The 576,716-nt window shown below is 33.7% G+C and overlaps 20 protein-coding genes and 2 long non-coding RNA genes across 31 annotated transcripts; 12 read left to right on the top strand and 10 right to left on the bottom strand.

Moving 5' to 3' along the window:
* The first annotated feature begins 39,375 nt into the window (after nt 1-39,375).
* On the top strand, nt 39,376-246,633 carry LOC123712491 (teneurin-m). Of its 6 annotated transcripts, none has more exons than XM_045665602.1 (19): nt 39,376-39,553; nt 83,252-83,296; nt 102,186-102,353; nt 185,210-185,248; nt 227,062-227,238; nt 227,495-227,791; nt 227,871-229,484; nt 229,731-230,008; nt 230,515-230,731; nt 230,880-231,284; nt 232,884-233,219; nt 233,905-234,112; nt 235,698-235,914; nt 237,417-237,593; nt 237,899-238,307; nt 239,132-239,384; nt 239,624-243,410; nt 243,769-244,140; nt 244,276-246,633. In XM_045665602.1, the coding sequence occupies exons 1-19, from the start codon at nt 39,520-39,522 to the stop codon at nt 244,630-244,632; spliced, it is 9,390 nt and encodes a 3,129-aa protein (XP_045521558.1). In that variant the 5' UTR covers nt 39,376-39,519; the 3' UTR covers nt 244,633-246,633. The 6 variants fall into 6 exon arrangements, with proteins under 6 accessions (XP_045521558.1, XP_045521564.1, XP_045521559.1 ...); XM_045665608.1 differs by having other exon boundaries at nt 227,871-228,029; XM_045665603.1 differs by lacking the exon at nt 185,210-185,248.
* Nucleotides 144,519-144,902, bottom strand: LOC123712493. The gene is made up of 2 exons (XR_006754102.1): nt 144,787-144,902; nt 144,519-144,718 (listed from the first exon to the last, which is right to left on the bottom strand). It is a non-coding gene; the product is annotated as an uncharacterized LOC123712493 (long non-coding RNA).
* A 1,220-nt stretch (nt 246,634-247,853) lies between the features above and the next one.
* On the bottom strand, nt 247,854-263,907 carry LOC123712350 (N-acetylgalactosaminyltransferase 6-like). The gene is made up of 13 exons (XM_045665379.1): nt 263,538-263,907; nt 263,036-263,225; nt 262,694-262,745; nt 262,315-262,626; nt 261,120-261,308; nt 260,118-260,295; nt 259,049-259,166; nt 258,848-258,958; nt 257,485-257,643; nt 252,346-252,408; nt 251,411-251,547; nt 250,759-250,870; nt 247,854-249,209 (listed from the first exon to the last, which is right to left on the bottom strand). Exons 2-13 carry the CDS (start codon nt 263,210-263,212, stop codon nt 249,018-249,020), a joined length of 1,800 nt encoding a protein of 599 aa, XP_045521335.1. The 5' UTR covers nt 263,213-263,225; nt 263,538-263,907; the 3' UTR covers nt 247,854-249,017.
* On the top strand, nt 252,688-261,181 carry LOC123712353. The gene is made up of 3 exons (XR_006754079.1): nt 252,688-252,717; nt 257,119-257,295; nt 261,066-261,181. It is a non-coding gene; the product is annotated as an uncharacterized LOC123712353 (long non-coding RNA).
* On the top strand, nt 261,206-281,053 carry LOC123712351 (calnexin). 3 transcript variants are annotated; one of them, XM_045665383.1, is made up of 13 exons: nt 261,206-261,263; nt 265,898-266,002; nt 266,369-266,533; nt 267,084-267,233; nt 269,748-269,956; nt 270,960-271,167; nt 271,383-271,503; nt 272,549-272,691; nt 273,392-273,508; nt 274,836-274,976; nt 275,083-275,208; nt 278,558-278,716; nt 279,760-281,053. In XM_045665383.1, the coding sequence occupies exons 2-13, from the start codon at nt 265,898-265,900 to the stop codon at nt 279,826-279,828; spliced, it is 1,713 nt and encodes a 570-aa protein (XP_045521339.1). In that variant the 5' UTR covers nt 261,206-261,263; the 3' UTR covers nt 279,829-281,053. The 3 variants fall into 3 exon arrangements, with proteins under 3 accessions (XP_045521339.1, XP_045521336.1, XP_045521337.1); XM_045665380.1 differs by lacking the exon at nt 261,206-261,263 and adding an exon at nt 265,444-265,661; XM_045665381.1 differs by lacking the exons at nt 261,206-261,263; nt 275,083-275,208 and adding exons at nt 265,447-265,661; nt 276,510-276,632.
* Nucleotides 281,054-284,910: 3,857 nt separating this feature from the next.
* LOC123712352 (arylsulfatase I) lies at nt 284,911-294,014 on the top strand. Its single transcript, XM_045665384.1, has 12 exons — nt 284,911-285,131; nt 286,617-286,776; nt 288,411-288,570; nt 288,938-289,032; nt 289,390-289,457; nt 289,737-289,890; nt 290,073-290,230; nt 290,394-290,542; nt 290,947-291,086; nt 292,632-292,782; nt 293,067-293,183; nt 293,326-294,014. Exons 1-12 carry the CDS (start codon nt 285,048-285,050, stop codon nt 293,486-293,488), a joined length of 1,599 nt encoding a protein of 532 aa, XP_045521340.1. The 5' UTR covers nt 284,911-285,047; the 3' UTR covers nt 293,489-294,014.
* Nucleotides 294,015-296,072: 2,058 nt separating this feature from the next.
* LOC123712192 lies at nt 296,073-301,290 on the bottom strand. The gene is made up of 8 exons (XM_045665183.1): nt 301,261-301,290; nt 300,924-301,184; nt 300,572-300,842; nt 299,604-299,776; nt 298,847-298,892; nt 298,107-298,182; nt 297,311-297,467; nt 296,073-296,234 (listed from the first exon to the last, which is right to left on the bottom strand). Exons 1-8 carry the CDS (start codon nt 301,288-301,290, stop codon nt 296,073-296,075), a joined length of 1,176 nt encoding a protein of 391 aa, XP_045521139.1.
* Nucleotides 301,291-302,796: 1,506 nt separating this feature from the next.
* LOC123711878 (tyrosine-protein phosphatase non-receptor type 11) lies at nt 302,797-307,216 on the top strand. The gene is made up of 2 exons (XM_045664725.1): nt 302,797-303,091; nt 303,820-307,216. Exon 2 carries the CDS (start codon nt 303,921-303,923, stop codon nt 305,790-305,792), a length of 1,872 nt encoding a protein of 623 aa, XP_045520681.1. The 5' UTR covers nt 302,797-303,091; nt 303,820-303,920; the 3' UTR covers nt 305,793-307,216.
* An 86-nt stretch (nt 307,217-307,302) lies between these two features.
* LOC123711908 (protein yippee-like 5) lies at nt 307,303-308,225 on the bottom strand. Its single transcript, XM_045664761.1, has 3 exons — nt 307,953-308,225; nt 307,695-307,854; nt 307,303-307,620 (listed from the first exon to the last, which is right to left on the bottom strand). The coding sequence occupies exons 1-3, from the start codon at nt 308,068-308,070 to the stop codon at nt 307,533-307,535; spliced, it is 366 nt and encodes a 121-aa protein (XP_045520717.1). The 5' UTR covers nt 308,071-308,225; the 3' UTR covers nt 307,303-307,532.
* Nucleotides 308,226-308,324: 99 nt separating this feature from the next.
* Nucleotides 308,325-314,560, top strand: LOC123712586 (TBC1 domain family member 19). Its single transcript, XM_045665767.1, has 11 exons — nt 308,325-308,710; nt 308,798-308,932; nt 309,791-309,965; nt 310,146-310,233; nt 310,333-310,393; nt 310,761-310,994; nt 311,483-311,620; nt 311,984-312,146; nt 312,995-313,104; nt 313,984-314,075; nt 314,284-314,560. The coding sequence occupies exons 1-11, from the start codon at nt 308,609-308,611 to the stop codon at nt 314,540-314,542; spliced, it is 1,557 nt and encodes a 518-aa protein (XP_045521723.1). The 5' UTR covers nt 308,325-308,608; the 3' UTR covers nt 314,543-314,560.
* Nucleotides 314,561-315,990: 1,430 nt separating this feature from the next.
* Nucleotides 315,991-322,366, bottom strand: LOC123712494 (alkylated DNA repair protein alkB homolog 8). The gene is made up of 8 exons (XM_045665609.1): nt 322,188-322,366; nt 321,864-322,098; nt 321,453-321,767; nt 321,140-321,299; nt 320,575-320,815; nt 319,748-319,903; nt 317,536-317,700; nt 315,991-317,180 (listed from the first exon to the last, which is right to left on the bottom strand). Exons 1-8 carry the CDS (start codon nt 322,281-322,283, stop codon nt 316,791-316,793), a joined length of 1,758 nt encoding a protein of 585 aa, XP_045521565.1. The 5' UTR covers nt 322,284-322,366; the 3' UTR covers nt 315,991-316,790.
* A 115-nt stretch (nt 322,367-322,481) lies between these two features.
* On the top strand, nt 322,482-324,298 carry LOC123711766 (phosphatidylinositol N-acetylglucosaminyltransferase subunit A). Its single transcript, XM_045664524.1, has 2 exons — nt 322,482-322,718; nt 322,805-324,298. The coding sequence occupies exons 1-2, from the start codon at nt 322,704-322,706 to the stop codon at nt 324,101-324,103; spliced, it is 1,314 nt and encodes a 437-aa protein (XP_045520480.1). The 5' UTR covers nt 322,482-322,703; the 3' UTR covers nt 324,104-324,298.
* Nucleotides 324,295-326,516, bottom strand: LOC123711768 (clathrin light chain). 2 transcript variants are annotated; one of them, XM_045664526.1, is made up of 6 exons: nt 326,227-326,516; nt 325,955-326,119; nt 325,732-325,843; nt 325,413-325,424; nt 324,783-324,968; nt 324,295-324,537 (listed from the first exon to the last, which is right to left on the bottom strand). In XM_045664526.1, exons 1-6 carry the CDS (start codon nt 326,390-326,392, stop codon nt 324,531-324,533), a joined length of 648 nt encoding a protein of 215 aa, XP_045520482.1. In that variant the 5' UTR covers nt 326,393-326,516; the 3' UTR covers nt 324,295-324,530. The 2 variants fall into 2 exon arrangements, with proteins under 2 accessions (XP_045520482.1, XP_045520483.1); XM_045664527.1 differs by lacking the exon at nt 325,413-325,424 and having other exon boundaries at nt 326,227-326,512.
* An 86-nt stretch (nt 326,517-326,602) lies between these two features.
* LOC123711767 (growth arrest and DNA damage-inducible proteins-interacting protein 1) lies at nt 326,603-329,418 on the top strand. The gene is made up of 3 exons (XM_045664525.1): nt 326,603-327,063; nt 328,194-328,429; nt 329,142-329,418. Exons 1-3 carry the CDS (start codon nt 326,763-326,765, stop codon nt 329,349-329,351), a joined length of 747 nt encoding a protein of 248 aa, XP_045520481.1. The 5' UTR covers nt 326,603-326,762; the 3' UTR covers nt 329,352-329,418.
* Nucleotides 329,419-332,406: 2,988 nt separating this feature from the next.
* LOC123711638 lies at nt 332,407-366,338 on the bottom strand. Its single transcript, XM_045664285.1, has 21 exons — nt 365,809-366,338; nt 364,111-364,343; nt 363,561-363,749; nt 362,750-362,913; nt 362,132-362,231; nt 361,657-361,832; nt 354,034-354,198; nt 348,976-349,111; nt 346,143-346,269; nt 345,219-345,341; nt 341,255-341,442; nt 340,511-340,687; nt 339,771-339,942; nt 338,999-339,174; nt 338,194-338,258; nt 337,641-337,730; nt 336,985-337,130; nt 335,760-335,916; nt 334,227-334,428; nt 333,083-333,190; nt 332,407-332,592 (listed from the first exon to the last, which is right to left on the bottom strand). The coding sequence occupies exons 1-21, from the start codon at nt 365,966-365,968 to the stop codon at nt 332,467-332,469; spliced, it is 3,180 nt and encodes a 1,059-aa protein (XP_045520241.1). The 5' UTR covers nt 365,969-366,338; the 3' UTR covers nt 332,407-332,466.
* Nucleotides 366,339-368,130: 1,792 nt separating this feature from the next.
* Nucleotides 368,131-381,895, bottom strand: LOC123711828 (transcription factor 25). Its single transcript, XM_045664654.1, has 13 exons — nt 381,756-381,895; nt 381,365-381,499; nt 381,000-381,137; nt 380,463-380,656; nt 380,208-380,281; nt 379,195-379,303; nt 378,291-378,363; nt 377,574-377,684; nt 375,273-375,594; nt 371,782-371,926; nt 369,744-369,885; nt 369,462-369,575; nt 368,131-369,172 (listed from the first exon to the last, which is right to left on the bottom strand). Exons 2-13 carry the CDS (start codon nt 381,482-381,484, stop codon nt 369,008-369,010), a joined length of 1,707 nt encoding a protein of 568 aa, XP_045520610.1. The 5' UTR covers nt 381,485-381,499; nt 381,756-381,895; the 3' UTR covers nt 368,131-369,007.
* A 3-nt stretch (nt 381,896-381,898) lies between these two features.
* LOC123711829 (nitric oxide synthase-interacting protein homolog) lies at nt 381,899-383,401 on the top strand. Its single transcript, XM_045664655.1, has 2 exons — nt 381,899-382,763; nt 382,848-383,401. Exons 1-2 carry the CDS (start codon nt 382,081-382,083, stop codon nt 383,032-383,034), a joined length of 870 nt encoding a protein of 289 aa, XP_045520611.1. The 5' UTR covers nt 381,899-382,080; the 3' UTR covers nt 383,035-383,401.
* A 468-nt stretch (nt 383,402-383,869) lies between these two features.
* Nucleotides 383,870-387,478, bottom strand: LOC123712468. Its single transcript, XM_045665567.1, has 8 exons — nt 387,298-387,478; nt 386,806-387,221; nt 386,659-386,724; nt 386,180-386,305; nt 385,857-386,001; nt 385,422-385,544; nt 385,039-385,289; nt 383,870-384,897 (listed from the first exon to the last, which is right to left on the bottom strand). The coding sequence occupies exons 1-8, from the start codon at nt 387,379-387,381 to the stop codon at nt 383,901-383,903; spliced, it is 2,208 nt and encodes a 735-aa protein (XP_045521523.1). The 5' UTR covers nt 387,382-387,478; the 3' UTR covers nt 383,870-383,900.
* Nucleotides 387,479-388,874: 1,396 nt separating this feature from the next.
* Nucleotides 388,875-389,881, top strand: LOC123711958 (60S ribosomal protein L21). The gene is made up of 3 exons (XM_045664835.1): nt 388,875-388,968; nt 389,164-389,300; nt 389,509-389,881. The coding sequence occupies exons 2-3, from the start codon at nt 389,172-389,174 to the stop codon at nt 389,857-389,859; spliced, it is 480 nt and encodes a 159-aa protein (XP_045520791.1). The 5' UTR covers nt 388,875-388,968; nt 389,164-389,171; the 3' UTR covers nt 389,860-389,881.
* Nucleotides 389,882-390,159: 278 nt separating this feature from the next.
* Nucleotides 390,160-397,036, bottom strand: LOC123711957 (ubiquitin carboxyl-terminal hydrolase 46). The gene is made up of 8 exons (XM_045664834.1): nt 396,790-397,036; nt 396,433-396,513; nt 395,811-396,027; nt 395,597-395,677; nt 393,462-393,658; nt 391,799-392,056; nt 390,702-390,845; nt 390,160-390,424 (listed from the first exon to the last, which is right to left on the bottom strand). The coding sequence occupies exons 1-8, from the start codon at nt 396,832-396,834 to the stop codon at nt 390,314-390,316; spliced, it is 1,134 nt and encodes a 377-aa protein (XP_045520790.1). The 5' UTR covers nt 396,835-397,036; the 3' UTR covers nt 390,160-390,313.
* A 300-nt stretch (nt 397,037-397,336) lies between these two features.
* Nucleotides 397,337-404,087, top strand: LOC123712329 (calumenin-B). Of its 2 annotated transcripts, none has more exons than XM_045665353.1 (7): nt 397,337-397,534; nt 397,867-398,088; nt 398,723-398,882; nt 399,557-399,680; nt 401,691-401,812; nt 402,801-402,919; nt 403,185-404,086. In XM_045665353.1, exons 2-7 carry the CDS (start codon nt 397,871-397,873, stop codon nt 403,408-403,410), a joined length of 969 nt encoding a protein of 322 aa, XP_045521309.1. In that variant the 5' UTR covers nt 397,337-397,534; nt 397,867-397,870; the 3' UTR covers nt 403,411-404,086. The 2 variants fall into 2 exon arrangements, with proteins under 2 accessions (XP_045521309.1, XP_045521310.1); XM_045665354.1 differs by lacking the exon at nt 397,337-397,534 and adding an exon at nt 397,541-397,639 and having other exon boundaries at nt 403,185-404,087.
* Nucleotides 404,088-509,988: 105,901 nt separating this feature from the next.
* LOC123712200 (U-scoloptoxin(01)-Cw1a-like) lies at nt 509,989-519,799 on the top strand. Its single transcript, XM_045665198.1, has 4 exons — nt 509,989-510,075; nt 516,549-516,749; nt 518,854-518,996; nt 519,388-519,799. Exons 1-4 carry the CDS (start codon nt 509,989-509,991, stop codon nt 519,488-519,490), a joined length of 534 nt encoding a protein of 177 aa, XP_045521154.1. The 3' UTR covers nt 519,491-519,799.
* The last annotated feature ends 56,917 nt before the right edge of the window (nt 519,800-576,716 follow it).

Genomic DNA, 576,716 nt, shown 5'->3' on the forward strand with positions numbered 1-576,716 from the left:
GTCAATCACATATTAGAAAATTGTAATTTTCATAATATTACCCTAGTTTTCAGGAAGCTGAAACCTTTTTTCAGTCGGTTTCAGAACATGTGTAGTCGAGTAGTGCAGTTTTCAGGAGACCCGTTTTCAGGCGTTTTCAGGCCTAGTTATACCCCTTTGGTGAAGGAATATTCTAGACCGAACTTTCTAGGTGTGAGACAAGGACGAAATGATACGAGAGAGAGAGAGAGAAGATCAGAACTTTCTCGAAACTAGACGAGCACTCTAGAACGCCGTACGACAAGGACGGAGCAACGTGCGAAAGAGACAAAGAGTGCGAACGTTCTAGAATTGTGCAATCGCTACTCAGTAGCAAGCCCGCCTAGAAAGTTCTCGAATATTGTTTAGAATTATTCCCAGGGATATATAAGCGAGCCGAAACGCGACTAGTCACTTAGTTTTGAATGTGATTACAAGAGCGAAACACCGAAGCGATAAAAGTGAATATAAGTGAATATAAGTGATAAAGTACTGTGTGAAGTGTGCATAAGTGAAGTAATAAGTGATTGTTTTTGTGTGCTATAAGTGCATTTCTGCTATTAATTTGTGCCCATAAATTCCTCATTTGATTTACCAATAAATAAACCCTTGAAGAAATCCACGGCATTTTCTATCCGATCCCCTAGCTCGTAACATTTTGGTGTCAGAAGTGGGATAGAAACATGCCAATTACTCCAAGGGAGAATCAAGAGGAGTCTGTGGCAGAGTCTTCAGCTGCGGAGGGAGTGCAGACAAGGGCGCAATCAGCACGCGACGCCGCCCGGCGACAAAGTTTCGATGCGAACCGCGGGATGGGTGAAAGTAACGATGGCAACATCCTCCTTGCTCTGCAGCAAATGATGGAAGCACAGGCACGCCGTCAAGAAGAACAGACACGACAAATGATGGAAGAACAGGCACGCCGTCAGGAAGAACAGGCACGCCGTCAGGAAGAACAGGCACGCCGTCAGGAAGAACAGACACGCCAAATGATTGAAGAACAGGCACGCCGTCAGGAAGAACAGACACGCCAAATGATTGAAGAACAGACACGCCGGCAAGAAGAACAGGCATGCCGACAGGAAGAACAGGCACGCCGTCAAGAAGAACAGGCACGCCGTCAAGAAGAACAGGCACGCCGTCAGGAAGAACAGACAAAACAAATGATGGAAGAACAGGCACGCCGTCAAGAAGAACAGGCACGCCGTCAAGACGAACATACACGCCAAATGATGGAAGAACAGGCTCAGACACGTCGCATGATAGAGGAGCAGGCTCGCCGAATAGGAGAAAAACTTTGTGACCTGAAAATACAGGTAGATGAAAAGATCGAGAATTTGGAATCTAATATGGATTGTAAGCTATCCAAGCAGGATAAACGTATCCTTGGATTAGAAAATGAAATCCAATGCCTGAAGACCTCTGGTGTTGTCACGACTGTAGCACCACCTGGAAATGTGAAAGTGCCTCCCTTTGATGGTACATCTTCTTGGGGCGCGTACAAGCTTCAATTTGAGACTGTAGCACAGTCAAACGGGTGGACTGACGATCAAGCAGTTACCGCCCTTATTCTGGGATTGCGAGACGAAGCCCTCTCCATATTAGATACCAAGAAAGGTAAGGTGACGTTGAAGCAACTGCTAGATGCCCTGGAATCACGGTATGGAGACGCACATTTAGAGCACGTTTACAGGGCTCAATTGAAGGATAGAATACAGCAGACAAATGAAAGTTTGCAAAAATGGGGACTAGAAATAGAGAAGCTGGTAAGGAAGGCCTACGCATCCTCACCAGATGTTGCAGATAAGATGTTGGTTCAAGCTTTTGTCGACGGTATTCGAGACCGTGAAATTCGAATAGCTGTGAACCTTGGTCACCATAAGGAACTTAAGGATGCTCTAGCCCATGCGTTGGAGGTGGAGGCAATTCGGAAAGACCCTCAACCTTACCGCATTAGGGCTATCACGGAAAAAGCTAATGGTCAACGAGGGCCAACCTGTTATATCTGTGGGGAAGTAGGGCACATGAGGTTTTCGTGCCCTAAGAAAGACTTCCGAGGTGATGTGAAGGTTAGACGTGGGAATACCTTAGTTATCGAAGGAGAAGTCAATGGCACTAAGTGTGATCTGACACTTGATACAGGAGCTTCACGAACAGTGATCAGATACCAGCTTTTGAAGACATTTTATAAAAGCCCTTCTAGAGGAATTGTACAGCTTGTTACGGCAACAGGTCAGCGCATAACCGACCGGGGAGAAGGTATCGCAACCTTCAAGATTGGTGGAAGTTTATACAGACACAAGGTTGTTCTTGCCGACATAGTAGATGACTGCATAATCGGATTAGACTTCATGAAGTATTATAAGTGTAAGATAGATCTGGAAAAGGGAATGTTCAAGTGTGGAGAGCAGGAAGTTTGTTTTAAAGGCAACTCTTCAAAAAGTAGTTATGACGCCTGTAGAGTAATCAATGTGGACGGACAGGCTAGTAATCAACAAGAGTGGAACGCAGTTCGAACAGTTCTGGATAACTATAAGGAAGCCCTGTCAATACTTCTATCAAACGCAGAGGGACAATTAAAGAAATTTTCTGACATGTTATCTATTCATGAAAGAGAGCTAAGGAGTTCAGATGATGTGTCTCAAGGACCGTGCGATAAAGTTAACGAAGAGGATGGAAGGGATAATGAACCAGTGAGGATACTAAGAACGGATACGATTAGTCCAGATTGGTGTGGTAAATTAATTCAGGAAGAGCAACAACAAGACTCTGACATTAAACCAATTCTGGACTGGATGAAATCTTCAGCTATAAAGCCGCGATGGAATGATGTTGCATCTACTAGCACCACGACCAAGAGTTACTGGGCTCAATGGGATAGCTTAATTCTCCATAATGGGGTGTTATGTCGTAAATGGGAAAACGCTCGTGGGGATGCATCTCATCTACAGTTAGTTGTGCCAAGAGCCAAGATTCGCAACATATTGGAAATGTTTCATGACGGCTCATCAGGCGGACACTTAGGTGTAAAAAGGACTCTTTTGAAAATTAAAGAGAGATTTTATTGGATACATTGCCGCGAAGATGTAGAAGACTGGATTCGGAAATGTAAAGCTTGTGCAGCTGTTAAAGGCCCACAGTCGAGAACTAGAGCGAGTATGAAGAAATACAATGTCGGAGCTCCATGGGAGAGGATAGCAGTTGACATAGCTGGACCATTTCCGTTAACAGAAAAAGGAAATAAGTACATCATGGTTGTTATGGATTATTTTACGAAGTGGCCCGAAGTATTCCCTATTCCCAATCAAGAGGCAGTTACAGTAGCTGAGATACTTGTAAATGACGTATTCTCTAGATTTGGAGTACCTTTGGAAATGCACAGTGATCAGGGAAGAAATTTTGAGTCTCTACTATTTCAAGAATTGTGCCGATTAATGGGAATTCATAAGACGCGGACTACTCCATATCACCCACAGTCAGATGGAATGGTGGAACGCTTCAATCAAACTTTGGAAAGGCACTTGGCAAAACTGGTGGACAACCATCAAAAAGACTGGGACAAGTATATTCCATTATTTCTAATGTCATACCGGTCTGCGGTTCATGAAACCACAAATGTTACTCCTGCTTTAGCCATGTTTGGGAGACAACTTAGATTACCAGCGGATATTGTAACTGGGCGACCACCTGACACACCGGAGAGTGTTACAGAATATGCTGCGGATCTGCGCAATAAACTGGACGAAATCCATGAACACGTACGAGCATCACAAAGTAAAATAAGTGAGACTACGAAGATTAGGTATGACAGAAAGACGAATCACATAGAATTTAAAGAAGGCTCGCAAGTATGGCTCCATAACCCAACAAAACGAAAAGGCAAATCACCAAAGCTTCAAGCTGACTGGGACGGTCCATACACGATAGTCACGAAGATAAATGACGTTACCTATCGCATAAAGAAAGTGGGTGGTTTAAGGAGCAAACCGAAAGTCGTTCACATAAATCGATTGGCTCCCTATAAAGGATGTAATGATGCTCGGGACGAGCATGTCTAAGGAAGGGGTAGTGTTACGAAGACGGGTCGACTGCAATGTTTCTAGATTTTTCCACTAGTTAGAGAACTTTTCAGCAAGCTGTAATATGATTTCTGACCGTTTCAGGAGAGGGTCAATCACATATTAGAAAATTGTAATTTTCATAATATTACCCTAGTTTTCAGGAAGCTGAAACCTTTTTTCAGTCGGTTTCAGAACATGTGTAGTCGAGTAGTGCAGTTTTCAGGAGACCCGTTTTCAGGCGTTTTCAGGCCTAGTTATACCCCTTTGGTGAAGGAATATTCTAGACCGAACTTTCTAGGTGTGAGACAAGGACGAAATGATACGAGAGAGAGAGAGAGAAGATCAGAACTTTCTCGAAACTAGACGAGCACTCTAGAACGCCGTACGACAAGGACGGAGCAACGTGCGAAAGAGACAAAGAGTGCGAACGTTCTAGAATTGTGCAATCGCTACTCAGTAGCAAGCCCGCCTAGAAAGTTCTCGAATATTGTTTAGAATTATTCCCAGGGATATATAAGCGAGCCGAAACGCGACTAGTCACTTAGTTTTGAATGTGATTACAAGAGCGAAACACCGAAGCGATAAAAGTGAATATAAGTGAATATAAGTGATAAAGTACTGTGTGAAGTGTGCATAAGTGAAGTAATAAGTGATTGTTTTTGTGTGCTATAAGTGCATTTCTGCTATTAATTTGTGCCCATAAATTCCTCATTTGATTTACCAATAAATAAACCCTTGAAGAAATCCACGGCATTTTCTATCCGATCCCCTAGCTCGTAACAGTATGTACCACCACACAAACAATAAACAAAATGAGTATAATCTGTAAAAAGTGAACAGCTTGAATTGTTGAACCGACCATGACGGTTTTAAATCGTGAGGTGTCGGTTTCCAGCAAGCACACAACAAAAGCACGTTGCCTCATATGAAGTTAAGTACAGTCTAATGTTAGAGCGAGTACAAAATAAACCCGATACCTCTACTACAGATATAGATAAAATAATCTTTTTGGAAATAAATAATTAAACAGAACTTCTAAGGTAAATTTAATGCAGAACCAAAGTTGGAACCACGTTCAAATACCGCTGTTATTCCTACGCCTGCCTCGACTCCTCCAGTCGTAACGGTCTTATCAGTACTATTGAGCAATAATAATAATAGTAATAAATCATTATTTGCAAGAAAATTGTACATTTAGATCGATCAATTATAATAGTCCGCACAATACATATAAATATATTCATGCAAATGTCATATTAATTTCATTAAGTCATATATATAAGTAATAAGAACATTAAGTGTTGTCAAACTTATGGTCCAAATAAACGCTAAGGGTATAAATCCACCTTGCCTTTAAGAATTTAATCACCTTAGTAAAGTTAAGTGTGTATGACTGCGACGCAAACGCATAGATTTGAGATAATAATGATCCGATGTAGCTAAATGACTGTAGTAATTATAACAAGTTAGAACGGAATGACGACAATTTAATATTTAATAAACCAACAGGCTTAATAATTTTGTATTAAAACGCAGAGAACTTGAAAAAAAGCGTCCCAATTCTGTTAAAGCCATTCGCGAGCCGTCTGATAATGGTCCATGGGTGGAACGACCATTTATTTTAAATTTGGCGATTACAGCATGGCATACAATAAATATATTTTTTTCATAGTGCTGTCATAATTGTGTAATTGAGCTGTGGCTTCAGTGTGCGACTCTCGTAACTGAGGTCGTAGATTCGATACCGGCTGTGCACTTCTATGAACGAATTTATTTATGTAATAACACTTCGTTACATTACAATATGAAAAAAATTGAACATATACATACAAAAGGAAAACTGACAGCCTTATCGGTTTCGAGCGATCTCATCCAGGCAATCACTATTAACATTCGCTCGAAAAGCGAAAGAAAACATCGTGAAGAAACCGTGTCAGGCACAGGAGGATTAACTACATGCCTTGACCAATGATCATAAAACAGATACAGAAATCTGAGGCCTAGACCTAAAAAGGTTATAGCGCCACTGATGTATTGATATAATTATCATTTCTCCTTTACACTTGTAAAGGTAATTTATGCATGAAATAATACGGTAATATCAAATGGTTACAATTGACGCCGATTAGATCAGATAACAATAATTAATATGGCTTTAGGGGCTTATTAATTTGTGTCAATTGTGATTTATCTTATATTACCCACGGGTTCCTTTCGTTGTGATGATTAATTTTATATTAGACAGTTTTCAAATGAAAGTACTTCACTTAGAACTTGACTGAATTCTGTCTTCATGGCGTAGTGTTTATCTGTGTATCTGGGTTCAATTTCCGGCTAAACAAATAAACGTATGGCTGTTATGATCGTAATTAAATAGGAAGTTGGAGAAATACAAAGGTGTTTTTAATTTCTATTGGAGATATTGTCGTCAACAAGAGACTGTCATATCAAGTTTACCCTCGGATGAGCACACAGCTGTCGGTCTTCCACCTACTCTCATGATACTCTAGTAGTGTCGTACACCTCACCATCCCACCGTATGAAGTAGTTGGCATAGTGAACTTATAGTGCACCTACGGATACACTCGTGCATACATGGCAAGTTTGAAAAGAGATCAGCCACCACGGCCGAGAACGTTTTAACTATTATTTAAGGCATCACTGCGAAAAACTGCCTTTTTTATAGACTCTCACTTCAATAGAATCATTGATTGTACCAAATCCCTTAATACTAAAGCTTTCTTTGAAAATCAATAAATGTTGAATAAGGTGAAAGTCTCTATTAGGGAGTGTGTCCTAAACCAACAACCTTTTACCACCTGCCAAAGGCTAAGTGTATTTACTCTATAGTTACAATGTTATAAATCAATTTAGCTTCCCACATGAGTGGACTGGCTTCACTAAATTACGTTCGGAAGTATTAAGAAACTTATATTATATTACAGACAATATATTTATATAATATTAGGGGATTAAAAAACCCACTTCTTTGTATTATTCTATATTGTCTTTTATTAACTCATTTGTGTAACATCACATTTAATTTTAAAATTATGTTATTATATAAAAAGTAAAAGTGTATCAAAAAATACTTTATCCATGATGTATTTAATTTAAAATATCAGCTCTTAATATGGTTATAGTTTATACAACAAAATCGATTGAGTTTTTGACATAGGCGGTCATTAGTATCGTTAAGCTCACTACCACATTTAATGTTGAAGCTTGTGAGACTTTCAAAACGTATAACGGTTTTATTAAAGAAAAATTGTTTATAATAACGTTCTGTAAGGAATACATAAAGGCATAGGTATGAGTGATCCCTGAACTGTAGGATGCACCGCATACTAATATCAATACACGATGAAATTAACATCTTTTATAGATAACTGGATGAGATGAAATAAAATACGATGTGTTATAAAAAATAATATTTTATCTATACTAATATTATAAAGCGAACAGTGTTGGTCTACTTTCTTTAGCATGCGACTCTCATCCCTAAGGTCGTAGGCTCGATCCCCAGCTATATACTTTGTCTTGGTACGCATTTAACATTCTCTCGAACGTTGAAGGAAAACATCGTGAGGAAACCGGCTTGCCTTAGACCTAGAAAATCGACGGCATATGTTGACAAATGATCATGAAACAGATACAGAAATCTGAGGCCCAGGCCTAAAAAAGTTGGCTCTTCTTATTTTTAGTTTATAAATAGGAAAGATTTGATTGTTGTAAACAACATAGAATATGCTCCAAAACATTGAAACCGATCTGAAAAATTATTTCACCATTAATACCCAACGTTATCTAACAGAAATTTCTGAATCGCATGCGCTACAGAAATTATTTACAAAAGAGCAAAGTGATTTACTACAGTTTTATAGAAGACATTATTATCTACAACATTTTAAAGTCCATTTATTTATAAAAAAACTCAATAACAAAAAAAAAATTAGAATTTCTATCGTAAGGTATTTTACTTGAAAATATATTAGTGTAAGCTTTAGGTGTAAGATGTATTTTTTTTACTCATTTTAGAGTAGGTCCATATACAATTGTATTACTATTAAGCTAACCTAGCTAACCCATTAATGACGTCAGTATATTTTGATAAAGATACCGGATATGTATCGCATCTAGAATCGATATATCGAAGAATCTCGATATCCGATGACTCGGTCATTGTTTTTGTAATCGGATAATCGATTTTATCCGAGTAATGTTATCTACATTGTGTCGGTTGTTTTGAAAGCTCTTTTATTTTGACCCGTGACGTGAATATTAATCGACTTTCTCGAAGCATCGGTTATGGATGGTTCGCTTTTAGTAACATTGTTTATCATAGATTTGCGTTTTGTAGTTACTATCTGAGCTAACGCTGTGGTGATGTTATAAATGGATTTTGTTATCGTTTGCTCTTGCATCAGCCGCGGATTTTTTCGATATGAGTATATTTCATATAATTTACATTTATAAAATGTTGTCTTTGAAGTCACGTTTAAGGCAAATAAGTAATGAGTTAATTACTAAACCCAGTTTGAGAACACTGGCAGCAGGGTGTATCGAGCACAAAACACAAACATCTGTAAAGAAGGAAAGGGGAATCAGCACATCACAGTACTAAATTCCCTAGAAATTAGTGAAGATGAGAGTGAAAGGACAGAAGATCGCAGAGATCTAAATAGAAGTTGTGCGGCGCCACTATCACGTCCTTCAGATATGAACAGCGCAACTGTAGAATGAGAAACATATGATAAGTTTACCAACTCGAAAAAATATTGTTTCGACTTCTCGACACCTACTACTTATTCTATATAATATTCGTTAAGCAGCGATAGTCGCACAATAATTTCCCTTAAATAATTATATAAAATTTTTAAGTTTGTTAAAACATATGTTTATTTTGTAATTTTCACTGTAATTCATTAATTATGTTACAGTTTAATGTACCTTTATGCTTTGCGTATGTTATTAGCTAAATAGCAAACACTATACCTAATTAATAAAGTGAAACTAAAAACACGTATGAAAAAGGTTTATAAGGGTAATACTCACGGGGCGTGGTCTTTGCTAGTAAGTAAATGATCTCCTGAAATATTCCAGCAACTCTCACTTATACCTATTTAGTTTATCTAAAAAACAATAAATTTTACTCTAACGACCCAATGTTCAACCCTCAAATACCGCACCTATTTCTCCGACAACAATCCCCTCATAGGTCTCACAGACCCGCCCACCGCAAGCCACGTTAAGATACAGAAAACAAAGAGAAACTTTACATCCAATCATTGTTTCAGTATTTTCGTAATTGTTTTTCCATGTACACTCGTTATCGGGGTTGACTAATCTGCGCAGGCTTAATCGAATCTTCATAAGGGGTACTTTTAGATAACGTAGTGGGGGTTGATAGTCTGTTGCTTGTCTGCGACGGAAAATATATAGACACAATTATAAGGTCGCCTTGGAAGTTTATCGTTAATTGGATACGACTTGAGTGAAATTAGTTTTAATTACTGTAACGCTCAAATTAAATTGGACATCTTAGATATTTATGTGACAGACTAATATATAATGATTTTCCTAATAAGGTCTATTTAACGTACAAAGCAAATTTATTATATAAGTTACAACCCAACGATTTAAGATATCTTTAATTGTATGATTGTTCTGAATGGAAGTGGGCATAAAATATAATGAATGGATATTGGAAAGTATCATATCGAAACATGACTTGTGACAATAATAGCCGTTCTTGTTATGATTCATAGTGAGAATCGGAGAGTAATGCACTCCGCGAACATGAAACGCATTGATAGAATCGCTATTATTTCCTTGCGACGACGTATTTTCAAGTTTACGACATCGGGGCAATGCACCAAAACAGAGCTACGATAGCCCGTCATTTTTACTGCTTGACAAGCGACCTCGTCGTATCGCGTGATTTATTTCCTAGCCAGCCCGACTAATGCAATTATTGCAATTTATTATGAAATTAAATAAGGTCGAAGCGACGCTCCCCAAGTCAGCTCGGGCGCGAAATTTATACTCCTTTGTAGGAACTATGCGGTAGTCTCAAAACGACCCGACGTCAGCGTTGAAACGGTTGACTTTTGAGTTTGGCGCGATGCAGGAAGGTTCGATTTCGCGTTGCACTGCCGTCTCGGGGCTCTGCGTCTTTTAAGTGGGTAGTTTGCTTATTTTTCTCGCGGCTTATGTTGTCTGTGTTTGTGGAAAGAAATAAATTATTTGTAGCCCCAACACCTTGTCGGGGATCGCTCGTAGATAGCGTCATTTTTATAAAAGTGTAATGCGGTTTCCTTGTTCGTGATTGCGTTTTGACTCCGGAGTCTTGATTCATTGAGGGGTTTTGTGTTGAGATTAAGAAAGGCTACAACAGTTTTAAGAATATAATTAGTTTTGACAACGAAAGATTTTGTTTTTATACCAATAAGAAGATTAATATCGTAGTGTAATATTAACTTAAGAGTTACACCCCTTCATTGTTGACATCTCCAAGTGCCGCACTGCCGGATTTGGTGCCGCGTTTCTTTAAAAAAAAGCAAAGGAGTGAAACTTCTTGAGCCGTTCCCTAGATAATACGGGTTTATTGAAGCGGCAGTTGCACAGACATGTGTGGACAGGTGTGCCCTCCTAGGCCACATCTCAGGTGAGAGTGTGGCTAACGTCAGTCCAGTTTTGTGCTAAAAAAATATGTAAATTTTGCTTAAAATATATGACATGACATCTGTTCACAAATGACAGATTCGAATCGTTGAAATAAACTAGAATATTTTTCAGTTCATTTGAAACAAAGCGAATATTTTCAAACAAACATCGGACACATCAAAAACTTCCTTCGCTGTAAAAATAGGACAGCACATACAAAAGGATAAAAGCTTCCATTCAGCTATTACTGAGTCAGTTACAAACGGAAGTTGCATACAATCGCATCTCATTATCACTCAAAACAGACAGTAAATATCAGTGAAAACATTCGCGCATAAATGACCAGTACTGGTCAATAAATAAGGTTTATATTTGATTGCGCAGCTCAAAGGCTGTATGCAGTGGTTGTAAAGTGCAATGTTTAAGCAATTCGGTTTGACACAAACACGTATGTTTGGTGATTAGAATTTATGTGTCGTTCTGTTTGGAAAATGTATATGTCCTAGTTTTTCGAGTGTATCCACTATACATGAACTTACTTACTGGCTCTACGACCCAAACAACGGAACGAGAAACAAACTAATTAAAAATTATATATCAAAATTCTTTGGGATGATTGGAAGGATTTGGCTTTTTTTTCTACCTGTTGATTTATTAGTTCATTTATTACAAAAAATTGTAAGTAGCACATAAGTAAACGAAAATCATTAAGAAACCTTCTACATTTGCAAACACAAAAATATTAGTTCACAAAATGTTATTTAATATCAATTCATTCCAATTGCATACGGATAAATTAAAATGACTCTCAACTTGATTTCGTCCATCAATGCCAAACAATTGATTCAAAAATGACTCTCATACAAGTTTGATTCATCCCAATCAATGAGTTCGGATTGATTTTGCACTTTATCGCGATAAATTAAAATGTAATTTCCCCTGGCCGGTGACTGACCACGCATTAAACATTCAGAAATAATTTGGTGGCGCTAATGCGGTCCAGTATTTACATGGCTTTATCAGGAATTCAGTAGTTTAAGGGAATTTAAAAGTTTCAATATCGAATCGGGTTTGTAGGTCATTGTTGTAATTCACCGAAGCATAGTTGATTTTAATATTTAATTTTTATTAATCAATCGTTTTTTTATGAATGTATTAAGTTTGAAGTTGTAGTTATCTTCTTACACCACAAAATATTATTTGATTAATAAGTCTTATCAGACATGACATGCATGCACAGGGAACAATCTCAGCTAAATAATTTATTTTTATTTAGGAGAAACAACTGAAGGCTGCCACGGAATTTCTAATAATGGGATTTAATGTAACAAGCACTTATAGACAAACATAACAAACACGAAGAGAAAAAAAAAAAATTTAATTTTCAAAGACAAAGGAACTGTATAAAAATACTTTTGTTAAAGTATAAAAATACTATTAGTGCTATGTCATTTATTTTATTAGAGCGGCAATACTACACATTATCATAGACATATTACAGATTGTAAATTGTCAAAGTCATTTTGGCGGCGCACAGGCGCCTTCGTCGGTCATGGGCACTGATAACTGTCATATCATCAACTATCTGGCTAAAACAACACATAACATACATTACATATGTAAATCGCTTCAAATCTGCGACTTACGACATACAGATAACGATTTTATATGGAACCTTTTATAATCACAATCATTAAAAGTTTTATTAATATGCATTCTGCTTGTAGCTTATTTAATTTTGTTGACAATGATAATTAACAAATGGAATGCGTAAAGCTATATAAGTACTGCTATCGATAAATAATTTATATGCTATTGGGTATTAACATAAATGAATTAAATTATTTATATATACATATATGAGAAGCGATAGGTATTTCATTAACGGTAGGTTATTTGAAGAGATATATACCTGGTATTTAAATAATATTTAAAATTAAATGATTTTTTCGTTATTTTCATTTCTTTCACACCTTTTAAGACGTCCCGTCCGTCGCCTAAAAAATTGTTCTGGCCATCTAGCCAAGCTGTAGACACAAAATACAAGCCTCGAATATGGGCTGACATTTTTACTCCTAATTGCCTTCTTTGATTTCCCACGTACATCTTTAATATAAGTGTCTTTTTTACGGAGGTATTATTGTCCCATCACCCTTTCTGCCACGCACATACACACATAAACACGTTGCAAATTTTGGACGACAACGTGGAATCGAATCTGATTTCCCAACCTTACAAGAACCGTTCAGAACTACTGGTTTTAAAGCCCAGCTGGAGGAGAAGCCTGAGCTATGTTATTAATCTAACCAAGCAGAAACATTGCATTCCACCGGTGAAATGAAAGAGAGAATTAAAAAAATGTCCTAATGGCACATATTTAGAATAGTACTCAAATTGACGTTTAGATAAAAACTAGCGGAATAAATTGTAACTAACTCCAAAATAGTATTTTGTATCAGATCTATAAATAAAACATATCAACGGTTGGCGATGAAATTGATTTCGGAATTGGGATTGACTAATAAATTTGGAAACGCGTATGCAAATTTTTATTTGCGAGCGTTTTTATGGTCACTGAAAATTTTGTTCTAGATTTATTGGGTGTAAATTGAGTTTTGGTTTTGTGATAATGTTTAAACATGCCTTTAACGAGGGTCTCTCTTTGTTTGTTCTCATAGTAAGAAATTTACCTATAAAACTGGAGAAAATGTTAAGATATTAAAAAAATTATTTGTTTTTATCTGCTTAACCAAATACTAGCATCAAATCTACAATTTTGCCGTTGGAAAATTTTGAAAAAAATTGAAATCTAATAAGAAATGATGGCGTTATCTACAGATGAGATTATCCCGATGCAGTTTTTTGATTCTCCACAGCGCTTTTGTCGCATTAGATTTACTTGGTAAGATGACTGCTTTTTTAATTCTAATAAAAAAACACTATATATAATATAACACTTAAAGATAAATTATAGAATCGAAAGTAAAAATTTCGATGGATTTATTCGGGATTCTCGATATGGTTTATAGATAATAAACAATTGATGGTTATAAATTACACTCTTAATTTACAAAATAATAATTATTATTATTAAAAATTGATAGTTTGGTCCCCGCAGTGTACCTTTATTTCTGTCAGTGGTTCCTCGATGTTTTGCGATACCAGATCACCAGCTCTGGGCTCCCGGATACCATCGCCAGGAGCTTTCCACAGAGACTAACTTATTTTTTTTATAGATTCATTTTCCTATTATTCTTGTATAAAAAGTTTAATACAAATAACCAATAAGAAAATTAGACAAAACAATTGAAATAATCTGACTATAGACCACGCTCTATGTCGCTTAACCGCATTGATCATTGAAGTACATTGAGCACTGCTCGAACGCCTCACGGTGTATCAAAAACGTTTGATATTATCTCTTGTGAACTATGTAACCTTACTGTACCGTTTCCAGAGTCCTTTTTTACACAAAACTGTAACAATTTTTATATTACTTTAATTGTAGTTTTAGTAGCTTTCATGTATGTAAATAACTGTTGTGGTAGCTTACTATATATTTATTTGATTCCTTTTAAATAAAGTTATGACGTTATTTAATTACTTTAATAGTGATTAGGTGGGCTGAAAAGTTCGTAGGCTGACATAGAAACAATCTTATTTTTATAGAAATTGAGTTGATTATTCTATATAGTTGTTCGGGAGCGATACAATGATTATAGTAGTCATACATTTTTTCCATACCATTTTTATAATACGATTTGTCAATTTCGGTGATAATCAGTCAGGTGATGGTCAGCGCAAACCCGCGGTGCATCACCGATGAAGACCTTTACTTTTTTAAAGTCTGTTAAATAACTTATATTATTCCCTTGTAACGCCTAATCGAACTGTTTCATTGCACGAACAATTGTAATATAATATAATCTGTTTTAAAATCTAAACAGTTTACAGAAAGTTTTAGCTATATTAGTGTAAAAACCAAAGACCAAAAGAACTAAATGCAGACAATAAGATGTAGAATGAACAAATTTTTAGAAGCACGCTTGAGTTTCACGCTTTCGTTGTCGACATACAAACTTTTATTATAAAAACAGCAAAGGGGTGAAACTCCTTGCCCTCTTCCATCATCTCTAGACACTATGATATGGGTTCATTTAAGAGGCGGTCAAACAGGCATCTGGAGAGGCATGCCCTCCAATTCATCCCACATATCACATCTACATCTCACTTAACATCAGGTGGGATTGTGGCCAAACGTCTGTCCAGTTATGTATTCAAACAAATAATGTTTCCTCCCTTTTTATAGTTAAAACGTAACAATTAAAAGTGTTATTTACCTAACGGTGTGATAGGAGGCATGTAATGAACGGTACGATAACGGATCGGTTCGTCTAATAGCGTCTAATTGTTTAGCTCCGGAATCGAATCCCGATCGAGATATCACAGATAACCTTCCACTGACAGGTGACGGGTTCAACTCTTTCGTGTATGAGAAACGGTTGTCTTTTAGCTAATTCCACTAATTTTCTAATAGTACTGAAGCCATTTCTTCGTGTATTTTTAATATGCAAGTAGGTGATCAGCCTTCTGTGCTGGACACAGGTCGTTAATTTTCGGATCTACATCCTCTTTATCTTAACCGTACAACCAATTTTTATTGAATAAAAATCTTTATTCACTGCCAAGTTTAGAACACATGACCTCAGGGTAAGCGTAAGTAGTTAAATTAAATTTTTATTATTGTTTAGAACAATGTTGGTCTACTGGTGTCAAATTGCACCTCTCAACCATGGGTTCGTTTTCGGATCTACATCCTCTTTATCTTAACCGTACAACCAATTTTTATTAAATAAAAATCTTTATTCACTGCCAAGTTTAGAACACATGACCTCAGGGTAAGCGTAAGTAGTTAAATTAAATTTTTATTATTGTTTAGAACAATGTTGGTCTACTGGTGTCAAATTGCACCTCTCAACCATGGGTTCGTTTTCGGATCTACATCCTCTTTATCTTAACCGTACAACCAATTTTTATTAAATAAAAATCTTTATTCACTGCCAAGTTTAGAACACATGACCTCAGGGTAAGCGTAAGTAGTTAAATTAAATTTTTATTATTGTTTAGAACAATGTTGGTCTACTGGTGTCAAATTGCACCTCTCAACCATGGGTTCGTTTTCGGATCTACATCCTCTTTATCTTAACCGTACAACCAATTTTTATTAAATAAAAATCTTTATTCACTGCCAAGTTTAGAACACATGACCTCAGGGTAAGCGTAAGTAGTTAAATTAAATTTTTGTTTAGGGCAGAACAACGTTGGTCTACTGGTGTCAAATTGCACCTCTCAACCATGGGTTCGACCTCTATGTACCAATTACCAATGTACTTTCTATGTATGTAAATAAAACCGCGCATACTATGACCTGCATCCATTTACCCCAAAGTTCAAACAGCGTATTAAGTAAATAATGATCATAAGATAAATAGAGAGAAACCTGGATACTGAAAAAAAATTAAAGTCCACAAGTTCAAATTTCCAGTAATTAATACCGAAAAGTCGCTGGAAAGAAAAAGGCAGACATGCTTTGCTTATTGTCCTCCTCGAACTTGCTTGAATATAATCCTAAAGGCCCTGGGTTCATATAATAACAGTTTTAAAACCCATTATTAAAGAACTTATTAATTAAAATTTAATAACTGTTTATAATTGGTAGTTAATACAAGATTGCGCTTTCATGGTTAACTCGTAAAGTAAACAAGTTACTTGTGCGTTCGTTTAAAATTAATATTGTACGTTGTGTTACTAGTAAAAATATTTCATATCGATTAAGGTGTTCAATTATCGTGGTAATATTTAAGATGTGTATTGTGTTTGATTATTTTATCTATATAGTTAAATACATAAAGGCTTTGAGCTACCTATTGGAAGTTAGCTGGTTAGTAGATAAACATTTATTTTGTTTTTTCTAAAAATAATAATAGTTTTCATATGCGGCTGTGAGGCATCCACTATTAAAGACACAAAAATACGCGTCCAGCTTTTGAAATATGGTGTAATATAGTGGTAAAAAGACTGACGAAAAACAGAGTACGTTAACGAATTGGAAAACACGACACTTTATACAGTAAAATATCGAAAGTCATCGGTACATGTTGCAGCTTATAATTATGGGCAAAATTCAAGGCAAGGGACGGTCTGGTAGAAGGAATAGCTCATGGTTGCGGAAAGTCCAAGCTTTTTAGACTAGCACAAGATACACGGAAATTCAAGTTCGTAATATGTAACCTTTAGTAATAAAGTGGCACCTGAAGAATACGTGACCAGCATTATATGCCTTAAAAACAGAAATCACAATATTACATCGATTGGAGTCAAACATCGACATCTATACGTAAAAGAACGGACAACCTTTTTTATCCATGGCTATGTCTTCTCTGTCTTTATAAAATTAATCAATAGTTTTAACAAAGTAAATTACACAAGTTAGACTTCAATCGTTAGATTAAGAGCGTCTCTATCAAATCTAGTTTTAGCCGTCAAACCAAATTCTAGGAATAAACTTCGTCTTAACAAGCATTGGGTCCCTGTGGGGTCTCGTACACCCACTCGTCTCTAAAACACGGGCTTAATTAACGTTCCTTCTACACTAACCGAGCTGATAATCAATTATTTGCAAGCAATTGTATGCCTAATTACGCGGAGATAAGGTACTTTAGGAGATTCCGAAGCTATTATGCTTCAAAACATTATAATTGAACTTCTATCTCAATTCATTATAACTTCGATTCTTATCTATGAAATATATAGCTCGCAGATACAGATTAATCCATAGTAGATATTTTTGCATTTATTTATATTAAAGAAATCCATTCAATAGGGTATTTTGCTGTTGTCCTTATCAATGAAACTTTCTTCGAATCTACTTCGTTGATAGGAAAGAAAATATGTAATAGATAAAATAAATAAAAACATCATTAAGAAGAAAAACTAAAATAACAAATGTTATGTTTGTGTTTGCTTGAGGAACAGAAAAGTGGGCCAATAAACTACCATTAAGGCAACAGCTAGTGGTACATGACAGAAAGTGGCACAGGTAGTACAGACAGGATTTGACGACCTTTGCCAAAAAAGGGCGATACTTAAAAAGAATGAGATGACGGAAAATAAATTGTTTTTAAATGTAAAATTATCTGAAATAAAAGGCTATTATTATTTATATACTTTCTCAATCAAAAAGATTACTATATATACATCTGCCTTTCTCATGTAGCTTCTGGGAAAACCAAAGAGATGAACAGTGATTGACCACACGCTATGTAACAAGAGTTACTTTCCACTTTAAAAATATTATATACGGTTGCTATATCTTATTACACACATACAATTTATTTGTATTATATATGCATTGTGTAATTTGTTTATTTTGATACAAAGACACAATTTTTTACTTATAGAATATTGGTTACGACTATTCAAGGCGACGAGGCAATGAAGTCATGTACCCAGACAGATTATACATTCTCTTCATAAGCGAGTAACGCCCAAAATTAATAATGTATCCTCAATCTAAGTCTAAATCTAATCTTGGATTAATTCATATCTAAAGATCGATCTCCAATCTGCATGCCAATATAACACATTTGCTACCCGATTGTTTATTCGACAATAGATTGCACGTCATCTTTTGCGTGATCCTTCCCTCTCGACCGCGTTTCGTTAAATGCAATATGTTTGTTCAAGCATACTAAAAGGTTGCTGTTTTTGGAATAAAATAAAAGAAGTAGGACTATGTATCTATAGTTACAAATATTTTTTGGTTATAGCTACTCATATAAACGTTTAAGGTCTCTATTTATATTATTAAATATGATAATTTATGTTTTTTGTGGTAATATGATTTTAGTAAGGAACGGAACGTTTAATTTTTGTGACAACTGACAAATGTCAACACATGGCTTCATGAATCTTTCTGCCCGCTATTTTCTAAAATCTAAATATAAGTGCGGTTTGCTTAAGTACAAATTAACATAATATTATAAATTATACAACTATAATCTCTGTCGTAATGGATGTTGAAACCATATTATTAGTATTTGGTTTATTTTATTTGCATGACGCTGATTTCCGGCCTTTGAGTGTTTTGTCATATTAATGTTATATAAATGTGTTTTATTAGGTAAAAGGTCGATCTCTGTCTAAGAAGCAATGCACGTTTTTACTTAACCTAATACAAGAAAGTAAGACAATTAATAAGAAAGCCACCAACGTCACTACAGCTACAAATGAAGAAACGATGAGTGGATTCGCTTGGCGCAGCGACTAAACTCCACCGCTACCACTTGTCCCAGGATATTGCCGCAGCAACTTCGTCTAAAATGAAAGAATTTAAAGAAGAATGCTCGTAAGAGAAGTAGCAAAGGAAAAAATAATGAAATATAGCAATAGCAGAATATTATATGCCTAAACAAAAATTATAGACTAATTTAATAAATGTAAATTTTAAAAACAAACATTTAATATTAAGAAATAAAGAACTTAGAACTAATGAAAAACTAGTCTTAGTTAGAAATGTTTTAATTAAAAATAGAAAAGTTAAGGAAGTAATTGGTTGTATAGAATATTATTAAATAGCATAGTATAGTTTACTATTTTATAGGGTTTGGTTTACATATTATAAGAATATAATGAAATAAAGTTTATATTATGTTATGTTTTTATTTCTTTTTCCTAATATTTCATTACATTACATGGTTATAATAAATAAAAATTTATTTTTATAGGTACATTAACTACATAACTTATTCAAATTTTAACTGAGTTTCTTCTAAGAAAAATAAGTACTAGTATTTTATATGTACAAAAGGACATTTAAATACAACATGTTTGTTTCTGCTAGAATTATATAAATTTTCCCAAAATAATAATGAATAAGGCTTGTTCTTTCAGTTATGTCTTGATTTCCTTCATTAACTTCTTGACTTGAAATTGTATCAAGTGTTGGAACTAAAACTTCTGCCGGTATATCTACAAATTATAATCCTTACAAATATTTTGCATAACAGCTGTGGCAATAATAATAGCTTGAACTTTAGCTAGTGATAAATACAATGTTAAAGCGACATTTCCATACTCCAAATGTTCTGAAAAAGACAAATATTTTAACCTTACATCATGTTTTGTTTGGGTCACATATCTTGCAACTTTTTGACATAGTATAATTATTAATACTCTAAATTATACTATATATTTACCTCTCTATAGTATTCCTATTCTTAATGTTTACTTCATCATATCTGGTCAGCCAGAAAAATGGTGTTAATAAATAAGGTATATTTGAGTAAGCACTATTAACAACCATCCAGTGATTTCTCAGTGGACCTGTATGATATTAAGCTATAAACAAATATACCTGTTAATTTAGTTGGCATCAAGTTCTACCTTCTTATCAATCAATTTGAATTAACTTGTAGAACTGAGTTTACAAAAGTTGTTGCATCATGAGCGGCACCAGGCCATTTGCATTAATAAATTTTATTTCTGCATAAAACACAGCCTGTACATTTAAAGAGAAATATCCTTTTCAATTACGATATTATTCACCAATTACGTGACCTAAAGAAAATAATGCTGCTTATTATTATTACAACTTCATACTATAATGTACAATGTTAAATAATATAAAAATTACTTACATGATGATTAAATTCGTAAATGAGTGCAATCAATGACAACAATTCTAAGAAATCCAGCAATTTCATGTAATTTTTCTGTACTCTGTTGGTGTATAAAAACATACTCGTAAGATAGCTTATCAATTGCAGATGATATATCACCAACAACTTCACTATCCCAATCGGGTAATTGCATTAAAACTTCCAAATCACTATCACGAGAACTGGAGGACGACGAAAATGAACACATTTTACTAATGAATATAAAGTTGGATGATCGTAATACCGATCCATAAGCCATAAACCTACAAATTTCTCCGATAGCTATCCGGAATTGATTTGGCCAATCTGAGCAACTGTCAAAATGGACATACAGGTTATTGGCATGTGTAAACACTAATTGTCATACAGAGGGCAATCTTCAATCTCTGATCGGTCCTCTGAAGGATTGGTTTGGAAAAATAGATTGGTAACTCAATCTATGATATGAATATTGGCATGCTTTTCTGTAGAAATGGATTGAATTGTCGATCTAAGTAGGCTAAAATTGGATTGAGATTGAATATTAGTTTTGGCCGTAAGTGAGCCGTTTGTGTCTTTCTTAAGGTATTTCTTTTACATTTATCATTTTTTATTATTGTCCCTTTCACTGATGACATATGTTTTAATTGGTTTACTTTGTTCGATTAATTTTGTCTAAGTAATTATGTCTTATGAAACGTATTGCGCTGACCTTTTTAATGTGAAAAAAACACTGTGCTTGCCTGGATATCGCTCGGATAAAGTTGTCCTCCTTATATTTAATTATTTTAATTCTATACTTACAATAAATAAAACAAATAAATACGGAATTGAACTATACAATACGTTGCCGACACAGTTTTATAAATTTTGCAGACAATGAAAAAGATTAAAAAATAAAAATTTGAAACAATCTTCCTTGTCTGCCTTATAAATTAGAAGAAATTAAAGCTACAATATTATATTGAAGCCCAATCTTAATACGACAACAATGGTCCATACGGCGCGAAAATCGCGCCAATAACCACTTTTCGTATTCAAATCCAGAACAATACCTTTTGTTTTAGTTGCGTTCACCAAAACGCTTTTAGAAGCATAATTAATCATACAACGGTAACTTCATATTTTCTTAACTATCTTGAATAAGGATTTTTCTCCCACTTAGCTGATGATTTTGTTCGAAACTACAAAGTTAAGGATCCAATCTCCGTAACTAGATATAAAGTAATGATAACAGAAGTGGGTCAAACTCACCGAGTAGTTTGAACAAGGGTTCTTTTAGCGGGTTCATAACAACCACTAGGGCTGCTAAACTTAATTTTTAATATTTGAATGCATTGTTCTAACGCTTGGTTTACCCATTATAATTAATTACGCAATTAAGAAGAAGAAAAAGGAGGTGGTAGCGGTGGCGTAACACGTGGCCCAGGTACGCAACGTTCCGTTTTTTAACGTACAGCCTAAGTTTTTTCGACATTCCCACTCATTTAAGAACCTCCTCCTCTGAAACCTTCAGGATCCAGCTTATACGAAGCATGGGACAATAGCATCTCATCTCAAAAGCTTGTAAGCTCCGGTGGGTATCTTCTTTAATTGTCCAAGCTTCACAATAACAATTTAATAATAATTTGACAACAAACAGAACATGTGGTGGGTTCATTCCCAGCGAAACAAAACAAAAGGCTAATCATTGATTGTGGTGAGCGAAAATTATGATTAATTATGAAGAACTTTGTGGGTTTACGCCGATCCCCTTTTGATGTGTGTACAAATAATATACTAATATGCTGATTTTCTTGAGAAAGTTGTTCAATTCGTATTTTCCTAAAAGAGACGACCCTACCGTTAATAGGTAAGGAAAGTTTGGCGATAATTTTAATGACTTTCAGTTCGCTTGCGCCACTCAGCATCCAACTTTGTTTCTTACACGTCTATATTAAAACTGATCATAATTGTAAAACCTTATTTAATAGTAACATCTACTAATATAACTAATTAATGTTGTTGATGTTTTATAGGTAATAAACTTTGTGTTAAGCCTTACAATAAAACTGTTATGAAAAATGACTCAGTGGAGATTTCAGCAACTCCACGGAAACCTTTCGCCAAGTCGTTTTACAAACCTTGTGTTATTATTATTTTTTTTCCTTTAACAATAATTATGTATTTACAGTGTATATTCGCGTATGCGTCGCATACCAATAATTCTAAGAGGCCCCTCGTGAGTTAGAGGCTACTCGATTGTGAGGGAGTTGCATGGATCTGGTTAGCGCTGCGCTTTCTTATCTCATCTTATTTTCACTCCATGTTAAATGTGTGATGTATGAGAGCAAAAAAAAGTAGATCGAATGTAATATGCACACTATGATTATTGTACCTTACTATGAATTTTGTCATAAATCTGTGTTTCGAGAAACTAACTCGGACACAACGTCAAGCTCAACTCTCTCAAATACTGAGTATGACACACACACCCATTACATACTACTTGTGTTTGATTATTGTAACACAAAGGCTACTTTTTTATGAAATAAATGTTTTAAACAAGCATCGTGCACCACGGAGTAATTGTAATCTAGTGAGTCTGGTGTTAGATCGATTTTATCACAACCATATTTCTGTTATAAATAATGTTTGTGTTTATTTAGTATAAAAAAGGCTCATTAGAAGATTTATTTGAGGGTAAGGTAATGACCTCGCATTTCTAATATAATGTTAAGATTTCTGAATCTGTCAAGCGCATGATGCCTGAAAATTATGAATTACAGCGAAGTTAAACGAACTTTCTAGGAAATTTAGTAAATATTAATTGACTTAGTTTTTAACTTTAAAAAGAGATTTTTAACCAAGTTTCTTGAACCTTGTGTTTGTAAACATTTTCGGACACTAAATAGAGAAGGACAAAACCATTTGAACTAGTGAATTAGTGTTAGTGAACGTTAGGCTTAACAATAACAGAGTGTCTTCCCTTTATAAGAGGCTGTAAGTAGCGCTATTGGACACTTTTTTATGTTAAATATTCTTATTAGTAAATTAGGCTTTATCGTAATTTCCCATGATGTCTTAGCAAAGACACGTGTATTAATAAAAAATGGAGAAGTTATTTTATTTAAATCACGTGTTATTTATTTATAAAAGCTTGGCAAGCTTCTCTCGGAACACTCGTATGAGAAAAACAAAATACAATATTTTATGTAACAACCACTTATAGACAAACAAAACACGAAATGTTAAAAAAATATGTAAAAAACTGTTCAATCAAAAGATTAGTATAATGTACTGGATTGGTTTGTGAACCTGAGCTCACAAGGTCATTAAATAATATCTCAAGCATTTTTTTTATTGGAATAAAACTTTTGAGTTTCTTAGATTTTAAAACAAAAGCTTTTACAACTTTGCCATCATTCAATCTATTTTTGTTAATGAATGCGAAATATCTTCTTTGGAGATATGAAATGCTTCAAAAAGTAGTTTTGTGTGAAACATCTTAAAAATGAATATACAGTTCACGTTCGTAGGTACAAATTTAAATAAAACTTACTTAAAAAAAAAATGTTTAGGTCTGGGCTTCAGATTCCTGTATCTGTTAATCTGATAGGCAAGTAGGTGATCAGCCTCCTGTGCCTGACACACGCCGTCGGTCTAAAGTAAGACGGCTTCCTCACGATGTTTCATATTATTTTAATACACATAACTAAAAACAAAGTCCATTGGCGCACGGCCTGAGACCCAATCTATGATTCTCAGGTTTGATAGTTACACGCTGAAGCCTCGAGGCCAACACTCGTCAACACCTGCATTATATACTATTATAGTACAAAAAGCTATATCTTACCAAGGATTAAACCCCCTTAAAGGCCTCTATCTCTCTTTTTATTAGTATTATTTATTTTTATTAACTTATTATTATTTTTATGTAACAAAATTACCAGATATCCCGCCAATACTGGACACATTGCCAGAAGGCTCGCATTTGCGTTTCGGGCTTTTTAAGCATTATTACGCTCTTTTCTTGAAGGACCCTAAATTGAATTGCTTGTGAAATACTTTAGTGAGCTGCTAGTTCCACATAGTGGTGATGCACGGGAACTCTGTCTCCATATTAAACCTTTTTTTGCATAAAAAACAATATTTTACTATTATAGTAAGATAATTTAAAGTTTACCCCCTTAAAAGCCGGCAACGCACCGACCAAAATGTGTTCATGGGTTACGATGACTGATCTTATAAAATTAGGCTAAGATAAAGATGTAACAGTTTTGGTGTAATGGTTTAGATTAAAAATAAAATATAACTGTCAGAAAACATTGACCTCTTACTAAACTTTTTATTTAGTTGTTTATTGTTCCAATTGAAAACAAGACCAACAAGGATTTAACACGATGTTAATAACTTACACGCTGTTTTGACAAAAGCTACAATAATTCGATTGTCAACTCTATTACTAAGCCATAAAAGTGATAATTTGGAATCAAATAAAAACAAATGCAGCTAATAGAGAAAAGAATGTAGCGACTATTACTTTTACTTAGATACATCCCACACGATTGAGAAGTCCTATGGAGCAAGTTTTCGAATAAAACACGTCGTTACAATTTTATTTTTATTTGTTAAAAAATAAGTAACATTACATTCACTGTACATTTTGACAGTCTTATTTACACCATTTATAATTAAGTTCAGCTACTACTTTCATATACAATTCTCTTCGCAACTCTTGCACAAAATGCATTCTTAGAGACTATTAGACATTTAATATCACTGAATCAAGTCCCTTTCAACACACACGATTCAGATACACACACAAAACACATCCTAAATGCATTATCTCCATAATATAATGGTTTTTAATTGGCTTTAGCCTTAAGCCTTAAGGTTTAAATAAATAAGCTAAACATAATTATTATATTTATATCAACAACCGCCAAACTTTGGTTCTGAATACTATTATTAGTGTGGGCCACACGCTTAAATAAAAGTTACCTTAATATAAATGAATATATATATTATATTATATTTTTTTGGTATTGGTATTTGGTATATTGGCTTAGTATGGATTATGTATGTAATAAAAATAAAATAATACTTATTTGTTGTGGCATGTCCGTATGATTGCCAATTAGGACCAGAGCCTAACCGATATAAAATAAATGGATGCACCGAAGTCCACTATCTTTCATTTTGATTAATAGCGGCCCTGTTCGAAGTATTGTTGCGTTTATCTAAAGATTTAGTTGTAATGTGTTTTAAAATGTCTCGCTGTTCGGACGGTTTTATCCGATTAGGGACAAAAGCAATGCGTAAGCGCAGTAACTAATGGTCGGAGGTTGTAATGGTGAGATTAAGGTTTTGGTTTTATACATGTTTTATCAGTCTTTTTATAGACAATTCTTTTGAATAATGCATGTCTGGAAGAACAGTAATAAAGTGCTCGATATTCATGACAAAATGGAAGGTAAACTTTAAGCAGCTTTAAGTTCAACGAAGAGTCACCTTCTGAGCGGCGTGATCCCTTGGTGGTGCGTAGCGATGTGGCATCTTCTACCGAATTTACCACGGAGAGAGTTCAGTTTTCCCACACACCACCACTATGTAAAGCCAGCTGCCCGCAGAAGAGGGTCAATGACCTTCGAATTGGTTATTAGTTTCCTAACCAATTCGAGGGTAGTTAAAGAAAAGAGCGTATCTATTATGTGAAGGCCGGCAAGCAATATTTTTAATATTACATTCTCTATTTCCTTGTATATATCAAAAAAATCACTACTATGATTCTACTAAATTACATCGAAATACAAAAGAACTTAATCAGTAATCTAGTTTTTTTGTATATAAGAATCATTTTGATTGAGATTTTAAAATAAAACATATTGTATATCAATTTTATTCCCGAGTAATGACCTGATTACGAAATATCCTTTCAATTCCATGAAGCTAATGTAATACAATAGTGAATTACAAATGCGATTGACCTGAAAGTATTACCATTGAATGGTCATTTTGCGTATTAGAAGTGTGTGCTATCGACGCGTGCGCAGCCTAATGATGCGTCTACATACCATCATGATGTTGTTTTTTCATTCGTCTAAAATATGTATTTACTTTTTATTTTGACCATGAAGCGTTTTATGTGTGAAATTTATATTGCACAAGTTTCCTTAGAAAGACGTGAAAAAAGGTTCGTCACGTTGTTGATGTGTTGACATTCGGCTCGAAGGATCAAAATCTACGAGGACTGGGTGTACGAGATTCTTTAAATAATAAGACAATTTTATTTTTTCTGTTTAAATATAATTGAATTAAAAAAATAAAATTGTTAAATGCTATGACATGAAATGCTATAACCTAAAATTACTATACGTATATAAATTACTGAAGATACTGCCTGCGTCTGGCCATACTCTCGGGGCATAACTACGGCGATTTAGGTAATCGACACGCTTATAATCTAAGAAAGCTTGAGTGAGGATATAGTACAGAAATAATTTCCTTTTTTGGAGAGCAATTAAAACGATTGCATAAATTTTGAATCTAGAAATAATTTTAAGAACTGTTCTACTTCTGTTGAGCTCTGATTTCAATCCCAAAACAAGTGGTAATACAGTAAGTGCAGCTGTTTCACAAATATAAATTCTTAATGTTATTTGCCTTCCAAAGTTGTTGGTTTGGGAATACTGACGAGAAGTGGATCCACACTGGATGAAAAGTATTGTTAACCTTTTTTCCATATCAAGTCACGAAAGCAATAACAGGATTTTTATTGGGTTTTATATTTATGCAGAGTGGTCAGCAAGGAAACATCTGGAGCAGACAAGTTTCCTCCAGTTTCTGTGCAGCGCCTCTCTTATAACAATGTAGCATATATTGAGGACGATGAATCTTTCACTCGATCGGTCCATCTGGTTGGTGAATGGCAAAGTGATATTTTGCCTTCTGTGTTCTAACCAAACCACGATCAGTTTCTCCAAGTTCTCTCTGCATTGTATGTCCGAAATATTATATAATTCGGTGTTGGCATACGGTATACAGGCGAGTCTGTATGCAAAGTTGGGTCAGGCTCGATGTATGATGATGTTCACGGTATTCTTAACATTCGCCTCCCGCACCACATCTAAAAAGCATCAATCCTTTGCCCTTCTCGAGCCAAGATTCTTTACGTTTCTACTTTACTGTATACAGTAAAATTAGAAATCACAATCTTTGTAACGGAGCTTTAATGCAATTTTGAATGAGATTCGATTCATCTAGACGTTAGAGGGAACGCTAACGCCATGAAATATGTTTTGATTTTTCTCATCATTAGTTTAGTCACAGTTAAAACCAGTAAAATAAGTTATTGGTATCGCGCGTGCTTGAACCCGATTTGTAGTCGATGGCTGCCCACTACGTGATAGCAACACTAATTCATAAGTCTTGCATAATATTTTTAACTGTTAAGCTGCGTTCACAAAACAGACCTCTTCAGTACAGACAGAGTTAGGCCTCTTCCTCCGTTTTTTTGAAGTTGGTGGAAAGAGTCCATTTAGTCCCGTTATTTAGTGCAGCATTATTTTGTATCTGTGCTTACGTAGTTCTTAGGTTCAATTCCCGGCAAAATATTAATTATTGGTGGATATGGAAGGTTGCTTCCAACAACACTACTGCTTCTATGGGAAGATATAGGATATTGCATGTGCTCCTTAACCCTGATAGTATGCTCGTGCCCCGACTTGTCGTTTAAAAATATAGTACGATTTTTTAAATTCATTTGAAGTATCTTGATTAGTTAATATTTTAAGAATTCTCTAATATTTGAAATTATGTCTTAAAGTTACTAAACTCGGCACCAATACGCGTTATGTACACGCCCTAATACCCAAATTTCGTCAGGTCAAACGTTGCATTATAAAATTGACACGTTCGATTACCTCTCAGAAGAACGAAATTGACCCGAAATATTGTCACGAACATTATTTGTTGTTTATTAAAACTTACTTAGGGCGTTCTGATAAGAAAATAATTGTTAGTATATATTATTAGCTTGAATTATTAATTTATTAGCGGATAAATAACCTCGTTAGTCAGGGATAATTTAGCATCATAACAGAAGTATTAGTACCAATAAGTGCCGCTGTCGATAACGCTGTTTTCCCAGTGTAAAACCAACCCTGTGGCAGTGCTTTAGAAACTCCGTTAAAAAGTACTGGATTATTTGTCTGTGGGCACACATGGTCACGTGGTAATCAACATGTAGTAAACAGAAACACATATAGCGTGCTTTTGGAATGTAAATCTTTGGAAAGGAAGTGGAAACACTCCTCTTTTTAAAAAATAAGTCAGTCTGGTGTAGGTTTTAGGAACAAGGAGGTAAGTTTTTAAAGCATAAATAAAAAAGAAAATATCCTTTATTATACATAATATTATTTCATTTTTATAATAGAAACTTAAAACAATTTTAAAAAGTTTGGTCTGGTGGTATTGCGATACTTATTGGTTCGAGGAAATCACCAGCTCTGGGGTCACCGTACTATCTACCAGGCGCCTGGTTGTCAGGCTATCTTTAATGGCGCTCCTGAACCCCACGGGCCAAGAGTCCACTCCAAAGGGAACAATATCCAAGTTTTTTTAATTAATAAAACAAAAATATATATGTCGGAGAAGGAATATTTTAAAATTCCCGCCACTATGAAGTTAGTCGTAGAATGCGGTGTGGTATGGTAAGGTAGATTGTCAACGTTGACAATTGACAATACCTAGTCTGTGTGATCTACCAAATGTCAGTGGCGCGACTGTTTCGGGGCAGTAAGTGAATTCTTTAGTCACTTGAGTTTCGAACGTCGCCTGCGCCGGACGTGCGCACTGACTGTGTTATAATGTCGGACGACGGTAGTAACACCAATTTTGCAATTATTAATCGCGTTGAATCTGCGACATATATATGACTTAGCAACATATCATTTTTAAACAATTTTAGTGTATGGGTACTTCAATGGGTATTAACGCACTGAAATTTAGACTGAAAATTAGTATTTGCAACAATTTCTTGCTACGTATACAATTCATGCTTCAAATGGTTTTTAATCTATTTTCATGGAAACACTTTACAAGTTTTTAGTTATATTCAAAGTCAGAAATTATGCTGATTTTCTGGTGAAATTCAATCCTAGTTTTATTTATTCAGGAACGTTAAAGTTTAGATTTGTATTACAGTAGTAAATTGTTCTGTTTCCGCCCGTTCCATGTGAAAAGTCCTCCAAGAAAAGAGAATATGCGGGCCTTAGGTCGCTCTCACTTAGCATAAGACAGCGACAATCTTGACAAATCTAGACATTGTTACCCCTTTATATAGAAATACTATAGAAACTATGATAACTACTAGTTATAGCTATAATAATTTTCTGCAGTATGTGTATATTGCTATAGATCCTAGGTTCAATTCTGCGCAATGAATGATTAAAATTTACGTTCAAAATGATAATCTAAACCTTATTTCCCTCTGTTTTCTTTCATACTATAGATAAGTTAAGGGGCCGGCAACACACTTGGTAATGTCAGTGTGTATGGCAGACGGTGTCACTCAAAATTCTGTTTGTTTGCATATTATATTTACATTAAAAAATGTTAAAGATGTTAGTACCTATAGAAGCGGCTAGTAGTACAGTAAAAATATCACTTGTTATCTAAATTAAACGCTTAGATACATACATAGACGATAGCTTCAGCTCAAGCGCCTCTCATCGCCATGACCTCACCTTTTCTTGCAACTAGCAACTTAGACAAACTTGGTCGCGTACAAGAAATATACATTTTCCTCCGTCGAATACAAGTTTGCGGGCCCGCGTTGATTTTGTTCCGCTTTGTAAATAGCGGACGCTTTTTATTTGTTTATTTTGTCTTAATACACTGCGACATTACGTTTTATTAACAAAATTAATGACAGCTTATGTGTAACACTGACAGAGGATTGCTGTTGAATCTGTTATTGATCTATTAGGTATCAGATTTAGTCTAAAAGGACTGGATACCAAATATAAAAAGTATGTTTTCTGTATTATGAATCTTTTTATTTATGTACATTTCTGGACGTAGGACTCCCCTGACTTATACGCCCTGCTAGCCTCTCTGCATCTACTGGGAGCCGATCCCCTTGGTCAGTCTACCTAGTCGGTTGGCGACGTTTCGTCTTCATTAAAGGGGCCTGCGGTTCCAGCGTTACTTATCCGCGCTGTGTGGACCTTCCACCGCCACAAGCTTAGATTTTGCGACAGCCGTTGCTCTAGTATTATGAATACGGGATAAAAGCGCGGTTTAGTTTTTTTAATATGTTTCATATCTGTGTCATGCATTATAGGTATTATACCATTGCAGCTCTTATGCCTGGAACTCCACGGGTTATACCTATTTAACTTTCCTTGTACAGATCCTAGCCTTGTCGTATTTTTTTAAAAGTCAAGTAGATCAGCCTTCTGTGCCTGCGAATTCAGTATTTTTTTGCACACAAGAAAATATTTAACACAAGGTTATAAATCTTAAGGCTGTGTACCAGGCGGTTATATTTATTTTGCGATATCTTTATGATGCGAGAGCTCATAATAATAATAATATATATACATAGCTAATGTCAGGAACTGCTGGAAATCTCTTATTACAATGGAATCGACTGGAACAGCTATATCTTTCATATGTCTATTTCTCAGATAATGAAACCGCTTTAATGTGCACTAAGTTTAATAACGAGTTTCAGTCGACGCTTTGAAAATATATTTTTTTATAAATAAAAATGATCGTAGTTAGATCAGTGAGTTCATAACGCACGGTTATTGCCAATATGTTGTTTTTACATTTACATCGTACGATATGTCTACAATTTATAACGTCATGTCATTTTTCATCGGGGATGGTCCTTTGAGCAATTGACCATCCCGAGGCGGCCCAAGCCAAGATCCGAGTTTCGCAGAAGACGCCCTTGCGCTAATCACGGTATAAGAACATTGCTTCCGAGCTACGCTAGTTAGTCAATAGTTGAGCTATCTAGTCACTAATAAGGAAGAGGAGGAAACGGTCTGGCCCCTGAATTTAAGTGGTAATAAGCCTAGACACACACACACTGCGGTAGCCGCAATCAATTGCTGGCCCTTTAAGTATTGGTACGATTCATTTTAAAGGACCTTAAGTTGAAGTCGTTCCTTCTACTAGAAGAAATAAAACCACCGGAACGTAAACGAAAATTTGCTTAGATGCGGTTGAATTCGTGTATAGCATTGTATCATAAGTTTTTGTTATATTTAAAACATTCTATTGGCAATTATTAATACCCAATTGTTATTATATTAAACGATAATTAATATTAATAATAGATGCCTATTGAAACATTGAATGCTGGAGCTCTGTTCTTGAGTATCTAATCCAATACTAAAGCTGAAAATTCATGTGATAAGACATTGATACTTTAATCGCGCGATATAAATAATGTAAAATCTAACTGGTTTTTTACAGCGCAATAAAGCAGTGGACTGGATGACTATTTTATAACGTAGTAACGACGTATAAAGTATGCAACAGCTCGTTTTAACTCTAATTGTTATCTCCATACTTGACAATGAGTACTTTGAAACTGATATTAATGCCGAGAAACCTTAATTAATTTTAAATAATAATAATAGCCTTTATTTCTGATGTTACACTTAAACACATTTATATTTCTATCTCATTCCACAAACACCAACACGTTGATGTTATGCTGATTAACAGGCAAATAGAAATCTTAAACGACAAATCACGTCTTAAAAAACGAATGTGAAAATAAATTTATATTTATCAAATTTTTATTATTACAATGTAGGTTAAGATTTTACGAAATTTTAAAGAAATACTTGAGTGTTGAAATTAAAATAAACACAGTAGTTTGGGTTATATTCTATTAACTATCGACTGATAAAAATTGAGAGGATTTTTTAAGCATTGATAAAACATACAGTAATGCTAAGGTTTCTTTGACAACACAGACTCATATGTGTTTAAATAACTTTTAGCTAATGCTTTATTGTATTGGACTCACGCCTGAGCGCACTGCTGGCTTAATAATAAAAGCAGTAGACTGCTGTCCGTCAATCTGATAAGCCCTGAGGTGAAGAGGTGAAGGGTTTTTCATAATAATCGAGTCGTGTTTGAGCTGTCTACTTCAAATCAAATCTACCACGCCCATATCGTCCACTTTTTAAACCTTGCGTGACTATTAAGACTTTTCGTTTTACGCTATTTTAATCAATTGTATTTAAATGAAAGATGTTATTATTGTAAATCAAGTGGTTAGAATAAAACTTTCAGAGCGGCTTCATCCCTTGGCGTTGCGCAGATATGTGGCGTCTCTCTGTATCTTCTACCGCATTTACCATGGAGAGTGTCCAGAGGAGTTGTTCGGATCAATATTAGTTAATATTCATCATCGAACATCGAGGCCAAGTACGAAATTCCATTCTTATCACCTCCACGTCCGTTGTTCCACAACTGAGCGTTTTTAAGAGTAGTTTCTGCCACGCACCACCATTACGTAGAACCAGCAACCCACTGAAGTATTTCAGAAATAATTCGACTTAGGGTCTTTCAAGAAAAAAGCATACAAATTCTTAATATGCTAGCAACCCAGATGCAAGCCCTCTGTCTATCAATTAACATAAGGTGAGCCTCCTGGCTGATTGCCCCCTGTTATATAAAAAATAGGTTTCTAATTAAATACAGTTTTTATATGAATGTAACGAAATTATCCCGATATTTCGCGTTATTTTGCAATTGTACAATCTTTTATGTTTTTATCATTTTATACACGTACAGGTTATATTTTAAATGATATCTGAAGAATCATCACGTCACGATTGATTCATTTGTCAATTGAAATTTTATAGAGATCACCGCATTGTTTTTATTTAGTCAATGTATGTTTTATGTATGTCTATATCTGAATCAAATCACATTTAATCATGTAAGTTTGTATATTAATGAACTTAATAAAATCTAAAAAAGTCTAAATTTACCTTTCCACTTTCCAAATTAAATAAGTAAGCGAGAAGAGCTGACAAAAACACTTTGCCACTCTTTTCATTAAGTTTTCTTTTGGAAATTGTAAGACTTGACATATAAAAAAATGGCATAATCATAAGAACATTTATTATGATGTTTTTTTAATACATTTGGTAACTATCTAATTATTTTTAGTGACTAAATACATGATTTTATTCCAGCATTAAATTACTATCATTATAATTTATAAATGAACGGTAACAATTTGGGTGCATCCACTAAACACATACATTAAGTCATTATAAGCATTAACCTATAAACATTCTGTTTTAGTAATAACCTGTCAGGCTAAGTGGAGTCACGCCCTTTTCTTTTTACTATTAACAATATACATATACGAGGTTCAATTATGATTCTTCTTGTTGTCTATACACTAACATAACTAACCCGTAGAGCTTAAAACATAAATTCATTATAAAATTTATCAATCCATAATAGATTTTATTTTTTAAATTGTTACCGTTTTCCTGTGGCTTGTGTATAGCTCATTACAAGAGACTCTGAGTGTTTGTAAGAGTAAGACGTTTTACTCTTATTCTTAATCTCAAAGACTTTTGTTTGTTGTTTGATATATTAAGGTGATTTTTAATTAATTATTAAAATTTTGTTACAGGTACCTTAAATAGTTTACAAAACCAACAGTAGGTATGTTTATTCATATACAACTATATGAAAAAGAATAAATCAGTCTATTAAGTATAGAAATAAATAAAATGTAGAAAACGAATATTTAATAAACGACAGCCTCATATTTTAAAGAAAATCTATATTGTTACTACTGCTAAATGATTATTTCCTCACATCCTCTTTGGTAAGGCGGAAGATCTTTATATCTTGTATTATAATTAACTAAAACCCCAAAAATTGAAAGCTTTTAACTTAGGATGATTATTAAATAAGCAGAATTACTGGTGCATATTGAGGTTCCTAACACACACAGATAGTGAAATGAGAGATGATAGTTAATACTTAGTAACTTTAAAAAAGTAGCGAAACAAATTTATATTTAAGTTATATTAAAGTTAAACTAAATTTAACACTTTGGAAAGTGAAGTAGCTTGCTTTCCGTGAGTCGACAAGACTCTTCACAACGTTGCAAGGTGTAAAGATAATATTAAACCTGTTTTTATTTAGAGGAAAAACTAAAACATTTTATCAAGACGGTTATAACATTTTTTAATTAACATATATAAAGATTTTTAACTTTAATATATAATTACATTATTTTTTAATGTTTTCATAGTATACAATTTGCCTGGAGAGATCGGTGATGTTGTCTTCCTAGAACGTTTAACTAAGGTTTTTAAGCAACGGTTGCGGTTTTTAGGGAATATTTTGCCGTTCAACACTCTGTGGAACCAGCTGTCCAATGAAGGATTTCCGAACCAATTTGACTTAGGGTCCTTCAAGAAAGAGCGTACCAATTCATAATAAATAGGCCGGCAAAGCACCCGCGAGCCCTTGGGCATTAAGAGTATCACTTAACATCAGATGAGCCTCATGTCTGTTTGCCCCCTATTCTATAAAAAAGGCGTTTAATAATTATAAAAATCGCTCAAACTAAGACCTTAGCAAATATGAAAAGTCCTATACAAGAAAATTGTGACATTTGACTTCCACGTCAGAACCATACCCCGTAAAAATGTATTTTATAAATTTCTCCGCGTTTTATTATTTTTACGCTGACGAGACACTTGCACATGACGTCCGTCACCGCCAAAGTTTCGCGAGCAAATCAGATAGTGTTGAGTTTTCTACTTGTAAAACTTTTATTTTAAACTTACCTTCGTAATTGACGGTAGTATGATTACTCCAGCGAGCGAATCTTATGTCAACTTGTGTACTTTAATTACAAAACAAACCAGTGGCGTTGAAATCGTATCTGTATCTTTTTCATGTCTATCTTATAGGCTAGTAGGTGATCAAACTTCTGTATCTGACACACGCCGACGACTTTTTGAGTCTAAGGCGAGCTGAGTTGGGAGCTGGGATATTAATCTACACCGTTCGAGCGAATGTTAGATGCGCATAAAAAGTGCACAAACTACGACCTCACGCACACCGAAACCACTAGACCGACACTTTTTTATGTTATTAATGTAAAACTGTTCCAAGGTTTAAATTGTCAAAGGCGATGTTTTTACGCTCTACGCGCCAGACTGTCTGTGGTTGTCGCGTGGATTAATTATCTATGTAATTTACTTTAGTTAGTGTCTCACTTCCTGTGCCCTATCGACTGCTCTAATGGTATTATAGTGAAGCGATTGTCAACCCTGACAGAGACGCTCGGGGGACGCCCTATGTAGACCAGAATTAAGTTATTGTCAAGTTTATTGCACTAATGCGTGGGGTTAAATTTGCTCATGTGTTACGTTCAATCGAATATTTGTCAAACGTTTGATGGAATGCTTCAGTAAATACAGTCGTGAAAGTAAAGCTTTTGGAAATGTTTAATATCTATGTAGCAACGGAAAAGGGCTACAGATTCACGTTTTAAAAGCACTATAAATAAAAATGAAAAATTTATTTGTGACAGAAATATGATTGTCACAAAAATAATAATGGTATAATAAACTGAAAAATAAATTACGTACTAGTACAAACGTATCCCAAAATTATAAATCTTATTTCTTGTTATCTAAAAAATATTAAAACTACCTTAAACATCCCGTTAACATTATTAAAAGTTCAATTATACGAAATTTCAATAGTAACTAGAGTAATTAAAAGTAAGTTGTTCGGTCCTGCAGCTGAGTTTGATCATCATGGCAGAATACAAAATTCCAGCCGTATCACCTCGACATCCGTAAGTTCTTGCCGCGCACCACTACTGTATGGAACCAGCTACCCACTCAAATATATCCGAACCAATTAGACTTAGGGTCCTATAACCCTTCCGAGCCTTCTGGCATGGTAAGTATCCATGGGCGGCGGCGGTATGACTTAACATCAGATGAGCCTCCTGCACGTTTGTCCCCCATTACATTCAAAAACTAGATTATGAATATTCAGATTTCATTTATATTTATTTATATAGTAAACTGAAACTAAATAAAAATAGCTAAAGTTATATCACTTAATATTATTAAATGTACTTAATATTGTTAATATTATTAGGTTAGTGAATAAAGGTATTTATTATTATTAATAAGCAGATATTTACTATGTATCAAATAACTCAGAGGTTATTATCAATATATAGTGATTAAAATCTAGTGTCGGTGTATTCTAGTTTCGGCTTCGGAGGACTCCGGGACCCTCTCTCGTCCCCTGTTTATTTATTAGATTACTGCCTTGTAATGTTCTTAACACTCGGCAAGGAATCCCTAATGACGCCATACATCGTGGGAGCTTTAATTGAGGACCGAGTCGTTATAACGTTTAATACACTGTACTTCGTTAAAGTTTGTTTATTGTTTTTTATTCAGATTGTAATTCATTAGTAACTCCTAAAACAACATGCATGCATAAAGTATACAAGAAAATATGACATCTCACACACATACACATCAATTATATTGGAATAGACTAATTTAAACCAAATAAGAAAATCAAAGCCGTTTATAAGTCGATAGAAAGTTGTGAAATATATAATATTATTTATAAATATAAGTACTTATTAATTTTACGATCGGCTAATGCGGACTTTTACAGACGAAGCGTATCGTTAAATTAAAGAAGGTGTCAGAGACCCTGAAAAGTTGGCAACACACCCGCTAGTCCCCGGTGTTACAGGTGTCGGTTATAGGCGGCGCTTATCACTTTATACAAAATTATTCGTTTGCCTCCTGTCCCATATTAAAATATATTTGGCAATTTAATTTCCATTGTGACTTATCAAAGAAATGTTAGCTACATTTTTAGTGATATTTATGATAATGTATTTCGTAATAATTAGAGCAGTGTTGGCCTAACGGCTTCAACGTGCGACTCTCATCCCTGAGGTCATAGGTTCGATCCCCGGCTGTGCAACATTGGACTTTCTGTCAAAGTGTCAGAAAATATATACGTAGTGAAGAAACCGGTCGTCAGGCACAAGAGACCTAACAAGGTTGTAGGGCCACTAATTTTTTATTTCTCCTTTTAATTAATTTACTCAACCAATTCATCATCAAATGACTCCAATTTTTATACAATATTCATGGATTTCCTAAAATATCGAACTAACAGTATAAAACTCTGTAATCTACTAAAGAATTTCTCAAAGCCCACGATAAGCTAAAACGAGAAACGTGTAAAAATTCAAAAATAATCTTTATAAGTCGTAAATCAATTTTTAAAGTATACCGATGAGACTTTTCAACAATGAGTTGACGGCCTATCTCTGGCATTGAGTTAAAATTGTTAAAATACTCTGTGGTGAGTGACAGATAGATAACCCATTAGGGTTGTCACATCTTAAGGTAGACAAACAAAAATGACACCACAATCTTATATGGACACCTTTTATTTCTTTTTTTTTTCTGTAATAGGACAGGATGCTCTTTAGATGTTAAGTGATACCATCGCCCATGGACACTCACATTACCATAAGGCTCGCAAGTGCGTTGTCGGCCTTTTGAGAATTGGTACGCTCTTCTTAACGACGTGGAACGACGGACGTCGAAGTGATAAAAATTTAACGCAAGGATTAACGCTATTACTAGTAAATTGTATTTTTTTATTTATATGTAATCTTACAACTACACATTTTATAAGAAAACACTTAGAAAATGCACAAAGCCAAAAAAGATTCTTAAAATATATATACGAAACAGAAAACATAAGATAATTAAGTACTTTAATACATAGAGAAAACTGAAATAAACATTAAACAAACTCCAACATACTTTAAAGAAAAACAAATGCTAAGTTAAAAGAAAAGAAAATAGTGTCTTAGTGCACTAAAGTAAATACCTATACAAATACTTGATTTAACTACAATAAGACTATTAAACAAAAGGCAAATATGACTTATTTGCAAGATAAAAACAGAAACATTTAGTCATACAAACCTTCACCTTCAAAATGACGTTTTCATCTTAGAATCGTACTTAAAATTATGGTTTGATGAAATTTGAAATGTTACAACCCTAATACTTTCACTCGACCACCGATATAGAATTTTGAGAAACACATTAAGTTTTTTGTGGGTTATCTCCAAAGTTGGAGTTACTCCCCTTTTGTCGCGGATGCACTTTGTCTTTCTAACTATGTGTGTTGTTAACGGTGTGATCATATCAATCATGTCATTTATTTTGGGAATCAAATTACAAAAAAAAACCCTGCGGCTTGCAAATATATGTAAAAAAACAGGGTAAGAACTTAATATAAAAATTGTATAGTTTCGTTGACATAGAAAACTAAGTTAGTTAGCCTAGATACAAATAAAATCACTAAACTAAATGTATTTTCATTATAACTTACACGTAACAGGAATTATTTTAAGTTACAAAACGTCAAAAGTTACGTAGTACGTAAACTTTTAAAAACATTAATATAATATAAAGATTACGTTATATTGCTCTTATAATAATTTGCCGCAAGCTAAAGGGTTAATACGACACTATTGAAACAGTAGCCATTATAAACAACAACAAACAAGTACGCACTCGAGCGGAAAGTAAACGCTAAACGCACAAGTGCAATAAAAAAAACAAAATGCGCTTCGAGTGTTATTCGCGCGTTATTATTAGCTGCAGTACGCATAAACAAGGTTACTGAGCATCGCCCGAGGCGTATCGATGCGTTGTCGACTTTTTAAAAGCTAACCCGTCCTGTAAGAAAGGGACGGCGCAAAGCACGTGGGAAGTTGAATTCCGAACGCACGCATCCCTCTCCCCGCAACCCTGTAGCGGCACGGGCGCCGCGCGCAATTTAGTCGCGCGCCGACCGTCGTAACGGTTATACTTCTGTGAAATCTGTGCCAGTATACGAAGCACCCGCCCTGACGTTGAGTCCGATTTGAGTGCACTGTGAATTTTTAAGTGTAACAGTTTGTGTGACAAATAAATTGTGTAGTGCACTATGTTGTTTTGTACGTTATGAATGGTTTGGATCGCTGCTTCTTCGATCAGCGTAAGTGAAAAATCTTGTGGTTTATCTATGATTTCATTTATTTATGTGGTCAGTGGTGTTCTAGGATTGATTTTCGTGGTATTTAGCTTGCGGTTTTGATTTAATGATTCCTATTGGGCGTTTAATATTAGATGTGTGTTTACATGATTATACATAACGTGCATTGTAATGCGGTTATTCGTACACAAGCAAACATTTATTTACAAAATCCCTATAAATAATTACCATTAAAATCTCTTAGTTATGAAAAAGATTTTAAATAGTGCGTAAAATTATGTCGCGAAAATTTGTATATAACGTCAAGCCGGGTTGAATTTCGAAATGTAAACATTAATTTTTTTTGCATATCCATTTGTTATTACAAGCGGTTTAATTTTCCTCATACCGACAACAAAAATCAGATTTATGTTTGTTCCAATTATTGACGTTACTAATCTAACGATAAACAAATGAACGTTTGTAAGGCAGCGAAACATTTCTGAGTTCAAGATAGCGCTAATGAGCAACAAGAACTCTTTATTTAAGCAAGATAAACATCGAGTTTGGTTAAATTGATGATTTAGTTCAATTATGCTTTCAAAGGGCGCATGATTGAAAGATGAAGCGATTTATTCACAGCAATGCTATTCGTAATCTCTAAGTTTAACCTCTAGTTAGTTTAACTAAGATTAATGAGAATGTTAATACAGTTTTTAATTAAACATACGTAGGTTAAATTATTAAAAATTGGTGTACATGCATTCGTCGCTATAAATAAACCACACGACTCATAAACATATTACTGCAATAGAGAATTAACAAAAAATATATTATCAAATGCCTATTTATAATATTTCGAAGAAAATTGAACTGTTATTGTCCTCCTAATTAATTGTCAGTTTATTATTTATTCTCTTGCAATTTGTTTTGTTTTTATTGTTATACATGTATAATGCGCTGCCATTTTGTGTAATTTTCGTGTGCGGCATTCTTTGATTTAACCAATAACGAACACGAATTGTGTACAAATATGCTACTAATTTAAAGCACACATGAATCATAATAAATATATAGGTTTTTTTCCTGGTTGACAAAGAATTGATTTATCAACCTTGTTTACGCTTATTTTTACATTTATAACATTGTTTAGCGGTATTGAATTAAGTTAAAAGCTATAATAACGTAACTACTACGAAAATCTAGTGAGTAGGAGTGTTTTCAAGTACCAAACTATTCCCAAATAAAAAAGTTTAAGACGAAATTGTCTAAATGTTATTTGAGGTTCAATATTTTATCAGCGTCGAGGGAAAAACAATATTTGACCATAGAGATCGATAGCCAATGTTGAGTCAACAAATAACTTCATATTTTGTCACCTTCGGTTTGTATTTGAGTATTCCAACTAAATGCGAAGAAAATAATAAACACGATTTCTTTCTTTTAAAATTATTATTATCAGTATTAATAAATAACCGATTTTAAGAATACCAATCGCATGCTTTATTCCTTAATAGTCATAGGCACGCACTGGCAACAAATACTTTAGATTACATTATATAGTATATCATATAAAATATACTTATATATTTATAACCACCTACTGAGATTGTTTTGTACATAGAATTTTAATGAATAAGTCTGGCATTCACTAAATTTGCATAAAAAATAGCGAACTAGTGTAAATCTTGTCGCGGTAGGAAATTGTTCATCTCCGTGAAACGTCTCCGATGTCTTAGTTTGGAGTAATAGTGAGACCACTATTATAAATAGTTCTTGAGCGGGTTTCCATTAATGTATTTCAACTTGAAATTGAAACTTCACATAAGATAGCTTCAAACTCCGCAAAGCTGTTATTCGAATTATATAATTAGATTTGATGAAAACTATTTAATACATTATGACAAAATCAGTTTGCATTTGCTATATCTAGATGAACCTGACTATTTTAAGAGTAGGTTTTAAAGGTAACGTAGGTACCTAATGTTGTCGTTAAGATATATTTATCATTATATACTTCTAGTTTAAACAAGAATAAATCAGTGAAATATCTGTTATAATATATATTAAGAAATCTGACGTTTGAGCATTTTCTGAGGGACTGTCAATTTATTAACCTATATAAAATCCAGCTACGAATTACAGGGTTACTTAGTTCTTTATAATACATATTGCGCTGTTCTTAGTTGTGAATGCCACTTGAGAACGGACCACCCGCGTTCCTTCTCTCGTATCACGTATTGTATCAAAAGACAGTTCCGCCCTTTATTCATTTCAGTTATTTATACTTCAGGGTTCTGTTGGGGTAATAAATATTTGGATTGGTCTAAATAGCTCGTGAGACTTATGTTATATCTGTAAATGTTATTTGTTTAATTGATTTATTGAATTGGTTAAATATTATATTTTAAAAATCCCCAAGTATATTATAAATCAGTCTTTCGTATTATAAATCAGTAAGTAAAATGCATATTATTTTATGGTCTTGTCCATCAAAAATGCCAAGAGAACTTGTAGGTTGTAGCGCTACTTATATTTTTAACTAAAATACTGTCATTAGACAGTCCGCATCTCCAAGCTTAATTCAGAAAAAAACATATTTTATTGTGTTAAGTGTTTATTATTATAATGCAATTTAAAATGTTCCAACTTATATACATTAGACAACTCAAACTCTTCCTCTTAAGCTAATTTATGCAGCAACAATATTACACAAACACAAATGTAAATATTTTCAATTCTCATCCGCCTGTCCGATTCTGTAACTTCGCGTCCAAAGTTTAACTGCAATTGTCTGGCGAAGTTGAACCGCCTCATGTCGGAGCCCACTGGAAGTCATCTGAAAATCAAATTGCACTGTCATTTCGTAACAATGGCGTATCGATTGTGGCTACCAGTAATGCTAATGGTGAACGAACAATGTCGTGTTTTTTAACGGCACGCCCATGGGCATTGAGAAAAAAGTTATAAAGGAAATGTCAAATTATAGATGTAAATATATTTACAAAATTTAGTGTCATGCAGCAAGTAAAAAGATCCTTGAAGGTGTGGTGTGTTAAATTCCATATGTACGAACTTCTTGCCTTTAAAAAGGTAAACAGATTGTTACAGAGTATTTTTTTAAAGTAGCGTAATTTTATTGTAATTGGTCATTTACAGAAAACAAATAACAAACTAATGACAAACGCCGGTTTGTGTTATCACAATTTATTTATATCATATACAATTATACATTTAAACGAAAACACTCAGACAATATAGTTATACAAAGCCAAAACAGATTGTTAAAGAAAATATACGAAAACGAAAACATAAGTCAATTTAGTACTTTCATAGATAGAGAAAACTCAAATTAAACTAAACAAAACTACAACTTTAAAAAAGTAATAGTTATTAGGTAAATGAAGATTTTCCGCTTCCTAAAATATTTTTTTAACACAAGTTAGTCGTTGGTTTTACACTCTTACCTTGCCCAGTTACATTAACTAAAATTCGAATTATATAGAATTTAAATTATTGTATATTTGTATTCGAAAATGTTTGTAATGCGATGGTTTCCCACGTTGCAGCGTTGGGGTGGCTTCGGGTTGTTTAAAATTTCACGCGACCGCGGCCGCCTTGAATAGAATCTTAACTATAGTATCCGGTTAATTTAACTCCGATTTTACTTAGAATACGAGTAAAATAAGCGTATAGTTAGTGTCCATATACTACCAAGCAGCTATTACAAAGTTATATTTTAGGTAGTAGTTCAATTCGTATGTCTTATTAAATATATAAATAGACTTATATTATGCCAACAAAACTGGAGTGTAAAAAATCGAGTCATAAAATAATTTTGTGTAAGATTTTTTGTTCTTAAAATTACACGGAACTTTAACAAATGATTATACTAGTAACGTTCGCCTTTAAAGCTTTGAGCTCATAAACTAAATAAATAAATCAGTGGCGCTACAACCTTTTTGGGTCTGGGCCTCATATTTATGTATTTGTTTCACGGTCATTCGTCAATCTAATAGGCAAGTGAGGGATCAGCCTCCTGTCACACACGCCGTCGGGTTTTTGGGTGTAAGGCAAGTCTCACGATGTTTCTCTTCACAGTTCAAGATAATGTTAACTGCGCACATAGAAACAAAGTCTTGGTGCACAGCCGGGGAAGGTAGGTCCGAAAATGCGAACTCATGCACGCATGCTAAAGCCAATACTTTAAAGGACATAAAAAATCTTGTAGGATAAAATAGTTTCATTTACATGTCAAAGACAATATCTCTATTGAAACTTAAAAGGCAGCCCACACCTATTGTAAAGCTCAGACGTTTGTGTCTTTTTTTTTTTTTTTTTGAAGAAGGAATCTCGCTGTTGGCCTTAAGGGCCTTTACAGCTCAGCTCGGGCTGTTTTGGCGAGCGTAGCTCGGCCAGAATGGCGTTTTATCCCGCGGCTAGCGCAAGGGCGTCTCCTGTGAGACTCGAACCTCGGCTTGGGCCGTCGCGGGGCGGTCAATCGCCTGAAGGGCAGGACGGAAGCTCACTGGAGTGAGCGAAGTGCGAAGTAAAGGTCCTTCCCCGGTGAAGGCGGTTTTTTACCCTAATCTGTGATTGGCTATTTTTATTATTTTTAGCCGCGCGGGCGGCTTTTAATTTATCGTTTGCTACGGTAATTGGATCATCCGGATCCGTTAGTATGTGTCGGGGCCTCCTACGAGCCTTTTTTGTCGGGAAGGGGTAATAGTTGATGCTATTACGCCCCAGCGGATTGGGATGGTGTTTAGCCTTGTCAAAGTGGCGTGTGGACGCCAACTTCATCCATTGGGCTATGGTAGGGAGCTCCAGGTCGTGGTGGAGATCGACGTTTCTCACATAGAAGGGCGCACCGGTCGTGATTCTCATGAATTGCGACTGAAGCACCTGTAGCCGGTGAACATGGGAGGGGGCACAATGCGCAAAGACTACGCTAGCGTATGTCATGCACGGTCGGATGCAGGTTTGTTTGTCGTATTCCTACTCCCATTATATGTTTTGTGACAGAACTCCCACGCACAAAAACAATGATCCCTAATTGTAGTCAATATTCTTATAATTGCTGGACGACTTTCTCAAACAATAGGAGCAATTGTAGCGATATCTTGGTATGGTTTTATTGTATTATTGTAAGACCCCGTACAAACGCGGTACGGGGAGTGAGCATAGTGTGTATAACGCGGAGGTGTCTCAAGTTATATTTATGTCGTGTGAAATTTATATTCGTCAAGTCCATAATTAGTTTTCGGTACCATTGCATCTGTTTCAATTGTGTTGTTAAAGAAATTAACTAAATAACTTTATTAAATCCGTGTGAGTTTTCCTATAACGCGGCCCAAGTCTACCGCGTTTTAGGGGGGATTACTGTAGATACTTATTAGAGCATTACTATACTTGCTGACGTTAGCATAAATATATAATAATTATAAAAGTAGTTTTAACTATTAAATGTGTCTCTTACGTAAAATATTATATTGTTGACTTTTTATTAACTTAAAACATATCTGTATAAGTAGTAGGTCCCATACAATATATATGTGTGCGTCGGATGCAATTTAAAACTCGGTCATCAATCAACCTTTCAGTATGATAATGAGTATGCCTATTGTTGTGGAAAATTGAAAAATAGTTGAGATACTATTCATATATTCATTCAGCCATATATTGAGGTGCAAATGGCCTGCTTATGCGAGGCGGGCTTATTCAATATGTATTGGAAAACATCTGGACTTCTGTTTTTGCTATTACCTTGGATTTCCTTATTGTAATTTTATAGCAATATGTGGAGCTTTATTAAAATCTAAATTTAAATTCGGAATGGTGCGAAAGCTTTACAAACATTTAACGCAAAATGCTTTTAAAAGTACAAATATTCTTTTTTAAACTCCGCAATGTCAGTGCATATTTCAAAGAATTTTCTAGATATTACTATATATTTCCAGCAACTATGCTCCGTATTTGATTTTGTCAAGTCACTGTTTCATCGTTCTTGACTTATATAGCGCAAACAGATGTACCAAGCCCGGTTATCAGTTTACCATAGAAATTCCTCATGAACCTCAAAGATACGGCAAAGACTTCTAATCAGGAACACCATAAACAAAGATCAAGTGGGCAGATATTCCCATAGTGAATGTTATGAATCGCTATCATTAGCAGTGTGATTAATGTCTAACCCAATTTCGTTGCCGACAGATGGTGGACACACGCTCTGCTATAATTATAACTATAATTAACGAATCGCGTATCGAATTAGTCCTTTAATCTGTTTGTTTATAAGCATAGTGGATTAACATCGCATTTAGAATACCACGTTTAAATTTGACTATTTACAGCCGAATTGCCTTGCAACAAAATGTATCAAGTTTAGATTCTCCTTAAATTGTTTTGTTACAGTCTGTATCAATGGGTATAAATGATATTTTAAAAATAAATAGGGCCAACCACACTCTCACGGATAATGTTTCTAATAAAAGAATTTCAGTTCATTATTGCAATAACAAATTAACAAAATCATTGCGAATATTTTGAACTTTAATACATTTATTGTTGTTGTTGAATAGAACAAGCTATGTCGTCACAGTTCATTCTCTACTCGAAGTGAACTTCTACCTCTTTAAAAAGCAATTTGTCTTTACGAGCGGACATCAAACAGGGAAGCATTGTATTTTTTATGTGGTATTCAGTTTAATCGTTTACTTCGCTATTACCCGGCTTTATGGCTAATCAAATTAGTGATTATTGTGACGTAATTTCCGGTCACTTTCATATCTTACACAACTTGGTGTGTGCGTTCGTAATTCAATAATTAAAATTTTTAATTACTTTATAGGGACTTGGACACTTGTATCGTACCTTCTCTCACATATGACTGCTAAACGTCGACATAAAAAATAAAAATATATATAAAACCTAAAAAACTAAAAAATAAGACGAAACACAAAAGTTATAGATGTCTTGTATTATGCTTAAAAGATAACTATATGGAAAGGACCAAGGGGAAGGTGAAGAGTTATATGTATATGTTGCCTTGAAAAGGGGCGAATAGAACATATAGGAACGTTAGCAAGAAGCGAATAGAAGCTACAGATAGAAGCATTTGTTAAAAGCTGGAAGGCCGTGATCCTCTTCTTCCGATGAATGGTACTAGAGGAATTTAACATATATAACAAATCTAAACCGTGTATACAACATTTGTAAATATTGAAAATAAACGGTCTTTATTATTATTATACATATAAGTCACACTTAAAGTTTATGTGTTTAAACATGAATGAAAAGTTACTTGAATAAATAAATAGCTTATCTTGAATCTAAGAGCCAACTTTTTTATCAACTTACATTAAGATCAAATATGTTTTATTCTCCTTTAACTAAAGTAGTCTCTTTCAAAGTGCTTTCTTTAATACATTACGTGTAAGTCTGGGTTTGACATAAACGAAGCTTTTACCTTAACTTCAAAGCTTGGACATACTTTGCTTTAAGAAGTTACGATGATATATTTCCTCGAATGGGATAAACCGACCCAATTAAAGCATTTCTTTATCATCCTGAAAGCCCTTTAAACACGTATTCAGTTGGAAACAGTCCTTTTAATGTGCAGACATAAGAAATGCATCCGAAGATGAAATGAGCTGCCCGCGATTAGGCACACCGGAATGTAGGACAGCATACAAGCGGCATCTATCGGAAGCTGGGGTGTAACTATTTAAAAGTTACTGTAACATTCGTATCTCAAGTCAAAAATTGCCTTGAAAATAAATGAACTAACGTTTGAAGTTGCATTGTACATCATACAATACTGGTTTACTGGTAAAGTGTTCATAAATAGGGAAAGTGTGTTATAATTTTGTTGGAAATAGGTTTCATTGACATGCCTTATTTTATTTATAGTTTCTTTAGGTAATTCTTCGACTATATGGTCGTCTGAGGCATTAAGTAGCTTATGTATATCTATAACTTAAGTAAATAGCTGGTAACTAGGAAGATGAAGCACTAATTATTTATTTTAACAACTTTTTGGATAATATTTACAGCAAATTAAAAAAAAAATGTTCAACCAAAGTCTCGGTTACGTTTATTCCCATAATTTGTTCTGTGTTGTATCGGTCGTGACCATATATTGGACATCTAACAACGTCTCTTCAGCTGTATTGCTATACGGACAGCACTTTGTCTAATTCAGAATCTGTCAAGATTCGATGAGTTACTAACATTACTAAACATAATAAGACAATTCAGTTGGTACATTACTTTCCTCCTAATAGTTAATCGTATACAATATTATCCATAATCTAAAAGAACACGCACTAGACTTAATCAAATTTTTGAAATAATAGCGATCTAAGACAACAATCAATACTTTTCCATTCTATATCTGAAACTGACAATGTTAATTTTCTACTATGTTTAAAACCTTTTTGATTTTATTGGATTCGATTGTCAGGTGAATAACGACCGAATACCTTTCGGTGAGGTTAGATTGAGTGATCAATGGTAAGGGCTAGTTTCAATTTACTCCTGATTGATGTCTCCTAACTATCTCTTGACGCACAATAACCTTTTTATCACTATAATCAGCTGCCTAGTGGCTTAGTCGTTGACGCGTTTGGAATAAGTTTTGGTTCGATTGCGGGTGAATACATTTATGTGAATAATTGTATTTAAACTACTGAAATGTAAGTTGAGTGTTGTTTTTGTAATATGCTCACGTTTTCCCTAGTAATATATGTTTATACATCTTTTAGCTTAATATATCTGTGAGGAAAATATATATTTTCCCTAATGGCCTAAGTGTTAACATACATCCTTTTATAGAATACTGTATTTAAACGGTTATTGACAAATTTTAAAATTGCACTAATATTTAAATTTCTAAGCTCGATATTTAAGATTTTTTTATTTGTTTAAACTAGGGGGGGAATAAGCCTACGGACCAAAAAGGGCAGCAATAGCACCCATTTTAGGGGGTAAGTTGCCGGTCTTTGAAAATGAAATATCCTATTTTTTAAACAGTTGAAGGGTTCTCCCAGGTAAGACCCCCACCGGGAGTCGATTCCACAGTTCGCTAGTGTCTCTTCTGAGCATTGATTAGACTTATTTAAAGTACCACTTTTTACCGGATTGAAGCTATGTAAACTTATAACTATTTCACATAATTATAAATTTTTCCGACATTTCGCCTGCTTTTCAGCGTGCGTGGTCACGGTGACTGAAGACAAAAGGTGTTGAATGTCAAAAAGTATCACAGCTGTAGAGAAAATTGTATTATCTGTATTAAAAAAAAATGTGTTTTCTTTAAATGTGTAAAATCTATGTTAACAAAAGACAATACTATCGACTTATTTACTTTGTATTTGATATTTTATTACTTTTAGGCCTCTATTGAAAAATTTGAAACTAGTAACACCGCTTCCCACGTCATGTTAAAGTCGATGTTATGTTCTCAAATCGAAAAGTATGAAAAATCTTTTGACATACTCCAACTTTTAATATCCGCAAGACTTGAAATTATTTACTGTACTCCCTCTGTTTACATCGAGTAATCAAAGACGAGCGCGGACTTGTTTAGACATGGTGTTTATATAAGCATATATGGCAATTTTATTTCGCGATTAATCTCCGTTGAGATTGACGGCGTAGAGTGTGTTTGAAATCTAGGGAAAATTCGTTTATGTTGAATTAATTAAAATTTTATTTTATTCGTATATCAGCGGTTGGGTCTCGGTGCGACTTTTGATTTTCGACGAATTTTAGATGCCTATCTACTAGATTTTCTGTTGTGAAAACACCAAAAATATATAATGAATAATTATTGTATTACATAACTTCCGTATGACGAGAAGGTATTGTATTTTGTACGTTTAAAAATTTGCTAAGTCTCGACTCTGAATCTTAATTTAGTGTTAGATTGACCTTTAATACTTTTTTGAAGTACGGGCGTCACACCTACCACTTTCCCGTTTCTGTCACTTAAAATAGGTCTCATATTAAACCCTGGGCAAACAAGCAAAGTCTTGTCAAAAAATTGTTACAAAGTAATATTTGTCTCTTATATTTATGAATTACTAGAATATATTAGTAATACAAAAATAACTAAATAAAAATGTTTTTAGTCCTAATTATTTTGTATCTATCAGCTTATCAGACCAATAAACCAAGCATTGTATAATAACTTCAAACCAGCTTCAACAGAAAATTTTAAAACCATAAGAATTCTGAGCTTGATGTAATTTTCGTTGGAAAATATTGATGAAACATTTCCATTTGTTTCGCTACATTTTGTAGAGCTTTTGCCGTTTAATAAATAACATGGAGCTGTGGCTTGTTGGTTTTGCTGAATTGAGTCCAACCAGAAAGTCTGAAAAGTCAATGTACATATTAGTTTATTTGTAACTATGTTTTATTAAACTATGTAAAACTTTCAAATTATTTAGAAGTATGTTTATTCTATCACTCTAAATTAACAAAATTAAAGATGTGTCACCAGATATCACCAGCTTTGGGGCGTTTCTGGGAAGTCAGAGGGCTCGCGAGTGTGTTCCCGGCCTTTTAAGAATTGTCACTCTCATTTCTTAAAGACCCTAAGTCGAATTGGTCGGAAATACTTCAGTGGGCAGACGGTCTACTTTACTGCTTTTTTGCTGGCTTTTATTTACTGACATGAGACCCTGTAATCCATATGGGTGCGTTGCCGGCCTTTAAATGGATTCCACCACTACTTTTGCCCATAATTCAGAAATATGTCACATTTATAAGAAATAAACGCTTTTATATACTTAAATGAGTTTTAGCCCTTATTTATTTTGAATGCAAATTGCGCATATAATAAAGACAAACATTCTAACTTCTTACTTACAGAATAATGTCTTGGTAATATTAAAAATGACTTTAAACCAAATTTATTTCAGTACATTGAAGACGTTTAAATGGCGCGTTACGGAGTACACGTTCAATATGATACATCTGTTTAGCGAGTGTCGTACAAGTTTCACCCCCGTCCAAATAACTTTGACCCCCAAAGACATAACGATACCATTCAAATACAAAGTCTAAGAGGTCAATATTCTCTGGTCGACGTTAGTTAGGATTAGTGATGCCCGATTAGTTCTGGATCTGTTGAAATTTGAATTTGGAACGTGAGTCAATTGTTAATTGTAAAAAAAGGTCTAGTTATCTATGGATAAAGAGTATATATAGTATGTTGTAAAAAGTTCTCAAATTGAGAGAAAACCCCAGTTCCATACACTTAATTCCTATCTATACCCGAAAGTAATATGTCTCTATATAAGTCAATATGACTCTATATTTCTTAAGATTGATTTGTGTTTGTTAAAATGACGATGACGTCATTAATTCACTTGCTATGTACAAATGGTACATGGCCAAAATAAAACCATACCCAAAGATTTGAAATGTATAACAATTAAAGACGTCATATAGAAAAATATCAAAGCTAATTACGATCATATTTACGTGTCCATAAGATAACTAGGGTAACACACCGCAATATCATTTAAGTTCGATATTTTAATAAATAAAAAATATATAATTGTAAATCTAAATCAAATCCATTTAAACCCTCAAAAAAGTTCATCTCGTATCATCAAAATCTTTCCAGCTTTTAAAAGTTTAATTATATATGATCAAACAATACAAAGAATGCCCAAATGATAAAGTTTACTTTAAAAGGAAATAACGGAAATCTTAATGGATTACTTCATTCTAAAAATGGCGCTGACAGTTACAAATAGTAAGCTTTACGCATTTACTGAGGAATACTGATTGTATTGATGTATCGGGGACTCGCTTAGTAAATTCGTACAAGGTCTTGTTCGTTGACGTATCAAGGAGAATTGCAATCGCCAAGGCTAAAACGTAGACAAAAGTTTAAAGAACTTTACTTCTCAGTAAAAAATATATTTTTTATATAATAAATATGAACGGGCTTCAACAGATCATTATAATTATAGGCTTCTGGGCTAATTATGATATGTAATGCCCTTTTAAATTGATTAAACACTCTAAAGCAGTATTGGCCTCTCATTCCTGAGGTCGTAGGTTCGACGCTGTGCACCAATTGTCTTTATTTCTATGGACGCATTTAACATTCAAACGGTGAAGGAAAACATTGTGAGGACCCCGGCATGCCTTTCTTGCCTGTGTGTCAGGCACAGGAGGTCTATTAGTTTGACAGATGATCATGCAACTGATACCCAAATCTAAAAACGAAGCGCTACGGATTTGTTTATATGTTTTTAAAGACGCTTTCATTTCATATTTTAGACGGTAATTTATTAAATTGCACACACTCATGCTTAATAGACCTCTTAAAATAATTTGTACGCGGATTTTTTCTTTAAAGTATTAGTTTTTCATGTCAAGCCAGATGATAAGAAATAGTAATTATAATTAAGCCTTTATTTGTGATTCACAGTAAAATATATATGAACTTTTTGTTTTAGTTACATAACCTAACATAATCTAATTATTCAGATGTGCCGGTTTTGGTAATCAGCGTGTCTGTGACACATTGACCTCTATCAGCCGCTTCCATTATTTTCTAATTTTAGCTCTTCTTGTCCAGGTTTTCCCTCTTATTCTCTTTATGACATCTACCCATCTTGCGCTGTATTCCTCTTTTCTGTTTTCCATCTCGCGGTTCCTATTCTGTAATAATGTTTATCCATTTCAACATGCTATCTTTCGTCATGTGCGCAATCCAGATTTGAGATTTCTCAGTGTTACACCCACCATGCTTCTAGCCATTCCTCTTGCGCTCTTTGGCATGTTCCCAACTTTAAGAGATGTTTGTGAGATAAGGCCCAAGTCTGGCAGCCGTATGTTAACATATGGTAAGATACATAAGTTGAAGACCTTTTTCTTAGCCACCTAGGTAGTCTTTACTTTTAAACCCTTGCTTAAGGGAGCAAAATTTCTTCGAGGCGTCTTTTTCTCTCAAGATGTGTTTGCTCTTTTAATTATATTATTTGCCCTAGATTTCCGTAGTGCTCTACAAATTCGATAGATCTCCACCTATTTCTATGGCAATAAAGTATATATAAATAACACATTAATACAAATCAAACCGACTCTATATTATTCAAAGGCCGACAGAATATTATATTTCACTACAATTACCAACTAATAATTGATTGGTCAATCATCAATAATTAAATACTCCACGAAATTGATACTGTATTGAACTGATAAAATGAGATAGTTTTACGTGAAAGTACAAAGGCTATACACATCTAACCTAATTGTTATGTAAATTTAAAATTGTTTTGTTTAAGCAATGTCTACTGCGAAAATCATAAATATGTTTAGGAATCCCTATTTAGGAAGATTATAATTTATATTATTCCCAGTCCAGTCCAGTCCAGTCCCAGATTAACTCAAAACTGTGCGGGTTTTGTACCGACTAATACATAAACGTGACACGCAGAGATCTAGAAAGTTTAGAAATATAAGAGAAAGTCATAAACTTTTTGAATATTGTTACGAAGACGGGTCGACTGCATGTTTCTAGATTTTTCCACTACTTAGAGAACTTTTCAGCAGGCTGTAATATGATTTCTGACCGTTTCAGGAGAGGGTCAATGACATATTAGAAAATTGTAATTTCCATAATGTTACCCTAGTTTTCAGGAAGCTGAATCCTTTTTTCAGTCGGTTTCAGAACATGTGTAGTAGAGTGGTGCAGTTTTCAGGAGACCCGTTTTCAGGCGTTTTCAGGCCTAGGTATACCCCTTTGATGAAGGAACATTCTAGACCGAACTTTCTAGGTGTGAGACAAGGACGAAATGATACGAGAGAGAGAGAGAGAAGATCAGAACTTTCTCGAAACTAGACTGAGCACTCTAGAACGCCGTACGACAAGGACGGAGCAACGTGCGAAAGAGACAAAGAGTGCGGACGTTCTAGAATTGTGCAATCGCTACTCAGTAGCAAGCCCGCCTAGAAAGTTCTCGAATATTGTTTAGAATTATTCCCAGGGATATATAAACGAGCCGAAACGCGACTAGTCGCCATTAGTTTTGAATGCGATAACACGAGAGAAACACCGAAGCGATAAAGTGCGAATAAAGTGAATACAAGTGATAAAGTACTGTGTGAAGTGTGCATAAGTGAAGTAATTAGTGACTGTTTTTGTGTGTGTTATAAGTGCATTTTTGCGTATATTTTGTGCCCATAAATTCCTCGTTGATTACCAAGAAATAAACCCTTGAATAAATCTACGGCATTTTCTATCCGATCCCCTAGCTCGTAACAATATGTATTTTTGCTGTTAAAATAGCATTTTAGAACTCAATTATAATAATATGCGTGTGCAAACTAGATTTCGTTAAAACCGTTAAAATGCGTTTTGTCCCTAACTGACCGTAAAGCTTTAAGAATACAAATTTATCCTATTGTAGTGGCGATAAAGAGTAATGACTCACTCAGTCACGACATTGCTTCGTGCCGATGTTTCGAACCATTTTTTGTCAACTACAACACGTGTCCAAACTCTTTGAACATGACATATGTCATTAATATTAATCAGAAAATATGTTACAGTATTTAACTGTTGCTTTCATGTGTCTAATGATTAGAGCTTAAAGCTCGAAAAATCATTCGAAGTTTTAATAGTGGTTTATTATTATTTTTAAAATTACTATTGCTCGATTAGATCTATTATTCCTTGAATATCATATTTATTATTCATTCATCCATCTTAACAAAAAATACACATTGCACATAATCCAAATTTTATTCAACAATATTTTTTTTCAAAGGACCCCTTATAGATCTCGCCTCCCCCAACTGGCTCCATCTCACTATTCTTGTACATCTTCCCCACCAACTTCTTTGTGATCAGAAGAGCTAGGCTGACGCCCACCGTGCCAGAGCGTGCCTACTCTTTTCCTTGATGACCCTTTTCACCTTGTTACCCTGTATGTCCATCAGCCGTTGTTCATGCGAGCGGTGTGGTCAAAAGTGAATATAAGAAACTAAATTAATGCATAGGCCATTTGCTTGCAAGCTCTAAAATTAAAATGTCATTGGGCTGGTCACGTTACACGATACCTAGATAACATATGGATATAAATGGAAAGAAGAGGAATGGGCAGGCCAAAATGAAGGCTGAGGCTTGATAAGGTTTAAAAAGTTATTTAAAGAACAAATACATTCAATTAAATATATTAGAAAAAATATAGTAGTCTTAATGATATTAATTTAAAAATATATGTATTCATTTCCAACACACACACATATATATTCTTAAGCTAATTTTTAATTATTATTTAAAAATTACGTAACCTAATTAGAAGTGTTAAATATATAGTGTATACAGAAATTTGCATGACAATGAGCAAGAAACTCTTTATTTATTTGCGAGAGTAATTTATCACAAAATAACACGTAACAAAGTTTCACGTTTTGAAAGATAACACTTAAGTCATTAGGGATGTGAATGTAATTTGTTTTCCCTAAATAATTACGTAAATGACAGTGCTCTGTGCTTAATTTTATATTGTTATTCGTATACGTTATAAACGAATGTACTGCTGTATCTACTGAGTACAAATCATCCTTTAACCTTGAATGTCAAATCGTGATTCAACATTACTTTTTTGCATTTGAATTGAAGTAACATCACAAAAAATATTTATTATGTACAATTAGGCAGTGAAAATCTATAATTTTTTGTGTTAGCGTACATAACGTAAATACTAAAATACGTGTCAAAGGCAAAAAATATTGCGAAATTTCTACTGTTGTGACAATTTCACAAAATTGGAAGTGAACGTAAAAAAAACAAAACATGTCCCACATTTGGGACACAATCCTTAACTAGTGGGATGATTGTCGTTTAGTCGGTTAAAATAATGTTTTTGCGCAGTAACAAGCACGCCAGCGGCACTTTGTCAAAATGCTTGACATATCGCCCGAATGTCCAACCTCTGAAACCAGTGTTCTAGTGATGCCTTTTTTTCATTTCTGTTTAAATTTACCACAGATAAAAAAGAGTGCCTTGAGCGGAAAAAGTTCCGTAATTTTGTTATTCGAATATGATTTTCCCATTTATTTTTTAAACGCAAAGTTGTTTGTTAAGTACTATTCAGGATAATTAATACTACAATACGGAAATAGGTCAAAAGCTTCCTTAGATATTACAAGAGATGGTTACGGTTGGAAGATCACGTGTTAATATTTCTAGAGCATTCTGCGCACTTAAAGCTCTAATGAAATTCTAACAAATCTTAATTAGTTATTGTGTGTCGTTTAAACAGTGCTGGTCTCGTGGCTTCAGCGTTCGACATTACTGTCGTAGGTTTGATCTCCGGCTGTCCGCCACTCGACTGTCTAGGTGCGCATTTAACACTTACTCGCACGGTATAGGAGAACATGCCTTAGACCTAAAAAGTCGACGATGTGTGTCTGGCACATAAGGTCGATCACCTATTAAAAATGGTATCTGTATCTGAACAGATCTCTGTTGATCTGAGGTCCAGACATAAAAAAGTTGTAGCGCAATCGATATGTATATATATAGTCTTTAAACCTAGTCTTGGTTTCGATTCGATTATCGCTAAAAATTGTTGTTTTTTATTTGTTATACAGACATTGTTTTTTTTTATATAAGACTCATTCAATAACGGGGCTTCAAGGAAAAGCGTATAACACCGAAACGCCTCAAAAGGGATACAAGGGATACAGGTTAAAATATATAACAGTAGCTGGAAATAGTAAAATAATCCATAAACACGTAGCGACAGATGCAAGTCGAGGAAACGCTAATCCTAGGGCTGTTGCTATTTTCAAATGACTTCAAACGCAGTTAGACCGGTTACAAGGTGCATTAGAAAAACTTTAGAATTTATGTTCGATTATTATTTTATTGCAATAAGACAATATTTTTCATAATAATAGGCAGTGAATGTTTGAGATGTGTGGATGGAAATAGAATAAAGGTTTCTGTGAAATATCCTATTCGTAGAGTGGCATCCGCATAAAAGGCCGGCAACACACTCGCGAGCCCTCTGGCATTGAGAGTGTCCATGGGCGGCGTAATCACTTAGGTGAGCCTCCTGCCCGGTTAGCCATTCTATAAAAAAAATCTTTGGCTATGATCATGGCTACTTAATTTTAGATACCGCCCTTCTGAACAATGACTTGGTGCTCTGGCCATACCATTGTCTAAGATTCTCCAAGACGTGCGTCTGCGACCAGGTCTCCTTCTATATGCCATTTTGCCTTGTATCACTAAAATCTTCCATACATGTAGAAATTGATCAAAGTGAGTATTTTATTTATTTAACACTATAATTTTGTATCTATTTAAGACATACAAATATGACATTATTTGTCGAAATTTGTTGCCTTTGCTGTCTTGGGTTGGTTACATTTGAAATAAATATTCTTACATGAGACTTATTAAATACATTTATTGTGTAATCCGTAATGGATAAACTTCGCCCAATGCCAACAAGAACTTTGTATATTTGCGTAACTTGCATGTCATATTTATATCTCTTGTGTATTTGTGTAGTGTATAGTATATTAAAAAAAAACATTATATCTAATTACAAGAAAAATATGAATTAACAATAATTTTTAATTTTATTGCTAAGCTTTTGTTGTCGATGTAACTCCTATTTGGAACCAGTTAAAACTGCGTGGATTGAGAATCTATCAATATAATATACAACTTTAGACATTGCGTGTCCAGTCCATTTACGTTTTAGTATTGATTACACGATGTAAAAGCCTTCTAGTATAATATGATAATGCGATACTATGATGAAGATAATGTAACCTTATAACCCAATGTAGTAAATAGCTGGGAGGTGAACTCACGGGCTTCCAGTTTCAACGACTACCAGCTTAACATAATAACTTATGTCTTGGAAGCACAAGCATTGTCTTATCTATAATTTTATTGTCTGGCGGATGTAACAACCATTATGACTTCCGGTCGACTTTCAATAAATTTTCTATATATAAACTAATAATAATTAAATTGTTTTAGTGATACAAGGTAAATTAAACCTAATGTAGTTTTAGAGCATTTATCAAACTTATATTTTTGGAATAATTTAGTAAACGTCACTAAAAACCCACTCTAGATGTTCATTTGGCATTCATTAAATAATCAGAACTGAAACTAAATAATAGCTAACATGATATTTGACTTGTCGTACAAATATGTGTATTGTTAGGATCATGAGCGTGGATGGAGCGGCCACTGTTTTGTTGCCCTCTAGTGTACATTAGACCTAGTGTTCGAAACCATACGAGGTAGCGTTTACACTCATAATTCACGTAACATCAAAGTCTCAGCCTAAAGTTTTAGATCATTAAAAATGCTCCTTTGCTAGGGGCCTCGTATCCCATTAACCGCCGCTCTCGGGCCCACGATTGGGCAAAGATGCGTAATCAATTTATCATATAAATAAGTACTTAACAAAACAAAAAAAAACGGCAAATAAAATAATGACGTTTAGAATATTATAATTAGTTATAACAAAGTACGAGGAAATTGAAGAAAAGAATAAGGTAGCACATGTCACATAGAGGAAGAAAAACGGAACAAGAAAGTATTAAACTAAGTGAAAACTTAGTTTACTATAAACCCAAAAGAGAAAAGAAAATTGCAGGAGCATAGACCAGACCAAGTCATAAGACAACCTGCAAGTATATAGCAGAGAGTGGGACAGAAATGGCGGGATTTGGAGCCCCTTGCCAAAAAAAGGACAGGTATCTACAAAGAGTGAGATGATAGAAATATAAATGTATGTAAATGTAGAGTATCTGAAATAAAATGCTATTATTATATATATAATCTAAAGTACAGTTTTAACCGTCTGCCGTACCAAAAGCTAGTCAAATCAAGCCTTGTACCATACGCTAAAAGCTTACCACACTAAAGTACACAACTTACCCCCGCGTGCGCTGTAAATTTACGATGCAACCGTCACGGGAATTTCGTTACGGAGACCGGATTTCGGGCAATTTTTCCTATCGAATTTGGGTTAATTGTCTTGTGCATATGGTAACATTTATCTTTTATTTAAAGGCTCGCTCGGTAAAATATAATATTTTGTTTTTTGACAAAGCACGTATGCCAAATTTTAAATTATGATTTGAAAGATTTCGCTGCACGATTTTTGTGTAATTTAGATGTAAGTTAAATTTGATTGGCTGCCTCTAACCTCTTTTAAAAGTCGTCTACATTAACAGCCCTTAACCATATCCGATCCTGCTCAATTGTGACTTTTTATTCATGTACTTTATTATTCTTTTGTATTGTATTTTGAATTGTGATTCATATACTTAAGATTACGTTTAGTTTGAAGTTTATTTTTTATGTTATATTAACTATGGTAATTGTATATTAGGTCAGTGTTGCTTTTAATTTTAATTTTCATAATTTGGTTATGGGCTTCTAAGGTTTTTCCTTAAGGTTTGCTTGAAAGAGATTGCTTGTTACCGATAAGGCGCCCGTTGTATCCCTTATAATTTATCTTACTTGTACTGTTAGTATTTGTAATCTTACGAAGTTTCATTAAAAAAATAACTATGTCTGAGTCAAAATTTGGTATTTCACATACGGGAATCATAATTCTCTTATAGACTTCGACTGAGAATCTTACCGACATGTTCTATTCTCATATCTCGATTAAAAGTTATACACTTAATTACAGTCTATAGACTCGTAATACGTTATAAGATTAACTTAAAATTCATATGTAATAAACTTAAATTACAGTGAATAAACGAAGTAACCACACGAGTTGATATGATTTAAGTTTAAGCCTACTTAAGATCTCTTAATCTAATGATACACCGGATTAAGTAATATTAACTTAAGTTTGTCTATTAAATTCCTAGTTTTGGGAATTTGTTGTCGGCTTATGTTATTATAACGTTAATTAAACTATAACTTGTTCCTGTATAATCCTTTAGAAAATCTGGTCTGTTATGTTGTTTTATATGCATGTTTGTCTTTACATTAAACCCAGTCAAATTCGAGGTTTTGATGGCAAATATTAGGTAATTGGAAATGACAACGCAGAACAAAAGTGTTGGCTCAGTGGCTTCAGCATGTGACTCTAAAGTGTGAGATCGCAAGTTTACTGTTAGATCGTGAACTCTCAGTCTGTAGTAATTACTAAACTACCTATTTGGTTTTTAATATTCGATTTTTAAATTAAGAATAAATGACACCAAAGTATCATATTTCAACAAATGAAAGCACAAAGAATTGAGAGGCCGAATTCTAACGACGTCGGCCATTCAAACAGAGCTTTTTTATACGGTGGCAGTTCGGATAATGATGTCCTTATTCTCTGAAAGGTCTAGTTTCTGGTGGATTTTAATTTCTACTCCCCACTGAAACTGTGACCCATTTTTCGGGGGCAACCATGCGCAATGGTTGTTTAATGAGGTCCCTATGACATGTTTTTTAAAGTTTGCAAAGTTATAATATTCTATTGCCATTTCTAATTCTTTGCACTTAACGTAGCCCTTTACTCTTTTCGAATAACGATATAAACAGCGATTCCGATTCAAATAATGAGTATTGTTCCACGCTATGGCAAGGTAATATATGTGGCTTCCACTTTTGATACGGGACACATATTGAAAATATAAAAAAAATAACACATCAGCGTCTTTATATATTACTTGTATATTATGTTACATTAAAAGCCGCGTATACCTGCGCGTTTCACTCACATAATTGAGAAGTCATACATAAAATAAGGTCGACATCCTTCCGTTACATCACTCGTTACTATATAGCGAGATTATAGAGCAAGATAAAATTGTCAGCATTCGTTAATTAGGTCACGGGGTAAAGAAAACCAAAGAGGCTGTGGATTTAAGATTTAGGCATCCCACGTGTATTTAACTGTAATTAGAAGAGTCTTATTGCGTTACAAACAATTCAAAATGTTTGTTCTAAATATAAATTCTCTACCCTAAGGTTATGTGTTTGAACCCCGGCTGTGTATCAATGGATTCTTTTATGACCGCAAATTTTGCCCGAATGGTAAAAAATCCTAAGACACGTTGATTGTATAAAACATATTCTTTTCATTTTTAAGTTTTGATATATGTAAACAAGGTAACTTTCTGTTAATGTAATGCTACATACTAAGACAAATGGTAATATTTTAAAACTTTATGTGTTAAATTATATATTTTAGTGTAATGCGGGTATATTACGCGTCCGAATCGGGAACTAAACCAGAAATCGTGTATCCCGGCGTGACTTTTACCCCGGAATTGACGGGTGGGTGTCAGGACGAGGTATTGATCGGGCCACTTCGTAACCACTCGGGTGAGCTCGGCGCACTTCGGGATTACTTGAGCCGGTCAGTTGGCGTGTCAACTTAACTTTGAGTTTAATTGGGACAAGGTTAGCTATGATTTGGAAGAAGTGTTTGGAAGTCACGCTTATTAGAGACCGAAAAAGTTTAATAAAGTCGATTTGGCTAACGTTGTAACTTAATCCTAAACATCAGGTCAAATATTTACATTTATCTCTTGTGAATCTGTTGTGTAGGTTTTGTATTTTTTTTTGTATTTAGAGAACTATTTAATATGAAAATAATCATTTGTGCGACCATATTTGGGGTTTTTAAACAAATATGACAAGTATTTTAAAACTTTAATAAAATTACTAGAACCAGTGTCATCTTAACCAAGTCTGATTGAAACATAACATAAGTTTCTATTTCGTTTTAGATTTTTTGCTGTTGGCTTGTGTTTAATATTTTCCTTGCTAGTTTGAAATTGTTTTGTTCTATTATAATCTATTTGTTTGTGTGTAAAATATGTGTAGTAATATTTTCTTGATACAAGACAAAAGTACTATATAAATATCTAATACAAGAATCAAGTAATGTAAATTTCAGTTCATACAACGTATTAGTTGAATATATAAAACGAAATGAAAACAAAAATTGGCGTCTATAGATTCTGTAATTTGCTTGGATATGCCATAACTCCCGAAGACAATTTGGTATTGATAAGAAAATATATTTTCATACATGGGGTGAGCATTTGCAAACAATTCCATCCGGTTCGATATTGGTCTATCTCAGTATTGAGAGACAGATGGAAAAAATACGTTGTTTTCGAGATGAAAGTATAAATAAGATTGATGCTGGAAAATGAAGTAGGCTCTATATACCCGCAAAGCTATACTTTAATATTTGCTTGAAATCATATGTATATGTATTTTATATTTAATTATTCATGGAATTTTGGTAATTCACATTACCTTCTAGTCTAACTTTACGCAGCTTTCGATTTGATGGTATATTATATGTGACATATTTTGTATGATGAGATCACTATATAAGTGTATGTATTTGTTAGCAGCCTAGTTGTTTAGTGATTGGTTCGTGACACCACAGAATACACCTACTTGCCTGTATGTGCGTAAAAGTGATCACAAAACAGGGTCGGAGATGTACTTTTATTAGTAGCTTCAAAATAGTGGGTACATTTTATTTCACAAAGCGCAATCTATCAACATTATAATCGAATTAAGTAGCTGTCAAACATTATTACTGCGAGGTTATTGTAATGTATTCACTAGTTAATTACGTTACCTGATACATTATTGTTACAGATATAACGCAACAAGATATCTATATTTTTTCATAAAAATAACAATTTGACAACAAATTTCATTCAATATTTGAAAATAAGAGATGAATTAAAAACAGCAGACAAGGAGTTTATTTTTGTGCAATTGTTATGCAATTTAAAATACTATTTCCGAATGAAATAAATAAATAAAAATAAATCTATATTATAAGTTATTTCTGGTTTTAAATGTCAGCAACGCCGCCCGTTCGTTTCTGCTCGATCTGCAAAAAAGTATTTACGAATGGATTCAATAATCCGTTGACAGCGAAACTTGACACGTGACAATTTCTAGTACCTGCTCAATATACTTATATATATTTGTGAAATTCATTACAGCAAATAACATACGAATTAGCCACGTCTGTAAATCTCTATATTGGATTTGGGTCAAACCCAAGTATTTAATTGAAAAAGTTAAATGTTTACGTTTTATTTCCAATCGTCTCGAATGGGGCAAATTTTTTATGGGGATTAGATTCAAATTACCCCAACTTTTATTGCGTAGGGTTCAAGGGCCCTTGTACCTGATGTTTGTTTTACCATTCACTTTCTTATATTTAATTAAATTTTAAAAGCTTTGTGATGTAAGTCCACTCAGACGATACTTGTCTTTATGAGGGTAGCCATCATGGTTACCATGGCAACGTTATCCTCAAAAATTTCCCTTTTTAATCCATTGAAATCCTACCGTTTAAATATATGTAGTTAAAATAATTATAATTTTCAATTATTGTGTTGTGTTGTGTTTTCGCAGTTTTTATTTATTTATTTTATTTTTAAGTCAGACTAACAATTTTTTACGTATATGTATTATGAAATAAAAATATATATATTATACATGTATATTATGTATGTATATATGAGCAGTGTCCGCCTAGTGGCTTCGGCGTACGACTCTCATCCCTGAGGTCGTAGGTTCGATCCTCAGCTGTGCACCAATGGAATATCTGTCTACCTCGAACGGTGAAGGAAAAAATCGTGAGGAAACCGGCTTGTTTAGACCCAAAAAGTCGACGGCGTGCCTCAGGCACAGAAGGCTGATCACCTACTTGCCTATTCGATTAACAAATGATCATGAAACAGATACAGAATCTGAGGCCCAGACCTAAAAAGGTTGTAGCGCCATTGAATTTTTCATATAGTCACAATATACAACTTTATTACCAACAACATCTTAAAGTTATAAAATATAAACAACTATGACTCATTCAAAAGATCACAAAATTACATTAAAAAATCCTTAAATAAAAAGACAACAGGGTGTAAAAAACGCGATAGACCAGTCATAAACTAAAGTGGAGCAATTCAGTTTTTATGTGTGTGTTTATTCGCGATCGGGCCATCCTGATTCCTGGATAATTTATCACTTGTTTACCCTGTTCGCTAATAACTTCCGCACATGAAAGTTTCTCATGGTTAGGTTAGTAGGGAGGTATTTTATTAAATGTATTCTGGTTAGTTAAGGCAGTAAGATCGGACAAATGTTATGCTCGAATAGTACTTAAGACAGTATTACTACCCTTGGGTCACAGTAATATTTATTTATTAACACTTCGTTACATTACCATATAAAAAATAACATAATTAAATCAAAAGGAGGGCAACTGGTGGCCTTATCCCTTTCGAGCGATCTCTTCCAGGCAACCACTGTGAGTAAAGGAAAAAAAAGTATTAATTTACATAAGATAGGCTGAGGTGTATGCAAGCGTTTAGAAAAACCAAAACATGTGTGTGCAACAACTTCTTTGGCGTAACAAGATAAAAATCTTTTTGAAAATTTAAATTTCACCTAAGCTACGTTTGTAGAAAAAAACGATACTAACAATAGTAAAACGTATTTAATAGATTGAAAGATTTATTAAAACGCATTATCTAGTTAAATAAAGTTGATTTAAATATCACAAAAATAATATTTCTATATAATTAAAGAAATGGACATTTTTTATTTTAAAATATTAACTATGCTAACTTCAGGATGTCAGTTTTTTTTGACGATGACGATGATGCCCGCGCATCGTAACAATTTACTCTCATAATATTATAACTAAGTATAACTTTAAAAATCTTTCATAGTGCCCAAAGTAAACTACTTCTTGTTAATCATCAGTAATAGCACCTAATGTAGTATTGTAATTGTTGTGCTGTTATTGTGATGTAATTTAGGTACACAATATTAGAGAAAATGATAATTAAGCAGTTTGATCTAGTAAAAACAAATTCTGTAAATTTGTATGACGAGTCCAAATACATTCAATGATTCGCGCACCAACAAACCTTGGTCTAAAGTTCGTCAGTCAGTTAAATAACTATATTAATTGTACATAAAAGCTCAATATACTCCAGTTTGTTAACTCAAAGATTACGAGAAGTTAGTCCACAATCAGCAGAGTATGAAACTGTAATAAAAACAGCCGTATAAGTTATCTTTATAGCGGAGATTAGAAGACCCTGGGCTAACGACTAAGTGATATGTTATGATTCTTTGATGGTATTGTAAAATGTTAAATTTTTATGTTATCATATCACAGAGTTTTGTTTTACGCCTGAGAACTTATTAAGTAAATTCGAAAACAATAAATGACGTAGATGTTAACACCCTTTTGAAATAGTATCGAAAATGTTTAAACACAAAACACTGATATTTGATTTAAATACATAAGTAGAGGACAAACTCAGCAAATATTAATCAATGAATTCTTTCATAAATCGCATTGCTTACCGAATAAAAGATCGATTATTGGAAAATTCTTTTAGCGAGGCCGTGGAGGCTTATGAAAGTAAATTTAAATATTAAGTAATGAACCGGAGCGAATTCTTTTCAACGGACCTTAAGAGTTTTAACGAGCCCCCATTCAGCTTTCCGAACTCTCATAAAAGATCATAATAGTATTGCCAACTTCGCTCTGGGCATTTTATTAGCATCATGCTGAAATGTATTCTTTGATCAATCATTTACTTTTACTCCGTTTAATTCTTGAGGGGATCCACATTGTTGCAAGATTTCTTTTGAGACAGAAATAGGTCAAATATATCTAGGTTTCAATTATTTATATATTCTTACTTACTTCGTTTGTGTGATTATTAATTTGTTTAAGATAAAATTATGTATTTATTTCTATTCAATTATTTCAATTATTAGACAGAAATAGAAAAATCCTTCCGTCCTCGTAATGTGTCCATTGCAGTTCATTTATAACAATCGAAACAGGGATTAAATACTTATAATTTGTATGGGTCTAATTGGAGAATTTTCCAGTAAGTACGCTCTAACGACGCTTTCTACAATTAACAACGATACTTTTTGTATTAATACCGTAGTTTCCCATTGAGAATAAAATATCAATTCTCGACTCGCCGCTACGTTCATTTATCAAGGCTAAATAAAACATCTGAAGCCACTGAATTTCTACTTGAATTGCAAGTTTGCTTTATTCTTAAATATGTTCCAGTTTGTTCTCTCAATCCGCTAAATGCATTGATTTATTTGTTAGTTGCCGTTTTCTTTTGGTTAAATTTTTATTTTTATTTTATGGAATTGTTGTCGTTTATACTATGATTCATTCCATGTCATTTGAGGCGAGGTGTAAAACAACTTGTATAATAAAATAAATAGCTACAAGACATTCTTGGTAGTTCATGGAGTGCAACTGAGTTTTATCATCAGTCGTCGAGGACGTATACGAAATTCCACTAGTATCACCTCAATATCCGTCGTTCCATAACTCGGCATTTTTTATGGCACTTTTTGCCGCGCACCTCCACTATGCGGAACCAGCGCCCATTCAAGTATAACTAAACTAACCGACTTGGGGGTCTTCACGAAATGGGCGTACCATCCTACAAAGCCGGCAACGCATTTGCGATACTTGTATGATAATTTAATTTAGACGTTCACGTTTCTATACTTAATGCAATAAGTTACCTAACATACTTTGACATGGAAATACTAATCGGGCTTTTAACAAGAAAAATAATGGTTAAATAAACTTACTCAAAACGTTTTACATTAATTATCTATTTCAATACATTATTAGAATAGTTTGATTAAAGGCTAACAAGCTAATAACGATAATATTGAATTCATTTGTAATAGATACTATAATCTAACGCTTATGAAAAGCTATAGGAGGAAATATTGGCCCAGGCAGTGTAAAAGCCATGTAAACATAAGATAGTGATGCTTTTAATGGTCTTGCAAAGCTATTCGTTATTGTACCCTCCTCTAGTTTTAATGGCAACCACTGCACCGTGTCGCCCTTAAGAATTGTTTATGGGATGGCCAAACGAAATTCAGGAAATTACCGAAAAAATCCACAGTTTTTACGTTCAGATGAAAACAATTCCAAACCTTTATATTATTAATAAAGTAAATTATTGTCCTTCTATATATCAAGCTGAATTTATTGATAGATAGGTTATTATGATAGTTAAACAATAGACAACAGAATAATATTAAGTTTTTATTAATAAGATTTTATAATTAAGATAAGTAATATGAATAAAACAATTTATTACTCTTAATAATAGCAAGAAAAGTACCATACATCCCACTCACAGATTTTTACTGTATCATAAGTTTTCATTACAAATTTCAAAGTTTACTCGTGAAGGTGAAATACTAAAAGTTACTACAAGCTCGCATCAAACCCAACTCGAGCTTAATAATTTTAGCTTAAAAGCTCGTCCCACTATCGCTTTCGCGTGAAAGGCTTAGGAAGTTCGCTTGACTTGCTTTTTAAGCTAATTTTTGGCAACAGCTGCGATTTTCGACAAAGTTTAAATTCATTTAGAGGTTCGCTGCTTGCTGCTTACAGTTGAATAAATCTTTGTTATTCTTAATTATTTATCCGTTATTGTAGATAAAGGATTCCATCCACTTATAAATTAGGATTAAATATTCATATATTTTTATATATTAATACTAACGTAAACGTATGAAGCTGCGTATTAACATATGCTGAAAAAAGTTTTGGTCCCTGATGAAACTTTTCGTTCACTTACCTCACATACGTCTCCCCAAAGTAGCAATACAATACAAAAATAAAAACTAAAGGTTTGGTTTCGCTGGGAACTACACTTAAAACCACCAGATAGCACATGGGCACCGTAACGGCCACTCAAAGTAAATAGTTGAGGAGCTTTTATGTATATATATATACATATATATAACAACATATACAGAAAGAAATAATTTAGCATAGAAACAATATTAATTAACTCCCGAGTAACATCACAATGTCGGAGTTAGTTGTCCTTTATCCGTGTGGGATAAAACAAAATACACTTGATATTTTTTTAGGAATTGAAGCAGGTAACTGATATGTTATGCTCAACTTTTTTTACGGAACTAATCAGAAAGCTCTCAAAGGGATCACGTAATATTGATAAATCTTGTCCCTTTTTTGCGTCCTATTTGTCCTCTTGCCTAATTCTATAATAGGGGAAGTTAAATTTTGTGTTTGCGTGCGCAATAGGGTATGGCCAATTCTTTAATTCCCATTTTTAAACAAGACGAAACGGTTTTATAAGAAATATAAAATAAGTATATGTTTCAGGTTTTTTGGACATCCGTTGTTTTATATAAAACAAATGCAATCAATAACAAACCCCTTATGAACATATCGATAACGCAAATTATTTTATTGTTCATTAAAATTCATAATAACATTCAAAGTATTATACTTTGAATGTTATTATTAAATGTAAAAAGAGATTAAATCACGTCATATTCAAACCATACATTCGTTATAAATCCAATGTAATCCTGATATGAAAATAAAAACGACATATTTACCAAAACATCAAATGTATTGCGATTATGGCTCCTATTATTGTCAAAGTAATTATAAAATATTAATTCATTTATTAACACTTTATAGCGAAGATTAATAGCGATCTTAGGTGATATATTTCAAGCAAACAGTAAAATTAAATACCTCTATGAAAACATAAATAATTGTTGTTAAATTGTAGTTTTGTGTATATAAAATAATAGTTCCCTACAGTATAGGAAACCTTTTTTTTCTAAGATCAGAAATGAGATAACTTGGCGACATCGGGAATGACGGATGTGATTGGGTGATAATAGTATGTATAATGCATTACGATAAGATTATTTGATGGCTTAACAGAGTACAACGAAGATTGATTTAGCTATCAATTACTTCGTCTAGATGCACTTCTATTAATTGTCTCTTTTATTACAAATACCTGCTGCTATTGGTAGATTTAAATACTCAGACCTGCCGCTTTCTCTCTGTTGACCTGCAGCGATATATGCGAATATCCCATAGTGCAACCAGGTACACAACCTCATAATAGAAGAACCAAAACTCAAGGCTCTGTAAATGACATATTTTAATATCAACCAGGAGGTTAATGATCCTTACAAATAAACCGCCCTACGTACACAATAGTTGCCCCTAGGTCTAAGAAATGCGTTCTTTATCGTCATTAAAAACCACTATTCCCATAAAACTCCCTCGGAGGGGATCCTCAATACACACAGTTCTGATTACTCATCAAGATTGCGAGATGTATAAATCGCCATTTCCTATGCCCAAGCATTTCGTGAATCACAAAGGTCTCGGTGAATTAGTGCCGGCCTTTGAAACTTTTGACGGTCAGTAGGAATGACTGGGGTGAAAGAAAAAGTAATGTTAGTACATTAGATGTTGGTATTTTTTGGCTTACAAGTAAATGTATTTATTTTCTTATATGCTTATGAATTCAGCCAGTGTACCTACAAATAAATATACGCGCGTACTTCCTTAAGTAAATATTTACTAGATTTGTAAACGAATAAATAACAGCCGTTATTACTTATGTTTGCAAAATTCTGCTCGATAGGTGTTGTGCAAGTGCAGGGATTTTTTTATTTAATTCAAAAGACCTCAGAGATAAGATCAAGTCCCGGGCGGAATGCTCATGTTAAAACGCGTATTATAAGCACCTAAAGTTGATTCTACGATTCGCGATATTCCAGACCAGAAGGTTGCAATTTTTTATATGTCTTAAGTGTATGGTCTTCGTGGCTTAGTGAAAAAGCTTACGGAGTATAACTTATAAAATTATGAAGCAAGTGTTTCAGGTTTGCAAGCTATTTAACCCGGATGACCAATAAGATTTTTTGAATGAAACCATCGCAGCAATTCCCTGAGTATTATAAGGCACTTTATTTTACGCATAATGGACTAAATGGGCGTCGTGGACATTGAGTCTACACTACATAAATGACATCACGCATACAACCAAGAGCTTTCTGTTTCAAATCCTTCAAAGACAATACCATAAATGGTAAAACTACCTTACATTTTCAGCCACGCTAAAACCTTAAAACAAAAAATTCCACGAAAACTGAATAAAAATTTTGTTTCCGCTTATTTACATCGGTCGATAAATATGTAAAAGGCTATACATCGATACAGCGGTAAATCTCGCTCCATGTTTAATTCAGGAGTTTGAAGCGACATCCGGCACATAATTCGACCAAACACCAAAGAAGATCGCTGACCGGCCCGACCAATTTTACGGTCTACTGACATGGACCGATTCAATTTTGCTAAAATTTTATCCGATCGATTTCGTTCTAGCGAATTGCTCGTTCCGAATTCCATCGCCGGTATTAAGAAACCACGTGGATTAATAGTATTGATATTGCGGTTTTTATATGGAATATGAGTAGTGTCTTTGCTGATACGGAAGAAGTTCTTTTGCTTATATAACAGAGGGCAAACGGGCATGAGGCTCATCTGATGGTATGTGATACCGCCGCCTATGGACAATCACATTGCCAGTAGGCTCGCAAGAATTGGTACGATCTATGAAGGACCCTTAGTTGAATTAGTTGGGAAATACTTCAGCAGGTTCCACATAGTAAAGCAAGATGCCTTAAAACGCTCAGGTGTGGAATGGCGAAGTGATATAGGTACAATATTCATTTTGGATCTATTGTTTTAATTCTACAATAGTTTTTAACTAACTATTCGGCGTTGACACAAGACGGCATTGTTGAAAACATGTGCACTTACCTCCCTCTGTATATTTCCGTTTTAGAACGTCTGGCTGACGCGTGGAAGACTTTGTTTTAGCCTTTGTGGAGGCAAAAAAAATAATCCTTATAAAACGAAATTTTGTCTCCATAAGACTGAATGGCATTGCTTCTATTTAGTATAATGTTTGAGGGCTACTTACTATTCTACCCTGCTTAAAAAACTTCATATTTATGTATTCAATCTAAATATTGCTGTGAACAAAAACGGTAATCTACCTTTTATATAACAACACAATAAGATACTTAAACATTCGCAAATGTATACCGTTCATTCTTCGTCCCTTCAAAATATTAAAATATGGTCCATCACCCATATTCTGACAGTCTTCACCCCCCGAAAACATTCTTCATTATGGCCCGGCAATAGTGCATAGACAACGTATTGGCTGTCATCATTCACCACCCCATTCTAATAGCTTATGACATTTGATTAATGACAAAATGGGGCCACAATTTCTCTGCATGTTTGAAAAGTAATTTAAATGAAGCGATATCACAATTCGCTCGAGTATTCTTAAACTAATGCGTCTGATTTTTATTAATGGTATAGAAAATGTCGTTATCCTATTTATAAGAATTGATGATATTTGTCGCGTAACAAAGTATCACAACTTACAGATTAATTCTGGCGTTCGTGCTATTACTGAGTATCTCAATAAGGATCGCTATTTTTCTATAGAACGAACGTTAATTTTAAATGTGAACAAGCGCCCTCTAACTAAATGAAATAATTTTCAAACAAACAAATTACAATCAACACCAAGGATTTTTTCGTTAGGAAATATTTTACTCTGTGTATATTTTTTTACAGTTAATCGTAATTTCTAGAAATCCTTAAAACTGCGGTTTCTGTATTCCAAATACGAATAATGATTGCTACGATATCGTAGATATAAAGAAGAAATATATTAATTACATATCAGGACTTCAATTAGTTTATATATATATTTTATTCATGCAAGGTGAAGTATACAAATCGCTTGAACCTCTCAAACACCTAGAACCACGTCAGCAAGTCAATTTGTGAGGCAAATTAAGCCGGTGCAACACGCAACGTACAATGGCGTAGCTGCAATCTTGTGAACTTAGCGTGACGTCGTAATTTGTACATTCTAACTTTTTTTAATGAGTATATGCTTTTTACATTAGAGCTAAAAATATTATTATACTAAAATAGCTATTGTCATTATCAATAACACTTCAAATAATATATACAAGAGCCTTGTAAACATATCTTTTATATCATAACATAAATGTGAAGATTTTTAAGACGTTTTTTTTTTATTTTTATGTAATAGAAGGCAAACGGACATGTGACTCATAATGTTAAGTGCTTGAGTGATACTCAAGTCCCTTGCCGGCCTTTTAAAAATTGTACGTTCTTTTATAGCAAGACAATGAGTCGCATTGATTTGTAAATACATACTTCAGTGGGCAGCTGGTTCTACATAGTGATGGTGCGCGGTATTACTAGACCTGTAGTGTTCTACAAAATCCTGACTCCGAACTGCTAATAATGCGAAACCATTGACAAGTACAGTTACTAAATACAACAGAAGGTTACATTATTACAAGTATTACGTTGTCTTACCGTTAGATTGGTGTATATTTATAATTAAGCTATTGTTACATTTCGAAGAAATTTTGACAACTGTAAAGGCATACCTAATACTAATTAAAATGGCTTTAAATACATTGACACAGTAAACATTTGCTTAATGTTTTAAACATTTTATAATGACAGAACTTAAAAGAGAACCACGTATGATTTATTTTCGTTTCTCTCTGTAAGTGTGAGCTATTTTAAGTGGCCCAGACCATTCATACTTTATTTTTAGACTAGCAGTTATTCAGCTTGCATAGGCAAACGAATGTTGGGGGTTTTTATAGATTAAGACGTCTAGTTTATACTTACATTAATTTAAATTTAATTTCTGTAAAATTAATCCTAACCCGTACTACCTTAGCCGAATTAAAAATTTAAACTCATTAATGAATTTTCCGGAACAAAAGTATGAAAATTTAATTATAAACGGACATCCATGACCGTTTTCAACTGAAATGGCGCATTGTTTTAAGATTTCCGAGTTTTAATACACTCGCCCTAAGGTCATAACTCGTGAGGCGAAGGGTGGAAGGGTCATTTATTTATAAACCAATTAAAACCTCTGTGAATGGTCGATTCTGGCCGATAACGCTCGCTTTTTGACATTTCTTGTTATTTGTTGTCTTATTGTTTGAAAACGTTTGAAGGGTGACAATTTACAACAATGACGTTGTTAGTAATCAAACCGATAAAATTGAGTGTCTGTGATTGGACTTAATTCAAACTTCAAACATTGCTTTTGCAATTGTGGTGTTTTCACAGTTTAACAAAAACAAATTCATTTATTCGATAAATACGTGTGTCAATTAAAAGTCTTAAATTATTAGTATAGTTTGATAATACTGACCTTGTATTTAAGTTGTATAGCGCAACTTTATTCATAATTAATTTTATTGATATCAGATTTCATTAATTATTTATATAGAAACAATCTACTGACCGGAAGATAAGAAGTAGGTCAATACCACTTCGCTAAAAATAAATCTATAAATTGAGAGCATCTGCTTTTATTTATTAAGGAGTTGCAAATGGAATTTAAAACTTTGACCCGATAGCCCACATTCTTAATACTTTATCGATCATTAATAAATATATATAAACTAGATATCCATTTCAACTGGTAGGGTTTGAACAAATGTTGATTAAATGACACCGACGGCTCACCTGTTTATATAAATGATTCTGTTTATACAAAGTTCGTCAGTTTCAAACGTGTACAGGTTGAAGAATATGCTGATCGCATTTAAACTATTGAAATAGACTACTTGAAATAGTTGAAATACGGTTGTACAACTTCTACGCATCTTTCTTTCCGCCACATTTACGCTGCTAGACGTGCCAAATGACACCCATTATGGGATTCTTATTAGCACATTTATACTGACATTTCCTTTTTGAGATGGCTCCTTTAAAAGGGACTTTTCTAGTTGAAATCTTAATTTACTTTCGGCAACATAGGTTAATATTGAAAATATATTTTTGTTAATATCTCTTTATCATTAATTATCTTTGTATGTATTTATGGTTTTGTTTTCCAAATGAATGTAGGTATTAAACAAATTATACATATAAACTAATTTTATACATTAAAAAATAAATAAATTAGGATATGTGATTTTCGACTATGTTTTTGTTTAATACTAGATAAACAATAACAATTTCAATTTACAATTTCCGACTTAGGTAGTTTTAGAAATTTATCAAAACTAATTTATTGACTTCGATGAAGTAAAAATATTATCACTTAATTATATATAACAATCTCACATATGTACTAAACAATAAAATGCACGGAAATCAAAATACCACATGCCTTAATAGCAACGATTAGCCTTAACAGTCGCAAAAAAGGTTGCTTTGTAATGACCACGATAGCTCAAAGTACATATGATTAAATGTATCGTTTATAAGGGTCAGGTTATCATAGAATATTATATCAAAATGTTTTGTTTTACTAAAACTGTGTCACTTTCTGTGTTATATTGAAGTGCTTAACTGAAGCGTAAAATTTGTCTTTATCTTTAAAAAGTAAATAGTACGTTACATCCAGTAATCGTTATTTAATATTATTTTTAAGTTCTGCGAAAACATACAGTATTTTTTTATGTACACGTAATGAATTGATAGTTTTGTGATGAAAGAAAGGAAGTTTGAACAAGAAAATAACAAGAGAACAGAAATGATATTTGATTTATACATTTTAATGTAGTATAAATAAATGTTTTGTTTAAAGTGTAGTTGTGTTTCTAACTTCTACCAATTTCAACAGCTGCTTAGTACGTAGCTCGCTTTGGATTTATGCTTCAAACTAAAACTATTTAGCTTAAATTTGTAATGTATACTTGCATGTTTCGTTTTAGTGCAATTAAAGTAATAATATTTATTATCAGGTTTAAATTTAAATACTTTGTTTATATTAAAAACAAATAATAAAAAATAACATTTTAAAATGTAAACTAGTGGTCTTGTTGCTTGGATCTGTATTTTTCAAAAAAGTTAGTTCATAGCGAAAAATCTAAAGATACTATAGGATAAGACATTACGCTAGACTTTTTGTTGACAAATATACAGTATTTTTTAGATACTAATTGTCTCTTAGTTAACCAGCTACTATGAAGAATAATAATATTATACATCCAATGTGTACTATGTTTAATGGATTGTTATTAATTCCTCTTAATCATGGTTATTCGCCCCTTTCCATGCCCTGTATTTATTATTATTTGCATTCAAAATGTTATTTTAAAGTTGTTATAACTGATAAGTTTAACCAACTTGGACCCTCTATATTATTTCGGAGCAATCGCCTACGGCGTAGTCTCGTAGCGGTGTCGTAGTATTCACGCACTAAATGCTACAACTTTGTCAACCCTGAAGCTATGGTGTAGGGTCGTTACAGTTATAGATAATATTGGATATTTTCCCCTTATTTTACCCCGATGAGGGTCTTTCAATACAGTATTCGAGGATACTAAATATAGGGAAAATTCAAAAGCTGTTTCATGTGTTTTTTTTAATACTTCATTCAATGAAAAAGCTTACCAGTTTTCTAATTCAATATAACTTCTAATTGTGTTCGTATCTTCAGCAAAGTTATATAAGTTACAGTAAGGCGAATATTTAACCCAGACACCTAAAAGCCTACAAGCCCTCATTTCCGCATCATCATAACAAATATAAGAGATTACAAAATGTTAACTGACGAAAAAGATTTCTTTAGTAGTACATTCAATAATTAAAAATTATTGTTATAACTACTTTTTATTTTTAAATATTGTCATTCAAACAAAAAAACCTTTATTCTGACTAAAATTATTTATCACATGCAAAGCTCTTCTAATCAGAAAATGTACTAACAAAATGATGACGAATCGTTTAAAACCGTTTGAATCAGCCGATAATAAGACAAATTAATTACGTAGTGACAAATTGGGGAATCGCTGAACAAATTGAACGCCCGTCATTAAGCGTTGAGCAAACAGACAACACAAACACACAGACATCGTAATCCGTCCGTACACGAAACTGGCATTACGGCTTTGCAAGAGCTTTCTTTAAGACTCGGCTAACAATTTGTTTCGATAGTCTAATACTTCAATGATTGCTTGGCTTATAATATAGATATTAAGGGTAAAATCTTTAACATACTAAGGCGACTTAGTACTTTACTGGGAACAGAGTACCAAGTTCCACCCATATTACCCGCCAGATCATCAAGATTTTGGCCCGCAGTACGACTATGTGAAACCAGCTGCCCTCTGAAGTATTTCCGAACCAATTCGACTTAGGGTCCGTCAAGAAAAGAGCGTCCCAATTCTCAAACAGCCGCCAATGAATTTGGCCTCTGGCAATGGCAGTGTCCATGGGCGGCCGCACCCTGTTAGAAGGATTTAATTTGGAACCGAGGGTGTGGCGACTGTAAAATATAAACTATTATTACAATTAATATCATCAAAACTTACAATAGTACCACATAGAACTGCATCAATAAAATTTTAAAATCGTATCACCATTGCATGCGCATCAAAGGACACTTGCCGTATAATTTTGCTATTACTACGTTATTTTATTTTTTGGAATCATAACAACTGATAACACTTAAATAATCATTATCAAGTTGGGACAATTATATTTTGCATACTTACATTGTCTTGCCTTGTCAAATCATCGTGTCATATAATGATAATATGTTGCGTTTAATTTAACATAATAATGTAAATAGCAAAGGTTTATCATATTACCTAAAGTAAATATCATTACACATTTCATTCCGCGAAGCGACATATAATTATATCCCATTCTATAAATATGTTTAAAATACTTTTTGTTTTGATATTCAGTGAGATTATATAAACAAGCCTTTGGCAGTACATTACAAACGGTTCCGCGTGGCACTTACAATGATATTCTTTGTGTAAATTGCACAGGCGCTACTAACACGGTTCCGTTCACAAAAATAACGACATGTGGGCCTATTCTGATATTCGTTTGATGACTATGTTGGTTTGGAAATATACAGTAGATTAAGTTTCAAATTTGTGAAAATTTGCTATCGACAACACGATTACGTTATTATATATATACCAATGGCGATATAGCCTTTTAGGTCTGGGCCTCAGCTTTCCGTATCGTACCGTAGGCATGCCGGTTACCTCATGACGTTTTCCTTCCCCGTACGAGCGTGTGTTAAATGGGCACATAGATAGAAAATCCATTGATGCTCAACCGGGCATCGAACCTACGACCCAATTATTTCCAATGTATTAAGAAGCCTACCCCAACACGGCTCCATATTTAATCTATAACAAACAAGCATGTGAACTTAATTCTACAATTAACTTGAAAATGGCATTAAGTTAAGAAGAGTGCAAAAGAGAAGTATAAAGCTCCGAGCACAATTTAAAATTAGAACCCTAGTAAACTACGCTTCATATTAATAAAAATAAGCTGCATAAAAGTGCAGCTGGAATTCCCAATAAGCTAATATTCGTAGCTCCTAAATCAATGTAATTCGAAAACTACAGAACCTGCACGTTACGGCCAACATAAACCGAGTACTGTAACTTTTATTCGGCTATAAATTTACTGCCATTCAGCCGGTTATTTCTGGATTTTTCTAGAAATTTCTCCCTTGATGCCTGAACTTTATTACGATCGCTATCGAAACTTAGTTAAAGGATTTTGATCAAATACATTTGTTTTTCAATTTAAATGTACCAATTCTATAACAAATATTCATGTTTATTTTATTCTAAGTTGCCATTACGGGTCACCTTATCGCTGTGAGTATATATACTTATATACATACATAATACACATACATAGAAAAAACAACTACAAGAAGCATGATATAACAGTATAAGATTTAAATACCTATGTTATTTAATTACAAATTTTCTCCTTCAGATAATATATAGAAACGAAAAGACGAGGTTTCGTTTGAATTAATCTCAAATTATATTTTAATACGTCTATCGGCAGAGGCTTTTAGAGAAAAATAATGTTTAATGATTTTGGTCTTTGAACCTTATTCTATTTCACCGTTTCTAAATCAACAGGCGTTTTGGTAGGTTGATACTTTAAGCGTTTCGTCTGGTATCACGAAAAATACAAAGCCATCGTGCATACAAATTGTATGGGTACACCGTGTACGTCGATCTTCAATTACCATGAGGCAATCACCCGGCGTTACGCACGGCTGCGCATCCATCTCACTTGTTTTTCTTTCGTATATATTTAGGTAACTTTCACATTGACTTTTATAAATTCTCAATTTATTTACCAAATTGGTTCATACAGACAACACCTAATAATGATTGATTCATTGCATAGAGTTATAATTTTTATTTATTAATCCAAATCTATTAGAAAAAATTAGGTTTAAACTCGGCTATTTTTTTTTAGACGTAATTTTTATAGGTACATATGATACATATTATAAAAGAAAACAGATTACATTATTCAACGAAATATACGAAACAAAAAACATAAGTCAAATAAGTACATGAATAGATTAAAAAAAACTGAAACTAAGCATTAACCACAACTTATTATTTTAAAGAAAAAAATAAATTACTTTTAAATAAAGTCAGTCCTCCCGCTTCCTAAAATATTCCCTCACACCCTCGTCGGTAAGGTGGAAAATGTCTACATCTTCATAAATTGTATTGTAGTTAGCTATAACCTAAGAAATTATGTATCTATACATAATATAAAAAAGAAGATTCCTATTTCCAAGCCAACTAAGTCACTAATATCTAATTTTAAATTAAACATGTATATGCTGCAAAACTGCTACCCATACTGCATCAGTATCTCTTAAAGCTTATAACCGTAGTAGAGAATTCTATGTCAACAATAACCTCTTTCGGTTAACGTTCAATACGGTTATTATGCACATGGCTCAATACGGCAATGCGTCAGAAAGTTTATAGTATTCAAGTATTTATACGAAATGAATTTTAGCTCTCGATGAATATAAAATAACAACTTGAAAGCTTTTATTAAGTTATTTAAAATATAGAGAAATGTGGTTGAAATTTGCGGTTTTTAAGTTCGCACGTCCGTTATTGATACGGCGAGCTGATGTATTGAAATTATCCATTTATTTTATTGTTTTTGTTTATCTTTTGTATGGAGTCCCAATAAACTCCAATAAGGACGCCGCCGACATATGTCTACGCCTGGTATCAATATATAGATATACTAAATATAAGTTACAAATAGAACGCATAGATAGAAGTTTACAATAATATCACTTTAGCAAGCCTTCTGTACGTGTGTTTGTAATGTATTATTTTGCATTATTCATGTAAGCCTCAAAGTAAACATTCTAACCATCATAAAATCGTACTTTAGCTAATTTTCATTATAAAATAGATCAGTGAAAGAAATTCACGACCTCGTTCCACGATTGGCAGCGCATTAGTAAAGGCTTTTCAGTCCCCCCGCCCCCTCGATAGTTAATTAAACGTCAGATGGGAAATATTCGCGTCATTAGGAAAACTAGCGCTGCAGCGGAAAGAAGGCTGTATGGGTTTTTATGAGAAATTGCCTGGGGCTGACGTTGTCGTGTTTGCTTAATACTTACGGCTTTTTTTCTTTTTTAGGTGAGCGATGTTTTTGCTTTTACATTGCTTTAAAGACAACTTCTCACCTCTTACAAATAAGATGACTTCAGGGCAGTTTACATGTCTTATTATTTATTTATATACACATCGTTGCATTTATAGAAAAACAAATAACATAAGAATTATAAGGGATGCAACGGGTGGCCTTATCGCTAACAAGCGATTTCTATCAAGCAGGCAGTCCTAGAAGGCAATGTTTGGGGTAACCCAATTCTTATAAAAAAATCATAGAATCAACAACCTTAATCTAAAATAATAAAATAAACTAAAAAACTTCACGGATTTTGAATTGCGATGCAGAACAAATTGCTCCACGCCACTGTATAGATTATTATTCATTATTCCCATTATTACAATTTTGATTATTTTAATAAATAAAATTACTTAGTACCTGAACACTTCAAATGACCTAAAATTATTCTAGATCGTTATAAGCCTTGGACGATCGTGACTTCAAGTTAAGACTTTGCTGTATTCAAGAACTAAGCGAATATAAACTATGCCTTCCAATGTTATGTTTCAATTTCTCAACGTTTCTAGTTTCACTAGTAACAATATCGTGCTAACTTCTAAGTTTTGCATACAAAAACAAAGCAGTTTATCATTCATTTTGATTCTGTCTTCGGTCAGTAGATCTAACTTTGTATAATTTAAGGAGATTTTCATCTATTAAGAGACTCGTGAAATTTACAAGACAAGCAATATGGCATGTTCACACAGATTTCTGTTTATAAGGTTTCTAATTAGGCTTTGAAAAAAAATTTATGTGTTATACCTTTAAAACAGAATTAAATTTTTAAGCATATGCAATATCAGAACAATTTCCAGAGAATTTAAGACTTTCTCTGGGCCGGTAACTGATGTATGAGTATCATGGTCAGCTACACAGTCTGTGGATCTGGTGCGAGTAATTTTTCTTCCACCAATTTCGGTTCTATGCTTCTTTTACAGAAGTGTATAATTTGGAGGACGAGTCTGAGTTGATCAGTCCACCTCGTTGGCGTACATCCATGCGATCTGCCGTGTTGCTAATCACGATGAGCTTCTCTGGGTTGGTTGGTTGTGTGACCAAAAATTGAAAAAAAAAATCGGATTTATGGCATACAAACAATACTTGTAAATGCAGGCAGTTGGTACGCTAAATTTCTTACATGTTCAAAGGACCGTGTGCAACCAGCCTTCTTACCTGTAATGCGGTCACGTTCATATACCTAGTGCCTCCTAAAAACTTGTAAGAGGACTTGACCTTTGTAATCTATCTTGGGACTTTTGAAGGCTCTCGTGAAATATGACAGCAACTTGGAAATTAGAGATGAAAAAAGACACTCCGTGATCGAAATATTTGATAAGGTCTACCAATCATTCGTAATACATTGCTTTTACTTGTAAATATAATAGCAGCAATTCAAAATTAATTTAGAGATTATTAAACATAGTAGAATAAAGCGTGTATTGAAAGGGGTTTAAGTATATATACAGAGATATATATGTACATAGTTTTCTTGCAAAACTTACATTTTATTTTCTTCATATAAACATGTTATTAAGTTGATTGGTGCGTGTATGCGTATGCTCGGTCGATCTTGCTACACATATGACCAACACGAGTACCCATCAAACCACAAATGAGATCCCAGGTACAAATACGTTGCGATATTACAAACGTTTCCACTTGACAAAAGGTTGATTGGCTCACTGCCCTCATAATCTTTTAAATTTTCTTTTTTTAAAAATTACACATCTGTTAAGGGATGTAGCAATTATGGGGGCGCATTGAAAAGGGCTCCCACGAGATAAAACACTTATTTGATGATCCTCTCCACAAAACCCTTTGTTTCGTCCAGACTGTTGCAAACCCTATATGTTTTGATAGAATCTAACACGTGCAAGTCTTTTATGTAATGGACAGACAGGAAGGATATAGCAGACGATATTGGTTGCTAACTAGAGATTGTATTTCTTCTGATTTTACTAATAAAGCTTGAAACCAAAAAGCCTTTTTTTTTAAAAAAAAAATTTTTTTTTTAGCTTATTGCTTCTAAATTAACCTCGAATTGTATTGTAACCGAAGTCTCGTATTGTAGCCCTAATAATTAAAGAAAACTGACCTTTGGAGCATATATATTTATAAATTTTAATTATGCCACGGTTACTATAATGGTGTATTATATAATGCGATTTCTTTAATAAAATTTAAATAATGAACGTAAAGCAATTTTTGGCGGTTTAACGTTTATTATTGGCGAAGGTTTTATTTTGGAAAATGTTTCAAGCACAGTCATTATTATAATTTGGATCGCAGCCAAAATGATACCCGAAACCTGAACGTTACATAAATTATATTATTTTCATAACTTCTTGATAATAATCATTAATATTCATCGATATTTTGTTATAACAATAAAGAATCTGAAATCGAAGGAGGTGTCATAGCAGCTGGTAGAATACCAAATGTAAATTTGTCAAATATATACTCGTAAAATATCCATTACATAATTATCGAAACAATACTTCGTTGCCTCTATGCCCCTTGTGTGTTTAAAATTAAACAAAATGTTTGTATGACATCAAGCATTAATTTTTTTATTAAAATTCTAATAGACAGTTAACAATGTCTTGAAAATTTGGTTTGACTTTTAGATCTTCTCAAAGATAAATTTAAAAACTATATACATAATCTTATATATATTTAAATGAATTTGTATTGCATTTCTGTATGTAACGAAGTTTACTCTGTAATAAATATTGTTTTATTTCATTTATTTATTAAAAACACAATCCTGTCCTGACTCGTCAAGAATGCATAACCAAAGAAAATAAAATAAAACAAATAAAATAAAATTACATAATAAATAAATAACTACTATATGCACTAACAAATAATAGAACTTTTGTGTCAGTTCACTAAATGGACAATCAAAAAGGTCCGCTAACCTTATAGGTTCATTAACTAAAGTAAGAAAATAATCAATGAAATAAATGCAAGCAATATTTTTTTAATCTTAAAATAACGGTTTCGAAAAGCCATAAACGTGCTATTATCGACAAATACACACAAATTCACTTTGGTATGGAAGTTGACCTTGAGCAGTGTTGGCCTAGTGGCTTCAGCATGCGACTCTCATCCCTGAGGTCGTAGGTTCGATCCCGGGCTGTGCAGCAATGGATTTTCTTTCTATGTGCGCATAACATTAGCTCGAACGATTAAGGAAACCGGCTTGTCTTAGACCAAAAAAGACAGCGTGCGTCAGGCACAAAAGGCTGATCACCTACTTGCCTATTCGATTAACAAATGATCATGAAACAGATACAGAATCTGAGGCCCAGGCCTAAAAAGGTTGTGCGCCATTGATTTATTTAATTTTTTTATGGTAGTTTACGGGAAAAAACAAGCCAATGTTTAACGGTAAAATTATAAAATCGACTTTTGGGTGCAAATTGACGACACTCTTAAATTAAAATAATTTATAAAAAATATTTATTAGCAGCGTAAATTGAAGGTCATATTTTTTATAAAATTTATCACCTTGGTGTATTTCAGACGCAATGTTGATTTAAAATAAATATTAGAAGACTATTTTCTTTGATATATTTTGTCAGACAGTGTTTCGAGATTCAAATGTAATGCGCCGTAACGATCGCGTATATCTTAAAATTAATATTTGAACTCTGTTATAAGCTAACAAGGTTCTCATTCGAATAACTCTGGTAACATATGGTATCACTCACATTTTAACAGATCCTCAAATCCACAAATAATGCAAAGAATATTAAGCTTTGTTTCTATGTGTTTAAAGTGGATTTGTGACTCTTAGAGTACAGACGAGATTGAGATAGATTAGTTTATTTAGTTATACAATAATAGACCTTATTGTGATAACTTAAGGCACTTTTTGCTGAGTGAGACATACTGTGCATGTGTCCTTTGTAATAGATGGTTAACAATATTGTATATTGAAAAGTCACGATTTCTCGTTATGAATGAAGAGTTTGTACGAAAATAAAATACAAGATATCTGAAAGTTTTTGGTAACTGCGTGTTTCTATAATCTACTTATTAGTTGTAACGGCAAGAAATAATGTTTTTTGTCAGCAAATAAATTTATTCTTAATGCAAAGATACATGTGACTCATTAATTAATTTATTTTAAAAGTTCAAATTATAATTAAACTAGAAAGATATATATATATATATATACACTTATAAGTCATATAGTTATAAGCTTACGTAATATCATACTAATATTACTTTTCTTTTACAGGTGAGTCGCAATTGAATGGAGATGATTGCGGTTATAGTTATATAAGTAAGTATTATTAGGTTATAGTTATATTAGTAACATAATAATATCTTTATATATATATATATATATAATTCTACTGTAAGTGTGTATGTTACTGAGCTCCTCTTAAACGGCTGGACCAATTTGAATGATTTTTTTTTGTATGCGTTTGGGTGGCGCCCTAGATTCAGGTTCAGATTCAGAAATTAGTCCGGCAGCTGGCGCTGCAGTCGGTAACTAGGTAACTTATCTATACAGCAAATAAACAGCTGGTATTTAGACGACTCTTCTGTGTATATGTTCGTAATTAAACCCCTAAACGGCTGGTAAGATTTTGATGAAATTTTTGTGTGTTTAATTGGAGTCGAGAATGATTTACATTATTCGATGTAAGACGTAAGTTTACAGAACAACGTATGCTATATCTGTAAAGGTTATTCTACCCTCTTTATAAATAAAAACATGTAGAAGTATGTATACTTTGCAGATTTGCATTCTATTAGTTTTGATAGCAAGCATTTGCTATATAACTTCTAGATGTATAAACATTGTTTTACTTGAGAATTTTTTAATCATATAATTCTATCTGTGAAGTTCGCGTTGAAAATATGCCAAGAAAGTAGCTTGATTATGTTGGAACAGAGTTAGTTAAGTCAATTAACTAAGTTCGGTTCCTTACCATTTGATAAACTATCGAGCGTAAAGCTGGATGAAAAATTCATTGAGCGCTTCGGACAACCGTTGAATATTCCGTGATTGATTTTGTAACTTAATTATTGTTTAATGAGTTTTCTTTTAATATTATCGTGTTACCGAGAAATTTTCTCTCTGGGTCATATTTTTCTGAATCTAATTATGATTAATACGACTGATAAAAAACCCAGTGGCGCTACACCTGTTTTTAGGTTTTCAGATTTTTCTTTAACTAGTGATTAAGCTTAAGAAGTTAAAAGTCGGGACTTTTTGTCTGATTCTCGTATTAGAAATATAAATTGTTTTTTTAAGTAGCGGGCATCATAGTTCTGGCTAAGTTTTGACTATGAATCTCATCCTTTAAAGGATCAATTTTACTGAGCAAGTGTTGATGTATAAAAACATGCGGATACAACTCAATATGTATGGTTAAGAATGGCGCCCTTAAATTAATAAAATCAATGACGCTACAGCCTTTTTAGGTCTGGGCCTCAGATTTCTGTATCTGTTTCATAATCATTTGTTAATTGAATAGGCAAGTAGGTGATCAGCCTTCTGTGCCTGACACACGCCATCGACTTGCTGGGTCTAAGGTAAGCTGGTTTCCTCACGATGTTTTCTCCTCCTCCTCCTCACGGTGCACATAGAAAGAAAGTCATTGGTGCACAGCCGCATATCGAGTCTAGGACCTCACAAATGAGAGTCGCTCGCTGAAGCCACTGTGCAAACACTGCAATCTTGCCCCTGTAATATCCCCCTTAATTACTAGGCATTACTACTTATCACAGACTACTTTTAGACCTAATGAATGCTGTTAATTTTGTCTATAACAACACAGACTGTTAGATGTTTGATCTGTAATAAGCAGAGTAACTTAGAATTAATCTTGAGGTTTTTATATTAAAAATCTCTTCAATATAAAAGTTCACGCTGCGTTAACACACACATTTGCAATTCAGCCCGCGTCTAGCTGTCCGCATTGATGCCATCTCCCTCACGCGTATTGGTAATGGTATCCCCGTCTCAGCATTGCATTCGATTGCAGCTGATTTCAACGAAATTCACATTTGTTTCCTCTCCAGAATAGAACAGTGCTGATTTCGTATTCGATGTATGAGGAAGGAACATTGACACTTTTTGTTTTTCGCCTCCTCAGTAAAATCGAACTTGTAAATCATCACTACGTCTGCAAAAATAATTCGTGTGAAAGGTGTTCAGGATCAGGTGTTTAGAATCTTATCGGGCTCGCTTTCCACATTATCACATACTAAGCCTACTTAACTATTAAGGTAATCACACACAATCATGGTGCTTTTGAAAAAAAAATTAAGTTAGTTTTAAAATTGGAATTGTACAGTCCGTTCGAAGTTTATAACACTTTGTAGGTCTAAACTTAATTGTAATTTATTGATTGTTTTATTTCAGTTAACCGACGTCAGGCGATGATCTGACTGGCAAAGGTATCAAACTTTACCAAAGCACTGCTTTTGTGATGTCTGCTTAACTCAATCTCACAAAAGCTCAATCGTTATTTGCAAATTCACCTCGAAAATATGTTCTTTCAAATTGGAAATTCGGAGCTTCTTATTATTAATATATTTCGCATGTTATGTAGAACTATTGCACGTTTTCCATTAAATAATATACTATCTATGAAAAATATCTATTCTAAAAGTATTATTACCATATGCTTGAACTTATAGGGACAGAATTTCACTAAAATTAAATTTGCAGCAACTCTCTGTTTTTGTAATAACACAAACATTGTTCTGTCAGTGCGGTAATAAGCCACAAATAATATTCATAACATACTATTATTGTATAAGACTAAATAAACGTAGGCAAGACATTATTGAATTCAAGATTTCTGTGCTATTAACTCGTGGTACTCCTGTTTTCATCTCTTATATTAAAACGAATATTGTACTATCTAAAACAGTGGTGATATATTGGACGTAATTACCTCCTATCTCTGGTAAAATTCGTTTTTCATAACCCACTTTTGAAAAATATGTTCTTCATAACGCGGGAATTCACGATAATTTAGCGTTAGGTATATGTAAAATACGCCCGGCCAGTGGGAGATTTCGGTCAATTTTGGCCATTAATGCGCCCATCTTTCGTACCCTTATCTGACCTTTGAATAAATCTATTTCTCTTTTATGAGAAGTTATAATTTTGTTGGTTTAAGTCTTAGCCAAAGAAATATACAGGAACTTAAAATAAACGTATAGTAAGCCAATTTTCTAAGTAAATAGTTTTGCAAATTTTAATACCGATTGTTAGGTATTACTTGATAATTTCTCTTTTTTTTTCATTTCAATATTAATAGGGATACTTTGGTTTGGTGAAGATTACTCTTTTTATATATTGAATAGGTACTGATGCGGTTGTAATACTTATTTTAGTTATCAAGTCTAGACATACAAAGAGTATCGAGATTCAAGATAACATTGCTAAAACCTTTTGAGGCAACTCCCGCAAGATTTTAATCAAGAAAATCTGTCGTTTAATGAGAGGGGACTCTTAAATAGTTCGCTGCGTCATCGGGCTTGCTGAATACTCGCCAATTTGATTATGCCGTCAAATTTCCTCGGAAGATATTTCTGTTTGTAAACTTTAATGCATTGCAATCGAAGTACTTTATAAGTTTCTCCACAATAAATACTAAATTAATACATTACATGGTTCCTACATGTAATGGTACAGAAATTAACATCAGTGGCGCTACCTTTTTAGGTCTTGGCCTCAGATTGTATCTTGTTTCATGATAATTTGTTCATCTAATAGGCAAGTAGGTGATCAGCCTTCTGTGCCTGACGCACCGGCAAGGTTTGCACAAGGCAAACCGGTTTCCTCACGATGTTCTCCTTCACCGTTGGAGCGAATGTTAAATGCGTTCATAGAAAAAAAAGTCCATTAGTGCACAGCCGGGGATCGAACCTACGACCTTAGGGACGAGAGTCGCACGCTGAAGACACTAGACTAACACTGCTCTAAAATAGAAAAGTAAAGAAATTAAAAAAAATAATTCATCTTCTATACATTCTTATTCGGACATCTCTCGCTTTAGATTTTTTGTAATCCTAGCCATACCGCTGCTGTTTTTGAGTTTTGGTCTAGGGTCTTCAGCGTGCGACTCTAATCTCCTAGCACTGGACTTTCTGTCTATGTGCGCATTTAGCATTCGTACGAACGGTGAAAGAAAACATCGCGAGGCTTAGAACTAAAATGTTGTTTCAGGCACAGAAGGGTGGTCACCTACATGTCATTTAGATTGACAAATTGTAATGAAACATACAGGAACCTAAGGCCTAACCTGAAAATATAGCGCCACTGATTTTTATTTTATATTTTAGCCATATATATATTATCTCCTAATAAAATTCTACGTACTAGATATATATCAATTTTAATTAATTATTTAGTCTATATTATAATAACTACAAGTGCAAATTTCTGAAAATGGAATTGTCTTTCCGTATTCCATATTAAATTTGAGTATCGATTCTCCAGTTGTTGGAAAATCGATTTATCGCGTTTCACAGAGCGGTTGGAGGCGTCTGCGGTTTCAGGCAAATTGCAACCTTATTTGGCGACCAAATTGCAGTCGCTTAATTATTAAAGTTGCCTGAAAGGGGCCACTGTTTATCCTTGTCATTAACTTGAGTATGGTGTATAAAAGTTACTCTTATAAGACGAGTAGATAAATTCACTGCACTGCTCGTGCTAATTTAGTTAAAGTTTGTTAGATACTGGATATACATATCGTATATATGTTTTTGTGCTCGTTTATGTCGTATTAGTTTTTATGTCATAAATTGTATATCATTTAATAAATTAGGGTAAAAATTTAAAGTGTAAATTTATGATAATTATTTTAATTTCAGACTTCTTTTAGTGTAACTATTTATCAGTACACGCCTATTACATTATAAAAATATTGAAGTCTAATGTTAGAATCTACTGTAAATTGTCAACAACAACCATTCATGATAGGACCCTCCCCAAACGATTTATAGTGCAAGTTTTAGATGGAAAAACTTTGTAATCTTGTCTTTGAGCTTACTGTCTCTCGAGAGAAATACTTCTAATGTCGAAAGCAGATTTTTGTGACCTTAATACCTTGCCCAAATATTAACTCATGATTACAATATTGATACCCGTGGCTAGGCAGACTGCAATAAAAAGTACAATATCAGACATCGTCGGTCATTAAGAGTAAAGTTTTACTATAGGTTTTGGTCAAAAGCTTATAAAGAAATTCTTTCATCAGTGATTGAAAATGGGCATAAAATTGTGTAGCTTAGCTTCCGTTCTTGAGACCCAAATTGTATTTTTTTAGTTGCAGTTGCTTATACTTAATATAGATCCATGTCTAGAAAAGTATTATAAAATTGTTCATATTAACGAGTTAGTCAGATCCTTTAAAATCGGTAACAAATGTTTGAATCCACAATGTTAAGTGATACCGCTGCCTATAGAAACAATGCCCGCTCTTTTCTTGACTATGTATAGTCGTATCTGTGATATTAACTACGCTTTTTTTGAACAAATGTGGGCCGGGCCACAGTATACGTATTATAAACTAAACTTTACTGTCTTTAAAACTCAAAAAAGTATTAAAACAAGACTTAAGAACGGACATCATTTTTTCTGAGCCATTACAACGTGATATATCAAGTCATTAATAGAACTCTTTGTTCATTTATTAATAGTTCTCTTTCTTTATGACCAAAATAGAGAAGGACATAAACGACGTAATCCTTTTGTCTTTTAAAAGTTTGTTTAGATTCTGAAAACCTTTTTAATCAATGATATCCTAGCTGCGTGTGTTTACTGGTTGTCGGACGGAGCAGGCTCCGATTTCCTACAAAACAATAACTGCTGCTGAATCGGCTCCGACAAATGCATGAATGGGTCTGCATGCCTCGGAGTAGGGGTCTTAGATACGATACTACTTATGCTAAACGTATTGTTAAAATCAAATGGTTGTCTGTTAGGTAACGTCATAACAAAATATTGATGAAATTTTTGAAAACTTATCAATGAAATAGAAACCGCTTTTATTGAATTATTATTATTTTATACTATTTTGTATGGATACAAAGAAAGAGTGAATCCCCGGACGCATAGGCCAATCGAGTGGAAGAGAGATAGATAGATAGATGGAGGGAGAGCGAGAGAAAGCAACGGGACAATGAGTCATGCATCTTCGTGTGTGCGTTCATCGATTTATTAGACGTTGTCACGTCAAAATAAAAATACTATTTGAATCCCAAAATACGTAATACATGTAAATGTGTTATTAAAATTTCCAATTAAAAATTTAATGTAACGTAAAACCACTAAATTAGCGACCCATAAGGCAATTTTAACGAAGACGCGAACTTTGAATAAATATTTAAAAAATGTCTATAAGCCGTTGTAATAAGGTCTCAATAAATAACGCTCCCAGACAAGAACAGGAGGAAGAAAATTAAAGATTTAAATACACGCAAGCAAACATCGACCGTACATCATACGGAATACGGTAGAGTTTCCTATGCACGTTACGGGCAGCAAAAGATAATCTTGTTCGAAGTCATTTTTGACCAATTTCCCTCGGTATTGAAAAATATTTTATGAAGGCTGACGTGATGTCAGTTTCTGTTCTATTTTCTAGTCTGCTATTTTGCCAATCGTGTATTGATGGGTTATCGTGAGTGGTGATTAAAATTTCATTCGTTATTCTTCGTACATGACGGAATCCTGCTTTTTGGGCAGAGATTTTTTTCAACTAATGACTGTAAAAAAGATATATAATTCCTGGTAGCACAGTTCGTTTACATTGCGCCTCTTAATCACCTGTGTTTCTGGCACGACATTGGATTTGGTGGGTAAAGAACTTGGATTTAACTAGTCACCTAAAGGACATAACACCATTGTAATGTGCCCTGATAGGCTTTTATATCCTATAATTACATTATTTATTAACAACTGTACCAAAAGTAAAGCGTACCAAGTCTTAAAAAGTCGGCAACGCACTCTGGCAGTGTCATTTAAAGTGGGGAAACATCAGGGGTTTCCGTATGACTATAAAAATAAATTAGTGACCATTTTAGGTCGGGACCTCAGATTTCTGAATCTGTTACATGATAATTTATCAATCTAATAGGCAGGTAGGTGATCAGCCTCTCGTGCCTGACACACACCGTCGACTTTTGTTTCTAAGGTTCACCGTTCGAGTGAATGTTAAATACGCACATAGAAAGTCCATTGGTGGAGCTGGAGATTGAACGCCTCGAGGATGAGAGTCGCACGCTGAAGCCACTAGGCCAACTATCCAGCACGTTTTCTCTCTATTATTTATAAATAAAATTGTATTTTGTTCTCTATTGATCTGACCAACTTGTATAAATAATAACTTGCTATGTTATTAATGGTTTTCTGGATATGGAATTGTATTAAATGTAGGTCGAGGGTACCTACTTCAATTTACGTCAAGTATTTAAGTAAAAAACAGAACCCTATTAGACAGTTATTAAAGAATGCTCACGGTACTTATTTGAAGTTTTCCGTTCTTCTGCGTCGCTTGGCTCGGTAAAGCGATTAAACAATTTCACTCCGCCGTACTGTTTTATTGTTATCTTATTAAAAGGAATTGTTCGAGAGCTTTGTTCCGATGCCGTTTTGAATTTAGAACTGTTATCAATAAGCTACGCTTTGACCAACCGAAAGTACTTGCGAAAGAAAAAAGATTCTTCCCAAGATTGGTACGCGCCAATTTCAATAGAAAAGACGGCCTAAAATTATTAAACACCTGGGATCCAATAATATCCAAATTAAAACCCCAAGACACACAATCCGCGAAAACAGAGGAGTCACCGTGAGTCATTTCTGCAAAAACCCATCAACTCCGGGAAAATAAATACAGATAACACAACTTTCTCTACAGCTGTGATACTTTTCAACACTTTTTGTCTTCAACGTGACCACGCACGCTGTAAAGCACGCGAAACGTCGGAAATAATTAAATTTAAAATTATGTAAATAATTATAAGTTTATAATAATAATACATAGCTTTAATCCGGTTAAAAAGTGTTTTCTTTTTATGTGTAAAAGCTATGTTAACAAAAGACAAAACTATATCAATAAGCTCTTTATCTACTATACTCCTAAGTATTTAAATTTTATTATTATTCATAATAATAATAAATAAAATCTTTATTTATTTAAATAAAGTTTTTATAATAATATTATTATTTTATTTATTAAATCTTTATCTATTATTATTATTCATAATAATAATAAATAAAATCTTTATTTATGACAAAAATAGAAACTGACAAAATTCATCTATCGCTGGTCCTGTCTCTGTGTTATGGGTAAGAACTAGTTGGTGGTACATATTAAAAATAGTTTTTTTATTGGAAAAAGTAGTTGTAACACTAAACAACTCATCAATCACAAATCGTATAAGACATTAAGTATGCGTGAGTGTGTGAATGTATGTGCGTATTTAAGAATGTAGGTTTAGTAACCTCAGAGTTATGCCAAGATGCGTAGTAAGGCTTTTTTTTAGTACCTGATTGTATTGACCTACAGTTAACTAAGATATTTTTGACAATTCTTATAAACTTCTTTCATGATCTTTTTCAGTTATACATTGCATTGTTGAAAAACACGTATATTGAAGTTATTTCTGATCACAACAAAGTTGTATTACCCATGTGTCGGCAATTACGCATTAGAGCGACATCAATCAAACCTTCTAAATCTGTCATCGGCACAATAAAAATGGTTGTATGAGTACTAATGTCTCCCTCGGCTGTTCGGGGCTGATGTCACCTGCCTTTTATGAGTGCCTTGGCTTTACTTTGATTGATTCAACGGGAAAAGTGGGATGTTAATATATACAGATTTTCATAATGACAGCACTTACATTGTGTGTTTCTGAGTTGTGTATATTTTTATTAGGAAGCTAAAAAAATCTTCAACGGATATAAATGTCAATATTCTATATTATTTAAATAACAAGACAAATTACGTAAACCAGAGACTATAGGTAGAAGCGTGGTTTAGTGGTTTATCGAATAAATTTCCATTTCCGTCGAAAGTCAACTGTCGATTATACGGTTTGCACAAAATTCCAATTGCACAAAAATCCTTGGATCAAAAATGCAATTGGGGGTTAAAATTCTTGAAACAAATAGGTACTTTGTACTTGTTCTGTTTCTCGGTTGTCTCCGCACCCATTCTCGTTGATATATTAATCTAGATACCTATTAAAAGTCTAATCATACGACATGTAATCGAATAGTTTTACGATTCAAATTTATCACATCAATTTTTCAGTCAGTTAACAAACTCGTAAATCGAACGAGCGCATCTAAAAGTGTTGTAAAAAACTTTTGTCGCTCAAAACAATAAAGTATACTTCGAGAGGAAAGTTGTAAAGTTATCTTTATGTCTCTATTTTAAAAATAGACGAGCACATGTTTACATCGAGTGAATAGCCAAGCATTGGGTGCATTATGTCTTACTATAATTTACATCTCCCTTTGTAGTACTCATTTTGTATATGTGTGTGCGGATATGAATCGTTTAGTGGTCTTTGTAGTTTAACGCCCACATTTGTAACTTGCACATAAATTTGATTCTTTGATATTTAAATTGAAAATTGTACTAAGTGGTATATTTATCCATGTATTTTGAAAGCACGCAATACCTCTTGGAAAAGTTACACAACCAAATCTAATAAATGTATCTGGATGCTTCATTATAGCATTTTATTTTGGTAATAATAAGCCTAGAAAATAATTTCTTTGTATTTTTGAGTAAGCTGTTAACGCGCAGTAGCGCTTGACCTGAATTATATCATTTGTTTTAACTTACCACATGCTTCAATAGACGACGGCATTGTTCTGAAAATGAGCAGACACTTTGTTCGTTGTCATAGAAACATTGTATCATTTTACTTGCTCTATTTCGTACATGAAATAAAATAGAAATATTCCTCTAAAACTGTGTCAATATAGTCCAAGAATATATTCCCGAAAGTAAAAATAAGAGATCGCTAAAGTGCCACTTTGCCGCCTACACGGCGCATCATCTATTTTATATAGATCCCATTTATTGGTTACATTTCCTCCACAGTCACAAGTCCTGACGGCTCACGTTAAAGTGGTTATGTAATTTTATTTTTCGTTAGCACTATCAGAGTTTTATCGTCACCAAAGCTGAGTTTACATGAATCCATGTTATAATATTAACACTTAAGAGCCTGTGGGATGAATCTATGATTTTATGGTGGTCCTGGTATCGTATTTTTATGAGTTTTGGATTCAATTCTTGGTTCGATTGAAAGATAAATTCTCGATTTATGTCTCGTCCTTTGTTTAAATTAGTCATGTCCTTGTCTTAATGACTTAAGTGCATTTGTTTATCATGTTTAACCTGAACAGTATTAAAGATAAGTGCTCTAGTTTCATTAGTTACAATGTTCTAGTTTTGATGTATTTTTGTTTCATGACTTACATTAAAAATTAATTAAAAAGTACCAACACAATAAAATCCGATAAATTTTATGGATGCAATTTCTCAATTAACATTGTTTACACGTTAACTGTTGTTGTATGACAAAACAAATGTCAATCCCACGTATTGACTCCTGCTGAGTGGAATGAAAGATTCAATGAAACGCACTAGGCCATGAATGCTTCGATAGAAGCGTCAATAATTCCGCTACGTGTCCAATACATAGAACAAAATCAGCATGGTACCGTATTTCGGGACATAAATTGGTAATGTGGCCGCATCCGATGATTAATTGACCCGATCTGACCCAAACAATTACTTCAATTATTTACCTCCGGTCCACTGTTATTGTGCAATTCGATAGTTCTCCTTTAATTTGAATTATGTACGCATTCGGCCGGTCCCGTTCAATTACGCCAATGTACTGATCGATTCTTCAAACGTCTCTGATGAATATTAATTATCAACAATTTGAACTCATTAACCGTATCAATATTCAGAGACCAAGAGTTTATTCATGTTCATTATGATGTTATTAATTATTTCTCCTATTTTTGCCGGCCGTCATAAAACGTTATTTATAACATTTACCCCAATTTTGAAATACATAATTATGTCAACACATTTCCGCTGCGAAGTATTTTAATTCAACGTGTCAGCTCAAAATAGCATTTCATATAACGAATGTCCGTACAGATGCAGATAACGTCGGAAGTTTTATCTTAACTGGAATCAAAGCGACTAAACTTCAAAAAGATCTTAAAATAAATTTGAATATAAACTATAGCGAAACAAAATTCCTGTTCGTGCTAGTGGCGTTTGAAAGAAATAACGATAAAATATCGCGGACTTAATTACAAGCCATCCATGTCTCATTAGACGACGTTAGATCAGATATTGGATGCAACGGTTTCGTAGGTGGGCTAGAAACTGATTAAAATCACTTAAGTGCAACCAGTTAGCCATAAATCCCATCTCATTTACGTTACCGTCGAGAATCAACGTGATTATGCGTTTATTTAAATTAGATAAGTAAACAGAGTAAATGAAGACACGATATAAACATTCCGTTAAACGCACTTAAAATCCATTAAAACTTCCGAAGATCCAAACAACTCTAAGTTCTGTGTTTTCAACAAGACGCTTATTTACGAAGCTAAACAAACAGATACATGACATAAACAGTTGACCCCGTTTCCTCGAGAAGTTCCACCAAATAAGAGCGTTATGCATGAATCAATACGGAGGATGTTAAATAAATCACCGACTTCAGTTCTTGTTTGATCTGCGATGTACAAAGGCAAATAATATCTAATTAACGGTACCTGATTGGATCAATCCAGCGTTCGGTAACGTAATCCGGCCCTTGATATTGTAAGCAGCGTATTATATAATAAGCGAGCCTTTTTACGTAAAAATTAAAATAAGGAAAAAGCGAAAGGTGCCCTTCAATTTCCCGTCCAAGTCAGAAGTCATAACAATTCAGGGTCATGAAAGCCACAGCAATATTTAGACGGGCAACTTTTAATGAGCTTCTCATTCGACTCATTAAAATTAGTCAACCGTCATCCAAAAACAATAAACCCTGACCCACGTTTGAAAACTTCAAAGTTCTTTTCCATTGTAATATACCGTCCCCTCTGGTAGGCCAATCGCCCTCGAGTGGCACCGTCGCTTGCCGTAGCCCGTTTGACGCCATATGTGACCATCCGAGTAACGGAATACTGTAAATCCTTAAGTACGTGGAGTGGATTTAGGTTTTATTTGATCGGCTGAAGGTTTAAAGTCCACTAAATCTCCACTGATGAGGGTGGCTGTGTCGGAATGGGGTGAAGTCCCAAAGGCGACGTACGGCGCGGCGCTCATCATTTCCCCATTGTCTCGTTAGACAAAAATCAAAAACAAACACTCGACGGATTTTTGGATCTAAGTCCGGATGATTCGCAATGATTTTGTTGATCGCTCTGTTTATTTGGCCTTGTGGCTGATTGCGCCTCTGGGACTGCGATGTCGCTGGAACCGATTATCTTGCCGAAATGATTTGTGTGCCTTTGTGAATTGCAAGTTATTGCACACAGCAAACACTTATGTATCTACATTGAAAGAATTTTTTACAATGTAAAAAAAATATTATCGCATTCAGTTGTAAAAATATTAATGACATCTGAATCAGGAAATCTTTCGATAAAGCCTCCAGAGTTAACTATGTTATTCTCGAATTTCAATTTGTAAGCCGACAATTATTCGAAACGTTATACTCTTTGATATTTAATCTATTCTACGGGCTTTAATAGATTTGTTTAGCAAAGGTTATTGAATAATTTATGTCGAAGTTGACGTTGTGGTAGTCTTTATTGAGATGAAGGCAACAATTTAATCTAGTCAATTAAAAAGCCCCGATAGTAATATTAGTTGTATGTTGTATATCATAAGGAATCATAAAGTTTTCTTTTAATTATGACAAAATTTACCAAATTATTCTCGTTACTTTCGCACATATATAATATTGACGTAGCGAAAAGTAAGGCATAAGTTCGCTACAAATTGTGAGGATTTCGCATAAACGACAGGTTTTTCCGCAACAACCAGAAAGGAGACTTATCAAATGTTTGCATGTGTCTCATCGCCCCATGCATTGAATTACCAGTGATTTCCCTGTTCTTGGATAAATGTAATTCTTTGCTCGAAGATTGCGTCTCCGCTCAGTCTTGCGTCTCTACGTGATCACAATACAGAGGCACACCGTTGTCTCTAGATCTTTTATGTCTATCATTTATTCCTTCGATACGCCGACGTTAGCATTTGACAACTACGGTTATGCCGAATAAATCGTCAGTGAAATTGTAGGACTACGATTGAATTACGACTGTGGACGGGACCTTTCGCCTGTTTCGCTGAGGCCTGACAGATTTATCTTTTGTTTTCTTATTCCAAGAGCTCGCTCTGACAAGTTTATACATCTTGAGCGTGATTTTCTTTTTTCTAAGCTCACCAAAGATTATTTGTCGTAAAAATGTTTTGCTTTTCCTCCATGTTCGCGCTGTAAATACTTGCGCGATGTTTACGGCCTTATATTTTATTAATTCAGTTATGTTAGCTAAAACTGTACTGCGTCACTCTGGGTGATTCTATTGATAAAAGTAATAGTTAATGTAACAATTGGTAGTTCAATACCTGTTACTTTGGATTTTTACAATTTGCTCAAATTGCATAATCTACGTTTAGCTTACTGGTACTAAAATTAGTCTATATGTTGTACTTACTAACTAAAATGTTCAGTGTTATATCGTTGTAAAAAAATATTATTATTAGCATAAAATCATTTTTCAAACCCCAGATCAAATTGCATTGTTATGTTATGCACTGTTACAGAGTAACGGCAGTTTTTCTAATCACTCGGCAAAAACAACAGAAAACTAAAAATCAAATTTAGTAAACATTCAAACTATACGTATGTATAGGTCTCTTATAAATTAAGCTACGTTTTCTCAAAAGGGGCTACAAAATGAATTCATTTATTTTTACTGTTTAATTTTAATAAAAAGTGAAAATGGCGCCGTCACACCTATTTGTCAACCTTCTTTACTGCATGAAATCATACAGCCCCATAATTTCAGCAATGTGACGATGGAAAATGATCTTTTTGAATACAATGATAAGACACAAAACGGACGGTAATTGTTGAGTAGCGGTGATAAATGTGAAATCCCCGAAGGCGACGCAGGATTTAAGCTATTCTCCTTAAAGCGATAAAGGTGTGTTTTATTCGTAGAGGAAGATTATATTTGGGATTTGGTCGGCGAAACACGTAGGTGAGCCATCGCTCATGTGACAAATTTCTGCGTTTGCTTTAACGTGGAGCCACGTGTTTAGAATATTGTATATGTTCTCCGGGCGTTCACATTGATTTACATACGAGGAAAGTGTGGTTATTGAACCGAAAGATCCTTTAGCAAATTTAATCTTTTAGCGGGCTGCATCGTTGGTTCTATAACTGCCAATCTCTTGACAGATAAGTAGTCTGTTTAATTGGCAAATAATCTAAAATAAAATGCTTCATAGAATTGTTTTAGGTAAGTAATAATATCCTGTATTCGTACATCATCAGGATTAAATTAAGGCGAGTTTAGTTCCACACATCTTGAATTCCTAAATCTTGCAACAGACTGTTGGCGCTAAGACCACCTAATCTTTTAATTTACTTTCTTAAGTAAAACGAATTGGGCGATTGATGATTGGTAAAGAGGATTTCAAGTCCAAAATGTATTAAGACCTCGCGCGCGTCATAATCCGTTTGTGTTAATGCAACAAGTGTTAATACATATATAAATAAAACAAAATCATATCGCAAAAGACACATATTTTACAGACTTACAAAGCTCTGTGCACTCTCATTGACGGCCTCCCCTGGGGTGTCAGCTTGGTTCGTTTGTACTTATATAAATTCAAATTGTAGTTTCTTTAGTAACGAAGGTAACAATACGTGCGCAAAGTATTTGTTGAATGTTTTCGACGGATTTTCGTCATGTAGACGTTATTTCTTTACTTTGTCAATTGTATATTTATAAGTCTGGATTTGGATGTAATCCTTATTTTGAACTTCAAAGCCTCTTACTGATTTTTATTTTATATTCCGTTTATAATTATAATATATAAATGTAATTGAATATTTAATAAAAAAAAGTCCTAGACATAAATTAATTTATATATATTATGTATTTATTTACTCTGATTTGCTTCAAAACTGTTGTTCTAATACAAGCATAGATAAGCAAGTTCTAATACAGAACTTGCTTTCTTAATGAAAATCTGGTTTGGAACACGTTCTCTATATAATACGCGATATGAAAAAACGTTCCTCATTATAAATAACAGTAAAAGGCTTGCAATGGGGAACTGAGATGAGGGAATTCACCCATAAACATTGGGTTCTGTTGTATATAGTATAGAGACAAATAGACATGGTAGGTGGTCTCAGTTTCCGCACTTAGACGCTCAATAGGTAAGTTGTACGTAAAGTCCTGACTATCTAAGCCAGCCTAGCTTCTTCTAGAAGCACAGAAGTGTCCTCATTGCACCGAGAATTTCTGTACGTTGGGAAACCACAGCCACTCATTCCAGGACTACGCGGGTGACTGATTCCTCTTCGCTGAAACAGCCTCTACACAAGGGACTGTCGCGACCTAGGACAAAAAGATGTTAATGAGACATTGACCCGTAATTGTCCCTTTCTAATCTCAAAAAAAAGTAATTATTAATATTTTAAATAATCTAGTGTGCGTATTTTTACGTACGTATTCAAGAACGCGTGTGATATTTGTAGGTACGACTGGTAAGCCCCGATTGGCAGTTAAAATAAAACTTGTTTTAACAAACACAATTAGTTCAACATATTAAATTTTATCACTGCGGACATCCTGCGGTATCACTCGCTATCGGCCCAACAGGAAACTGTGTTTTTATTTATACCCTCCTACGCACAATCCCTTCTAGAAACATTTTTAGTTCGCGATTTATTTGCAGCCAGATTAGTAGTATTAGCAAAACTATTTACATATATTCGTTTCTTTACGCGAGTACTAAACATTTACATAAAATTTAACGTTTAAATGCCATTTGTAAGGGAAACGTCAAACTATGTATAACAGTTTTGTAGTATAGTCTGTGGAAGTTGGAACAATTTGTGTTCCCTGTGTATTTAAAAATAATATATAGGTTCAATTATATTAGTTTTGAATAGTGTTATGTACTGAGTTTTAGTGAAAGCTTGTGGATTTTAAATAAAGTGAGTAAAAATTTAAATACGCTGGAAATTTTTAATTTTCAAAACATCTTAAACCACAAATTAGCATTCTTGTTTTGCGAAAGGGGAAAATTAACTTATAACAAGCCTATTGTTAGCTTTTTGTGGGCTTTTCTTAATTATGGCATTGAGTGTCTTTTGTTCCAATTATATGAAAAATTTGCTGCTTTGACAGTTGTGTTATTATACTATGTCATTTTACCCAAATACTACTGATCAGATGAATCTCATTATTTGAATTATGAAATCCAATTTCTTTACTATTAAATACATATCGGATTGCCTGGAAAAATCGCTTGTCATAGTCGTAACATAATTAAGTCAATCAAGATTTCAATTTAATTAAAACGGTATCAAAATATCGAATTTATAAATACCAGTTTAGAATATTATACACTTTTTTTTAAACACGTTTGTTGCCCACTCATATACTCACTACTAGACGGCTTCCAGGCTTTTTTATACAATGATTTACGTACTAAATATATTTTTATAAATAGGTCGTTAGAGTAATATCGTGAATGCAAGAATCCATAATGGCTTTAAAGAATTCGTACGTGCAACTCAAAGAATTCGAACGACTAGGTCACGGCGGGGTTATTAAATTGTTTTAGCTTTGTTATTATAATTTCGTATGAGGGCAAATGTCATGAATATGCAACTAATCTACTGAACTGTTTTTGAAAATGTTTCGCCATATCTCTGGGTATGCCAGCTTTATTTAATTCAAAAATATTTATATCAGACTTGCGAAGCCATAGTGATATGATAAAATACTTTTTACACGACCATTTAATTTTTTATTAAAGTTATGAGCGCACTTTTTATCATAAGTTATTAAAATTAAATAAGTGGTAGCTAAGCGTTTGTTATTTTATGATTGTAGCATTTTAATATTTTAAGTCAAGCATGATGTAATGCTTTGAAGTTCCTTACTTAACGTAAAAAAAAACATGGCGATCAAAAAGAGTGGCGGAGAGTTAAATGTAAAATTTGAAGCATTTAATGTATATTTCTTTTTTTGACGTTCAGGAGAGTACATTGTGTTAACGATATGAATAAATTATTTGTGACTTTGACTTTGACTTGGTCTTGGAATTGACAATTCTTATTGTCCGCTTTGCGCCATTGGTTTGAGAACTGGTACTAAATGCAATTTAATACCTCCCCTTTATTTTGATGTTCATGAGTGTATATACCATTACCAATGCTAATAAATTAATTTTGATTGAGTGTAATAAGCTGAGATAGTTAATATTGTAAAATCCGTATCACCTCGACGTCCGCATTCCGTTTGACGTTCCACAACTGAGCGTTTTCTAAGGCAGTTTTTGCCGCGCACCACCACTATGTGGAACCAGCTGCCCACTGAAGTATACCCGAAAAAAAACCCGAGCAATGTCTGTGTGTCTATGGGCGGCGGTATCATTTTACATCAGGTGAGCCTCCTGCCAAGCCTGCAAAAAAGGTGAAAACAAATGCAGTTTCCACTTTATGTTTGTTATATTTCCTATATGTGAAATATGTGCTGTTTCGTTACCTGAAGATGTTTCCTTCCAAATATTTCCTGTCTCTGTCTAGCTGTAGTTGATACAACATAGGGTTTATTATCTTTCAATAAAAAATGAGATATCTTAGCATAGTTTCTTCAGATGTAAATGGCTCTCCTACGGACTCCGCGACTACGTAGTTTTTATCAAACTTAAAAATATTTAAGCATGATCTACAAAATCACATAACGTTTATTGAATATTGGATTCCGTTGTGTAATTTCCTTTCTTCAAGCTTCATAAAAGTTACCTTTTGATAAAAAATTGTTTATATTAAATGAAGAGTTTATAAAAATCATATCTGCATGTGTTTAAAAACGAAACACATTATTTATCCACCTTAAAGATGTAACTGATTTATTTAAAATTATTTAGTGATTAAAAATGAATGATTAACAAATATGAATTTGAAAATAAATAGTTGTATCGATCCTTTACAATACTATATTATCAACATTATACACACATCGTTTCAATATTGTTGTGTTCTAACGCGATTTAAATCATACTAAAAAGTTATTTTGTCCCAAAATACCTATTTTACATTATTCTATTCTTTAAAAAAAATACAACAAAATAAAATAACAAATGCAATACTATCCGTGTATTATCGTGGAATTCTATGAATTCTTAATATATGTAAAATCCACTGGGGAATTCATTTTCTATTCAATAAAGGAGTTTCCACGTGACATTTTCATTTCCACGCAGGAAAATGGGTCAAAGTTAACTTGTGCAAATCGAAAAATCAATCTACACAATGCACTGAAAATATTGAAATCCAACATTTACATATAATCACGTCCGTGAATTAAATAAAACTTTATAAGTACAATCAAACAAGACACGCGAATGTTGCATCTGTTAGATCAAATCAAATCAAAATACATTTATTCAGCTCAGATGCGTCTTAGCGCATGCTTATGAATGTCAAAAACGTTTAAGAAATTTCGCGAAAGAGCAAGACTATGTCATCCGTTCGCAAAACTACTAGACCTTTCTTATAGCCTTGGAAAAATATATATTTCAATTTTACTGCGACTTCAACCGTAACGCCCTTATTTTAACCCCGTACCAAAAGTTTCTAGGTGTTTAATACCAGTAAATACGGTGGATGAACCCAAAAATTCATGATGTCTCAGGCTGATCACTTACTAGCCTATACGTTCAAGGAAACATACATAGAATCGCATACAGTGGACGGAGTTTCTAGCATACTTTTTTGAATTATTTGACACACTGTTTTCATGTTAAAAGTACTTGTATGTTGTTGTCACGTTTACTTATAAGACCTTTTCTTAAAATACATGTTTATGATGGATCTAATTTCGGCGTTGGTTGTTTCAGGCCTGGGCCGGCTGCACCCGTACGGCTCGGGCAGCGGTTCGAGCGCGGGTAGCCGCCGCCGCGTCCCCCCCCACTCCCCCACATCCGCCTCAGACAACGCATCCGACGCCACTTTAACCGACTCAGAGCTGCCTCTAGCGAGGGATTCCACTCTGCTTGTGCAAAACGGTATGCCGTAATCTATTAATAACATCTAATAATTATATTCGCAATTTCACTTTATTTATTTACGACATGTATACTTATCAATATATCACTTATTTGAAGAAATAAGTGCTCTTTTTGGCTGAATAGAAATAATTTTCAACCTAAAAATATATCTATGAATGTTTTCTCCCAAAATACGGAGAAAAAGCTCGTATAAGCTTTTGTTCAACTTGACCTTAGGTTCATATTAATAACTTTCATATCACATTCTCAATATAAGCAGAACATTAATAAAGCAAATATGTCTGTAATGAAAATAAAAGTATACGTTCAATTGAGATTGATTAAACAGAAACGATATGTACTTGGATTAAATTGAATTTCAGAATGAATTGACGAAGTGAATTCCTATTGGCATCTTAATATACTATGTTTTTTTTTTATTCAGTACTAAATGATATTAGATTAAACGCGAATTTATTATTACGCAAAATCTCAGGGCTGTCCTAGTATCTTCAGCATGCGACACCTATGGTCGTGAGTTACTGTGCTACATTGACATTCTGGTGAAGGATAACATCGTGCGAAAACCTACCTTCTTTAGAACCAAAACGTTGTCGGCGTGTGTCAGTCACAGAAAAATGATACCTACTAGTCCTATTATAAAAAAGATCCCGAAACATATAGAAATGTAAATATCAGTGTGTCGGAGTCAGCAAGAGCCTTTGTGGACAGACAATACTAACTAAAAGTTAAAGGGTATTAATTACACCCCTCGAAATCCTTCGTGGTTTTTAAGCTATGTAACTTCGATACTTTGTTTTGCACCTAAAAGATAACATCACTTAGCCAAATGACCAAAATTAAGTTCACCGTTGTTGGGGCGAGCCAAATTAAAGATTAAACACCACTTCCATTATACGGACAAATTATCCCTAAATTTTGGGAGAATCAAACATAGGCCGAATAAATTCTGCCCCAACAAGAGGTCGGACTAACCGCGCCACGACAAACGTTACACTAAACGACAAATAAAAGCTACGATAGTTTAAATTAGAAACCCAAAAACTAAAACAAACAGGGTCGGAAAAGTTTTGGGACCATTGAAAACATGTGGTGGGGTTGAAATTCTAATATTTGCTCGAATTCTTTGTTGTTTAGATAGCTAATTATAAATAGTTTACCTTTAACTACAACGTTTTGGTTAAGCTGTGTTGACCTAGTGGTTTCAGCCTGCGACTCTCATCCCTGAGGTCATCGATCCCCATCGAGACACACACAACAAAGATCACAATCTTTGTTGTGTGTGTCTTTAGGTCTGTGCGCATTCAGCATTCGCTCGTACGGTAAAGAAAAACATAATGAGGCAATCGTCATTCTTTACACCCAAAACGTCGAAGGCGTGTGTCTGGCACAGAAGCCTGATAGTGCTGAAACTTACTTAATAAGAAAAAAAAGTTATCACAGAAATCTAAAGCCCAGACCTATAGCGCCACTGTTCTTTTAACTTTTTAATCTTAGTCAATGAGGTTACGTATACTTATAGTAAATTTCAATACAACTTGCTTCAAATCAAGGTTGATAGAAAACTTTGTATTTAAGAAATTGCTTTCAAAAATAGTGTACTTCCTGTTTCCTGGTTTAACCGTTGAAATAGGAAATTCAACCAGCTATTATTCATGACAATTATGACCACACCAAGCAGTTAAAATCACTTAGGAGACAATTACAGCTGTTAGAATTAGAACGAGAATGGACTCAAAGGCATTCAATAATAGGTTTGAAACAAAACGGACAACTACAATGACCCACTAATTCTATCGAATCGTGGTCCATTCCGTAGTGCACAAGAATTCCAATTTAATTGCATTCAATGAAATCCCAGGCGATTATAGTCTACGGTAGGCAAATTAAAAGCGGGGCTCGGTTTTGCCATTCAATTTCCACAGAGGGCGCGAGCGACGCAATAAAAATCCATTACGAAGCGTTTCAAGAGGCCTGACGTTTTGTTTTCTAAATTTACACGTACTGGATGAGGCTTTACACCCATATTTATATTATTAGAACTGTATATTTCAGTTTTACTTCAGATATGAGTTTAAATAGAGAATGGTGACCTCAACCACGTTTTAGTGTCTCTATTATTAACATTTATTCACGTTTTATTTAGACTAATATCGTAATTTTAGCTCGTTATTTAAAGTATTTTACTAAATTATTATATCACAAATCTTGTCTATTTATTCATTTATTTAATTACTAGTGATCTTATAGCTAACATACACATTATAAAACAAAACACTTAGTCAATACAGAAAGCCAAAACAGATTACATATCTAGACGAAATATATAAAAAAATAATCTAAAGAAAACTGTAATTTATCCTTTGAAACAGCAAATAATAATTAATATTTTAAATTACTGCTTAAACAAAATCAGAGTCTTCACGCCTCTTCAAAAACTTCCTTCCTCCACATCTTCTATGGTGATGTGGAAAATATCAATATTCTCAAAGTTGGTCTCATAGTCTTATAAAATAATTATTTTTTTGTTGTACAATATACACGAAGAAACAGTTTCAATTCAATACTTTAAATTCAATATGAATAATTGTAAGATTTTGGAGCTAATTCTTATAACTGTATTTTGTCTATTAAATAACATAATTTTTATATGGATTTTTTGAATGCTTCAATAATGGTCCAGAGACTTTATTAAGGTAATTAACAGTAGTAGTCCTAGTCAGATTCAATAATCAACAACGCCAACCTCAACGAAAAACAGTGAATCAAAGTAAATTAGCGTTTATATCCACATAAAATGAGCTTGGCCTAGTGGCTTCAACGTGCGATTTTCGTCCCTGAGGTCACAGGTTGGATCCCCGGCTGAGCACCAATGAGCTTTCTTTCTACGCACCTTAAACATTCGCTCAAACGGTGAACGAAAACATCATGCAGAAACCTTAGACCCAAAAAGTTGACCTCGTGTTTTAGGCACAGGATGCTGATCACCTACTTCCCTATTACATAATGTGATCATTAAACACATCCAGAAATCTAAAAAGTTTGTTGCGCCACTAATTTAATTTTAACTTATCCACTGAAAAGTCAATGTAATATCTACATACGACGAAAATTACTTCACATCTAGCAGGGATTTATATCCCAAACGACATAATGCGATTCGCTAGCAATCACATGCTTCATTTCGTATTCCCACAAACACTTCCCCCCTCCCCCGCCACACCTGCAACGCAGCATTGCAAGATTACTTAATTTTATAATGTGTCGGAGCTGTTTAATGGCTACTTTAAATGCGCTATTTCCATTAGTAACATTTAAATTTCAATTCTTGAAAACTTCACTTTTATAGCGTAATGCTGGCTTAATTGTCTTTTGGTGAATTTAAATGAAATCGATTCTCCTGTACTTTGATTAACATTTATATTGAATCTTTAATGAGGTTACAATGAGCTACGAATAGTAGAAATGTTTAGAACCTTTACTGTTAAAATGACTCGAAATACAAACAGTGCTTCCAGGCCTCGTTTTATAATAGACATGTACATATCATTGTCATAAACGTTCCAGAACTGAGCGTTTTTTAAGGCAATTTATTCCGCGCATCACCGGTAAAGAAAAGAGCGCCCCAATTCTTAAAAGGCCGGCAACACACATGCGAGCCTTCAGGCAAGGAGTGCCCGTGGGTGGTGGTACCACTTAACATCAGGTGAGCCTCCTGCCCGTTTGACTCCTGTTACATAACAAATGGTTGTTTTCAGGTTTTTATTTTCTATTATTAATTTCATATTAGTTGACTCAAATTTCATAATCATTTGTCAATCTAGACAAGTAGGTGAACAGCCTCCAGTGCCTGACACGCCCTCAAACTTTTGGGGTCTAAAGCAAAACGGTTTCCTCATGATGTTTTCCTTTACCGTTGGAGCGAATGAATTAAATCATAAACTCTGTTTGCTATGAAAGACTTATTAAAAATCTATTTGATTGTTTTCCGTAACCCTTAACTCTTAATGAACAATTGTAAGAGCTAAACAGTTTTAAATAATATTTAACTTAAAATCTCTATATTCCAAAGTTGTTAAGGAATCAAAATAATAAACAATTGATACGTCAGTAAATCGGTGAAATAGAACAATATCGAGCAAATATCGTTTGACATGTGAAACTGAATGTTCTCTTTTGTTTCGATGTTTGCCGCTGACTTTAAAATCAATGATTAAGACACAAAAGGTTTTGTTAATGGAGTATTTCCGGAAACCAATTAGTGGTGTCGCTTTTTATAATATATTCTCTGATCTTGTCTTCCTGTTTCAGGATTTGATTGACAATGTTACACGGAATTTTATAATGACGTAATTTTTTCAGTTATTAATAAAATATATAATTGATTAAGCTTGTAATTTAATACTAAAAAACACTTTCAATTTGCCTGAATTGTGTAGATTTCATTCAAGAATTATTGACTAATAGGCTATGATATAGTAATAATGTTCAGAAGAGTTTTTCGGATTAATCCACCTCGTAGTCCGTGGTTCCACAGCATTTTTTGAGGCAGTTTTTGCCACGTACCACCAGTATGTGGAACTGCCCACTGAAGTATTTCCGAACGAGTTCAAGGGTAGGGTCCTTCAAGGAAAGAGCGTATCAATTCCTTAAAGGCTGGCCAGGCACTTGCGAGCCCTCTGGCATAGTGGGTGTCTTTGTGTATCACTTAAAATTAGGTTAGTTGAGCCTCCTGCCCGTTATACAAAAAAAAACTAAACACTTGTAAATTGTAGTATTTTTAAATCCATTACGGTAAAAATGTAGTATCAGCAATTCAATTGAATAACGCAAAAGGAACTTCCGATTTTACTGTCTATATGTCGTTTATATGACTTACGTTTTTGTCACTAAAACCTTTGAATTGAATAAAACAAATGTATGAACAGTATATAAAATTTTACCGGTAACATTCTACATTGACAACAATGTAATCCACACTGCAAGTTTCATATACCTCAATTAACACATAGGTCATACAATTCAAAGGCTTTGACCAAAATTTGACACTTAAACATGGATTGCCGCCATAAACCAGCGACAGATCGTAAACGTGAGGTGTAAAACAATTTGATACGCTGCTCCAATGACATTTTTATACGACGATATTTTGGTAGAACAAATGTCACTTTTAATTGGCCCCTATTAAACGCATGTTTGACGAAGGATAGATGATCAAAATAAATGTTATTTCATGTTTGTCCCTTTCTATCCCTGGAATTTAGCCGGAAATTAGTTTAAGGCGCGCTTCGTTTAATTTTTATGTGTGTTTAATGAATATCCTTTTTTCTATGGCCGTGGTGAAATGATAAAAAGACATTGCTAATGCGTCATTGGTATCAAAGGAAAAAACTTGCAAGCTGGGCAAATTCTCGCTTCCTCTCAAAGTAGCGAAGACTCCTTCAAGCTTCAAATATGGTGGTGAGCCTGATAGCTTTGAGATAACTGTAGGGCTTCGTCTGTTACCTAGGTCTCTTGATGTCTCATCCAGTGCTTATTTATATGTTATGGTACATCTGTAAGGCTTAGGGACCTGTGAGGTTGTAAGGTTTTTCATCTCACCCTCTCATATATTTAGTTATCTAGTGCAGCTTACTTACACTACATATATACATCTGAAATTTATTACATATAAATTTAAAATCACATTTCACAGTTCTAATAATTTTGCTTAATAGTTGTATTTTTTTAATGAAAAGAATTATCTAAATGTCAACATTCCCTCTATTTTCAAGACATATACGTGTACATCAATAAAATACAATTTTATTAATGTATTGTGTGCTAAGTTGGTAAAAATTGGCAATGCGATCGGCCTTCCTGAGCGCGCTTTTGGAAATACATAGTTTCCTTGCCCTTTATTTCACCTTTATACTGAACTTTAAATGCCATCGAACAAAAATTCTATTCTCTTTTCCTGAAATGGCTTTAATTTCGCAAAATATGTCTAATTATAAACTTTGTTAATTTAAAAATTATAAGGCATATTATTTTGTACATTTTCTTGAATAATACACGTGTTCATTACAAGAATCTTAACACGACATTTCATTTGAACAAACACATCTCGAAGAGAAATTCTCGCTGTATTTTTATATCAAGTTGTTCAGAGAATATGACGTCATTAATGTCACAGAGCAGTTTTTCATTTCCTTTACTATTTCGCGCCGGAATTACGGAATTAAGGCTTCCGTATTCATCCATCAAGGGAATTCCGTGAAATTTCGTTCACTCCAAGCGCCCCTTAAGCCTTAAGACGAATAACTCAAAGTTACGGGCGCATCGCGAGGCTGTGAAGAGTAAAAAATATAATTCGTCACTTAATCCAACTCTGCTGGGGCTTGTGTAACAAATATCCAGTCTTACCCATGACAAATTGTTACTGCAATCTTGTTCAATCTAAGATGTGGAAATAATTCATGCCGAAATACGAAACAATCCGTTCAGCAGGCATCTTCTCCCGTGTTTCATTATTTTAATATACATGTAATATTAAACATAAACTAAGCCCCGGTTCTGAGATGGTTTTCTTTAAGTCAAGTATATAAACAATCGTATATGTATGAAAAGAGGCCGTCAATACCCGGACTTGCTGAATTCATATGTCCTTCACATAAACAATTACTATTAACAGATAAATTGAAAAATGTGTTGCATATATTAGAAGGCATGCCGCTTTTCGCTTATCCCACAGCATATTATATGTTTCCACTCGTTATTTGTACCAATAGCTTTATACGACAAACGAAAAGCTGGGTGTGCTTAGTCTGCTTGAAAGCACAAAGGCTGTATCAGTCGTACTCGACGGACCCGAAAAACTCAACTCCTTTGAGATTCCAATCCTTTAATACTAATTGAATCATAATTTCGTAGACGAAGTTTCTTTTTATGAAAAATCTTTTGGTCCCGCAATACTCAAAGGCCTGAGAAATGGTATAATAATCGTGAAAGATGCCGAGTTTCGGAATTAAAATTTATTACTTTCTTTGTGACGATATTATAACAATTATTATTTACGGTTTGAATTAGGCCAGTTATGTTACTACGAATTATGTTATGTTCAAGTAAAATTAGTTCACGTGAACAGCTAAATAACTTTTTCAATATGCAATGGTATTAAGGAATCGTAAGAATTACTTTACTTGCAAAAAGTATTATGAATGATGTAGTCTACCCCACATATCACAGCTTTTTTTTTATAAAACTCGGTCACGGCAGTAGGCTCACCTGATGTTAAGTGATACCCACGGACACTTACAAGGCCAGAAGGCTTGTGAGTGTTCGTTGCCGGCCCTTTCAGTACGCTAAAATTAATTCAAGCGAAAAGCCACATCCCAAATAACATTTTTGTAAAATCAAAAAACAATTTCACGTTCACGGCACAGCGATAAATCTCGGAGACAATTTCCGAAAATTTTTCCATAGCAAAGATTTACACAGAAGCCCATCTCGGAAGAAAATCGCACCTAGAATCGGATTATCGATCCCTATTCGAGTACAATTTGCTCGGCGTTCGCAATTTTCAAACTTAAATGAAAATAACAGCCGATGCGGGCAGAGTTTTCGCTTTCGGTGGCGTCTTCGGCAACTTGTCGATAGTTTATACCCAGTTACCGGACGAGCCTTTGTCTTCCCGGTGAATTGATTTTCTTTATAGTTTGGACTGTGTACGCCTGATCGGCTTAATAAATTCTTAAATTGACAATAAACACTTACTTACTTATCGCTACTACGTCCTTCAATTAATTATAATTGGTAAAACGCATGGTAAATGGCGTGTTGGTAGAAGGAAAAAATCATGGGTTCACCACGTTCGGAGACGCGACTGCGGGAGAGTTACTGCATCTGACACAAAACACGCTTCACGAGAGGCCAACCTCCAGTAAAAGACAAAGCCAAAAAGGACTAATGAAAATTCCAAACCTAACCAATTACAATAATGTCTATATTTTAATATATAGACATTTGTAACATCTGTTTATTGAAATTGTCACAGATGGACTATTAATCACATAATAAATATTTGGTTGTTTACCGTAATATAAAAGTTCAATTGTATTTGGTTATTAAATGAGGTAATTAATTTAATGTATGATAAATAATTTAACTGAGCACTTGGGGCCGATTTTATTTCATAACAGAGTAATATTTTAATATCATTCAAATCGTCAAGAGGCCAAAATTCGTTGGATCAACACAAAACAATATGTTAATTTTACAAATCCGGCTGCTTTATGTTTATGAAAAACAATGTTTGATATTTGTCCAGAACCTAAATCTGTACTAACTCGTAAATATGGATGCTGCCTTTTCATTTCATTTTCATGACTAAATCATTTTCATTTTCGACTTTGTTTTTAATGGGGAATCATTTTTAGGTTGTTTTTGTTCGTTAATAATACAGCGCAGCGCTATTAGTTGTATTAGAAAAGGGTTTTTATCATCGTGTGCCCTAATTATATTTATTGAATTGAGTTTCATTCAGGACTGCTTTAAAACCTAAACTCAAACAGCAATATCTAGAACAACGCGATCCAACTTAAAATTCATCGTATACAGTTCTCAGCATTGTACGCCATTCGTACTTAAACAGTACATTATGTAGACGCAAAAGGGGCTATCAGCACACGAATAAATAGTATGTAACCTCATCTAAACCTCCATTTACATCGTTACCATCCATTTTACACCTTTAAGCGATAGAAAGCGTATTTCCATGACAAAGGCAGAATAACAAAATCTCGAGACATATAGTAAATAACATGATTAAAGCTGGCGTTAAAACAAATCCTTCGTATGTGTTATGGTGAGCTTACGGACGAAAAGCGAGTTACTGTTATTTTAAAATCGACGGCTACTAAATTTTAACTGACAACCTTAAGTAGATTTAAGATGTTTTGTAACGAGTAGAAAGAATTCTGCGATTGCAAATGGGTCGGACATAACACTGAAAAACAGTTCATATTAAAAATATATAAAATAATAACAATCTCATATCAACTATGCGATTATAATAATCTTGCTAAAAAATTATTCGCTAGCTTGACTTAGATGTATAGTTTCCATATACAAGAATTAGTTTATATCTTTCTAAATTAAGCACTAAACAATCCAACAATAGAATGATAAATCCTCGTTCCATTACCTTTAATTATATGATGCTATTGACACAGGCACAAGTTGATAAATAGTCGCAAAATAAAATACAGATTCGAGACGCGATGTCGTAACAAAGGGAAGGAGATATAAAGGAAAGAGGCAATTTTGCCTTAGTAAGAAGTTTCCTCGTCTCAGTATCGTATTTGCTGTAACGATGTCTTTATTGCCACGCCCTAAGGTTTTAAATATTTAGACAGAACGACAAGTTGGAATTTGCGAGGCTAACACAAATACTGTGTTCGCATTTTTTTCTTTGGTTTAAAAGTTTTTGAGGGTTACATTTTATCGTTTAGCAAGTTAAAAATTGCGGATTTATAAACAGGTTATTGAACCACTTTTAAATTGCTTTATATGTTAAACATGGCAACACTATAACTCATAAAGCCTTAGTTAACTAAAACCCAAAGGGAGTCCATACTGCACGACACGAAGTTATGGAAGTAACAAAAACTAAGTGTGAACCCATTCGATTTGTAATCTTTATAGTATGGAATTAAAGTAGCTTAATTATTATTATTTAGTGGATCAAATTACTCATCAAAGGAATAAAGACCTATTTTTGTAAAGATGTCTTAAAACATACATTTTTTTCCATTAAAAGTTTTCAGTTTCAATTTTAACTTTTCAAAGGTCCATAACTTTTTTAAGTTATCCATATAGAGCCCTTATTTGAAAAAGGTAAATTTGTCCCTCGTAAGGAACGTGCTCAGCTAAGCTGATAACGAGAAAATCAAACTCCACTCACACAATGTACCTCTAGAAATTCCTGAAAGAAGTTGTTAGCAAAAATACGTCGAGAGTCGCCTGCGGGCCCACGATAAGACTCCTGCCTCCAAATTGTAAGATTATAGCGATTTTTAAACGTAATTCAGTCAACTTCCTCATTTTCTTTGCTAGTTGATTAACAAGTCTTGTAAAGACTTGCACTTGCACTTGCAGCGTGAATTTTACAAAACAATGGAGTACTTGGGTGAAATATAAATGGAATCATTTGTTTGCCCTATTACATTTAAGATATAACTCTAATGTTTTAGCTATTTAATTTTTATGTACTACTCATATTTTTTTTATAAATTCTTTCTACACAGTGACGTAATTTAGCATTACGATCTAGCCTAACTTAAGACTAATAAGTAATATAAAACTAACCTAATTTACTAAAGGATTTTGTTACACAAGTGTCCGATAACATTACCTTTTTATACACGGCAAACGGGCAAGAAGCTTACCTGATGTTAAGTGACACAGCTGCCCATGGACTCTCTCAATGCCAATTAACGAATTTTTTTTATCCACTGTTTAGACTAGACTAGATTTTATATATTTGAGACATTATTGTTTATTATATGAACAAGATCCACGGCTAAATAAAATCTCTTCAAAAGTTTTTAATAACAAGTTTAAAACAATATTCATCAATTAAGATTTCAAGCATTCAAGTCTCTATTAAGTTGTCAAGATTAAGATAAAGACAAAAACTCCACTTAGGCGCTGAAGCTAGACGAGAATTTAAACCCTTAACTTAATTAATTTTAATTTAAGATCTTACATACATACATACATTTTACATAATATGTTAGTAGTACATTTACTTTCGACTTAACTTCTTGGGTCCAAGGCATGCATTTACATGTTTTCCTTCATCGTATAAGTGAGATTTAAATGCGCACATAGACCAAAAGTCCAAACCGAATCAAACCTACAACGCCACGGTTGAAGGTCACATGCATCTAGGTAAATTCTCGAGGATCTGTTTAATAAATATATTGTACTTACATCGCACTGAAAATAAGCGCAAACGTTCGATACACTCTCGAAATGTTTATAAAAACATGCCCCATTTTTCTTCTAAAAGCGCCTCCAAAAATAGTAGTTCAACACCTCTCAGCACAATAGAACCCCCTACCCTCCATTGGCATTGCAGTATAATGCATCATTACGAGTGATGTACAATACTAAACATAGTCGATAAAATATTTTCGCAGCTGTTTATACCGTAACCATTTTGTTGTGGCTGTGAAGCTGTTTTTTTTTTTCTTACGTCTTGATTTTTAATTCACTTCGTAAATTACTAGTGTAGTATTACAAATACCGTTTTACGGCCTTTGGATCTGTGGCTAAGAATTGTTTATCGAGGTAAAATTTAGTTAATTTATAATTTGAATATTTCCTTCGAATTCAAACAAAATTCTAACAATTTTTGGTGGCAATTTTGTTCTCTGATAATGGCCAAATTGATATCCAAAGACGGTTTAAATAAAATCGATGCCTAATTTAATCAGCTTAAGTGCTATTAAACCAATGTCACGGTCTGTTATTTAATTAGTTCAGATAGTAATAGAATTTGTAAGGCTTCATTGTAGAATCTGGAATCGTTAAGAGTAATCGAATCTTTGGTTTTGAATTCTCGCTGTATTCTTTAATCTTGCTGCTCTGTGACTTGTTCAAAGGATTTATGAGTTTAAACTTATAAAGCATTGAAAACGTATGCTAATCTGTTAATAAATAAGTTACTCTAGGTTATCTTTACACAAGTATGTTAAAATTTAAAAGGGTTTAAATATTTCGATACATTGCCCACAACCCTAGTAGTATACAATAGGCCCTCATGTCGCGAACATCCCGCGTGTTGCTGACAAAACACATCGGGTGTGGATTCAATTTAGCCATAAATATTGTAATGTTGTGGCTTCACGCATTTGGACCAGTTTATATCGCGTTTTTAATTAAATATATTTAAAAACAAGAATATGTTTATATTCATATTTTTTATTCGTTAAATTTACAAGTCGTTCGTTCTCTCCAAAGACAATAAATTCACAGGTTTAGTCTGACGTTTGATTGAGGTTTAAAATATAATGCATTTAAAGCTCAATCAGTGATATTTTTTACAACTACAACCCTTTTTGGTCTGGGCCTCACTAGGCCAACACTGAGATACTGTATACTGTACTGTTAATGTCATACAAAAGATGCCTTGTACAAAGATAAAGAGAAAATTATTATTTATTTAATATTTGTTTTCAATTTTACATTCCAAATGAAAGGAAAACCAAGGAACTAAATATTAATAGAGATCCAAAGCAGTCTTTTTGGGAATTTTTAAAAGGCACCCTTTTACCATTTCCCTTTGATATTCATAGCTTGTTGTTTTGTTTTAAAATAAGCTCAACTTTATTGGTGTATTAAAATAAATATTATAAATGCCAAAGATAATGTTTGTTTACATGGAATTATATTAAAATTTACGAGTAAAAGGAACAGTTTATACACAAAATTTTAATCATTTCAGATATATAGATTTCAATATTCCACACTTATTTGTGTATTTAATATATTTACATATTTTGTTAAATTTGTATACTTGTTTAACAAATTCAAAAGGGCATTGAAGATACATTTCAAAGTGAATCTAGTCGGTCTAGTCTAAAAAACATAATATTGTTTCTCATGTAAATAAAATACAATATTGTAATGAGAAAAAAATTTCTTTAAACATTACTTAAGGAAAGAAGATACATCCGACTATTGCTAATACTAAGTAAATAAAAATCTATTCGCCAAAAACATAGTCAAAGTATTCGTACACGAAACTCTATGCACGGTGGCATCTCCAACAGAGCATTAATCTTCATTGCATTCTAACTATGAGTGATGTCTAGATACCTGATATGGAGGTATATGAATAGAAGTAATATTTTTCTAAGTAAATTATTCGTGCTAATACCCACAGAGACACTTTAGTTTACAAGGTGTCTGGTTGTTATATAGTCAATTTAGACTGAGTAAATGTATTAAGACCTTTCTAAGTAATCCTACAGCTTTCATCTCAACAGCATCTAACTTTATTACTTTTTAGAACTGAATGTTTTTAGGCAGTATTTGCCGCACACCACCATTATGTGAAATGTCCTCTGAATTATTTCAAAACCAATTCGACTTATGGTCCTTCAAGACAAGCCGGCAACGCATTCGCGTGTCCATGGACGGCGGGGCGGTATCACTTAACATCAGGCCTCTTGCCCGTTTGCCCCCTGTTCTATAAAAAATCTTCTTTTACTTACCAACTCGGAGTCAAATATCCATTAAAAAATTTGCAACATTCAGCTTTTGCAATCTACAATGTAAATAGTGTAAACAATATTCAAATTCGTTGAGAATCGGTAATGACCGATAGTGTTTTTTTAGTTGTGTAAAGTAGGTCAGAAGTTCGTGAATAGAGGAGTGAAATCCTTTTATTTCCAGCAGAGAAAACTATAAGAAAGAAAACAGTATTCATATTTCCGCGGTATTTTCTGAAGGAAAAATGTTACGAAAGTCTTTGGTATATTGAAAAAATAGTAAAACAATTAAACAAAATGTAATGACCGTGATTGCTTTTGTTTTCTTGTTGAGTGCAGTGAAGTTAGTTTATTGTTAAAGCTTCTTAACAACGTATATCGGTATTATAATTTCCTGTAAGATCCTTTTTCTTTAAAAGTTGGGCTAGTGGCGAGCGAAGGCTGGTACAAATTTTTTGTGTTCATTGTATTCTCGCACGTATGATGAAGCCACAGCAGGTAGATCGGCTACTCGCCTATTACGAAAATAAATATCAAGAAATAAACACAAAAATCTGTGGCCAACAAGAGTAACGTCTACAAAATGTGTAGGTTGAATCTAAAGCCCTGTTTTAGTCCGCAGGCTGGATTTTGGTCCAGGCTTAACATTACCAATGTAATTTACTTAGTTTAATTATTAATAACAATATTTCTCTTCTTACAGGTATGTAACAAGTATACGTTAACAAGGATAAGTTGGTAAGCTTATAGTAGTTTCAAGAAATAAATCAAAATTATATTTAAAAAAGCTCAATAATCAACAAACTACAATTAGTTTTCATCGTTTAAGATTACTTAATTATTATAAAAAAATTGTTTTACTAATATGAGTACTTTAATAAGTATAGTTAACACTAAAAAAACATTATTTGTTTAGTAAATAAACAAGAATAAAAAAGGATATATCGAGATTTATTTGGCAAACTTCAAATCAAATAATTGTTTACTAAATTTTTCATCGCTTGTATATTTTCATTTATATATATTTGTGCATTTTCATAAATAATACTTATCACTATTATAATAAGTAATTGTCTTACGACTTTATTTTGTTTAAAGATGTAGTATTTAATATAATTTACAATTGAAATATACAAATAATATCAAACATGTATATTGATGTTGATAATTATATGTAATTTGTTTCCGTTTACCAATTCTCGTAATAATTTAAAAATAAAGCCAAATACCCAACAGTGCTCCACTCACCTAGTTTCACGTTTAAAAATATTTTCTCCGTAATATATTTACCTTCCTTTGAACTCGGAACTTCACAATCTCTTTGCTATATTTCCGCGGCACTTAATTGATAACTTGGTCAATAATTACTTGACTCTTTTAAATATTTTATTTATATATCATTTATTGATGAGGACACAATACACTTAATTAATATTATTTTAAAAAATACAGAATCTACTGAATTTGGACGCATTTTGATGTTATTAAACGGAATGATGTTTGGAAGATATTATCCATCTCATGGATGGATTTAATTTTAAAAGCAAATAGAGCACTCCCTAACGATCGTAGGCTGTAACTAAAAAGAAATAGGCGTGTTGTTGTCGGACAGACACTAAGGACTGATTCCGCTAGTCGCAATCTGCAAGTAGACTATATCTATAATACAATAAATAGGCTGCTTAATATGGACCTGCTCACCGTCCACAATCTAGAAAAACGGTTATGCTCTGGCTTATGAACACACTTTACGCAGAGTTGGAGATGCTCCTGAGACCTAACGTAATGTAATGTGTAACTACATAGTTACATATTACACTCCATCATTGACTCACATGTACCCACACACTCGCGCGTGTAGTAAACAGTAAAAAATTGAGAAATTGTAATTGAAAAAGATTTGTTATAGAAGAGCTGGGACCCCTGACACTGGTATTATTTTGCTAAAGACGATTTCCACATATTAAACGCATCATAATGCATTTTATATATATAAAAAAACATTTGTTTTATTAGTCATACTTGATACTACCACCTTTCCGATCACATTGATTTAGTACCACGGAACTTCTTATAGTTGCGTTAACTTTATTGTAATGATGATGACAATCGATGACCAATCCCTCTCCGAGCGGCTCGATCCTTTGGCGTTGCGTAGAGATGTGGGGTCACTCTGCATCTTCTACCGCATTTACCATGGAGAGTGTTCAGAGGAGTTGTTCGGATTAATACCTGCAGCTGAGTTTCAGCATCGGACGTCGAGGCAAAATACAAAATTCCACCCGTATCACCTCGACGTCCGACGTTCCACGACTGAGCGTTTCTCAAGGCAATTTTTGCCGCGCACCACCGCTATGTGGAACCAGCTGCCCACTGAAGTATTTCCGAACCAATTCGACTTAGGGTCCTTCAAGAAAAGAGCGTACAAATTCTTAAAAGGCCGGCAACGCACTCGCGAGCCCTCTGGCATTGAGAGTGTCCATGGGCGGCGGTATCACTTAACATCAGGTGAGCCTCCTGCCCGTTTGCCCCCTATTTTATAAAAAAAAAAAAAAAAAAACTAAACGATATTGCAAGAGAACCTTGTCCAACTCTTACATAATAAAAATTATGAATTCATTAAACGTAAGCAATAAAACGATCATATTAAGACGCACATTTTAATATTCCCCTTGAGTGCGACTTAAGTATTGAAAAACAAAACTGCTTAATTATACAGCTAATCTGTCTTTAGAATTGTGGACGGCAAAAGCTTTGAAATCATACAGAGAATTCGCTTTGATTGCCGAGTTTCAAGGAGAACTAATTAAACCGCAGTTCTTAAAACATTTAAGGGTTTTATTGCAAATGTATAGTTGGGGTATAATGCAATAATATGAGCGGTATTTTCCGCCAAAGGGCTTACAGTTATGCGACCCATTCTAGTGTATTGTAGAGAGCTGGGTATGCTACTTGGATACTTCCAAGATTAACGCATCAAAGACCCTCAACATCAAATTCCCACTCTGCCGAGGGTCATCATCTAATACCGATATTTGGGCAATATTGTAGCTTTAAACAGTAAAAAAATCGGTTATTATAAAAGATATAACTGTCTGAAATAAATAAAGAGCGTCCAATAAAACTGCTATTATGTTGAGGTTTACAACAATTCTTGCTGCGTCGAATGAAATTTGTAAACATTTGTATACATGATAATTCACATTAATTCTGCAGTTGTAGTACTGTGCTTTTTTCAACCGTTGAACAATTCAAGCTGAAAAATCCATTTCCATACTATTTCTCTAAAGGCTGCCAAAAGCCTCTAATAATGATCTCCGGCTAGAGTCGGCAAATGAGAGGGTTTTATGTGAATCCGTACATGTGCAATTACTGTGAATCAAACCCCAGACTATGTTTACTACTGATTCGTTCGGTCGTGTTTTAAGGGCAATGCTCTCGGATATTTGTCTACGGCCATTCTTTCTGGCCTTCTGATTATTACCGTCATAAAATACTATAAATAATCACCTTTGGACTTTGGACCCTTCGATCACCGTCTGACCGTTATGGCAATACAAACGTGACCTATGAAAGACGCTCCTTTAATTATAATAGACAATCTTAAAGATACCATTATGAACATTATCATGCAAGAAGTTGTCCAACAAAAACTAATTCACGTTAAACTTGTTAAGACAACGTCCCCGGGGCCCTTCAATATTAAGTGCCTCTACAACTCTGTCAAAGTAAGCGCAGTGATAATATTTATATCTATGCATATAATACCGCCTAATGTGATATAGTCCCAAGTGGATTAGTATAACATTCGGTAGTGCAATCAAAGTTGCAGTATGGCTTTGTTCAATTGGACTATGTTATTTCGGAACATACAGAAGTTTTTTGCCTTTTAAGAATTGTTGAAAAGAGTGTCCATGGAGTTTCTTGCCGGTTCTTCTCCATGAGACCCACTTTTTGGAACCGTGCAACTAGACGTTTCATAAGAGCCTGCAAAGGCCTATTTGAAATAAAAACTTTTGATTTTGAATTGGTACGCTCTTTTCTTGAAGGACCCTAATGCGAATTGGTTCGGATATACTTTAGTGGGCAGCTGGTTCGACATAGTGGTGGTGCGCGGCAAGAACTAACTTATTTGAGTTATGACGGACGTCGAGGTGACAAGGGTGGAATTTCGCATTCTGCCTTGACGTCCGTTGATGAACTTATCCAAACAACATGAATAAAGCGTGTAATAAAGATGAACAGTCAACGCTTATGTTTTAGGGTAAATTAAACAACTCATCGCCATAGTAAACCTCTATTCTACTTAAAGGAAATACAACTTATTTATGTTTACTCTGTTAGAAAAATCGATTTCTTTAAAAATATATACTCTATGGCTAAATGAATACGCCACTAGAATGACAAATAGCCTTCAAAGGCTTTCAACTCCATCAATATGATTGCATAATTCAAGAGGTATTCAAAAAAAAGCAAACAACTTCCCCCGCATATTAACAATAGTCGGCCCTATTCGATTAGCAAAAAAAGATTCCAGCGGGGAAGGGAATTTTTAAAAATATTCGTCTGATAAATTGGTATGAATAACGTGTAACTGTTTTAGTTTGGATTAGTCCATTAAAGTTCCGAATTGGTTTTAAAACAACGTAACTAATAAACGTCAAAATCCGAAGTGGGGTAGGGTTTACAAGGCGTTGTGTAATTTTTTTATTGATTAACTAGCGCGATTAACAAGGAATTATTTTAAATAAAGGTTCTTTGACTTGGATATTATTATATCAATATGATTTAGTTTAACGATTTGCATATCATCAGTTGCGATGATATGCAAATATTTCCTTTCCGAAAGTCACATTGAACTTAGAGCAATAAACATAATTTTCCCGAACTTCCTATTTCCCTCCCCATCTCTATTTCATAATTTGCATCGCGTAAATAAATTTAAAATATTGCGAAACCTTAATTCATCCCCTCGTCTTTGAGTTTTGCTGAAACGCAAATATTCCGGCCTAATGTACTGTGCATGATATGGTGCCGAATACTGTTCAAACTTTCGTTATTACTTATATCAAGTGCTTTTAATGTTAGACGAAATTATTATCTCCGTAATATTAATATTTGGGATGCAGAATTACGGATTATCGCGGTTCCAATGAAGTTTTTCAAACTAAATAGGAACTAAACAGATAAAAGGTGGACTTTAAAGACAACTGTAGAAACGACCGAGTGGAAGAAGGAGAAAAGGGCGCCCCACTAAACTGTGGATAGAAGAAATATAAGTGGTAACAGAAAGCGAATGGAGAAAGAGAGCCATGGACATCATCAGGTGGAAAAAGCTGAAGGAGGCCTTTACCAGCGAAAGGGTTCCGATCGACGGTACTGAATTTAGCTAAGATATAGGATATATAGGATGACAAGATAAATAAAATAATGTAAAGAATCTACTAAGCTGTATATCTTTTTTGTCACGGTTGGAAATTAAACTGGCTTTATTATTATTATCAAACTAAATAGTTATAACAATTTAACGCGAACGAAATGTATCTTTTACTCAGAAACTGTAATATTCATAACATTTGTTGACTTAGTCTTTATAAGCAAAGCTTTACAATTATATTTATTTTATAATATTATGATAGCTATCAAAGCTAGGAGTCGAGTAATGTATAGACTATGCCGCTGAGGCCTCTCATAGGAACTACTTGAGGTGATTGTAGTGGGTGTAGCTCACCCAGTCTCTGAATAGCAAAGATTCTGTTGAGTGTCGAGTTGCAGAGTGCTACTTTTGGGAGCATTGCGCAAATGCTTTTCCATCTCGGATACTAAAAAATCTATTAAAAAAACACTGACAAAATACGCTGTATACTTACCTAAACTAAGCTTAGAACTTTGTACTTAAAAAGTTTAACCAATTTGCTTAGATCGACATGTTACAATATTTTATAAAAAGAACAACTATAAATTACAAAAAATGTAAATCACAGCATTGCGTATTCACAGCGTCTGCCGGAAGCCGGGCGACTGATGTTGTCGTGAATCGTAAATAACCCTCAATGTCTTTATTACTCTTAAGGTACTAAAAAATATTGCGAACAGTTAACCTACTCATCGAGGAAAGACCTTGTACATTATATGTAAATGTTTCATATAACACGCCATATTTTAAGACCAGCAAGCGTTCTTTGAGTCAGTATTAATAAAATGCTAAACGATATAAGGTGTTCAATGTTTGGTCCACATGAGAAGGCTTATAGAGTATACTCCCTTTAACCAATCCCGATAATTCAGGATATATAGCTCGTTGTTTAAAAAATCAATCTCGTCTGAAGATCCCACAATTGAAAATCAAATTGTAAAAACATTTCTAGTTCAATTCAATCTTATCTAGCAGAGCCTCATCTAATCTGCAGCAGTACCAGGCGATCATAAGCCGATGGAAGGTCGACGGTTCGTTTACATTTTCAATTGCATCTCGCTGGCCGGCGGCGTTGCATTAACATAATTGCAGCCACTATATCGATTGGGCTGTACTGGACGCTAGAACAATGATTCTGTGGAGTATTGTTAACTGTTTAAGTCCATGAAATTTTCTTTCTGCTTTGCAAAATCCACCGTATTCTCTAGATTTGGCTCCAACTTACTTTTTTCTGTTCTCAGATCTCAATAGAATGCTCATGCAGATTTTGCTCTGAAGAGGTTATTGCCTAATCTAAAGCCGATTTTGAGGCTTAAGACAAATCGTACTATAAAAATGGTATCGAAAATTGTATGACCGCTATAATCGTTGCTATATTGAATTATAAAAACCAAATTCTATTAAAACAAAGATTTTTCAGCCCACCCAATCTTCAATAGTCTGTCAATCCATCTTTTGACAATATTGATGTACATTTCGATTATATTTAATTTTTGTGAAAAATCCCAGTTTAATCACTTTAAATCCCTAGTACATAAACATATAGATACAACTAATAATGTCATATTTTTATTGTACTTAAATAGATGCTGAGTTCCGAATTGCTGTTTGAGAAAATCGCAGTTTCATCGTTGTTAATAAGTTATTTATTTATTTCTTATGCAACTAACATACATTATATACAATCAAAACAATAATAAACACAGAGCCAATGGTGGAATACATAATATATACAAAAAATACGTTAAACCTAATTCGGCTGTGACTGTACTTTCACACCATCATACACGCGTGAAATTGAGGGTATGTACTTGAGGCATGTGAAATCATGATGCAGGTGATATTGTGCTATAGATATTCTTAGTACTCCTTTTTAAGCATATTCCGCGTTAGCTCAAACAAGTCAAGTATGTTAATAAAATTAACATACAACTCCATAGCCACGCTGTCCATTTCGCGAGTAGGCGTAGAATCAGTCGGTAGCCAACGGTGGCTACAAGATACGATCACGACTGCGGAGGCTTAACGTAATAGCCGCTGTCTATCGAAATTGAATAATACCAGTCATTACGCCCGCGTTGCGGCGAAAATTTGTACTCATTTTGCTATAATGCGACTCATTGTATTTTCTGTGCGGTGCCTTAGGGGTATCTATAGTTTTGTTATTTCTAAGTAAGGTAAAACATAACGAATACGCTGTAGTTCTTATCATAAACGGAATCTTGATCGACGACCAGTCACCTTCCGGCTTGATCCCTTGGCGTTGCGTTCATGTGGAGTCTCTCTGCATATTCTACCGGTAAGTTTCATTACCACGGAAAGCGTTCAGAGGAGTTGTTCGTATTTATACCTGCAGCTCAGTTTACGCAGAATAAAAAATACCATCCGTATAACCTCAACTTCCGTCGTTGCACATCTCAGCGTTAAAGGCAGTTTTTAGCCACTATGTGGAACCAGCTGCCCACTGAAATGTTTTCGAACCAATTCATAAAACGTCATCATCAAATGAGCCTCCTGCCCATTACAAAATCAACGCTAAATTTTTCGATTTGTAATAAAAATAAAGCGTTACATGTTTTAATTCTTATCATAAGAGAAAATGATAAAAAAAACTTCCTTTACAAAGCTTCTCCTTAAGATTTCTCGTGAAAAACATGTCTGAAACTGTATAAAAATGTATTCCATATAAATGCTGACTTGTAAAATTTAATTCAGCGTTTAAAGTGAACTGGTCAGTGTAATCTCGCCGAGTGGAGTTGAGTGCGGGTGTCCAATCTATTTTCTATTGAGCTCGCCTTGTCTGTCTGTTATTAGCTTTGAGAATTTACTTGAGAGGCTTCTTGGCGTTTTTGAAGATTTTCATTCCTCTATGGAATTCTTGTTTTTATATTCTAGTCTTTCCTTGGTTGCTATCCTAGAAGGAGACTTAAAATTTAGAGATAGGAACATGTAAAGGAACAATACAATCGGTACATAGTATTTGCCAGCTGCAAGGGATTAACGTTTAACTAATATTTTTAAAAGTTTTGCTTTGGATATTAACTTCGTCAAATGCTCTTAGAGAAGCAACTCGTAGGTATTGCTACAATTTAGTGTGTAATAGCAGGGCAAACGAGCTTATAAGACGCCTATAAATGGTAGTCATCGCAGCTCATGAACACACATATTCGTGTGTGTGTTGCCGTTCTTTGAGAGAGGAGTATTCTCTTTACCCTGGCAAGACCCCCACCAAGAGCCGATTCCACAGTTCGCTAGTTCACCAAAGAAAGTGGCAGCGGACCGTGGAACTTCCAGCCGTCAAGGTGCTGTTTCAGACAAAAAAAACTTGAACCAGACAGAAATCCTTGCATCGTTAAGTGGAAAAACATTTCCACTATCGGTTAAACGTTTAAAAAATCTAATTACTGAGTAAAAATTTAAGAGTCTACGAGCTGGCACTGACGGCCGGTAGTAATTAAACCTAGGACAATTTTTTTTCACTGCAGAATAGTTTTTTAAGTAATGACGCGCTCGGCTGTTAGTCTTGTAGACCTACTTCATTACTGCGCCTTTTTATGCTTCTGTTTCCGAATGGGACAAAATATAATTCTAAAGGTCCAATTAAAATAGGCTCGACAAACTTTTAGAAAGTCTTCCAGCTTCTTTATCCAATACAACACTCGCAAATTGGAGTCATAATATTATGAACAGCGCATTAAACGTTTCGTATTTGGATTGAAATATTGAAATTTATGAATTTATCCTAATGTGCAAATTCTTAAAAGCCTTATGGCAGTGTGAGTGTTCATGGGCGGTGGTATCACTTAACATCAGACGAGCCTTCTGCCCGTCTGCCTCCTATTACAAAATGTTAGCAGCTAGCTAGCAAAACCAGGACAAGTGTCTAGTTAAGAAATAAAACTAATATATATATATTAATAGCTGACCCGGCAAACGTCGTCTTGTCATGTATATTATTTTCAGGAAACATATTTTTTTAGTTTAATACAAATAATTTATCTACTATAATAAAAAATAGGGTTGTATGTATTTTTTATTCGAAAAATATAAAAACAAAAGTTTCTAAAAACTAAAATATTTTTTTAGAGTGGACTTCCCTTATCACTAAGGGGTTTGAAGGATAGATAGTAGCCGATTCTCAGACTTACTGAATATCCATAAAAAAAATCATAAGCATCGGTCGAGCCGTTTCGGAGGAGGATGGGAACAAACATTGTGACACGATAATTTTTTATATAAAAAGAAGATATATGTAATACGTCAACATCCAAAAACTACATTTTCTTACTCAATTACGGCAGATATAGTTATATGATCCACAATTACCTATGGGAAAGTTAGGTCGATGTTTAGATCACTTATAGTACCCACTTTAGTATATTCTTGAAGTAAGAAATCAGTAAAGGTAGATAATGATTGGGAATTGTGGTAATGATGAATGCCCTCGGGGCAATCTGCACATCTCAGGTTACACTGCTTGTGACCTTATGATTTAAGTTAGAGTTCTACTCACTCAAAATATTTAGTACTACTACTGTAAACCTGTAGTTGATGGTTGAGAAGTATCTTAATAGATATTAAATTGTAAGATAAATTAAAATTATTTAAATAACCACTATCTTTCTTATGTACATATGCACGAGTTTATTTCTTTAATAACAAATTAAAAAGCACGTTACAAAACTTTTGTCACAACATTACTTGAATGCGTTATTTGCCATCCTAATTCTCTCGCTAAAACTCGAGAATGGCTGGACCTAGTTGGCTAATTCTGATCTTCAAATATTTGTGGTTTAAAAGGGAAACAAAAATAATATGTGAAGGAAAATATTTCAAACAATTAAATACTCCAATAAAAACTGCTTCTATCTGGGAAATACATGGGACATCAAATGTATTTTGTCTTTTTAGAAATAAAATATTGTCACTTGGTTGTCATATATTTATTTGAAGCTGAAGTTTCATAGCTGTAGTTAGTATGAGGCCCAATCTCTTTGATTTGTTTTAAAAATTATATTATTACTTTAGACACAAATATATGTAGGTGATAAAGTTCACCGGGTTATCTACTTAATGTTATAAATTAGTTTATCTAAAGAAGTTGACTCATTGCATTAAAATTAAAATACTGTTTTAGAAGTAACATAATTGACTATAGCCTATCTCAATATCACAACGTATTGTTTCGTGCGAACAAATCCGGGGTCGTGACTAGTCGTCGTGATTACCCGTAATTTACCCCGGTCGAGCTGTGAAACCACTTTAAATTACTGCCATATCGCTCTCAGTGATATTCAAAAGGCTTACCATCTTTGGTCTATTGGTTCAACAAACTTACACGAAATGAGGAACAAGGAGAAATTGTACCAACGAAAACGAGCAATAACTCAAGATGGTTTGTGTTACTATCTAATTTATATTTTTCTTTGGCTAATTCCCCGTCTAGAGCAGTGTTGGTCTAGTGGCTTCAGGTTGCGACTCTCATCCCTGAGGTCGTAGGTTCGAACCCCGGCACTTTCTATGTGCGCATTTAACATTCGCTCAAAAGGTGAAGTTGAAGATCGTTTTTTTAAGTATTGGCTCTTGTTTTTGAATTTAGAATAAGAAAACAGGTTTTATATTTTAAATAACAGCCCGAACACATTTAAAACACTTAACGCATTTGCAGTGCGGCATTAAGTTACGAAAAATATAGGTAGATGTGAACCAAAGCGCAATGAGGCAAAGTGAACCAAGCTCGACCCCACGATTACACTAATACGATCTCTAAGCTCCTTCTATTTAACGCATAGTTGGAGATCCACTCTACGGGAAATGTTATATCTATGCTCAGATTGAAGCTCTATTAACAGCTTATTGTCTACAAGCTTACTCTAGCGTCTGCGTAAAATAAGAACTACCTGACAGATTTCTCTGCAACCGAAAGATATAATGTTGCGTATTAAAAACAACAGAATGCAGTTCACTAAAAGTTTAAAAATCTTTCATAAAACCTGAAACCGTATATAAAATAATGTGATAAATACACTTTATCATTCAATAGTTCTTTTTTTAATAAGCCACCCCATAATAAGCACACGCTAGAACATTCTTAACATTTTTGTCGTTGTGTGTGTGATATTTAAATAGTTAAGACTAGACCTTAAAGTCTGTTAATCCTTATCAATCTTTCAGTTCAGTCATCATTACCTCGACGTCCGTCGTTCCACAACTGAGTTGTTAACGCAGATTTTGTCGCGCCACTATGTGGAACCAGCTGTCCACTGAAGTATTTCCAAACCAATTCGACTTAGGGTCCTTCAATAAAGCGTACCAATGCTTAAAAGGCCAGTCGTTTGCCCCCAGTTCTATAAAAAAATCTGTAACACGTTAAACACAGATTAATTTTATTCTATGGATATATTTTTTCTAATATCAGCATATTTTTCACATCATACGTTGAACGCAAACATGACGAGCGTTTTATTATAATAACCCATTTATATTGTATGCTTTATTGTTAAGTTCTCTTTCATGATTAAATGGATATTATAGCGAAGAAAAGGAAATATCTTAAATATATGATCGGGGAAAATTCAACCCATTGATGAACATACACACTTTTAATTACATTAGAGTTAAAATATTTAACAAATAATATTACTAAAAAAACAATAATAGGTTTTTTGTAAAAATTATATCGACCAGATCGATATAGCTGTAGCGAGCAAGGAATACATGAAAGAAAATAGAACCTTTCTTTATCCAGGCGACAACACTTACATAAAGATCCAACCATAATTAACATATATATACTTTTATATGTTACATTCTAAAGTAGTTTTGTGAATATCTGTTTCTCTTATAAGATTGTAAATACTATAAAACCTTAATAAATTATAAATCTAACACGTTCTGTTCGCGTTCATAAGTGTACTTATTTTCCTATATGAAAGTAATTTTGAGTTTGAAAATCGTCAAAGCTGGCGTTCTCTTGGCTGGAAGCTAAGACCCACTTTGGGTCGTGACACCTGCCGAGTAAGTAAATAAACTAGCGGACCCGATAAGCGCACTGACATCGACTTAAGCAAACGCAAAAAGAAAATTAGTCAGCCGTTTTGAAGTTTAATTACAAACACGCATAGAAGATTTATATGTAAACTTAACATACATTGAAAGTAACTAGAAACGTTTCTTTACGAATATAAATGTTAATAATTAAAGCTTTTAATGATAATAAAGCCGTTGAGCCGTATTAGAATTCCAAGTAGCCAAGTCCTTTCAAAATATAACTTATTTCGAGTCGGAGCAGAAGTAATTCCGGAGCGAAATCTTAACAAAATAGAACTAGACAATTTCTATATAAATTCTTCATATTTCCGAGTTTTTTTCTTTATTGCCTTGTCATTTCAACAAATACAGATGTTCGCGTGATGTATTGTGACGGATTACGACTGAAGAAAATTGTTTTCAGTACTTATTAATGTTTTCTACGCGTTTTTACTTGTAACGTTTTGTTAGAGTTAAACATCGTGTTTTGGAGATATTGTATTAAATCCTGCAATACTATAAATTATAAGAACCATCTCGACATAAGCTTTTCAAGGTCTATTACAATGAAAGTTGCCAAAGTCATACTGACATATTTTACTTATTAAAATAAAAAAAATAATGAGTGACGCTACAATCTTTTTTATAAGTCTATCTGGTCTCAGATTTCTGTATATGTTTCATGGTATTTTGTCAATCTGATAGACAAGAACGTGATCAGCTTCCTATGCCTGACACACGCCCTTGACGTTTTTTGGGACAAAGGCACGCCGTTTTCCTCACGATGTTTTCCTTTACCGTTCGAACGAATGTTAAATGCTTACATAGAAAGAATTGGTCCATTGGTGAACAGCCGGCAGAATGGAACCTTCAACTTCAGGGATGAGAGTCGCATGCTGAAACCTAGGCCAACACTGTCCATTTTTAGAGACGTTTAACTTATGCTTCATGATTATTGTTATATTTGTAATATTAATCTTATTTATTTTAAAACAAGGTTGTATATAATAAATGTATTTTACTCTAGACAAAGTAGCATCTCTATTCGTCGATAATAAATGCCAAAACAAAACTTTACTTTAGATAAAGTCGCAGATGTACACGTCTTAAATTCCTTTAATAAACATAAACCAAACAAGCATTCAGTCTAAGACAATACAAGCGGTGATGTGTAAATACTAAATGGAGGATTGGCGCGTGTCAAAGTTACCCAAATCACGAGACATTGTTCTGGAATTTGCATCATAATTCTGTGTTACAATCTTCGGATTAACATAATAAACTATAACTATTTACTGTGAAATTGTGTGCAAACTGTGCATTCTTAGTACTTATGAAGTTCTATGCAAATCACTGATGTCGTGATCATCCAGGTGGAAGCTCTCGGTGTAAGACTTGGGACTACTAATTTACTTGTAGGACAGGAATTTATGTATTTGTTATTAATATAGTATATTGTCGCGTACGATGTAAATTATTGTTTATTCAAACAAGTGGACGATAAGCTATCTCTGTATTGCTCGTGCTAATATAATGCTTATCTTTCTTCTTTAGGTAGGAAATATATTAATTTAAAATAAAATATATTGTAACTATATAACAGTACGACAGTTATATGGTTAGGTATCATGTTAGGAAATAAACAATAGATGCTTATATTTAGAAAACTTAAAAATATAAATGTAGAAACATTTTCAACAAAGTCGTAGCCCGAATTTTGCACGGTCTACGACAATTCCGTAGAGGTACTACGATCTTAGCCGTAGCTGTCCAAATTTAGCAAACACGGTAATCCGTGTGACGTCATGTTTGCGTACGTTTTGCCGCCACGCTCGCGTTCGTAATTAGATAATTGCATGAGCTGGTACCGGCACCGTTTGCGCAGTTTGTTTGCGCTACCCGTAAGCTGCAGGGTTGCTAGACAAATTATTTTCAAACTTCATGCTTTCGTTTGTTTGGGTTTTATAGATATATTAAAGTGCTTGAAATTGATGATTCAAGCGTTGCAATTAGATTGACAATCCCGAAATTCGAACACGTGAAATCAATTCTCAGGCACGTTCATACAAATTTTACGATAATTGAGTCCGATCTGCTTTTAACAGACTATTGTTAGGACTCGAATGACAATTTAAATTTTGGGCACCACTTTAGTCAATACACAAAAATGGTGCTGTTAAAAATTACTAAACATAGAAACACGGTGCTTGCAGTCCACGTTTTATAATAAGCGTGATTCTGACTTGAAAATTTGTTATATCATTTTCGTCTTCTATGTTTTTTGTGTATGTATGTATGTGTTTTCTAAGGCAGTTTTTGCCGCGAAATTATGTACTAATTCTTAAAAAGCCGGTAATACACTTGCAAGCCTGCTGGAAATAGTGTGTCCGTGGGTTCACTTAACACAAGGTTACTGTTATATAAAAAAATACAGAACTAAACACAAAATTGTTGACTTTCCATAATATATATCGTATATTTCCTCCATCCTTTTAGTGCTTTCGTATAGTTCTTAATAGGAAGTTACAGCCAAGTTTTAATAAAAAAAAAAATCTATAACGTTAACCATCCATTTAAAGCCAGCCAGCACAATTTGCTTAAAACTTAAAATCTCTATTTATTTATATTGTAAAACTTGTACTATACAAATAAAATTATCCCAAATATAATATGCCAATGAGAGAAAAAAACTCGAGTTAGAAACATATTTGTTTGACTATGAACGTTGTTCATTTATATTGTAGAACTTGTACTATACAAATAAAATTATCCCAAATATAATATGCCAATGAGAGAAAAAAACTCGAGTTAGAAACATATTTGTTTGACTATGAACGTTGTTCATTTATATTGTAGAACTTGTACTATACAAATAAAATTATCCCAAATATAATATGCCAATGAGAGAAAAAAAAACTCGAGTTAGAAACATACTTGTTTGACTATGAACGTTGTTCATTTATATTGTAGAACTTGTACTATACAAATAAAATTATCCCAAATATAATATGCCAATGAGAGAAAAAAAAACTCGACTTAGAAACATACTTGTTTGACTATGAACGTTATTCATTTATATTGTAAAAATTGTACTATACAAATAAAATTATCCCAAATATAATATGCCAATGAGAGAAAAAAAACTCGAGTTAGAAACATATTTGTTTGACTATGAACGTTATTCATTTATATTGTAAAAATTGTACTATACAAATAAAATTATCCCAAATATAATATGTCAATAAGAAATAATAGTATATTTGTTTACTTATGAAATATATACGATAAAAAGTAAATGGCTTCTTCCAATGAAACAAGTCGCTATTTTTAGGATAGGCGTAACAACGGAAATGACTGAACTAAAAGGGTTTAATTAATTCAGAAATGTACGAACTATTAATCAACAGCTGAATTATTTGATAGTATCATATTGTAAATTAAAATCGCCATTAATCAGAATAAAAGCTAAAAGGTTTTTTTTTTCAGGTAAGCAACATTGACCTGCATCTTATGTCGGAGTGAATAACGTAAGTGAAACTTGGTTTAAATAACAAATTCAGTTAAAATGGAACGAAAAATAATTGCATTAATATATTTTACAAAAACAACTCGAATTTGTTCGATCAAAACATCTTTAAACAGATACAATTAAAATATCTTCACTCGTCTCAGAATCGTCGTTAATGATCTGTAAGGCGAGTTGCACCGGTCTTAATGGCCTTATTAGGCTTCTATTTAAGATAAATTAAAAAACCACACTCAGCTCTGCTACCCAAAAAGTGTCTTCTCCAATTACTGGCTTTCAGCTGCAGCAGATTCTCTTGCACTCTGTCGATTCCAACCACGATATATTATCAAAAATATATTGTTTAAACCGCTGAATTAAATGGAAACCGTTCAGTGATTCCATAGGCTTGACGCTAATGAAACATCTTAGAAGAATCACATTGCCTTAGATATACAGTTCAATTACCTCCATAAAAACGCGTTAATATTTCAACATCTCAATCCCTATCGCACATCGAGAATCCGAAACACCTTTCTTACGGTCAATTATATGTCGGCCATATTTTCCTTACCCTACTACATAAACCAATTGAAATAGGGTTCAATTTTGGTTGTTTTAACCCCCCTGGACGGTCCGGAAACAGCGGTTACGTGAAATTTATAACCGAGTTGAAATAGGGGTGTAAAATAGTTAATGCAAGGGTTGAATCGGGGTAGACTTCGCGTGATGCTAGTTTGATAGGGATTTTACTAAAATGCTCACTTTTTTAAATTATTTACGATTATTACGGTGGTTAGACCTGTTCAAATCCCGGATTTTCTTTCGTACGCTTTAACACTTGCTCGTACGTTGAAGTTGAACATTGGGAGTAGGTAAACCACCATCTTTTAGACCAAACGAGTTGTCTATAGAAGAAAATACAACTTGGCCGAATCCCAATTATATGTTAATATACCTTGAATAGTATTTGCAAGAGTTTTATGGAAGTTATACTTCATTTAGGGTGTTAGGGAAAAATTATGAGAGTAAATTTTTACGAGGCGCGCGCACAACGTCACAAAAAACCGACACCCTGATTATCATAATCAACATTTTAAAATAAAAATGTCCATTTCTTTAATGTAGAAATAATTCTTGTGTGATATTTAAATAAACTTTATTTAACTAGATAATGCGTTATAATAAAACTTTAAATGTATTAAATATTAAATATTTTTTTCTATTGTTAGTGTCTTTTTTCCTACAAACGTAGGATAAAATTTAAAACGATTGTTATCTTGTTACGCCAAAGTATAACTTCTAACACGTGTACATAAGTATACACACATGTCTTTTTTGTATATAATAAAACTGATTAATTTATTGTTGGACAAAATATCTCCTCCCTAGTGTTAAAAGCACGAAAAAATCTGGCCTTGATTGTTAGCGATAAATGTTTGTTTCTGAATTATATTATAATACATTTATGCGACAGTAGTTGTGTGTATAAAGTAATATGCGAAAACTTAAGTATTACTTTTCAAAAGTACACAAGTAGAACTGATATTACTCGTTACAGAATACCAATTCCTATCGTGCCATAGCGGTCGTTGCCAAGTAAAAATTTCAAAGTATCGTAGAATATAATGATTTTATTAAGTTTACAGTGTCTAGTCGCACCCCAGGGAGCTTAGTACCTGAGTTAGTATAACACCAAGCGCTGAATAAACTGGCGGTTAATTTAAACCGAGAAACGCTCACGTTAAAATTTTATTACGTTGAGTTTTGTTTGAACGGAAGTTAATAGTTCGGGAGCGAAAAGTAATCGCTGGATTGAAAATGTAATATGTAAATATATATTTACCTAATGCAACGAGGATACCTGCGTTAATTTCGTCCTGATCTTCGTCAATACGCGTTTCAACAATATCAATTCCAACCAGTAGTTATTACTGTACATTATTTTAATTGAATGGAAATAAAAATATATATTATAAAAATAAAAATATTCTAATAGATTTCTATTTATCTATCTGTGTATTAGATGTAAGTAGATATTCATTTTATGATATATTAGGTACGCTAAAATATGGAATCATAGGTTTGAGACACCTTTCTTAATACTCAAATCTCTTTGCTTTGTATATGAAGAAAATATATATTTTAGTATCTTGCTATATAGTAGGTACCGGTAGGCACACTACTGTTTCATTAATCATTTACTCAAGAATACTATTCACCTGCAAGTGTTTCGCTGGGAATCAAACCTCCGCTGCCACTTACGTTAATGGTGGTATTTTATATTTAGATGTAATTCATGAGCTAAGTATTAATCTCACGAACTTAAAGCGGACCCAGACCTAAAACAGTTTCCATATACTTATTAAAACAATACAAATTGATAGATCTGTATAGCCTTTTATTGTAAAATATATATTTAAGTTTATATATGTTTCCATTTTTCTTTTAGGGGATCTTGTTGCACTTTTTTCGCAAAAGCCTCTTCCATATCCATCCATTCCTGTCTGCACTGTGCTACTTTCTGCCATATATCTGCTGTTTCTTTAATTTGTTCTATCCACCATCTAAGTTGTCTTCCTCTTTTTCATTTGCTGTACCTTGGGTTTTGTTTGTCCTTTTTTGGGCATATTTTCTGTTCCCCTTGCCATGTGCCCCGCCCATTTCCACTTCAGTTTATTTATTTGTATTGTAACATCTGTTAGCTTAGTAGAATTTTTTAAAGCCGATGCTTTATTTTGTCTTTTATTTTTCATGACTTCTTTAGGCGCCCTAAAGCTCTTTCATGCTTAACAAACAAAGCACACATAACAAACAAACGCTTCGCTTTATTAGATTTTCATCACAAGCAAATTACAATGAACTTGCTCATACCTGTTTGAGAATCCTGCTTTCTCCTACTTTTTGCTCTCAGCTCGTTCTAATATCGTATTTGGTGTTAATTATGCGGTTTTAATTACCGGAGACATGTTTTATCGTATCTCGGAGTCAACATAATCATTTACTCTTTTTATTGCGTTTAAGATCCATTTATGTAACTTGTGCCTCATTGCGATTAATTACGTAATTGTTTTTGTCGATTGTTGACGTGAATTTTGTGGTTTGCAAGGGTTTTTTGCGACCTCTTCAACTATATATATTTCTGTCATTTAATGTAAAACTATACTAGTGTAACTATACTACGAAATTCTTGTATTTTTTTAGTTTATCGTGTTCAGGGCTTTGGGTCGCGCCTGTGTTTGAATAAAATGATGCAACGCATTGCAATATTTACACGAGCGTTATAAGTTCTTTATAGGTCAATTATTTATGTTAAAGAAAATGTATGTGTGTCACCTTGCTTTAACAAATTAAAATTATAATTAGTGTTAATATTACTCTCAGCTTCTCGTCAAGGCGGTTATTATTTAAAATAATATTACAAATAAAATACAATAACTTCGCATTCTTGTTTGTCTCGCAAAAATAAGTTTGCTTTTATAAATAAAGATATATATTTTACGCACTACACAATCATATCATACATTTATTAACATACGAAATTTACCAATTGCAGTAATGTAAATTGAGGCGCTGGTGATTGCAAAATTCCTTTGACGATAAGAATTTTGCTTATTATTTCTCATTTGAATCAAGAATCTAATTTTGCATGACGAGACATTGGAATGACTTGATGGATTTAATAACCGACTATCCAAGTAATGAGTCTTGAGTTCATACTGGGGACTGTATACAACGGAAGCTTACATATTTTATTTCGCAGGTATTTTATGTAGGTAAATGTGTCATGTTGTTCATTTAAAACGTAGAAAAAATAAGTCACAATTGTAACTTTTTTAATTGCACTTACGGTACCTAATTTAAATACTAGGAAAACATATCAATACTGCTTATAGCATAACCGCCTTACGAGCTTATGCAACGCCCAAAAAGGGCAGTCATCGCAACCCATGGGCACCCATTGTAGTGGCCTTTCAGGAATATGGCCCTTTTATAAACTACTACTATGTTTACACTTATATTATTTGTGTTTGTTGAATGTAAAATTTAAAAACATTTCTTGAAAAACCTTACTTTTCGTAAACAAATAAAAATAATTGTAAAAAAGTTTTTCGCTTTCATTAGTATAGAAAGTTAACATTAAGGAATTCTATACGCAATGTATGCAAAATCGTACGTGTTAATAAAATTACTTCCACTTATGACTAAGATCATTTATGCGTGTAATTGAGTCCCATGTCTAATATTTGCACAGTATTAGCAATGTCTCCGCCCGAAGTCACCCCAGACAAAGGACTTCCGTCCCCACTTCCTTTTCCTCCACGACAAAGGTCACACACCGTACGTGTAACATAGTTTTAGGGTAAGTTTTACGAAGCATGACTCATTTTAAAATCCAATACACAGGAGTCATAATTAGCGCTGTCTTGTCTCTTCACCTTCATAATCAAATTATCTATCAAAAGCCTTAATCTTTCTCTAACCTTATCCTCTTCCTTTAACATGAACGTGGGGTTTACAAAATTAGTGATATTTACCAGTTATAACCAGTTTAACTTAGTTCCATCATCGGACGTCGAGGCAGAATATGAAATTCCACCACAACACCACCAGCGACCCAATGAAGTATTTCCGATTCAATTTGACTTTGAACACATTCGGTCTCTGTGTTTTCTACAAAGTGTACTATGGTGAGCGTTCTGAAGAATTGTTTGAGTTGATCACTTTTGCCTCGTTTCGACACCATACGAGCCGTGTCAATGCAATATTTCATCAACATTTCCTTGATAGTTGGAAGTCTTCCACAGTTCGTTTCACAAGGCACTTTCTTTTGCGAACTAGCAAACTGTGAAATCGACTCCCAGTGGGAGATCTTCCCTGAGAGATACAACCTTCAACTATTCAATGTTAGAGTGTACTCCCTCAAAGGCCGGCCACGCACCCTCTAAAATTGGGTGTCCATGGGCTGCGATAACTGCCCTTTTTGAGCGTCCCGCAAGCTCGTTTGCTCCTTTATTATATTTTTAAAAAGTACTTAAAGAAACGAGCGTAACAATTCTTAAGAAGCTGCCAACGCGAGAACTCTGGCATTGAGAGTGTCCATGGGTCCATGGTATCACTTAACATCAGATGAGAATCCTGCCCGTTTTCCCCCAATTTTCTATAAAAAATTTAATTGGATCTGAAAAAAACCATCTACGTTGTGTTGAATAGATAAGTGGAAACAGTAATAGGCATTAGTTTTTGGTAAAGTGAAACATAATATCAGTTACATAATATACTATAAAAGCCCTGTCATAATTGTTACAATCCCATTTCTCATTCAACCCCAAATTGAATTACGAAACTATTCACATTCGGTAAAAGCGTATCGCGTTCGTAACCGCACGACAAATTTCATCAAGCCAAAAGCGAACCCATTAAATATATACACTTCTTCATCTTTGACATTTCATACCTGTTTGCCTGTCAATTGAATAGAAAATCCAATTTCTTCGACTCATTTTGTTTCCTCGAATGAATCGCGACTTATAGTGAGTGCCGATGACAGCACTTTATTCAGCATTGATTAGTGAGTATAGCTCCATTCAACGAGTGCTATAAGTAATGAAAAACCTATTTCCAAATGTATTTCTATACGGAAATATAAATACATGTTAGAAAACTTATACCATAATATTTCCAAGTAAATTGCGAACCTAGATTACGAATATTAAGAATATAAATGTATGTATTATTTTTAGTTACTCCACAAATTACCCGGGAGATTTTTCGTTAATTATTTTTTAGGCGAGTGAGTAATAAGATCTGTTTTTAAACCTGACATTTCACCGAACCGTATCTAGGACCTATGAACTATGCACAACCTGTGTTAAACACTTAATAACTGGTACTGGCTGGCTTAAATTACTTGTTCATTGAAGCTCTCTGTGATTTTAGCGTAGGAAATGCATAAAACTGTAAAGCTATATATAAATACACCATTAACTACGATACAACAAACACTTCAGCGTTTACAATAGGATTGTCATAAAGAAAAATACTACGCTAGCAACGTGGAACAATTCAATTAACCGACCAATAACGTAATGGAAGAGATAACAGGAGCAAACATCTATAGGAGAAATCCCTCCCAATCCGCGACTCGATATTATTAAAAGTCTTTACTGCTCGGAGACAAACACAATATCTGGGATTGGGGATCCCGGATAGCAAACATCGTGTTTTGTTCATAAATTGAATACGATGTAGGACAGGCGTAACAATGACGTAATACTAAACGAGTGAACCGCTCCGGCGGCCTAACGATATACTCTGGTCACTTGTTCTGTCTTTTCAACACTTTATTTGACGTTTAAAAATATATGTGAGAGATAACCTTAGTATAAAAATGTATTCAATATCAGAAAACACATTTCCGGAGCGAAAATCCCAAGTCGTAAAGATCGTACTGGATATAGAGCCATGCGCGATTTCTTATCGCAATTTTAACAAAGGCATCGGGTGCGTTCGACAGGCCTGAGGGAGCGTCCCCGGGGTGAAGGGGCGGTGTCCGACACACGGCCACATTCGTCTAACGAGACGTTCGTTTCCGGAAAAACTGGTTTAAACTTTTCATTGCCGTATTTTTTTAAACCGTACATTTAAAATGTTAAGCGTTAGCGAACTGCCACGGTTTTTGATCGCGTAAGGTTAACCAAAGAAACATAGAAACGTGGTTCTTTGCCGCGACTATACAATAAGCGATATTATTTAAGTCTTTAGAATTCTATATTCCGTAACGATTTTGTGACTCCTAAAACAATTTAGTAGAAAATCAATGGGGCCGCCTATATTCTCTTATTCGGATCGTTTTTGTTTCGAAGTCGAAAAGTTTTTAGTCAAAACAAGATCCATTTACGCCGAAAGAATCATCAAAGTATTCAAATGAATTAAAAAGATTTGAGTCACAGTCCGAGTATTATCTCTGCGAAAGTTTGAGTGGAAAAATGAAGAAACAATACGAAGTTTTGATGCTGAAAAATAAAGGAATGACTCTAATTCGAAATGAACGCTCTTGGGCAATAATTCTAACAAGTTCCGCTTTATACGCGATACTATATTTTTGTATCTTTAAAGTATTGTTAAAAGACACTACTTTAATATTATTTGAAGTCTCAAGTAGCTAAATACATAAAGAATTGGTTGACAAAAATTATAGTATAATATATATTGTTAATGTACGTATAATTCCAAGTCACACGATGTCTAATCATTTAGGTAACTTCTACACTTATGAACATTGAAAATATTTTATGAAATGATACTAAATTTACATCTACTGCCAGTTCTTAAATCAAGGCAGCGAGAAGAACTCGCAAGAACCGTCGTTATTGTTAAACTCCAGCTATTTTCTTTTCATTTGTAATGGGTAGAAGATTAAAAGGACTGAGTTTCTGCCATTAGACTCTCACTAGGTCGGTTGTGCTTAAAGCCCTGGGTAACTAAGCCAGTCTAGCTCCATCCAGTAGCACTGATGTCTCCTGCATACTTTGCATGCTTTCGGAGTGATAAGAAGGTTTGCTTTATACGAAAAGAAATGCAACATTTTAATAAAAATAATAATAATATCACTCACATAATAATGAAAGCAAAATAGGTTTAATATCAACATATTCATGAATTACAGTTCGCTTATACGTAGAACAGTAACAGTAGAAAACATATTTCAAAAAGCGATTATGTCCAAATGAAGTAAAAACGTAAATCCTATGAGTATGCTAAAGAGTTTTGAAATCCTCCGAGTCTAAGTAGTTTTATCTTCATTAGGCACATTAAAACTTAAACTGACTTATTACAAATCCAAGAAACTACTTCAAGAGTAATAAAGTGAAGATCGCATATAAAAGGCGAGATAATCCGGAGGCCGAAATAAAATTAAAGGAAAAAGTTGTATAAAAAGTTTCGTTACAATGGGAGTAGCGACAGGACACATCTACGGGATTAAAGGAGTTCCAAGTTTTCCTAAGAGATGAAGCCAGGAATTGCCACGAGACACGCGGATAAGACTGATTAAATACGTATTTGGTGTTTATAATTTATGTTTATTTTTTAATAATTAAACACTGTTATAACAGATGCATATTTTGATAATTTATATCACAATTGCAACAAGACATAAAAAAATTATAGCGTTATAGTTGCCGTGTTGAGGTGAGTCCGAGGGTCCAGGTAATAAAAGTTGGAGGGTCAGAGAAAGCTGTGGACAAATTAAACTATCATAAATATTGATTAGCATCTAATAGAATGAGAGATATCTGCGTGAAGATTTTGCTTTACTTATATATAAGATAAAAAATATGATAAAATTCCTTTGACATATACATTTGGATATTTTCAATTCCTCCCGTATCACCCTGACGTTCGTCGTTCCACAACTAAGCGGAGGCCTGTTTTTAGCGCACAACCACTATGTAGAACCAGCTGCCCACTGAAGGATTTCCGAACCGATTCGACTTAGGGTAGACTTAAAAAAAGAGCGTACCAATTCTCAATAGTCCGTCAACGCACTCGCAAGCCCTCTAACGATTGAGAGTCCATGGGTGGCGTTGTTACCTTACCACACAACTTATCAGGTGAGCTGCCTGACCGTTTGCCCATGTTATAAAAAAAAGTTGCCAATCGTTAAAACGTTATAATAATAAGAAATTAATCACGTCAAGAATTAATTGACCCAGAAAATGTCGGCATCTTTTGAATAAATGCTCCAGATAGATTAAAAATCCGATAACTCCTAACTTATGACCCTCAACAAATTAGACGATAATTTATGGTTATAACGAAAATGATTATGAATTAATTGTTATCTAACATGTATCAACGTTTCATTGTAATTTATGAGAGCGTTTTAATTATTATATTTAATAATAACTATTACAATCGATTATTACCTTTTTTAGTTTTACTATGAGTATAATAGTGTAGTTTTAAATTCTAAAAGTGATTAATTTATTGTAATACTCTTAACGTTTCATTATACATTGCCAAATTACGGCAAACTACATGCAATAATTGAGGGGCTAAATAAACTTATTTTGTAATAATATTTTCACTTTTATTTAATTCCATGTCATGTTGTGATTGTCATTAAATTATAAATAGTATCAATTTTTTTCTTAAACGTGTTTACGTGGTAAAAGCCCGTTTAGTTAAGTAACACTTTACAGCCACATCTGTATAGGCCTTTTGCTCATCAGCTGTTCTTTTGAAGTTGATCGAATACAATTTAACCCTAAATTTACTGTAAGTCACATTCGTTACTTTCTTTTGAAGTCCGCTGTTTACAGGTCTCGAAGGATTCCCGATTAAAAAGGGACATCGAATTGCGTTGTGTAAACAATTCCTGCAAGTTTGACTCGAGTTTGTTATTGGTTTTGTGAGTACGTGTGTCGCATTCTTTACTCTACTGTTTCATTACGGTGACAGCATTGTTTGACTCAAATACCTGTTTGATTTCAGGTTATTGGAATCCGTCTTGAGACAAATTAAAGAATAAAATTTGGTAGGTCTGAAGAGCAGCAGTATTATAAAACTTTTTTAATATAATTGGAACATTTTAGGGGTTTAAACGCTACTCAGTCACTCAGTTTTTAAAGTCACGATTTACATATTATTGTTTAGAATAGAGGACAACGGCTCACTAGATGTTAAGTGATACCACTGCCCAAGGAAACTCAATGCCAGAGGGATCACGAGTGCGTTGCCATTCATTTCTTGAAGCACCCTAAGCTGAAGAGGTTCAGAAATACTTTAGTAGGCAGCTGGTTCTATATAGTGGTGGTACGCGGCAAAAACTGCCTAGAAAACGTTCAGTTGTGATGCGAGTAGAGTTTCGTATTCTGATGATGAGACTCATCTCTTAACACATACTTTGCTCTTTAATATTTTGTCTAAACGTTTAGATTTATATTTCATACGTTAAACAACTCGCCCATCGCAGGCGCATAACACAAATATCTTAATCTAAATTACCAAATTACCTTCCCCCTCATAAGTCTCGTTATTTATCAGTTGGTAGCAAAACGGCGAACATTAAAATAACCGAATAAAGACTTAATTAAAGCGTGCGTGGGCGAATAAAAGTTATAATTAATGGCACATTCGACCCCGTGTAATTTAAGGCTTCGCGGCGTTTAGGAAACCGAAACACCCTTTGTCCGTCTAGCGAACGGGTTTCATACATACGTGTTATTATGATTTTCAAGTGGATTACACTGTATTTTTTAATAGAACTAGTACATATAACCAGGCAAATGTTTTATCTCTATCACTCTAATGGCATTTAGGGATATGTTGGTTTCGTTTGCTTTACACTTAATTTTAATTGTTTTAAAATCTTATAGCAAAAGTTAGTTGTTACCGTAATTTTTCCACGTTCTTAGACTTGTTTTAGCTTAAATTACGGTGTAACCTTTTTAATAAATACATTGCTTAGTATTTTTGTTACGTGTTTTTGTAATTAACAAAATATACTCATGTGAAGCTCGAGGCATTCCGGTTATTTCACTGTAGTAGATTTTATATGTAAGATTTATTTAATAAATAATATAGTTTGAATAAAATCAACCAAATTAACTAAGCTACCAAGTCAATAGAAATGACTTTTAAGGCAAGCTGAGGCTGAGTCACGTAAATAGATCAGTGGACCAAACCGAAGGGCAGTGGGCAGGCACAGTATATCAATGCCAGAACGCCATTCGGGGGCATGCAAATCGGACCATAACAATTCTTTCCGACACGGGTCGCCGATAAAACAGAAGGAATTAACGCCGCCTGAATAATCCAATACCTTTTTAGTTTAGGAGTTGCTGGTGATGTAATATGACTATGACTGCTTTAAAGGGTTTTAAGATTCCGAGACGTTTTTGAATTGATATGGGAATTTATTCAGTGTTCGGCTTCTAAAGGTTTCGCAGATATTTTAATGATAGAAACTTATTTGTATATTTATTGCCATATGTTTATTTATTTTAAACTTAAATTTGTTATTAACTTTTGACAATAAATTACAGGACTATTTCTAAAAAACATAACTTAAAACTTATCACGACGAATAATAGACAATGCAACTCTAGCGAGGTCGGTGAATGTCAAACTGGATATGTCAGTCTTACATCAACTTTATTAAGCGCACAATGGGTGGTGTAAGTGGTGTATCTCTGAGCATGTTAACGAGCACCCTCGGCACAGCCCGCAATAGTGCCTTTTCGCATTCCTATTTTTTACACTTCAGATATTTTTTAGACAAAACACTTATAATTTTAACCGCACCAAAAATCTTGATACCCCACATTTTTATTTACCTAGACAACATGCCTTTTCTAACTTCCCTATATAATCCTTCCCACTATTTGCTAACATATCAGTGCAGCAACTCCTAGACTACATGCTTACCACCCCAGGTGACTTCGGTATCGTAAAATGCAGCCCGGTATTACAATTGTTAATGAAGGCATTTCGGGAGGGCTCTAATTGCAATGGACTTCGTTAAGACTATTGTTGGGGTGTGATGGACTGTGGCATATAAATTACTTCAGTGTGGACAGAGCCTTTATTTTATAGGCGTTGACTGTATGGATGCAATTGTCGCTCAATTGGAATTGAGGCAGAGAGACTATTGCCTTTTTAGGGAACCAATCCAGGTAACTATTTCCTAGTACTGGTCTGGTTAAATCATTGTTTTACTCGTATATATCCCGGGGCTCTTCTTGGTATTATTTGCTATACAAATTATTGTTAATTCTTTCTGATATTATACAAAAGCTTTTCTTAATTGTCTATTAAGACAAATGCCTGAATTGAACGATTTGATCCGGCAAAACTGTCTCTTAAAGTGCGTCTTGTTATCGCGATGTACGTGTCAAAGTTGTTTAACATGTGGCGATATTCCCACAGTGCTTGTATAACTTACTAACTCTGTCTTGCCTTTGGGAGTTCATTTCACGGTATGGGTATGAAAAATCACACGTTCACAAACTTATAAAGTTCCAACCATACGTGCGAACGAGTCGTTAATCAATCAATGGTATGGCAATTAAATAAGCTTTATAGATTTTGAAATTTCTTTTTAACTGAGTATTGTAGTAGGTAGTCCTGACTTAGGCAATTTTAACTCTTTAATCAACGTTTTATTTTAATTATAAAGTAAAGTTTCGAGCCGCCTTTGGGCCCCTTTTACCCAGAAGGCATTGTATTCGGATTCATGTCTAGCACAGATAGTCTTTATCTACAAGAAAAAATATCAAATAAATGATATCTAAGGCCAAACTAAAACATCAAGTAGGGCGGTTATAGCGCTATTGGATTCTTATTATATATCGGAGTGTATTATATGATTGTTTAGCTAACAGAGACGTTTGAATTTATTATTAATACGCGGCTACTTACACTAAGTGTTGCAAAGCGTTGCACGGGACATCTTGCGGTCGGCCATCTTGATTTATCTCGCCACGCCGCAGACCGCCCACCTTCTATTTATTGCCACAATAACCCTATTAATTCTGGACGACTTAGGGTTTTGGCCCCCGGTCTCCGTACGTGATAGTTTATAGAAGCTGTAAACGCATTGGACGGTTGACGAATCTAAATGGCTAAATGGGAGCTCGTTAAACCTGATTGCTCGCGTATATTTGCAGTGATTTGTGTTCAAAGTTTAAAGCTTATTTTGATTCCGTAATGTATGTAGGTATGTGTCGTTTAATAGGCACCATTTGATAGTGTAACGTTTCTTTTTATACTGTACCTGCAAAATAGATGCCTTTTTTATAAAGCTATATAAAATATATTCCCCTTAACAATATTTTTACCAAACCCCAGAACTTCTACGCGCAATGTAATCATTTATTAAAAGGCATCTAGAATTTGTAATGATTTTCTGTGTGGAGTTGGAGTAACATACAATTAAAAAAAAGCAATGGATTAGGATATTTTATTAAGACAAGACGGCACTGAGTAGACTGAATACCGAGGGTCGAAGCACCTTAGTCCGCGGTACCATGGTAGAGTCGACCCGCTCATACTGCTTTAACAAATCTTCGTACAGCACGTGTATATAGTGATACACGGGCAGCAAGGGCCGCAGCATCCTCCACAGCAACCGCCGCAAGGTCCACACCTGAGAAAAGAGAAAGGTGAAGAAAACCCAGTAAAACAATTTGTTTAATAATATCTTGATATACGTACATTTCGACTGATTACGATTTATACCACTGATTTGATGTAAAAAAAAATATTTATATTTAATTATTGTGATTTTTATATCCTGTTTTTTTTTTGTTTATATGACTCCGGAGACTTTATTGAACTACTGATTTTACTTCTTTGGACGGCTATTTATATGTTAATATGTTTGAAAATGGAAGAAATTTTTAATATTTGAAAGGGGATTGTATATAGAGGTTTTATATGACGTATTAAAAGGGTAACAACACATATATCTCAACCCATCAATTTTTAATTATTTTTAATCAATATTTTCTATGCTTATTAACTTCATTAACTGTATAACACAATGTAACGCCATATTATTAATGATTATAGATAAACAGATTTTAATAAGAAAATATATAAATAAATATATTTATCTATTTAATACAACCTTATAGTGTATCTACTTTTAGCGTATATACTAATTCGTAATTGAATATTATAAATATAACTACTTAATTAAAGTATCAATCTTAGTTAGTTTTAATCTAAATGTCATTAGGTATTGACCTAATGACATGTTTTGATAACGTATTTAATTATTAATTATTCTAATTATAGTAAACAATAAACAAAAAAATCCTTTATGCGTCTATACTTCTGTGTCCCTCACATGTGCTGGAATTATTGGTCATGCCGGTTTTCTGACGATGTTTACCTTTACCGTACTAGCAAGTGGTTATTTGGTGCAGAAAAATGTACATCTGGGATTTGAATGTGCACCCTTCTTACTCCCAGACTTAGACCACCACTGCAATCATTAATTATTTCATTGAAAAACTGCCCATTTCAAAATGGTTTACAGTCTGTCGAAGAAGTGGACTAGCTAACACTGCTTGCGTCAAAAACAAATATACAACATTTGTAATATTCGGAAAAATAAGTATTAAAGTCTATCAGTATCGATCAACACCTTTATATATATATTAGGACTAGACTGGCATGTATTTTCAAATTAAGAAGAATAAAATGAAATTCAAATATTACAAAATACGAATGGCAGAAGATTATTGTCTTTCGACAAATGCACATGAATATTTTGTAAAAAATGTATTAGGTTGTAAATAATGTAACATTGAATCCAGTGGTCTATTTATAATAGATTAATAGATAGCTAGCATTTATTTATTAGTGAACCATTCCCTGCGGACTGAATTCGATCACATTTCTGTCCGAGTCACGCAACCAAGAACGTGAGGCACTTGGCACTTGGGTGAAGGTCACTGATATGTTTGAGTAAATTAAATAAGAGTTCAATAAATCTACTAAAATCTCAATCCGCTCACACGATAGTACCGATGATCCCAGAGCTTGTGTTTTCTTCGATCAACGAATAAGTATCGCAATACAGCGAGGATATGCTGCCAGCATCTTGCAGCAATTCGCAGCATTTGGCAGTACCTTTAACGCTGCCAGCGTTCACAGGGAGCAATCTTTTCAAATTTGTTATGATTTTTAATTATTTTTATTATTACTATGTAGGTTAACTAAAAAAATTGTAAATACCTAATATATATATATATATTATATTGTTACGATTCCTTATAAACCGTTAAATGATTATATGTTTAAATTGAAAAATTAATTGGCAAAAAATATAGATATGTTTTGGAAGGTTTAAGATCCGGAAAGGGGGTCTCAGGTCAAAATAAACTCATTAAAAATCACTAGAGGGCGTGCGTGGTACCGCATTAAATAAATATCCCTTTATCACCGGCACACATTCAGGTCATTAACCTAAGGCCTGAAACATAACATCGATTTTCTTATCTTAACTTTGCGTTTGATTAATTAGACAATGTAATTATAATTGTAAATATGTTATTTTTTTGTTTCTGTTGAATTTGAATAAAATGTATTAAAGTTAATGAAGTTTATATAAACCGTTCTTTAAATTTTGTATTAATTAACGCAAGTTTTAGTTACAATTTAAATGTCAGTGCGGTGTTTTAATTAATACTTGATTAATTCCATTAGTGTATGTAATGTATAAACAAAAATAAAAATCATATTGCATTTGAACTTAATATTAGTTTCAAAAACTTTTAAATTTATATAGAATCTGTTTATATATTTAAAATAAACTGTAATCCTTGTACAATTGGTTAGAGCATCTAAAAGCGCTAGAATTATTTGGAGCTTACAAAGCTTCGAGTGGGTAAAACAAACGAAAGTTTTCAGTAGTCCTTATTGTTATGTAATACAGTTTATTTTCACGTTTCAGCCAAGTTTAATTTGCTGTCGCAGTGTATGGAATGTATAGTGATACGTTTATATAGAGTACCGTGCCCTGCGGTTTCAAAATAACCAGTGGCGCTGTAACCCTTTGTCTTGGTCTCAGATTTCTGTATCAGTGTCCATTTATTTTTTCTTTATATGCATCGATGTAAGGCATACCGGTTTCCTCACGATGTTATCTTTCACTGTTAAATACGAACATAAAAATAAATAATATACACCTTAGGGTTGAGTGTCGCATGCCGAAGCCTCTAGGGCAAGAGTTCTCTCACGTGAATAATCTAATATTTATAAACTTCTGTATTCTAAAGATGGATGTATTCTATAGGCCTGTCACATGACCGTCAAAGATACTCTTACTTGGACTGTCCCATTGAAAAAAGAGAAGAAAACAGAGAGGACGCCCAACTGAAACCTGGGTCGTGTACTAATATTAAATATTAGTAAACATAAACTTAATAACTTCGTACTCAACGATAGGCTCTTTTTATTTATTATTCTAAAGGTTTCCGCTCTTTCACGACGTTTACAAAATCGTTTTTGACATTCATAAGCATACATCTAAGCTGAATAAACATCTCTGATTTGATTTAGATTTTAAGTTTTATACTTACCATCTGCTAAACGGAACGGCTTATCAATGTGAATTAAATTTAGTCACTGTAAATATAAAGACTGTGAGAGGCAGACACAGTTGTGTGTCTGTGTTTAGAGGTCAGCAGGATATTACAAAGCCACCCGTCAGATGCATCCGCGTTCAAATGAGAAACCGACTTTGCCTTTGTTCCGTTTGTAGTATTTTTAAACAACTCCAACAAGGAAGCTTTTAATTCGGCATTTTTTTATATGATAGAAGTAGTGTCCTACGGTCAAAAGCTGTGTTTTTTCTAATTAATTTCTTGTGTAAATTATTTTTATTAGTTATGTCTTTCAATCGAATTCGGGTCACCTGTTAGGACGCGATTATGTTGTTTTTTTATAAATACATAAAAAAATATATAATAATGATTGACACACAGATTAGAATCTTGACATCACATCAGAATAACAAAAGAAAATAATTTGACAATTACAAAATTACTTAATGCTGAAAAAATCATTCTTTGAAATTATTACTATTTGGAGCAAGGATGACCACACAATTATTGACCAAGTTTTCTTTGTATATATGTGTATGTTCGTAAATTAGACTAATCCATTCAAGCGGGGTCCCGATGAATTAATTGTCGCCGTCGCGCACCCTACGAGCTCTTGAAAAATCATTTCTTATTGTGCTCTTGAAGATTGATAGTCACACGCGATGCTCAGAGACCGTTAAATGAGATAATGGAAATATGGAATGTTCGTTCGGCTATTTGCATGAATATGACGGTCGGTAATACATGTTAAATTGTCTAAATAGAATCTCAATAATAAAAGCATAAGAAAGTAAAAAGTAATAACGATAAATGGATTTCATATAACACAGTGTCTTCACTAGATGGCGCTGCCAGCTATTTAAACGGCACTGTTAAGTTATTCCATTTTGTCTTAAGATAGTTTTAGCAAACAGTGTATACCACGCCGCGACGGCCCAAGCCGAGGTTCGAGTCTCACAGGAGACGCCCTTGCGCTAGCCGCGGGATAAAACGCCATTCTGGCCGAGCTACGCTCGCCAAAACAGCCCGATATGAGCTGTAAAGGCCCTTAAGGCCAACAGCGAGATTCCATTAAAAAAAAAATGTATACTTGTTTTCCCCGCGACGGCCCAAGCCGAGGTCAGAGACTCGCAGGAGACGCCCTTGTGCTAGCAGCAGGAAAAACGCCAATTCAGGCCGAGCTACGCTGTAAATGTACAGTGGTTACATGTGAGCTATAAAGTGTATACTTGAAAAATTATCTATGAAACAGACTTACAGGAAGAGTGTCGCAGTGATTACAGTTACTTGTTCCACCTTTTACATACATATATCATCACTTCGGACCTTGGTCACTCTTTTGAGTTCATGCAATTTTCATTTTTTAGTAGTAGTCTATTCTATCAAATAATATATTACTAATAAAATCATAATATTTAATGCAATATATTTGACTAATTTAACTATGATAAAAAATTGTACTAATAATAATAGTTACTAAATACAGTTTTTTGTTATATACACAATATAACCAATGAAAGATATTCCACGAAGCTCTTTTGTATTTTAGTAATAAAAAAGATAGACCTTTTTGATATTTAATATGACCCGTCTTCCATCGACACATCCAACAATTGATTTAGCAGATATTTCATTTATCATAAGGAGTTAACATAATACCTGACCCGAAAACTTCAAAAGGGTGGCCAATAAAGAAGATTAAAACTATAGAAAGGGGCTATTACGCCTCGCTCGAATTCCCAGTATATCAGTCCTAACTGCCTCCGACGGGGCAAGGGGCAAAGTCGGCATACACATGACCTGCAAGTTCAGTACTTCATTACGGGGTAATCGGCAAGCCAGTTTTAGGAGGCTCATAATTTTTGTTATTTAGGCTCTTTGAATTGTTATATAATATGATTCCTGAAATCCTTTATCATCTCGTCTGCATTTGTTTCATTTATTTTATAATATTTTTTAGTCTTAATTCATAATATTCTTATTCTACCGGACCCGACCCGTCTTAAATACAATAAAATCATCTAATTCTAATCTAAACCAGTCTCGAATGTACTTGAACACACCTGATGTTAAGTGATACCGCTGACATTGCTAGAAGAAATTTGGTACGCTCTTTTCTTAAAAGACGTTCCCAATTGTTTCGAAAATACTTTAGTAGACAGCTGGTAGTGGAATCCGAACATCTCTTTTGAACACTCTCCATGGTAAATACAAAACTAAACAACAAAAAACTAAACAAATATTTTAAGATCAAAATTAGCCAAATCGGACAGCCATTTTCTACTATTGACACACAGTCATTCATTGTTATATATTTTTCTATATTTCACTTACTTTATTGTACATACAGTATCGTTGTTTAAAGTGGTTATTCATACATCTAGACGTAGATAAACAAACAGATGCGACCGCGTCCTCAAACCCCATTGTGAATTCGGTTCCAGATTTATTTAAATAGCAAACCTTTGATTGCAAAAGCTCGTTATGAAACCACATAATTTGCGTACACGCTGCTCTAATCACAAGGGAATAAGGTTGGATATTGAATAATAAATCGATTTTAAACTGGTAGCTAACCCCTTTGGTAGTAAGAGGGTGAAAGGTTTTGTGTGATTGTTTCTTTTTAGCGTCAAATGCGTCGGTTACGTTTGATATGATAATTCAGTTAATAGGATGAGAGAGTGGTCGTGTATATGCATTTGCTGAATAATTTATTTGATACACCGATATAAAGGATTAGTACTACTTATGTTTTAGGTATATATGTGCTTCAGTAAATATATTATTAAAGCTATTCATATAAATAAATCAGTGGTGTTACAACTTTTTTAGGTCAAGTGTCTATCTAATAGATCTGCTGTGCCTGATACACGCCGAACGTACGCCCGAACTTTTTGGGTCTTAAGCAAGCCGATTTTCTTACTATGTTCTCTTTCAACGTTCTAGCGAATGTTAAAATGGGCACCATGGGTGCACATCCGGGAATCGAAACATCGATCTCAGTGATGAGAGGCCAACACTGCTTGTGTTATAGAACTAAATTTTCTTTTAATTGTTTTTTTTTTTTTAAATTATATATATTTTATAATGATTTTAAAATGTATCAAAAAGATTAATAATAAATGCAAATGGATCCTCATTGACATGTTACATTTCAGTGTGACTTTAAAATCTTTTTGGTACCCTCAGTAGAACCCGAAACCTATCATCATAATTAGAAACACAAAACTAAACCCAGGGAACGGTTTTAATTGTAAATTGAATTAGACGGAATCAACTTCCGCGGGTAGTCGAGCAAATTTTGGCCGTTAATGACGGGGAGGGTGGGCCAAAAAGAACTCTCTAAAACTCCGGCAGGTTTTTTGATTAACCGAAAAATTTTATACTTTATGGCCGTAATTAATGGAATGCTACATGACGTATCCCCAGTGATTAGGCGTTTTTTTGCACGCATTTGATTAAGATTTCTACTTAATGTAATTGGATATTTACATGGCGGTAGCTTACATAGAACTTTATGGAACAATAAATTCTGGTTCTTATCGTATTTTACATTAATAGGTAAGCCGCCGCCAAGATATTATAGCACGTAGTTCTAGGAAGAAGTTGCGATCGTTGAGTAAGACGGAAATCTAGGAAAAATAACTCGCGAATAAAGAACTAACGACTCAGACCGAAGTTCGCTATCGATATTGCGTAATTGCTCCTTAAAATGGAATAAATTGCATCGCTCAAGAGAACTTTGTATTTTACGGTATGTTTTAAAGTGCGGCAGTTATATGTCGTAAATTCAGTACTTTGTGACTTGTAACAATACTCTATTTTGATGTGTGATATTTTTTTATAGTACGGGAGCAAACTGGCGAGCTCGGGAGTGCGTAGGCTGCGTTAAGAATTGGCACGCTCTTTTCTTGAAGGACCCTAAGCTTAATTGGTTCAGAAATATTTCAGTGGACATCTTCCACAGAGTAGTTTAGTTGGGGAACGGCGCACGTCGAGGTGATACGAGATACGTATTCTGCCTCGGTGTCCAATGATGGAAGTCATCTGGAAAAATTAATCCGAACAAAATTACGATTGCCGTAAACAGCATTTTTAGACTTACGACTATTAAATATTGGTAACCGCCCGCTCGATTTTCTCGGCTCAACTGTTTCAACTATGAAATCAAAATCAGTTCAGGGACATTAATACCGAGATCAAACATAAAAAGAAATTGCATTGGAATTAATCGCTGACTAAAATGGAAATGTAGTCAAACGAACTTACTAATCAAGAAGTTCTATCGATTTCACATAATTGCACCTTAAAATGGGACTATATTAAAGTCGTCTAGTGGAACGGAAGAAATTTCGCTCCGCATCTTAATAAGAAGCCGAATATCCTAGATATCAGCGAACTGTTCGAATCGCCAGACTTCTTAATGAAATTTTCGGATTACGACTCGCCCCTGTTTCCCCTCCTCGTCTAACTACCGTCATTTCGTATATGGCTATCTCGAGCGACGCGTGAAGGTGCAGTTTCAAGTTTTATGCGAAATTTATTCATAACGTTGTAATTTATCCTGCTGAGTAAAATGCTTGGTAATGGGTAGCGAGATGTTTTCGTTATTAGCGGGTTCGGTTTTAATTCCATAATTCTAAGTTATCGCCTCTGTATATTGAGAAATTCTAAATTGCCTATTTCCAGCGAAATAAGGCGCATTAACATTAATATGTATTTACAACTATATACAATGTTATTCCAAAACCTTCAGTGTCGAACTAAAAATTCTAAATTGAATTGTTCACGTTTAATATTATCTGTTGATGCGGATGGGGGCTTAATTTATGCATATAAAGTTGAAGATTAAAACTTCATTATAACCAAAATGACCATAGAGCAAAGAAGTCCTAACACAAAGTGAGACGCAGTCATTATACATTCATAGACGAATGACTGCGAGAATCTCTACCAGTTATTTCTTCCTATTCTCTTCGCAGTAACCGCACCGTGATAATATAATGGTCTTCTAAAGAATCTCGATTCTGAGAAACCTCTATTTGCTACGATTTAAATGTTCGCGTGTGTAAGCCTTTGTAAATAAAAGTACGGTGTTTCTATAAAACGATTTCAGAAATTTTATGCGAAAATATATTTTTGCTTACAACTGGATTTACTTTTTTACTAACTGTATGTATATTATTTAGCTAATTCCCCGACGATATTGTCGTCATAGATATTAAGTACCTTATATATATGTATAGCATTTGTAACTAGGATGAGTAAGCACTTACAAGTTTTTTTTTTAAATTATTTACAGCGGATTTTAAAATCATCTCTTATGTTCGAGGTCATTTCTTTGAAGTTTGTCTCTGTTATGTTCATTCCCATAATTTGTTGAGTGTTGTACCTGTCGTAGCCATACATTGGATAGTATGTCAGGACATGTAATACGGCCTCTTCAACTGTATTTTTACAAGGAAACGCAGGACTGATTAACTCTGAATCTGTTAAGTACTGTGTTGATTAATAGAAATTAAGAAGCCCTTAATAAATAAGTAAGAAATCAGGAAATTGTACTTAAAAACTTGCGTGTTGAATGCTGATCAGTTTGCCTATATATTTTTTATAGAACAGTAATCGGGTCACCTGTTCCTAAGTGATGAACCCACAACACTCAATGCCAGAGAGCTCGCGAGAGCGTTGCTGACCTTTTAATAATTGGTACGGTAAACAGTTGGTGGTTCTTTTCTTGAAGGACCCTAAGACGAATTGTTTCGTCAATACTTCAGTGAGCACTTGGTTCCGCATAGTGGTGGCGTGGAAGAAATACTTGTAAGGCTCAGTTGTGCACCAACGGACGTTGTGGTGTTACAGGTGGAATTCGTATTATGCCTCGACATTCTATGATGAAACTCAGCAATAATAGTGATTTAGGATGAGTCAAAAACTTGTAGCGCCACCGGTATGCATTTAGAATTTCAGAAATACAAATGCAATTCTAACTAAGCTTAATATAGAACTCATAAATAAAAATATAAAAACTTCGTTTAAAGGTTTCGTGTCAAACAACAGTAACCCATTATTATTTTTAAATAGATGAAACGATAAATTTAATTTACACTATAATTTCTGTTTTGTTTACATAGAGTGAGCAAATTTAAAAAAATACTATGATTAGAATCACTGCTTAATTGCTTCGTTATTTATTGGTGTGCGATTAAATGTGACCTTAAATTTTACGACGAAATTGTTTGGCTGTATTAATAACATTTACATATACTGCCAAATAAGATCTTTCTGTAGGCTTATTCGATAATGTCGGAAAAAATATATACATACATAATATCGTTACTGTAAACTCACTCTGCGAACATTTAAAGATTTCCACAGTGTCGGATACAGCATTGAGTAGACGCAACGTCTCCGAGTTCTTGGAGTACACTTGGGTAGCTCACCAACCCCGCAAGACTTTAAGTTGTCTTACTTGCAGTATTTCGAGGATTTAATTAATTAAACTCTTAATTCCATATGATGTCGAGTGACTAAACCCCAATATAACTATCAATACCCTTAAAGCTGATGTTGCTTAACTTATCACTATGGACGGCGTTATCATTGAACATCAGATCAACCTCCTGCCCGTTTGTCCACTAATATATAAAAAAAAGCCTTCTTGGACAGCCGAGCAAGACCGCGACTTCATATGTAGTATAGTGCACAGCATACGAATTTTACTATTGATTTCCAGGATATATCTTCATTGTATCCCAATTGTCACGTGCAAACGAGGTTTTTTAATCTGTTTAATTTAAAAAGCTTTATATTTGTGAAATTACGATAAAGACTACTTTATTGAGTTGTTTACTTTGATTTATGAATGTTGAAATAAGCGGAAGTTAAATAATATTTGATTGTTTAGTTTGATTAGTTTTGTGTTTTATAGTAGGCATATATTTTTTTATTGTATTAGTAATAACGGTAGCGGCGTTGGCCTAGTGGCTTAAGCGTGCGACTCTCATCCCTGAGATGGTAGGTTCGAGGCCCGGCTGTGCACCAATTGACTTTCTTAGTATGTGCCATTGAACATTCTCTCAAACGGTAAAATAAATCATCGTGAGGAAACTTTTACCGTAGACCCAAAAAGTCGACAACGTGTGTCAGACACAGGAGGCTGTTCACCTACGTGCCTGTTAGATTTACAAATGATCATAAAACAGATAGAGCAATTTGAGGCCCAGACGTAAAAAGGTTGTAGCGCCACTGATTTTTTTATTATTAATAACAATTAATATATAATAATTATGTAGAAATACATAAATAAATTCAATTGTTTGCCTAGCGGTCTTATTAAGTGGCAGCTAGGTGAGGGATACTGGGTTCGATTACCGGTTCGAATGCAAGTTTTAATTGTAATTGCCTGTCAATAAATAAATCTCTCGAAAGGGGTTTTAAATATAAAGTGAATCCCATGTTATTTTCTTACACAGTTGACTATAAATTTGCGAATCTTCATTTTAGATCACATTTTCGCTTAAACGCCCAAAACACGTACAAAACATGCATTCGCGTAGCGTGGTGCTAACAAGCTTCAATTCTATTACAAAATTAGTGGATGTCTTCGAAAAGCTCCATTTTGCCAAATAACGCTCGGCTGACTCGTAGAAATCCAAGGAATTTTCAAAATATCGTCGCAAGCTAGTATTGAACTACTGCATATATGTATCATATTCATACTGTTAATATTATGGTGTAACAGCAGTTTTAGCGAAGTAGAACGAGATACAATTTTCAATGAAAAACTGGCAGGAAATGAAAATTTAGAAGCTTTTTTTAATAACTTGCATAATTGGTAATATTTTTTTGTTATTTTTTTTATGGACTTATATAACTTATAATACTAACAAATTATTTGACTACTTTAAAATTAAAAAGAAGGACTAGGGTCTGTCATCCATGAGGTCTTAGTTTCGAATTTGGGCTGTGCACCAATCTACTTTCTATGTACGCATACTCACTCGTACGGTGAAGGAAATCGTGAGGTTTCCTTCAGCCTTATACCCAAAAATTTGACGTTGGACAGGCACAGAAGGCTTGTCTCTAACTTGCCTATTGAGAGAAATGATCAAGATAGAGATTTCTCTATATTTGGCCCGAAAAGCTGTAGCGCCTCTTGTTTTCGATTTGAACATAAAAACATCTCCATTCAGTCCTCTGTCTTTCCAAACCCGTAACAAACATCCAAGGCTGGTGACTAACTAAGAAACCAGTTAAGCAGCGAAATCAGATATGGAATTGGTGACTGCTGGACTGACTTTTTGAAGCTTCAAAACACTCGTGTCATAGCTATCATATATCCATTTATTTTCGGATCGTACGCTCAAACCCCATCATTGTGGGTAAAGTTCGTTAACTTATCTTTAAAATTAGATAATATGAAAAAAATGACCTTTCTCTTTTTGACAGGATTGACTTAGCCTGCACGAAGATACATTCTACCTTTCACCAAGTAAGGAGCAGATAGTGTCATGTTATACAATAAAAAAGGAAAAAATATTTTCATACAATTATAATAAAATAGTTAGCCCTTGAATAAACTAGACAGAGAATAGAGAATATTTTAACCACCAAAACCACCGTGTCGTGGATATAAATGTTACAAAGCGTTTTATAAATATAAATAAATAATAATATAATTAAACTTAAAATACCAACGCATGAAAAACTTAGGTTTTTATAAAGAATAAAAAGTACAAGTGCTCATGGCTTCTTACGAACATCAGCTTAGTAAATATAAAATAATTTTAAGTAAATATTTCAAGTTATTTTTCCGAAAATGGTATAATCTTAACAAACTTTTACAGTAAAATGTTAAAATGGCAAATAGAAATCTAATTTATTTGTATGACGCGGGGAAAAATGAAATGTCATTATATTCAATTGTCCCATCTCAGCCCCTGTCAATAAAACAAAGCTGAAATAAAAAAATTAAGTCACAAAGTTTTATTAATGCTACAGCTATTGTTGGGATTTAGGCTTTTACTTGATAAAATAAATATTTCGAAACTCATATAAAACAGTGACCTTTATTATAAAAATGTAGTAATGTAATGCAGGCTAGTACCAATTACATAGAATAACATTTTTTTTTATTATTTAATTTTGAATATTTAGGGATTAATAATCATGAAATTAAGCTATATTTTTATCTTCTAGGTACTCATTAACGCTATAATAACATTTACGTATAAGAAGTTTTTTTTAGTTTGTTTGTAAATATGTGTATCTTTTTTTCATTTCTTAGTGTCTCAGGTAGTTTATTATAAATTTTGATTGACATGACTAGTGGGCTTGATGCATGTATTTGTAATCGTACTCGAACTAAACGTTTTTTTTTTACATAATAGTCAGCCTTTATGTACCATGGGTTGAGTGTGATTAATACATTTATGAAAATATAATTTTACTTTTAAAACTTGTAAAGTTGTCACTGACAATGTTTTTGCTTTACGCCATATATTTAATATAGCATAAATTCAGCATTCAAAACGTGAACAAAAATCTAATATTTTCTAGTTTATATCCTATAAAAAAATCAGTTTTATAATCAATAAATTCTTCACATGTTTCGGCGTAATTGCTAACTATACATTAGAAATAAATATTATAATTATATTCCCCATATTTGCAGTAACAAAAAGTACAAAAATGTCGATAGACCCCATTCTCATACTCACTCTCAAGTGTTTTCTTTACGGATATAGCACCCTTTCATCGTGTTTATCCTTTCTGGCTCTCCCCTTGTTGGTGTAATTTTGATGTTATTCCATTTTACTAACAAATGTTTGTCGTGATAATGTTCTGTACAAGTGTTTTTCTAGTAAAAACAGTTCTATATTCTCAATAAAGCTGTAAGTTGTGGTTGTAAAAGGCTTCCTTCATTTTAGGTTTACAAGGCAAAGTAATTATTCTCTGTCTAGTTTATTCAAGGGCTAACTATTTTATTATAATTGTAAGAAAATATTTTTTCCTTTTTTATTGTATAACATGACACTATCTGCTCCTTACTTGGTGAAAGGTAGAATGTATCTTCTTGAAGGCTAAGTCAATCCTGTCAAAAAGGGAAAGGTCATTTTTTTCATATTATCTAATTTTAAAGACAAGTTAACGAACTTTAAACAAATAAATTAACACAGTATTACTATAATTACTATAAAGACTGTGAGGGCAAAGCGCATTCATTATTTTGTCATTCGATTTGTGCGAATATTATATAATAAACATTATATTATATGTTAATATTATACATTCCGTCTCGTAGGACCAATAAAATCCATTAAAATTGTTCATACCTTCAATGTTGTAGTGATAAATACAGCAACCCTTGTAATAAATAAACACCTACAAACGGAAGTCCCATACATAACCTATTAAGTAATCCATTTACTTGTTTTATCGCACACAAATTCTGATATCGAATAATTACGTCATAAATTAAGACTCGTTACATACACTGCGATTACACGCCGCCGCTCCAAGCTTAATCTGAAATTTATAACAATGATAATGAATCTTTTGTATTTTTACTTATATTATGATGAAAGTATGTGATACATTTAGTCGGCTATCGCTTAGGAATACCATTATCAAACAACTGTCTTGATAAAGGTCGTACTAAATACTCCAACGAGTAGATCTTCGGGCTCCGTAAATTTAAAAATGGATTAAATTAATAAATTAAATGTATTTTTTTCTTTATTTACAGGTGAGCTATGCTTGTTTACTTGTGAAAAAGATGATTAATATGGTGAGTTAAAAATTTCAAAGAATCTTCTAGAAAGTTTTGTAGTATCGAGTCCCAAATCGCTTACTATCGACGACCATAACGTCTTCAAGTTGTCGAACATACTAACTTGTCCTACAGATTAAACAATTAACTAATCAACCGTCACCAGAATGCCGCGGCACTAATCAAAGAACATCCTCCCTCCCGCAGTCCCGTAGCTCAAGTTTTCAACTCAATCAGGGCTTTAATATTTGCACAAAACGAGGATAATTTTGTTAAACGGTTTTCGTTGGAGTTCTAAGTAACATAACGTTTGATATACGGGATTTTAATTGTAACGTGAACGCTTTGGCAATTTTGATTCAAGTGAAAAAAACGCATTTTTTTAATCGTAATATGTACGTTTATAAAGCAGATTTGCATTCCGCTAATTGATATATTTTTATATTACCCGTTTTTAAGGCACTTTTGCGGCGCACTACCATTATGTGGCACTTGCGAGCTCTCTGACATCAAGAGTGTCAATGGGCGGCGGTATCACTTAACATCAGATGAGCCTCCATTCCGTAAGCCCCTGTTTCTATAAAAAAAAACTTGTTTGCTTTAACGAAAAGTTTTTCAGCGTAATATCTATTTATAATATCAGATGTAAAAAAGCTGAAGTTCAATGTGGATAAAATATGCTCGGTTCGAATCGTCGATGACCAATCCCTCTCCGAGCGGCTCGATCCTTTGGCGTTGCGTAGAGATGTGGGGTCACTCTGCATCTTCTACCGCATTTACCATGGAGAGTGTTCAGAGGAGTTGTTCGGATTAATACCTGCAGCTGAGTTTCAGCATCGGACGTCGAGGCAAAACACAAAATTCCACCCGTATCACCTCGACGTCCGACGTTCCGAACGACTGAGCGTTTTTCAAGGCAATTTTTGCCGCGCACCACCGCTATGTGGACCCGGCTGCCCGCTGAGGTGTTTCCGAACCAATTCGACTTAGGGTCCTTCAAGAAAAGAGCGTACAAATTCTTAAAAGGCCGGCAGCGCACTCGCAAGCCCTCTGGCATTGAGAGTGTCCATGGGCGGCGGTATCACTTAACATCAGGTGAGCCTCCTGCCCGTTTGCCCCCTATTTTATAAAAAAAAAATGTAAAAAAGCTGAAGTTCAATGTGGATAAAATATTCGTGCGTTCTTAAACCAAATATTCCATCGTGTATTTTTCCAGTACGGTTATTAACGAGCTACGTATTAAACCACCAATTAAAACTTTGGTGGTACAAAACCGTATTGAAAACAACTTGTTAGGTATTTTGATGTTCGCCTAATTCTGGACTTTACCTTCGATTCGGGACAAAGTTTAAGTCTTTTGAGTTGGATTTTGGTAGTAACTTTCCTAAAATTACAACCGAGTCTTTTCAATATTTCATTCAGATAAATGTAATTTAATGTCGTGGAAATTGGTGTTTTTTTGACGCTAAGAGGTTAAGATGAATAAAAAATTGCGTAAAACTACAAAAATTTCCTCAAAATTGTGTACTGCTAATAATAATAACAATATTTTAAAATACAAATCTGCCTGTGTCCTATAATACAGATGTTTTTCAGAACACTTACAGTAATTAAATGCGTTACGCGGACCTTCGGTGGTTCGTACTTACTTTCAATTAAAATAATTCAGTTTGTAACGTTAAAAATAATATAAGCTCTTACAGTCTCATACAAAAATAGATTCAATTCCATTATCAGTCAAAAGGCTTTTTATAAAAGTGTTAAATATGTAAGAGGTATTGAGGAGGCGCCGAAAGTGTGAGTCAACAGTAAGTAATGTATGGAGGTTGAAAGTATTTTTTCAGCCGCGATTTGGCGTCTTTCATTTGCTAAAACATTCGCAATATCGGCCTAGTCAACAGACTTATATAGAACTAGACAGTTCAACTTTTGAACAATATTTTTTACTTTATTATATACAAAATTAATACTCAGCATGTGTAAGTTTTGAGCAAAAGTACACAATAGGAGATATATAAACATTTAATTTTATGTTTACGATACGATTTACGTTAAATGCACACATTTTTTATTCGTATTAAGAATCATGTAATATTGAAAATAAAATTCAATAACATTTACTATAAATTTTGAACATTCATCAAAAAAAATATAGGAAATATGTCGCATCTATAAGATAGCACGTCTTCACCAAGAAAGTGATGAATGCAGCGAGTTTGTTCACGTCAAGATGCGGAAATCTCAAAGAAACCCGTAGCGGAAACAAGTGAACCGCGCCCGCCCGCCCTGATTGGCAGCGAGGGCGGACGGGTCTCAAAATTAAGACCTTTTTTCATTTCTCACCCTACATTTTGTTGGAATTCGTAGCACTATTTTAATACTTCTATAATAAAACTATTATTATGGATCTTTGGAATACTTAGAAGTACATTTTTATATATATGCTAAATTTAATGTCGTAAGGATCAGCGATGTGTTACTCTTAAAGCACCACAAGAATTACTTTATTTTAAAGTTCTTAAACTTCTAAGTATCGATGTAACATCAATACATATCCGCAACGTGAGCGAATTGCAGATAACTCCAATATACAGTGGTAGCAAGGCTCCTCAAATCTAAAAGTAAATTGCATTTACAACTTTTAAATCTTCAGTTTTATGTCTGATCCTACATCCCGGTCATAAATAGCGGATCGACATAAAAACGGATCGGTAGGCTTTTCCAATCCGACATAATATTTACGAGAGGCCACTTTAACGCCTCTATTTACTGATGACGCTGTAAAGACATGACGATAAACGTTTGACGTGCTATTTTGCCCTCGTTACACTGAAATTATTTGGATGGAACTTTATTTATATTTTATTTTGGGAAACAAGCTTGTATGGTAATATGATGACTATCGCCTTGTTTGTCATATCTATGTCGTTATATTCCCCCACATTGTCTACTATTCGTTTGCAACATCGCGCTACCACAAGTTTCAAAACGTTTACATTACAGATTATTTCTATTTCCCTTAAAAATTATTTAAAACGTGGCTAATTTGGAGGCGAAACTTTGCCCGTTTACACAGCAAAGATAATTCAATTTACGTAACTCTAAAAAGCGGCGGCGCCGGCGACCGAAAAAGACGAAACCTGTGTATTTTTCAAACAAATCCGAGACAGCAAAAGTTGTAGCGCAACGGATCCCAGTCCGCCTTTTCCTACGATCTGAATTGCAAATGGCACCGCGATGACGGCTTTATATAAAACTAAAAGTGTCGCGCAAACTTCGGATTAAACTTCCCCCGCAGGTATAGAAACAAAAACCTCACTTACAATTATGATAATTTCCGTCGTATCTCACCGGATTGAATTTGCATGGCCGCTATCCATGGCTATGTCAACTAAGCTACCTTCCTTGATGAATAATGGAATCCCGCTACTTACCTGAGATATTAACATATTTATTAATAACATAAATATGAGACGTCCGCTTCGCTCGGCGCCTGAACGACGAATGGTCGCGCTGGCGTGACTGTTGACATTTCGGGAGATACCCGCAAACTTGGCAAGCGGTAAAGCTTATACTGAATTGTTCTGAAGCGAGCTAATGTATGGCATTCGTTAAATAAATTGAGTTAGTACGTTGCGACAGTATTCATTCAGTTAATGCGTACGGAATTCAACACAAATATAGCAGACACGGTACATGTTTAAGTTCAACGAGTTAAGTTACGTTGGAGCAATGTTGTACAAGTTTTGATCTGTCGTTCGTTATTGGTAAGATATCTTTAATATTTACGTATTATATTTTTAACAAAACTGTATAAGGGACAGACCAACGCTAAAAGCCACATAAAAAGTATCGAAATTAAGTCTCCAGGGTACCGTCGAAATCCTCGCAACTTTTTTATAACGGCATTAAATCATTAGATTTCCCTGTGGTCTACAGAAGAGGGGAGATGCAACTTCATAGCTAAATTAAATACGTGGATTGCAGGTGAATCGACCGTAAAAAACCGTGTGTCCGTCTGCCTGTTGACCTTAATTTATCGGACCCTGGAGGCGAGCGATCGAGCGTGCCGGAATTTCAAGAAATACTGGAAATTTCAAGTTGGACCGTTTATTTGTCTGTATCGGGAGTAATGCGGTGCTTTATTTAACAAAAGTTTCTTATTCAAGAGTGCATCTCTTCAATATATATTTCCACGCGCCCTGGACTATTTTTGCATAGAACAATACATTTTCATGTATCAAAATCTAGAACAGTTTTGTGGTTGAGCTCGTTGCGCTAACTATTAATTGATAATAACGATATCTAATTAGTCATAATCAAACATTTGACCTAATTTAATAACCAAAGCACACAGTACGAGCGTTGTGGTTGTTGATATTTTACATAAATGGCCACCGAATTTCGCTCACTTTGTATGTATCGATTGGGAAATATAGGTCAGTCATGAATTACATGGATTTTATAACAGTTTTTGCTTGGCCCAAGTCCCAGTCGTAACTATGGCTTTCTTGGTTTTATTTGAAATTGGCTAAACAAAGTTGACCCAATTAGCTTCACTGATTTGCTTATCCAATACATAGTTATAAGCGTGTAACCGCGACGCTAATTTCGTGAGTTTTAATGCAATTAATAATGATTTTAGTTTTAAAACAGATTGGGATAGCCATTTTCTTTCTGAACATTAACAAAAAAATGTTTACTTACTTAAAAAATTGCCTCGCCGTGATTTTGATAATATCCCATATTAGCTGTCAGTTGTCAATTTTTCCCGCGCAGCGCCGTCATGGCGGCAAGTCAGACGTCATTATGCGCAACGGAACACTGCGCCAAGTTTCTGCTGCGTTCTGAATAATGCATGTATTCCCGCACATTAAACCGATACAGCGCGGATTAAATATGGAGCCTGTTTAGTCATTCACTAACTACAAGGTGAGAATATACTGCTCTTGTCTCCAAGATTTAATTTCGCGTACCAACGAATTAATTGCGATGTCAACTGGCGGTTGTCTACGTGATAATTGAGTACATCGCGTAACGCTCGCTAATGTAATAAACCAATGTACTCTGAATGTTCACAATTGAAGTTGTTCTGTGAATATACAGAGAACAGAAAGACTTTTTAATCTTCAACAGATGAAATATGTAATACGTTTCTCGGGAAATGAAGGCCTTTTATTAGTTTTCGTTTATATAAGAAGGAGCAAATGGGCATGAGTTTCACCTGATGTTAAGTGATACAGCCCATGGAAACTCTCAATGCCCGAGGGCTCGCGACTACGTTGCTGGCCTTAAGAGAATTAGTACACTTTTCTCGAAGGAGCCTATTTATTTGTATTCTAGTAGTAGTTAGTATTTTGTATTCTGCCTTAACGTTAGAGGATGACTCAACTTCTACAAATAAATGCGGCAGAAGATGCAGAGAGACCCCACATCTCTACGCAACGCCAAAGGATCAAGCCGCTCGGAATATGACTGGTTATCTACGATTTGAAATGTTCTTAATACATACTAACGTAACGAATAATAAGGCAGTGCTGACCTAGTGGTTTCAGCGTTCGACTGTGATCCCTGGGGTCGTAGATTCGATTAAGACCAAACACTTTCTATGTGCACATTTAACAGTTGTTCATACCGTTAAGCATAACATCGTGAGGAAACCGGCATTAGAGGCAAATAGTCGACGAAGTGTGTGATTCAGAGTTGGCTGATCACCTGCTTGTTTATTAGAAAAGAGAAGATACAGATATCTGAGGCCCAGACGTATAAGGTTGTGCCAAATGTATATACACTAAACTTACATTTACGAACGAGGACTTCCTTAAAACTCCTCACCACTAGTTAATGGCTGACTATTATGATTAGAGATACTTGAAACTGGCATAAAACAATTGCCGTAATATTAAAAAAGTAAATATTGTAAGGAGGTTACAGTGAACATTCTTAAAGATCACATATCGTATGCGCTATCGCTCTCACAGACGAACAGTCGTGTTCCGTAATTGCGACCACTGCCCTACTTCCATAAATGCTTGTGAATTGTGATGCATGTACTAAAGATTCTAATGGTGGGATTCATTGGTATCGATGATTTGCATGGCGAATTTTATATCGTGGAATTTTGATCTAGTATGTTAATTATAATCTTTACACGGTGCTTAACCGTTTGAATACTTGGACCGCTTACTCAGAGCAAAAATCTTGACGGCTTATTTAAATTCTTTACTTAATTTACTGCAGAGATTAGAAATTTTTTTAGCTTTAAAAAAACAAATATACTCAAGATATAGCCAACGATGTAATATATAATATTAACATATTATCCTTGATAAATGTGAACACAATAATAATTATATTCTAAACATAAGCAAGACCAGTATATCAGATTAAAAATATTGATTAAGTTTATAAAAACTCTAAGTAACGTACTCTTTCGTCTCTGACAAATTGTATTTACTCTGTGATGAGAAGGGATAGATAAGTACTTTAATTAAAGCGGTGAAACTATACATTTAATGTCTTTAGTGATAATCTAATAAACAGTATTTACACTTTTCTTAACCTACATAGTAATAATTAAAATTTTAAAGATATTTAAAAAGTTGGTCCCAGTGGCAGTGTAGCTAGCAGCATTACCTCGCTGTGTCACAATTCTTATTCGAAGAAATCACCAGCTCTGCGTCCATTTATGTCTTTTAAATCATTAAGCGCAAAATTGCTTAAAATCTTACCTGAACCTTAAGCTGTATGCAGAATGCACCTGTAAATAGTTAACGAGGTATTGTGCAACGAGTTGCGGTGGACGTATTGGTAATGAATATTTAACAAGATATCATTTGTAGACACGGATATGTGGGACATATGGGCGGCAACTTTAGCTTATCAATAAATATAGCCTTATAACGTAGTATTTGTTAATTGAAACTTATTTTTGTATGTGATGGCATAAATACTACTTTTAAGAGACATGTGTAATAGCAATGGTTTGATGTATCTTTGTTTCAAAAAATAGAACAGTGTTGGCCTAGTGGCTTTAGCGTACGACTCTCATCCCCGAGGTCGTAGGTTCGATCTCCTGTGCAATGGACTTTCTGTCTATGTGCGCATTTAACATTCGTTTGAACGGTGAAGGAAAACATCGTGAGGAAACCAAGCCTTAAATCCAAAAAGGCGTGTCTCAAGCACAGAAAGCTGGTGATTAGCTTTACTTTTACATGCCTATAAGATTGACAAGTAATGATGAAACAGGTACAGAAATCTGAGGCTGATCTTAAAAGGCTGTAGCGGGCTCAAAAACTTTTGGAACGTTTTATAAAATTTTGACCCTTAGAATCCTTTCTTATTCATAGGATATAGAATATTTAAATATAACGAAAATTATACAAATAGAAATCCCTATATCACGTACACTGCGGAACTATTACGGACAATAGATCAAAGTGATACAGGCTTATAGAAGATATTAATATCTCCAAAACGAGTCTGCGATACTATGATCTATTGCATATTTAATAAAATAGGAGTACAGCAGTACACTACTTTAGTTGAACCTTATGTTATTTAAACACGGATGAGAAGCATGGCTAAATGTTCGGATCCAGTCTGCTCTTCAGGCTATTGACCACTGCGCGACGCCCAAGTCGAGTTCCGAGTCTCGCAGGAGACGCCCTTGCGATAGTCGCGGGAAAATGCCCATTACCGCCTAGCTAAGCTGTAAAGGCCAACCGCGAAATTCAATTTCTAAAAAAAAAGTCGCCCAGATTTTTGGAAGTGTAAATATTTTTGAATTTGGAACGGCTTTACAAAACCACATTCATATTATAATATCCGTTGACATATTCACAAAAAGCAATAAACGCGATATTAACTCCGCTAGGTCTTAGCCGTTGATTAAATTCGGTTCGCCACATTGTTCGCCATTATTCAAGAATGTAATAACTGTCTAGGACTGTATTGTTAGCGTCACTTTTGTTGCGCCTTTGTTAACATCGGCACAGAGATTGCTATCTCTATTTTATTTAATCGTATCAACTTACCAACTGACCTATATTTAATATACTATTAGGGCAGTAAGTCATGCGTTCAATCCACATTTTCACTCGTACATTTCTTAATGTGCATATAACTGACTCCGTACGATGACACTAAACGTTATAAGGACACCTGTATATCAAAGACACTCAAAATAATGTAACAACCGTCGAAACTAAAGCCTATTTTGAGGCTTACAAATCGTAACATAAAAATGGTTCCGAATTTTAAGACCGCTATAATCATTGTATCGCTCTCGAAGACAATACTGGATAATTAAATCAAATTCTATCAACAGAAAGAGTTTTTTTATGTATGAACATTCAGCCCACCTAACGTGTATATTACTAAAAAAATTGCTATAATATATTTGTAAATAAAACTTGTAGAAATTCCTCGTAGAAACAGGGCTATCGTTATAACTCACAACTATCAAACAAATTAAACGCTCGCTACAATTTCACAGATACAATTCATTTTGCGACGACAATAGTTTCACCGCGAAATGTCACTTGTTCGACTAACTGTATTAAGAATTCCATAAACAATGTTCCAGTTCAGAAATAGCTCGGCATAGAGTAAATAGACTTGTGTCCGCGTCGATATTTCTCAATAATGCATTTGATAGAGCAGTTCCAATTCATTACTATTTTATAAATGTGAATTATTAATATAGATAGACGACAGTTTGTGTTTTTAGTTGTTGTTTTTTATGAAAATCACGTAATTTTAAATCCAAAATTTAAACACTGTTTATAGAAAAAGTTAAAAAAAAATCAATGGCCCTACAACCTTTTTTAATCTAATAGGCAAGTAGGTAATCAGTCTTCTGTGCCTGACGCACACCGTAGACTGTTTTGGCCTAAGGCAAGCCGGGTTCCTCACGCTGTTTTTCTTCACAGTTCGAGGGAATGTGAAATGCGCACATAGTCATTGTCCATTGGTGCACAGCCGGGGACCGAACCTACGACCTGAGGGATAAAAGTCTCACGCTGAAGCCACTAGGCTAACATTGATCAATAGAAAAATTGTTATTTTTACATAATAAATTGTTTATTTGCAAAGAAAGATACATTCAGATTGATTTATTATTTAAAAGCCGCACAATCAGCCATATAAAAATAGTCATATAGATTTCAAAACTCATGGTTATCTCCTAAACTATAAATTAACTTTGTTTTAAAAAAATTATCACCTTTCCCTCGAAAACATTACACGGCACTAATAACTGGGAAGGTGTTTAAATAAAATTGGTGTAACAATGTTTTTAATACATCGAAGTGCAACATGGACAGTTTCTTATGTTAAATATCCTTTTAAGGAAATTAGGTTACTTTTAAATTACTTATAGGTCTTAAGTTAGACTAGACCATAATGTGTCATTGTACAGAGAGAACATTGATTTAAAAAAAATATTAAATAACCACAATGTATTCCTACGTAGCAGGTACTTTGGCCCAATTAATGGGAATTGGATCGCGCTAGTGACTCATTACAGCGAATGCTTGCATTGTAATTGGAATTATTGGTAAAGCCTGGCCTAGCCTTTAATCTTCCCGAGTATTAATGGGTCAAGATGCATGTAGGCCTTTGAGGCTACTGTGTTTATAAATGACCATATTAAAACGCTAACCTCAGAAGGGAAGTTCAATCAGTAACAGTTGTAATTATTTATGAGAAATTTTTCTTTATCAAGTTTTCGTCGGTTTCAATATGAAACAGAGGTGTTGGCCAAGTGGCTTCAGCGGGTGGCTTTAATTCCTGAGGTCGTAGGTACGATGCCCGGCTGTGTACCAAACAACTTTCTGTATATATGTATCTTTAATATTCGTTCGGCCGGTGAAGGAAAACATCGTTTGGCTGGTATGCCGATTATCATTAGACCCAAAAAGTTGAGACCGCGTGTCTGGCACAGATGGCTGTTCACCTTGCCTATAAGATTGACAACTGATCATGAAACAGTTACAGAAATCTGAGGCTAGGGATAACTAGAAAGGGTCGTAGTGGTTTATTTTAACAAGCATTTATTGATGGAATTAAGCAGTTCAGGTTCAACGACTACATTACTATCTATTATATATGTATATGAATAGAAATAAGTTAATAAATTTAGTAAACCTATTTGTTTAAACCTATGCGGACGAATAACTCGCATGGTTACGTGAAGTTATCTATAGTTTAAATGGTTTTACTAAGCAACCAATCATCAATTATTTATATTATATAAAAAATTGAAATGTCAGAATAAAAAATTTGCTACCCGTAAATAACTATCAACATTTTTAAATCGCCTAAATAACACCTTTTAATTGGAAAACTATCAAAATAAATTGGTGCTCTATATTTATTGCGGGACGCAACATATTTTGACAGGTTCTTTCGTCCAACAATTTGAAAATACTTATGATATAATAACACTTGCATTTGAACTATATAAATTACAATTTTTATTTTTAATTCAAATCGCATTTTACTTCTTCAACCAATGAATTTAAAACAAAAATTCAAAGCTATCACATCATTAATTTTGTAAAACGTTAAAGAAATCCTCATTACTTTATAAGTACAAAAATTTTAATATTGATGTGCAGATACACATAAAATTAATAAGCTTTCGTTTTTTAACAGCCAGCCGAGTAAATTAAATTCCTTTTACGTTTTTTAAGACTAGACTTTTTAAGATTTTTAATCAAAACCAACCAAGGATTTGCCCGCTTTTTTCTTCGGCCTACATCTTTACTAAAAGCACAAGTCGAATACATTGACTTACTAATCGCACAGTATTCATATGATATTATAATTTAATTTTTAATTCTCATTGTAAATTGAAAGCAAAAATCCTCTGTGAAATTTTCAGTTACTGGAGAGTTTTTCTAAGGCATAGTTTCTACTCCATAATTTATTTATTTATTCACAATATATGTGTAGTGTATTACATATATATATAACACTAGCCCTATTATATACGATAATGTTACATAACAAATAATATAAACATAATAATTCGTAATCTGTACAAAAAGTTCTATGTAGTACTTAAGTACCTAATACCTCTAGATAACAACATAATTCCTTGATATACCAACCATTTATTTTTGTTTTAAAATTTTATTATTGGCAAGTAGGTTCAAAATACTGGTATATTATTCTCCTTAGTTTTTAATCTAAAATATTTATTATAATAATAATTTATTTGCAAGCCTGCCAATCATAATGGCGTGCAAATTTATATATTTAAAAAGTAAAACAGAGGAAACAATTACGTTATGAGTATGATCATTATAGTCAATTATTATATTAATTTTAATGTTTCACGCAAATAATCATTACTAGAATGTTTTTTTCTAAAAATAAACCTTGATTACCATACAAAAGGTGTTTTATTTTTATTTTTTATAAATCGAGATTATTTTTGGCATAGTTTACCAAATTAGTTATTAATAGTACTTTAGACTAGAATTATTGCTAGACTATGTTAGCAACATTTCTCGACATAGTAGACATTAAGTAAAAGAGTACAAATCAATAAATGCGTAGTTGCTACTTAAATATTCAATGATCGGGAACGCTGAAAAAACACTACACAACAACGCTTCCCTGTACTCTAATAACGTGCTTTCGTGTGATTGGACAGCTGTTACCTGCTTGCTGAGTGTAATACATTAACGCCTGTAAAAATAGCTCAAACAGGTTTTGATACTATGATACAAATTCTTGTGTTTAATAAAAAATAAAATTAATAATTGATGCTATAACCCTTATGACTCAGATGTATGTTTCATTCGTTGATTTCTTAATACTGGTTTCCTCCTGATGAGCTCTTTTCAGAGTGTGCACAACTGGCACAAACACATAAATTAAGAACAAATATTATACAACCTTATGCAATTATGTTTATAGAGGCTAAAACATATTCTTCAAACTTCTATACGTTTGTTTTTACCATTGAAATTCATCATAAATATACTTAAACAATGTTAATGTTACGATTAAATTGGAGTATCAAAACTTTTATCATTTATTCAAAAGGAAAACGATGTTACCTACTTTATACCACTATTATGCAAATTGCTTGTGGATTCACAGGTGTAGGCTGTCCGCCTTGTCAGGGATTTACATAAAAATTCTGGCGTAATCCTTATAATTTCATAGAAAAAATACACCTAACTAATAATAACGTAAAATTAAGGTTTATATTTGTTTAAGGTGTGGCTGGGAAAATGATGATGTACTTTTTTGTCGCCAGCATATTAATTATTTATTGCAACGTGATTTTAGTTTATAATTTTATTGATACTAATAATTTTAAACCCCCCAAAAAGCTAATAGATAGACCACCACCCATGGTCACCTGGCCCGTAGTTAGACAAAATATTTTTAAAGAATGAACAATTCTTCGGTTCTCCGTTGGTTTAGACTAGTGATCCGGGACACGAGCTAAACAAACAAAACATATACTATGTATTTCAAGGAATTGCAAGGTATTTAAGTAAACGAAGTCTGTCAATCACGTAGCTTCCCCATTTCCGTGTTTCAACCTGAAATGAAATGATAGGAAAGCCCCAAAGATAAGCATTGGCTAGACGCGATAAAATTATGAAAAAGCAATCAAAAGTACAAGACAATGCTTCCCACAGCGTCGGGGGCTTGGGGCAGAGTTGGGGCACACAGCAAAGGTACACAAGAGGTGCCTGGCACGGGTAGCGCCGGCTAATAACCCCGTTTAAGTGCTATTGAAAAAATAGATAAAACCAATTCCGTTTATCGAGTTTTAATGGGTTTCGGTTTTAACTTTGTACTTCGTTCATGATATTGTATAATGGTTTAAAAATAAAAAAAAAACAACTCGTGTTCTGCTATAATATTATTACTATTATGAGTCTATCAAAGTTAAATAAGAATTATCATAAATCTTTTTATTGAACCGTCTCGCCTTTTTTATATCTGACGTGGAAATGCATTTGCGCATACCTGAAAGTTGCAGGTGATTCGGCCTGCACCAGAATCTCAGCTATTCAGAGACTGGCTGAGCAATACTCACTGTAGCTACCTCGACTAATTAAGTGTGAAGGTGATAAACTGAAAATAATCGGATGTTAGTACGATTTATAAAATGCCTAAACGCAGGCGAAACTTCGAGGGGAGTGGAAAATAGAAAAGACTTTAATGTGAGATGAGCAACTAACAAATGCAAACGGTCAGGCAGGTTATACATGGAGACATGGAGTTGCTTTGCGGTGTTGTATTATTATCACAAACACCTTACTGCTTCTATTTCGATCTTAGATAGGCTCTCTATGTCTGACCTTTCAGCGTTAAATTTACCTATAACCGCTGAAAATAAAATGGTATATACTTGAGAATTTCTTAGCAAATAAATATGTAAAATGTTCAGTATATAATTTTTTAAATTGAAAAGCTTCATAAATGGTATTTAATACAAAATGTAATAAAATTGTTCACTTAACAGAAGGCTAGTCGTCTTATCGTCTTTAATATATTTTTATCGCAAGTGTAACGTCGCTAAGTGCTTAAGTGGCCTGACAAGGTGAAAAGAGTCATTGCTTTTTCTAGCTCCAACCTTAATACCTCTAACGAATGTGACCTTTTTCGCTGTTTTACTCTTCAAGTTGTTTATTTTAATAATAAAGAGGCTTTTTCATATTTAGACGAACGATATAAGTGACTATCTTAATGTGATTCTCAGTTTATTACGAGAAATTTAATTTTTTGAATTAGTTATTTTGGTTTGATGACTAAATTATGATCGATCAAATTTAAATAAATAAACAAAGCCTTTGTTTTATAACATTTATGTACATATCGACATAACCAGTTTCTTCCTTGTGACTTGTTAATTGTTGCACAATAAGAATACTCTGTATCAGCATATGTATGTATATGAAAATATGTTGGTTAAGATTTTTAATTTTTATAAAATATGAGTTTTGTAACACCGGGTATATATATATGTATAAAAAGCCTTTAATAAACGCAAGAGTAACTTTAAATGGTATACGAATTAAGAATCCATTAAGTGTATTTTACCCATAAATATAAAATTATCGCGGATCCATTATACTCATCCCTCAAGAAAATTACATTTCAATCGCAAAACCAGGATTTGTATTAAGTGCGCGCTGACTCAGCGTAGTACACCCTCAACGCTTTTAAAATCATTAATGAAAGATATTGACAGATTCCATTTATCTCGCGTACAAGTTTATATCAAGTCAGTCTTGTGACAGCATAATGCGTAGGCTTTAAATTATCCAGAATATTTGCGAAATCAATACGGATTCCACGTCTATGGATATTAATTTTGATGGCTTAAGAGTGAGAAGCCGTGTGTTGGGCTAGTGACTTCAGCGTGATATTCACCCTGAGGTAGTAGGTTTGATTGGATTTGCACCAATGGACTTTCTTTCTATGTGCGCACTTACTGAGAAGGAAAACATCGTGAGGAAACCGGCTTGTCTTAGACCCAAAAAGTCGACGGCGTGTGCACCAGGCACAGGAGGCTGATCACCCACTTGCCTATTACATTAACAAATTATCATGAACCAGATATAGCAATCTGAGGTAAAAAGGTTGTAGCGCCACTGATTTATATTGATTTTTTAAGAATAATAATAATAAAGCCCATTTATATCCAACAGCCTTAAATACCTTTTTTTATCTTATAATTATTCAACTAAAACTATGTTATGTCTAAGGCCTCCTCTAGTAGAACTTCTATGTTTCTTTTTTTTTGGTTCATTTGTTAGAGTAAAATCCACCTCATTTTTTGTTATTCCATCTGGTGATTCAGCCAGGTACATTTACGGATATTTTTAAGTACTTTTATTATTTATAATGCTTTTTTAAGAATGAGAAAATCGTAAGAATAAGACAGTGGTGGTATTAGAAAATAAATTTCTACACATCCTCCATCATCTTTCTATATTTCAGATAATAATTGACACAACATATTGTTTATAGTTTAAACAATTAATTTAAATTTAAAATATAAATAAAAAAAATCTGACATCAAAGTTCCTAATGACACTCAGAGAAATGCGCAGAAAAAGCTTAAAACAATAGCTTATAAGTAGTAAGTAGGACGGTTAATTTTACCGGCGGCGGTAATTAGCAAATCTTAAGGTTAATATGAAAAGCGTTTCCGGCTAACGCTAAGCCAAAGTTTTGAGCTGTTTATTTTTTTCTATTAAAACAATTGTTGAAAGCGTTTATAACGGTTCATATAAAATACTTTTTTAAAAATAGTTAATCTTACAGTGCTTTTTATTCTTGTATTATTAGTTAATTTATTATTATTAAGTTCCGACGCCCCATATTGACCCGTTGCTATAACGAATACAATTTCCGGTAAAAAGAAAAGATTTTTTGAATCTATAATACGTACTAGAAGAGTGATTGTTGTTGTTTATACTATAGTATATTCTAGAATATCTAGTCTAATTTATCAAAGACCGAATTTCGATTTCATCGTAATCGGCTCCGTGTTCAGTAGAACAACACTTTTGCTGCTATTGGGCTTGCTGAGGTTTTGCAGTCCGTCAGATATATTTGGCGAGACCCAAACTGAGAGATTGGAAAAGAGAGAGATGCATGGGGCGAACAACGTAAAAAACATTGAAAAAAATAGTTTGATTCTTTTTTGTTTTGTTTACCAATCAATACTAACTTAGGAACGAGGACTGACTTGTTACTCTCTAACTAAAACTACATATGGATATAATTTAAAAGAAAATAATTTATAATTGGAATTTCCTGTGATTAAATCCTTAAAATGTACGTTAGGCATGAAGCCACAGCAATCTCCTACACGTTGAAGCATCACTCATTCTTCCGAAACCGAATTCCTCAATTCCGATTTAATCTAGCGAAACGCCCTTCACAATATTAAAATATGATTCCAAAGGGGCTCGGCACAATCAGCATCTGATCATACATACCAAAAATCCTCGTCATCCTGAACTCGTTTATATACCTCAACGAATATGGTTCATTATCGTACGCCTGAATTTGCCTTTGAACATGTAATTACGGTATTTCGACGGAATTAATACAAGGATAAGCTTCAAGACGATTGCGAGATTGATCAAAGAAGTTGACAACTTTGTTTATTAACGTCCATGAAGGTGATAAGAGGACGCACATTCCGGATACAGATAAAATATATATGGTAAAAAACAAACCAATAATAATAAATTATGTGTATATTCAGATTGAGTATTTATTGAAAAAAACGCACAAACACTCAGCCATATAAAAATAATCATGAAAAAACTTTATAATATTAAGAACAGTTGAGCTATTTATAATTGTTGTCAAAACTTACGGTAAATACTCTCACAATAAAACCTTGCCATGAAAAATCACCATACCCTTGAAAGCATTACATGACAGTGATCCATAACTTCTGGAAGTTGATTTGATAGTTTGATAGCCATGTCGTGACAATTTTTTAAATACATTGTGGTGTAATATGCAGGTGCCCACAGCCGTGTTAAATCCCTCGGTAGATACAGGCAAATTTGAAATTCGAATTTGTGTCATGTCAATACAACGAGCCTTGTTAAAAACGCACTACTTTTTCCACAATAGTTGAAAAAAGCATCGTAACCATGGTAACAAAAGTAGTTGAAAGTCTTATTGCCAGTCACTAGCATATAAAAATTCTACATGATTTAATATTTATAACCAATTACATCACTAAATCATACAAGTGTGAAACAATTACTGTTAATTCAATTCATATTTATTAAAAAGTGTCGTGATCATTATCGATAAAAAGTGCGATGTAATGACAGGGCGTTTACGATAAGATCTGTTGACTTTCACTTTTGCTTTGAGCAAAACTTTTGAAAGCCGTGTTTTAATATCGTTTGCGCGGAAATAATGAGGACGCGGTTGTATTTAGGCTTTGGATTAAACATTCAAGTTTAGCTCACGTTTGAGATGTTAATGCAGTTGTCAAATGTATTCCGATCGCACCTCAACATTGAGACGTTGCGTTATAACGTTTAGATATGTAGCCTAAAAGTTCTCTAATCTAAAAGTACAGTTTATTATACTTTCATTGAATTAGTTATTTAAAAAGCATATAAATAAGTTTATTTAATATATTTTCTACTGTATGAGTCTAGCGGAAGCTGGCTATATATAGAATATATAGGTCTGAATAATTAGTATGAGAGCTTTATGATTAAGAATTATTTTTACTTTAATAATTTATTACACATTTTATAATCACTATATTTAAAAAAATACATTGTGGACATAAGCACAATGTAGCCCAAACCAATACCGAGCCGAATAAATAAAGCTCTTTAACAAGCTTCAGAATTATTATGTTTCATTAGACACCTCTTAATAAACCGCAATCATATAACAACAGTACCGTGGCTGTACAGTAAAGTATACATTTATAGTACAGTACAGTTACAGTAAGTAACAGTACATGTATACTAAAGAAAAGCACAGATTACTCATCACTATATTGCGGTTGGAAAGTGAAATACACCAGGGAGCTGCGATATAAACGATAAGATGGGGAGGTATGCGAATCGTTTGATGATACTATTTTAAATCTGTAGAATTGTAATAAGAATATCTTGTATTTGACTAATCGTTATTTATTTCTTCTTACTGATCTGAAGTTATAAAGCGTTAACTGTAAGACATAGGAAACTAACACCCAAGTCAATCTGGTCACATCACTCTCCTAAATCTTGCTAATATTAATATTTAAACATACGTTTTAATTTACACCGACAAATGGTTTGTGTCATGTCAGAACCAATACAGTCATAACTAGTTAGTCTTTTTGTAAATATTTTAATCTATTGTTTAACGTTGTGTTGTTTTTATCTATCTACGTGTTGTATATGTAAGTAGTTACCGCAGTGGAGTTGTATATATTGGAAGCTATTTTTTTTTAATAAACATTAATTAAAGATTACACTTTTTAACGGATTGAAGCTATTTATATTATTATAAACTTATAATTATTTTACATAATTGTAAATTTTTCCCGACGTTTCGCGTGCTTCACAGCGTGCGTGGTCACAGCGACACATTAATTAATTTCGATCGTACATGGATCCTATGAGGTGATATTTCAATGTAAGCAGTTTTTTATTCGAATCTGTAATTAATGTTTCAACCATCGAGCTATTAATATGTTGCGTTCAGTTCGGTGATATATAACATATGATATAAATGAAACTACAACCGAAGTATACCATATTGCTGAAGTACGCGTAACTATAAAGTCCCTCCTGCTCTGTTTGTGATATCTCAATTAGTTCCATCATCGGATCTCAAGGTAGAATACGAAATTCGACCCGTATCACCTGGACCTCATCCTCATAAGGAATCAGCTGCCCGGAGTAGTATTTCCAAACCAATTTGACTTAGAGTCCAAAAAAGGGCGTACCAATTTTAAAACTAGCAATGCAGACTCTGTCACTGAGAATGTCTATGGTACCACTTAACATTTGGTGAGCCCGTTGGCTCCCTGTTCTTTAAAAAAACAGCCTTTTATCTTGACAACCAGTTGTCAGAAGATTGTCCAGTTTATCTAGTTAGCGATGCGATCAAAGTGAGCATGGATACTCCCTTGCTCTGTTTTGTTAGTTACTTCTTTTATAGACTTCTATACTATGGGCAGCCTCCTTCTTATTTTTCTTCTCCTTCAACAGCATCTTTTGAGGCACAGAAACTAGTAAAATTGTACGGTGATTGTTTTTAACGAACGTAATTATTCTTTTTGGAATCTCTAATGGCTTACAAAGTTAACTTACGCTAAATTAAAGCAAAGCCAAGTGGTAATTTATTACTTAACGTATTTTCGTTTCACTTAACTCTTATCGGGGCCTAATGCAAAGCTGGGCCACACTGGCTGACGTAGACAAATGACTTGTACGCGATGAGGTGCTGTGGAAAAAATCTTTGCGCTTGTCTGTGCCACACGTTATTCGTGCTAAATGTTTCGACGCGTTTCCCAAAAATATTATTTATTTTAGCGAGGAGACTTTAAGCAGTAGTAACAATTTCGTGTTCATTAAAATATTAAGTTTTAGTTAGTTTAATGTGTCTTTTTTATCTGTTCAAGTACTTAATTGACTTATCTTTTCTGTTTCGTATATTTTGTTTATTCATGTAATCTGTGTTGTCTTTTCCTTTTTATAATCTGTATGTAAGATAACTTATAAATAAGTATTTTAAAAGAATAGTGCTTCTAATTTGAACATCAAAATGATTTTTCTCTTTTAAGCAAGCGTCGAAATCAATAATGAAAGAAATGGACGGCGGTTGTCAGAAATAGAGGGAAGATTATCCCATCACAGAACAATGTCCATATTTCATTTCGGGAAATAAAATACACTTTTATATTGACATTCATTTGGCCATATCAAGCTACTGTTTTTCCCGATGAATAAATATGACTCCTGACACAAATTAGAGAGTAACCATGGTTCATTAAGTACCTTTCGAAACAAATGACAGTCACACCATTTACATATAACTTATTATTTATCTAAGCATAAAAATTATTTAACAATCTTCTAAAGCTATAAATCCCTTACCGAGCCTAGCCAGCTGACAGCACCATAAATAATATTACCATAAGTGTATTTTTACAATAAATACAAACAAAAACAGGCACTTTCGCATTTCGAAACTAACCCGTTCGCTACGGGCTGTCTCGAGATTACTTATTTGGTAGGTACAGCCATTCCGGCCACGTATGGAAGCAAGCCCTGCCTTATATGGAGCATGGACCACCATTTGCCTCTTAGTTCACTACAATTGTACTGTATATCTGTTCAATCAGTACCTATTTATAGTGTGAATTTAACATGGGCTTCGGTATGTTCAATTTTTGTTATACTTTTACCACGCTTTGTGTTTGCAAATCACAATGGCGGCATACGTTTCTTATTCTTTGATAAGGGATGCTAGAAAAGGGTTCAATGGGATCATAATCTCTAGGCAATCTCCTTTACGCAAGGCGTATTTGTAAAGTTGTTGCAAAAAATGTACGCGTCGTCACCCCAGCTCGTAAATCATTGGGAGTGACGGACTGTATCAGGTGGATCTAACTTTAACTAAACCGGTCGATAGTAAGGCTTGATGGCGTTTTAGGGTTTTAATTGGATATAAAAAAATCGATTAGAGATTTTATAGATTACACTATAGGGGTGCTAGAATATATTATAAATATATATATTATATTTCAGAAGTGATTTTTATATTATATATAACAGTATGACTAACTAGAAATAAGTAAAGTTACTAAGGTCATAAAAATCTGAAAAGCTTTTAATTACGATATCCAAATATGTTGCACAATAATTACGAGAGGCCAGCACCATGTACAGCTATCGGAAACCTTTCATTAAATTGTGAACTTAATTGCAAACAGAGTGAAGATAACTTTATTGCATATAAATTATACTTGAGAAATTGCGGACATCTGTTGACGATTTTCGACATATTGTTTCAAATCACAGGTGGTTATGGTGTGAGGAAAAGTAATAATAATAATGAAAATTTAATAAAGACAGTGGCATTATGATTCTGACATTACTCAGATGACTTTGACAGTGACAGTATAATAATAAATAAATCAATGCCGCTACAACCTTTTTAGGTCTGGGCCTCAGATTTCTGAATCTGTTTCATGATCATTTGTTAATGTAATAGGCAAGTAGGTGATCAACCTCTTGTGCCTAACACATGTCGACTTTTTGGGTCTAAGGCAAGCCGGTTTCCTCACGATGTTCTCCTTCACCGTTCGAGCGAATGTTAACTGGGCACATAGAAAGAAAGTCCATTGGTGTTCAGCATGGGATTGAACCTACGACCTCAGAGATGAGAGTCGCACGCTGAAGCCACTAGGCCAACTCTGCACTAGTGACATTAATTCCCTAAAGCCTACTACAAAATAGTAGTAATGTTGTATAATAGTACCTAATAGTCGTGATAACTGGTATTTTTTACAGTTATTCATAATACTATTTTTTAGAATTGTATTTGAATTTGTATTCATATAAATGGCTGGTAGATCAAATATAAATTATTTGAAATAATTATAAAACCTCTAGTTCTATTCAAATCCAATTAAACGTGAATTGCTATCAATATTAATGGCATTCATCGTTCAATAAAATTAATCACGCGTATCCATTACACTTTACAAATGACTCATGCGCCCACGCATCTTATGCAACGTTTTTTCGTTTAATTGGACAAGCGCCGGCCAAGTACTGGTACCCTTTTTTGGTTATAAGTGACTGATACGAATCTGTATGCAATCTGTGATTAATTTTCCAGTTTTGATCCGTGTTATGTGTCCTTTATATAGTTGTAGTTGATGATAAAAGCAAATTAAGAAATCGTGTGATTTTATGGATAAATAAAATATGAATATAATAAAGCTATCTTATCCCTAATAGTATTTAATACATAGTTTACTGGCCCAGATAAATATAATTTTAAAAACGATTTTTCAATTATAATTACCTCCATTCTTTGACTAAGGTAAATCGTTTATTTATTTATAAATAATCTTACAACCACACATATCCATATAATAAAAGAAAACATTTAGACAATATAAAAACCAAAACTTAAACATTAGTTATTACTTAAACAAAACATACACAACGGAAATCATAACTTATTCATAGTTATAAATATAAATAACCATGAAATTAAACACTACTTACAAGTTAATATTTTAAAGAAAAAAAAAGAACTAAGCAAAGTCAAAGTTTCCCGCTTCCTAAAATATTCCTTCATACCCTCGTCGGTAAGATGGAAAATGTCTACATCATTTCTTCATAAATTGTATTGTAGATAAATTCGAAACATTGGCAATTACGTTGTATCTTGTATATTGTTATACTTAAACTATGATTAAAATAAATTAAAGTATAAAAATACGATAATTTCTAACATAAAACCTACATACACATTTCTTTTTTCAATAAAAACTATGATATTATATAAATTTCAGAATAATGAGGGTTAGATTATAACGTTGAGTTACTCAGTAAAAAGATGACATAACCGTAAAATGGGTGGTCTGGGCCATGTATGGCAAGTGTGTTCAAGGATCGCGACCATATTTGGATTCACCGTTGCAGGGTTATATTTTATTATATAAGGCTTAAGAGTTCAGGTTTTTAGGGTTGAAATTATTTATTCAATGTATCCTATGGAAGACATATTTATATAATATACCTGCTCAGTTTAAGGTTATTACAAAACTATCAAGTTTTATAATTATTTATTAACACTTTGTAATACAATAGTACAATTAAAATAAATAATTAAAAACGAGGGCCACTGTCGACCTTATCGCTTTCGAGCGATCTCTTCCAAGCAACCACTATGAGAGAGAAAAAAACGTGTATGTACTTATGTATAGCGTTAGAACTTATACTTTTTTACTACAAAATTTATTGGACGTTAGTAGAAAAAAATACACTAACAAACGATACTTACTTAGACTATTGGAACAAAGCAAAGCAATTCTTTAATACTTATATACTACACATTAACTAAATAGTATATTAAATAATGAAAGGAATACGTAATCTTTAAGTTTCATAAGCTTCCAGCTTGAAATACTAGAAAATTGTGACAAACACTGTCTTGTGCTGATTATAGTTTGTCTATGTTCTTTATTCGACACGTTGAACGTAACTAAACATTAACACACACTATAACCCATTTAAGTAATAACATTGGGAGTGGAATAAATCCATTTTTTAGTCCATAATATGTCTTTGGCGGCGAATATCTATTCTATCGTTCGATATCGTGACAGGCAGCGTGTGCGCCCGTTCACGACTTGAGCGCACGACGCGTTTTGTCGTCACAATTGTAATTTATTGCCGGACGTTCGCCTCTGACGGTGTCGGTTATAATCGACGTTATTAAGGTACCATAGACACGGTAAAGTCTGCGTCTTATGGTATGAAGAAATGATGGACTCGCTACAAAGGAAAGATGAGAATTATTTTTATCCATGTAAGTAAAAAAAGCTTGCTAATTAGTAGCAATATTTGAACACAATGCCATTGCTTCTGTGTTAAAGCAACATAACAGTACAGTGTTACCAGAGTGTATGCCTACAGCTTATACTTCGGAAACATTATTACAATGCGTCCAATTTAAACGTTTAACGACCAAATATATTTGTTGGTTACATACTGCAACGCTCAACATATTGTATATTTAAAAAAAAATGCTTCTTCGCACGATATGTTGATTATACGTTGAGTGGTATGTTTTATAATTGTTTATTAATCGTCAGATTTTTTATTGGAGATAAAACAAATAGACAATTCTAATTTTAAATAGTTTTTCTAGGTACCATTAGCTAATATTACAAAAGAAGATATTTGTCAAATATATTGCCAAAGTCGATCATACCAAAGACCTCAACTGTGGTCTTTGATTGTCCGCGCCTGACCCATTTATTTGACCATTTGTCCCGCTTTGTATAAAACCTGACATGTCCCGGCCATTGAACACCGCCATTTGCATTCACTTACTTTAATGTTGTAATTAGTTATTTTCAAGTGCCCTGTGTTGACTAAGCTTTTATACGACCACATTTGAATATTTAAACTGTAACTGTATAATAATACATAGCTTCAATCCGGTTAAAAAGTGTTTTCTTTCAATGTGTAAAAGCTATGTTAACAAAAGACAACACTATGACTAATATTGATTGGCTTTCATTTAAACGATTACTATACAAAAAATAAAACTTCTTTATAGGACGTAGTAGTCCAGATCACGACTCCTCCTGCTTTTTGACACGAGTTTATCTCTAGAACTTCTTTAGGTTAGACATACGCTGTCACAGTTTTTGTTGGCATTATCGAGCTCTACAACTTTTCTCTGGAAATCAATAATATATATCCCATCATTAAGGCAGCGTTCGTAACAAACCTTTTCGTTCGATCGGTTTTTTTTCAACATACATTGCAAATCCAGCTAACACGAATTATTTTTTGAGTAAATATATAACTCACAACGTGAATTGGTACCATAATTTTCAAATCTGTTCATTAAATCCAGAGATTATCCCCTACAGAATTTTACGTCTTCCTAATTTTAGTATACATGTATGTTAGATTATGTTGTGTATATTTTTTTGTAGATTTCAGCGCTATCTGTAAATGGCATGACACAGACTCACAATTTTTTACTGATGCTTGTAAACAACTGGAAACATCGGATCAATAGTTGAAAAAGCAATTTTAAAAGTTTCTATCAAGCTTTCTTAAAGTTTGTAAGAAATGATTATTCATAACCTCAAAGAAAATCCTCTTATAATCGGTTAAGAAAATATATGTAGAAAAGAGGAGTATTTTTGTGATTATTTGCAAAGGAAACATTGTAAGGAAAGCTCGAGGCAACTTTAGGATTGTTAGTCTATATTTATTCTGATTCCAATAAAGTTCTAATAAAAACATCTCCGACCGCATTTCACGAATATTTTTATTATAAATCCATATTTCTTGCGGAAAATCCTGTTTCGGATTCGTAAAAACGATAAGGTTTTATCATTTTACAAATTAATTATCTATAAAGACAGCTGCGATGTTTAAAAATAGACCAGAATATTATTATTTGTTTGAAGTTGGATAATATGTTCCAAATCCTTCCTATTGATGTGAAAAAATATTTAAAAATACAGCCCAGTGCGCTTCAACTTTTTTTTTAGATCTGGGCGTTAGATTTATTTATCTGTTTCATTATCATTTCATCATCATGCTGGATTCCTCACGATGCTTTTCATCACCGTTCGAGCGAATGTTAAATGCGCACATAGTCCATTGGAGCATAACTGGGATCGGACCTACGACCTCTTAGGACTCTCATAGTCGCACGCTGGAGCCATTAGGCGACTGAATATAATGAGAAATAATATAATCTTTTGTTAATTATCATACTACAGATACGTCGATAAACGCATCCTAAATATTCTTCATCGCATTGCTTATAATTCTAAGAAAGTATCAAAAATACATTTTACGGTTATTTGATATATTTCTGTATAGAATATCATAAAAATCATTGTTTTTTTGGCGTGTTTAACCATGTACCACTAAGCCAATAAACATAAATATGTTAAGAAGTCATACTTTTAACGTAATTCAAAAGACAACTAACTAAGATATATAAAAACAACTAACTAACTTATAAAAATAACACCAATTTTTAAACGGCCGGCAACGTACTCGCAATTTGTGAGCATCGATGGGCAGTATCACTTATTATCGGGTGGACCTTCTGCCTAACTGAATATATAATCTACCTAATATTAAACATACAAAAGGAAATAACACTCCAAACTATTTTATTACATACTTGAAATAAAATTGTACTATCAACTATATTTTTAAATGTTCCAAGTCGGGATTTCGTTGATGGTTTGTCTGAAATATTACGACCAATTGGCCACACTGAGTAATGTGTACAATCGCGAATACACGCTTTTAAATATAAATATTTTATTGCTGTAGCGAAAACACTTTTTTAAGTTATATACATGAGAAAACTGTAGAAAAATTATATTTATTATATCAAAGTACTTCTAAAAATATTTCGTTCGGAGGTATCAGTTTTGAAGAGACTTCAAAAAGGACACACAAACAGTCAAATTCAAATTCAAAAATCAAAACAGGTTCAGTTACTTTGGAATATTCAAATTTCTTTCTTTACAGATATAATATATATTTAGTTAATGTTACTGATATTTGTTGATGGTTTGTTTTTATAAATAACTTTAGTTTAGTTATTTCGGAAGACACTTGATTTCGCAGAGCCAGCGAAGTGAGTGTGAGTAATAATATTTTCCAATCAAAACCACTATTGTGCCCGATATTACATTCGAAGGTGCTAAACGTTACAAAATGCGGGAGAAACAGAGCCCTAGGCCGACGTTTGGCAATTAGCACATACCGGTTTCCATGACAACGCAATATTTGATACACCCCGCTAAGCAAACTAATTGGCTTCCTGCAATGAGTACTGAGGTCATAAACGAAAAATACCTCGTTAATTAATCAGTTTTGTGTCAAACTATTCAATTTATTAAATCGAGTAAGTTACATTGGACATACGAATTCATTTCTTTGAAATATTTTTATTACAAAGCCTTGTTAATAGGAATAATTTATGTGTCAAAAAATTCCAACCAATTTAACTAACCTTTAGTACTTTCATACTATGTTAAATATGAGATGAAAAATCGTTGGTACAGTTATATCTGACGTATAAAATTTTTTTACGATTAAATATTTCTCAGTACAAAATACTTTTATAGAGAAACCTAATATTATTTGGGATTCATCAAACCTAATTTTAGTCCTTTTAAATGAATTAAAAACGCTAATATTTCGATTCAATTGAATAATTCCCTCACTTTTTAGACCTCTTCAAATTATTTGTAAGTTTAGTGGTGTGGTGAACAAATAATGTTATCATGAAGAGAAATTTAAACCCTTTTTAATTATATCTATTATTATCTTAAGTTAGACTAGATCGTAATGTTCCGTGATGTCTCAATAAAGACACATGTATAAAATGAGACCTCTAAAGGAGAAATTTAAGCGGTGCACATAGACTTTTATTGCGTTATTTGTAAGAAACTTGACATGAAGTGTATTCTCTCTTGTTACAGGCATGCTGAGATCCACCTACGACCGACCAGACCACGAACGTAAGTTAATTGCCTTTTGGTTAATAATTTATTGTAAATTGTACCGAGCTATATACGAAAACACAAAAATATTTACTATAAGTAACATTTTCACTCTGTATAAAGCGGGGTCAATAAGAGTGAAATATGCCCTAAACCCTATATCGAAAGTCAGGAAAGGAAAACGAAGAATATTTTGCTAAGGATTTTAACTTCTTATAAAAATGTTAAGAGATATTATGAAGCGATTAGCCTAGTGCTTTCAGCGTACAACTCACATCCATGAGGTCGTAGGTGCGATTCCCAACCAACTAATGGACTTTCTAAGTGCGCATATAACATTCGCTCGAACAGTGAAGGAATACATCGTGAGGATCAGGCACAGGAGGCTGATCACCTACTAACCTATTAGATTGACAAATGATCATGGAACATATTTATTTATTTTATTTTATTTATTTATTTATTGTTGTATAAGTGTTCTTAATATAAAGGAAGTTGATGTGGTGGAAACACAAACTGTGCACAGTTTTTCTATCCACCAGGACGTCGAACATAATTAAATCATTAACACACATATATATATACTAAGGCCAAGCAGTATAGAGCAGTTTAAGACCCAGACCTAAGAATGTTGAAGCGCCACTGATTTACATTATTTTATTTTTTTAAATGTCTACTTCCTCATCCGTTTATTAATCCATACGTTTCAATTTATCAAAAGAATAGTTTCGCTATGCACGGCTGCGTCTGACATATAACAATATATTGACAAGGTTGACGTGCAAATAAACTAACTGGCATGGAATGCTTCAGTAATGGTCATCATTTTTTTCCATTCGAACGGTATTGAGTAGATCTATCAATTCGGTCCTTTGTAAATTGTACTATTAACAAAATCGAGATTATTTTACAGACAAACGATTATGATAGCTGAGTTTACACGTTTTAGTTCGTAATTTTATTATTTTTCAGCTCAAAAACTACTGGATTATTTTTAAAAATGATTTCCCTATTATACAACAATGAGGACCCAATCGTAGACTTTTTTTTTTAAATAAACATCTAGTTGTGCAAAGAGGTACACATAATATAATATAAAAATATAATATTGAAACGTTATATACATGAATATACTAAACTAAACTTAGTTTCACCAAAAAACATAGATCTTTAGAGAACCCGCTGAAATGTTCTTACTTCATAAAATATAAAATACAGCTTCGCAAAATACATATACTTAGAAAATGTAGGATGTCCTCTTATCCGCATGGTAGGCGTCTCCGAAGTAGTGTCCAACTTATGTATTATGTATATGAAATGCATTTCAGCACAGAGTATAGGACTCGCTAAAACAGTCCTACTGTTTAGTTAGTCTCCCCCACCAATCACGTCACTATTGGTGTGACTTGCGGTCGCGTTAGAATTCTACCAACAGACCCTGTGACTGCTACAGCAAGCGTCTTCCATTACATTTACAAGTGTTTACAGAAGGGTTGTAATTTTTTGCACCCACCGCGTCATTCGCCGGTATGACTTTAACACATTTATAAGCTTCAATAATAATCAAAGAAATAAAGATTATTTCAAATACCAATTGAATTCCTATAATCAATTCGTCGTTCCTGTAAACTTGCACGTTTCAGTAAACTACTACCAACTACGGTTCCAAAACTAAACCTAACTGCTTTTAGTTATAAAACTTTGTTTTACTCGACTGGCTATCATATTATGAAGGAAACTTTAAGTATTCGCATTTGTTGTTTAACTTAACTAGAGAAATATCGCAAGAAATCTCTCGGTCTGTCTGGTTGACATTCTTTCAAATGGTCTCTTCTCTGATACCAGATGATACGTTACGTAAAGATTTCTTCTCTGCCATGTGTGTAATCAGCTGATGACGTTTAAAACAGAATGGTAATATAAGGGGCTTTCAAAACGACGACAACAGTGGTAACAGTACAAGATTCAAGCCCTATTCAACAGGCTTATTGACTATTATAACCCTTAGCAAGAACTGCGAGATTTTTTTCCTTATTTTAGAGCAGAAAATTCGTCGAAGAATGTTTGGTCCACCCAATAGGCCCACAAAGGGCTGTTTAGCTATTGATGATGATGATGATAACAACCATTACCAGGATTTAATTGAGCGCTAACAAGCTTTAACTGTCCATTTTATTTAAAACTGTCCCTGTGAACTTCGTTTAACCTGAATATGCCATGCCTTTGTGAAGTGCCCGGGAGACTTCTGTGCTTCTGGAAGGAGTTGGGCTTGCTGAATTAGCCAGGGCTTCTACGCACAACGGACCGACTACGCGTCTAAGTGCGGAAATTGAGTCTACCCTACCTTGCCTTTTTAGTAGCTACATACATACGTATGGAATACTTATGACTTTACTATGCCCCCCCCCCCCCTAAAGACCGTCGATGGCTTTTCCGGAATAAACCTGTTGTTTTTTTTTTCGTTTCCATGCAATTTTTCTCACCACAGACCACTTTCTCAGAATTCCACGACTAAATAAAAAAAAACTTAATAGATCCAGCATTTTTCGAGTTTTGCGCTTAGCAACATATTTTTTCTTTATATAGAATGTAATTAAACCAAAGCTGAATTAGATTTTGTAATTTCAAAGGCTCATTACCCGTTATCTCGGAACCTCATCTTGTCTTTCAATAGGCGCGTTTCTCAATCAACTTTACCAATTTCCTGTAATAATACCGTCTTTATTTTGCCAATGATTAATAGCTTTATATACAAGGAATAATATTTGACTTAAACCTTTAACAAGTGTTTTGAGAGAAGAGTTGATTGTGTTTGGCGTTGTTATCGAATTCATGTTATCAAAGGTAAAATAAATAGGAGTACAAATAATTTTGGCATTTTTCTTGGACTGTTTTTAGATGTAATAGATTTCCAATTATAATAATACGTTATGTACCAAGTAATTATGTACCTTAATATTGTAATCTCAAAGTAAATCGTGTTTGTACGTGAGGTAATTTATATGATGTTCGCCTATTAATTAAAAAGAATCTTTTGTTTAAATACAAGATGTCAATCAATGTATGTTTATTGTAGAATTGTTGTAATTCTATTTGATATATGAACCTCAACATTTTTTTCAAATGATTCATTAATTTACAAAATATATTGAAAGTTCCAAAAATAAATCAAACATCGTTAAAAATTTCGACGTCACCGTAATACTGAGACAAGTGTTGCCATTTAAACGGTCTACGTTAAATTGAAAAATAAAGCCGCGACGATAAAACACGACAACGTTATCAAACCACGACACTTTCACCGAAAAAAATTATAAAAATTCACTTAATTTCGCAAACATTAAACCGGCAATATCAATATAAATTCTCAGAATAATGTGTTCACGGTTAAAACGAGAAAAAAGAATTTAAACGAGGACCTGAATCGCTTTTCTAAGTAAGGGTAATGTCGTTTATAGATAAAGGCTGACTTTGTACCAGTCGTTTCATCGTACATAATAAATATTAGTTTATAGTTATTAAGAGAATGTCTCATTTTTAATATTTAATATTACACTTGACAAAATCCTCCTTCGATATTAATTGTAAAAAGTCTATGGATTCTGTGCATTCATCTATATACATATTCTGTGCTTTCCTGATGTTATATTTTTTTTAGAAATTTTAATATTTTTTATTACCACTAATGTAATCTATTTTTTTGTATTAATACAGGTAAATAGTATTCAACAGTGCCAAGACATATACATCTGTTTTAATCACAATAATAATTTTATTTTTGAATTAATAAAAATCCTTATTCAAAAGTAACGTGTATTTAAGGTGAAATGAAGTGCAGAACATTTAACAATATAATATGATGATAATCATTCTCCAGTTGTAACACAAAGGTTGCTCCGTTTTCTTAAATTGCAATCACTGAAGAACGACTTACAATCGCTGGTACATAAAAGGCCTAAGAAAGTCTCTTATCTATGAAACGATCGGACATTATTTCGGGATGGAGTGAATTTGCATTATTTTTTATCGTTCACTGACACTTGACTAAGGAATCTTTGAAGCGCTTCAAACATAATGGGGCTTTATGGCAGATTAAAATTACTCAAGTCATTATTGAGATTCATCATGTTTTTGTGTACTTTTCATGGTTTAAAATTACGTAAAAATGTAACATTAATATTCTAGATATTATTATATCTATGTTGATACCTTGCAGTCGTGTTGATGTATTTCAGTTATAGTTTAAAAAATAAAACGCTTTAATGTGACATTAACAAAGGCTTTTTAACAATTGAACGAAATTACTGTAACATACGAAATGACACACCACACACAAATTAAACTAATTTATTAGCTATTAAAGTGATAAGTGTCCTGACACTTATAATTCAGTGAACAATACTTAAAAAACTTCGACGAGTTAACTTTTACATAAATATTTTTCGTAATGAAATCTCGAAAGCTTTAAAAGCTCGGGCTGTGTTGGCGAGCTTTAATGGGCCTTATATACCAATACCTTAACCAATAATCAATATCTTAAACCCTATGACATCGTCTTGTTATCGCGTTATACACGCATCTGTCGATTAAAATAAATTAAATAATTAATTTACAACCATGCTAATACGTTTTTGAATACGCTTTTAATAAATAGTACGCTCAACTTTCCTGACATGTATCTACCAGATAATGTATGAAACGAAATATAATAAAGGGTTAATAAAATTACAAATAAAAATCATATTAAAACTAAACTTTAGACACAAATTCATCAGCCACTTTAATGGTCCGAAACAAAAATAAAACGAATCTACCAACTCATCGCTCGCTTCACTAATTGAAAAAAGTGATAAAAACACCGAACCGCGCGAAAATACGTTTTTAAAATATTCGAAAAAATAAAATAAAATTGTATTGGGATGAGTCCAGTTTAGTTTGTCTTGCGACTTCGTTTGCAACTTCGGGTGAAACTTCGTAATATTATTATCGTTTCCTCGTTTTCATCGTTTAGGTATTCAGAGTTTGGTAGCCGAGTTTCCGTACCTCGCTATTCATTGAATAATATTAAAATTCATGCAATAAATGCATTAACAACACAATTATGTATTTATGCCTGAAATATTGATAGATTATAATTAAAAAACCTTAAATTTTTTGGTATTTGTTAAGTTTAGTATTAATTACTTGAATTGTCCGATTAAACATTAACTTTTTCTGTATTTATTTCTTTGATAAGTAAGTAGTTAATTATGTATTTTATTGATTTAAACACAAGTTACGAATCATGGTAAAAATAAGACAGCTCCAGGCTGTCCTACATAACTTAAAAAATTATTCTGCCTCTGCCTATTCTGCCTGCCTTAGACTGCCTCTGCTCCCGCTTGGTATATTCATAAGCTTTCCCTTTGATTACGTAGCATATTACATAGACAAAGGTTAGAAATATAGTTAAATACTAAGGCTACAACAGAATGCATTACAACTGCTTAAGTTAGTATAAACGTATAAAGAAGTGTGGATGAGAGTCAAAAGACAAACAAAGCAAAACAAGCACAATCGAATAGTTACGCTAAGAGTTTTTAAACAATTATCATGGAAATTTAATTATGAAGTACTAAATAAAATTATACTTCAAATTGGTGTTCAATTAAAACAATCGACGACAACCAAGGGCACTCTAATTGGTTAACGAACGGTGCTACGCCGGCTCACTGTATTCGTTTTCATCATTATTTACTTCGGGTAACGTTTATATCGATTCAAAATGTTTTTATATAAAATAAATCAATGGCGCTACAACCTTTTTAGGTCTGGGCCTCAGATTACTGTATCTGTTTCATGATCATTCCCCGGCTGTGTACCAATTCGATGTAAATCGAACGAACCTACGACCGCATGCTGTAGCCACTAGGCCAACACTGCTCCCAAGTGCATCTAGTCTGACACAAGTAGTATAAGACAGATTTTCATGTGTTTTTTTAAGTTTATATTTGGATAGTTTGACTATCTCAGATATTTCTGATTGGGAGATTTTATTATAAATTATTTTGTATTTTAAGGAACTCGTATACTTAAGTTAGTCTAATCTAATCCTGAAGTGATCATATATATGAAAACAAATACTCAGTTAATTTTTTGTCGCAGCGACTTTCAAATTATACAGTATTGTTAATAGTGATTCCAGTTACCATTGTTTTAGTTTGGGGTTGCGAAGACCATATTTACTTTAAAATACAAAAATCAATATTACCTTTTGCTCTTCGATTTCTATATCATTAAATATCTAAAATGAACGGCTCGTGTCATACCACCCTCGCGTTATTTCTGTTAAAACCCAAGCGATTGTACCAATAATGCGAATGGGCTACAAAAAATGACTGCAATCCGAGAGAAAAAAGTATAAAATAATTCACAAAAATCACAGCTCACATACGACCGACTTTTTGTTTGAGCGGCAAATATATTTGTTGAAAACATTTGCTTGTGAAAAAATCAGCATTATTTTTTATTCTACTTTCAATTGTATCGTTTTTAGGTTTGACTCTTTACGGCCGCTTTTTACCATTGCTTACTGAATGAACATTAGTTAAAATCGTATTGACATCAATAGATTTTTCTCTCATTCTTTATATCAACGACTTATCAGTCTGAATGTTAATTTATCAGCTTATATGAAATATTTCCTAAACAGATTCTGAATTTGTAGTATGTCCCATGTCCCATAGAGGAGCTTACTTTAATGCTCAAATAAGGCACATACCCCGCTACAATTTGTATTTATACCGTTAAGATTGTACTCTACGCAGATGGAGCTGCTGCTAGAGTTTAAGATATATTTACCAAGGTAATAAATATATATTTTTTATATACCATTGTATCAAAAGTTAACTAGGTAGCACATTGTATATTGTTTAATATAGTGTAACTAGATATAGTGTTGCAAACTTAACGCTATACGCCAAGAATAATAAACTGAGTTCAAACTAACACAAAATACTTTGTACTAACAATAAGTGCGCTATTCCCAGTAATTTAAAGTCCTCTTTTATCTCTCTCTAACTCACGCTCGGGATAAGGACAACGATATTAGGTCCTTTCTAATGTTTTGCTTGTATTTTGAGTATTTACTTGAGCTGCTTTGTAAGTAATTGTTGCAGTTACTTTAATTAATTAAATTAATGTATCAATACGGTGCTTGAATCATGTACTTAGTGTCAGGACTTAATCCGTTGCAGTAAGACGATACCCGTCCTTGTACCTACTTTCAGTCAACCACTATTTCTGAGAATATTCTCTGAAAACTATTAGACTGTACCGAAGTAGTTTCACTTTTTTATTTTGATAGGTAAGATTGATAGAATTTTGCCTGTTATAGAATATTAACTCTTACCCAATGGTATCTTATACCTCTGTCCATAGACATAGGGGGCGCTTGGTGGCCTTTTCAGAATTAAGTCGTTCTTTGTCGAGTTCTATCGACCTAACCCATCGACCCAGGGAGTCATTTGAATGTATGAATGGGGGTTTTATCATTTATAAATTCAAATGATGATGAGATACAAATTAATAAGCAGCAGGTGACACTACCCATTTTAAACATAGGTCTAATACCAGAGTTAACTTGAACTTTATCAGTCCTGTGTTGTGTTCATAACAAATAATTTGAAATATCAGATTAATAAATTCAAAGCCCTTGCTAAAAGAAAATTAATTAATAAAGCCTTTTATAAATGTGACGAATACCTTAATGATCCTAGTCCTTGGGATTGATTTGCTCCAGTTCAAGCAATTTGTATTAAAAACTTGGCGATTGAAAAGAGTGGCGGAAAGTTTCTTGCCAGTTCTTCTTACCCGCTCTACGCCCTTGACTTGCGAACTGGTTGTAAATATAAATTTACAGTTAATTTAATTTGTTTTTCTTGACGTTCACAAGTGTACATGTTTACCTATATGAATAAAGATATTTTGATTGATTGATTTCGTATTTCGGTACGTCAGAAGCTTATCTAATGTCTGCTGAGTGAATTATCAAAAGTTCTCTCTTTGTACTATGTATCTATAATACTCGTCGTTAGATGAAATTTAGCTCTCTTCTCGAAATTAATTTATTTCTTAATAATAATTGATTGTATTTTCGTTGTAGCGTTACCTGTTAGGACAATAGTGTTTTATGTAAATATATAAATAACAACACTTAAACACGATCCTTAATAATTTTACCGCTATAATATCTGTTAAACAATAGCGGCTTAGTTTAGAGTTTCAATGGAAACTCAAATAATAATCAACGCCTCTCAATTTGTATTCAAGTACAAGGTGTCTCAGAATGAGTTGTGCGGGAAACCGAACCCGCACCTGCGCTTATTACACCGTTTGATCTATTATGTAATTTTATATTGCTTTAGACAGTGATTATATTAAAATCTACATATATTTGAAATAGGTATATTTGATTCAGATATATGAAAATAAAGCTGGAGAAGGCCTTTATCCGTGAAGGGATTCCGATCGGTACGGATGGAAGTTAGAATTCAAGTAACATAAAAAAAAACTGTATTATTATGATATTAAAATAAAATCGAAATCTGCTATACGTGGTACTCTAAAATCATCCGACTGGCATTCTTTTAACTAAAGTCTTCCTTCTCTTTCTGTCAAATTGCAATAGGGCCGTGATGAAAAGTGATAGATGATTTTTGTATCTGTTTTATGTTTTTTTTATAGACGATAATACGCCTTTGCAATTCTCTTGAGCTTTTTTTCCTAAAATTAAAAAATGCCAATCCTTTTGTCGTTTATAAAAGGATCGAATCTCTTTGACAACAAAGCTTTGCTAATTAATCGGGAATCCTGTCAATACTTTTGAGTAAAGACAGAAAAATTCACTATTTTGAAAGTCAAACCCATCCAACATCACCGTGTCTATTACTCGATACATTTTCGAAACGGTTTAATTTATCTTCTTTTCTACAGAGTCCTGATAAGCATTGCTACGCACGTTTCATTGAACTTGGTCACTGCCATGTCATCATCTTTCATTAAATCATTAAGTAATAATCAATATTCAAAGTCCAATACTTACCGACCTAAGGAAACTGTTAAGTTGTTACATCTGACTGGTATCACATTAGGACCTGTTTCACTTAGCGCAAGATATTAAAAGCGAGAGCTGAAATTTAGTAATACATTACTTCGGTCCTGAAGAGGCTAAGATTCCTCAGATTTGCAAAAGACGGAATGAAGGAAGATATGCAACACCAACACGACATTTAGAGATGATGACAAAACAATGTAGTAGCTATAAAACTGATATTAATAGTAAACCTTTTAATAACCAATCGTTATCAATAGTCAGTGTTACATGATAAAAACAGGCTATGAATTAATTATTGCGCAAACGACTCGTTCTAACAGCCTCTCAATCTAGTACCAAATAGATTAAATACAAAATTAATTTTCTCCGAACAATGGTTAATGAGATCAATTACAGTATCTTCATATAATTGGTTTGAATAAATGACACCGTAGGAATGTTCGCGATGGCCTATTAAAATGTTTTCGCGAAACGAATTCGCTATTTAAGCACCAATTAAGGGCCCTGGCGTCAGATAGCACTGAATTCGCAACTCAATCGCAATTATTTTCCACTCACAAGAAAACTTGAAACGAACGTTAATTGTGGGCCACGGGAGTCGGGCGGATTTCAGCAACGACACGACCTCGCTACGATATTTTTTACCTTATAATACATTTTGATGTGTTATACTCAAAAATCAAGTTATAGAACATTCTCTATAATAAGTACAAAGATTGATAATTTAATATTTATTGATGTTGAATTAGCACTTTGTAATAAATTCTATACATGAACTAGTTCAATATTTTAGTCTTTAATTAATTAATTTTCTATGAATGAACATTATTAAATTATGCATATTTCCTAAACTATCTGATCGTCGCGTTTTTCAATTATTAAAGCATTTAATTGTTTATCTATACGACAAAGAAGATCGTATTGTTTAATAATTGTGATTCAGCCAGCAAGAGGTGTGACGTCATTAGCAATCTTCTGAGCGGCTGTGCTACCTACAAATTGGAGCAATTACAATGTTCTGTTGTTTCTTCCCCAATAGCCGAATACCCCACCTTCAGCCCCTTTTCAACCAGCCGTTCCAATTTCGTTAATTTGACAATTTATTAAAAAGACACAGCTTTTGACAACTCTTCATGTCATGCTGTGTCGCCACGTGTTTTTTAAAGAGCAAGGTCAGTAAGTACAATAGTTAATTAAAAAATCATTAAAAAACAGCAATTTTCGTTTACAAATGCAAGATTTGTTTTATTAAAATTCTTAGTGAAATGAATTTTTAAGAAAAACTTAGCTGCAATTTGTCTCTGAACATTAATGAAACATACTAAAACTGAAATATTACACAAAGATGGTGCCACGAAATTATTTAGTAAATTAAAAATACATTTAGGCGCTTGAAATGGCCTGATTGGAATTTACTATCGTTGCTCGACTTACAACGATATCTACTTGTATTGCAGCTGAGTTCAACCATCGGACATCGAAGAATATGGGAGTATGACATCTAGTCGTTTTTTTCTCGGCTACATTTCACTTTGAATACTGTGGCCATAGGTGTGCCATGTATCCACTATTATACTATATTATACTATAATATATCCGAACCAATTCGACCTATGGTCCTTCAAGAAAAGAGTGTAGCAAATTTTAAATGGCTGGCAACGCACGAGCCTTTTCTCAATGTGAGTGTACATGGCAGCGGTATCAATTAATATAAGCCTCCTGCCAGTTTGCACCCTGTTATATATAAAAAAATTAAAACACAAGAGTTGAGTAAACCTTTTGACTTAACAGGCTTTCAGTAGGTACCAACGCCTGAAAGGCTTCTATGTTACCGTATATTATATGTAGAGTGTAGACACTATAATATAGTGAGGAACTGTATATGTATATTTCTCTCGTAGCGTTAAAAAGCGCGATGTCACTAAGCAGCACTTGTGTCACGTGACAGGGCAGTGACCTCGGTCAAGTCACAGCGGGCACATTCGTAATGACACTTACTAATTAAGTGGCTTGACCTAATTACAGCCACATTTGAGCTGCATCTCTACAGCTGACTCTCGATTAAATGTACAATTTGTAATTTTACAGTCGTATTTTCATTTAACTTACAATATATTAAAAGTCCTCATTAAATTTAAATAATATATATTGATGAATAATTCGAATTTTAACTTTTTATGGCTTAGTGGTTAGTGCACATATCCTGGACGTCGTCAAAACAAAATTCCGTTTCCGGCAAAACGATATTTCTTTTAGATTCGTAGGTATAGAAGTATGTTTAGGTGATACAAAAAATCAATGTTTCGTTTTTTCTTTCATTATTAACGTTTGTGCAAAATAATAAATGGTTCTGAAATAAAGAAGTTTTCGTAAAGTTCAAATATTTGAATACATACAGATCCTTTCTGATTAGGACTGCAAACAAACTCACATATGACAGAAGATAAAAATATATTAAGTAAGATGTAAGCTTGAAAATATTATATCATATTATAGTTTTGTGCTAAATAGGCGAATATGTGGACAATGATAAAATACATTACGCAACGCCACGTTGAAGTTATAAAAACACGGAGCATGTATTGTTCTATAAATAAATCTTTGTAACTAACAGAATTTATCTTTTCATGAGCAGTTGGGTAACACTCTGCAACTTTAGCTGTTACGTAAACTGCACTTGAATAGAAAAAGATATGCTACGAGGGAGCTACGCGACTACGCGATTCGTAGCTAAGTGCTACTGCGAAATGAATGTAGACGGAAAACTTCTGAGATTGAGAAATATTTCTCTTTTTTATTTAAATAAATTCATCGCGTTTGCTTTAATTTGTATATTTACTTTTTGATGCTTTCAACACTACAGTTCAAATGTCGAGAAAGGAGCGGTACGCGCTATCGCAATGTCTTCAATAAAAATACTGACATTGGAATTCCGATGGGGTCATAGCCCATAAAGCGTTCGTGAAATGTGAGAAAATTCTTGACACAATATTTTGGGCTTAGCGCTGACCCAAATTATATAAGCGAATAGATGTAGACCAAAAGAGGCGCTTAAGCTGTGAAATGAAATATTCAGCAAAAACATAAATGAATTTTCCATACCGGTGGTTCCTTAAAACTCTCATAATTGTCTTCATTACTCGTTGCCGGAATCTCGCTGTAATTAATAAAAAGCCGATCCTCAAAACAGGACGTATAAAACATTCAGAGCCCGTGTTCAAAATGCAAAGACGGAAAGTAGGTCTTGAATGAAGCCTCGGAAATAGTGCCTCAATATAAATATAAGGCTATAGGTTAAGCTCTCGGTTCTAGGATTTTGTTCGTCTATTTGCGAGGTTTTCTGAGACGGAATAAGGATTTATTATCGTATGCTTTATAAATGATGGTCTGCTAAACTCAGTAAGTTGGTGAAAGGTGTCATGAAGTGGTGGCTTGTTTTAGAAAATGTTTAGCAAGTTTTAGCTTGAATAATCTTTTACCATTTTGAGAGAAAATTTCTTAGCGTTGTTAGCGTCTTACTTTTACAAGTACTCCTTATTAAGATAGTGCCCTAGGGTTAAACAACAGCTGTGGGCTCTTGTGCGTAGGTTCACGTTTCAAGGTCACGTGGTATTAATATTATGAACTTTCTTTTGCCAAATAAAACCAGATGTTCTATTAGCGAACTTCTATTTTAAAGAAACCATACAAAGATTATCCTTAACAGACATGGAACAATTACGAGTATATATATATATATATATATATATATATATATTTAACAGATTTCATGACATTTCTTTTTTTTCAATCAAGAGTACATTAATGTAAACTCTGTTATGTTTTAATGTTGTTTGCATTTATATTTACTTTCACAATGTTTCCTTAAATATATAAGACAGCTCCGAAGTTCCTAATCATCTCGTCAGCAGGCGAGCCACGTCGCGCGGACAGTTTGCGAAAAACAATTGTGACGGAGCTACGTGAAGCCTACGATTTAAATCTTTTAGTGCCGTAAACAATGCTGTGAGAATACGTGAAGAGATATTGACACTGATTTTGACTGATTCTGGGCTTAAGAAGATTTGATAAAAATTTTAAAACTTAAACACTAACACAAACAACTTTTACAACTAATCTAAGAGATCGTAGACAAAAACGCTTTATGATTTAAGAATTTTGTCTTAAGGCTCTGCACCCCATATCAGTTATATTATATGACATTAAATCAGTAACTACTTTTACATGTCCTATATACCTTAAAACATGCAGTTAACATAGTTGTTATATTTTTACGATTCGCTTTTCTATATTGCCATATTACAATTAGGGAACTCAAGCAACTCCAGCTAAGTTGTTGCAATAAAACACAAACGGGTTAATACTGGCCTCGTTGGCAAGCTCCGGGTTAAACTAACCCAATATACTTCTTAAAATTACTGCAGCTAAGGGTTACGTAACACGTCGTTTTTGGCTCCTCGCCGAACGTTAGATTTTTAAACAACCGAATATCGAGGGCAAGCTATCGATCCACAACTCTCAATGCTAAAGGTCGGTTGATATGTTTTATTACTTGGAGAAAACTTACTATAGACTATGGTGTTAATAAAATAGCATTGAGAAAGTGTGCATTCATATAGCTGTAAAAGGTAACTAAATTGTGCTTATATTTTCAACATTTACCAAATAATTATCGTATATGGAATCGCATTACAGACAACTTTAATACATTGATAAAGACAGTAATATAGTTTTGATTCAGTGTTATTCTTTAAAAAAACACACACAACATATTGCGTTTATAATATTAGGATTTTTTGAATAAAACTCAGGAATTCAACATAGAAATATTATGAAAGCTTCTTACATTTTCCGCCATTTTTGCACTAAGTCTGAGAAATCTAGTTGAGATCTATCCTTTACAAATTTACCTACGATCTTGAAACAAAGCTCCTTGATTCGATTTAGCGCAGTCTTTGATGTGACGAATCAAAGGCACTGATCCATTCGTAATACACTTAGCCGGGCCATTTCTGTTCCTTAACCCGGCTGCAGTCCAATAAGATTTTCATTAAGCTTTCATAAGTTTTTAATGAATGTTTTACAACTTTAAGATTATTTTTGAATTCCATAATTCACGGAAACAATAGCTTTAGGTTTGTGTTTAAACATTTTTATTAGACGTCGTTACAATGTAACTATTGATTTTTTTTGCTGTTATCTTTCTTCGCAGTCCTCTTCCTACTCATTAAATTGTATTTTTAATAAAAATTGTTTCACATCCTAAACCATACAAGTATTAAGAAAGAAAAAAAGAACGAACTGTATTATACACAAAAAAGGACATTTAGATAAAAAAAAACATACATTAGCATTCTTTGTGTGCAGTTAGTCTTTTACTTTCGTATTATACTTTATAATTATTATATATTTTTTACAATAAAAATATTTCATTTTCCAGCATAGGACAGGATAAGATGTTGTTACTTTAAAATAAGAATTACCGAGTCACTAACTACTATATAATTTAAATTCAATATTCTGAAAGCTACTAAAACCTAGATCTCTTTTAAGAAATAAAGAGTATTCATTAAAAACAAAATCATTCAAAAGTTTATAAAGACCGTATTAACAGCGTTTCCAAGATTTCTCATACACTGAAATAGAAATAATTAAGTCTAATAGTTAGTACGTTGGAATTGAGTTTGCCTCAAGTTATTCGCTATTCCTCGACACGTTAGGTTTGCGTGTTTTCTTCACATAACACCGGGTTACGAATTAACCCCCAAACGATTTGCATATTAATTGAGATTTGCCGCTAATTACAAAATCATCGAGTTTAAATTGGTGTTAAGTTTTAGAGAAATGCGTGTTTATAAATAAAACGAAGTCTGAAAGTGGAAATAGAGCAGGCCAGTTTTATTTAGACGTCGACACGCGATTCTGAGTTCGTTATTATAGAACGATATGAGACATTCTATTCATTTATAGTATACGTAATAGTATATAATATAGTATAATACATCACTAAGACGTCTAAAGAGAACTATACCTTTTGAGTTAATAAACCTAGTGTAGTGTATATAAGTGGCAGTGCGTTATCTCGGACACATAAACATAGTGTCAAACCATTATAGAAGACTGTTAACATTACCTTTGTTCGAAATACATAATTTCAATTTAATATTTTTTGATGAGGGTGATCCCAAATATTTTTTCTCGGCCGACCGTCACATTTGTTAGTTGAGTCATTGTTGAGATTTACTCGGGCTACGTTAGACGCATTTTTATTTTGATATATACTTTTTGTTTATTTAGAATTTAGTAAGAGTTTAGTGCGTTTTTGAGAACTATTGTGAGGCAAGATATTAGCATCACTCTAACCTGTCTTTGTTCCCAAGTAATAGAATTTCTCCAAATCCTTACGGCTGATAATATTGTGTGCCTTTCTTCCTGGTAAGAAGATATTGTAACGAGGTATGTACTCAGGACTTATTATTCTAGTATAAGATTATGTATCAACGGCCACCGAACCGTTCTTTGTGGTACAAGCTTTGTGTAAGTTATTCACTAGTATTGTAGAAAATTAATTCAATATAATATTACTTATTAGCCATCATTATTGATTAGAATCGATTATAATTCAGTCTCATCTGTTAACTTTGTTATAGGAAAAAATAATCTTTTTAACTGACGAAACACATAAGTGATATGAATAAACGAATGTTATTTTAAATCGTCCAATAATGCGTCTTAATCGCCTCTGATTTTCTTGTATACTTAATTTGCACTTATAGTGCAAAAGCTTAAAAAGGATTTTTGTAAATTCACCCTCTAAGAAAGTTAAATTGGGGATGAAAGCTTTTACGGCGAAACAATAATTCTTAACTTTGCCATTTTACTAGTCTTTTGGCTATTACCAAAGCTAAAATAAAAGCAACTAGGCGAGCGCAGATTGTTATATTTCTTTGTTTTAAAAATCTAAACTATTTTTAGCTGTCTCCCTGTAATCCCCCGCACAGTAATTAATCTAATAATTTCCTCAAATCAGTACCAGCTCCTCGTGAATGCAAACGTTTGTTATTTTCAATAGTTTTAGTAGAGATTGAAACAGCTAACACCAGCCTGCCATATTAATTATCAGATATCCACTTATACAATATATTATAATAAAAAAGATTTCCTGTAAAACAATCGCACGTAGCTAGATTGTAAGGCTGAAAGCGACTTAATCCTTTTATAAATAGCGCATTATGTAATTTTATATTACATTAACATCGTCTATGCTTACGTATCAAATTTATAAATGAAGCGTATATTTTTTGCGATGCGAAAAGAGTTTTTAAAGTCGTCGGTCTATTATTCATTGAATAAGTCGCCAGGGTTGATTATGACTCGGATTTGAATATTTTTTTTGTTTATGGTTTACCCCTGCATTTCATAATCGGACTGCAGAATACGAAATTCCACCCGTATCACCTCACCGTCTGCCGGTCCACACCTAAACGTTTTAAGGCATTTTCTGCTGTACACCACCGCTATGTGGAACCAGCTGCCCATTGAAGTATTTCCGAACCAATTCGACTTAGGGTGCTTCAAGTAAAGAGCGTACAGGTTCTTAAAAGGCCGGCAACACACTTGCGATTCCTTTGGCATTAAGAGTGTCCATAGGTGGCGGCGTATCACTTAAATATCACGTGATTCGTAATTTTTTAAAGGAATTCTCTTTTTCATATTTATAACACAATTGCATCAATTGTTCATAAAAAATATGTTATTTTAGAATAAATTATAATACGTTCTATGTCCAATTAATATTGAATTTATCTGAAAGCTAATTCCATCTTGTTAATAACTATGAGTTGAACAAAGGGCTTATTTACAAAGTACTCGAGAATTTCAGTGTAAATCGCAAAGCGGTCACTTAATTGACTTAAGAGGTTTGACCTAATCATGAATGCGCTAGAATCTAGGAATCTAGGTCTCACAAGAGCTCGTTATTGTTTGATTTTATTGAATACAAATTTAATTAGGTGGTTGTGTGGCATATGCCTTGGATGCGTCAACGACGGGAATTTACCTTTTATATTTATTAGCTTATCTATAAATTCTGTCAATATTCTACTCAATTTTATAAATTTAAAAATATGACAACATTTTACACAGTAATATATACGGTTTTCGTATAACGCGATTTCCGGCCCCATATAACACGGAGATTTCTCAAGTTATAATTATGTATATAATTAGTTTTGCGTACCTATGCATCTGTTACAATATTACTATAAAATTAAACCAAATAACTTTATTAAATTCGAGTTCCTAGTTTTTGGATTGTTAAAAAAACGATTTTACTCATGTAAACGACTCTCAACCCTGAGGTCGTAGGTTCGATCCACGGCTGTGCACCAATGGATTTTCTTTTATCTGCGCATTTAACATTATCTCAAACGGTGAAGGAAAACATCGTGAGGAAACCGGCTTGTCTTAGACCCAAAAAGTCGACGGCGTGCGTCAGGCACAGAAGGCTAATCACCTACTTGCCTATTAGTTTCAAGAAATGATCATGAAACAGATACAGAAAATTGAGGCCAAGACCTAAAAATTTTGTAGTGCCATTGATTAATTAATTAATAGAGATATATAAGACCTAAATGCTACTCCCGTTTCTCAGTAAAGTAAATCACAAAAGCGTCTAAGCATAATCATTAATAAAAGTTTGCGAATTGTAGAATATAAATGATATAAAAAAGTCCGTGAACGGAACTATTGTTTTATTAAAATCAGCGTTTGAACAATGCATTTTTCCGCTGTTATATAATCTGACGTAGCTGGTGCGATCCTATATTATTTAGCATAATGCCGACCGACACGCCGGCTTACCGGCCGAGCGAATCTTCCTGCTTTAATAATATACACTTTCATTACGCTCGCACACTGCTCTATAATTGTCTATTTTATTTAGTTTACGAAGCTATTAGGTAAACTTTTTTAGGCTCTGAAATGTCTATGCAAGTGTCAGGTGTCAACTGTCAAAATCCAACGTTGTCCTTGGTTAACAAAACTACTATATTAAGTACTGCAAAGCTCATAAATCTGTGAATTTACAAAAATATTTAGAAAATTGTAATTTAAATTTATTTGTTCTGTGCTGCTTTCAACATTTATCTGTGGTATTTTTCTATCTGTATGTAAATTATGTTTGATTATAGAAATGTCGAAAAAGAAACATATATTTTAAAACCTTTTACGCACTATAGAACGTGAACACTTGTACGCGTCGTGTCTAGACTATTACTGTACCTTATACAATAAAATGCCTTTATTGTGAGGCAATTCAAATACAGGCTGTATGACTTTACGCCCGGAATAATTACGGAAAAATGCGGGGTTATTTTTTTTTTAAATTAATGGCTTTTGCCTGTAATTTTTTAAATTAATGGTAGTTAGGGGCCTTTAAAGACGTCGGATGCTGTTAAAACAAATTTCCGAAACACAATAACCTCTCGACGCGATTAGGTAACAATGGTAGAAAATGCTCAGTCATTTTGCGAAGGTTTTGTGTTTGATAGGTTTTTAAAAAGTATTTTCCTATAGAGGAATGTAATCTTTAGAGATGTATTGTCTGTAAAGTTATTTATTTCTCATTTTCACGAATTTGTATTTATGTATCCATAAGAAAATTGGTTAGTTAACATTTCTTAATATGAGTATTATTTGGGTTAGAATAAGTTGTATATAATTAAGTTACTATGTTTGTGGTATAGTAAGGTATGGCCCCCTTTAGAGTAAAAGCCTTCTCCATATCTTTCCATTCCTCTTTCTTTTCTCCGATTTTTCTCAATGCATTGTTCAGAACTAATTGTCTTACTGTTGTGACCTGGCGCGTCCTTTTTTATCATTCTCCTGTTTTTCATTTTTTCATGTGTAATGAAGGATTGTGGTCGTTTTCCCCTTGGGAACAGCCGGATTGAGTATTTTGTTAACGTGGTAATTGTTATTGTTGTATTTTATTTGTTTACTTATTATAACTATTATAACTCGACGCATTAACATTAGCCTAATCAGCCCTAAATCATATAAGGGAACTTCTGAGCAATATGTGTAGTATAAAAATCTATGATTTACATACATTATTATATTTTTTGTGTGTTGATTTTAAGTTTATTTATATATATTATATTCATATAGATTCTGATAGCTTAAGTGACCGTTTATCGGAATTCTAAATCAAATTATAATCCATTTTTACAAGATGCCACATAAAAACAGCAAATTTACAAGAGAAATGAAGGAGCGTGTTTAATTTGGCAACAACAGTTGTCCTTACCCGCCCTTTGTTATAAATTTAGATTTTAACATTATTATGAAACAGATAAGAAAACAATATAACTTTCACAATTCCGCCGATATTGACTCTGGAGTTTTGCTCATAATTACAGCTCCTAACGACTTATTTGCCCTTTGTTCAAATAATATTATTTTTACTGCAATTCGAAAACTTTGATAATAAAAATCCCTTTTATATAAGTTTGATTGATTATCATATACATGAAGTTGTATTCACTGTATTTATTTATAAAAGTTCACCACATTTTCTAAAGTATATGACAATTATAACAAACATAAATGTCTCAAAACATTAAAATATTATACTTCCAGTTGTGGATTTTTTAGTATTTTACTATGTAAATAACAATAAATTATCGAATCCTCACTCAAACCACTTACATTAGGCACTTATAAATAAAGCAGATATTTCATAAAACAGAACAAAGAGCCGCCTCGGTGCGGTATGGCGAAATTAGTAAAGTTCATGGCGGCATTTTCAAAGAGAGCTTTTGTCAGCTCATAATTAACGCTCTGTTCAACGTTACTATACATTATGATCTAGATTAGCTTGAAAGCCTTTTATTTGTCAATCGAACAGTCGATGTTTCCGCCATTTATTCGTCTGCTTGAAAGTTATAGTAAAATACTTCATATTATACTAGTCTGGTGTGTTTATAATCTGTCTCGATACTTTTAAATACACAAATAATTATTCATCTCGAACCATTTCATGTATATCGTATTAATATATAACATTTTATTTTACGTTTAAGTGATAAAAGAGGACGATGAATAACATATAACATTATATACTTGTGTTAGTTACATAAATTAGTTGCTATTTCCTGAGTTGACCGCCAAGCAAATTGCCCATCAAATTTGCAAGTCCACTCGGACAAGTCGGCAACTCGTCTGCAATTTCTACCACAAATTACATCTTCAAGCGGAAAGCGGAGCACTAGCGGGCTTCGTTAAGGCCCAGATTGGTGCCATTGTGTCGTAATCGTCACCGGACAATGGCCGATGACTCGTCGTAATTGTCGCTAAATAGCGCTTCAAGCACTGACATAGCTTGATTTTAATTGTATGATGCGTTTGCTTAATTACAATTTATTCTGATTGACCACTTCGAGCCTTTTTCGCGCAATTGACGAAGTTTGTATGTGTGAAAACATTCGTTATTTTTAATGAAATCTGTTCATTTATTGCTAGTCGATCCAATTAATTTAATTTTATATTTAGTAAAACGAGTCTTAATTCCATAATTAGAATACCCACAATGCCTAGAATTATTGTACATACAGTAAATAGGTGTATGTGTATGTGTGTGTTTGTATAAATAAATGTCTGTCGTAAACTTATTCACACGTTATACACTCGTTGTACTTAATATATGAGACAGTAAAAGCTAAGACCACCCACTTCATACTAAGTTAATTTTTACTGGCCATACAATTTTATACGACCGTTATTACGCGCAAATGTCTCGTTTACTTTCCAATAAATTAAATTTTCCGCTCAGAGACTTTTATGTGTTATAAATGTACTATGAATTTAAATTGTCTTTAATTTAACGCCTACAACGAAATCTAAAACCACGAAAATTGATACTTTTCAACACCTTTGACACTTAAGACAAATATATGTACATTCAAATGCACTAGTATTTTAAATATAAGAATTTGTATGGTATTATTTAAAAGCCGGTTTCTCTCACTACTCTACATTCTGCCCCCTTATTTAGCCCCCGATAACCATAAACAAACATCTTAAATAATTTATGTTTTTGCGAAGAAGGTTGCTAAGCGAAGAACTTCGATCCAATAAGGTTTTAATTGCCGCTGCGGCAGATTAAAAACACGAACCGTGCATAAATACTGCACAGACAAAAATTTGCTTACTTTAAAGCTGTTGCGAACAAAACTTCTAGCACAAAGCATTTATATACACCGTTAATAGTCCTGCTGCATTGTAAAAATTGTAGTTAACGCGACATTCATGTACAAAAATCGATATTATTTTATGTAGCTACTGATTTTTCCTTAAATATCCTTAATTTACAGACATCGACCTGTTACATTGTATTGTATATACCAGTTAGCGAGTTTAAGCCCGTCCGGCGAAGCGTGCAAAGTCCGTTAATTGAAACTATAAATATAAAGGCGCCATTTTCCTAGGGCACTATTTTCGCGCCTTTTTCGCCTACGACAAAATGGATGCCCGCCGCGTTGTTATTTTTAAACTTTTGCTTAGTATACAGCTTTTCTTTTAAGTTTTGTTGTTGAAACAAGTTTTTCACAGTTCTATTTCATACTTTAGAGTGCCTTTTTAATAACTTCATTATAAATGCTCTCGTGCACAAGTTGCTTTGAGCTAACGTCGGTTTTGTTTTATTATTTAAATCAAAAATCCTCGTCTGAAATTATTTTATATAAAAAACTAAAATAATCAAGTATTTTACACATGTATTTGTTAGCGAATTTTAAAGGTTGCCCGCGACTTCACTAGGAATTAATTAAACAGATTTTATGTTTTTTTATCAATACATTTTTGAACTGTTAATGGTAATAATACTGTAATTGGTGGGCTTCTATCCCAAATATGTAAACAAAACCTCTTGTATGATACAAACTGCGTTATAACTAAATCAGCGCAAGTTAACAGAAAAAATTAATGTAATATATTTTTATAACAAAATATAACCACCAACCAATTTATTTATCACTTTCAATTATAGTAAACAAAATCGCTTTAAATTTCACTCTTATACTTCAAAGAATGGGATTTAGAAATTGCGTTTTAACAGCTAGTTACACCGACATAAAAGTGAAAATTATTTTTTATGGCAACGGAAGCGTTTCCCCTCGCGATAACTTTATACACATAATACAGGGATAGACCGCTAAGCTGATAGAATTGTGAATCAGCAGCCCTTTTGAGGTTCTATTAAATTGTGCCTGGTTCGCGCCAACACGTCCGTAAAATTGGGGCTTTATCAAAATTGTTCGCGAGTCTAATGCAAAGCTATGATTGATCTGGCTAGATTCGTTTGTACACTAGGTTTTTTTACTAGCAGAGAGACCGTTATATGACAGTCTCCATATTACCCATTTGTGACTTAGTCAAGAAATAGATACTTTAGAATAATATACAGTAATCTAATTTCTATTATATGTAATGAAAAAATCATTTTTGTATACAAATCTTCGAAATCTTTGTTTTCATTTAATATTAATTATTTTACTCAGGTTACTCCATTTTCATTGAAACTCACTGTCGTATTGTCTAAACAACAAGGACGCACTAATCCCCATGCCCTGTGAGTTATGGAATTCGAAACACAATTTCAATAAACAGGATGAAAGTCTAAGCTTGCTTTTCGAAGGAGTACGACTCGCGACTCATAATCGATCAATATTTAAACGACGCCACCCGATACTGCAAACAGCCATGGATTGAGATGACATTTTTGTAATATTAGCGCTCACAGCGTTGGTTTACGGATTTTATATTCAAAAACACGTGGTGTTACTGATAAACGAATTTCATAAAAAAGTATTTGTAATGATTTCAGCTACATCTTTTTAATTTACAGTTTTTTTTAATGGAACTTTCTTATTTGTACATACTTAGAATGAATTAAATGAACAAAGTTGGCAGCTATGTGTAGCCGAGATACGTTGCGAGTCAAAAGCTTTCATGGTAGTTCATTAATTGACAACGACTTTATAACATTTGTAATTTGATAATTTTCTTGTTTGAAATATAGTGAATATTTAAAGAAAACACTTTTTTACCAGATTGAAGCTATGTATGATGATATTCATTTTAATTATATTATATTCATTATAAATTTAAAATTATGTAAAATAATTATAAGTTTATAATAATACATAGCTTCTATCCGGTAAAAAAGTGTTTTCTTTAAATGTGTAAAAGCTATGTTAACAAAAGACAATACTATTGTGAATATGTTCCGATCTTGTGAATATAGAACTGTTTACGATGACAATTATTATCAAAAAAAATCAATGATTCAATTCAAATCAATCAAAAATGTATATTTATTTGCTAAAATAAAAATATCTAAACTATTATATGCAAAATTTATAACCCTCGTACTTATAATGATGCAATATATAACGCATAAAATTTCTTTAACTATCCATTACATGACAAATGGAATGGTCTCTCGGCCCGTGTGTTATCCTCGTCCAATAATTTATTTGCCCCCACAAATAGGATTAGCCACGTGAAGCCCATTGCGAGCAATTTTTTGGACAATGTGAACTGTGGGCCGCCGCACCCCGCGGCGGTCACTTATGTATAGTTAAGGCAAATGTGTGTAGAAATTGATAAATTTCTTTCAAGAAAATTAATGGGTACAATTCGTGGGAAATTTGTATCCTTAGTTTTCTTGTCTATGGATATATTGTACGCTCGTAGTGGCCACAATTTTATCTTTGATGTGTTTCGTGAACAACAAATTATCACTGGTTTTTATATGTAACACGAGGCTCACCTGATGTTAAGTGATACCGCCATGGACTCTCACATTGCCAGAAGGCTCGCAAGTGCGTTGCCGGCCTGAAAGTTGGGTGAAATAGTTTGGTTTTCCACGATACTCCTATTTACGTTTTTTTATGTATATGTAAATCTTATAATAATAAATAATAGAACGTAATAAATTAGAACACCTATCACACACATATATTGTATATTGCTTTTAATTCTATGAGTCTCGTTTCACTTAATCTGCTTAAATAAAAGGCGTTAGCAACATTTAAAGTTAAAAAGATTTCAACATTAAGAGGTGCTCGAGGCCAGTAAAAACAGGCTGAAATGTAGGCCGGAGACGTGACAGGTGCGCCTGAAAGCCTCGCAGATAACGGCTAGGGTTACCAGTGGGAAAAAGGAAAAACTCGGATTTTATACGACGGAAATATAGCTGAATATTTTCACAAAATGTTTTAATATATTTAACTATGCATTATTGCTGTCGGTTTTATCTATGAATAATACAAATATTATTTATAGGATAAATATAAAATATTTAACAAATCTTTATAAAACAATTTACTATTTATTAAGTCTCTAATCACTCCTGACGACATCTGACACTATTATAGAAATAATAAAACTTTATCGACAAGAATAGACAATGACTCTTGGTAATACAATACCAATTAATATAAATAAGAAATGTTGTTATTGAATTATTTTTAGTACGGTTAGAGTAGAGTTTAATTTATTTATAAATATGGATATTTTTCACTATTAATTCCGTATCGCAATCTGTAAATTATATACGTTCACACGTATTTAAATAAGACGCGAAAGGAGTCTCAGTGGAGTGAAGGGTGTTTAAGACCCCGAATATAAAATATTGATCATTGTAAAAATGTGTGAAAACATAAAAACGAGGTGCAATCCCTCTTCAGTCCTGATGGAATAATCGTGTATTGTAAGGATCCGTACCGCAGTCTCTTCACAGTTTATGATACAGTGAGTTAATTTTGTGAGTTATTAAAGAAATGGTACATATAAAGATTGATAGCGTTGAAGAGCAGACTTATTTTACACTATACATGTATAACATAACATTCACTTATTGAGCTGTGAATAATATGAAAAAACCCGTTGTTAACAGCGCTATTCAAGTGGCGTTCGGTAAAACACATAGGCATTTTTAAGGACTTCATTATAATTGTTATTCAATTAGTAATTAAAAATGAACCACTGATATTAGTAAACTATCTTCGAACTAGGTACCGAGAAGTTTTATTACTTTGCAGAAATGCATACTGAAGTTTGAAAATAATAATTTGGCTCGCTGGTATATTTTGGGTTGAAACACAACTGAGCGTTTTTTAAGGCAGTTTTTGCACACACAACTATATAGAGGCAGACATCGATGTTTTTGCGAACCAATTCGATTTAGGGTCCTTCTAGATTGAGCCAATAGTTCTTAATAGGCCGACAACGCAGTCGCGGTTCTGGCATTTATAGTGACATGTCCAGAGCCTCATACACGTTTTATATAAATTAAATAAATTATAATATTTAAATTAACAAATATTGCCGCTTTAATATTTCAAAGTTGTATTATAGTGTATAAATAGTCTTAAGCAGAAATTATAAATTAAAAGCGAAATATCAATTTGGAAGCTCATTCCGGGGCTTGCAAATGAAATTCCGAACCGTCCCCTTGGGTACGCAGAGGTTGGCCATTTTTATATAAAAATCCATTTTAATCCACACTCCTGCCATAATTCAAACCTTTATTTCGCCACTAGATAACAAGAATCCGACTTTTATTTCCTTCAATGAAGGGTTTCATTATGTTAAATAATGAATGTTATCCTTTTTAATTAATGGACAAAAGTGAAACAAAATACTTTAAAAAATATATTTTTACGTATCACAATTTTACAATTATATCTTATAAACTTCTGATATAAGAATTAGTAACATTTAAATGCCAGCAACGCACTTGCGAGCCCTCTGGCAAGGTCTATAGGTGGTGGTATCACTGAACATCAAGCGAGCCCGGTTTCACCCAGTGACTTAAAAGACTTGGTAATAAAAATATGTGTATATATATAAAGATATATTATGTATTCTGTATGCCGATTAGAGGTAATTTGATGACGGATTATGAGTTAAATCTATCGAAAACAATAGTTTTCATCTCTAAAATTACGTATTTTTTATGTGGATATAAGAGGAGTGTAGGTTCAGCGTGCGACTCTCATCCCTGAGCTCGTAAGTTCGATCTCCGGCTGTGTGACCAATTTCTATGAGCATTTAACATTCGGTCGACGTGTCAAAGAAAACATCGTGAGGAAACCTGATTGCCTTAGACCGAAAACGTCGACTGCGTGTCAGGCACAGGAGGATGATCACCTATTTCCTTATTAGATTAACACATGACCATGCAGACAGAAGTCTTAGACCAAAGCAAAAAAGGTTGTAGCGCTACTGATTTTTTATTTTATTTTATAAGTTGAGTGCAAACTACAAATACATACCCAAAAAATACTTACTTTATCAAATATATATGCGGATTTATTTCAACTTGTGCCGTTGGTCTATAATCCCAAGGCTTATTCAGCAATAAAAATACATTATCAGGGCTATATGGAGTATAATAAAATACCTACAAACACATAAGCTTGAGAGATTATATTGTTCACCGTTATATGCAACAGTATACTTAATTATAAATATTAACATAAGTGAATAAAATTGGTAACTGATAAATGTGTAGTTAGTATATGATGATTTATCTCGGACACAGGAACATAGTGTCAAAACATGATTGAAGACTGTTAATGAAGATTATCTTAGTGTAAGTAATTCTCTAGTATTATAAAAAATTAATTCAAGATAATATCACTTTTTAGCTATCATTATTGCATAGCTCACATTGTAATTCACGTAAAGTCGTTTATTGTAGAAAAACAAAAGTATATGACGAATGAAACTCCAATGTGTTGCTGAAATAATTATAGATTTTAAAATCTAATAATTAAAACTAAATAAGTAAAGTAATTATCAATTAATCAATTATCTGAAATTAAAGTGACATTTAGAGTTTATTTCATAATAGTTTTTCAAAATAATTATTTTAATCAAATTCATTTGAAATCCAAAATATTCTAACCAACATTTTTCTCGTAAAAATTCTAATGTCAAGCCAAAACTCGCGCCTTTTTCCACAGACTAACAAACTCTCAATATTACAAATTAAATATAACGTCAGTTACCACAGAACACTAAAGAATATAATCTAATAAATATAACTATTTCTTTACAAGTATATAAAATACAATTGTGTACGATTAAAAGTAACATATCGTAAATACAAAAGAGTGCCAAAAAAGTCATAGAATGCTCTCTCTTTGCTAATATAGTTAGAAAAACATATGATTTGTATTTAAAAATTTCTAGCGTAAAGCTTTGCGACAGCTTGAAGCAAATGCCATTCGCATTTAGTCAGTTGTCTGAATGTATTACCTCTACAATAGGATTTAACACAAGTCTCGCTACATTCGCCATATAATTACTAAGCAGATTAGTGCCAGCATTCTCTGCCCTAAATATTCTGTGCTTTGCGCTTCGACGCACAAATGGGCTATCAACGATATCCACGCTGTTTCATAGCAGCTTAGCCTGTCATTTCAATGGCCTATAGTAATATTTTGCATACAGACTTTTATGCAAACAAAACATAAATGTCGTAATAGGCGTTATCAGTTAGCTAGGGCTTTGTGCATAAAGTGGGTGGTGGGTACATTTCCCAAAGATACACTACAGAAAATTAAAAAAAAATCTTTGTTTAAAAAGGTTTCTTCATAATTTATTAGTAGATTGTTTGACATACTATATGCCTTATGACTTTGGTTTTTGAAGTCAGTCAGTAAAAAAAAATTATCAGCTGCTTTGAATCCATCTAAAGGATATGGTCTTGAGTACTGGCCAATTACCATTTTTTTTTAGTTTAAAATACATTACGCACGTTTCTTTGAAACCTAAGCTTATAGTCCATTTAAATTTTGAAGGTATTTTCGCTTCATAATGTTAATACTTGATTAAACATATTCATAATAATTATTCTCATTATATCATGAATATGTAATTCAAATTATTTATCATTTCGTTTAATTCACTTGACGCCTATGATTTTACTTCGATTAAATTAATACATTATGAATGTTAATTTATTGAATTCTCTTGCAAATGTTTTTGTTAATTATAATAATCTGCTTAATATATTTATTCAAATTATTATATTAAATTTTTGAAACGATAGTTAATTAGTGACTTTTTAAGTGGTAAACTGCTTACGATGTGTAAACTTTGTTACAATCAAATACAACTAGTAAATAAATTGATTTATCTCTGTGATTGTGAATCTAAATAATCCAGCAAATACTGATTCTAAAAATTATGCTAATAATGATTAGTTTTACCTATTAAATTAAAAAAAAATCTTCCGCTATATAATATAAGTGTAGAATTACACTTATTTATTTATCAATAAGGAAGCATATCAGACACATTACAAATACAAGATATTAGATGGGCTAAAAAGTTCGTAGCATACACATAGATAGATACTATTATTAAATTAATTTTTAGTTAGCCCTAACCTTCATAAGACGCGTGTGTAAATTTTGTGCATAGCATTTTGACTACGGGAAACAAGCAGTTTAAAAAAAGTTGATGAAAAGGAGCTTCGTGTGCTAATAAAGCATTGCTTTTGCACGAAAAGCATTTCCTGTTTTTGTTATTGAAAAATATATATGTATATACAAGTTTTAAAAGTGTCCGAACAGATAAGATTACAAAAAAGTATGAGTAAAACCAAAACTAAATTAACACAATAATAGGCACTTAACATTATCATTCTATTTCCGAGAAATGTCTCCTCAAATCAATCGTTAAGAAAAAAATTGAATGTGAAGGATGCAGGGCATCGCATTGTGTCATCGGTGGTATTGAACCGTTAGTCACCGACGCTAGATGGATGATCCGGGGTAACCCAACCCGGGTCAACCGTTTCGTTTACATTTGTAAATGGATTTAAAATACGTACTTCGGCCGCTTTACTATTTTTCCAAATCTTCGAAATTTCAAATTTCTTTTAATATACCTGGAATTCAGTTCAAGATAAGATGGCCTTAAGTTAATTATTGAAGAAGCATAATCGGTTGTGGATGTAACATCCTTGTTGTACAAAAATCGTTAACTTATTCTTATCATCATGAAAGCTAACTATGTTGTATATAAATATTAAACATATAATGTGTACATGTTTATATAAACACTTTCAGATAACATAAATTATTAAGGAGGCAATAGGCGCCCTTATTGGTGACAAGCGATCTTTTCCAACTCTAGTAAGAAAAAAGGGTAAGTGTAAAGTGTATTACGTAATTTAAAAAAAATAACAGGTAACTATGTAGACTTGTACAATAACAAAACCAAAAAAATAAGTAAACGCTAATCTCAAGAAGATTTAAAGACGTTAGAGAGTCAGCTCAATCGTATGGGAACGGGAATCATAACTGTATGCCTCGCATCTATCAGTAGTATCTGACAATGAGTAAAGAAATATTAGTCTGTACAGTTTTTGATCTTAAATTAATAGTTATTATAACTAAAACATTAATATTTCTAAAGCTATAGGCCTGTTATGTATTAGTCCTCAAGTTACTGTGTAGTTTATACTATATTATTTTTACCAAAGTTCAGAAATTATTGTATTTTAGCCACGGATATCATATAAAACCAAAACAAAGTTCTTTATATGTTTAGTAAACAACGGTAAATATAAATACACATTAGGAATATAACATTGAAGCGTGTTTATGTAAACAAAAGTGAATCGATTAGTCCGCTATGTGTCAATAGTGTAAAACCACACTTCGTGTAAATACAGCACAATTTATTTACACTTTATGTAAATAATATTAATTTGTGCAATTTTCCTTTGTAATGAATTGTTGAATTAAACTGTTATATCTATATTAAACACTTAATATAAATACTTAATTTATGGGTTATATTTTATTCATAACACTGTTATCATTTGAACTAACAATTGTATTACAAATATATATTTTTTGTTAGTTTTGGTGCTTCTGCAAAGTCCTTTAAATTTACTTAGACCGTACGTTTTAAAATTAAGCTAAAATTCATATTAAGCAATCGCATAGCGTGAACAAATAGTCACCAGTGTTACACACCGCTTAAATTCGCTTATCTATATGAATATTCATATTATTAATCTATATTTTAATCATAATCATTTGTAGAGTGCGGAATTACATGTATAAATCAAAGTGACATTCGTTCATCGACCGGCGAACCCTCGGGAAACGCAAAGAAAGAAAACACCCTTGCTAATGCACAGCCTTATATCTATTTGGATACAAAGCGGCCGGAGTACACTTGACCCACGAATATTTCGGGTCACGGGTCTTCGAGACCCGGGCTCCTGAGGATGAACGTGCAAAATGGATAAATACGTGTTAAGATGTTTGGAAACATCGGAAAAGCGCTTTTATTATGTAAATCTCGATCTTTTTACGATTCAGTAATGAGAAATAGGAGTCTCTGATGTGTTGTGTTATGTAATTTTATTTTTAACATAGACAATGTTTTACTACGTTACTTTATTAAATGTTCGGAAAAAGCTTTAATAAATAAACGTTACAATAATTAAAAAGGAAACCTAGTAAACGAACGCTTAATCAATGTAAACTGACAGCTCGCACCTGTCAACGTCACGTCAAGTCCCAGGGCAGCGCCATTTTATTTTAAAATGCAGATAACGAATCGGGGTGTAACGTGAGCCGTTCCCGAGGCGAAACTTGCTGATTTATTTCATACCCGATATGATTTTACCGCAATTGAGCACTCCCCCACCGTTTACCTACATCTAACCTCAAACTTAACAGAGCCATGCGAAAATAAACCCTCCTTGCGTTGCATTATCGCTCATTTCACCGCAAACTATTTTAACTCGGGGTCGTCGCACGTTATCTGCAGAAGGGTTCACGGCCAATTACGCTAAGAAAATGCGTGTTTTATTCTAGTCTTGAGTTCCCGGCGTGAATAGGCCTCTCAGTCGGTGTTAAGACCTCTCCACTATCAAGTTGGCTGCATCGCTTGTTAGATGCACATCACTAAAGCGCGCCGAGTGTGTATAAATCCGCCATCTTTCACTTGACACTGACAGATTATGAAAATTCGTCCTATAGGCAATTTTCAGTTCACCACGCAATTTTACCTTAAGTGCCTGCCGCGAGCCGACATTAATCTAATCTTTATTAAATTATTATTCAAAGATATTGTTTTAGTTTTACATATACATTTATAAAAATGCCTTTATATTGTTAATTCATAGATAAAATGAAAAACCTTGAATATACATACTTTGAACAGAAACTGTGAACTAGATATTATAGATAGCACTTTAGCGATTATGCATTAAACGCTTAAGGTACGTCCATCATTCGTTAAATTTGGATGTATGCGAATCCCTTTTTCGGTTTAATCGTGTAAGCTGCCCCATTGCGTCCGGGGGCAAGGGGGTGGGGTGACCGATCATCAATCTCTATCAGCCGTCTCGGTCCGCCTGAAAAAAGTGAGAAAATATGACCAGATCCGTGGGAAATGTGACGTATGCTTTGAACAAATATGCATAGAACGCTTTAGATGCTTTCTTTCGAGCTTTTTTATTATCTGAAGGCTTCAACCCGTAATGCTTTAAAATGTGCTTCTACATATAAATCATCGTGGCTTCAGATGAACTGTTTTCATAGTAAATTTCGTAGTTTTGACAATGTAACAGAAACAAATTCATTAAGAAAAACACTTTTTTAACGAATTAAAGCTATATACTATTATTAAAAACTTATAATTATTTACATAATTCTACATTTTAAATATAAAACAACTTAATCTGCAGCTGTGATACTTTTGACATTTAACACCTTCTGTCTTCAGTCACCGTGGTCACGCACGCTGAAAAGCACGCGAAACGACGGAAAAAATTTAAAATGTAGTATTATGTAAATAATTATAAGTTTTTAATAATAATACATAGCTTTAATCCGTTAAAAAAGTGTTTTTTTTAATGTGTAAAAACTATTTTAATAAAAGACAATACTATGAACAAATTTATTGTAATGTTTTCTAGTTATATTTTGTGAAACACTTTTTTAATGCTTATGCGCATAGGTTATGCTCAAGTTAGACTATGTTTAATAAGTTATTTTAGCGTCGAATTAAAATATTAAAAACTAGACCTATAACATGGAAGAGTTTTTCTGTGTTTCAAAGCAACGAAAATATTACAAATTTTTGGAACAAATATTTCTTACTTCCAAAACATTGAAGTGCAATTTACGAACAATAAAATGGATCCAAATCCTTCGTATGATCCTTCGCTATATTTACAAATATTGGCGAAAGGTAATTTCTACATAATCTATCTGTTCCCTGGTCTTGTTATTCTTATAATATATTTGAAATTTATTTATGTTTGATCGCGTTAGTTGACAATGCACAAAATTTATCGACAATGTTCTTATTGTTGCCTATATTTACAAACTGAAGCTACTCGCCTAGCCTAAATGCCTAAGCATAAAATATACTAGTGACTTTAGCGTGCGACTCCCATCCCTAAGGTTGTAGGTTCGATCCCCGGCTGTGCAACAATTGACCTTTCTGTGTGCCTATTTAACATTCGCGAACAGTAAAACATCGGCTTGCCTTAAGCCCAAAAAGTCGACGGCCTGTCTCAGGCATAGGTGGCATATACTTGTCTATTATATAAATGACCAGAAATTTACTGAAATCTGAGGCCTGGACCTAAAAAGGTTGTAGCGGCACTAATATATTTTTATGTATTTAAGGGAAAAAAATACATCTTTATTTAATTACATCTATAACTAGTATAAAATCTTTAATTCTCTCTACTGAGTATTTTATCAGCGTACAAATTAAGAACGAATTTGCAAAATCAATTACATAAAATATCTTCTCGTCTATCACAATTGAATTTAACAAGTTCCACCTGGAAATGCTGGAAAATGAAGCGTTAAATGGTTTTCACGAAGCGATACGACTACGACGATAATAGCTTTTAAAATACAAATTAACAAGAATAAATGCTGGTCTCTTTAGAATGCAAAATATTTTTCAATGTGGCTTTAAACACTTGTTAGCTAAGATATATAAGTAAGTAAGTAAGTAATATAAGAGGTACCACCAGATATAAGTGAGTAGGCAGTTTAAATTTTTATGTTTTTTTACTTTATCTGCGACCCGGATAGTGTTATTAATCTCAGGAGCTTTCTTGGATCCATCCTATTATTTGAAATTGACCCAAGATCGTGAACAAAAATACTCCTGCATAATACCATTGTAATAGCTATCTTGATGAGGCCTCACAAATCGTGACGGCCACGACGTCCGCGTCTCTCTTTGTCCCTCACGAGATTCTGAAGACAATTAAATGCCCATCTTTATCCATGTATCTGTTTGTTTTATTTCTATTTAGGGTATTAATAGTAGTTGTAATAAAAATCCATCTCTTTCATTAAAAAAAATAAGGTTACATGTGGAAATATTTTCGAACCTGGAAGTCAAACAAAATACCAGAACCACACTTTCCATTTTCTTTTTCTCGTGGTGGAAAAGCTTTTTCAATTCACTGGCAACTGGCGAAGAGGGAAAGGTTTTTTCTATTCAAAAAGTGCTTCCCATGCTGTCGGATGCAGCATCTCTCTTTTACCGGGTCCTCAATGATAAACTTTTTGCAGCTGAGCTCGCCTACGTTGACCTCCTCCTCTGGTGTCGTACACTTGCAGATGAGCAAGTGATGATGGCCTTCCAGCCATCCGCTGGGGTCGCATTTGCGTTGTGAGAGGAGCTTTTTGGACCAACAACATTAAACATTTCAGTTAGATCATAAAGCTTTTATCTTCTTAGTTATCAAGGTGACCATTTAGAATAAATTCCATCGTTTTTGAAACTGATATCAAATTGCTCTTTTACCGGGTACTGAATGATAAACTTTTTGGAGCTGAGCTCGTCTACGTTGACCTCCTCTTCCTCCTCTGGTGTCGTACACTTGCAGATGAGCAAGTGATGATGGCCTTTCAGCCATCCGCTGGGGTCGCATTGGCGTTGTGAGAGGAGCTTTTTGGACCAACAACATCAAAAATTTCAGTTAGATCATAAAGCTTTTATCTTCTTAGTTATCAAGGTGACCATTTAGAATAAATTCCATCGTTTTTGAAACTGATATCAAATTGCTTAACGGCGTTAAAATTACTCCAGGGATATTAATAGTCGTTTAAATGTAAAATTAGATAAGCGTACGGTTTATCTCACGTTAATTTGTAGTTTTAGTTAAACGATATGTAATAATCCAACTATTTCGTGTTTATAGATAAGCATGTTTTATTGTTATTTAGGTAACTCTAAACATAGCCATTTTGGATTATTAGAACGAAAAGGAATCTTTCGACTATCTACATTTAAATAAATCCGTTTCTTATGAAACGATTGATTGATATGAAATGATTATTCATTTGTCAATCTAATTGGCAAGTAGATGATCAGACTCCTGTGCCTGACACGACATATATATCTCCATCTACATATGTTAATAACTATATCTCGCTGACCGCTTGATAAGCACTCGACATACGTGAATAATATAATATATACGTTAAAACTATATTAACTACCTCACTAGATCTTATATACAAGGTGTATATCTAATTTAAAGAATGTTATATAGGTCTGGTAACAGGAATTTTTCAATTTCAGCACCCCCATTGATCTAATGACAGTGATATGTCCTCAAAATCTGGGGAATCAGTCACGGACCACATGCATTCTTGTCGCACTGTGTTCCACACTCGATATAGAACTTTATGTCGTGTAGAACACGTCATTTGTATGAGCTCATTCATTGTGGTCATTAAACTTTTATAGGTTTTAATTTATATTAACATCGACTTGTAAGCACAGCAAAGTTTTTAGAAGCTGAAATTGCTTTACTAATCTACTAAAGTTTTACATTAATTATTTATCTATTTATACCACGTCATATATAATGCATTCTGTAAACTTACCATATATCTATTCTAAAATACATGACAATTACGGTGAACATAAGTCTTTCAAAAAATAGTTAAAATATTACAAATACAATGCGAATTACTTACCCGATATTTGCTTAACAACGGTTTTTTTTCTGTTGTATTCGCGAAGAATTATTTTAATTCATAAGTTTTAAATTAAATTTAATATAATTCAGAGTGATTCTGCCTTTCTAATTGTAAACATCAGTTTTATAGATAATTTGGCTCCAGGCCGTGTATAAAATTTAAAGTCTTTTGGAGAATGTCTAAAAGTTACTGGTCGGAGAATGTTATCGATCTCGTGTACACAGAGCATATATCACGGCACCTCGAATATCGGGAGATTCGATGAATGATAACAGTTTTATTAAGTGAGCCTCGCCCGAATTACAGCAATTAAATTAATGGACGTAAAGAATGTACAAGATAGTAGAATTAGAATTAATGTTAATAAATATACGTGAGGTGGACCTGTCTGTAACATGACCTTTAAATAATGGACTGATTGTGATGCAGTTTTTTTGTAAGAAAGCTGATGAGATGGTTCCTAGCTACTATGAAGGTTAGCTTTATTTATGAACTGTCACAAACGCTCTTACACGCTCTGAACATTTGGTACCGATATTTATGCTGGTTACACTGAGCAACTGATTGAACTAATTTTTACTCCTACCAGTTTGTGTGTTTAATGGTAATGAAATTGTAAAATTTAATGTCCAAAGAAAAGAGTTCACTGTTCACGTATTATCACAATCTAAAGTTAAAATTGAACGCCATGTTTAACTTACTTAATATACTTCCCTTAATAGAGTCAAGCACTGTTTTTGGACACTTTCTAATTTTAAATAGCCTTAATAGTTAATTAGGATATACTTAATTACTTATAAGTCTAGATCGTAATGTTAAATTATGTTTTCCGTAAAAGTACGAATTATTTTTTTTTAAATCTGAATATAAAATCAACATTTACGCTAACCCACCAGATCCTTTCAATAGATAAAAATATACGTTACATCATATGTTATATCGAGTCTGCGGACGTCCTAAGGGGCGTATTGTTTTAACCATTACCAGATGTATAGTGTTACGTAACCCAAGTCGCGGCGGAAGCTTTTTTCTTTGAACACTAATGAAGGAACGTTCTTATAACGAGCACTTGCCTATCAATTCTTAATAATCCCTTTAAAACTGTTTATTTTAAAAATAAATTGAGATTCTAGAGTAAATCGCGGTATTATCAGTTGCTCTGTTTTCATGACCATATATTAAGGGTTAAAGAACATCGTTATCACAATCTATTGACAGTGAGAATGACAAATGACAATGACAAATGACAACGATAGACAAAATCAAATAATCGAGTTAAAGACTATATCATAAAATAAAAAAATCACGTGTAAATAATGTATATATATCAACATGTTTTTTAAAAATTAAATTTTTGTAAATGAATGTATAAGTGTGTAGGTGCATGTGAGTGAGTGAGTGAATGAATGAAATGAGTAACTGTATTTGGTCTCATAACACTATCGTTGTTTTATTAGAAAACTTTATTCCTTGAGATGTTCCGCGAACTTTTAGTGTAACAAGATCTTTGGAGAATAAAGTATCCAATAACTAAAAGAAAATATCTTGAAATGGTAGAACTTGTTAATAATCAGTAACGAGCGTGCTTATAACTATATAAACTTTTAACTATATCGGATTATATATTCGTGAGATTTAAAATATTAATTTCAAACAAAGTTTAGTTAATTGAATACAATATTTACATTAAACACATACCATAATTTTCTTTATGGCGTCGGCTAGTATGCAAATTTGGGCTATCGCTGTTTACCTAGACAGTTTATTACCATAATAAACCATAAAAACCTAGGGTTCAGTGCAAGGTGCGTCCAGGGAATCTTAAATCACTATAAATTAATGCAACGTTGCCGTGACGTCTTGGAATCGTGTCCTTATCGTTAGCGGAAGTAACCCGGTAAAATAAACTCTAACAGCTTTATCAAAAAGACGAACCTACCTTACATTGCCCTAATACTTAATGCAGAGCACAAACGGAATTCAACTCTATATTTACATACATATAGTGCAAATTGATTTGTCAAGGCAAGTCTGCATACGAATTTCGCGTAGTATTTCACGCAATCTTGATGAGATTATGTGTGTTACTACGCGCTTCATCGATTTTTATTATGAAAATTCTACGGATTTGCGAACGGAAAACGCCGATATTTAAAACTACTCTAAGGCAACACTGTTACGTCGACATAAATAAAGCTGAACCTTCCTTTAACGAAGGAGACGTTGATGTTACTCCTAATAAAGAGCGTACAGAGGAAAATGGACTTTGGCACTCGGTGTTTGAATTGAGATTGTGGATTTCAGCGTTAAGGCTTGCGTTTAGCGGTTGTGGTAGTGATATGGGTGGACTTCCTTTGTCTGGTAATCTTATCAGCCGCCAAGCGGTTGTTACTTGACATGATACATCGCCTACAGTATAGATTTACATGCGTCTCTACAAAGTTTACTCACGAACTGTTTTACTACAAACATCGCTAAACGGCTAATGTTGAAGTTCAATATGTTGTGCATTTCAGTTAATTATTTATACAATATATTTCTTTATTTTAACTACATGCTTTAACACATAAAAAAGTCAATACCGTTGAGTTTGTTCGAATAAAACAATTTATAGTTTTTGGATAAAAAAATGTCTTGAAGGAAGTGTAGGTTGTGTGTTGTAAGTCGTAATAGCGTCCTATGCTGGGTCCAATTGAGTATTTAAATACAATTTGTATTAGAAGATAGGTATGAAAATAATTTTCAGGACGATATTTCCGTCAATTGTTACCGTAAATATTTAAAAGACCACCAGCCAAGAATCGATTACATTCGATATAAGCTGGGTTCAATGCCGTTTTTTTATGTTATTCTTTTCTCAGTTCTCTCCTGCCCTGTTTTGAGACAATGGGTTATATATATACTTGAAAATAATAGGAACCAGTGGTTACACAAATAACTCTTTTCCACTGAATAAAACAAAAGATAAACTTTTAGTGATTCGGTTCTTAACATTTTCTTTTACTTTTCGCTAAAATAACAAACAATGGGTTTGAAATAAATATTTTTAGAATAAACGTTGATCTTATATTGTCGGAATGCGTCATGGGATGTTTTAAGATTGCCAATTGTCAAATTTTAGGAAAATCTGCTCCGAAATTTTGTGAACAATTTTATAATACTTGCAGTGACATCCGGAGACGAACCTTAAGGAAATTATTTCCTGACTATCGTCTAGGTAAAAAATTGATTTCATACAACCTTCTTCTTAGCCGGTACACTCACAGGGCGGTTCGCATCGCTATGTAGTAGTGGTATTAAAAGGGGTAGATGTGATGCCCTTCATGACGTTTCGCCATCGTTGCCTATTAGTGGTCATCCTGCTTCAATCATTGAGTGAACCTCTTACGGTAGACTTGATCTGGTCAGTCCAACGCGTAGGTGACCTTCCGCGAGGTCTAGTACAACCATCGTTCGTACAACCATTAAGTTAAAAATATACCTATATAATATATATATTAGCAATATACATTATACATTTACAACATATACGTGAGATCAATCTGTTTAAAGATATGTTTCAATGAAACATTCAAGTATTCCAATGACCCTAAATTAAAAATGGCTTAACCCTTGTCCAACAAAATTATTAGGTCAAATGATGTCACAGAACTTTCAGATTGATAGCAGCCATCATTTACTTTCAACACCTCTGAAAAGTTCCCGATAATAATAGATTTGTTCCCGACTCGATTGTTTCACGATGAATGGGACCTAATTAAAACGAAGTCAAGGCAGAGCAACTTTCTGATTGTTCCCAACTAAATCGCATCGTCTCTCTCATATAAATATTGCACGCTCAGGCAAAGTTTGATGCTTAATTTAAAATAGAAATTGGGGAGCGCTCGTACACTGCGGCATCAGAGATGTTTCTATCGCGTTTAATTTACTGCCGATGTTTTAATCTATTATCATGTGTATTACACGAGTTTTACGTTCTTGAACCTTTTAGGTTTGGGCCTCAAATTTCTGTATCAGTTTATTTTTTTTTATATAATAGGCGATCAGCCTTCTTTGCATAATAGATGCCGTCGAATTTTTGGTTCTAAGGCAATCCGGTTTCCTCACGATGTTTTCTTTCACCGATCGAGCGAATGTTAAATGCGCCTATAGAATGAAAGTCCGTTGGTGCACAGCCGGGAGCCTACAACCTCAGAGATGGGAGTCGTACGCTGAAGCCACTAGGCCAACACACTAAATAAGTATATCAATAAATATAAAGTAAGACTTACTTAAGAGAGCATATGTTTTCATTTCTCTGGTTATAAAGCATATACTTCGACTAAAGAGTTCCTCTCAAACCCATGCGTTCCATGCGAATGAACTATATAATCGATTATCAAGTTACTAACAGGCGCCACAAAATGTGAAGTCAGATAGAACATACAGAAGCCACGGCATCGTATCGATTAAAGGGTTCAATTCCAAATTGCTGTTTCACAAACGAGCTTAAGATTGCCGGCACGTGTCGTGAGATTGCCTAAATGTATCCAGTTTCCATCGCTATGTCTCATACATCAACGTCCGCTGTTATGAAACAACTTGAAAGAGATATATGCTTGACAGGTTAACTGAGTCTGAATATATTTTACTGTTCGGCCTAACGACCTAAATATAGCTGAGACTCTAATGTGCAAGCGAGCACTTAACTTGATTGTGTTCTGCATCATATCGTACGGATTTCTCGCGGTAAATGAGCTGCCATTGTCTTCGCTTACGATTAATTACGCCACTAACATGAAATGTGTTTTCCTTGAAGAGTGTTTAAAATAAATACAAACATGCCTTTCACATACGTTTTTATATTCAATGTATATATAAATCACGTTTGATCTGAATGAGCGCCGCAAATGAGCCGAAACACACCCCCTTTATCTTCCAATAAGTAAGCAAGTTTAGCGCTTCCGTACAGGAAAAGGTTACGCGGGAACGTATAGCAGATGGCTCGAAAAATATAAAACCGAACGATCCGTAATACAGATAGTGTTCAGTGTTATGAATACCCCTTAGTAAATGAACGGTTGAATGGGAAGTCTGGCGAAGTGAACTATTTGAATGTAAACAATCGGAAAAAAATGTTGGTAGGCAATTCTAAAATCAAAGAAAGGCTCGCTCGACCGTCAATTCCCAATGCGACGTTCTAAATCGTGTTCTCTTTAAAGTTGAGGCGATTCGGTTAACGAGTGTCGAATTCCCCTGCTTCTGGGCCCTCTAAAGAAACGAAGTGTCCCCGGGAGCCGAGAGGTGGCTCGGTAATTACCCACCATTACAGACAAAAGACACGATTCGTCCGATTAGCATAATTCCCGTTCCCCAAGACGAGATATAAATGAGCGGCATTTTGTATTAGAACGTCGGCTGACATGTGTATTAATGGCTATACTTGTCCTCCTAAATTAGGTTAGGGAGGTGATTTAGTTTTTCATTGGCCACTGGGTGGGATGAATACTTAGTTACTATTACAGTTTGAACTCCAAAGGGCTTTAAGATAGATTGCCTCTTTCGATGTGGGCTTAGGATACTTATTGTATATTAACAAGATTGTACCGTCTATGAATCTTTGTTGAATAGAATGTTAATATAGAAGCCGTATATAGCTCGTGTAATAAAAGGAGAATATTTTCTTTGGGTTCTGAGTAAATTCATTACTCACTAATTACAACGTACCAAACGGCTCAAAAGGGTCGGGCTTCAAAGGACTGTCGCATTGTAGCTTTCTTTTCGCGTCGCGGGAAACGATCGCTGAAAAAAACACAAAAACCCTTTTAAAATTAATTGAGTTTTCTTACAGCTACATCGGCCGCTACAATCAATTAATTAAGGCTCGAAGGAATCTTTAAAATTTGTCGAGGATCAAAAGTTGTTCGGGGGTCGTGGGGAGGGGGAGATAATGCTTCGATTTTCCATTAACTTATATTAGCGATGGGAAGGCCGCGCCTTGCTCCAGATACCTCCCGATCTAATATATCTCCTTTATTAACTAACTGCCGAAACACGCGATCTTTGATCCATTTCGGGGACCTAAACGTTATTTGTTTGCGGCCGATCGCAAGAATTCGACCCTAATTGAATTACGACATGCTAATTTTGCGGTCAAAACCAATTTGGACCAGCCTTGTCCAATAATGTATAATTAATTAACAGGACATTGTCAATTATTGGCCTACTGTGCAACGGCATATAATTTAATCTTGTGTTATTACACAAACTTCTAGCTAAATCATAATATGAATCTTATTTCTACATTAATTGCTGTTGTTATAAAATTTATTTATTTCTTCAAAAAAATACATACTAAGCCAAAACTACGCTAAGAAAAGAACACAATAACATATATAATATTTAAAAAATAATATACAATATTGCTACTGTGAACTCACTCTGCGAACATATAAATATGTCGATAGTTTCGGAGACAGTATTGTGTAAGCGTATGTCTTTGTTAAAGAAGATCTATGCAACAGACTGATTCTGGATATGGTATCTACGACAACATGTTCAACATTGAGGCAAGCATGATTTGCTATTTTTAATTAAAAAGGATTACTTCAATGCAAGATCCCTAGTTTCTTGCTTTTATTTCACAGATTTTGCTATATATATTTACATCATCCTTTCATTGTCACCAGGTTGTCTTCTAGAAGGGTCTCGGCCCCCTCCCGATGTGCCGCCCCGCAATCCGACAATGTCCCGTCTGAACGGGAGGATTACCGGAAACCCCGCGGACCTTGGTGACTTCGAGCCATCGTGTCTCGTGCGAACTCCTTCTGGAAACTTTTACGTGCCTTCGGGTGAACTCAACACCTGTCCGTATCTCTTTCTATTAATATCTCTAAGATTTATAAACTGTTTAATTTTATGTCGTTTGTTGACTGTTGGCATTTAATATTAAAATGAATTAACCTTATTAAGTATTGTCCTCAAAATTATCTATAATACATTATTATCAGATTATATACATAATGATTGTGCAAAATAACGTTAAAAAACGGATTTTAAGTAAATTTTATTGTACTTTATGTGATGAGTGAGAGATAATAATGAAGATCCGTTTTTTTTCAGGGGACATTCAAAAGAATCCGTCTATGGACTACAAATCGAATTCATCGTGTAGTAGTCCAGGAAAACAAGAAAAAGGAACGTTAGAAAGAATGGACAGGAGCGACAGGCATCCAGCCTTTGGCGCACCTGTGCCTGTGCTTCCCGTCAGGAACAACTTGAGGGCCACCCACTTTCCCCCAGCTGCTTCGCGGTTTCATTTCAGAAAGGGCCTGTCCTCGAGATGTTCGTGGAAATGTACTGCAATAGTGTTTATAGTATTATTCGTTCTACTATTATCTATCGCTTCTTATATGTCAGGTCAGTAATCTTATACATTAATTTAAAATGTATTAAATTGTATTTTTTTATGTTCAATAATGAGAGGTATCTGTTACAGCCTCTTACTTTACGGACAATTGGTCATATGAAAATGCGAAGCCTTGTTCGGTTATAGTTGGAGATGTAGATAAATTTCAAGCGTCAAAAGCCACGACGCTCGAATCGAGTAATAAATCCTTGCCACGTCAGCATCAGAGTTCAACATCATCTACCTCAGGTAAAGAAGGCGACCATTCGCGCGCTCGTAGAAGTGTAGACGAGCATGCTTCTTTATCTTCTGTTTCTGCTACGGATTCTTCCACTGTAGATATGGTGCATGAACTAATCACTTCTTCCTCTATGACCACTGGTAGCTTAGTGCATGGTGTGTCATCAGAAGTAAGTACGGAATCTCAAGACGCCGCTTTTAATGCTTCTGTATTTAGTACTACGGGCGATCTGGGGATCAATGTTAATGTATCTAATACAACGACGCTTAATGTAATAAAACCTGAAATCACAAGCACAACTAAGAATATATACTCTAAAATTGTCACTAACAAGTCGGAGAAAATGGTAAAACCACGTCAAGCTAAAAAACTTGACAAAGAAGAAATAGCTTACTATCCAGAAGAGATGCAAAGTGATGCATACCCCTCAATTTACTCATACGGTGTTCAAAAGCTTCAATACTTAAAATTACTAACAAGATTGAATGAAGTCAACGAAGAATTGCACATTTTCTCAAATGATACTGAAGAAATAATTGAAAAACCTGAAAAGTATCACTACGACAATAATGCACCAAAAATGACGTCACTTTCACCAGAACTTACATATCAACCTACCGTAGCTAACTCCCATTTGTTGTTAACTAGCAAAAAAAGTTTGACGAACTCTAATGTTTTTACAACTCATAGTGATAGAATACCGCCTGATTCAGATGCGTTATTAACAGTTACTACCCAGAGCACATCTTCTACTAGTGTGAATAATACAAAAGCTTTCCCAACTACCTCCAGCACAGAAAATTCCACGGCAAGTGATGCGACTGAACCTAAAACTTCAGATACATCTGTAAATACAAAGCATGTTTTGATTAATTTAACCATATCCTCTGATGATGCAGACCATTCATACAAACCTCTCTATTCCTTAACGTTCACAGTCCCAACAGTTGGTGATACGAATGAAATTCCTACAGTCAAAATTACACCGATGGACTTAGAACCTACAGCACCAACTAATTTCAACAAGCCAGTGACAATTGAGAACCCGAAAACAGAAACTAAAGCTGAAGATTGGGGTGGAAGTTGCGAGTGTTCTTGTCCAATATGTGAGAGTAGTTTATCTGCAGAAGACTTTTATGATGAGGGAATGGACAAGACAACGCCCACTAACAGAGATCAAACAGATTTTTCTACAGATTCTACGGAAAGAGATTATGTCACTACAGAGACATCACATAAGCTAATAGAAATTCAATATACAACAGATATAGATTATTCAACTGAAAATGTAACTACTAACATAACGACCGAACCTACTACAGGTGAAGTGCTCACGACAGAAGATACAATAAATACAAATAGTGACGAAACTGTCACAGAATATGACACTATTTCAACCACTGAAGTGCCTCTTTCATGCATCTGTCCAAAGGTTAAGCCTCCACCAATCTTAGTATTGGAAGGTGAGGTATTTAAATTGCGTCCTTCTGATAACTAAACTAACATTCATAGAAACCATCTATGGGGTGACGATCTAATAAACTAAATCGCATGATAACGGCCGTAATAGCATAGGAATTAGATTAACTTTTTGCATGAATCTTTTTCTGTCAAAAGCATCGGGTATATTTCATTCAAATTCCATCGCATTGCATGGTTTTGTGTTCAAGCGCCCTCGAACCGACAATAAATTTATATTCACGTTATAGGTGCGCGAACGTTCCCAATGCAGACCTTCCCTCCTGATGGAACGACATTCAAACAAATTACTTTAGGTGAAAAATTATCAAAAGAAATCCCTCCATATAGCTACTGGAATATGCAGTTCTATCAGTCGGAAGCCTCTTATGTGAAATTCGACTACATGATACCGAGGGGAGCGTCGATAGGTGTGTACGCGAGGCGAAACGCTCTACCGACACATACACAGTATCACTTTTTGGAAGTTCTAAGCGGATTTAAGGCTAGAACTACGAGAGCATCACACGTAAGTACTATCTGTAATCTAACACTTCAACTTTGAATTGAAATTCAATTCGAACACAGCTCTGGCTTTAAACTCTTGTCTGGTATATTCACTCCGTTGTTTTTGTGCAAGCTAATTTGTTAATTTAGGTTAGATTTATCACCACGTAAGTTCATAAAAATAAATCAATTTCGGCTACAACATTTTTAGGTCTGGGCCTCAGATTTCTAAATCTGTTTCATGATCATTTGTCTATATACTAGCAAGGTGATCAGCATCTCCTGTGAAACGCCGTCAACTTTTTGGGTCTAAGGCAAGCCGGTTTCCTCACGATGTTTTTCTCCGCCGTTAAATCTGCACATAGAAAGTTCATTACAGCACAGCTGGGGGTCGAAGTTACGACCTCAGGGATGAGAGTGGCATGCTGAAGCCACTAGGCCAACACCACGTCAGTTTAAACAACTTGATTTCTTTCTAGGATGCTAAAATATTATTCCATAAAATGATGATTTGTCAATACTTTTCAGCCCTCGATAAGGAAAGAAGTCACACATTACATGGAACAAGGACATTGGTTTCTCTCTCTTTACAATGACGATGGAGATCCACAAGAGATTTCGTTTATAGCAGTGTTAGCTGACTATCTTACTCACAGCTGTCCAAATGGCTGCTCAGGAAAGGGTGAATGCCTGATGGGACATTGCCAATGTCAGCCTGGCTTTGGTGGGGATGATTGTAGCGAAAGTAAGTATTCCACAAACATGCAATACACTGTTATAAGTTAAAGATTAATCAAAAACGTAACATGACCTATAATCATTTACTATACGTTTACGTCAAACATTTATTTCGTTTTGATCGATTTTGAAGAACGTATAATATTATTTTCCAGGTGTATGTCCTGTTTTGTGTAGCCAACGAGGTGAATACATCAATGGGGAATGTCAATGCAACCCCGGCTGGAAAGGCAAGGAGTGTTCCCTACGACACGATGAGTGCGAGGTCCCTGACTGCAATGGTCATGGACATTGTGTCAATGGAAAATGCTCCTGTGTTAGAGGCTACAAGGGAAAATTCTGTGCGGAAGTGGACTGCCCACATCCGACATGCTCTAGCCACGGGTTCTGTATTGAAGGGTCTTGTGTCTGCAAAAAAGGATGGAAGGGTTTGGATTGCGCCACAATGGACAAGGATGCGCTGCAGTGCCTACCTGATTGTTCTGGACATGGGACGTTTGATGTGGACACACAAACTTGTTCCTGTCACGCTAGGTGGTCGGGAGACGACTGTTCCAAAGGTAATTTAACTTCATCACAAAAATTCTATCCCACAATTACAGTGTCGATAAATGTTTTGTTTAATGTAATCATGAAGTAATTTTCGTCATACGAAAACTATGTCCAAAACTTCACATTCTTGAAAGCAAACACAGCGACAAATATTGAAACTCAAACTAACTTTATTCATATAGGTAAATAATTACACAAATGAACATAAACAGAAAAGATGTTAAATTGTTTCTAAATTTACATTTACTCCCAGTTTGCAAGTCAAGGGCGTAAATCGAGTAAGAAGAACTGGCAAGAAACTCTCTGTCACTCTATTTAATCACTAAGTTTTGAATCATACAAATTGATTGAACTGGAGGAAATCAATGCCAAGGATCATTGAAATAATCGTCTCATTTATAAAAATCTTGATCTTAAAAAGATCGTTATTCGATCTTCAATCTTAACCGTTCAAATCTGCAAAATCCTCTATCAAACATTAGTAGCTGCTAATAATAATTTAATAACATACTAATAGTAACCTAAATCCTTCACGATCATAACTGCTAATCTAATGGCTGCAGCGATACGATTAATACGTAATACGGCAATTATGGCCGGTATTAGATGAATTGCTATTAGCAATATATCAACGATAACTTATACTATATTAATTTTCTTCAAAGTACGAGTCTTATAAAGTATTAGTCATACTATTGATTTAACATTGTTTTACTATGTCAAAATGCATCTTGATCTATTCGTAAAAAAACGTTTCACAAGGATTAGTTCTTCTGTCACAGTTTGTATAAAAAATATCTGCGTTTTACGGACTATAAAATCGCACTACAGACGTTTTTGTTCTAGCTGTGAATCTTATAATAAATCTCAGCGATATAAATTACGTATACATATCAAGTACTTGTCGCACCTATGATTTACATAAATTTGTGACTTTTGATTATAGTTTTTTCTCCTAACCGCTCTATATCGACCGTTGACCTTTTAATTGTTAAATATATGTCTATTAATTGAGGTGAGGCCTATTGCCATTACACACCTACGATTTTACGGAAACTATTGTACAGTGTATAAATATCACTTTCGACCACCACCACCCACAATTGGGATAACTCATTAGGATTTCTGAAAATACACCGAACTTTGTGTGTGATGATTTTTTGACTTGTGTGCCAGTTAACGTTTAATATATTTTTTATTTAATAGAAGTCAAGTTAATTCTTAGTATCATCACTGAAAGTGTAATTAGTTTTTATAGATATCTATATTATTTTTGACCACCATTTAATTCTAGTTACTTTCGGTGGCGGTTGTTGGATAGTTGTTTAAATAAACGAAACAATCTGTTCGAAGCTATTTGTCAACTGTCTGTAAGGGTGTTTAAAGTTATAACTTACATAAAATTAGGGTTAGTGGGGTATACTGTAACTTTTTTTGGGTTCTTAAGACTAAATGACACATTTGTTACCTATAACGAATATAAGTGATATCAACCTATTGGACATTCTCGGAAATGTTATATTATAATTTGTATAACTTACTAAATTAATATAAAATATAACTATGTAATTATAAAAAATTGTTACATTCAGTCTTTTCACTTTCAGAGGTGTGCGACCTGGATTGCGGTCCTCACGGGCGATGTGTCGGCGAGTCGTGCGTATGTGACCAAGGCTGGACAGGCGAATTCTGCACCTCCAAACTCTGTGACCCTCGCTGCAGTGACCATGGACAATGCAAAAATGGCACTTGTCTATGCGTTTCGGGTTGGAATGGAAGGCATTGCACGTTAGAAGGCTGCCCGAGAGGCTGTGCTGGTCATGGACAGTGCCGCGTAGCGAATGATGGCCATTGGGAGTGCAAATGTTTCGATGGATGGGATGGACCTGATTGTACGACGCTCAAGGAACAGATATGTGACGATTCTAAGGATAATGATAAAGGTACTAGAAATGATAATACCTTTTCAAACATTACATTATTTACCAAAACTTTTAAAAAAAGTTTTAAAAAAACCTATTATGAATTTCGCTCTACACACTTATGTTTTATATGATAATGGGTCAATTTCTATTAAGATATATCAAATTCTTAGTATTGGATATTTTACGTATTTTTAACCTTACCTAAATCTATTTAAAACTTAGCTCTTTATAGTTTATTTACTTTACAAGCGAAAGTTTAATAACAAAATTACAAACTGCCCGTCACTATTTATCAGCACCGCCTGAATCCAATAAAAGTTAGTACATTGACAAGTTCTGCTCAAGTCCGTCAACTTTGGATAACTTTCGTCTCATTAATAATAAAACACCAAAGCAATTGTTATTATAATTATGTTTATTGTATTTGTATAAATTATTTAGATTTTCTTTAAGCATTTTCAACAAATCTAGAGTTATGTTATAATTTCCAAAATATATTACTGAAATATCAGATTACAATATATGGTATATTGTAATTTTGTCCTCCTCAGTGGCTTAATAGACCAGAGAGTTCTTAGGTTCGATTCCCGTGAAACAGTCATTGTTTCAGGATCATTAAAGCACACACAGGAGCTCTTCATAAACAGTAAATACTTAAGTATAAATAACAATAATAAGCCACGAATAACGTTTGATTCCATAGACGGCCTTGTCGATTGCGAGGACCCAGAATGCTGTCAGAGCGCTGCCTGCAAGTCCAGCCAACTGTGCGTCTCTTCTCCTAAACCAACAGACATTCTTCTCCGGAAGCAGCCACCAGCCATCACGGCTTCATTCTTTGAACGAATGAAATTCCTTATTGACGAAGGAAGCCTCCAGAATTACGCGAAACAGGAGACCTTTAATGAGAGGTGGGATAAATGTTCGATGTTCTATGTCCTTCTTGACTAAATTGCGTCAAGAAGGAAGAAGGTCATTGGGTTTTACATACAGTAAATTGTTTCATCTGTTAAAACAGTTAAATCATAATGTGCCGCAGAATTATTTCGCTAAGTACGTAAAATCCAGTCCTTCAAAGAAAAATGTTTAAAGTCTGAATGTGTTCATGTGAACTATGAACCGTATGTGTCGTAGTCAATCACAATTGGATCGATTGATATTTGAATTGTTTAAGATATCAATCGAATCTACATAAATGAAAACAAAAATATCTGTTACGCAATGTTGTGCCCCAGTCATTCCTAATGTTTATTTCAAAACGTGTTTACATTTTAATTTCTATGGTTTTCACTAACAATTCTGATAAATATATTTTTTCTTGAATTGAGATTGACAAAGTATTCACCACATTTCTTGGAAGTTAGTTGACTATATATAGTAGACTATAACAGATTTCTGATACAAACTACCTCTTTGTCAAACTTAAACAAATTGTAGACGTACTATAAACGTCCACCTCACTAATTTTTTTTCTCTATTACGCAACGAAACATTTTTTACTATAGATTTAAAACATTAAAATATATTTATCAGTACGCACGTTAATCGGGAGTAATCTTAATAATTCTAACCGTATCAAATGATATTCACATTAATATTTCTTTTCGCTGCCCAGTATGTTTTGGAATCACTTCAACACGAGGTAAGAATTTAACTGTGTGTAGTTAATATTTATCGATAACAGGCATTATATTTTTGTGTGCATGATTACCTGTGTCCTGTGAATTTTGTGTTCGCTTATTATGTATATACATGTAGATATATACTGTAGTTTCTAGTATTGAGTCTAGCTAGAATAATAAATATTCCCTTTGTAAAACAAATTATAATCGAAAACGATTCTTAGTATGAAGATTTGAAATTCTATTGGTTTTTAGTCGTATTTGATTGTGATCGTCATTTATTAACATAATTAACACTGTTTCCATTCTCTATATGGATATATGTTTTTTAACTATTAAATTTTTTATCTTTTAAAATATATTTATATACACACAAAAAACTAATGTATCGTTTTGCCCTTACACTAATATAAATTGTACATGTTTTTTAGATACCCTATAATTCCCATAAGTATTTTGTTTGTCCGTATAAAGTATTTGAGACATTTTAAAATATAGGTTTAGCTGAGCTGTTTCTTCACTGAAGCATTTATTTGTCTCTTTCTGTCAAATTGTAATTACGTTTTGACAAAACGACAACAATGCTTTTCTTAACGAATGTCTGAGTAGGAATACCTACTAGAATAAAGTAAATAAAAAGTATAGAATACTATAAACAAGGGGTTTGTACATTTCTACTATACTTAATTTATTTATTCTTATTTGATTTAATGATCAGAAATTGTACAAGAACATAATTCCAACTTTATACCCACTCTACCACCTACCACCATATATGTACCCACATAATACCAAAGGAATAGGCTTTTTAACTCTCAAAACACACTAAATCTCCTTTTACGAACTATTTTAACATAAAATCTTAAAATTCCAGCCGGTCTGCTGTTATCCGAGGGCGTGTGGTAACATCCCTTGGGTCAGGATTGTTAGGAGTCCGAGTCTCAACTTCGACTCCACTTGAAGGCTTTACTTTAACTAGAGAGGATGGCTGGTTTGATCTGCTTGTGAATGGTGGAGGCGCGGTGACCTTACACTTTGGAAGAGCGCCCTTTAAGAGGTCCACACAAGTTGTCTTCGTGCCATGGAATGAGGTAAAATATTGAACAGAAATGCATAATACTGCGGTTGAGACATAATTTGTTTCTTTAACACAAATACTTTAAGACTTACACAGAAAATTAAATGTAAGTAACATTTAAAACATTTATGCATAATTAAATTATACTGTATCACACTAGATTCTCATGAATCTAGCAACTAAAAAAGATGACAAAACACAACAATAACAATTACCAGGTTAATAAAATACTCCCCAATACGGTTGATCCCCATGGGGAAAAAAACCACCATAGTTCATGAAAAACGAAGAACAGGAGAATCATAAAAATTAAAAATGGCGCTTCTAATCACATCTATGAAAATTATGCACTTTCAACGTAAGATCATAAAAACAAGACAATTAGATCTGAACAATGCATTGAAAAAAACAGAGAAAATAAAAAGAGAAATGGAAAAATATGGAGAAGACTTTTACCCTAAAATCAAAAGTTTTTATTTCAAACAGGCCTTTGCAGGCTCTTATGAAACGTCTAGTTGCACGGTTCCAAAAAGTGGGTCTCATGGAGAAGAACCGGCAAGAAACTCCATGGACACTCTTTTCAACAATGGTTTAGCTTACAAAAGCGTCTTGGCCCCTAAAAGGGGCCATAGAATACTAAAAAAAACAACAACAACTTTTACAACTTATACCTAATAACATAAAGTGTTAATATTATAGAAGTTTTATTCGTTTAAAATTGAAGAATAATTTCCAGAAGCCACATATGAAGCTGTCACACTTTTTCCACACAACTAACACGCAAAACAACAATCAAAGGAAAATTAAGTAATATTGCTCTTAATTCAAGACCGTAGTTTTACAATAATTGGTTTGTGGCTTGTACTACTTTAAAACTTAATGTTTCAAGTTAACTGTTAAACGCCACTTTTATTTATTAACACATCTTTGCATACAGAAATATAATACAATTGAAATAATTAAATTACACTTACATTGCGTATTAACTAATAAACAAACTACAGTCAAATTATTTTATAACAACATCGAAAGGACTGCTCCGTCATAAAAGCCGATAGTCGTAACAGCCGATGACGCTGTTATTAAATACCTAATACAATAGAATTCAGCCGAGACCTTTGATTTTAGTCAATATAACCGGTATGTTGTTCTAATCTATGTCGTCGTAAACGGTTTTGACTGTAATTGTGTTGATAAAATTTAAAAAGTTGCTGCCCTTCATGAGTGTAAGACTTCTGCTGCAGCAAAAAAAATACTGGCCACATCTGGACAGATCTTCATAAATCGTAAAACCATATCGATCACGTCAGCTTTCGAACGAACGTCACAAACACAGATACACAGCTATACTGCCCTCTATGTCGGGATAATTTTTATTACGTTTCTTAGTAAAAAGCCAAAAACTCATTGTTATGTTCTCTATATTACAATTTTCTCATCAACTATCGATCTTCAATTATTCAACATCAAAAGTGTCAATGTGTAGTTATTATATAGTCTCGATTATTATTACAGGTGGTAATAATCGACGAAGTAGTAATGACGACATCGGATGAAAAGGGAGGCATAGGACCTCCTCAAGCTTGTCTTGCTCACGATTATGACGCGATGAAGCCTGTGGTATTGGCCACGTGGAAGCATGGCTTCCAAGGTGCCTGCCCCGATAAAAGTGCCATTTTAGCTGAATCTCAGGTAAATTGCGAACATGTTTCTAAACACAATTATGTATGAAATTGAAAAAAGTTTTAATAAGGTACGTTAAATGGGGGTAGAATTACAATTTTTTTTTCAACCTCCGAGTCAATTTTATCAGCAATAACTAGGTATAACAATTGCAAATACATTTACTAATTTGCCTTACCTAAGAATAATTTTATTGATTTCACTAGAGCCATCTTAATTATTTTGTTGTTTTAGTCATTTCCAAAATTCACGATAAATAGTATATTTAATATTTATTTTATGTGCTAATAACAGACCTTTAACGACCCTTTCAGGTTGTGCAAGAAAGCCTCCAAATACCAGGCACAGGCCTCAACCTGGTCTATCACAGTTCCCGGGCAGCTGGATACCTCTCCACAATACAACTGCAATTGACCCCTGAGAAGGTGCCCCCAACCCTCGCCCTCATCCACCTGCGAATTACCATCGAAGGCATCCTCTTCGAGAAAACCTTTGAGGCGGATCCGGTGATCAAGTTCACGTATCCGTGGAACAGGTTGAACGTCTACAGGCAGAGGGTCTACGGAGTCACGACGGCTTTAGTGAAGGTTGGCTACCAATACACGGATTGCAAGGATATCATCTGGAATGTGCAAACGACTAAATTGAGCGGCCATGATATGAGTATATCTGATGTCGGTGGATGGAATCTGGATATACATCATCGATACAATTTCCATGAGGGTGAGAACTTTATTAAAAATATTTATTGTATCTTGTCAAAGGCAATACAGTCAACCCCCTTATAACACGGTACTCGTATAACGCATTTTTATATTACGCGATTTCAGTTATCGTATAAACGGATTTTTCGCCGAACGTATTTCACGCTTAGCTAGAACATAGCTTTTTCTTAATATGCTATTGAAATTCCCCTTGACGAGAAAAGTTAAACATTAATAATTTGTACATAACGCGAGAATACTCCTACAACGTGCATAACGCGGAACCAACGTAGTGAGGGAGGGATAACTGTTTAATTAAACAGCTTGAATATTTTTTGGTAATTTTCTTAATATATAAAATACTAGCTGAACTTCGTTTCTCCTTAATGTGGTTTTAGTTGGCCTTAATACCGTGACACGAAAGAATAATTTCACTTTGATATTATCGTCACTATGATTTGAATTTGATTTACAATTCGGTCTAAGTGACACGTGGTTGGCTAAGCTAACACCAAAAAATAAAAAAGTAAAAGTAATTGAACTTTAGCCTCAATAACACGTGGTAATCATGATATTGAATTGCAGCTTTTATGACACGTTTGTCGGTTTACCATAACAGTGCCATCTATTGATCACTTACTCAATTCAGTCGAAAAGTATCGACAAGATCTAAGCTTTCTTATCTCTTAAGTTGGACCAGACTGGTCACGGTGTGTCAATTTAATTTTAAAATCGGTTAAGTAGTTTAGGAGTCCATCGCGGACAAACATCGTGACAGGAGATTTATATATATTAAGATGTTCTTGGTTCAAAAGTGCCTGTAATAAATAATCTCATTTGCAGGTATCCTCCAAAAGGGTGATGGCACAAACATCTATCTAAAGCACAAGCCGCGTCTGATCATCACCACAATGGGCGACGGCAGACAACGGGCTTTGGAGTGCTCCACGGAGTGCAGTGGCTCAGCTACCAGGCAGCGTCTTTTAGCCCCCGTGGCCCTCACTGCGGCTCCAGATGGCAGCATCTTCGTGGGAGACTTTAATCTGGTCCGCAAGATTAACACAGATGGCTCCGTCAGGACCGTTGTGAAACTCAAGTGAGTTGAGAGTTCATTTGTTTGTTAATTCAATCACTGCAAGTTTTACTACATTTTTTTTACACAACTTTATGTAAAGATATTCAAAGTGCAGGAAATTAATTACAAAAAAATTGTGAATAAATGAAAAATATCTGACAAAATAACACACAAGAAAAATGGGTTACGTAATTCACGGATCTTTCGAATGTCTAATTATTATATTACCACATAATAATTGATGTTTACTATTTTTCCAGTGCCACTCGCGTCTCCTACCGTTACCACATAGCACTATCACCTCTCGATGGCACACTCTACATCTCCGACCCTGAGTCACACCAAATCATTAAAGTCCGCAACACAGATGACTTTAGCGACCCAGAGAGGAACTGGGAAACCATCGTCGGTTCTGGAGAAAGGTGTCTGCCCGGAGACGAAGCTCACTGTGGAGATGGAGCTTTAGCCCGCGATGCCAAGCTGGCCTATCCTAAGGGCGTGGCGGTGTCCACCGACAACGTTCTATACTTCGCCGACGGCACCAACATCAGAATGGTCGATAGGGACGGAATTATAACTACAGTGATCGGCAACCACATGCACAGGACTCACTGGAAACCCATCCCCTGCGAAGGCACCTTGAGTGTTGAGGAAGTTCACTTGCGATGGCCGACGGAGTTGGCTATCAATCCTTTGGATAACAGTCTGCACATCATCGACAACCACATGATCCTCCAAATGGCTCCCGACGGCCGGGTGAAAGTGATCGCCGGAAGGCCGTTGCATTGTCCATCGCCGCTCACCGGATACGACATGGAATTGGCCACTTATGCCACTCTAGTCATGCCACAGAGCATAACGTTCGGTGCGGCTGGAGATTTGTACGTGGCGGAGAGTGACTCGCAGAGGATCAACAGAGTCAGGTTGATCACGACCGATGGAAAGATTTCTCTTTACGCCGGAGCTGAATCCAAATGCAACTGCTTGGAGAGAGGATGCGATTGCTTCGAGGCCGATCATTTCCTAGCGTCCAACTCCAAATTTAATACGATTTCTGCGGTCACGGTCAGCCCCGACGGAATCGTCCACATTGCGGACCAGGCTAACTACAGAATTCGATCGGTCATGGCGAGCATTCCCGACGCAAGTGGAACGAGAGAGTATGAAATTTATTCACCAGATACGCAGGAGACTTACATATTCAACAGATTCGGTCAACACGTGATGACCAAAAATATATTGACCAGCGAAAACAACTACGTGTTCACGTACACCGTTAACACCAGCAACGGAAAACTCAGTACGGTCACAGACGCTGCCGGGAATAAAGTTTTCTTGCTACGCGACTATTCGAGTCTCGTCAATTCAATCGAAAACACCAAGGGACAAAAGTGTAGATTGAAAATGTCGCGAATGAAAATGCTACAAGAGTTGAGATCACCGGATAACTTCAATATGACCTTCGATTACCACGGAACAACGGGTCTACTGAAAGCCAAATACGACAGCACCGGCCGCAGCTACATCTACAAATATGACGAATTCGGTAGATTGACTTCTGCCGTCACTCCTACCGGCAGAATCATTACTCTAACATTCGATCTAAGCCTGAAGGGTGCAACTGTCCTCGTCAGCGAAAACAACAAAAAGCCCACATCAATTCTGATCAAAGGATCCTCTGTCATCACGAAAGTTGGCGAAGCGGAAAAGAAGACTATAATCTCTACTGACGGCAGTATTTCATCTAGTATGCCCTGGGGTCACGTCATTTCGACGGACACAGTCCCGTACACGATATTATCAGAAATCGACCCGATATTGGGAGAAAGTTACCCCGTCCCTGCAAAACAAAGGACGGAAGTCGGAGGTGATTTGGCGAACCGTTTCGAATGGAGATATTTCTTACGAAGACTTCAGTCTAATAAAGGGAAGAGCAGTAAAGCAGTGGCACAGATTGGGCGAAAATTGAGAGTGAACGGGGAAAATCTACTCACACTTGAATACGACCGAGATACCTCCACCGTAGCTATATTTATGGACGACAAAGTGGAACTGTTAAATGTTACCTATGACAGAATGGCCAGACCGGTACGCTGGGGACCGAGAAGCGGAATATTTGCTGATGTTGAGCTTGATTATGATAGGTTTAATAGATTGACAAGCTGGCGGTGGGGACAACTCAATGAAACCTATGGCTTTGATAGAGCGGGAAGACTGCACGAGATTCGCTACGGCGATGGTTCCTCCCTTGCCTACTCTTTCCGAGATATGTTCACGAGCCTACCGCTTAAGGTCACCACGCCAAGAGGTAGCGACTACTTACTGGACTACGACGACTCTGGTGCATTGCAGAATCTTACAACACCACGAGGTCATATTCACACTTTCGCATTAATGACTTCTCTAGGCTACTTCAAATACCAATACTTTTCACCGATGAACAGGCATCCATATGAGATTCTGTACAATGACGATGGATATATCTTAGCCAAGATATTCCCTCACCAATCAGGTAAAATATTATACGTCTACGACAACTCTGGCAAATTGGAAACAGTACTTGCCGGAGCCTCGGCTATTCGTTACGTTTACCACGAAAATACTCATCTCGTTAAAAATGTCGAGATAACAGACCCTGATTACGAATTGAGGCAAGATTATAAGTATCATGCTGGAATTCTCAAAGACGAAAAAATGAAATTCAGTTCCAAGAGTGGCATCAATAACGCTCATTTCAAATATCAATACGATGGCAATGCGCGACTTTCGACGATCGACATGAACATCAACAGTAAAGAAATGCCGCAACTCAGATTGAAGTATAACCAGAATCTGGGTATTCTAGAAGCCGTAAGCGATTTGAGGATCTACAGAAACACCTTTAACAGATCCGTAATGCAAGATACCAGCAAGCAATACTTCACGATAACGGACTACGACGACCACGGTAGAATTAAAACTATTCTCATGAATATCAAATCTTACGACGTCTTCCGTTTAGAATTGGAGTATGACGTACGGAATAGGATAAAATCAAAGAAAATGATGATCGGCGACACATCTTCGAACGAACGTATCAGTTACAACTATGACGGCCACCTTATGGAAGTGGTAGCATCCGAAGACGACTGGAAGTACGTGTACGACGAGAACGGTAACGTGATTGGAGTGATTGAACACGGAGAAAAACGATACCTCGGCTACGACATTGGAGACAGAGTCGTACAATACGGCGACATTGAATTCAGCAGCTACGACGGCAGAGGATTTGTCATTCGCCGTGCGGAACAAAAGTACAGATACAATTCCCGAGGGCAGTTCGTTCACGCATTCGAAAGAGACAAGTTCCAGGCGTGGTATTACTACGATGACAGAAATCGATTGGTTGCGTGGAAAGACGATAAAGACAATATAACGCAATTCTTCTACACAAATCCACAGTCGCCGAACTTAATCACGCACATGCACCATCCTAAGACGGAAAAAACAGTGCGATTCTTGTACGACCAGAGGGATTTCTTGGTGTGCATCGAGACTGAAGAGCAACGGTTTTACGTCGCGACGGATCACAATGGCTCACCTCTCGCCGTATTCGACGTGAACGGCGAAATCGTGAAGGAAATTAAACGTACACCATTCGGAAAGATAGTCAAAGACACCAATCCCGGATTCTATGTTCCCGTAGATTTCCAAGGAGGAATTTTGGATTACAACACAAATTTGATATATCTCGAGAACCGGTTATATGATTCGTTTGTTGGACAGTGGATGACGCCGAACTGGGAGCATCTCGCCACGAAACTCAGTCTGCCAACTGACATCTTCATCTATAGGTTCAGAAATAACGATCCTATAAACAAAAAACAGAATGTGCCGTACATGACCAGCTTGTCCAGTTGGTTGCAACTTTATGGTTATGACTTGACGAAGATGATGGGTGCGAAGTACATCACGGATATGATATTCACTCCAAAGACATCGGTCACTGCACCTCAACTCGCGCCTGATTTCGGGGTGATGTCCGGACTACAGTGCATTATTGAAAAGGTGAACATATTTTTTTATAACTTGTGTAATCGTTCTAAATACGTAAAACAAAAATATATCATAAATAAATCAATCTGTCTATTGGTGCACGACCGAGGATCGAACTTACGACCGACTAGGCAACACCTAGAACATTGTACTTTGTATTTGTGGCAGCCAAAACTATTGTTATGATATTTACTGACTGAAATTTACACTTAACATTCAGATTCAAATTAATTGTATTTTACGCAGGCACTCTTCAAAACTTCAGAGGTCGTCTAAAGATATATTTATCGATCATTAAATTAATTTATACTTTGTGTTGTATCTCTGTGAATTAATGATTTTTACAAATTAATATCTGCTGCTCTTTCAGGTCAACGACAAACTCTCGGATATAGAATTCGTACCGACACCGTTACTTAAGATGGAACCTATAACACGGAACTTACTCCCTCGTGTCTCGTACAAGCGTGGAGTATTCGGGGAAGGAGTCCTGATATCCCGCGTCGACGGCCGAGCCTTCATCAGTGTCGCTGACGGCGCGAACAGCGTGGTCGAAGACGTCATTACCACTGTCTTCAATAACTCATTCTTTTTGGACGTTCACTTTAGTATACACGACCAAGACGTCTTCTACTTTGTGAAGGATAACTCGCTTAAAGTGAGAGATGATATGGATGAGCTTCGACGCTTGTCTGGAAAGTTCAACGTCTCGCAAGACGAGACTAATGATCAGGGACTAGAGGTAAGTCGTTTTCTTCTTTTTATTTATTTATTATTTTTAATTTTGAAAAGTGCATTCACTTTGGTGACTGACATTTAAGTGTATTCCTGTAGTGGCGAAGCAAACACATTTCTAATTATTAAACAATTTTAACAGGTTCGAGTACACGCGGTGGGTAAGGGCTCAGCTCAAGCGGTCATAGTTCTACGTTACGGGGTCGATCCCGGACAGGAAAGGATAAAACTCTTGAAGCACGCGCACAAACGAGCCGCGGCCAGAGCCTGGGAGAGGGAAAAGGCTCTAGTGGCCGCCGGATGGGAAGGACGAGGATCGTGGACCGAAGAGGAGAAGGAGGAGCTGATCTCGCACGGCATCGTGGACGGATGGGCGGCCAGGGACGTCCACTCCGTGTCCAAATACCCGCAGCTGGCGGACGACCCCGCGAACATCGTGTTCGTGCGCGACGGAAGACGCAAGAGGAGAAAGAGTGGCCGCGCACGTCACCGCTCGTGACTTCCCTAAGGTGCCATTTTCGTTTGGGATTTTCACTTCGAGGACTGAAATGCGAAAGAGTAAAATGGGCCATAGGCGTCGTTCGCTTCAAGTACTTATCGAATCTCGATTTTTTTTCCGCCCCATCTCTGAATTTACAGAGCAATTCGACCGACGGGCATAATAACGATAATACTCATACGATCACAATTTTTTACCTTTTTACATTGTTTTACATCTATATACGATCGCTTAGATTATTTTATCGTGTATTCCTAACATATTTTAGCCAAATATTTCTTTGTATCGCGTTAAGTGATTGTAAATAATATTTTATTCTCGTAGTCTGTTCCTTTAACGGTAGACCTAAGGTCATTTTATTACTTGGCAATACTATTACTATCTAAGCAATAATTTTATCGTAAGTAGTGTTAGGTTTCCTATCTCGAACCTATCCGGGGCGTCCGTTGGAGACTGTCATATCAAAATTTGTTTTAATTTAATCGAGTCTGCAATATTTTTATATTTTACGCCAACGGTTTTCTTCGGATAGCCGTCTAGCTAAGTTCCGTACTCACGCTGTCTAGTATTAGAGTTTTACTGACCTGAGAAGCTTATAGTTACGACCTGGTAATACTTAGATTTACGTGTGCAGGCCTATTAAACGATTTAACTGTTTTATTATTGTTCCATAATAATAGATATGTGCACTCTGTGTATATTTTTTCTATATTTAATTTGAACAAGGCCTCGTAACAAATTATGGTAAGCGAAACGTGAATACGTACAATGTGTATGTGTTGTGCAATAATCAAGTCTAGAGTATATTCAACGTACGAGCGTAGAGCTTTCTCGCTGACTTATTCCACCATTTATAGACTTAACGCATTATGGTACGCTTACTCTATTGTCGATGAGTTTAATCATTGTTTAAAATGAATTTTATAATAATGTAATGCTAGTCGTTCTATCTCCTCCTACAATTGTGTTATTTACAACAATAATCGTCGCCTCCGAGTCAGCGAGGAGTATGTATATAGAATCGCGTAGTTCGATAGTGTTTGTCCATAAATGTCTCATTTAAATTGTGGTGTCTACTCTGTGTTAGATGTATCATTTAAATGCTAGTTGACTGAATGATAGGCATGGAATATTTTTTACGAAAAGTTTATAAAAATATAATAAAAAGTTAATGAAATAAATTTTAATCTACGTACGCCTGGGCACGTGGGGCTACAAGTGATATTTTTGCAAAATGTGACTAAACGAAGCAATACTTTGTAATGTAATACGTCTAAATCCTTTAGTTAGTGACCGTAAGGTGTAATTTTTTTATTTATAACGTATCGATATATATATAATGTCTATATCTATTGTGAATGTAGTTATTGATTTCGCGGTGATATATAGAGCGTATAGTTATCTTTTTATAATGTATAAAGAATTCTAATTTGTAAATAGGTACTTAACAATTGTAACGTGTAAAAAATAATTGTACATATCTTTACGCTTGGATTATTTATGTACCTTTAAGTGGTTAGGATGTAACTCTATACGAGGCTAGGTGCAGATTCGAGGCTTTAGACCTATTCGCTCTCTGATCGGTTTTCTAACCAAAATAAGCATTTATAATCCTTTCATTTTCCTGCATTTATACTCTGTTACGTGGATAACGAATCGATCAGGTATTAGTGTCATCAGATTTACCATAGACTAAGCTTCTAGGATGTTAGTGAGCTTACAGATGCGATCGCATTTAAAAGTACAATTATACACTAGCCTTGGTGCGAAAGAGACGAATCCTCTTCTAACTCCACGTCGTGTTCCATCTCTTTCGCACTTGGGTCAAGTTATAATTCCTATTGAGTAGATTCCTGCGCATTTAATTGAATCTGTTGTAGATATCGCGTAGTACCGGTATGTGTATAGTCCGCAGTCAGTAAGTCTAGTACGTGGGTGCGTGTAAGCGTGCATAATATAGTATTCTAATGGAATATGTAATAAAAGTAATAAACTGTCAAATTGTTTTTTTTTTTTTTATCCTCAACCACCTAAATCGGAATGATAACTAGAAATTTATTTCAATACCTTGTAAACTTTATTGAAATACTGAAAATAAAAACAAGGTGAACTTTTTATCCGCACTACGAAGCTCTCGATATTTATGTTAAAATAAATTAAAGTTTTAACAAAATAGCGAAATTAATATAATGCTGCCGTTGTAGCGCTCGTTCCACTACTCCTTCCAATTGCTATTCACTACCGTGGACTAGTTAACAGTAGTAAAGTAATTTAAAGTGAGATGTTTTTATTCAGCAGTTGTAGACAATTTTTTGTACATGAGATTTCTCAAGACTATAATAACCGTTACAATAGTCACACGAAAGAGGTTGTATTGTATTTTCACTTTAACATATTTCGTTGTAGACCTAGACCTATTATAAACATTATTCAAAAAATCTGTCAACTACATTTCACTCGATAAATTCATAATTTAAAGTTCTCCTGCACTCCTCCTGTATGAAGTAAACACAAAGAAATGCCGTTTATTATGCTTTTTGACTTTCTTTCTACGTTACTCGGGATTTTGAGAAAGTTTTAATGTATGCTTCCATTATCTATCTGTAAAATGGGCAAATCTCTAAGCTTCCGTAGTAAACCCAAACAATTGAAAACTTTGAACGCTTTACTGGTAAATCAAAGTCTTCAATTCAGGTATTAACAATTAGACGAACTATTTTGCCTATAACTTCTTCAAATTAAAACCACACCGTTATTCAATTTTTGACCCATATCTGTATGCAGGCAGACTGCATTGAGTAAAATTTTTGAAAAAAATATTCTTGATTTTTAATTATGTTTATTATATATACTGACTGTGACTGAATCTCTAGGCTGCAGTTCCAGACTCGGGGGCGATCGTCAACAATCACGACTGCTTTAATGTAAAGTGGGAACAAACCGTGACCTATGTGGTATCGAATTATTTCAATATAATTAGTATTGTTATCATTTTCTTATGTAGCCAAGTTCACATTTCAAGGATCTTCGCTAACATGTCATTTGGCGTCAGGTTGCTGCTAATATTTTATATAGATATACAAAAATAATGAAGTTAGAAAAAATTTCACAGTAAACGAACTATTTGGCATCGGGGCTCGTCAATCCAGCCATCTTTAGGTAGGTAAAATAAAACAAATTATCAAAAAAATACTTTCTCTATAAAGCTTAAGTGTGACATATCTTAAAATTACGTAGATATAAATAATTTAGTAACAAAAACACAATATACATAGTAAAAAATGCAAACGATTTCAAAAAACGTAATGTATAAAAATAATCTATATAATGGCAGTTTTAATAGACAACATTGACGAGACAATAATTTTGACATATTGATACGACGCTACATACAGTTTGTGTACAAACATGTATTGCGTGAATCCAGACTTAGTGTGGATATAAATCACTATGACATTGTTACAACTATGACTTCTATTCTATAAATAGAAGATCTCTTGGTGTTGCGAAGTTGCATCTTCTACCGCATTTACCACGAAGAGTTGATCAGTTGTTCGGATACCAATCACCTCGTATCACGAGGATCGAGGATTTTTAAAACTGCTGCCCACTAAAGTACTCCATTCCGACTTAAGGTCAGGAGAAGAGCGTATAAATTTATAAAAGGCCGGCAACGCACTCGCGATCCCTCTGACGTCGAGAATGTCCACTGGCGGCGGGATCACTCAACATCACGTGACCTGATCCTGCCCGTTTGTCCCATTTATTTTAATGAAAAAGTATTTTATATATATAGAGCAAATGTATATTATGCACTACAACAATATATGTAGAAGACAGGTCATAGTTGTAACAATATCGTGATAGGTTGTCCCTTTTTAACATAATGCTAGAAAGAGACAGCATGCTGATCGTCTATACGACTTTTTGGCTTAAAATAAATAAACAATTTAATCTCTAAAACATCGTTAAATATATTTTAAATACGGACGGAATGACCACCCGTCGTATTTAACAAACGTAAAACTATATATATTTTAAATAATCATATATAAAAAAATCATTACATAGCTACAGGTACTAATTTTATTAAAAAAAAAGGGAAAATTTTAATGATTTTTAAGTTATATAATGTTATTTCTATAATAAAAACATGCTACCTTTTTGTACAATTCCAACTATAGCAATTTACAAACATATATAATCCATACAATCCAATCCTTTGCCTATGTAATTAAAAATAAATTATATTTTTATGGACTATGTTCGACTAAAAACTTATAAAAATTGCATTATAATAGATATATAAAAAAAATAACATACAAGTTTCGAATTGATACGGGAATTCGTATATTATTGAACTCCACATCAAAAAATAATCAAGGCTAATTATCTTCGACGGGTCCGGTGACTGGGTTAGCCACGTTGTCCCATCTCCCCATCATATCGTAATCCACGTGGTCCACACTCCACTGCTGAGTGGTGGAGTCCCTACACGGCATTATATATAGGTCCCGTGAGTTCGGATCCCAGTCGAGACAATTGTCATTTGTGCCGTGCTTCAAGCGTTTCGTGTCCTAAAACAAATAATAGTTTATAGAGAGATGTTTGATTTTGTTTATATTGTTACGAAGACGGGTCGACTGCAATGTTTCTAGATTTTTCCACTACTTAGAGAACTTTTCAGCAGGCTGTAATATGATTTCAGACCGTTTCAGGAGATGGTCAATCACATATTAAAAAATTGTAATTTCCATAATGTTACCCTAGTTTTCAGGAAGCTGAAACCTTTTTTCAGTTGGTTTCAGAACATGTGTAGTAGAGTGGCGCAGTTTTCAGGAGACCCGTTTTCAGGCGTTTTCAGGCCTAGGTATACCCCTTTGATGAAGGAATATTCTAGACCGAACTTTCTAGGTGTGAGACAAGGACGAAATGATACGAGAGAGAGAGAGAGAGAAGATCAGAACTTTCTCGAAACTAGACTGAGCACTCTAGAACGCCGTACGACAAGGACGGAGCAACGTGCGAAAGAGACAAAGAGTGCGGACGTTCTAGAATTGTGCAATGGCTACTCAGTAGCAGCCGCCCGCAGAAGCCCGCCTAGAAAGTTCTCGAATATTGTTTGGAATTATTCCCAGGGATATATAAGCGAGCCGAAACGCGACTAAGTCGCCTTTAGTTTTGAATGCGATAACAAGAGTGAAACAGCGAAGCGATAAAGTGCGAATAAAGTGAATATAAGTGATAAAGTACTGTGTGAAGTGTGCATAAGTGAAGTAATTAGTGACTGTGTTTTTGTGTGTTATTAGTGCATATCTGCAATTAATTTGTGCCCATAAATTCCTCATTGATTACCAAGAAATGAACCCTTGAATAAATCTACGGCATTTTCTGTCCGATCCCCTAGCTCGTAACAATATTTAAAAATGTCCTACAAGTCATTTACGATGCGTATATAAAACAACACTACATAAAAGCCAAAATTAAAGTATACATATTATATTACACTTCCGGAAAACAATATTATTTTATTAATGAGTAGTTAAATGAAACATTATTATTAATATTAATTTGATAACGTCATAATATATTTTAAAAATGTGATGATATAGTGATCAAATAATATAACAATTGACTATTATGACTCATAATATAATTGTAGCTTTTTTTATAAAACAGGGGGCAAACGGGCAGGAGGCTCACCTGATGTTAAGTGATACCGCCGCCCATGGACACTCTTAATACAGAACGGCTCACGAGTGCGTTGCAGGCCTTTTAAGAATTGGTACGCTGTTTTCTTGAAGGACCCTAAGTCGAATTGGTTCGGAAATACTTCAGCTGCCCACTGAAGTAATTTCGAACCAATTGGATTTATGGTATTTCGATAAAATAGCGTAGCAACTTTTAAAAGCCCGCAACGCACTCGCGAGCCGTTCTGCATTGAGAGCGTCTATCGGCGCCGGTATCACTAATATAAGTTCTATAAAAAGACACAACGGTTTCCTCACAATAAGGAATAAAGAGAAATTGGTGTCCAGCTCTGTCCGAACGCCCGACCCTTCATCATGACTCGTTAATGCCTCATCATCGTAAAGTGTTAATAAATAGAAAAATATCGATACCGACCGGGAAATACCTCCAGAGCTGGTTGCCTCCTCCCAGGTGACAGGTGTACAGTAATATTGGGCTTTTGGGAGCCGACTCGGGAAGGTCCCAACACATATTTCTACTCTTCGATCTGGAAGTTGATTTATTTATTAATATTAAAAACACAAAAGATCATAAAAACATATAAAATACTAGCTTCCCCCGCGAACTTCGTTTCTCCTTAATGTGGTTTTAGTTGGCCTTAATACCGTGACACGAAAGAATAATTTCACTTTGATATTATCGTCACTATAATTTGAATTTCACGGTATTTAGTTTACTACAAAATAAATTTAATTTATACTTTAGCCTCAATAACAAGTGGTAATCATGATATTGAATCGTAGCTTATATGACACGTTTGTCGGTTTACCATAGCAGTGCCATCTATTGATTACTTACTCAATCCAGTCGAAAAGTATCGACAATTGTTAGAATCTTTTGGAGTTAACAGATAATTGTGACTGTCAATTAATTATAGACAAATAATTTGCAATAAAATAAAATTGCGACTATAATTAAAGATCTAAGCTATCCTATCTCTAAGTTGGCTTAAGATGGTTGGAGGTAGCGAATAAAAAACAATAAAAATATAAGTCTATAAAATAATGTTTTAATTATATTGCCTTACCTAATTTCCTTGTGCCAAGACAGCATGAACTTCTGTTCGCTAGCTGTACTGTCCGTACACCTCTTTAGAAGCAATTTGTCCATCTGTGCGCCACGATGTGCGTCTACGCATAGTTCCGGGTTCGACACCGGTTTTATCTATAGCCAATAAATATATTAATAATGAATCCATAAATGCCGTCTACACGCATGACAAAGCATGACTCATCTCTATCTCGCTCTCACTCCATCCATCTATCTATCTCTCTTCCACTCGACTGGCCTGAGTCCGAGCATTCACTCCTTTGTATCCATACAAAATAGTGATAATTCAATAAATATGATTCAATTTTAATAATAAAGGTTGTGTTATGACGTTGTCACGTTAAACTATCGTCCGTAAACCGATTTTACAGTCAGACATTTTTTTTAATTTAATAAAATTCATGAAAAAAAAATTTTTTTTTAATAAAGATAGAAAACAATTTCCATGCAACTTAAAACAGTATAACTTTTACTGTATCCTGTTATAAAAACAATGTTATCACAAAATTAAGATGTTTATCTAAATCACCTCATTAAAATTCGATTGATTGATACTTTGAGTTCATAGACTAAAACGGTACATTCGCTTGATTGGTCAAACTGAAAATATCGCTTATATGTGATCGGAATTGTCATTGATCACAAGTGAATTATTACAGTCACTTAAAAATCTGGCAACACACTCGCGAGCCCTCTAGCAGAGAGTGTTCATAGGCTCCATACCTCTTAACATCGTGTGTTCCTCAAGCTCGTTCTTAAAAAAATTTAAACGAATCGACCATATATTATATTTTAACTTAATTTTTGACTACAATTGGACCTTTTGAAAGCGATTAGTATATCTTTAAATGTTAAAAAAATATCAAAATCGATGTCAATTATTACCATAGATTAAAGATTAATAAAACTCACCGTTCCTTCAGCAAAAGGGCCTGGTTCCACCGGAGGGTATTTCACTGTCAAATCGAACGCCACCTAAAAATAATATTTACTTAATTACACAATTTTTGCAACATATTTTATTTTCACACTTTTCTTTTGCCACAGTTATAATACTTTACATTACATTATAAATAAAAGACATGTCTGTTCGCGCTAAATCGGTGACAATCAAAGAAGGATGACAATTGTCGATTTGACTTTGACACACGAACCGGAGGGAGTTAAATTTGAACCGCTGCCGCGTGCGCACTTAATATAAACCGCATACCGTGTCGCATTTACCTTTTTTTCGATCCATCATTGAAGGATCCAGTCCTTTGGAGTGAGATACGCCGATTGATGGTAAGTGCTAGTTTTAGTCTTATCGATTATTGGATTCCTTTTTTTATTATACTGACACGCGACAGCCGAACCAGCGCATATTATTTCACCGAGGAAAAGCAGCATCCTGGATTTAGCTTCCGGATATCCAGGCCCACACATCTTTTTTGGTCTTTTTCGAGCCGCATATGTATCTTTTAGTTAGGCATATTTATTTTTCGTATTTTCTTTAACGTATTTTGTGCGTTAGGTTAAATTGCCGGTGGGCATTTTCTTACCTGTTTAACGACAAATTTAACATAGATTTTTTTTAAATATTATATGTATTTATAAATCTATTATCCGTATTTCGTATTTACGTATTTAATAATATATTGTGCCTGATTTGGTGAGAATGATCATGCGTAATTAATATCTACCTACATCAATTTTTTTCTAAAAATTGTTTCACAGTTAACGTTAGTAATAAATTTAAAGTTTAAGGTTGTATTTAATTTTATAAAGTTAATTTTAGAATAATTAATAATTATTTGTAGATAACGTGGATAACGTGGATAAAAGAACAAAGGCCGGTGAATTCACCAAACGAATTTTACTTAAACCAACGGCAAATAATTACGATTTATTTTATTCTACCTTCATTGTCAAATATCAAGACAAACGGTCTCTTGGATTTTATTTGGATAATATTTTTAATTTTAAAACATTAACAACCTCGTCTACAGACGGTTTAAATATTTTTCATGACAATTTTGTTACATCAACCGCAGCGTTTAAAAAACTAAAAATACCTAATAAATTGCATCTTTTGTTTTTATTTTTAGCACTTAAAAAATTAGACAACGAAACAATTATTTCATTTGAGAATTCCTTTAGAAAAGAAAATATACCCTACGTTATACGCAATTAATTTTTTTTTTAAGAGAACTGTGTAAAGTTTTGGAACGAACAAATTCTACTTAAATCAAAGCGGCTAATAATAAATATTCCAAAATCGTAAAATCTTTTATAACTTCCAATTCTGATCAAACTAATTCAAAATATCCTTTATGTAATAGTAAAATTAATTAAATGCAAAAGTAAGATTCAATATCATTAAAAAACGGAATTATTGCGGAATAAGCGTACAAAATAAAATCACCAATTGTAATTCTGTTAAAAGTTGTAAAACGTGCAATTCCAATACGCACAATACATTGCTGCCTTTTTGTTCAAATCCCAGTTTATTTGAAAAACAGGCGAAACCTGTTATCAATGGACTGCGATCAAACGCTCGAGCCATTGAGTCGCAGCGTGTCATTGCTAGTCGATAGTTCCCCGCGTGTCGCATCTGGCTCCTTAGACGAACCGAATAACATTCACGCGCCGATTTCTCTATGTTCATTGCAGAACGAAGCAAATGGGATCTTAAATATGTAGAAATAAAATTACCAAAATACTGTTCCATTATAATTATCTTTCGCCTACCATATATATATATCGAGACACAAAATTAATGAATTTAAAACAACTTTATGTTTATAATACATGTATTCCTGTCAAAAAAAATTATAAAAAGTTCTCTTCATACTAAACTTTCGAACGAGTTATCTTGCATTACCTAAAATACGTGCGAACTACGGCAAAAAAATTTTTACCTACGAACGCGCGAATTGTATAATAAACTACCCACACATATAAAAAATATCACTTTTTTTCAATTAATTCAAATCGAAGCTAAGTGAATACGTTAGACAAAGGTAATTTCAAATTAATTTCTTATATTTAATTTTTATTGCATTTACTTTTACTTTTAAGTTTATTGTATGTACAGCTATCATTTTATTGTGATTATTTGAGGAACGACTACAATGTAATGTTAATCTAAAGTATTAGTCTCATGTAAGTGACATTTTTGAGAAATAAAGTCGTTAAACCTAAGCGAATACGGAATATAACAACCGTCAACGGTTTTATTTGGTACTACCCGCCTATTTACTTTTTGTCTTATAGACAACGGCTCTCAAATAATTTTATAACAACTGAGTGTTGTATAAAGTTGCTATTAAATTACAATACGTTTTCCGAACCTATGTTTGTGAACGGGTTTGGTGGCTGTTCGAAGGATATAATAGGGACACTTGCAAGGTTGATAGATCGAAGTTGGAATTTTTCTCTAACGTACCGCTCGCCGAGGATACATATCATGCACACGGTCAGGTTCAGGCATCGTCTACTTATCCCGAGGCATATTACAAAATAATAACATATCAATGAATTATACTTTACATGTCCGTCCCAATTGGCAGCCTGACTTATTTGCAGTTCTACTTCGGTTTAGAACGTTCCCTGACGCATTTGCCGCTGACGTTCAACATATAATTAAAAAACCCTTCCTGAATGTAATAAATATCAACGCGTTTATTATAGATTTGATCCATCCGTTACAATTATTTGAATTTAATCGCTTTTGTTTTGGATTTTCAAGCCCATATTTAGCTCTTCAGACTTTGAAACAACTAGCCGATGATGAAAGGTTCAAATATCCTTTGGCTGCGGACCTTATTGATCGCGGTAATTATTAAATGGACGATATTTGCTGTAGCTGTAATTCCCGAAGCAGTTGAAGTATCCTCTCAACCTATTAAAATGCTTTCAGCTGGTGGGTTTGATCTTTTTAAATGGTCAAGTAATTCTGATGAGTTACTGTCTTCTTTACCATCCCAATCATTTGCATCCGCAAGCAGTGCATTGTGATTCAAATGAGTGTCATAAAGTTTTAGGTGTGAAATGGAATTCAAAATCAGATAACTTCTCGTTCTAAATAAGCAACTTAACTGATGTTACAGCGTCTTAGCGTAATACTTTCTATCATTGCACGTTTATGGGACGTTCAAGGTTTAGCTAACATACATATTTAGGTTCATATTTAAAGTCTCGAGGTAAAATATCGCTTCAAGATTTGCAAGAAACTGAAATAAATATCCTGAGTGCATGATAACGTTAAAAAAAAGCGCTTTAATTTTTTAACTCAATCTCTAAAACTTAACAAATCGTACCCCGTAGGTTTGCGCAAACTTACACCTAACATTTGATCATAAAAACTATTCTAAATCATTGACTGGATGCATAGAAAGTCATGCCACGTTGGACCTCAGCATTTCATTATTACGACAAAGATTTTGTAAGGCCAAGAGGTAACTGTTTCAAACTGCGCCGAGGGCTGCAACAGCGTCAATAATGGCCGACCTACCAAGGTGTAGATTAAATATTCCTAAACCCTTTAATCAGGTCGGAGTGGATTTCGGTGGACCTTTATTATATACCTCTATTCGAAGACGGAGTGGTAGGAGTAAATAAAAGATTATATCTGCGCATTTATATGTCTAGTGACAAGAGTAATTCACAAACCGCAACTGATTGAAGCACTTAATCATTTCTGAACGTTTTTTGTCGCGTTTTATGTCTAATCCAAGCAATTTATTAATTTATTTATACTATTATATATATAATTATACAAACAAAGAGTAAGTAGGTTACATAAGTTATTAGGCAATAGGCGGCCTTATCGCTAACAAGCGATTTCTTCCAGGCAACCCTAATATGGGAGAATAAAAGGAAACACCTACAGAGGGTAAAAGAAGTGTATAATTAATTAACAAAAAAAAAACTAAAAATAACATGCAACTATAACTAAAATTATATTATAATACATACATATTTATTCCGGGTAAACAATTGTTATCTAAAGAAAACGTTTTTTTACCGGATTGAAGCTATTATTATAAACTTATAATTATTTTACATAATTTTAATTGTTACCGACGTTTCGCGGTGGTTTACAGCGTAGAAAATTGTATAATCTGTATTTATGTATTTATTTCTCTACAGCTGTGATACTTTTTGACATTCAACACCTTTATTATAAGTTTATACAAAGCTTCGATCCGGTAAAAAAGTGTTTTCTTTAAATGTGTAAAAGCTATGTTAACAAAAGACAATACAATTGTTATCTTGTGAGGAGTTCATGACGGTTTTAAGTCAAATTGAAGCAATTCTTTCCAACCGAATCCCTAAAATCCTCATTTTTTAAATTTAAAGCCATTAAATTACCTGCTTCATCTAACATTGAAGAGGAAATGATCGTTTATTGGACAAATTAGTTCAATCATACTGAAAAAGATGGAGTAATGGAACTCTGCAACTCATCCCATAAAAGAGGGTGTGGAACAAACCCACCATAACTTCGTTGGCCTTAAGGAATTGCAGAAAAAACCTATCCTGGTAGAGATGATCGTACTCGTGTCGCATTAATTCGTACCAAATCAGGAACATTTAACGTTTATGTCCTTTACTAACTAACTTTAGTTTATCATCGTAGTTTAGTTTTTATTGTATTTTTTTTTTAATTCTATTTTTTTCCATAATCCTCTCTTTTGAAAGATGATCTTTCAAGGCGGGGAGCGTAGGTGGTGTCACGGCGTAATGGCGCAAGGGAGTCAAATTTGAACCGCTGCCGCGTGCGCACTTAATATAAACCGCATACCGTATCGCATTTACCTTTTTTTCGATCCATCATTGAAGGATCCAGTCCTTTGGAGTGAGATACGCCGATTGATGGTAAGTGCTAGTTTTAGTCGATTATTGGATTCCTTTTTTTCATTACACTAACACGCGACAGCCGAACCGGCGCTTATTATTTCACCGAGGAAAAGCAGCATCCTGGATTTAGCTTCCGGATATCCAGACCAATCTCCAAAGAATTAAAAAATATCCAGATGTTTGATATTCTGTAAGATCAGTCCTCACCTGGGTGATGAACCACCTGAAGGACCTGCAGCGCAACCTCTCCCGCAGAGCCTTTTGTTCGGAAATGTCTCCCGTGTCGATGTTGCGATAGTTAGGTCGTCTCTTGTACAAGTACTGAGCGTATTCGTCCATCCAAACTTCGGCCACGCGACGGTAGTTCTAAAAGAGGTTTTTCAAAATTTAATTATATATTTTTTAACGAATATCTCGGGAGGAATATCTTTTTTTTTATAAAATAGGAGGCAAACGGGCAGGAGGCTCATCTGATGTTAACTTATACCGCCGCCCATGGACACTCAGTGCCAGAGGGCTCGCGAGTGCGTTGCCGGCCTTTTAAGAATTTGTACGCTCTTTTCTTGAAGGAATTGGAAATACTTCAGTGGGCAGCTGGTTCCACATAGCGGTGGTGCGCGGCAAAAATTGCCTTGAAAAACGCTCAGTCGTAGAACGGCGGAAGTCGACGCGATACGGGTGGAATTTCGTATTCTGCCTCCACGTCCGATGATGAAACTCATCTGCAGGTATTAAATAATATCGTCACCCCCTCGATATGGGCATCGTCATTTGCGGGTTTTGTAGGCGTCATGTGGGTAAAGCACAAAAGACACGAATCATTGTACGATATTTAATTTAAATTGGATCCTTCTAATACTACAAATGAAACATTATCTCAGGGCACCGATCTCACTTTAATCACAATAACTCTGAACACAATGCTCCACTCAATACTGAATCAGTACTATCCCTGAACGCACTGCCAAAAGTCAAGATGGCACCCAACTCGAGGCATTTGCTCGGCCCTGATTGGTCGTAACAATATTCGTACCTTTATTATAGGAGAACTATGAAACAATAAAATAATAACAAAACAAATTTAATAAGGAATCTCAATTTGTATTAATAAAAATCAACGGTCAATTGATTCGATCATAACGTTTCCCGATAATCCGAGCATTCCCGGATACATACATACAGATACAATTCAATGCGATTATTGTATACACGATCTTAAATAGAAAAGAAGTGGGTGTGGTGGAAACTGGACAAAGTTTCTCTGCTCACCAGGACGTCGAACATATTATAAATAATTATATATGTCACTAATGTTACATATAACATTATAACCATTAAAATTGCACAAAAACGTCAAGTATTTATTTTATTAAAGCCAACTATGTATATGTCGGTTACCTCACGGTTCATTTCGAAAGAAAAATCCCTTGTACACTGTCAGATTTACCAAGCCAACACTGCTACATGAAGATAATTACCAACCACATAAAAAGCAATTACACCAAACATTTCTATTAAACAGTAAAATTAAAATTCCGACACAATTACACACTAAACATTGGATACTCACGCGTCCCACAAAGTCTCCGTGACCCGGGTTGGGGAAAGGGGCAAACTTGCGATAGATATGCCCCACGCGGGAACACGGCGCGTCCACCATACGACCACCGCATTGCCAGATCTGAAAAACAACATCAATGAATCATTACGAAAATAATGTATCTATTTAAATGTTATAAATACTTGGTAGGTCCAATTCCCAATTTCTCACCTTAAAACTGAGTTCATACTGTTCCCCTCCCCATATGTCTAATCCGGGATCGTAGCCCCCCAGCTCCCAGAAGAACGATCGGGACATCGCGAATAAACCTCCCGCCATCACTGGACTCCTGGAATTGTGGAAAGTTTATACTCTGTATAATGCTTGCTATCTCATTCTCACCCACGTCAAATCATATTTATTCGTGTGTCTGTCTCTTTCGTTTCGTGAACTTTTGGCAAGAAAACTCTTAATTCCACGGAAATATAGTGGAAGAGAGTCTAATTTCTATGTTATTAATTTGAAAAAGTTTTAAATTCTTGATTTTAACTTAAAAACTGAATTTTTTGAATATGTCACCCCTACCAGGTGTGATTTACATACATTTTTTTTATGCCAAATATATTTGTTAGTGGGTGTGAGTTCCGAGGCTGTGGCTAAGGAACGTGAAGCCTGAGGAGTGCCCGAAGGCTTGTTTGCTTTTGGAATAAGTTAGGCTCGCTTAGTTAGCCAGGACTTTACGCACAACCTAAACATACACCTAGTGGGAGTCAGTCAGTGCGGAAACCGAGTCCACAAACCGTACGGATATCATATTTGTTTTTAATTACGTGTTAAAATTGAGGATTTTATAATTTAGTAGTGTATTGAGTTGTGTAAAGCGTTTTGTGACAAGGCAAGGTATCTGTAGGTCATCAGTCTCAGCTTATTGTTGCCAAACTAGTAAATTTTTCTAACCTAATCCTTACAATTACAATTGTGTGCCTATCTTGTAAACGATACATCGAGACTATTTTAATAAATTTAAGAAATATTTAAAAGAAAAGCTGTGTATAAAAGGGCCTGGGACTAGTTACATCTAATAAATTTGTGATATGTGTTTTTACGCTTTTTTTTTACGCTGGCTTTTCTCTCGGCCTACACCCTCTGTCTTCTTTGCCGATTCAAATTTAATGATGTGGTATCACACGTATTAGTTATACCTTATATATTTTTATTGAAACGGGGTTATTATAATGTCAGAGCTATTAAATGATTTGTCGTTTATATATCAAAATATACAAAGCTAATTGTTACTCACTCAAATGGCTCCGGCATGTTGCGGATGTCCTTTGGCAATAAGGGCAACCTCTTGTAGTACAACTCCCAGTCGAACGCTCCGCGCGCGCCTTCGTCTTGAGCCCGGTATTCGAATGTGTCGTAGGCGATCACGTCAATGTATGGACACACCACTGTGCGGTGATCCAGGGCTATTGGTTCTGTAATTGTAACATTTCATAACACGTCCAGATTGTGCACAAGTTTTATTTAAATGTTTCTGGATTTCTTTGTACCTATGGGATATGTGCTACGGCGATGGCCTGGGTTATATGCGATACCAAAGGCCAGAGCTGAGTGTATTCACAGTAGTGATGTTGTGTTTATTTAGTGTTTAATATTATATACTTTACTATATTTTATTTTTCTCGAAATTATCGTATTGGCATAGTCTGTAAGGATAATGTACGTATTTCTGTAATAAATATATAATAACATTTATAGTGTGTAACGTAATAAAATGTAATTAGTGCACTCTTTGAACTCTTTTAAAAGTAGGTTGGATTCTGGTTTCTCCAAATCTCTAAATACGCGGGCATCTGCTTATTAAGCTGCTAGTGTGTTTATATACATAATAATAATAATAACTGAGTAGATTTGACGCAACTTCAAATTTTATAAGACTAACCCAACCCATGCTATCAAAGTATTTGCAAACTTAATCAACCGACCGTAACGATTCGAAAAGGCCGGAAAGACTACTATCGAGCGTTCTGTGAGTGAATATAGGCAGTACCTTCAGATGAGCCTACCGATCTCTAAAAAAAATTTTAATAAATCGGGTAGGCTCATCATTAATTTTTCTTCTACCCGCAACATAAATGTAGTCAAAATCCTTCTAAAGCCTTCCAACGCTATACAATTGTGTTAATATTAAATTACATCGAACAAAGATTTGAAAAACAGTTCTAGAAATGATTTTTTTTTTCAGATTAAGAATAGAATATTCGAGAAAATTATAGCAAAAGCGAATACATACACAGACCTAACAGTGGAGGTAGCCAGTTGACATTTGCCTCTGTATGCGAGTCCAGGAATAACAAGACATCAGCCGAAGCCGCCTTGGCTCCCGCAAGCCGAGCTGTTATCAACCCGCTCCGAGTTGGCAGCCTTATCACTCGCACTTTCGGTAAGTTGGCTGATAAATAGTCGTCTAGCTTCTTTTTTAAGAAATCTGAAATTATTTGCATTTCATTGCAAGGCTGTTCTTCCGTGGTATATTATTGGGTCTAGTGGATTCTAATTGTGCCTGCGCATTATTGACTTGAATATAACGCTTTTGACACTCTCTTACGTTGAAGGAAAACATCGTACAACATTTACACCAATAAATATCTGACAGAGAAGACTTATCACCAACTTGCCAAAAAAAATTGACAAAACAGATATAGAAACCACAAACTAAAGGTTGTAGCGCCACTTTTATTTTAATTTATTTTTTCTTCTCTTTCTTTTTTCTCTATGTGTAAAACACACAGCAAGAGGAAACTGTCATATAGTATACAATTAGGAAGAACTACAATTAAATTGATATACAAAGTAGATGCAGAAACTCTTCTACAAACTAATGTTTTTTAGAGAGAAAGTTTCTGATTGCAGCACATAACTTTTTCTTTATATGGTATCTCAAGAGAGATACCATAACAATCTAAAAAGATTTTGTAATTTGGATGTGGATTTTGGCGTTTCTACCATATTTGAAATACTGGATTTCTGGATTTATGGACATAAAAATAATATTTAGCAAAATCAATTTTATAATAAAAAAATCATTGTGCATCCTTTAATCGAAATCAAACAATTTTATATATTATAAAATACTATGCAGTTTATGCTTGTAAATTTAAATGAAACGTGAAGATACAGCTGAAATTGTGCTGTTGATAAGATAGAAGACAGCCGGATATGCAATACATATTCATAAATAAATACAAAAACATTTATGGTATTTCCATACTGTAATCTTCTTTCTCATGAAGTCTTGAGGTTTAAGTTTTATTTGTATGTATTTTCAATTATTACACCATAATTGTAGCACCATGCATATACCCCTGCTTCAAATTAAGTAAAAAGACTAATAATTGCTAAAAAATTATTAATGTAAGACATCAAACAATGTTGCCGCAGGGGTAATGGTATACATTATAATATATATAGCCAGTAATATGATTTCAAATTACCTTTTGTACTAGCATCATCCACCAAAATTACTTCTTTTATTAAGAACTCGGGTGACCTATTAAGAACACTAACAGCTGTGCGAAGTAATGTACTCCAATGCTCATTATGAAACGGTACCACCACACTTACTGTAGGCAAAGATTCAGTATATAACCGTTTCTGACATTTAATATGCCGTATGTCAGGTAAAGATCGGTTAAGAGGTATTTTATCACTGAGTGCGCCATTAAATCCATTTACTGAGTATAACTCTTTTTCAAGAGCTTCCTCATTTTTCGATAAATATGCAGGAATTCCCTGCTCTCCAATCCCTATAAGAATTAAAACATAGTTATTCAAGATGTCGCATTTAACAATTCACATCAAATAAATACACACCCTTTTGTTTTCTCTCATATTTTATCTTCTTATAATCATGCCAGTCTATTTTCTGTAAGTAATTTAATTTGCAGTTTTTTAATTAAATCCATATCCAAACAGAAAATAAAGACAAAATATATTTGGAAAAAAAGCAATCCAGGAGGACAAGATTAATTCCTAAACATTTTCAAGTTAAATGTGTTTGATTGAACTGCCAAATCAAATATGGTATTGGGTCATATAAAAGTGATAGAGGATAATTGTTTATAAATCAGTAACTCGTGTTTAATTCCTTGCTTTAATATTTCAATCTTGTTTAAGTGAAAAAAAATCTGTATCAAATTACAAACTATAACTTACTCTCAAACTGGAAGGTATGAAATATTGCTTTACAACAGTACCAAGCAATGATTGTTTAAATGGTTCTAAAGATTTAACATCATTAAAGGATTTTACAAGGTATATGGTTCCAATTATTACAGTTATTATAATTAAGTTGCGGACTCGAAACAGCCTTAGAATGTGCCGTCTCATCATGGGAATGTGTTCTCTGTAATAAAAAACTTCAGTTTGTAATAAACAACGCCAGTCATTTGTTAGATAATAAAGTAATTATGAAGTACAAATTACAACAATTATCAGCAGAACTTTATCTCAGATATGCAGATAAGATATAATAAAATAGTTTTCTATAATGGAAATACTGACATTATTAAAGGAAATTAATTTGTTTTTATATGAATACTATAAAAACTTTATTTAAAACATAGTCTGAAAATAACCAGAAGATCTATGCCAAAAACAAGACTCAAGAATAACAAAAATTATTAATTACCCTTATACAATAAATAAAAACACTTACCTTTTGTTTGTCTTAAAATAAACCACAAATTTAACCACAAGTTTTAACGCAATTTCTTACGCCCATGGTATTGTTAAATAAAATTGAAACTAATATGATTTTAACGTTAAACGAAAACAGGGCCACTTATATGGGAACAATTTAAATATTACAGTCCAAAACCCGTTTACCGGCTTCGACACAAGCACTACAATATACAAAACTAGTTCAAAAAATGCAATTTATAAGCTTCATCAATAATGACAGGATTTTTTTTTTGATAGATAATGATTAAAAAATAAAATAGAAGTAGTAAAATGTACGAATTACTAGTTTGCAAATAACCCAAACAAACCCTATTATTTTTACAAGTGCCTCCGATCTGAGGCGGGAGACCGGGGAGCTTTGTGACCACAGACCACAGATTAAGTAGATGTCGCAACCAAGGGATCGTTCGTTGTGCGTTTCTCATTTTATCTCATTATCGGGTACTGAAAAAATCAAACAAAAACTAAAAAAATATTATCTACAGAAACCGTTTTAGTTACAATATAAATAAAAATGCCGTCACAAGCAAAAAAAAAAACAAGAATATAACTTGATTTCATATACTTGTACTATATGTAACAAGTAACAGTCTAATTATTACATTAATATATGTATATTAACATAAAGTAATAAATAGCTTACATTAATATCTATATACATACATATTAAAGTAATGTATTTTTGTATATGTTAATAATTCAATTAGTAAATTCTGCTGAACTTGAAATTAGTCCACATTATGCTCTTACATCTTAAAATTCTGTCGTATGCTCCGTTGCTGCACTTTTTGGAATCACCCAGATCTTTTGACACAAGTAGACGGCATAATCAAAATTAGCGTAGAATCGATGCTTAATATGCAGCTGAACGAGCAATCTTGGACTCAAGCATCCGTTATGATGTCTCTTTACCAGCCTTCTTTTCTTCTGTCCATAGTTCAGCAAAGGGCATCCCTTTCAGACTTTGAGATTGCTGGCTTGGAAGAAGGTAATGCTTTTTTAATTGCATGCCCAGGTAGTAGTACAGGTTCACCGAGTGCTTTTAGCCGTGGGTACCCGTGAGTCTGGCTATTGGCTTCACACGTACCCTTTGTCAAATACAGGAACATTTCTTGAACCTGACATGCTCCAAATCGCCTGTCTACGACTTAGGGTTCCACTGTGCGCTCCTCATAGATGGCACTGATGCCAAAAAATGCTGGCCGCTTTTCAAGACATGCCGCACTTAATGATATCATACGCCGGTTCCTTGCTACCGTCAACGTGCCAAGTCTACTTGAGTCGACTGTTATTGCAAAATACGATCGCAAGAGACTGGACGGTATGAGTTTAATTCCAAGGAAGATGGGCGAGGACCTGTTCAGACACTTTGGCCCCTTCCCTTCTACAGGAGGCCAAAGAGCTGGCAGCTGCCTCGGACAAAGAAGTAGCCTAGCTATTGAAAGGGGGAACGCTGCCACTATCTTCGGAACCTTGCCTAAAGGGACTCCTTTAATAATATATTTTAGTTATTATATTATATTTTTTGGGGTTTTTAGTTTTACATTCAAAGTTATTTTTACGTTGCTTAATTAGCATGTAGTATTTATTTCGTAATGGCATATCAATATATATTATACTGAACTATACATATTAATTTTTGCAATATATATTTCAAATTTCCAAAAAAGAGGTTTTTATATTTGACAGAAATGTTTTTTATATATCTATGGCAAACTGTAACGTGATCATCATTGGCACAAAGCATTATTTGACAAAAAGCTCGTGACAAATGTTTAGTTGTGATTGGTCAAAATCAAACAAACCAAGTGATAACTACCAATAGAAGTTCGCCAAGAATGAAGACTAACATTACTCAGCGAATAGTATAAAAATTAAATATATCAATGCATACTTCGAAAATAAATGCACATTTAAATTTTCAACATATTTTTGGTCTGCGACAGAAACTGAAAAAGACAGCAAATAGCGGTAGTTGTGGATTGCGGTGTTACAATATCAGCTTTCGCTTGTTTTATCGCAAATAATAAAAATATATATCCCATTGATTAAACCAGTAATTTATGTATAACCAGCATAGTTATTATTTATGAGCAAGGTTCGTATTTTAACCACTACTAAATTATATTTGTTCTAGTTTAAAATAATTTACTTAAATATTTAATTACAATTTGTAGACCACGTTCCTTATAAATTCAACAAAGAAATACCATCGTACAATTTCTGTTTCGAATAAACATTTGGGTTACGTTATTGGACTTTAGTCATCGGTACTTGTTTATTTAATTAAATTATGGGTTGTGACTAAAATATTTCATTTAAAACTCTGTACAGATGGCTCTACTTCGTTTTGTAATTGCAAGCGCGTTCATCGTGCTTGCGGCGACTTCATCTGTCCACGCTGAAGCCGAAAACCTAGATGATGGGGTCACGGTTGAGGTTAGTTTGACCCAGTTATACACATTACTTCTGTAAAAGATCAGTTGTTACATGTCTATTCTTGGATTTATTAGGAAATCATTCTATAAACTAAAGCAGTGCACTTAAAAATATATTTACCTGTATCAATATTATATTAAGCTTATTTGACTTAGGTGTTAACATCCTGATAAGAATTTTTATTGTAAGATATACTTTTATCTTCATATGACCTTAATCTTCCAATTTTAACTCACTAAAAACGTTTGTGTTGATTTGGTCGCAGTTATATTTGATAAACACATAAAATAAAAAGAGTGTCATCATCTCATATAATAAAGGTTAGAGGTCTACAAGTATTTTAATGATTTGGTGTTAATTATATAGACAGTAGAAGAAGATAGCTACCAGACACCTCAAATTGATTCTAAAAAAGCATACTTGGCGGAACATTTTGATGATGAAGAGGCTTTTAAAAAGAAATGGGTGAAATCGGAGACCAAAAAGCAAGGAGTTGATGATACCATTGCTAAATATGATGGAAAATGGGAGGTAAGAACTTCTATGTTTTTGCTACACTATCACTGCTATTTAGTTCCAATTTAATGTTTATTAATGTATAGTTTATATTAAAATAAGCAATAGGTTCTCTAGGACTAGTCACTAGTTTACTTCACTTTATTTTTTTAATGTCAACTTCTGTGTATATCACAATTCCATCAATGTAGCGTTCTAAATCTTAACACGGTGAGGATAGTTTTTACAGTTTGAATTTAATCTAAGCAGAGTAACCTAAAACAAAGATGACAACACAATAAAAACAACACACACAGCCATATAATAATATATACAAGAGGTTAACATATAAACTACAAGGTATAGACGGGAGAATGTTATTGATAACTTTAACTTATTAACAGAAATAAATTTCTGGGATGGGAGGAAAAGTAGGGAGTTAAGGTTACATGGACAAGGAAATAGTAACTACAGTATAGGAGACAATTTTGCTTGGTCTAAATATCTTTTTTATAAGTAGGCAGGTAAACATACCTGCCTACTTACTATAAAAAAGCAACTGCATACTTGATATACATTTTTTTAGTTACAAACACCAGCAAGACGTTTACTTAAAGATGACTTTGGACTGGTGCTTACGACAGAAGCCAAGCATGCAGCAATATCAGCTTTACTCAACAGGCCATTTGTCTTCAGTGATAAGCCATTAATTGTGCAGTATGAAGTCACTATGCAGGTATGTTTAAGTATTTACTAATAGATTAAATTTATTGGAAAGTTAATTAGTATTAATACAATATACTAAGGAGGTTTAAAGATTTTAGTTTAATAGTTTTTATGGGTAAATGTTGATATGTGTTTGTATTAAGCTACCCACTTTATATTTGTTTCAAAGACTTGCATATATAGAATTCATTCAAAAGTTTTGTTTTAGTTTTGTCTGGATATACACTGATATAGAAATTGCCTTTAAAACAGTTTTTTTGTTTTACTTAATCTAGTCTATTTATTTAAACACGCCAGACTAGTTTACAGCTTGCCTATCGATAAAGGACTTTTAGAGATGTTATCATTAGAATCTGTTCCTTTTTTGAAGTTATAATGTATCTGAGTATATTTTTTCTTTTTTAGTTATTTACATTAATCTTTAGTAAGATATTTCTTACAAATTAGAAATAGAATACAATTAATTATCTCTATAAATGCACAGCATATAAACTAACATTGGAGTATGTCCAAATGCAGTAAAATTTATTTTTAAATACAAAATGGATTTTAAAATATACAAGTCACAGTTATATTATAACATATAACATAAAAGAGTAGGGTTGCCAGCAATATTTGAAAAGTGTAAATTTTACTATAGTTATTGTTTACTTTACCATTTCGCCTATGGTAATATGTATTCAGACTACCCATTTGGCTAAAAGAAAGTAGGGAATATTTCCAACACACCTATAAATGTCCGACAAGACCGGAGCGTTGTAAATGGGTTAGCATCCCTACAATGCACTACTAATTGGCTTATCAGCTTACTGCGCAAGAACATGCAATAAGAGGCGAATGTTGGGTCTTTGCCTATGGAGAAATCAATAACTTTACCTCGCTTTTAAAGTAATGTTAGTTATTCATAGTATGAATGGGATTTAGGCACAAAAGATTGGTCAAAGTCGGACATCCAAATCTCCTGATAGAAGTTTTGAGCTTCTGGATTACTATTACTAGGCGAATAATTGCATCGGTTATTAAAACTATTTTATTGCTAGTACGTTTTACAAGTTGATAAGCAATTATTTGATTAGATTTTATCTTTATTGTTCAGAACACATACATAGATTGTTACAAGACATTTGATTAACATTTAAATGTGGTGTTTTATGTTTTAATTTTATGTTCTGTGTGGTAATAAACTTCTCACGCATTTTTAGTATCATAAACATGCCGAGAACATTGACGTTATCATGCTATTTACGTACACATACGATCCTAAAATTGAATATATGCCAATTACCTTTATATTGTTTAGCATATTTTTAAATACAACATTTTTCTTCTATTAAGCAGGATGAAATGTATTGCAATAATTGTCCTTAAAGAGAACAATCTCGGGTGTGTAACTACTCGCCGCTATGCGTTAGGCACTCAGACTCAAAATAACTTTATTTATGTAGGTAACCAAGTACAATTATGAACGTCAACAGAAACCATCTTAAATTGATTCTAAATATACTACCAGTTCCCAAATCAAGGGTGTAGAGCGGGCAAGAAGAACTGGCAAGAGAAAACTCTTCGCCACTCCTTTTAAGTCATACAAATTGTTTGTAGGCAGAGCAACCATAAATATTTGAACTGGGGCAACTCAGTCCCAAGGATTTCAGTGAGATTTCCGAAAGCAAATCTAAATGTTAGTCTATCATTACACATTGGTATTTTACGGGAATGTAACATTTTAACCGTTACCTAAATGCGTTTAACTGTGGAAGTTACGTACATACTACTATGGGACTTAACTATTGGTTGTTTAAAAGTATAGGGAGACTGAATTCCAAATGTTTCCGGCGGATACGATTCATTCAAATAGATTGGAGATTTTGTAACTTTGTCACGATATAGCGATGAAATCCAATTATTGTTATTAGTAGATAAGTTGGTAAGGAAAGTTCGTATGCTACAAGCATCTAGGTCAAAAAGCTTTAAAAGAAGTTATTTTCTTCTAAGCTCATTTGAGAACTAGGTGTAAATGTAAATGAGAAATGATTTAATGGCTTTTGACATTCATTAGTTTAATGAATGTCATGAATAAATTATTCTTAAACTAATATTACTTTTAAAAAAACCTGTATAATGTTGTTCCTGGGTCATCGAAGTGCTTTAAATAATATAATATCTTGGTTTTACTACCTACCTGCCTAAAATATTAGTGAAATAATGAAATGTTAATTGCTAAGTAACGAACGAATGTAAATTAACCGTTGTAGAGAGTGCCTACGTATACTCTATGACTTGGTTAATTGCTATGAAACTAAGTACTGCAATTTAAGTGTCTAGCTGGCGGGGCGTATCTCCAACGATTTAGGAAATCGCCACGCTTATAAAACTAAGGAAGCCTGAGTGAGCAAAATGCACAGCCTTGGCTCGTATAGTTCTTAATGTAAAAACTTATCATTACAAATATATATATATATAAGTGAAAGAAAAATAACATTTATGTATAAAACTATGTTTAATCTTTTTTTATACTATTTTACAGGAAGGCCAAAACTGTGGTGGCGCGTACTTAAAGCTCCTCTCCAAAGGCGTCAACACACGGAATGATCTTAAACAATTCCATGACCAAACTCCATACACAATAATGTTCGGACCAGACAAGTGCGGCAATGACAACAAACTGCACTTCATCTTCAAGCATCAGAATCCAAAGAATGGTACTATTGAGGAGAAACACGCCAAGAAGCCCACGTGAGTGCCCTACTGCCTATAGGTTTTAGGAAGACATTATTGACGAACAATAAGCAAATTGTTGATAACATAATGTAAAACGGAAATTGAAATTCCAAATAATTAAAAAAAATCAAATAGCTTAATAGTCAAATTGCGCCACTGTAGGCGTAGGCCCCACTTTGGAAAACACTGGTGATTGACTAATTTCGTACATTTTACTAGTGGACCCGACAGACGTTGTCCTGTCTTTATGAATATTAATTTCGAATTGATATAATAACTTAAAAAATATTTCAGAAAAAAAGTGTTTTTTATTCTAATGCTTTGTGTATATAAATAGTTTTGTTGGTATTCCGAGTTATATGTTTCACATGTGAAAAACATGAATTTTCAAGATTAATGCCACAAACAATTAGCTACTGTAATTATTTTATATGTAATATATCAATGTAATAACTCCGATTGAAGCGTAATGTTTTAAACAATATTCATTTTTCTTACATCCTCTTTAACGATATTTGCAGCTCGCATTCTGTCAATGTTATGTTTGACGACATAAGGTTACATGAAAAAAGTTTGCTATAGTAACAAAAGTCATGATAACTTAATGTGGTGGTTATGTATTCTTAAATTTTCTTAATTTTTTCTGTAAGAATCTTTTCCTGATAATAACAAACACAACAAAAAAAAAGCAAAATCGGTCCAGCCGTTCACGTGACCAAGGGGAATAGGGATTCAATTATATATATATATATATAGATTTCTTTGGGTTTGTCAAACCAGAACTAGGCTTTAATGCTTATAAGTTTAATTCCTATCACAAGTTTAAATGTTTAACTAGAGAGAAATAGTGATTGGGCTGTGGTTTTAATTAATATTCATGCAGATCATTAATGGCGGTATTATTTTACTTAGCGAAGAAAAGTGGAGTTTTCATGACTCTTGCGGACTCTCAAGAGAGCTTTGAAAGTAAATTTTCAATATGATACAACTTATTTGTTAACTTATTTGTTGTTTTCAGTCAGCGGCTAGACGATATATACAAAGACAAAGAGCCTCATCTCTATACATTAATTGTTCGTCCTGACAACACATTCACAATACTGGTGGACAATAAGGAGGTTAATTCCGGGTCTCTGTTAGAAGACTTCACCCCCGCAGTGAACCCACCAGAGGAGATTGATGACCCTAATGATAGGAAGCCCGAAGACTGGGATGAGAGGGAAAAGGTAACTGCGGCTAACTATCCAGCCTAATGTAGCATTCATTTGAACTTAGTCCCCGAGATCCATCTTAAAGGAGAGAAGGTTCCTCTTGAGGAATTAACTTTCCAGTTGTTTGCAGTTTTTTCAGTAATGATCCGTTCCTATAGAACATAAATTTACTTCCTGATAATGTCTATATTGGTGAAGAATTTTTTATCTCTAATTCTGTATATTTCTAGATTGTAGACCCCACAGCGACCAAACCAGAGGATTGGGACGAAGATGCGCCGGCGCAGATTGTTGATCCCAGCGCGGTTAAACCAACAGGCTGGCTTGATAATGAACCGGAGATGATACCTGGTGAGATTTATATTTACAAAAATTTTACAAATTATAATGCATACTGAGGTTTTTTTGAGTTAAACAAAGTAATAATGTTAAAATACTTAAGACAATCTAACTACTTAAAGTAATTACTTATTTCTTTAAATTTAAAAAAAAAGAAAATTTAACAAGTATTTGAGTATAATTTACCACAATATTGTATATTTGACGATTTGACAAGTTTGGTTTGTTAAATTATATTTGCGTTTGAATTTTTTACAATATTAGCATTGGGCCATGTAAATGACAAATAAACATGATGGCGTTTCCAATTTCCCTGGTCAACCACGCTTTATTATGGCGTAACTGTAAGTAACGCATGATTCTTGTATGAAGGATATCCATAGCGCTAAATCACCTGCATCATGAGCGCACCACACGTATATACCATCACGTACACGCCCTGTGTACGTGAACGTATGTACGTACGCACTTTCACACCATCACACAACACAGCCGAATTAGGTCTTAGGTAGCCGACTTAGTTAAATTTATTTAATATTTTTTATTTACTTTTGTCCTTTTGAATAATGTTTGAACTTTTTTCATTGTATCGCTTACCACGGGGATGACAGACTCGTGATATTTCTTGAATATTTTTATCTACAAAAATTCTAAGAAAGAAAATATAGTTATACCTAAGGAAGTAAAAAATGAGAAAACTATAATAATAATAATTTTTATTTATTCTGTCTTAAATACTTCATACATAAACAAGTAGCATTTATTATTTTTCTTCTATTTTCTTTGATTGAGGGAAATGCTTGTCTGTGTGTGAACGATGCCCGCTAAAGCTAAGACCACCTGTGTTACAGGTCATCAGGCCTCCACCGCTTCGGATCGACTTGACTTAAAAAAGTAGTGAAAATGTATGCTGGATAAACAATTATTATTATAATAGGTTGCAAAATTTACAATAATTATATATAAATGTGTGTGATTGTGTTTATGTGTATGTGTAAAATGTTAAAGCAATTACGACTAAAATATATAACAAATGGTGCATCTCCACTCTTTGCAGACCCCGATGCGGTGAAGCCGTCTGACTGGGAGGATGAGATGGACGGGGAGTGGGAAGCGCCTCTCGTGGACAACCCCTTGTGCAGCGCTGCCCCTGGCTGTGGCGAGTGGAAGGCGCCGCTCGTTGCCAACCCTAGCTATAAGGTACGGTAGGGTTGTCACTCCATACTCTAAACACTCGATACCGTAAAACGTGTCCTCGTGTTTGACTGATTAATTAGTCTAAATGTTACGAAAGGTGCGGTTAATATAGAAATAAAATACGTTTATTAGAATTAAATTTAAGGTCGGCAAGGCACTCGCGAGTCTTTGAAAGCGTCCATGGGCGGTATCACTATAAAAAACTGATTAAAATACACGCAGGAATGATGTACCGGCCGCGGTGGTATTCGTGCAGATTTTTTATAAATAAACTAGCTGCCCCCGCGAACTTCGTTTTTCCTGAATGTGGTTTTAGTTGGCCTTAATACCGTGACACGAAAGAATAATTTCACTTTGATATTATCGTCACTATGATTTGAATTTGATTTACACTTCGGTCTAAGTAACACGTGGTTGGCTAACACCAAAAATTAAAAAAGTTCATACTTTAGCCTCAATAACACGAGGTAATCATGATATTGAATTGTAGCTTATATGACACGTTTGTCGGTTTACCATAGCAGTGCCATCTATTGATCACTTACTCAATTCAGTCGAAAAGTATCGACAAGATCTAAGCTTTCTTATCTCTTAAGTTGGACCAGACTGGTCACGGTGTGGCAATTTAATTTAAAATCGGTTAAGTAGTTTCGGAGTCCACCGCGGACAGGAGATTTATATATTTTAAGATGAAATGTTGCAGGGTGTATGGCGGGCGCCATTGATCCCGAACCCCAACTACAAAGGCAAGTGGACCCCGCGACGCATCCCAAACCCACATTACTTCAACGACGAGCACCCATTCCGTATGACCACTATTGTGAGTACAGTTTTGTCGGCTTTTACTAATATTATATATACAAATATTGCATAATTTATTAGATATTTCTATAATTTTATTTTACTCCACATAAAAACCTTCATCAGAGTTGAAGAAAAAAGAAGCTATATTGTTTAGAGATTGATTTTTCGGTCGGTCGGTCAATTGCATATTGTACGGCCGATATCGTCTGTGCCCATCTGGATGATCAATCCCCATTTATAGTCTATGTATTGGGTGTATCTCTAAGCACTATTGGTTATGGTTCAGGTGTGTTTGGAGAACGGTGACGTCTATTTTAGTGAATGATATTTGCTAAGTTGTTCTATTTCGTAGGCTCCTACGTTGTAGACGGATGTCTATTGTGTCGATGGAACTAACATCTGGTCTATTGTGTGTGATAGTGACCGACGTCCCTATCCGCCGGTCACTATCACACACGATAGACCGGGTACGTATATCTACGCATGCGCAACTTCAAAATTGTTCATAGAAGCAAAACTTTTAACGTTGAGACAACTTTACTTAATAGGTATATGCAGAATGTTTTGGAAACAAACACCGACAACACCACGTCATACACAACGCAATACATATCAATTTTCTTTGCTCAAAGATTTTTCTCCTTCCGATCTGAAAGTCCTTTCATCTCGGGCACTTTCTTTTTGAAACTCCCATTACATACATTTACAAACTCCCATTGCACACATTTACAAACTCCCATTGCACACATTTACAAACTCCCATTGCACACATTTACAAACTCCCATTGCACACATTTACAAACTCCCATTGCACACATTTACAAACTCCCATTGCACACATTTACAAACTCCCATTGCACACATTTACAAACTCCCATTGCACACATTTACAAACTCCCATTGCACACATTTACAAACTCCCATTACATACATTTACAAACTCCCATTACACACATTTACAAACTCCCATTACATACATTTACAAACTCCCATTGCACACATTTACAAACTCCCATTACATACATTTACAAACTCCCATTGCACACATTTACAAACTCCCATTACATACATTTACAAACTCCCATTACACACATTTACAAACTCCCATTGCACACATTTACAAACTCCCATTGCACACATTTACAAAAATCTTAACATATTATCAACCTGTCTTATGCTGATACAGAAAATTTTTATTCAAGAGCAAGAATGAACGACGGAAGAGCAAGAAGAAGAAAGAAGCAGAACGACGAAATGAAATGTTTTACCAATAAAGTCTTGTGTAACTTTAAAACACATTGGCCGGGACCGCATATCCTAATATGTAAATTATACGATTTCAGACCGCCGTCGGCTTCGAACTGTGGTCGATGTCGCCTCAGCTGCTCTTCGACAACTTGATCATCACGGACGATGAAGAGGTGGCCGCGGAGTGGGCCAGACAGACGTACACACTCAAACGGGACAGGATCACTAGCCAGGCGGTGAGTATTTTAAGAGATATCAAACAATTTAACAAAAGACTTAATTTACAAATAATATTAGCTGTACTAAAGTGACTCCGAAACTAATGTCAAAGTATTCCGGTAGAAAACCATTTGGGGTAAAATTCTGACCGCCACTCAATACAAGCCGGGCTACTGGGCCATGTACGCCCTGTACAGTGCGGTGCCTGTCACCCTCTACATCGTTTACTTGCTGGGGAGGTCCAGAGAGGTTGTTTAGACCGGCTCGAGTCTTAGGCGTCTAGGCTCGCGATGTTTTGTAGTTTATTTGGCTTTGGCTCGGTGCTTTTAGTATAAATGTTTATAATGGATATTGAGCACGTACGTCAGGAAGTCTAATTATATCAATAATAATAGAATCTCGGTACTTTGTACGGAATCTCACCGCCCAAGTCTACTCCAAAGAGTAAAATAATAAATTAATTAGGTTATCAAGATATTTTTGATTGTGATATGACATTTACGTCAAATTGATGTTGAAAATAATATACAATTTCAGTTAAAATAATGTAAAATAGGGGTTAAATGGTTAACATTTAATAATTTGTCTTCTTAGTACAAAAATATATTCACAATAAAGTCAGTAGTAAAAAATAATTTCTATCCAGTTTCGATTTTTTTTTCTGTTTTTTTTTTTTATTTTTTTTTATGTCTTGAAGTAGAAATTATCAGCTAAACATTATGAATTATTTTCTTTTAATATTATGTAAAAACAGACTTGTGTAGCCAAATTTTATATATCATAAAATAAAGGATGATATTTGCACTGTACGTCAAAATTCACTATGTTTACGTACGACAAATACAATTCAACGTTTAATCCCATCAAAATCAAATATGAAGATGGACACTCGCCGGAACAATGCTAGTCCAGTCATTATAGCAAGTTCGCCTCGGAATTCGAGATAACCGGCTGTAAGTGTGTAAATACTTGTATATTAGCCTAAAAGTTAAAAAAAAAACCTACATATGGTATACGCAACTATCGAATTCCAAGGTCAAAGGTCACAAAAATTGTCTTTTTGCGCTGTTTTTTTTGTTGTAAATATCTCATTTCCTATGGGTTTTTGGCTCCTTGTGTTTATTATCAATATTGTAGTATACAACATTCTCTACAAATTTTCTTAAAAATTTTTTTTTATACGGTCAACCGTTTTCGCGATAGAGGCCTCCGGTCGAAAACGCGCCATACACATATAAATATGTTTCGATTTTTATTAACTATTATATTATATTTTATCATTTTGTCTACAAGTATTTACAGTCTTACAGCTGATTATCTCAAATTCCGAGATTCTTACCTAATTTAAGCTTAAATTACTGGACTGTGAAGGACGTAAAACGTTAGCAAACCGGCTTGAACCCAATAAGTCGGCGGCGTGTGTCAGGCACAAAAGATCAGATCCAGAAGTCGGAGGCCCAGGTCTAAGAGCGCGCAGAGCTGGTTCAGTATTTGGCTAGTGCCGGTTTGGTAGTTTGTTTGAGTAGATGCTAGTCTAGAGCTATCGACAGGAATCGTTGGTGGAGCGAGGTCTGAAGTTCGCGGGCGAGAATCCCTGGGTGTATGCCGTGGTCATCATCGGCTCGTTCATCATTGTGGGCTTTGTGGCCTACATGTGCTGTGGACCTAGAACTGTAAGTACAAAATATACAGGGTGTCCCAAAAGTCGACGTCAAGTCGAAATTTTCTCATAGGTAATGCCACACCAGTTATCAGAAACATTAAAAAAAAAATTAAGTCATGTATTTTTGAAGTTATGGATATTTTCCTTTTATTCCAGAAAATGTACACCATATGACAGTTTTTTCATTCCTGTTGTTACAAATATCTACTTTTTGCCAATTTTTCTTCTCTTACGTCATCCCGAATAGTGCTTTATGTAACCTGTGATCGTAAACCCTGTGCCGATGACTCCAACTTGTAGGAAAATGTCATTTTATACCGTACCAAGTTTTCAAAATTAATTTTTCGCACTAGTTCAAGTGATCGTCCTGAAAAAAAAAAGTACTACTCCAGTTTGGCAAGCAGCAGCAGCAAGCAGACTTTAAAAGTTAGCGCATTTAATAAGGATTCTAACGTGGTATAACACTTACTTCATTATTTCTTAGATCGGCCATTTTTTTTTGTTAAACAAAGTCTGTTTTTAACAATCTCTTTGAAATTACAACAAATGATTGTAGCGCACCCAAAACGTTCCTAATGACCACAGCGTGGTTTAAATAAGATGGCGTAAAGTGTGAGCGAGACAGATAGTGACGCTTATGACATACGGACGCAAATAAGTAAAATAGACATTTTCTTTTTTATGTTTAGATTTATTACTTTTTTTTATAAAAGATGCTCAAATTGCCGTCCTTCAGCTGCAATACAGGCTCGACATCTCCTTAAAAAAGATGAAGCGGGCAAATCGTCCATTATTCACAAATTCTACTGCTTCCGCTATTCTCTGTCTAAGCTCTTCTACATTTTGAATCGACTTGGAATAGACTTTTTCCTTTACTGCTCCCCAGTAAGAAAAATCAAGAGGTTTTAAATCGGGTGAGCGTACCACCCCGCCCTATCCATCTGTCTGGATACTCCTCGTTAAGGTGGTTTCGAACTAAGCGGCTGTAATGCGCTGGACAACCATCTTGCTGGAACCACATATCTCGTAAAATAGGAAGCGTCAAATGATTTTGTAAGAAATCTAAATAAATTTCAGCATTTAAAACTTCTGGTAACTCAAAAGGCCCTATGACTCTTCCGTTCAAAATTCCAGTCCACATTAGGAACGTTTTGGGTGCGCTACAATCGTTTGTTGTATTTTCAAAGAGCTTGTTAAAAACAGACTTTGTTTAACAAAAAAAAATGGCCGATCTAAGAAATAATGAAGTAAGTGTTATACCACGTTAGAATCCTTATTAAATGCGCTAACTTTTAAAGTCTGCTTGCTGCTGCTGCTTGCCAAACTGGAGTAGTACTTTTTTTTTTCAGGACGATCACTTGAACTAGTGCGAAAAATTAATTTTGAAAACTTGGTACGGTATAAAATGACATTTTCCTACAAGTTGGAGTCATCGGCACAGGGTTTAGGATCACAGGTTACATAAAACACTATTCGGGATGACGTAAGAGAAGAAAAATTGGCAAAAAGTAAATATTTGTAACAACAGGAATGAAAAAACTGTCACATGGTGTGCATTTTCTGGAATAAAAGGAAAATTTCCATAACATTAAAAATACATGACTTAATTTTTTTTTTATTTTTCTAATAACTGGCGTGGCATTACCTATGAGAAAATTTCGACTTGACGTCGACTTTTGGGACATCCTGTATTTAATTTAAAAAACTTTAATTACCAAATAAAATGCATGAATGACACGTGAATATTGTCATCTCGAAAATGACTAAACTGATTTTGATGAATTGGATCATTTGGGCTTATTTAAAATACGACATAAAGTATGTCGAATGCTTCTAATGGATTATTAATCAAAACGAAACAATTTAAAAAATCAACTAAACATGAAGTTTATAAAAAAATAACAGAAACTTAACAGTTTTTTTTATATAATACAGCAAGAACTAGAAGTGGAAGACGTTAAGAAAACTGATGCAGTGGTGGAGGACGACCCTCACCAATCCGACGAGGAGAGGGAGGAAGAGAAGACAGACGAGAGTGCGGAAAAAGAGAAACAGAGCAAGGCTGATTTAGAGGGACCGGATGATACTAAGGAGGTAATATTTATTTGTCTTTTTAAAATATTTGTTCTCTGATTTTTAGTCATAAAGATTGTTGCAACTGGAGCAAATCAATTTCAGGATTATGATCATTTAGATAATCGTTTGATTTTTTTCGTATTTGTTGTAAAAACGGTAATAATTTCCATATAAGGAGTGGATCTTCTAGAGTTGATCGTACGCTTGGATTTCTACTGTTTCGAGTATTGTACTGGTGAAACTCACCGTTTGTTTTAAACATATATAATGATTATTTGAAAAATTTAAACAGTAACTTTGAATAAGATTTAAGGTTTAGTTGTTGAAATTAAGAATTTTGTAAGTGTATTTTATTCAATTTGGTATCGAAAACTACGCGCGATAGCAGTTAGCGAAAGCCAACTGAAGGGTCCAGCGAAATGGAAGACGCTAGTGACAGAATCCGTGCCTCGTTTGCAACGCACTAGCTCAAACAAGATGCATTACATTAATTTTTTAAAGTGCGAAATTTGAAAATATTGCGGTATCCGATGCATTTCTAGTTTAAATTTAAAAATCAATCACTTACATGAAATAATTATATAAAAAAGATTTAAACTTAAATAAGAAAGTTCTTTAAACAATTATAACAACTGCTCGCCAAAACTTGCCTCGTTTTCCACAGACCAACAAACTCTCAATAGTTGTCTTTTGTTAAAATAGCTTTTACACATTAACAAAAACAGTTTTTGAACGGATTAAAGCTATGTATTATTTTTAAAACTTTTTTTTCCGACGTTTCGCGTACTTTTCAGTGTGCGTGGTCACGGTGTAAATAACTATAAGTTTAAAAAATAATACATAGCTTTAATCCGTTCGAAAAGTGTTTCTCTTAAGCTCTCAATAATCTATAATCTATGAGTGTCAGTTTTGACACATGACATTAACAATCTAAAGCAAATATTGTTTCTTAACATATAATCTATAGTTAAGTGTTTTAAGCTAGAATAATTGTTTTTTTTTCGTTCAGGAACTTGGGTAAATCCGTTTGAGCTATTGTTGTAAACAATTGTTTGTTTCAGAGCGCGCCCCTCATAGACACGGAGGGCGCTGGTGATGGACAGAGGAAACGAAAACCGCGTAAAGAATAATTTTGCAATTGTATTTTATAATCTACTGACTTACGATATTTAATTTAACCTTAAATTTCCTAAAATTATTTTGAATCAGTGGAATTTGAAATATTTTGCAGTTAGTGCGTCGTGTTATTCAGTTGTCCAACGCTTCTTAGAAAAGTGTTCTGCTTTTTAGTTGGACGCGGATTCAGTGTGGGTGTGGTCACTATAGCTAAATTTATAATCTTTCATTAGATCAAACTTTTTTTTTGCTACCCCTACATCTCACATTACCTACGCATTCAAGTATATATTTCTTATATCGTTGAGAAATTACATATCTACGTTGATAAAGGAATTTTTCATAAAAAATAGATCAAACTTTTTTTTGCTACCCCTACATCTATCATTACATACGTATTCAAGTATATATTTCTTATATCGTTGAGAAATTACATATCTACGTTTATAAAGGAATTTTTCATAAAAAATAGATCAAACTTTTTTTGCTACCCCTACATCTATCATTACATACGTATTCAAGTATATATTTCTTACATCGTTGAGAAATTACATATCTACGTTGATAAAGGAATTTTTCATAAAAAATAGATCAAACTTTTTTTTTTGCTACCCCTACATCTCACATTACCTACGTATTCAAGTATATATTTCTTACATCGTTGAGAAATTACATATCTACGTTGATAAAGGAATTTTTCATAAAAAAATATCTAATTGCACAGTTTTATCTTAATAGTTACATCTGTCTCTTTTCATCACAGTGTGACAGAAAGAGACGAAAAGTACTTTAGTATAGAACGCAATTACAATTTATTTATCATGAACTCATATTTATATACATTACATTATATGGTATATTAATTTTCACGCGTGACCACATTTAACTGTTTTTGGAATGTAGCGAGTAATTTAAGTTGTTTGGTAGACCGTATATTTAGTATATAATTAAGATATGTGTATCTCTATATGAAAATTATATTTACAATAGGAAATTTTGTCTACTAATTTTGATTCACTCTGTCTACCAAAGAATTTTGAAACCATAGAGCTCGAACAATCTAGAGGGGAACAAAAATAGCAGAGCTGCTCTTGTGTGAAAATTGTCTGTGATTTCACCTTGGAAATTTTAGTTTTGATTTTCAAAGCTAATAGTTCATTTGTCGCATTTATGTTATAAGTACATCGGGTATGTAATGTAAGGACTTGTGTTTAATGAATAAATTGCGTGTGAATTGTTTCTCACCTTATCACCACTAATAAATTATTAAGATTCAGTGTCTAATACTATAGAGCTTATAATAATTTTAAATTTATAGACTTAATAGAACTTTTTCGTTTATAGTCTGTGCGTATTGCATACAGATTAAGCGCATTGTAATCTGTGCCGTAAAAAAATGGAACGGATAAAACTTTTGAATCGCAAAACTAAAAGCGTGGGAAGTTAGTCCTTTATGTCATAGACAATGCGAACATAATAGTCGGGTTGCCAGTCATAAAGACTCCACAGATAAAAAAAATTTATCGTTTTGACTTCAAAATGTACTTTTTGAAGTAATCTACGCTACATAAGCACGAATTATATACAATTTCATTAATGTATTATATAAACTGGCAGCTTATGTGTGCGGCATGTAGATTTCAGTAATGTGTCTGGCAACTTAACTAAATAAGTCTGTTTTCTCTATAGATTAAAACCATTTTATGTCCGAATAAATAATTTAAATAAAGTATTATGTATCAACGAAAGGTTTAAAGTATTTTATATTGTATGTACGTGTGTGATCGGTTAATGGACTGTAATTTACATAAATAAATTATTTATAAAATATTGTCTTTTAATTTTCACCTGTTAATTGCACTGATTAACACATGGATAAAAAATCTTAATGAACATATTTTGCATATAGGCCCGCACCGCACTCGCGAGCCCTCTAGCATTGAGCTGTTTGTTCCCTTTTCTTTAAAAAAACTGTCACTACCATAATAAATGTAATCTTAGAGTAGTCGTAAATATGCATTTGCTAAATTATATTTGTATGTAAATAAAAAATCGTTTTAATTAACTTAAAAACAACATCAATTGAATTGTGATCTGATGTTCACTAAAAATCTAAACCTAAAATCAAATTTTCGTCGCAGTTACTCAACAAAATCCTACGAAATCTAGTTCTTAACTAAATAAATTTAAAAATATTGTTGACTTAACGCCTTCTCAAATATTAGGTCCTTACATATGAAATTGGCGTATTTCGTACTGGCCACTTTAATCACGATGTTCTCTTTGGTAAGGAATTCCAAATTCAAATTTGTACAGCTTTTTACTCATGTATTTGTGCTTCGATGACCGTCATTCATTTGTTTTTTTCTGTTTTTTTTTTGTTTGCGTCACTCATTTTACAAAATGGAAATTGGTATTGCATTATTTACGAGTACGAGTTCGGCCGTGGCACTAGTACTGCGGAAACGACTCGAAGGGTGAATGATGTGTATGGCGGTCATGTTGCAAAAGAAAACACAGTTCGTTTTTGGTTCCAACGTTTTCGTTCTGGCAATTTCGACCTACAGAACAAGCCCCGTGGACGGCCTGAGACCCAAGTTGATAATGAAGTATTGAAGGTTATTGTGAAAGCGGATCTATCGCAAACCACGTCACGTCGGAATTAGCTGCAGCCTGCGGTGTTAGTGATAAAACTGTTTTAATTCACTTGAAGCAAATTGGGATTAAAAGATTAAAAAGCTTGAAAGGTGGGTACCTCACGAATAGACTGAACAAAACCGGCAAACGCGCGTCGACTGCTGCGTTACATTACTGAACCGGCACAATAATGAAGGTATTTTAAACCGAATCATTACCTGTGATGAAAAATGGATTCTTTACGATAATCGGAAGCGCTCAGCGCAATGGTTGGATCCTGGTCAGCCAGCCAAATCCTGCCCCAAGTGAAAATTAACCCCAAAAAAGTTACTTGTAAGCGTTTGGTGGACTAGTGCCGGTATTGTTCATTGCAGTTTTCTCAAATCTGGCCAGACTATTACGGCTGAGGTCTATTGTCAGCAATTGCAAACCATGATGGAAAAGCTAGCGGCTAAACAACCTAGGCTGGTCAATCGCTCCACGCCACTGCTACTTCACGACAACGCTAGACCACACACTGCACGACAGACGGCTACCAAATTAGAAGAGCTTTAATTGGAATGTTGCGCCAACAGATTACCATTTTTTTCGAAATTTGGACAACTTCTTGCAAGGGAAAAAATTTAATTCTGATGGGGCAGTCCAAATCGCCTTCACAGATTTTATTGATTCCCGTCCGACTGGTTTTTTTAGTAAAGGGGTCAATGAACTACATATGAGATGGCAAAAGTGCATAGAAAACAATGGTTCATACTGTGATTAATTAAATATATTACATTTAAAAATATTCGACTTTTTGTTCCTCCCATACAAAACGCCAATTTCATATGTAAGGACCTAATATTACGGCAAAACACCATCGCGGGAACATTGCCGTCACCCGCATCGGGCGATTGAAGATTCTTCATACAAATCTGTCTACTATCATTGTAGAATTACCATCCTTTTTTGAATTATATTAATTTATTAAGTATCTGGGAATTTCATTTACACCATCTATCCGCTAAAGATACAACAATATTGTTATTTTTTTAATTTACAATATACATTTATACACAAATCTTTCAAACTTCTTTACATTGTTTTTTTGTTTAATTGTGGAACACGTCTGTTCAGCGTAATGCCGAGCCAGGCCCAATTACTACTACAGCACGCACACATTACACACTTAAAAAGTACCTTATTCCTTTTTTTTCTTTCCTATAATATATTTTTGTTATTTTTCTTTTTGATTAATATTATTTTGTGTTTCTTTAGTAATAAATGTTATGTTATGTGTTAGTTGATTTGTAAATGACAACATTTTGATTATCGACTATGAAAACTTTCAAATATACTGCAAAGAAGACAGACATATCATATATTATAATTATGACTATTTTTTTAGTTTACGCATCCAACATTTATGTTACGCTTTAAGCGGGAAGTTGAAGTTGATAAAACATCAGCCAAAAGTACCCGCAGTTACAGTTTATAAGAAGAATTAGTTGAACTCAAAAGAGAGCCATTCAAATCATTTTCGGAGACAATCTATTATGTAGTTTAAAACTATGACAATTCTGAGATATCGACGTCCGTCGTTCCACAACTGAGCGTTTTCTAAGGCAGTTTTTGCCGCGCACCACCACTATGTGGAACCAGCTGCCCACTGAAGTGTTTCCGAACCAATTCGACTTAGGGTCCTTCAACAAAAGAGCGTACCAATTTTTGAAAGGCCAATGGAATTGTTCATGGGCGGCGGTATCACTGAACTTCAGATGAGCCTCCTGCCCGATTGCCTCCTGGTAACTGGTAGAAATTAACCTAAAACACAATTTTATTATGTTGCGTATTTTTCGACTGTATACTTTAACACGAATGCAAACCTTTTAACCTTTTTTATTTTGGCATCATAGTTTTTTTTTATCAAAAGGAAAGCTTTATCGAGCCTGACCGCGTCGTGTTTCTGATAACTGAGGTCAATTATTTACTAACCATTGCTATCAAGCAGTTATTACCATAGGTATACTGTAATGAATAATACAAAAACACTAAATGTAACTATAAAACTAGAAAACAAATGCTTTCAAGGGTATTGTTTTGAAATGTAAAAACTAAAAAAATTAACCCAAAAACTGGTTTGCAGAACTGATAATTTTCACGGTTTTACAGATGCAAATTTTTAATCCTTTGTCAAAATTAATAACTTGAGCATACATCACGTACATACCCTCACTCTCACACCATCATATAATACAGCCCAACTAGGTATCACTCTTTACCGAAATTATTTAAACGTATTTAATATTTTTTTGGATTTTTAAATTCGTAAATGTTTGAACATTCATCAACATCAACAACAAAACAATTATACTTTAGTATAATAATATATACCTTTAATATAATTGTTTTTTTGTTATATATAATTTAAGTCAGCGGTAAGATTACGAAAGAAATAATAATATTTAGGTACCGCTTACGCGTAGAACTGTTGATCCCCAATCCAAAAACTAATATTAATAAAACACTGTTTCATTTTTGTTTTTTTACGTATTACTGGCTGCGTAATTTTTCGTGATCTCTCTTACCTCATAAACGTGTTGGACTTCGCGTCGGGATGTTGTATTTTTTGTGGTTCCTGCTGTGTTTTTGTGGATGCCGATGTGCTCCAAATATCGTCCTTATCATTGCTGATGACTTGGTAAGTAATTAAAAATTTAATTTATTTTATTATCAATTTCATTAACATACTTGTATATTATAATTAGTGTCTTTTTAACACAAAATAAATTAAAATTAAAACTTAGTTTTAATTTATGTATACCTATTTGTATTTTTTTTTAATTTTGATTCACTTAAATCTAATCGTTGATGGTTATTATGCGTAGGCGGATGGTACAGTTCAAATATTTAGGTCAACCTAACGGATTACTTTGTGCTAAACTTTAATATTCAAAAGAATGCAACTTTAAAAATGTCTAACACACATTGTCGAACATCATAGGACACGTAAAATTAGTCTTCGCTAACGTCTCGAGAGTGAAGTATTTCGTAGAATGACCAAAATTTTTAATATATAAAACATACATATACAAATATAAAGCGTTTTATGATTTGTTTGTGACGCTATGACGCTAAATCTAAAGAAAAATCCTATACATTTGTCACAGTTTCATTAAACTAAAATAAGGGAAATCAATCCACATTCATATATAATATTATTATGCCATCTGGACATTAATATTTTTAAAGTTTATCAGTGATCATAACGATAAAATATACAGTACATATTTACAATAATAAAAATAGTTAAACATTAATTAAAAAAAATTAAAACAAATTTAAAAGGTTCAGTCCCTGTGGCAGCGTATCTTTGACGTTGGCGGCATTTCCTCATATTACAATCATATTACAATACTTATTCGTTGAGCTAGGAAGCACCAGCTCTGACGTCACCGGTAATATATACCTGGCGCAAACGTAAATCTTTAATTAGCGCCTGTGCACTTGAGAGAGTGCCTGGTCCAAGAGTCTCGACTCCAAAAGGAACAAAATCAAAGTTGGTGGTAAGACTCTTATACGCAGCGGTGACTTCTTTTTTGGTTGTCCGAGGGAGGTGACACGGGGCAATCGTGTCCACACCAGTCGAATCCCACAGCAAAGCCCATTTATATTCTATAATATCTTGAAATTATGTATAGCTGTGTAGGTAGGTCGTTGTATTATAATATTGAAAGGAAAGAGCCTTCAAGAAAAGAGCGTACCAATACTTGAAAGGCCGGCAACGCACTCGCGAGCCCTCTGGAAGTGTCCATAGGCGGCGGTATCATTTAACATCAGCTGAGCCTCCTGCGCGTTCGCCCCCTGTACTGTAAAAAAAATCGGTTTAGTAATTGAGTTTATTCGTAATAAAAAGCAAACAGTAAATTTATAATATTTTACATTACCTATATTTTTCAGAATAGGTCACATTACACAAATATAAGTCTTCATCACAAAAGCATTGAAATAAGTAGCTAAAGGACTAACTTAAAAAAATGATAAACCTACAATTTATGTCTTATTTAGTTCCGTTTGTATATAATGTAGTTAAAATTTGAAATGTTTGTTGCATTATTAATATAAATAGCTAGCTTACATCTAATCGTAAAATTCTCTTATTAAATTGGCTATTTAAATATTACAGGGCTGGAACGATGTAGGCTTTCACGGATCAAATCAAATTCCGACTCCCAACATCGACGCATTATTTAGTTCCGGTCTGTCACTCCATAATTATTATGTTGCACCAATATGCACGCCATCCCGAGCGGCGCTTATGACTGGAAAATATCCTATTCATACCGGTATGTATACCTTAACAGTTGTTTTGGAACCACAGAATAAAAAGACAATAAATTAATTGTAGTTCCTAATGGTATAGATGTTGCAAATGTTACCATGCTTTTTATCTTAGCAGATTGTTAATGCCTACAGATTTGTAATGCATTAAGGCATAACGTATTTGAAAATAATATTATACTTAAAATAGTTTTTCCTCCTTCTTCTAAAATTTTATCTGTTTGTTTTAATTCAGTTCAATGTTTATATTAATTATTTTTTCTATAACTATTACAAATTTATCATTCAATTATTTAATTTGCAAATGTGTAGCCGAGATCTTTATTACAAGTTTGATTCCACTTCTTACATTCTGCCATCTCAAGAGCGAGTTTCCAAATGACCCAAACGAAATTTTCAAATCGGTCGATTTATCATATCAAAAATAAAGTTCATCTTTTGTAATAAACACAAATGATTCGTTTAAAAATGCTTTACATAAATGAATTGACCGCGCTCAAATACTTTTTGTCATTGCGTTAAGTGGGTAAAAACACTGTTTGTGACCTTTGTCGAGACCACAATCTTGACCCAAAATTGCTATTATTTTATCACAATATTGTTTATTTTATTTACTAACGTTAACAAATATTAAAAACATTATTTTACCTGCAATTTCAGAAGTAATTAACGATTATTATTAACACTACTTCAATCACGAATTGACATTTATTAAGCTCCGTCATATATTGAATTGATAAATACTGTTATTGAGACATTTAATGGGACAGCGGATAAATCATATTTATTAATTAAAGAACCACTAACGGTAAACCGAGTGGAAAATACAATAGCACAGTATGTGTGACATGTATGGCTTGTATTTTTGGGTACTTTTACTTATGAAAACCACAATAATGTGTAATTTAGAATACAACCTTACGCGGGACTTTAAGCTGAATCTTTGCCTAAAATTATGATCCGTGTAACACAGCAAAAACATAGACAGACAGAAAGAAACTTTAATAAATTTATGAATAAACCTATCATTTGTTTGAGAAATGATAATCGGTTATCTGTGTAAGAATTTAATAATACATGGTCATTAACCTTCGCTGTACTTTAACAGTTATTTTTAAACACATTATAGCAGTATTGTTTTGATACACGTAGCTTTGTGCATAACTTTTTATTTTACATATCCGTAAAATTGAGTGTAATTTATTCTATTGTTAATATGTGTTTTGTACGATATATTGATACAGTGAAGAGTATAATATTTTCGCTATTTACGCGGGAATAAAAGCAATATCAAAAGTATACTGAAAACCTCTATGTATCCTGGAATTGTTAACTTCGCTATAGAAAGGAAATGAATTTCCGATTTATGTTTGACCAAGGTTGAAATGCCTTTATTAATCTAAATCTAAAGGGCGAATGGGTAGTTTGTGTCTTGGGAATCTCTTGATCTGCGGGGTCGCTTGCATAGGCGACGCACTTGCGAGCTTTCTGGCAATGTAACTGTCTCACTTAAGATCAGATGAACCGTTACCTTCGTTATATAACAAAAAGCCAAGGACTGGTACGTAAATAGATTTCGCTATGTGTAAATTATACTCGCTAAAGGGTACCAGATTCTATATGAACTTTATGGTACCAGGTATGCAGCATGGAGTGTTGTATGGTATCGAACCTCGTGGTCTACCCCTCAATGAGAAGCTCTTGCCCCAATACTTGAAGGAATTGGGATACAGAAACCATTTGGTTGGCAAATGGCATCTCGGGAGTTACAAGAAGGCTTATTTACCGCTGAGTAGAGGGTAAGCTATCGTTTCTATGAGAGGAAATTCAGTAATCCTGGTTATAAGGCGGTTTCCTATAACGATTTTTCCGTCCCACGTATAACGCGGTATATCCCCTATATGACGCGGAGATTTATCAAGTTATAATTCTGTAGTGAGACATTTATAATAATTTAATTGTGTTGTTATAAACTTAAACTAACCTTTTTTCAGTTCTTAATGTCTTCTACAGAATTCTAGTATATCACTTTGCTCTGTAGTCTATGTTAATTAGGTATTAAGCAGAATTGTAATGGTGAAAGAACTTTTCAAATGAACAAAAGTAGTTTTGGACCCCGCACTCGACTCAGATACAAATAGGTTTCTTGTAAGGATATTATTTCAGATTCGATACACATTTAGGATTCTGGACAGGAAAGATAGATATGTATGACCATACGACTCAGGAAGCTGGCCAATGGGGCTTCGATTTCCGACGAGGTAATTTAAAATTTATTAGATCACGACTGTGCACAAATAGATTTTAACTCATGTAGTATAAAAAATCGGGGAATTACCAAGACCCAAAAAGTCGGTGCCTAAGCGCAGAAGGCCTAACGCCTATTATAAAAAACAAATGATCACGCAACAGATACAAAGATCTGAGGCCTTTCGTACGTCACGCACCTAGCGTGACGCTGCCGTTTAAGTATCCACGGTGTATCAATCAATTTTTTTTCTTGCATTTAACACTGGCACTATAAGTCTCTGGACCATAGTAATGAAGCAATAACAGGCGACAGGGCTTTATCTCAGTGACATTTATTTATCTTATTCTTCAATCTTTATTTTGCGCAGGTTACTCGGTGGCTCACGATTTGTTCGGTAAATATGTAACCGATGTGTATACAGACGAGGCTGTCAGGGTTAGTATATTGTTTTAGTGTGACCTTGTCTATAGACAAAAGAATAATTATAATGTACATGTATTTTAACATATTTTTATCAAATCATATCAAAGAGTCCTTTACAAGAATATATTATTTAAAGGAAGCGTTTTTATTGTACCTGTTAATAAAAATAATTAAATCAATATTTCATATTTCACTGCGTTTGACCTAATTCCATTGAAGAATGCTATCACACTACTTTTCAGTGAAACCGCACAAGCACAGATCAATAATTTTTTTTACATAAATATACAGATAATATCTGAGCACAACAAGAGTGAGCCTCTATTCCTTATGGTTGGTCATTCGGCAGTTCATACAGGCAACCCGTATGAACCTATCCGAGCACCTGAAGACCTGATCTCCAACTTTACATGGATAACTAATCCTCAGAGGAAAAAGTTTGCAGGTGAATAATATGTTTTGTCTTAGAACTAGCTTAACTAAGATATAGCTTACATAATATATATAGTTATAATATATAGCTTAATTCATCGTACGCTGTTGTGTACGCTAGTACGCTTATCGTTTCAGTTGAATTAATAATAAAAAAATGATCTTCCAATAATATTGTATTTACTTATTTTTAAGCGATGCTGACAAAAATGGACGAATCAGTTGGTAAAGTGGTCCAGTCCTTACACACTCACGGCCTGTTGCAGAACAGCATAATCCTATTCAGCACAGACAATGGGGGCGCCGCTGCTGGCTTCAACTTGAATGCTGCATCAAATTATCCTCTTAAGGGTGTTAGTATTTTCATTAAAAAAAATATCTATTTGAGTACTGAGCTGATCCAATACATCTACAACCTTTTAGGTCTCAGATTTCGGTATCTGTTCTGTGTTAAAGTTTTAATGATGTTACTATTTCCAAGCTGTTCTTCCTGCTTTATAATTTTAAATTTAACAGGTAAAAAACACTCTGTGGGAGGGCGGAGTCCGTGGGGCGGCGGCCCTCTGGAGCCCTTTGCTCGAGAAGGTACCCCGTGTCGCCTCACAGAAGATGTACATCGCAGACTGGATGCCCACACTGCTTAGTGCTGCGGGGGCCAATATGAGGTATACGATGCTTAATGAAAATTTACATTTCTTGCCAGTTCTCAAGTCAAGGGCTAAGAACAGACGAGGACAACTTACAACAGCAATAAACACTATATTCAGAAGTTACCTTAAACTAAAGTGTGTATTGTTTAAAAAATTAGCTAATAGTGGTAAGGAAAGTTATGTGATTCAAACACATTCAAAAAAAGCCAATCAAATTATTTACATAATGTTTTTATGTGAAACATGTCGACAATAACATTAATAGCTAGGAGAGGTTACCACATATTTCAGTGAAAACTATAAGATTCTTATAAATTGTCTTATATGAATCTAAAATCAAACACTATTAAAATATATGTGTATGTATACGCGATACTAGCCCAAGATGTTTTTTATATCATTTTGTTTTCCTCTTTCAGTTTATCTGGCATCGACGGTATAGACCAATGGAAGGCATTATCGTCCGATCTCAAATCCGAGCGAACCACAGTTCTACATAACATTGACGATGAATTTGGCAGCGCTTCTATCACAGTCGACCAGTGGAAATTACATAAAGGTACCTTTTTTAAATAATTACTTAGTAAACTAGCACAAAATATTAATTTACTTCAAAATTACTAACAGTGTGTTTTAATATAACATTTCTACAACTTCCAGGTGTTTGATGCTTCAAATGTTTCTTTAATCATTGCCGTCCATTTCTATGTTCTTTAGATTTAGAGTCGAGACTTCCGTATATGAATCTTATAAGTTAAGTTAGTCTCGACTTCTAACCTTTCGCTTTTCACAAGATTTTACCTACATCGTACGAGCAAGTGTTAATAACGTTTTTAAAAGCATAAATTATTTTTAAAAAAGTTCACACAAAATCACAAACAAATTGCTTAAAAATATACCTTACAGAACTGAACGTTTCTGTATTTATTAAAGACGATTTCAGATAATAGGAATTTATAAGTTTTATTTATGTAATAGGAGGCAAACGGGCAGGAGGCTAGCCTGATGTTAAGTGATACCGCTTCCCATGGACAGTCACAATTCCAGAAGGTTAGCCAGTGCGTTGCCAGCCTTTTAAGAATTGGTTCGGAAATACTTCAGTGGGCATCTGGTTCCACATAGTGGTGGTGCGCGGCAAAAACTGCCTTAGAAAACGCTCAGTTGTGGAACGACGGACGTCGAGTTGATGGTATTTTTATTCTGTCTTGACTTTCAATGATGAAACTCAGTGGCAAGTATAAGTCCAAACAAAGGCATCACGCCTCTGGGAAAATGACTGAATGAATGAATGATTCGAATCGTCTTCGTTGAACACGGTCAAGCAGAAGGAGCTGGTACTCCCGCCCAGAGGAGAAAACAGTATTCCATGTGGGGCCGAATTTATGCTTTATAGAGTTGCAAGCGATTGCAAGGAGTGAAGTACTATGACGCCTTGAGCACACTAAGGCTTCTTAAAGGCTAATTTAGCCTTCCCTTCCGAATGAAACGAAACTGAACGTCATTACATGTATCAACGCAGAGTGTTCCGATGCTAGCTAAGGCTTTAAGGAGAGTATCTTCAAAGGGAGAAGTAGCGATAAAGGGAGTCTTTTTAGCGGAAAATGTCCAAATACAATGAAATATATTTCTTATACTTAAAGGTTATACAATTGTACTCCTTCCTAGGTAGGTATTGTACTAAATTGATGTAACTGTAAAATGATGTTTGATTTGTCAATAAGTTCAATGCATTTATAATAGCCTATTGTATTATAATTATATTGTCACAAAGGCTCATGAGAATGCTTTTTACGAATTCGCATTCTGAATACAGACGTTTCTCACTTTCACTATTGTCGTTGTTTGTTTCTAGAAGACGTATTTTTTATTCTGGGTCCTTAAGAATCCTTATCGATCTTGTATGAATAGTAAAAAAACGTGAGATATTACATGTGGATTAACCTAATTTACATAAAAGATCTAAGTTTAAGAGTGCATCAAATCTCGGCTGTGGCTTTTCTTATTAGATCAGCGATTAACACTTGCTGGTAATGTAAAGTAAATAGCGGGAGGGACTCCGCACAGGATCGACTTGTGTCTGTCTTAAATGGATATATATCTTTAGGCACAAATTACAACGGTGCCTGGGACTACTGGTATGGGCCTACAGGCCGTGAAGGTGTCTACGATGTTAAGGAGGTATTAAACAGCCTCGCGGGGAAGGCTTTCACGCAATTAGGAATGATGCCAACCGAAAAAATTATTTTGGAACTAAGGTAATGTTGGCATTTACATATTTTTTGCTAAGTTAGCAACACTATTAACACTTTATTTAAGTGATTTTTTTTTAACTAAACAATATTCGTAATGATTTTTCTTTTGGTCGACTGTTATTCGGATAAATTATATTAAAACTAGTAATTTTCTACAACTTTTGTGGCTAAATTATTATTTATCTAGGACTCATATCTGTCTATCAATATTTATTTTTTAATTAAGTACGTAATCGGGAACAGAAGAACAATAGAGCAATCGTTTTTACTTTATTATATACTTCTAGAAATGCTTCAACGGTGACGTGTAAGAACCTAGATCCAATACTCTGTGATCCTTTGAAGGCGCCTTGTCTCTTCAATATAGAAGAAGATGCCTGTGAAGTGAGGAATCTTGCCAACGAGTAAGTTGCCACTGTCTACCCAGGTTTCGCATCAATCTTTCTTTTGCCAAAAAAATAGATTTTTTTCAGTAGTTCTTGAATTTAAATTACATTTTATTTATTTTTACCATATTTTTTTCTTATTTTTCACCATGAATTTCAGAGAACCGGAGATCTTGCAACAACTATTAGACGAGTTGGAAAAACTAAATCAAACCGCTGTCCCACCGAACAATCAACCATTGGACCAACGGGGCGATCCTAAGTACTGGGGTCGGACCTACACTCACTTCGGGGACTTTCAAAGTCCACATTTCGTTTGTTGATATTGTATAGGAATAACTTTTAAGAAATAGAATCCGATTTACATATGAATCCATTCCAATACAATTGAAAGATTTATTTGCTTTCAGTATTGTTATACTATATGTAATATGAACTTTGTAGTTTAATTTACTTTAACCCTTTTTTTGATATTTTCGTTTAGTATGTGGTGTCTATATACCTACATTTGTTCTGCCTTTTAATCATTTATAATGGAGTAGAGCATACGAAAAATATTGTCTTTCGAGCGAAACTGACTTTCAATATTTTTTGTTACAAATAGTCTTTAAGGAAACTTCTGTACCTAACCAAATACCAAATTCATTCGTTTCCGTTATTTTTGGCGTAAATAAAAACCGTTACTTCTAACTTGTTAATATAAAATATCAGTGGACAAGTACAATGTATTTTTAAATAGATTAATGTTGATCTAGTCTTAAAATAAGGTTAGTGATTATTTTTAACACTTAGAACCCCTTCTTAAGCCTTAAATAGCTCTTATCGCACTAGTGGTAACTTATTATTATTAGGAAGTTATATTTATACGCTAAGATTATTTAAGTGTTAATAGATTTAATATGTTTGATTTAATTTAAATAAAACAAATAAAAAGACAATGTTTTTATTATTACATCTAACCAATAGATCAATCAATAAACAATACATGAAATTATAACTTAAATTATGGAATATTATCTAAGAAATTAAATCCGTAAGCCATCTTAGAAAAGTTATAGTAGTGTTTTAAATGAATGATACAATGAAATGTATTCTATTCCTCTCAAGTCACACTATCGGCTTAGGGGCCTTCAAAAAACTAAACGTGTTGCGTTAAAATAAAATTGTATTCTAAAATAATGTAAAGCCTTTGCTTAAAAATCTTTTTTCTTAACCAAAAAGGCCAGTTCTTAGTTTTTTTTTAAATATAGAATCATGAGTCTATTAAAATTTTATGAATTACAAATACATTACTTCCGTCCTCTCTTTGCCTTCTCCTGGCTTGCTCGGGAAGGTATTTTCCGCTTAGCGACCTTTTTTATTGGCGGCATATGTATATCTGTATTAGAAATTGCGCCTTGATACTCTGCCATGGATTGATTCTGGTTATTTCCCGATGGCATTTCAACCAATTCGCAAATGTTAGAGGCGCTTTGTAAGTTAACTTGCTCTGACGGACTTAAAACTTGTGATAACGGGTCGTTCGGTACTGCCTTAGATTGTAAAATAATAGAATCGAATTTGCTTCTTTGAAAGTAATCGGAAATCACTCGATTTAAGTTATCCTTTATTATCTTGTGCCGGAGCCTAAAAACGTTATTTTTATATATTAGTCTTGACAATTAAGCTTTTATGGCCTAACATTAAATATAGATTTAAAATATGAAGTCTAGTTATTTTATACACACAATTGAATATATAGTATTTATAAATATTTTATTGATAGTGACTAGTAGACTAGAACTATTTATTTGCTCAATTAAATCGGATTCGAGTACAAATAAGCCAATATATATGCCGCAGCCAAACAAGCTTAATTAGCCGTTCAATCAACAGCCTAGTCTTTTTACCAAACAGCACTGTTTAACTAGCGTTTACTCAGCCGTTGCGGCATTTAATAAACTGGCAATGCTTAAGTCATTCGTATGACCATCTGACAGAAAAAATAAAGCTGAAATATCTGACATAAAAATTCTGACTGAATTATATTTTATATATATTACACAATAGTGTTCTTACACTTACTGGTGTCACTACAAAGTCAAAGTCAAAAATCATTTGTTCAATTAGGTAACACAATGTACACTTATGAACGCCAAAAAAAAAATGCATTAAATGCTTTTACATTTACTGCCAGTTCTCAAAACAAGGGCGTAGAACGGAAGAGAAGAACTGGCAATACACTCTCCGCCACTCTTATTAATCGCCAAGTATTTGTTTTGCGCAACGTTTGTAAGGAGCTGCAACCATTACACTATGTTCCACATGACATCTTAAGTAATAAATAATAATAAAATAAATTAAAAACAAAGATTTATCTGAGATTGTCAAAGATCCTCAATCAACAGGAGGCATGGTGAAATAGGAGCACGCACTTACATTCTCGTGGGAACAACACGCAAATACAAAGTCGAAGTACTATTTTATATAAAAATTTGGAAAGCTTTATCAAATTTGTTGTTTGCTGACGCTACATTGCCAGTTCGGAGTAGGTAGTAGAAAATGGAACTAAATATAAATGAACAGGATAGGCAAGTAATGTAACGACATCGAGCCCAGTCATTTGCCTAACTGTTTGATCAAATGGCTGAATATCATTTAGGTCGCTAAACGGCGCTGTTTAATAGATTCTAGGCTGTTGATTGAACGGCTATCTAAACTAGTTGGCTGCGACATATAGACGACGATCATAAATTGTATGTAAAACTATATCTTATTCTGACTACATCCCAAATTAATCTAAATCGGTATGGTGTATACATGAGAACGAGTCGAAAATAACTTATTTTGACAAGACACAATTATTTTTACCATAGAAATATTATCTATATCCCCGCAATAATTCAGAATAATAAATTAATAAATCACTCACATGGGTTGGGACTCCTTAATAATTCCGTATGAGAAAAATGTTTTCAGGAGATTAACAGCACTTTGCTCAGATAACTCGAGATTACGAACAAAGTCCTCTGAACCTACAGTTGCCATTTGCAGAGACACCGCGAGCGCACGTCGGAACAGGCAAACGGACTAAACAATAGAGGATATAAAAAGGCTGTGATCACCTTTGGGGCTTATGGCGTGACTAGAGATCCTGGGTTCGAACCTGGCCAAAACTGTTTTCTGTTGGTAGAGAACTACAGATGTCAATGATTGATGAGTCGCGTCTCCCATTGGGTAGGTGAATTTAAACCGAAAGACATCCGAAGAACATTTTCTATTTCAGTAATAATTTAATATTAAAATAAAGCAGGCAAAAAACAAACGTGTGAAATTCACACGTGGTAGAAGTGAAACCTTAAAAAAAATTGGTTTCAATATAATCAGACGAATGTAATTTTAATTTTTAAGTTTAATAATAATGTTTAATTTTGATAAAAACTAAAATAATTCAATTTGGAAAGTCGATGAAACGAAAAGGCGACAGTAAAAAGTGACACATAAATGCATAAAATAAAAAAAAATATGTTTATTATGGAACATAAGATACAAGTATCACTTATTCCACGTCAAAAGATTTAACGTGGGAGAAAATGAGATGGCAAGCATATAAACTGTAAGCACAGAATATAAACTGTAAGCACAACGATGCTAAAGACGTTTTCACTAAAAAAGGTTTTATAATTAGTTTTAGTTTTATATTATATATATAAATAAATTTGATATTATTTTCTAATCGAATTAAATTATTCTCTTATTTGATTGTTTTGCACATCTTTGTTAAAAATTCATATGTATAGTACTCTGTAAAATGCTTCCTATCTCATTTTCTCCCACATTAAATCTTATGAATTTATGTGTCTGTCTCTTTTTACTGTCGCTTTTTGGTTTCATGGACTTTCAAATCACAACGATGCTAAAGAAAGTACATTATTTAAAAATATTTTTATTACTATAGTAATGCATATGTCGCCCCACTAAAGATGAGACATGAAGCTTTAGACGATATTCATGTGTGATAACGAATGTAGGGGAGAAATGTGGATTTCTGTATTGGTCCGTGATCATATCAGGATTCGTCTAAATTTTCTTTAGACCATTCTAGAGTGAGATAGACTACGCCTACGTCATCACGTCTCATCTTCCTTGGTCCATATTATACGTACGGATCTTTTCTTAATGGCCATCGTGGTTAGGCTAAAGTCAGTAGGATTTCTTGTCTTATCATTATCATAGCACTGTATGCAACAGTGGCCTGTGACGTCCACGGCATTCTCGTCAGGAATACCATAACATACAGCGTGTTGAAGACACTTGCAGTATCTACAAAGTATAGTAAGTGACGGTTCAGTGTATGGGCTGTTTTGGTATATAGTTATGTGTTCTGTCCTATTATGTAAATTTGCCTTATCCCTTAATAATCTGTACTTGTATTTTGTATGCTTTTTTACCTACATTGAGACTGGACAGTTTTTTTTTTTAATAAAATGAGCAATGTTTTTATAATTAATTATAAACTAATATAATGTTGGAACTTTATTCACTATTTCCAGGTGATAAATTGTTATTACGAAAAATGCTAAGATCTCCAAATTAGCTTTTTACGCTTGATTCTAAGAGCTTAATAGAGCTGTAAAACACGTATTTAAAGTGTATCCTTCGAATCGCACATTCACAATTGCTTAAAAATATTTTAAGCACAAGTAGTATGTGTGCTGCAAATAGTTAAAGTTCCGTAAAACCTAGAGAGTCTCACATATGCATGTAAAAATCTATAAATTTCAAAAACGCGTGCGTCTAATAATCTAAACTAAAGTTTTAACCTCAAAACCATCTTGAAATTTTTGTCAGCAACATGATTTTAATGAATTTGTGTTTTTTCGTTTTCTCTGTCAACATATTAATGATTGTAGCACTTATAATTATTTGAATATAAGAAATTAAGTCACTAAACAAACTTACCGGCATGTAAGCAGTGCTGTATCGCAGTTATCGTTGTATTTATTGCATGGACAATTCCATTTTGATTCAATTGCATCTAATAAAAATAAATAGTTAAGGTCAAATGATGATCATCTTAATTAAATTTAATTAATTATATTATTGACGTGTCCCGTACGTCATCAGTCTCATTTCACAATTTTCCCCTTAAAGCTGACGTACATAACTCTGATTCCAGTATGTCAAAAAGGTATTGTATTAAAGGATTTTGACATAACGACTTAGAGTGAAACTGTTTGTCGAAATACCTATTAATCGTGTTTTTTTTCAATGCCAGAGGGTTCGTGAGTGCATTGCCGGCTCTTTTATTGAAGGACTCTGAGTCGAATTCGTTCGGAAATAGTTCAGTGGGTAACTGGCCCTACATTGGTGATGCGCAGTAAGAACTGTTTGTTTAAACCAAGGGGTTTTATTTAAAACACTTGCCACAGTATGCTTTTTCCCATGAGTTATAGCAGAAGTTGGTTGGATGCACCGTTCAATTGATTCTCCGAACCGCAAAGCAAAGCATTAATTAACAGAAATATTATTGCTATTTCTGTCAGTTTATTTAGTTAAATACAACAAAAATAAAAATCAGAAAGAAAGAATTTATCAAAGTGTATATTAAAACTTTACAAATTATTATCAACGTAGAATGAATATATCTACTTTTTTCAACATTTATATTTCATACGCAATATAGAATCAACTACACTTACCAGAAAAATCCGTGTCATTTGTGAGGACCGGCACATTTTGAGATGCCTAAAAAGGGTGTTTTGTGGTTTTTATTTGATTTCCACGGTTTTTATTTTATTATTACATCACACAGCTTAAAATAAACATGATTTAAACAAAAATCAAGGGTGTCTTAGTTTCGAACTGGTTCAACGCATCGATTTTCTCTCCATGTGCGCGTTTAACGATCGATCTTACGATGAAGGAAATCCTCGTATAGAACCAGCTATCCATAGATCCAATAATAGACGTCGTATGTATGTATGTTAGGCACAGAAGGCTGACCAATCTTCCTTTGGCCTATTAAAATTAATTATAACTATCTGAGGTTAAAGCGGCAACTAAGTAACTAAAGTATTTTATGGGCGATTTTCTTTAATAGGTCATAGGCCGGAGCAGAGCCTAGTGAGCGTTCAAGTATTATGTAACGATTATTGTTAATATTATTTTCCACTTGCCAGGACCTTATACCACATAATGCTAAGTTTTAGGTATAAAGAGTCACTGGGGGGTGGTCACGAAACGTTTTACTATTGGATACAGAAAATTCCATGGGGGTGGGGGAGCTTTGAATGTGCCGTAACAAGAATCTCCAAAAATTACGTGGCGTAATACTCAAACGCTCCCTAACTGGAGGAAAATGGAAGAGGCCTTTTTCTTAAAATGGACCAAATAAAGAGGCTGTTTACTATGATTTCTTAAATAAAAATGTATTAAACTTAATTGTATTAGACTTACATACGCCTCATTGCTGTCCTTGAATGTACAGCTTCTATAGCCGCGTGCTGTTAGCGAATGATATGGCGTCTCGACACAAGCCAATTTGATGGATTCGCTCATAGTTAGACTTAAAGGATCTATATCTTCGTCCACGAATGTGAAACCAGGCACTTGGTAGCCGTCGGGTGCGTCTTTATATCAAGTCGTTGAAAGTAGGATTAGGCTTACTAAAGGACACTGAGCTGTGTTGGCCTAGGGGCTACAGCGTACGACTTTCATACCTGAGGTCGTAAGTTCGATCCCTGACGAATGTGCACCAAGGAAGGTGAAGGAAAACATCGTGAGGAAACCGGCTTGCCTTAAGCCCCATAAAGTCGACGGCGTCTATCAGGCACAGGAGGCTGATCACCTACATGCTTATTAGATGACAAATGATCATGAAATAGATCAACAGAAATCTGAGGCCCACGCCTAAAAAAGTTGTAGCGCCAATAAATAGTGGTAGTCGAGTGGTTGGCCGAGAAGAGATACCTTAAGAGAGGTAAGGCCGTCTATTGCAGCTTATGTGTTATAATATCGGCACGAGATAGGGGGAAACAATCATTATCACAAAATTTATTGATGTAAAACGAAAACTACTAACACGGCTAGACCAATTTGAGTAATTTTTTATGGAGAGAAACGTCCGAAAATATAATAAGTGAAATAACCAAATTCAGGCTATAAATATTTAACAGCAGTATTATTATTTTATTTCCTATTATTCTTAATGAAATTAAATACAAGTTTTATTTAAGTATAATTTTTTTATACCTAATAAAGACATGCACGTAAGACTTTATTTGTGTTGCAAATACCGTGGAATACATGGACGCTTAAACAAATAGTAAAATAAGTTTCGATTATATTATATTCGAAATAAGATTCGATATTTGGAATAACTTCAATTTTACTGGTAAAAGTTGGTTCACACAGCTATAACATACCTGAAGTAAAATAAATTCGAATGCCGATGTTAGTATTTTCGGTAAATAAGTTTGAACAACTCATAAAAACCATACATGCCCGAATTAATTGTAAGGTTTTCTTCTTGACATCCTGTAATGTACAGGACGTGCGTCTCTCTGAATCTTTGCTTTTTGAACTGATAGTCATTGTCGCCTCGCCAGATTTATAGTAATATTTAAATATGTGATATTCTAATAAATTGTTCGCTGTATCTTCGCCCTCGTAAAAGCATAGAGCTATTGAGTCTAGCTATTAATAAAAAACAATTTTTAATGTCGCTTACATGTTTATGAATTCTAATTTTAGTTTTAGTTCAATTTATCGACTTACATATTTCTTTTCGACGGCACATAAAGCTGCAAGCAAAGACGAACTAACAAACTGTGCTGTTTCATCGCTGCAGGTTTTCTTTAATAGTCGCAACTTTATGTTTGCAAAAGTTTCTGTATGGTAGTTTTCTTCAGAGAAAGCATTCTTCATGTACAGTATCGTACTGACCGCGATGCACGTTAATTGCTTCATAAAAAGCATTGAATTTGTGTAGTTATCAGTAACATTGTCTGTAAATATCTTCGCCCATTCTGAAGTAACCTAAAAAGTTTGCATTTAAAAAGCAATAGAAAAATTGCTTACTTGGAATGTATGAGAAATATATGAAAATAAATACTTGGGTCATTCGCAAATCAGTTCCGGTCATTATTCGTAATTTTCTCGGACTTTTCACACGCCAATAATGAGCAATATGTAATAAAGTTAATATTTTAAAAGTAAAAAATAACCATCTACAGGATACAGACGGGTGTCACAGGTTGTAATTTCTAAGAATTTAATAAACCCCTTTACTACTTTAAACGTTAGTTTTCCCGCGCAATGGATTTAGACAGCCATAGACATTATTTCTTACGTTTAATATGGGTAGGCAGTAACCTTTCGACTATAGGTATCCTTTTATTTTTATAAATTATTACTTACTTGGTCTCACAGTTATAACTGGAATATCTTCATTTCGGTATTGTTAGAATTATGTATTCGCATATGTTACATGTTCATCTGATGTGTAATGAAGGCACTTTAATGATAAAATATAGTTACTGGTTAATTGTGATTGTGACACAATTATTAAGTACTATTGTAGTACAAAATATTTACAAATTAAAAAGTAAGTAGTTATCAGATCTGTAATAACAAACATATTTATAACAATGCAAAACTATTTTCGGACTAAAATTATTTTCTTATTTAAAATTGTCTTTGATCGTCAAAAATAGTAAATGACGCTCGATCATTTCTGTTGTTTTCAATATTTTGGGAAAGACATTTAAAAACCTCGTAAAAATGCTGTGTCCAGAAGGAAGTCAGTTACAAAATGAAATACATTCAAAGGAAGAAGAGAAGATATATAATAAAAACAACAATATACCCGGTGAAGGTACAAGTAGCATGGAATTGCGCTCGTATAAAAATCCCAAAACATGGAAGAAATCTATTACAAATTTTTTCAGAAATCAACTGCGGTCAACAAAATCCAATGATGTCAGTAATATTTTTTTTTTGCTAACATTTCAATATTTTATTTTGTACTGTTCAATGTATGTATATGTCTTACAAATTAATTCGCTTTTAAGGGTGACAGGCCTTCCGAAAGTCAGGAAAACTTTGAAGATAAGGACGTAGCTCCGGAGCAAAAATGGCAATCTCTAGGCAAAGTATTTAGGCGTCAGAGCTTTGCTGAACATTGGCCTAAATCTCCGTTACAACATGGAGAAGGCTCATCGCAAAACAAACGCCAAGCAGTCCGAAAAGTACTATCAAGTTATTTTGGAAAATCTCTAAAATCTGATTCTAAAGAAGATAAATAGTAATGATTTAGGAATATATTTTTGGAATTATTAATCACTGTTTACTTTAGATTTATCTTAATTTGAAAGAACATATGCACTTGTAATTTGTACTTGAAACTGAACACGTTGTTGTTTAGGAAAACATGAATAATGCTTTTGAAAGTATTTTTAAGCAGTTATTATAGCTTCTTTTGTGTGATTTACAGCTGTAGTTGATTTAAATTTCGACTTGATTATTAAGTATCCATATATGATTGCGTTTACCTATGGTACTCTGTGGTGACAGAAATCATTGACATAGACATGGCACAGACTTCTAAAGACAATTTGTTTAACAAGTCCATTGACTTTCCAGTCTGAAGTCACAGCTCAAACTGTCTTGGAAGCCCGAATTGAAAGAAAAAATATTTTTCATCTTTCAATGTTGAACTCTCTTAGTTTTTGTATCTTTATTTTCCTACCAAGATCGATTTTTTTTTATGTTAATTTTATTTAATATCTATAACTAATATTATTATGGGAGATCGCGTGCATACGCCCTTGAAAACAGTGATACAAAAAAGTCTAAAGTCAGCATAGCAACAACACTTCGAAACGTTTAACTACTATTTTTAAGGAATACGGTGTGTTGGTTGCTGCATGGGTGCCTTTCATGAGGTAAGATCTCAAGCTCTACATATTTGAAACATATATATAACAAGTGATATAGATATTTATTTTGCTGGCTGAATTACCTTTGTGTTCTTACTAACCGCGTATATACGTACATAATATAAATTCCACTTGTATCTTTTAATGTTAAGTGTGTATGGTATAAACAATTACAAATTTCCAAATCATATGATTGCTATTTTTTTATAGTATATTACTATCGGTAAAATGTGTTTATTATAATAATTTAGAACAAGGTATAATGATAGCTTTCATCCAAATCTTATACATGCATTTAGTTAAATAACTATTATATGTAGGACAACTTTAATTTAATTTTGTTATATATATTGGTTTATTATGTTGTTAGTATCCATGTTAAAACTAGTAAAGATCTAAACAATGTGTTATTAAATCAAATTTTGTTCTAATATGAATATTCAAATCACTTGAAACAGGGGGTGTGTCTGTGTAATGTGTAATCACTTTTGGTTCAAATGCCATTATTATGTAACATGTAATGGAAAAATACATTTTTAACTGACTTCAAAACAATTTCCTTATATAATTACTGTGTTAAAAACAGTATAATTGCATTGCATTTTTATTATTATTTACAGAAGAAATAACAGATTTCAGAGATTTGTTGTCTTAGGGTTTGGTAAACATAATAGAAATAAATAATCTTTTCATATACCAAAACACTATCTATTCATCCCTTTTTTTAATTTCAGATGGTTACTTTTGGTGCAAGGAGGTGCCAGAGTAAGGTAGTATATCTTTGATAACAAGCATTTATACAGAATTGATAAATTTTGGTTAATAACACTAAACAATGATAACTCGGAGATGGTTCCATCCATATCTAAATGGTGTGGATGCAGAAAAGTTACTTTTGGACCGTGGGCGAGATGGTTATTTTTTAGCTAGGCCAAGCATGAGCAACAAAGGTGATTTTACACTATCTGTAAGAAGAGGAAGTGAGGTAACACACATCAAAATTCAAAATAATGGAGAATTTCTTGATCTTTATGGAGGTGAAAAGTTTGCTACTCTCTCAGAACTAGTCCAATATTATATGGACAATCAAGGCCAGCTGCGTGAAATAAGTGGTAGTATAATTAGGTTAAAAACACCTTTAAATTGTGCTGATCCTACAACTGAAAGATGGTACCATGGACAGCTTACAGCGAAAGAAGCAGAAAGAATGATGCTAGAAAATGGTAGAAGTGGTTCATTTCTTGTAAGAGAATCACAAAGGCAACCTGGTGATTTTGTTTTATCAGTGCGCACAAGAGATCGTGTAACACATGTCATAATAAGACGTAAAGATAATAAGTATGATGTTGGTGGAGGTCAACAGTTTGATGATCTTGTTAGCCTAATAGAACACTATCGCAATTACCCCATGGTTGAAACAACAGGGGATGTCTTAAGACTAATACAACCCTTTAATGCTACTCGTATTCAGGTACAACACTTTCATACACGTGTCAAACAATTACAGAAAGAGAATGAGGGTCCAATAGAAAGCATGGCATATAAGCAAGGTTTTTGGGAAGAATTTGAGACATTACAGATGATGGAAAACTTGCAGTTATTTGATAGGATGGAGGGATCAAAACCTGAGAATATAAGAAAAAATAGATACAAAAATATTATACCCTTTGACCATACAAGAGTGATTTTAAATGATATTCCTCCAGATGCCCCACCTGGGTCTGACTATATTAATGCTAATTACATTCGGTCCGATTTTATTGACACACCAGAGCCTGATAGTAATGGAACATATGAAAATTCATCTCAACATGGCTTTTCTAAACGAGATCTAAAAGATAAGTCATCTCCTGTACACACCCCAGTTATCATAACAGAAGAAACTCCTTCGGAAACTGGAAAGACAAATGGAACTTACAAACCAAAAACTGAGCCTGCAATTCCTCAGCCTACAAATTATATTGATGCAGTTGGCCAAAAAAGAGTGCAGAAAAATGTAGTTAATGGGGACCCAGAAAATGTGTACAACAAACTATACATTGCTACACAAGGATGCCTTTCCACCACAATTTATCAATTCTGGTCAATGATTTGGCAGGAAGATGTGCGCATTATTATTATGACTACAAAAGAGATTGAGCGTGGCAAAGTTAAATGTGAACGTTACTGGCCTGAATTAAATAAAACAGAAGTTATAAAGAAATACACTATTTATAATGAATCCGAATCATCAACTCAAGATTATACACTAAGACGCTTTATTGTAACTAAAAAAGATGAGTCAGATGTAAAAAGGACTATATACCACTTTCACTTTACTGCATGGCCAGATCATGGTGTGCCGTCAGAGCCAGGCAGAGTACTAAATATTTTATTAGATGTGAATTTCAGGCTGCAGCAGATTATGACAGGCCCGGAGCCACCTGAGCAAGCTGTAGTGTGTGTTCACTGCTCAGCTGGTATAGGCCGCACTGGCACTTTTATTGTCATTGACATGATTTTAGATCAAATAAGGAAAGAAGGGTTTGACTGCGAAATCGACGTACATCGCACTGTACAAATGGTAAGAGACCAGCGCTCTGGTATGGTCCAGAATGAAGCTCAGTACAAATTTATTTACATGGCCTTGTTAGAATTTATTGAAACTGAAAAGCAACGAGTGGGTTTAATAGCAGCAGAACCTGCGCCTGATTCGCCCCGTGTATGATTTTGACCTGTACTAGAGGTAAGGATATGCTATAAAATGCTTTATAGATTAAAAAATATTAGATTATAGATTATTCAAGGCGCTAATCAATACACATATTTTGAATCTTTTCTATGTTGTAAGAATGCATTGTTTAGGTTTTCTTAATAAGATTATTATTATGCAGCAAGGTTGATATATCAGTTATTTATTGCTGTTGTATAAATACTTAAAGGTACTTTTATCGAGTATAATACAAACAATATTTATGCTTTGTTATATTAGAGAAAAGGTGTAAAAATCTTATCATGGTTAAAACAAAAGGAGCACTAAGTAGTCTGCTATAGCTTTGTTTAATTAAGTGAATATTTTATATTCCTTTAAAAATATATTATTAAGTTTTAAATGCAAATTCAAATATGGATTTTATCATACTTTATACAGTAGTTTAAGAAATATTTAGTAATGTACAGAAAAGTAAAATAATGTCTTGTTGGTGATTATATGCAAATGCAACAATAATATGTGGTAAAGGAGGCCTGACAATGTTTCAAATCATTGCTTTAAAGTACTACACGGAGTCTAGAAGATGGCTTCATAGTGATCTCGAATTGGTTCTGAAGTGAACATAAAATATATCCATTTGATTTGCTGTTCTAGTGGATAATGCCGTAATCCCTGATTCTTTCATTAGTTGAGTATGTTTGTAAAAGATTTTAAAAATTTGCCTCATTGAGTACAAGAGAATGTATTAGGTTTAAGATAGAGCTTTTTATAGGTGCAAAAATATTTTTTTAAACAACATAGTGTCTTGAGTACCTATAATATTGATGGGGCAATGATTGTGTGTCTGGTAATACTTCAAAATTAGACAAAATATATTTTTATTTATGATATAGACAGTACTAAATTTTCCTTTTATATTGTTTATATGAAATATGCAATGTTAAACTTCTTTTATATTGTCTGTATGTTATTATGAAATAACATAAGGTGCTTTTGAATGAAGTAACACCCTTAATCATGGGTGGCGGTGCGCAATTTTGTAAGGATTTTTATTATTTAAAAGTAGGATGTACTTTATTACATTTTGAATAATGAATGTTATTTAAGTAAGGTATCTTGTAGCAATCTTATAGGTATTTAGGTTTTTAAACACAGGCACTGTAAAAAATAGGTGGTGACATAAAACTATTAGTTTAATCCAGTTTAAATTGCTTCAAACAGCACTTTCAAAATATAGCTATTTGTTAATGAAACCTTATTTAACATTCAGTGTTCAAATATTATAGCTATTTTTGTTGTTGGCATTTTTATTTATATTCCATTATAAAAGCTGAGCTTAATAATTTTTTTCATAAACCTTCTTAGAAAACAAATTGTGTTATCTGCAAAAGATATATGTTGTGTTATGTAATATATTAATAAATAAAATGTGATATTGTATTAAGCCAAATTGTTTTATTTATATCTATTATGTAAATTATAGATAGTAAAATGAATGAAACTGGGTTTTAATATTTGTTTATTTTAGAGATCATACATAGAATTAAATTACTAAAATTTAATTTTATCAATTAAACAATTACAAATTAAATATTTTTACTACTGTTAGAGAATATAATACCTATGATTAGTTATCACAAAATTTTAAATTCTACCAATACATACTATAACATGTTCTTATGTTTTAAAAGTACAAAATATAAATTAAGCATCTCATATTTGAAAATGCAACAGAAAAGAATTTGTAAGTGCAATTTAATCATCATTATTTACAGGAATCTCCTCAAAACCTTCAGCTTCATTTACTAGGGCTCTTTCTAAAATAACTCGGCCCTCTTTGTAGCTGTAACAAATAAAGATGTTATAACTTATTTACATATCGTGTTCAATAAAATTTTAATGAGTAACAGTACAAACCGTTGATTCTCCTCAGTCGCAAACTCGTACACCCAGCCAAGTTTAGTGCAACAGTTTTTACAAGATACATCTCGCACCATATGCCTACCCGTTAACATAACACGGTCTTGCACCTCTGAATAAATTAGATTTACTACTTTGTGGAACAGAAATGCACGGCCTGAAAACAATAAATAAGTCTGTAATCTAGTTTAGGTGAGCCTCATTTACTAATAACTATATAGGAAAGAGTTGGGGTATTGCGGTATGGTATTATACCTGTAGCTCCAGTGAATCTTGTACTTATAAGCTCTGATCGATTTGTAAGGACAACATCACAAGCAGCACAAAGAAACAGTCGAGTTCCTCCAATGTGGTCAAGAAATATTTTTCCCATTATACTTTTACAACGTTACGCAGTATATTATACGACCAATGTATTGTGCTGTAATAATAATAATTAAAAATTAATAAGATAAAGATGACCTTCCTCTGTAACAAATGTTTACGATTGATTTAACATTATACTATGACTGATTAGTGAAGAACGCAAGTAAATTTTTATTTTTGTCTAACTTCATCGTGACATAAACAAAATATGTCGCTTTGACATTTAACATTTTTTATATGACTTTTGTTAACATTGTTGAATCTGAATGAACATTAGCTTGGCGCCGCTTTTTTAAATTAATTGTATACTCAGGACGTCATTCAATAAAAGTATAGTATTGTTTTATGTGATTTGTGCTAACTACAGCACCTTTGCGTATTGCAATACATCGTTTAATTATAGATTTTACGATAATATGAAACGTAATCTGATGTTACTATAGCAACCCGTGTTATAAAGGATAATCGTTGAAAGGAACAATGTGACGGATCTAATTTAACACCTGAATCATATACGATAAAAAAATCTAGGCTTTTAAAATATAATGGAAAGTTTAAAAGAAGATGCTATCCACCATACAGCTATGAAGTTGGCCGAGGAATTAAAAAATTTGTCTATTTACAAATCATTTTATAGCGATGTTCAAGTAAGTTGTGACTAGGTGTTTCATGTTGTGGGTATTTTATAGTTCTAATATGAGCTGCAATATAATCGTATAACTATGCATTTCTAGAAATTAGTTTCGTCACCAAACGTAAAGAAAGAGGATTTCAAACATACTCTTCAACAGGCAATGAAAGAAAAGGGCTTGGATACAAAATTACGAAATACAGTTTTCCATTGGGTACGATCACAGAATAAGCAAAATGTAAGTTCAAAGAAAAAATATATAAACACATATAGAGCTTTAATTAACGCTTTATGCGAGCTTAGTAAAGATGCCTTAACAGTCGTGTATGTAAAAAGTTATAAACTAAATTTGGATGATAATTTGTCGACACTAACTGTCATTTTCATACAAATTTAAGGTATCTTGACTAAGGCCCCTGTCATTTGGGCAAACGTTTACTCTTTCATGAGTTCCATTTCGAGGATATTCGATTCTAGCGAAACAGTTATTGTTTCTAGTTGAAGGACATGTTGAAATATAAGAAGCGAATCATACAGGAAGCTTTTATTAGTGAGACTTCACTAGAGTTAGGTAGCCTATCCCAATATAGTTTAATTCAACTCGGACAATGTTTTTGTACAACTTAAACCATAAGATACTCAGATAGTTGCTTATTTCCTCTACAAAATTTATTTTATAGTTTTAACTCTTGTTTTTTTTTCGATTTAATTGCAACCTTTTTAACAGCGAGGTTCTATTCTCTGCAAAATACTATGTTTTTCAGATTTGGGTATAGCCAAGTTGGCATGTTCTAAATTTGTAACATAACATAGTACATTCTAGGAATAATATTCGAAAACGGGACATCTCTAAGTGTGACTCCTGTATGGCAGAAACGAATGGGTTTTTTTACATATGGAAGTTATAGCTAGGTCTCGTTTTTGAATATTTATTACGTTAAGTGACACTTAACAGCCTTAAGGCAGATGTGGGGTGGACATATCCCATTTCTGGTTTCGGGAACTCCTAATAAAAACCTATTATAACTAAACAAGATAGCCATGCATTTGACATAGTGCATTGAATGTATCAAATCCAATGAATGAACAATTTCAGAAACTCGATCCCCTGACATCATTATCAAAGGCAAGTGCGCAATGGGAGAAAAGGATTCACAAATCACTAAATTCGATGTGTTCAGATTTAGAAACGTCTTTAGCGAAGGTGCGGTCACAGAGCGAGCAAGAAGACCTTTCGAATAAGTGGAACGAGCTTAGTACATACAATTTAGGTGAGATTACGTATACTAGTCAAAGCTCGTTAATACTAGGTTTGAATACTATAGTGTCGTTTTAATATCTTTTGATTAGCCAAATGTGTTAAAAATAAAAGGTTACAAACGTCTTCTGCATCGCAAGAATTTTGTAGTATTAAAATAATATTTCACATATATATTCTGGGAACTTTTCAGATTTAACAAAATACAGACCCGTGTATGCACCAAAGGATTTTTTAGAAGTTTTATTAACGCTATCAGGATATGTTCCTTTTACTAAAGAGTAAGTTAATCATTTACATAATAATGACCCTTAGCGGTTAGTTTTAACTAATTTTTAATTACTTAGAAAACGTATGTTTATCATAAATGATATTTCTAGAGGTGAACCTAAGTGGGAATTTGCTCATCTGCCTCTTCAAGTTAAGAATTTAGATCAATTGGTAAGTTGATTAAATAATTGCACACCATAATAATGTGATTGTAATTTTGAATTAGTCTACTTTAGTTTTATTTATTTAAGGTTTATTTTGTATAATTGATGTAAGTAATGTGAAATGAAACGTAAGTATTTGGCTGGCTCGCTCAGCATGCACTCGGAATTTTTTGGTCTATTAGGTTCAAGTATTACGTCACACAATTTTTGAAGATTCTTGACACCCTAATGACACCATGAAACGCGCCTTTATACCTACCATTATTATGGTGTAAAGTAGTTGAGCAAAAACTGTTTTAAATTTGACGTAAGCAAATCCGCGATAAAAGATGCGTTCTATAAAGAAACAAATTCAAATTGACAAAATCTTTTAGCGTAAAATTTACGTGGAATGGACGAACGGTGAACCCTTGTTAGGTGTCAATCCGAATATGCCCAGTGCAGTCTCTGGATTTTCAACTATAGAAGCGGAGAGAATAGGTTTAGGCGAAAGGGTCACGGCGTTGGGCTACGCGCCAGTTATTCAAGAGTACTTGAAGAAGGGAAGCCCTCAGTGTTTGAGGGCGAAGCTTTGGGCTCAAGTACTTGGTGCTGATGTTGGAGCACAGGTTAGTTCTCGTAGTTTTTCTGTTGTCAAATATAAATTACCCTAGTTTTACAGATAATAGAATAGACAATGTGCTTAATAAATTTGCGTCACATGGTGTTTGTTATTTATTATGTGTACACATATGTTACAGGGTGACGTTTGATCTATTTGGCAAGTTACTTAGGCGCACTTGTAGTTATTTCGGTATTTGCCAACTTGTAACCTTTTCTATTATTCCTGTATTAACACCCTTATACGACTGACAATTGTTTGCCTTTTATGTCTAATTGAGTCAAGGATCAGGAGCGTCATAGTTCGGACTGTCTCGTTTCTGAATCTAACCTTTCGACTGTGCTCGCAGAATTTTCCCATTAAATTACAGAGTAGCCCTGCTGGCATCACATTTCAATCATTAATATACATTTGACTCGACATTTCGTCACTTAACAAAAAAACATGAATTAGTTTTATTATAATTTCATAATTCATTTTTTTTTATTATTTAAGCAAACGGCGTACTTCAATAGACTAAAAAAGAGTGTGCTAGAAGTGGATCTGATGATCGACAAGTTAATATTTAAAGACGTCCAGCTTACTGCCTCCAACGATGACCAATATTTTGTTTTTGAAGATTTACTGTATCAGGTAAGTACTAATTAAAAAACTTGTTTTTTTTAATTTGTTTGTTATTTTGCCTAAAAAGGAAAATCAGAAAAAATATTATAGTAAATATAAGCTGTGCCATGTGTCAAGCTTTTTAAAGTTTTTTTTTAAATATTTCAATGCATATAAAATATTTAATGTGCGTCCTGCAGATTCGCCCGTGATTTTCGGTCGTAATTTGCTTATTGCATTCCTCATTAATTTAGAAAAAAACTCTTATTAAATAAATAAAATAATTTTCTGGTGGATTTTTAATCGTATGTTACTCGATGTTAAACATTTTAGTTCAGTACATAGTTGCAAACGAAAAATCGAATATTTCTGAGTATAATATGTTCCATTTAGGTAATGCTCTGTTTCTCGAGAGATAGTGATGTCCTACAGAACCTAAGAGGCTGTATCGGTAATCCTCTAAATGTTACGATCAAAGGTAAACAGACATCTGCTGACAGTATCACAGTTTTCCCGCCAAGTGGAATTATTCCTTTTCATGGCTTCACTATGTACGGTAAGTTTTAAGACGGTCTGAGACTTATGCAAATGAAGTCTAGCCTAATTTACTAATGATGATATTTGACATGAGAAACTAACTGTTCTTGTGGTCTGTTTGCTCCACTTATCACTAAGATTAGCTAAAAACAACGAAGAAGGTAGGTTTATAAAAAGGGTGAGATTAAGAGTCGATCGAGACTTAGCGTAAAACTTCCGTATGTCAATGAGTCGTGGTCTAAAGATAACATGCAGAGTCTATACTTAGCTTTAAGTATGACTCCTAAGGAAAATCTAAAACGTTTTTGACTAAAAGCAGTAAGATAGTTTCAGATTGTTGTATCTGTTTCGTGATTATTCGTTTTTTATAATAGGGAATGAACTTTCGGTCTACGGTTTGTTTCCGGTACGAGCCATTAGAGCACCTGGCGTTCGAACCTACGACCTTAGGAATGAGAGTCTCTGAACGCTGAACACCAGCACTGCTCTTTTTGAGGGAGTTAAGTTTAGACTCTACTTCGTACATTACGGCTTCTTTCTCTCTCAGCGTTCCTGACCACGATGCCGTAACCGTTTCGTCGCCACACAACGTCTGCGCGGTGACGGAATGGTGATGGCATCGTATGCGGGAACGCTCACTCTCTCTTCTCTAGTTAGAGGTAACACAATAGATCCCCGGTTATATTTGGTACAAAAAGCAAAAAGTCACAAAAATGTGTTATGACTGTTGGGAGGTCGTCGACAAAACATATTACCCAAGGTCAAGACTTTAATAGTTGACGAATATGTCAAATTTCTTTTTCAATCATATATCTAGGAAGGTTTAATGATATCTAAAGTGATCATAATTTACCAATTTATTTTCAGCGACGCCATTTTGTTATCTGTATGACGATCCTGTGCAATTGTATTTTATTTTTCGAGCGTTTTATATTCGCTATTGGCACAAATTGCATTATATTTCTACACATCCGCAGGTACATACAATATTTTGTTTATAAAAAACTTTGCTTCGCAGAAGAAAGCGTTTTTGTCAAAACTCACCGATATCCCGACTGAGCATTCTGATAAACTAGGTATCTGGATATCCATAGTGGCTATCCCCTCACACTTTAAAATCAATTTTCCTTTAGATTTTTATAATTCATGAATCGATGTTGTTTTTATTCTCTTTGTATTTGTTGTGTTTGCCTATAAGTGATTGACACATATAATCTTGTATTTTTGAAGTGAAACTTCTTTAGAATCGTTGTGATTTCAAACCGGATGCAACGAAAAAACGACAGGTAAGAGACACAAATACAAAAATGTGTAGGATGAAGCCAGGGGAAAGAATGAGACAGAAATATACATACAATTTGTATATTTACAGTTAGGCGCCATTTTTTTCTTACCCTTACCACGGTTGATTGGAAGAGATTCGAAGCCATTAATAACAAAAATATATAATAACGATAACAATGATATTAATAATTCTATTACAATCAATAAAATCCTGTAATAATCTTTGTAGTAATAAGGTAAAATGAAATAATTGCATTATTTGTATTCATGTCTATGATAATAAAAGCATTTTATAAACTTTATCTAATTTAATATTATTTAACCAATAATTTTTCGAAAATCAAGGTCATAAAGAAGTTTCACTTCTTACGTGTGTACACTAGTATACGCACACATTTGTTTTTTTTTGTACCAATACCTACCTATGAGTGTGTCGAGTGTTGGCAAGCTTTTGTAAATAAATAATAAAATAGTTCATCATAATTAGTTCAGTACTTTTTGATCCGTGTGTTCACGCAATTTTTTAAGTTGTTGCATATGTTATACGTTATAAATATTTTGTATATTTTAAGGGTATTGTGTCACTTTGCTTACTATACGAGAGGTTATTAGAAGCAAACGAACCGTTATTATGGATTCATTTTCGGAATATTAATATCAATCCGTAAGTTATCTTTTATTTATTTATGAGCCTTTGGAATGTATTATCCATAAAACACGTATGTATATACAAAATTGTTTTTTAGTTGCTAGGTTCTGGTTTTCCGATTACAGGAGATTTTTTTTTTGTATAATTATAATTAGTTTGGCTAATTAAAGACCTTAAATAATCTCTTTGGTCTGTTGGGATTTACAGTATTTTTGTTTTTCAGAATACGTGTAGTTTTCAAATGGATAATGCGGGCGTTCAGTGGTCACTTACCGCCTGACCAACTTTTGTTATTATGGGACACCATTTTGGGCTACGATTGTTTGGAAATTCTACCATTATTGGCGCTGGCAATACTGAGCTTTAGGAAGGAGAATATATTTCAAGTGAACAACATACAAAATGTCGACGCTGTTTTGGCAGACCTGTCTACCATTTCCGTCATTCCTCTATTGCAATTGACTTTGATGAAGCCTCAATAAAGTTTTCGTTTCCTAGTTTGAAGTGTTATTTAAATGCATTTTCTATGGGACAGGCGAAATGCCTTAGAACGAACAATACGTAAAATCGAGTAGATATCTAGAAGTAACAATGTATATTGATTTGGAAAAGTTAGTAGCACTGCGCGGGCGAATTTGGAACTAAATGTATTCTTTTGAGCTGTCAGGAATATGAACTAACGTATTGACATATACTAAGCGAGATTATTAATCTATGCGTGTCTAATGGTCAAGCTGGCAGTAGTAATAGATACTTAAGGGCTTATACGGTCGCCAACCTCCAAAAAACCACATTGTTTTTTTTTTCCATTTTTTGTCATCATTTCTTGGAGTATGCGAATGGAAAAATTATATGGTGGAGTTGAGGAGTCTATGTATCCATTTTCCATCCATTGGATACACGATTTAAATAACTTCGCTCGATAGAAAAAAATCCAAACATAGCCAATTTTTGACACTTTGATTTTATTTTATGACGAAAGTGTATATAGAACATGATTTTGAAATTTACACGATATATTGTATCGCAAGTCAAGTAGTCCATTCCAAGTAAAATTGTATTAATTTAATGAGATACATAACCAATTGTTATGACGGGCCTGAGCGCCTCAGTTCTTCAGCTCTCCATTGCGTACCGCAGTCCACCCCGAGACACTGACATAGAAATTCGTGCTGAGATAGGGTCTTAATAAAACTTGCAAAGTTTGAGTTATGGGTAACATTCAGAAACGGGGCCAAAAGCAGTCTCAGTTTTGACATGCAACATTAGCAACAATTGCTAAGGCCGAAGAGTTTTTGATTTATCCATTTTTATATAACATTTTTTTTTATATAACATGGTTTAAAGGCGCAGGAGGCTCACCTGATGTTAAGTGATACCGCCCATAAGCGCTCACATCACCAGCGAAGGTGCGTTGCCGGCCATTTAGAAGTATTCCATTGATTGATAGTATTTCACTTAGTTCCAAGTTTTAACGTATTGATAATTTATCCACTAGACGTAATTTTATGGAAACTATTTGTCCAAGTTTCATATCAAAAGTTTGTACTATTTTATTACTTGAGCTTTTAAATTTTACGTATTGTTTGTACAAATTGTCATGTGTATTTGTCATAATTGTGTTGTTATCAAATTATTAGTATATATTATAATACGATTGAGTATCGTCACTGTTAGAAATGTTGTGTACAATTGTTATTTTGTAGATATTTTTTTTTCCTAATAAAAGTTGAAATTTGTTGGAGTTTTTCCTTTTTAGCCTACATAGCCTGAATAAACCAGGGTTCAGGATGAAAAAAAACAATACATATTTTTTTTTATATTCAACAGAACAATATATATATAAGTATAATGTTTAAAGTACATTGCGTACAACTAAATTCCTACACATTTAAGTAATTCAAAATTATAAGATATATATTACAACAATTCCCTACGTTATTAAGCACCAAATCACCGTTTTCATTGATAGAAGCTAAAAAAATATTTTTTAAGTTTTAACAACCACAGAGTACATGTGGTTTTAACTGTCATGGCCGGTGACATTTTTCATTCGTTGTCTGTTCCTCTTTCAACCTTAATTTTCCGTGGTTATTTTACTGTTTTATTTTACCTATAATCACAACTTGGCTTGGATTTCTGAACTTTGGAGAATTTTGACTTTTTTAACCTTAGAGCACGATTTGACTTTGTTATAAATGTAGCAATTTTAGTTATATTCTATTTTGGGGTCAACAAAGCGATATTCATTTCATAATCAAAAAAATAGAAAAATCATTTCATGGTGTAGTTATTAGCAAATTTACACATTAATAGATTCCTTTTATGTTTTCAAGTAACGGAAAATTACTGTGCTCTAATTGTAAGATTTAACATGGAGAGCGATAATAAGTTCCACTGCTATACCGACATTGTTAATACCAGCCAAGACATGTCATGTGATAAAAGTAATCATAAGTTTTTCAAAATGGTCACTGGTAACTTGAAATTACGCATTCGCGCGTTTTAATAGTATATTTGTCAGTGTCGAGTGTTAATTTTTAATGTATGTATGTAAATCTATGATATTAGGAGAATTCAATGTCACTGGGAATCTATGTTTGACAGATGGCGCGAGCGATCACGTTAGACATCTGACATTTGACGTTTGAAGGGTTAATATAGACTTTAATATAAATAATCTATAATTTAATAAAAAAGACTATCCGATATACACAATACTATGACTTTTTACAATTTCTTACAAACAACACACCAATTTCCTTCCTCATAGAAACTGTTCTGAATCTCGAGTTCCGGTTTACACAAATCATCCAATTCGCCGTCTTCGAACACGTGGTAATACCTCAAAAACGTGTCAGACGTCTTCGTTAACTTTTTATCCCGGATTTGCCTCAATTTCCACGGAACTAGGAGATCTGAATGCTGAAATTGTGTTCTATTTTCGTGTATTGGAAGATTTACACCTCCAATCGTGGTCACTAGGTCTGTATCGCGGTTTTCCTTGTTTGTGTCCAAGTAGTTCGATTTGGTCTGGTCTTTGGCCCACACAGTGATGAGAGCGACGCCTCCGGGACGGAGAAGACGCGCGATCGTAAGGATCGATTGTTTTCTTCTTGCCTGAAATGTTACAAAAAATACTCTTACTTAATATTTCTTACTAAACACACTAAATATAAATAAAACATAAATTAGTTCTTCTACAACAAACAAATATCAACTTTCAACTGTAAAAATCAATAATACAAGGGAAAAATAAAATCTCATGTGTTTCTAGCGTAAACAAAATTTGTCAGAAAATTAAAAGTGCCAACCTTGCTTCAAAAAAGTAGAATAACTCTAATTTTTAAACACGTCTTGATTTAATTAGTTAGTACACATATTTTTGTAAAAATCCAAAATTGATATAAAATAAACTATAAATTTACGATAGTAATTATGCGTGTATTGGAATGCAAATGCGAATATCACCCACCTCGCTACAAAAGTGATGTATGACAGCGATACAAATAATGACGTCCGCACACGCGTCCCTTAACGGCGAGTGAAGTAAGTCGAGTCTGACACAATCCGAGCCGGATATAGCGCGTGTGTGCGCCGAACATTCTAATAACAACCCTGCACTACGTTCGCCTGCTATCTGGAATGTTTTATTTTAAACTTACATTTATTCGTTTTTTATTTTATTTTATTGTGTGTCCAAGCAAATTCATAGTGGTGAAAATAATAAAACTCAATACGTTCCAATGACTTGAGAATTTTATACCACAAACTCAACTTTCCACAACTGAGTCTTTCTATATGTGTCAATACTTCAATACTACCTAGAAATTTCTAGAACTGTAGAAGAAAATAAGACATTTCTTTCATCATCACAACTGGCAGATCATCATACCAAGTGCCTAATTAGTCTAGAGGTGCTTTGGTAAATCAACAAAACGCGCCATTTAGTGTTATATTGTCAACATGAAAATGATTTTTGTTCTGTATTATGATATATATATATGTATGTATATGATATCAATACGTTTTTATTAAACTCGTACTGTGCCGGTTCGCTTGACGTCGTGGAACGTAAAAAGAGGATCCCCGATCAGTCTACCATCAATCTAATCCAGGGCTAAGGTGTATATATCCGAACCTGGTTCCTTATGTCACAACTCTCATTGAGCATGTTGATAAGCGGATACAAGTAGATGCGATATATACTGATTTTAGTAGCGCCTTTGATAAAGTTTGTCACCATATATTATTAAAAAAATTAATTACATTTGGTGTTTGCGGATCCTTACATTCTTGGTTTGCATCGTACCTTAAATTCAGATCATCAACAGTGGTGACAAATGGTTATGCATCAAATCCGTATGTGGCAACTCCGGGCGTGCCTCAGGGCTCTCACCTCGGACCAATTTTATTTATTTTATTTATAAATGATATAGTAGATCATGTTCATTATAGTGAATGTTCATTGTTTGACGATGACATGAAATTGTTTAAGGCAATAACTTCAACGAATGATATTGCTCTATTGCAAAAGGATTTACTTGCCATACACACTTGGTGTAAAAATAACCTCATGATTTTAAATGCTGGTAAATGCTTTCATATAAAATTTACTAGGAATAAAAACTTATTCCAATCTTCTTACTCAATTAATGGAGTTGCTCTTGAGGAGGTTGATCGTATACGAGACCTTGGTGTGACGCTGGATAGTGCTCTCAGTTTTATTCCTCACCACGAAATAATTATAGCGAAATCATTTCAGATGCTCGGTTTCATTAGGCGTAATACCACTGATTTTAAGAATGTTAAAACTCTTATTGTTCTATACAATGCATTGGTCGCAGCCACCTTGAGTACGCTAGTGTTGTGTGGAATCCCACATACCAAACACAAGTATGCACTAGAACGTCCACAAAGAACATTCACACGGTTCCTGGCGTACAAAACCCCCAAATTTTGCTACAGAAGTGATTATGTTGATCGATTACAGAAGTTCAATTTGCAAACTCTCGAGGATCGTCGTATGATTGTGGACCTGGTGTTTTTGTACAAATTGATGAAAAAAATTCAGTCATCTCAGCCATAAGTCATGGAATATTTTCCACATTTCAATTTATTTATGTTTAAAGATACACATACTTAAGTATACTCTGTCCGCTATCATTTATTAGAGTCAATGTTGTGTACACCTATTATTAGATTGCATGCTAGAATAAAACCCAATATTGTTAATTAGAAAATGTATACATGTAATCTGTTGGTGTTCCTTAATAAATAAATAAATATATCCTTAGAGGCGAATAACTTCGTTTGCGCGTTTAAGGGGTTGCGAACAATAATTCTTCTCCTATTTTCCATCGCGTCGGTGATTTACCAGGTGTGACGAGACGGCCGCGTTGGGTGGAGCCCGCGCACAGCTTTCGCTTTTCATAGTTTATTTCGCACTGACCGATAGAACCGTCTAGAAACTTTTATTATAATGTGCTATTTTGGTAACTCCGACGTGATGACGTCAATAATACCATTCCTGGTGTTCGCCACAAAAGTATGACGTCATCGCATATAAGAAAACAAGCAAACAGGTTTGTTATCCTTTAAACACATTTTTTGCTGTCTAGAATTATATTGCAAAAGTCGAAACTTCAAGCAACAGTGTGAGTAAGACAAAACTATTTCTTCCATACCTGCAAAATATCATTCCTGTTCAATATATTCTTGCCATTTCCGGCCCCAAGGTCTAGTAACACCGCACCGGAGGGTACGCTCTGCAAAAATTCATCAACCCGAGGCCAGCGCTTGTGACGCGTCGTACTAAAATGACCCGCTATTTGTTCATACACCTGAAATACACTAATAAACTAAATATATATTATTAGTTCAAATTATTACATATATTTTCTTGCTAAAAGATTAACCTAATCTAAATCAGCTTTTTATTTATTTAATTCCACATAATTATTCTATCTTAACGGTTACTATTGTTAAAAAATCATTATAAAAGCTATAAAATAAAATATGTTTATTATGGAAAATAAGATAAGGTATAACTAATAAGTGGAATACCACATCATTAAATTTGAATCGGCAAAGAAGACAGAGGGTGTAGGCCGAGAGAAAAGCCAGCGTAAAATCTCTTGGTACTCTTTTAAAATAGAAAATCATCAAACAACACTTATTTTAAAACAAATATCGCAAATTAATTAGAAGTAGCCTGTCTAGCACTAGCCCCAGGCCCTTTTATCAACTAGATTTTTTCTTAAATTTATTAAAAGGCAGAGATAAAAGAGCCTCTGGAATTTTATATATATATATATAGGATCTAGATATATATATATATAGGTATATATATATATATATATATATAGGTATATATATATATATATATATATATATATATATCTAGATCCTATAACTAATTACATAACAAGCAGCCCTTGTCAAGTCAGGTTGACCTTATAATACTTTCTTGTTTTATGGTCTTTGTAGTGTTATAAGGTGCCAAATAATATACCTGGTGTACATGCAACTCCTCTAAATGCGATGCTAATACATTGTCTATCTCCCCATCATTTTTAAATCGGTCACACAAAATGTTATAACTACATTCACATGGTCCCTCTCTTGTCTTACGGAAAGTAAGAGATATTCTTGTGTCACGAGGTCTAGTATCACCAGTTATAACTCTCTCGTGTTTTCTAGTCTGTACTATGGGGTCCCTTGTACGAGGTTGAATAGCATGCTGCCAGTCATATCTATAAAATAGATTGAAGTAAAAATTTAAAAGAGAAAAGATTATGCTACATTTAAAAACGGCTGCAAAACTTGGTTGCTTTTTATATAATTTTAGGTAAGCAATATATAATAATGTTTAATAAAACACCAGTAGAACTGGTAATTTTTAGTCATAGGTGTCAACATCGTCAACCCCAAGAATAACTTATGATTTTTTTCTCCATAGTATAACAATACAGTTTACTATCAGTACCAAGTTTTTTGTAGGATGCACAGCACAAACTATATCCAATCCAGATCTGGGTGTAATATTACTTTTACAAATATTAATATAAATACAATACCTTGCCTCCTCCTGCATAACAAGCATAGACCGAGCAGGCACCACAATGGGTACATATTTATTACTATGATGCTTCCAGTCCATAACAACATCTGAGCCTAGTGAAAGAGATAATATTGTATCCCCAAAGGGGCTGTGTCTATCAACATGTGATGGAATTCCTGAAATTTTTTATTAAAACACATTATATGACAGACTTAAATCAAGTAATTTTTAAGCTGTACATAAATGTTCATAGAGATATTGCAGGTGTCCATTTCTATTTTTAACAAATTTTATATAAACTTTTTATTCTCTTCAGTAATAATTATTACCTTGTCCGGGCAAATATTTATTTACAGTAAGTTGATCTGGTACATTTATAGCAATGCCTTGAGCTCTCAATCTTTCCCATAAAATATCACACTGAGAAGGAATTTTTTCATCTAAGGGGGTGTTTAAATCCACATCATTGCTGCCATATCTAAATTCATACCCATAATGTTTTACTTGTCGATTCTTTAGGTTAGACTCATCCATCCAATCAAAGAGTGTTATAAATGCAATTTCTTCTTCAATTGTAATAAAATTAGGTATTATTTGAAGTCCTTTTGGTGGATCTGCTGTGCAAAGTATCTCATCACTTGGAACTAGAAATGTATTTAATGTAATGTTAAATCTTTTATTTACAATTTTTTAAGTGACTAGGTATGACAAGTAGGTAATAATAAATTTGGTTAACTCACCTTCTTCAACATAATTCATATAAATTAATGTTCCATTCATCGCCTTTGCTTTACCATTGTGAGCTTCATAAAACAGTTGAGAACTTTTAACATCAGTAAACACTAAAAAAGAGTGTGATTCGCCTTTTTCAGCAATGTATTTAAGTATGTTTACTGTGGGTAGCTCTTGTTGGAGATTGTTAGCATCTTCCTTGAGAAAGCCAGTAGCCTGGCCTACGTTACACAACACTATGTTCTAAAAAATTTAAATATTTATATAAATAAACTGAGTTAATTTAAAAAGGACGTGAATAATGTTATAATCTTAACACTGTGTTTACTTACAGTAGTTGGTTTTTCAACACATAAAACTCCCTTTGAAGTCTTTAAGCGTGCTGAAAATCGTTTACATTTACGATTTATTTGTTTTAATTTCTCCATTTCAATAAACAATTTGGTCTAACTTGGTTAGACTACAGAAAAATTTGTAAGTATTGGTAGTTAAATTTAATGTAAACATAACCTCGAAATGTTAACTAAAAGTACTAATACCACAGACTAGTAAGACTATGTAAGCAACTATGACAATATATATGAAGGATTCACTGTCAGACACAAAACATAAGTCCAATAACCAATTCGTTTTGAGTCTTGATACGATGGGTTCAAATAATAAAAAATATTAAGAGTAGCATCGACAGCCGACGCTGACTTTATTTATTTAATGTTTAAAACATCATCATCATCAAGTATTTTATATGAAAAAAGTTCACTTCTCATATTATGCATCATATAAGTTATTCAATTACTTTATTTACTAATTAAAAGTTACAAGTTAGATTAAAATAATAATAAAGTAAAATGAATTTACAAACGGTAAGTTTTAACTGTAATATTATTGTTTGGAATTTGTCTATTTTCATTTTATTCATAGAGATATACATTTTTCTTTTACATTCTAGGAAACGCTTTCAAGGAAAGGAAAGCATGTTGTATGTATGGCTTCGGATTTCTTTTATCCAAACACTGGTGGAGTTGAGGAACACATTTACAATCTATCTTTATGTTTGATAAAACGTGGTCATAAAGTTATTGTGATAACGCATTGTTATGGAGAACGTGTAGGAGTCCGGTATTTAACCAGAGGCTTAAAAGTATATTATTTGCCTATTAGAGTTTTTTATAGCCAATGTGCTCTCCCAACTATGATTTGTAATATAGCTATTGTCCGTTATATTTTGATACGAGAGAGTATCAGCATTGTTCATGGACATTCAGCTTTTAGTGTACTTGCTCATGAAGTCTCTATAATAGGAAAATTAATGGGACTCAAAACTGTTTTCACAGATCACAGCCTATTTGGTTTTGCTGATATGTCTGCAGTATTAACTAATAAATATTTACAAATGTGCTTGTGTGAGTGTGATCATTGCATATGTGTGTCACATACAGGAAAAGAGAATACAGTGCTTCGAGCAAAAGTTAAGGCCCATAAAGTATCTGTTATACCAAATGCTGTTGATGCATATTCTTTTACCCCAGATCCTAGTCAAAGAGATCCAAATTATGTTACAATTGTAATTGTTTCTAGACTAGTTTATAGAAAAGGTGTAGATTTAATAGCTGCTGTAATAGCAGATATGTGTCCCCGCTATCCTAATATTAGGTTTATTATTGGAGGAGATGGTCCTAAAATGTGGTTATTGCAAGAAGTAAGAGAGAGAAAGGGCTTTCAGCACTGTGTTACACTACTTGGTAGTCTTAAGCACTCGGAAGTGAGAGACGTGTTAGTTAAAGGTGACATATTCTTGAATACATCCTTAACAGAAGCATATTGTATGGCTATTGTTGAAGCTGCATCTTGTGGTCTAAAGGTTGTTTCAACCAAAGTTGGTGGTATACCTGAAGTACTGCCGGATGATATGATTTATTTAGCTGAACCAAATGTTTGTAGTATAATAAATAGCTTGGAAGTAGCCATAATGGATATAAAAGATGGACACTTTGTATGTCCATATCAGTGCAATACAAATGTTAGGACTATGTATAGTTGGATGGATGTTACAAGAAGAACAGAGATTGTATATGACAAAATCTTGCTCAATAAAAATAAACCTTTAGGTTTGCAGTTAAAAAGCTACCTATCCTGTGGGGTGTGGCCTTTTTTGTTAGTCATAAGTTTAATGTATTTATTGTTGCAATTAGTGGAAAGAGTATACAAAAGGAAACATATTGATATAGCTAGGGATTTGAAGTTATGATGTAAATATATATGTTAAGTATGATTTTGTAATTTAACAAGTGTGGCTTTTTTAGTTAGACAGACTTAGTACAAATATACCAAAAAATACTTCATAAGAAAAACACCAGGTCATACAAGTTTATTGTATACTAATAAAAACTAATTTATATACATAGTTTGTTAAATGGTTTTTTTTATATTAAAAGTCTATTAACTGTGGAATGATATTTATTTATAATACTATGACCAAATAATCATGCAATAACATTAGCCACATTATTGTACAATATGGAAAAAATAATAAATAACAGTCTGATACTCAATAGAATATAATTATTACTCTATTTGAAACCTCACTTTTTTATAGTATTTTATCAAATGTGACATTTTTCCAAGATGAATGACAAAAATTTAGGCTAATAACTGTTGTAGTCAATTTAATTTCCTCAAGCCCTGAAAAGAAATTTGGTATCATAGGTATTATTGGAATTCTGTTTTAAAATATTAGTTCTCATATGCCATCTACAGCTACTCAAATTAATAAATTTCCTATTCTCAAAATACACATACAACTCAGGTGAAATTTTTGCAATACAATTTGTAACCAATCAATCATTATGCTAACTAGTTCATTCTACTCATGACACACTTTTACAAATAAATAATACTATGTATTTTACAGGGTCTTAAGAACTTACACTTTAGCACGAGGGGGATATTTAGGACTAACTCCAGACTGCTTCAGCTGCAACACGATAGACCGCAGGCGGGCTACATCGCGACCCCTGCGTGGGCCAAAGTCACAGAGCTCTGAGACACGAGCCCACTCATTACCTTCCTCGACATTACTCTCTGAACCACGTGCTAAAGCTTTCTCTGCATTTCTAGGCGGTTTTAAAGGATATAATAAGTTAATAATAATAATTAATTGAAATTCAAAATTGTAGAATCATTACAATTAGGCACAATGTTACATTGTGATTTATAATATATTGCTTATTATGGTAAAATTATTATGTAAAATTTAAAGGTTACCTTCATAAACAAAAAAATGGTTACCTTCATAAACAAAAAAATATTTATGTATCATTTATGTTGCGCAAAATGAATTAAAGAACTAACACCTATGTATTTCGTTAGTAATTTAGCAAATCAGCAACATCATTATATCATTATGTGATGTTTTAACATAATTCAATATGGACAATACAAAAACCCTGTTAAAATTTTGCATACAAAGCTCCAGATTACCTATGACCCAAAAAATTATAAAAACACCACCACCAAGAACAAAAATTAGTATTGAGCCCCTATAATGCTGTACTCACTTTGCAGACTCCCTGCGTGCATAGAAAAAAAAATTATATAAGGCACAGTAAAGTAAATAGAATTAAATTATTATCTTTAATTTGTACCAAATCTACAAGCTCTCATAAATCTTAATAATTGAGTCATTGTTATTTTTAAGCTACTATATTTTAAGATCTATATATACATATATATATTATTTTCATGCAATGTATAACGAAAATAAGCTTTCTATTATTACATATAATACTAAAAAACCAATTGTAGTTATGGTTTTATAATATATATGTTATGTTGGCTTTACAGTCAAACTTTTATGGTACTGTTGGAAAATTTTACCTGTTAGCAGCTTTGGTTTTTGATATCTGTTCTTCATGTGTCTTGTACCAATCTTCTAGTTCCTTTTTCGCCACTTTTAGCATTTCTTGCTTCTTTGTCTCTTCTTCAGCATCTATAATTTGAGAGAAATCACTATACATATGTTGAAAGGACACAACATCTCAAAAGCTAAAGTAATTATGCAACTCACTCAAGTGAGGAAAAGTCATAAAATATTTTATACCTTTCTCCTCTAATCTCTTTTTTTGTTCTTCCCTCCAGAGCTTGATTTTTTCAGGCTCTTCTCTTTCTTGTTTGAATACCGAAACTACAGGTGTTGCTGCTGGAGCTCCAGTGGGTTCATCATCCATCAAACCATTAGCGTCAAAAGCTGCTGCACTTGGTACTTCTATGCAGACAATAAAAGATTTATAGCAATTAATAATATTAAAAATATTCCTTGCTTGGAAACTTATAACATCTATAGTGATGCAATAATAAACGTATAATAATTACCCACGAAGTCGTCAAGTCCATTTGAAGCTAAATTTGTCGCAACAGGGGGCGGTGCACTTGTTTCCAGGTCATCTTCTAGACCTGCTAGCTGATTCTGTTCACGAGCTAAGAATTCGGCTGCAGGGTCCACTTCGGGTTGAACGAAATTATCACCAAAATCATCCATTTTCAATAATAGAAATACAAAATGCAAGTAATTCAAAAAAATTAAGGAACTCTTCAGAACTGCTAATGATTCAATAAATTACAAGTTTTGTGTCTGACGTCAATCCTTAATACCGACAGGCGCTGACAGTGACAGCATAGAACATTCCTGATTGGAATATAAAATGCCAGTCAATGGATGTGACAGCGGCAGCAGCTTGCAAGCTGTAGTGACAATAATAACAACTTGAGTTTTTGAATTCAATCCGACTGACAATTTTTAACATACCTTTGAATTTTGATCTGTGTTAAAATTTAAATACACAATTTAACCTGACTTAAAAATTTAGTAATTAAAATATTTCTATCAAAATAATTTATTAACAAAAGACATGAATCGTTATATAAAACCAAAACTATTACGTTCTTATTTTATAAATACGACACGTTCATCGACAACAGCGCCTGAAATAGAACAGAATGAACAGGTTACCATCGATGATACTGAAGATGCACTTGCTAAAGAAGCAGAAATAGAAAAGAAAAGAAATATATCACGTTTATCAAAGGCTCATTACGATGTAATGAATGGAAGACGGCCTTATGAGGAGCCCAAGCACATAGCACATTTAACAGTAAAATTCAATAGGAAGATGTATGGAAAGTATGGTGCCGCCAGTGGTGTCAATCCAAGTAATGTATAAAACATACTATGTATAGTAACAATACAATAGATTTTCATGACACACAAGTAGAATATTCCAAACTTAAACAGTAATAAAAGGGATAAATTGAACACAGAAGAATTTAAAAAGTTTGGGTCCTGTGTAATTTAACGCTGCATTGAGCGCCCGCACCTGGGTAGAATAGAAATAGATTTTCTAAAAAATTATGTTTTCAGATGTTTTGAAATTAATTTACAACTATTGTTAAATTCTATCTGCATTAGTTTGGTTGCCAGCCAAACCCCTTTCAAAACCAAAGAAGCCTCCTGGGCACTTCGCAGCATTCACAGAGCGACCTCACTGGTCTGAGGATTTCTGCACAATATTTAGCCACAGCCTCACATTCCTAGACTGAGTGACTTATTCCTCTGCGCTGAAACAGTCTCTGCACTGAAACAGTTGTTTATTAAGGAGACAATGGCCCATAAGTGTCCCTATCATTGTTTTGTATAAGTTTAGTGAAGTGGCTTTGTCAATTGTGAGTTAACGGCAGAGCCATTTTGGACTGTCATACTGTAGTTTGGAGTTCTGTTCTCGGCCACCAAACCAGGGCTGCATAAGCTAGCATTGACTTGAATATGGCAGTTAAAAGCCTTAAAGTTATCTTAGGCCATAAACCCTGTTTAACACCTAGCATCTTTTTGCTATTAATAAAAGGTGTTCTAGGTGTTTGTTTCAAAGCAGTTTGCTGACACACCTTGGTGTGATAAAATCACACCTAAGTACTTGATTTCTTCCTTGTGTTTTAGTTCAATGTTGTAGAGTTCTAGCAGTCTGTATGGTTCAAGGACTCTTCCACTGGTAATTTAGACTAGTTCTGTTTTTAATGGGTTGACTAAAACCTGACGCTTATTGCACTATCTCTCATATCTCATGAGATCACATAATGTGCTTTCAAAGTACCCTGATACCAGGATAGCTATATCATCCGCATACGCTATTGTGTAGAGATTGCTAGAATTGAGTTCTGTAATGACCTTGTTAACTATTAGATTCCACAATAGCGGCTAAAAGACACCACCTTGTGGGCAACCTGTACTGACGATACCTTGTGTACTACATCTGCATATACATAGACTAAAACAGACTTATTTTTAGGCATATGCTGGCCCACACAAAAAGATATAGAAGAAAAGCGAGAATTTGAAGCTGTAGCATTTCCATTTACAATTCAAGAAATGATAGCCACAGCTGCTCAGAAAAGAAGAGAAGAACAGCTTAAGATCCAGCAACGGGATAATGAGATTGCTACAAAATTTGCAAAACTTGAACAATGGAAGAAAGAACTTCAAGAAAAAATGGCTAAAAAGACAGCTGAAGTTGAAGCAGCGAAGGTAATACTCAATTACTTCCACAACTGTCTTGTACTCTAAAGTAAAAATTTAATTTATTTTTATTAGTTTAAAAGAAATATTAGATACATAGATCTAATATTTAGTATGTGTTGAATAATGCTAACAATGTTATGCAGCACCTAAACTTGCTTACTTATGTTTTATATGGTACAAGCCATAGTTTGCCACTGTTTCAATCGTCATTATTTTAAGACCCACATATGCATATCTTGAATTCTCAAATTGTTCTAGGACCATTATAATCTTTTAGAGATATTTTAAAATTATGATAGCTCTATAGGTATTTATTAATTGAATTCATATTATGTCAATTACTATGTTAATTACTTGCAATAAATACATTATTTATAGTTTATTCATTGTTTTAAGAAAATAATTAATTACAAAACAAAAGGTTAAAGGTTGATAAAGGAGATTTAATCTGTTTCAAAGTTTAATAAGACAATTCTGGATTACATGATTTTTGCATAACATTGATCATGATAACAATTATTATAGCTTGCTCGCAATGAAAGCAAATACAATCTTTTCACTTTTATCATACTTGCTTTGCTAATAATGTTAGTATATCATGATTTATAGCCTATAGTCATTGTAAAGGATTGGACCATCTAATATGAATAATAACATATTATAGTCATGCTATCTTATCCAGAGATCAATTCTACCTTACCATCTTTGTATGCTTTAGATAAAGAAAGAGCGCCTTGTGGAAGAAGTGAGAAGACACTTTGGCTTCACTTTAGACCCACGAGATGAAAGGTTCCAACAAATGTTAGTAAAGAGGGAAAAAGAACAGAAGAAACGAGAAAAACAAGCAAGAGTAGAAGCTCGTGAAAAGTTGATGATTGCTAAGCTTCAGCAGAAAAAAGGAGAAGTTGCAGAAAAGAGTAGTGAATAGGTTAACTGGAATTGTATATATTATATATAGTGTAAAATTGTAGTAATAAATGGTTATATATAAGAAATTATTGTTTTTATAAACTACTGCCATATATGCATAGCCAATATAATATATAATAATGTAATATTATATTATGTATATAATAATATTATAGTCACCTTGATAGACATATATAGCTTCAATACCTTTGGGTCTCACTTTAATTAAAATTATTATAAAGATATTCAAAGAAATTGGCAATATTCTGGTTACATAAGAACCTTACTAAATAGCTTACTTAAAATACTAACATGAGTTAGCTAAATACTTTTCCTAGAATAATGACAACATACTTTATTTAAATACATACTTTAGCATAACTGTAGTTGGAGGTTGCATTATTTGATTACTCAAATATTTGCACCTGTAAAAAATTTAAAGCAAATCTAACGATGGCTTGTTCATAATAATGAAATATGTAGCAGTCAACTAATGACCAAAAGCTAAGAATATTTTCCTCGCTATGTCTGCCAGGAAGAAATGGCTTGTCAGTGATATTATAAAGATAATTGACTTAAGCAAGGCTTCAGTCCAGTGGCGTAACTATACCATCTGGGGCTCGTTGGGCAAATTCCTTTGATGGGACCCGATCAGTAAAAATCGCCACGTTGTACTCACTTCAATTTTAATAAACTTCGAGATTTTAGGCGTACTCAATTGCACATTGTATATGTCCCACTAATGGCCATAGGCCCCCTCTCTGGGGCGAGAGAAATGGTCTGTAGACCCCACGCTAGCCCAATGCGTATTGGAGACATTACATTCAGACATAGAACATCTCAATGCATTCGCTAGCTTTTCGGTGAAGGAACAACATCGTGAGGAAACTTGCATACATTTACAAAGATATAAAAATAAAAATTTAATTTTAATAAGATTTATAAAGAATTTTTTTTCGAGCTTTCTGTTCCGTAAAAGTGTCTATAACATCATCAAAGTTTAAAGATCGGGTCATAGAATATTCAATAGACAGAATAGTCAAGTTACATAACACTCCTATTTCAAGAGTTTCTTAAAAAGGTTTTTAATCAATTTTAGTTTTTAAAATGATCGTTCAGCACTAGCTGTAGTCACAGGAATTGTAATAAATAACATTAATGCAGTACATACTTCAAAAGCTGCAGGAAAAAAATGATTTCTTATTATTAATAAATCAGCAAGATCTAATACACGAAGATTTTCTATTTTGTCTTTGAAAGTGGATCGAAATCTGAAAATTTCTCTGGCAAATGATTCAGATATGTCTTTTTATATATCTCAATTAATGCTAGAGCTTTTTTAATAGATAAGTGTTATTTAAAACTTTTAAAGTGCCTTCCACGGCACTGAAATTTGAAACAATTTCATTAATTGGAAGGAAACGCTGTTTCAGTTGGTTTATAATGATGTCCAATACTCGATGAAATATGTTCACTTTCAACAAACTTTCCGGATCTTGGTGACGCTCATCTCATCGCAAAGCTCATAAAAATGGCGTTTGACCTTCCTCTGAAAATTCAGGGGTGGTGGATCATTTTTCAGCTACACTATATGCTTCCATTTTTAAATTTTCAAATTCATGTCGTTACCTTTCCAATAATTCTAGAAAAAACTAAGCAAATCAATCCCAAGGATTAGGATTATTTACATATTCGTCTATTTATAAAAAGCTTTATTGATTAATTTATGATTAACGAGGGCTTTGAATTTATTTAGTGATAATTCTCTAATGTCGATCGAGAGTTTGTTGTAAAAACGGATACAATTTCCATATAAGGAATGGTTTATCTTCTGGAGTTTCTTTGGTCGTACACTCAAATTGGTTCTGTTTCGAGTTTTATATTGGTAAAAGTTAGCATTTGTTTTAAAATCGATTATATTTTTTACAAGGCTTCAAGAATATATTGACCGGATAGTGTCATAATATTTAATTCCTTAAACTTATTCCGTACCGACTCTATTGGGGAAACACAAAAAATACACCGAACAGCCCGCTTCTGCAGCACAAGTATGGATTGAACCTCTGGAGCAGCACCCCACAGTAGAACGTAACCGTACGACATAACGCTGTGAAAGTAGCTAGGACACACAATTTTAGCCGTGTCGTTATCAATAAACTGTCGGATTTTCTTTACTGCATATGCTGCAAGGCTCAGCCTATTCGAAAGAGTCTCTATGTGTGGGCCCCACTGGAGTTTACTATCCATTGTTATGCCTAGAAAAACAGTTTTGTCAACAAAGTTTAGTTCACTGTCCTTAACTTTCAGGTTACCAATATCTCGTTTTACGCTAGTAGTTATAAATCTAATACAATACCACCTCATGAACTCCGTTGACAAATAATGGGAGGTCGTTTATGTAAATCAAAAATAAGAAAGGCCCAAGAATCGAGCCTTGAGGGACGCCGATTGACACCTGCGAACCCGGAGAGGTGACTTCAATGACATTCACTCTTTGGATCCTTCCCTTTAAATCAGAATTCATCAGGCTGGAAGCTTTGCTATCAACGCCGTCTTTAGTTGCCTCACTTTGGATTTTAAGCGAGACTTATGAAAATATACTTTTCAAATAAAATAAAATACTTAGGTACAATGTAAAAAATAAAATTTTGAACTTGCGGCCTCTTGGGTCAGGGCCCGTGGCATTTTGCCAGCCACTATTGTTACGCCACTTTTTTAGTCCTACATTGCGTGAAATAGGATATTATAATATTATAAGGATATTATTAAGCCATTTTATTGTGTAAATTCAGATTAAGAATTCACAAAATTATTTTAACCGGTGCAAAGGTTGCCTATGTTGATTGGACTAATCTTAAACGCAATCTTAACCTTAAACGCAGTTCACAATCACAAATGGGTTTCATTTGTTTCTGCCTACTTCCCTTGCGATGGCAGGTTTTATTTCCATATTGTACAAAGTATATCAGAATATTAAATATAGTATCTATGTTATCTTTCATAAATAAATGTAGAATGATAATAAACAATTCTTTATCTGTGTAATATGTTTATTGTTAAATAATAGAAAAAAGTACAAATAAACAAATTTAATCTTTACAAAATATTTAACAAACATATAAAAGTTCCCCGTTTTAATCTTCATCCGATGATGAGTAAAGTGCGTCTCGTGGGTTAAGTACTGTGGCGCGCGGAGAACATACAAGTGTATCGGACGAATCACTGACGCCGGAACTAGACGGGCTTGATTCATACTTTCCCTTTAATGAAAATCGTAAGGTCAATTCATCATAAATCAATATGGTTAGGGCATTCGGAGACGAGACTTAGCGCCAACTGTGACTCCAGTATGTCAAAATCAAATACATTTTTAACGTACGGAAGTTGGATTTAGCGCAAAGTCAAATCATATGGTTTTGACATATGAGAATAATGTCAATTTCTTCCCATAGACATGCCTGTCTGCATACGGTTATCATTTACCGTATGAGTATGAATTGCGCAAACAAATGAACATCCATCGTTATCGTCAATCATTAACAATCATACGCTTCATACTATTGTCGCTTACAAGCAGAATTATTGCAAACATATGAAAGTGTTTCTTTCATAAGAATTTATAGTCAGCGTGTAAATTTACAATCGGTCTTTGAATTTGTTAGAACAAATCTAACCTCAAATATAATTTAAATATGTATCACATTTTAAATAGTTAATATCCAATTTAAAAATATCTAAATTCAGTTATACCTTTTTCTTGTCTCTTTGGCCTGTAGGAATATCGTCAAGGACTTTCTTCTTGCACTCATAGTTTGAATTCATCGTGTCTCCCATTTGCCTTTCAAACATCTCCGGTTTCTAAAAAGAGAAAAAAAACCTAAATTACCGCTGAAAAATCTCTTATTAAACAGTATTAAAAAACTTTATATACATCAGTATGTCTATACATATACATTTACTATTTTAAATATTTTGTAAATAAATATAGCCTATGTCAAGGTTCAGAGATTTAGCATTTTTATGATAAAGGAATTTTTAACATCGATTATTAGTTATATACATACATTAAAAAATACAAAGCTTATATTAATATATATATATCTAATATAAGTTTTAAGTGTATAAGTTATACTATCCTAAGTGTTACTTTTTACTTAGTTTATTCCTTTCGTTGATATATACAGTTGATTAAAATCATTTTATCGTTACCAATCCAGTTAATTATTGGTACTTAACTATATTATATTAGTAAAGATTTCTTTAATGGCGTAAAAAGTCATTATAAAGTAAATTTATTATAAGCTGTAAATGTTGTTTAAAAATATATATATATTGATTTACAATTAAGAAGTACTAAAAAAATCTAAAAACGTGTTACAAGTTTTTAGGTCTGGGCCTCAGACTTTTGTATGTGTATGGTGATCACTTGTTTTCCTAATAGGCAAGTAGGTGATCAGCCGTCGACTATTTGATTGTAAGGCAGTGTTTCTCAACGCCCCAAGTCCCACAGGGGGGCAATTTGATTGATAAGCGGTGGCAATTCAAAAATGGATTTGACGTTTTTATTATTTGTTTTGGAAATTTACTTATTATGTTTCGATAATAATTTCTTAGCGTTTTATTTATATAATCATTTAAGTTTCGGAAGCGAAAAATTCAATTTTTAAGATTAAACATTATGTATGTCACATACGGGGCATAAAATTTTTAGAAAGGCTAAGATGAGACATGCACAAAAAAGGTTGGGAAACACTTGTCTAAGGCATATCGGTTTCCGCACGATGTTTTACTTCGCCGCACGGGCGAGTGTTAAAATGCTAACGTTGTTTCGAAAACTGATACACAATCAGATTATTATTATTAATTATGATTTGTCAAATAATTAATACTCTACCACTTCAGCAGAATCTCGGAATCCGTCGCCCAGTAAGTGCGCAGACTTCGTTGTTTTATTCCTGGTGTGATTTTCTAGAAGCTTTATATGTGTGCTCTGTGCTCGTTTGGGCGCGATGTTGATCCGCAACTCGGTCTCCCGATCGGACACGGGAGATTCTGACGGCGACGATTCTTCTTTCTTTAACTTTACTTCGCATTGACTGAAATTTTTTTTAAACAAAATACTTTATACGAATTTATTGAATTTAAAATAGAAATAAAACTTTTCTCATAGCTACGTATATTAAACCACAGAGTAGCTAAAACATGAGGTTACATAGCTAATAATATTTTTATAATTCAGAGAAATCTAAATAATTGGCATCTAAGTAATAAATAATTATTTTTTTTTATGTCCCGCGCGGTTTGTGCATTGTGGTCCAGGGTAAAAACAGGGAAACGGGTAAAAAAATATCAAATGGAAAGGAATTTAAGAACGGGAATTAAATCTAAAAAAACAAAAGATCAATTCTTATAGAGCTACATAAATTTACTTTCATATTGTCTAAATTTTTATATCATTATTTAAGATAAAAGCTGCTAAAAGTTTATATACATGTGGGTCCAATGTTGCAAGTAAACAGGATATGGATGAAGGGAAAAGAATTTATAAGGAAATGAGACCTTCGAGAAGAGCCGACCGGTCAATTGTCATTTTATTAGAAGTAGTGTAGTAGTTTTTATTTTTATTATAGGTTATACCTGGTCATTCTATTTATTATTATTTACGTTATGGATTTCAAAAGAATGATAAATATACTTTTTAAAGCTTATTGTTGGCCTTGACAACATGTTATCTAACTTAAATTACATATGGTCGTAAAGTATTATTCATTTAAAACGTATTTAAATTAGATATACTAAGAAACCAATACAGATGCAATATGTAAGAGTTCATTCACCAAATATTTATTAATGAGTCAGAGACATTACAGTTTATCCAAAGAGTGAGTAAAATATTTTAAAACAAATGAAGCGACCTCGTGTGTAAACCGGTGTTGTTTTGAAGCCGCAAAATCTGTTATTATTTGGCTCACACACATAAGGCGCAAGGTATTTATTTATTTAATATGTCGGACTTTGAATTCATTTTTACTTATAATAATTAATAAACGGGGCTCAAACTGCTCGCGATTATCGCGCGTTTGACTTGTGTCTTTAGTAAATTAAATAAGTGATAATTATTGAATAGTTATAGAACTATTTTTGTACGATAGGTGGTAAAACGAGCCGTGGGTTGCAGTGGGTCCGTTGCCGGCCTTTTAAGGAAGAAGTATACTCTTTCTTAAAACAATTGAAGGTCGTAAAACAATTGGCGGTCGAATCTCCCAGGGAAGACCCCCACCGGGAGGGAAGAAAATGTCTTGTGAAGCGGGCCGAGGAAGACCTCCAGCCGCATCTTGGTAATGCGAATGAAATAGCAATATTTATTAGTTCCTTCTCTCTCTAAAAAATAAATAAAAATATATATATATATTTTAAAATACCTTACCCATGACATTGATTATTCTTGATAAAGGCGTAAATATCCTTAAAGGCCTGCTGAATGTATGACAGCGTGTTCTGGTCTATTGGAACTGAACTTGACGACTCCGTGCTGCTGGAAAGGTCTCCGGAGTGCGAGCTTGCTTGGAATGATTGTTCCGAACCTAGAGAGGAATTGTGTTGACACAAAGTTTATTTATTAAAACTTCATTACATTACAAATAAACACAAGTAAGAAAATTGCTAACAAGCAATCTAGGCAAGTCTAGCAAGGAAGACACTAAAAAGAGAAATACTAACGGTAAAGTTCAAAAAGTTTTACGTTCAGCTCAAAAACTGAACAATTATATTTACCAAACTTTATTTAAAATAAATTTAACTAATCCTGCGGCTCATTAAACGGGAAAAGTCTTGAATTACAAAAATCACGATTGAGCGGGATAAATTTCTGTATGTATGTTATTATATGTAGGTATGTTATTATTTCTACACAATTTCTAAAAGCTTTTGTAGGCAATATAAATTGATAATCAGCAGGCCTAGTGAAGCTACTATGTGTGCGATTCTCATCTAAGGCGTAGGTTCGAATCTCGGCATTGCACCAATGTGTCTGTCTATCTATGAGTGCATTTAACACTCGCTGGAATGGTGAAAGATGTCATAGATGTAAAAGTCGACGACGTGTGTCAGACACAAAATAGTTATCACCTAATTGTCTTGTAGAAAAATACATCACGAATGAAGTACAGAAATCTGTGTCGTATAGCCAATTTCAGTTTACTTAATAACCGTTGTTCATATTGTAAACTCGTTGCGTAGTATAAACTCAACATTGGAAGTTACAGAGTAAGTACCAACACTTGTAGAAATTTTGTGTTTCATCTATGAAAGGTAAAAATGGTTGTCGGTAAAGTCGAATTACGGACGATACTTTAATGTGACAACGTCAATTAACAAAACATTGATGGAAACAATTGCATACTTTTATCAAGAAAATTGAATTATTTTTATTGTAATATCACTATTTTGTATAGATACAAAGGAGTGAGTCCTCGGACTCAAAGGTCAATCAAGTGTAAGAGAGATAGATACGGCACAAGCGTACAATGAGCGTAACGGGACAATGAGCGTATTGGAACTGTGACGACGTCGCTCATCGATTTATTAGACGCTGTCACGTCAAAAATAAAACAGTCTGAAAACCCAAGAAATATTCGCAATGTTTTACCGACCTGAGGACGTGTTATTGGCCCATAACTGCATCTGTTGTCGCTTCATCTGCTTCATCTGTTCTACCAGCTGCAAGTTTAGCTCCTCTAGCTGTTGTCGATGAGATATCTCCTCTTGGAGTTGTTCCTCCAGGACTTCCGAGTAATCCCTATATACGAAAAAAGTATGAAAGCAAGCCAGGGATACAGTATATAAGATATTGTAATTCATATCCCTAATAAGCAACACAATTCCCATAAGTTTATTAACGACATTTATTACCGATATAAATGTTATTTGTTAATAAAATTATATGTAATTATTTAACAAGATTATTATTATGGAATTTTAAAATTAAATAACTTTTATACACATCCGATCTTTTTTTAATTCACTAAAGCAAAAACAAAAGTACAAGAAAAATAAAATACAAGATTTGGTGTGACAACCACTTATAGGCAAACATACAACACTAGGAGAAAAAAAATATTCATATGGAAAATTGATTTCAAAGTATTATGGGAGCAACAATGATAGACCTAGATCGCTTATCAGAAAGCTCAATCTGGATCTCGGTGAGTTTTGGCTTTGTCTTTGAATGTCAAATATGTCATCATCAAATGTCATCATAAAATCTTAAAAAACAAAAAAGTTCTATCAATAAAAAGGTTTTACTTACTTCTCTTTCTTTACTGCACTAGTTTTGTTCGTATATTTGATTGGCGCATTTCTCACACTGGACGCGACTCGGTCTTTGATTATTCCATTTCTGAAATTAATATATAATCTTCATATTTATATAACAATAAATAATAAATACATAGCTTTTAACACAAGCAGTATTTAGTTAAGTAATAATTATAGAATCCAACACGTAATAAACAAATTTACTAATAAAAAATTTATTATACCGTTTGGTGTGAATATTTTTTTTGATAATATCGAAGGTAGTTATATTCTGCCCCTTTGCCCCCTGATATAAAAAAGAGCAAAACCAAAACCGAAATTTAATTAGCGGAAAGAATATTCTAACTTCCAAACCGATCTTTACGTTTTATAAACAGTTCCTGTAGTTCTCTCAATATGTAGCGCTGATCTCCCAACCTTGGGAACGCGCACAAAAACTCATTACTGGGATTGGGACCGCTGTCAGTAACGTTACTGGATATTATAGAGTAAGCCTTGCTCTATAGACAAATGTCTTTGTACTTTCTAGTAGACTAGGTACTCACTTGGTGACTACATTTTTCACCGATCTAGCGTCCGTTGAACTTCCACTTACACTGAGCCAGGAATACTAAAGAAAATATTATATAAGACTTAATTAGGCATAAAGGTAATCCATAGACACAAATAGTCAAAGTGAAATTTTTTTCTATAGTCTACGATATGAACGAAACATATTTTTCATTTATATTAGATACTATATTTCGACTCTAAATATTTATACGTAAGCATAAAAAGTCGTAGATAAAATGATGGTTATAATATTGTCAATTGAAACGGAACTTTGACGGAAATGTCAAGTGAAATAATGGAAGCTATTGATACCTCCGGCCTACACCGTGATAGTGCATTATATAAATAAGTTAAAAATAACGTTGGGATGGTTTACATTAACCAGTGAAACATATAAGTGGAATTACACACAATCAAATAAGTGAAAATGCGTGTCCGAAAATATGCCTTGGTTTAAAGGCCTCGTTACCAGGACATAAAATCTTTGAAAAAAAATTGTCGGATGTGACAGTTCTACGCGCCATTTTATCTGCTCGGTAAATTCAATTCTATGTGTAGTACTTAGGATATCGGTATCAGTGATTATTATTATTAACAGATTTCAACATTGCACTTTAAAAGACTAGTCTATGCCCGATCCAATCCTAAACCTAAACGTTGTTTTCGCTCTCAGTAAAAGAATTCGTGAAAACAATGTATCAAATTCAAAAATGGGCGCGTGTCATCACTCAAAGGTCGGAAAGAAGACTAGTTTTGTTTAAGAATAAACAGTATTTATGCAATAAAGGTTATATATACCACTCCTCCAGCGCCTCTTTCATTTTCTCTCAAAGCAGCTCGTATCTTTGAGAGGAACTCACTAGCGATAGCGTTATGCCTCATGTCCAATACGACAAGGGTTGTATTAGAACTCATAGTTTGTAACGCCATAGATGCACAATCGTCTGATAGACCACAGTTTTGGACATCAAATGCTGTAAATTGTTTCTTTTTAAGGAAAAAGCAGATGTAGAAGGTTTATGTAGTAGTAGGTATCTAGATTAGTCACTACCACATAGGGCTAAATTCTACTTATAATATTCATTACTTGTCATTTTCATATATTTCGTATTTATTCACACAAAAACATGTCGAAAAGTATGTGTCGATAAATTTATATCGTCATGTTATAATTAGCTACACGTTATAAGTGAAGAATGCGTAACATATAATGAATAAACACTTTTAAAAAAAATTGTATACAAGGACAGAGAATGCCTTCACCTTAATAGAGGAGACTGGTGTTATTGGATACTTTCTTATGTTTAGTAGTAAATCAGGTTTAGATTACATATTAGTCTTAAGTTAGGCTAGATCGTAGTGATAATGTCTTTGTGCAGAGAAATTAAAAAAAAAATGTCTCGCGTGTGCCTGAACGATTAGGTAATTTGTTTAAAATAAGTTAGAAGGGTAAGAAAACGAATAGTATATGCAGCCATAGACAAAATAGAAATGATTAAAACATGATAAAACAAGAAAGCATGCTTTAAACTACGTCAAATCTAATTATAGTTGATAACATATCTCTGACCTTTAATCCAAAGGTCATCAGCTAACACATCCAATAGTTTCCCTACACCCTGGTCTCCAAGAGGATTCCCATTTACCGTGATCCGTCGTAATCCAGCCATCGTGTCGAGTTCAGGTAAACGATACCGCAAAGTATGAACCCAATTCTCACTATAGCGGTGGATTTTTTGGTACTGGTATGAGAGATATAAGTAAAATTAAAAAAAAAAACAGCGTCATCTTAATCTCTTTAGGTTTGGGCCTCTATCTGTATCGAGATCGGCGAATGGTGCTCAACCTTCTGTGCGAAATTCGCGCCACTCTTTGTGTCTAAGGCTAGTCCTCACGATGTTTTCTCCTTACGATCGAGTGTTAAATTCGCACATAGAACGAAAAGTATATTGGTGTGGCTTAAGGCTACTACCACAGTCATAACCGTCACAACTAGTCACTGCTCATATCAAGTTACCACTAAATAAATGTATCACATTCTTGCAAATAAATTATTCATTATTATTGTCAAAACAGTCCTAATCTGTTGCATAAAATTCTCTTTCAAATTACCCTATAAGCACTTGTTGAAAGAAAACATTGCGAACATTTACCAGTTTATCCTATATCCAAAAATCTAGGACGGCTAATCATCTACTTGTATATTCAGAATAATTGGAATTTTAAAAGGTTTAATATGTCATACACATTTGCAGGACACACACGGTCCCATTTGGAATAAGCTTATTGCTTAATATTTCATAAAAATACCTTAACTAAATCAGCAATATATCCAGCAGCCAATGGTGTGAGGTCACAGCCGCTTAGGTCCAGTGTGAGAACATTTGGCAAACTTCGAATCGCCTTACATATAGCCAGGCAGCCTGCGTCTCCGACCAGACATCGAGGAAGATAAAGATGCTGGAGTGTATTGTTGGCTAGTAACGCCTATAATACGATGATAACTTTCTATCAAAATCGTTCAAAAATAATGTACAATGTAATAAGGACATTGTAAAGTTTGAAATGTTAGGATTCAAAGTGGTGACACTTTTAATCAATAACAAGTTGAACTTGAACGATAGCTGTTTCAATAAGACCAGAATCGAGGCTTAGTTATAATTTTATTTGTGATTTTCACGTACATTCATTTTAACACGTAGGTTCAATAACAACTATAGAAAAACTTACAAACAATGGAATACAATTTTGTTCTGCAAACACAATTTTCACTTAAAATAATAAGCTCTGAGTGCATACCTTTAAAATAGTAATTTAAAACACTCACTAAGAAATGATAATTTTGAGGGCGTAACTAAAAAAATTGGCAAAATATAATCAAATTCAAAATGTGTCTAGGATAACCCAAGCGAAATAAAAAAGTAAGAGATCAAGTATCACGATTGGCCGACTTAAATATGTATGAATAATTGGAATATCGTTGAGTCTACGGCATACCTCAACGGCGTAACAATTAAGGTTACAAATTATATACGTATATAAATTTATACATACCTCGCAAATAGGATTTAAATATGGTATTTTCAAAGGTAGACCTTCGAGTAGAAATGACGTCAGGAGCGTCGTGTTTGATAGAAGTTGTGACGTCGCCTCTACTAGATTGCTCAGCATGAAGTTAGTTAAGATCACTGCCCGCTTGTTCACCGTTTTAGCTAACCTTTCGCAATCTATCTGTTCCAGTACTGTAATGATGGATTTTTCAAGTATATTTGATTTAAAGAACTTGGAAAATCGTAGAAAATTAATTGATGTATCCATTTAAATTTCGTGTACCAAATTGATCCGTCCTTTCAAAGGCGTTTTGCTCAAAATTCACCGATATACAGATAGAGCATTCTGATAAACGCATTAAATGAATGTCCATAGTTGCTACCCTCACAATTTAATATTAATTTTCCTTCAGTTTTTTGTTTGCCTAAAGTACTTGTGCCATTAATATTGTATTTTAATTTTTGTGTACCAATGTATGAGGATGCTGAGCGTTGGCAAGCTTAGTGAATAGTCTGGAAAGTATCTTCTATAGTGCATAATGTGGATATGCACTTTATTAGATACTCGGGCGTTAAGTAAAATGGATGTACCGCGCGCGCTATCCCACATCGTTTACTTATGCAAGTAATACGTGTTCACAAGAGCTGTTCTTATTATAACTGCTAGTATATATATTTTTTAATGTAATTTTGAATAATCGATTTAGGTATTATTGTTATAGTTCGTAGATTGAGTAATTATATGTGAAACAAGATCACTATATAACCTTTAATTGTGAACGATTGGAAGAGGGAAATTTGGCCTATATAAAACCCAGTCAGACATTTTGTTAAAGACCTAAATAGTATACATATTTATATTTCATATATTATTTGCTATTTACAAACCAGTACTAGTGTTAGCGTAGTGGTTTTAACGTGCGACTCTCATACCTGAAAGTGCCGTGTATGAAAGTTATAGCCCCTGAAAGTGAAGTGTATGAAAGTGTTAGCCCCAGCTGCAGAGCTGGGTGCAGATCAATGGACTTTCTTTCTATGTGCGCATTTAGCATTCAAACGGCGAAGGAAAACATCATAAGTAGCCTCAAGAGGTTGATCACCCACTTGCCTATTTGATCGTGAAACTGTTACAGAAATCTGAGGCCTAGGCCTAAAAAGGTCTGCATTTTTTTTCCGAATCCACGCTCTTTAGTAATTTGCAATACATAAAATTACTTACCCGTTTTGACTTGTTGTCGACATTTTATAGCCACACTGTGTAGACTCAAATCGCAACTGAGCGCGTTTAATATCGGTGGCCAATCTGCATATTTTATCCTGTCCACACAAAAGTCTAGAACTTTTCCGTTACCCGTTGGTAAGACATTCGTGAGCGGGGTTAAATTTTGCAACTTGCAACACTTCAAATAACATTGGTGGAAAATGCGACTACTCTTCACCTCGCTCTTTCCGACCATTTTTATAAAAAAACATATAAAGTGCTTCACTTATGTGAGCAGAAATTGGTTATCAGAAATACGGCTAAAATACAGAAATGCCCAAAAACAACAATGACACAACGTTCGAAATCAGAAATTCTTTTTTCAAACCATAGAGTCGTTTATTCTAAAAAGTATTTACTATTTCAGAGGCAGAGGCATTTGTGTTTTACAATTCAGTATTAGATGCGGTTGCAAAATTCAATCTCTCGTAAGACACACCATAGTGACATTATTCGAGTATAAGCCTTCTGACAAGAATTTAAGAGCCATTTTATAGTATTTATTTGGGGTTATACAGATTTTAGAGTCTTCAAAAATCAAAATAAATTTTTATCAGTCCCCACTACTAAAGTTTAAAAAACGTAAATAACTTTAAAGTTTTCTCGTTACTTTTATACGTTTTTATAATCATTCTTAAATTTGAATATTACAAATGTAGAATTCGATTATTAGAATTAGACAGATAACATATATTTAGAAGCATACTACTATTTTACTAATCTGTAACCGTTTTAAGACATGACTGACGCATAAGAATCAATATTTCTAGGTAGGTAGGTTAGTAAAAAGTATTTAATTCCTAAAATATTTAAGACTAGCGGACCCGACAGACGTTGTCCTGTCTTAACTATGAATATTGATGTCGAATTGGTATGATTAACTAAATAAATATTCCAGAAACAAAGTGTCTATTATTCTAATGCTTTGTGATAAACAACATTATTTGTTTGTTTTAATGGCGCGTATATAAATAGTTTTGTTCGTATTCCGACATAAAGGTAACTGGCCATGTGAACAACATGGATTTTCAAGATTAATGCCACAAACAATTAGCGACTGCCCTTGAGATTTATTTATAGACATTGCAAATGCTAGCCGAACTGGAAATTGTAACCGTTTAAAGTCGAATGGCATATCGTTCTGAATCAAAGGAATCCGTGGAATCGAAACGTCTTCGCCTTTATACTTCCCTTCCAAAATTGTGGCTTCGATGACGTTCATTAATTTCTTCACCGCAAGGCATTACAAAGACGTGGCTGAGAGACTTCGATACACAGATAGAAATCGTAAAATAAAAAACAATTTTTCCCATATTAGTACTATATTTGTGACGTCAATTGTTAAGCAAATACCTGTTAGAAATACACAGATTATAAAAAAACTAAATAAATGGCAATTTTTAATAGGGAGGTCATTATTTTAATTCGTTTTGCAAATTACAAACTCGTCTTGAGCATAAAAACATCAAATATGTCAATCTTCGAACGGAAAAAATGATTACAGCTCTTGAAACTAAATAGATTTATGTTTCATTAATGTTCTAGTATACGGACGGCCCTTAGCTTAGATATTTTTTATAATACCTTTAACAATGTAAGGCTCGTAAAAAACGTCAAATCTTAGGATGTCAAGCATGGCATCCATCACATCTGTTTTGACAGATCTTTGAGATTGACGTTTCCGAATACGAGTCAAATTATTGGTCCCTTAAACTACACCAATTAATAATAATGGTATTGTTTCTAACAGTTGAATAATAAATTATAGCTTATAAGATTATTTGGCAGTTGTATTAAAATTGTATTAACATTAATATTTTTAAAATATGTGTATTGTATTTAGTTTTACGTTAAAAACATCAACAAAAACTATTAAGACATAAACAAATTATAAAAAAAATTCAAGATGTACTTTGAAGAGTCAACAAATTTACTTTCAACATTAGTAAATATTAAAATATAAAATCCCTATAATATTTTATCACATTACGCTTACTTAAATTGTTTTACAATATAAAAATATAACAATAAATACTTTTTCACATACCTAAGGCGACGCATTGTCACTTGTCAAAAATGTCATTGTCAAGTTGAACTCTGAAACTAGGTCTGGTAACATTTACAATTAAATTCAGGTACATAGTACAATGTCCAAATTACTTTGATTTTATTTGTTTTAGGTGTTTCTATAAATAATTTTAGGCAAATAAAGAAGAGCGAGAAGAAATATGTTAGATATCCTTTTTTAATTGAGAAGACACTTTTATCAGCTCCGTAAGCTATACCACTTTAGACACAACAGAATATACATGCAGTTAAATAACATACAGGACATCTACAGAGTATACACTCTTTACCTGAATTGTGTACCTTACGAAAGATAAAAACGCTTTGGGCAGACACCATCATACTTAGCAGATGTTCAGATTTTTTTATAGAACTCTAGTAGTCTAGTTAACTCCCGAGTGCTTTGCCTGGCTTTTAAGAATTGGTACGCTCTTTTTTTCGAAATATATTTTTTTGTTTATGCTTAAGATTCTTTTTGGAAACGTATTAGTAAAGTTTAAATATAAAAACAGATACAGAAGATAGAAGAAGGGGGTAGAAGGCGCCAATAATGATCTGCAAAGTCTCCTGCAGCCCGAGATGGCTCCAAGGGTCAAGTCTTATTACCAGAAATATTATGATGCATTCGCCACGAACGTAATTGGTCTATCGGATTCCGGTTGATCCGACTCGGGCTCGGATTCCTCCATATTAGATCGCCACTCACTTTCCGTTTCCGAGAAAATGCTTCTCTCTAATTCTTCTATTTCTATCTCTTCCACTTCTAGGAAAAGAAAAAAAACTCATTTATCAAATCACATTTACATGAGCAAAAAATAATGCTTCAAATACTACATTAACTAATGCCGTGTTGACCAAGTGGCTTCAGCATGCCTGACTGATGCCTGAAGCATGGCTCTCATACCTGAGGTCGTAGGTTCGGTCCGCGGCTGTGCACTAATGCTCTTTCTACGTGGGAATTTAATATTCACCTAAACGGTGAGGGAAAACATCGTGAAACACTTGCCTTGGACCCAAAAAGTCGAAGGCGTGTGTCAGGCACAGGAGGGTCACAAATGAGATTGACAACTGATTATGAAACAAATACGAAATCTGAGGCCCAGTTCCCTGATCTAAAAAGGTTGTAGCGCCACTGACTTATTTGTTATTTACCGTTATAAATGATAATTTTCTTTACATTAAAATATCAATAGTTACAATGGTCAAATAATACTTTTAATCAAAGTTAGTTAATTTTAAGTTACACCGTATTATGTTGACAGGATCACGAGTGAAAATTTTAAATTTAAATTAAGAAAAACACGGATTAAAGCTATGTATTATTATTAAAAACTTATAATTATTTACATAATTCCGACGTTTCGCACGCTGAAGTGCGTGGTCACGGTGACTGAAGACAAAAAATGTGTTAAATGTCAAAAGTATCACAGCTGCAGAGAAAGTTGTGTTATCTGTATTTATTTATAATACATAGCTTCAATCCGTTCAAAAAGTGTTTTTCTTAATGTGTAAAAGCTATGTTGACAAAAGACAATATTAAATTTAAATTCATTTTTGTAACTACCTTCAGCCATAAAGTCTCCAGACCAATCGTTGTCAAACTCGAGTTGTTTATTGAGATCGCGTTCATCCGGCGACTGCACGGCATCTGTGTCCGCGTCCGTAACGTCGTAGATCTCTGTCATTTTCATCTGAAAATACATATTCTTTTACATATACATATTATAAGATATACACTCTTTTCTTGAAGGACCTTAAGTCTAATTGATACCATAATATATTGGTGGGCAAATGGTTCCAGATAGTGGTAGTGCGCAGCAAAAAACTGAAATTTAGTCTAGTCGTCCAATGAAACTCAGCTGCAGGTATTAATCCAAACACACTCCATAGTAAATGCGGTAGAAGATGCAGAGAGTTCCCACGCCACGTTTCTACTTTTCTAAGGGATCAAGCCGGTCGGAAATGAATCGGTTATCGATGATTCGAGCCGCTCTTGGTCACGTGGGAGTTGGTACTGGGGAGCTCCCGCCTTCCCGCTTCCATGTCTTGTCGTGCTGAGCACACCGAGCTTCTTGGAGGCTAATTTTCCTCTTCCATCCAAGGGAACGCGAAACTTAAAGTTGTCCGATATTTGATCGCCAAGTATTCCGAAGCTGGCTTTAAGAAGAGTGTCTTCGAGAGGAGTAGCGATTAAGGGTGTTTTTTTTAGCGAAAAACGCGCAAACTTGTATCTTCTAGGACTCAATTTAGTCTACCCCAGTCCGAAACTCCATACAGTTTGGACTTCAGACACAAGTTTCGGTGCTGATCGAAAACTTCCCGAAATATACCTGCATGGCCAGTGCTGTCGTCACCATAGCAATGAATATTAGTTTCAACTTATATAGCCAATTGTTAATGAACAGTTTTAAAAGTCACTTAAGTCTGACATAACTTAACGTCACAGCGTCAGTTTTGTTCTTTCTTCTCTCCCAAGGTTAAGGTATATATTTGGAACTTTTCAGTGAGTTAAACGTTAAATTTTTAATCCACTATGTCTAGTGTCATTGTCTTTGATTCCATCATAGATAAGAAAAGTCAATGATATTTTAGTGCAAAGTACAAAGCATTAAAAATCTAAAGATAACGGTGTTACGTCATTTGATGTCTGGTTATCGTTCAATGCACAATGTTGTGAACTATGAACGGTAAACATTACCTTAGACATGTAAACACGAGATTTATTAATTGGATGTTGAGGTTATCGAAAATGATTTAAATAGTTTTTAATATATCAAAATTTAATCTCTTTTTATATATAGCCTTAGAAATTTTAAAGCCTACATCGTTGGTGCCGATGACGTAACAACCCGACCAACTCTGAACACTCTCCGTGGTAATTGCGGTAGAAGATGCAGAGTGACATGCACGCAATACCAAGGGTTCAAGCCACTCGTATAGGGATTAGTCATAGACAATTCGGACCGCTCTTTGTTGAATACGGTCAAGTGGAAGGAGCTGGTACTGGGGAGCTCCCGCCCAGAGATGAGAACAGTACTTCATGTGAAGCCAAATTTACGCTTTATGCAGTTGCATGCAGTGGTCTAGAGTGCTCTTTGGTAGGGGTAGTGTAAAAGATGAAACAATGGCGGAAATGGTGGCCATACAAGTGAATATTTGGTACGTCCCGGTATAATTTAATTAAACCCATTTATTTTTTATGAATAATATTATAATCGATAAATACTTCAGAGCTTTAGTGCGGGAGTTGAATTATCTTTTATCGAATATTTTAAGATTTTATCCATTTGCATCGAAAATACAAAACAAACAGATACGTGTGTCAGGGGTCAGGCGAGAGTGGCGCAACAACCCTCCAAACAACAACGCATCACGCGATGATAAACGGATGTTTATTTGCCAACATTTTCTCACATGAAATATTATTGAGTTAGCATTTATAAAAGCAGAATTTAAACTGTTAATAAACCAGCAAACTTTTAACATTTTCGACTATACGATCATAAAATGGATAAAATCTGTTACGATAGCATATTCAAATATAACAAAAGCAAAAACAAAGTACTGATTCATTTATTATTTATAATATAAAATCCAATTAACGATATAGTCATCTTTGTTTCTCTATGTTTAGGTTAAATGGTCTTTTAAATTTCGTATCAGCTTTAATTAACAACAATGTGTGGATCATACTGGGATTAATTTTCAACAAATTGTACCTATTTGTTTAATTGAATCACAAGAACTGATTCAAATGAGTGAGAATCCCGGAGCTCAGTTCAAACAGAGAAGGAGGAGTACCACACGTGGTACCCCTGGCTGTGGATCCCCTTCTGTGCGTCCATCATCGGAACAGTCAACACTCGTTGGTGGATGGCGCAAAACCGCTCTGAGAAACTAGAGGGAACAAGAATAAGGGCAATTCTCGAAGCTTCCAGGCCATGGGCTTCCCGAGAAATTATGCAGTTGGCTCACCAGCTTTTCCCTAATAGACGAGCATGTTCTGACCTAAATTCCGTGAACGCTGGAGTCCCACAAACTCCTATCACCGACTCGGTTTCTTCTGCATATCAATGACATGTTGCAACTTAGCAACAGCGACAGCACTGGGAAACTCTTTGCGCTGGCCGAGCAGGTATTTCTCGGGCAGTTGTCGAAGAGTACCGGAACAAACTTGTGTCTGAAGTCGAAACTCTTTTACGTGGAGTCTCGGACTGAGGTAGACTAAACCAATTTAACCCCAAGAAGACACAACTTTGCACGTTTTCCCCTATCACTTAAGATCAAGTGAGAGTCTTGCTCGTTTGCCCAATGTTCTATAAAAAAAAAGACCAAATAACGCTTATCGAAATAAAGCGAGTGAAGCCGCAGTGTGTCAGTTTAACAGAAAGTATTACCTTATTATCACTGTCAAGATAGTAATAGGCCAATAACGCATCGTTGTGGTTGGTTACGTTAAGAATGTGTTCAAATGTGTCTGCCTCGGGAAGTACATCTCGGTCCCCATATGTTATGCACACTTGGCTCGCACGTCTGAAAATACAAGCGTAAATGCATTAAGTCGAGGATATAGTAACATATAAATCTTACTGATAAGTTCAACTTCCAAATGTCAAATTGGTTCCAAATGTAATTACTGGTGTCCATTTTAAGGCATACATTACGTGTCTACTTCATTGATATTTTGTATAGTTTATCATTATTTTCTCCTTCGCCAATCTTTCTTATATTGTCCATTGAGAACTTAAGCCTAAACATTATATTATTTACTAACTAGTGAGAAAATATAAAATTAATCAATGACACTACAACCTTTTAGGTCTGGGCCTCAGATTTCTGTATCTGTTTCATGATCATTTGTTAATCGAATAGGCAAGTAGGTGATCAGCCTTCTGTGCCTGACACACACCGTTTTTGGGTCTAAGGCAAGCCGGTTTCCTCACGATGTTTTCCTTCACCGTTTGAGCTAATGTTAAATGCGCACATAGAAAGAAAATCCATTGGTGCACAGCCAAGGATCGAACCTACGACCTCAGGGATTGAGAGTCGCACGCTGAAGCCAGGCCAACACTGCTCTAGTGAAAAAAATACACACCTATAATAAAACATAAACAACGCGTTTAATTCATCCAGTATAATTAATAAACCGTCAGAAAAACATTTATGATGTACGAACCTAAAATTTAATTGTTCCGAGGGCAATAAATAGTATGCCAACTAAATGAAAATGAAATGAACACAGTCCACACGATTCCCAATACTTGAATTGAAACTAAATTTTCACTATATATTTCATAATTTCTCGACAATTCAGCCTTCAAAAGATATTTTAACCGCGGAAGTTTTTATTGTTTTTACAGCAAGTTTGGTGTCCAATGAAATCATACGGAAATTTATCCTAATCCCGTAATTATTTGATAAGCGTTAAATTAATTAAAATTGTTTATATGTTGTGCGCAATTAGATCAACTTTTGAGTCGAAAGTGATAATTGTTATCATTTGCGCACAATTATTATTGTTCTTGTAATTGTGTCAAGCTATCAGGAGTTAGAAACAGCTAACGGCTGGAGACGACGTATAATATAAAATCTTTTTCCAACTATTCTTAACAGTCTCATATCATTTAATTTGTACAAATTTTCTAAGTTGTCAAATACACCTAATAACTGGATTTTTTAAGAAGATCTACATCTATAATTATTAGTTAAACATATTTCTCTATACTATAATTAATAAGTCTCTTAAAATTCCTTCTCCTAATACGACAAGATTCACAAAATTGTTCTATGTGCCTCGTACGAAATCGAATTACCTGCAAAATTCGCCAATGTTTCGAGTTTTATCTAACTATGACACCATCTATGAGAAAATCGATATTTTCCACATCACCATAGATAATGTGAGGAAGTATTTGAAGAGGCGGGAAGACTCTGATTTTGTTTAGGCAGTAATTTGAAATATTGACTATTGTTTGTTTAAAAAAATATATATTATTGTCCGTTGACGTACTTACTTGTTTTCTGTTTCATATATATTATCTATGTTATCTGTTTTGGCTTTGTATATTGTCTAAGTGTTTTGTTTTATATGTATGTTAGCTGTAAGATTACTAATAAGTAAATAAATACAACTATTACTCAACAAGAATTCGTTGATATGGAATGTTCTACATAAATTTGTGCCAAACGAAGTTTCAGTTTCAGGTATAAAAAAATAATCAGTGGCGCTACAAACATGTTAGTTCTGGGCCTAAGATGTCTGTATCTATTACGTTACAATTTTTCAAAGAAATAAAAACAAGTATCAATCTCCTGTGCCTGATTCACACCGTCAACTTTTTGAGTATAAGGCACGGTTTTTTCACAACGGTTTACATCACCGTACGAGCTAGTAGTGGCACTACGTCCTAAGAGATGAGAGTTGCATGATGGTGCCACAATTTCCAGGTATAGATAAAAAAAAACTTCTCTAATATATATGTCGGAGAATGAATATTTTAAAATTTCCCGCCACCCTGAAGTTAGTCGTAGAATGCGGTGTGGTATGGTAAGGTAGACTGTCAACGTTGACAATTGACAATGCCTAGTCTGTGTGATCTACCAAATGTCAGTGGCGCGACTGCTTCGTGGCAGGAAGTGAATTCTTTAGTCACTTGAGTTACGAACGTCGCCTGCGCCGGACGTGCGCACTGACTGTGTGATAATGTCGGACGACGGTAGTAGCACAAATTTCGCAATTATTAATCGCGTTGAATATGCGATATATATTTAATTAGCGTTGGTTCTAAGTTTGTAAGGAACTGTACTCGATGTTAACATAAGGGAGTTTCAGAATCTCAATAAATGCACTGGTAACAAAGTTGTTTGACATTAGCAACAATAATATTTTCTATACAGTTCCGGGTGTATTGGAAACGAAAGGTCGTACGAGTTAACGACTACGGATTAGCTGATAAAGCATGTCAATAAACTTTGAATCTTATATCTATGCGATAAATGCCACATCTCAATGTCAGGGCGATACGACTTTAACTTTCCGGATATGATTGGCACGATAAGCTTTAGGAGAAAATACATTTCATTGTTCGAGTCATCTTTGTAATATAGTACTAGCACGCCGTTATGGAACGTAACGGCTGAATTGGACGGCGCTGTTTAGTAAAGAGGTCTAGACTGTTGATTTAACGGCTAATTATGCTAGTTGGCTGCGACTGGTGATGCATCCGATCCTTTGGTTTTGCCGACACAATGATACTATTAAAATTTATATTTTAAATATTTAAATAATTATCAAATGTTGATAGTTCCGAAGCAATATGTTTTGCAATCAATATTATATGGCTTTTAAATGAGATTATTTTCCACTGCAGGTCTTATACAGACAGACTTGCGTAATCGACTCTCTCCCCGAAACATCAGAATGCTCTGTTTTTTAAACAAAAATCTTATCAATGTATTTTAATTATTATTTATTTTAATTTGATTATTACTCATAATTCTTAAATTTAATTAACTAAACCTTTAATATTATTTAATGTTTGTGTATGTTCATATTTTTTAATCATAATTAAAAACCAAACTTAATATATTTATATTTTACTAAGCGTTGGTATCGGCAAAAAGGCGTATCGAGGCATCCCTAGTTGCGACATATAAATGATTAGAAACAAAATGCTAACAATAATATTATACTTGTAGCGAATTAATTTTAAAACGTGAGTTTTGTTACAAATAAATGATTTTTAGCCCTTTAGATTTCATACATTCATAAATTTTAATATAACACTGAACAATAGAACAGGGGCAAATGGGCAGGAGGCTCACCTGATGTTAAGTGATACCGCCGCCCATGGACACTCTCAATGCCAGAGTGCTCGCGAGTGAATTGCAGGCATTGTATAAATTGGTACGCTCTCTCCTTGAAGGGCCCTAAGTCGAAAACACTTTATCGTCGACATCAATTATTTCCTTTATATGTATATCTTAGTTTTAAGACCCCAATAAAGTTACAGTTTTTATAAGTCCAGCTTCGCTCCTCACTATCCCTAATTTTATTTTATGTATAAGCTCTTATTTTAAACGATTAAAGACAGTTGACCCTCAGCTTCAAACAAAAACTTTAATTTATTTGACCATCATTTGAGCTTAACTCACGTCATACTATTTGTGTGTTTAAATTATAATTATAATTATTTACATAAATTTGAATTTTTTCTGACGTTTCGCGTGCTTTTCAACGTGCGTGGTCACCGTGACCACCACGTGAATTATAAGTCTTTAATAATAATACATAGCTTCAATCCGTTCAAAAAGTGTTTTTCTTTTATTTTTCATTACAAATAATTTATTTTTATTCATATGAGAAACTTAATACATAAGAACGAGATACAAGACGCCGTCAACTTCAGTCTACTAGTCTCAATCTGATATGTATCTTTAATGTCCTTTTGAATCGGTTAAACGGCTTGAAACGCAAATAACTCTACAGCCTAGAACCCTTCACACAATGTTTTGTTGATATCTGTGCTTTCATACGCAATTAAAGTAAACAACTAATTATTTGTCCACTTAACAATTTATCTGACATATCAAAGCCAATGGATAACAACACGTCAGCATTTAGCACAATGCAATAATATTTGTGTTACAATTTAAAAAAAACAACACGTTTTTGAGCTTTATATTCGTTATCTTATTATGTACCTATTAATTAAATTTAGATTTGTAATAAGATATAATAGAAAAGATATCAATTTAGTGTGAAAATACAAATCCAAAAACCTCCAATAAGTTGTTTGAATAATTGTTTGGGTTTATCCCTCCTGCTTTATTAAACACCGTACAATCCGTATCAAATAAAAATTTCTACCTTACCTTAGTACCTTTGGAGGTACATAGCGTATGTTTTTTGGGGAAAAGTAGTTTTAGTGTTAAACAAAAGTCGTGTCTCAAGTACGCGTGAGTGTGTGAGTATTCGAATTGATATGTGTGCGTCTAATACACTCCGTATTTGAGTGTGTGTGCTTAGAGTTGTTAGAAAACGTGCGCTGTGTGTATTACTTTTTGGGACCTCAGAGTCATGGCCAATATGTAGTAATGAACTAACAATATTTGTTCTTGATACCAAGAATATTATATATACATATAATATGATAATTTATCAATGTAATTATTAGTCTGAGCACTCATGGCCTAGGGGCTTTAGCGTGTGACTCTCAAGAGGCCGAAGGTTCGATCCCCGGCTTAAATCACTGGAGTATCTTTCTGTGTGCGTACTTAACATTAGCTCGAACGATGAAGGAAAAGATCGTGAGGAAACCGTCTTGCATTAGACCCAACACAGTCGACGGCGTGTGTCAGGCACAGGGGGCTGATCTTGGCTGATGATGGGTCATCCAGATCGGACCACAGATGAGCTATTCACTAATAACACAAGTCGCTAATGAAGAAGATACCTCTTATCCAATCGGTGTTCATCTTTATCCATCGTCAACTTGTAATACACTCTGGCAGCTTCTGAACGATCATGGGCGGAATATAAAAACCCGTGCAATTGTCTGATGAGACGCCAACTCAGTTTCCATAGTGACTTGCTCATCTTCGGAGTGCATGCTACAAACCTGAAAAAATTATTATTTCATTAGCAAGATAGGCGTGACTATAATGGAACAGAATTCTGCAATTATGGCGATGTAGGTTTACACTATCATAAACAAAAGAATTGAATGGTAATGAACTAAATTCCAGAAATTCCCGAAATAAATAACATTAGATATATATTTCAATGAATAAATCATATCTATGAAAAACATCATCATGTTTCTTGTGAAGCCACTTAGAGTATCTCGTGTTAATTGATATGGACTTTCATCTATTAAAGAATGCATACACCAACCTTTAATGAAGCTTAATTTTTATAGATATGATAAAAGTGTTTGCTACAAAAACGATTTGCTACAACGATACGAACATTAGGTTTTAGACAAGCAAGAAAAGGCAAATGAATAGATGAAACGCAATCTTACACTGTAAACAAACACAAGGGTGTTAATACAGTATTTGTTCGACGCACGAAGCAAACATCTGCGTGATGACTAATTGTTTTGAATGCAACCTTTTGATTCATACTCAATAGCCAATTACATCATACATCCTTTGTTTCGAGGTACAAATAAATCGAAATCAATTTCCGACGTTAAATTTAACACGTTAAGGAACGCTAGGTTAGGTCATCTCCTTCGGATTAACAAAAATATGGAATTCAATAACAAACGGCTCAAATATAAGACTTTCGTCCAACTTTGATTTTATTCTCTTTGATGGGACTCTTGAGCCGTGGGGTTGAAGTGCATAGGCGTATTAAAGATTCGTTGAGCGAGGAAGCAACCAGCTAATATCATAAGTATAGCAATACAGCAAAGAAATGCTACCAGTAAAAATGTACAATGCCACAGGAGCCAAATGTTTAAAATGTGTTTCAATTTTTTGTTATTATTATTATGTAGGTTAATAATGTAGGAAATCCTGTATATTTGTGTGATAAAAAAGATATTAATACAAAATTTTACTATGTATACGAAATGTAAGTTGCATATAATAAGACAAAGAAGACAAAACTAAGAACATAGAGTAAATTTTATTATTATCTTTGATTTACAATCTATGAAACTTCTCTAACGGATATAAACGCGAATTTTCTGTTTTGCCTGTTAAAACGGTTGTTTTTTTATTAATTAGAACCGCTATTAAATGTACATTTAGACCATTTCTTTAAATGTCGACGTTCTTAAAATATATCCCCAGGCGAGGGCTTGAACCCGCAAGGATAGCGGAAGCATGGCCGTACCAAGCACACCTGACGTACAGTTGCAGATGAGGCAAAGAGAGCTGGAAAGTCTTGGAGTGAAGTGAAATACGAGGTACAATACCGAACGCGATAGAGACTCACTGTGGACGTCCTAGGGGTTATAGGACATTAACTCAAACTAATTCAAGCTTCAGCCAGCACTCCTCTTTTATAATCGGCGTCGTTTTAGAAAATGTGTTAATTTATTTGCTATTATTGTTATTTTCTTTATTCCTACATAATGTTGTATTTACAGTGTATATTCGCGGATGCTCGGTGGCCCCATGTGACTTTGAATACAAAGAGTCCTCTAGTAAGTTGTGTTCTGCGATATTGCGGGCTACACGATTGTGAGGAGCTTTCATGGATCTGGTTAGCGTTATGCCTTCTTAAGTTCTCGTGTTATTTTCACATATATTTAAAAGTATCTGATTATCCTTGATGTGTGATGTTTAAGAGCAAAAATAACATCTGAAAAATAACAAATACCTTCCTTTCATGTCCCCCATTACTACCTCGTCATTAACGGTGTACCGCAATTTCATATCATATTTATCAAATCGCTTGTACTGTGCTTCATGTATATTAGCCTAATTCACATTTGTAGTTAAATAAATTGCGTTATTGACATTGTTGTTGTAATATTTCAATATATCTGAAGGTGGATCTTTAAAAACCTTATCATTGATATATTCATAGATAACGTTTTATCATCAATCACAGAACTCATTATGATAAGAACACATTATTTTGATAAAGAAATTGAATTACATGGTACATATTATTATTTTGCATAATGATTTGCAACACCTCTATGACGTAGGTACTAGACGTTTCATCCAAGTTAAATCAGGGTATGCCGTGTTTATATAACCTGCCACGAAAATTGGGCCATAAAATCGAAAAGAAATTTTTAGTTTAACACTAAAAATCAACAAAAAGTAATTTTACTAATTTATAATGTGTTTGTTTGTCTAAACTTCAATAGCGGCTTAAGTGATTGACTATTCAAATGACTAAGATTGGAACTTATAAACACACATCAAACAAACTTTACTTAATTGAAGTGAAACTTTTCTATCTTCGCTTCGCAAAAAAATTACCGTCACAATTTTCGGTTACGCGTCAAAATTTTCCGTTACGCGCCATATTGTTCTTGTCCCTACCACGGTTGATTCGAAGAGATTCGAAGCAATTAATAACAAAAATATATAATAACGATAACAATGATAGTAACAATTCTATTACAATTAATAAAATTATGTAATAATCTTAATAGTAATAAGGTAAAATGAAATAATTGTTTTATTTGTATTCATGTCTATGATAATAAAAAGTTTTTGTTAAACTTTATCTAATTTAACTTTATTTAACAAATTTCTGTAACGTTGCATATAGTAGATCATTTTTCAAAAAATAAGGTCATAAAGAAGTTTTACTTATTACGTGTGTACACAAGTCACACACACGCACACATTTTTTTGTATACCTATTTCTAACAAGGAGCCAACAGGCAGGCTCACCTGATGTTAAATGATATGCCCATATACACTCACATTGCCAGAGGGCTCGCAATTACGTTGCCGGAAAATATCTAATCATATTATTATTTACAATCATCCATACTTGGAATTTCTTAAAACAATAACCGAATACAAATGTAGCTTTCGTATCATTCGTATCTGCAATTATAGACTAGGTTTATATAACACGATAAATGCCAAACAATATCAACTCAACTCTCTATTCCAAAACTCTTTTTCTCACACGACCTAGATAGAAGGAAACTAGGTGCTAGGTGAAACCGATACCACGACATCTGTTGTCAAAAACTAGGAGCAATACAGTGCAATGTACTTACATTATCTGTTATATTCGAGGTCGAACAAACTATGATAACTACGTTGAATATGTGATAGGATAATACCGCACTAACAGTTTAATTATGTGTAAATTATTAAATAGTGTAATTATACCGTTTACGACATCGTTTTGAACAACATACCGGTTATATTGACCAAAATCAAAGGTCTCGGCGGAATTCTATTGTATTAGGTATTTAATAACAGCGTCATCGGCTGTTACGACTATCGGCTTTTATGACGGAGCAGTCCTTTCGATGTTGTTATAGCAGATTTTGTCTGTAGTTATTTTTGATAATTCACGAAGAAACTAAGTTTTAGTATTCTGGTATCGTGGCTCTTATAGTATTTAATCTAATCATTTCTTCAATGTTATAAATAATCGCGAAAACCATATCGTTCAATACGCAATCGGAGACCTTGATTTGATAATTAACAAGTTCAGTTTTTACAAAACATTTGCGACCTTAAATTTGTTGATAAAATAGCTAAGCTAACGTCAATCTAGACATTACATCACAGTATTTGCGTAACATTTGAACTTGTACTAGAAACCGCAAAATTTGAAACTTGATACAAATGACAAAGAACACGTATTATCTGTGCTCACACACTGACCTATTTTAACATAGATAATAGACGATATATGCATGAATTGTGTTTGCCTAGTCGTTATTTGTCAAATACTTCGACTTGTGTCGATTGTGTGTGATTATTGCCGAAAATTCGAAATATTACTGCACTAAGGACACTCGAAAGGGCATTTAAGTTTGGTTAATAATGAAAAGTTATAAACATCTTTTAAAAAATATTAACGTCTTAAATTTAAAATATAAAAAAAAGAAAATGTATGATCAAAGGACCCATACCCTCTTGGAGGTTCAAATCGTCTACACACGGCCCTAAAATCCGAGGAAACATCTGGGAAGTGGTGGGGTGCACCCTAGATCGTACCCTACGTGGCCTCGTATGTAGGCAAATCGTACTGCCGATTCGAACTACGAACCGATTTCTTCCCCACCACCATTGTCTCGATTTCCCCACTGATTTGATGAATATTCCCATATTTATTAAGACATTATGTAAAAGCAAATACGTTTATCAACATCAAGTAAAGCATGGCGCCTGCTAATCTAAACAAAACCTAAATACTAATTTCCTAAGTAATAATGAACAGTCATCTCCAGGTTTAGGTGAACTAATTCACAGAAATCACCAACGTACCTATAACCTAATCACGAACTCCCGCCAAAGGAATTTAAAGAATGACATTAGCTCATGTTTTGTCACGTCACTACATAATTTCATAAAAATTTTTTGGCGTTAGTCGGTTACGTCTGTCGTAAAGTGATCTTAAGACCGTTTGAACAAAACACGCTTACTTAAAAATTGACAGCTGACAGTTGACACTTGTTTTAGTAAGTGTAGTGAATAAATGGCAATGTTATACACATATGAGGTTAGAAATCGAGACTTAAAGCTCTGACGCCCCTACGCCAAAAACGTATTGGATTTTGACATCCGATATCCATCACTCCAAAGAACACAAAGCAGCCGGCAATGTCAGTTCCCTCAATAAGACACTCCAATCAAAGCACATAAACCACCACCAAGCGATCACTAACCTAGTCATCGTATTGTTGTGTCGGATACACTTCTTCCTAATTACTCTCACATTTCCCACCACATCGTACTGTTCAGCGTGAGTCTCTACCTCATCACCAATATAGCTAGAAAGCGATAAGTGCAACTCATTATGCCATGCTAAAACTAAGAGAATCTAAATTGTGCGTAAATGATACATCCTAAACCGAATTTAACAGTCAGTTAACATTTCGGCTCCAGCGTCAACAAGCTCCCATTCCACGTTTTCTCAACTCGCCGGAGAGCGATCTATTTGTGAAGTGTATGGGGGGGGGGGTTTGTCAATGTACCATGATTTGAAAATGTACTAACAAAAGATCAATGGATAGCAAAGGGATTTCTGTTAATTTTATAAAAAAGATATGCTGTAAATAAATAAATTAAATGTCATAAACAGATCATTAATATGTCAAAATTAGCTCAGACCAATATTAATCAAATTCCGAGGGCTGCGATTGTAAAACAAAAGACGAAAGGGACTACTCCAATCACAGACAAGCAACACATTCCATCATTCCGTTTAAACAATGACAATCAAACGAATCGCGCCAATGTTTAGAACTCTGCATGACCTAGTTTTCTCAGAGAAACTAGCTTTCAATTAATTCCGATAAAAATCACATGGTAACATTAAATGGATTTAGGGTGTGTAATGAAAGCGGGAAATTAAGCACCTAGACCACAAACAAAACATAAAAGTATTTTAATTTAATTAAAAAAATCCCTCCAAACAAATTCTACAATAAAAAACTGTGTATGTTAGTTAGTTAGCAATAGGTTTATTTATCAATACCTATATTGATTCACTTGTCCATATATCACTAAGTAATTTTAGGTAACCTTATAAAGACTGATTTAAATGGAGATGTTTCTCAAGATAAGAGAGAAATTTTAAGAAATTTGTTTAAAAGTGTATTAAATAAAACTTGTAGAAACTTCTACTCCTATTATGCACTGGTTTGAATGAGTTAATTGGTAGTTTATATTCGTTAATATGTATAATTTATTTCAAGTATTGTAAGAAAAAGGAAGACGTTAGAAAAAGGAAGACGATATTAAAAAAAGAAGAGAAAGAGTACGTCAAAAGGGGAAATGTTTAGAGAAGGCCTTTGTCGAAGGACAGAATAACTATCGTAAGTTGTTGACCACAAATTGAAAATACTATATTATGTTAGAAAACTTTTCTTTTGATTCATTTAATATATAGAATTTGCATTTAAGCTATTTAACAATCAGGTTGATTGCCACAACCTTTTATCTAAAATTCTTGTACCCTCAACATACCCCAGGCATCACATGATACCATATGTGCCTCGTTTCCGAAGAACGCGTTTTGCCAAAGCTTACCGATGTTCAGATTAAGCATTCTGATAAACGAGGTAGATCTGGATATCCATAATCTCACACTTTAAAATCGACTTTCCTTTAGTTTTTTTTATAATTTATGAATCTATGTTGTTTTTCTTCTCTTTGTTTATGTATTGCCTATCTTTGTCACATTAAAAATTGTATATTGTGGTTCGTTGACAAATAGAAATGCAACGTCATATTTCCACTAATGAAATGACGTTGCGAGCAGTTTCTTAATAGAAAATATGTTAATACTAAATCCGATAAACGTTATGTGGAAACCGCTTACGCAACCCTTGCTAACACATACCGTCAAACGAAATAGAGCGTTAACATGCGAAGTCCGGATGTTTCTACGAAAGTTTAAAACATTCAGAAACAATTTTTTATAAATGTTAAAATTTTGTAGCATAAATATTATTATACCTCATTGCCAAAACGTTATCTCGTTCAGGCAAGCATTATGGCGTAATAACAACCAGGCAAATTGCAGGAAGTGCGCAACTTCAGGCAATATACGCAAGTAAAACATTTACCTCTAACTAAATGGGCCAATAAAGAAAATTGTATTGAATTTTCGTATTTCGGTAAATTCTTATTTAGTGACGTTTTGAAGCGTTGTATTCATTTTTCAAAACAAAACAAATTATTTCTGATAAGGATACGAATATCAACTGTGCTTGTTTTCAAAGTATTCAAATTTTGCGTCAATTCAGGTCAGACTGTTATCAGTTGCAATATGCGATATTAATTCGTTACGTCAACTTGATAAAAATAATTTCCGGCTCAAACGCATAGATTAATTAAAATCTTTGTAGAATATGAAATTTTGTTTATTTTGTAATTATAACGGTAGGTAATGGCTGGTCAAATAAAAAAGTCAAATTGAATTTTAACCAAATTATTTTCATAACAGCTTAAACATAGTTTGAGAGAAAGAGACGAAAGAGTACAGTGGAGGAAGGTAGTACGTCCTCCGACCTAAAGAGAGGATCTTCAAATCTGACCACGACCAGGCCCGAAGCTTTCAGTCAGATAAATTGCAGTAAATCTGCTTACTTGAAAGCAGCAAAACTTGATGACAAATCAAGTTTTGCTATGACAAAACTCAATTGTGACAGTTATCAACCTTAGCTCACAATGCACAATGATGCGATAGCAATGACAGTTATATCATGTTAGCGGTTACATTCTAGCAATAGCCTTTACACTATAATAATGGCGATTACATTAAAGTAATGGTCTTTGCGTTATAGTAATGGGGTTTACATTACAGTAATAGCGGTTACATTGTAATAATGGTAGTTACAGTATAGTGATTGAGAATATGTGATTATCGAATGGAACAGTGATATATGAAAAGAATAAAAACTCACTTGGTAAATGTAGCATACATGACGTCAACGGGCACTCGGTAAGGCAACGTTAGAAGTGAGACGGCGCGCATACCGCGTTGCTGCATCACCCAATTGACAAGGCCGTTGTTGGCAGAATCTATCGCGTTTTGGAATATCGTCATCACCGTATCTGGCAGGTCGTCAACTAGGGCGTCCTATTGTTAAAAATAGTAAAGATAAATTCAAAACAATAAATCAATGAGAATGCGTCATGGTCCAATCCAATTTCAGATTTACTTAGTTAATTTTAACCCATGTGCTGGATGTAACCTGTAACATGGGTTCAAACAATTTTTATTTTTTATTTTCTCGAGCAATATAGCAAAACACATCGATACAAAATTCAACAGAGAAGAACAATTAAAAAACATATGAAAACAATTATATGAAATATACGTTGGGGAAACTTTCTTAGCAGTAATCAGCTGGTTGAACAACTTTTACTTTTGCTCACCTCTCGATGTGTTTTGCATTCTTCGCAGTCGGGGTCGTATTCGAATGAAGTGTCGTCTAAGACATCTTGTAATTGATACGTTGACTGTACGGCTAGACATCTGTAAGGGAATAATCTATATATATAAAAGAAAGTCGTGCTTATTACACTATCTAACATTTAAGAATGGCTAAGCAGATTTGGCTGAAAGTTTGTGAGGACATAGCTTAGAAGCAGGTGACGGACATAGGATGGTACTTTTTGAAATGAGAATTAAATAAATGGCATTAATATGGAAACACTTATCTAATATCACTACAGTGTAAAGCACTTAAAACGTTGATTTTGTAAACTACGAAAGTTGGCACTTGTATCCGTTAAGGAAGTGTTATTTGAAACGAATTGCTATATTAGAAAATAATATCAGAATATCTTGTGGAGAATCTATGGAAAGATTTACAAATTGAAATATCTTTCAATGTTAACGATCAAATGATAATAGCAATATCTAAATTTAAATTTAAAAACAATGAATTATATAGTATTAATTCAATTCCTACATATTTAGCGTGCTTTCGACTGTCGATTAAACAAAAAATTAAATATATTTTATTCTAATTGCATAGCAAAATAACTTACCGAGTGCATGTAATCATATTATTCCTATGTAAGAATCGCAGTGCATCGTCGAATCCTTGTTTGCACATATTGCTCAGCACCTCTGGCTTAGGAGGAAACAGTATGCGGGCGAAACGGTTCATGTTTTGCTTAGATAGTTCTATACTTGTATTTGCTAAGTTTACCTACAACATACCACAATCTTATATATAATATAGATGCGTTTATAGTCGATTCTTAATATATGAAGTTTAATACACTAGCCTTTGCTTGAAAGCAAATAAAAAAATAATAGCCTTTACATTACAGTAATGGCGTTTACATTGTAGTAATAGCGCTTACATTGTAGAAATGACGTTTACATTGTAGAAACTGCGTTCACATTGTAGAAACGGCGTTTACATTGTAGAAACAGCGTTTACGTTGTAGTAATGGAGTTTACTTTATAGACGTAATGGATGGCATGGTCGAATCTTTGTTTGCGCATATTGCTCAGCACCTCTGCTTTAGAAGGAAACAGTATGCGGTTCATGTTCTCCTTAGATAGTTCTATACCTGTATATGTATCTAAGTTTACCTCCAAAATACCAAAAATTTATACATTATACAGATGCGTTATTAATATAGTTAATACACCGGCATTTACTTAAAAGAAAAATTGTAATGAAGGCCATAAATTACCATAATACAAAAAATTAATTGTATCTTTACACAATGCAGGTACATGTATTAAAATTGTGACAGGCCGGTGCCTAGGACTAGAGAAGCCCTGTGGTACCAGGTCACCAGCCTTCCATATCAGATTTTAATTTAGTTACCAAATAAAACTTACATGAAATAGTTGCGAACTCAAATCTCTCGGACAGATATCACTTTCACCGCAAAATGGGCTAACAGTAATAGTATTTTCGTCCAACACAGGCAAATTGTCACTAAAGCCTCCATCCATGTACCGGTTCCCATGGAACTTTGGCGGAAGCATCCCGGAGAATACTGGCACGAAACATGATGCTAGCAACGCCTACGATTTCAAGTACGTTTAGAACTTTTCATAAAACTGGTGTAAGTATGTTGTGTCGATCAAAAATAATTACTAAAATTCAAATACAACGTGTATGTAAGGCAACATACCCAAGAACTAATAAGAGAATTTAACTTTAGGTATTTGTGTATAACAAACAATTGATATTATATTAACAATGCTTGTCAAAGCAATCTTAAGATCAGTTAACTTTAAAAATAATACACTAACTTTTACTGTAAATACAATTTGGATTTGGTTTCGAAGGGACTGTCTTTATTAGCAGCAGTTGGTGGTAGTTCAGATGCATAAACTTATTGTTTACAATAACTTATAGTTTATTAATATAAGGAAAAATTACCTGCAGTAGGTCTTCCCGTGTCGCAAATTTCGATACTATAACATTCTTCCCATCATACACTCTCGTGAGTGAGATATGAAGTTTCCCACTGACGATTTTGTGAGCGTCAGTAGGTAAGTATCGCTCCATGCTCTCCAGGAGTACATTTTGTATATTAAATGATGGACTGAAAGGCCCGAGGGAGCCAGCCCTCGCTTCACCAACTATCCTTAAGACATCACTTGTAATTTCCCCTATAAAAAAATTATAAATGAAAGAATAATTCTGTCACCCTGTAAGTAAGCAGCATTTATTGGCCTTTCTAAAGTAAAAAACTATCTGTGTGTGTGTATCTTGGAATGGAAGCACATAGCACTTTAGTATATCTTTGGACATGAATTTTAACTATTCACCCTCTAGATATACTATGTACAGGTACGAAAATCAAATAATTATATTTCATAATTAACTGATTTCTACTTGCCACAATACAATGAACACTGATCCCATAGATTTTCAGAAGTGTGATATAGTAAGGGCATGTATATATTTTAATGTAATAATTGGATATTTATATTTATTTCTACTCAATTATAGCCTCTAACATAGTTGCACAAAGTACTTGTCTTTGTACTTCAATCTAAACATATTATTGGTAATCCATGCAAAATAAATTAAGCACAACATCATTTGCAATCAGAGAAATAATATGTTAAAAAAATATTATTACTATTAGTAGTATATTATTAAATAAATAATAATATAATTCAAAATAGGTATATGTAAAATGCTTTCCTCATTGTTAATAGACATAGAAAATAATTTTTTTAACCTAATTTATAAATAAAGGAGGTTTACAATTCTTATATTTTTTTAAATATATATGTTGTGAAACTATAATTTATCTAGTGAAGGTAGCACACACATTATCACCATGTTTAATTATTCTTGTTATCTATATATAATTGTGCAATATGAATATGCAATTGTTTGGAATTGCTATAACATGAATAGCAACTTCAAACATTTTAATAATGCATAAATAAATCTAGCCAATGGTGAAACAACTGTTTATTGGATTCTTATTTCAACTATGTAATTTATTTAAGATTATCATTTAGCAATGAATAGATTTTATATATAATCATTATGAGCAGAAAAAAAATATTTATCTACTTCAGCTTATCAATGATCAAAATTGTTATATTACTAATTAATAATCTAAGAATTAATCTTACCACCAAGGTTTACTTGTTTCTATGGAATGTTAATAAATTGAGGACAAATTTTTAAATTATATTACCTTATTCTTCAGGCTTATATTGTCTATGTTAATAGTTTAAAAATAGGTTCTATTATTTTATGGAGGTCTAATAAAACTAAATAATAGAAAAGTTTAGTTTATAAGAAAGTACAAATTAAGCAACTTATTAAAATAAAATAAATATCCAACTTATAATAACTTTGTACATACACATATTTTTACATTTACTGTTGTGAGTTACTTAAATTTTACCATTTTAGTTTTTATTTTTACAGTAAAAGCAGTATGGGCATCAACACAATGAATACAACTGTTCCAGACAATCTTCTTTTCTTCAAACTTAGTGCTTATTACTACATTTAAATTGATTAGATTATAGCTATAGTCATTCCAGAATATTATTAAGTTAGTATAAAATTATAGTGTACATTATTCAAAACGGTTTTTAATCTCACCTATTGGCAGATCACAGAGCAAACAGCAAGCAGACACTGCTCCAAAAGAAGCACCTGATATATTCCCTAACAGCAAATGCGGTGCATACTTTTTAAGACAAACTGATACTCCAACATGATATATGCCAAGAAAACCACAACCCGCAAACGATAAGTTCATTATTATTTACACATACAATGTTTTCTAACAGATATAACACACGTTATAACACAAAAGATCACTGTAACACTTTCAAGATTGCCAGAATTGTAAAAGCACCGAATAGAAAACACACCAGTGCACAAAACAATTTTGTTTTTTATTGCGCGATAAACACAACCGTCCCCTACAGAGCCGGTATGTAAATACTACTGATAAAAGAAAATATCTCTATAAGTATATGTCCATTAAATTAATCACTTGTTATGACGTATATATTTAAAATTATCCCTACAAATTAGTATGATGTGTTTTTCGCTATTTTAAATTTTGATCTTGCCTTTTTATTTTAGAAATTCTTATTTATTTTTATTTATATATTTACGTCAATCAAATCACAAGTGTCAACATCGATCTCATTTGACATATGAATTATGGATCACAGTTATGGCAATACAGTATCACGCGATAGCACATCCTCTTATATTCTGTCTATTTACGTATGTTTACACCTTGAAAACTATAACGAGTTGCCATTATATTTAAAAAAACTACAACGAGGACTTGACTTCTAGATTTAAAACGGAAAGTTCAGTATGAGTATGGTGCTACTTGTGTATTGGATGGTCAGCAGGTCATTCTTGATTGAGATTAGATGTCGATTAAGTTAAGTAAGTCTCGTAATAAAGCATGACCTAAGATATTCAGAACCTAATTGTTCTAGAGCCACATTCTAACTCCTTCCAGCTACTTTCTAGATAGCAATAAAATATTAATAATAAAGCCACTTTCATTACATACTGTTAAAACAGGCTACACACAATTGTGTTCCTTTTGTTATTATACTCTTAGTCTAAGTTAGTTATTGTTATTTCCTCATCTAAGGCCTCCTTTTGAACTTTCCATATGGATCTGTCTCTCGGCTGATTATTGTCTTCGTAGCGTTCATTTTTAAACCAATATTAGAAGTCGCCTTGTCTAGGGACGAAACCGTTGCTTCTACGTCTTAAAATAGAGATGTCATCCGCAAACCTAACATGACTAAGACGCCGATTATTAATTTTAATACCTTTTTGTGACCAATCTATATTCCTAAATATTATCTTTTCGAAGACGATCACGAAAAGTTTACTCAATAGTGTCGCTCTCTAGTACCCTTTTTATTCGATCACCCCTTTTTTCAAGAGCTATCTATCTATCAAAAGCTTCATTGTAAGCGGCTGATTGAAATGACGGTACTATTCTATGGTTTCTATTTAACCGACAGTACTGAAACTTGATCGAAAGCTCTAGCTTCTATTGGTTGTGAATTGTCAATGAGTTGTGTTATCAGTGTTAATATTATAGAATAAAACAGCATGTACATACTTGCTAAAATATTTTTTATCGAGAAATTATATAATTAAACATTAAAAGGGCAGGGCCTATAATATATATTTTTTTGTAGATTAGCACGATATTGCATATGTATTATGTACACTTCTGCCGTTAGTTAGATATTGAAGTCGAACCGGCGTACCTAATTTAATTATTTCTTAATTTTAGACTTAGGGCACGTTTCGTTCTTTAACTTTAACACACAAAATTGCGTAAGACATTCCGTCAATTTAGGTTGAAACACAGGCCGTTGCAAACGCTTGAGTTCAGCTGGCGTTCATCAGCGACGCCACAATACTATTACTGAATGAATTACCTGTACAGATTCTTCTTTGTATAACGTTACCAGGGTGACTAACTCGTCGCAAGTCACGTACACACTTCATACACCACACCGTAAATACAAAGTACAAAGTTTTTTTCAATGTCATCAACATAATTTGTCTTATCTTAGTTATAAGCCACTTGCACTAGGATTGTTCATGCACATTTAATTGTTATTGATTACAACAACGCAGTCACCGAAGAACAATAACACAAATGAAAATGTAGAATTTTTCGTTGTTGTAACTTCCAATGGGTAAGGCAGACATGTTTTCCTATGGTATATCTTCTCTCAGCGCAGCTCAAGATTAACTTTTTATTGTATTTTCCTTTATTTATTTTATGAGGATTCTATGTTTGAACAGTTTGAGAAATTAAATGTCTAAAAATATTTAACAATTTATTTATTATATAAAAATAACAAGTTTCTTAAGCTACTTGTTTATACAAGTTTACAACACATCATAAGTTTATTTTTCCCTTAGTTATTATTAAATATTAAACAAATTATTATGTCTTTATTATTAAATCAAAATTTGGAATTAATGTTTGTATTTGGCTTGGTATGAGTGAGTTTGGTTTTACAAAATAGCAAAATAATGTTAGTCGAATAAAAATGATTTTATATGTTTGTGAGCAAACTATGTGAGGCAACATGGCCCTCCGATTTTGTGAATTCTTGAAAATGATAATGCCATGAGAATGAAAGTAAAACATTTGGTGACAATCATTATTTTGTATGTATTGAAACTGAAGTTATTAGAATAAATCACCTTATATAATCTTCATGCTGTTGCATACCACAAAGCCCGTTGAATCACAATATATAACATAGCACTAAAGGCGCAAATTTAATTTACGAGAAATAAATAGTTATCGATCATTCAGCCATTATTTATGGTACAGGCAGGTACCTTAGAACAGATTGCTGATGAACTAATTCGTGCTTTTTACCTTAACCATAAATTATAGTACTATAGATAGTAAATACTTTAAGATTTTTATTGTAAAATAAATAAATATGAAAAGAAATACAGTAACTTTTAATTTATTTTATAAAACAATTTAAAATCACAAATTTGGATAGCATACCATAAGACTGGTTAATTGAAGCCATCAGCAAAATTATCCTGCTATTTCATACAATGAAGCAATATATTTAAAAAAATATAAATTATTATGACAGCGAGAATCACTTCATGGAAGAAAAATTCAAACATTACATATTTGGACATCATTCAATAACAAAATTCCCGCCAAAAACTGCATTGATTTTTTATAAATTTATTATGATGGATACAAGTCTTTCAGCCGGAGTACGATTCGTGTATTAATGTTGCCAGTAAAGTCCACAGATTATTAATTTTGCGCATCGTTATCGAAATTTGGACGTATAGTTCTCAGAAGACCCTGAAAAAACTCCATATTACCTTGTCTTTGCAGGGCATAATTATATCGATTGATTGTGTTACTGGGAGGACAGGGATTAGTCCTAAGCGCATATGTTGGTACTTCTGGAACCGCCTTAAATACAAAAATATAGATTAATAAATATATTTCGAGTATTGTTCAAGCTGTCATTGTCATTAATACATTGATGACATTGACATATACAAATATAATTTGATGGTATATCTTAAATACCGTGACATTCGTGAAGAGAACGATTTTTAATAGGAACATAACAATTGTTATTCTTAAAGCATTGTCTCATGTATAAATCGTTTTAAATAATTATGAATGATTTAAAAAATATATATGTACTATTTGTGTGTATGTGTTAATATATATTTTTAATTGATATAAAACTTACCCCTTCTACTATTAGATTAGACATAGGTTTGATAATACATAAGTGCCGTATTATCTCTTCAGGCCATTTTTGGAACAACCGAGATCGGTTTTGAACGTCTGCCATTGTCGATTTCTAAAAAAATATAACCTTATAAATATAATAAAATCATTTATAAATACTGTTTATCAAACTTAAAAATTATTTATTTTTCAGTGTTGCCCACAAAAATAAAAATTAATGCGGTATATTCCACAAATATTAAAATTCTAGACGACTAATAAAGATTAATAAATAAAATACCTCATCAATAATGTTTTTCTGTAATTTTTCTATAACTTCTATTGCGTTAGCGGTGAGCCATTCCAATACGGGCTGTTCTCTCCAGCGTGCCCAAGTGAATTTTATATATAAATTCATTAAATCCTTAAGTGCCTGGGGTGTACTGAAAACAGATTTTTAAACCTTTTAATAGTATGTACTGGCTCCGTACTGTACATTGTATCAGGCAACGCTAGCCGCGCTTAGGGACACAGTGATATATACGACCAAGGGGAGGCGGAATGCGGCTGTCATCAGCGACTCTCGCTCCTCAGTGAATTCGCGGATGGATCCCCTAGTTGCGGATGTTCACGAGAACCTGATCAGGTAATCAGCCTTTAACACTCCTCGCTCCTTAAAAACGTTGTGTAATACAAAACAAAAACTTGGCGATTAAAAAAAGAGTTGCGGAGAGTTAACGTCACCACTGGTAAATATCTAAGCGCAATTGAAACAAAACTAAAAAGAATTATAAAATTTGATTTGTTCTCAAATAATAAAAACAATATATTGTACATTAAGTTTCTCTGAGTACATACATATTGTTACGAGCTAGGGGATCGGATAGAAAATGCCGTAGATTTATTCAAGGGTTTATTTCTTGAAAACGCAATGAGGAATTTATGAGCACAAATTAATTGCAGAGATGCACTAATAACACACAAAAACACACTCACTAATTACTTCACTTATGCACACTTCACACTGTACTTTATCACTTGTATTCACTTTATTGCTTCGGTGTTCCTCTCGTGTTATCGCATTCCAAACTAAAGGCGACTAGTCGCGTTTCGGCTCGCTTATATATCCCTGGGAATAATTCTAAACAATATTCGAGATCTCTCTAGGCGGGCTTGCTACTGAGTAGCGATTGCACAATTCTAGAACGTCCGCACTCTTTATCTCTTTCGCACGTTGCTCCGTCCTTGTCGTACGGCGTTCTAGAGTGCTCAGTCTAGTTTCGAGAAAGTTCTGATCTTCTCTCTCTCTCGTATCATTTCGTCCTTGTCTCACACCTAGAAAGTTCGGTCTAGAATATTCCTTCATCAAAGGGGTATACCTAGGCCTGAAAACGCCTGAAAACGGGTCTCCTGAAAACTGCACCACTCTACTACACATGTTCTGAAACTGACTGAAAAAAGGTTTCAGCTTCCTGAAAACTAGGGTAACATTATGGAAATTACAATTTCCTAATATGTGATTGACCCTCTCCTGAAACGGTCAGAAATCATATTACAGCCTGCTGAAAAGTTCTCTAACTAGTGGAAAAATCTAGAAACATGGCAGTCGACCCGTCTTCGTAACAATATGTACGATACATACATCTAGCTTACGCATATAAACAAAAAACACGTCCAATTATTAACTTCTTTCTTTCATAGTCCTTTAAACATTTCTTAACATGTGTCGAATAAAGTATTGTCTTTAATTAACATAGCTTTTACACATTTAACAAAATAAAACCCCAAGACAAACAATCCGCGAAAATAGACACCGTTATTTTTGCAAAAACCCGTCATCTTTTAATCGATACCAACTTCGGGGTAATAAATACAGATAACACAACTTGCTCAACAGCTCTGATACTCTTTGACATTCAACACCTTTTGTCTTCAGTCACCGTGACCACGCACGCTGTAAAGCATGCGAAACGTCGGAAAAATTTAATATTATGTAAAATAATTATAAGTTTATAATAATACATAGCTTCATTCCGATAAAAAAGTGTTTTCTTTAAATGTGTAGAATAAATAAGAGTGTAACTGCGATGGTTTTAGCAACATATTTATGAAGGTTTCAATTACAGAAGCCCAATTTAATCGCTTAATTATTGTAAATCGCAAGTGAAAATTGAATTATGCAGGATTTTGCCAGTAAACGATTAATAACAGGCAGTTCTAACACTGTCTTTCAGGCAACCTAAAAATGGTACCAACGTGGAAACAAGAATATTACATAATTTAACTAAAGTATTAAATAATAATAACAAAAAAAAAACAACAAATACGACCAAAAATACCTGAGAGATGCGAATTCATTGAAGAATTTACATTTACGTATCTCCTCGGCCACGGCTTGGTTGCAGGCCTCAATCAGTTTTATAAGCACATATGGGAACCTTAACAGTGTCTTCTGTAATCTATTATTTGCTTCTTCAGGTGTTACTGAAAACAGTTACAACTAATTAAAGGTTCATCCTTAAACCTAATCTGGGGTCGTTAAATTAACCACCATTTTTAAGTGAATCAATTTTATTTTATTTTTTGTTACAATTCAATTAAATAAGTGAACATATATGCATCAAATTACAAGCTACCAAGCGCACTGACTACGACCACCCGGTTACCTGCGCGCACGCACACATACGCACGGAACAAGCAAAACCAGTTTTATTGTAAGTAACGATAAAAAGATGTCGATGTAAACTTTCGATAAAAAAACATAACATATACATGCTACATAATAATTAATTAATATGAATAATTCTTAGTCAAAATCGGAACTTCAATTAACATTTTATAATTTTAATAAGGCCAGTAGATAAAAAAAATACTTCAATTGTTGTTTATATATTTAAAGGATTTCTTCGGTATGTATGACCGCGTCTTTGCTTTTTACCTTAATATTGTTACGAGCTAGGGGATCGGATAGAAAATGCCGTAGATTTCTTCAAGGGTTTATTTCTTGAAAAATCAATCAGGAATTTATGAGCACAATTTAATTGCAGAAATGCACTTATAACACACAAAAACACAGTCACTAATTATTTCACTTATGCACACTTCACACTGTACTTTATCACTTGTATTCACTTTATTGCTTCGGTGTTCCTCTCGTGTTATCGCATTCCAAACTAAAGGCGACTAGTCGCGTTTCGGCTCGCTTTTATATCCCTGGTAATAATTCTAAACAATATTCGAGAACTTTCTAGGCGGGCTTGCTACTGAGTAGCGATTGAACAATTCTAGAACGTCCGCACTCTTTGTCTCTTTCGCACATTGCTCCGTCCTTGTCGTACGGCGTTCTAGAGTGCTCAGTCTAGTTTCGAGAAAGTTCTGATCTCCTCTCTCTCTCTCTCGTATCATTTCGTCCTTGTCTCACACCTAGAAAGTTTGGTCTAGAATATTCCTTCATCAAAGGGGTATACCTAGGCCTGAAAACGCCTGAAAACTGCACCAATCGACTACACATGTTCTGAAACTGACTGAAAAAAGGTTTCAGCTTCCTGAAAACTAGGGTAACATTATGGAAATTACAATTTTCTAATATGTGATTGACCCTCTCCTGAAACGGTCAGAAATCATATTACAGCCTGCTGAAAAGTTCTCTAACTAGTGGAAAAATCTAGAAACATTGAAGTCGACCCGTCTTCGTAACAATATAATACATCGAAATTATTTTGTAACATGCATAAAATAACAGATAACAACTAATATCAGATAATCAGAAATATTATATTCATAAATATATTTCAAATTGCAAACACTCAAAGTCAGGCCAACAACCAGTTTTACCCCAAGGCCTTAGAAGTTTTATATAAGTAACTATGTATAGCTTAGAGCGTCAATATAAAAAAAATTGAAGATTGAAATTTACTACCAGTTCCGAAATCCCCTCTTAACGATTAAATCCTCCTTTTAACTGTCAAGTTTTTGTAAACGCCACGCCCTACGTGAATTACATTGAAACAAAATTGCATATACAGTAAATACGCACTTAGAATCAGCGGGCAGAAGTTTACATTAAAGTGAGTACAAATTGACGTTACAAAACTTCTCATAATATCTTAATATGAGGGAGAGAGAGAAACCATGTACGAACCGTGCCTCGTACGAACGTATGTACGTTTCGGGTTTAACACAATACAATTTATGAAGACATTGTCCACCTTACCAAAGAGGGTAAGGTTTAAAATATTAAGTTGTTGTTTGTTTAATGTTTAATTTTGTCTTTCTATTAATGTACCTAATTGACTTATGTTTTCAGTTTGGTTCATTTTGTTTAACAGTGGAATCTGCTTCCTTTTATAATCTTAATATATATAAATTACGCGTCACGTTATAGAGCTACATATATATATATATATATAATTCTAATGTACGTGTGTATATCACTGAACTCTTCTTAAACGGCTAGACCGACTACAATTTTTTTTATGCGTTTGGGGTTTGCCCTGGATGATTTGAATTCACATCAGCCCGGCAAGTGAATATCGAATGAATATATAATCAATACATAGAATTGTACTCATAATAAGTATAAAAGTCAATATGTATATTGTAAGTTTAATATCCTAATCGTTTAATAGTATCATTCAGGGCAACGTATGTCGGGTCAGCTAGTATGTATATGACGGCGCCACTATCAGTGTTTTGTAAAACTGATGGCGCCACTACCAATGTTTTGTAAAACTGATGGCGCCACTATCAATGTTTTGTAAAACTGATGGCGCCACTATCAATGTTTTGTAAAACTGATGGCGCCACTATCAATGTTTTGTAAAACTGATGGCGCCACTATCAATGTTTTGTAAAACTGATGGCGCCACTACCAATGTTTTGTAAAACTGATGGCGCCACTATCAATGTTTTGTAAAACTGATGGCGCCACTATCAGTGTTTTGTAAAACTGATGGCGCCACTACCAATGTTTTGTAAAACTGATGGCGCCACTATCAGTGTTTTGTAAAACTGATGGCGCCACTACCAATGTTTTGTAAAACTGATGGCGCCACTATCAATGTTTTGTAAAACTGATGGCGCCACTATCAATGTTTTGTAAAACTGATGGCGCCACTATCAATGTTTTGTAAAACTGATGGCGCCACTATCAATGTTTTGTAAAACTGATGGCGCCACTATCAATGTTTTGTAAAACTGATGGCGCCACTATCAATGTTTTGTAAAACTGATGGCGCCACTATCAATGTTTTGTAAAACTGATGGCGCCACTATCAATGTTTTGTAAAACTGATGGCGCCACTATCAATGTTTTGTAAAACTGATGGCGCCACTACCAATGTTTTGTAAAACTGATGGCGCCACTATCAATGTTTTGTAAAACTGATGGCGCCACTATCAATGTTTTGTAAAACTGATGGCGCCACTACCAATGTTTTGTAAAACAACGTGCAACGGGCGATTAGTCGAACGATCGTACGATGTGTCACTCGATCCCCAATACAGAACCAATATAAAGCAGCGCGCGCGCACAACTCAGGCAGTCGTTCATCGTCCATTGCCCGGTGCACACGTTACGTAATTACCGAGTAGCCTTCGAAATATTTACCTATTGACTTTGTTTATTGAAATCGTATTGAATTAAGAGACTGAAATTGGAATAAATCAAGTTATTGGGAGAATTCTTTGTTTTTGTTATCTTAACAATGTCGGGGCCTGACGCTACATATATATAAGATGACTTATAAAAAATAAAACTCCCACACACTACCAATACACACAATTATTATCTTGTATCAGTAAAACAGAAAATGCTTAACTCAATATTTACCTTTCCTATTCTTCGCCTTCGAAAGATGATAACAACACATCGCCTGCGAATACTGAAGATTGAACATGAACTCTCCATCCCGATTCCGGTTCCAATAATCGACCGAGTCGTATAACCATTTATGCTCCCGTGATCTTAATGCAAACGTGTCGATAATGAAGATAACGGCTAACGGGTCGTTGGGGTCCAAATTTAGGAGGGCTTTAACGACCTCCAACGCCGTTCTGTGACAGGCGCGATTCGATAACAGGTGAGCGAATTTTAACAGGGCCACGTGGAAAGCCCGGTTTTCCAGGTACCTGTACTCTAGACGGCTCCTTCGCTGAAAGTATGAAAGTATGTTATAGAAACCTTTTAGCGTCGTTGTGATTTGAAGGTAAAACGTAAACGAACGAAAAAAGACAGACACATAAGTTCATAGGATTTAACGTGGGAGAAAATGAGATAGCAAGCATTATTACACTGTGTATATACACGGTGTATGTGATCATTTTCTGATCGGCAACATGATGAGTAAAAAAAATTACAGATTAATTTAATTCAATTGTAAATCTTCGACTTTCAAACTTTCTTTTAGTTTTCAACAAAATAATTAATAAACTTAAAAATTAAAATTACATTTGTCTATCTGTAGGTTAGGTATCATCTGTAGGTTTTCTACGACGTATAAAAGTGTTTTTATTTATTTAACTATATACAATGGCGACAGCTTTATCGCCTACTAATAGAAAAACAAATATATATATGTCGGAGAAACACCTTCCCCAGTGACGTCGTCAACAGTGGTTGCAGATTTGGTGGGCGTCATGAGGGTAAAGCGCGAGCACAGAACACGACGATTATAGTTTTCACAATATTTTATTTACACTGATGATACACTGATATTTTATGGTAGTTATTTAATAATAAATTATAAGTTTTAAGACCGAGCAGTGAGTTCAATGCACCAATCTAGCGACAAAAACTCAGGGATCCAACTCGATCCGTCTCCACTTCAAAAAGGCCCCGTAACAACCAACGGACTGGCCTATATATAGATGGCGCTTCGACCACACTCGAGCAAAATGCTCTGCTCTCATTGGTCGTTTGTTTAATAACGATTACAATCTTATAAATTAGAAAAACGTAACTAATTTTAACTAAAATCACTAATTTGTTAACAGAAATGTTTTAGGTTTTATAATATCGTAAAATCTCGTATTAAGTTAAATTAAGATTAATGCAACGTGTTTAAATGATAAAGAGAATTTAATGTGTTATTGTACAATCAACAAGCAACTCGTTGAATGGCTTCCTCCGACATATATATGTTGGAGCAATAGTTAAATTTAATTAGCGTTAATTTGTACTGACAAATATTTATATTAACAAAAAAAATAAACCACTAGTACTAAAAGTTTTGAACTAATTTGACTTTTATGTTATGAAGTTATAATGACAACATGACATTAACGCCTTTGCTCCGACATAAATAATAATGACTGAAGACTATGACTACAGACTATCGAATAGTCTGTTAGTTTGTAGATCTAGTAATATTGGCAAATCGAATGAGCCACAAGTATTAACAGTTATAAACTGACGACTGTTAATTTACGAGCTTTATGACATATATTATACATATATTTTCGAATATAAATAAATCCGTCGATGAGGTGAAATTATTGATATAGATACCGGCAAACATCTTGAACAAATGTCCTTGCCTACGCAGAAGCGACTTTTAGGTATCACTAGGGGGCGCTGGAGCGCGGCGGCACCCCCACTCCCTTGTTTAATGCTCAAGAAGTTTGTCGGTATCTGTAGCTGAAATAAAAGTTCTGCGGAAGATTCTGGCTCGACGAAGAGGGAAAATGGATTCTCCATTCTCCAGGAAAAGAGAAGATTGAGGGATTGGTAGGCTAACCCAACATTATTGGTAAAGCAAGGCATATTATTTTGAATGGGAGAAAATCGGAGTATTTATCTAAAATTAATGCTCCTTTCCAAGTCCTGAAGAAGGAATTCGAGCTCCAAGTGCTCAATTGGCAAATGGTAGCTCACGATCGGAAAAGGTTCTCGTTGGTCTTCGTTCACTTATTTCGGAGGCAAAAGCTGATGACATCAATATATAGAATTGTACTTATAATAAGTATAAAAGTCAATACGTATATTGTAAGTTTTGACTAGTCATAGTAACCGCTTTATAAATACCATTGCAATATAATAACTCTTTCTAAACGCTAAACTAAGTTTATATCTATATTACGAAATATTTTTGTAGAAATTAGTATATTTAAATAGAGCAAATAAACCACTCACCCCAGTAAGAGAAAAGCACGGATGTGCAACAAATTGCATATATGCTATGGTCTGCTCTATAATTTCATTCGCTCTTGTATTTTCCTCTACCATAAAATATCTGTCCGCTATCTATAATTAAACATACAAATTATCAAAACCTTGAATTTATCTGTATCGTATTTTTTTTTGTATAGCGAGCTTCTACAATGAATTCTATAATTAAAATTAAATTAAATGACGTATTGCCTACACAGACTATTAAAAAAAATGATCACAGAAATCAATGTTTAAATTAGGAGTCAAATGTCAAGTTTCCATCAGCAAATCTATAGTATCTATGGCATTTAAAATTGTATGTAATCTGTGGCCGCTTGCCGAGTTCGTATGAACCGTAAGAAAAAATCACTTTACATATTAATAATTGTGTACAAACACAATTTATAAGATAAAGTATATGAATCTTTATAATTGTTCCAACAATTATATGAACTGCTACAGTACAAAACTAGTTAATTAACATCGAATGGTCAAAAATATAAGTGGTATTTTGATAAGTTTTAGTATAGACACTTCAGACACCTTTTGGCAATATCAATTATACTTTCAAAAGACGATTTAATTAAAAATCTCCAAGTGTAATTTACATAATGTGATAAAAAATCTATGACACGAAAAAAATTTGTTTCGCCGTGAATCAAATCCCAATTCTAAGCCCCAATGTGTATATAAATTTACCTCCAACAATGCTTCCACGTGCATTTCATTAAACAAAAAATCTACTTGTGCCATTCCTCCGACCGTCTGTGCACTGCAAATTAAAATATGTCTGATAAATAGTGTGTTTAATATTTTTAATAATCACGCATTATACATGTCGCAGTAAAGTAGTTAAATGAGAGAGTTAATTGAATCTCTAGACAGTTGATAAAAGACGATATTCAATCAAGTCGCTAGCATTTTGATTTAAATAAAGCAGCGTCGAAAACGTTTAATTACAACGATTAACAATGTAAAACAAGACCCCGCCATGATTATATCATTTGTTATTGTTATTTTGGTGTGATGATGAAGAACTGAGTGCTTAGATATTCCGTGTTTTGCTTTATTGTAAATGGTAAAGTTAGGTTACGTTAGTCTTGTGGCCTAGGAACCTTTAGGAAACACGTTCAACGTTTCGATCACTGACGGAACTTTAGCGACTTGATTGAATATCGATTTAACATTTTACATATATTTAATATGATAATATATATATATATATATATGTAGCAATCGAATCCTGGATTAATCTGAACCGAAGAAAACAGATTTCTTGATCTTTGATTAAAATAATGTTATGATTTATATATTTTTTAATTACCACAAGCTGCCTTAATATTTTTAATTAGTCTACCTTTTTAGTAGCTACATACCAACGTATCGGATATTTTACTATGCAACCCCATTGAGACTGTTTGCTTTTCCGAAATAAACACCTAAGTTCTAAATAAACACATTTTTTCTCTCTCCATAAAAACCTTCAGAATTCAACGGATAGAAACAAATGCTCGAATTGGTCCAGCCGTCTTAGAGTTTTGCGCTTAGCAATATATTTTGCATTATTTATATATATATATATATATATATAAGTAGTACATACGCTTTAATTGTATCTAAGAACACTTGGTGTAAAGTTCTATATTCCTTATTGTGGTCAAACACAAAATATGTGACATCCTTATCAGAGTTATTTATTGACATCGATAAACCTGGAAGTAAATATTACATTACTTAAAGTACTGCAGTATTCAATTAAATTAATGAATTTTTCGGTTGTCGGTAACATTGGTATCCCCCTAACACAAGGCAGGTAAATCACTATATGTATATGGTATCGCATACACGATAATAAAAATAATAATGAAAAATTACAAACTGGAATAAGCTTTGTAATCATTATACATATTATTTATTAATTTAAAATATTGATTATTTAAAGATAAACAGTCTCATTACAAATTTCATTTCATTAAAACATTTTATCGACAGTTTACATCAACATCTTTTTATCGACACTCGCATAGAACAAAATCTGGACTCGTTCGTTCCGTGCGTATGTGTCCTTGCGCGCAGATATGTAGTAGTGCGTACACAAGTGTGACTTATTGTTAGATGCCCGTATCGTATCCGTATCCGTAATGGTCATTATTTCTTCTACAACATAGGCCAAACACCTAATAAATTTAGTAAGTTAATATAATAATATAAGAAATTTTACTACAGATACCCACAATAACCAAGCTGGAGCTAAGTCTGAAGAATCCTTAAATCATAATTTATTTTAAAAACCATCATGTGAGCAAAGATAAGTACCATTACTGACAATTGTTAAATAAAAAATTAAATTTTCACCTAATATAAGTAGTGTGTAAAGGACACGGAAATATCCTGAACAATTTAGTTTCTATTCTGTGCAAAAAACATTTAAAACAGTATATGTCAAATTGATAAAATCCTAATTTGGTTTTTTAAATTGTCTATGCTTTTTCTAGAATTTCTATACTCTGCCAATTGGCAGTATAATTGTACTGATTAATTAATTATAATGATTTGATAAATTTGGTTAGACCTATCTAAAATGATATTTGTGTTGGTTGTAAATATCAAACTCACCGTGTTTGGTAAAGGCATACATATTCTGGGTCACAATATTTTTCTGGTATTTCATTTTTCGTAGTCTTTGTCGTCTGAAATTTCATGCAACTATTAGACTTGCTAGACTCATAATATCAGCAATCGAGAGAGTATTTTGTTCAAAATAGAGCTGCAATAGCTTAGCTAATTTATTAATTTTAATTCTCGAATACTTATAGATCACTTGCATGACAAGTTTTAAGACAATAAACCACTATACCTGAAAAAAATTACCTAATTTCATCTTCATCATCTTCGGGCCCAAAAATCCGGACCATTTCATTGTTAGAATCTAAATTTTTTTGCTGCACAGAAAACAACATATTCTCTTCCTCCAATCTCTTGTCTTTTTTTTGTGATTCTTGTTGTGGTTTTGGTTCACCAAGTAGTGCATTTACTTCCCTAACTGACTTGTCTATTTCATCCAACTGAAAATTTTAAAAGGTTTGTAAGAAAAAGAGGTTTGTACAAGCTGTTTCAAATAAAAAAGATTGTTACTTCAAAAATCAGCAGAGATAAATGCAGAATACTATATTTTATCTTCCAGCTAAAAAGTCATATACATATAAAGTTATATACATAAACTAATCTTAGATAATCCAGCATTTAGTTAATATATTTATATACAGTGCAAATGTATGGAAAGTGTATGAGTCAACTTAATGGTTAACCAATGTTATAATTGTGTATAATGGGGCAGTGTATGCTATAAATACATTACTGAATAGTTAATATATGAGTGGTATAAAATATAAACAAATAATACTTTACATCAAATGTATTCGATTTTCCTTTTTTATTTTTTCTGTTGTTTCTTTTCTTCTTTTTATCTACACTAAGACATTCTGGTTCTTCAGTCTCAATCATTTTCTCTTCTACTTCAGGATCTGGTGCTGAATCTAACTCAAGCTAAAACAAAGGTAGTAATTATTCTAAAAAAAGCTAATATGTTAATAATTTTAGTTCAGCATTAGTTTTAAAGGATAACAATATTAAATTACCTACCAATATATATTATTTTTGAGAAAATAATCAGTTTGATAACAATGCAGTTATGTGATCCCAAGACCTGAATATGTTTGCTCATGGAAGATTATATCATTCTTTTAAAAAATAACACTGCCTTTCATACTTACAGCAGCATAAGTTCCACCTTGTTTTTTAGCATATAAAGGAACAAAGTCATCGTCATCACTTTCATCAGGAGGTGGAAGAGCTGTACTTCCTAAAAGTTTTCTCATATGGCGAGTAGACATTTTAAACAATTATTTCTGAAAAAAACAATATATTATTATCCTATTGATATATTTTACAGTTTTAAAAACCGATTTTATAAATATATCATAATGTTCAAATAATTACATTTATTCAATACTTAAATCTAATATAAATAAACTCTAAACCTTGAGTAGTACAATATTTTTTTGGCAGTTCAGTTTTAGAATTGCAGGAGATAGGTTAGATTACTTTCCTTTTACGTTACATTTGTTTATGTATCATAGTTTATTCTATTTAAAGGTTACTTACCATTAATAAATATTACCAGAATTATTTTTTATTAATATGCCAAAAATTGCTATTTTTGTTATAACTATCAACGCACGCAATGTTAAGATTTATAAAGATCTGTCGGTAGTCTGACTTCAGAGCAGCTGAAAGCAGTCAGTTTTCAGACGGCCTACACTGTCAGTCACAAATCATTAATCAGTTATAGTTACTGTCGTCTGTCACTGTTGGAGATGGACATGATGGTGTATAAAATTGAAAACATACAATTTTATTTTCTATCGTTTTGATAGATATTTGTTGAACTGTAGATAATTGTTGTGTTGTTTGATAATTAAAAAATAAAATGACGAGGCATGCTAGAAATTGCACAGCAGGTGCAGTGTATACATATCACGAAAAAAAGAAAGATGCTGCAGCTTCGGGATATGGTACGCAGAGTGAACGAGTTGGAAAGGATTCGGTAAAGAGCTTTGATTGCTGTAGTCTCACATTGCAGCCTTGTAGAAATCCAGTGGTTACAAAAGACGGATTTTTATTTGATAAAGAAGCCATCCTGGAATACATAATAACAAAGAAAACGGAATACACACGTAAGTTAAAAAACTATGAAAAGCAATTAAAAAAGGAAGATGAAGAAAAAAAGGAACTGGCAGAAGCTGAAAGAGAAGCAAATTTAATAAAATTCATGAATAGAGAAAAGAACATAACAAATGGAGCAAAATCAGAGGCATCACATCAATCAAGCTCTCTTTCAAACCTTGCTAATGGGAAACATAAACAGTTGCCTAGTTTTTGGATACCCTCACAATTACCAGATGCAAAAATTTCTAAATTACAAAAGCCAGATCCTACAGTGTATTGTCCTCTAAGTAGTAAACCTTTAAAAATGAAGGATCTTATTGAAGTTAAGTGGACCTTAGTAAAGGATCCAGATGACAAAAAATCTTTGATAGCAAAAGAGAACAGGTATATGTGTCCAATCACTCATGATATACTGAGTAATGCTGTGCCATGTGCTGTTATCAGGTGAAATCCTTTACTGTTTTATAATTATCTTTGGCTTTATCAGAAATTATTATTAGTATAACTTATTAATACCAACCATTTCAGAACTACAGGTCATGTTGTTACCATGGAGTGTGTTGAGAAAATTATAAAGAAGGATTGGCTTCACCCACTCACAGGTGATAAATTGAAAGAAAAAGATATTATTCTACTGCAAAGAGGAGGTACAGGCTATGCACTAACCAATGATAATCTTGAGGCAAAAAATGAAAGGCCTGTATTACAGGCTTAAAGATTTATGCTGCAAGTAAATTTTGTATTGTTTTCTGTCTTCATAATCTTAGATTCTATTTATCTAATAATAAAGATTTTTGATGTTAGTAAGAAAAATTGTTTGTTTTTATGAAGTTAATACTCTATTATACAGTCAAAATCTGTTATAACAACATCGAAGGGACTAACATTGTTATTAACTACCTTATACAATAGAATTCAGCCAGGACCTTTGATTTTGGTCAATATAACCAGTATGTTGTTCAAAACGATGTCATTGTAAAAGATTTTGACGGTATTATTAAATTGTTACAATTTAAGTAGCAAATTGCAACTATTATTGATTTACATAGAAAGTTAATATGTGGGTAATACTTCTAATATAAATCTGTTCTTGTCAATATAGTGTATTTCATTTATTACAACCTTGGTTGCAGCAACCACTTAGCTAGAGATGTTAAATCTAATTACTTTAAATTGAAAGCATATTTTAGTACAAATTTCATATTATTATTATAGCAACTGTGCTATGTTTGGTTATAGTGATTGAGTTTTCAATGACTCATTTGTAACAAATTCCTATAAGTGCAGATAATATGAAATGCAAGATGGTAGCAAAAGACATTCTTACCTTTTGTATAGATATTAGCTTAGTAAGTTGTAAGTGTAATGGGAGTATGCAGGAGTTAAATTTATTATTCAGTTACGAAGATAGAAGTTATAACTGGGTTTCTACTCATAATATATGTTGGTATCTCTCTTTATCGTCGTTATATTGGAAATCTAGTAATTTTTAAATAAGACAATTTATTCAAATTTGTATATTAATTTCTAAAAAAAAAATAAAAAAATTCATTTAAAAATTATTATCTAAGGTAATTTATACTATGAATTACTAAAACTAAATAAATCTAGACTAAAATCTACAGTACTATTTCGTATTGTTGCTTCTGGGTATGAGAGTAGGCTTAAAACTGAATCCTGATGAGATAGATTTTCATTTAGATTATTTTCATGAGCATTTCCATTTTCTAGTTTTGAGTCATCTTTTACATGTAATAAAGCTGGCTCTATTAATCCATTTGATTTTAAATAATCTGTACTATCATTTATTATACTATCAGCCTTCACATAATTCATATTACTTTCATTGTCCATGTATTTAAGAGACCAGTCTTTTGAGGAGTGCAGACTAATATCAGACATCTCCTTACATGGTAAAGAATTATTTTGAGTAAATAAATCAATTTCCAGACTTGGGACTATATTTGGCTGAGTATGAACCTGCTCAGTGTAACTTTCTTGATTTATTAAAGGTTGTATTTCTTGCATGTCAAATTTTGGTAATTTTTCTGGATTTATTTGAAATTTTGTGAACACTGTTGAGGTTGGTTTTATTGGAGATGATCGGATATCAAAATGTGTACTATGGAATTTTAAATGGTGTTTCTTAAGGTCCTGATTCAGATTTGTTTGCAGTTGATCACTTATGTCAATCTCTCGTGTTTCAGTTTTAATATCCATTGGACTTTCAGTCTTGTGGGTATTGCTAAAAAAGGCGTCGATATCTACATCATCAAGTTCACATTGCTCGAGAGGCACTTTTGCATCACTCAATTTAATTTTCTTAGCAGTGCCTTGTTCAGGGTTTTTACGGGATTCCAACCTTTTGCTGACAGTTGGCCATTTATCTGCAGAATTATTTCTAGCACAGTCATCTGTTTGAGGAATATCGACAGCCCCTTTATGGCTATCTAATGGGCTTGCTTCTGAAGTGACATGTGGTGGTGGTGGGTTATGTTGACAATGGCCATCTTTATCTTTGTTGCAGCTTAATGCACTTACATTTAAATTGTATTTTCCTGGGTCAATCCCAAATAAACTGAAAAGAAAATTGTATTGATTTTTGAATAAATTATCCCTATTATTATTATTATTGTGTGGGTTTGTATCCCTCTAATCTGTACACTAAGACTTTTACATAAGCTATAAAAGAAGTATTCAATGTCATAAGAACACTTACTTTGCCACATCTTCGCCTATTGTGTTTAACTTGCCTACTAAACTGTCACTTTTGATGAAGCAAGGGATCAAAGATCTTATCTTGGCTATAAATTGTTCTAATTGTTGTAGAAATATATTGGCTTGCTCATCTTCAGTTCCAGTTTTAATTATAGCCAAAAGGCAATGGAAAAGATTGGTATGGCCAGGTGCTGGCACATGGGTTGGATGGTGATCATAATGTCTTCTTAAACGATACAAACTGTTGAATTGCTGGAATATATACATATTTTATTAGACTTCTACAAAATTATATACATTTTCACTTCAGATAGAATATGTTTAATTACCTGAACCAGATTTCATTCAGTTATAATTAAGCATTAAAGTTATAAAAAAACTTACCAAAGAACACTGATTGCAAGTTACAATAGTGCCACTTTTTTTCTTAGGTTTTTGAAGTGTGGTTTCCTCTGGCAAAATATTTTTTGGCAACCTTACTTTTCTTCCACTCCTCGTGATTGTTGTCTAAAAACCAAACAGCTCATATAAGTAAAAAAGTGTTCCTATTGTATTGTATTAAAAATTCAGCTTGTTTAATTGTACTGTGTGATATTCCTTAATCCCTAAATGGGGCAATTACATTTCTTTATACCAATTTTTTAATCCATGGGCGATCAGCCTTCTGCCTTCTTCTAACCTGAAAGTAATATTAGTTCGCTGGAAATCAAAACCCAGGAGCTCTAGTTTAGATACATATTTTGGTTAATAGTAGTTAATTTTACTCAAATGATTTCTTAACACATCAATTACTTTTATCACTATGATTTACTACTCTACCTCAATGGGAATTACAGGTTCTTCTTCCTCAATTTCAGGTACAATTTTTTCTACTTTTTTTATTTCCTTTTTAATCTCTGGTTTCTTAGGCTTTAATACTTCTTTATCTTTATTATTTGGTACTATATCTTTTGGTGACAGAACTCTAAAAAAGATACAACATTTCTTTATAATTTAAGGTACAAAATAGAATACACTCTCTATAAACATAATACATATTTCACTTTATGATTTATTATACTACTCATAGTCTCGGCAAATCTAAGCAAACCGAAAAAAGTGCACAACTTATAAAAATTACTGCCCAATTTTTTTATTCTTACTTGTATATGTACTGGGTATTAGTGGCAGGATCGAAAGATAGTTCTTTTGGAGGGTTCTTTGGGCTGTTAAAAATCTTTAGAGCATGATTCACTTTTTTCATCTGTTCATCATTAAGATCATTGAGGCTGTAAATAAAAAATTGAGATTATTTCAAGAATAATATATATAATACATAGACAATAAAATTTACAGCCAGATTTTTTAAATATCAAGTAAGATTTATTTTTTAGAAGTGGATAATATCATAAAAATCCTTAGTCATTATATGTATATATGTTTTTAAGTAGTACCGTTAGTAAAACATTACATAAATTTCCTTAAAACTGTGAATAAGCTGTCAAGATATATTTATGATAAATAAATAATGTATTATTTTGAATTAATCTAACATTTTTGAAAAATTCTGACACATTATGTGATCTCACATACATGTGTTCATGAGTTCATCTTTACTCGATAATGGTGCAAAGAAACTTACCAATGATAGGTTTCGCCTAATTTAATTAATTGTACAGATGTAGTCTTTGATGGTTTTGCAATAGTTCTAAAAATATAAAATGGTTTAGTTAAATTCATATTTTGACAAAGTAGTCATACTCCTACTCTTTTACTAAAGTAAACATACTCCTCTTTTGGTGTCATCTTTGGCAATATTTTTCTGTTTTTTTGCTTTGCAATCGGGATGTCTTTAACTCGAACAATTTTACTCCGCACATCTAACTTGGGAAGTGTGGGCTGTATGTTAGTACTGCTAGGAGTATTTGTAACAAACAATGGTTTCAATACAATGTTATTGTAAGGAATGGATGGCTGTTCAGAAACAGTTTCAATTTTAAATTCATTCTTTGCCATAAGAAAATTTGCTAATTTCAAATTATTTCCAATCACATTATTATCAACTTTCTTGATTATTCGTGGAGTCTTTATATTCTCGTTGCGCTGCAGGAGGTTATTTTCCAGTTTACCGCTATTTTCATAAAACGCTTTTAAATTGCTATGTTGTGGTTTTTGGGCTGATGTAGTCACAACAATTGGTGTCGTCTGCAATAAATAGTTTCTTTAATTAAAGATTATCTGTTATAAGACATAAAAATACTATTGTGTACAAAAAATAAACCTGAGAAACAGTAGGATTTTCAATGATATAAACGGGTGTGTATTGACATGGATTTACGATAATATTATCAATCGGTGTATTCATTTTGATAGTATTAAGCTGTTATGCCATAAGTTCGTAATTTTTCATTATTATACATATAAGTAAATAATTTAAAATGTACACAAAATACAATCAAAATCTCAATGAAAAATCAAAATGAAAGACAAATCACAAACATGAAATATCCACAGATAAAGTTGCAAACATAGATCTCTCTCCAAAGCATCTATAACATTATATAGATATCGAGAGAGTCGAATATATGACATCTAAAATATTCACTTTGTTTCAATTTAGACTATTTGTGCTGCTGTAATTATTAGTTTATTGATTTTGAACGATTATGAAATTCTCTAAAACTAAATCATATATCTCTCTATGCTAAAGCAGCGGTCGTAAGAAACGGTTTTGTTTATCCGTTAACTCTTACGTACTTTTCAAATCCAACTATAACCAAAAAGTATATTCTTTTATTGTAGTTAGTTCCTATGATATTCACAAGGAAGATTCCCGGAGCCCATCCTCACCTCTACAAGAAATATGGCCACCGCTTGCTCTATAAAGCGCAAATTCGGCCTCACATTTCCGTGCGGCTTGATGCCTTGGCGTTGCGTAGAGATGTAGGGTCTCTCTGCATCTTCTACCGCATTTACCATGGGGTGTGTTCAGAAGAGTTTTTTGGTCTAATACCCGCAGCTGAGTTTCATTATCGGACGTCAAGGCAAAATACAAAATAGCATCGTTCCACAACTGAGCGTTTTCTAAGGCAGTTTTTGCCGCGCACCACCACTATGTGGAACCAGCTGCCCACTGAAGTATTTCCGAACCAATTCAACTTAGGGTCCTTCAAGAAAAGAGCGTACCAATTCTTGAAAGGCCGGCAACACACTTGCGAGACTTCTGGCAATGTGAGTGTCCATGGGCGGCGGTATCGCTTCTAATCAGGTGAGCCTTTTGCCCGTTTGCCTGCTATTACATTTAAAAAAAAGAGATTACTCCGTCCAACCTCGCCAACTTTATCTCTTTAGTAGTATAGATTGGTTATTATGGATAAAAATTATCGTATCCATCAGAATAATGACTATAAATGGAAAGAAATAATATGTTTTTTTAATCATGTATTTTATAAATTTTTAAATTATATTATGTTTGTCGAAATTATCCCACAAGTACAATAAATATAATACGGTTGCTGACCCTGATATAAAGTTCCTTTTTTTCACTTAATTACTTAATTTTATTTAACTTATATTTTGTTCTGTACAGTTTTTGTTGCCCAATCATTACTTATCATGTTTGATATGTACCGTGATTTCTCTGTATGTCGAAATCGTAAGGAAGAGTCATATTTTGAGCTAAGTCTCGACTCTGAATATCATCTTTAGTCCTGCTTCTGTATTTTACTCTTCAATCATCAATACCATTACGGATTAAGTTTACCATAAATATATAAAAATACATTCTTACTGTCCAAGAATTGAACGTTGACTAAACTTCTTATTCTGTTCATTATGGGTTACATACAATCTGTCGTCTGTTTTACTATCTACTTCATTTAAACTTCAAGGTAGCATAGACAATATAACCTAGCCTTTTTCTTTCTCAAAAGCCAAGCGCTGTCAAGCTAAGGTGAATTTCTATTAAAGTATATTAAAAATGGGATATTATTAAAATATAAGAATTTCAGTGTATTTTAGTTAAATGTTTGACAATAAAATTATATAAAGTGAAATCAAATATCTATCACTTTCCGTTAAATGCGTTGATGTAAATATTAAAGCCACGTGCGTACGTCCAATAACTAGGATTTGTTCTTTATTTCAGGCAACAAAATGACGAACTCCAAGGGTTATCGTCGTAGTACTAGGGATCTTTTTTCCCGCAAGTTCCGCACACATGGAGCTATCCCGCTTTCCACGTACATGAAAGTGTACAAAGTCGGCGACATCGTTGACGTTAGGGTTAGTAATCCCCCACCTCCTCATCAGCATCGTCATAAGCACATTTTTCTGTTTTCATTAATATGTGTTGTTCTAAATACTAAACTAGATATGATCATTCTTATTAAAAATGCTTCATTTGAATCTTTGCACTGTTATATTGCTGAAATTGTTTTGTGTTGGTTTTGCTAGTATAGTACAATTTAGTAAATCATTTTATAATTTTCAGGGAAATGGTGCAGTTCAGAAAGGTATGCCACACAAAGTTTACCATGGTAAAACTGGTAGAGTGTACAATGTTACAGCCCATGCGCTAGGTGTGATTGTAAACAAGAGGGTGCGTGGTAGAATCATCCCCAAGAGGATCAATATCAGAATTGAACATGTCAAGCACTCTAAGTGCCGTGAAGACTTCCTTAAACGTGTTAAGGAAAATGAGAGGCTGTTAATGGAAGCTAAAGCCGCTGGCAAGAAAGTCAACCTTAAGAGACAACCCAAGCAACCCAGGTCTTCACACATTGTTAATGGCAGTGAAAAACCAGTGTTACTTGCTCCTATTCCCTACGAGTTTGTAGCCTAAATACATATTTTTTTTAAGGAAATTAGTTTTTTATTGAAAAAATACTCTTCACTTCAGCAATCAACTTATCTTTTGTAACTGAGCTTATATGGGTGAGCTAGCAATAAGACTTATTGCAAAATAAAACACCTGAAATTCTTGTTTATTAATCTCAAAGATTCTTGCAACACTTGGTGTATTTAAGTTTAGTAAGCCTAGTTTTTGTCTTCCTGAACTAGTCTTGAGAATATTTCATAGAATTGCCCCTAGAAATGCCCTATTTAAAAATTGTGATTTGAGATTTAAAAATAAAACAGCAGAAAAATTAACTCACTTCTTTTTATTCATGAATTATATACAATTGGATGAATTCAAAAATAATAAACAAATATGCCATTTCCAACTTTAACAAAATGGGCATATCAACAGGAGTTGCCTAGATTAATTTTAATAATTTAAACTATAATAGGGAAACTTAACAGCTAGCATCTCTAGACTGATAAAATAATATATATCCTGTTTCGGATGATTTCTGTATATCTGAGGTTAGGCCATAAAAGTCTTCAATTGCAGATGCGTCGATTTTCTGAAAACGAAAATAGTAATATTATTATAACTAAAAAAAAACAATCCTCTTGGTTAGGTTTATAATTCAGATGCAGTAGTCATGTATGGAGCATTACTTTGTGGATCAAGTCACACCAGTCTTAAAATTTTGTTTAAAAAGGACAAGCAAAGTAATAACCAACTATATATTTTCTAGATAACCGAGCTATAATATTGAATTTAATAACTCTTACTGCATTCATACATTCAGTACATTTAACCAAGCCACAAAATAGCTTTTATTTGTCTGAACTTACATCAACCATATCGTCGTCGAAGAGCAGCCAGAAGCCGTGACTCTTGACAATGCTGATGTAATGTCCCCGGTTGGGGCCTGAACCGCAGTGTACCACCACCGCGACCAGGTCATACAGCCGGTCAGGATTCACTGCGTCGTCTGACTGCAAATGTCACATACTTCTAATATTTAACGAATTAATAATGGAGAGAAAACTGAGTACTGTTAATGGTACACATGTGATACGTATTTGAATTACGGGAGTTATATACAACTTTATTTACAAATTTCACAAGTTTCGTAAACATTAATACGTTTGCATAGTTAACGTAAAAAAATCAAAACAATAAGATTTTCTCGTCCATGGACGTATTGTAGGATTAATATCCTTCCTCCGCTGAAAAATATTTATTTATCTAAGTATTTTGTAAAAACGTATAAAGTAGTTTTAGTAACAATTATAGACATACTTTTTATTAACTATATACTTTTACACACAATTTTTTACTTTAATTATTCTTATAAGATTATTTTTCTTTTTTGGGTTTGAGGCGCAAATTAACTGTTGTGGTCATTCTGCCATAATGCTGAGCCAGTGCCAGATACAAACACAGCAAACACACATTACACACTTAAATTGTACTTCATTTATTCATTTTTTATTATTGTTTTGTGTGTTTTGTTAGTAATGAATCATAATGCTGAGCCAGTGCCAGATACAAACACAGCACACACACATTACACACTTAAATTGTACTTCATTTATTCATTTTTATTATTGTTTTGTGTGTTTTGTTAGTAATCAATCATAATGCTGAGCCAGTGCCAGATACAAACACAGCACACACACATTACACACTGAAATTGTACTTCATTTATTCATTTTTGATTATTGTTTAGTGTGTTTTGTTATTCAAATGAAACTGAAACTAGTTTGGTCACATAATTTCGAATTGTTGTAGTAAAAAATTTTTTATCGTATTCTACCTGTTAAACGCATGACATAGATAGTTTGCGATGAATATCAGGTTTAAAGGTCCGAATTTTCTGAGCATCGACAAAAAAATTTTTTTTTTACCAAATTTTATCCGAACAGCGTAACAAAAATGTATTTACCGTATTAAATAGCCTCAATTCCAAAGGAAAGACCACTCGATGGGAAACTTTTATATGCCTATTATACTGCTCCATATATTTGAATCTCTTTAAATGCAATGCCAAAATAAGGGGCAGTTTCTTCACACGCATGCGCTTCTGAGCCTCTTGATAGCTACTACAGTTGTCACATTTGAACTTATTATCATTACAAAGTGTCTCCGTGTCACTAAAACACTTTAGACAATGCGTAATACTCGTGTTTTGATCGACATCGACCTGAAATCAAAAATGTATAAGTACTGCTTATAGCAAAAACTGTTTACTGTATAATCCCCTTTTAAATGGAAAATTAATCCACAGGACGCTGTTTCAAATCCGGCTCGAAGAACCAAAACGCATCGTTCCAGGCTTAGTGGGAATGTTTTTTAAAATAATGTTACGATTTATAATCAAAGTATATCAAATAATTTTATACTAAATGAATGTAATGTAAATGCTGAAGAGAGTGCCTGTGTCTAGCTATACTCGCGCTTATTAATAACTAAGAAGGCCTGAGTGAGCAAAATGTACAGCTTTGGTGTGTACAGATACTTAACAATACAATTGTCGACAGACAAGTTGCTATAAAGGCCTATTTAGATTGAGAGAGTTTCTCGCACGTTTTGTTGCGAGAAATCGTACGCGATTGTCACCAGCAATTAACATACAGGCAAAAACCATATTCTCACCTACGATTATGTCATACGAATATCGCTAGGCGATAATTTCCTGCGACTGTTTACACATTGACAGTTTAGTAAGAAGATCCTTACTTACGAGAATCTCGACTAGTATAAACACGATTTCATATGACATTTTTTAATGTTCATACGAGTATCGTACAAATCGGTTAGAACCGTTTTGAGAGCGAGATATATCTTTCGAGATTAGTGATTACTATTTATCTTAAAAATGACAAAAAAAATCCTTTAAATTTGGCGCTGCCGATAATATTAAGTTCATTGAACTTGAGTGTTTGTGGAACACGGATAATAAAAATTATAAAAACCGTGATGCGGGAAATGCAGCTCTTAATGCAATTACGAGAGAATTTTGTGTTGAGGGATTTGGTCCCAAAGAAGTAAGTGCAATAATTGGAGAAAAGGAGAAGTCAGTATTTACAAGAAAGGAAGAAAAATCAACTTTGGGGACCGGAGCTGGGGCTAAAAGTAAAATTATTTGCATTAATTTTTAAGAAAATCCTCAGAAAATCGTACAACCAAATTTTTTTAACCCAACATCTTTTTGCCGTTTCGTTTAATTAATTCTTGTTAGAAGAGCAGATATAATTAAAACAACCTCACGTACTGATGGTGAGCACAGATGGTAGAAGGAGACAAAAGATTTTCCATTGCGAAGCAAATGTCAAACAAGAGAGAGAGAGAGAGGTGTGAAGGTGTATAGACGAAAAAACTTTTTTTATATTCTTTCGATAATCGTACCTTGGAGACGAGAAACTCTCTCAATCTAAATGGGCCTTAAATCTTTTAAACAACTTACGCATATTTTATAAATACACCAGAAAAGTTCTTAATAACCTAATACACCTTTTTTGAATTTGATTTAATTTGTTGTTGACTTGCTATTAATTTTATTTAATGAATTATAATAAATTTTGAATAATTTTGTATACATTACGAACCTGTAAATCAAAGAAATGCTCATCTTTACTACTAACGGTCTCACAGTTGAGGCAACGAGTTTCGCTAGTGAGGGTACCCTGAAAAATTTCGTGTACCCATGTTGGCTCGCTGTTCTGTGGAACAGTGCCATTACATGTAACACTCTCGCCCGAACCGGTCGTCTTTTGCAACTTCAGCGTGCTTTGATTGCGTTCAGCTGAAAGGCAAAGCTATATGTAATAATATGTTAAATTTAAAATTAATAAATCATTCTGATACCTAGGTAACACTTAAAATGTTTAGAAAATGATAAACGGCTTAATGTGGAAAGTTGCCAATACTTTTATTGTTTTTCGAAGTAATCTCCGTTCCTCTCTACACATCGTCGCATTCAGTGGAACGACTGAGAAAAAGCAATGGGCCCATTCTTCCTTAGGGGTTCCTTCTATGGTATATTGGTACGCTTTCACTGCATGTTTAGGGCTCGTAATGCGAATACCTCGCATTTTATCTTTAGTCTTGGGAATAAATGAAAGTCACAGGGCGCCAGGTCACGACTGTATGGCGGATGATTCATTATCTAGACACCCGCCATAGTCACAGATTCAACAGTCCTTTTTGCGGAGTACTTCGAGGGCGCTGCTTTTGAATTTTTTCCAAGACAACAGGCAAACAACGATTGACATACCAGTCTGCAGTAATTGTCCTTCCATCTTCTAGAACAATTGCCGCGAAATGACCTTTCCGATCAAAGAATGAGTCACCGCCCTTGAACTCATCTAACATTTGGCGACACCAGTCCATGCAAAGGTGTTTCGGGTGGTAGGTTAAAGTACGAGGAATCCATTTGGCACAAAGCTTCCTAAATTTTCATGTAATATTTTTTTAACTTGACTCATACTAATGCCTAGGCTTGCCCGTATCTGCTGATAGGTCACTCTCTTATCTTCCTCTATCACGCGTCGCACAGCACTGATGTTATCTTCAGTAGTCGATGTTAAAGTCACGCGGATCATTGAGATTGCTCGTTCACGCTTAAACTCGTTAAACCAATTGTAAATAGTGGCACGAGATGAGGCTTCATGAAGAAATGCTAATCGCAGCCTATCATAGCTTTGTTGTTGAGTAAACCCACAACGAATGTTTGACCGAAAATTTTCTCACGTTAGGTTCATTTTCACGTGTAACAAGAGTTTTAGATTTTCCGCCAATTCACAAAAACAAATGGCAAAGGAATTAAGTATTCTATTACCAGAGTACAAAAATTTAAATTTAAAAAAAGTTTTCATTAGCAATGTTTCTAACTGGTCAGTTCTAAACATTTTCAGTGTTACCCACATACACAAGCTAGGTCTGGATACACATTTTGAGATTGATTTACGTTTAGTTTTTGTAATTTTAATTGTTTGTTTAATATTTGTTTTTTTTATTATTGTTTTGATTAATATTTGTATTATCTCTTTGTGTATGTCATATTTGCCTAAGTGCTGGTCACCTTAAAAATGAATATTGTGTTACCAGTGTGCCAAGTGTTGGCAAGCTTCTATCAATAGAAAATAATGAAAAAAACATATATGAGAATATCTTTAGGCTTTAAGAGTTGTTACGCTGGTGGTGTGTTTATCCTAATTTACAAAGAAAAAAAGTAAATTTATATTAGTAAGAGGAACAATATTGTATATTAGTTTGTAATAAAGAAACTCTAGATCATCCCTAAAACAAATTATATACATATTTATTCCAAAAAATTCATTTTGTTTAGCTGCATATTCAACTTGCATAATTGTTTCCTATGTAATTCGTAAGTATTATTCATTTAATGCAAACAATATATGGCTTTATAATCCTACTTTTAACGGTAGGTATGTTAAATCCCATTTGATGTTTCAATAGAGGAAAAGGTTAATTTATATGATTGATAAATTGAATTGTTTGTTGAACTCAATCCAATTAGATTGGAGATTATATACATGTGGCATATCAGTAAAAAGATAGAGATAGGCAATAAAAATATGCATACAGGAAATTATTGACACAAAAATAAGTTCTGTGACATATACATGTAAGCTTTGAAATTTAGCCTGTATATTATCTTAGAAGGCATTCTGTTTGCTATAGATGTATAAGCATATGTAGATATAACAAACATGCTTACCAAGTATTATTTCATTAATGTGATTTATTAGAAAGTTCAGAAACTCATGAGCATCCTGTTGCATGTAGTTATCAAACTCCTCTGAAAAAATAGCAAGGTGTCATTTTCTTTTATCTCTCTTCACATCAGAAATAGACATTAATTAATTATATTCAGCTAATATTAGCAATTTTCCTTATAAATTTCATCAATAGGTTTGCAGATGTTAGCTCACCTTTTTCTTTCCTCAACCTAGCAATAAACTTTTTTGGTGCAATTGAACCAACTTTTTTCTTCTGTGTTGCTATACTATAAAACAAATCTGCCAAACATGTTAATAATGTTTCCTTAGTTCTTTTGTTTTTAGCCTTGTATTCTAGAACCTTATCCCTAAACGGACGACAAAAGTATAAAGCTTGAAGAACTGAGTTACTGTAGCATGTGTTGCCAAACTGTAATATAAAGTTTATATTATATTAGTTTATACATAATTTATTTAGAGATAAAAATTATGAATACTTAAAGTTTTCAATGCTACTTAATTAATGAATTTAACTGTTTACATTTAAAAGACTCCAATAGTTTAATTGCTTATTGAAATTGATAAAGGTTTCAGAGGATAGTTTATGGGATTTCATAAGTTATCTCTACTAAAGTTTAGTGTAATGTACTAAATTGCGCTAAGTGAAAAAAATAGAATAGAAGGACAGTGTACATTTGTAGAGAATGTTACTGTTACTGGACACATTTTTCCGTTTGGCATTATTTTTGGTAGCTTAAGGTTAAACTTAAATAAGCTACATTAATGATGACTTAGTAATTTCAAATAAAAATTAAACATGTTAAATTTTACTCACATTAACTAAACCAAAATAATGCTCATTTGGTGGAAACTGCTCTGATCCAATATCTTTCTCCAACTGTGAAGCGGTTGCGCCCTAAAATCATATTACACATTATTATTTCTTATCAGACTGTAAAACAATTAATTTTCAGTTGTATTGTATTACAAAGCTGTAATGTATACTTAGTACACAATTCTTAATTGTTATAATATTCAATATAAATATTGAAATTATTTATTAAGTTTTGCAGTTTAGCTTTGTGGTTATTTTCAGAGTGCATTGGTGTGATACCTTCAGTAAATTTAATTGTATTCCAGTAGACTTTATTAGAGATAAAGAAAATCTAAATAAAATTTCAAAACGACCTACCATTCTCTGTTGGAAATTAAGGCCGAGATCCTGACATATTGACATTTGCAATCCTGTTTTAGCGGCTAGTATGCGGAACACGTGGAACGCTCAATAAATGTAATTTAATTAATCTCTGTTCTTCTTTTGCAAACCATAATTATACACTACTTGTATTTTAATTCACGAATTACGCGTATGCAAAAATAATGCACACCAGAATAGCAGGCGCCAGCCACAAGATCACTATTCATGACAAACTACAAGTATCAACTATCAATGTCAATACTAGGCACTAGCTTAATGTTGTACTAATATGTCATTGTTCAATGACTATCCATAATCCGACGGACTTTCTGTGTCAAGCAAAGTGAAAATAAAAATGACTAGCTATGGATCATGTTTAATGGCAGGTGGCAATATTTAGGCTTTATGTTTATCAATTTTAACAGCCAATCTTTTTGAAATATGTAATTTATTTCTTATCTTGCGAGAAAATTGCATTTTTTATCTGTTAACTTGTCAATTCCAGAGCTTTTTATTCTATGGAACTAATAATTGAGAAATGACAAATCACGGCTGGCGGCCGGTTAAATATATACGCCTACTTTACTTTACTAGGATATAAATTAACTATCGGGATTCGGGAATAGACTAAGCAGGAAGATTGCGTGTTCTTTGTCGACGTGGCTGTTTCCAACTAGGCAACTTAATAAATCAGTTGATTCGTTTAAACTTTTAAAGCGGAGTAGGTCACCGCAAGAATGTAAGTTGTTTTATCGTGTTGCCTTTTAGTTGGAACTTGTGTTAGCTTAGTTTGATTATCTTTGGAGTAAAAAATAACTTCACTTCTTGCTTATCGTATATTAAGGTGAATAAAAATTACCTTTGTTTTTAGATAGTGTAATTTATATAATGGTACAGTTAAATTAATTGTCTAAACTATGATAAGTAAAGTTTAGCTAACAACAAATTTACCATTCCAAACAACTTAAAGGCAAACAGATTTTATTCATTTATTCAGATTTTTAATAAATACATATATATGTATATAGTTAATACAGTTGCATCTAATTCTTTTAAATCTTATTTTTTTAGAAAAATGTTGACTTTATTATACATAGCATTGGCTATTACGGCCGTGTTTGGAGGAGTTCCAAATCCTGAAGAAACTAAAAGGATGATGGATCATCTTTCCGATGCAGAGCACTATAGAAATGAACATCATAACAAACAGTTTGATCATGATGCATTCCTTGGAGAAGACCAAGCCAAAACCTTTGATCAGTTACCACCAGAGGAAAGTAAAAGGAGGCTTGGGTAAGTTTAAAGTTTTGTTTTTTTTGCTCACATATAATTTTTAAAATAAAATATGTATATGAATAAAGTATATAATTTTAGTAATATATTTAAAATAATTTGTTTGTTTGTAAAAATAAATCTGTATTTTTTAAAAATAATATTATTCTTTTTACTTTAACTTTTTGTTTTTACCGATTTCTAATTAAATCAAAATCCAAGTAGTACATCCATTACCTCCCATTGTGTCTATTTATTTTATAGCACAGAGAAAAAGGTAATCCATAGATAATAATTCCATCCTTAATTTGCTTATTTTATATCAAGATAAGCTGAAAATCTGTGTTTGCAGAGATGTGTTCATATCTATTAATAACTTGAACTATGTGTTTACTTTGCACATGTTTACTTTACAGTCTGTAATTAGGTGAAAATTGTGTGATAGCATATAATTTTTAACCAATCTATTATTTCTTAACCTTTTTAAATTATTTTGATTCTAGTCTCTAGACTAATTATACATATAAATGTTTAAAAAAATGTAGCAAGATAAATTTTATTATTTAACATTGTTATCTTTTAGATAATTAATTCTTTTTTTGTTAAATGTTATCATGGTGTATTGACCCTGTTATCAGAACACATATGTTTCCAGAATAATAGTTGATAAGATTGACTCCGACCATGATGGATTTGTGACTCTTGTTGAGTTAAAAGACTGGATTCGTTACACACAGAAACGTTACATTGACGAGGATGTCGATAGACATTGGAAGCAGCACAACCCAGAAAATACAGAAACTGTTAGCTGGGAGGTTAGTATTTTAGTTAGTAAAAGTAAGGCTAAGTGTTGGCTTCAGCATGCAATTCTGATCACTGAGGCCTTAGATTCGAGCCCCGGCTCTTGCCGGGACCATGGAAACCATGGACTTTCTTTCTATGTCCGCTTTTAACATTCGCGCGAATGTTAAAGGAAAACATTGTGAGGATACCGGTTTTCCTTAGACTCGAAAAGTCGACGGCGTAGGTAAGGTACAGGGGGCTAATGTTGTGTAATAAAAAAAAAACTTGGTGATTTAAAAGACTAGCGGAGAGTTTATTACAAGTTCTTCTCTTTCTTTCTACAGTAAATGTAAATTTTTTAGACATTCATAAGTGTACATTGTGTTACCTATTCTGTGCCAAGCCATATTCATCATATATTTAGTTATAAAATTATTTTACATATGAAATAAATACGCAAATAACAATTCTATGATAACATGATTTGGTTTGTGGACTCAGTGTCGTCACTTAGACTCTCAATAGGTCCGTTGTGCGTTACGATTACATGTTATTGTAGTTTTTAATATTCATAGGAGTAAAGGAAAATTTTTTTTTGCAGTATTTTGATTAAATCAAAGTAACTTTTCCGAGATTAATATTTAACATTGATCTTTTCTTCTCATACCCCATTGAGTATAAATTCAAACAGATATAATCATTACAGGCATACAGAAAGACTGTGTATGGCTTTATGGATGAGATGACCAGTAGTGAGCTCAGCTCAAATTCTGAAGGATTTGCCTACAGAAACCTCATGAAGAGAGACCGCAGGCGGTGGCACTATGCTGGTAAGTCAGTTCTTATAAGCTCGAATTCATGTCATGTAGTTTTTATTTTCTCCTTATAAAGAAAAATTATAACCTATTGAAGTTTGCCTACACTAAAGCACAGCTTCCACAAGCTTTTGTCACACCAGATTGGGAAAGTACATACTGTTTAAATATCCAAAATCTAGAGTATAAGCTCTTTATTTTAAGTGTAGTTGTAGTAACACACATTTGAGGGGCATTTGAGCACTCAACATAATACAAATTCCCTAAAGAACTTTCTCTCAAACCGAGTAGTGGATGTCTGTAATAGGCTTCCGGTAATTAGTGAAATTTAAAAACAGGTTGGATAATTTCTCCAAATCCGCAAATACGAGCTCATCAGCTTATTAAGCGACTAGTGTGGTTATCTACATAATAATAATAATTTTAAAACATTCAGTCAATATTTGGCTACTTTATTTATTAATTGGAGCAGTGTTGGCCTAGTGGCTTTAGTGGGCAATTCTCATCTCTGAGGTCGTAGGTTCGAGCCCCGGCTGTGCACCAATGGATTTTCTTTCTATGTGCGCATTTAACATTAGCTCACACTAGGAAAACATCGTGAGGACACCGGCTTGACTTAGACCCAAAAAAAAGTCGACGGCGTGTGTCAGACACAGGCGGCTGATCACCTACTTGCCTATTAGAATGACGAATGACCGTGAAACAGATATAGAAATCTGAGGCCCAGACCTAAAAGGTTCTAGCGCCATTGTTTTTTTATTTATAGTTCGTTACCTCAATATACAAAATCAGTGGTTGCCTGGAAGAGATCGCTCGTAAGCGATAAGGCCGCCAGTTGCCCTCCTTTTGATTTTATTATGTTATTTTTTTATATTGTAGTGTAACGAAGTGTAAATAAATAAATAAATAACATCATACATATAAAAAAGGAGGTTACACAAGTTATTAGGCAACAGGCGGCCTTATCGCTAACAATTGCTTCCAGGCAACCCTAATATGGAACAATAAAAAATAGAAACACTTAAAGGTAAAAAAAAACTCAAAATAACATGCAACTATAACTAAAATTAAATAGAATAAAATCAAAAAAAAAATATAAATAATAATATGTATAAATAGACATGTAAAAGCTCTGCCAAAGGTTAATTGACTCACAATTAATATATATAAGTAGTAGCTAATTATGAGGCAGAAGAAAATAGTTCAAAAAGATTTTTAATTAAATTTAAAGACTGGGCTCGTCTGATATGAATTGCTATGGTAGGATACAGTAAAGTAGGAGTGATAGAAAATACTTTATTCAATTGTACATTATTTTTTTTCATTTACTGCTAGGAGAAACTTTCATGTAATTCATCTTAACGATCAGATGATAATAAAAATGACGGATTATCTTTTAATAATTTTTTTTATGTAGTCATCTCTGATCCCTTAAATAATCATTTGCAGCGGTGACATCTTTAAATGTATGCCCTCTGAGATGTTCCTAGCACTAGGAGCTAGGTCCGGTGAATATCTCTAGACTCGCGTAACAAGTTTAGCGAGCACAACATATTGTTATTTTTCCTGCGTATTCCGTATTAATTAAGGTATTCGATCATAACCACCGCTTGGCTGTACAGTAGCCCATGAGACGCCTTAAATATTTTTCTTGGGACTTAGGTCATGGACTGTTTTTTTCGTTTCCGAGTCATAATAGTGACTCTATTTGGTCCAAAGTAATAAATCGATGCAAAGGACGGCAAGTTTATGAAATTTGTTTCTGCGCATCACGATAATATTATGGACACTTCCTATAAAGGTGTAAATATCGAGCAATGTTTTCATCACGTTCCGATTCGACGCAAACAAATGACTTCTAATTTCAAAATCTAAAGAGAATTAATTTTTTTTTCTTTATATTTAATGTCTCTTTCCAAGGAGAATGTATCGCAGTACTTATTGAACACCCTAGTAGTCTGTGTCGGTACAATAATAATATGGATTTTTATGAATTGTCTATGAAAAGTGATTTATTATTTTCAGATGGAAATCAAGACGATGCATTGAACAGGACTGAATTTGCATCATTCCTCCATCCTGAAGATCACTCCGGCATGAGGGATGTAGTTGTTCTTGAGACATTGGAAGATATTGATAAGGACAACGTAAGAATTTTTTTTTAACATTTAATGGTGTCGCTATTTTTTAATTATTGAGCAGTGTTGGCCTAGTGGCTTCAGCATGCGACTCTCATCCCTGAGGTCGTAGGTTCGATTCCCGGCTGTGCACTAATGGATTTTCTTTCTATGTGCGCATTTAACATCAGCTCGAACGGTGAAGGAAAACATCGTGAGTAAATCGGCTTGCCTTAGACCCAAAACGTCGACGTCTTGTGTCAGGCACAGGAGGCTGATCACCTACTTGCCTATTCGTTTAACAAATGATCATGAAACAGATACAAAATCTGAGGCCCAGACCTAAAAAGTTTGTAGCGCCATTGATTTATTTAATTTTTTAATTATAATTAATAATAATAGTAAACCTGTTAGTTACTCCAATATTTACACTGGATTATTTATGTTTCACTATTTATTAGTTAGTAGTATTAGAAACTGGCTTAAATCTGCTTTTTCCAAAATATCCATCGGTGGTTGGTCTGTGAGTCTGCCTAAGTTACCTACCATTTATAGTGTCGGATGCTTTTGTGAACTCAATAAATTCCATGTATTACCTATTAAACTCCACATATTTGGGAGTAACCAGTTCTATCTTGTGAGGATGATTAGTTGTGCTGAAATCGGAGCAAAGACCGGCTTGATTTGATGATTATATTTGTCATTCTTAGTAAAATGATTGTAGTCAAGAACTTATAGGCTGATAGGTCTGGTAAGAGAGATCTGTTAAAGGTGTCGAAATTATTGGTGCTCTAATCTTGAGAGTTGCATTTGTAATCTGGCCCTGCACGTTTTTCTAACTATATGTGAGAGATTTTTTATAGAGAAATTAAACTTTTCTGCTAAAACTGCCGCCATGATTAATACACTTATATTTTCTGGATCCTATCATTTGTTTTTGGCCACAGGCTAAAAAGGCACACATAAAAATAAGTCAATTTTATCTTGATTTCCTATATGCAATAAAATATGATTGTAGGATGGCAAGGTGTCCCTTGAAGAGTACATCGGAGACATGTACAAGCCTGAAGACGGAGAGAGTGTTGATGATGAACCTGATTGGGTGAAACAGGAGAGGGAACAGTTCACTGGTTACAGGTACATACTCTTAAGTTTATTTTGAAAAAATGTTAGAAAAAAATGTTATGTGGGGCATATGTCGTTGTGGGTATGGAACTGACTGATGTCTTTTTTTCTTACTTTGGTTTAAAGAAAATGTAGAGTCTTGTACCGTCACGAAACAATTGTTGTAACTCAACCCAGAACTTAAAAAAATAATTTAATTATTTAGTCAACATTTTTATATTTTATAGAATGATTAGCGTTAAATGTCACAGATTACTATCATAACAACATCTTTCAGAGACACAAACAAAGATGGCTACATGGATGAAACAGAAGTGAAGGACTGGATAGCTCCACCCGAATTTGACCACGCTGAGGCTGAGGCACGCCATCTCGTCTTCGAAGCTGACGGTGACGCCGATGAGAAACTGACGAAGGAGGAAGTCCTTGATAAATACGACCTTTTTGTTGGCTCACAGGCCACAGACTTCGGCGAGGCACTCGCCAGACATGACGAGTTTTAGTTAAGCGCCATCTGTTGATATAAATTGAAACATGTTGTCATAAATAGCTTTATTAATTTCACTTACCTAATATGAATGTTTTGCGGAGCGTTTCGAACTAATTATTAGTTATATATTGTACAACACGTAACATAGGCTTATTTTAGCGCCATCTGTGGCAAAACAGTGGCATCTTTAAACTTTATTAATTGCTGAGAATACTTTTGCAGCTTTTATACAGTGAAACCTTGCATTTAATAAAATGCTTTCAATGTGTAATGTCTTTCGTTAGACTTAAGTTTATGCGCGTTGAGAGTCTATTAAAATTTGAGTATTCCACGACATACATACTGCCATTCACTTCAAAAGTAAAAGTAACTTGTCTAAGTTATGGAACAAAGATAACGTAACAATTTTTTAAATATAGAATACAACTACAAATGGTAGCTTTTGGAACCTGATACAAAATGGCAACACCTTAAGTATATAATAGTATTCTACTTTTGAATTTTTATTTTTATTGTTGCCAGTAATGAACATAAGCAATAAATTTACTTAAATTAGTCTGTAAGTAGGTATAATAATAAGCCAAAGTTAATTCCTTGAATCTGTGAGAATCTTATTAAAATAATTTTCAATAATTTAGTTTGTATTTATGCATTTATGTATTATATTAATAGTAGTCTTAAGAGAGAATACTGATATTTTATATTGATGTTTAATAAATGTATTCAGAAAAAAGACTTTATTTACATGACATGGCGTTTTCATCTGAAAGACAGAAAATAAAGAAAAATCTTTATTATAATGAAAATTGCGCTAGTTCCGGGAAAACGTCCATTCCGGTCGAGCTACTCTGGCCAAAACATATAAAATTGCAATTAAAATAATAAGAAATTTTACTTAATTATTTATAACGGAGTTTAAATTGATACGGAGAAACTAGAAGACTCCAAAGCAATGGAGAAAGGGGTTTAATGTATGGTGTGGTGGAACGAAAGGAGCCGATAATACGGCTGAATAAAATAAATTAATACATGGCGCTACAACCTTTTTAGGTCTGGGCCTCAGATTCTGTATCTGTTCCATGATCATTTGTTAATTGAATAGGCAAGTAGATGATCAGCCTCCTGTGCCTGACACAAGATGTCGACTTTTTGGGTCTAAGGCAAGCCGATTTACTCACGATGTTTTCCTTCACCCTTCGAGCTGATGTTAAATGCGCACATAGAACGAAAATCGAAAATCGATGCACAGCCGGGGATCGAACCTATGACCTCAGGGATGAGAGTCGCACGCTGAAGCCACTAGGCCAACACTGCTCTAATACGGTTAAAATGTACTATAATAAGGCCGTACCATCCATAGACCGAATATAACAGTACGTTAAAAATCACATGCAAATATGTCGCCAAAACAACAAAACTCCGCATGAATCGCTTTATTTTGCAAAATATTTTCATATTTCTCTTTTCGACGGGCAGGAATAAAAATACAAAATTGCAACGTTAACCCCTTTGTTATTGACAGGTCACAGTGTGGCTATTCAGCATCATCGTTTTTGATTTTTGGAACAACAATTTATTCAAAACACATTCGACTATCATAATATTCGTTGTACAATAAATTGAATTCGAACTGTGGAAGTAAATTACGATTTTGAAATGTTTAATGCTCTGTACAGAAGCGATTGACACTTAAAATCATTCAATGCAGTTTTTTTTTGTTTAAAAACACAGTTTGCTTCGAATAATCTTATATCTATGTAAAGGAATAAAAAATCCTACATGTACATATTAGATAGGATTCTTTCTCGCTGCCCTGTGCCATAATAGGACTTAATTACAGATAAATATTGTCTATGGAAAAAGCATTGATCTTGGCCTCAGATCTTGTAATCTGTTTTGTGATTATTTTTATTTGTAATAGGCAAGTTGGCGATTAGCTTCTGTGCTTGACACACCCCGTCGACTTCTTGGGCTAAGCCAGTCACGATGTTTTCCTTCACTGTACGAGTGAGTTTCATCAATAGAAGCAGTCTATTGTGCATAGCCAGGGTCGTTACCTACAATCTCAGGGATAAGAGTTGCACACTCAACCCACTAGGCCAACTACTAACCATTTTTAAAGGGACAGGTTACTTGTGAAGATTTTGTTTGTCTTGTAAATTATTTGTTTATTAATAAAATTACTAAATTATACTTCACGTGCACCTCGAAAGTAATGAGCTATTGTGTAATGTAGATTCGCCATAAATACTTTACATATATATATATATATATATACACATATATATAGAGCTATACGGGTGCTATTTACTTTAATATAGCATGGCTCCATATTTTTGCATATTTCGCGACAGTAACAGCACCGTTCATATAAGAAAGGGAATTTGTATGATAATTTTCATTTTGCATTCACTTGGGTTATTCTTCTTCGTGGCTTGTTGTGTATAGCGCTCGGGGGAAATTCGGTGGCTGTGTCGCATATTATTGGTAACAACGATGTAGAGAATCTGAATTTGACGGTCTAAATTACTAATTCATCAAAGCTGGATTAGTCCCAAATATACTAAAAGAACACTATTGCTTTTCTTACTCAATAACATTTTTAAATTAACTATTAATAGTAACTCTGTCTAATATACGTTTTGTAAAATACATTAAATATACATATATATATGATAAATCTAAGTTTACAACTGTTCATACGAATATGTAGACATAGTAAGAGTAATAAGACTAAATAGCAAATCAAAGAGCACACCTTGACGACAAGAAGCGGTCAAGAAGTCTGGAAAGGCTAAAGAGGATTCCGAACTCGAAAAATAGTCTCTAGTATCTTGCGGGTTTTGACAAAGTATTGAATAAAACATTTCCATAAAAATAGTTTTGCACATAATCACTGGGTCGCTATAAAATTATTCATTCATGAGTTACAAAGCTGTCTACGGCAAAAAGTGCGTAATTTTTGTGCCAGAAAACTCGCGTTTTAGAGTCTTCTAGCCTCTTTATCTATGCGATCGAGTAATTGTCATCCTACGCTATATCAATATCAGTAAATACAGGGGCTTAGTAAGTGAAGTGTAACACAATATACACAAACTACTCGAACTGCGGATATGTCGCCGTCACAAAGTTTGATGAATACGATGTTGTTCTTGCAGTTCTGAATTAACAAATAAAGTTAGTTTCTATCTATAAATGTTAATTTATGAAGTTCCTACTACTTTATCCTACTGTATTTAAACGAGTTTAGGCATATTAAGCTGTTAAAAATAAACATACCAATTATTTTAGTGTAAAATATCTTTATGGGTAGACAATTTTTTTTAGATACTGTTCGCGCTAAATCGGTGTCAATCAAAGAAGGATGACAATTGTCGATTTGACTTTGACACACGAACCGGAGATGGTGTCCCGGTGTAATGGCGGACACGCGCACTGTAGCAAGATTCTTAACAATATGTTTCATAAAAATGTTTAGAATTTAATTAAATAAATATTAGAAGCTAACACTAGTAACTTATAGCAAAATTTTATGTTATTTTCTGGCGGTAGTTTTGATTTGCGTTCCCATGACAATTTAATTCATGAAACCCCTACTCAACAAACTGAATTCTATCACTCTTCCTTTACTTTGCAAAGAATCCTGCTTTGGAACTCCTTACCTTTTGATATCAGACGAGCTCAGTATTTAAATTTATTCAAAAATCTTCTTTTTGAGCATTTATCTTCTGTCGTGTAATAAGCTACATATATAAATATTAATTGTGACTAATTTATCTAAGGATTAGCCTTTACACTTTTGTTAATATTATTATTTTTTAGATTAGTGTTAGATGTTATTTTTTTTAAATTATTTATGCACTTCATACTTAACCCTTTATTTTATATTTTTCAATGCTAGGGTTGCCTGGAAGAAATCACTTATTAGCTATAAGGCCCGATGCCTAATAACTAAGGTAACCAGTGTAAATACATTAATAAATATTTCTCAGTAATTGTAGCGACTGTCTATTATAACGTTTAATAGCCGTTAGTAGAACTAGCATAAACCAAAGATAATATTATGAGGACAAGCAAACTTACCATAAAAAAAAATTAAACTTCAACTTTGAAACTGTCAAAATTTCATCTAATTCCCCGAACGATAAAAAATTTCATTAACCTATTTTTAATTCGACCTACTTTTTTACGTGATAAATTTTACGCGGAGTTTTCACAAGTAATAAAAGTCGAGAAAATAGCAGGTGGTAACTAGTTGCAAAGTATGAAGTTACGCCAAGTGGGTACTTCGCAAATGTATTATTTTTTAAAATTTATTAGACATTTTGAGAACGTTCCTACTACTACGAACTCATAGTCGCCCATTAAAAGTTAATAGCAAAAACTTCAATAAGTTTATCCTATATCAATATGATATTAAACTCCAAGTCCGAGTTCTCTTTTGTTACATATGGCTGAAAGAAGCTTGGACAATTAAAGCTCCGCCGGCGCTTAGAAGCATTTGAGATGACGTACTACTGTCGCATGTTCTTAAAAGAGTTGGAATGTCGAAAAAACTTATGGAGAACATTAAACAACGGAAAGTTGGTTAGCTGGGCCACGTATATACGCCATGACCGCCATCACCTCATTCACTTAATTATAATAGGTAAAATTCAGGGTAAACTGCGTGTTGGTAGAAGGAATAAATCCTGAAGATAAATGTTAGGGAGCGGAGTGTTGCGACTGCGGAGTTGCTGCATCTGGAACAGGACAGCATAATATTCAGAAGCCATATAATATTCCATATATTATTTAAGTCCATAGAATATATTATCACGATATCTATTAGCAAGATTTTTATTTTCGCCTAGTTACCCTCGAGAACATCGTTTCACCTTAGTACGATTAAAATTGACAATTTAGCTATGCTAGATAGATACTGTTCGCTTTTCGGGATTATTTTGAATTATGACTCCATAAAAACCTTCCTCAGAGTTCAAGGAATAAATAAAAAACATGTGTGTGTACGTATGTACACGCGTTAGATGTTATACTTCTATGGCGTAACAAAATAAAAATCTTTTTAATTTTTTTATCTTTCGCCTTATACTACGATTGTAGAAAAAACGACACTAGCAATAGAAAAAAGGTATTTATTACACTGAAAGTTGTATTATTGCGCATCATCTTGTTAAATAAAGTTTATTTAAATACCACAAAGAAAATGACAATTAAAGAAATGAATTTTTTTTTTGTATAAAATGTTTTACTTTAGCGTGTGGTTTTTTGTGTATTTTTATCGGTGTGCCTACGCATCGTTAAAAAATAGTCTCATAATTTTTCCCTAACGCGCCAAAATAAGTATAATTAAAAAAAAAAACTTATCTAAATGAACCAACCGCCTTCTTGTTTTGCGTTTTCATTTTTGTCTTTATGATTATCGTGAAAAATTCTTGTTTCCAGACATGCTTTCGCGATCATAATAAATTTTGACATATACAACGACACACAGTTTTTGATGTCAACCAAAACCACTGAATACTTTAAAATATAAATTTCGGATAATTATTTTGACCGGCTCGTATATTGCGTAAATTGTTAAAGCCACAATCGGCACAGTTGCCGTGAAATTTTGTTCACAATACTGCTCTTTAATTAGTACTAGCTTCATGAATAATGCCAATTTTAAATGCAATTAATGTTTTTTAATAAATATTTATTTGCATTTGTACATACGAATGTATATAGGTAAATGTACTATTTTAATAATAAACGGCTAATAAGAGTCTTACCTCCAACTTTGATTTTGTTCCCTTGGGAGTAGAGACTCTTGGACCGTGGGGTTCAAGTCCTGTGCAGTTTCGTTAATTAGAGAATTAAGTTGGAGACAGACAGATAGTACCGATGACGTCAGATCTGGTACCCTCCTAGCTCAACAAATAAGTATAGCAATACAGGGAGGAAATGCTGCCAACGTTAAAGTTAAACTGACACAGAGACTAAATTTTTTAAATTTCTTTTTATTAATAATAAAGTTTTAGCTTAAGGTAATATTACTGTATATTTGATAGTTAAGTTTAGTTTTTAAACACTAAAAACACTATTAATTCAGAACGAAAATAACGTAAATATGAAACATTTTGTAAGACTTTGAGCTAAGTCTGTAATCTCGTAAATGTATTGGATTTGACATACGGGAGTCATAGTTCACGCTAAGTCTGATATGAATCTTGCCCTGAGAGCGTGTTTAATGCCGTTAATCTAAGGCGAAGGGGTGTGTGGCAGGTAGGTCTCACGTTAATTCAACATACTAAATTATTACTAATATCAATCCATAATATAAAAGATTCGACAAGTATGAAAAGGGGCATGTAGATGCGTCATACATATCATAATATAATAAATTTGATATTTTTGTAATTGAGTAATTTAATTATGATTATCTATTTAGTTTTCCAAGCACGTGTTAAGGTATTTCTCGGAAACTAAAAGTCACGTTACGTCCGTCATCAAAGGATTCCTTATCATTAGAATCAGGTTTATTAGGAAACAGTTTAATTCATCAAAATCGGTTCAGTAGCCTTTTGCGATATGGTTATTGGTGTATTTCTGAAAAATGTGTTATAATATAATTATATTTGAATTCAATTTAATTTAAAATTACTTTTTGTAAACTATTAATATTTTTGTTGTATGTCTTAAAGATGCCCTAATAAAAAGCGCAACAATGCATATGAAGCACTCTTCGAATTCTAGTCTTTTAAAGCAATAAAACATTAAAATATTCCTTTACAAATCGGAAAAGAGAAAATCGCATTAAAAACTAAAATAAGCAGTCGTTTCACAAGTGGTATGTTATCCAAACTTTAATATACCAACCATTTCGAGTTAAGAAGGGAAATGTTTGCAATAAAAAAGAACTTAAGCCTAAGTTTTAATTCTCCGAAGTAAACAGATGGAAAAGTATGAACTTTGCGCGGGACACGCGTGACGGAAGTCGGTTATTATGACATAGATTATAAACGCGGCAGATTAAAAAATGTCTTGTTATCTGTCTGTTATGTCATACTAGATTATATCAGTCTGTGTATTTTTATTTGTTATAGGTTACTATCGATGTCGATTAACGTTGATTTATGCACTTTTATTACGCTATAGATATATTCTTTCTAAACCATTTAAATGGTGCCTAATGCCGATATATTTAAAAAAAAATCTGGCTAGGACTGTCCTATAGTCCTAAATATAAAAAAAAAATCATCCATAGAGCAGTAGAGTAGCAGGATAATAATTTATTTATATCATAGTACAAAATTATTGTAATACTTTTAACCTATATATGATGTTTTAGCTTTAACACCTCGATGTTCGTTCCACAACTGAGAGTTTCTTATGGCACTTTTTATATCTAATAAGCCCATCGAGTTATTTCCGATCCAATATAAGTTAGGATCCATCAATAAAATAGTGTAACAATTCTTAGAAGACCGGCAACGCACTTGTCAGTTTTCTCTCAGTGTAAGTGTCTGTGGGCGGTGTCACTTGACATCATGTGTCCTTTTGCTCCGGTATAAAGGAAAGCTTTGATTTGAAACACACATTGTACATAAAAGCAATTTTTATACATTATGTAATATATCGTCCTTGTTAATTGGTGACATCTCGTCCTAAGTAATCTATGTCCACGTCAAACAACGTTCACCGTGGGACCAAAGCAAAAGTTTTTCACAATTTTTGGCGTAATCTTACAAAGGAGCAAAGTTTGGAACTCATTAGAGTGAAAGCAAATGTTTACGAGACGCGCGGAGCGTGAAATTTAATTTGATTTGCTCGGACGCTCTCCCACAAGTTTTGTGTGTACGTAAATATCATTACTAAGCAAAGATTCTTTGTTAGACAATTGTAATTACTGGCAACAACTATTATGGCTTCAGATTTATGCATCTGTTTATCCTACTACTATTTTAATCTATTTAATAATAACACAACTGTTAATGGCATAGCTTTTACACATTAAGAAAACACATTTTACACGGATTGAAGCTATGTATTATTATTATAAACTTATAATTATTCATATCATTTTAAATGTAATGGGTCCAATCCAATAATATCCAAATTAAAACCAAAGACAAACAATCCGCGAAAATTGAGGACACCGTGTGTCATTTCTGCAAAAACCCGTCATCTTTTAATCGATATCAACTCCGGGGAAATAAATACAGATAACACAACTTTCTCTACAGCTGTGATACTTTTGACATTCAACACCTTTTGTCTTCAGTCACCGTGACCACGCACGCTGTAAAGCACGCAAAACTTCGGAAAAATTTAAATTTAAAATTATGTAAATAATTTTATAATAATAATACATAGCTTCATCAGCATCCGATTAAAAAGTGTTTTTTTCTATTTAATCTATCAAATAGTTCTATATTTAGTCTGTGCCTAAAACATGATCGCTGATGAACGAAATGTTATTGCGCGTATAGAAAGAACAATCCATTGGTGCACAGTCAGGTTTCGAATTCACGGCTTAAGGGTTGGGACTCGTATTCCCTAACACTGTTTGGTCATCTCACTTATCTTTAAACAATGATTTAAAGGCAAACATGCTTAAAAGCATTTAAGCGACTGCGGCCAAAGCCACCTTTGAAATTTTTTTTATTGCTTTGATTTAATTTACAATAATTATCTGGTTGATTGCAGGTTTAAAGACCCTTTTGGATGGTAATTGAGAAATACTTTTTTATCATTTCTAGTATATGTTAATAACAATTGATCGAAATTTCTATTTTAATTGGCGATGCCTGGGTTGTTTTTAAGTAAACACATATGGAATAAAAGGTTCTTGATTAACAAGAACTGCAAATGTTTTCATTGTCATTGTATAGTAAACAAAAGAAAAAGAACAATGTGAAATCACATCAATAAAAGTCATACGTAAATGTGTGACACATTGGAGAGAATTCTCGCTTCAGCTCATTCATCAAATTGAAAAAGTTGGATAATCTAGGGACATCGTTTCACCACTCAATATATTTTCAATTCTCTTAGCCCCCGAGATTTACCTTTATAAATTGTTTTATCGAGTTTCCGAGAATTCTTGGCATCCATCAAGATTATCATGTTATTTTGCCCAATTATACTAAGTGGACATTTTGAAAGGTGAAATTTTTAAGCGAGATTTTCGCGCGTCTCAGATGCTGTTTGTAATAATTATATCACCTGTGTAGCAGGGAAATTCAATTGACCTCGACAACGATTGAATCGACATTTTACCTGTATTTGAAATTGCACAGGAACGAAACGTGATTATAAATTATTAGACAAAATTATGACGTGTTTCTTTTGATTGGGATTGGGCAATATCTCTCGTCCAATCAGACAGATGCGACACGGTCTGTTTGACTAATCACATACAAACGGAACGCTACATCGTCCGTCCTGGATAACGATAAACGACAAACAAAAGACGAAACCGATAGTGGGACAAATGGTAATATCATGACGCATTTTAGATTAGATAAACCAAAACAATAATTTTGTCTTACATTTTATGTAAGTAGCAATGCAGATGTTGAACACAGTAGTTTTTATAATATATCCCAAGGTGTGTAATAATTTGTCGCGCCCCATAAATGAAGCAATTGCGCCAGCTACAACCGGAAATTTGTAGACGTGTCCCCATTCCTTACCCTTTTCATATAAAAATATGTGTGCAATTTCACAAACGTCCCTACCGATGTAGTGAGTTTTCACGTTGGGAAAGTTTTTTGTGTTGTTTAAATTTTTACAAATTTTTGCATAGTTTTCAAAAGTTGTTGCATGTTGGTTAACTAGAGCGTTTTGTTTTTGTTCAAATTGTCGTGTTTTTGTGCTATTGTTGTTTATTGAGTTGTGTAATCCTGTAAGTTTGATTTTATATTTTTCTAAATACAGTGCATTTCATTTATTACGACCTTGGTTGGTCCCTAGAATTTAAAGTATACTTTAGTACAAAATTCATGTAGCTATAGCGACTTTGGATGTAGCGACTGTTTAAAGAATCATTTGTAATAAATTCATAGAAATCCCATAAAGGTATTGCGACCGGCGTCACATTACACATATGGTCAGCAACTGTGGAGCAACTAGCTTTTGTTTATATATATCAGCGAAGTAGGTACGTTTCTGTGTTTTGAATTTATGGGTCAGTTACAAAGTGATATTCTAAATGATTTTTTAAATGTACCTGTGAATAATCTAGTGGGAGTGCCATGCTCTAGTGGGAGTGCCATGCTACTAGTGGGAGTGCCATGCTGTTGCTTTCGGGCTTCAGCCAATCGGGCAGGCACGACCGGGGCAGTACCACTGTCTCACAGAAAACCGGCGTGAAGTGATGCAATAGGTTCATCTTATTGTACTCGCGTTTCGTGCGGTGAGTGAGACTCCCGGAGCCCATCAATTCCCCCCTCCCCCAGAATATGAAGATGCAGTTTAAACAGAGATTACCCCAGGGGGGTACCACACGTTTCCGCTGTGGAGAATCCCCCTCTGAGCGTACATCATCGGAACAATCAGTATTCGGTGGTGGATGCACAGGCTGCCCTTCGTATTCTGGGGTGGGCAAAAACTGCTCAAAAAACTATAAGTTTCGATCTCGGGGCAAACGGAAGAATTTACCGAAGGCATCCCCTTCCACGCTCTCAGTGGACTTTACCAATGTTAGGGGGCTCAATTCTAATCTTAACGCGGTTCACTTTCACCTCGAAACTGCGAAGCCGGCCTTATTCTTCCTTACTGAGACTCAGATATCCTTCCCGGCTGATACTTCCTACCTCTCCTACCCGGGGTACAAATTGGAACATTCATTTGTGCCGCGGGCGGGAGTTTGCGTGTACGTCAGAGAGGATATCTGTTCTCGTCGCCTCGGGTCGCTTGAAGGAAGGGACCTATCTAGCCTCTGGCTGCGCGTAGACTGCGATGACCATCCGCGATTCTACGCATGCCTGTATAGGTCCCATAGCGGAAATACCGAAACTGAGCGACTCATTGAGCACATCCAATTGGCTACAGATTCCCTGCTCGAAGGGGTTCCTACCGCTGAAATCGTGATACTTGGCGATTTTAACGCTCACCATGCCGATTGGCTCGGTTCGGAAACCACCGATCACGCGGGAAGATCCTTTCACGACTTTGCTTTAGCTTACGACCTGTCACAAATGGTCCCTGCGATTACGCGAATACCAGATGTGGATGGTCATAAACCCTCTTTGTTGGACCTTCTGCTGACCTCACATCCGGAGACCTATCAAGTCTCTGTTGACCCGCCATTGGGTTCATCGGATCATTGTGTGGTCCGGAGTACTGTGCCTACTACGCGCCCTCCTCGGCCCCGTTTTTCGGGTTGTCGTCGTATTTGGCACTATCGCTCAGCAGATTGGGATGGGATGCGGTCTTTCTTTGCGTCCTACCCTTGGGGGCCTATGTGCTTTTCGTCGGAAGCTCCAGATTCCGTCGCTGCCTCTGTCGCCGAAGTGGTTCTGCAGGGCATGGAACTTTTTATTCCATTCTCTGCGGTGCCGATCGGTGGCAGGTCACAGCCCTGGTTTAAGCGTTCTTGCAAGGCGGCATCGCGTCGAAAGCGAGAATGCTTTAATGCATGGGCGGAGGCGGCGATATCTCGTGATGCCAATACCAGCGAACATAAAAAAGCATATAACTCAGCCTCCAGGTCCTTCAAACGGGAAATCGCTAAGGCAAAGTCAGAGCACATCGCCAGATTTGGCGAGAGATTGGCCCAACTCCCTTCTGGGACTCGAGCCTTCTGGTCTCTCGCCAAAGCTGTACAAGGGAATTTTTGTCAGCCATCGATACCACCGCTGCACAGAGAGGATGACTCGCTCGCCCACACTGCGAAGGAGAAGGCCGACCTCTTGGGCTGTCTCTTTGCGTCCAACTCGACTTTGGATGATCGGGGGAGATCACCACCGGCGATTTCGCGGTGTGATAACTCAATGCCGGAAATCACATTCCAGCAACGTGCTGTTCGCAGAGCACTATCTTCCTTGGACATTCATAAGTCGAGCGGGCCGGATGGTATCCCTCCAATTGTGCTGCGTACATGTGCTCCTGAGTTGGCTCCGGTCCTGACGCGCCTTTTCCGGTACCTGTACTCGCTCGGCACTGTCCCGAAGTGCTGGAAGACCGCTTCGATACATCCGATCCCTAAAAAAGGCGATCGCACTGATCCATCCAACTATCGCCCAATCGCAATAACCTCCTTGTTCTCCAAAATAATGGAATCCATTATTAATGGCCAGCTCTTGAGTTATCTAGAGGGCCACCAGCTGATTAGCGATTATCAGTACGGCTTTCGTCGTGGTCGTTCAGCTGGTGACCTTCTAGTATACCTTACTCATAGATGGGCAGAGGCAATTGAGTCCAAGGGGGAGGCACTAGCGGTTAGTTTGGACATAGCGAAAGCCTTCGATCGGGTGTGGCACAAAGCACTGCTCTCGAAGCTACCAGCCTACGGGCTTCCTGAGAAATTATGCGACTGGATCTCCAGCTTTCTAGCCGATCGGAGCATCAAGGTCGTCGTCGACGGAGCATGTTCCGACCTTAAACCCGTGAATGCTGGGGTCCCACAAGGCTGTGTTCTGTCCCCGACCCTGTTTCTTCTGCATATCAATGACATGTTGCAACTTAGCAACATTCATTGCTATGCGGACGACAGCACTGGGGATACTCTTTACACTGGCCGGGCAGGTATTTCTCGGGCAGTTGTCGATGAGTACCGGAACAAACTTGTGTCTGAAGTCGAAACTCTTTTACGTGGAGTCTCGGACTGGGGTAGACTAAACCTAGTCCAATTTAACCCCAAGAAGACACAAGTTTGCGCGTTTTCCGCGAAAAAAATACCCTTTGTCGCTACTCCTCTTTTCGAAAACACTCTTCTTGAAGCCACAGCCAGCATCGGAATACTTGGCGTTGACATATCGAACGACGTTCAGTTTCGCGGTCATTTGGAGGGAAAGGCTAAATTAGCCTCCAAAAAGCTTGGTGTGCTCAGCAAGGCGAGACGGTACTTCACTCCGGGCCACCGCTTGCAACTCTATAAAGCGCAAATACGGCCCCACATGGAATACTGTTCTCACCTCTGGGCGGGGGCTCCCCAGTACCAGCTCCTTCCACTTGACCGTATCCAACGAAGAGCGGTTCGAATCGTCGATGACCAATCCCTCTCCGAGCGGCTCGATCCTTTGGCGTTGCGTAGAGATGTGGGGTCACTCTGCATCTTCTACCGCATTTACCATGGAGAGTGTTCAGAGGAGTTGTTCGGATTAATACCTGCAGCTGAGTTTCAGCATCGGACGTCGAGGCAAAATACAAAATTCCACCCGTATCACCTCGACGTCCGACGTTCCACGACTGAGCGTTTCTCAAGGCAATTTTTGCCGCGCACCACCGCTATGTGGAACCAGCTGCCCACTGAAGTATTTCCGAACCAATTCGACTTAGGGTCCTTCAAGAAAAGAGCGTACAAATTCTTAAAAGGCCGGCAACGCACTCGCGAGCCCTCTGGCATTGAGAGTGTCCATGGGCGGCGGTATCACTTAACATCAGGTGAGCCTCCTGCCCGTTTGCCCCCTATTTTATTAAAAAAAATAAATAAATAAATATGTGTGCAAATGTTATCAATAATAAATTTAAATAAACTATGCATATCTATCATATATATGCATATATATATCAAACATTACCTGTAACGATTCCAGATATAAGGACGAAATTAGAGTGTTCCCGTCATCGTTGTTATAAGCGAAATCTACTGTACTAGGTCATAACATTTTGTAACAGCTAGTTAGTATCTCGAATAAACGTAAAAATGCGGGGCTATAACCAGGACGGTGTTCCACAATCTTTAATGACAAAGTGTTGTATATGATAATAACGTATGTAATTGTCCCAAAGTTTTGCTTTCATCGCAAACATATTGCGTAACGCTGAGAGGGAGATGCTCCTGGTATCTAATATGTTACACAATACACTCACACACTCACCTGCACCCCCACACCTCCTTTTTAACTTACATGGACCCACACACTCGCTCATGCACACACGCGTGTTGTAATAAGTTAAAAGTAAATATTATGGAATTTACTAATTAGCTTGGAAGAGCTGGGATCTTATTTACTTAAATACTGTGGCCAGTTTGAATTTCCACAACACCAACTTCTTATCTATTTAAGATTATGTACATAATAAATAAATAATAAACGTTTTATTTGTTAATATTTGAGTTATTTTCAAGTCAATACGATTTACACTTTTCAGACCAACGGCATTAAAGTGCTGATAATATTACATACATAAATATTTTTCTCAATTGTCAACTAATATAAGCTGGTATTTTCTATAATACTCAATCACTGTAGTAAATTAAGTGCAGCAAATAAGAGGGACTAGGGAGGATGCTCACTGGTCTGTGATGTAAATCGATCAACTGGTTGGTTAAACGACTTGTAGTGCACTGGCGCAATCGTGCTTGACGATTTCTGATGCGATTTATCGATTTGTTTACGAGATTTTGCACGCCCATCTAAGTGGGATTAATAATATAAGGCCTTACCTGTAGGAAAGGCTGAAGAGCTGTTCAGTTGTTTTGGTATGTTTTTAATATTATTAATTCCAAAGCCTTAATTAATATTAGAAGGAAGTTTTTGCACAGATAACACAATGAGTATCCCGGGAATTTTCTAGATTGTATAAGTGTACAAAGTCCTGCGTTACTCATAGCAGACATATTTCTATGTTTTTTCATTTATGAATTTTCTTGAGACGTAGAATATTTTGCACACGTCGCTAATTTTATCGTATATAGAAGATGTAATAACTTGATTTTGTGTTTTTTTTCATTCGTGCACAGCTAGAATTCGAACACACAACCATTTTGTTGATCACGACTTACTGGTTAACGCTTATCGCTATCAAAAGCAACATTATATTAAAAATAAATGGAAACATCAAAAATATGCATTATAATGTATTGTTGCAGAAAAGATTTTTCTATGCAAAGTGCGTTAACTAATTAGGTTTAAATTTCATTACGAAAATCGAGATATAAGGGAAAAATTCACGTATACGTGCGCTGATAATAATATAATAGGATGCTGTGCATAATGGGGTAATGGAATACCTCTGTATTGGCTATTCGGTCCTCCAGAGTGTTGTAAAATAGTACGCAGTAAGCTCGCTTCCGCCCCGAGGTATTGTGCGAGGTATGTTTAATTGATTATAAGTGATTTATAAGGGATAGTAACCAGTAGATTTCTTTGATTATAACGTCACCTATACTCTATACATAGACAGCAGATATCTGTCAAAATTAATAAAATAAATCAGTTAGCTATAACCTTTTTACGTCTGGGTCTCATATTTATGTATGTTTTATTATCGTTTGTATAATAGGTAAGTGATCAACCTCCTGTGCCTGAGGTACGCCGTAAACTTTTTTAATTTAAGGCGGTTTCCTCATGAAGTTCCTTTACCGTACAAATGAGTTTCAAACGCGCACATAGATAGTTCATTGGTGCTCAGGGGGGATTCCGGGGATCGAGCCTGAATCCACTTGGCCAACACTGCTCCGCCAGTATATGACATATTCCATTACCTCAGGGATCAGTCAGTCGTACACTGAATCCACTAGGCCAACACTGCTCCGTCAGTATCTGACATGTTCCATTACCTCAGGGATCAGTCAGTCGTACACTGAATCCACTAGGCCAACACTGCTCCGTCAGTATCTGACATGTTCCATTACCTCAGGGATCAGTCAGTCGTACACTGAATCCACTAGGCCAACACTGCTCCGTCAGTATATGACATATTCCATTACATCTGGACAAGAGTAAGTTAAGAAGAGGAACACTAAGGCTACCAAACATACAATTAAAAGAATATTTTTTATTGAACCTATGTTTTTTCTACGTAAAAAAATTATATAATAACTAAATTTTACCCCGTTAAGCATTTGAGATCTGCAATAAAACTGGCTAAACACGACACGGCTAGCATAAATCTATAATCATTCTATAAAATTAAACAAATAAATCAAATTCATCTTTACACGAGAGATAAACTAGATGTAGAAATTGCTATCCTCGACAGATTTCAATACAGTTATTTAACTTTGTTGAAATCCGGTTTTATTTATTACAATTCGACGCTGAATATCAATGTTCCCCATTTCATATGTTTGAGATAAATTACGTATGATAATTTGTTGGAAATTGAAGGGTATAATCGTAAAGAATAAATTCGTGGAATTTTTTGTTCAATGAAATCCTTTTGAAATCGGCATGAAATATTTTTAATTACATTAATGGAGTACTATAAATAAAATGGAAGAGAATGAAGTAGAAGCCACCTATCATCCCAATTATTCGTGCTTTCAATGTATAGCTCGACTTGAAACGAAGAAGACGTGTGTGAAACAATCTCCTACTGAAGACCTGGTATGTTGCAGCCTCTTCCATTTCGATAATTATATTATCTAACAAAAATACTGTTTAACCATACATCTCAATATAACACAAATTCTGACTGGAATGGGCTTTCGGAAGTGTAATTAGTGCACCCTCTTTGAACTCTTTTAAAAGTAGGTTGGATTCCGGTTTCTCCAAATCTCTAAATACGCGGGCATCTGCTTATTAAGCTGCTAGTGTGTTTATATACGTAATAATTACATTTAATACATTTTTTTTCTCTCTTTACTCTCAGTGGTTGCCGGAAGTCAGTAGAAAGCGATAAGGCCGCCAGTTGCCCTCCTTTTGATTTAATTATGTCACCGTGACCACGCACGCTGAAAAGCACGCGAAACGTCGGAAAAAAATTAAAATGTAGAATTATGTAAATAATTATAACTTTTTAATAATAATACATAGCTTTAATCCGTTCAAAAAGTGTTTTTCTTAATGTGTAAAAGCTATTTTAACAAAAGACAATACTTAATAATGGTATTTTTTTTATATTGTAATGGAACGAAGTGTTAATAAATAATAAAAAATAATAATATATTTACGTTCGTTGCGACGGTACCGCTTAAGACTAAATGAGCCACCGGCCTGCTTGCCTCCTGTTCCTTAAAAAATCTTTGGTATTGCTTATGGTAGACGCAAAATGATTTGTTCAGAAAATGTGGCATTGAACAGTATGTGCCTTAGTATTGTGAGCTGTGATTGTATGTGTTTTTTTAATTGTGTATCTATTGTTGTGTCATAGATCATTTGCGTATTAGTGTTTGTTATCGATGTCACATTTATAAACTGACAGATGTCATGACTGATATAATTCTAAATTTGAACCATGACATTTTTATAGTATTGTCCATTTGTAATATAGCGAGATAGCGTTTAAGAATTATATTTGAAAAGAGTAAACTGCAACTTTAAATGTCTCACGACGGCTCGCAATATTGCTTTAGAATCTGTTATAAGAATACTATAATGGAGTCGTTGTATCGGACCGGGGCCGATATTAATTTTCTTTCACGTGAATAGTGTAAGATTATCCGAACCGTGAACCAATAAAACCCAACGATGTACACATGAGTTCTAATAAAAATACTTGAACGAAACTTTCTATTGTTATAATACGGATCGAATAAATTAATATCGGGCAGAATTTCACGTTACGTTGCACTTCAGTAAGAATCATTTTTAATCTAAATTCCACCAGCCCCTTCCTTTGTGCTTCGAAATCTTTACGTATCTACGCTATTGATGGATATTCCTTCCAGACGGATAACCGTTTGGATATTTGGATGAGCCCCGAGTGTATTAGGTTTAGTGATTTAGCTTCTAATCTTTCTATTGTTCGAAGCTACACAATGTAATGTAAACATTAGATACTGTTCGAGGGGAAGCGAGCAGCCAAACTAAAACAAATGAAGTCAGACATGTCATTAGTCGAAATAGTAATTAAGTTTAATAATAATAATTTCTGATCTTAAATTATCGTGATTCATATGCACTTTTTATTTTTCATATAGGTATCCTTTTTTAGTTTAGTTTGTTTTTTCCTGCTTAGGATAATAGTAATGCAACGAAGTGTTAATAAATAAACAAAAAATATTTAAACAAACAAATATAGGTCCATGTCCATATTGTGTTATTTACAATATTGTCCTAAATATAATATTAGTATTTATGAACTGTAGTAGTAGTAGTGCTTATGGAAGGAGCGGACATTTTCTTAAAAAGAAACTTAAATTGGTTTATTCTCTGGTATTACCGATTTGCCTTTATAGTGCTGAATCCTGGATCATACGGACATCTGAAAGGAAAATAATCGATGCTCTGGAAATGTGGGGTTGGAGGCGGATGCTATGGATTCCCTGGACGGTGAAGGAAACAAACGTGTCCATACTAAGACGGTCACAAGTAAAAAAACGTCTTTCGACACTTTTTAAGTTTTTTTAACGTAAACATAAAGCCTAGAAAATCTCATTGTGACTGGTAGAGTGGAGCTGAACTCTTGCGGAACCGATCAAGTAAAGGCCATTACAGGTCAGATCAGATCAGCCAGGCGCAGAGGCTTGCCGAAGACAAGGGAGAGTGGAGGAAGTTTTGCGGCGCCACTAACACGACCTTCAGAATTGAAGAGTGCGACTGAAGCATTCTCATTTAGTACTTTTTATAGTTCTGTTACTGTTTATAGATTTATTCATTTACAGAAATACATAATCCATACAGATGACATGGTAATGATATTGAAATGACTAACAATTCGACGTGTAATTTTTTTAGCTCCGCCGTCGCTGGGCTTACTCTTATCAAGGTGTCAAATTATTTCTCGCGAATAGGTCCCATGGATAGAATTTTGTAATCAAAGTGATAGTTTTTAAGATATTAATATAATTATTGAAAAATCGCTACATAAAACCAAAAACAATGAATTATGTATAAAAATGAATTATAATAATCAATACATACAGACATCCTGTATTCGAAAGTTTCTTGCATCGGCTAGCACATCGGCACCTATTAACCGTCGGTGTTTGAATAGGTTTAGTAATAATGTGCAATTTTATACGCGCATTATAATAATTATAATTTAATGGTGTAAACGATCTCTAATATTGGAGTTGCTTTAATTCTTCTTCTTCGTCTTTTAGTGCCTCTCCATTACTGGAGGTTGGCCGTCAGTCTCTTGAAGTGTGTCTTGTCCTGTGTCCATCCACTCCCTCACGTTGCGAAGCCATGATTTCTTCCTTCTACCAACACGCCGTTTACCCTGGATTTTACCTATTGTAATGAATTGATGAGGTGGTAGCGGTCATGGCATAACAGGTGCCCTAGGTACACAACTCTCCGTTGTTTAATGTTCTGCATAATTTTTTTCGACATTCCAACTGGTTCTAGAACCTTCTCCTTAGAGACCTTCTGGATCCAGCTTATACGATGCATGCGACGATGGCACCACATCTCAAATGCTTCTAAGCGCCGGAGGGTATCTTCTTTAATTGTCCAAGCTTCACAGCCATACAGAACAATTGGCAATTCGAAATCGCAGTTCAATGGTCAAGTGACGATAGCACAAAACTTTCTTCATTTTGTTGAAAGATCCTGGGGCAATTTCAATTCGAGACCTTATTTCCTGATCAGGATTCCACTCGTTTGTAACCCGACATGGGTTGCCCGACATGGGTTGCCCGACATGGGTTGCCCGACATGGGTTGCCCGACATGGGTTGCCCGATATGGATGCCCCAATACAAATAGTATTGGCGCACCCAAAAGAACTGCTTTAATTAAAAACAATTAATATTAAAAATTCTCTCGTAAAACCACATGATAAAGAGGACATCATTGTATCTAAGCGATCTTCCGAGTAACTGATTTAAGAAATTATATTTTCGCATATTTTTATTAGCCTACAATACACACTAATAATACGCTTCCGAGATTGAATTCAATCGAAGTTTTATTCAACTCTGTGAAAATTTGTTACTCATGCAAGTCTCGCTCGCTTATGATGTATGCTTTGATGTTGCCTGATTGTAAATGTAATTATATAAAAGCTGGCGGATAATAATAAACTGATTTTATTCCCTTTGGAATAGACTCTTGGCTAATTAAACAATTAACTTGGTGCCTTGTAGATGGTACTGGTTATCCCAGAACTGGTGCTTTCCTCGCTCGACGAATCTGCCCGTATTTAAGGACTATTGCCACAGGGACCAAATTTTTTTGATTGATTTTAGTGTTATTTTTATTAATTATAATTTTATATTCATACATTAACTGTATACTAATGCAATAGGGAACATTATACCACAAAATAATATCCGTAAAAAATAGATCCTAAACCTGTTTGTATTTATTGCATTACAAATTATGAATAATAAGATTCAGATGGTGTGCGATGTCATGTATATAATCATTCATTCGCTATTATATCAAATCAAATTTATGCAAAAATATATTGCTACATTCGTCTAGTGAATATTTTTAGTTAAAGAAGATCTTGCTTGATTGCTTGTCACAAGCTTGTCTTGCATTGTAATGCTGAAAGTATCGCAACATTTAAAATCGTGATCACCACTAAGCCTCATTCAGTAGAATGATAAGTCTAACACGCGGTACACAGCTGTAACAACACTGCTCTTCTATTTAGGGCAGATATACTGTTATACCGTCTGCGTTTGGGTTAAGTAAATGTTGATAGTGTGTAATGCACTCGAATTACAAATGCACAAAGCTAAGGCTGTGTCCACACGGCTTGCTCGCTACAGACCCTTACATATTGATGCGTCGATCGATGTCTTTGACGTGGGAAATTGATTGTAAACACAGCTTTTTTAATGCGTGATCTTGAATAATTTAGGCTTCGACGCATTGACGAATACTATTAATAAACCGAGTCTTTGTTTGAAAACGGCATGGTTAAGTGTTGTATTTCGGGTTTGTGTTTTAAGTAAATCGCAGAAACCTATAAATTTATCAGACCATAGATTCAATAGGCAACTAATTAATAATGAAGACTTAGATGTTTTTGAAATTTGATAGTCTGTGGATAAGCTCTCGATTTAGGAGTTGTCAACATTAACACCTGAAAGGATTATAAGTCCTTGAGACGTTACGCGCCATTTACCAGGATTAATAACTAATTATTAGAACCTTGTGATATTTAAATAACATCTTATTGTAACTTATTAAAAACTTGAAAATATATATTTATTGCTTACAATAGAAGCTTTGTAAAATGCGATTAAGTTCTTTAAAAACATTATACCTGTACTGAGTACTAGTTTCACAAGTTATCTGCTCTTTCCTATAAATATAATAAAAGGTACACTCAGGTGAGTGAATTACGTAAGACTTATGAATCACAAGGATCTGCACAATTTGTATGTAATTGTCAAAATAAGTGCACCTTTAAAATACTAATCACCATACTTAGAAAGCGTCACCCATGTGGTCCTGGAACTGGGGGGGGGGGGGGGACTCGCTGGGGCTTCCTAACCAAGTTGCCTGGTAAGTGCCCCGGAAACTTCTGAGCTTCATCTTCTTCTTTTAGCGGCTCTACTACTTTACTGAAGGTTGACCCTGATGTGTCTTATCCTGTGCCAGATGCTGCAACTCTTCTGCATTTCTTTCTTCTACCAACACGCCACCACACGTGGCCCAGATACGTAACTTAACGTTCTTTAATGTTCTAGGAGTTACCTTCTCCTAGAAAATGAAAGAAGGTTCTGGAAGGAAGTCTAAGTTAGTCTAACGCTTATAGCAACTCTTAGCTACACACTCAAATACATGCGCACACACACACATTCATACATACTTAATGTCTTATAAGACTTGTGTTTGATTAGTTGTAGCACTACAGCATCTTTATTAAATATGTACAATACTGACTAATTGTTATCTAGTTACTCACAACACAGGGACTCCCTAGTGTCGACTTACTAGCGAGTGAATTTTGTAAAATCTATTTGTCATGAATATTTTTTAGTATTTATTATTAATATTACTATTACCCTTTATATACTTCTAGCTTTAGAAAATAAAATATGGTAGTATTTTTAAATATAAAACAGGAGGCAAACGGGCAGGAGGTCATTGAGTGATTGATTGGTTGCTATGTCACATTTATTCCAATTTATGACATAATAAACTGAAACTACCTTTAATCCCGTAATACCATTATCAGCTCAGATTGTTTGAATTTCTTAAAGAATACCTTATTAAAGAAAGCTTCAAAGCACGTCTACATTACTTGGCGAAGTTATGTAAGTCATATACTTACTTGAGGATTAAACTCCACATAAGTTGTACGTAAATATGTGCATCTTGATCAAAGTGCTGCCGCAGTATTATGCGTGTCCTAAGTCGTAGGATTTCGGTGTACTTTCCTAAATTCAACAAGTAGTTATTAAATTCCTCCTTTTAAATATAGTAGGCTATAAAAATATTAAGTAACCTTTTTTATTTATATGTAATACACAAATGATTAAATTTAAGTATGATTTAGTTTATTTATATACGTGTGTGACTATTTTTTAGCCTGTTTTTTCGAATCAACGAAACTTTTACTAGCAATCATTCTATATAAAGATAGCCCAGACATTAATATTAATAGCCCAATAATAATTTTAAAATTACAGATGCAATAACGATGTAAGTGTTTGAATCAATTTCTGACCCATCGTCACATATGTATTGAATTTTAATATTTATAATATTGTATTATTGCATATAATAATAATATTAAAAGTAAATTAAAAGATTACAAATACGACTGAAGGACTGATTATTGTATTTTGGAGGTACATATTCAACCTATTAAAATAGTATACAATCAATATAAGGATTTTTAAAATGCATAACAGCATTTAGTAAAATTACTTCGGAGGCTAAGAGAACGAGTTTCGAACCTATTATTGAGGATCAAACAATAGATATACTAGTACTTTGTTAATCCACCCCAACGTGCGGTTTCCCTTTCATTTCACGTGGATACTTTCGATAGGCTTTATTCCTAAACTTCTCCATTGAGTATTTCTTAAGCCTTTCGATTTTCAAAATGATTCCAATTTTATTAAGTTTGCCTATGTCATTCCAAGTTTCCGACAGGTATTAAAAGAACTTCATCAGATTGGATATTTAAATGATATCATAATTATGGAAGTTAATGTATTTTTTAAATAAAACAAGGAGAAAAAGGGGCAGTCACTGACTCACCTATGGTGGATGTAATGTGATACCGCCGCCCATAGACACTCACATTGCCAGGGGGCTAGCAAGTGCGTTGCGTTTTAAGTTTAGTTGCAATCGATACTTGAGTGCCTATTCCCAATAAAGATATCCCGCAGTGGTCGAGTCGGGCTAGAGAATATACTCCACTGAAATATTGTTTTTTTTAATAATGTAAGCATAAAAACCTTCATCTTTAAAAGGTGAAATTTATAAATCAGCTGAAAAAGATAACTTGCGAATAATTACAACATAGGACCTATGTAATGAAGTATTAAGCAAGAAAGTTGCTGGTAGTTAAGATGTTATAAATTATGGGAGCGAGTAGGGCTGAGCGTCGCGTTAATAGTGAATAGTTGGGGACTTTCCGGAAACTGAGGTTTCCCGCTACCAGGATAAGCTCATCTCATTTCGTGCTGGAGATTATTAAGAATTTCACGTATGCTGAGTATGTTTGCGAGATCGATTACGAAATAATCCGCTCTTTAATCCGCTTGAATATTGAGTTGAAGAAAGGTTGCTCGTAGCATCTGCATATAGCGAATGTTTCGCTTTAGGTCTTAGCCTCAGATTTAACGTATATTTAGGAAATCGGTAACGTCCTCGGCTTTTGAATTAAGTCGATTACATATAGTATAACTACTGATTTAGTCCTGATGTTTTCACCGTTGTAACAAGTGTAGTGGCAATTATTGCACATCCCTTGCGACTCAGGCGGATTTGAAGTCACAACCTCAGGCTTGAAAAGCATATTTAACAACTAGTATAATCTAGCATAGAAAAAATATTAGTTTTGATAGAACTTGATTTGAATATTCAGTACAGTATGCTGAAACGGTGTCAGTCAAAGAATGATGACAATTGTCGATTTTGACTTTGACACACGACCGGAGATGGGTCGCGTTCCGGCATAATGGCACAAGGATGATGTAGTTAAGTTTTAATCGCTGTCGCGTGCGCACAGAGTATAGACCGTACCGCATTTTATTTTCCATAAATATTTAAGGAGTGCTTGGGGTTCGACACAACACTATTGATGCTAAATGCTAGTCTCTAGGCTAGGCTAGGCTAATCCAATAATCGATTATTGGATTCGTTTTTTATCATACTGACACATGACATTTATCATACAGGCGCGTAGTATTTTACCGAGAAAAGGGAGGGAGGAGGGAGGGATATGGCTTCCGGATGTCCAGGCCCACACAGTTGCCTTCGAGAGAGATAGCGGTCATACAATTTTACGATACAATTTTTATAGTACGGTTTGTCTTTAGCCACAAAATATCCTTTAGTTGTGGCGAATACGTTTTCATCGCGAAATTAGATGCGCAGTTAGATGACTATTTTCTAGGAAAAGATCGCCTAAATTTATTAAATAACTTTATTCAATAGCCTTGACGCGTATTCTTTGTTGAGTTTTAACGAAACTTTGGCTAGTAGGATTAAATTTCGCTCTTTGTTTACCTTCTTCGGTAGGAAACTTTTTAATTTAATGAAAAATGTTACATGAAATTGTAATAAGCGAACCTTCCTTTAATTTGACCCTCTGTTTACATTTCAGACCTAAAGTTTACGACGTATTTGAGTTTGTTATTAAAGCTAAATAATTATTTTTTCTATAAGAATCAATAATTTTTGTACGACAATTTTGCTTATGTCAGTCATGTAAACCATTTATTCGAGGCCTTCGATACTGAACTGTACTTTCTATGTGAAATCTGTTTTTATTAAACTGAAATTAATTTTATTATACGCTTTATATACAAGTGCTACGACTGCAAGGTGTAGGCCTTAGATATTTGTAGGTATAAGTAATAGGTAGATATTGTACGAACGTGTACTAATTGCTGAAAAAAAAGTCTATTCGTATCTCGCCGTCCGTCAATCCATAACTCTGCATTTTTCTATGCAGTTTTTGCCGCGCACCACCACTATGTATGTATGTACTTAGGGTTAGGTTAACTTAATGTTACTGTACCAATTATTAATAGGCCGGCGACGCATTAACATCAGGTGAGCCCCTTAATTTTTTTTATATTAACTGTATAAAAAGGAGAACGTCATCAATTTGACGTGAATTTTGTGTATTTTCAAGTCTTATTCCCTCTGACCGATCCGACCGTGGTTGAGTTGCCTGTAAAATGTCAATTTCCAAAAAAAAAATTACAAATACATTTTAGTACATTTTGGAGTAAGTTTTTTCAAATAATGTGAAAAAAGGTGTGTTCAAGTCTTAAAGTTTCGTTGATAGCAACATTTTATTCAAACAGCAACGTTAAAGAAAGAGATTGAGATGCCCATTCTGATTTTATCGCTTCTACATTTCTAGGACAGTTGCAACTGATAATAAAACTTAAATTGAAAAGTTAAAAGAATCAATTTTTCAATTAATTATACTCCGACACTCTTGGGTCTTTGAACCAAAGTTTTAATCACATTATCGATAATGTCTACGATAGTGCGTTATTATCGGCCTTTTATACGATGGTTTTAAATGTACATGTGTCTAACTAAGGGTTCACATATTGTTATAGACATATTTATTCATAAGTTCGTATATATAACCACACCTTTTTCTATAGAACATATTAATTTAATAATTATATTATATAAGTAAAACAAAGTCGGGTTAGTTCGAACACAACTCGAACAAACTGGTTTTTAATTTGTTCTTCGTCCCGAATAACAGAACTAAAAACATTGAAGAATTGACTGATTGATTTCGTAATTATCAAAGCATTTAATGTTCATTCTGTCGATACTGTAAGCTCTCCAAATCAAATTAAAGAAGGTATTTAAATAATCCACACTATAGATCCACAATATTCAGATTTAGCCACATTTCAGATTATTTTTTTTAGATATATTTAGATTATTATCGAAGTAAAACTTCTTTATCGGCGTTGGGAAAAAAATTACCGTCACATTTTTTCCTTACCACGGTTGATTCGAAGAGATTCGAAGCTATTAATATCAAAATATAATAACGATAACAATGGTAGTAATAATTATATTACAATTAATGAAATTCTGTAATAATCTTATTAGTAATAAGGTAAAATGAAATAATTTTATGATTTCTATTCATTTCTATGATAATAAAAGCGTTTCAGCATTCTTGTGTAACTTACTGTAGCTATAGTAGTGGAATGAGTATAGTAGAAAATCATAAATTAACTTCATATAATCTGTTACACGACATTCAATGACTGTTATGAAGTTCGCCTCGGTTAATCAGTTATAAATAAAAATGTTGTGGAATACGCTTTTTCATATGCTAATAAATCATTTGATTATTACAATATTTTATTTAAAGCTTTTGAATAACTACAATAAAAAATTCGCAAATTTACTTCTTTCGTATATATCTATAGTCCAATAACATTCAATCTATTAACAATGTTAAGCTAACGAATGCTTTTGACTTTAAAAAATAAAATAAATTCCTTGAAAATAGAACCTGCCAGAAGCGAATTGGAAAAACGATTTGCCTTTCCGACCATTCCGTCAAGCTTCATTTTTCCAAATCGTGTTACAATTTTAGAGTTTTTCAACTTTACAACGTTCACTGGACACAGTAGTAAAATTTAGGTGTTCTATAGTTAAAGCGTAGCTAATCATAGTTTTAACCGTATCGCTACGGTATAAGGTTTGAAAAGGGGTGACTGTTAGCGGAGAACAAAGCCCTGTCACTATTGTTGCTCGATAAAGTTTAATCAGAATAAGTTAGTGTTGCGTGCGTTGTGCATTCATTAGCTGTGACTATGAGCCGAGTATTGATGTAAAGCTGGTTTGTTTCACAAGATAACAATGGAACAATGTAAGAAATTTAAAAGCCTTGTTAATGTTAATTAAAGCTATTTTTCGTGTATATACAATGTGTTGCACATGTTCTAAATTCTAGATAATACTTTTGACCTCTAATGTTTGTTCTTCATTGTTTGTGTTTAAAATGTGACTTAGAGTTGGGTTGGTGAAACGAATCAATTATTGTTTCAGGTCGGAAACAGAAGTATATATTTATCTGTATGGTCTGAAGAATTGAATAGAAATTTATAAACTATTATGAGGCATTGTAACCTATGACATGGGATAGTATCTATGATGACAGGGCAATAATTGATAATTGGCGTTATTTTATTTTACCTTAAAAACAAATAAATACGCATATTGAAATAAATATGTACATAATCTGGGCTAAACGCTTGACCGCAGGGTTAAGATTTGCACTATTGCCTATTAGGTAAGGTTCAGAGACGTTTTATATTTAAATATAATTTTCCATATTGGCAACGTACAATATAAAAATAAATCGCGACTTGACTGCCTCTTACAATAACACTGTTATTGATTGAATTTTGTTTTCGGTACTTGACGGTTTTTTGATAGCGTTATGTCAGCTTTAAGAATATATATTCTCTCCTATTCGAGTACATACAATTTTTTATGTTTTAGTTTGTGGAGCATTCAAGACGTTGACTTTTTTAAACAGATTATCTCGTTTCGTGTTCATACAGTACATACAATTATATTTCCTACAATTTCACTTAACCTGAGTTGGCAGCCGTCCGCGCCCTAAAAACTAACGGCTGAAGCAACTATTGTAAAACCGCGTAACTACTGCGGCTACTGCCATAATAAAATTAGCCATGAAATCTATTTGCGTTGGCAACATTTCAAATGCTTGCATAACATTTTTTCGCGGTCTTAAAATAGACCTAGTTTTTATTAATTATTTGGGAGCCTTTGGGACAAAAATATCGTATGTAAAGACTCAGTATAATATTATAAATACAATAATTATGAATACAAATTCCGATGTTGCGTTGTTGGACTAAATGGGGAAAAAATATTGATTAAAAAAAACCATTTGCTATATTGCTCCGTCGCTATTGCAGCTCGTCGGCAATGTTTTGTTGTGCAGGTGTCAACTGTTTTTCACGATTTTCGCGTTTTTTAGTATATAAATAATGTTTAAAGCTAACCTGCTGTTTTAATATTTAGGATAATATTGTAATTAAGCACATGGGCCCGATAATAGGTTCAGAACTCTATTTTTGGATGTTTTAAACGCATATAAACGAGATACATTTATAGAGTATCCATTATACTCAGTTATGTATCCAACTTTATTTGTCTTGGGTATGGTAGGGTACAACAAGTTAGAGGTAAGGCACCTTACTATTTATTACATTATATTTTTTAAGGTTCTTAGAGGTGGAATATATAATGCGGAAATGTTGGAGAAACTGGGGCTACGTGTGCCAAGTAATCACACTCGCAGGGGGTCGGTCGCAATTGCTTGCAGTGCCTCGAGCGTGTAAACTTGTAAAAGGGTGCGCAAGACACGCGTAAATTACGCGTAATATGAAAATTATTGCGTTTGATACGGATACGTTTAGTCGCACACCGGCTGAATTCACAAGAATTGAATTATTATAATTAGTTATAAAAAGATTTAGGTTTTTTGTTTTATTTAAATTATATTTATAGTTTAATTTTTTATTTCAATAAGTTTTCTATTGTATTAGTATTAAGTTACTGTCGCTCCCTGAAGCCACTAGACCAAGACTCGTCTACTAATAGATAATAATAAAATGCTCAACTAACATGAATGTTATGCGCAACTGTTAACGCCGGTTAAGTTTTTGATGGTTCCATTTAATATATTCTAAAGTATCCTATTCTTCTTATACAAATAAAGCATTAGTCAACTGAATCAACTCTTAACGAGGCAGTAGGAAGCAATTGCTTTGCAGGTCACAAATACTTGATTCGTATGCGAACGTCAATGTTTACACAAGAATCCTTTGTAGCAAACAGCTCCTGCACTTGTCTTTACAAAACACAACCTTTCTGCTGGCATTTAGGTACTGTGCGAACAAATACTTTGATCAGGAACTAGATTGAAAAAGGTATTTTTATAAAATAGGTTTACAGTCCAACGGTTCAGAATTTATGTTATGTTCACTTTTTCGTTACGTGATATCAATATATTTTTAGTTATTATAACTAGGAGACTGAATAATGCCTTGCGTGTGTTAAGGTTACGGTTTATTATTATTGTAATGAAATAAAAACAAACAAAACTCAGAGCGGTGCGGACGATTTAATATTAACACAATAGTTGTCAGCCTAGTTTGATGAGATTGTCAAATCAAAGTTGTGCGTTTGTACAGCCATTTGCGAACAATCACTCCTGTACTGTAATTTGTGATTCGTAATTAAAGTGAATTGAAAATGACTCTTTATGCTTGCTTTCAAACTCAGTGTAAATATCTATGTTAATTAGGTAATTCAAGATAGGGGCCGCGTCTTGTGTATACTTTATATGCCATAATAGGCGTAGTGTAAATTTAATGTTTTTTTAAACATTTATAGAAAAATTTAGTAATACGGATGTTGTCGATTTTTGTGTCTACATCATCCCAAGCAGTTGGTGCGTTTATAATTTATAATTGATTATAACCGCTTCCCGACAAAAAAACCTGTAGGAGGCAATGACATGACCTAAAAAATCCGGATGATCCAATCACCGTAGCTAACGATAAGAAAATAATAGTCAAAATCAGATTAAGGTAATAAAAGGCCTTTACCGGGGAAGGCGTACACCTATACTTCGTACTTCGCTCACTTCAGTGAGCTTCCGTCCTGCCATTCAGGCAATTGACTCCACGGACAAGTTTAGGTTCGTGTCTCGCAGGAGGTCCATGCCCGCCGAGCTCACCAACAGCAAAATATTATTAATCTATTTAAGAGTACAAACTTAAGATTCGTACGCGGTCTTGTATAGTCATTACACAAATAAAAACTTGACAAGTTTATCGTATTATTTCATTGTTGGCTTTCGCGATAAACACAATTGCACTCTTTAATAATGCCATTAACTAAGTGCCTGTGTCGCGTGCAACATTTACACGATATGCTAATACTGACGTTCGAATACTGGCAACTTTTATGGAAGCCATATTTTTTACTCTGAGATGTTTAATAATTTAGTTGGTCATATTTCTATCAAAATAAATGATACCTATATCTTTTGAGATGCGAGTGGCGACCCTGCAGGTTCGAAAACCCATATTTCATCATATTAAGAGAGCCATTTCTTTCTTGCCTCAGCCAACCGAAATTAACGTCTGACGAGAAAAGGGTCTGGCTTGCCTTAACTATATGTCCATTAAAGTTGCAAGAGTTATACCGCTGATTGTCTTAGCAAATTTAGCTGATATTGACTATGGTCGGCGTCTCTAACTATAACCAATTTGTACCACAGTGAAACGATAGACTAACCGGCTTGAAACACTGCCTTAAGCAAAATGAAGTTATAAATACCCATGTGTACTTCATTCATCGGTTGTATTTAAATAGTAAAGAACTTTTCTTATTTGCATATAAGCAAAGTTTCCTACGTATAGTTTAATTCTTCAGCCTGCGTACACGTTATAGCTATATCGGTTACAGTATACGCAACCAAACAAATAAAATATATTTAGTAAATAATATGCACCTATATGAAAATACCAAGAATAAAAGCTGAATATTAGTGTAAATAGTACAATCACAATACTAGAACATGTACTGACTAATTAAACAGTTCTAATTAGCCCTCATGTGAATTGTGAATGTTTTGTATAGATTACTACGAATGTAATAATATCCGTCAGAAAGCTTAATAAATTCAACAATCGGATTGCTGCATTGATTAAATGAAGATTTGTGTACTTAATATTTATTATAAATTTAAAGACCGGCAACGCACTTGCGAGCCCTCTGTCAAGCTCTGTGAGTGTCTATGGGCGGCGGCATCAATTAACAACAGATGAGATCTGTGTTCTGTGACTTTATTCTAATCTTAATGCCAAATCCAATTGTATGTAGCATTATTTCGTTTATTGATTAACAGAAAATATAATGTAATTTTCATAGTAACTTTAGCAATTCCGCTTAATAGCAAGCGAGGTATTATTGACAAGATTTAATTATTTTAATTGAATTTATTAAAGTGCCAGCTGTGGTACAGTGCGCGAAAAGTTTAACATAAAATGTATGCAACCGCTACTATCAATACTCGATTTCTAATAAATATCTTGTTCCAAATCGATAGCCAATCTTAATTATAATATTCAGTTTGGCGCATAGTCATACTAAAAATAACGTTATTCATATAGTCAGTAGACGTATGAACGTCAACAGAAAAGATGTTAAGTAGATTCTAAATTTCATATACTAGCAGTCCGCAAGTCAAGGGCGTAGAGGGGGCAAGAAAAACTGGCAAGAAACTCTCCACCACTCTTGTTAATCACCAAGTTTTGACTTAATGTCCTCTAACGCCTAGATGGGGTAGAGGGCGTGCACAGTGAGTCTGCATCGCGTTCGGTCTCGAGCCTCGTGTTTCACCTCGCTCTAAGTCTTTCCGGCTCTCTTTGCCTAGTCTGCAACCGTGTGCCAAGTTTTGAGTCATAGGAAATCAATCCCAAGGATTAAGATCATTTAAATATCCTATTAGGATTAGGATCATATAATATTTAATATAATTAGTATAAATTACAGCATTTTTAAGTTGAATAACTACATAACTGGGTCTTTATTATGTTTATAGGTACCTACTGCGGATGTTTTGTAAGTAATCGTCTCCGTGGCATATAATTCGTTGATGGTTGTGAAACAATACATGGTAGGAACAAGTTCACCATATCATAAAGAAATAGATTACACAGAAATCACGACAGTTCGCTCCAACCGATCGGTCAAAAAAAGGTTTTTAAAGTATTAAACTTCCTTTAATAAATAGAGAGTAAATTGCTATTGTAGCATATTAGATATTTTTGTGATAGAACTTGATTTGATTATTGAATATAGTTGCCATACGTTATCATGTTTATACTACGATTTTCCTTAGCTTCAAAATAGGCTTCACTTTCGGCGATTACCTTTCCATCAGCGCAAAATTTCTGTCCAACGAGCATTCTTGAGGTGTGAGAACAGGAAAGCCTCGCTCGAGGCCAAACCTGGAGAATACGGTGGGAACCGTATTAGTGGGAGCAATTCAAAGCTCCAATTTATGAAAATTTGTCATCATATTTATTTATTTGTGACGCGACATTGTCTTTATAAAACAGCACTTATGTAAATCGAAAAATAGAAACTTTTCTATTCTGAGCCAAATCTGAGTGACAAGAGTTCGATCTGTCCTTCGAATCGAGTTTTAGTGGTAAGGTTATTAGCAATCTGTAAATGAGGTTTGTTGAAACCTCCCCCCTCCCGTAACCGCCACCAATTACTGCGCACATGTACCGACAGAATTTATTGTAAATGCCTGCTTTTAATATCACCTTACTGGACTATACAAACAATGTGTGCAGTAGATTCTGAATTTTGTGTTTCAATACTTTGTTGTAAGTACTTATATGCAGATAGGATACTGTGTGTGTAATCCAGAATTTATTGTAAATGCTGGACTATACAGGAACAATGTGTGATGTGTTTTATATTTAGTTGCAGAAGCAGAACCTATGATATTGTTTGTAATCCAGAGGCCAGGCCGGTTGGACCATGGTGTGTAACATTTTTGAATCGCTTTATGTACGCAGGAGTCATTACTTTCTGGTGGGGACTAGTGTAGGATAAGACTACAATATTTTATCTCCGATAGCTTCAATAGTGGGGTTTCAGTATGTTTGGCTATATGAAGAGGTCTCGGGTTCAATCTGAGTGAAGCAAAAAAACCGCGTTAGCGAGTCTTTTAAGAATATGAATTGGTGGTTACTCATACTACTGGGTCGACCTAAGTATAGCAAGTGAATAAGAGACAATTATTAACATAATTTCACTTTAATACACTAAAATAACACAATACTGCTAATATAAATTAATATAACAAAAAACAATAACTAACATAAAAATATAATAACTAAAATATATCATTAAAATACAAAATACCCTTTAGGCAAGGTTCCAAAGACACTGGCAACGTTCCCCCTTTAAATAGTTAGACTAATTCTTTGTGCAACCATTTTGCTATTACCTTAAAAAACCTTATAGCGCTAGGACCCCCACTGTCCAAGGGTCTCGACAACGAATAGGACAAACTCATATCCGGAGCCTAGACCCCTTTATTAAATAACATAATTAACCCTTGAATACTTATAACAACAAAGGCGTCATAATCATTATTCATACATTTTCCATATGTTTTTAATGTGGTGGTATTCGACTCCGACTCAACCGTTACATATAATGATGTAAAAAAGGCGTTCTAAATAAATTATATTCCGTCGAAAATTCCATCAAACCGCGAAAAATAATTAAATTATGAAAACGTACAGTGCGAGATCTCATATTGAATAACACACTAATTATAAATATGTCGGAGGATTAACATGTAATTTATCATACGAAACGAAATGTCAGCGGTTTTAATTAAAATATCTCCGATCGCGTTCAGGCGGGTTTCTTAATTAAAATGAAATAAAACATAATTGAGTATAATTTTAATGACCTACTTTAGTCGAAGCAATTATATTTCTCATTACCGTACGCACTTATGTCGATCGCTCACTTAATTTTACGTATTGTGCGCGAATTATTTTGACGCTTGGTAGAAATAATACCAATAATAGGGAAAGTAATTTTTTGAGACAGTAAACGCGTGTTTGTTTGCCGTTTTGATGCGTCAGAACGATATAGGTATCATTTATACATATACATTTTTTCTGCCACAATGTCACCTGATGTTAAGCAAGTCCTATTGCTTGGCTGCCTGTTTTGGAGATGCGGGTTTAACCATCGTTTAAATTAAAGAAGAAATTGCCCTCTTTTCCTGCTTTTATAAGAAACAGCGAACAAAATCGTGAAGTGAGGCCCCTGGGGATGTCGACAACGAAGGGATGAAATTCCAGCCTGCTTCTAGATGAACGGTGTTTAAACGGCGGTGACAGTATCAGATTATGTAGTTCTTTGAAGCATTCTCCAGAATGCAATCTAATGAAAACTGAAAGGCAGGCAACTGAACTGCGATAGTCAAGACTTAAGAGACCTATAGTTTTGGGATGTGTGATGATGTTCGTTTCAGCCGGTTGAAGTCCACTGCTGGATATAGGCCGCTCCCAAAAATTTTGTGGGCAGTTAAACACTTCGTCGACTGGTCCTTGGCCTCCATTACAGGACTTCTCTGCCCCATAGGCCATCCGTTCTTCGGGCTATACGCTTATACGCCCTTTTTGCTATATCAGTGAATTCAGTTCTTCTTAGATATCTTGATGACTGTGCCATGATGGCTTCGGCTTAGAAACAGTTTTGGTTCACATCAGACTCGACACGACAGAGCAATGTGCATGCGGTAGTGCTCATAATTAAAATCTATTATCAGAATGAACAAGTGATGTCAGAAAACAGTAGTGGCAGTATGGGCAGGGCCAAGACAACGAAGGAGAAGAGGACGTACTAGATTAATGTGGATAGAAGATATAGAAGCGTTAGCAGGAAGTGAATGGAGAAAGAAATTCACGGCTAGAGAAATTTGGAAAAAAGCCTGAGGGGGCCTTTACCCGTGAAGGGGTTCTGATCAATTGTACTGAAGGAAATTAGGATAACGAGAAAATTATATATGATTATCTTTTTTATGCTATTAGCTATGATTGTCTTTTTGTAATTAAGTTTATAGTCCTGTATTTGATTCCCGGCAACACTATGTTGCTGTGGAGCCTTAACATGGATCATTGCAATGGATTGCATGTTCCTACATGATAAAAAAGCCGTTTTCGGTTTTGTTGCGGTAATTGATTTTATATTTTTTTTTAATTTTATATGGATATACCTAAAAGCTAACCTAATAATATAACAATAATTGTTCGTTATAAACTGTCTCATATTTCAATAGTTTCCTAGAGAATTTATCTTATATCAAGCCGGTTAACTAAACATTGAAACGGTAATTCGATTATCGGAATCGACACAGCCGAGTAGGACGTTTGTTAGTGGAATCGATTTAATTTTATGAACAATATCTACTCGATGCAAACATCACGCGACAATCAAAGTCCATCAATCGAATGTTCAGGTTATTATCCGAGATTGGATAATCGAATGAACTCGAATAGGTGAAATTGTTTTGTGGGATGTTGATCTTTTTGACTTGTGTGTTAAGGACGATTGTAGCCTAAAGGGTTTATTAGTACGCAGGTCATATTAATAAATGCTATGCTAATTCATTGTTTGAGCACAGGTCATAGTATGGAAACACACCGGAACAAATAGACATGTTTCCCCGCTCCTGTTTCATAAATTTTCATTAATATTTGATTTCAATTTATTGCAGCTGTATATTAAATGGTTATCAATAATAAATTCGAAAGTTATAGCAAACATTAGAGATGTGGAATGGCGTAACCTAGTTTATAAGAAATCGGAAATACCAACAAAAAAAAACAATAACGCTGCAACTTCTACGTTTTCCCGTATTTTTCTGCATTTGTTTTTTTTTGTTTCTCTTCGGCCTTAAATTTTTAGGCCTAAGGCCTACCAAAACTATTTCCTTCACATTACCAGTGAGTGCAATCAAGAAAGAAAACTCCATTTACAGTGTTATGAATGCATGAGTTCAAGATTAAGAGTTCCACGCTCACACCACTAGACCAACTTTCAGTGACACAAACCATGGTATCCAGTATGTCTCCTTATTTTTATGTTATGGTAAGGGATGGTGCTTATTATATTATTATGGTCTCTCTAAATGTAGGGGATGTCACCAGAATTTAAAAATAATCCTGAAACATAGGCTCCACCGTCACGTGAATGTCCAGATAATTCAAATCCTTGACACCATGGGCCTAGTAATAAGACTGAACAGGACAAAACCATATGAACTAGTGAGTTAGTGTGCACGTTAATTTTAAGCGCTAAACAGTGGTAAGTGAAAAATAGAACACAAGGACACATGATTCCCCTTAATAGAGACTGTAAATACTGTTATTGGACACATGTTTATGTTAAATATCCTTATGAGTAAATTAGGTTGGACTTAAATTGCTTATTAGTCTTAAGTTAGGCTAGATTATAATGTTCAATGATGTCTCAGTAAAGAAAAGTATTTAAAAAAATATTCTCAGGAAATGAATCTTCACCACAGAACTTCTTCTACTTTTCAGCAAATCAACAGTATGTAAAAAAATCTATGAAAGAGAATCAGAAATTTACCCCTTGTCTTATTGAACGTGCCTTCAAACAATAAAAATGTGTGTGTACACGTAAGAAGTGAAACTTCTTTATGACCTTATTTTTCAACAAATTATCTACTATATGCAACTTTACAGAAGTTGGTTAAATAAAGTTAAATAAGATAAAGTTTAATAAAAGGCTTTATTATCATAGACATGAATACAAATAATACAATTATTTCATTTTACCTTATTACTAATAAGATTATTACAGAATTTCATTAATTGTAATAGAATTATTAATATCATTGTTATCGTTATTATATATGTTTGTTATTAATGGCTTTGAATCTCTTCGAATCAACCGAAATAATTGGTAAGGACAAGAAAAAGATGTCCCGTAACGGAAAAAAGTGTCGGTAATTTTATTTCGAACGCCGATAAAGAAGTGTAATTTAATTTTAATTAATAAATAATTAATAAATAATTTTTAAATTTAAAGTAATTTACAAAAGGTATATTTTATTTTATCAAAGCAAAACTTCTGTAACGTATCGTAATCATAATTCATCATTTGGTCTCGCAGACCAATGAAAACCATCTAGTGTAATGTAAATATCTTTAATTCGTTTATATACTTGCGTAATCTATAGACAATATTAATAACCGGCCCATTAAAAAGAAACTAAAACTGATTGTATTGCCCGAATATAGATTATAATAAGTTTTCACTACCCCAAGTAACCACAGAATGGTTAAAAATATTCCAAGTAATTTCATATCAAATAATCTTTCATTTAGTATGTAAACAGCCACCATAACTTCATTTGGGGCTATGCGTTGATGAGAATTTATAGAGGCACCCCACTAGCCGACAAATTATACCTAATCCCCATACATGCTAGAAACACATAGGGTATGATACAGTATATAACATTGTGATATTCGAGTTAGGTCTGGTTGTCCATAGCACGTCTCTCACACTTTTAAATCGATTTTCGTACAGGTTTTGTGATTTTAATTGTTTTGTTTAATATTTATTTATTTATTTATTTACACTTCGTTACACTACAAAATAAAAATAAAAATTAACATAATTAAATAAAAAGGAGGGCAACTGGCGGCCTTATCGCTTACGAGCGATCTCTTCCAGGCAACCACTGTGAGTAAAGAAAAAAAAATAAATGTATTAAATAAGATAGGCAAGTAGTGCAAAATACATGTAATACACAGTTATTAAACAAAACTAAACAGGAATAAAATATTAAAGATACATTAAAGAGTAAAAAGACACATAAATCACGATAATTTAAGATAAGTCTCACGTCAGTTAGTAGTTAGTAAGAAAGTATTTTGTATTATCTCTTCGTGTATGTTATGTTTGCCTTGTGTTTGTCACATTAAAAATTGTATATTGTGACTCTTTTACCAATGTATCAGTGTGTTAGCAAGCTTTTTTTCCAATAAAAAAAAGATAAAGCTGTTCTCTTACTGTCCACGATTTGTGCTTACCGGACGCTGAGCATAATAAATATTTAATATTTATACGCATTATATGTCTATACAAACAAATCTCTCAAGCTAAACCTTCTAAATATTACTTTTTTAGAAAACATGGGGCAAACGGGCAGGTGACTCACCTGATATTAAGTAATTTGTCGCCCTTGGACACTCATATTGCCAGAAGGCTCGCACGTGCGTTGCCGGCCTTTTAATCATTAGTAGAATTGGTTCGGGAATACTTCAGTGGGCAGCAGGTTCCACATAGATGCGCGACAAAAAATAAATTAGGAAACGCTGAGTTGTGAAACGAACGAGTCTTGACGTTCTATGGTGAAATTTAAAATTCAGTTCTTATAAAAAGCAAAACCTGATAAAAAATTAGCATACTACCTCAACATCTATCCATAAACTACTAAAAGTGCAGTGTTACACCTAATGTATTTATAAATACAAAAAACTGATAATATAACATTTATGGAGCTGTATAGTTCGTTATATTATTCAAAATTCAATGCTGAAGTCACACAATAGTTCGGTCATCTGGTATGGACATACAGTCATATTTATAATAATTAAATGTAGCTGTTGTCTGCCCGGCTTCCTTTTCGTTTAAACGTTAAGTCACAAACATGACTACACAAAAATTATAAATCTTGTGAGTTGAAAAAACTGATTAGATAAAAAACCTCAAGGTAACCTATACTTCTAATGCCAGGATATTATAGAATACCTTATACAAACTATGCCATGTCAGGGTCCAAGTTTATTGAGTGGCTTATTAATAAACATTGCGAAATTTTACCCTTCACGTCGCAGGCCACTTTGATAAAACTACTTAAACGAGTTTTGATCGGAGTTGAGTTTTGAAGGGCAAAGGTTATATTTTGATAGCTTTTATTGTTTTGAGGTATTTTAAGCATAGTAGCTTATTTGTTTGTATGAATATATTTTAGTTATTGTAATAATTTTAGCTAGGAAAGTTTTTTCTATTACATATACTTTTTTAAATATATTAAATATAAAACTAATAATAATAATTTAACGGAGAATATTAGTACAATTTCACAAGAAATTGGAATTGTTAGGAAGTGTGATGTTCATCGTTAAAAATGTCTTGGACATATTAATTTCAGAAAACATTAATCATTGTATTTAATGTTTTTTTTTTCAAAATTTAATCCTTTATATCTCGATATAATATCGAATAGTAAATGCTTAAATGGAAATGGGCAGGTCATATTGCTAGCGCGAGATAAAAGATGGTCACTAGACATAACAAAATGGACTGGACCTACTGGAAAGAGATGTATGAAAAGATGACATTATAGAACTAGCGGGGAATAACTGGATCAATGTTGCTCAAGACAAAGAGAAATGGAAAAATATGGCTTCTCCATTTTTTCCATTTCTCTTTATCCTATTTTCTCCCCTTCTCCGGTTTTACCCTAAAAACCCATACAAAAACTAGACCACAAAAAAACTTATACTAAAACAACTAATACTAATATTAAGGAATGTACACTAACCACTTGTATGGATTAATTAATAAAACTTTAATAACAATAATAAACAATAACGGATAATTGATATGAGATTCTAGAATAAGAATAAAAGATTAATCCTTAAAACATTCTTGTTTTAATTAAAACAGGTAATGTTCGCTTGCCGTAAATAATATTTACACACATAAGAAATTACTTCTTTAACTAAATTGTCCAAGGTACAAATGTTGATAATTATTGTTTCGACAATATTTTTTATAGCAGGGGCAAACGGGCAGGAGGTTCACCTGATGTTAAGTAATACCGCCGCCCATGGACTATCAAAGCCAGAGGGCTCGCGAGTGCATTGCCGGCCTTTTAGGAATTGGTACGCTCTTTTCTTAAAGGTGTAGATGTATGTATGTGTATATAAATTAGGTAGGTACAGGTATAAAAGACAATTGACTCGTCAAAGTTACTATTGTTTATAAATAATTACAAGCACAAGACTATACGTATAAGATATTGCAATATCCGTTAACGCCACACAAAGTTACATCGCTATTAAGCCCACCTTACAATTTGACCGTGAATAACAAATTAACATACATATCTAGTTTGATCATCTGTCATGATGTAGGCAGTGCACCATCCATTACCGACGGGACGCTCAATAACACTATATCACGCTTCCTTGCGGTTCCTACACCGAAGCACAAAGGATTTAGATGAACCAACCACTACGCGCCATTATAACCCTTATTACAATACCACAGAAGCTAATTTAAAATGCAACGCTATGATATATGGTTAATATCTTAAGTGGTGGGTGTACTGCGTTGAATCATAGTTGATGACTATGATATTTATTATGACTGTACCATTTCAAGCCTTGTAAAGCAAAATATTTAATTCCTAAAATCTAAAACCGTAAAACTAATTAATCTCACGAAATAGTTGATTGATTTTACTTACATTTTGTAGCGCGTGTAGCAGTTTATAGAATGGCGTAGCGCGACGTAGCATTGTTGTAGCAATTGCTACGAATACGTATCTACGACTACATCAATAACACAAGATTTATACTGCTTGAATTCATATTATTCCTAACAAGGTATGTGAATATGAAATGACTAAATAATTGTTATTATATATGCATATATTAAATGAGATTAAAAAGCTTATTTCGTAAGTTTATTTTGACAACTTGTTGTCGTTTAGTTCAGTGCTTTTACAGAAACATTCATTTCATGAAAAAGGAATCTACAACTAGTAAATGTTGAGTGGATAAAAATGTCTGCGTGTACTACTGTACACAGGTAAGAAGTAAAACTTCTTTATTACCTTATTTTTTTAATAAATGATCTACTATATGAAACTTTACAGAAATTGGTTAGATAAAACAAAATTAAATAAAGTTTTTTATTATCATAGACATGAATACAAATAATACAATTATTTCATTTTACCTTATTACTACTAAGATTATTACAGAATTTCATGAATTGTTTATTACTATTATTGTTATAGTTATTATATATTTTTGTTATTAATGGCTCCGAATCTCTTCGAATCAACCGTGGTAGGGACAAGAAAAAGAGGGCACGTAACGGAAAAATGTGACGCGTAACACAAAAATGTGACGGTAATTTTGTTCCCACGCCGATAAAGAAGTTTTACGTCAACAAGCAGCATCTAACCATTCAAAAGTTTAGGTGTTTATTTCATATGTAAGTTAACATGTATGACATGATATAACACTATCATAACTATATAGTTATGATAGTGTTATATCATAGCTAGTTATATATAACTATTTTATGCATGGATATATATCCATGCATAAAATAAATATAATACAGTAATAGTACTACACTCTCTCCAATTTACAAAGTTTTGTTCAAAAATAAATAACAAAAACCCAAAAATACTATCAATGAAATTAGACTTGAAATGTTTATGGAAAAAGGTAATCCACTAAAATGGCGGCGTACATATACGATTTAATATTTTTATAACAGAAAAAGTGGGTTAAATTTTACGAGGCGAGTAATGAAGAGTACCGGATGGAAGTCGGGACACTTAACTATTTACCCGTTTCATTACGAAACAAAGTGCTATCGCTGACGATAAAGCGGGCTTATTCGCAATCAAATAGTAACAAAACGAAAGGAAGATTAAAACTTGTCGTTTAATTGTTCTTACTCCTTTGTTAGTTCAGCTAACTACAGTTTAACGGTCCAATTTAACTTCGCAATGTTGGTATTGACACTATTGTAACAATGCAATATGTAATATTTTATTCTGTAATTTGTTATGTTTAGATTTTTATTGTACAAAAAAATTAAGAAACACATCCCGAGTCGCTTTCTAAATTAACTAATAAATATTTCTAGAAATAAAAATAACTCTTTTATATTTATAAAAAAAGATGTTTGATATCAGCAGAATGTGCTTTACTTATATTTTCTTCTATTGTAAACTTTGGGTGCAATAGACATTTTTGCGGTTGTGGTGTTACATATAATGACTTACTTACCTTAATGTCCAATAACCCCTAGATGGGACAGAGGGCGTCCACAGTGAGTCTCCATCGCGTTCGATCTCGTGTGTCAACTCGATCTAAGTCTTTCCGGCTCTCTTTGTCTCGTCTGCAACTGTTCGGCGCCAGTTTTGCTTGGAACCACCACGCTTCCGCTTTCCATGCTGATTCCAATCAAGCGCCTGCTTGGAAATATGATTGAAATCCCTTCGGAGTGTATGGCCAATCTTATTCCATTTGCGTCGCTTGATCTGCTGGCTGATCGGGTTATCTCGGCAGAGCTCCCAAAGTTGCTCGTTAGAGATCTTTTCAGCACAGTAGATGCCTAGAATACGACGAAGCCAGCGGTTGACGAAGATTTGGAGGTACATACATGCATACTTAAATATCATACCCCTTTTAATAACAAACATTCCTACATATTCCCCGACTCGTGTTAACACCCACTTTTTTAACTTCACAGAAATGTCAGCAACAATTTTTTTAAATAATCCCTCAGCGGACAAGAAAAATACTTTTTCTCCGGCAATATATTCTTAGAATGCAAGCGTTATCGCATGGCAACACTAAAGCATTGTTATTTAACGTAACGAGGGCAATTTAAAATAATTTCCCGCGCTAATGTCTTCATAACTTCATTTATTTCACAACACGCCACCTTTTTTGAAAATTTATAACTGCATTAAATGCATTATTTGAATTGGACTTTAGTGTATAATATTACGACTCATTTTTATATGTGTTTAGAGCGGGTAATAAACAATGAGTGTATAGTGCGGTGATTATAAAACTAGCGAAACATCTGCACTAATAAATCAGTAATATTAACCCATGTTGCAAATCTTTATTAGTTGAAAGTTTCATTCATTGGTCCCATGGTTATCGTTTAGTGTATGAATTGTTTGAGCTTAATCTGCCGCTGCAGAGTAATGCAATTTAAAGGTATGTAATGAATTTCCGGATTGAAGAACACTATTGTGAGGCTGATAATACATTCACAGATTCCTCAGTCATACTGAGGAATTTAGTTGTTACTTTTATCGGAAACAGCTTATCGAAGTAACTTTTTTCAAAAATGTAAAATAATTGAGGTAAATAGAAGAAAAAGATACTGTTACGAGCTAGGGGATCGGATAGAAAATGCCGTAGATTTATTCAAGGGTTTATTTCTTGGTAATCAACGATGAATTTATGAACACAAATTAATCGCAGAGATGCACTAATTACACACCCAAAACAATCACTGATTACTTCACTTATGCACACTTTATCACTTTATTCGCACTTTATCGCTTCGGTGTTCCTCTCTTGTTATCGCATTCAAAACTAAAGGTGACTAGTCGCGTTTCGGCTCGCTTATACATCCCTGGGAATAATTCTAAACAATATTCGAGAACTCTCTAGGCGGGCTTGCTACTGAGTAGCGATTGCACAATCCTAGAACGTCCGCACTCTTTGTCTCTTTCGCACGTTGCTCCGTCCATGTCGTACGGCGTTCTAGAGTGCTCAGTCTAGTTTCGAGAAAGATCTGATCTTCTCTCTCTCTCTCGTATCATTCCTTCCTTGTCTCACACCTAGAAAGTTTGGTCTAGAATATTCCTTCATCAAAGGGTTATACCTAGGCCTGAAAACGCCTGAAAACTGCACCACTCGACTACACATGTTCTGAAACCGACTGAAAAAAGGTTTCAGCTTCCTGAAAAATAGGGTAACATTATGGAAATTACAATTTTCTAATATGTGATTGACCCTCTCCTGAAACGGTCAGAAATCATATTACAGCCTGCTGAAAAGTTCTCTAAGTAGTGGAAAAATCTAGAAACATTGCAGTCGACCCGTCTTCGTAACAATACATTAAAAAACTTCTTCATGGAAGCATTAAGAATTTATATGATGTGTATAATCTCTATGACAACATCAATATAGTAACAGAAATAATACTAACTAATAATGGATAAAATAAAGTTAAAACAAATTTAAAAGTTTGGTCCCAGTAACAGTGTTTTTTAATGCATTTTCTAGCTGAATTGGGATTTTTGTTGAGGCTTTACCGGTACAATTAACTTAAACTTATATTTTATTAGCGCCTGGCACCTGAACACCACGGCCCAAGATTCTGTACTCTAAAAGGAAAAAAATTTAAGTTGGAGGAAAAACAAAATAATATAAATATGTATACATTAGATATACTAAATATGAGCCATACACAACTTTTCATTATCATAGTAACCTCTATCCATATACTGTCTATGTGGAACATAAGTTAGTGTACAAATTAATGAATGGTACTCCAGTTTGCAATTATAAACCAATGCCCATAGTTAATTTTAATTAGACGATTAAATTGCAGTTTAAACCTCAAGCTTATTATCATATTGAGCTTTTATCCTTAATATATTGACCCATTTTTAAATTGATCAATGGGAGGATTACTAATAACAATTAACTAATGTTGTCTTCTCTGTTAAGAGTATAAAATCAACACGATACGTGAGATAATTAATTCATCTTGTGTTTGCGTGTTGTTCCCACAGTAATATAAGTACATGTTCCTATTTCACTATAGCTTGCTGATACAGGTGAAATGTTTTCTTTATTTAGTTAGTTAGTTAGTAGTAATATGTTAGGCGCCTGTGGATATGGTCCCCTGTTGGGTGAAGCCCTACATCAATAATTACCAGATATCTATTTGTAAATAGTCTGCCCGTCTGCCATGTCCATCCAGTCATCAACCAAATAGAAAAGAGAAAAGCCGGCCAAAATAAGGTATTTTGGCCGGCCGGCTTTTCTCTTTTGTTTGTATTGTCTTTAATGTATCTCCATCTATATTATTTTTATTTAATTACAATAATTCACTTTACGAGGCTAGAGTTATTTAACCTAACGTTACTGAAGTTATATATATATTAGTTAATAATAAAATATGCTAACGAAATGTTAACAATCATCTTACAATTATAGCCAATAAATTGTCAAACGTCAGTTGATAGTGATAAATGAACCCTTTAGTTTTTCATACATTTATAAAATGTTATATACCATTCTTGCTTCCGAGAGTTACTTATATTCTTTATAGGTAACAGATGTGTCACTTAGTTTAAGCCATAAATAAGTCAAGCCACAGTTTTTTGTTAGTCCAGCGTCGCATCCTTACTATGTTAATTAATGTTAGTTAATTTTATGTTATAAGCCCTTGTTTTAAACGATTAAAGACAGTTGACACTTAGCTTCGACCTTGGCGTTTAATTTATTTGAACATCCCTCCAACAACCGCCACCGAACTTAATTCGAGTGATGGAGGCTTTTACTGTCAGTTATTCTCGTCCGTTCTACGCCCTTGATTTGAGAACTGGCAGTAAATGTTAATTTAGTACCATTAATTTACTGTTCCCTTACCACAGAATAATTGATAATTTTAATAATGGCATTGTTTTTTGCACACCACCACTATGTGGAACTAGCTGCGAACTGAAGTATTTCCTAACCAATTCAACTTAGGGTCCTTTAAGACAAGAGCGTTTTAATTCTCAAAAGGTCGGCAGCGCGCTTGTGACCTATCTAGCAGCATAGCTTCAATTCGGTTAAAAAGTGTTTTTCTTTCAATGTGTAAAAGCTATGTTAACAAAAGACAGTATATGGCAGTGTCCATGGGCGGCGATATCTCTTAACATCAGGTGAGCCTGTTTGCCTCCGGTATAAAAAAAAGCTTTATTAACTATAAGAAGCTAACTATCAGTCTCTAAGATTTATCGATGTATCAGAACAATAAATATCGTATAGAATATGTTAAGACTACAAAACTCCGCTCTGCTATCGATTTTGAGTTAGTTTCGCTTGTAGAATTCACTTCATCGAGTAATTTAGTTTTATTTTCTCATCGATATTTCTCTCAGCTGTTAGATTTATGTCAAATGTTCACTCGTAAGGGGATTAAGTTTGCAATAGGAATTAATAGTTAATTACATAGTTCAGTGACGTCGTTAACCGGAAAACCACAGCCAAATCCTATCAAATGTATCTGTATTTAGTAGCTAGAGTAATCCAATCGTTTTCTTATCTCGCTTACCCTAATCTGTGGGATTTCGGAGGTTAATACGATAGAAGTCAAGTTGTTTGGGATTTTTCATTTAAGCTTACTTCTTCAGGGATTTTTTGACAATTATATCAAATTATATTTGAAGTGTTAACTGTATACGAAAATGGCCGCGCCTTGGATATTCGGAACAAGTATATTTTTAATTAAACATTACTTAATTATCATAATGTCTGGATTAGGACTGAAGTTTTTATCAATTTAGAAATAAAAAAAGCGCTTCTTCTTCGTTCTGATCATGGTCTAGGATTTCTGTTTAAATTTCCTTCTTAATTCTCGTCATCAGACCACTGCGTTTGTACAACATATAATTGGGTTAGCCTTGCTGGTTTCCTCGCAACATTTATTACACCGTATGAGTATCAACTGTCTTTTTTACTGACTCGTCCGAACTCAAACATATCGATTCGCTAATCAGATTAATTGTTTAATTATTCACAAAAATATTTACACAATCCTTACAGTACTAAGCCAATACGATAATATTAACTCGCTCTGCGAAGGAGTCGATAGTGTCAGAAACAGCATTGAGTAAGCAACGTTTACGTCAACGTTAACGGGGATCTGTGAAACAGACTGGATCTGGTTATTGGTATCCCAAACAAACTTCGCATTCGTCGTCGTACAATCCCGTTGGTATAAAGTTACGAGTTCTTGGATATATAGATCATCTATAAGGTTTGAGGAAGCATAAATAATGAATAAAAAAAGAGATTAAAACTGCATTAAATATCGCTTGGATATTACAATCGTGATCACAGGCAATACATAGCAGGCTATAATACTAAGTATGTAGAGGGTTGCCATTATAGTGGTCGTAAAACGCAAGCCCGGAACTTGCCTTACGGATTGCTGAAGAAATAAAATGCTAAAACTTAAGCAAATAAGCTTAAATGTTAGGAGAAATTGTTTTTTGGAATCGCTTTGTTTTGCGATCGTTAAGACTGACTTTTTTGGTAAACTTTTAGTTTAGACTGAATAGCAGACAATTAGGGTATAATATATGGTATAGTTAAACTAATATAATATGTTGTTTGACTCATTTAGTACAAGAAGTCGGAAATAAACAGAAAGCAGAAATTAACTACAAAAAGCTATCATCATTATTGTAGACACTCGTGCGATAGTTTTTAAATCAGTAAGCGTACGTTCCCTACTGAAGTACAAAATTACTAAGTAATGCTAGGAAAAGCACAGTCAACATAAAACTTTACCATCGCATGTATATAGTATATATACTTTATGTACTGATACAGGACCTGGGTAAGGCGGCTCCTAAATCAGGGCGTTAACATTTTACGAGGTATGCAAAGGAAACATTTCAAGAGGGATCTTTCACCGGCAGTATAATAATAAAAGCAAAGGGACATTTTTGTGTAAGCTGTGTCTCATAAAATATGTAAAAATTAAAGATTTCTCGCATTTGTATGGCTCGACTTTGTATCATGCTTGCACAGTTTTTTTTTTAATTTGAGGTTTTTACCACCATGGAAAAAGTAACGTTAGGCATTTGCAATATTAAATATTTATATCACAATTGTTATTTTAATTTTATAATTAGTTGCATTAGTTACAAATGATACATTTATTACGTTATTGTGCTTCAAACTAATGAAATTCATAAATATTAAATTATAAATACGTTTCTATTCGTAATGTAGATATTTTATTTTAATACTTATGTATTCTTTCAGACAATATATATATACTAGGTATATCAAAATTACCTTTAAATGGCACTATTATATCAGGACATATACGATACAGCAAGTAGTGTCGGAATTCCTTCAAGACTATTTTTTGAAAGTGTTTTTAAATTTGTATTAAGCCTGTAAAAACTTAGTTAATCATAATTACCCATTGAACTATATAAATAGTCTCAAAAATAAAAAAAAAATATTATTAACATAACATCTCGAATAATTAAGACTTTTCTTGGTAAAGTCGCCAATATTTTGGTTACACACTCTTACACAAATATTTAAGATAATCAAAAAAAAAACTCACATATATTATGATTGAGTTATCAACGGTGCAAAGACTTTTTAAAGCTCGTCTAATATAATAGTATATAAGCTTTCGTCCCTGGCAACCTTAAACAATGATAATTTTACGGGAAATTGCACCCACGACTTCCGACTACTCGCCATCTCACAGACGCTAGCCGTTTAATTACACTATTAAAATGGTTTCATAAGTTGCTGGTATAAGATTTAGGATATAATAGAATTAGAATAAATTGTAAAAATTGCTTCTTTAGTGTATTGAATTTTTGCAAAACAAAAGGAAAGATGCAAATTACGGATTAAAGCTATGTATTATGATTAAAAACTTATAGTTATTTACATTAGAATTATGTTTTTAATAATTTAGTCGATACCAACTTCGAGGCAATAAATACAGATAAAACAACTTTCTTTGCAGCTGCGATACTTTTGACATTTAACACCTTTTGTCTTCAGTCACCGTGACCACGCACGCTGAAAAGCACGCAAAACGTCGGAAAAAAAAATAGAATTATGTGATAACTAAATTTATTAATAACTTTAAGTTTTTAATAATAATACATAGCTTTAATCCGTTCAAAAAGTGTTTTTCTTAATGTGTAAAAGCTATTTTAACAAAAGACAATACTACATTATAAGCTTTGGCCACAGATATATAACTCGTTTGTACGTATTATATCAAAAGTACCACAGAACACGTCATTAAAAAAATTAAATATGATAAAATGTAAATTGTTCATAGAAAAAATTGGAACTACGACATTTTCATAAAGAATACCAGAGACATATAAAAAGATTTTATCCCCAGCTTCTGTAGGCCTATAAATTCGCATCTTTAAGAATATTCTAGAGTTGGAAATTCGTTCTTATCCCTCCGTTATAGAGGTCAAAATGAATGCTTACATTTCGTAGTTTTGTGAGTAAACATTTTAGCTTCTGCCCAAATTGTTGTGGCCGGCGCGGTGGTCTGTGTGTTTGTTAGTTTAGTAAACAGAACACTGTCTCTGATTTGTATGTATTTCTATAGTAATTGTTTCTATACTGAATTTGTGCCTACAAATATTTGTTTGGAAATTTCTGTTTGCTCGAGTTGCGCGTTTCTGGTTAAAGGTCGGCATTAATTTACAAAGTTAATAAGTTTATTCTAGGGAGAGTTAAGAATGGTTTTTATCGCTTAAATAGATTTTGGTTTAAATTACAGACTAATTAATTAATAATGACTGATATTTTGAGTGTTGTAACGCAAAACAAAAATGAAATTTAACTGATTTCAATAGATTTTGATTTGTTGTATATGAATCCGTCCCAAATAGCAAAATAACTGTAATAAATATTACAAATGGAAAATCTACGAAAACAATAAAATATGATACAAAATTTCATGGAGAACTGTGAAACAGTTAATCTTCATACCGTAGGTAAACAGTCAATAAAGATCCATGATATTCGGATGATGGTGAATTTTAGAATTTAAAAGCATAGAAAGTGATGAAAAAGGATTGACAAATTAATTGTCAAATACTTTTGCGTGCGTTCAGGAGTTAAGTTAATACGTAACACGACATTTAAAGATTGTTAGACGAAGTTTGCCGGGTCAGCTAGTATTTAGATAAACAAGTCGTATAAACTATAATTAGAAGAGTGTTCAGAGGAGTTGTTCGGACTTATACCTGCAGCTAAGTTTTATCTTCGGATGTAAAGGCAGAATACAAAATAACATTCGTATCACTTCGACGTTCGTCGTTTCACAACTGAGGGCTAAGGCAGTTTTTGCCGGGCACCACCACTATGTGGAACCAAATGCCTACTGAAGTATTCGAAGACCGCCACTGAAGACCGGCAACGCACTTTCGGGGCTTCTGGCAATGAGTGTTAATTGGCGGCGGCACTTAAGATTAGATGAGCCTCCAGCCCGATTTCCTCCTGTTACACACAAAAACATTAATAATAATACAAATGTGAACATTTTGCTATAAATAACATTATTTTTTATTATAATATAATATATTGAACTTTAGACGGTCGAAATTCGATAACACTGGTTGTAGCTGAATGTAGGCTACGAAAAATATATCTACACGTCTTCCAAATATATGAAACAAATAAACTAGAGGAAATTCTTATTGATCCCCTACAGGTGTCTCCCATTAATTCTATCAGAGACAATATAATTTGTTCGACCATCGCTTCCAGAAGAGTTACCTCCTAAACAATATTACCTACGTGACGCGAATAATGTCTCGCCAGTGAATTGTGCTCCATGTAAAATAGAGGCTTCGAATGTGATGTAAAAGAATAATATGCGGGAATTCGTGTAGTACTGTGGCATCGCATTTATTGGTTTAAGAAACATTTGTTCTGCACACAGCCACGACATAAAAATTTAATGTAAGTAGAATTACATATGTCATTAAATGTTATATTATGTATGTGGTGCTTGCTGAGCGAAAACAAACAGGTTTAAAACACTACAAATTTACAGTTAATACTGAAAATGACTGAATTTATAGAATAAGTTAATAAATCTCTTTTATTGTATAGTGCCTCATACTTTTCTGTCACGGATATTAGTATTGCCAGTAAACAAAAAATTAACCATTATAAGGAGAATAATTTGAAGTTATGCAGGCTAACTTAATCATGGAATAAAAATGAATACATTTTAGTTTTAGTTAGATTTTTATTAGAGCTAACTGACAATGTCAGTCTGACATTTCAAAATGGCGACGGTAGTATCAATTTCAGCTGTATTTCTTTAGCTTCTCCAACCTGAAGAGAAGATCCATGATCAATTTAACCACTTATGGCCACAATCACTAAGGACGAGAATATATCCTTAACTTACTAAAAAAGTTATGCCGACTTTCTTACCAAGACTCAGGGTATGATTTTATCGCAGTGATTGTAGCCGTATAATGTGGGCATTTTACGGCTACAATTAAGTTTTAGTTTACAATACAAGCGAAGTAGGTGTCGCTATAAACATAAAACTTGATTGTACTCCTGCAATGAACGCAGTTTTAAACCATGTAACTATCTTTGTGACGCTTTAATAAAAGGTGTAAGGGTAATCTAAACTAAAAAATCTGGTAACAGGCGCTTTACCAAGTTTTGTGACCTTAATGAAGAAAATTCTATTGTAGCATTGATTATAGCATCAAGCTAAACATTTTTCACGTTATAAGATAATTTTATGAACATAAAAGTAAAATTGTTTTTCATTGCAGTTTTCTGATGCCCGACTATTGATTTATCGCGAGCATTCATCTATAGATACCTATATATATATAGTCCTCCTCCTCCTCACAGTAATATAATAATATATATATATATATATATATATTACTGTGAGGAGCTTCCCATAGAGATTGGCTTAACTAAGTTAAATACTCTCAAAGTTCTAAAGTAAATTTTTACTAACCCGTTCAATTTTGCATTCAAAATATTTCTATAATTAATTAAAACTATAATATTACTATAATAGTCATATTATACTACTATGTAGTAGTATGTAAAATTGTGTTATATTATACTTAGTATTGTCTTTTGTTAAAATAGCTTCTACACATTAAGAAAAACACTTTTTTAACGGTTAATCCGTAATATAATTATATAATAATATAATTATTGACATAATTCTAAATTTTAATTTTTTACGACGTTTCGCGTGCTTTTCAGCGTCCGTGGATGAACAAAAACATCGGAAAAATTTAAAATTATGTAAATAATTATAAGTTTTTTAATAATAATACATAGCTCTAATCCGTTCAAAAAGTTTTTCTTAGTATATTATACCTATTTATAACAAGTATAATGAATACTAATTATATGAGAGCGTAATGATCAAATTATCATTATGTCTTATTAAGAGAAAGCGAGGCAAGAAATTGATGACTTATTAGATAGAAACGCAAGTTAAAAATTAAAAAAAATAAGGAATACACAATCAGAGATGTGACGGTCTTTAAAATATTATGATTATGAGCCAAATACTTAAGTTTTCTATTTTATCACAGTAAAATACAAAACTTAAAAAATCTTCAAATGAATTCTAGAACCGGCTGAGAGATATGCTAAAAATACATTGTATATTTAGTTCCCAGACGGTTTGCAGGGGCAAAAAGCCATTTGTCGGTAGCCTCGGGGCGCGGAAGAGCAGTTAATTGCTATCGAGTAGGTATCACAGTTCCGGCCAATGGGACAGCCTTCTGATATTGGATCCTATATAAAATTGTCACCCCTGATGGGGTAATATCATACTTAGTATTTGTGTCTGGTTCTAATAGCTATAGTTTAATATACACGTGCATTTTACATTCGTCTAGGTATTGAAGATTTTTTGACGTTTAAATGAAGATGGTATTGATAATAAGATGATTTTTGTAACATTTATGTTGGCCTAGTTTCTTCAGCGTGCGATTCTCATCCCTGAGATCGTAGGTTCGATCCCCAGCTGTGCACCAATGGACTTTCTTTCTGTGTGCGCATTTAACGTTCGCTTGAACGGTGAAGGAAAACATCGTGAGGAAACCGGCTTACCTTAGACCCAAAAAATGGATTGCATACGTGCACAGAAGGCTAATCACCAACTTGCCTATTAGATTAACAAATGATCACGAAACAGATACAGAAATCTGAGGCCCAGACCTAAAAGGTTGTTGCGCCATTGATAATTATTATAAAAATATTGAAGCATTATGACTAGTGTGCCTGATATTTGGATTCGAGCATGTGTTAATTGTGTACACAGAACGACATAGACGGTGTTCTGAAACTTTAATAAAATATATTACTAATTAAGATATTATATACAGAAATTTATTTATGTATTAACACTTTGTTGCACATACTATAAAAAATAAGTTGTATATAATTAAAGTAAAAGGAGGGCAACTGGCGGCCTTATCGCTTTCGAGCGATCTCTTCAACCACTGTGAGAAGAGAAAAATAATGTATTAAATTATATAAGGTAGGCAAGAAGTGCAAAAATACATATTACCCATACTTGTTGACAAAACTACACAGGAAAGTAATAAGAGCACATTATATATATATATATATATATATATATATATATATGTTTAAATATCACACATTTGTCGCAAATACTTATTCGCAGCGGCTAACCGTAACGAATTTACAGCCTTACATTAAACACCGTTATAGTTTCCGTTTAAAAGGCTACCTTCGTAAATCGCGGCCGAAAAGCTCATTACGGAGAACTTTTGTTTCGGTATTTCACTTTATTTTATTCACTAGCTTTTCGTAACCACTTCCGTGTTTTCGAGGAAATTTGTTTTGGTTCTGGTCATAATCAATTTATGAAATATTTATTTTTCACAACTCAGATTAAATACTATTTAATTATATTATTGTATTATTTAAAACTATAATCGACTTTGAAACTATTGATTGGCTTAGTTTTACTAAGAAAATTAAATATTTTAAGTGTTCATTATTAGATCTATTAAGTCTTAAGATTATAGGCATTTGGAAATAATTGGTTATGAAGCATTTATGTATTTATTTAATTTATTTAGGAAATAAAACATAACATTAATACATTGGAAATACCAAAAAGTTTCACTGATAAAAATAAGGTACAAAGGAAAACATGACAACAGAACGTTAGCTAATTAGACAATACAACACAGGTTATATAAATCAGGCCAACGACAAACATACTTGTAAGTATAATAAAGAGAAAGATACAAGGCTTGGGATGATAATAGTTGTTTTAACTTATTCATAAATAAAGCAGTAGAGGAGTGCTAAATAAGGTCGATATTAGTGGCAGAAACGTAGAATACATTCTGTGTAGAGGCTCGCGAAACCCTACTAGAGATTCTGTGCGAGTGTAGAGATCTGGCAGGAACATTGAATGGTAAGAGTTCAAGAAGGTCTAAACAAGTTAGTTCTTGTATACATATTTTGTAAAGAGATTATGGATATTACAAATCTGGGGTTCATATTACGAATAGCTTGTGGCTTCACGAATATCAGTCCAATTAAAGATTATACTTATTTAAGATAATTACGGGTCCGGGGTTATTATGGAGAAACTGGGTCTACGGGTACCAAGAAGAAACCTGAGGCTTTCGCCAAAACTTTTGGATGTACCGCGAGCACATTCCAACTTGTTTAGCAAAGCGCCACTCACGCGAGCAATACGTGTAATTAACAAAATTTCTATGGAGGTAGACCTATTTGTTTGTACACTGGCTGAGTTCACAAGAGTTGCTTGTTATATTGTTAGTTATAAGATTTAGGCATATGAATATAATTTTTTTAATGTTTTTTTTTTAGGATAATCGGTGTAGTTATTATTTTGACGTTCTATCGAATTAGTTGTAACTATGGTAGAATAAAGATGTGGAAATAAAAAAAAATATACATTGCGTTATATTTATACACTGAGTTTTGGCGCAGGAACTACTAACATACTAGTGCCGTTTTAACTTCAATGAGACGAATAAACTTGCAATTAGATTTATTTCAAATGTAAAGGTGGTGAATATCCGATAAATAAAGACATTAATCAATAGTGCTAGAGCAGTCTTAGGTTGCTGTATCCGTTCCATGATCATTTGTCAATGTAATAGGCAAGTAGGTGATCAGCCTTCTGTGCCTGACATACGCCGTCGACTTTTGGGTTTGTTGCACACGATGTTTTCCTTCACCGTTCCAGCGAATGTTAAATGCACACATAGAATGAAACTCTATTGGTGCACAGCCAGGGATTGAACCTACAACCACGAGGATGAGAGTCGATAACTGCTCGAATATATCTTAAAATAAAAAAAAACACTAGCGCTCTTAATTCTGGGCCTCAGATTTTTGTATCTGTTTAGTGATTTCGTAATTTTTTTTTATGTAATAGCAGGCAAACGGGCAAGAGGCTCACCTGATGTGAAGCGATACCACCGCCCATGGACACTTACATTGCGAGAAGGCTCGCAAGTGCGTTGCCGGCCTTTCAATAATTGGTACGCTCTTTTCTTGAAGGAACATAAGTCGAATTGGTTCGGAAATACTTCAGTGGGCAGCTGGTTCCACATAGTGGTGGTGCGCGGCAAAAACTGCCTTAGAAAACGCTCAGTTGTGGAACGACGGACGTCGAGGTGATACGGATGGTATTTTGTATTTTGCCTTGACGTCCGATAATGAAACTCAGCTGCGGGTAATAGACCGAACAACTCTTCTGAACACTCCCCATGGTAAATGCGGTAGAAGATGCAGAGAGACCCATCATCTCTACGCTACGCCAAGGGATCAAGCCGCACGGAAAGTGATTGGTCGTCGATGATTCGAATCGCTCTTCGTTGAATACGGTCAAGTGGAAGGAGCTGGTACTGGGGAGCTCCCGTCCAGAGGTGAGAACAGTATTCCATGTGGGGCCAAATTTGCGCTTTATAGAGTTGCAAGCGGTGGCCCGGAGTGAAGTACCGTCTCGCCTTGCTGAGCACACCAAGCTTTTTGGAGGCTAATTTAGCCTTCCCTTCCACCACATGTTTTCTTTCACCGTACGAGCCAGTATTAAACTCGCCGAAAGTTAGACAGCGAAGGTTCAAACCCACAAACTCAGGGATGAGGCTGCTCATCCATAATCAAACACATTTATTTCTCCAACGTAGAAAGTCAATAAAATCGAAGTGCGACTGAATATAGCAGAGTTCATCGTCTTCAAAGATCAGCGTCCTTTTGCATTCTATATCTGAAACGTAATTAGAATTCTGAACGTGTCGCTGCGAATGGAACAATATGGCTACCTGATACACGTCGCGGTCTAATGCTCGCCATTTTACTTGTGATTGCATTACTATTTCACTGTTAGCTCTATGAAATTGTATATACTTTAACAAGTTATTCTCATATATATTTAAGGGATCAAAAACATACAGTCCCTGCCTTTGTAGTTATTGCACGTATAGCGGGAATATTTAAAACCCGGTGAGACGATTGGTTTGAGTTTATAACTATGGAAGGATCTTTTTCCCATATAAAAGAACATAACAAATACATAAATGTGTGTCTGAAAGTTGTACGTATATTATTTATTTAATGTAGGATTCTTAGAATTGTAATATTGTATTTCACGTCACGGCATGCGTCAGGCACCTACTTGCCTATTCGATTAATAAATGATCATGAAACAGATACAGAATCTGAGGCCCAGACCTAAAAAGGTTGTCGTGTCGTTGATTTTTAATATTTTTGATAACAAGAAAGCGCTTGAACGAGATCATATTACGGAAATTGACTTCACTACAACAGCCAGTGAATTAAAATCCTTTAGAAGCATGTCATGGTACTAATTTGAATCCTCAAATAGTTCGGTTCATAGAAGGAGGCTTGAACTAAATAAAACACATCAATTGTTTTACAACTAAGCCAATTCGTAAGAATAAAATCAGTCTTATTACTTATTACTAATAGAAAAGAAAATTCTATTTGTCTTGTGTCAAATTGTACTTCTGCTGTAATAATGCCTTTACTGGACTACGCCGATTCCTGCTCCTCCGATCTTAACGAGGAATTGCTAAATAGACTGGATCGTCTCCAAAATTTCTGTATCAGATTTATATTCGGTCTAAGAAAGTACGATCATATCTCTGCGTTCCGTAAGCGGCTAGGCTGGTTGCCAATTCGTCAGCGACGCGATGCTCATGTTCTTCATCTCCTATATTCCATCCTGTTCAACCCTAAAACTCCTTCCTATCTCAAAAATGATTTCAATTTTTTGGGAGCCCATAACTATAGCTTACGCTCTTCCGAAAATTATACCCTTGAAATCCCATCTCATAACTCCTCCTTTCTTGGCGATTCCTTTAAGGTCTCCGCAGTTAGGCTATGGAATTCACTTCCCGTCCCTATTCGCTTAGCTCCTTCTTTATCTTCCTTTAAATTTCTTCTGTACAAACATTACCTGTCCACATCGTATCCCGAACTTTCTTACTAACTACTAACTGACGTGAGACTTATCTTAAATTATCGTGATTTATGTGTCTTTTTACTCTTTAATGTATCTTTAATATTTTATTCCTGTTTAGTTTTGTTTAATAACTGTGTATTACATGTATTTTGCACTACTTGCCTATCTTATTTAATACATTTTTTTTTCTTTACTCACAGTGGTTGCCTGGAAGAGATCGCTCGTAAGCGATAAGGCCGCCAGTTGCCCTCCTTTTGATTTAATTATGTTAATTTTTATTTTTATTTTGTAGTGTAACGAAGTGTAAATAAATAAATAAATAAAATAAAATAAATCACATCATTATCTCAGTACTAAGTTTATGAAAATATTAATATTAAGTTATTGTTTTAATAAACAAATAAGTTTGTAAGCGTTAAACATAAGAGTCGTCTACATAATAAAAACAGTTCTCGATTAAAATTGTTCTAAATTTGTTATAAAGACACACTTGGTATGGGTGCAAAAACGGGTTCCTAGGGTCTGACTTTGAACCCAACTCGTTACGTAAACCAATCAACATGTCTTGTTTGAATTTTCTATTTTTATTTAAATTAAGGAAACTAATAATTAATTGAAATAGTTCGCTTGTTTTTTATGTATATATTAGTATTGTAATGAATATCAACGCATACATATATGTATTATTTTTTTAATGTATAAAAATTTGAAATAGATTTTATCAATTACTCTTTGGACTTGTAGGAATAATTTCTATCTTATTCTCATTAAACATTGTCCATAATTATTTTAAACCAAGTTTTATAATTTTGAATAAAACCTGCTTTCATGTAATACAACTAGCATCTCATGAAAAGTATTAATATTGAGTGAGCGGGCAAGTTGAAATTGAAAACGTGCCTCGCCGCGGCTTGTTTGTTAGACTCGTAAACACTCAAGTCCATTTGATTGGTTTCTACTTCATAACTATTGCAATAAATCAAAACAATATCATAAATCATGTTATTTAAATAAGTGGTTTTTTTTATCAAGTAGTGAATTATGTTCGGTGGTGGGTTTTGTACTGCGATGTTTTATATAAAACTCTTTGTTTGATGCTAGGTAACCACTGACTTAATTGGTTTAAAACATGAGCTTATAACTAACACAAAATTAGGGTTGCGACGCTAACAAAAAACACATTTGACTTATCTAAGGGTTCATGATAAAATGTATAAGTGTGGTTAAAACTAAAGGGCTCAATACTGGCTTCAAGTGTAGGATTGTTTACATTTGGTTTACGCTTCTTATTATTAAATACAATATTTATATGTAACTTAATTAAAGTTTACATAAGTAGCGTTATAATTATTTACCAATTAGAGGATTATAAAAGATAAAAAAGCTTGGAAACATGCTGGTCCTGCTTCATAGGACAATCTAACTAGACAAAAACTGTTTGCTTTATAAGTTCATACTAAGGTAACACTGAAAATGTTTAGAAAATGAAAAACGGCTTAATGTAGAAAGTTGCCAATACTTTTATTGTTTTTCGAAGTAATCTCCGTTCTTCTATACACATCGTGGCATTTGATGGAACCACACACAAAAGCAAATGACAAATGAATGCAATATACTAACATTAGGTTACCAAAGAGTTCTAAAATTGAAATTCAAAAAAAGTTTTCATCAGCAATGTTTGACTGGCCAGTTCTAAACATTTTCAGTGTTACCAACGTATTTTCTTTTTTTAAGAAATCAATTTTGACGTAGCTCACACAGTGTTTTGACTGTATTGTCATTGAAATAAATAACATATTTTTACTTTTTCTAAATGTAAAATCTACAGTTGCAATATTTGCATCTACATAATAATATAGTTATCTGCTGCTTTGTATTTTATTACACCATGCGCCTATTTTAATTTAGTATAGTAGGTATTTTTATTATAGGTGCTTTACATATAACTATGGAATCAATGTATACAGAATATTGTAAAAACTATTTTAAACGAGTAAGTATGGAGTTTCTGGTCCTTTCTTCTCCATTTGAAACTACCTTTTGGTAGGGGCAACTATTTTAGTGTTTTTTAAATATTTTAACTTGTTATTTTGACTTTCAGTGCCTTTTTAATAGGCCCAATTGAAATAAATGTTTTAACTTTGACTTTATAAATTACATACAAACAGTCTATAGGCTTCTAGGGCTGTGGAGATGGAAGTCTCCCAGTTATCTTAAAAGGCCGCTACAATTATGGTTATCCAAGCGGTGACTGTCCCATAGTTATAAAAATATTTTTATTTCTTAATATGTACGGCTTAAGATTGCTTATATGTAATATTATGATTTTTTTTAAACTTGCGGGTAAAAATAATAAATAGTATTTATATATAATAGGTAACGAATTGAAGTTAAGTTTGCGAGTTCTCAAAAACAATGCATTGGTCACAGTAGACGATATAGGGACAGATTAGAACGGTTATAAATATAAACCTAGCGGCCATATAAATAGTTCCATGGTCCATTTCGAAATATATGCAACATTAAAATTCATAGAGCCAAGCAAATTCGCAAACGTCTACAATATTCGCTACTGTGAGGTATTACGTTCACGTTTTCAATATTAGCTTGAACGTATGAAGGATCAAAGGGCAGTGCTACGTGCCCAATATGTCGGGTTATCATTTTCGATTCTTACGACCTCCCTTTGAATACGAACTCGATATTGAGATGTACAGATTGTCTTGCAAAAATGTAATTCACGTTAAATCAACATGAATTTATTGCTTTCGAATATTATTTTAGTAATGTACTGTAATGTGTGTTGGAATTAACGAATCATTCCTATACAAAATATATATAGCTATATTTTGATACTAAATTGTTCTTAGTACTAACTTTAATACACATACTAAACTTCTTACGAAATTTTCCTTTCTTTGTTATCCAAGAGTTAGAGATCTAAAAGCTTTTATACGTACCTACGGCTCTCTTATCTGCTACTTTTAATGGTCCAGTGAATAGGCTATCTCGCTCTTACAACTTGATTACTAGCATTGATGAAAATATGGATATTTTTTAACGCAGCCTTCCAACTTACCGTAACTTTATCATGCTCTTAATGAGGTTTAAGTTTACATTAGTTTAGTTATTATTACTTTTTAGTTTTTGAAGTTATTCTTCTTTTGGCGCTTTAGGGAAAAATGATGAGAGTAAATTATTACGATGCGCACACATAAAATCGACACCCGCACACCGTCACAAAAAACCGACACTCAAAAGTTAGCATAGTCAACATTTTAAAAGAAGAAAATCCATTTCGTTAATAGAAATAATTGTAGAAATATTTTTTTGTGATATTTACAAACTTTATTTAACTAGATAATGCGTTATAATAAAACTGTATTAAATACCTTTTTTTCTGTTGTTATTGTCGGTTTTTCTACAAACGTAGAATAAAATTTATGAAAAGATGTTATCACATGTAGCCCTATACCACGGAATCTGCATTTCGCAATGTATCAAGAATAACACGTCCCTAATGTTACATGGTGTCAGCGGAATTCCTATGTCGCAACTTACACGAGTTACACGAGCCTCACGTTGCATAGTGTCAGCATTTGGTGCCTCTTCGAGCCTTATTATTTCCATATATTATGCGCATTCAATTTCCTCACTTCGGGTTGTTTAGCCGTATGTTAATTATAGTTTAAATTGTAATTTTATTTTTAAAATAAATTAGTTTAAAACATTTGGTTTTTTTTGAAACCTTCGGCTGTGGCCTTCGTAATTACGCTTTTTATATTTTTGTTTATTTTGTGGTTGCTTGTTTATTTTTTTCCCTTGGTAGCTTGCTTGCTTGGGTGATTATGATGTGTACATTATTCCTGTCAAATTTTATGCATACACGTTGTCTTAGAACTTATACATAAATAAATAACTGAATTATTATTTTAGTATAAAAAAATAATTTGTTATATAAACCTGCCATATCAAAGATTAAACAGCCATGGCGTATTTATTAATTTAGTTTTGTTAAAGCTGATAAGAAAAATTGTACATACCTTTTTGTAAGATGTTGTAAGATAACATTATTATAAACGAAACCTATTATTTTTTTAAGAAAATATTTCAAAGCCTACATTTAAAAAATCAAGTTGAATGGGTATGTATATGACAAATATTTTTCTCATGTGATTTACATTATTTTATATTTATTTATATTGTATTCCACAGGGATCAAGCTGAAATTAAATATGATTAAATTAGAAATAATTATATATTTTGATTATTATTATATGGGTTAAAAATATTGTAAATATTTAGTTATATTAATTGTTCATTATGATAATATTAAATTTAATCATTTATAGATAGACGTAGTTCCATAAACTAAAGTTTCAATATAATTGTACATGAATCAATAGCGCGTGTTGTAATTTAATTATAAAACCGCGCTTACATGCAAGATGGCCAAAAACACCACATCGTTATGATGAAAGATTAATGAATTGTCACGAATTGGTTCGACGGCGGTTTCCTTGTCATAAAAGCCGTCATATACGAGTCCAATTGTCATTATCCGCTTAATAAGTATTGGAATCATTTAAACCGATTTTAATTACGTGATTTCATTGCAGTGCATTTATGCTATCTTCATTGCAGATATTGCGGTCACATTTCGCGCGATCGTTAATTAATTGATTGTATATCGTTTTTAATACACGTTTAGTTTTATTACTTACGAGATGCCACAGAGTTTTGCAAATACCTATTTTGTCGTGTTATATATAGTTGGTCAAGACTTATTGCACCGTGATGTCCCTTAAAAATAGTGGAGTTTTGTAATGTTTTAAAAAAACGTGTGTATACTTATAATGTTTGTACGCGCGTTATTTGGCGTATAATGATTGTAGAAAAAACTACACTAACAATAGAAAAATGTATTTAATACATTGAAAGTTTTATTATAACGCATTATCTAGTTAATAAGGTTTTTTTTATATCCCAAAAAAAATATTTCTACATAATTCATGAAATGGACATTTTTTATTTTCGGGTGTCGGTTTCTTGTGATGGTGTGCGGTCGTCGGTTTTTTTGTGACGGTGTAGGCGCGCGTTGTAAAAACTTTAGTCTCATCATTTTTCTCTAGCGCGCCAAAAGACCAACTACAAAAACCATAAACTAGAGCAGTGGCTACAGCATGTGACTCACGTCTTTGAGGTCGAACTTCGCCTGTCTATGTCCTCATTTATTTTATTTAACAGGGTGGGGACATGCCTTTGACCTAAAAGTCGACGTCAGGTACAGGCTGATCACCTATAAGAAAATTACATTCATAATCAGGATATTATGGAGAAACTGGGTCTACGGGTACCAAGTTAAAACCTGAGGCTTTCGCCAAAACTTTTGGATGAACCGCGAGCACATTCCAACTAGGTTAGCAAAGCGCCACTCACGCGAGCAATACGAGTCATTAACAAAATTTCTATGGAGGTAGACCTATTTGTTTGTACACTGGCTGAGTTCACAAGAGTTGCTTGCTATATTCTTAGTTATAAGATTTAGGCATATAAATATAATTTTTTTTAATGTTTTTTTTGTAGGATAATCGGTGTAGGTATTAATTTGACGTTCTATCGAATTACTTGTAACTGTTAAGGTAGAATAATTATGAGGAAATAAATAAATAAATAACGAGTAAAACTACATTTATTTTGTGTTTGCGGTGTGATACTCTAGGGATTCCTTGCTATCAGTATTGTATTTAAAACCAAACACTGAGACTGTAACAGAGAAAATGATTGATGACGCATTTTTGATTGCTGTGTTTTGCATTCCTAAACGCGTACGTATATTCTTAAAATATAAATCTGTTAGGTTTCTATAAATATTTGATGAGACGATGCAAATTTTTCGCAAACTCTCTTTAGGAACTGTCATGCACTAATATAACGTTTGAAATACACTCCGCAAGGGAAATATACTTGTTCTGATATACGACTTGAGGAAGTGAATATTGAGGCTTAGTTACAATTTGACGTAACGATATTTTAACTAAGAAGTTGTTACTTTTGGATGAAGCAATGTGTTATTAAGATGTGTTTCAATTTTAAAAAGAGCATTGTTAAGTACCTGTCTGATAACTAATTCGCTATTTTAAAATTGGATGAGTTATAATTTTTGATTTAGATTTTTTGTAACATTTCTGTTTTAGTTAGATTATAGCATTATATGAAGTGAAGTTGAATAATAAATAAAACTGAAAAATTGTTTTAATAAATGCTTTTATTGTCATTGAGTTATTTCACTTCAAATTGATGGTGTTCAAATATTGTGATACGTAACGTACGTACGTAATACGTGTATTTTGATTTACACCCAAAATCTTAATTCAAAAAAATTCTTTATTTGTTCAAATATATGTACAATACAATTCAGATAGAGGCCTCCCTAGTAAGTCAGAGACCTGTGACACGGAAGCTTCGCTCTTCTTTAAATCAACCAACACAATTGGTTTAAAAAAAAAAAAAAAAAAAAGAAATATATGAATATATTATGATGACTATGTAATGTGTTTGTGAAAGACGAAACAAATGTGTGCGCGTGTTGCATGAAAAGATGGATTAAGGAAAAAATTATATTAGATGATTTAACAATGCTTCTGTTTTGTTGTAGTTAAGTGTACCGAGCCAATGGTTTAAAGTTGTTTTACAACGTACTTAATAACGTACATATGACGATTTAAATTAAGCAATATAAAACTGAATTACCACGTTTAATCATAACCATTTATCGAAGGGTGGGAGGGGCTTTTGACTTTTTCGTATGGATACTTCAAAATTCAGTAGTGGAGAATAAATCTGGCAAGTCCAGGGTCTGAAGATCCAAAAAAACATACACAGCCTTACGCATGTAAGCCAGCCACGAACTAGTGTCAGTATATATGTTTAATAAGTTAAGTTTAAGTGAAAGAATACAATAATCTATAATTGGTATATTCTTGAAATAAACACTACTGATATGGGACGACATTAAAGGAAATATTGTATGATCTTATACTATATTACACCTTTGTGAAAAATTGGGGTTCCAGCCAGTTTTAATTTACACACTCTCCCAATAAAAAAACACATATACTTATTTGTGGTCGTTAAAAATATTATTTATCGAAATCCTACCACATAGTCTTCGAAATGTAATTGTTGTGCTTTTGTCATGGTAATGCTAATATTAATTTCTTTATTAAAAGTTGTTTGTGTATTCCACAGATGGTCTATTTCGATGGTACCTGTTTAATTTAAGTCCAATATTACAGTAACGCAGGTACATACCATTCCTATACTATTACACGAATTCAAGTTCACTTAGCGCATCTTAATTTCAGTTATATAAAAAATAAGGGATTTTTAAAGTTTATTTTACTAAGAATATCCTATTTCTTTTATTTGCAACTGACAAGTGTACAGTATTTACAAAATTCTTAACCTACATGGTAATAATAATAATATCGTATAGTAATCGTATGAACGTGTCATGCATCGAATGAGTGTTGAATTTTTTATAGCGATGATTTCCTAAAACGTTCTATTTCGATTTTTTTGGCAATGAATATTAAGTCGGTTTAAACTTTGATTGATATATTAAGATTGAAATACAAATAATATATATTTACAATACATTTAAGGTATCATAACCCTTTTTGGATCTAGGCCTGAAAGTTAAGAATTCTATGAGCTAATGAGCTATTTTTCTATATAGCCTTTGTAACTAATTAGCTGTTCACTCTGTGACTTTCTTAGGTTTTTGCTTTCAAGACAAGCCTAGACTATACTACCATATAATGTAAGCCATATTTTTATTGATATATTGATAATAACGTGATGAAAATGTCATAATGAAAAATCTAATAGTGCCCCATATCAGCCTCATAGCGCACTGGAGCCCCATTGGTTTACATTCATTTTCAAATCAGCTAGTAAAAAATACATTTGAACTTTCAACAACGATTTAATTCCGCCCAAAAATTTCTCCGCAGAGTACAATAACGATTGTAAGTACTGCAGTTAAGTTTAACTAAGACTGGTTGCCTTTTCCTTTATATTATTTCGGACAATTTAAAAGTTCCTCACCTTTATTTTTGGAACTAAGGCTCATCAAGAGTTTTTGTATTCAACTATCACGTTTCCTAGGTTATTTACGACACGTTTTGAATTTGATAGAACATATTTTGTACGACCTTTCGCTATTTATAGATTTCCTAAGTGCATGTAGTTGTATATAATACGGCTTTTCGTATACTGTGTTTGTTTAAATCGCGTTGTCAGATGTACACGACTATAAATACTTATCGTTTAAAAAGGAACTGTTAAAGTTTAAAAAAAAAATCAATGGAGCTACCTACCTACAACCTGTTTAGGTCTGGGCCTCAGATTTCTGTATGAGTGTTATGATCATTTGTTAATCTAATAGGCAAATAGGCGATCAGGCTTCTGTGCCTGACACACATCGACATTATGAGTCTAAGGCAAGCCGGTTTCCTAACGATGTTTTACTTCACCGTTCGAGCGAATGTTACATGCGCACATAGAAAGAAAATCCATTGGTGCACAGCAGGGGATTAAACTTACGACCCCAGAGATGAGAGTCGCACGCTAAAGCCACTAGACCAACACTGCTCTATTAAAGTTTAACACTATGTATAAAACACTTTAGTAAATTAAAAAATATAAAAGAAACCTTTTTACATCCATAATAATTTCCGTATGCATAAATGTAACTCATTTTCTCTCACAGACTGTAAAGGCGCTTTCGCATTATTCAGGATTTCGTTTGATATTTCCGCACTTTGAAATGAATTGTAATTTAATAACCTAATTAATCATAAAAAAAGCAGTGATAACAAAGCTATATTACTATAACTATACATTCTTTTCAATCAGTTAAGTCTATAAAATCATAAAATGATTTAGATAACACTTAAGGCTGGCAACGTACTTGTAAGCCTTTTGGCAGTGTGAGTGTTTATGGGTGGAGTCACTTAACATCAGATAAGTCTTAAAAAAACGTTTCGAGAAAGACGTGCTTTTCAGTATTTTGTATAACAAAGGTCTGCAACATCAAGTTAATAGATAATTACTAGATGGCATGATAAGTCACGCTCGTTGCTTTCTGGGTAGTACTGTCATATTTGCATACTGTCATATTTATATACCAAGTAATGAACCTCTTACTTCCTTACTGGTATATATCTATATCGCAGCACTTAAGAATTGACTTAAACGATGTTTTCCTTTATCGTTCTATCGACCTAAAAAGTCAATGGCGGCGTATCACCTACTTGCTAATGAGAATGATGACGAAATAGATACAGAAACGTGAGGCCCAGACCTAAAAATGTTCTAGCACCACTGATTTATTTATATTATTTTTATTAAAACATGCACATAACAGTATACTTTTTCAATATATCAAAGAAACAATGTAGCATCACCATTAAACTTCATTTTTCCGTGTCCCTCGGTTTTCCCATGCAAAGTTGGATTTACCCTGGGAAAACCGTTTGAACCAAAGTTGTACAAACATTCAATTGACTTCGAAATTATTCCATTCGTCTTTTATTGATCATGTCTACTAGAAGATTTCTGCCATGTTTCATATTCTTGCGATCGAAAAGCAGATGGAAAATAATAAACGGCTCAAATATAAGAGTCTTTCCTACAACTTTGACTTCTTTAGAGTAGAACCTCTTGGGCCATGGGGTTCAAGAGCACAGGCGCTAATTAAAGATTTAAGTTAAGCACCAGCGTCATGCCGGCGTTAAAGGTACACTGCCACAGGGACCAAACTTTTAAAATATGTCTTAATTTTATTTTTATTAACATTAAATTATTACTAGGTTAATAAAATTGTAAAAAAAACATTCAGAATCGAGACTTAGCAATAAGACAAATTCCTATGTTTGTACGTGCCATGGATGTACATATCGATCACTTATAAGCGTGACGATTTCCCAAATTGTCGGAGTTACGTCCCGAGAGTATAGCCCGACGCAGGCACTCTCTTCTACATTCGTTCATAGCGATTAACTAAATCATGGGAGTTACGCCCCGAGAGCATAGCCAGACGTAGGCACTCTCTTTGACTGTTAAATTGTATTCATTCGGTACATAGCAATTAGCACGTCATTATTTCGCACATATTCAATTGTAACAAGCGAGTGCTTAATATAGAGTAAATCAATAAATCTCTATTATTTAAAGCATCCCGTTGACCCAGGAACCGTACATTTTGGTCCTTCCAGCCATCCAGAATCGTACATTTTATCCTGAGTGAGCAAAATGTACAGCTTTGGCTCGTACAATCTGTAATATTCTATGGATAGCACAAATCGATAGGAGCATACAAAAGCAAGACATAAATCGAAAAATAAATTCCAATAACTGCAATAAGATATTTAGAGTAAAACAGTTTAAGCGTTGTATCGGTGTGCTCACTGAATAACACATAGCAGGAAGGACAAAGCTTTAGGAAATTAGATTGGACTCGCAGTCTCCGCACGTGGCCGTCTTCACTGGCTTGTTATATGCTCTACGTATAGTGTGAACATCCTTTTAGAAAAAAACTACATATTTATTTTGATTGCCTTATAAATACTACATTTAATCTCCGCACTAGTTACAAAAAGGTGGAGGTTTATATGTAAATAGATTAAGTGGAACTATTTCACTGCAGTCCAAATGTATAATTTTATTTATTTTCAGTTTCATTTTGCTTTATATTTGTAAACGGATTAGATATTAGTTTTTTTTATTGTCCGTTGCGCCGTATATACGCACGGAAGTATTGCGGTGCGGATACACAAATGCCTCGGATATAAAAAAAAGTCTCCATGTTTTTTTTAGTTTATATTATTAAGTAATATTATTTTTTAAATATTATTTTAAAGGTGTAATATGGATAACGACAACATTATTTACACATTTTTTTTATCTTTAAAAAATATTTAATACTAAGTCCTAACAATACATGGTCCCACCCGTTACAAGTTGGCTATTTGCGCGGCGCGAGGCGACTGACAAACTTAAACAAGCTCTCTGTTGTCCACCTGTCCTACCCTGTGTTCGGCTGTCATTACCTAACACGAGTTCCATTCACGGATCGCAATTGAACTAGCTGACAGTCATTTCCAGCAGTAAAATTGTTAGGATAAATTTAACATGCGAATCTCCGATATTCGCCTTTGCAAAGGCGTTTGTTTTGTGTTTTGCCCTGCTCGCTTATGAATGCAATGATGTTGGTTATGCTAATCAATGAAGCTTAAAAAACAACTTAACATTGTCAATATTAACCAAATATTAAAAATAAAATTATTGATACAAATTCCATAGAGGTTTTAAAACTATTAAACTAAGTAGGAAATCGATAAAACGTATCAGGTAAAAGTTGAATGGAGCGGTTTACGTATTCATAGTCCGTAACAAGTTCTTTTATGATATAACTTTAAAAATCTCGCAAGTTTCAAGCACAGCTTAACGTTCACACAATGGGACTGTTTATCAGTCTACTTATGTGTTCTTACGAATATATTTTCTTACGTAAATGTTGGAATACTCTGGTGACCTAGCTTCGCCATCAAAGTCTACATAGATGCATGATGATTCTACGTCAATACTGCATTAGATTTTATTATTGACGTTTTCTGAATGATTCTTTCTTTTTATTTTTTTGTTCTAATACGTGGGTGACACTGAAAATGTTTTGAACTGGCCAGTTAGAAACATTGCTAATGAAAACTTTAAAAAAAAAACCTAATTCATTTGTCATTTGTTTTTGTGAATTGGCGGCAAATCTAAAACTCTTGTTACACCTGAAAATGAACCTAACACGAGAAATGTTTCTACTAAAGATAACATCAGTGCTGTGCGACGCATGATAGAGGAAGATAAGGCAGTGACCTAACAGCAGATACGGAAGCGGAAAGCGGAAGCGGAAGCGTTAGGAAGCGTTGTACCAGATGGATTCCCCGTACTTTAACCAACGACTAGAAACACCTTCAGCTGGACTGGTGAATATTTGACTATGGTAAGTGTCGAGATAGTGAGTCATCCGCCCTACAGTCCTGACCTGGCGCCATGCGACTTTCATTTATACCCAAGAACTAAAGATAAAATGCGAGGTATGCGGTGAAAGCGTACGAAAATGCCATAGAAGAGGAATAAGGAAGAATGAGCCCACTGCTTTTCTCAGTCGTTCCACTGAATGCGACGATGTGTAGAGAGGAACGGAGATTACTTCGAAAAACAATAAAAGTATTGGCAACTTTCTACATTAAGCCATTTTTCATTGTCTAAACATTTTCAGTGTTCCAAGTGTGGATTTATATTAAATTAATTGTGTGTAATTTTGAATTTTATTTGAAAACTGATAGACTCTTGAATTCTACCCGATAGGACTGAGGGAGTAGTATATCTGGAATGCATAATTAATACATTACATTTAATCTGTGATCATAAATTATACTCAATTTAAAGCATTGTATTTTTAGTATATTGAACATTTGTTGTTCCCCAAGATAATTCAAAAACATCATTATATTTTTCGACGGTAATGAGCGCTTTAATCCCTAGCCAATTAACACACAAAATACAACACCACAGTGGTAGTTAATTTAAAAGTTAAAATCGCTAACTGCTCGAAATAAATCACTTTGCTATCTCAATGATTGATTATCGACTATCAGTCTGACTGCATTTTGCATTTATGTAGTAAATATATTTATAAATCTATATTCTCTTCTATAAACCCAACCACGAAATTATAGAGACCACTGAATTTAGAACTTCTCCTTGACATTGACGTAACATACACAAAATATTATACAAAAGACTAGAAAGTACCAACGCATTTGCAAAGCTGTTTGAGCGGTTACATGGACGTCAGTTACCTTAACACGAGACTCACTCTGTTTTATTAAAAAAACGCTTTTTGAGCTTGGTCTTATACCAAAGTTTTAGTTATATATATATTTTGTAAACAGTGGCGGAGTGGAGCAAAGCTTAGTAGGTTCTTCTCGTGCTTAAGCCGTTGATTGGAGAACTTGATATAATTTATATATAGTGAATTAAATGCATTGCTTATTATAAGATAATGTGTATTTTAAAATAAAGTTTAATACAAAATTATGCAGTACGTTAGGCGTTGTTTCATCGAGGTACGCTGAATAACAAAATGAATTCCGCGGGTGTCACCTGCACCTATAACTGCGTTCCATGTGCTGGGATCTGATCGCATTGCACTGCTATATTAAATAATATAATATTTTATAGTACAACGATAGAATAGTACGTCATACGTCGTACGTACGTCACGTATAAAATCTTATATAATATAATTTGATTAAAGTGCCTACAGAGACAAGTCTACACAACAGATACGTAATGTCTTGCTTTAAATATACAATTATGAATATGAAATATTTATTATAATTATAATGTTAGGGTTGTACTTAAGTACAAATAATTCTTATTATATAACTAGTCTGGCCATAAATATAACATAAAAACTTTTTTTTTCAACTTTTTAATTATGTTTAATTTGGAACACGTTTATTATTTTAAAAACTTCTTTCAATTTTGCGCCATTTTCACATATTTTGTCGTGTTCGTTATCAAATTACAATATAGAATGGGGTGTTAAAGAAATTAGGATGGCAGTGATCGTCTTGCACAATGTAGGTATGGGATCGTCGGTCATATTCCAGGCACAGCAAAAGCTTGGTATCAGCCGTATGTTCGTTTATTGTACTATCAACAGATACGACACTTCGCTTGTTGAAGACCAAAAAAGATGGGGACCGCTATTAAAACTACAAAAGCTGTTTCCAAGCCATTTCAAATTCGACGAAAAAGTAAAAATCTTATCGCGAGAAATGAATATTCCCGCTAGGACTCTGTCGCGAATTATAAAACAAGACCTGAAGCTCGGTGCAGGACATGCCTCAAAATCAATCTTTACAATTAAGGAGAGTGGATCGATCAAAACGGCTTCTGTCACGATACGCAGGTGAAAAGCACAGAAATGGCCATTTCGAATAGGATTTTCTTATTGCTCACACGTAAATAAATATGTGTAATATTAAGTACTTCATTAAAAAAAATGCATGGCTATGCTAACCTATGGCTGTCCTAGGTATAGTTTTAATACAACATTGTGCAACTAAAGTGAAGTTAACTAGTGAGCTAACTCGAAGTCTGTAACCACTTGAATTTCAATTTATTTAAAAAAACGTCTAAAACGCTGTTTTAAATCAGGCAAATAGATCGAACTGCAACCTGTACCTACTGCGCCAGAATGATATTACACCCTCGCTCGTTAGTGGTGATAGTCACGACGAGGGTGAGGACGAAGCATATGTCGGAAGGCATATGCAATAAGCCTCGTAATTTAGCTATCTAAATAGGTAGGTCGTTAAAAATTAACTTAAATAGGGTAAATATTTACATAGATATAGTTGTATTGTTCTACGGTTTAGTATGTTTTTATTTCTCATTAAGAACATTACAACATTCACTTACATGAGAAAATATACTTAGTAATACAAAAATACAGTAAAAGCAATGTACAGCAGCAGGCTAGAAATAGAAGCCTTATTACATATATACAGAAATTACCAATTTTTTCACCGATAAACAAAAAAGAAAATAAGATAAAATAATGAAACAAAAGCAATGTATATTAAAAAAAATTATGCCCACTATTAAGAAACTCCATAAAAGTCGCATGATATAAAAAACTATACAGCAGATATCTAAATTATTATGTTGATAAGTGGTGCTCTAATAGTGAAAATACAGATTTTATATTTTTCTTTATAAAATAAATAATGCATAAACTAACTTCAAATCAAATGAATATTAGTTCCACATCGCAGTGCGCGTAGAACTCGCAATGCAACAGATTTCATGAAAGGAGATTGCCAAAGCAACTGTAAGGCAGTCGTTTGTATAAAACTTTGCTCCTATTATTTCCTCTTTTACTTCCTCCGGCGAGTTCCAATTCCGGCTGCAGCTGACAGCTTATCTACCATTACTTATTTACTTTATAAAACAACATATAAACTTTATGCAATACAACTTGTTACAATTCATAGACAAAAATAAATTATTCCGAACCGTAGACTACGTTTTTATTTTGTCTTTCACATTTATTATTCATTTTGTTGGGGCTTTAAAATTTAATATAATGTAATTTTATGTTCTAATAGAACGGATGACACATTTGTTTTTACGTTAGAGTACTTTTTAGAAAGAAGGTTTCAATCAGACTTCTGTTATCACACGTAATGAATTTTTAAGAAATTGCGTTTTTTTAATGTTTTCATTCATTGTACAAAAGTAATAAATGCGTGCAAAGGAAACTCGAATTATTTAACAGTTAACTAGATTTTCGTAAAATATTTAACTTGAATTTATTCTGCGAAAAGTTATTAGTAGTATGAACAATTTTTGTCTCTTCTAAGATTGCACAGCTATCTTTCCCACGAGAACATTTTTTGCTATGATTTAAAAATTATCCTGGTAACCTATATCCGATGTTCACGCAAGTCAAATATCCAGATGTCATTTGTTAATATATTTTAATATCAAGCGACAACGGATAAATTTCAATTTTTATTATCAAAAATGTTGTAAACCAGGAATATTGTTCTGCCATCCAAACAACTTGTCAACACTTAACCTGTAACCTACAATCGTACATAACTCTTTGATTTATTAGGCTTGGTAATCCTTTTGCATTTTACTGGGAATTGAACCCCGAAGCGGGTTATACGTGTCTACTAAGTCACGGAGCGAGTGATATCAGGTGTAATTAGAGTTTATTAAAATTTACGGAACAGTCCGAAACAGAATGAAACATGATTACCTGCGCTACTGGCGCGAGATAATCGTGATTTATTGATAACGCGCCTAATGGCCTCTAATCGAAATGACGACGCCCGCTGGAAAATTCCTATAAGAATTTATTCAAAATTTTTACGTTTGGTGTGTCATGAACGAACAATATCTTTAGCATAGCAAAAGAATTATTGACCTATTTAACTTACATGCTATTCTTATAAGTATAGTAAGTAGTCGTTCTTAAATCTAATACACTTAGCAAAATAATAAATTTATTAGGAACCACTTTGGTCCAGTTGTCTGTCGACATAGTCCCCAATTGTTTCCACATGCCTTGGCAAGGCTGTGGAAACAATATGATGAAAAATATAACACCTCCGGCAGTGCCTTAATAGACTTTTGTAGACACATATATTATGCGCATTTAATACTCTCAATAAGTAGTCGCGGCGTGTATGAAGAAGGCTGATCACCTACTTGCCTTATTGTTTCTATTGAAACAACAAATGATTACGCCAGATACCATCAAGATCAAGACTTGCAAGATGATTTATATTGTATGTTTCAAGTTTCCTTATAATGAGACAGACATAAAGAGTTTTTTTTAAAAGGGTGTCAATCAACTCTCAATGATTGTGTGTAGGTTATGTGTGTGTGTGTGTCAACAATTCAAGTCACTACTTGATATATTATATATTGTCTTGTTGATATTAGGCTATATCTCATTTGCTTAGTAAGGATAACTTGTATGTATTTTTGTAAATAAAATGCGAATTCAGCTAAAGATTGGTACTGAAAAATTATAGGCCAAGGTATATTGGGACTGTATATCGTAATGTCTAATGATAAATTATTGTTATTAAAAAAATATTTAAATTATTCTGGTACCATGAGAACTACTTAAAAAAAAACAAATCATGCATACAATATTTTAAACCACGAAATGAAAATTTCAAGACCCGTTGTCATCAGTAAAATTTAAGCCATAGATAGTAATCAAGTGCGAAAAGAAAAACTAAAAAAAAATATTATCTGCTATTTCATTGTGTCTAGAAAAAAGTATTTTCATTGTGTTATAAAACCTAATTACACATGACAAAGGGGTTGTTGAACAATAAATTATGAACCTTTTAACTCTTTGTTTTAAATTAATTTTGTATTCCCGCCGTCTTCGTCTCAACCCGTTTCACACATCGCTGTCAAATATTAGCACGGTATAGTTTGAATAAGAAAGCTATTACTACACAATAAGGCGGAGTAAACGTGCGAACACGCCAACCGATAGAGTTTCAATTGTATCGAGAACAAAACGCCGCGTAACCAGCATTTAATGACCCCGAAGCATTCACCTGTCACCCTTTTCTCGCCCGCATTCTTCATAGTCAAGGGGGGCCGGGGGAGCTCAAATAAGCGTGGGGAAAACGCAAGGCGTGGAATTCGAAAAATTCAATTTCCTAACTGTGAATTTAGTAGAGAATGTAAGAACGGGTTTTCAGAACACTCCCGGGAAACAGGAAGAATGTAAAGAGAATGGAGTAAAATTACACGTAGTTTCGTATGTGACTGGTGTTGATTTAGAATATGCGATCATGTATGTTCTATCAGTGCAGCTAAACCGAAGCTGGATAGGAATATATCGTGAGTTTTACTAGTCTAGAAGTGTTTAATCTTAACATGAATATAATGCTATTTTTTGTATATTTTTAAATACGAAATGTGACTATTATTTTAATACTATAATTAAAGCGTAAGGATATATTTCTGAAAGGTATATTGTTAAGTAATTTAATGTCAAAGGCTCCAGTGTGTTTCCTGAGAATTAAAAAAACACGTTGTCGCCATTTACATATTATAATTTAGAAGAATTCCAAGTCGTGATACATAAGTGAGCTTTCAACTTGACACAATGTTATGTTGTGTGACAGTTTGTTAGGAATGTAGAGGAATTACACGCATAATAAACACTTAGTAGGTACACGTTAAGCGTAATATTTAGTAGTATAACTCCTTAATATATATAGGCCTCGCTTAAATATCTATACAAATTTAAAAAATTTAAAAATGTGCTAGAATATTATTAATAATAATAATCTTCACTACAATATTATAAAGGTCTTAGCAACAAATTGCATGCCTTTTTTATCATTTTCATAGTCTAGCTGTCTGAAATATGCAATCGATTGGATTTGAGACATTCTTTACGTTGTTTGCCTTCACTGTAGTGACCAACTGTTAATAACAAATAGAAACTAAATTCACAGATCCATCCGCGACCTCAGGCTTGACTGGTAAGCTTAAACCATTAGACCAATAGTGCTCCTTACAAATTCTGGTAACATTTCTTCATTTAGATAAATAAATCTTTTAGTGTCGTACGTATCAAATCGTAGAGTGTTAAGAATCACGTAAAAACAGAAGGGTGTCGATAAAGGGTAACCGATCGGGAACTAGAGACAAAGGGGAGACAACCAGCCGTGAAAGAGACCGGAATGTATTATAATTGAATTTTCCTACGTTTAATACAATTTCCACTCATATTACATTGAGCATTTTTCTATAAGGCTGTCCGAATTGTGACTTTAACGGATATTAACGTGAATTTATTAAAATATTTACATCGATGTTTCGTGTGCCTGACATCAATCAAAAGAGTAATTTAAATCTGTAGTACAATAAAATTCCTGTGTTTTATGATTATTAACTTTCCAATAGACAAATTAGTGATCAGCCCTATACACACGACGTCGACTTTTGGGTCTAAAGCATGCCATCTTTATTACGATGTATTTTTTTCACCGTACGAGCGAGATTTTTGTGCTCACAGGTTGATTGTATGTACGACACTAGTGCTGTGCTGTGAAATTAAATCCTAAACTTTAAACTATAGAGTGTTATATATTTACGAGATTTCATTCGCAGAGGCTTGCCGAAGACAAGGGAGAGTGGAGGAAGTATTGGGCGCCACTAATACGACCTTCAGAATTGAAGAGTGCGACTGAAGCAAGGAGAAGATATAACATTACCCTTTATTTAATTAACTAGATTTTATCAATTCTTGCCACACTTACACATTGCTAGATTCATAAAGAAGAAAAATACGGTATGTAAATACGAACCAATACGACTAAAGAGAAAACGAGAAAAGAGCCAATACTTAAAAGGCCGGGAATACACTCTCCCATTGCGAGTGTCTAAGGCGACAGTATCACTTTAAAAAATGAGCGATCGGTCCGATTGCCTCCAGGTCTATAAGAAAATCATGCAGAGTGAGGAGAGAAAATGTGGATATTGTGACCCAACTCTAATCAGAAATCTTGAAGGTTTTTATCAAAACGCGTTTTTCTGAACGGAGTATGAAGAAATATAAAGAAAAAATATGGAGAGGATCTCTATATTGTATGTATTTTTTATTCCCTATTAATGAAACTAATTTAATATTCTTCAATATTAACAGAGTCGAACGAATTAACAGCCATTTCTCTTAACATCTATGACGTTTAAGTAATAACATTAGCTATAAATGCGAATATATATATGCGATACGATAGACGCCAGAAAGACATTATATATTTTACAAAATTTAAAATAACTAGTTAGATTTACCAAATGTTTTATGTCAAGAGAATTTCCTCTTAAAGAGAAACATAAGAAACACGAAGTCGGTTACGTTCAGGCAGTGAAGACCAACGTCGGTTGTAATGCTCCTCTAAACAGATCTCTATCTGTAGTAAACGACGCTTTGAGTACATCCAAGCAAAGCAGGTCCATTTAATGTCAGGCGTAAGATGCTGCAGTCACTGTTGATCGTTAACCAATAATAACAATTGCAAAGTACAAACCTATTAAATTTTTAAAATTGTATATCTTAATCTAGTCTAGTTTTTGTAATGTATTTTATCTTTAATTATTATTTAAGTGATGTGTGTTATCTGTAAGTGTTTGTATGTGTGCCTTGTTAAAATAATTAAATAATTATTCAGCCATGTTACTACAGAGTTGATAACACTACTAATTGAAACTAGTAAACTAGTATAGTACTAGTAGTAGTAGTCTTGGAGAATCGAGACCTCGACAACCCAATAATTAATTTACACATTGTCGTGGAGTTTTACACTTTTTTTCTCATCTATAGAAAGAGCAGCACATAAACTTCCGAAGAAGCTTACATATAAAGTGAAGTTTACATATGTTTAGGAAATTTTAAAGTTTTTAAGCGCATTGTTGGCTTCAGCATTTGACTCTCATTCCTGAGGTCGTAGGTTGTTGCTAGGGCTGTGCACCATTGGACTTTTATGTGCGCATTTAACATCCGCTGACGGTGAAGGAAAATTTCGAGGGAAAAATGGGTTCTATTAGACCCAAAATGTCGATGGCTTGCATAGGAGGCTGATCACCTACTTGCCTATAAGAATGGCAAACGATCGTGGAACAGATACAGAAGTCCTGAGGCCCAGTTCTAAAAAGAGTTTAGCGCCACTAATTTATTTAATTTTATTAACATTGAAATCGAATCGTTACTTTTTAATATACTCTGTTCAATTTCCTAATTATTTAGATTTATTCTAGCTAAAACGGTATATGCTTAAAAGGATTATCACATAACACGGCCAAATTAGGTATACTTATAGTTAAATATATTAAATATTTTTTTAGGTAAATTTTTTGTGTAATGTTTTTCTATATATTTAGTATTTTTGTTATTTATAATCTAATGATGAGTACAAAATAAATAAATAAGATGTTGCCATATACTACGGTCATGTGTAATTTATATTAGTTACCTAACTAAAACATAACATACCTTAATATCGCTAATTGACATCTTGTGGTTTGGTTAACGTGGACGAGTAATCGCACCAAATGTCCGCCCAAAAACTAAGGATTATTATTAACTAATAATAATAATTAGACCAATAAAATTATAATTTTAACCGAGTTCCTATTCAAAATCACATCTAAGTTTCACGGTTTTATCTTCTACGATGTCCTTAACACTGTATTTCCGAATTTGCACGTCTTTTCAAGTCTTCTTCCACACAAATAAGAGTTTAGGGCAGCTCCACCATTTATAAAACTATATTTTTCTTCCGTAAAATCGTTTTTTGTATGCCCAATAACAATGGCGCCACAGTCTCAATACAGTGTAAAAAATACTTATAAAATAATTTATAGAATTTTGGAAAGAACAATTATATACAAAAGGTATCTTTTGGAACACAGCATCAGTGTTAGTGTTGGCCTAATGTGATTATATTTTTAAGAGTAAGAGTATATTCCTAAGAGTGTCCATGGAGTTTCTTGCCGGTTCTTCTCCATGAGACCCACTTTTTGGAACCGTGCAACTAGACGTTTCATAAGAGCCTGCAAAGGCCTATTTGAAATAAAAACTTTTGATTTTATTTTGAATGTTTTCAGCGTGTGACTCTTATCCCTGAGATCGTACAGCTGGGGATCGTAGGTTCGATCCGAATGAACTTTCCTTCTATGTGCGCTAACATTCGCTCGAACGATGAAAAACATCGTGAGGAAACCGGCTTGCATTAAACCCAAAAAGTCGACGGCATCTGGCCTGATACTTGCTTATTAGATTGACAAATGATCATAAAAGAGATACAGAAAGGCTGAGGACCAGACCTTAAATGGTTGTAGCGTGGAATTGTTTTTATCTCAGTCGGCTGAAATGTTTTAAGGTACCTAAGTAGTATATAAAGTTGTAAAATAGTACTCCACCACTTACACCGACCTCATAATCTCACTAAGTAACTAGGCTTTCCTCTTTAGACTAATCGCTAGACGCAGTTATAAAGTTAACCTAATTCTCTTTCATAGTTCATACGTGGGGCGTAGTGATAACAGTTGACATATAAGCTTTGGAATCCCTCACGATAAATCTAATCGACTTAATTAACAGTATTTATTAAGTGTTCTGTGTTGTTTATATTAAAATAACTCGCGAGTGGCGACAATTTTTTTTCTTAGTTTTACATTTTACTCCGGTTTTCCCAACTTAATATCTATTTTGAATGAAAATATATAAATACCTAAAAATATAGTGCAATTTAACTGCAAGTTTATATCAATTTGCGCGTTTTCCGTCGCTACTCCTCTTTTTTAAGACAGTTCTTAAAGCCACAGCCCGTATCGGAATACTCCACGTTGACATATCGATGGAAGTTCAGTTTTGCGGTTATTTGAAAGGGAAGGCTTCAAAAACACCATAACATCAGGTAAGCCTCCGACCCGTTTGCCCAATGTTGGATACAAAAACTTCAAAGTAAGTATTTATAGTAAAGAGTTATTTTCAAACCGTTTCAATATAACAGCTATGTCTCAAATACCAGCGGGAAGAAGTTCGTATAAATTCGTTTATTTATATTATTTGTAATACCAACTGTTTGTATAATACTGTGACCTACACTGTAGTGATAAGATGGCTCATAATAACGGGCGTTACATACCTCTGCACTTAACCTAATGCGAAGTTACGTGTCACAAAGTGTGACATGTCCAAGGCATGATGAAAACAGCCTAAGCTGAAAATCTTAAGTCAAATCTTATGGCTTACCTTATTGAGCGATAGCAACTGTAATAATGATTTAATTAATCATTTAATTTAATCTAATAATTAAGAGCAGAGTTGGCCTAGTGGCTTCAGTGTGCGACTCTCATGAGGTTGTAGGTTTGTTTTGGCTGTGCACCAATGGACTTTCTTTCTATGTGCGCATTTAACATTCGCTCGAACGGTGGAGGAAACCGGCTTGACGAGTATCACCTACTTGCCTATTAGACTGACAGATACAGAAAGCTGATGCTTAGACCTAAAAAGGTTGAAGCGCCACTGATTTATTTATTTATTTTTATTTATAATTATAATCGTTTAACATATTAATTGAACAGACCTTAAAGTTTACCACCTCTATAGAAAGGAAGATTTGTTAATAGTGCTATATAAGGAGCAATTCTGGCCAGACTTTAGCTTGTCACTCTCATGCCTGAGGTCGTAGGTTCGATCCCCTGCTGTGCACCAATGGAATTTCTGTCTAAGTTAATGTTGCCTTTAACAATCGCTCGAGCGATGAAGGAAAACATCGTGAGGATACCGACTTGACTTAGAACCAAAAAGTCGATGGCGTGTTTCAAGCTGATCACATGACAATTAGATTGACAGATCATCATGAAACAATTTCAGAAATCTGAAGCCCAGGTCTAAGAAAGTTGTAGCCCTACTGGTTTGTTTTAATATTCGTTAATAATCGTTTATATATGCTTAACATATGTTATTACAGTCCGTATAGGTTCAAAAGTTGGGTCATACCTGCTGTCTGAATAGTCCTTATCAATCCTTTTAAAGTTTCTCGCATTTGTTCATTGATACAGAAATATAGTACAATTATATAATAATAATTTAAGGAGGGCAGCTCGCGTTATCGCATTCAAGCGACGCGATTCTTTGAAGAAACCATTGGGTGATTTAAAAAAAAATAAGATAACGCTCACCTTATTTTATATACCTAGTATTACCAATAAGTGCAAAACTACATACGATTATTTAGACAAAACCAATGGAACAAAGCAAAGCAATAAAAACATATGTAAACTGTGAAAGGGACAATAATAAACAAAAGAACATCGTGAAAGGAAAAAGTGTAGATGAATCACGATTCTTTCAGATTAGTTAGGGTTATACGATGAGGACAGAAAATGTTTGTATAGTAGAGATTTAAAGGATTTAATGATTGTATGTGTTATGTATTTTAACATATAGTAAAATGTCATAGTTCCGTACTAATATTAACAAAACTTCTGTCTCCAAACAAATTGTTGTGCACTCAACCGACCAATGCGATCTTAATATTATCTTTTGACCCAACTCTGCCAGATAGTTTAAATGCTTGCAAGTATTGCAACCCTAGCAGTTCTTCGTCGAAGAAACTAATTCACGACAGCCCTAATCAAAAAGGGATTTTACAAATTCAATTTAATTGGGGTTCGAAACGTTTCGAAGCTTACAAAGTCCGTAAGACCGAATCCATAGGCAATGCACACACTGGGGTTTTATTAATTGATTAATTAAGATATCGATAAATATTTTAATTGAAAATGTATTTTTATGCTAACCTAAAATGCTTCAGCTATTAACAATAAAGTATAAAATCATATCTTACTTGTGTATAAATAACATGACGAAATCATTACTGTTTTTAACGTAAATTTATGTATATGATTTGTTTTGCTAAAACTTATCTTTGCCTTTGTTCCCAATCATACAGGAAAGAAAGTAAAATATTCATCCACAATACTCGGAAATACTATAAAAAAGAGTTTAAGAAAGAGTAATACATACATATAACTGTTAGAGATTATGTAAGAAGAGAATACTGTCATTTCTTTTTTTAGAATGGCAACACCACGCAATAACATAGACATCAGGATATCTTACAGATTGTAAATTGTCAATAAGTCAAAGTCGATTTGTCATGTATCAAATAGATCGTCGTGTTTAATTTCTCTCTGATCGGCGGACGGCACCTATACTGACCATAGTGATTTCCATCTGCCTAATTTTAACCGCTACAATTATAAAGGAATTTAAAGTGGCCTGTGCAAGTTGACGAATGCGTGATGGCAAGTTATAACAAACATTGACGGTTTTCAAATTATACGCTCGACACAATCTGGACATGTACATCGCTTTTTTTTAATTCTCTTAATGCGCTTAGACAATGAAATATAATATTATCAATTAATTCAGATTCATCTGGTGTTTCATTATTTTATAAAGAAATATGAGACCTGTATTTTAAATATTAAGACCATTGAAGTCACAACTAGTTTATAAAAATATCGTTTATCCCAAAACCTAATCCAGCTTAATTAGTTAATACAATGTTTTCTCTAAGAAACAATCCTAAAACGACGAGACCCAAGCTCGAAGTAGATCTGTCAAAATCCGTAGCGCCATAATTGTTTTGTGTTATTTTACTTTTATTACTCATCTAAGATCAGAAATTTATATGTATTAAAAAAATATATATGTAATTTTCTTTCTAATAAAGCTCAAAGTAAAAGTTGACGCGTATTAATTGCGCGTTTCATTTACGATAAGCATAATGAAAGCCATTTTAACATTTAACAATTGAATAATATGACAGCCATTGAAGTGATTTCAACTCTGCCTCCAGCGATTGAATTTCATGAACGGTATTGCTTGAAATTACGATATGTTTTTTAATTAATTTGGTTATCTAAACGTAAAAATAAATTGTGCTACCAGCGTACTACAGCGATGTACTCATTCTTGGTCTTATAATATGGATATATAATATGACTTTGGATCGATGCAAAATCTCAATATTGTAGTCTCATTTGCCTGAACACTTATTTTCCACAGAATTGATAACACGTGGTATCATATGATATCGGAACGTTTTATCTTAGAACTCGTGATTGTTATAAATGTAAATATAATTCTCAGATTGGGTGATCTTTGTCCTATCCCCTGAATTCGTATCTAAGTAATTTTAAAGATTCTTTTTCATATTGAAACTAAGTTTTATCATGCCAAAAGCCGCTTAAATTTTTGTTAAATCTAGACCATAAATTTGTGTAAATAAAACTGGTTTCTGAGAGCTTATAGAAGGATTATCTTAGAAAAATACCAGTGCAAAAAGACCCCAATGTCTTCCAAGTCCGTGCAAGCCAGATGTTTTCAAATCGTCGGAGATTTAATTAAACAAACTTGGGGCCTACACCGAGTTACGCTTAAAATATTTTGTTTGTTCCAAACCGCGTTACTATGTGACATTTCAATTTGAAGCGCCGAAACCTGAAGTAATTTAGCGCTGACTTCGCTGTAACCACAATTATATCGTACTGTTTAATAAAGATTCCTGAGAATAGAAAATACTTGAGTAATTTACAATTAAAGTTAAAATATTTCTTAATGTAGCAGTGTAATTAATAGTACAGTTTTTTTTAATCGAAAGCTAATTATATTTAAAACCAGTCATTATTAAAAAAAAATATATTTATTAGTATAGCGATCTGTAAAACTTGTTTAGTTGTATTTGCGTTTGTTAATAAGGAAAAAAAACATAAAAACGTAAAAAATTTTTTTTTGTTGAAACTACACTTTGTAAACAAGCATATTACAAATTGGAGTTGGTTGCTGATCTAATTTTAAATATTTTTGTTATTTGTTATTTTATTATACAACAAACTGTAAGTTTATTTTATCTCACACACTGTTTTATTTTTTTTATTACTCTTAAATGTATAATATTCTACGGTTTCAATATTTGTAAATATGCTAGGAACATGTATACCAACACTTCAATAATTGACCTGTATAGTATTTTTATTCCAGGAGTATATTGTCTTCACATATAATTATTGAACTAATGCTTACAGATATTGTTAATCCTATTTCAAAGAGTAAGTGTGGTGTTCCTTTCCCATTTTTCTCCATACTAAACTACTTTTTTGAAGGGGCAATTGGCAATTAGGCAATTCATTATCTTTTAATTAACGTTCAAAAGTGCCATTTTAGGTGGTCTAATTGGAATAAATGATTTGATTATACTTGACTACATAAGTTTGTACAACATTTTATTAAAGATACTGTTTAATAAAATTTAATATCTGGAATGGAAGCATGATGCTTAGCTGAATTAGCGGTATTATAATAGCATAATGAAAAGTGTGAAAAGTAGTGGTTTTGCGATGTAATATACACTGAACAAAGAAAGCATCAGGTCTAGGGAGGCTGGCTGTACTATCTAACATAGGCCAAAGTAAATAAGTATATAAACTTATAATGATCACACAGTTGTTGATAAGCTGAGTTTCGGTTTTTCTGCTTTAGTTTTTTTATTATTTTTTAGCCATGTGTGCCTGTTAACGTCTTTTTGGAATTAACACATGTCTGTTCGCTGGAACAACATTGTGTGCTGGAACCATTGTGGTTTAAATTCACATTTTACCTGAAGTTTCTTAAAACAAACAGTGTTAGACCGTATCCTATAATAATAAAAACAAATATTTAATTCAATACACAAAATAAAGAAGCAAAATGAAGGCTTTAAAAATATATTTTATTACCAAGGACTTTTGCAACATCATTACAAAAATATGACATTTCTCATCAAGTAGCTTTGTGCTCGAATAAAAAAGATTTTTATGTAATTTCCGCACGCGCGCACAGTAAAGCAACATGATCGTGGTCACCTGCAATCAAAGTGGGCTCATCGTGTCCCATAATTAGTTCCACAAGTACTCTTCAACTTATCGTTTGGCCCAAGGAAAATGTTGTAAGTATGTATGTTGTATGAATATGTTAATATATACACAATGACAACAATATATTGATCTAAATTAGAAAAATACTCTGCGATTTTTTAGTAGTGTTGAAAGTAGATTAAACATAGCTGTATTGTCTTTTGTTAACATAGCTTTTACACATTGAAAACACATTTTAACAGGATTGAAGCTATGTATTATTATAAACTTTAATTATTTTAAATTTAAATTTCTTTAAACATAGTTTGGGACTAGACTTAATGTCCACTATACTACATTACTTTGATACTATACACTTATATTAAGAATAGTCTTAATTTATAGCTAACTAGCGGATTTAGACGGCTGCACTAAAATACTTTGGTAATAAATATATGTTTTATTTCTCAAATATACTATAGCAATGGTGATAGAATTTCCATAATCGATCCTGTAGGTTTTGACTTCCTTCGTTAAAAACAAGATAATATTTTTTTTTAATTTATAATTTTTTACATTTATTATTATTCAGCCGCTATTGCTGACACCCATATATAATATATTAACTCTTATTTAAGTTACATAATAAAACTTAATCTAATAGATCATATGATCCGACACGTAGGCCTCTTCCAGCTGCTTCCATTATTTTCTGATGTTAGCTCTTCTTGTCCAAGTTGTGCCACCTATTCGTTTTATATCATCATCTCTTGCTTTGTCTTCCTCTTTTCCTTTTTCCATCGCATAGATGCCACTCTGTAATTCTTTTTATCCATTTCAACCTGCTATCTCACGTCATGTACTTTTAAAGAAAATTAATTCGTCAAAATTGTAAAGTATGCAACGAGCGGCCTTATTACCTGCCTTCTCTTATAGGGAACCCTAGTACGAAAAAAAACAAAAATAATAATAAGGGTAAAGTCCAAATCGACAAAAACAAAATTACAAGTACACTGAAAAATTATCACCAAACTTAATCTAAAATAATACATAATAAAACTTTATTATAATATTAAAATAAATTAGAATGGCTTATTTGAAAACAGTAGTACTTACTGTTTTTTTAAATGGTGATCGACCTCTATATCCAAGGTTCACTTTGGGTCGCTGCGCCAGTGCTGTAAGTAAGCTCTCACCTAGATTCAATAAAATAATGTACACAAATTAAAAAAAAAACATATCAGTCTTTCGCTGTCTCTTGTAACATAAACTACTGGTCATCGTTCGTAATACAGTGACAAAGAAGCCTGAGGACACGGATCGACCCTTCATTAAGGGACAAAGGTCAATGCGAGGGTGATGTGTTGGCGTAGTCTCGACGGCCCTTTGATTTCTTGTTTACATCCTGTTCGGTAATGGCAGTTATTAAACGGTTAAGTTGCTAACGATTCGCCCATTGTGTGCTGATCCAAAATTGTTATATAATAAAATAACTCTCTCATTTTCATCAATTGTCTATCTTTAGGCCAACCTACCGTTTAGAGTTTGTTTTTCCGCATTAATGCGTCGAAGAAAAATTGAATTTAGCCTAGCTTACAGTTCTTGTAAATCCAAAATGTATCTAAATACGTATCTCTGTTAAACGCGACTAAACTCACGTCGTGTTAACAACTTAATTAATAGTTCTTGTAGGAAAAACATTTTTTAAGCTTTGTACTATGCCGTAATAAAGTGGATTTGATCGCGGAAGTTCTTAAAGTTAAGTGCTTAATTAAGTTAATTATTTGCGTAGCATTAACTTTAAGACGATGCGTAGAACGTCCAAGATAACACGCATTCTCCATGAAATGCAACTAGACTAAGGGTTGAACGTCCAATATAAATTTTCTTTAATTCTGTTGATTTTTACTAAGAGATACTACCACAACTTTGACTAAATATGAAATGTTATAGCTAAATCAGGCTAGCTTTTTAGGTTTACGCGAAATGAAAAACCTCTTAAACGACTACAAATAAATAAATCAGTGGCGCATTTTAGCCTTATTTCTGCATATATTTCATGATAAGTTGTCAATCTAATAGGCAAGTAGATGATCAACCTTCTGGACCTGACACACGCTTTCGACTTTTTGGGTCTAAGGCAAGCTATTTTCCTCACGATGTCTTCCTTCACCGTTCGAGCGAATGTTAAATGCACATAGAAGTGGTGCACAGCCGGGGATACTACAACCTCATAGATGAGAGACCCACTTTTCTAGGCCAACACTTCTGCTCTGCTCGTATCATAACATTATTAGGATTAAAACTAGCCCAACATTTAACAGTATCTCTTTTAATGCAAGCGCGAGGATTTGTGGCATGCCCTCTTGATAGCATGTTTCAGAATTATTATACTGTCGTGTGGCGAGAATATTAATCCCCGATTCCGCGATCTCGCAAAGGCAAGCGGGTCGAGAATCCCGCCTTAATCTGTATAGCGAAAGAGTGGTTGAGTCTGTTCATTGAGTATTTTTGTATTTTGTTGGGTTTAATCACGGCTGGGGACGAATAAAATTAAAACGGTAATACGAATATAGAAGTTTCCAAAGTTTGGACGTAGTAGGTACTCAGCGTTTAGGATTCACAAGACAGACTTAGTATAAGATTTGACAACGTATGTTATGCCAAGATGTTGGATGACTCCAGTACGTCAAAAAGTATTCGATTTTAGCCTACAGGAGTAGGTTAGTCCTAGACTTAGCACTAGTCTAGACTTTTTAAGGTGACGGTGCTGAGTTGTGCCCTTATCCTCAATGGTTGATCGTGCTACTAGCCCATGTTTATCTTAGATGTAATAAAAAAATATGCTAAGAATTTTTAGCATTACTTAAATTTAAATAACTAATATTGTATTATATAGACGCCCAACTTGGACAAGAAGAGCTAACATCAGAAAATAATGGAAGCAGCTGGAAGAGGCCTATGTGTCACAGGACATGCTGATTATTAAAAACGGGTCATATGATCTATTAGATTAAGATTTATTATGTAACTTAAATAAGTGTAAATATATTATACTGAGAGTCAATAAAGGTTAAATAAAATACAATTAAAATAACACGCGGTTCAGTTGAATATTTATGAAATTGTCTTAAACATTGTTTGCATCACATCAATGGTTAATGAATTATCCGATTTGTGAAAATATAAATAAACAAAGGCAACTAATGCAATATCCGCTAAAAGAACTCGCCGCTGTGATTTGAGTACGTGAGCTTGTCGGAATTTATTTTTCTCTCATAAACTGCGCTATTAAATTGGAACGGGAAGTGGAATATTTGGCCGATTTTAATTGACGCCCAATTATTGTGGGTGTTTTTTTAGAAACAGATTGGTTGGATAAGCTATTTATTTTTAGCGTTTTCAATAATTTTTCGGTATTTTCAATTGGTATATTAATAGGTGAGATTTTTTCGTAATTAGGCAAGTTCCATTCCACGTAGAACATGTCTTGTTTCAGCTCAACACATGGGCGGTCGCAGTCATGAACGTCGGTTAGGTGCTTCATCTTAATACATATTATGCACTGTATGCATTGTTTAATTAATTTAAATTAGAACCTATAGTACCTTATTTATGAGACCACTTTCTATAATGGTCGTGATAATTAAAGTTTTAACAATGTTTTCTAAAGAATTACATACATTTGTCATCAACCTTTTGAGCTACGAATGCGCCAACAGTCTTATTTATCATACAATGGTTAATAAATAACGTTATTTAACATGCAAAAATGACCACAAACGTTCAGGTGTATTTTAAATAAACATTCTGTTCACTTACACGCGATTAATCTGTATTCATATATTCATTTCCCGCCAGTGCACTCATAGTTAATAATGCAAAATCAATATGCCTGATTTTCAACACGATTGTAGTGTTGTTCCCTACGCATCATTGCCCCGGATTTAATTATAATCCCATCACTAGCAAAGTCAACTCCCGTTGATTAATTATCGACTTTGGATCGGATAAATTAGCTGCAGTCTCGGATTGCGTCCATTTCATTTAGTTTTTCTAATATCAGGATGCTTTGTCTAAATGTGAGCTATTTTTAAGCTTACAAACTCTATATTCAAACCTCCGGTCAAATAATAATAATATAGAAACGATTCTAGAAAGTCATAGTCATAACTTTTATTTTCATATATTTATTTATTAACATTTCGTTACACTACAATAAAAAAAATTGAACATAATTAAATCAAAAGGAGGGCAACTGGCGGCCATATCGCTTTCGAGCAATCTCTTCCAGGCAACCACTGTGAGTAAAGAAAAAAAATGTATTAACTTACATAAGATAGGCAAGTAGTGCAAAATACATGTTATACACTTTACTATTATATTATATTATTTATACTTATATTACCAGACAATACAATACACTATTATAATAGACCAGACAAAACACTTACAGATAAAGTTAATAAAACAGCAAATTTCCATACCCAACTTACAAGAAACAATAGCTCATACCTTAACAAAATATCAAAATGTCTATCATTTTGTCCATCACCGGAATAATCCCAAAATAGTCAGGAATCGGCGATCAATCACAGGAATCTATCAAATTGTTAGACCTCCCGAAATCTACAAAGCGATTATGTTATACGCCAAGAATAACCCGCAAATACAAAATAGTTTAAAAAAAAAACTGTGTTCACTTGGCTTACGCCCGAGTGCAACAGTGCACCAGAATCATGAATCGATCCTCATCTATAGTTACTAAACATAACGAAGAGTAACCAGTTACCAAACATAACAAAGGTCGTTTACAAATGATACAGTATATTCAATACTGATAAGATTTGTTATATAGTTTTTTTCTTGTTACTCGATATCCTGATTTCCTTCAGTACCATTGATGGTTGAGGAACCCCGTCACGGGTAAAAGCCTTTTCTAGAATTCTCCATATATCTCTATGCCTTTCATTCTCCTTTTGCTTCCTGCTAAGGCTTTAATATCTTCTATCCACCTGTTTTAGGGCGCCATCTTCTTCTTCTTCACCTTGGTCCTCTCCATATAGTTTTCAAATACCATTTTTTATCTGTGCATTACACGGAATATAGCATATTGTCCATTGCCACATCCGTTTTCTTTATTATTTTATAATTACACCGTGCTACTAATCTTTATAGGTTAAAAACAATTGTTTCGCTACATGTGGCTTTCTTATTATGCAAGAGCAATACAAACTTTTTTTCTAAAAATATTCTGTATAATTAAGATTCTTCTTAGTTACTTTATTTTTAATGTTACGACTGCATCAGTGAGCAGTATCTATAAGTCCCTGATTTTCGAATGTATTGACGAAGAATTTATTTATAATTTGCCTTAATTTTATCCCAAAGCACGGAATAATGAAACAAGGCAGCTTCATTTGTATCTCATGTGTCCGCCACATCCAATAGTGAAGCCTATAAATTGAATTACCCAAAATAATATAAATGACAGTCGATATCCCAAAATCGAAATTGTTCAGTAATGGTTTCGGGTATTTGTAATTAATTTCAAGCCTACATACCAGAAATGGACCCAAGGTGAACCCAAGTTTAGTTATCTTATCCAATAGCTTTGATGTTGAGTATATTACCGCGGTTTGGAATAATCTATAAGCGTGTGACCTCTGATGAGATGTATGAATCATATTTATGTTAATTATTTTTATTACGTATTATGAAAATAGTTCTTCAATAATTGCTGAGAAAGATCTAATATAATTTAAATTAAAAACAAAAGCCGCCCCAGCTTTTTTGCTTGACCGATGGAGTTGAGACGGATCTAACGTGTCCACGCAATTAGCATCACATACGCCCGTCTCACCTCCAAAAAATAAAATAAATTAATTATAAAATGAGCTAAATATATTATGATATTATGAGACTGAAAAAACCCTTGATAGATTAGACTTTCATAGATTAAAAAACAGGGTGACCAAAAAGTCGTGGATTAAACTCAACTAGGGGGTTTGTACCACAGCATTATAGAGTTGACTTCATAGAAAATTACGCGAAATTTGCGGTTCAAATTTATAATATGTGGTTCCGGTTATCTCTGCTATCTCTGGTTATGCCTTACTCTGCAACGTCAAACACAAATCTAGTGATTTTTTGACAAGTTTGCAATATTGGCCAGTTGCGAAAACAACATTGTAACTTTTGGAATACAATTTTTTAAATTAAAAGCTTTTAAATACATTTATAGTAAATTAAAATATATATTTGAAAAAGTTTATGTACAAATTTCGTATTTTGATTTCGATAAAATGAAAATGTATTTTATGAAAACGTAATATATTTTGCTTTTTATTTCTCGCAGGCGTTTATATTTTGCACTACACAACTAAAGTATTTGATGAGCAGCTGGGATCCAATAATTAATTTATTTAATATCCAACAGTGGTATGTTACAATCGAATATAATTGTCCTTGTTTATTGTCATGTTATCATTAAAGGAACGATTAATAACCTCCTTTGAGAACATGTGCTGGTAATATGCATATGGTTTGTCTTCTATGCGGGATACAATAGGCTAATTTGACTGAATTATGAATTTGATATCGACATAATAAATGTATAATTTATTAAAACTTGCTATTAAAGCTCCACCACGATGTATGCAAAAAATTGTTATGCCCTGGCTATACAACTATTTAATCACCTTCCTAGAAGTTATAGATCACTGCCGTGTAAGCTTTCAAGGGAAAGTTGAATTAATTTTTAAAGGCAAAGTGCCTTTACAGCTTAGGCGAGTATTTGTCCACATAATTGTCACCGATTGTAAAAAGCTTAACTTTGACATTATTTTATGTTCTTATTATAAGACATTGTAAAAATTTATATGACATTCGCATGCCTATTTATGTATGGATGACTGTGCGGATATTTGTAGTTGATCGATCTAGCCACTGTACCACTATCTTGGAAAATAAATGATCTATAATTATTATTTATTGCTATGTACGAGGCAGGAGAACGAAAACTTAAAAAAAAAACTTTAAAATATTATATATAAACTATAAGCAGTTTTTTTTTATATACGTGAGTCAATAATGCTTTAGATAGTAATTTCTCTGTCATTGAATGCAGTGTTGGCCTAGTGCCGTCAGCGGCCGACTCTCATCCCTGAGGTCGTAGGTTCCTTCCCCGGCGGTGCACCAATGGACTTTCTGTCTTAGTGCACATTTAACATTCACTCAAGCGATCAAGGAAAACATCGTGAGGAAACCGGCTTAGACCCAAGAAGTGTGTCAGATACAGGAGGATGATCCTACCACGTTACCTAGTCGCCTATTAGATTGACAAATGATAGAAATTCATTATGTCTTTGATTAATAAATTGATTGATAACTTAAGACATGCTCATAAGGCTAATCTTCTACTTGCATATGCAGAAAAACCATCAATGGAAAATCAGTAGAATTGGTTAATTATAATTTTTTACTCGCTATTTGCAACGGTTAAACGGTACTTCATCTTCTAAATAATTTTGATTTAGTAAGGGGTTTTGTGGGCTCTTTCCAAAATGACGCATCGTTAAAAATTTCCAGCATTTAATACAAACGAAATTACATGAAAACAATGTCGCATTTAAACGAATTATCAAAATTTAAACATTGAAAATTATGCTATTGCAATTTTAGCTTGAATTGTGAAATTACAAACGATCGGTTCGTTTTAATTTCAATCTAAAAACAATGGGGGTAGAGTTTAATTTTGTCAAAAAATAATTTTAATAGTTAACAGGCAAGCTCATTATGTTAGCTGCAAATAGTACCGATGATGACAGTCTCTATTAAAATTGAAACGAAATTGTCCATTACCGGCGACGTTGAAAGCTCTTTAGAGATTGAATATTCAATGCATGTTATTATGAAATCAAGTAATAAAGTATTTTACCCACGAGAAACAAACAAATGACAAACCCATTAAATATTTTTTTACAAGTGAGAATTTAAAATGTTTGTCGTTGTAAAATAGGTGAGCGATGAGCTTTGCTAATTGATTGATGACTCTGTAAATTCGTATAATTCAGGACATGACTTCGTTTATACAGTAGTTTTATTTAAGTCTGTAGTGTGGTACTAGTGTGGTTAAAAACCATGCATTCAATTCTAATTGTACTCTTTTAACGAAAGTCTCTTTTTATCTAATTGTGTATAAGATGTGATGAAATGAGACAGACTAGTTAAAATGTATTTTTTAAACACAATTATCCTATATATATACCTACTCCACCATCACACTTAAGATATATAACTGCATAGTGTTAACTACATAATATTTGTACTTTAATTTAAAGAAGGTTCATTAACGTCAATGTAAGAGTAATATTGGGTTTTGGAACGCATGAAATGACAAAGACGAAAATTTATAATGAAAGAGACACATAAGTTTGTTTGATATATAGTTGAAATAATTTTACTCGTCAAAAATCCAGTATCGCTACAAGCGTTTAGATTTGGGTTTCAGATTTTCTTTCTTTCGTATATTTCGTGATCATTTTTTTTCTAATAGTCTTTTTTCGACTTTTTCAGTCTAAGTCATCAGTTTCCTCACGATGTTTTCCTTTAACATACGAGCGAGTCTTAACTGATAGCTAGGGATCAAAATTTACGACCTCTGGGATGAGAGTCGCGCGCTAAAGCCGCTAGGCCAACACTGCCCCTGTACTCGTTAAAGTTTGAACATATTCTAGACGTACATTACATAGACATATTACATAGAATATTTTAGGATGATATTTTATGCGCCAATTCCTCGCATCAAGTCTTTAGTTGTCCCTTGCTGTCGAGGAGTCGAGGAGTCAAGAGCACCCTCATACGAGTGTAAGAATGTAATGACAGACGATGAGGCGAAAAGAGTATGCACGACGTAAAATTATTTAATATTTTCAGAAAGGTGAATTTAGTACAAATTTTTCAAGAGTCAAATTTAATAAAAGCGGATTGTTAGCAATTTCTAATTAATTATACTTAAAAATTGTATCGATTGTGCTCGATTTAGGTGTGTAATTTAGTCTAGACTTATTGCCAAGATTCACATGGTTTTTACCTTCATTAGTTTGAGTTTCAGATATTATTCATAAACATTTTTGTTTGCTAAACAAAATTCCTCGACTAAGTATTGATTTTTGTTAAAATAGCTTTTACACATTACGAAAAACACTTTTTGAACGGATTAATGCTATGTATTATTATTAAAAATGTATACCACGCACGCTCAAAAGCAAACGTTGGAAAAAATTTAATATTTAGAATTATGTAAATAATTATAAGTTTTTAATAATAATACGTACTCGACTTGATTATTATCTCTAACTGCACCTTTATACGGTAAATTAAACCTGACATGTCTTATAAAACAAAAGCCGTTGGGTGCTAGTCACTGAAAGTTAGCTACTTAACTTTATAAAAATAATCAAAGAATCAATCCATTAATATAGACTATTAATTTACGTTTTCATTGTCATCATCAATCGTTATACAGCCCCTTGTGAGCCTTAGCCTCTTTAAGTACACTACGCCTTCGCAATCGATACAGTACTTCCCGCTTCCAATTGCGAACGCATCCCACCAATGCAGCCTCGGTCTACCAGGTTTTCCCTTGCCATCCGGTTGTGAGTTCAGTAAGGACCTTAAGGGTCGTTTGCCATTCGGTGCACATGTCCCAGCCACTTGAGCCTGTTGCAATTTATGCATTGGACGATGTTGGCGTCGTGGTCGTAGAATTTACGTTATATAGAGACATAAACATTTCTAGAAAAGGCTAATACAAGACTGAAACACGATATAACATTTTAAAACACGCAGAACTACATTATCTGTTCGCTGATGTCAAAGAACTTTCCGAATGTTTTGTTGTAGCATATTCCTGTAAGCCATAATGTTCCTTAAGTAATGGGAATAAAGATTAAGTTGAATACACTTGGGAGCGGCTGAAGTTTGAGAAGCAATATCATGGAGCGTCACGGTTACCGAGTCATGTAATACTAACATGGCAAAGATAATGATTTTGAAGATGTGTCATAGTTCTTAAGCGGAATAAAATTTAGTTGAAATTATCATGTACTTGTATTTCTTTTGTTTTTAGTAAAATCGGGAGCTGCGTCGAATAGTGTCTTTCTCTTTTCTCGAAACGATATTTTGTTTTCAATAATTATCATTAAAATTATTACTTTAAAGTGATAGTCGAGATCTAGACCGAGGTCACGTCGTGCCGGAATTAAAATAGAGGATGCGGACCGGAAGAATATGTATTCGAGATGTGGTTGGCGGAGAATAACTTCAATATTAATATCTGCATTAGATTCCATAAGTCCATATCAAATAATATCACCACAAAACTCACTATCTCTTAAGCGTGATAAGCTTTGGATTGCCAATAATCAGGAAAAGTTAAGATTTTATGAGCAATTGACCGTTAATTTTTATTGTTGCTTTGGCTTTGATCAATGAGATTTCTTTTAAAAATCATAATTTAATTTGTGTTCGGATCTAGGCTCCGAATATGATTTTGACCCATTTGGTGTCGAGACCCTTGGTCCGTGGCGTCCTAGCGCTGTAAGGCTTTTTAACGAAATAGCAAAATGATTAGTCGACATAACAGGAGACCGAAGAGCTGGCAGCTACCATGGACAAATAATTAGTCTAGGGGGAACGCTGCCAGTGTCTTCGGAACATAAAGGGACTAAAAAATTGTTTTAACGAATAAAAGTACGAATATTGTTACGACTAATCAGAGCAGAGCAAATGCCTCGAGTGGGGTCGACGCGCCATCTTGACTTTTGACAGTGCGTACAAGGAACGTGGGATAGTACTGATCGAGTATTGAGTGGAGCATTGTGTTTTTGTGACGTTGGAGCGAGTTGGGTCTTGTATATTGTGATAAAAAATGGGATCGCTGCCTTGCACCTGCTTATGTATATTGTTTGTTTGCTATAAATTAAGCTAAAGTGTTATTTATAGTGTACTAACTACCCCGCGAACTTCGTTTCTCTTTAATGTGGTTTTAGTTAGCCTTAATACTGTGACACGAAAGAATAATTTCACCGTATTATCGTCACTATAATTTGAATTTGATTTACACTTCGGTCTAAGTAACACGTGGTTGGCTATGCTAACAGCACAAATTAAAAAAGTAGAAATAATTGAATTTTGCGGTATTTCGTTTACTACAAAATAAATTTAATTTATACTTTAGCCTCAATAACACGTGGTAATTATGACATTGAATTGTAGCTTATATGACACGTTTGTCGGTTTACCATAGCAGTGCCATCTATTGATTACTTACTCAATCCAGTCGAAAAGTATCGACAATTGTTAGAATCTTTTGGAGTTAACAGATAATTGTGACTGTCAATTAATTATAGACAAATAATTTGCAATTAAATGAAATTGCGACTATAATTAAAGATCTAAGCTATCCTATCTCTTAAGTTGGACCAGACTGCTCACGGTATGCCAATTTAATTTAAAATCGGTTAAGTAGTTTAGGAGTCCATTGCGGACAAACATCGTGACAGGAGATTTATATATATTAAGAAGATAAACAGATCAATATAAATATGACCCATGTCTTTACCTTTATCTTGGCCACTAAAACTGCTAATGACGATATCGATATCAATGGAGGGACAATATTTCTCCGAAATATATATTCAAATTGGGGTCGATGTCCTACTCCTGACTAAATGTTGTCTAAAATGAGAAATACATTCTGACAATATATGAGATATTGAAACCATATCTGTGTCAAAATAATCTTTGTAAATAGAGTCAAAAGAGTGCATCGCCTGGAAATGCACGCTCGCTGAACACTGCACAGTGCATTTGGGCACTGTGTAATTTAGCAACGTCACCGCAACTATGTGCTATGTTCAACGTAATGGGATGTTTTTATTATTGAGCTCTTTGTCTGTATCTACTTTTCTTTGTAACGTACTTCTAAATACATGCAAAATTAAATTATAATAAAATCTTTGTCATTATAAAAAACTAGGTCATGATTATCATATAATTGTTTATCAGTAATTTTTATGTATATTAATGTTAATATACAATCTTAGTATCATCGAAATCAGTCTGTAGATTTGAAACTGTATAATAATGTATTGTAACTGTAACTGTATATATGTATTGGATATATGTTAGTAATTATACAAGAAATCAGAAACACGAGGATCGTGGTCTATTCCTAAAAAGCGATCTAAGTCTTATCTTTCTAATGTTAGACATACACATTATACAGCGCGTATAATAACAAAAGTAAAAAATAAGTTCATCAATCAATATTTAACAATTTATCTAAGTTTCTATTGTATGAAGAACAAATATTAATAGAACAGTCGCTCGCAAGAGATATCGCTCTAGGGATTAGGTTATATTATGTCCATATATATATCCTTAAATCAATTAGGTAATCGTTCTACGTTAAAGTGTGACGTACCAAAGTATAGGTATTTAAGAATATAGTATTGGAACGAGGACAATAAAATGCTCAGTATAATTATATGATTAGAATAGTCCACGAACTAAACTGTTATAATTTTCTTACAAACGATATACCTACACTTCTCTCATTGCCCTTTGTACACTTAAATATTTGGGGTTTTTGTCACTAGAGAGACCAGAAGTAGGTTATGCGTATCGCTAAAGTATAAAACAAAATTCCTTTGCTCTATATGTATATTAAAAAATGGATACTTGAAACATCAAAATAGACTGGACCTACAAAATAGATGTATAGGACGACAAAAGAAAAGATGGACAGGTAATGTTATAGAACTAGCGGGGATAAACTGGATGAATGTTGCTCAAGATAAAGAGAAATGGAAAAATATGGAAGAGGCATTTACCCTAAAATGGACCATACAAATACAAATAGTAGAACACTAACTAAACTAACCTTATTTTTTAGTTTTCATATTAACGTAACTAATACTTTATTTATTTTTTAACACTTCGTTACACTACAATATAAAAAATGAACATAATTAAATCAAAAGGAGGGCAACTGGCGGCCTTATCGCTTTCGAGCGATCTCTTCCAGGCAACTACTGTGAGTAAAAAAAATGTATTGAATTAGGCAAGTGTTGCAAAAATACATGTTATACACAGTTATTAAGACAAAACTAAACTAAAAAGATGATACATTAAAAATAGGAAGTAAAAAATAAAAAGACACATAAAATACGATAATTTAAGATAAGTCTCACGTCAGTTAATAGTTAGTAAGAAAGTTAGGGATACGATGTGGACAGGTAATGTTTGTACAGAAGAGATTTAAAGAAAGATAGAGAAGGAGCTAAGCGAATAGGGACGGGAAGTGAATTCCATAGCCTAACTGCGGAGACCTTAAAGGAATCGCCAAGAAAGGAGGAGTTATGAGATGGGATTTCAAGGGTAAAGTTTTCGAAAGAGCGTAAGCTATAGTTATGGGCTCCCAAAAAATTGAAATCATTTTTGAGATAGGAAGGAGTTTTAGGGTTGAACAGGGTGGAATATGGAGAACATGAGCATCACGTCGCTGACGAATGGGTAACCAGCCTAGCCGCTTACGGAACGCAGAGATATGGACGTACTTTCTTAGACCGAATATAAATCTGATACAGAAATTTTAGAGACGATTTAGTCTATTTAGCAATTCCTTGTTTAGATCGGAGGAGCAAGAATCGGCGTAGTCCAGTAAAGGCAGGAGGAGAGATTGTGCCAGTGAGGTTTTATTACTAAAGGGAAGAAAATTACTAAGACGTCGAAGGATACTGGAGGCACCGTACAATTTGCGGCTAACTTCTGTAACATGCTGCTCCCAGGATACATTTTGATTAAATAAAACCCCTAATTTTTTACTTAGTAATGTAAAATATAATTATTGTAGATTCATTAATAAATTAAATTGAATTTGTATTATACAAAAACTCACATAACATAATAATTAAAATTGTTATTTTCATGCAATTGACCACATAATAGATGCATAATTGTTATTAATTGAAGCAATGATTACATCGCTTTCGCTCATTACAGAATTTCCTATTGCGTTATAAGAATTATGTTCCTTATTGTATTAAATAATTGTTAAAGTTGAAGGTTAAGTTTCACTTTTGAAACGATGCGTTTCAGTATTTGGTGCCTGTTTTCCTAATTATTATATAAACGTATTTTTAATAGAATCTTACAACAAAAAGGAATGTATCGTAGGATTGATAATCTCTTGCGAACCATGGCTACAGCTAATTGATGATTGTTTTTTATTTATTAATATTAACTGCTTCAAGATGAGGACCCTGGTGTAATAGTTGCAGCTAACAAACATTTTGTAAATCAAAAACTTTGCGATTTAGAAGAGACATTTACAAGAGGCAATGATTTATTATTAACAATTGGCAACTCTGGCAGAGTTGGCATTTATGTGCATGAAAGTGGTCTATTTAGATCGATCAATTGTAAAACTCAGCACAATCAGCCATATAGAAATAAGCATGCAAACGTCATACTAATTTCAGAAAGTCATATAATAGGAACATTAACATAATATCATAATAATAAGTTAAATTATTTATAATTAATTGTTGTCAAACTTATGGTCCTCGCCCACGCTATAAAGGCACCTTGCCTTTAACAATGTAATCATCTTTCCTTTGAAAGCATTACACGGCAGAGATCTATAATTTCTAGGATGATAGTAACGGTTTTTCTTCTCGTCTGTTATACACCCATGATTTGAGAATACCATGTATTGTGTTACCTATTTGAATAAATTATATTTTGATTTGATTCTAACAGCCTTAAGAAATAGCTGACTCGTATTCCAGACTTCTGTTTCTGAAATAAGGATAAATTAACTGACTTAAAAGCTATGTTTTTATTTATTGAATGTATTTTAATCTACACTTTTGACTCTATTTCATTTATTATCTATTATGATCAGTAAATTATAGTTAAGTAAAAATATTATCTAAATATAAAGACCTAATTTATATTTATAATATTATGTATTCTTTATAGTATAGTGTTAAACGTTAGAATTTAGTGGTTGATGTCTCAAAAATATAACTTAACAAAGTACCATACAACGAAGAGGATAGTTCAAAGCAACACGTAGACGAGTTTCTAAAATGAGTTACAGCTTGTAACGAGTTATTGGCTTACTCTCCAACTGTTTTCTATCCTTTGTACATATATCTTAACCGTATATTTTTCGTTAAATGTTAAAAGGTTAAAAACAAAATATAAACTATAAACCAGTGACGCTGCAAGTTTTGTAGATTTGGGATTTAGATTGCTGTATCTGTGTGATCATTTGTTCTTTTCTAATACCAAGTAGGGGTCAGCCTTCTGTGCCTGACCCACACCGTCAACCTTGTGTATCTAAGGCATGCCGGTTACCTTACGATGTTCTTTCACAGTACAAGCGGATTTCAAAATGCGCACATGGAAACTTCATTGGTGCCGGAGATCGATCCTACGACCATAGACTAAGAGTCGCACGCTGAAGTCACTAGGCTTAAACTGCTCTTCTTATGTGTGTTCCATTGCATATTACAATCTACTATCTATTAATATATTAATTAAATATATATTTTTTTCTGTGAGTCATTGTTTTGCCTAGGATTGCAGTTAACCCAATATAGGAATGCCTTACTTAATTTAGTAATAATATGTTTTTATTTATAAATAATTGAAAAACAAAATACATGAAGATGTTGGATATTCATTTTTCCTACCGATGCAATATCTTTTTCAGACTCTAGTGTGACTATATATGTAATTAATTCATGTGTATGATGTTGCCTGACCGGACCAATAATACCAATAAGCTACGTGAATGGGCTGGATTCTTCTTTGTTGTATAATGTAAGTTTATCAACTGTTCCATACAGCATTTAGGATACATGAAATGAATAGTGCACTCGGTTAATTAATTAATTAACGTCTAATTAATTAGCCTAACCAATATCGATTGAATAGTAAACAATGGAGGGTTTAAATTAGGCGCTGTCGTGTCGTTCGATATCGTTAGCAACTATTAGACGGACGGAATTAGCCGTTCGCAAACTTCCTCCAGCCCTTCTGCTCCATTATACAGTATAGCTGGAGCTAAAGTACTAGAACGAGTAATCAATTTTGAAAATAATACGATCAAGCACAGCGGCTTATCTCCATAGAGATTAGTCATGGAAAGAGAAATTATAGTGCAGAACTGTTTGTGTGTTCGAGGGTCACAGAATCGTTACGTAATCGCCTCGCCTCGAAACAGGCTTCGACTCGCGATGCGGTGAGTGGTCAACTTACAGTTCCCCGCTTATGGCTCGTCATCCCCGCGCTTACTTCTCTCCGTACCCGAACTCACGTCTCTTCGTCAACTTTTGCCCCTGTCCCCTTCCTCCTCATCAAATTCTATGGCTATGATACAAAGTGTTGTAAACCGGGACGTAACCGTGCGCTACAGCCTGCCTAGCCTAGGTGTTGCCTAGCCGTAGCCGAGTTGACGTACAGGAGCTGTTGGTACGCTTTGGTTACGTGCATACTTTAGCTTGACGCCTGGTTGATGGCAAGGCGATATGGTGACGATCCCTTTCCGAGTTGATATAACTGCTGTGACCTTAAAGATGCAGTCCCTATAGTCCTGACTCTGATACTGAAACTCAACGTTCAACATGACTGTAATATCATCAGAGCAATACTCTTTTACATAATTGTGATCAAAACCAATGACTTATGGCAGATTATTATGTTTAATGTTTTTATATAATGCTTTAATATTTTTGAAATCTTTCATCATTACGATTACGGCTTCAGATTAAATAATCGAACCATCTAGCATTCGTAATTCCGTAAGCACAATACACTTGGTCAGTGTTCAGTTGCCAAGTTAGCGGAGTGTCCGCGCTCGTTACGCTATCTCACACATATACATACATTACGTACACATACATTACTTTGACGATGAGTTTTACTGTTAAAGGAAATTGAAAGGATCAGTGTTCCCCGAGTTCTACTAATAGACTTGGGTTTATTTTTAGATGTTTATTATACTTTTTTTACCCTGATATTTTAGACGATAAAGGTATTTTCGAATACGTCTTCAATATTGCTTGTGATCGTTTATAAATAACTCTGATTTATGATTGCTAGAGTCTGAGACCAGACTAAGGGTTCTTTTTTTACCATGACTCAAATACTTATAATAAATTGCTGCTTTTTTTTATACCACCACCTCACTCACGTGATGTTTAGGGATACCGCCGCCCGTGGACAATCTCAATGCCAGGAGGCTCGCGAGTGCGATGCCGGCCCTTAAACCTTAACTTCTATTCACTCCTTTTTATTTTAGATTATATAAGTAATGTTTCTGGGTCTTCTTAGGTAAGGCAGTTTTAATTTATACGGACAAAGGCCACATACAGCATTATATTACGGCAAAAGTTTTACGATTAAGAGTTATTGCAGCATTAATCGTGCGACTCTAATCCCCGGGGCTCGTAGGTTCGATCCCCGGCTGTGCACCGATAGACTTTCTGCCTATATGAGCATGTAGCACTTGCTCTTACGGTGAAGGAAACATTGTGAGAAAACCGGCCTTAGACCAAAAACTCGACGGTGAGTTGAATCAATGTTTGTTTGTATGCATGTTAAAAGTTATTATCGTATATAGGTTAACTAGTGTATACTTCCTTCCGCTTGTATTGTCCCTAGTTTCCGAGCGTGTCACATGTATGGTTATATACATTTTGAGAGTTTCTTACTCTGTCACAAAAAACGAAAAACCGATTTCCCTAAGTTGAAAATTAGGCATACCAAAGAACAGATAGATAGTATTACGTATTAGTAAATGCAATTGTTTATAACCAGTATTGATTTCAAAGTGTGCCAATGTAAGTGGAGTTGTATGCGCTGTTCGCCGCCGAAAGAGAAATTACGCAATTTACTCTAGATAGAGAGACACTCCTAGACACAAAGTCATAAACCAGAATTTATAATTACATTAAACATTTTTGAATGCAACTCTACTATAGATAATATACATACTCAATATGGCTCGGGACCTTTTAATAGGCATGGAATGACTCTGCTCTTTTATTGTTTAATAGATGGTTAGCCGACCGAAAGCAATTATTGTTTCGCGAATAATCTATCTCCGGTTTATTCCCCATTTCCATTATTCAGTAAGCCACTGATACAATATTCAATTCTTACAGTAAATGTATTTTTTTTAAATAAAATAAATGTAATCCACCAGGGGTACCATACGCGCTCGCGCAGGAGACTCTCTCTAGGCCTCTTCCACTGAAACGGTCTGCACTCGGTGGTGGACAGTCTGCCTTTCGTATTCACAGGATAACCCTACGTTCTATAACTACTTAGGATCCTTCACGACAAGAGTACCAATGATACCGAGGGCCCACAGCCTCGGTATCATACAACATCAGATGAGCCTCCTGCCCGTGTTATATATATATTCAAATAGTTTTCTTCTACCGAATCAAAATGGGGCATTATAAGTTTGACGTGTCCGTCCGTCCGAAACCGTCTATGATATAAATGAATTGGCTGATTATGATGCGTTTTGTTTTTTGGTGACGTGATTAGAGATAAGAACCATCTCTAATCAAGTTTTAGTTATAATGAAGAACTGGTTATAATACTTATCAGTTCTTTTATACGTCAGAAACTATACACGTTTGACGGGTTTATTTTTGGACCTACCATTATATACATATCATAACATTAGTAACACCGCTGTATGCTGGTGCCTCTGAATAACTTTGATGGAGAAGTTTAAAGGTTGCTGAACTTTAAACCGTAATTATATAGTATCTCAAATGTTTAGATTTATTTACCAGTTAGTGTACGTAGGGAGCGAAGGTCTGCCGTATAGGTATTGCTCAATAACTGGTATCTCTAGTTCTACGGTCTTTGACACAGGTCCAACTGATTTTTAATTAACATTAAAGATAAAACCTAATTTTACCTATTGCATGCGTAACTTTTTGGTGCGTGGGAATTTTCAAAAACATTATTTGTTTCTATTTGAATTTAAACCAGGATTATTTGCGTCACAGTACATGAGACTACAGTATATTTTTTATTTACTTTTAAAGTGTCAACATAGTGTTTGACCATGGAACTGTTATTGAGGATATTAAAAAAAAAACTTACTAGATCGTACATAAATAGTCAATGCAATGTACTGCGAGTTATTATAAAGAGATTTCGGGCTGGATAATTGATATTAAATTATATTGTCGCCTATTGACACTCTCTGTATGGTTTATTTCTTTAAGGACGCTACAACGTGTTAGGTTGGAGATACCTCGAGCTGGTCGTGGAATATTCTAAGCAGTTTCTACGCCCAAAACAATTTAGATTTGGGGTTTTTAAAAGATCACATATAATACTAAATGCATATTAAATCCGTCCTTTAAAATAATAAGAAATAACTTATATCGTATATAAAAACCCTCTGTCAATAAATTAAGCTGAACAGTACACAAGAACGAATAATAAAAAATATAAAAAAATGTTTATTTTATACCATATAGAAAATAAAATATGTGTGCCTAGGGACCCAATTCTTCCGTAACTTATATGGTTATAAATACATATGTGAATGGAAGATGTGAGCGTTCGTGTGTGTGTTAGATCCTCCACTTTTATATAACTTAAGTTTTACAACTAGCCAAGTTGGGTTGATGCAGAATGATTCTGCTTACTTCATTATACAATATATATTGCGTTTCAAACTGTCTTAAAGATCTGCTCTCTGATACATATATTTTATAAAGAATAATGTAAAATCTGCAATATTGTGAATCTGTGAACACCATATTTCTACATAATAATTTAGTTGTCTGCTGTATTTTAGTATAGTAGTTTTTTTATTCTAGGTACATGGTCTTCAGATATAATTTACAAAGCGTTAGCTACACTGCCACAGGGACCAAACTTTTTAAATTTGTTTTAATTATTTTTATTATTACTTTGTAGGTTAAGAAAATTGTAAATACTGTATACTTGACTGTAATCCATATAATTAAGAAAATTATTAATATATACAAAATATTGTAAAAATATATTATATACAATATTGAATTGTAGCTTATATGACACGTTTGTCGGTTTACCATAGCAGTGCCATCTATTGATTACTTACTCAATCCAGTCGAAAAGTATCGACATATGTTAGAATCTTTTGTAGTTAACAGATAATTGTGACTGTCAATTAATTATAGACAAATAATTTGCAATAAAATAAAATTGCGACTATAATTAAAGATTAGCTATCCTATCTTTTAAGTTGGACCAGACTGCTCACGGTTAAGTAGTTTAGGAGTCCATCGCGGACAAACATCGTGACAGGAGCCTTTACTGGAGGTTGGCCGTCACTCTCATGTCTTGTCCTGTGCCAGATGCAGCAAAAGTCGCAAAACGTCAACGTTACGAAGACAATTCCTTCTGCCAACCCACTGTTTACCGTGGATTTACATTTCACATCATAATAAACATTATTTTTGAAGGATATCGTTCCCTAAGAAATTGCCAAGATTTGCCAGTTCGAGGCAATACAATTTGTGTTCATGTACGTAATTTCACTTTCTGTGAAGTCAGCGTGAATGTCGTTCCACGCTGTTGAATGTTAGAGGAAATACAAACGTTTGTTTTTCTCTATAAACAATGCCTCACTGTGCGCATTCGTATCTTATTTGGTACTTCAACATAAACGCACAAACACACAAAATCAACACACACGCAAAATTTAATTAATATTTATATTTGTTATCGGGTTATCCCATAATTGTGAAGATTATATGCATAAAGTTTCAATCACCACACACATTTTAAAACAATAAATAAATATATATAATAATAATATTAACTTACTTAACAATTACAACTTACAATTACTTACAATTAAACGCTTTCAGATCTTAACATCTGGAATTAAAAATTATATAAACAAGGGCCAAAACATTAGGTGTATTTCGCCAATGGACAACAATTACTACTTCTACCTCCTTGCGCAAGCGCAGGCCACTCGGACAGGTACATTTAGAAATAGTCTAGTGTCCTTAATATTTGCTTATCTAAGTACACAACTTGAAATCGGTATATTGATAAATTTTAATAGGTTCTCTGATTCTATATGCTCAAATATTAAGATAATTTGATGTAATTTTGCAATCTAATTTAATTAATAGACCGATTAACTGCATACTTTAAAAGGAATTGCGATTATTGGTATTTAAAAATATATATATTTATTATCAATTACTTACATATTAATTAATACTTTTATATTTGGAGAAATAAAATTCAATTGGAAATAGAAATAGATTTTTTGTAAACATATAATTTACGTAACTTTAATCCACTTTATGTAAGTTATTTCGACCATGTATTTGCGTGTTGTTCCCATGAGAATGTGCTCCTATTTCACAATGTCTCCTGTTGATTGAGGATCTTTGACAATCTCAGACAAATCTTTGTTTTTAATTTATTTTATTATTATTTATTACTTAAGATGTCACGTGGAACATAGTTTAATGGTTGCAGCTCCTTACAAACGTTGTGTAATACAAAAAAATGTTGGCGATTAAAAAGAGTGGGGGAGAGTTTATTGTTCTTCTCTTCCGTTCTACGCCCTTGATTTGAGAACTGGCAGTAAATGTAAAATTGGAAGCATTTAATAAATATTTCTTTTTTTGACGTCCATAAGTGAATGTATATGAATAAATGATTTTTGACTTTGACTTTTAAATACTGTTCATTTACTTTCTTGGCGAATCCTTTAAGGTCTGCACTTGGGCTATGGAATTCACTTCCCGTCCCTATTTGCTTCGCTCCTTCTCTATCTTCCTTTCAATTTCTTTTGTACAAACATTACCTGTCCACATCGTATCCCTAACTTTCTTACTAACTACTAACTGACGTGAGACTTATCAGTCTCATGTTGAAGACATTTATACTTTTTATTTTTCATGTATTCTTTTGTAGTTTAGTTTGTTTTTTATTGTTCCTGTTTAGTAACAACTATATGTAATATGTATTTTTGCACTCTTGCAAGGTAGGCAACCTTATCTAATTTAATAATTTTTTTCACTGTGGTTGCCTGAAAGAGATCGCTCGAAAGCGATAAGGCCGCCAGTTGCCCTCCTTTTAGTTTAATTATGTTTAATTTTTATATTGTAATGCAACGAAGTGTAATGAATAAATAAATTCGATTGTTATGGTAACTAAAAAATGATTTTTTCTATTTTTATACAAACTCCTTAATTTTTTATATACCATGAAAATATTAAAGACATACGTTGCAGATATGTTCTCTAATGTCTTCGACTAAACAGGAATACTTAAAAATTTATATTTTCGAAAGACTAGCATAGCCCCACGAAAACTTGGTATTACGAAAATTAATTTGCCTTTCACCCTTCCATCGCTGCTTTAACAACTGCGTTCTACCAGTTGGCTTTAACCTATTGAGCAGTTAAGTAGTATCGGTGTAAAGCAATTACAATGTGTGGGGATATGGGAAAAGCTGTGTTGCGGGCCCTGACGGGTGCTCTGCTCTGTGGCCTCGTGTCTGATGCGGCGTATTTACAAGTAAGTTGTTAAAAACAGAGCAAGTTAGGCATACAGCTGTAATTAAATTATTATTTATGTGCTGGAGAAACGTGAGAAAACTGACCGAAAATTTGCGTCTTGTGTCTGGCACAGAAGGTGATAACACTGGAACTTAAGGAAGTAATCAATATGAATATGACTTCCTCCCATTATTTTTTAATAGTACCGGGGGCTAATTGTCAGGAGGTTCATCTAATTTGTTTTATTTCCTATTTTACAGTAACTTAATACTAATACCATAGAAAACTTATTAAAATAAAAATTTAACTAAAAACATAATATAAACAAAACAAGAAAACATAATACCTAAATTAATTATAAATAATTCATGTGAGTTCAGCCAGCTTCTGTGATAGCTCATGGACACTCACACTACCAGAAAGCTCGCAAGTACGTTAACAGTTTTTTAGGAATTGATACGCTCGTACCTTGACGGACCCTAAATCGAATTGGTTCGGAAGAACTTCAGTGGGCAGCTGGTTGCTGGCTGTTGTCAGTTGTGAAAATGTTTATAAATAAAAATAGTTTTATATTTTTCAATTATTAATAAATACATTAAAAATCTCCATCGGATAATCTCGGGTAATGCCACCAAATGCACCTTATACAAACCATTTACTCTGGGGTTACCGTGAAAATTCTGAGCTCCTTTTATAAGCCATTAACTCGATATGACGCAGAATGTGGCCATTTTTCACTTAAATATGGGTGAATTTGTGTGGTATTATATGCTTCTGCCATGAGACATTTGGTTCAAGGATGATGGTGGTCTTTAATTCGATTTCTTTGGGAATGTTTTAAAAATATTAAAAAAATTGTGCCTGTTAGTGCTGATATTTGTATACTGTTATAAATATGTATTTAATGTTGTTAATACCGTTTTTATCTACGACTCCTATACTTTAGTATTTTATCTACGCAAGTATCTGTTGACGAAAATTATTTACAACGAATTAAAATGTTAAAATGCCTTTTGGATAACTAAATAGTACTAAAAAACAGGTTAATGGTTGGTAGACTCTGTTTCACTTAGACTCTCACTAGGCCTGTTGTGCTTAAAAGTCCTGGCTAACTAAGCCAGCCTAGCTGTTCCAGAAGCACCGAAGACTCTTGAACATTTCACAGGCTTCTCACGGCTCCGAGGATTTCTATATGTTGGTTAACCTCAGCCTCGCATTCCAGAACTACGTGGATGACTGATTCCTTTTCGCTGAAACGGCCTCAACTAAATAGTAATATTATATTATATGAACTAGTTTTACGTTATATTATTATGCCCGGTTGAGTCATCTTTAATTTTGTAAACTCCTAACTCTAATTAAAATTTCAATTCAGTTTGACAGAAACAAACCGACTCCATAAGAAAAAAGCCAGAAAGGTGAGAATCTGTGAGATTGCCCCTGAATACCAATTTGGCGCGCCGACTTTCAAACAATTTACACTTTGAAGAGCTTGATCAAAGAAATAAAACTAAAAAGCAGACGCAAACGAAAATGAGAGTAAATTTAACCAACGGTAATTCGCTTTTGAAGGAGTGAGGGCCGTAGGGAAAGAAAATTGCAAAAGTTACTGCTCCCTTATGATCGCGGCTTAGATGCGCGGGTCAGTTTGCGGCTGGCTTTGGGATATCTTTATTGGTTACTGTACATTGCGTTTTTTGACTGTCTACTAAAATAGGCAAGGATGGGCATTAGGTAACAAAAAACGCGAGATAAGGTAAAATTTATTCGTTTAAAATACGTAATATTTCTAGTTATCTTTTGGTATAAAAATTAAATGGTAGAATTTATACATTTAAATCTTATTTTTCGTTATGTACACTGACATAATTTCGTACATTGAAGAGAGATTAGTCCTAAGCAAACGCAGTTACATAAAGTTGTATTTGTGTAGTCACGTATGAGAAGAAACACACAGACTTTTACACACAGTGCAAATGTAAAAGTCTCTGGTTAAGTCCAATATTTATTTAACAAAAAATTCATAGTAAGCAAGTAATGCATATCAAACAAATGTGAAAGGTCGTAGTTTAGAGCGTGTGACGTAGCGAGTATGGTTATTGCAATAATTTTGTTCCTAACACCGATTACATCGAAACTTCGCGAATTGAACTTCCGAACTTGAAAAATTAAGAGATCTTTATCGTTTCCTAATTTATTGCACAGTTAATTTCCGGTTTATCGCCAATTTCCGGCTAGTTTTGAAGTTAAGATAGGCTCATTCAAATATTTTGATGATTAAATTTCAAAAGAATTAACTTTAAATAGTATATATATATATTCATGTCATGTTATACCTAAATGAGAGTAGTGCTGGGCTATTAGTTTCAGCGTGCGATTGTCATTGATGAGGTCTTAGATTCGATCCCCGGCTGTGCACCAATAAACTTTGTAGCATCAATGATTTATTTATTTTTATTTGTTATTCAATTATTAATGTTTTGCTAAAGTAAAAGTCGGAGCCCGATTACTCATAACATAAAGCAATAACTTGTGGCTGGTCCTTGATGTCATGCTGTTGAATCCTTGGCATGAATGGGGTTTTTATATTCGCACTTAATGTTTCATTCTTAAAAGGTCGGCAACGCTCTCGCGAGACTTCCGACAATGTCCCTGCAAAAAAAAGTTTGAAGAAAAATTTATATATATAGTATACTTTCTAAGGTTTGGCTTAGATCCATAATAGCGACATGTATCCACCTTAAATAGTGGCCTGACCCACTTCTTTAAAAGGCTAACCCGTGGAAAAAAGTCAGAAATGCGACTAACGCATTTGAGGTTGCGATTCACCATTATTAATTAAATTGAAAAACAAACTAAAACGAGGCATCAATATGCAAATTAATCCTGCGAGATAGTTGCTACAATAATACTCATAGTACATTTTCTAATTGAAAAATTGAATTATACATACATACAACATTTCTATGAAATGTTAATTTTCCTTACATCGTCGAAAAACATGTTGATATTTACATAATTTACTTTATATTTAGAGAGCCTTTTTGGCAGATAAAAGGCTTTTATCACAAAAGGGTTGTCGTTTAGCTAACGTCAACAAATTTTATTTTTCACGAATATACTGAAAAATTTATTGGAAATCTGTGATGAGATTAACTGTAAGGCTGAACTTACAAATTATTTGCTTGTGTGTTAACGGCTTTTGTTTCTCCATTCCTCAAAATGTAGTTCATTCGCAATTAACACTTACAATGCGATTATCCTAGTGAATGTTTAATGTCGACTTATTTTTTAATAAAAGTTAAGTTATATATTAGTTATGTTAGCTATTGTCCAATGGAGAAATTACTTATCCATGTCCAAAGTAAAGCTAGAGCAAACTATGCAGACTTCCGTAACAAACCCCACTCATTGCCAAAAGTATAAAGTTTCAGAAAACGAAACAATATTTTTAAGAAATAACATATTTGCTCAAAACAAAAGGAGGTGGCTGAGAAAGTAATAAAATTCTTAAGTTAAAACTTGGTGTTTGCTCTTTGTATGAGTCTGCACTAAGTTTATGAGTCGGTTTTGTAACATAATTTGTTGCAATTGTCTAGATAACACCGCTTTGTAATGTGGTATTTTTGGTCTTTAAGAGTTTTTATTATAAGGGTTCTAAAGAGTTATCTATTGGTAGATACTACTATAATACATTCGTTGTTTTTCAACGATTAATACAGACAAAAAGATACGAAAATAAATTGAGACCAGACTTTTGCAGGGATCAAAGTCATTGATACCTCTTGTTTCTGCGCAACTTAACAGGTTGAATACAACCACTTACTATTGCATTTACCCAAAGAATAATCTTAATTGTAATGTTATAAATTTAGTCCACCTTTTACAAGCTGGTCGAATTTTCGCAAGTCAAAGCCAGTACTTATTCCAAGAAGTTCCTCAGGTTATTCGCAATTTGAGTTATTATTTCACAAACAAATTAATCTAATAACAGTAACTAAGTATAATTTTCTTAGGTGAAGAAATTACGCTTGGCCAAACTGCGCAAGCGCTCGTCGTCCCTGACTGCCTCTCACTTGAATGGTCCTTTTTTGTAATGTAGGACTAAAGGGACATGTTTACAAAGAATTTCAAAGCAATTATTACAATTATAGTTTGTATGTATTAAGTGAACATGATTTAGACAAAATAAAGAACAACTATACAGTAAAAGTCATTTGAGATGAGAATTTCCAAGATTTAGAGCTACAGTGCCACATACTTTGGTAGTTTGGTACTACCGTCGCCATTTTGAAATATCAGACTGACATTGTGTATTTTCTGTAATTTCTTGGTGCGAACAATAAATAATAAAATTATACATCTAATAAAAATACAACCAAAATATATTTTCTTTTATACTTTGTATAATTAATTACAACGATTATCGAACGGTCCTGATTGCTAGGTATCTTAAAAGATAGTATTGTCTTTTGTTAACATAGCTTTTATTACATATTTTTAAACGGATTAAAGCTATAGCTTTTATCTTAGCTAATTATTTACATAATTTTAAATTTTTCCGACGTTTCGCGTACACAGCGTGCGTGGTCACGGCGACTAATAAATAATAATTATAAGTTTATAATAATAATGCATAGTATTAATCCGTTTAAAAAGTGTTTTCTTAATCTTAAAACATATTATATTAATCGTACAGGTAATAAAACTTATCTTACTATACTAACTTATCACGTCAGTTTTTCCTAAGTTTATGTCACATTTATTTAACCCTAGAACTGTATTTTGTATATATACATTGTTTTATTAAGACAGTTCAATGAATTATAAATGCAGGACTTCAAATTATTCCCCTTATAATGGTTATGGTATGTGAAACTGTAGTATAGTTATAGACCAATCTTTTCAAGAGAGAACCTTGATAACGATAACTTAATAAATATTTTCGATAAAGTGTGGTTTTCCATTAAGTTCTCATATTATTTAACTGCGTATGAGAATTTTACTTTGGGAAGATAAGCTTCCTTTTACACCCTGTGGTAATTAAAAAATTGTATTTTCAATTGGATCGACTTCGACTTTATTTGAGTCTAACTAAATACGATGAATAATATCATCAAACAATACCCAAAATGCCCAAGTTCTTTGAAAAAATTTTGTATGTTGCATAAATAATTCCGATAGAACGACTAAATTCTTCATTACGTAATTGATACCAATAATTATAAAATTTTGCCATTCGGTAATAAACAGGTGGTTAATTGGGTTACACGAACATGTGGTTGCGGTTATTATAAATAATATTAAAGTTAACCTTTATCCAATTTGGATTAGTTAAATCATTGTATATTTTTGAGGAAAGTTAAAATTGTTATTGACAAAGTCAAATAAAAGTTGTATATTTAAAATAATATAATTTTGAATTTTCATTTAATGGGTTCAACTAAAACCATTTCAATGGGTATGACGTTCAATCTAATGGCGGGATTCTTATATACGTATCGGTGGGCTGAAAAGTTCTTCAAAAAATCTTTTTTCTGATTTCATTATTCAATGTTTCCTTCGAGAAATTTCCAACAATAGCGGTGATACAATTTTTCGATACCATTTTTGTAGTAAGATTTGTCTTAAGTCTCAGAATAGGCTTCATTTTCGATTATTAACTCTTCATCAGCGCAAGAGCGAGCTTTCTTTTGCGGTCTGAGAACAGAAAAGTGGGTGGGGGCCAAATGTGGAAAATTGTTGGATGCTATTAGTTCTCCAAACTTTTTTGAAGAAATCACACTTAGCGTTAAGTATCGACTCTGAATATTATCCTAATTCACTCAATAAATATCTCAGTCAAGGCCGCTTATATGATTTAACTTTTTAACAAACCTTTCACTTGAGTTGGGTCAATGCGCTGACGTAATCGTGACATTTCACTACACGTAACACAATGGATTATGTGATTTATTGCGTTGAAATTGGGTCGAATTTACTATACAGTGGTGGTAGATTGTTACGGACACACCAATTATAATTGGTTCATAGTATTTTTTCTATTAAAATTATCAGTAGTGTATATCTCATGTTAACATACTATTTTAAACTTGATGAATTCCGGGAGCTTTCGGCACAATTAAAAGAAATATAATTATTTATTTTGCGTAATATAATATTTGCTCATACGAATAAGAAAAACGTGTATGTGTAATCGACCATCTATCAGGCGACAATTTTAACTGCCTACTTGTCTATAGAAAGAACGATAAATAATCCGAAGTGTATGTCTCATGTCCCATTATGGAGTTATGGGTCTTCATGCAAATTCTAGATTAAAAGCTGGCTTAGGTCCATCTTATAAGCTACTTAGGGTGGCATATAATGCTTTGAATTATGCTTCTGTAAACGACATTACTTACGAGTACTGGTCAATAATATTTAATATAGAAACATTCGAATGTTTCTGATTTTCTCTGTTTAAATTTATAATATTCTTCTTTTCTATAGCAATACGAAGATTACCCAGTGTACCAACAGGTGTACAAGAAACCTCTCAGGGAGCACGAGAAGCCTCAAGACCTCCGGAATGTACCAGGCGTTCCTGGCGTGGACTATCCAATTTACCACCAGGTCCCTGAGACGAGCTTCTCCTGCGCCCATGTACCCGTTCACCCTGGAATGTACGCTAATGTGGAGACTGGATGTCAGGTGAGGATTTTAAATGAATGTTTGATGGATATTGCGATAAGTGTCTGGATACACCAAGCTTTTCAAGTGGAGCACAGCTTTTCTCAACCTTAAGGTAGTATTTCGAGCTTTAACAATGAAATAGAATTACTTGAATTATAATTACTATACTGACATTATACCGGACCAAATCAACGGGCTTCTCTCTGGAACAGAGGTTTAGTTTAGGGTAGTTTCAATATTTTTTATGCACGAAAGGATTTTCGACGTACGCAATTAAAACGTTTCGACCCCATAGGACTGATACATTGCCTGTAAATGATTAGTAAAAGTCAAAAATCTGAGACAAATGGAGAGTGTTTAGAGGAGTTGTTCGGATTCATACTTGCAGCTGAGTTTCATCATGGCACGTTCTGAATTCCACCCGTATCACCTCGAAGTCTGTCGTTTCACAACTCAGCGTTTTTAAAGGCAGTTTTTGCCGCGCACCACCACTATGTGGAACCAGCTGTCCAGTGAAGTATTTCCGAATCAATTCGACTTAGGGTCCTTCGAGAAAAAAAATACTTATTCTTAAAAGTGAGTGGTGTGGTATCACTTAACATCAGGTGAGCCTGAGAAACAAGCAGTTGTTTTATAAAAGAAAGCCCCACTATACTATTGTAAGAATGTAGTATAGTACTAGATAATTCTGTTCCAAAATTGTGTCAATTTTAGACCGTAAATGAAGCAAAAGATACGACCACAGTTGTAATTATAGAGCCTTGCCTTTGTACAATTACGACTGAATTATATATAAAAAATCACAAACGAATCTGAAGGGGTTGTCCAATTTGTGAAAAGCTTCGTAATTAGAGAGAATTTGGAAACAACGGCCTTTGATGTAGAGAGCTATACTAAAATGCTTAAGGCACACATAAATGTCTGTAATTAAATTATACACAACTAATTTAATATAAAACGCAACTGTGCAGTTCTTAAATCTTCGTTTGACCAACTGCTGTGCAATAGTGGATTTTCTATAAGCCGAATGACTGTTATATTACTACTCCTACATGCCACTTTAAAATTTTCAACGAATCTTAAAAAATTTTTTTTTTGTTTATGCTATATATTTGCGAAATCTATTCTTTAATAGTCGGAGGAACTTCTCTGACTGAGTATTGAAAAGCACTAAAAAAGTCGTGTTATTGAAGCAATGTAAGTACAATTGCTATTGCATATAGTCCTGAACGTTTTTTTTGTCAATAAGAGAATAATTATACACTAATACACAACATTTACTTTTGAATTTTTGCCGTTGTATATTATTACATACATAAAACCAACAATTTCCGTCAAATAAACCTAAGCATTTGATTGGCGAGGTTATTGAAATTTTAATTATAAATTTCAAATCGAATTGTTGCGTACTTGAATTTAAGTTTTCTTTTGAAGTCCAGTCAATAAAATTCTATTAAGCTGAAAAATACATGAATTTTATTTAAATGGAAAATTTATGATTGCAATATCGAAATACTGAGTTACTGTTTGATTACGAGAGCTCGAAGTGGAAAAGTTCAATTTTCTCATGATATTTGCTTGTCGACTCAATCTCTTCGTTATCAATTATCCTAACATCAATTGGTGATCGGCCTTCTTGATTAAGGAAACATATTCAATACAATATGTATGTATAATTTATGTTAATTTTCTACAGCAAAAATCTTCAAATGTTTAACTGTCATTCGTCACGTGAACATACGTACTTCTTTATTGACGTTCATAAGTGTAAATTGTGTTACCAAAATTAATAAATGATTTTGAATTTGATACAGTTTAATTCTAATCATAACCATACTGTACCTTTAACTGTATACATTTTTATTGTTTAGGAATTTAGATTATGCAAAAATATATAATCTTATATATTTGTTTTATCTTTAAGTCTAAGTCTATTATTTATAGTCTTAAACTTGCACTCGACATTTTTTATTTTGACTCTCAAGGCTTGGAAGTCGCGTTGGAAGTTGCCTTTCAAATTATTTAAGTATTTTTGTAATTGAACAAATACGTAAAAATAGATTTATGTATAAATATCTTGAGCTATTAATAAAGGTTTATTAATAAACTATGTTTATTTCAGGCGTACCACGTTTGCCATGATGGTAGGGAGGGTCACCAGGGAGCCTCCTTCCTGTGCACTAATGGGACTCTCTTTGACCAAGCTAAGTTCGCTTGTGACTGGTGGTATAACGTTGATTGCTCGCAGGCGATTGACCACTATAGGTATAAATTCTTTCTAGATCAACTGTATAAAATTGGATACATAGATTGGATTTTTTTTTATAATTAGTATTGAATCTATTATGTTGTCTTAATATTCTATAATACAAAGTGTATAAAAAAATATTGTAAATACAAATTGTATAAAAGTAGAATTAGTGTTTATAAGCTACTTGTAATTAAAATAAATTATTTAATAAGTGGTGTGTTAAATCACTTGTGAATATAGCGTCAAGTATTAAGAATTCAATTTATGACATATGGGTATTATATACTTTAATTTATTACATTCATTTCTGTGTCATCCTGAAGTTCTGATTCGCAGGATGCATAGCCGGCACCAGTGTTAAAACCTAGCGCTTGCCAGCATTTTTAAAACCTATTTGTTTTTCAGATTGAATGCTGATCCGCTGAAGAACCCCTATGTGCCGAAACCAAAACCGGAAGAGGTTCACAAGGAGGCTCCTTACGGCATTTATTACAGAAAATTAGATTAGGTATTTTACAAAGTCGTCACCTGCTATCACAAGTAGCGCGTATACATAAAAGTTCAAATTAGTAAGAGAAAAGTATACCTTGAAATTATTAATGAAAACACTGCTTTTGGTTTATTCTGAATGGTTCTTTTATCGATTTAGCAAGCTATTTTGTCATATTTGTTATTTTACAGATCAATTTATTGGTACGTAAAACCCACTTGTTTTTTAAATGTATAAATTTCTTTATAAGATATATCGAGGTGGCGACTGTTCTGCCGATTTTTAATCATTCATTTCATTTAAAGAAAAATAATTTATTATCATTTCACACTTGAACAATACTCACAGATTATATTGTAATGGGTAGTTAAGTAAAAATTAATTAGTGATTGAATTAAAGTTTAAACATGTAAAGTATTTTTTTTCACCAGATGTTAAATGATACCGCCGCTAATAGACACTCAAATTGCCAGAGGGCTTGCAGGCCCTTTAAGAATTAATACGCTTTTTTTTAAATAATCTAAGTGGAATTGGTTCGTATAAATCGAATCCATCTTTGTGGTGGTGGTGCACGGGAAAAACTGATTTAAAAATCAGTTGCGGACTGACGTGTAGGTGATACCGCTGATGAAACTCAGATTTAGGTAATCCGAACAACTCCATTAACCAGTCTCTTAGTAAACCTAATATTTCATTATTCGTATTAAATCTATACAATAAGTTTTAACCTCAAAACTATTATTTATTTTAATTAAAACATTGTTAATGAAAATGTAATGAAGGAAGTATAAATAAATTACTAGCACATAGCTTTTGTCATAAAGTATTACGGTTTACCATTTTATATCATTTAACTCTTTTATGAGGCTTTAGAAGCCGATCAGCTTTTAAAATCGACTTCACGCTCGTGATTCCTGAACATCGTGTTTTTATCACCACACACTTTAATGTTTAAAGAACTTTAGATCTCATTACAAAAAATGTATTGTATTTACATGAGAAACATAATATGTATATACGAACGAGATACAATTCACCAGCAGCCTTCCCAACTTCAGTCTACTAATATATTTTGCCTCTTGTATCTTTAATGCCCTTTTGAACTAGTTAAATCTGGCGCTAATATTACGAATATTAGACGTTAATTGATGAAATGACCTCATACTTAATCGACCTCTTCAAATAATGTGTGCGCGGCTTCGGCAAGATAAGCAAACTCGCTCGACGAGTGGTGCGTGTAGTGGTGTGTTTGATTTTTTTATATCATTTAAAAGAGTGCTACTATATAGGTAAAAAAAAATAAAATTAAGATACAGCTATAAACACCTATGTGCTTAATCATCATAATTTTGTTTTTTTCCCTGTACTTATCGCTGCTAAGTTATTAAGATCTGTAAGCGCCTTAACTGGCCCGATCCGAGTAGGGCATCAGCCTCGATGTCTAGTGTCCTCACACTGGCCGTTAAATCTACATATGAAATCTCAAAAAAAACTCCGGCCTAGCAATTGTTTCAGTTGTTTTCTTATCTTTTCATATCCAAGTCTCACATATTACATTTCTGCTATAGAAAACTTAGTTCGACTCGTAATTAAGTCCCCGAGAGCCAAGACCTGTGTAGATCATTCGAAATTGAACAAAAACACTGCCAAAACTTAACAGCTACGTATAAATTCGGACAGTTTCAATTGCCAACAAACGGCGTTGCAAATTGTTTCATTTATTTTTACGCGCGCCTGTGTCAATTATTGCAGCGCGCTCATAGACAATGCTCCTGTGAATTTTGCACTTCGTAAACAAACAAGTGATTGAATGCTTATTGTACGATATTGTACTAGGTGTTCAATTGAAATGACGGCTGTGTATTGAGTAAATACAGTAATTATTTCTATAAGGACGGTGAAAAATAAGAATTTAATACAAAAGTAATCAAACTAAATAATTTAAAATTGTATTAGACTGAAGGTTGAGATTCACCTATGTTGATTTAAAAATGAATTTATTTTTATTATAACGACCTGCCTCCGCGTACTTTATTTCGCCTTGATATGATTATTTTCCTCAGGCCATATTTTAGCAACATATAGAATGTTTTATTATGCTAACGCATATGGACTTTAATATTGCAGAATAAAAACCTAAGTACTAAAAAAAACAATCTTATTTTTCTCTTCATTAAAATTTTTTTTTTTTTTTATTTTTTATGAAGGAGGTAAAAATGCACAGCTGCAGGCCCGCGAGCGCATGCAGTCGCTATCGCGGGGACTGTGGGGATGGTTAACTCTTATCCCTCTGCTAATCAGAGGGGAGAAACCCGACCCACTAAAATTTCCTCCTGAGCCCTCCATATCGCCTGCTATGCCGGACACATTCATTCTGAATGAATGACGTCTGGCACCGCATTGAGTCCCCCGGGGGTCGCACTAGGCATTCAACCCAGGTTTTTAAAGGAATGTTGAATTACTGACCACTTGTAATTTCCATTCTCGGCCTAGAACGTATTTGCTACATTCTAAACCTACACAGTCTCCTTTCTATAGTTCGATGCCCACTGCATACTATAGAAATTCGACCGTGCCCTCCATGTACGGTTTAAGCACTCGCCCGGTACCGTACAACCCTACCAAAGGCCGAGAACAAATTTAAAACTTGCACTCGAACCGGGAATCGAACCCAGTACCCCTCACCACAGCAGTCACATACAAAGACCGCTAGGCTATGAGGCCCTCATTAAAAAATTACTCAAATTGGTCCAACCGTGTTCAAGTTAGCGCAACATATTGTGCGGCCCATTTCTCTTTCTATATTAAGTAATTAAACAATTTAGAGTCAAGAATACAATGAGTCTAAGTTGCTCTATGTGAACTTACCTCCACATACTAATAACAATGTAATTGTCTTGTTATTTTGATCGGAGTAGTTATTAACAAAAGAAATAATATAAGGTCAAACCCCCGTTCAATTCCCGCCGAAATTACCACGAAAAAGTCGCCTAAACTGCGGGCTATGAAAACTGTTCAGTGTTCCATGACGGTCGTATGCGGTCCCACTGTTTTAGTTCATTTTTACGAAAAGTAAAGAACCTTTTATACTTTCTATCTACATTTTCCTTAAAAACAATTATCCAAGAACATCTCAGGCCATTTATTAGTAGGTCCCATAAAAATAACACGAGACCAATGGTCTTAAGAGGGCTGTAAATAAGCAGACTCGGGCGGGATAACTGCGGATATATGAAGCTTATAAAGTGCCTCTATACTTGTTCTTCGATTTATGCTCCACCTGTGAGTACTTGATAGTTTAATATCGTAGGCTTTTGCTATTATGTACTTTATTTTGAGAGAAAATACTCAATTTTTTCTTTCTTTCATTTTTATATAACGGGGCAAATCGGCAGAGTGTTAAGCGATACCGCTGCCCATGGACACTCTACAACGCTCTTTTCTTGAATGACACTTAGGCAAATTGATTTGGAAATACGTCAGTAAAAAAATGCTCAGTTGTGGAACGACGGACATCGAGGGAGAATTCCGCATTCTGCCTTGACGTCCGATGATGAAAGTTGTAAAACGAAAGATGCATTGATTGGTAGTTGTCTAGAGGTTCTGTTTACACATCAAAATCAAACACGCTATCGTTTCGTTTTAGTGATTCAGATTCAAGTTCTTGATTTTGAACGCGTAACACACATACTGCTAATAAATATCCTATGAAATTATTCTATGATCAATCTTCTAAAAATATAACGTTTAAGATTTAATATTGTTGCATGTTTTATATCACCTGATAGCTATGTTAAAAGTTATTTCGTCGGAAAAAGTGTATTAATTTTTCACGCGAGTGCTTCCATCAAAGTATCGCAAAATATTAATTCCATTAATTGAAACGCCGCGTCGTTGAAGTGCACTCGACTTATATGCCATTTCCCCTTTTAATTTTGGACGAATTTATTTACTTTGATTTTATAGTACTCGGGTCCATGAAAATATCACCTATTCTGTACTGCATATTCGTATCTTTGCCAGCCTTTGATTGAAACTTTTGTGTACTTATAATAAACAATGGGCTATTTGAAAAGATTTTAAAAACTATTTCAGATGCAGTAACAACATTACCTATACAATTTTTATTCTTTTGTGCTTTGTCAAATGTCATTGTCATTGTCAAATAATGTTGATCATTTGAAGTTGCCGCCAAAACGCATCTCTAGGCAAGATGGCGTTGCACCAGTCCTTTACCAAAATTCACGTAAACAAATTCCAAGTTTTTTACGTTTAAATTATATTTTTAGATCAAAGAAATTAAACTCCATGATAAAAACTAATTAAACAACCGAAGACTCTACTTATCACTGGCCATTTTGTTTCATGTGACTGACGTATACGATAATATTCTTAATTGTGATATAAATTTTTGATAAATGAATGATTATTTACAAGTATTTTTACACAATAATGCTTATTTAATAAATTATAATAATATATACTAATTGATAAATTTGTGTACGTGGTCTGTGGTGACTAATCCCTAGCCATCCTCCATGCTAGTTTGCCCCTTAACCCATAAAAAAAATATAGAATATAATTACGGTTTCAGGAAGTACTAAATATAGATTCAAAGTGGAAACTTTAGACTTTAGTACAACAGACTAAAAACTTACATCTCTGATACGTGCCTGCCTGCAGTTGAAGATTTGATTGATTAAGGTCAGGAAGGGGAAATGAAAGGTTAATAATTAATAATAATTATTATTACAATCCTTTATCTTGTCTTCGCGTCAGATTTTAGCATAATACGAGGTATTTGACGATGATTTGATTATTTCAATCAATACTTATTACTCAAAGAAACGCCCTACTCACTGTAAAATTTTCGAACTATTATTTTTGCTTTTATAACTCACACGCATATTTGATACAAAATTTATGCTCGTATAATTTTAACCTGTTTTGCATACAAAAAACACGAGTATATTACCTTAACAGCATACTAATTTGGGGTTCATATTTAATTTACTAGGTTTTGGGAGTTGTCAGAATTGAGCTCATAACAAATGTTTTATGGGGCCCTGGCGTGTCGTATGAACCTGGTTGGATTTACTAATCTGGGACTAATAATGATTTCATACGTTGTTTTTAAGAGATACACGTCTAAACAATGTAAACATTTATTGCGTGTATATTTTTATCAGGCGTTATTTTTGTCGTAATTGTGTTTTAATTATGTAACAGTGTTGGCTTTGCGCGTGAGTGAACACAGGTGCGCACTAATGAATACTGTACTAGATGTTTGCATTTAATACTGGCTTATAAAATAAAGAGTAACATAACGAAGAAAAGTTTAAAGAGGACGCAGAGAGGGTTTAGGAGTGTAAACCCTCCTTTTTATATATAATTCTACTGGAGCTACTCGTGTATGTCACTGAACTCATCGTAAAAAATCGGCTGGACCGATTTGAATGATTTTTTTTGTATGCGTTTGGGTGGTGTCCTTCATGTTTAAGATTCACAAATCAGCCCGGTGGCGCTGCCGGTCGGTATCTAGGTTTTTTATATATACAGCTGGTATATATATATATATATATCTTCTGTGCATGTGTTCGTAATTAAACCTAAACGGCAGGTCAGATTTTGATGAAATTTTTTGTGTGGTCAAGAGTTGTCGAGAATGTAAATACATTATTAGGTATATTGTTTGTATGTAATACATGTGTACAGGACAACGGATCCGCTTGTTCGTTATAAATTCATAGTATAAATAATTCATATTCGTAAGCCACTTGTCAGTCAAAGATTGTCAGGTTATCCAGGTCTTCCAACACAAATTTACCACTTTTCTATAATATTGCGGATTAAGAGGTAATTTATTTAAAAAAATATATATTTGATGATAGTAGACATTATGTTATGCCCGTAACTAAAATTCTTAGAAATTTCCAAAGCAATATTACATTCTCTTAGCGATTGTCTGAGTAAAGTTTATGTCTCTCCTAACATTGTGAGGGGACTATTAGTGGTAGTTAGTAGCGACTGTAGCTGTGATTTAGTGGCGTTAGGATAACTTCATCAGAATTCACTTTGTCTCTGAATATTTACGAGGCCATTGGGAGAAAACTTGCACTTTGTATATAAATAGCAATGCAATTTGACTGCAACTGTGACTAATACTATCTATTTAGAATAATAGTACCATTTTATATTCACATTCCCTGTTTGAGTTGTTGATTATTTAACTACACTTTAAGTCATACATGGTACAGCCATGTTTTGATTATAGGGCCATAGGTGTAGGTTTTAGATACTGGCCTGTGGTCTATATCTGTTTCACTATCATTTTTCAATCTAATAGAGCAAATAGGCGATCAGCCTCTTGCACCTGACGAACGCCGCCATTTTTTTGGGTCTACGGCAAGATTTTTTCCTTTACTGTCAGTGCGATTGGTGTTTCTGTACGCTATATTAACAATTTTCCATAAATATAAACAATGTATGTATGTCTATTGTCAAGTCAGTAAGGTCTGGTTGGTTAACCGCACGTCTCTCACGGTTCACTGTGACGTCACTGTTTATTTATCCGGCTGTGCTAATTAACCACAAGTGTCGGGCTGTTATATACTGAAAATAGGTTAATTAGAATTGGAGTTTGTAGGACTGAGAAGATATTTTCCTGAAGGTAAAAGAGGATACGAGAAAAAGTGATACTTACTTACTTACTTACTTACTTACTTACTTACTTACTTGATTTCACGTATCAAGAGCGCAATCTTTCTCTTTATAAATATGTGTTTTTAATACAACAACTGCAATTGTTTTTAATTATTCATATATTACAAAGGAATATTTCACGCAATGTGTTTACTTAATTTAGTTTGTTTATGTATTAATTTAAATTGAGCAATGTGGCCTAGTGGTTTCAGCGTGCGAATCTCATCACCCCCCCCCAAGTCTGAACCCCGGCTGTGCACCAATGGACTATCTTTCATTTAACATTCTTAAACGGTGAAGGAAAACATCGCGAGCAAGCCGGCTTGCCTTAGACCCAAAAAGTCGACGGCGTGTGTCACAGAAGGCTGATCACCTACTTAACTATTAGATTGATAAATGATCTTGAGACAGATACAGAAATATCAGGCCCAGACCTAAAAAGGTTATTGCGCCACTGATTGTTTTAAAAAAATTAAAGTTTTGCTTAACTATGATGTCTCCTAGCAGACTGTTTTTAATAAATCCATTAAATGACGCACCAATCAAGTTGCATCGGTGGCGTGGAGATTGAGTTGCCGGTTGTTGAAATTCTCGAAGGGTAAGCTCGTTAAGACAGCGCTCAATATGTCAAAAACGTATTGGATTTAAGATTAGCTTACGAAAGTGCTAAAGTTGTACGAAGTTGCGCACGTGATTTAAAGAGAGTCCAAAATCTGGCATTCTAATATTGCGACTAGCTTTACACTGTTTCCCTGATCGTTACTTGATTGTAATGTATCTTTATCTTAGTAAAATTGTTATATAGGGCTCTTCAGCTTCAGCTGTGCTTGATGGAAACATCACATGGCGACATCGTCACCGTTACTTCATGGGCCTACAGCTAGGTACTAACCGTTTTAAAAGGTGATGATTGGCTGTACTTTAGTCAACCAATTACATAGGTACTGACTTTTATGGTTCGTTAATTGAACTGACAAAAGTTATATTATTTGTTAGTGCCTGTAGTAGTTGGTTAATTTTTTATTTCGTCTGTGATTTTTTTTCATTGGTTATGCTTTTTTGATGATTTTGAGGCACCTGTTAAGACAACATAGTGTTTTTGTAATAATTCTAATTGATTTTTTATTAGATTTCCGCTATCCGATTCGCTGGAAGATGGGGCAAAAAAGTACTGGAATAGAGACCAAAGACCAGTCGGCCAGCGTTGAACGGCCTCCCGCAATATGGGTGAGGGTGGAGTGAAGGTGCAGAGCCTCGGGAACCGGTTGTGCTGAACATTTAGAGGAAAGGATGACCAGCGGTGGACGTCAACAGGCTGAAACGTTCTATTAACACTGCTTGACACATTATATTGATATTTTGTTTCGTCTATTCTTGCAGGCAATAACTCCTTTTTAAAAAAAATACCAAATTGTGATATTTGCCACCAGTTTGGTCTGGGTATTCTTCTGCTTGCTTGGTGCAAAAACGAAACATTGATGTTCAATTTTATTCAAAGAATTGTTAATTTTAATAGCATCGTAGCAAGTAAAATTTACTTCGCTTGTTGACTATAAAAATATAAAACGAAGCTTCTTTCTTTTTGTTTGCGAACTTTTTAGGTTTCCTTCCACGACTTCTTAATGCTTCTAAAATAGACCAGACAGTCCAACTTAGTTCTTAGTTGTAACAAGCTAATTAATACTTAATTCAGAGCTCGACTCGAAGTCTCGTCTAGCGAGTTTGCAAACAAGAAAACTATTACCAATTATCAGACGAAGCCATCAATTTTAAAGTTTAGTATTAGCTTATATAGTAATACGTATTTTTAGTTATTAAAAATAAAATAAGTCAATGGCGCTACAACCTTTTTAGGTCTGGGCCTCAGATTTGCGTATATTTTCCATGATTATTTGATAATCGAATAGGCAAGTAGGTGATCAGCCTGACACACGCCGTCGACTTTTTGGGTCTACGGCAAACCGGTTTCCTCGCGATGTTTTCCTTCACCGTTCGAGCTTATGTTAAATGCGCACAAAGAAAGTCCATTGGTGCCCAGCCAGGGATCGACCCTACGACCTCGGGGGTGTGAGTCGCACGCTGAAGCCAGCACTCCTCCTCATTTTTAGTTATTACAGTTATATTGAATAAAAAACCAGCTTAAAACGCACTCGCGTGCCCTCTGAAAGAACTGTTTCATAATCCCGTACAGTTAATAATTATGTCGCAAGAATATACAGCACTATAGTATGATGTTACCATCGGTTTTGATTTTTGCTTTAATTATATTCTGAGGAGTTTTTTCAATACTTTCTTTTAAACGTATATAATATAATACGTAATTTCCACGAGATTAAATGAACGGAAATTTAAAGAAAACACTTTTTCTTTGGATTAAAGTTATGTATTATTATAAACTTATAATTATTTTACATAATTTTTCCACGTTTCGCGTGCTTAACAGCGTGGTCACGGTGACTTGACACGGTGCTGACGGTCCTTAAACTTACTAAATGAAAATGTCTCCTTGGGATGGAATCACCAATAGATTTCCTTGAGCACTTGCTACTACGCTGAAGGCAAACATCGTAACATCGAGGAAACGACACGTCCGAACCAAAAAGTCTACTATAGATGACAGGCACATAACCACTAACTGAAAAGCTTAAAGAAATTACGAAAATTGAAGAGACGATTATTATTAATACGTCACAAAGTTTCATATTTTATGTATATGTGAATAGTATATACAGTGGGACTCGTGTGTTTGGCAATTTGTGAATTTCCATTGTGCCTTTTCTGCTGTTGAGTGACACGGTTTTTTACTAACAATAACGCTGGTCACTTGGCCCATTTTTTTCAATTTATTTCAATTTCTAGTGATTTTTGACTGGCTATTGTTATTTTTCGATAAAAATTATATTGTAGCAAATAAATTTTTGAGGTGCTATTTTGTAATACTGTTGACGTTTTCATAGATACGTCAATATAGTAGTACTCTGTCACTTTCCGAATCAGCTTAAACACAATTTGACAATCAGAGATAAAGTTAGAAGGCAATTAAAGAAATATTCTTCGCGCTAAATCGGTGTCAATCAAAGAATGATGACAATTGTCGATTCGACTTTGACACACGAACCTGAGATGGTAGGTGGTATCCCGGCCTAATGGCGCTAGGGAGGGGATTAGGTTTTTCACTAGGGATTTCACCGAGGGAAGGGAGCATTCTGGATATAGCTTCCGGATACCCAGGCCCACACAGCTTTTTTGGTCCCTCGAGCCGAATATGTATAATTTCTCTTAGTTAGGCATATTTATTTTTTGTATCTTCTTTGACGTATCTTAGGTTCGTTAAGTTAAATTGCCGGTGGGTATTTTCTTATATGTATAACGACACATTTAATATAGATTTGTTTTAATATTATATGTATCTATAAATCTATTATCCGTATTTCGTACACACACTACATCACTTTTTTCTAAAAATTGATTCACAGTTAACGTTAGTAATAAATCTGTTTATGGTTGAATTTAATCGTATTGTTGATATTTCATTCTATTTTAGTATTTTTATAAAGTTAATTTTCAACATGTTCCAAGTTCCATATTATTATTGCAAGCACGAAAAAAATCGTATTTTTCTAAGAATCAATCAAAATATATGATTTGACGTTAAACCTTAAAAGTAAGCAAGACGAAAATTTTTTCCAAATCAAAACGTCTAATATTCATGCACTTCGTACTGAATTTAATGACTTAGTATCTCAATTAAATATTGAGCATATGAAGCGTAATCCTCAATTCACTCCTTCTTTTCACACATGGAAGTCCTTTGAGGACCTGTACGCAACCATACAGCGTTAGCTACAGGAAATATATTTAAATTTACATCCATGCCTCCTGCCCGTTTGCCCCCTATTTTATAAAAAAAAAAAATTAAAAGTACTACAGTTGAGGAGAAATTAGATCATCCAAAGTTAAAATTAATAAAGCCTCCAATTAAATTACCACAATTTAAAGATGACCCAAATAATTGGACTTCATTCTACAACCATTTAATGAAGACACTTTCCTAAAATATATAAACAACTGATAATGTAAATTAATTGAACGTAGAATTATTAAGTTATATTAAAATAATAACTATAACAATCTTTATGAAAGCTCTTTTGAAAAACAAAAACATTGGTCGACACAGCAAGAAGCTTTTAAACCGTCAGTTATTGCAGCCCATTAGTGTTATGTTACTTCTTTTTGTAAAATTTATAGGAATTAAAGGAGGTAAAAGCATTTCTTTCTATTTGTGGATACTAAAAAGCGAAGTAATTTGCGATTAAAAAGTAAATTTTCAAAATCGTTACAGCAGTTGTTATAGATTGATTTACAAACATATTTTTATAATATTGATGTGTTTACAAAACAGTTTATATTCTACTTTTTGTATATAAATAGAGTTTTCAGAATTTTCTCCTAAATAGTTTTGTTGGAGGAACCGATATTAATTTCAAGCTGGCGTGAGCTAGCGTGAGCACATACAAAAAACAGAAACTTACCCATAAAAAAATAATTTAAAAAACAGTCAAAAATACTTGCCTTAAAATACTAAAAAATATAAGTGCCTAAGAACAAAATTACATTGATCGTAAAAAAAACATAAAACTGTTCTAACTTGTAATATCTGTGAAATTGTTTGAACTGTAGCAACTGTTGCCAAATTAAAATGGCGACAACTCCAGAACTCCATAAATATAACCTTCCCTTAATTAAAACCGTCGGCCTCGCGTTTCTATTGTTATGTCTGCTATTAACATGCTATTTCGTATTAAATATTCGCTAAAAAAAGTCCTCTTGTTATTGAGTTAATTACTTTCCGTTGATTGCAAAGAGTAAATATTATTGAATTACACAAATCAGTTTATATTTTAGGAAGGTGGCCTTATATATAGTATTGGGTTCACAGAAAAAGGTTTTTTTTTAATGGCAATACGTTTAAATCGTATGTGTAAATCTTATATTAAAGTGAGCTAAGTACCAAACCTTGCGGAAAGCCTTTAAAAACTCTACGCTTTAACTTAGTATTATTACAATCTTTCTAAACGATAATATTATGTATCTGCAGGATAGTAAATTGATGATAAAATGTATTAATAACGTAGGGACCTGTAGCTCTAATCAATGACTAGCATACTAGGGTACTCAGATATACATTGCCTCTTATTTATTAAGTATCACTACAACGACACTTAGGATTTTTAGCCATGTTATTTTTTGTATGCTGTTCGTAAAATAACATGCACTTTTTGGACATACATTTTTCCCTACTAAGCAGCAATGAGAACTCGTCATATTCTCGCGGCTTCTTATACATTTTCCGACATCTGTGGGTTTTTGTTTATCTTTCATAACGTGTTTGAGAGACTTGGAGTACCACACGGGGTACATAATATTCCAATTATTACGACTTATTATATTATTATAATTCTATTCAGAGTATTGTAAAATTTTGCTGTTACTTCATCTGTAGTATCTCCATTTAGATGCTGCGTCAAGTTGACCTCGCTTACTTTCTGATTTATATCATCATAATTAGCGCGATAGAAATTATTCTTTAGATGAACTTTTGGAAGCATTTTGCCCAGAAGCAAGTTAGTTGCACCTATACATAAACAGGAATGATGCAAATCGAGCAGTTGCATCTATACTTAAACAGGGATGTAGCATTTTGGGCTTAACCAATGCTATGTCAGCTCTGGTATTATCAAGTCAACGCATTGTTACAAATATTGGGAATAAAATTATATCGTGTTAGGCTAGAAGAATTTAACTTTTTTATAAAATCAGAAAGGTCGCTATTTCGAAAAGGGTAAATTGTTAATCTCATTTTGAGAACGAGCCTAGTTGACAGTAGACGTCCCAGTTGACACGATGTCGTTATTAAGACTTTAGCACTCAGCAATTTTCGTATTATTTTGTTTTTATTACTATACTATTTGTTACTATACTGTCTGTCTTGGAGATGAAGTTTGGTCATCCCCACCAAAGGACGCTGGATGTAATCAGATTTTCATAGGCATTGCTTTGCTTAATACTGTTCGCGAAAGCAAACTACCGACAAAAAATTATATTGAGGGATCGAGGATAGAGCTTCCCAAAACCAATAACAGGGTGTTTATGCTTACCTCCCTAAATAATTAAACAACTATAAAATAGATTTTTGTCTCTTTATTTAAGTATGAAGAAAGATTATTCCAGTCATGTTTAAACCAGTATGATTATCGAATGTAGCAGGCGTTTTAAAACATATTACAGATAAAATTAAGATAATATATGATATAATATGGTATACGTGGGTAACACCGAAAATGGTTAAAACTGGCGAGTGGCACTTTCTTAATGAAACCCCATCTCGTGCCACTTTTTACAATTGGTTTAACTAGTTTAAGCGTGGACGTAGCAATCTCAATGATGATCCGCGTGAGGGATGTCCTTTAACAGAGACTACTGAAGATAACATCAGTGTTGTCCAACGCATGATAGAGGAAGATAAGAGAGTAACCTATCAGCAGATACGTGCAAGCCTAGGCATTGGTATGAGTCAAGTTCAAAAATGTTTCACGAACATTTAAGCGCTAGGAAGCTTTGTACCAGATGGATTCCCCATGCATTAACCGACGACCGGAAACACCTTCGCATGGTCTGGTATCGCCAAATGTTAGATAAGTTCAACGGCGGTGACTCAAATGGTGTATTTGACATCACGTCACAGGTGATGAAAGCTGGATATATCGGCTACGAACCCGAAACCAAAAGACAATCAGCTCAGTGGGTGTTTACTTTCGAGGATCGGTCATCTAAGATAAAGAAAGGAAAAAATCAAGGAAAAAAAAATCATTGTCTCATTCTTTGGTCGGAAAGGTGCTAGAAGATGGAAGGATAATTACTGCAGACTGGTATGTTAATCGCTGTTTGCCTGGTGTCTTGGAAAAAATTCGACAGCAACGCCATCAAAGCAGAATCCTCCTTCAACACGACAATGCTTCAGCGCACTCCGTAAAACGGACTGTTTGACGAAATATTTGACTATGGCAGGTGTCGAGATAATGAGTCATCCACCATATAGTTCTGACCTAGCACCACTTTCATTTATTCCCTAAAACTAAAGATAAAATTAGAGATATTCGAGCCCTGAAAATGCCATAGAAGAGACCCCGAAGGAAGAATGGGCCCACTGCTTTTTTTCAGTGGTTCCATTGACGATGATGTGTAGAGAGGATCGAAGATTACTTTGAAATACAATAACAGTATTGGAAACTTTCACCATAAAGACGTTTTTCATTTTCTAATAATTTTCAGTGTTACCTAGTATTTTTTTTCTTCTTGTTTATGGCTTTTATTTATGCCAACTGAGTACAAGGTACTTCGCCAGTGTCGTGTAGATGGAGAAGACACGAAGGAGATTGATCGGTTAAAAATTATAATTAAGTTAATTTTGAATATGCACAAAAAAAATAGTTGAAATTCGATTGTTAGTTTTGAGACAGCACAGACAACACAAATATGAGTAAAAGCATTATTAAATACTGTTTACTATTTATGAATAATTTATATATCTTAACTCTTAACTCTATTGCTTTCTATATATTTACATAAAAATCTACAATATGGACTAAACACAATCATTTAACACTTAAAGGACGGGGGACTTTAGGGGGAAGAATGTCATAAAGAGGATAAGTTAGTTTGGGACAATTAAATAGTATGTGAGATACAGTGCCTTCATCCAAGCCACACTCACAGATAGAGTGATCCCTAATCCGGAGCTTGGCTAGATGAACAGGGGGCAAGCATGTCCAAGACGCAGACGCGAGATTGTGGATGTAGGGTTGCCAAGGAGGAAGGAAGGAGGATGGAAACCAGGGTTGTCTTGGTATGTTTGGTTGGATGGAAGCATAAAACTTACCCTTAACCGATTTGGAGTCATTCCAAAATATCTTCCAGGTTCTGTCCAGATATGGCTTTGCAAGAGAACAAAGATCCTGAGCTGAATTTTTAAAATGATCTAGAGAACCTGACTCAACAGCTGCTTTGGCACATGAATCAGCAGTCTCGTTTCCTGGAACACCTGAGTGGCTAGGAATCCAGACTAGTATGATACACCTAGTATAAGATGAATATCAAATCACATAATCACACATGTCAAATCAGTATGCATACCTCAAAATATAATTGAGAACAGTTTAATTATTTATATACTAACAGTAAAGTTTTGTCGCAAATAATCTTAGTCATAACTTATAATTTAAAAACATGCCCTTGCAATCGTTACACGACATTATTGTAATTTCGAAAAAACACACAGTAAACAAAACGATGTGTTAGCGCTTATTAAAAGTCTACACTGATGCCCCCTCAATTTTCGGCCAATTTGCTGGTGTAGGGTAATTTTGGGGTAATTTCGTAGCCAGGGGAGTGGCGATTAGATTCATAGACGGAAATAAAGGCGGGACTGTGTTGTGGAGCGGTGGAAATCGTGTACGTAGGTTAACAGTTATCGATAAAACTGATTTTCGATTTAACAGGGAAATTGATTTCGCGATGTAATGTTGGATATTTTCTTTGAAATTGTCTAGAAATAAACCAAGTAGCTTGTTTATTATAGATAACATTAATGTTGCCTTTAATTTTTATAACAGAATTTATTATGTATTAAAATGTATACTCTCGGTAGAATGTGTCAAATAGGAATTACTAGTGAGTCCAAAACTATTCTTTTAAGGAAAACATAGACGTTCAGCTTGTATTAACACAACATATATAATTGTATGTTTCATATTGTTAAGTTCACTTTAAATTCTATCAAAATGCGATTAGCCTGTATTCCTTACTTGTAAAACATAGTAAATTATCATGCTTGGTATACGTATAAAAGCCTTTTGATGAATAAATTGAATTCTATCAATATTTATTCGATCATAACACACAGAAATCTAAACGAAATTTCGCCGAGCGTAAAATAAATTGAGGAACCCAATCACTAGCTAATCTAGTAAGTACCGCAATTCCATGTCCTAACAGATTCTAACCCTTCCCCTGCCATTCCATCACTCATCCGTCAATACCTGCCATAATCGATTCTGTGTCGGAATCGAGCGCGATTTTCTTCATGACAACCCAATCACAGATCATCTGACAGGGGAGGGACGGATGACGCAAACCTTTGGTTGGATTTTATATTACCATGAATAAACTTTTTATACGAAAAATTAGTCTTTGGCCTTTTTTAATGGTCTTTTCTATAACTAATTTAATTTTATAATATGTATAATATAATATACATATACAGTGGTTTATACTTAGTACTTAAGAATGTAAATATTTGAGATGATATGATATGATTGAATATTTTGACTTTGCTGTCAATAATTTATTTATTTACCAAAATAAGCTTACATTACAGATTACTACAATGCGGCAACTATTTCCATTTATATCACATACAATACATACATTAAACACTAAAAGATTTAAATATTTACTAAAATACTATTTTTTACGGTATAGGACCTTTGCAAATAAACATATGGTACGATTATAAGAGTTATCTGATGAGAATACCTTAAAAACCACCAAGGCCACTACTATTGACATAAGTCTAATGAAACAAATGAAGTGCTATAATTAGAATTTCCGTATTCGTCAATAATTTCTTTAAGTTTTCTGTGCCTGGCCAGTAATATTTCGCTTTTGCCAGCCAGATTTCAAACACACATCAAGGCGAGTCGCTAAGCTATCGTTGCTTCGAGTCTATTGCATAAGCTTTAAATATCCTTCATATATTTAAGCGATAATAATTACAGTTAAGTTGAAACTACTTCAGAATAAAAACCTTTCTCCTTCAGATAAAAAATACAATTAATTAAAATTGAAACCGCAACGCTTTGTTGAATAGTGGTACAAATATTTGTTAATGAAGGCTTGTTAAAGTTTAGGCCCCCTGCAAGGCGATGGCGTGTCTCAACGTCTGCGTGAGTGATATCTATTTTTGGAAGGTAATTGCTTAGTTGAAATTCTTAGGCGTTTCAAGGGTGAAAAGGCAGGTTGTACCCACGATATACCTATTAAGCTGGCAATCTCGTAACCCTAACTGCCGTCGCTTTGACTATATAACTAGAATAAAATGCATTTTGGATTCTTTAATTAAATGTGCTATGTTTTAATGAAATTTAACGTTAATAAATAATAAATGAAGTAATTGTATACTCTCCCAGTGTGACCGTCTATACCATACAGAGACTTAGTATTGTCTTTTGTTAACATAGACACATTTAAAGAAAACACTTTTTTAACGGATTGAAGCTATGTATTATTATAAACTTATAATTATTTTACATAATTTAAAATTTTCCGACGTTTCGCGTGCTTTACAGCGTACGTAGTCACGGTGGCTGAAGACAAAAGGTGTTGAATGTCAAAAAGTATCACAGCTGTAGAGAAAGTTATATTATCTGTATTTATTTATTGTTAAGTTGATATCGATTATAAGATGACGGGTTTTTGCAGAAATTTCTCACGATGTCCTCTATTTTTGCGGATTGTTTGTCTTGGGGTTTTAGTTTGGAGTATAATTATAAGTTTATAATAATACATAGCTTCAATCCGGTAAAAAAGTGTTTTTTTGAAATAAAGAGACCTACCTGCGAAATTGCACTGGCTTCTCATAGACGTCTGTCGTTCCACAACTGAGCGTTTTTACCTCCATTATGTGGAACCTGTTGCCCTCTGAATTATTTGCGAACCAATTCGACTTAGGGTCCTTCAAGAAAAGAGCGTGCCTATTCTTAAAAGGCCGGCAACGCAACGAGCCCTCTGACCTCCTGCCCGATTGGGCGCTCTTCCATTAAAAAAATAGGTTAATTTTAGACTATAGTTTTTAGTACAGAAACATGGAAATTGGTTAGCATAGAAACATTATTACCGTAGATTATGAGGGCAAACTTGAACTTGTAAAACTTTAATTTTTTATTAATGTAGGATAATGTTTACAAACATTATACCCAGAGTATGTTGATTAATAACGCCTTTAGAAATTTATAATGTTGCCTCTATAGGCTCTTAACATAAATATGCTATAAAAAATGCTTTTCATACTCATCATGCGCATACTGCACATACTGCGCTTTCCATACTCAATCCCAATAATTTGCAATTTAATATTCTGTTCTATAAAAAATATTACCATTTTACTATAAATATATATATATATATATAATCACGTCGTCAAGTAGTTATATAGTTCTTCACAAATAAGGGCAACGCGTGAAACAAAAGCCACGTGTGGAACAACCAATCCTTTTTTACAAGGATTTCAAAGCAGGGATTGTCCTATTGATATACAGATATAAATATTTTTAGATTATAGATCGTATATAGAAAACGGCCGTAAGTCCAATACTAAGCAAAAGTTATAATTAATAAACAAAACATCCAAAATATATTAAACGATACGGAGTTCAAATAATTAATTGTGAAAGGTAAACATTCAACAATACGTTATTTAACTTTAGCAAGTAACAATGCCAGAGTTTGCCGCGACACGAGTACGCGCAAACTAAAATTTATCACGAAATTCATGCATAAAATTATATTGGAGGTGACTGTATGAGACACGCGGCCACCTGAAACATTTTAAGTTATAGGAAACTGATAATTACTAAAGTTTTCCTTCATTTTCATAGTTTGAATAATCTAGGATTTTACTACTATAGTTAATAAAACTTATTCTATTGTAAGTTTCTCATTATGAGGTGAAACTTCTTTAGGCGCATGAGGATCGCCAAACGCCACGAAGATGTACAGCGTTTTTTGTCAAACACAGGGGTGAGAGCGATTGAGACCGATTGAGAGAGAGAGTTAGGAGGGGGAATCGAGAAAAAATACACGCTAAAAAATATAGGTACGTTGATGTATTCGTTTAGTAGTTACATATTAGTACTTTAGATGGCAATTCTGTCGCATAACGTCTTGTGCAGTAAACGCAGATTTATTATTTATTTATCATTAGCACGTATACAGTATGTGAACAGTGTGAATATAGATATACAAATACATGGAGTGATTATATACTGGTACATGATCATCTGTTGGGGATTTTACCTTAGTAATAATTAATTTACAAACAAGTTTCACTACTGACATGTGTACTTTGTACGCACGCACTTTTTTTTATATAACAGGGGGCAAACGGCTCAACTAACATTAAGTGCTACCGCCACCCATGGATATAAATTGCAAGAAGGCTCGCAAGTGAGATGCCGGCCTTGTAAGAATTGCTACGCTCATTTCGTGTAGCACCCTAAGTCGAATTGGTTCGGAAATATCGCAGTGGGCTGCTGGTTCCACATAGTGGTGGTGAGCGGAAAATTCCTTAAGAAACGCTCAGTTGTAGAACGACCGTGATACCGGACAAGAATGATAGGGTTTATGATTTGCATTTGCATATAGGTTGCATTTATCTTGTCTCTTGCATGTCGTACATCGCTTCTGTTTTCCTTTATAATGTTTAGGTGTAAAAGCAAGCATGCAATTGTTGGTATGTATACAAAGGATCAAGTATTTGTTTCTGGTGATAATTGAAGAGACTACGGAACGATTACGGTATTGTAATACTTTACAATCCAAACCAGTTCTTGTAATACAAACTTAAGGATATGTTGGTTTTGTAAATGACGTCATCTATATTATATTATGCTTAAATCAACGAATTTCGCTGTTTATATATTTTGTAATGTATTTCAATGTTAAATTAAGCAATAGAATACTCAGCAATAATTATAATTAACTACGATGATCTTTACATTAATACTTGTGTTTACTCTAATTAGTTTCGCTAATGTTATAAGTGTTTGACGATATAAGATATTGATTTTATTATTGTTTATATAGATGATGTCATTCCACGTTTATTTAAATACATATTAATTTTGTTATATATTTTAAAACTACCTAAATTGTGTAGTGGTAAGATAGTCTCAGGTTCAAACGTGGGTAATGCAAGAATCGCTAACATTTTGCCAATTCCATGAATGAGAATACGGGTTTTTGTCGTACACTTGCATATTCCAGTAGAATATCCATGTCTCTGCGAATACAATTGTTCAATATATAAATCTAATATCAATATCTAACATTGTGCAACATTATTACTGGGTAGCGTTTCGGTGAGCTCCCATAACTTGTACAGAATCCAAAACGCTCGCTACCGCCCTACGAACCCGTTCAGCTGTTCGTCTCAGCTTGTTGATATTGAAATGAAGCTGAAATTAATATGTATGTCGTGACGCGTACAATCGGTGTCGGAGTTTCGATCGCGAACTTAGTTATTAAATTCAATTTAAGGGCGACTGAATTGTGAGACAAGCAAACAGTTCGTGTTTCTAATTAACGTTTGTTATTTTTGGATGACAATCTGAAATGTCAGAACACGACAATGGAGTTTGTAGTTCAAGTTTCCAATTAGATTTTGAAGATTTCAGTTATTGATCAAGTATTATACAGTCAATACGCATAATAATATATAATGTTACAAAAGACGAATGACTTTTGTAACATTATATAAGATAGGTGTTATTCTAATTGAATAATATAACAAAGGTGTGATTTTAATTAATAATTCGAGGCAGGATACGAAATTCCACCTCAACGTCCGTCGTTTTTGTCACGCACCAATACCACATGGAACCAGCTGCCCACTGAAGTATTACCGAACTAATTAGACTTCAAGAAAAGAGCGTGTTATTAAAAGGCAAAGGGCAGGAGTCCTTTTGCCCCCTGATCTTTAAAAAAACCCAGTACGTAATTTATTTTAATGTAACATAGGTTCCATTTTATGAAAATATTACCTGAAATGGTCTGAAAGAAAATCTTTGTGATACAGACTTCATGTTATCCTTTGTCCTGTAACATAGGGTCTTTTATAATTCATTGATTAAGTATAGAATCTTTAGGACGTTCGTAATTGGAATAATACGATACGAGACTTATGGATACTTTTAGATTATTTTTAGACGTGTCTGTGTATTTTGTGATAAAGTTTAACTTTTACCCAGTTAGTGAAGCTATTTCTATATTTGATTTTAATGATCTACACACGTGCACACGTTTATATACTATTTTAAGTAAGTCCCAATTCCAAAAAATCTACCTTAAACAAATTTACGTACATAATTTGGATATTCAAATTACCTGATCTCTTGGCAGCGATCCGACTGGAGCCACTACATGCAAATCCGTTGCCCGCATATTTGCATCTCGGCTAACTAATGGTCCTAGGAGTTAAGCCGGGCTCGCTGTCTTATTCTGTCCTTATAAACTTGATTGTCCCAATTGATTTTCAAATACTGCAAAGTATAGTCAGTCTCATTGTTCCTTTATTGGGTTTTGGTGACATATTTAATCGGATCCTTTACCAGCCTTTTGTTCCTTTTAAATCATAGATTTTTGTATCTAAACCATGCCGGTTTTCTCGCGGTAACTTTCGCCGTACCTACTAGTGGTAGATAAACAAATATCCATTGGTATATATATATAAATTTGAAAGCAAGGCTTCAGGGCATGGAGTCACTACGCAATTAGTTCTACACTGCTTTTAACAATAAATTGATATGTTACAATGTAATTGATCCGAATTTGCGATAAAGGTTTTGAGTTTCTCGAAAAGGGAAATTATCCAGGCCTATGCATACTGCCATATAAATAGTAGGTAAGTGAAATAAAATAACTGGATTCGTGACTAATAACTAATTTATTCACGATGAAATTTCAACTACGACACAATGGCGGTAACAATACCTTTTTTATACAAAGACCAGTAACGACTTTATAAAAGTAAATGCTGTTTCAATCCCATCAAGATTGCTTTGAAAAGGTACGGGTCTCGAAATGCTCGTAAATAAGCTGAACAAAATGCACTGAGGAAGCACCCAATTGATATTTAGGTATAAGAAAGTAAGCAAGGGATTCCGAGATGTTTTTATTAATAGTATGAAAAATAAATAATATAAATCCAAACACATCCGTTGCACCCTTTTGCCCCTCATAAGCAGTACCTCTGACGCCACACCATTATAAAAGGAAGTGGACAGCAGCGTCTTTACATCGTAGCACCTTTACATCGTACTTCGCTCACTCCAGTGAGCTTCCGTCCTGCCTTTCAGGCGATTGAACTCACCGCGACAGACAACGAAGCTGAGGTACGAGTCTCACAGGAGACACCCTTGCGGGGAAAACGCCCATTCCAGCTGAGCTACGCTCGCCAAAACAGCCTAAGCTTAGCTGTAAAGGCCCTTAAGGGCAACAGCGAGATACCGTTACAAAAAAATCAATACACACATCAATAGCTTTATCGGATACCTCATATCGGACCGATCAAATCCTCAAATTATTAAAAGTCTAAAATATAGCTTCTTGATGAGGCACCATATACTGAGCCGATTAAATTGTTATAATTAATTAAATTCAATAATTGTAATAGTTTGTTTAAAGTAATTTAAATATATTTAGCTTTTTTTTTTGGGTTCACCGCTGGCCCTCACTTAATAACTATGTTAACAACAACATATAAAACAAATGAAGAACGTACAAAATTGATATAAGGATACTAAGTTATTATTAAAGTTGATTACAAAGTGCATTAAATGTAATTTAATTAAGAAGTTACGAAATATAATTCGATTAGCGTCCGTATGTAATTACTTGTAAGTGTATTCTGTAGCGAGACAAGCCTCAAGTTTGTAGCCGATGAATACTAATACCTTACTTCGGTGTTGCACGTGTTCACTATTAGATATTGTATTGGTTCAGTTTATCAGCTTACGCGGTTGTTTAGGCCTCTTTATTTTATTTACTTAATAGAGATTTATTAATGAATCCATACAAAAACTGGTTAGTTAATTTGAGAACCTATTAGTGTGTTAGTATGAGTATTAGTTGTGTTAGTATATGTAAAAATGTAAGTTAGTTTTTTTATGTCATTGCTTGTGGCGGCGTCCATGCATCGGGTTGTTTCTCTCCTGAAAATATGGCGAGGGGGCCGATGTGGCCATGCGTCATACTCGGGAATGGGTGCTACTTGTGGTGAGTGGGCGGACTTGAATTCGTGTATGCGGTGATGTTAGTTATTTTGACTATATTTTTGCGTGTTGTTCTCATGAGAATGTAAGTGTGTAATATTTCACCATGCCTCCTACTAGAGGATAAATCTTTATTTTTAATTAATATTTTATTATTATTAATTAACTATTAATTACTTAAGGAGTCATTTGGAATACAGAGTAATGGTTGCAGCTAGTGGCGGAGATTTTATTGCCAGTTCTTCTCTACCATTTTACGACTTTGTTTAGAAAACCGGCAGTAAATGCAAAATAAAAAGCATTTAATATGTATTTCTTTATTGACATTCACAAGCGTATATTGTGTTACCTATATGAATAAAAGATTTTCTCTTTGACTTTCATAGTACATAATTTCAATTACTGTGCCTTTTTTATATTTATTATTATCGTGATCATCGTTTTTCTTATGTAATAGAGGGTGGTGGTCGCTTTACGGGGCCCAGCCGCATTGAATTTATTTATATAGTATATATTATATATATAATAGTATATATTCTGTACAAATCAGGAGTGTATGTGATAATTGGCGATATAGTTTTTGACATTTCATGGGTGTTGCTTAATTTTAACCATAGTACTTTTTTTTTCTAAAACATTTTTATTTTTGGTGTTTAATTTTCCTTGTTTGTCATAATTGATTTTTTTTCTTTATTTACCAAGTGTGCCGAGCGTTGAGAATCTTCTATGAATAAAATAAAACATGTGTTTAATCTATAACATGTTTTGATTCTATAACTTGTACCATATCGCAATAGACATATTGTATTAGCATGATTGCGTAGGTTATTAGCATTTATTTGGGAAGGCCTCGTTAAGCCAGATACAACGAACAGGAATATTTTAATAACATTACCTGCTAATTTACATGGATATTCTTGGTAATTCTCACTATGGAAGTTATAATAAAAGGTGATAATTAATACGTGTAAAGAGATATTCATTAAATATGGTACAAATTGGCACCACTTTTTATATAATATGTATTCGATAAAAGAAATAAGCACATAGTCAGAACGAGGCTTGTTAATAATTTAATTAAAATAGTGTGTTTGAGTACAAATGATATGCCTGCTGTTATAAAATAAAAACTTTACGTTGCCATAATCATAGTTACTGAAATATTAGGTGTCTTGATTATTATATATTATCTTAATGGTTGATTGTCTTGCCAAATACTTCATAATTTATGTCTGTTTATTTATTATTTTAATAATAATGTATTATATAAATAACATACTCATATAACAGTGAAAGCGACTATGAAATGTTAACAAATTCAGTCTATTTAATTTTTAATACATACAAACGTAAAATGACAACGTTTTTGTAGCAGTATAACTATTGCACCATGCATGTTTAATAATTATATTTATGAATATAATTCAGGAGTAATGGAGGTTCCGAAAAACAATTTTAATTACATACCGTATTATGTGATTTTTTCAATGTTGATATTGGTAGGAAATTTATATAGCGTTAAGTCTTAAATCTGTTTTTTTATGAAAATAATACAATACTGTCATGCATTTTCTAGATCTGAATTAATATTTTTTACTGTTCTAGAAATACCTTATATTTTTACGTAAAAACATTTCGCGGTAGATAATGGAAGTTTCATGTCGGTGCAAAGGCGTTTCATATGCTGATATTTCCGGGTATATAAAATAAGATCGTTGCTTTAAATCACCACGTATTTATTCTTTATAATAAATTGATAAACGGAAACCTAGTGGTTGAGCGATCGTTAACCTTTGTTGTATCATGAGTTCGAATCACAACTGCACTGAAAGTCATAATACTTGCTATACCAATACGGTGAAAGAAACCCTCTGACCTCGTATCTAAATTAAAAAGATTACAGACACAGACTGATATATACGTGTTTCCTATCAAAGTGCCGGGAGGAATCAAAGGTTGGCAACACTGGGTGTGTTGCCTCAAAGAGGTGAGTGTGGGAAATAATCAATGACCATAGAAGCGGAAATCCGCGGCCAAAACCCATTTTAGCAGACTTTTTGCAGCTGCCATGGACTTGACTGCTTGCTGCAATTGACATTAATGAGTCTTTGATAGGTCACTCTCACGTACGATAAAATTCTAACTAAATATTATAAGTTCCCTTGCAAGTTGTATGTAGATTAACTTTTTTTTTTACTTTTTGTAGCTGGTCTGGGTAGTGTATATATTTATTACATTTATACAAATAACAGAATACATAAAAAATATAGGGGATGCAACGGGCGGCCTTATCGCTTTAACAAGCGATCGCCTCCAGACAACCCTTGTAAGGGAAAAAAACAAAATATAATGGGTATACGGCCAAATGACCAAATCTTATAAAAAATTGAATCACGAAGCTTAATCTAAAATAATGCAATTTTTTTAATGTGTGTGTGTGTCACACGTAAGAAGTGAAACTTCTTTATGACTTTATATTTCGAAAAATGTATCTACTATATCCAACTTTACAGAAATTGGTTAACTAAAGTTAAATTAGATAAAGTTTAACAGACGTCTTTTATTATAATAGACATGAATATAAATAATACAATTATCTCATTTTACCTTATTACTACTAAGACTTTTACAGAATTTTAATTTTAATAGAATTATTACTACAATTGTTGTCGTTATTATATATTTTTATATTAATGGCTTCGAATCTCTTCGAACCAACCGTGGTAGAACAAGTAAAAGATGGCTCGTATCGGTAAAATATGATGCGTAACCGAAAACTGTGACGGTACATTTTTTTCCAACGCCGATAAGTAGCTAATCTCACGGATTCATAAATTGTGATGCAATACAAAGGAATAAGAATTACATGAGTCACGATTAAGCGGGATATGATATGGCTAAGATATGTTTATGCAGAAGATTTTTAAAGGGTTAGGTAGCCAATCGTATGGAGTCGGACACCCACCACGAATTGCCTAAGAAGGATGAGATGTGAGATAGAATTTCCAATAAATATTTATTGGGTGAGAACAACGTATTAGGAGAATTTAATTCATTTTTAAGATGAGAGGGAGTTTTGGCATTGAAAAAATTGAGTAGAGAAGTAGAAGGAGATGAATAAGACGATAGATATTAACAATTTTTAGAGAAGAGAGATATTTACATTTGTTGAACGAAAACAAGCCGTCGATGAAGTAAGCCATATAGATGAGAACTAATTAAGTGTTATTAATGTATACTTATAAGCTGAGCGAAGTTTCAGAAGTTTTCTCAACGGGTGTTGTAAATGTTTACCTACATATTTGTTTACACATGTTGAAGAAGATTTACTGTTACAACGGTCACAAATAGGTGTGACAATTAATTAAAAATTGTTTTGTCTTCGTGCGTATTAAAATAATTATTACAAGGGTTGCGTCACCACTGGTTTTTTTTGTTTGGTTTTTTAATGTAATTGCATATTGATTTGAGTTATAATGTACTTACTGAGCGAATGCTATAAAGACGGCCTACGTCGAAAGACGAACTCAAGCGAAAGTAATGTTTGTCTTAAAATTTACTTTAATATTATAATTGTTTATTAACGAATTAATTGTTTGGTTGAAATTGATTGAAATTTTAAGTTAAATAAACGTCAATCAAAATGTATATAATTCGGTTGTCAATTGTTTTATAAGTTAAATTTATATAGCTTGTTATAGAATTAAGTTTATGAAAAGAGTTAACGCCTGAATAATGACTTATTTCATTAATGGGCCGCCTCTAAGTGTTTGGAAATAACAGTAACTCACAATTTGTTATAGATTTTTGTTTCCGCTCAAAAGCTTGAGTTATGTTTAAGTATCTGGATCTAGTCATCCAGTAGACCGTCCAGGAGATCTTGGCCTCAGATTGCATCCGTTTATTTAATAATTTGTATGTCATAGACTAGAAGCTGCTTTCGTCGATTTTTGGATTTGACACATGCCAATTTCCTTTCATAGCTTTCTGTACAAGTGAGTGTTAAATCTACACATAGATAGAAACGCCATTGCAAGGCCATCAAAGGCCAGGGATTGAACCTATTACCTCAGAAATGAGAGTCGCACACTAAAGTTATTAGACTTACACGATGTCAAAAGCTCAGAGAAAGAAAGAGAGAAGTTTATTTTTGTATACTCAAGTATACAAGAATTCATTATATGCTCAAAACTAATTATTTTTCCAGAGCGATTTTTACATGTATTTTAATGCATCATATAATATACAATATTCAGAAGTTTACTTCTATAATAAACCAAAAACTATCAGTGTGTAAGTATACTCTTTAAAAATGTACACTTTCAAAGTCTTGATAATCATATTTATTTATAATAATTGAATACAAGTCTTAATAATGCTTAAAATACTTTTTTGTACCACTGGATGGTCTGTATACTGTGGTGATAATTTGGTTGCGGCTTCGTTTAAAATTGAAAAGTTTTCAAATTGAATTTTCGTATCATCATCTTAATGTAATTTAAATTATTTACTCCCAAAAGTCAAACGATTTTATCGTAAATATTTACTTTACGCTTTATTGGATATATATTTACAGTAACAGTATTCCTAAGATAACAATAAGAAAAACTTATTTATAGAAACAAATTATAACACATTTGGGTATTATAGACACAAAATGAAAAATGTATACTATCACATTTATTCATAGATGTTGTATAAAACTATAATAATAATAACTTTATTCATGACAAATAGGTTCCGAGAAAATTCATATATTTATATAACAGTGGTACATATTTAAAACAGTTTTTTGAGAAAAATAGGATTCGTGTTTCAACTAATCAAGCGCTATGTTATAATTTTAGTGTTACTGAATTGATGTGCGTGCGCATGTATTTGAGAGTGTGGCTCAGAATTGTGCGCGCGCTGTGTTTGTGATAATGGAACCTCAGAGTAATGCCAAGATACGTATCAGCCTCTGCAGATTGAAATCAAATTCAGCTTTCGTATTTTTTATGTGATTTGTGAGTAAATGTGGAAAAAAACAAGTATATGACGGTAACCCAAGTAGCAGCACGAAACCCCTTTGTCGTGGAAAACGTGGTTAGTGATTATAATCACAAAAACCAGTTAGCAGCATATGTTAAAAACCTCCGAAAAGCAGTTGAATGTGTCAGTAAATGTGGAAAAAAACAAGTATATGACGGTAACCCAAGTAGCAGCACGAAACCCCTTTGTCGTGGAAAACGTGGTTAGTGATTATAATCACAAAAACCAGTTAGCAGCATATGTTAAAAACCTCCGAAAAGCAGTTGAATGTGTCAGTAAATGTGGAAAAAAACAAGTATATGACGGTAACCCAAGTAGCAGCAAGAAACCCCTTTGTCGTGGAAGACGTGGTTAGAGATTATAATCCCAGTAGACGAATAGTAGACGCATCACGATAGCAAATCGTACTACTACTTGCAGCCTTTGTAAAAATTTATAGAATTCTCAGAAAGAATTTCAGGCTTGTTCTGTGTCTCTGTTGCGACCAGTGCCTATGATTCTGACACCTGGACCTAAGCAAGAAGGACGAGCTTGCTTTCCCTTATTTACCTTGAGGTTTTTAAACTCGGATGACAACAGTCATAAATAATGTATAAAGATTTTTATACATTATTTAATTTTATTAAAACTAATCTTTATTTAAATCATAAATTTTTAATTTAGTTTTAGTTATTTTTAATTTTTTTGTTACTTTTTTATTTTATGTTTGCTTGTTTATTTTCCCTAGCTAGCTTGCTTATGTTCTAATATAATTGATGTACTGTACGTAAAATTGTAAAATTTGTGACGTCATATTTTCATGTATAATTTTATGTATACACATTGTTTTAGAACTAATAAATAAATAAATAATCAGCTTCAAAAAAGGCCTCCTCGAATGATTTTGCTATTCTGTTTTGGTAGAATGTAATATTCTGCACATAATCTAACAATTGATAAGAAAAATTAAGATCTGCCGGGAACTACAACAGTGTTTAGTATATTTAATTAATTACACAGAAGCCACTTTATATTTCAAAATCCTCTTAACACAATATCTACATGTATACTTATGTTAAATACATTAGTAGTATGTATGTATCACGAGAAATTTTGCGACAGTTGTCATTAACGTTCCACTAAGACTGTGGTTAACACCGAAGGTGCTGACCTGGCTAATCTCTAAGTGGTTTCTACTGTGCTTTCAATTAAACGCTTATCGTGTTTAATGTGCCATTTTAAGTATTGATTAAAGACTTTACTAGTATTCAAGAAATGGTTATAATAATACAATTACAAGCTTCGATTTTGTTAATTTAACACATGTTTTAGATCACCAATGCAATTAAGAAAATCATCGTGAGGTAATTAGCGCGTTTTAAACTCAAAAGCTGATGGCGGGACTGTCACTGAAAATGCCTTGGATTTGCATGTAAAATTAATTATTAATGATAGAAATCTGTGAGTAGTGCCAAGGTATTTTATAACTTACATATACTAAAAACTAAATACAAAAGGTTTGTTAATCTGTTCTAATATAAACGTATTCGTTTCGCATTGGCAATGTATCAGGGATGCTTGCGTAGGCGAGTGTAGGTACACCAAGCCTTAATTAGAAATTAGCTCACTGCTGAATGGATTACATAGAGACAATATCATCCTAAATTACTTGCAGATATGATGGATAGGTTCTGCTGTCGATACACGGGAATATAATACATTAATAATTAATTTAATACGACAATTTGATTTGGTAATTTTGTGTAATCTAAAATCTATGTAATTTTGTTGGCCACAATATTAAAATGGCGAAATAATTTGTTGGGGGCTAATCGTTAAAAATCTGTATTTATGTCTTTTTACCAGATGTGACGGGCCGAGTTCAGTGTGTTGTTAAAGAATTCTGAGCTTATTTGGACATATATGAATGGTGCTGATAACTTGGAGAAGCTTGTGGTGGCCTGTAAAGTGAAAGGCACAAGACTACGAGGCCGATCCTGTACTCTCTTTAACTACGCTTTAAGTTAAGGTCCTTATAGGCCTTACTACACCGGCGCTACGGCTTGTCGAAGACGGGGAAATGGAGGAAGATATGCAACACCAACATAAAGTAATAAAGAATGCTACTGAAGAAGAATAATGACTTTGTGGTTGGAGTAAATTTGAATAAGTATTTTAAGTGTCTGTCAGCAGTCATGGTGAAAGAGACTGCTGTAAATAACTCTAAACATCGAGTTAATAGTGTAATAAATTCGTAGGGACCTATATTCAATTAAGCTTACATTATATACAATGGTAAATGAGTACCGAGATTTAGCATATACAGCGCAAATCAAGGTCCATTTTCAATATTGAACATTGAGAAGTAAAGTGAGCCTTATGATATAAAGATATTGGCGGATTGTTAAAAGGTCAGTGGGTTAATAGTAAACCCTAGGCGCGACCCTGAAACGAAATTTTCTCGAGATTAGGCCTAAATCGGCCCGATCCTATCCGATTGCGTCGTATCGATTGTTTCAAAATTGAATACCTCGTATACGATTCAAAGGACTATCTGTAAATTGTCCAAAGGGATTTTGGGTCCTTTCTATATACTTTTATATCAGTGTATATAAGGATAAGGCTAAAGTACCTTAGCGGTTCACTGTATGTGTTCAACCCGGAATTTATAATGCAAATACTTTAACTGCTTCTATGTATGTTCGACGACGAGCGTCGGCCACAAATGTTAATAAGATAGTATTGTCTTTTGTTAAAATAGCTTTTACACATTAAGAAAAACACTTTTTGAACATATTAAAGCTATGTATGAAAAACTTATAAGTTGTGTTATCTACAGTGTTGTGTTATCCGCAATAAATACAGATAACACAACTTTCTCTGCAGCTGTGATACTTTTGACATTTAACACCTTTTGTCTTCACTCACCGGGACCACGAACGCTGAAAAGTACGTGAAACGTCGGAAAAAAATTAAAATCTAGAATTATGTAAATAATTATAAGTTTTTAAAATAATACATAGCTTTAATCTGTTCAAAAAGTGTTTTTGTTAATAAGATGCCTAATATAGTGTTATGAAATGTGATGTTTTATAAAAACAGGAAAAATTTGTCAACATTTTAGAAATTGAATTCGAAAAGCGCAATAACATTACGCTCGTTAATCATAAAACTTTGTGAGACGTTATTGCTTAATTTCAGTTTATTAAAGTGATACATCAATTTGGACCGGACTAAGTTCTAATTGTGATTACAAAGCTGTGTTTTTAAAACTAAACGAAAAAGGGATTGTTTATGTATAAATAGAGCGCACAGAGCAAAAGCAGATTGACAATTTTTTACTGTTATTGTTTCTAACTTATTTTTGCAATACAATCTGTTGAAATATTCGAGATGGGACACGAGATTTAAACGACGCACATATCATCAATCTGTCGCCAGGTGATCACTTGCCATTATATGATGGATGAGTCAATTATCTGATCACACCCGCAAATATCAATACTCGCCAATAATGTTCTTATTCCCTACAAAATATGAACCATAATCCTATAAACTGAAAGCAATATCGTAAGCAATTGAATAGGTTTCCATGCAGATTGAAGGTTTGAATATAAATATTATATGGAGTTATGAATACGGTTGTTTTATTTTTATGTTACAGGAGGCAAACGGGCAGGACTTTAACCTAATGTTAGGTGATACCGCCGCCCATGGACACTAACATTGCCATAATTGGTTCGGAAACTTCAATGGGCACCAAAAACGTACGCAGCACGTTGGTTGTGCGCTGCAAAAACTGGCTTAAAAACGTTAAGTTGTGGAACAGCGGCGACAATCTTGTGATTGTATTGTTTTGATATTTAATGGATACCACTACAATGATATATAAAACACAGGTATAAGACATGCGTATCATACCTTAAGAAAACTCACCAATTCGGTAAGTGAAAAAAAGATATTGTGCTAAATGGACACGTTGTACTTTGTATACAATATATTGGCCATTGCTTTTGCATTTAAGTGTTAAAGAAGCTTTATAGAATCTTGTATTTCGTCAATAAACAGTAGAATTGTGATTTTTTATAGTCAATCTAACGCAATTTTGCAAAAAAACGTGACCGTACATTACCAAACTGAGATAGGTTAACTTTATGGAGATCCGCAAATTTACTGCCTAGGTCACCCTATAAAATGTTTAGGCCTCTCTATATCTGGATAGCTATAAGAACATAGGCTTGCTACCCTATCCTAGACCAGGGAATAGGCCAGTAACGTCATTTAACTGCGACTTACGAAATATCCTATGAAATTTTACTGTGTGAGGGAATAGACCTTTAGTTAAATTACCAATAGTAATATTATAAAATAGTTTTTCATAATTAACAATGTTTGTTTTTTTATGTTTCAGGGGCTCATCTGATGTTAAGTGATACCGCTGCCCTTGGATACTCACACTGCCCGAAGGCTCGCAAGCGCGCCGCCAGCCTTTTAAGAATTGGTAGAGGTGTACAAACTTTTCTTGAATGACCCTCGAATTGGTTCGAAAATACTTCAGTGGGCAGCTAATTCCTCATAGCGGTGGTGTGCGCCAAAAACAGCCTTAAAAAAACGCTCGGTTGTGGAACGATTGACGTCGAGGTGATACGGATGGCATTTCGTATTCTGCCTTGACGTCCAATGATGAGACTCAGCTGCAGGAATAAAAATATTCTAAATTTGAAATTTTCCCAAAACTAGTCTCGCTTATAAATAATACGATAATTCAAATGTTATCAGATCAAGTAACCGTGTAAACAGGCAGTTACTCAGACATGATTCAAGATAAAGCAGATCTTAATGTTTTCATAAACGTATAAAAAGTTTTCTCATTTCAACTTATACTTTTTATCGCACCCGGACTGGATTTACTGTTGATCATTCGTCGTTTAAATGCTTAAATTCTTTATGATGGAATTGTTCTTGTGATAAAAATATCAGTTCTAGTTTATGGTATTGTTCGTATAGGTTTTTGTAGCGAAAGTGTGTCAATGCCAATCAAATTGTCATATTATTTACAACGCCTCATTATACAGCAGTATATATTCGTCAATATCTAAATCTTAATGCTTACTTTATTTCAAAGGTTCAATATTAAAAATGGAACATTATTTGCGCTGTGTATAATCGGCACTTAAATTATATTGTATATATTATAAATTTACCCTTATTTGAATAAAGCCCCTCCAAAGATATTAGACTCTTAATTCTATATTTTTAATGCTTGACAGCAGTCTCCTTGACCATGACTTGCCATGATTAAAGAGATATTCTTTTGTTTTAGTCACGTTCTTCATTTTTAAGGTTATTTTTATTCATTAACTTATACGTCCAGGTCTTCTAAACCTTGTATGCATGTAGATAGCCGTGCGTCGCTCAACGTATGACGCGTTCATTTGTGCGTAAATTCAATAGTATTATTCACCTTGTATTCAAAACGTACACGTACGAATTAGGTAATTGTAAAGAAATCGACATGATCTACATTAAAAAATTATCAATGGAACAGACAAAGAACTTTTTCTGTTCCCATCAATGGGTTATTGAGTTAGAATTAATACTAAACTGCAGCTGTAATAAACATTTCGTTTTCTGTTATAATTAAATGTTAACATAACGTTACATTTAAATGATTTCTTTGCTTAAAAGCCTTCGCTTTGAAGGAAACGTTACTTGATTCATGCGATCTGCAAAGCTTTACTTAAATAAATTAAATGGCTCGCTATTGAATGAGTAATAAAAAAGGAAAGGAACTGCGTAAAATGCACATTAGATGGAGTATGTGATAATTTAATCAAATATATTTTTATGTATTGAGAGCAGTGTTGGCCTAGTGGCTTGTGACTCTCATCCCTGAGGTCGTAGGTTCGATCCCCGGCTGTGCACCAATGGATTTTCTTTCTATGTGCGCATTTAACATTAGCTCGAACGCTGAAGGTAAACATAGTGAGGAAACCGGCTTGCCTCAGACCCAAAAAGTTGACGGCGTGCGTCAGACACAGAAGGCTGATCACCTACTTGCCTATTCGAATAACTGACATAAATCTGAGGCCCAGACCTATAAAGGTTGTGGCGCCATTGATTTATTTTATTTTTATGTATAGGGGAAAAAATCTAAGCCTAATTTAATCATTTAAACAACACAATGGCTGCAGCATCTTACGCCTGAAGACATGAAGACTGTAATATATAAAAATGTCCTATAAAAATGGAACAGCCTCGCATGTCCTCAAAGCATCGTTTACTTCAGGTAAAGATCTATTTAGAGGAGCATTACAACCGACATCCTCACTGCCCGAACATAAAAATATATTGTTTGTTTATTGTTTAAAGAGAGATACGAGATACACGACGCCCTCAAAGGGCTGTCCTAATATAAGTCTACTAGGCTCATTCTGATATGTATGTTATGATGATTAAACAAGTTAATAGTTAAAATTTTGGACGAAAAATCCAAAGATATACATAGATACATAACATTTATTTAATGGAGATATTTGGATTGTGTAATTAATATTTATTTTGTCGTATATTAAATAAAAATGAAAATTTGTTTATTAAAACCTAAACATAACAATCAATACATAGTAATAATAATAATTAAAATTACTAAGTAGAATCATAACGAATTTAAAAAGTTTGTACCCTGTAGCAGTGTTACCTTTAAAGCTGGCAGCATTTCCTCGCTGTATATATACTTATTCGTTGAGCGAGGAAAGCTGACTTCAGCTCTGGGGTACCTATCTTTCAGGTGCCAACTTAAATCTTTAATTAGCGCCTGTACACTTGAACCCCATAGCCCAAGTGTCTCTACTCCAAAGGGAACAAAATCGGAGTTCTGAGAGACCCTTATATTTGAGTTGAGCCGTTTATAATATCCGCTCCGCTGTTTGCTCTGCACCCAGCTGTCCCAGCTGTATCGTTTTGTATTGTCTTTAAAAAATATTAACAGAATCAAATCTAAATAAATACATAAATACGTATTCTCTTTTCATGAAAATAATATATTGTACAAAATTACAATGCGACCACAATTAACTATCTTAAATTAAAATTATAAAACCGTAACGTTTTGTGAGGCCATGATACTTCTAATATTTGTTATAATCATGGACCTTTAGACCTTCGTCTGGCCAAGACCTCCAATCACTCATAGTTTTAGTCTTTAGGTTCCAGTTTATAGTTCCTGAGGCTGTGACGTCCTGCACAATATGGATAATCTATAAAAGTTTAGATTATGTTAGGTTAACATTAGCATGGTTTAGTTATGTAATCACTTAAATTTTAAATATATCTTTTAAAAGCTTTTTGTTTTCACCAAACACATTCATCTATTCTTTAATAAATACATTTTGACAAGAGACAAATCAGCAATTTATTTGTAGATAGTTTTATGACTAGGTGATTACTCTAGTTCAAGAGTAGAGAAGAAATCGCCATTGTGAAGCGGATTTAAAAGTAAACTAGCAGAGCAGTAACGTTAATTTAAAATCCGTATTTAAATTACCCCTGCAATAGAAACTTAAGTGCAAAAAGGACTAGACAAAACCTTAGCCGGCTATAAAAAAATACTTAGCGGTAATTAAATCAACGTTCACAGACGTCTCAAGGAAATATAATTAAGCAAAGGATTTCAGAGTTCGCAAATTGCTGGAGATCTCTTATTTATTAGACCGGGTCTTTCCGCTCAGCGTATTTTAATTTAGTAATGCTAAGGTAACGAATTTGAGCTGATCGTTTGGTCGGCAGTTATAATTTTTAGCTAAATAAACGCCTCGCCGAGTTGATGATTTAATTAGCAGGACTTGATTACAACCATTGCCTTTTGTGTTTCACTCTATATATTCAGTATTAATGTCACAGATGAAATCGTTCATAATAAATTTATATTGGTATACTGCTGGTTTCAAAACAGTAATTACAATTGATAATCGCTCGTCGTTGGTTTTTTCTCTTCTACCTTTGTTAATGCATGGGATCTTGGTCATTGCTTTCTATGCAAATAATACTCTTTATAACTTTTTTTTTATTAACTTTGCCCTTACTTAGTAGTAGTATCCAGTCCGCTGGCTCTGAGACCCGAAACGAGTCCTCTGAAACTAGAAACTTTTACCGTTCCGTTTAGAGTTTCCTCCCAGTTTCAAGAGCCCTACTGGCCTTCTACCGCTTTGCCAGCTTAAGTGCGCTTATTTATTATTAGGCTAAAGGAAAGTCTTGTGAGGAAAGAGAGAGAGTGAGTCCTCCCTTGGTTTCCAGAAGGCATCCTGAAACTGGCGGAACGTGCTACAGGATCGAAAAACATATGTTTTGCAAATGTATCGGTGTATATAATACTTGTGAATGAAGATGGTATCATATGAGAATTGAGTCATATGTAGATATTATTATTTTACCTTAGAACTCAGAATAAGAACGGAAAGAAATAAATTGCGAAAAGTAAGTAAATATATTGTTATGCAATTGGGTTCGTACATAGAAATATGAACAATGAACAAACTTCGGTAGTTTTGTTTAAAATTCGATGCAGTTACATACAGAACAATTGCACATGTGACTCGTAACATGTGCGGAAACTCGTAACACAGCGGATAAAAAATTTAAATCAAACTAAACCAGTATACAGATTTTAATAATGAAAGAAAAATAAATGATCATAATGAAAATAAATACCATGAAAATAAGGACCATAAATTAATTATAAGAAGAAATCGGCAAACGCGTGTTACAAGGAAACTGGGCTACAGAAGTAGCCTAGAGTAGGCAATAATAGAAGGTAGAGAATCCCTTTGAAATAAAATGTAACTAGAACGGAATAATTTTAGAAGAAATTTGATTGTTTTTAATATGTTGACGCCTCGACGCGTATTGCTATTTATAGTTATTGAAAGAAAAATATGTTAGCACACAACCTTAGGGTTTGCGATTCCACCCTCAACTACGCTAGTACTTTTTTTATGATTCAAATCTCGCTGTTGGCCTGAGTGTCAAGGCCCAGTCCGGGTTGTTTTGTCGAGCGTAGCTCGGCTGGAATAGGCTTTTCCTTCGACTAGCGCAAGCTCACCTGCGAGACTCGGTCTTCAGCTTGGGCCGCCGCGAGGAGATCTGACGATTAGGATAGAAGCGCTCTGTAAAGCGAATAAGTACAAAGTAAATATCCACAGCTTTCTCGGTGAAGGCAGAAGGCAGGATTTGCCGCGAGTTTAGTTCAGTGGCGGATGCTGAAGGGATGTTCCAATATATGTTAAATAAAACACTGTATTTGAATCTGGGTTTCAACTGGCTTTAATTGTTTAAATCTATAACTAGCATATAATTAGGATTAGTAGGGATGCGACGCTAACAAAAACGTAACTTGACTTCATAAAGGTTCTTAAATCTATGTTACACTTCAATGAAGTAAACCTTATAGACAATATCGAAAACAGGAATGTTAATATAAAAATAAGGGCTTATTTGTGATTAAGGGGAATTATGCGATAATTGCTAACATTTGGTTGCGCTTCTAATTATTACCTTAACTAATGTTAAGTTAACATGTTACTTGTTAGTTTTATAACTCTCACCAGCAGGGTTTAATCTGTCATTGGCTACGGTGATTGGATCATCCGGATCCGTTAGGACGTGACGGAGCCTTTTACGGTCCTTTTTTGTCGTACTAGTACTGTTCACGCATTTTAATATATATGTTGAAATTATTCAAATTTATTTTGATTAATATTCTAACAGTTAAACATTTTGGTTAATAAAACTTTACTGTTTCTGGTTAAAATGACAACTTGATAAATTAGACGTTAAAATTTTATTTAATTTTGCCTTTTGTTTAATTTTATGAAGTCATATTGTAAACTTCAAGAGTAGTCAACAATATCTTTTTACTTTTGTAGGCGTCTAAAATTTTATATATATCAATAAGATTGATGAAAATCCTATAATGGTACACACAAGTTTATATGATGTAATAAAGAAACTGAATTATTTATTATTAAATTGTACCGTTTTGTAATAACAAAATAATACACAACATCGAATTTAAAAGTCGATTCTCTAGAGCCTAGGCCTAATTTTAGTTTTAACATTCAACGCTGCGTCACCATTACCTTGAATCGCCGCCCCGGGGGACATTGAGCAATTTTCTTCAATCCTCACGTCTCTCGTTGCACACGCCCTGTTACGACTTACACGACGTCTTTTTAGATTAATTTTATATTTTCGTAAAAGTTACTGAGATTTTCATTCATTTTTCATTTTCAGTGTTTCTGTCACTGGTGTAGTGTAGTAGTCATGTCATATTAAATTAAAAAGCCGCCAATTGTATCAAGTTATAAAAGGTTCATTCTTGGTTCGGGTATTGTTTCTAAATTATTCGAATAATCTGTAATGTAATCTGTCTTCTTTGCCATTATGTTGGGATATTCTCGATGCAAATTTAAGGATATGGAATAAGTGATACCTGTATCTTACATTCCATACTAAACATATTTTTTTAAAATTTTAACAGAGTTTTATATAAATAGAGAAACATATGATGTATACATTACTTGTATATCTTTTCGATAAAGTTTTCAAAGTCACCTTTAATTTTATATAAATGTATATTTCTAATAAAATATTGCCTCACTAACACTAATATCTAGCTATATTTACAAGGAAAAGGATGTATAAAATCAGTTTGTTGGTTTTCTTGTAAATATATATTTTTTTTAAATAATTTAATCATTCATATAATTTGTATTTACAATATAATAACTAACCTACATATATAATAATAATCAAAAAATAATTAATAAAAATTAAAAAGATCGGTCCCTGTGGCAGTGTACCTTTCACGCTAGCAGTACCAGGATCAGCTCTGGGGTCACCTTTGTCTATATTTTTCTACTTTAATATTTGTAAGTATAAATTATACTTAATTTACATATTATTTACTAAAACCTAATGAAACTGAATTATTAATTACTAAAAAAACACAACATTATGTATAGTCTCCGAAGTATAGCTTAGAAGGAAAATGACTTATAGAAGATCTTTAAGAAACCCAAAACTAAGCTCGGAACCTTCAACCGTCCTCATATTACAAATCCGAATCTTTTGAAAGCTGACCCTCATTAGGAAAGAGTAAACCCTTTTTTTCTTCAAAAGACTAATTTTCGGAAGTCTTTGTGTCCGTGATTATTTCAAAATGGCGCTCGCTCATATCATCTGACAGTGAAAAATTGTTCCGTCCCGGGAAATATTAACGATCGTGATCCTGTATTGACTTTCGGTACGTAAGGAATTATAAATGCGATTTTTATTTCCGTTCAAACATTCAATATACGTACTTGTTTATTCCTAAGAATAAAAAAGATGATAGAATGAAATTATTAGGAGTTTTGTGATTGGTTAACTGTTGATAAGTTAAAGCTACAAGACCGGAACTACTTTTCGGTACGACCTTGCATTTATAATGAAGAGAGAAAGAAACCAATATGCACGTACATATAAACAATGCAACATACATAAATATATAAAAAGAAAATTATGTTGTGCCCAGTATTTATTTGGCCTAACTTAGTACAATAGGGTATCCTGTGACCACAATTACGAATAGCTTTTGTATTTTCCACACTAACAATCTATGAACAGAGAGAGAAAATATACACTAAAAACACAAACATAAAAAATCAGAACTTTATTAATGTAATCTGATAACAAAAAGCTTGTTACTGGATTACGAATGACAAAAAAGCGGCGATGTCACCACGCTACGACCTTAGAATTGTTCCGTGACTCAATATGTATACTAACAATTCAATAATTGAGTTGATAATTGATAGTTATTTTCTAACAGATAATTAGGTAATCAGCCTTCTGCGTTTCATACACGCCGTCAACCTTCTGGGTGCATATCGTTCGTATCACGACATCGGTGCACAGCTGGGGTTCAAAAACAAAGGTCACACGCTTAAGCCACTGGTCTAGTGGATGAAAAACTTGGATTACGAATGAAGGCATTCGCATCTAAGTTCATTGCGGATTAAGATCACATCCATTCGACTAGTATGTACTAAAATACTTATGACCCTTCCTAGTAACATACATAATTATAATATAAACAACTGAATTGCTTACGAAACACATTAAATAAATTTTCAAAATATAATTTTAAAAAATGTCGAGTCTATTTACGTGTTGCCCCCCTGTGTCGGAACCATTGGAAAATATTGCATTAGACTATAACAAAAATAAGTCTTAATACTTTTCTGTAGTGCATTAAATATTTGATAAAATATAGAGTGAAGTAGCGGCAAGGGCGATGGAGTCACGTCCTCTCCCTGGCCTTAAAATATTTCTCGAAGCCACGTTGCATTTTGATGTTAAAATTTAATGTCTTACGTCAACTCGACAGTATGTTAGAGACGTTTGATGCTTATTGATATAGGTTATATGTGTTTGAAATACATTTTCTATCTCCAAGAGACAAAGCAACATTTATTCAAACTTTTTACAAGAAACTGGGTTCAATTGAGATGGTATTGTCTTTGTGTCTTTCAATTGAGATGTTTAATACTTGTAAAGTTTTTATTTGCTATTTTTATGTTCTAATAGATATGATATGTATGTGTGTAAAATTTAGGACTTTTAGGTTAAATTTAATAACTATTAAAACAGACATATACAAACTATTTTGACATTAGGTAAATATTTTTTAAATTCAAAGTCCAGCTACATATATTTTCCTACGTAATGGTGCTCTGGTATCTACGGTTATTAGGAGAAATTCAATAATTATTAGGAGCCTATCAATCTGAATTGATTCGTTTTACCAGAGATACGCACCAAAGGCTTCCAGATCACATGCGGTTCAACGTTCAAACGTAAACTTTAATATAATTTAGACAATGTATGTTTGCAATTGATTCGTTGTTTTTTATTTAACAAATTATATATTCTTTATATTAAGATCACCAAGATTCTTTGTATAAAACTGACTCCAACATAATCGTATACGTAGTATTTGCTCGAACAATCAAGGACTATTCACCAGTTTGAGGTGACGAATGGATTTGTATGAAAATTTCCCAGCATTCGGAACCGCGCCCGAATCACCACGTCTTGTTTGTGCACGGGATGTTGGTTGATTGCACAGTATTTGGCATGGCATACCAATATACAGTATGTCAATTTTAACTCTTCATACACGTAGATAATTCTTCCTTGAAAAATGTTAGTGTACACTTTACATCGCCAAAATGTGATAGAATTTTACGAGGAATCAATGTAGTTATAATGGTAGCTAAGAAATTTTTTATGACAATTCGTAACCAAAACTTGGTCCATCTCGTTTTATTATTCTTATATCTCGGTTAGGCATACTATGCACGATTTAAGATAGTTTATATTGCATTATACAAATGTCTTTATTGCATCCGTGATGAACGAATATCATACAGATACACACAGATTATTTTCTATTCTTACAGTAACTTTATACTAAACAATATACATATAACTAGGAACATAATATTACATATAAACAAAACGAGAAAACATACAATCTAAACCATTTTATAACAAATTATAAATTATTTCATTTAATGCAATGCATGCATGCAAATTCACAAGAATTCAGCCAGCATGCAACTTACTATATAAGTCTCATATGCAATAGTATTCAGAGCGCGAAAGACGCGTATATATGGTGCTTCCCCAGGTCAACTAGTCACATGTATAAAATATGGTTAAAACATTGCATAGTCGATATATTGAAACGTCGATCTCCACCACGACCTGGAGCTCCCTGCCATAGCCCAATGGATGAAGTTGGCGTCCACATGCCACTTCGACAAGGCTAAACACCATCCCAATCAAAGCATCAATTACTACTCCTTCCCGACAAAAAAGGCTCGTAGGAGGCCTTGCTATACACTAACGGATCCGGACGATCCAATTACCGTAGCTAACAATAGATTAAAAGCCGCCCGCGCGGCCAATAATAATAAAAATAGCCAAACATAGCTTAAAGTAAAAAACCGTCTTTACCGGGGAAGGCGAGGACTTTTACTTCCCACTTCGCTGACTCCAGTGAGCTTCCGTCCTGCCCTTCAGGCAATCCGGCGACCACCCCGCGACGGCCCAAGCCGAGGTTCGAGTCTCACAGGAGACGCCCTAGCTAGCTAGCCTAGCTAGCCGCGGGATAAAACGCCATTCTGGCTGAGCTACGCTCGCCAAAACAGCCCGGGCTGAGCTGTAAAGGCCCTTAAGGCCAACAGAGAGATTAAAAAAAAAATTACCTCCTTCGAGTTTTGATACCAAAACCAGCTAGAGGCTATTGAAAAATGTTAATTATGTGTTATTAGTAAGCTAACTTGTTAGTTTCTTGTATGGACAAATGTTTCTTGTGTAACTAAGTTTATACAAGAAACATTTGCACATACAAGTGATTCATTGCTTCATGACACATTCGTACCGTGATAAATAGGACATAGATTTGTGGCCAGGTTATTGGCCTATCTATTGTGCTGAGCTTTGTTAAACCAGAAATACTAGATATGTTCCGTCAGAAGACTAAAATATGTTTAAACGTACATACTCACTATTCAGTTATATCTAGACAATCCTGCTGAATTTTTCGTATAGTGTTGATAAAGTCTTTCTTTTATTTATCTAATATTAAAAGATAATTTAAAGTATGTTAATGGCATCTCTGAGTCAGATTGGTATTTTACAAAATATCGGAAATTGAATCCTTTGATAACGGCAGTGGTGGATTGGTTTAGAGGAAATTGTTAAAAGTAACAAAATTAGATCGGTTTATAGACCAAGTATTTGCGGCTTAGTGATGTTTAAAAGACACAAAATACAACAGCCATGGTTGTTTAACCTGATCAATGGTTGAGGAGACAAACTAATTACGTCGTACATAATATATATATATTATTTTATGTAATAGGAGGCAAACGGACAGGAGGCTTGCCTGATGTTAAGCGATATCGCCGCCCATGGACTCTCTCATTGCCAGAAGGCTCGCAAGTGCGTTGCCGGCCTTTCAAGCATTGGTACGCTTTTTTCTTGAAGTACTCTAAGTCGAATTGGTTCGGAAATACTCCAGTGGTCAGCTGGTTTCCGCGTACTAGACTATCTAAAGTTAGTAAACCTTGTTATGCATTTTAATAAATTTAAGAAATGTATTAAAGAAAAGCTGTGTAAAGCTTACTATAACGTTAGCGATTATCTAGTTGATAAAAGGGCCTGGGGCTAGTGCTAGACAGGCTACTTCTAATTAATTTGCGATATTTGTTTTAAAATAAGTGTTGTTTGATGATTTGCTATTTTAAAAGAGTACCGAGAGTTTTTTACGCTGGCTTTTCTTTCGGCCTACACCCTCTGTCTTCTTCTCTGATGAGTATGGATGCCTGCGATATAAATTTAGTGACGTGGAAAAAGTGATACCCATATTCCATAATAAACATATTTTATTTATTTTTTAGATTATCTAATAAAAGAACATGATGTCTTTTGTTTTTTGGAATGGCTATACCACGTAGACTATAGCATAGACATCTTGTAGGTTGTAAATTGTATATGTGTCAAAGTCAATTTGTAGAATCGATCGTTTAGTATAGTTGCTATCTGATCGGCGCCTGCGTTGGACGTTTGCATTGACCTTGTTTTTAATAATAAATAAAAATGTCGGACGTCTATAGTGACAATAACTTGGCAAATAATAATCGCTTCGTTATCGTTTTATACTATATAATTAAATCTATTAATTGCTTATTAAAGAAATATATATTACTATAATTTAATTATTATTTAAAGTTTCAGTTTTTGTGAATTTTTGAATCTGGTCGACAATTATTATTTTTATATACATTTAAAACATCCGTATATTCTTGAAGTCTATTCAATGTTTTTGTTTTTTGTCAACTACAAAACAATACTAAATCACGGTTCAAAAATTGTGTATAGTAAGCCTTAGTTATAGCAAAAAGCTGTTGTTTTAAACACGAATATCAGACTGTAGACTTCGAAAAAGATTATAAATTTACGAGCAAAGTACTCGGTTCAGAATGCGGCTATTTGTTGAGGAGGGTTTGGATGCTATAAAATTTTAATACACTGTAATAAAGAATATATTTTTAATTGTATACTTCGATTTAATATTTTTTTAGTTAGTCATAAATATTTCTGAAGGAAAAATAAGTATTTATTATTTATCTGTTGTTAATGTGCAATATAATGTGGATTGTAATACTATTGATACTTTTATTGAATACAATAATTCTTATCCTTATAAGCTTTTCAAGTCCAATAAAGTATGTCCCAACTTCGGCTTAGTCTTAATCATTCACGTTGCTATATTACTAACATATTAACTATATAGTAAAGGATATCCATACCTTAGCCTTTACCTGCAATAGAGGCTGTACTCTATTCAAGTGGTTGTTATGTACTCTGTTGTAATAGCACTCCTGTTACCGTAGCAATATGATATGATAGCATGATACACTGTACACACTCGCTCTCGATCAAGTTTCGTGATCTCTATCAGTACAGTCGCCATTACGACGTATTAGGATGTCAACATTTAAAATGTATTACAAATTAACTAATATATAAAATGGAGTCTGTCTAAATAAAATAAAAAATATTCGTATAAACTTTTAGTGCAAATAAATAGCACACTTATAAAGTAAATGTGAAAAAACGTGAATAAGAACTAACAAAGGCAAACAAGAGCTAAATCCTTATAACGCGGCTTAAAAATCTCATTTTCAAGGAGTAATGGTTATTGTGTTTTCCTTTCTGAATGTTATAATAGTCCGTGGAAATATCCCGGATTAATCAAGCCTCCATCTCTGAGATCCTTACATCAAAACAAATACAAAAAATTAATTGAGAATTTTCCATTCTATTTTGGTAGAGAATTGAAAAATGAACGTGTAAGCGTTATTAGTGAACATTTAGTTTTTCAAAATAACTTTAATAATTTATATTCTGTTGCGTAATCATTTATTCACTTTGTTTAATACATTCATATACAACTTTATGTTATATATTAGAATGAAACATAATATGTATTTTTAAATATTTATAATATATTATCAATTAGGAGAAGTGTGTTTATTACTTCTTAACAAATCAAATATACAGTATTTACATTTTCTTAACCTTATGTAGGTAGGTAGGGCAGGTAATAATACAAATAATTAAAAATTAATAAAAAAAAATTTAAGAAAATTTAAAAAGTTTAGTCCCTGTGGCAGTGTATTTATTCTCAATTGAAAATTAAAGCACCGTATTGCGATATTCTTAAGACTTCCTTGTCTCGTATGATCATGTTGATAGCAGATCTTGCGCTTGACATTCTGGTCGTGTCTATGATGTATGGCGTTTTGGATATGAATAAACGCTATTAGTTAGATTTGAAGTACAATAGTATAAGAAGGAAATATAAATACCTTATGCTTGTAATAAACATATACAAAAGATCGATTTCAAACATTCTTTCACCGTTATGATTATACATTATTCTCGTGTTACATAGATATGTCATAAAATTATCATCAATAAATATTGACTTATTAGTAGGTTTAGTGGGCGTCATGTAGGTAAAGTGAAAAAACAAACACGAATTATTATCATACCATACAGTATTCAATTTAGATTGATTCCTTCTAACACTACAAATAACACTTTTGAGCGTGCAGCGGGTTCACGGCACAGATCTCACTTTTAAATACAATCTACTCAACCACAAGTCACACCCAACTCGGTCCAACGTTCCATCCTCACAATGTTTCACTGAATACTCAATCGGTACCGGCTTGCATTCCCTGTGCGCACTGTCAAAAGTCACTATGGAGGCTCCACCGGCAAGGCATTTTCTCAGCTCTGATTGGACGTTATAATGTCCGTACTTTTATTCGTTAAGTAATAATTCCAAACTATGAAACAATTAAATAACATTAAAACAAATCAAATGAAATTATTATTCTAAAAAATAAAAATCTCAATAATTAACAAAAGTCACAATAAAAATTAACGGTCAAATATTTCTTTATATTACATTCATTTATTTATTTTCAAAACATTTAAACAAATGCATTTAACTGTTCAAACACATAACTGTTCAGACATAAAACACTTTAATTATCACAGTAAATCAACTTTCTCTCTAGACACAAAACGAATGAATAGCTGTCAAAACTAACCTTTTCTTAGTACAGTAAACTACAAAAAAGTACTCGTCGTATAAACAGTTACATGCTGTGTAGTATGTCTACATTAAAGTGTTACATATCCAGTTACTGAAGAACTGCTTTGAATTACCGTATAAAATGTACTAATTAGTTGCAGACTAGGACATCAAGTGTTTCAAAGTGATAACAGTAAACATAAAACTTGGCGATGGAATGGTTATGTGCTGAGGTTAGACGAAAATTTACGATCGTACAATGGTTTTATAAAGAATTTACTTAAAAAGAAAATTTTGTAGGATAATAGTGCTTACGCTCAAGCAGTTTAAATAGGCACGAAAGTTTAATAACTTGTTAATCTAGAAAAAAAATGACCGCCACTTTTGTGGAACCAGCTGCTCCCTGAAGTATTTCTGAACCAATTCGTCTTAGGGTCCTTCAAGATAAGAGCGTATCAATTCGTAAACGGCTGGCAACGCACCTGCGAGTCCTGTGACATTAAGAGTGTTTATGGGCGGTACCACTTAACAACAGTTCAGCTTTCGGCCCATTAAAATAAAATAACAGCTTTTTAAAAACAAAATGACCTATTTATAAATTAATATCTTGTGATAACTGTAGGATAAACTAAATTTAAAGTAAACACATTAGAATTTTAAAACCGGCTAGTGCACACCACCGTGCAAATAAACTACATTCATCTAAATAACATTGTGAAATACATATTAATTCACATACACTTACGAAAACAGGTTTTCTGTGAGTTTCTGTAATCAAACTCCTAACATAAAGTCATCAGAGGGAAAAATGCGCGGACGTGTTCAGAAAGAATAATTTTTTCGTTTAATGCTTTTGTTTTTTGGGAGAATGATTTGGGGAAACGAAACGAATTCATTGTAACTCTGTAGGAACTACTTTTTTTTGGGTAACAGGGTTTTGAAGTTGATTTTATTTCGTTTAACAAAATCAATTTAGGCAAACAAGGTTTATCTGACTTATGATATAAGCTGAACCTATCTTCACTGACAATAAAGTTTTTTTTTAAGTTCTGTTATGGTGAGTGATTTCTCCAACTGAATACCATTATATAATTAATTTTTTGTCGTTACAGACAAGCACACACACACGTGATTTGTGGTCTTTGTCGGATGCGCCATTTACAAAAAATATCGAGCTAAAGCTTACGTATTGGAAGTCGTAGATGTCAAAATATTATATTTTTACTTTATAATCAGTATAATACCTTAAATAAAATAAAACCCGTGGCTCATAGCGGTGAAGGTGTGCGCACACCACAGCCGAAGTGTAACCGCGAGGCTCGCCACCTGCTCTCCGTATAACCTGATATTTAATTAACGACCACATATATTTTACTAGAACGGATTTTTGCATATAGTAATCCCAAAACATATCAGTTTCATCAGTTGCATCGAAAAATAAATGAAACTTGGCTAAATTTACGATTATATTATTATAAATTATTTAAATAAAATATATAATATTTAATTACACTCGATACTTTTAAGTTCGCCTGAAATTACTTCACGCAAAAACAAATGCCGTAATCTTATATGCTTTGTCCGTCTATGAAAAATAAAATTGTATTGAGTTTTTCGTGCTTTACTGATACAAAGAGCTTGAAAAAGATAAAAATCTTCTAGTACATACATTCAGTAATGTAAACCACAAACAATAAACAAAAATACTACATAACAATATATTTCCCACACCAGTAATTAAGAACAACAACCATCAACAAATTTTTATCCTTCTTACATTCTTAAAGGACTATCTTGTTTTATATTAGAAATTACTGTGTATATCTCGTTTCACTATGTCCGTGGTCTCTCACGGTATGCCCGTGCAATCTTAGCTCGTACCCTTAATTGTATTTAGTCAATTAGCATACGAAATTTCATTTAGCAGTCTCGGTAATTACTCCAGTTATGTACTACATTTATTAGCACTTATCTTTTACATGTACTGGCATTAATTTTGCACTGCTTTGAGAAATTGTTTGCTTTATTTTAAACAATTTGAATAGTTACTTGTTCATGAGATCAAATGATGTCATTTACGCGAGTGCCATAAATATAAAGGATATTCCAAAAAACTTGAATTAATCAATAATTTAAATCTTTAAAATTATGTTTTTTAAACATTTTTATAGATTAAAAAGATTTTATGCATGTTATTTGTAATAATGGTGGAAAAAGTAAATAGTGTAAGATAATGAACGAACGTAATAATATTGTTGCATAAAGCGAAAAATATCGATCTAAGCTACGATGACGTAAAACAAAAACCAAATTCAGTTTACATCCTACATACAAAGTAAAGCTTAAAGAACTTTATTTTCTCATTACAAAATTGTATTTTATTTACATAAGAAACTTAACATTATGTATATATTTATAATTTTGGTCTTGTAGATTCACTTTGACACGTATCTTTTGAATTTGTTAAACACACTAATATTGCGAATTTAGATGGTAATTGATCAAATAATTCACCCTCCCACACCCACACCCTCATACCTAATTGACCTCTTCAAATAATTTGTCCGCAGCTTCAAGTACAAAGTAGCACATACTTATAATTGTTATTTATTTTATACTTATTTTCTAGCACAACAGAAAATTCATATTTTTTCGAAAGAAAAGAAAAACATAACCTTCACCTTTCCATAACAAAATATGGACAATGTAACTCTTGTGAATGAAGATGTCGGACATTACAACATTAAGTTTGAGTAATACATGGGTAAGTATTATATGGACACAAAACTTCGATATCAAAGCGTATTTAAAAGGTTCCTAAAAGTATTAAGATGCAAAGATACGACGTCAAAAGCACAATATACACAAAGCATTCGCTATCAGATTTGTATTGGGCGAGGGATAAACCATGTCGTGATGTACGACTCACCTATTAAATCCTTTGAAATTTCTTCAAAGACTTCAAACGATACCTTAAGCTGTCATCTTCTTTAAATATCCAAGTATGTTTATATTAAAGAATATTGTGATTGAACAAACAATATTCTTCTTAAGAATAAACGTATTCTTCGTTTTTTATTAACATTCATAAAGGACGTATTTATACATCAACTCAAAATAATATCAGGCTTTTATTTCAAACAATTATTTAAGTTGTATAGTTATATGTGATAAACGTTAGTATATATTTCATAACGAGGTGTAACTCAATAGAGACGAAGAAAGAAAACAGCAGTAAAATGTAATTGAAATACACACAACGATTAAATCCTCTTAATGAAATCCTCCTCTTGACACAATATAAATATTTTTTATTTCCTAGAAAGCCTTAATCGAAGAATTGACAATATTTTTGTGTTAAATGTCCATTTATCTAGAAAGGAAAAATACATAGTAATATGATAAGACATTGGTGAATTCGTAGGGCGCCACTTGTAATAATCTTCACCAATGTTTTCCAGCATTAGTAGAGAATTTCTATTAGTGACTCGACATGTACATTCCGTAGCAGTGCTACGTCACGTAGCTGGGTTATTAGGCCTCGTAGCAGCTCTACACGCATTCAATTACGACGAAGTATGTGCATAGCTCATTTCATTAAATTTTTATTGAAAGTAGAACACTTGTGATATTATTCAACCTATAACATTTTCATAAACCTCACATTTTAAGTCTTGAATACTTCAATGCATTAGTTTTATGAATTCTTTTAGCATATTTTTTTTTAAGTTCTGGAAATTACGTATAGATATAATATTGTATGATTTCTATCCTTAAAAATGTAAAAATCTAATGTAATCACTTCTTAGTATGACATAAATTAACTAAAATAGGACCAGTTTGAGAATATTGTAAACATAATAAGTGAGCCAATAGAAATCGTAATACTTTTTAATTTGATCACTTAACAAACAAGTCAGTATTATGAAGATTTCCCTTCCATGTTCCTGCTCCTACAAGACTCGCATTCATGCTTTTTTTTCATGTTCCTCACATCAACACTAACTATGGAAAAAACTCAGTTTTGTATCGCGCAGCCCGGACAAACAACGACCAATATTTAAACCTTTACTTGTTCAAGCTATTGCGGAATTTGGTTATGATGGTTATTGATACTCCTTGTATTAAGAATATCCATAGCGCAAAATCTATTTAATTAGCACACTCCACATGCACACCGTCTCGTATATACCCTCACTTTTACACCAGCACACAACAACCAAATTAGGTATTGCTAAATTAATTTTTAATTACGATTGATTAATTTTTATTGTTTTTTCCCTCTTGTAAATGTCTAAATATGTATGTATTCCATCTTTGGCTATATTTTTAGTGTAATTGTTTGTTTATATATATTTGTTTTGTTACCTATAGTATTATGAAATAAGTAATAAATAAATAAAGCTTTATGTTTTATGATAATCATGTTTCAAATTGTGGCAGATATAACTTTCGTAAATAAATTTAAAACAAAATTATTCGCCAGTTATGAACTGTTTTATTTTTTTAGAAGTTTCTTTTAAATAGCGTAAGTAATACTTAGAAAAGTTTTATGACAATAATTAGGAAGCTATGTCACACAGCTCGGTTTTGACGCTATATAATAGTATTACCGATTTTCAAATTGTTCATAGTGTACTTTAGGTAATATCATAGTATCCCTTATTAAGTGGTTCTAATAATTTAATGAAAATTGCGTAATTCATTTTTAAGTTAGCAGATACATAAATAAATCCATTCCTTTTTTTAATAGATGTATTATACTATTAATAAATTACTTTCTAGAAAGTAACCAAATATAAATTAATAACACAAAATTAATTTTGGACTATAAATGAAATGGTAGGAATCAAACTGGTAACACCAGTTGTAGCGCAATGGTTAACCTAAAATTATTATTACTAAAAATCTGTTTTCTATTTGTATGTAGTATAAATATTGACATTAATAAATTAAATAAAAAAATAAAAAAAGCCTTTTAATTCTTACTTATAAAACAAGAATCTTCTAAGATTAAGTTAGTTTACTTACATACAATTATTTGTTATGTTAGTAATTAAGTTTGTATCCTAAATTTACTAGTGTTAGTTTTTCCTTAACCTTACTATTAAACTATAATTCGTCATTCTGTACGAACTCCTCTGTAGGTGAAGGCCTCCTCCAAAGATAGTCCTCTCTAGATTGGGCTACTTGAATCCAGTTATTCAATTAAGCGATCGTATGTTGAGAGTGTTTTAACATTGTATGTTAAAATTTGGAGTTTTCTTGATTCTTAGTGGTACTATTAGTCGGGGTAGGTATTTTTGTTGCAAATTTTAGTTTTGTTTTTAGTTTGGTTTTTGTTTGAACCATTGGAGGGTTTTAGTCATAATCTTCCTCGGTGACCAGCCGGCTTGGAAGATGTGAATTACTTTTTGATATTGTTTCCTTTATATTATCTGTGTGAGAGGGCCTGTTCCATAGTTGCTAATACTTTTCTTTGTTATTGTCCCTTTTTCCGGATGCGCTATTTGAGGTTTTGATTGTCAGGAAGTACAGAATCCCAGGTTTTACGATTTTTTCTGACAGATTAGACGATCGATCTTTGTTTTTTTTTTGCCTATGTATCCATATTTTAAATCTTGTTTTTTTGCTGGTCCGCATTCTAATTTCGTCATGATTGATTTCGGGAGACGTTGAAAGGATGCTTTTATTTTTGGCTTCTGTGTTCTTTTTGTCGCATATTGTTAGATTATCATATTTTATTATTACCACATTTACTTTCTCTTTCTCAGTTCGTGCCTGTTCTTGTAACTTTTTTCTTATTTTAAGTTTGTGGATAATCTTCCTTTATATAGAACTCTGTATTTTTCAATAAGCTACTGACTTTGAGTATGGTGATTTTTATACCGAGTGTGTGACTAGTGAAAAGTGACTACTATCGGTCTAGGTCTATCCCTTTTTTCCTATTCTACTTATTTCTTGTATATCCCTATGATCCAGGTCTAGAGGAAGGCGTTCTTTTATAAAGTTAATCATTATTTTTTCTAGATTTGCATATGATGTTTCTGTTTCTTGTAACCCAAAAAAGACGACATTTTTCTTCATTTGTTTTTCAATTAAATATAGTCTTTTTTCTTGTCTTATCATCTAATATTTTAAACTTTTCCTCTAAAATGATGTTTATATTTTGGGTTACATGTTCGGTAACTCTTTCTCTGTTTTTTAGGATCGTAACTTTTTGTTCGTCGAGTTCCTTTCCCTATTCTTTAGTGCATTTATAACTTCTTCCATATTTGTAAATAGTAGATTCGACTGGAAGTATAATTTTATGGTAAATTGACGCCCTCTCTTGTCAGACCTCTGTAGTACTTACAAAGATAACCGTCGATCGATCGATACGATCGAAGTGTTACTTGTTGTTATGGTACAGCTTCTTTATACTAGATGGCGCTTTTGTGTATACACTATCGGTATCATTTTATAATATTGTTACGAGCTAGGGGATCGGATAGAAAATGCCGTAGATTTCTTCAAGGGTTTATTTCTTGGTAATCAACGAGGAATTTATGAACACAAATTAATCGCAGAGATGCACTTATAGCACACAAAAACAATCACTTATTACTTCACTTAAGCACACTTCACACAGTACTTCACTGTAATCACTTGTAATCACTTTATCGCTTCGGTGTTTCTCTCTTGTCATCGCATTCAAAACCAAAGGTGACTAGTCGCGTTTCGGCTCGCTTATATATCCCTGGGAATAATTCTAAACAATATTCGAGAACTATCTAGGCGAAGATTCTAGAACGTCCGCACTCTTTGTCTCTTTCGCACGTTGCTCCGTCCTTGTCGTACGGCGTTCTAGAGTGCTCAGTCTAGTTTCGAGAAAGTTCTGATCTTCTCTCTCTCTCTCTCGTATCGTTTCGTCCTTGTCTCACACCTAGAAATTTTGGTCTAGAATATTCCTTCATCAAAGGGGTATACCTAGGCCTGAAAACGGGTCTCCTGAAAACAGCATCACTCGACTACACATGTTCTGAAACTGACTGAAAAAAAATGTTTCAGCTTCCTGAAAACTACTGTAACATTATGGAAATTACAATTTTTTAATATGTGATTGACCCTCTCCTGAAACGGTCAGAAATCATATTACAGCCTGCTTAAAAGTTCTCTAAGTAGCGGAAAAATCTAGAAACATTGCAGTCGACCCGTATTCGTAACAATATCATTTAGCAAAATAGGTTATATTTTTATAAATGACTGTTATGATATTACAATTTTTCACAATTTAGCACTGAGTCACTTTATTGCTTGCCCACACTGTATTCTAATAGATTACTGCTTATTTTCCACTTTTTGTTCATTTTACTGGGTTGGAGTACACAATTATTTTTTAATTTTACGATAAATACGGAGCTGATTTTAACGGCGGCACAGCAGCCCCTACCCTCATCCTCAATTGATAACATTATTACAATAAAATAGTAACCTCGTCTAAAATCTTATAAATTTCGTCGTAAAATAAATAATTATAATGACACTCATTGTCATTATTTTATTTAACCACATCTTATTGACATGCATTTAACAAAATTACATATAAATAATTTTTTATACTAAGATGCCGCCTCTGTTCGAGAGAAGGCCTCCTCCAACTTTTTCCATCCTATTTTATTTTGTACCGCAAAATACAAATATTATACTTAACAAAGAAAAAACACACTCAACACAGATTTAATGAAATTGACGTAACAAACATATAATATAGAATTTCCTCTAGACTCTTTGAATCAAGTACTCAATAGTTTATAGTCTAAATGTTTGAATGATCTGAATATTAATGTCATCTAAAGCCAACTATCTCCTAAACAAACATTGATTGTCAATAAATAAAGCAATGGGATGATAGAATCAATCTCAAATGCATAGAATAGTTTAGTCCGATCGCCTGAGGCCTTCAGATGAGGGCTATTAAACGAGTCAAAGGTTATCTCTGCATTGTATAGGAGCTTCCAGTTGGTGTATATGAAATTTTAAATATCTTATAGCTGCTAAATTAATATTAGTATGCCAAGAAAACAACCACTAGCGCTTCTTCTAAGTCTCGGGCTCGGCTCTATCTATTTCATGATATTTTTTCCTATTAGTCAAGTAGGTGATCAGTCAACTTAGCAATGTTTTCCTTCACCGAGTGTTTAATGAGTACTTAGAAAAATCCATTGCACGTGATTCGAATGCACGAGTTATGAGTTGAGAGCGGCAGTCTAAAGCTACTAGGCCAATACTCACTGCTATGGCAAGAAAGGAAAAGAGTCCGGAAAAGGTTAAAACGTATTAAATTGTATCTATTAGAATGTCTTCATGTGACGAGATGGAAGTTAAGATTATGATAATCGACTTATTTTCAAAATTCCGTCTGCAAAAACTAACATTAAGGCACCTATAATTCGAACTCTTTACGAATATAACGAAAAAAAACACTTAACCAGAGCTTAATATATTCTCTAGTGGGCTGGTCTATTAAAAAATACATTGTTATGTATACGTTGTTAAGTACAACTAATTTTTTGCTTATTGTTAAGCAAAAGTAAAATCTAAAATTGTAAGTTTTTTTATTGTTATTTGTAACATTTATGTTTACCATAATTGCCATATATTTTAGATATGATGTAGTAAACATTAATAAACAAATAAATAAGTTTCTCAGTTATTGGAAACTCGCACATTTCAAAGCCACTCACTAACGTATTGGCTAGGGATGTTTGCTGATGTATTGCGTTATTGTTTAACAAAGTAAACACGGGGCATAACTGTATTTTGTAGAAAAGAATTTTTAATACGCGAAACCACTTTTGTACGCTTGCTCAATTATTTACACTACTACCAAGCCCTAAGGCGAAACATATTTTCTACATTTTCTGTAAATTAAAACTTGACAATGCTTATATGTAAGAAAATATAAAAGATATTTAACTATATTTTTTTATGTAATTGGCTGTACGTTAAAAAATATATTAATTTATTAAATAAGAATAATGACTATGGAGTCTGTTTAGATATAATTTCAACATTGACTAACTACTGACCCGTGTCACGTGGTGTTCCAAATTTTAACAGCTGAAGATACAGCGACTACTTACAATAATAGTATTACGTATTTGTCAATAGTAATACTACGTTAAGATATAGTTTTTTTAACAATAAATCAGATTTGCATTTCTCGCTTTCTCTCTTAATTATGGTGGTGAGCCTGCCTGATAGCTTTGAGATAATACCCGTAGGTCTCCATCTATTACCTTAAGTCTCTTGCAGACATGCCGTATATATTTATATATTCACCAATAATATGTAAGGGTACATCTCTACAGATGTCGTCGTCAATCTATGTCGCCTTAACTAATACTATAAACCATTGAAACGCATTAATCTTTAGATCTGGATAATTTAAAAATTAAATTTGTTTTAATGATGTAGATTGATTAGACTTTAACGTTATTAATTATAATATATAGTTTACTAACGTGTCAGAAACGCCATTGCGCCGAATGATACGATAATAAAAATAAAAAACCCGGCAGAATTTTCCTGCTCTATTGCGTTAGTTGCTGTTGGACAAAAGTGCAATGTCTATCACTATTTTAATGGAGCCACTACGATGGTAATATCACTTGATAAAGCAACGCTATCTATTGAAATTTTGCGATAACTATATCAGTAAATAAGAGCAGTTAGAAGTAAATCACGTGCTGTTCGTAAATAATCCCGAATATACCACTTTCAGGGGATTTTCTTGCGGTATACCAACGGGAATTGTCTTGCGAATTAGAGGATTTAGTAAACATCGGTGCTCGTAATACTATGAGAGTATATGTTATAGCTTAGGAGCTAGTACATGAGTGTAGGAAGAATTTTAGGAATTGGGATTTTTCCAAAAACAGAATTAAGAATTGCATGTATTTGTAATTATCTAATTAGAATGAGCGTAGAACATCTACTTACTTACTTTGACTTATCTTTCTATATCTGCTAGGTGTATAGGGTGTTCACAATGCTTCGCCATGCCCAAGTTACTACGTCAACCGATTGTTAAGTGATGCCCGCCGCTCATGGACTGCAGAAGGCTCGTGAGTGCGTTGCCTTTTCTTGAAGGACCCTGAGTTAAATTGGTTCGGAAATACTTCAGTGGGCAGCCGGTTCCACATAGTGGTGGTGCGCGGCATAAACTGCCTTAAAAACACTCAGTTGTGGAACGACGGACGTTGAGGTCATACGGGTGGCATTTCATATTCTGCCTCGAAGTCCGATGATAAAACTCAGCTGCATTTAATAAACTCCATGAATCATTTAAATAATCAGATTTATAAAAAATCTTTAATGATTAATTTACGTTTACAGTGAGTTTCTTAGCTCTAAGTCTATAATGGCGTATGAATATACCAGATGATTTCCATTTTGATCCAGGCTCAAGTTCCTTGTGCTCAAGGTATCATTAAGTGAGCACACGTATTCCATACTTCCTTATTATTACTCTCTTCTAGTAATCAGACGTAATGTCCAACTATCAATATTATAAACGCTTACTGTCAGCAACTGACTTATAACTTAATTTTAATTGACATATGGTATCTATTTAATTACCAGAAAAATCATGAATATGCGGTTTATTTATCAGCAGTGTTGGTCTAGTGGTTTCATCGTACGCTCATCCTGGAGGTTATATGTTTGGTCCTCGTTTATGCCTATGTGCAAATATAAAATTGAACGATGCTTTGTGAGGAAACCGCTATGACTGTAATCTAAAAATCTACGACGTCAGATAACTCATAAGTTATAAGTCATTTAAATAAAATGCTCTAAGAAACGAATTCAATCTGAGGCCAACACCCATTAAATACGCATTATTATTTATTTTTGTTATTAACAAGGACACACAATTAAATATTGTTGTCATATATCTTTGGTGAAAATAAAAAAGAACTCCGACTTTCTAAGTTTAACTCCGAGTTTAACTAAACTAAATTAATGTTTTAAAATTATTAGTAAATTATTTTTTAAATGCCCAGTCAAGAGGTAAAATTATTTTTTGGGGTATACCACTTAAAGGTTAAGGGTTGTGGAATATGGTTAATGACTATACCTATCTAATAAAAACAAAAATATTAAAAAGATAGGTCCAGCTGTTTCGAAGGAGTTTGGTTCACTGTGACTGAAAAACCTTATA

The sequence above is a fragment of the Pieris brassicae genome, chromosome 7, assembly GCF_905147105.1.
Source record: "Pieris brassicae chromosome 7, ilPieBrab1.1, whole genome shotgun sequence".
In the NCBI taxonomy this organism is placed as follows: domain Eukaryota; kingdom Metazoa; phylum Arthropoda; class Insecta; order Lepidoptera; family Pieridae; genus Pieris; species Pieris brassicae.

Coding starts and splice junctions, on each gene's coding strand:
- LOC123711767 (XM_045664525.1), top strand. CDS start 326,763: ATGAATCGTTATATAAAACCAAAACTATTACGTTCTTATTTTATAAAT. Junction 327,064..328,193: donor CGCCAGTGGTGTCAATCCAA/GTAATGTATAAA, acceptor ACTTATTTTTAG/GCATATGCTGGCCCACACAA. Junction 328,430..329,141: donor CTGAAGTTGAAGCAGCGAAG/GTAATACTCAAT, acceptor TGTATGCTTTAG/ATAAAGAAAGAGCGCCTTGT.
- LOC123712586 (XM_045665767.1), top strand. CDS start 308,609: ATGGAAAGTTTAAAAGAAGATGCTATCCACCATACAGCTATGAAGTTG. Junction 308,711..308,797: donor CATTTTATAGCGATGTTCAA/GTAAGTTGTGAC, acceptor ATGCATTTCTAG/AAATTAGTTTCGTCACCAAA. Junction 313,105..313,983: donor ATATTTCTACACATCCGCAG/GTACATACAATA, acceptor GTATATTTTAAG/GGTATTGTGTCACTTTGCTT.
- LOC123711878 (XM_045664725.1), top strand. CDS start 303,921: ATGATAACTCGGAGATGGTTCCATCCATATCTAAATGGTGTGGATGCA.
- LOC123712491 (XM_045665602.1), top strand. CDS start 39,520: ATGAATGGTTTGGATCGCTGCTTCTTCGATCAGC. Junction 230,732..230,879: donor TGGGGATGATTGTAGCGAAA/GTAAGTATTCCA, acceptor ATTATTTTCCAG/GTGTATGTCCTGTTTTGTGT. Junction 239,385..239,623: donor AGGACCGTTGTGAAACTCAA/GTGAGTTGAGAG, acceptor CTATTTTTCCAG/TGCCACTCGCGTCTCCTACC.
- LOC123711908 (XM_045664761.1), bottom strand. CDS start 308,070: ATGGGAAAAATATTTCTTGACCACATTGGAGGAACTCGACTGTTTCTT. Junction 307,855..307,952: donor AAGATTCACTGGAGCTACAG/GTATAATACCAT, acceptor TATTGTTTTCAG/GCCGTGCATTTCTGTTCCAC. Junction 307,621..307,694: donor GCGACTGAGGAGAATCAACG/GTTTGTACTGTT, acceptor TATTTGTTACAG/CTACAAAGAGGGCCGAGTTA.
- LOC123712494 (XM_045665609.1), bottom strand. CDS start 322,283: ATGGAGAAATTAAAACAAATAAATCGTAAATGTAAACGATTTTCAGCA. Junction 322,099..322,187: donor GTGTTGAAAAACCAACTACT/GTAAGTAAACAC, acceptor TAAATTTTTTAG/AACATAGTGTTGTGTAACGT. Junction 321,300..321,452: donor TAAATATTTGCCCGGACAAG/GTAATAATTATT, acceptor AAAAAATTTCAG/GAATTCCATCACATGTTGAT.
- LOC123711829 (XM_045664655.1), top strand. CDS start 382,081: ATGACGAGGCATGCTAGAAATTGCACAGCAGGTGCAGTGTATACATAT. Junction 382,764..382,847: donor GTGCCATGTGCTGTTATCAG/GTGAAATCCTTT, acceptor CAACCATTTCAG/AACTACAGGTCATGTTGTTA.
- LOC123711768 (XM_045664526.1), bottom strand. CDS start 326,392: ATGGATGATTTTGGTGATAATTTCGTTCAACCCGAAGTGGACCCTGCA. Junction 326,120..326,226: donor TGGACTTGACGACTTCGTGG/GTAATTATTATA, acceptor TTGTCTGCATAG/AAGTACCAAGTGCAGCAGCT. Junction 325,844..325,954: donor AAAGAGATTAGAGGAGAAAG/GTATAAAATATT, acceptor CTCAAATTATAG/ATGCTGAAGAAGAGACAAAG.
- LOC123711638 (XM_045664285.1), bottom strand. CDS start 365,968: ATGAACTTATCGTTTGCGGGTTGTGGTTTTCTTGGCATATATCATGTT. Junction 345,342..346,142: donor TGGAGACTTTATGGCTGAAG/GTAGTTACAAAA, acceptor TTCTTTTCCTAG/AAGTGGAAGAGATAGAAATA. Junction 334,429..335,759: donor AAGAATAATCAATGTCATGG/GTAAGGTATTTT, acceptor AAAAAATTTCAG/TCAATGCGAAGTAAAGTTAA.
- LOC123712351 (XM_045665380.1), top strand. Junction 266,534..267,083: donor AATATGATGGAAAATGGGAG/GTAAGAACTTCT, acceptor ACATTTTTTTAG/TTACAAACACCAGCAAGACG. Junction 269,957..270,959: donor AAACACGCCAAGAAGCCCAC/GTGAGTGCCCTA, acceptor TGTTGTTTTCAG/TCAGCGGCTAGACGATATAT.
- LOC123711828 (XM_045664654.1), bottom strand. CDS start 381,484: ATGTCTACTCGCCATATGAGAAAACTTTTAGGAAGTACAGCTCTTCCA. Junction 381,138..381,364: donor AAGGTGGAACTTATGCTGCT/GTAAGTATGAAA, acceptor CCTTTGTTTTAG/CTTGAGTTAGATTCAGCACC. Junction 369,173..369,461: donor CTAATCTAATAGTAGAAGGG/GTAAGTTTTATA, acceptor TTTGTATTTAAG/GCGGTTCCAGAAGTACCAAC.
- LOC123712352 (XM_045665384.1), top strand. CDS start 285,048: ATGTTGTATTTTTTGTGGTTCCTGCTGTGTTTTTGTGGATGCCGATGT. Junction 285,132..286,616: donor TTATCATTGCTGATGACTTG/GTAAGTAATTAA, acceptor TAAATATTACAG/GGCTGGAACGATGTAGGCTT. Junction 290,543..290,946: donor GCTGCGGGGGCCAATATGAG/GTATACGATGCT, acceptor TTCCTCTTTCAG/TTTATCTGGCATCGACGGTA.
- LOC123712192 (XM_045665183.1), bottom strand. CDS start 301,290: ATGACCGGAACTGATTTGCGAATGACCCAA. Junction 299,777..300,571: donor TCGAATTTATTTTACTTCAG/GTATGTTATAGC, acceptor CTTGATATAAAG/ACGCACCCGACGGCTACCAA. Junction 298,183..298,846: donor AAATGACACGGATTTTTCTG/GTAAGTGTAGTT, acceptor TATTTTTATTAG/ATGCAATTGAATCAAAATGG.
- LOC123711957 (XM_045664834.1), bottom strand. CDS start 396,834: ATGTCAATATGTCAGGATCTCGGCCTTAATTTCCAACAGAGAATG. Junction 396,028..396,432: donor ATTATTTTGGTTTAGTTAAT/GTGAGTAAAATT, acceptor TTTATATTACAG/TTTGGCAACACATGCTACAG. Junction 390,425..390,701: donor TCGACGACGATATGGTTGAT/GTAAGTTCAGAC, acceptor TTTCGTTTTCAG/AAAATCGACGCATCTGCAAT.
- LOC123712329 (XM_045665353.1), top strand. CDS start 397,871: ATGTTGACTTTATTATACATAGCATTGGCTATTACGGCCGTGTTTGGA. Junction 398,089..398,722: donor GAAAGTAAAAGGAGGCTTGG/GTAAGTTTAAAG, acceptor ATATGTTTCCAG/AATAATAGTTGATAAGATTG. Junction 402,920..403,184: donor GAACAGTTCACTGGTTACAG/GTACATACTCTT, acceptor AACATCTTTCAG/AGACACAAACAAAGATGGCT.
- LOC123712350 (XM_045665379.1), bottom strand. CDS start 263,212: ATGATGAGACGGCACATTCTAAGGCTGTTTCGAGTCCGCAACTTAATT. Junction 262,746..263,035: donor TCATACCTTCCAGTTTGAGA/GTAAGTTATAGT, acceptor AATTACTTACAG/AAAATAGACTGGCATGATTA. Junction 251,548..252,345: donor GCCCTTTTGCTGAAGGAACG/GTGAGTTTTATT, acceptor TATTGGCTATAG/ATAAAACCGGTGTCGAACCC.
- LOC123711958 (XM_045664835.1), top strand. CDS start 389,172: ATGACGAACTCCAAGGGTTATCGTCGTAGTACTAGGGATCTTTTTTCC. Junction 389,301..389,508: donor GCGACATCGTTGACGTTAGG/GTTAGTAATCCC, acceptor TATAATTTTCAG/GGAAATGGTGCAGTTCAGAA.
- LOC123712200 (XM_045665198.1), top strand. CDS start 509,989: ATGTGTGGGGATATGGGAAAAGCTGTGTTGCGGGCCCTGACGGGTGCT. Junction 516,750..518,853: donor ATGTGGAGACTGGATGTCAG/GTGAGGATTTTA, acceptor TGTTTATTTCAG/GCGTACCACGTTTGCCATGA. Junction 518,997..519,387: donor CAGGCGATTGACCACTATAG/GTATAAATTCTT, acceptor TTTGTTTTTCAG/ATTGAATGCTGATCCGCTGA.
- LOC123712468 (XM_045665567.1), bottom strand. CDS start 387,381: ATGAATACACCGATTGATAATATTATCGTAAATCCATGTCAATACACA. Junction 387,222..387,297: donor AAAATCCTACTGTTTCTCAG/GTTTATTTTTTG, acceptor TATTTATTGCAG/ACGACACCAATTGTTGTGAC. Junction 384,898..385,038: donor ATAGGCGAAGATGTGGCAAA/GTAAGTGTTCTT, acceptor TTTTCTTTTCAG/TTTATTTGGGATTGACCCAG.